General features: G+C 36.5%; 1 protein-coding gene and 1 long non-coding RNA gene across 6 annotated transcripts; both read right to left on the bottom strand.

Annotated features, from left to right (window-relative positions):
• Window positions 1-5,285: 5,285 nt before the first annotated feature.
• RIT2 (Ras like without CAAX 2) lies at window positions 5,286-408,358 on the bottom strand. Of its 4 annotated transcripts, none has more exons than XM_055233633.2 (6): window positions 408,272-408,358; window positions 407,617-407,732; window positions 324,824-324,880; window positions 257,516-257,589; window positions 202,303-202,494; window positions 5,286-5,779 (listed from the first exon to the last, which is right to left on the bottom strand). In XM_055233633.2, the coding sequence occupies exons 2-6, from the start codon at window positions 407,717-407,719 to the stop codon at window positions 5,552-5,554; spliced, it is 654 nt and encodes a 217-aa protein (XP_055089608.1). In that variant the 5' UTR covers window positions 407,720-407,732; window positions 408,272-408,358; the 3' UTR covers window positions 5,286-5,551. The 4 variants fall into 4 exon arrangements, with proteins under 4 accessions (XP_055089608.1, XP_063502034.1, XP_063502108.1 ...); XM_063646038.1 differs by lacking the exon at window positions 408,272-408,358 and adding an exon at window positions 34,033-34,105 and having other exon boundaries at window positions 5,654-5,779; window positions 407,617-407,908; XM_063645964.1 differs by lacking the exon at window positions 408,272-408,358 and having other exon boundaries at window positions 407,617-407,886.
• On the bottom strand, window positions 59,041-95,412 carry LOC129458090 (uncharacterized). Of its 2 annotated transcripts, none has more exons than XR_008649533.2 (4): window positions 95,106-95,412; window positions 61,976-62,045; window positions 60,977-61,100; window positions 59,041-59,157 (listed from the first exon to the last, which is right to left on the bottom strand). It is a non-coding gene; the product is annotated as an uncharacterized lncRNA (long non-coding RNA). The 2 variants fall into 2 exon arrangements; XR_008649534.2 differs by having other exon boundaries at window positions 60,977-61,065.
• Window positions 408,359-487,587: the final 79,229 nt, after the last annotated feature.

Genomic DNA, 487,587 nt, shown 5'->3' with positions numbered 1-487,587 from the left:
CCGGTTCAGCATCTAAAAAATGATAATCCCTAAATTCTCTTTTAGCTGTATCTGTATCACTATGTAAAATGTCTTTTTCTTGTCTGAGAATTTGTAATCTCATTGTTCTTTCAGTGGAGAGAAACTCATAGGTAAATGTTAAGCTACAGGGCCCATGTCTGAGTGATTCATTTCTGAATTCTCAAGTACCAGAGGCATTGTGAATAAAGAAGAATAAATGATTGAATATTGAATGATAACTATTGTCAGGCCTCTGAGCCCAAGCTAAGCCATCATATCCCCTGTGACATGCAGGTACACAACATCCAGATGGCCGGTTCCTGCCTTAACTGATGACATTCCACCACAAAAGAAGTGAAAATGGCCTCTTCCTGCCTTAACTGATGACACTGTCTTGTGAAATTCCTTTTCCTGGCTCATCCTGGCTCAAAAATCTCCCCTACTGAGCACCTTGTGACCCCCACTCCTGCCCACCAGAGAACAATGCCCCTTTTTCCTTTACCTACCCAAATCCTATAAAACGGCCCCACTCCTATCTCCCTTCGCTGACTCTGTTTTCTGACTCAGCCCGCCTGCACCCAGGTGAAATAAACAACTTTATTGCTCACACAAAGCCTGTTTGGTGGTCTCTTCCCACAGATGCGCATGAAATTTGGTGCTGTGACTCGGATCGGGGGACCTCCCTTGGGAGATCAATCCCCTGTCCTCCTGCTCTTTGCTCCGTAAGAAAGGTCCACCTGCAACCTCAGGTCCTCAGACCGATCAGCCCAAGAAACATCTCACCAATTTCAAATCCAGTAAGTGGCCTCTTTTTACTCTCTTCTCCAATCTCCCTCACTATCCCTCAACCTCTTTCTCCTTTCAATCTTGGCACCGCACTTCAATCTCTCCCTTCTCTTAATTTCAGTTCCTTTCATTTTTCTGGTAGAGACAAAGGAGACACGATTTATCCGTGGACCCAAAACTCCGGCGCCAGTCATGGACTGGGAAGGCAGGCTTCCCTTGGTGTTTAACCATTGCAGGGATTCCTCTCTGATTATTCACCCAAGTTTCAGAGGTGTCAGACCATGCAGGGACACCTACCTTGGTCCTTCACCCTTAGCAGCGAGTCTCGCTTTTCTGGGGGAGGGGCAAGTACTCCAACCCCTTCTCTCCATGTCTCTACCCCTTCTCTGCTTTTCTGGAGCAAGGGCAAGAACCCCTCAACCCCTTCTCCTTCACCCTTAGCGGCAAGTCCCACTTTTCTGGTGGAGAGGCAAGTACCCCAACCTCTTATATCTCTGCACCCCAATCCCTTATTTCCATGCCCCAACCTCATATCTCTGCACCCTGATCCCTTATTTCTACATCCCGACCCTTTTCCGCTTTTCTGGAGGGTAAGAACCCCCGAACAGCTTCCCTCCGTGTCTCTACTCTCCCTGTTCTTTAAACTTGCCTCCTTCATCATAGGCAACCTTCCACCCTCCATTCCTCCTTCTTCTCCCTTAGCCTGTGCTCTCAAGAACTTAAAACCTCTTTAACTCACACCTGACCTAAAACCTAAATGCCTTATTTTCTTCTGCAATGCCACTTGACCCCAATACAAACTCGACAGTTGTTCCAAATAGCCAGAAAACGGCACTTTCAATTTTTCCATCCTGCAAGATCTAAATAATTCTTGTCATAAAATGGGCAAACGGTCTGAGATGCCTGATGTCCAGGCATTCTTTTACATATCAGTGCCTCTCTAGTCTCTGTGCCTAATGCAACTCATCCCAAATCTTCCTTCTTTCCCTCCCACCTCTCCCCTCAGTCCCAATCCCAAACATCGCTGAGTCTTTCTAATCTTTCTTTTCTACAGACCCATCTGACCTCTCCCCTCCTCCCCAGGCTGCTCCTCGCCAGGCCGAGCTGGGTCCCAAATTCTTCCTCAGCCTCTGCTCCTCCACCCTATAATCTTTTTATTACCTCCCCCCTCACACCTGGTCTGGCTTACAGTTTCGTTCCGCGACTAGCCCTCCCCCACCTGCTCAGCAATTTCCTCTTATAAAGGTGGCTGAAGCTAAAGGCATAGTCAAGGTTAATGCTCCTTTTTCTTTATCCAACCTCTCCCAAATCAGTTAGCCTTTAGTCTCTTTCATCAAATATGAAAAGCCCAGCCCAGTTCATGGCTTGTTCGGCAGCAACCCTGAGATGCTTTACAGCCCTAGACCCTAAAAGGTCAAAAGGCCATCTTATTCTCAATATACATTTTATTACTCAATCTGCTCCTGACTTTAAATAAAACTCCAAAAATTAAATTCCAGCCCTCAAACTCCACTACAGGACTTAGTTAACCTCACCTTCAAGGTGTACAACAATAGAGTAGAGGCAGCCAAGTAGCAATGTATTTCTGAGTTGAAATTCCTTGCCTCCACTGTGAGACAAACCCCAGCCACATCTCCAGCACATAAGAACTCCAAATGCCCGAACTGCAGCTGCCAGGGGTTCCTCCAGAACCTCCTCCCCCAGGAGCTTCTACAAGTGCGAGAAATCTGGCCACTGGGCCAAGGAATGCCCACAGTCTGGGATTCCTCCTAAGCCACATCCCATCTGTGCAGGACCCCACTTAAAATCGGACTGTTCAACTCACCTGGTAGCCACTCCCAGAGCCGCTGGAACTCTGGCTCAAGGCTCTCTGACTGACTGCTTCCCGGATCTTCTCGGCTTAGCAGCTGAAGACTGACACTGCCCGATCACCTTGGAAGCCTACAAGATCATTACAGGTGTTCTGGGTAACTCTCACAGTGGAAAGTAAGCCCGTCCCCTTCTTAATCAATATGGAGGCTACCCACCCCACATTACCTTCTTTTCAAAGGCCTGTTTCCCTTGCCTCCATAACTGTTGTGGTTATTGACAGCCAGGCTTCTAAACCTCTTAAAACTCCCCAACTCTGGTGCCAACTTAGACAACACTCTTTTAAGCACTCCTTTTTAGTTATCCCCACCTGCCCAGTTCCCTTATTAGGCCAAAACATTTTAACTAAATTATCTACTTCCCTGACTTCCTGGACTACAGCCACACCTAATTGCTGCCCTTTTCCCCAGTTCAAAGCCTCCTTCACATCCTCCTCTCATATCCCCCCACCTTAATCCACATGTATAAGATACTCTACTCCCTCCTTGACGACTGATCATGCACCCCTTACAACCTCATTAAAACCTAATCACCCTTACCCCCCTCAATGCCAATATCCCATCCCACAGCACGCTTTAAAAAGATTGAAGCCTGTTACCACTTGCCTGCTACAGCATGGCCTTTTAAGGCCTATAAACTCCCCTTACAATTCCCCCATTTCACGTGTGCTAAAACCAGCCAAGGCTTACAGGTTAGTTCAGAATCTGCGCCTTATCAACCAGATTGTTTGCCTATCCACCCCATGGTGTCAAACCCATATACTCTCCTATCCTCAGTACCTCCCTCTACAACCCATTATTCTGTTCTGGATCTCAAACATGCTTTCTTTACTATTCCTTTGCACCCTTCATCCCAGCCTCTCTTCGCTTTACTTAGACTGACCCTGACACCCATTAGGCTCAGCAAATTACCTGGGCTGTACTGCCGCAAGGCTTCACAGATAGCCCCCATTACTTCAGTCAAGCCCAAATTTCATCCTCATCTGTTACCTATCTCGGCATAATTCTCATTGAAACACACATGCTCTCCCTGCTGATTGTGTCTGATTAATCTCCTAAACCTCAATCCCTTACAAAACAACAACTCCTTTCCTTCCTAGGCATGGTTAGTGCGGTCAGAATTCTTACACAAAAGCCAGGACCACACCCTGTAGCCTTTCTGTCCAAACAACTTGACCTTACTGTTTTAGCCTAGCCTTCATGTCTGTGTGCAGCAGCTGCCGCTGCTTTAATACTTTTAGAGGCCTTAAAAATCACGAACTATGCTCAATTCACTCTCTACATTTCTCACAACTTCCAAAATCTATTTTCTTCCTCACACCTGACGCATATACTTTCTGCTTCCCAGCTCCTTCAGCTGTACTCACTCTTCATTAAGTCCCACAATTACAATTGTTCCTGGCCCAGACTTCAATCCGGCCTCCCACATTATTCCTGATACCACACCTGACCCCCATGACTGTATCTCTCTGATCCACCTGACATTCACCCCATTTCCCCATATTTCCTTCTTTCCTGTTCCTCACCCTGATCACGCTTGATTTATTGATGGCAGTTCCACCAGGCCTAATCGCCACACACCAGCAAAGGCAGGCTATGCTATAGCATAAGCCACTAGCCCGCCTCTTAGAACCTCTCATTTTCTTTCCATTGTGTTCTTTTCGGACTCAGTCCGCCTGCACCCAGGTGAAATAAACAGCTTTATTGCTCACAGAAAGCCTGTTTGGTGGTCTCTTCACACGGACACGCATGAAAACTATGCCCCTCATCCCTCTTCTTCCCCAATTAATGATTAAAAACTGTCCTTAGCCCATGAAGATGGGCTTGATGGATTCCATCTCATGCTTAGCTTTATGGTTTTCTTCTTCATGCTTGCCTATTAAACATTCAGAACCTTGCTCTCTGGTAGTGTATTTTCTGAACTTGAATTTAATAAACCAATTCACACAATGGGAAAAAATGAGTGAATGGGCAATTTCATTTTACATGATGAGCCATTGTAAAACAAACAAGAGAAAAGCCTCTGGTAGCATTTAATATAAGGGAAGAGAGGAGATTTTGGCAATATAGGGAGCTCACAGGGTCTCCGGAGCCATCAAGCCTCATACCCTACAAATAGTCCTGATGCAGGTGAAGCAGCCCTAAGAAGGACTCCTCAATGGGGGGAGCAAAGCATCCTTTAATGAGCATATGAACCACCAAATTCATAGTGGCTTCTCTCTTCCCACTACAGAGACAATATCCTTTTGCCACAGCCCAGTGCCTTCACTGTGATAATTTTGCTACAGCTTAACTGGGGCAGAGCACTGTAAATACACAGATATTTTATTTCAGCTCTCCAATGACCCCAAACCAGTTCCTATTATGAATAATTCCTGTAAGGTTTATCTCTGGAGCATTCAAGAAGAAGCACCATGACTTCTACAATTAAGAAAAGACCAGGCTGCAGATTTCTGCTCTGAATTATTTCCGAGCTTCTTCATTATTTACTGAGATTCCTGAAATGCAAACAACTAGTGTTATCAGGCAAAGGCAGATCCCCTGAGCCTTTTATCATTCTGGCTGCAATTTTGCATATTTCCTTTATAACCAGACAGCATACCAAATGAAGCTAGACTCTTTAAAGGGAAATGAGGCAATTGGAATGTCAATTTTATTTAGTAATATATTGTAAAAACTAAACAGCATATCCAGCTGATTGACAAAATCCATCCAACTGTTAAAGGCAAAACAAAACTATCTCAAGAGGTACAGTTATGCAGATCTTGCTTTTACCTACGGGCAGATATTTAAAGAGAGAGAGACACACACAGAGAGAATATTGAAGCAGAATGCTACATATGGAATTGTCCAACTAATAAAATTCAGAGAGAGTGAGGAACTCAAAAGCAGAGATATCATGTCATATTTTCTCTCTTCTTCTTCAAAGAGCCTTTTAGCTTCTTCCACAGGCTGTCTTTTCTCTTCAGTTTCTTTTCCATCAAGGATGGCATGGACTCCTTCTTGCGAATTTCCCTCACCAAGCCATGAAAAGCATCATCAATACAGAATCTGAGGGCTGCAGAGGTCTCAAAAAAACCACAATTATATTCTTGGGCAAGACTCAAGCCTTCTTCTGTAGAAACCTAAGGAAAAAACAAATAATATTAAAAATACAGAAAGTGAAAGACTCTTCAATTAAAAATAGGTTCTCTACTAGAGCTGTGTGTCAGGCCTCTGAGCCCAAGCCAAGCCATCGCATCCCCTGTGACTTGCACGTATAAGCCCAGATGGCCTGAAGTAACTGAAGAAACACAAAAGAAATGAAAATGCCCTGCCCCGCCTTAACTGATGACATTCCACCAGAAAAGAAGTGAAAATGGCCGGTCCTTGCCTTAACTGATGACATTCCACCGGAAAAGAAGTGAAAATGGCCAGTCCTTGCCTTAAGTGATGACATTACTTTGTGAAAGTCCTTTTCCTGGCTCATCCTGGCTCAAAAACTCCCCCACTGAGCACCTTGCAGCCCCCACTCCTGTCCGCCAGAGAACAAACCCCCTTTGACTGTAATTTTCCTTTACCTACCCAAATCTTATAAAATGGCCCCACCCCTATCTCCCTTTGCTGACTCTCTTTTTGGACTCAGCCCGCCTGCACCCAGGTGATTAAAAGCTTTATTGCTCACACAAAGCCTGTTTAGTGGTCCCTTCACATGGAAGCGCATGAAACTGTGGACCTCAGTTACATTTAAAAATATATAGCAATGTGAGAATTTGTTTTAAGAGAGAATCCTAGAATTTTAGAATTTGAAGGACAAATGAGAAATTTGAATCCTTGAAAGGACAACTGATTAAAAAATTGAACTAGAAATCAGCTCTCCAGAATTCAAAAAAGGAACATAGCAAAGTGGTCAAAGAATAGCTTTATATTAAATCTGCTTTGTTCCAAGTACCAGTTCAACTACATTTTACCTTTGCAAACTTGGATAATTTTTTTGACTTTTTTTCCCAATTTCCTCAACATAAGATATTAATACCTACCTCAAAACCTCTTTGTTAGGGTTAAGTGAGATCATCTAGAAGAGGCGCATGCTGGGCACATGTTTAAAGCTCTATAAATGTTGGTTGTTATTATAGTCCAGAGCTTTCACTTAAGAATAAGTTGAAGAGATGGAGTTGTCATAAAATTAAAAAATAATAATCTATCAAAAGAAAATGAAAAGCAAACACCACCATTATGGGTAAATAAGTCTCTAGCCAAGTATTCCAGAGCAGGTTTGACACTGCATAAGTCTTTGGTGGCACTTACCCATGCTGTGGTTCATGCTGTTGTAATGGATCTCCAGAAATCATAAACTGACTGAGGCCAGGGACCATGTCTGTCTCACTTATCATTCCCTTAGTATCTACTACAGCTTCTGGTACCCACATCACCGTTAGCAGTATTAGAAGAGTTTAAAGAATGATCAACAAAATTACCCAGGGTTGAATAAATATTAACTAAAGTATAAAGATAAATTATACACATATATTAGCACAGTGGATTCTATGTTCCTGTGGCTGGTACTAACATTCCTACTCAAAATTTAGTGATCCCATAAAGCCCTACCAGATTATCAGTCCAGAATCCTGAGTTACCAGGACTCTGAATAATAAATAGACCTCCCAGCTCACTCATGTTGGATATGTGTCATAGCTAAGAAAAAAAAACCTTCGTTATTTTAAGCTGTTGACATTTTGCAATTGTTTGTAATCAGGGCAGAAACCAACTTTTTAAACTGTTACAACACATCATATGGTTAGTAAGTGGCTGAGCTGGGGTGTAAAAATCTATCAAGTCTATCTGATCTCAAAGACAGCAAAGACAGGTTCTTCACTCTAGTCTGTGATAGATTGATCTCACTAGTGGCTGTTAAACAGAGATGAGTAACTTGTCACATTTTAACCCTATGAGATAAAACATGTCTGGATTCTCTCTCTTTATTTTATTTTTTTCATTCCTACTGATAAACATGCCAATTTTTTTAGCTCATTTCTATCTTAAAATAACTTAAGAAATGCAGCAAAAACAATCAACTAAAGCTAATAACATTCTGACTTGCCAGCAACTGAGCAAAGTTATGTTTATTAAGTAACTTCCCTGATTTTCAAGTTATCACAAGTGATAATCTTACCAAATGGTATGACACTGTATAACATGGGTTACCATTTATTTTTCGGTCACCTGTAAGAATTTTCCCCACCCAGAAGCTAATGACTCATATTTTACATTTTGTATAGCAACACAACAGTTCTGGAACTATTTTCTATATTTATTGGCTTTCATTAGGTTACACTTATATTAATACAGCCTAAAGGCCTTTGTGGCTTGCAAAATATTTTTTGTTTTGTTTTGCTTTGTTTTGTTGCTACACTGCTTTTTAGCAGCTAAGGAGTAGATTTTTGGCAGCTCTGCTCCAGGCTGTCAGGTGGGTTCTGGTATATTCTTCTTATCCTCTTATTTTGGGACTCAGGCTAAGAGAGCCCCTCTTATCTGGGAAATGATATTCCCATAATATAGAGCAGATGCACAGGAGGCAGGAATTATTTTATCTATATCCCAGGGGCCAAATGACACATGGAGAAACCTAAAGTCAATGAGGCAGGACATATGCTCAACTCACATTGAAGCATGACAAGAGTGGAGAGAAAACACAGAATTTTAAAAGAATCATTCAACTGACCACAGTCAATATAAATGCATTACAGTCTCCAATTTTAAAAGACAAAGACTGTCCAACCAGATTTTACAAAAATCACTTGCAGTTTCAGTACCTTATATGTAAAGATACAGAAAGTGAAATTTGAATGGAAATTTACACATGAAGAAAGTTGCTATAGTTTAAATATCAAAGTAGACAGTAATTAAAAATAGAGCATTATTTGAGCAAAAGAGGAATATTTTCTAATAATAAAGGAAGACATTATATTAATTCTTATGTACTAAAAATATAGTCTCAGTTTAAATTTTAAAAGTTGACAAAATAAAATCCAAAAGTTTAGTGAGATATTTTAATGTGTCTCTCTCAGCAATTGAAAGAACTGGTAACAATCCTATTGACACTAGTACACAAGAGACAGAAAGAGGGAATCCTCTCTAAATCATTATATGAAGCCAGTATAACCCTAATACAAAATCCAGGAAAGGACATAACAAAAACAAAATTTAAAGCAAAAATAACATGATAATCTCAATAGATGCAGAAAAAGCATTTGACAAAATCCAGCATCCCTTTGTGATTAAAACCCTCAGAAAAATTGGCATAGAATAGACCTGCCTTACTGTAATAAAAGATATCTATTAAAAACTCACAGCCAATGTAGCACTGAATGGGGAAAAGTTGAAAGCATTTCCCCTGAGAACGTGAACATGACAAGGATGCCCACTCCCATCTCTTCTATTCAACATAGTACTGGAAGTCCTAGCCAGAACAATCAGACAAGAGAAAGAAATAAAGGACATTCAAACTGGTGAGGAGGAAGTAAAACTGATGCAATTTCCTGATGATATAATTGTATACCTAGAAAACTCTAAAGACTCTTCCAAAAAGCTCCTAGATAAATGAATTCAGCAAATTTCAGGTTACAAAATTTATATACATGAATCAGTAGCTCTGCTATATACCAACAGTGACCAAGCTGAGAATCAAATCAATAAGACAACGTGTTTTACAATGGCTGCTAAATAAATAAATAAAATACTTAAGAATATACCTAACCAAGGAGGTGAAAGACCTCTACAAGGAAAACTACAGAACACTGTTCAAAGAAATCATAGACGACATAAGCAAATGAAAACACATCCCATGCTCATGGATGGGTAGAATCAATACTGTGAAAATGACCATGCTGCCAAAAGCAATCTATAAATGCAATTTCCATCAAAAAACCACTGTCATTCTTCACAGAACTAGAAAAAACAATCCTAAAACTCATATGGAAGCAAAAAGGAGAGCACATAGCCAAAGTAAGACTAAGCATAAAGAAAAAATCTGGAGGCATCACATTACATTGAAACTATACTATAAGGCCATAGTCACCAAAACAGCATGGTACTGGTATATAGGCATATAGATAAATGGAATAGAATAGAGAACCCGGAAATAAAGCCAAATACTAACAGCCAAGAGATCTTTGATAAAGCAAACAAAAACATAAAGTGGGGAAAGGACACCCTACTCAACAAGTGGTGTTAGGATAATTGGCAAGCCACATGTAGAAGAATGAAACTGTATCTTCACGTCTCACCTTATACAAAAATCAACTCAAGATAGATAAAGGACTTAAATCTAAGATCTGAAAACATAAGAATTATAGAAGATAACACTGGAAAAATCCTTCTAGACATTGGCTTAGGCAAATACTTCATGAGCAAGAACCCAAAAGCAAATGCAACAAAAACAAAGATAAATACTTGGGACTTAATTAAACTAAAAAGTTTCTGCATATCAAAATAAACAATCAGCAGAGTAAGTGAACAACCCACAGAGTGGGAGAAAATCTTTGCAATCACACATAGTGGAAGAAAATCCACGGAGTGGAAGAAAATCACCACAGTCTATACATTTGACCAAAGACTAATATCCACAATCTACAAGAGACTGAAAGAAATCCGCAAAAATAAAACAAACAATCCCATCAAAAAATGGGCTAAGGAACTGAATAGACAATTCTCAAAAGAAGATATACAAATGACCAACAAAAATATGAAAAAATACTCAACATCAGTAATGATCAGGGAAATACAAATCAAAACCACATGCAATACCACCTTACTCCTGCAAGAATGGTCATTATCAAAAAAACAAACAATAATAGATGTTAGCTGGATGTGTTAAAAGGGAACACTTTTACACTGCTGGTGGGAATTTAAACTAGTATAAACACTATGTAAAACAGTGTGGAGATTCCATAAAGAACTAAAAGTAGAACTATCAGTTGATCCAGCAATGTCACTACTGCGTATCTATCCAGAGGAAAATAAGTCATTATATGAAAAAGATACTTGCATATGCATATTTACAGCAGCACAATTCACAATTGCAAAAACATGAAACCAGCCCAGAAAACAAGTGGGAGCTAAGCTATGATAATGCAAAGGCATAAGAAAGATACAATGGACTTTGGGGACTCAGGGGAAAGGGAGGTAGGTGGATAAAAGGCTACACGTTGGGTCCAGTGTACACTGCTCGGGTGATGAATGCACCAAAATCTCAGAAATCAACACGAGAAAACTTATCCATGCAACCAAATACCTACTGTTCCCTCAAAACCTATTGAAATAAAAGTAAGTAAAGAAATAAAGAAAAAATTAACAGGCAAATATTCAGTAAGGATATGGGAGACTTGAACAAAACAAACTCAATTGATCCAATTGACATATACAACATGTCATAGCTAACAAATGAAAAAGTCACATTCTCTTCAAGTTAACTTGGAACATTTATAAAAATTGACTTTATCCTAAAGTGAATCTCAAAACATTTCAAAGAATAAAAATTACAACATAGTCCAAAATAAATGAAATTGATCTAGAAATTTAAAAAACTCTACTAAATTCCCAAATAGTTGAGAAAAAGTATATATCTAAATAGTCAATAGGACAAAAAAGAAATTATAAAAACATTTTCAAAATATTTGAAATGAAATGCTAATGAAAATGCACTGTTTCAAAAAAAATGCACTGTATCATAACATAGGACTATCTATAGCTTTATTCATACTGATGCTTATAGCATTACAAGCATGTTTTTAAAAAGCATAAACACTCAAATTTAATGATCAAAATATTTACCACAAAAAGTAACCAGAAAGCTCAGCAAATTAATTTAAAGAAAGTAAAAACAAGGAAATGATAAACAGATAAATAAAATAGAAAACAATTATGCAATAGAGAAGATGAAATCAAACATGAATTCTTTTTATAAAGATGTCAAAATTTATAAAGCCCAGAAAAGACAGATTAAGGGTGATGAGGAAAAATAAGTCATAAATAAACAATATTAAGAATGAAATAGTGTATATCACTTCAGATACTACAAACATAAAAAAGATAACATGTGAACATGATGTTTGTCCCAATATATCAGAAATATTAGATGAAGGAATAATTTCCACCAAAATATAATTTTCAAAAACTTACACACAAAAATAGAAATTCTATATTGTCCTATACATTAGACAAAAAATTAAATTTGTGATTAAAACCTTTCCCATAATTGTCTCTATGACCAGAAGCCTTCTTTGATGAATATGTGTAGATGTATGCAGCAAAGACATGCAAATTGTTTACAGTAACATTATTCACAATAGCAAAAACAAGCAAACAAAAACACCGAAAGCAACACAAACCTTATTGCCAGGAGACTTGATAAATAATTTGCTATATATTAATACAATGTGATGATGCTGTTCAATGTAAATAAATGACATACTATTATATACAACTTAGATAAATCTTACAAACATAACAATGCTGAGTGAAAGAAATCAGACCTAAGGAACATTGTTGGTAAATTTTTAATTTTAGTACAATTTTCTATTTACGGAATATGGCAACATATAATTCCCATTTACCCCACATCCAGTTCTCTCTATTTTTACATTAACACATTACACAATTACATTTTTCGAGAGGTTAAAAACAGAAAAACTATTGTTTAGTGTTAGGAGTCAGTATAGTGTTTCTTTGGAAGGAGATACAAGAAAGTTTTCTGGGTGCCTTTAATAATCTTCCATTATTAACCAATATGGTGATTTTAGGTGAGTTCATGTTGTTGTAATTCATGAAGCTCTATACTTATAATTTGTCTGCTTTATATGAAACTGCAATTAAACACTCAATTAAATAAATGCATTGTAAAACATGCAGCACTCCCTTTGAATTTGGAGCATAATTTTGTCCTCCAGTATAGTACTATTTCTGTATCTAAATATTGCATCATTCACAGCAAATAGGATATGTAAGATCTCTAAATCAACTCAGATCACATCAAATCATGCTTTGTCACAAAAAATGAGTTGAGTCTGGTTAGGTTATGCTAACAAATACATTAAGAAAAACTTTTACTTATCATATTAGTTTGGATTTTTATCTAAATCTAACCAATCAGATGACAAATTGTAGACTTGTATTAGTTTTTGGTTCGAAGGTTCAATATCATAAAGATAATAAATCATTTCAAATTAGTGTATAATTTCAATGAAGATACATTCAAACCCTGAAAACTTTTGAATCATAGGATGTCATACAGGGATAATAAAATTCACAGAGAAGAATAAAGGCACAAATAGAAAATAAATATTTGAATTCTAATAAGAAGGAGGTAGGAAGAAGAATAGTAACAATAATGTTGGTCTCACTTGATTAAGGCCATCTGTAAACCTATAAGGGTTCAGGCGTGGGGCATTAGTTAAGGGTTAGACAAATAATCTTACTACAGTGCAATAGAGAACCTGGAAAAAGATCAACATATCTATGGAAGCTTTTTGTATTATTGGGATATCATTCCAAATCAGTGGAGAAATTAAGGTGCTGTCAATGGTGCCCTGACATTGAGTTATCATTTTGGATTATTTTTGACCAACATGTATAGGAGTTATTTCCACCAACATAGAAAGGTAATTTTTCTTTAAGAAGAGTAGAAGTAGAGAAGGATTGAAGTTAAGTCTTTAGCTAAATCCATAAATTTTTTAAGCATTTGAAAAAATATGTTTAGTTGTATATCTATAGTACATATATAGATATACACATGCATATTTTATACAAATGCATACCTACATTTATAAAATAATTCCTAATGGTTAAAATGTAAGCATCACAAATAAATCATTAGGGACATCAAAATTCAGTTAAAAGTCCAATATGATAATCAAGCTCGACCAGAAATAAAATTAGTAAAGAAATCCCATGCAAATGTTCTTGTTGGAATGATATACAGCAAAACAGCACCTTTAATAAATGATATAAGTGAATATTTTATTTTTTGTAGCAGGCTGAAGTATACGTAAATTGTGACTATTCATTACTTTGATAAGTAATGTAGGAATCATGGACCATCTAATTCAAAGCATAAAATGTAGTTGCACATGATCTTAGATTTATTATCAAAATATTAATTCTGTGCTATCTAATGGAATAATAACATTAATTTTCACATTTGCTATAATATCTAAATGGAAATTATACTTAGTAAAATATTTAATCTTTTCTATATTTCCTTAAAAATTATTATTAGATCAGTGACATAGTTTTTATGTTTTAAGAAAAATACCAAAAGTGAAAGCATACTTTAACAATAAAGTTTTATGTTTCAAGAAAATACATTTTCATGTTTTAAGAAAATTTCATCTCATACTAATATTGACAAACCATATATTTGTCATACCTACCTTTGAGCTTGAAATTTATATGCCATAAATTTAATGCAAGAATTTGAGTCCAAACATGTCAAAAAACCAAGCCCCAAAATATTAATTTTTATAGATTTCTGGGTTTTATGCTTACTATTATGGTCCATTTGAAGGTCCATTTGAAGGCCATATTGCAACAGCATCATAGGGAATAATTTTTAGGACCATAGTGGTGGTCTGACTAGTTTGGAACTAGAATGTATTACAAGAAGTAACAGCTTCCATATTAGAATTGAAAACTAAGGTAATTAACATATTCTTTTAGCATAAGATATCTTGTCTATCTGAATTTTAAGTAAAATTAAATTTTAAGTAAAATTAAATATTGAATATTCATCAATATTCATCTACTTTATATAGTAACTCCTAAGAAAGAAGCACAATGGTAGAAAGGAATTAAATTTTCTTATTTTTCAAATGAGGAGTTTCAGGCTCAGAAAGGTTAAGCAGTGGTTAGGAAATGGTTCAAGGTCACACATCTAATTAAGTAAAATATCCATCAAGTTCTACTATCTTCCATTAAGCACCGCTTCCCTTCTTTCTTGCTATCTCTCATGGGGAAACCTTTACAGTTTCTTGTGCTAGGATTCTGTACATATTTAGCTGATTGTTCTGATGTGAGGTTTTACAACTTAAAATAATTCTTAAATAGTAAACAAATGGCACACAATATTTTATATTGCATTTACATGAAAAGTTAATTTTTTAATAAATGCAGAAACACGCCAGGGGTGGGGGTGGGGAAGAAATGTTGCAGAGAGATTATTTTAGGGGTAAGAAGCAATTGATGCAGATATCATTATACCACAGTGCCCCTCAACTGCAAAGAAGGAAGGTTTTTGATTTAATGTGCCACCAGGAGGCCTTAGAAAGCAATGGCAGAAAAGAAGGAATAAAGAAAAATGTTTCATACAAGTAAGAGAAAATTTCAATAACCCAGGGGTGCCATCTTTTTAATATATATGACCTTTTTCACCAAAGAAGATCACTGTGTAATACGCCAGGTACTCCCTGAAATGCTATTTCCCATGTGCCAGAGGAGGCATTAGAACACAGCCACAGCTGCATGGGGGGTTGATGAGACCACTGGGGCAAAAAGGCAGGCAGAGCCTGTTCTAGTCCAGCCCAGCTGCTAGTGGGAAGTGGCAAGCATCCTGGCCAATTAGACTTTCAGTCCCAACAATCTGCTGACTTCAGGAGCTTTCTAGCTCTCTGCATATTTTTATCTTTTACCTGAGCTCGGTAAAAATACAATACAATAAATTAAATTAAATTAAATTATTGTAAAGGTAGCCAGGGTAATGGTGGTTGCCTAATAAGCTATATAATTCCTAGCAACACAAAAGGAAACTCTGACACTGCTTTGCTATAATTGCTAACCTTGAGTGAGAGAGTGAGGGAGATTGGCAGAAAGATGGGTCTGGCTCTTCCAACAGAAGTTTGCAAGCAAAAATCTTAGTGGTTATGCTACTGGGTGCTGTTAAAATGCTTAGTGCATACAGCAAACTCTTTGGATTTATTTTATATTTTTAATATCTTCTTGTAAGTGTTTCACTCCATTATTTCCCATGGAGCTATTAATTTTCATTATGCAGTCTACATCATCAAAGTAGCAGGAATCAAAATTTCCTGGGAAATTTGTGAACAACACATCTTATTTGCTAACTTGAAGGAAAAGTGGCCCGAACTTGAATTTTTCTATTTTCATTTTGTTTAGTTGTATAATTGATTTTGATCAGTTTTAATAATATTAACGGCCTTGCCAGTTTTCTTGACCAGTTCTAGTGAAAGTGCTTTTGATTTATTAAACGATTTATTCACTTATTTAATATGAGAGTTACTTTAAAAATATCATTTTCTATTTAAAGGTAAATGCTTACATGTTATCTGAAACTCCTTCCGGGAAAAGCAAAACAAAGCAAAGCACTGGCAAGATGTCCCACCCTTAGCCGCAGTCACTGACACATGGAAAACCATTCTTGACAGATCAGAGTGTGCTTATAGGGTGTTCCTTCCAAGAGTGCTCTATCTGCTCTGCTATTTTTCCCCAATTATGTTTTTTAGATGAGTGAACAAGTCTGCAAACTAAGTAAAAACTCAACTGGTGAGGAGATGTCAGTAACTTCTTAGCACTTCCCTCTTTTAGGAGGGATTATTTTGGAGCCTCCTTCTCTTGTATTGTAAAGGAGAAGGGCAAGAGTCTTCCTTGCCTTCTTTGTGGTAGGCAGAAGGAAAAGAACTCCTGGTCTTGGTATCAAAAACTCAGATTTCCACCTGGGTTCTTAGACTGGTAAGGAGTGTGGATTGGGGAAAGGCAAGAGTAGGAGTTAACAGAGGCAGTTTGGTTGCATGCTTGTGTGTAGGTCTCTTTAGAACGTGGAGTACATTTTACACAGTAGAGCCCAACATTCCTCAACACATATTTTTATGCCTTTGCATATTGCTTTTTTCCCCCCATCTGGAAAGTGTTTCATCTTTCTTCTCTCTCACTTCTTCCAGACCTACTCAAAGCTTTACAGACAGTGCAGTCAGTCTATGGTGACCTTGGTGGCCTCTGCTTTGCTGTGCAACTTATCATCCTTGAGAAGTTCATAGGGCTTAGTTGTTTGATTTCACCAACCAAACGCAAGGCAGCTGGACAGAAATCATATTTTGTCTTATCTTAATCCTCATTGTGCCACACAATAAGCAAGCCACACACTTTGCAGTGGCAGGTGCTCATTATTTAATTTGGATGATGATGAAAATGACACCAAATAAACAGTCACTGGAGACCACAGAGTCCATTATAATGAGTTCATAAAATTGAAATTTCAGAGGCCAGGATATTGCCCTCAACTGTATTTTTGCTATATTGTGGGCTTCAGCAAATGCCTACAATTGTGCTACAGTGGGTAGGTTCTGGAATCACATTACTAGGATCTAAATCCTGGCTACACCACTTTTTAGCCATGAATTCTCAGAGAATTGCTTAGACTGTGGTTTAATTTCCTCATAAAATTCTACTTCATAGAATTGGTAATAGGATTCAATGAGCTATTACATGAAAGGCACTTATATAGTTCCTAGTATACTGTGTACTCCCAATAAATATGTTTTTGGTTTGTCTGTTCACTGTCTGAAAAGAAGACAGAGGAAATTTTAACTTCTTTTAGATCACATTTTAGTCCTGTTTATAATTTTTTCTACTTCTCACCATGACCTACAAATTCTACATGGTATTATCTCTGTCTGTTTCCCCAAGCCTGATTCATACCACTCTCCCTCATTGATTATATCCCATCATATTCGATACATGCTCAGTACAAAATCTTCTTGCCTTCAAATATTTGCAGTTGTTGTTTCCTCTGCCTGAAATGTGCTCCCCAAATGTCTCCTCCTGACTGTTTTCTTCAAGTCCCAGCTGAAATATCACCTCCACTGAGACACCTTGCCTGACCATCCTCTCAAAAGCTTTCTCACACATCCCCACTAATGCCATCCCATTACTCTTATTTTGTTGATAGGAAGGGCACTTAATTACTATCTGAATTCATCTCACTGATTTGCCTATATGTATTTTTCATCACCCATCAGTATAAAGTAAGCTTAGTTATTGCTGAAAATGTGTCTGTTTTGTTCATCTCTGTACCTGATCTCCAGCAAAGTGACTGGCACTTAAGAGGGCTCCTTATTTGTGGATGACATCACTGGAACCCAGGCCATGAGAATACAGCTGAGGCTATAATAAACAGAGGAGTTTGTTGTCGATTTAGACAAATAGATAAATTAAAAGGAAATCTCAGATCAAAACAGTGGCTAGCACAGGGTACAGCACTGTGGTGTCATTTATAAGTAATGCCCAGCCCTGTCTTGGTGGTTCTCAGCTTCCTGAGACAGGGAGCTGTAATCTTACACCTGAATGGCAAGTAGTAATTATTTAGGTTGGTGAGGGGAGGTGAGATGTTGGGGGAACAGGAAGGAGTCTCAGTAAAGGGACTAAGAAAGGCCTAAGACAGAAGTGATCATGGTGCTTTTGTGGGATCATCAGTAGTTAATATGGTTTAGACCAGAGCACAAGGAAGAAGAAGTGAGTAAGAGCACAATCAGAGGAAATTAGTGAGTTTAGACATCTAATTTATTCAGATCTGTATGAAATTTGTTAGGAACCCATCAAATAAGTAATTTTTAAAAAGCCTATTTCTTGAGTGCCTACTCTGGAAATGTAATAGGTTTTCTCTCTCTTGCTGTTCTGGAGAGATATTGATTGAATGGAGAGAAAAGCAGGACATAATAAATTAAATGGTGTAGCCAGTCGTTCTGAGACACGGGATGGTAATGGCTCTAGGGTAAAGGGTTTTAGACTGCTTTGTGCAGGAGACATTTGAAGTCTCAAAGGCCTTGTGCTTTTCATCCCAGAAGCTCTGGTGTGCAGGGGGGAAAGGTTGCCATGGCAGCCAGTAGTTGCTATGAAGGGAAAAAAGAGAAGGTTAATGCTAAATATTTTGCTAAGAGCAATATCTGCCTTCTTTTTGAATTTTTCTCCTAAAGACTTTGCTTTTTAAAATACCTTGTTAAAAAATAAATCAATAAAATTGGGCAGTACGTGCAACATATATAAATGCAGGACTATGCACGTGTAAATACACATGCATGTATGTGCATGGCTAAGGATATCTTCACATATTTGCTCTAATAAATAAATATGTGTATTTGATGTGTATTAAATCAATGGTCCTTCTGAATCTTCAGGGGATTGGTTATTGTGGATAGCTAAATTTTCCATTTTAACATGGCTTAAAAATGTACTCTTTAAAGACCAAAAAAATTTTATTATTTAATCTATTATGTTAACAAATTTATAAACTTACATATTATACTTGTAACACATAAAACAATTTAAATAATAAATTATATAATTCCACAATGTCTGGATCTCCTGCAGAATATAAGACCAAGAAGGCAAAGGACATTATATTGCCAGCAACACCTCAATGTTTGCAAGTGAACCGTGTTCAATAAACACCTTTCCTATCTCTTCACCGAATGGAGACTGAATAAATTGATAGGAAGTTGACCAAAGAGTAACCAACCAATTACTACAGAAGAAACTCTCCGTGAATTAAATAGAGAATTGGAAGCTGAAATCTCACTTGAATTACTTAAGGTTTTAACTTATTTTCATTAACATAGCTATGTAATTCATTTAAAATGTCAAAAGGCTTGATTACATATGTTGTCAGGTTAGAACATGGCCCTGCAGAATCTCTGGACAGAAAAATAAGAAGACCGGGTCATCATGTCTTCTTGAATGGAATCTAGGGACCACAGTAGCAGATGACTTTGATGAAGCCTAGAGGAAAACTCAAGGTTCCCCAGAGGCATCTTGGGCTCCTTCAAGCTCACAATTTGGGTAAGGCATGCCATGAAAAGAAGGATGAAGTAGAACAAAATAAATTTTACAAAAGTTCTAACCCTAATATCTACAGAAAACAAAACTGAACGAATATTCTATATTTTCTGGCTTTACACACAGGGAGACAGGCATTTTTTGAAAATGTAGGTGCCTGTGCTTATTGGTACCACTATACATTTATATTTCAATCTTAGCAGAGTCATCAGTGATCTTGTCAATCGTTCTACTTATTATCAGCCAGTTCCCTTTCCTATTTCTCATTTAGTTCTTCAAATCCTTCATTTCTTGTCTCAGGTCTCTGACCCCATCCTTATTTTAAGCAGATGCTCTCACCCTCCTATTTCACCTCAGTGAGGAAATAAAAGCATCCCAAAAGAATGACTTCAACATCGTGGACTAGCACCTAGAAACTCATCTGTATTATTAGACATCTTATCTTACTCTTTCTCCTCTCAGGCAAAGAGAGGTTACTGATTCTTGTCAAGTTTGATACCTCTATCTGGGCTGAATAACCCTTTTTTTTTTAAATCTATTTCAATCCTGCAGTATTAGTTGTCCCACCTTTTTCCTATATTTTCAGTCTTCTTCTATAATAGCCCCTTTGGTTTCAGAAAAATATTCAAGTCTCAACTATTTTCAGAGTCCAGTTCATTTACTCTCTTATATCTGCCCTTTTTATAAGGTTAAACTGAGAGAGGATAGGGCTGGGGAAGGAAAGGATTAGAAAAAAAAAATATGTACAATTTCAAAATAAAATACGTTATAGGTTTATGTGCTAGTTTATCTTAATCACTTCTAATTTGCACATTAATATTCACAATCTGTATTCTATTTCACCTCATTCTTCTAACATGGTTTTGCAAAGCTACCATTCTTACTATCAAATCCAATAGATGCTTCCAGCAATTTTTACCAACTGCAATATTTGACAAATTGCCTAGTCCCTTACTTCAATTCCTCTCCTTTGAATTGATGCTTTCCTCCTTTCTTGATTTTCTAATCTTTTTCTTTTTGATAACCCTTATTTTATTTTTATTTTTATTTTGAGAAGGAGTTTTGCTCTCATCACCCAGGCTGGAGTGCAATGGCGCAATCTTGGCTCACTGCTACCTCTGCCTCCCGGGTTCAGGCAACTCTCCTGCCTCACCTCCCAAGTAGCTGGGATTATAAGCATGTGCTACCGCGCCCGGCTAATTTTATTTTATTTTATTTTTTTGTATTTTTAGTAGAGACAGGGTTTCACCATGTTGGCCAGGCTGGTCTCAATCTCCTGACTGCAAGTGATCCGCCTGCCCAAAGTGCTGGGATTACAGGCATGAGCCACCATACCTGGCCTGATTACCCTTTCTGAACATTCTGTCTGAATATTCTGATGTTTGACTCTTTACTCAGGCATTTCACAATTATGTGCCCATTGATTCTGTCCTTGATTCTGACCAGGACTTAAATCATCAACTCCTACAGTTCCCAAGCCTTCAGGCTTGGACTAGAGCTATACAAATGGCTTTCCTGAGCCTCCAGCTTGCAGATTGCAGATGTGGCACTTCCCAGCCTTTGTAGTAGCATGACTTCATAATAAATCTCTTTCACTATATCTCTGTATATCCTATTGGTTCTGTTTCTTTGGGGAACCCTGAGTGATACAATCCTAAAAGCAAAAGAATTCAGGATTGCAATAAGCTTAAGGGTCGTCTTTCAGGACATTAAATCATTATCTATGTCTCTTCCACATCTCCGTTAATGACTGTCTAGTTTCTGTAGGCACGCACTTACTGCACATTCCTCCATAAAATGACCATTTCTGTCAATATTTCTTACATGTAGTCAGAAGAAAATTTGAATTTCTGAGCTAAAATTGTTCCTGGTCTTCAGGTACTCCAAATTCCATCTTATATGAACTGAAAAAATGAAAACAGTTTGGGAATACCTAAATTTCCAAGATAATACAGTTCTTCAATATTGGAATTCGCATTAAATCCCAGGACTGTCTTTTTATTACCCTATCTGTCTCTTTGTCTAGAACACAAAGATAATGGGGTTAAAGAGATGGTGCACAAGACAAGAGCATTGTCATATACAGTAAAACGAAAGAAAAGGTTTAGGAAAGAGACTTCCTGGGGCAATCAGGCTTGCATTGAGATGGGGGGAGACAGGGATTAGAGGCTGCTGCCATTTTTTCCAGTTTAGTCAGAAAGCAGCTGAAGACCTTAGACAGCTAGAGCTGGGGCTCTCACTGTGCTAAATCTATACACACACACACACACACACACACACACATATATACGGATATATATGTGTGTATATATATGTGTGTGTGTGGGTGTATATATATATATGTAAAAATTTTTTTTTCAAGCTCGAGTTTTGCTCTTAGCTGCCCAGGCTGGAGTGCAATAGCATGATCTCGGCTCACCGCAACCTCTGCCTCCTGGATTCCAATGATTCCCCCGCCTCAGCCTCCTGAGTAGCTGAGATTATAGGCATGTGCCACACGCATGGCAAATTTTGTATTTTTAGTAGAGATGGGGTTTCTCCATGTTGGTCAGGCTGGTCTTGAACTCCCGACCTCAAGTGATCCACCGGCCTTGGCCTCCCAAAGTGCTGGGATTATAGGCATGAGCCACTGCACCTGGGCTATATTTTTAAAATTTACATTCTCTAAGTGTCTTTGATAATAGAATATATGTCTCCAAGTCTCCATCCCCTTGGACTGTGGGGATATTATGTAGATGCAAGTGACTGCACAGATGACAGCTTTTAACTGTTGCAAGAAACCCCTCTGTGGCCTTAGAAACTCCTTTCATTTGTTGCTTCCCAAGCCTAGTTGCTTGATCATTCTTCAGGTGAACAAAATAACCTGCCTCGGAGAATGGCGTGAACCCGGGACGCGGAGCTTGCAGTGAGCCGAGATTGCGCCACTGCACTCCAGCCTGGGCGAAAGAGCAAGACTCCGTCTCAAAAAAAAAAAAAAAAAAAAAAAAAAAAAAATAACCTGCCTCAATGGCTGGACACACAGCATGCTGGTGTAAGGAAGGTAATCTTGACAAGTTTGTTAAGAAGCAGCAGCCTGAGACTGCATTTCTAAGTCAGTGACACCTGTTTTCTCTTCCAGATTCTGGTCATGTCAGAGCACCTGGCAAACAACACTATCACTGCAATGGCTTGTCAGCTCACTGACATTATCTGTGCTTTATTCTCCACAGAAGCAGCTGAGAACATAGTCTGTGTTAGTCAAAACAGTAGGTCTCACTGAGATACATTGGAAAAAAGCATCCTATTTAAGAGGATGGTTGCTGAAATCAAACGGCCTGGGTTCTAGTCCCAGTTCTGCCACTTACTAGTTGAATGATCTTAATTGAATTACATATACGCTCTAATACTCAATATCCTCATCTTAAAATGGGTTAAAAAGAGACATGATTGATACAATAAACAGAAGGCCAATTGCTTATTATGTACTAAGTGTAATGATATAGGGACTTTTTGCTTGTTTATTCATTTAACGCATGGCTGGTCTCCCTGCATGCATCATGCATCCTGATATGAGTGAGAAGTTTGATTCTTGTTTTTATGACCACCATGAGAGGGTGAGGCTGGGGACTCCTATGATTAGATATTCTAATATAGTTGACTTTATTGCCATATCTGTCCTCAGAGTGGTGGATTCTTCCTTTGGGCATATTTTATTGAATCAGACCTAAAAGCATTTTGCTAAAATCACAAGTCTTCATTTGCAAAAGCAATCACAGTTATGTTTAATCAATGCAGTCTAGAGTCACTTTTCTCTTCAATCTGTTGAGAGACATAGATATTGTCTCAGTTTCCTTGTTGTTTGCCCACACCTTTCTTCTGCATATTCCTGTAAATTCGTTGTTTTCCTTCATTATCCTGTTTTATCACTTTAGCTTTTCTCCTTGGACTTGTCTTTTTTTGTATCTTCACTAGTCAATATCCTGCTAATCCTTACAGGTTTTCTAAAGTAACTCCCAGTCTCCACTTCAAGAAGTGTTTGTTGATCTCTGAGACTAGGTATAATTTTTCTTTTTTAAATAAAGAAATCCCTAAGCATTTGCTTCTTATCACTTGTCTATTATTACAAGTAATATTTTTCTTATTCTTTACCAAAGGTAACTTTCATGGACATTAGAGCAGTGTTCCTTTTATCTCTATGTCTCTTACAAGTAGAAAAATCATGAGATTGACTTGAAAACCTGACCCCTATTTCCTAATATTAACTATTAACGAACTAATTGTTTATAAAGTCCTTCTCTTCTTCCAATTAACACAACTCTTTCTTTAAGAATTTCAATTCTTAGTTCATCCCCCTCTCATAATATGTGAGTATCAAAGCGACCTGAATTTGCTCTTATTTTTAAAAAATTATTATTATTTTTGAGACAGAGTCTACTCTGTTGCCCAGGCTGGAGTGCAGTGGCACGATCTTGGCTCAGTACAACCTCTGCCTCCCAGGTTCAAGTGATTTTCATGCCTCAGCCTCCCCAGAAGCTGGGATTACAGCAATGCACCTCCCTGCCCAGCTATGAATTTGCTCTTGAGATCAGCAATTAATTTTTCTCAGTGACACCTAATTCAGCAAAAGTACCAGTTCCTCTGACCAACTGTAATTTGTTTAAGTGCAAACTATGCATTGAGATGGAAAAGGCAGGGATTAGAGGCTGCCTGGTAGAGATGTAAGCCAAGAAATCATGGAATCATTGTCATTAGAGACACTGCCAGAAATAAGTTTATTCACATGTGAGAGAATTCCAGGCCATTTGTATAGGTCTCACTAGAAGGAAGTTAATAATATTAAGAGGAAAATAATTCTCTGTTAATTTTATACCTTTTAGCCTTATGCCTGGCCTTTATAAACAGATCCAGAATAATCCCCCCCCCATTTCCTTATGTACAATAACTCTTCTAATATGGAAAATACAGACCATGTCTTCTACTCATTGTTTTATCACTGAACTGTATTCAAAAGATTGTTTTGTCTTATTTTCAGAAGACAGACTTCAACCTGCAGAATCTTAAACAACAATGACACAGAGAGAAGAAAAATGAGTATATGGTTCTATCTTTCTTTGTTCTTATAGAAACCAAAAATAAGTATCCACAGAACAAATAAATACCAACAACAACAATGAAATTTTTGTTGCAAGATCATTACATTTCTAACAAAAAGGATGCATAACTGCTTGACCACACCAGATATTAAAGGTTTTTTAAACTATGCTTGATACTCCCTCTGATTGGATAAGAGTAGAATTTCAAGCCTTAGTTTGTCCCCCTCTCATAATATGTGACTATCAAAGTGACCTGAATTCACTCTCAATTTTTTAAAATTATTTTTTAGTTGAACACTGCACTTAAATTTATTTGTCATATTAGAATTTTCTGCTTTCTAGGAAATAGCTTCCTTCAATGAACTACTCCAAACGCATTTTCCCTAGCTTGCAGCCTCTTAGGAACATTGGATTAGCAACATTTTTGTTGATCTCAAATCAACCAATGCAGTATATATGTAACTAGTACACCCTCCATAAATATTTACTAAACTGAAATCATTCAGATGAACATTAGCAAGATGAGTTTCATAATACAGCCATGTGTCATTTAATGATGGGGATACATTCATGAGAGATGTGCCATAAGGCAGTTTCATCATTGTGCAAACATCATAGACACAAACTTAGATGGTACAACTTACTATATACCTAAGCTATATGATATAGCCTATTCTTCTAGGCTGCAAACCTGTACATCATATTGCTGTGCTGAATACTGTGGGCAATTGTAGCACAATAGTAAGTATTGTGTATTTAAACAAAAGAAGGTACAGTAAAAAATCATATAAAAGAGTAAAAATGGTATACCGGTTGGGTGCAGTGGCTCACGCCTGTAATCCCAGCACTTTGGGAGTCCGAGGCAGGTGGATCACGAGGTCAGGAGATCGAGACCATCCTGGCTAACAAAGTGAAACCCGTCTCTACTAAAAACACAAAAAATTAGCTGGGCGTGGTGGCGGGCCCTTGTAGTCCCAACTGCTCAGGAGGCTGAGGCAGGAGAATGAGGTGAACCCAGGAGGCGGAGGTTGCAGGGAGCCGAGATCGCACCATTGCACTCCAGCCTGGGCAACAGAGCGAGACTCCATCTCAAAAAAAAAAAAAAAAAGAGGTACACCTGTATGGGGCACTTACCATGAATGAAGCTTCCAGGACTGGAAGTTGTTCCCATGAGTCAGTGAGTGATGAGTCAACATGAAGGCCTAGGACACCTCTGTACACCATTGTGAATGTTCTAAACACTGTACACTTAGGCCACACTAATTCAATACAAAGTATATTTTTCTTTCTTTAATATTAAGTTAATCTTAGCTGACTGTAACTTTGTTGATTTATAAACTTTTTATTTTTTGTAACTTTTTGACTCTGGTAATAAAACTTAGGTCAAAACACAAACGCATTGTATAGTTGTACAAAATGTTTTCTTCTATTTTAAGTTTTTTCTATTTTAAACATTATTTTATTTTTGATTTTTAAACTTCTTTTAAAAAGTAAGACACAAACACACACATCAGCCTAGACCTACACAGAGTCAGAATCATCAAGACATTACTAAGTGATAGGAACTTTTTGGCTTCACTATAATCTTATGGGACCACTGTTGTAGACGCAGTCCATCACTGACCGAAATGTTATTATGCAGCACATGACTGTATATCTGTTTTTCTGGGTCTAAGATGAGTGACACTAAATTGTTGAAGGATGAGGAAGATGTTCTGATCAAATAAATCGTGCTACAGAGAAGATTAAACCAACAGAACTCAGAAATGACTGTTACACATGAGTTTCATTCCAAAGGAGATAAGCTAAGTTAGTGTTCTGCAAAGCAGCATCGTGGTCACACTGATTTGGACACTAGTTTTCTGATCAGTAAGATCAATGGAGAGGTCTAGAAGATAACTGAAGTTACTTCTACTCTCAGCTTTTAATGATTTCTTAAATTTGTTTTTCTTTGCCTCACTCCATGCCTGCCTATCCTTTCCTCTTGAATCAATCTTTCTATGTCCCATTTCCAAGAGTAGAACCAACATTCACCCAGATGCTAACTGCCTCCCACCTTCCATATGCTACACCCTAGCTACTTAAAAGTACTTGCCCTTTTTAGAATGTATTATTACCTCTACCTAGATGCATTTTCCAGGGACATACCCCATCTCTTGAAGGTTTAACCTCCACTGTCTTTGAAGTGTGCCATTGTCTTTATCCCTTAATTACACATCTTTCCAGGTACCTTATAGATTAGATGTCCTCTTTCCCCCATAAATACCAGTTCTTGAGGAAGAAACTATCAAGTTCACCTTTTATCCTCAGAATTTCACTATAGCGGAGTTTTAATAAATATTTTTTGAATGGATTGGATTCACAAATAAAGTCACAGCATCACATCACTAATGTTATCCTCTCATCTGCTAACCTTCTTATTTCACTAAGCATGTGCCATCTCTGAGAAAGCTATGAAGTATTAGCCTAAATAATTAAAACAAAAGTTTGCTTAAAAAACTAATTTGTGATGCAGCCTTATTTAGTTTGTAGTGTTTACTTGCCCGCTGATTTGACACATTTGAGAGTCCATTTATCTAAGCTATCTTGAAAAGTCACTGTGGCTTATTGAAGCCTTCATATTTAGGCACTCAGTATATCCTTCATCACTAAGTTTCTCTGAGCCTATATTTTCTTCTCAATGGGGCTTGGAATATCCATTAATTTTGCCATGTTTCTGTAGCTAATGCTTGGAATGCATAATAAATACGTTTGCAAATTGGTAGGGTGAATATTTTGCAATTATAGAAGCAATTAATATTTGGTTGTGTAAGAAAAAAATCTTTTAAGAATCATGCATCCAATAACAAGAAATGTATGCCAATGCCTAAGCTTTAACTATATGTAGAGAGAATAATGTCAGAACAGTAATGCAAATGACTCAATTCATGGACAATTTAAGAACAATAAACTTTAACTTGGAACATGTCATTATCTTCTCTGAGACTTGTTGACATACAGCCTGTCCTCATGAAAAAGGAAATATTTACTGTCTCCACAGGTATTTTACAACATTAAAATTCTGTTTGTGGCTTTTGTAAACCTCCCTGGAAAATTATAAGTGAGATTAAAAGAAACTCCTACAGCCTGGGGAGGAATTGATAGATGACCTGCCATATTTAAGACAGCCAACTTTCTGCTGAGGTCAGCCCTCACATACTGAGAGGACAAAAGCAAAACCCAAGCCCCAGGGAGAGCAAAGAGGCTGAAAGAACAAAGTGTGTTGACATCAGTGACCTCTAGCCTTAGACTAACGGGAAAGACTATTCTATTATGTATGTTTTTATACATAGATGCATAAATGTTTACTTTCATATTTTTATATGGACACATATAATACATAATATGTTTTGGCTGAGACCCCACCCAAATCTCAACTTGAATCCTATCTCCCAGAATTCTGACGTGTTTTGGGAGTAACCCAGTTTTAGGTAATTGAATCATGAGGGCTGGTCTTTCCCGTGCTATTCTTGTGATAGTGAATAAGTCTCATGAGATCTAGTGGGCTTATCAGGGGTATCCATTTTTGCTTCTTCCTCATTTTCTCTTGCCACCACCATGTAAGAAGTCTTTCACCTCCTGCCATGATTCTGAATCCTCCCCAGCCATGTGGAACTGTAAGTCCAATTAAACCTCCTTCTGTTCCCAGTTTAGGTATGTCTTTATCAGCAGCATGAAAATGAACTAATACAGTAAATTGGTACCAGTAGAGTGGTGTATTGCTGAAAAGACACCTGAAAATGTGGAAGCAACTTTGGAACTGGGTAACAGGCAGAGGTTGAAATCGTTCGAAGGGCTCAGAAAAAGACAGAAAAATGTGGGGAAGTTTGGAACTCCCTAGAGATTTGTTGAACGTCTTTGCCCAAAATGCTGATAGTGATTCGGACAATAGAATCCAGGCTGAGGTGGTATCAGATGGAGATGAGGAACTTGTTGGGAACTGGAGTAAAGGTGACTCTTCCTATGTTTTAGCAAAAAGACTGGAGGCATTTTGTCCCTGCCTTAGGGATTTATGGAACTTTGAACTTGAGAAAGATGATTTAGGGTATCTGGCAGAAGAAATTTCTAAGCAGCAAAGCATTCAAAAGATGTCTTGGGTGCTGTTAAAGGCATTCAGTTTTATAAAGAAAGCAGAGCATAAAAGTTTGGAAAATTCACAGCCTGACTATGCGATAGAAAGAAAACCCCATTTTCTGGGGAGAAATTCAAGCCAGCTGTGGAAATTTGCATAAGTAGGAAGGATCCTAATATTAATCCCCAAAACCATGGGGGAAAATGTCTCCAGGCCATGTCAGAGACCTTCAGGGCAGCCCCTCCTATCACCGGCCTGGAGGCCCAGGAGGAAAAAGTGGTTTCATAGGCAGGCCCAGAGTCACTGTGTTGTGTGCCTACTAGGGACTTGGTACCCTGTGTCCCAGCTGCCCCAGCCGTGGCTGAAAGGGCCAACTTAGAGCTTGGCATGTGGCGTCAGAGGGTGGAGGCCCCAGGCTTTTGCAGGTTCCATGTGGTGTTGCGCCTGTAGGTGCACAGCAGTCAGTAATTTAGGTCTGGGAGCCTCTGCCTAGATTTCAGAAGATGTATGGAAATGCCTGGATGGCCAGGCAAAAGTTTGCTGCAGGGCGGGTCCCTCATGGAGAACCTCTGCTAGGGCAGTGCAGAAGAGAAGTGTTGGGTTGGAGCCCCCACACAGAGTCCCTACTGGGGCACTGCCTAGTGGAGCTGTAAGAACAGGGCCATGGTCCTCCAGACCCCAGAATGGTAGATCCACCAACATCTTGCACCGTGTGCCTGGGAAAGTCACAGACACTCAACACCAGCCCATGAAAGAAGCTGGGAGGGAGGCTGTAACCTGAAAAGCCACAGGGGCAGAGCTGCCCAAGACCATGGGAACCCATGTCTTGCATCAGCATGACGTGAATGTGAGACCTGGAGTCAAAGGAGATCATTTTGGAGCTTTAAAATCTGACTGCCTCGCTGGATTTTGGACTTGCATAGGCCTGGTAACCACTTTGTTTTGGCCAATTCCTCCCATTTGGAATGGCTGTATTTACCAATACCTCCTATTGTATCTAAGATGTAACTAGCTTGTTTTTGATTTTACAGGCTCATAGGTGGAAGGTACTTGCCTTGTCTCAGATGAAACTTTGGATAGTGGACTTTTGAGTTAATGCTGAAATGAGTTAAGACTTTGGAGAACTGTTGGGAAGGCATGATTGGTTTTGCAATGCCAGGACATGAGATTTGGAGGGGCCACAGGTGGAATGATGTGGTTTGGCTCTGACCCCACCCAAATCTCAACTTGAATTGTATCTGCCAGAATTCCCACATGTTTTGAGAGGGATCCAGGGAGAGGTAATTGAATCATGAAGGCCAGTCTTTCCCATGTTATTCTTATGATAGTGAATAAGTCTCATAAGATCTGATGGGTTTATCAGGGTTTTCCACTTTTGCTTCTTCCACATTTTCTCTTGCCACCACCATGTAAGAAGTGCCTTTCGCCTCCCACCATGATTTTGAAGCCTCCCAGCCATGTAGAACTGTCAGTCCAATTAAACCTTTTTTTTTTTTGCTCAGTTTCGAGTATGTCTTTATCAGCAGTGTGAAAACAAACTAATACAATACATATGTATATACATGTATATATGTAGTAATATATGCATAATATAGTATATAGCATATATATATATGTAACCTCATGAGAATAAAAATAAGATGCAGTGATTTTTTAATATCTTTTACTTATCATTATAGATTTATGCTCCTCACCCTCACTGATCTAGTTATCTTTCTGAATAATTTTGTCAGAATGATACTGGGATCAACCCAAGATAGATTTTGATGAGGAGTTACCATTAACAAAATCATCTAAATCAGGATGGCAGGCTCAAGTGCTGGTCTCAGGGTAGCCAAGCAATAAATTGCCCTCTGGGTGCCTGAACCAGCCAACCACCAGTCAGCAGAAGTTTAAGGTTTCCATGGATACCTCATCCTGGGCACAGGTGAAGTGATAACTCTTCAGAAGCTCTTTGCATAACTATGATGGCTGAGAGTTCAGTGGAGGTTAGCCTAATTAGTTACCAGGGTGAAATTAGTTTCTATGACAGTTTCCAGAGCCCACTTTAATCACAGGACAAATAGAAATGAAGAAATGAAATTGTGAAAGGAAGTAGAGATTTAAACTTATATCTGTTTTTATTGTTCCTTTAATATTATTGAATGATTCCCTGTTGCTTAAAACAGAAATTCACAAATTTATGTTTTAGGAAAGATACCCCATTTCCTAGCTGGATACTAGATGTTTTATGAATTGCAGCATATAGGACCATGCCCAGATTTCTGTTTTTCATGGATAAGGTACATTTTACAATTTGGAGTAGGTAGGGCTGGGTTCTACATACATTTCAATGATAGATATTTATCATTGCCTGCCCTGAAGGCCTTCTCCCACACGTTTAAAATGATATCCCAACTTCCCTTTGGACCAATACCCTTCTATTTCTCAGCTCAATAGTTTTTATGGAGTTGACTCTATTTCTGGCTTCTGGGGTAGGCAAGTAACCCAGGCCAGGCTATTCAGAGAACTACATCTCTCTATCCAAATGCTGGTTGTGTGATTAGCATTTGACCTAAACAGGCTGATGTGATTCCTCTGTGGGAATTTTGCTAGCATTCTTGGGAAATCATCATGTCCTTTGATAGTAGAAGCTAAGATTGTGAAGTGTTTCTACCTAAGAAAAAAGTCAATAGAAAGTTAAGAAGAAGAAAGAGAAAGATATATTCTGATAATATCATTAGGGGCTCTGAGTCCACTTATACCTGAAGCCAGCTGAATTGGGTTTCCCAGTTATAGGAGTTAATATATGCATTTTTGTGACTTTATTTTTTTAAACTACTACATTGGTATTCTGTAAAAACTGAATGGGTCCTAATATAGTTATCAAGTTTTTTTTTCAGCAAATAATTTACAATTATGTAAGCCATTGCCTGGGACTCCTTTCTAGTCATCTGGAGTTGCCAGCTACTATGTAGACATTACTGTGAAAAGATCCCACAGTTGAAAACAAGATAAATTTTAAATGACCAGGTTCAATGGGAGCCTGATACCTTTTACTAGATCTTCATATTTTGTACCAAATTTCAAGAATTGATTATGTATTGTTTAAAAGATACATGTTTTAATATAGAATAAAAGCAAAAACAAAAACTTCGTTTTGGCACACCAGAAATTGGTGAGCAGGGTACTATCACTTCCTCTCTCCATCTCATGGGACTCAGAGGGCCACTCTATCTATGATTCCCTGTAAAATATGATTATATTTATAAGAAAGATGTCTTACTTCCTAGCTGGATATTGAATGATTTCTGAACTGCAAGATATACCACCATGCCTAGAGCCACTGGACAATGGGAGAATGAGTGAACCTTAGGAAAACGGCAGAGTGTCACAGTGAGTTGGAAGAATTCCAATATGGGTTTCTACAGATCCAAGACAGTCATGACTGAGATTCCTAGTTTTTTTGTAGCCTAGGCCAGGTTTGGAAAGAAAGTGCAGTTTATGGCTGTCCACCCAGAGACTACTTCATAGGGTCAAGAATTGGTGTCTGGGGCATACACGGAGGAAAGGAAGAATACGGAATTGTCCTGTGGGATCTCCAGTGTTACAAATCATTTGGGCCACCTGGGCACTGAATGACAAGCTAACATAACATAAATAGTCTGGACTACTGTCAATGCCAAAGACCAGTTGGTAGGATGGTCACACCATCCAGAGCCAGCAGAAAAGTCACAATGACCTAGAGGCATAGCTTCCTATCTGAGTAGAACATAATAATCCTCATGTGTCCCTCCATAGACTACACACATATATTCCTGCAGTTTCTGCAGTGAGAGAAAGTTGATGGAACAGGAAGGAAGGGAGTGAAAGGAAAGTGAATTAGTGTTCCATTTCCTTGGCATGAGCCTCATTCTAATTCTGTGAAAGTTCAGTGCAAGCTCTTGAAGACGGGACTCTGAACTAGACAGTGACAAACAGTAGCATGTAGATTTTGTTAAATATTTACCAGATACGAAATAGCTGTAAACTGGAAAAGACTGAAAACAAAAAGGATAACATTAATATTTTCTTGGTAAAGGATAGAGATATTGTTATTTGGCAATATTAAATTTTCTACTTTTGCATGCCAGTTCACAATGGGTTGGAACTTAAAATAGCAAAATATATTTCAGTTATGTCTGTGAGTTGAGACTGTTCAATACAATCTTTCCATTGACACTCAAAAAAAAGAATAAAGAAAGGAAGGAAAGAAGAGAAGGATGGAGAGAGGAAGGGAAAAAAAGGAAAGGACTCAATCCATTACTACCATCATTTCATGTCAAAAAGGTCATTTTCAAAGCAAAACATAAAATGAGGAGGAAAGAACTAATATGACCTCTACTTTCTCTCTCTTTTTTCTATTTTATGGAAGAATTGTGCAAATTGTACAAACTGGCAATTGGATGCAGAATACAAACTTTCTGAAAGAGCTTCTATGATTCCCACTCATTTACGTTTTCAGGACCATCTCCCACTTTGCCTCATTACTCTTGGCTCAAACTACATCAAACTGTATTTTTTTTATTTAAATATACATTGTTAGTTTTCCCTTCATTATTTCTGTATCTGTACTTCCCTTAGCTAGACATGTCTTTCCTTTCTTGTCAGTCTAAACAATCAATAATTATATTATCAAGACAGGTATGAAACATTAGTTTCATTGCGATGTTATTTTCTCTTATGTTTCTTGTACCTTCTTCTATAATAGTATTTATCACATTTCTCTTTAATTATTTGTTGATATATTTTACTTAAAATCAAACTCTTTGAGGGAAGGGAAGAAGTATATAGTAATAGTTAACAGCATAAATTCTTGTACTTACATACCTGTAGTGAAATCTCATAATCATGAATTCAAATTCTATGGGGCATTAGGCAAACTATTTTACCTCTCTGAGCATCAGTTTAGCTGTTTTTGTATTCTTTTTTTTCTCAGAATTTGGTATTACCATACAGTATATATGTAATACAGTTTGATTATTAAAATCATGAATGAATTGATTTGAACAAATATATGGAGGGTGCTAAATGTATAAAAGGTCTCTGCTACCAGTTCCTGGCAAAGATCCACTAAAACATCTGTAATTTCTTGAGCAATTAGGACGCTAGGTACACTTATTGTTCTAATTTTTGCTCTTTGACCGTGGTTCCTGATACAGAGCTCCTAATAAATTGTTCTTGGTGACAAAATTGTCTTTTGTTCTAAAGAGGTGACTTTTGACTTTCTTGGGCTCCTGGATGAGAGCTGATCACCAGAAAGGCCAAGCCATGATTAAAAGCTTGAAATTTTCAGCCTCACCCCCAAAACTCTGGGAAGGGAAATCCTGGGGTAGTTGGAAATGATTTTTGCTCTTACCTTTGGGAAGCTCTTTATATATGTTGCTGCTGCTGCACACCAGATCTAGCGAGACCTTGGGAGAACCGTGGGTCTGGGAGAAGGGTCAAGGGTGGAGAGCAAAGACGTGTTTATTTAAAATTCTCCTTTCATTTGAGACAACTTACCCTCCAATAAGAGCCATAAACTTAAGCCATATTAAAAAGGCCTGTTTCTTTACACACTGTATCTCTTCATCCAGGGAAAAATAAAATTGTTTTTAACCCCCTTCTGTGCACGGCAAAGACTAAATATTGGTGTTTTCTTAATAAATATTTATGTATATGCAAATAAAGTGAAAGTCTTTAAAACTCCTGATATTTATGAACTGATCATAAAGTTTGATGCAGAACTGACATCTCTGACTCTCTGAGAAAACAGATTGAAAGGAAATCAATTCAAACCAAAGGTAATGAAAGGAAGCTCTTTGTATATGCTTGGAATAAATAATAAAAACAGAGTGATAGCATTGATAGAATCTGAAGGTAAGAATATCGGGAATATAAACTGATGAAAAAAAGTTTATTTTCTAGATTATGAGTGTGGCAAACTAAGATTATTAACATGGGTGTGGCCGACTAAGGTTTTTAACAACAGTGGACTTGAATAGTTAGCCAGTACAGAGACCAGAAGACTGAAATATGCCCTCCTTTAAGCAAATTTGTTTTAAATAATTTATTTGGTGGCAAGTCTGTACTACATGCTGGGTGAGCAGTATCTAATATAGTCTCTATCCTCAATTTTTGAGTGTATATTTTAGTACTGAAATGCATAGTAATTAGTCAATTTAATATACAATAGCAATTACAATAAATGCTATGAAGGATAATTGTATGAAGAATTAATTAGTATACAAATTTGAATACATCCAATCAAGGAAGTTGGAGAAAGGATCCTCAGGAAATAATAATTGATCAGAGAGATGATAGAAGAGTTGGCATTAACTGGATTTACCATGTCTATCTCTATAACACAAAAGCTGGACTCTTCCTATATTTTATTCTTTAAAATAGTAATTATTTAAAATGACTAACAGGAAAATATTTCCCTCTTTCATTTACTTGGTTTTCCTCTAAATTCTAATTGGTACACAAAAAGGTTTGTAGAAAATGTTGAACTAAACGTGAATGAGAGCAATGGAATTGACAGTTTTACCAATGCTGTGAAAAGCAATTAATCAGCGTCACTAGGAGCCAGTAGGTTAACACTTCTTTAAACAAAAAAGATATTTTCACGCCAGTAAAAGTTAAGAAAAGGAAAGCAATTCAGACCATTTACAAGATGTTTTTTTTTTTTTTTCTCTTCGAAGTCTCACTGTGAGACTAGTATTAGTTTAATGACTACATATTTAAATGGTAGACTCAATGGTGGTTTCTTTGCTTCGCTTTGCTTTGCATTGCTTTTTCCCCCACTCTCCTCCCAACTTCATAGGCGATTTTTTCAGACAGGACCTAGTAATTTAACTATAGGGGGAAAGTCTCTAAGAGGCCAGAAAACCATGAGGGGTAAATCCATTATGTGTCTTCCTTGGAGAGTAGCATACTCTCTCATTGCTGCCCCACAACTTGACTGTATCAGTGTATCTATGAAAGACCTGTCCTCAGATAAGAAAACAAAAAAGAAAAGGTAAAACATAGAAATATTATCACTATCATTTCCCCAGACAGTATTTATGTGACACAGAGAAATCAGGTCAATCAGGTAGATAGGCATTTTTTTTTAACATTATCAATCGTTCAAATTGACTAGACTTTTTTTTTTTAACTAAACCAAATGAATAAGTTGACACCATGGAGAGATAGCCTTACTCAATTTGTTTATTTATTTTAAATATCAAAATTATTGTGAAATATTAGGAGAGCTATATCTAAATGTCTTTTATTCTTATATTAGTTTTCCCAAAAGTAAAACATTTTTTGAATGAGAAGCTTATAGTAGATTCTGAAATTCCATTACCTTTAATACGTAGTGATGGAAACATGAACATGACCATGACCACATATATGTTCTTCTAGTGACACTTTTTTATACACAACAGTATGATCGCAGAGATTGAGACTTCAAATTGTATTATGCTTTTGAGCACATTAAACCTTATCATCTATACTTTGCTCATTGCAAAATAAGCAAGAGGAGTAGAAAATGATGTTTTGTTGAAAAAGTGAACTTACGTGTTTATCAGTTTATATTGATATAACAGGGAGTCCAAGTCTTAGTGGCACAACATAACAAAAGTTTCTTACACACATTACATTTATTTGTGACATATGCAACCTTCACCACAGTTCGGCTGAGGGTTCTGTTCATTGTAGCCACTCAGGAATCCATTGTATTGTAAGAGCTGCCATCTTTAATAAGGCTAATCACTATGCTAGAGAGAAAAGACATATCTGAAAGGCCTCGCAGTAATAATTAAATATTTTGGCCCAGAAGTGACATGGCTTCATACAATCATAAGAAAACTATGAAGGGTAAATCAACTACGTGTCCAGAAGGTAAAGACCCAGAAATATTTTAGGTACCACATTAATAAATGCCATACCCGGCCGGGCGCGGTGGCTCACGTCTGTAATCCCAGCACTTTGGGAGGCCGAGACGGGCAGATCACAAGGTCAGGAGATTGAGACCATCTTGGCTAACACGGTGAAACCCCGTTTCTACTAAAAATACAAAACATTAGCCGGGCGTGGTGGCAGGCGCCTGTAGTCCCAGCTACTCAGGAGGCTGAGGCAGGAGACTGGCGTGAACCTGGGACGCGGAGCTGGCAGTGAACCTAGATTGCGCCACTGCACTCCAGCCTGGGAGACAGAGCGAGACTCCGTCTCAAAAATAAATAAATAAATAAATAAATAAATAAATAAATAAATGCCATACCCTCTTAAGAGTAAACAGTGACATCAGGATCAAAATAGATTCCTGATAGCCATCTATGGATTTCCTCTTTTCTAGACTTTCCCAAGGCAGTTCTGAGGGCAGAAGAAACTAACACACACACATACACACGCACGCACACACACACACACACACAGAGAGATGTAAATACACACATACACACACTTTCGTACTTTCTTTTCTCCTTCTCAGTACTATTGAGTAAAAAAATAAAGAAGTATCTTGCTTAAGGCAATAAATTGATGTGCTGAGATCATGAGAAATGCTGTAAGAGCTCGAAGATGGGTTCAACTTACTTTGTGATTAAAGTTGGCAGCTTCAAGCAGTCCGGATTTTGGCTCGAGTGTAACAGTGTAGGAAAAGGGCATAAACACAAAGGGAAGATATAGTGATAGGAAGGATAGAATCTGAAGAAAAGTATTTCCAGGTCTTGGGCAAATGCAAATATATAAACAGTTGGAAAATAGATGATCAAAAGAGCAAAGACACCTGAGAATAAAGATAGGTGACAATTTTATTAGATTCATTCATTCACTTATTTATTCTTTCAGCAATTACTAACTGATGCCTGACACCTGTTAAACCTGTAGTTGGTTCTTGATACAGAAAGTACAAGATAAACCCAGTCATTCACTCCATGGAACTCATAGGCTTACACATAAAAGGGTGATATTATTATAACTAATTTTTAACCTTCACTGAGAACTACTACAAACACATGAACTCTGTGTTCATTGGAAATTATACCAAAAAAGTAAAAAATGTCAATTTTACATGCTTCTTAAATTTATCAATATCAAATATCTTATTTAATTTTCAACCTGCTTCTTAAATTTATCAATATCAAATATCTTATTTAATTTTAATAAAAACAAACTTATGAAGTACTAGTATCATATCCATTTATGAACAAGGACACTGAGGCTCAGAGAGATTTAACAACTTGCCAAAAGTTTTGCACTAGAGTCTAAATTCAAATTTAAGAATCATGACCCTGTTTCTCACACTCACAATTATTGTTCAACAAAATTATAATAATAATAAAATAATTCACATGCAGGAGATTCAGTGTAATGAGAAGCAATGGGAAGGGCATAAAGAAGGGAAATAACATTATCAGAGTTACATTTTCAAAATGTGATGGTCAACATGTATCTAGAATAGACTTTAGAAAGTCTAGAGTAGAAGAAAAAGGAAAACAAAGAAATTTATTGAAGTATTTTAAAAGCATGAGATTGTATTAGGGTGGTGGTAGAAAAGGTGGAGGAAAATGGTCAGATTTTGCAATACTTTGAACATATTGTTCCCAGATTGCATGTGGGTTTAAGAAAAGAGGGGGGAAAGTTGTTCTTAGGTTTGTGTCCTGATCAGTTGGGTGAACAATGTGCTATTTACTGAGATGAGAAAAACATAAAAGTTTGAGGGCAGGAGAAATCAAAAATTCTGCTCAGAAATCTTTCAGTTTGAAATAAAATATTAAGCCTTCCCATTGAGAAGAAAAAATGTCAGTCTGGCCATCGGAAACACATGTCTGGACTTCAAAAAAAAAAAAAAAAAGAGAAACAAGACTGGAGACATAAATTTGGGATTCAACAGCATATAGATGGCATTTAAGTCATGATCCTGGATGTCTGAGTGTAAATAAATCTCTGGGACTTTCAATATTTTCAGGTCGGGAAAAGGAAGAGGAACCAACAAAGAAGACTTAGAAGCAGTAGCCAATACAATAGGAAAATAACCAGGGGAATGTGGAATCCTGAAAGCCATGTAAAGAATGCTTCCTGTTTCAAAAGAAAAAAGTGATCAACTGTGTCAAAAGTTGCTGCTGATATGTCAAGTAAAATGGGATGTAATATGTTGGAGCTCATTGTCAGTATACATATTGTCATTTAGACCCAGGTCACCCCTCACTTCAGATTTGCTAGAGATTTTAGTAACATAGCTTTAGACCACAGTCTTATTTTTTCAATGGAAGCTACTGCTACCAAAAATTGAATTTTCAAGGCTTACTCCATGGAAGAGGCTAGTTGTTTTCTCCTAAAAGCATATGTTTAACTTAAATAGCTAGTATCAGATAAGCAGTGGTGTCTGGAACTTTTAGCCAGCATAAACCATATAATCTCTTGCTACATGACAAAATAATCCTATATATTTAAAAACATACTTCATAAAATGATCATCAATAAGTAAAGAACACTTGCAACATAGTAACTCCAATTTGGCACACCGTTTATCCTATTGATCCTCTTTGCATATTGGTTTTCAGGAAAACTTTTTTGTGTGTGTTCTTCCCTACAACTCCCATTTGGAAATTTGATGTTCAAAGCCCTCATGCTGCCTATGGCTGGCTGCTGTGCTTTTAGAGCAAAGGCACAGAGTAGGACTGATCTACACAAGTACTCTAAAATAGTATCATTAAGCCCCTTAGTTAATTAGGTCTGGACTGCTCCCTTCTGCAATCAGAACAGGAATTATATGCTCATTTCCTCTCTTACAGTGTCACCAAAAGACAAAAAATCTTTACAGAAAATATGGCAGCTCCAGATGGTGACTTTCCATCAATTAAGAAAACAGATAATTTTAGTTAACCCTTGGAAATCTTACTGTCATCTTTTTTCTCTCTTTTTTAAATCTATTAACTCTGTAAAAGATCTTAACATATGTTTGCTAATGATTAATTATCTATAAATATCTACTGGACTTTATAAACACTTATACTCCATATAAAATTGAAAATTAAGAAAGACCAATGCATTTTCCTAGTGAACACATTAAATATATTTTAACAGAAAAATGATAACCCATGTACATGGGATCATCTGTCAGTTTTAGAAGTCATTCTATTGTTCGCAGCACCAGACCCCCTGACAGCACCAGGCCAGCAAGTCTGCAGTCATCATTACCAGCTCTATTACCCACCACATGATGCCTGTATCCTTTCTCTTGAGTCCTAGCTGCTAAAAATTCCATGTAGATTGAAACATTCCAAATGTCTATATCTGAACAGCTAATTTCTTATTTTACATATTTTCCTTAACCATTTGGCAAGCATCTAAATGCTCTTGAGCACTTCTATCCCATAATGGGCAAAGACGGCACACACACAAAAAGAGGCAATCCATTTGACTGCTTGTCAGTTGCAGCTCTGAAAAATCTATTTCCCTCTGGACAAGAGATTGGTTATGATTCATTAAACTCATTGACTTACTATGAACTCTTTTCGATTTCCCTAGTAACCCCCTTCCCCAGAAAAATGTTAATTGAACCAGCACATTATAAAAATCAGAGGTTTGACTGAGATCTTTTTTGATTCCAAGAAATAAATTTAGTGAAGACACCATGATTTTCATATTGACCAAGATGTCCTAAATGTTGTCCTCAGCTCAACTGAACTTTAGACTGACTTCTTCCTGCCGAGAGACCCCTGACCTCCCTTTACTTAGAGCATTTATTTTATAAAACTTGCCCTTGTGTTTTCTCTTCTCCTTTGAGATGTAAATCTTCAACGCATGAATATTTTTTTTCAAGAACTTGTGAGCCATCCCACTGAAATGCAATTGTCAAAAAAGATAGAGCCCCTGTCTCCCTTCCTCTGTTGGAGGGTAAGAGGCTTTTTTCCAACAAGTGACAATTAACAAACACATAACCTGATCACATGGAGAAAATTCCCTCACAACATCCTACAGTGCTTTTCCATTAGCTCACCCTGGTGGTTAAAAATCTCCCAGCTTTTTTTGCAGGGGGATTAAATTCAAACTCTCTCTTCTATTGCAAGTCTTGACCCTTACTGCAATAGTCTTGAATGAAATCTTCCTTTCCATTTTTAATAAGTACCTGGTGCAATTATTTTTATAGTATAATAACAGGAACTGTGAAATATGTGATCACAATATAAATGTAATTCTCATCCTACAGAGCTCACCGTCTGTTCAATAAACAGAAATGAAAATGCATGAGAGAATTACTGAAAAAATCAAGGGAATAGAGGTTCTATGAGAGAAGTCAATGTGATTTGGAAATGGCCTACAAATAAGATCATAAGTTAACACCTGTGTGAACACAAAGGTAATATTGCTCAAAGAGCAACTCTGACTTTGCCACTAACTGCCCCGTGACCTTGAGCAGGTTACTTAATATCCAAGGATCTTGGATTTTTTATACATGAAATGGAGAGAATAGTCGATTTTGCTAGGTAATGAAACTTAAAAATAGCCATTGAGTAACTATGATATGATAGTTGTAAATTTCTAAATGTTTTATATATATTAAATTATTTGTTTTATATATATATATATATATATATATATATATAAAATCGTTAAATCAAATGCCTAGTCAAGTCTCAATTTAGAGGTTTTTTTTTTTTTTTTTGCCAGGGTTAGGGATCATGGCCCATGTCACAGCCTCAAGGGGTCCTGAGGACATGTACCCATGGTGTTGGGTTACAGCTTGATTTTATATATTTTAGGGAGGCAGAAGTTATAGTCAAAGACATAAATCAATGCATTGGCTTGGTATAATTGGTTCAGCCCCAAAGGCAGGACATCTGGAAGCAGGGGGCTTCCAGCTCATAGGAGGATTTCAAGATTTCCTGATTGACCATTGGTTGAAAGAGTTAAGCTCTGCCTGAAGACTTCAACTCAGCTTGAGTTAAGGTAAGGCAGGAAAGGGTTCTGGAAGCCCAAGCTTCCTGTCATGTAGATGACACCTCCAGGTAGCAGGCTTCAGAGAGAATAGATGTAAATGTCTCTTCTCAGATCTTAAAAGGTGTCAGACTCTCTGGAAAAGACCTAGTAAGAGAAGGAGATTCTCTATATAATGTAAATTTTCTGTGTAAGAGACTTTTGCAGGACCATTTCAACATACATCAAAGAAACGTATTTTGGGGTAAAATACTTTGATTTCCTTCAGGGGCCACTGTCTATCACATGATTTTATACCAGAGACAAGTTGGAACTTGCTATCTTATTTGCTACAAAGAATTTGTTTTGTCAGTCGTAATATCTTTCTGCGTTAATGTTGATGTTGGTCAGTTGTGACTGAATTCTAAAGGGAGGAAAGTGTAATGCGCCATGTCTGACTCTCACTTTCCCTCATGGCCTGAACTAGCTTTTTAGGCTTTTTTTTTTTACCCATTGGCCAAGCAGTTGTCCAGTCAGTCGGTTGGGGGGATTAGAATTTTATTTTTGGTTCACACATTCAATTGTCACAACAATGTTAGATGGTACTATTATCATCTCTATTTTATATATGAGGAAACTGAGGCAAAAAGAAAGAAAATATCTTGGTAAAAATAATCATTTCCTTTGTGGTTGACTTGCAGCGAAACTTTAAGCACTATACTTTACTGGTTACTTGACTCAAATAATAACTGTGAAAGTGTTTTCAAACTGAGAAAAGAATCAAATATACTGAAAATAAGTATAAAAAGAAATCCACTCTGAAAATAATGCAAACTGGTTCACTTTAACATTTCTGATTTTATGAATTGTAGGCTGTAAGGAATAATAAACAGAAACTCTATAAATGATGTTTTCCTGATATTCTTTTCAGTTTATATATTCTAAAAGACCAAATATTTGTCTTCCTCTTTCATACTTATTTGAAAATTCTGCTTAAATTTCTACATACCTAAAGCAGCAGCATAATCCCCTGATAAATGCTTTTCTTCATAATGCTAAGAAGGACAGATTGAAATTGGTGATTTCTGTCATCCGAAAGCAAGGGAGAGAAAACCTAAGAGCTGCGAACCTTCCCTTTTGTTTATTCCGCGTGGCTAACCACCCAAAGCAGCCTCTCTGATCTCTCCCTGGGAGCCTCAACTGCCGCTACTCAGAAGGTCAGGATTGTGCTCCACACATCTGTCACCATATTCCTCATGACTTTTAGGCACCAGAACCCAGAGGAATGGTAGAATTGAGCTGGGTTATTGATAAATATTGATAGCATGCATTAAAACATACTAGCGCATATGAGCTAGTTCTGCTTTTTGGGGATTTTGTTCTCTGACTCTTCTCGGTCTTGCTTGTTGCTTTTCAATTATTTGCACGCTTGTGTTAATGTATTCTGAAAGATAAGCAAGACTAAGGAGAATAATGCGAACTTAAATGAATCCCTTCCTTTACAGTTGTAAGCAAAAGTCTGATGGGGTAGAGCTGAAACTAACAGACATTTGCTATTTGACTTTTGCTCTTGGGAAAAGGGATAATTTCATCTGCCTTTTTGCATTGTTCTATTTCTGGCATTTTTCCAACTAAGAAAAGTTTTCTGATGCAACAGCAAATAAATATTTATAATAACTCCTGGAAAATATATTAAAGATTAGCTTCAAGTTTCAGAAAAAAATCTAACTGTTCAATATCTTTCAAAGCACAGGAAAATGTATAGTTTCTTTGTGTGTTCAGTATTGATTTTATCTGGAGGTAAAGACTGGATTAGCCTTAAGTGTCTGGAAGATGGCTATTTAACCATCCACTCAATTGACATTTAGTTGGGCTGCTCAAAAATTGTTCCTTGTTACTATAGCTAATTTATAAAATTAATAGTTAGAGATTAGTGCTCATGTATTTTTGAGTAAAGTATTTATTGAATAACTACTATGCTCTTATTCCTTAGTGTTATATAGTATGTTATTTGGCTCTTTCTAAATTGTTATACCATATAACAGGCAGCAGGATAATTTGCTTAAAAAATAGAAATATTTATAATATATTTACATATATCTTATAAGATATTTATAATATATGATGTGTTCATTTATACACATATTTGCCTGGCTAGCAAGATGATTGATAGAAAGATAGATGGATAGATTAATAGATATACAGATAGGTGGAAAGATAGGTAGATAGATGCAATATAAAACAGTCGTGCTCTATAAGTGTAAGACAATTTAGACAAAGAAAAGAATAGCATACAAAACATCATACAGGCTAGAAAATAAATGTTCTAAAAATATTGTAAGAATTCTGCAGGTCAGTGTTCGTAAGGAGAATCATAGAAACTGAAAAGCAGATATGCTTTAATCATTATGGTTTTAAGCCTAAGCTTAATGTGGCCTAGAATCCCCTTGGTGGGGAATGTAAATGTTTCAATTACAAGACAGAGAGCGCTAAACATGGACAACAAAAGGCAGAATCTTATATCCACTTGGAAAATTTTAAGTGCCAGAGACAGGCAAAGAATAAGCAAGATCATTACTAGGGAGTCTGGAAAGGTAATGGTCTTAAGAATTCAATAATAGAGAAAGGCGAGAAACAAGACAATCGTTGATGGAAACAGTTACACATGAGCAACCATAGGCCAGTGGACCAACCACGATAGTCCAGGAACTCAGTTTGTACTACAAAGTCTATAGATGCTGTGTTTAAAATACTTTTAAGTCCAACTTATTTCATTCTGAGTATTAGTGTCTTAGCAAACATATGTTTGTGCAGATTCTGATGCCATGCATGGAATTAATTGTGTAATGTGTGTATATGTCACTCAAAATAATAAGGAAACCAAGGCAAAAGTGAGGATAGTAAGGACTGGAGTGGCTACAGAAAGCCGCTCCAAAAAATGGAACCTAAGCTGGTCATTGATATGTGGGCAAAAATGGACAGGCAGAAAGTGGTTATGGAGAAATTATGGCAAAGAGTAAAGGTATGGGAGAAATAATGAGAGGATTTCAAGATAAGTGGAAGGAAATAAAGATTTTACATGAGTTGGTCAAATTATATTTAGCCTGTGCAATGTTAAATGCAGTTCTGAATACCAGCTTCAGGAGTAATAAAAAATTAGGTGGTTTTCAACTGAAATAACACTTAATTTTTTTTTCTATTTTAAACAAAAATGTTGATTTTTTTAAGTTTATAATTTTAAAACAAGTTCCAGAGGCCGGACAGAGGACGAGAGCTGCATGTGAAATGTCTATATTCATAGTTACATTAAGCACTACTTAATTCTGCTTAGAGGAGTGAGCTGGGAAGAGAGAGAAAAGAACATTTAATAGCCCATTTTCCCTGAGTTTCCCAATCAGGTAAGTACCATAGAACATGACATCATATTTATCAGTGTGGATCTCGTTTTAAAAATAATTTATTTGTAAACATTTGGTAGACATGAGAGCTGGATTATAATTCTAACAAGCTGATGGAAGGTAAAATTTATATCAACTCCATTATGGCAAGGTCATTTATTATTCCTTATTGGGTAACATATTACAGATATTTGTTTCTGAAACCTTCAATTAATCACCATAACTCAGCACTCATGTACTTCTAGATATTAAGGAAAACTTTCAGGGGAAGAAATTTTCAAAGAATTAACAATGGCCAAACCGTGCTTTCCTTGTTCACTAGTTATTTGGAGTGAGTGTAGTTGTACTTCCCACTCTCCTACCATACACAGTTCTACCATATTTCTACCATTTTATTCACATTATATTTGCCCATCTCCCTTTTGTATATCTAAATTGTGCATATTTTTCAAGGCCAAACTCAAAATATGGTAGCTACATAAACCCTTCCTTGATGATTCTAGTCTTTGTTCATCTCTCCCTCGCGCTAAAAAAAAAAACAAAAAAAAAAGGCCGGGCGCAGTGGCTCACGCTTGTAATCCCAGCACTTTCGGAGGCCGAGTCGGGCGGATCACGAGGTCAGGAAATCGAGACCACAGTGAAACCCCGTCTCTACTAAAAAATACAAAAAAATTAGCCGGGCGTGGTGGCGGGCGCCTGTAGTCCCAGCTACTCGGAGAGGCTGAGGCAGGAGAATGGCGTGAACCCGGGAGGCGGAGCTTGCAGTGAGCCGAGATTGCGCCACTGCACTCCAGCCTGGGTGACAGAGCAAGACTCTGTCTCAAAAAAAAAATAATAATAATAATAATAATAATAATCTTAAAATGAAATGAAAGATAAAGGAGGGAGAATGCCATGGTTGAGGAACTAAGGTGGTGGATTTGAAAATACTTGGGTTTCAACCACTGTGCTGCTATTTTCTTTTAGCTGTCAGGCAAATTACTTACTCTTCATTTTCCTCAATTTCTTCCGTTGTAGAATGGGAGTAATAGCAATGTTCAGGGCAGTTATAGATATTGAATGAGAAGATTTTCCAATATGCTTTACATGGTACTTGATTGTAAATTCTCAATAAATGTAAGACATTTCTGCTAGTAAAATATTAGAATTACTATTAGTCCACCAAATCAGAGAAATTTTTAGAAATGGAACAACTGCATTTTTTACATTCACACCAATTGCAATGTTTTTTCTGTCAATAAAAATCTTAACTAGCCTTCCATATTCAGTTCAAATCTTAAATCTATCATTAAGACTCTCAAATACCTTAGTAATCATTAATCTCCTTTGAATTACCCTAGTATTCTTAGGGAGTTACATAATACTTTAACAACATGATTTATAGAACATTGAATGCACTTTCAATTCAAACAGACCGAAGCTTGAATCTCTTCTCTGTCATTTCCTTGTTATGTATCATTAGACACGTAACTATAAATGATCAAAGGTAAGGGATTTTACAAGTTCCATATAGGAAGATCTAAAAGAACTATTCTATTTTCCAACTATGAGTCACATATTTAAATGTAATATTTAATTTTAAAATTTAGTTATACATATAAAAGCATTTGTTAAATAATATATTAATTTAGATATAACATTTTTTCATATTTTATAAAAATTATTTATCCATTCATAATCATCTTTGGTTTCAGCATCTCATAATTCAGTCATTTCGAAGGTCATCAAACCCTATTTTCCAGAGCTAGTTGAGATAATGCATTTTTGAATTTCTGAAAGATGCTATCTATGGACATTTTACTTTAAGTCTCACGTTTCATTTGCATAAGCTTGGCATAGTTGATTACTTTTTTCATTTGCTCTGTAGGAATAGCTGTGATCCAAATTATTTACTGCTTTGGGTTTTTAAATGACTTTAAAGTCTTGTCTATAATGATCCCAGGACATGGAGTTGAGAGATTATATCTCTCAGGAATCATTATTAAATCCATGTTAAGTTTCTGGGCCTCTCTTTTTTTTTTAAATTTAAATTATATTTCTAGAATCATCCAACTCCAGCTATGAGTGAGAATGTTTCAAATTAGGATGTCTCCATCTTATGCTATTTTATTGTATAAAATAAGATAACTGAGGGTGACCCAAATTTTGAGCAGTACTAAAAGACTCAACCATGAGGTTATTCTGTTTATGAGGGATAGTTTTGTATTTCAGCATATGTGGAACTCATCCTCCTTGTGTGTCAGCAATCTCACTTATAAAATAGTATTGCCTGTGTATACCTACAGTTCTAGAATTGTGGGGATGGTGAACTAAATGAGATGGCAGGCAGCACACGGGGTAGCGTGCCCAGCACACTTTGCATCTTTCATACATTTTACAGTTAGAAAGGGTCGCCAAATTCATCAGAGAATACTGATGGCAGGGTAACTTGCCCAAAACATGAATCTGTACACAGTTTATCCTTGAGTAGGCAGTTAAAAATACCTTTCTTAAATTGAATGTACTATACTATCTTATGCTATGCCATAATTTCTTAAATTGAATGTACTATAGATGAAAGTAAACAACTTTGGAACTAGATGAGTAGAACAGTAATTCACAACAGATGAAAAGGGTGAAAAAGTGAGGTGAATGTCTCAAATTTTTGGCACATGAGGACAGAAAAAAGAAAATAAAAACCAGTGACTGGAAAATGGTCCTAGAGATATAATTGGCAAGGAGGCTCAAAGTATTGACAATTATGTTTTCCAAGTTAAGACTTTTGGTCTGGTAGTTGACTGATTTATATTAGTGTGAGTTTTAACTTTCCTGTACACAAGGGGTTTGAATTTATTCTAGATAGCTGTCACTTTGATATCTATCTTCTACCTTCTGTGTGTACTCTTATTTACTCGAAGCATTTAAAAACTGACACAACACATTGTTATTCATGAAGTAAATATATTTATAGAATAATTTTATAGCACTACCATTATGCCTTTAGAACTACTTGGTATATTTGTTTTTGATAGAAATTAAAATAAAATCACTTATTAAAATATATGCAACTATTAAAACACAAAGATACTGAAATACAAATGTATGCTTACTTAAATGGCTTTGCCTTTACTGTTAGTTCACACAGAACAGTTTGGAGCACAGTTTGGCAATTAATTGATCTTAATTCTGGGGACTGACAATCATCTCTGGTTTCATCCTATTATCCCAGTGGTATTTTTCACTTGTGTTTTATGTGAACTCTTTGCTCCAGTCACATAGAGCTCCTCATTTCCACCCACAGACCCTACATAATAAATCTCAATGCTATGACTTCGTGTCACACCAGAAAAACCCGTCACCTTTCTTTCCATTTATCAAAACTCATTTGTTCAGATCCAGTATTTTTGCTCCAGAGAACTTCCCCGTGATCCTATGTTGTTTTATCCTCATCCTGTTCAGAATTTCTACAGCTCTGATTATCATACTAGACCATCATAGAATTTCAGAAAATACTCCAGAGGTGACAAAATTTATAGACAGGAAAAATGGAGTCTTTCAAAGAGCAAAATGAAATTTCCAGGAAAAAGAAAATAACATCAGCATGCTTCCGGGAGGGATGAAGGGCTTCCTTACAGAAACTCTATTATGCAATCTGCCATAAAGAATATAATAGGTATATCTCCTAATGCTATCCCTCCCCCCTCCCTCCAAGCCATGACAGGCCCTGGTGTGTGATATTCCCCTTCCTGTGTCCTAGTGTTCTCATTGTTCAGTTCCCACCTACGAGTGAGAACATGCGGTGTTTGGTTTTTTGTCCTTGCGATAGTTTGCTGAGAATGATGGTTTCCAGCTTCATCCATGTCCCTACAAAGGACATGAACGCATCTTTTTTATGTAAATGACGAGTTAATGGGTGCAGCACACCAACATGGCACATGTATACATATGTAACAAACCTGCACGTTGTGCACATGTACCCTAGAACTTAAAGTATAATTATAAAAAGAAAAAAAAGAATACAATAAACACTCAATGCAGAAAGAAATATTTTTTGAGTACTAAAGAAGCAACTGTAAAAATCTGAAGCTCAAGCTATGTTTTCCAAACATGAGTTAGCAGGTTCGGAGTCAATGCAATTGCTCATTTGTGATAAGTTCTTTGATACCATGCACTTTAGTTTAATCAACATGAATGTATCTTGTCTCTCAAATTAAATTGGCTTATAGGAGACAAGCATATGTCTTTCCTTAACTATTTCTATCAGTCTCATCTGAATACTCAGTAAAAACTTTTAGAATTAGTAAACATGAATCCTAATGGTTTAAAGCAGAAGTTTTCAAACATTTTAGATCTCAAGATTCCACTCTTAAAAATTATTGAGAATTCTATGGATCTTTTGCTTATCTTGGTTATATGTTAATATTATTTACTTATTAAAAATTAAAACTGATACATTAAAATATGTATTCATTTATTTAAAATAAATTTATTTTAATTTAGTAAAATTTAACAATTAAAAATTAATATGAATGTTAAAAGTTTAAAATTTAAATTAGCAAATTTTAACTTGAAAATTTGATAATTTATTAATTCATGTAAAATAACATTAATATACACTTTATATGTTAACATAAATAACTTTGGAAAAAAGTAATTATAATTTGCAAACAAAAATATTTGTTGAGAAGAGTGTCATTGTTTTACATTTTTCCAAATGCATCTGGTTTAATACAAAACAGCTACATTCGTATATCTGCTGCTTAATGAAATATTTGCTAATGAAATATTTGCTATCTATCACATAGATACTTAGTTGGGAGAGGGAAAAGTATTTTAATAGCTTCTTCAGGTAGTTTTGGATATTCTCTTTTGATACTACACCAATACTTGGCAAGATGATAGTTTATTCTAAAGTTCGATTGCAATGTGGAAATCCAGAACCGAGTTAATAAATGCTCCACATTTTGTTACACTTAGAATTCATTGGTCAATCTTGCAATTTGAACGAATCTTTATCCATGAATTGTTTTGAAAAATCCTGCATTTGTCATTTAAAATCATGGTTTACTCTCCAGTGAAAGTTTTAATGTTGATGTGTTTTATTATGTAATTTCAAAAATGAGATTCATTAATATCACCACCAATTTTGTCAGAAAAGTTTTTAAGTATTGGAAACCTGTCCAGCTCCATGTAGTAGATGTAAATTTCCAAAATTCTAATTACTATTTGAAAGTTTGATGATATCGTCATTTATTCTTCAAGTAACAAGCTAATTCATTCCTTTCTGAGGCAACATCTATCAAATACCCAAGTCTGAAAAGCCATAGTTTGTCAACTGGTCATTATAAATAAAAAGCAGTGCTCTAAACAAAGTGGCTAATTTTGCATGCTACTCAATTGCCCAAGTGCTTTTCCTGTGGACAACTATGTAACATCAGTATGGGGCAGAACTGGTTTATGTATATTTACCATTTCTTCATACAGAATATTACAGAGCTATGTAGTCAAGGGTAGAGATTTAATAAAATTAATAATTTCTAAGAATTATTCAAAGACATTCTTTTATTTTTGTCAGTTTGTCAGTGTGAATCAAAGACATTCTTAAGTGAAACTGGCATATCTTTACCATGTGTGGTGATCAATAATAAAATACCTGCTAGTAGAATTGGGTGCCACTATGTTTGTTCATTCTAACACATCAACAATTTTACCTACCATAATTTCTGTAACATCAGTACAAATGTCAACAGAGTGAAAATGTAAAAATGTTCTTAGTTTTATTGTAAAAACGGTGTTGACATTGTAGATTCTCTAAACAGGTCTTGATTATCACCGTGGTCCCTAGGCTACACTTTGAATCACCGGTCTAAGGTTATATCTATGTTGGACCACCAATGCCAATGTTTAGGCTAAACTATTTTCTTCCTTTGCATTGAATCTATAGATTGCTTTGAGCAGTATGGTCACTTTAACAATATTAATTTTTCTGGTCCATGAGCATGTGAAGTTTCTTCATTTGTTTGTGTCATCTACTATTTCATTGATGTTTTGCAGTTTTCCTTGTAGAGGTCTTTCACCTCTTGGTTAAGTTTATACGTAGGTATTTTTTTTAGAGATACTGTAAATGGGATTGTCTTCTTTATTTTTGTTCTCAGCAAGATCATTATTGGGGTGTAGAAAGGCTAGTGAGTTTTGTACATTAATTTTTTTATCCTGAAATTTCACTGAATTCATTTATTAAACTTAAGAATTTGTTGATGGAGTCTTTAGGGTTTCCTAGATATAAGATCACATTATCAGCAGAGATAATTTGACTTCCTCTTTTCCAATCTGGATGCTTTTTATTTAATTATCTTGCCCAATTGCTCTGGCTAGGACTTCCAGTACTATGTTGAATAGGAGTGGGGAAAGTAGGCATCCTTGTCTTGTTCCAGTTTTTAGAGGGAATGCTTTCAACTTTTCCCATTCAATATGATAATGGCTATGTGAGTTTATAATACATGACCCTTATTATTTTGATGTATATTCCTTCTATTCCTAGTTTATTGAGAGTTTTTGTCATGAAGGGATGCTGAATCTTATCAAGTGCTTTTTCTGTGTCTATTGAGATGATCATATCATTTTTGTCCTTAATTTTGTTTATGTGATGTAACAGATTAACTTCAATTCTTTCACATAGAATCTTTACAAACTAATTTACAAATCTGCAATTTCATATTTCTTAGCCCCACTCCCACACATTTATAATTTCCCTGCAATTTGAAAGGCCTCAATTTAGACAATCTGAGATATAGCTAATCTTTCCTCTTGTGTTTCCTATTCAAATAACACCCAACTGAGCAGATGGATCAATACGCATCTTTGCCACTAGACACATGTACCTCCTGCCTATTTTAAGGATGTAAAGCCCTCTAATACAGAAAAAAACATTGGATGAGAAGACCTACTTACACGAAAATACCTTAATTTACTTTTATTTATTTTTATTTTTTTGAGACAGAGTCTCGCTCTGTGGCCTAGGCTGGAATGCAGTGGCGCCATCTCGGCTCACTGCAAGCTCCGCCTCCTGGGTTCAAGCAGCCTACCGGGTAGCTGGAATTTCAGGCGTCTGCCACCACACCCAGCTAATTTTTGTATTTTTAGTAGAAATGGGGTTTCACCATGTTGGCCAGGCTGGTCTCCCACTTCTGACCTCAGGTGTGCCGCCAGTCTCGGCCTGCCAAAGTGCTGGGATTACAGGCGTGAGCCACTGAGCCCGGCCCTTTATTTTTTTAATCTCTAACTTAAAGTTTTTAAATTCTTTTTATTTTGATAACACGCCTACAGGAAGAGAAGTTTAATGATGTGTTCTCATTTTACAGATAAGCAAACTTATGCTCAAAGAAGCTGAGACATTGTTGACTATTCTACCTGCTCCTCTGGTCTGGGTCAACCTTCCTAGTGATAGCAAGAACAGAGACAACGCCATCAACAAGCTTCCTGGGTGATTCCATTCTTGGCTGCCCATCAGACACAGAAATCCAGGGGAGTGATGCTCCACCCTTTCTTGGCCTAAGGGTTTCCTCCCTACATGCCTTTTGTTGTTCATAGAATAAGCAATCTAATGTGGCAATAAACTTAAAATCCATATTAAATAAATTAACTTGGGAAGCAGCAGGACTGTAGGATCCCCAAATTATTAAATATGCATATTTGAATTAATATAGTCATATAAGATAATCCAATTTTCTTCTTTTTTCCTTAATTACATAATTTTTATTTGATATGTTTGTTGGCTGTCTATACCAACCCCAGACAAATCCTAAACTGCTGCCTTGACCAAATTAGATATGTATCTTCAGTTCTTTGCTTTGCCATTTAGTTACAATACATGGAAAATGAGTTTGTGTTCCAGACTACTCTGTACGTGACTGGGTAGTTAACCTTCTTTTGTCAATAACCTTAGCAACTGTTTCTGTTGTCTGCTAATGAAATTATATTATGCTTTCATAAAAAAACTTTTGCAAGTAAACAAATATTTACTTCATTTCAGTAGCTTGTTGAGAGCTATCTGTTGGTGCCCCGCTGACCTATTTCATTATTTTTCCACTTCCTTTATACAATTCATTGTATTTTGCTGAACAAGTCTGTTTTTCTAAGATTGTTAAATCTTAATTTTAAAAAGCTAAACTAGACTTAGAAAATTTGCATACATTTTATTGACACATTCAATTCTTATTGTTTTAATCCATTTTTGTGGTAAACATTTGCTGATTTCTGCTTTTTTAATCTATTCCTGTTTCTTTTCTTAACATAAGATTTTCCCCAATGGTTCAATCTTTCTTCTGTGCTTGGCCTATGCCATTATAGTACTATTGATTCCAGCTATGATTTCAGGGGCACTTATTTGACTCCAGCATGACCAGTGAGAGTACTGCCTTCTACTGGCCTCAGTAATTTGTCGAGAGATGGGAATGTGACCCAGTCATAGCTAATAAAACATCATAAGGATTTTGGTAGACTGCTTGAGAAGAAAAATGTTTTCTTTTTCACTGGCCATGAACTTGGAAGGATATGACTTTGGATCTGTTGTAGTTTTCATGACATCATGATGGAAAAATTGATCTGAAGATGGAGCCATAACATAGAAAGTAGCAATGGATGGAGAAAAAAATAAATCTCGTTGATATATATTTAATCTTGGTTCCAACTATACAAAAAATCTCATCTATGTCTTGCAATTTTTGTTTATTAATTCAATAAATTTATCTCCCCCACTTTTTTCCTCTCCTTAATTCAACGTTATTTGGGTGCTCTTTGATTTGCAGCTGATTTAATGCACACCTGGGCCAAGAGTGCATGGTACTCATGACTTAAATGCTTAATGGCATCAGAGCTTAGTACTCAGGGGAAATAACTGAACTATAATTTAGTCAATTTAATTGACTTCTTGCTATTTACAATATCAGTCATCGCAATGTAACAAGTCTCAACTCACAATTCCATTGCTATTTTCTAATCTGTTCTAGTCTATGCATATACGATATTATTTATAATAATAAGAGTAACCAATTTTCACTTCCATTTGCCTTGCATTTTATATATATCAGAGCATTTTCATATTCATTCTCTAATTTAATCCACAGACAATTCAATGAATTAGGGCAGGTGGCATTTACATTTTACAAATGAGAACGATAAGGAATGTATAGATTGCACGGTGTGTCGAAGTTCATCTACCAAGTCCATAGTGAAGTCAAGCAAGACCCCATTTCTAGTTGAAGAGCTTTTTCATTTACTGTCCTATTCCACAGGTTGACTTTTTTGTGTAACCATAAATTCATTTGTAAAATAAATACAAATACATCCCAAATCTATTTATTTTTAGTAATATGTCATTGAATAATTGCCTCACTAATGTCAGCTTTAGTGAATGGTCAAATTCCACTCTTTCTGCCCTCCTGTGCAAAACTGTAGTGAGTCATGTTTTGTTAACTTTTTCTCTCCAAAGTAATAGCTGATTTGTCAGTATTCTTATCTGGATACCAAGGGAAATATTGAAAGTTAGCAAATGCTCCCTCTTCACAAGCACTCTTGCTGTTAACCTAGAGCCCTCAAAAAAAAAAAAAAAAAAAAGTGTGTTTCAATAATAATGTATTTATTAGTTTCTAAGTACTTCTTAAAATGGTTTGAATGGACTCTAATATAAGACCTGCTAGTAGTAATACAAGTGGCTCTGTTAAATATGCAGGATATGGGAGGAAGCAGCTATATGTAAAATAAAATCTCATCTTTGGAGTTTAATTTTTATCTATAAAATGGTACCAGTCAAATTTTCTAAGCTTTTTTCCCTACACTGCCAGACAGAAATTCTTCATTTAAACTTAACCGTTTTACTTCTTGGCCTGTTGAACAGTACATAGGCATTTTTAATCATCCCTCATACATCTACTCTTCCTCTGTATCTAAGAACCTACACTATCATTTTAGATCAGCTCAGATTCCATTTAGCTATTACATAAATCCTATTCTGACTTCTCAGTCAGTCATCTTTCTTATCTGGACTCTTTGTTCTTGTTTAAGGAAAAGGTTTCATTAAGGGAAATAAATTTGGGGGACTTCAACGTATTAATGCCAAATAAAGTCATGAAACTGAATGAGATCACCCAGTAAGTGAGTACAGTTAGAAAACAAACAAACAAAAAAAGAGGCCTGAGGACTGAGACCTGGGCATTCCAAATTTAGAAGTCGGAGAGATAAAGAGAACCCAAAGGGAAAAAAAGACTAAGAAGGAGTAGACAGAAGTTTCAAAGTAAACATTCAAGTGAAAGCAAGAAGTATTCTAAGGAGAAAAGAGTGATCCACTGTGACAAATACTATTTTTGAATCATGATTAATTTTTACTCCTCTACTCCTGTTATTTATTACTTGATGGAGGAAGATGGGTATCAAGATTAACCAAAAAGTTTCTCGATTTTTTCTTTTCACATTTTCTGGGACACCCTAATGACTTTTAGAAAAGCCTTCTCTCATATCCAAATCCCTTACAATTTCTCATTAGCACCCTACAATTAACTTTTTTTTTCCTGAGACTCGTATGCTTAAATTTTCTGTGCTCCCAAGTTCACTATTCAACTAGAGTATAAGAAAGAATACAGTTATCTCATAAGCATACATTCTATTTTCCTCCAAGAAAACAGTTCACTCTTTCTGGTGAAGGTAAGGCCAGGAACTTCTTCTTTTCCTCCTTCCAGAGTGCCCCGCAGGGTGCTAGGCTGCACATTGCCTAGCAGACACAAGCAATCAGAACTTCCCCAGCCATAAGGAATGCAATGTTGTAGCAATGTTGTAGCCATGGTTCTTCCCTGACTTAGTAGCATCAGACAAGCCACTAATCTTTTCAATCATTGGAATCTTCATTTTTAAAGTAGGCATATCAACCTAGGCCAAATAAAATAAGTCATTTATATGATATCACATTGAAAGGTATAGATCATTGAATAATCTAGGTTTGACTAATTAGTGAATCAGTTTTGCATTAATTACAATGCTTGCTTCTACAGTATGTCTTCCAAAATTCTCCTAACAGTTCTCTTGATTACAAAGCTAGAAACATAAGCAAACATGAGCTTACATTTTTTAAGGTTAATACAGATAGTTAGATCTTAGAGACACAGTTTATATCTCTGATTTCTACTTCTGATTAAAAAAATATTTCACATGGATGTCTCTGTGCAAACAGCTGAAATAATTTTTTAAAACCCTCAGAGCTAATAAAAATGCTGGAATTATTGTATGGTGCGTGTTTATTATAGGAAACAGTTCATATTATGCACTAAAAGCTGATTTATATCATGTTATTTATCAAAAGAGGAATGAGAAATATTTGAGGACTGTCTTGCTAATTTTTCTTTTAGCCTGATGAGAAATAATACACAATAAAAATGATAAAAATAATCACCAGATAAGTTGACACTGGTGAGAGGCATACATCATTTACTTACGACATTTCTTTTCCATGAAAAAAATCTTTAATATGTCAAAGACAGTAGGAAAATTGACACTAACATTTTAAATGTTTTTCCTTTTTTGAAACTAAGGAGAGAGATAGGCAAGAGGACCCATATCTGCTCCTGGTCACACTAAGCTGGGTGCTGTGCCCAGGGTTTTACATGGGTTTTCTTGTGGGTCAACTCTCTTTAGGCATTCCTGTGAAATGGACAGACTAATACAGTGAATTAAGCTGAAACACTCCCTTAGCCCTCATATTTTCTTTTAGTGATTTTCCATCCACTACCCTCCACTGCACTTCTTGGCTGTACATTTCTACCTGCCCATGCTGTATTTGGAATTGAGCCCACTTCTACACTGAGGTATGTTCCCTTCATGGAAGAGTTTCTGAATAAATCTGATTTTACCACTTTCCTGTTCAGCTCTGGTTTTCCTTTGACAGGTCTTCCAGAAGACTCAGTTACCAGAACTGCATTATAAATTCAGAATGGAATAAATTGCAAATATTACTTAATACCTAACTATAGTTCCTGCCTCCTTAAGTAAAGACAGAAGAGCTCAGGACATCAGAATAGTGATGTAATTCACTTAGTAAAAGCAATAAAAAGAAGTTAAAAATCCCTTTTTTCCTGAATTTACCTGGAGCTAATCTTAGATATCTCTAAATCCATATGTACCTATTTGTAACAAGGAATAAGAACTTTGTAAGGTTATTAAGAGAATTAAATAAAATAAACAGTATCTACAGAGAGTATCTATACACCAGGCCCTCAGGAGATGGCCTGAGCAGAGGAGACCATAAATATTAGTCTCCTTCCTTGCTCCTTAGCTTACTTTGTAGGAGAAATGAAAAGGACTGGAAATCAGGCATATAATCTAAAAAGAAACTCAAAGTCCTAAGAAAAGTCATTTAAGAAATCAGAAAGACCATGGTTGTGAACTGTAGTACTGAAAAGGAGGGCAAGATGTGTTTACTCTTGTGGTGGTCACACTTTTATTCACTCAAAGCACATGAAGAAATTCCACTTCCATGTGAAATTCTGGGCTCTACGGCCAAAATTTTATCTCTTTCTATCTTATCAGAAGAAAAAAAAAATCAAAAGACTCACCATCATATTATGCAGTTTAATTTATAGTTTTTTATTTTATTTTGTTTAAAGTAATTATTTGCAAACTTGGGCATGTTACTATTGTTTGTTGCAAAACATGAGAAAAGGATCTCACAACTAACCTCAGCACAGGCAAATGCAAGACCCCCAAGATCTAGGACCACTCCCTCAGTCACTATTAGGCCTTGAAGCAGTACTGCCTCAGAAGTTTTCAAAATATGTTTTCCTCATTAGCCGAGTTCCACAATGATTACCTTGCTATGAGCTGAATTTACATGGATAGAAAGCATGGAAAACAACATAAAGGTCACTAGTGGGAAGAACTAAGGGCTTAACTTATTTATAAGGCAAATTTAAATGTTTTACAAAATACTGAAATGGCAAGGCATACAAGGGATTATAAGACATACAATGCCTACAAGAAGGCGGACAAATAAAGGGAAACATGCCACTGTTCTTGGCTGATTCTCTATACTCTTATTTGCCGAATATCAGGTTTGTGTCATCCTCTATATTTCCTTTCAGATCTACAAATTCTGTTATTCTAGATCATGAAGCTTAACTTCCTTGAAGATATGCAGGCTATCATATAATAGCATGAAATATGTAATTTTAATTTTCGGATCTTTTAAGCCATTATCCCACTAGAAATTTTGCCTGCCTTTTCAGCATATATGCATTGAGATTGTGGTGTTTTGTCTTCAGTTACTCAAAATTCATCATTAAGTAACCTCTACGTTTCAAGAACCATTCTGAATTTAGAAAGCCCTAAACAATTATCACAAGAAGTTTTCATTCAGATCCATTTCTGTTAATTCTGGGAAAGACAAAAAGGTTTAGGATTTGTGAACTTAATATTAGGGGAAATGGTACCCCGCAGTCATGCAAAGTTAAAACTGAAAGCATTTCTGGCAAGCAACAGTCTCTCTTTGTTTTTTAAGCATTGAGATTATGTATATTTGATGAAAGCTAATTTACTTTAATTCAATTTCCAATAGTTTATAATAATATTGGCTTTTCCCTCCTAATGTTTATTGAGTTAAAGTATTACAAAAACAAACAGAATATAGCACATAACCAATAGATATTAAATTGGAAAGATAATTACAGATCTTCAATCAGACTGTCCCTTCTGATGGGACTATAGGGAAGCAAACTTGTCAAGGGACATTACATTGCACCTTATGTTCTATTCTGGCTTTCTTTCTCCCCAACCCCTCCTCTCCACCATTGGCACCTGGCCAGTTAATGGTTACATTGCATGTTGAAAATTGGGTTGCCACTGATTTCCAGACAATTGCTTCAGAAAAGGGTTCTGTGTTTATTCACAAGGACTTAATTGAAAATCTCTTGTCTCTCTGTTAGAGAGAGCCTGGTGATAACTCTGATGCAGATGGAGCCATAAAGAACCCTCCCCTCAGGATCTCAGCACGCTGGAGAATCATTCTGGAGACTTTTCACAGATCTTTAATCATAATCAACCCAAGGAACTGCAGCCAGTCTCATTGCATAAACTGCTTATTTTAGTTTTAGTGTTTGTTTGTAATTACTTGTTATCCTCAACTACTGTCACGCTGTCAACATATTAACTTCAGCAGTTATCAGGAGGGAATTATTCTGAAAAATAAATAGGGCATCTCTGTCAGGACTTCAGAGATAGAAAATAGAAAAGTAGAAAAAGCCAAATGAAATTCTTTTCCCTACCCCAAAGCCCCCAGTGGAGTTGGAACAATGGATTAAAAGGCAATCCTTTCATGAAATTGCAATATAAGTAGCTGAAAGACTGTTACAGAATAATAAGATTATAGAATTTCTTGGAATGGGCTTTAGAAATAATCTAGCCAAACCCTTTACTTAAAGTAGAATTTCTCACTATTGCATTTCTCATAAATAGTCATCTTTCATATCCATTTGAATGCCCAAATAACTCTAAAAATATTCCAAATTAACTTACTAATCTTCACTGCTCTTCCCATAGCCCAAGCTACCAATGTTTCCCAATTGAGCTATTGCAATCTCCTCCTAAATGTTAGTTACTTTTTTCTCTCTCAGCTTCCTTAATCTATTTTCCTTTCAGTAACTGGAGTAATCTCCTTAAAGAAACAAATCCAGGCCTCTTCTTTTCTTCAATGACCACTTTCTTATAATACAATGAAGACTAAAGTCTCACAGAGCTGAGCATGATCTGGATCCTGCCAAACCTTCTAGTTTCATCTAAGAAAATGCTTCCCCATATTTTATGTCTCCATCCATATTGGTTTTACTTTACTTTTTCATTTGCAATGAGCAACATTTTTACTTAAGTTCCCTGATCCTGCACTTTCTTAGTTTTTCTTTTGACAATCAGGTCTCAGCTAGAGCTCACCTCAACACAAAGCAGCCTTCTCAGAACCTCCCAGACTAATCTAATTCTCCCACTATTATTATAGATCTTGCACTTTTCTTTCACTAATTTATTATAATTGGAATTTAAATAATTATTTGTATATGGATTTTATATCTTTCCCTCCACAAAGCTATCGGCTCCATAAAGTTACGGAATGTGCCTGTCTTAGACACCACTATATCTCTGGCACTTTGAAAAGCAGTCTGGCTCAATAAACATTGGTTAATCAAAAGAATGGATAAATAAATGGCATTTATTTTTTAAAAAATCATTATTAACTATTATTTTGTGAGCCTGTTCATCCTGTGAATAGGACTACAAATTCGATCATTTCTTTCTTATGTTGCTTCTTTGGAGCTGTGCACAGCTGGTCCTATACATGTTTGAGGACAGCACATTTCCCTGAAGCATTTGTTGTTATTTTTTAAGATGATATTGATTGTAACTTTATCCACTGTATATGGAATCTGATTTCAACCTTTAGCTGCCCTCCTCTAGATCTCTAGATTTCTGTGCTACTTCAGGGATTAAGGGATTAATATTTAAACCATTATACACATTGATCTGAACCTGCTCAATTCGCATGTGGAAGTAAACGTCAGAGCTGATCTACTCTTAAGGTAATTGTTCCTACATTTGTTTGAAGCACGTTGCATTTTTTTTTTTTTTTTTTTTTGAGACAGAGTCTTGCTCTGTCGCCCAGGCTGGAGTGCTGGGGTGCTGGGGTGCTGGAGTACAGTGGCGCTATCTGGCTCACTGCAAGCTCCACCTCCCAGGTTCACGCCATTCTCCTGCCTCAGCCTCCCGAGTACCTGGGACTACAGGCGCCCGCCACTATGCCCGGCTAATTTTTTGTATTTTTTTTAGTAGAGACGGAGTTTCACTGTGTTAGCCAGGATGGTCTCAATCTGCTGACCTCGTGATCCGCCCACCTGGGCCTCCCAGAATGCTGAGATTACAGGCGTGAGCCACCACTTCCGGCCGGCATTCTTTCTTCTCCTCCAAACTCTCTTATGTTTTCCCCTTAGTTTCCTATATTGGAATTATTACCTCTGACTGTGTCCACAATTCTGTTGGCTACTTCATTCTGTTAATTTTGCATGCATTCCCTTGGTAGTTTTGTCTTCTCCCATAGGTTTCTGTAGCACCAATTTTTTTTAAATTTACTATTAATCTTTAATGGAAAGTAGAAACAATAAAAAAAGCAAACAGCCTCATGTGTCATAATCTGTCAACTATAAAGCATCATACAAATGTATGTCAGTGTTGATAATGATGAAGTGGTGATGATGGTGATGGTGATGAAAAAGAAGAAACAGTTGTTATATCCACAGAGAAGCACCAAGCTTCACTTCTAGTCTTTAATTTTTAATTACAAAATCAGCCTTGACTAATCCCAAATTAGTTATGAAAATGTTTGGATATAACATGGCTGGCTGCTTGGTCTGAAAGTCTAAGCTCCTGACTAAATATAAGCTGACCACATACATGTATTCTGTTGGATTAACAAGAGCTCAGTTACGTATCTATTCTTTGATGTCGAAATTTATTGGAAGGCAGAAAGATCCAGAATGTCATGAACTCTAACTGGAAATACCCTGAGAATAACTTGTTCTTTTTTCAAGCATAGGACACTGACATCTGGGTCCTTTTCAGAATCAGAATATCCAAAACCCTGCAGTGATTTTAGCCAGTTACAAATTGTGAAAAATTTGAATTCAGATTTAACCCATTAAAGATTTCCCATCTGAAATTCTGCAGCAATAATGAAAATAAGCACTAACTTATGTACCTCGGGCCTAGAGGAAATCATACCGATAAGCTACAAATAGCTAACTCTGGTTTCTCCCTTGGTTACTAGCACCAATTACTGATGACTGTCATTCCTTCTTTCTTTCATACCCATCTCCTGAGTTACAGAGGGATTATGATGTATTTAAACAGCTATTTGAAAGTGTTTCCTATGACACTGTTTTACAATACACAAAAATGTTAACTGGATGCTAGTGCTACCAGATGTTTCTGCAGTCTGTTGAACAATGTACTCACAGCATGGAAAACTGGGCTTCTGCTCAATGTCATTTTGGCCATCCAAATGCCAGGAGTCATGGGACTTTTTCTGTAACCACACAATAGCCCTATTTATTTATTTTATAATTTTTATCTGACTTATTAAAAAGATTACACAGCAGGCATGAAAACAATGCAAGAAACACAAATCGTGAAGCCCAAATGCAGAAAATATTGGATATCATAGTCAGAATTAGAGTTGAAAATAGGGTCAAAATTAAAAGCATTAATTTTAATTAGGATTATAATTAGGATAAATGTTGAGTCTTTTACTTGGGTGCAAACAGTCAGTAAAAATGCCAAGATGCTTGAGATTTTATCTGTGAACCAGTTTATACAAAATGAGAAAGCAGTTCATTAGATTGCATGCTCAGTATGAACGAACAGTGATATGGTATAGTTACAAAAAGGAAACGTAATTTTGAGCGGCATAATAGAAAAACTAAAAATAAGAAAATCAGAAATTGCACCATTCTTGGCCCTGATAATATAACATCTGTAGTCTCGTGTGCAGTTTTAGGCATTGTGTTTTACGGAAAATACTTATGGAAGGATGCACTGATATGGAAGACAAATGAGCAACATTGTCTAGCATCATCATTTCCTGTTTGCACGTTGACAAGATAAAAAATGAAAAACTTTGTTAAAAAGAATAATGGCTAAAAGGATGGAGGCATTATTTATTTTGTAAACAATTTCTGGGACTTGGGGCATGATTTTTCTTAAAGTGGCTCTTCAAACCACGTATGAAAGTTTTCTTGCTGAACCATCTTTTTCTTTATTCGTTTTCGGGATTGATTCTTCTGATACTGCTGATTACATGAATGTTTTCATACTTCCTCACTTTCTCTATACTGGGTGTCCTAGAATCTCAAAATCATGCTATTTTCAGGCATTTTGAAATGTTATGCCCTGTTTATTTATAAAACAAAACAAAATAAAAATCTCTAACATTTTATTTCCAGCTTTTTTTGTTTTGTTTTGTGGCAGTATACTATATGCTTTGGAGTGAGATAGTCTTTAGAGAATAATGGCTCTGCCCTCTACCAGAACCTGGACCTGGGCAAAGCCTTTATCTTGCTAAATCTTAATTTCCACTTCTGTAAGTTGGAGACAATAGTGCCACTCATTCTTCATTCACATATAATTTTAATTAAATATTCATTAACCACCATAGGCATTGTACATCTACTAAGATAAAACAAACATTAGCTTATCTGCCTATCTATCATCAGTAAATTCCAATGACTTCATCATTCCAACCTATTTTTTATTCAAATATATTGGTTTCTTTTGTTAAATTAAACTGAATATGCCATATTTTCTCAGTCTCATATTATCCACAGAAAGGAACTGAGATCCACCTTATTTAATCCTAAAATGAATTAAGAATATGAAGTAGAAGTTTGTTATTCTGACCACTTGGAGCTCTTATATTGTCTTGAGATATCTGACCTGGTTTGATTTGATATTGTTTGTCACTGAATTCTATATGATGGTGTGAGTGTTTGATCTGATATTGTTTGTTGCTGAATACTATATGGCCATGTGAGTATGTTTGCAGTGGATTGTAAACAATGGGAGCTCTTCATTTCTGTGCAGCTTTCCTGTTAGTTTTCTGTAAGTGGAGCAGAAATTTAGTATGCATTCTTTTGACTATTGTGGTATTATAGGATGCAAGGGTTTCCTTGGCAACCTAATTTAAGCAGTATAAAATAATAGAGCATGTTTTATAGGGCAATTAATACACGTTTTGGTACATTCCAACCTGATGCTGTTTGCTGCCCACGGTATTTATTAATAGTCCTATAAAGCATTTTGCAAACAACATTGCTTTGATAAAAATAAAAACATTAATTTTAAAAATTCAATTCCAGTAACAACTCTGTTTTAATTAACTTTCAAAATATGTTTCCTCTTTAAGAAACAGAAGTGGTTATATTGGCTAGCATAGAACTGGATCCTGAATAGGACAAAGTACAGGTAAGTATTGAGATGTTGTGCCACTGTTAAGAAAGCCTGTTAACATCATAATTTTAGTTACATTCAAGCCTAAAAAGAAAACATGAGCCAAAAGGACTTGATACATACTTATTAGTGAATGAATCAAGCCATTTATAAGTGAATTGAAGAATAGAGCCACATCTGGTGGATTATAAATCACAAAAAAAAATGAGAATAAGTTTTTAAAGTCAGGATGTCCCAAGGGAAGTTTTTACAAGCATCAGCACTTTCAAGATAACAAAATACGGATCAAGCGTAAATTGTACAAGAAAGAACATTCACCATTCACTCCAACATGGATTGAGACTTATTTTCTTAAGAAATTAAAAAGGCTGGGTGTAGTGGCTCAAGCTTGTAATCTCAGCACTTTGGGAGGCCGAGGCGGGTGGATCACTTGAGGTTAGGAGTTCGAGACCAGCCTGGCCAACATAGTGAAACCCCGTCTCTACTAAAAATACAAAAATTAGCTGGTCGTGTTGGTGAGCACCTGTAATCCCAGCTACCTGGGAGGCTGAGGCAGGAGAATCGCTTGAACCCAGGAGGCGGATATTGCAGTGAGCTGAGATTGCACCACTGCACTCCAGCCTGGGGCGACAACAGTGAAACTGTGTCTCAAAACTAAAAAAAAAAAAAATCAAAAAAAAGAAATTAAAGATAAATACATTCTAGGTATCCCCAAGGGTTTTTCCATATTTAACGCGATAAATGATTAACTCATGGCCTTGGTCCCGAAAGTAAATGTCAACTATCACATCCCACTGTGACTATGACCAGAGTATGCTGACTCAGCTCACTTGAGGGTCTTTACTATCATCAGCTTACCAGAACTGATAACCTCTAATTCCTGTTTTAATTTGCAGAGAGGGATACATTTTAAAACCTGGAATTTGTAATTCTCTGTTTTCCTAGATATTCCCTAATCAGGCACACATGAGATAGTGCGCAGAGCAGTGTGAGGCCGTTGGAAAGAGAACAAGGATTTTTAATGGTGAGGCTTGACGATTATTGCAATTTTCATCAGCAAAAATTATTTTAAAAAGCAAAAGCACAGCAAAAAGCAAAAGAAAACACCCACCTTTCTCTGAATACAAAAATTTAAGGCTAAAGACCAAGATTCTAGACCAGTGGTTCTAAATAGTTTATGTGAGTTACATCTATTGAATTTTACCATATTAAAAACTAAAATTAAGAATTTTTATCACATTTATTAATTCATGTTAAAATAACAATTATAAATCTGTTACAAGTTAACATAAATAACTTTTTATGAAAAATACATTTTCTAAAACAGAGCAAATTTCTGAGAACAGTATTGCTTTACATTTCTTCAAATCTCATTAATATCTGATTACCTATTTTTGAAATGTAATATGTTGCAAGATATTATTTAGTTGAAATACATGAAGACTCTCTGAGCTCATAAAGTTGAAAAAGAGAGTACTTCAACAGCCTTTCCAAGTGATTGTGGATATTCTTTTTGCTTTTATACCAAAACTTGACTAAAATAAGTTCTAATGTAGAATCTAAAATCATACGAGTAAATGTCATATATTCTATTACATTTAAATTTATTTTTCTAGGTTGCATTTCAAATGAATCTCGTACTCATGCCTGATTTTGTAACATCATGTGGTCATCATTTGGAAAGTATCGGCTCACTGAGCTATGCTGATCTTACAAATGTTAACACATTGATTATACAATATCAAAGAATCACATTTATTGATGTCGCTACCCAGCTCATAAGACAAATCTTTATGTGTAGGGAGGCTGCAAAGTCAGGATGCAGATAAAAGCTTTCAAAATTTCTAAATGTCCCTTACTCAAACTTTATTGCTGACTACAAATACTACTCATGCTTTCCCTTCAACGGACAGGCTTGCTTTAATACAATTTTGAGAAATTGTCTACCAACCTCTCACTGAATACTCATAGTTTGTTTGTCAGTCATGCTTTCAGGTAGAAATAGTGTTTTACGAAAAAAGCCACTCACCATTTAATGACATAGGTACTTGTTCTCAAGTCTACTTTGTACTTCATTTCACAAAAGTGTTTTAGGTGCACCTCTCATTTCATTGACAGGTTAAGAGATAGGTAATCAAAAGCGGAGATTTAATAAAATTTATATATATATATATATATTTACAAATCCATTGAAAGCATTCTTAAATTAAACTGGCTTTTAAAAGTTTATTTTGGCTGGGCACAGTGACTCATGCCTGTAAGCCCAGCACTTTGGGAGGCTGAGACAGGAGGATAACTTGAGGTCAAGAGTTGAAGACTAGCCTGACCAACATGGTGAAACCTCGTCTCTACTAAAAATACAAAAAATAGCCAGGTGTGGTGGCACACACCTGTAATCCCAGCTACTTGGGAGGATGAAGCAGGAGAATCACTTCAATCCGGGAGTCAGAGGTTGCAGTGAGCCGCGATCATGCCATTGCACTCCACCCTGGGCAACAAGAGTGAGACTCGGTCTCAAAAAAAAGAAAAAAAAAGTTTGCTTTTACTTTTATATTTTTCAGGCCTGCATGACCATGAAGAACACAATGGCAATACATGCAACTTGTGGTACTGCGTTGACTAGTGCTAACAGGCCAGCAACTTTCACCTCATTTGCTTTTACATAATCAGTGTAAATGTCCCCCCCACAGTGAAATAAGCTAGTAGCAACTTACTATTATGAAAATAGTTTTGACTTCATAAGATCTCAGGGGTCTGTGGACCACACTTTGAGTGTAGCTATTCTAGATTAACACTTTGCAAAGCAATTAGCCTAAATTTGCTTGACTTTAGAAAATAAATGATTACTGCATTTGCAAAGGCAATAGTTATAAAATTTTTAATATTTCTCTAATAGCTGAGTCCATACTTAAGCAATACTGAGAAAATTCAGGAGAGTAAATTATAAACAGGATTTTCTAGGCTAGCAGGTTAAAAGAATTATTATTCTCTGAAGGAAATAACTTTTTATCATGATAACTTTAAAGAATTACTGCTGTGATATATTTACAAAGGGTGTGTGGCTTTAAATTATATATTGTATTAATTGTAACTGTTCATATTTTCTTTCTTTCTTATCTGGACTTCATTATCCCTATGGTATTGGCCTTTCAAATTATGTATCTTTGAATCTTTCAATTTATAAATTTGTTACCTTAAATTTCAAAAAAGAAAGCCATTTTAATCTGGGTAATTTCTTCCTTTCAATATTCTTGACAAGACATGGACCTTAGACTCCTCTGTTTTCTTGGTGAATAGGTCATTCATTTCATACATTTTAAGCAGCCTTGAATAAAGTCTTGTGTTCTGAGAACACTTCTGATATTTTAAAATATAGTAGGCTGGGTGCAGTGGCTCATGCCTGTAATCCCAGCACTTTGGGAAACCAAGGCAGGCGGATCACCTGAGGTCAGGAGTTCGAGACCAGCCTGGCCAATGTGGTGAAATCCCATCTCTACTAAAAATACAAAAATCAGCTGGACGTGGTGGCAGGTGCCTGTAATCCCAACTACTGGGGAGGTGGAGGGAGGAGAATGGCTTGAACCCTGGAAGCAGAGGTTGCAGTGAGCCAAGATTGCACCACTGCACTCCAGCCTGGGCGACAAGAGCGACACTCCATCTCAAACAAAAACAAAACAAAACAAAACAAAAAAATAGTATCTGAAACTGTTTATCCCGAGTGAGAATAAAAACATAAAACAAAACATTTATAGTGCTTGTGCTTTTGTTATTTACGAGAACCCTTGTCCCTTAGAAGCACAAAGCCCTTGTCCCTTAGAAGCACAAAGCCTAGAGGCAAGATTACTTTAACACAAAGTGAATGTGTGTGTGTGTGTGTGTGTGTGTGTGTGTGTGTAATCTGAAGGAAAATAAATTAGATGTGAATTTCCTTGAGGACTTCAGCAAGTAATGGTGTAGGTAACAGTCAATGCTAAAGATGTTAAAGAAGGCTTTCTGATCATCCTGGCTTATAGAGAAATGAAAAGCAATTCAAAGCTGGTTCTTTTGGCATATGTGGATGATGTGTTCAAAAGAGTCCCGCAGATCCTAATGAGCTGTCGGTTGGCCAGCTAGTCAGAATTCTCAGTATGCCAGAATAAATACGAACAAAGGATTAATGAATTCCTAGAAGACTTAGCATGGCATCTTTCAAGGTTGTTTTGCTCAATGGAGCAAAAGCAAAATCATTTAGCATCCATTCTCTCGCCTCAGAGTTGCACGAGATAACTGAGAAGAGTGCGCTACTGCTGAGAAGAACTAAAATATTAACATGAAGGTCTGTATCACAGATGCTGGATATTTACCATACTCAGAGGTCTGCACTCTGCTAAAACACATCAAGAGGATCTGGAAAATGATGTGCTTCACAGAAAAGAGAGATTACGCACTCATGCAAAAAATACACATAGAGGACATGTAAAGTCATATTTTTTTGTAGAGATTTTATTCCCCCATCCTATTGTTAAAGGGAAGAGCCACAGTTCTGTCTTTAAAGACAAAACCTGATTCTATATCTTATTTCACTGTAGATTTCATGATAAAAATATTTAAAATTAAACAAACTTAAGTAAACATCATTTGAATTAATAAGTTGGCAAAAAAAGAGAATTCAGTTTTTTTTTCGTGATGAGTAAGAGGGAAAGGCATAGTTAACACATTATCAGTTAAAAGTTTGATTAAACTGAAAAGTAGGCCATCTTTGTTCAGCAGAGTTTCGTCTTTAAACTACTTTTGCCCTATTTTGTAAATGCCAGAAAAAATGGTAGGACATGTAATTTGTTCATGTAAATCATCATTGTGTGGAAAAATTCATCAAAGCCTGGGCTCAATAAAAGATCTCAGCTCTAAAAATAGCCAGAATATAATTATACTGTTCTATTTAGACAGGCTCTCTACTAGTGACTGTTACTAAATTTAAAATAATATTGATACCGGAAATGCTGGCCTCAAGCTTTACAGTAAAGATCTGGATTTCCCAAGCTTTCTAGCAACGTTAAAATAAAAAGAGAGCTTTGTTTAGAATGTATGTACATTGGGTGAAATTTTGGATTAGAACTGGTCTTGTTTTCAAGGATTTCATCATACTGTTGAGATAGGATAGGCAAAACAAAATGTAAAGGTCATAGATAGTTATTGCATTATGTGATTAATAGAAATATGAAATTCAAGAAATTATTCTGACTATATTGTGTTTTGAAAATCATCTGATTTGAGTCATAAAATTTTAGTGCTGGAAGGAAACTCAGAGAAAATCACAGCCAAATGCCCTATTCAGATTAAAAAATAGGGGCATGGTTAAAAGACTTGACCAAAGTTCTATAACTAGAGACAGATTTAAATTCAAGCTTCCTAAATCCCAGTATTATTTGCTCTCCACCACACTAAGCTGCCTAATCACATGTGATGGGTAGTTTTGTTAAGTAAGGCTTCAGTTTGAGCCATGAAACTGGGGAATTTCAAATAAATTCCAAAACTACCCTGAATATTTGTTTTTACCTAGTCATGAAAAGCCAGTTCTAAATGAAATCTTGTAGCACTTACCCACTTGGATGAATGTTCAACCTTTCCCATCTCACCTGTATGAGGCTACTTTGTAGCACTGATTTCTACCGGCCTTGAATACAGTTTTGTATGAATATATGTGTCATAAAATAACTATCTAATATAAGGTTTGATAGAAGAAATAAGACCCAATGTTAAATAGATCAGTAGAATGACTAGTTTACAATAATCTATTACATATTTCAAGATAGCTAGCAGACAATAATTCGAATGGCTGTAGATTAAACACACATATTTAATGTGATAAATATCCCAAGTAATAACAAATAACTGATTTGATCTTTATAACTTATATGTTATATATATATAACTTATTATATACAATTTTTATATATAAGTTATATATAACATATATGTGTAAGTTACATATAACATATATGATATATGTTATATATGTTACATATATGTTATATATGTAACATATATGTATATACGTTACATGTTATATATGTTATATATAACATATATATTAAATTATCAAAACTATGTATATCTATTATGTATCAATTAAAAAAATCCCAAAATCCTGAGAATAACTGTCTAAAGAAAGAGATTATTTAAGAATTGTAAGGTAACTTTTAATGAGGTGTTTTGGGGCCGTATTAATATATAATGGGGCTCATTGTTGTGGGCTATTACAAATACTGTCAAAACTAGTAACCCACAGAAAAGAAATCATTGCTTGCCTTTATAGTACAACTCCTCTAGTGCACTTGCAAAGTAATCTAAGAAAGACATGCTCATTAGTGGCTCATTACTTAGCTGGCTAATTGCTGTTCATATCAGCAACACAAATCACAGAAAAAACTTATTAAAGTAACCTATTAATTTTTTTTTCCTGAAGAGCTTCATTATACAGTATCTTCTCCTAATTAATGTAATCAGCACCATAAAAATCCAAGATGAAAAAGAACCATTAGGTCATCTGCATTCAACTACCTGGAAATAGAGAGGCTATTCTCTGCAATGACCAGTCCATTAATCTCAAGCAAGGAATCTCACTGACCTCACTATAAATAACTGCTTGCCTTTTAAAAACCCCTACCTATGACGTTAAATTTCTTTACTCCATAGAAATTTTCTTGGCTTTCTTTAAGAGAATAGGTGCTAAAGTTCAGAGTAATTTCTCCACATGAACCTTCTAATGCCTTCTCACTAACTCCAGTATGAAGCCAATAAACCTTCAGATACAAAATCTAAACTTTTTATTTTGCCTGGTTTTACACATTGTGACTCCAGACTTCCTTTCTGGTTTCAGCCTCCTAGCATTGTCTGCTCTCTAAATCTGAACTTTAAGCTTCAGATAAATCTTTTCAATTTTTATCTTTCCAAAAAGTGGTATAATTTTCCCTAGCTTTGCCTTAGTTTCTGCCATTCTCTCACATTGGGATGATAGACTCATTCCTTTCAACTTTAGAAATGTACAGAAAATTTTAGATTTTGTCTGGAAAGTTAGAGTAGATGACCTCAAAAGGCTCTTTTAATTCTTAGATATGACTGTTTCTTATTCATCCCTGAGGGATCACCTAGCTTTAGGCTGCAGACCAAATAAAAGATCTAGAAAGAGATGATTACCACAGACTTAAAATTACTTAAATGCTATTCTTGATTCTTGAGTATTATCCACACTTTTCCACTGAATATTAAATGACAGCACCATCTATAGCCAATAATAACATTTTTTTAAGTGTACAAAATTTCACATTGAAGTCATATTTGTAGAAGATATGTAGATGTAAGGATATGTAAAGTAGGGCCACAGCCAGAAAACAAAGGACTACACTAGTGTTGAATGGTTTTACAAATGACCAAGATGAGACAGAACCATATGTTAGTGATCCAGGAAAGTCTCCCAAATTGTAAAGATCTGACAAGAGTTCCAAAACTTACATAGAGTCAAATGGTTGAACTCCATATTTAGCTTCCTTAATAATGAGATCTAAAGTTGTTTTGAAAGAAGTAAATTTAAAAATAAATAAAATGATAAATATCTAATCACTAAAAATAAATATCACACATTAAAAATCCACATATTGTCATGGCTTAGTTGAAAAATATGTCATATGAATCCAAATATTGTCATGCCTTAGCTGAAATGGAATGGAAGGATTCATTTGCAAAGCATGGCAAGGTGCTAGAATGTTGAGTATATAATTACTGATTAAAAGACATCAAAGCCAAAAGAACATATATAAAATGATGAAGAAATAAATGAGCAAATATCATGAAAACTAAGTTATTCAGAGAAGGCAAAGATCTAGGTCTATTTCAAGCAAGCATTGGGTAAATAAAGTAAATATGAGCTACTTATGTATGAGTATTGAATCATTCTTCATAAATATGAAAGTCATGGGGCTACCAGTACATAAAGAAGATACTTGGAAGCAGAAGAAAACACAGCTACCTATAAATATGCAAGATGTATGGTAAGTGAGATAGGAGCAACTTTTCATAGTAGATTGCATTGGTATAGAAGTTATTGGTGCTATTCATAGACTATTTCTGGCTCTCTGAAACCAGGACATAATAGTATTTTACATCCTAGAGACTTTTGAAAATAGCTATGACTGTGTGACTCACTTTGGTCAATGACATGTGAGTCACATTTTAAAGGTTGGTGTACATGTCTCCATATTCCCATTTTCCTGCCTTGAACATCACAGAAGTCCAGAAATGGAGCTTCCCCCTGCTTGTGTCTCTTAGTGAGGATCATGGGAAGTAGAATCGTCTGCCAACTTAAGATTGACAAGAGTAGAGACAAAAATCAAGTTTTGTTGTTTTAAGTCCTTTAAAGTCATTAGAAGAACATTTTCAGCATAAACTGGTTCATACTGAATGACTAAAATGGCATCTTTGGCTTGGAGAATTTTGTTAGAATGTCCCCATTTCTTTACTGTACCTCTCTTACATGGTAATACAGCAAAGTGATTGATTTTAAGTGTTCTACTCCTAGGAACTTTCCTCTCTCAGAGACAGACTGCAGATCTTTATTTTATATCCTTAGGGTTTAACAAAACTTCTGGCATTTAGCAAGATCTTCAATGTGTTTTGTGGAAGGAGAGAAAAGGGAAAAGAAAGGAAGAAATTAAAGAAAGGTGGATCGATGCAAGTCTCCCAGGCTATTCATGCTGATTGGATAGACTGATTTATTCAAGAGTTTGTGACTTATATTTATCCTGCCCAGAGACAAATCTACTCTTAAAAAAGCCCTTCATTAGCTTTAATGTTGCAATCATTCAGAGTATTTCTCAAAAAGTAAATTTTGCAAACCTTTCAGCCTGTTGACAAGTTTTACAAAAAATTAAACTATTAAGTTTCTAATGAATGTCAATATGTGCTTTAAACCATATTCTGTTTTATTTGTACAGCCACCTCAATGGATATTAGATCCTAAAGTTAGGTTCATGTTAGTATCTAGTTCAGTCCACATGAAAGTGGCTTTTTGGCAAAAGAAAGTATAGAAGAACAGAATTAGTTTTTGTTTGGCATATACAAACTTGCAAAAAATCATTGGCAGATAGTAGCATAGTAAGAATAAATAGAGAGTTTTTACTAAAGTTTATTTTTACATACTCAGTATTTTCTTTTGAAGGTACCTATTTAATAGGTTCTCTTATTAAAATAAACATCATTGGTTGAATTGACTTTATCATTAACAAAGAAGAATTAAGAAAATAATCATTGAAAGAATTCCAATAATAGGCCATGTATTTTGAAAGAAAAAGAAAAGTAGTGGTGGAGTTACATCTGTAGATGGATTTTTCTAATATCAACAGCTTTAGAGAAGTATCATTGTCCATTATTCTGAATTTTTTTGGCATTGCAGTTTTATGTTTTATTCTTTTAAGTTTCATAATAATATAAAAATTAGGAAAATAAAAATTCATGTCTAAACTTATATTTGTACATATTTTCAATATATCAAAAACAGCCATATAAGTCAATACTGAGCATCTACAAAGATAGTCCCTCTTTAAAAAGATGCTATGTATTATTCAAATTTGACAGAAACCATCCAGTAAAAGAAATAAATTCATTTAGTAACCTTCTGGTGAAAGTTAGTACTCCAAAAATAAAAATAAAATTCAAAGTAGTGGGGATCTAGACTAGATTGCAACTCTGACTCGGGCGGACAGAGCAGCATGTGGAGGCTTGCATCATGATATTTTGCTGCAGAACGACTGTAAAAATAAGTCAGGAAACCCAAGAGCACCCACAGACCCTCTGAAGGAAGCAGATTGCTCCTGCAGGACTGGAAAGACACCACAATACTATGAGTGCCCAAACTGTGGAAGTGCGAATGGGAGATCGTCTACCCCAGAACACACAACCCCACTGGGGAAACTGAAGGTCTAGATTATGGGAGAAGATTCTAACCCTACCTGGAGCTGAGTCAATTGAGAGAGCTGAGCGAAATACAGAGGTAGAGGAAGCAGCGGGGTAAGGCCTGAGAGCTCACTGTGTCCCCTAGCAAACCATTTCTGCCTGGCCTTTCAGGGGGTCCTTCGGGAGGGCAGCCAGAAGCACTGGGAAAAGGCCAGAGGGAAAGGGAAATCTCCAGCTGAACTTCATGATAATTTGAACTGATCGAGAAGTCTCCTAGCCTGAACTCAGGGGAGGGCATTAATCTGGTGTGCAGACTCCACAGGCAGAGGAAGAAGGAAAGCCATACTTGCTATCGAAGCTGGAAGGCAAGCAGCCTGGGACAAGTTCTCAGCCCTACTCGTCCACTGCCTGGAAACAGACTCGGTGCTATTGGTGGGGGCACAGTGGAAGCAAGAACAGCCCTTTGGATTGTGTGGGAGCTGGATGAAGCCTGTGACTGCCAGCTTTCCCCCACTTCCCTGACAACCTGTATGACATTGTAGAGATAGCCACAATCCTCCTGGGATCATAACTCCATTGACCTGGGAACCTCAGCCCCATCCCCCACAGCAGGTGCAGCAAGACCTGCCCAAGAAGTCTGAGCTCAGACGTGCCTAGCCCTGCCCTCATCTGTTGGTCCTCTCTACCCACCATGGTAACTGAAGTCAAAGGGCAAATACTCCTGGGAGTTCTAGGGCACTGCCCACAGCCTGTTCCTCACCATACTACCACAGCTGATGCTTTCTGGAAAGCGCCACCTCCTGGCAGGAGGCCAACCAGAACAAAAATAGTTCATTAAACCACCAAAACTAAGAACACTTACAGAGTCCATTCTCCTCTCCCGCCACCACTTTCACTGGATAAGGTGCTGGTATACCACCCCCAGTACCAGCCTGGAGCCTGGTAGACTTGCTGGGTGGCTACATCCAGAAGAGAGATAAAGATCACTATGGCTCAGCTCTCAGGAAGTCACATCCATAGGAAAATGGGGAGAGTAGTACATCAGGGGAACATCCCATGGGAAAGAGAATCTGAACAACAGCCTTCAGCCCTAGACCCTTCCTCTGACATAGTCTACCCAAAATAGAAGGAACCAGAAAACCAACTCTGGTAATATGGCAAAACAAGGTTATTTTATATCCCCTAAAAATCACACTAGCTCACCAGCAATGGATCCAAACCAAGAAGAAATCCCTGATTTACCTCAAAGAGAACTCAGGAGGTTAGTTATTAAGCTAGTCAGGGAGGCACCAGGGATAAATACTCAATGAAACAGATAGCATAAATAAAAAACAGTCAAAACCTCAGGAAACAATGGACACACTTACAGAAATGCAAAATGCTCTGGAAAGTCTCAGCAATAGAATCGAACAAGCAGAAGAAAGAAATTCACAGCTCGAAGACAAGGTCTTCAAATTAACTCAATCCAACAAAGACAAAGGAAAAAGAATAAGAAAATATGAACAAAGCCTCTAAGAAGTCTGGGATTATGTTAAACGTCCAAACTTAAGAATTATCACTGTTCCCAAGGAAAAAGAGAAGTCTGAAAGTTTGGCAAACATATTTGGGGGAATAACTGAGGAACATGTTGCTATCTATATACAATATGTATACAGAATTGAGAAAATTGACATGTTCAAAGAATGGAGAAGAATGAAACAAAGTAGGTAATTATTTGATGAATTTTAGTAGAATAGCCCTGTACTTGCATGAATGTAGAAATTAATATAGCTGAGGGTAAGGCCTTTCTTATGAAGTGGGGAAACATACTTTTTAGAAAGTTCTCCAGGGTATCTGAGGCAATCAGAACAATGCAAATCACTCAAAATCCAGTTATGTAGCAATCAGGGATACGATAGTAACTACATTTATTTGACACATTAATGTATGTTTAAAAATCTAAAAATCTTCATGATAGCAGGGGACAAACATAACAACCATAGACTATACATGTTGAAAACGTCATTAATTAATGGTGAGAGACAGTTGAAAGACCTGGCTTTCAGAATCCAGTCTACACAGAGAGCATGACAGCATAATCTTTTTCCAAGAACCACCTCAACTTTGATCTTTGAATCAGCTGATAGGTCCCTTGGAAATAACAATCCAGTCAGGACAATGGTGTGCCAGTAAATATTTAATAATCAGATCTCCAAGCAAAAAAAAAAAATGCCTGATTCGTAGTTTGCCAATTTCCATGGTATAAATACCCCCACTGTGGCTGTTTTCAAACTGCTGATTTCATGATGTCACTGAACACAGACTTGAGAAGAGATGCTTGTGCACAATTGGCTCTTGAGAGTTAACATGAGCCAGCGGGAGCCAACTCCAACACACCATGGAATCAGGGGCACTCTCATGTCCTTCTGCATCTAGGGGAATGAATTCACCAAATGGTTCACCTAGGAAGGCTAGATATTACCATCGTGCTCAAATAGTATTGTTATTGAAGTGCGCATAGATAAGTAAATTGCAACACTGGGAAATAGAAGATTTTGAGTCAAGAGATGTATTATCTGGTCCTTTCTCTGCCAATAACTGCCTGTGATACTTAAGCAAGTCTGCTCAATTCTTGGAGCCTCAGTTTTTTTAAGTGTAAATGAAAGGCTTACATAACGTTGTTCCCAAGAACTCCTTCTATTCAAAAATACATAATCCCACATAATAACACAATGTAAACAGCAAGGCAAGGCCCTATGACTACTGTATCTAAGCTAACGAGGAATGATACTACATCTGACAATTACTTTTCAAAAGGCTGTACATTTGAATGAACTCCACTATAAGATCCAAAAAACCAGCAATAAACAGAAGACCCTGATTTAGCTAGGAGGAGAGGGAGAGGAAACTCTTTATTTTGGTTCCACTGCTCACTGTGCACCAGATAGTTGAAAGTATCAGCTAGATAAGTGCCTCACATACTTTAAGGTGCATAAAAATAACTGGGGATCTTGTTAAATGTAGATTTGGATTGAGACATTCTGGGGTAGGGTCTGAGAATCTGCATTCCCAACAAGCTTTCAGGGGGAAGCTATACTGCTGGTCTGAGAATCAGACTTCACAGAGCAAAGATTTAGATTCAAGTAAAACTTTATTTATTTATTTATTTATTTATTTTCCAGTTTCTCAGACTCCAATCTGGCTCTGGAAGAACTTCAGGGAGAAAAAACGGATTTGAATCACATCAGCTATTTAAACAGATCTGAATTCACTTTGGTAGACAGAACATCCACGATTTAGTTGAAGCTAAATTGATTATTTGATTCACTGTGTTCTCAGATTCTTTTTTAATATTTTTCATCTAGTTAAAAGGTTTCACAGAATGTAAGACAATGGATTAGATTTGCAGAGTTTTGTTGGCATAATGGAAAAGAAAATCCATTTTGTGACCAGTTTGATCTGTAATAATTAGTTTCACAATTATTATCCAAAAATGTCTTTGAATAATTAATTGGATAATGTTCATGTAGGTTTGAAATTACTTCCATCAAAAGGGTAACATTTATTAGATGTCATAATTATGATATGTACTAAAGGAGTTTAAAATAACAGATTAGCATGGCTTTTGAAGGCAATTGCATTATAATGGAAGTAAAACTGTATTGTAATTCAGTCTATCTGCATTGAATTTTTGATGAGTGTCGCTTATCTTTAAATGGAGATTGAGAATTGGAGTTTGGTCCAGGGGAAGGAGGGAGGACTTTAGGGCCAATGAAATTTGGGCTTGAGATTTTGATTGGCCGAGTAATAATTGTGCAACCTAAGACAAACCACATAACTTTTCTGTGCCTCAATTTCCTAATACATAAAATAGGGAAACAGTATTTCTCTTCCAGGACTGTTGTTAAAATAAGTGATAATATTTATGAAGCACCTAATACAGTACATGCACAAAACAAGCATCCAATGAGCAGACATTTGGAGTAAATAGTTTTCATAGTTATTATAGAAAAATTATATTATTTTGTGCTATATTTTCTGTTAATAATCATATACAGAATTTATTTAGAGATAAAAATTGCATTTATTCCTAAAACATATTAGAGTAGGTATTATTAGAGTAATATATTTGTCATGTTATTTTGATTTTACAAGATGAATTTTTATTAAAAAGAGTAATCATGTCTACCAATAAAACATCTATTTAATATGCTTAATTGTTAACATAAAGTAAAATACTATAATAGACTTCTTTGAAAACAATAAAATATGTTATAGATATGAGTTACTAAATATTCCACCAGAAGAAATGGTCATGCATTATCTGATACACACATTAAAATACTGATGCCTAGAATGGGCAAAATTCGGCAAGATGGATCTGTAATGAACTTCATAATTCCACTTTTGCCTGTTTGTGCTACATATTACCATTGGTACTATGAAAAACACTTTAAATGTATAAAGTTGGATGCTTTTCCTCTGAGAAATTGAAAGATAGGATTCACACATGAAGCCATTAGAACCTTACATGATAGAATGTACAGGGTTAACCATTTCTATATGTAAATATTTAGAAAAGAATGAACTCTGGATAACAGAAGCATCAACTAAGTCTTTGAGAGGTCACAGATTCTAATTTTTGACCTTGAATGTTAGGTGGATTGGGAAAAGTTGCTACAAGCACTAACGGATCACATTCACTTAGCTGAGTATAACAAGAAGCACAGAAACAGAGCAATGAGTTTTGCGCATGAAATCCTGTACACATGCTACTGACTGTACTAAAAAACAAATCCTCAGAAGACATAGTCAATATAGCTCAGTAAGTAGAAATGGGTAAATTATGGAGCATCTGGACTACAATACAGCAGCATTTGAGAACAATGTGGTAGGGTGAACAGTGACATAATACAGAAAGCAAATCCAGTTAACAGTTAGAATTGTTCTAGGTAGAAAGAACTGAAATGGAGAAACATTCAAAGTAGAAAGGATATAGTGGTCTCCAAAAGCACATAAATATTGAGTCTTTAAACTATGTTCCTATTCCTTATCTCTGTTACCAGTGCTAAATGTTATAAACATATTGCACAGAATTAAGGAGATGACAGATCAATGCTATATCAAAGTTTAGATAAGAAAAGTCATTTGTTCAAGAATATGAAATACAAATGAAGGCAGAGGTGGTAAGAAACCTAGCTTGTGAGCAAAAGTGAGATACTCTTATGTAAAATAAATGTTTCTCTTTCTGCCTTATATAATGAGATGTTACAGTTGAAATCGGAGGAACTGATAGCATCCAAATCATTGGAGTCACCAAATTTGTATTCACCAAGTAATAGGATTATGCAAAAACAATGTAAATGCCACAGTCCTTGCATTTCTATCCTAACACTTGATGCTGAAAACTCTTAGTTCCATTTCATTAAAATCACCAGAGATTTGAAATAACATGTAAGCGATATGTCAAACATAGAAAATATTGCCATTCATAAACTGTTCATTTCCAAAGAATATCGTGTTAAATCCTTATTATTTTAGGTGTGTTTTTTTTTTCTTTTTTTTTTTTCCTTCTAAAGCAAGCTTGACTGTGTCTTGGTGATGTATTCTCCAGCAGAGTGGGTTTTATTGTATGTTTTCATATTTGAAAAAAGTACATCTTTATGTGTATCTCATTGTACTCTACAAATATCAATTAATTTACCCTGCTTATGTTATCCCCAATTCTTAAAAGATGGAGTGCTTGTCTTTCATTACCTAGCAAAACAATGACTTTACAAACATGTATAAGTGTTCGACCTGTATTCACTGTCCCATTTTATTCGCCTGTTAAATGCATTCAAGTCAGCAGATAATTCAGTAAAAACAGCAGTAAAAACAAAGATCAACATGTACAAAATCAATGGATGTTTTCTATGTGATACTAATATGGGTAGAGTACAGTCGTTACCATACCTGGTTACACACAAAGGATTCATTTCAGGATCCCCTGTGGATACCAAAATCCAGGGATCCTGAAATCCCTTATATAAAAGGCCAGAGTATTTGCATATAACCTACACATATACTTTTGCATACTTTAAGTAATCTCTAGGTTACTTATAATACCAATATAATGTCTACATATCATTTTATTCATGTGGATTCAATCTAGTACTCAGCACAGAACAAATTTAAGTTTCACTTTTTGGAACTTCTGGAAATTATTTTTTCCCCAAATATTTTGATCCACTCTTGGCTGAACCCATGGATAATGAACCCACAGATATGAAGTCAATTCCATTTTCATTTCACCACTGGCATTCACCTTTAGTTCAGCTTTGACTGAAATACTCATTCATTTGATCACTACATTTAAAGCATCAGAAACTATTCTTGGAGCTATAGATGTACAGATGAACATCATCAGGACCCTGACCTCGAACAGAAAATAAGTGTTTAGGTAGAAGGCAGAAACAAACCAGTTAAAAAAAAAAGTGAACTGAATTATCTTTCATTCATCTCTTTACATTTAGTATTCTTCTCTGGTCTCTGCCCCAGCAGTTTGACCTACAGGGGCTACATCAATAGGCTTTTTAACTCTCTGAATGAGGAATCATGGAAGGGATTGGAATGAAGAAGGGTGACATCAGACTTTATATTCCCCTGGGTTTCTTCTTAATGGTTCACCTTGGTTTGCCTTCGCCCTTGTACTGAAAGTCACCGAGTCTATTAAGGTGGGTCTCTCTACGAGACTTCTTGCCAGATTCTGCTAACCATTTCTTCTCTTTATCCTTTCAGGTCTGGAGATAGAAAAAACTATGAGATATTGAACCATCCTTTCTACACTCTGCCCACCTTTGTGTATAGTCTTTTTCTCCTTATCTGATTGCTCTCTGTTTCCTGCTAGGACACTGATATAGTTTGGATATATGTCCCTTTCAAATCTCATGTTAAAATGTGATCTGAAATGTTGGATGTAAGGTCAGGTGGGAAGTGTTTGGATAACAGGGGTGGATCCTTCATGAATGACTCTCCCCATGGTATCGAATTCATAGGAGAGCTGCTTGTTTTAAAAGAGCCTAGCTTCTCTGTGTTCTCTTTCTATGTGACACATCTGCTGCCCCTTCATCTTCCCCCATGAATAAGTTTCCTGAGGACCTCACCAGGAGCAGATGCCAGTGCCATGCTTTCTGTACAGCCTACAAAACTCTGAGCCAAAATAGGCCTTTTTATCTTAGTAAATTACCCAGTCTCAGATATTCTTTTATAGCAATGAAAAACAGACAAATACAGACCCTGACTGATAGAGAAGACTTTATGTAACTAATGGGAATTAGAACCAGACCCTGTATAACAAAGAGGATTTGAGGAAATGATGTAGCATGACGAGAAGATTTAAAGAAGGGGTGATGAACAAAAATACTACCTTAAACTGTGGCATCAGGATGGTACAAGGTGGATTCACATGACTATAAGCATGTTAGTTTTGATAGAGTAGACAGTTCATGCTGGGAAAATGTGGATGATAAGGCCGTAACTGTTACTTTAAAGCAGTAGTTGTCAACCAGGGATAATTTTGCACCCAGGGGATATTTGGCAATCAATATCTGGAGACATTTATGGTTGTCAAGACTGGAAGAGAAGAGGAGGTACTGGAGGTGCTACTAACATCTAGTGAGTAGAAGGCATGGAGCCGTAGACATCCCGCAATGCACAGGTAGCCCCCTCTCAACAAAGAATTACTCAGCTTAAAATGTCAATTGTTTAGTTTGGGATATGTGTAGTATCCTTTGACTACTTGCCCTTCCGTTACAATGCAGGCAGGCAGGGAAGGTTCATGCATTCATTCAGTAAATACTTACTAATTACAGATTATCTGCATAGCACTGGGTGAAGTCCTGTGATACAAAAGCATATAAAAAGAACACAGTTCCTAACCTCACAGAGCCTGGAACTAAAAATGAAGTAAAAAGCACATTAATCAAACTATTAACAGAAGTTCATGTAAAGTAGAAACTGGGTAACTGTGACCATTGAAAATACAGGAACTTAAAATGGGAGAAAGGGGAGGGAGTTGTTCTATCTAATGAGATCAGAAAAGACCTGATATAGAATCCTAAAATAGTCTGGATGTGTATCCCCTCCTGCAGGAATCCAGTAGGAATTAGGCAAGGCAGGAAGAAAGCTAAATGCAGAGGAGACAGTATGTGCAGAGCTTGGAGATAAGAGACACTGGCTAACACCATTCATGCATGTAGAGTATTTTTACTTTAGTATTGCATTTGTGTTTGAAACTGTTTTATTTTTCCTCCAATTAGAGAATAAGTAGTTCAGAACTCAGAACTGTTTTCTATTCCTTTTCAAGCTTCTACACCTGTAGAGAATGCTTTATAAATGGCCCTAATTATAATTGGCTCAATGGCTAATCATGCATAAAACTTGGGATCCAAAATTTAGACCCTGAAGTTATTTGGCAATTTCACTCATATTGAAGAAAACTTATGCACATGTTGTTGGCGACGGTTGATTGTGGCAGTTTAAAGAGCTGCCCAAGTCTCTTTAGATTTTGTACTCTAGTCAGTTTCATCTGCAATGGTTGGTTCCAATACATTGTTGTACAATATGAATAGACACCAGAAATCACTGCCCCAATCTGGCACATGGGTTGAAAGTACACTAAATGGAATGTCAAGAGACCGGCACCATACCTCCAGCTCTGCTCTAATTACTCCATAATAATCAGAACCTTCCTAAAACTATGCATCCTGGTTTTTTCTGCTAAAGGTTTATCAATAATATCTTTATTTTACATATCTGAAGAAACAATGACACCGTGTCTTTGAAACCACACAAAAATGCATAAAGTCCTAGGCAAATGTAAAGACATATACACCTATTTGAAAATAAGAATTGGGAATTCATAGCATAAAAAGCATCTGCATGAAATTCAAAATGCAAAAACACTGGCCAACATCCAAAGAGAATAACAACTACAATAAAGTTGGCAACGAAGGCGTTTGCCCTTGGAAGCAGAGTTTAGGCAGGAGAAAGAAACTAAGTGATTCCCACTGTTGAGACTGTGCCCAAGAAAACTATGGTGGAAAGCCTATCTGTGGAGCATCCCCAGAGGCTCTAGTAAAGAAACCAGCACTGGGGGGCAAGAAAGAGGCATTACATTCCTGATGGGGCAAATGTACTGATAGCCTCAAATCAGATAACTCTAATGCCCGCTTTGTGATAGGTAAAGACAAAAAATACCCATTTTCATTTTTAGTCAGAAAAATTTCTCTGAGTGCTCCCTCAGCAGTGGTATTTTACAAAAATAAAGCCTCAGAGCCAGCCAAATTTTACTACAAGGATATTCATCACAAAATATTTTGCACATTTGTTTCAAAACTATGGAGATGGATATGGCCAATCCCTAACTGATTATTTAAGTTTACCTTTATACAGCTTGGATAAAAACTCAGTGAGAGGAAAACGAACTTGTTATTTCCACGCATCTGCATTCCACAAGCGTTTATCAAATGCCTACTTGGTGGAGAGAACTTTGATAAAAACTGTGGAAGCAAAGATTAGGTGAATAAATAACTGCTAACATAAAAAGCATATTTAGGTGTAAACAGCGTTACAGGAGAATCAAGAGATCAAGTTTCTATTTTTAAGTTCTGCCTAATATGGTTGTGCCTGTGGCTGGCAATTTATCCCTGCATACTTGTTTCTAATTATAAAAAGAGAATGTGGATTAGAATAAAATGATACTAGTAAGTACATCTATAATTTATTATACATCTATTATGCACCAGTACTACACCAGAAATTTTACATTCACCATTTTATTTAATGTTTACGAAAAATGTTTGAGATAGATATACATATTTAATGGATAAAAAAATGGGCTCAATTCACAGAGTCAAGTTAATAAATGAGAAAGAGGCAGAACTGAGATTGAAGCTCATGCTCTCCCTATCATCTTATTCTTTTCCTGTTCAAGCGTGGGGAAGTTGTTTGAACAAGCATGTGTTCAACCTTACTATTATCAGGAAACACTCTTTACATGTACAGCATAATTCCGTGTAAGCCGTCATCTTTTCAAATGAAGACTTTTGGTTCATCTTCAGACAGTTTCCACTCATTTCCTTGTTTATTTAAATCAAATAATTATTCAGTAAATTATGTTAAAAAATCATGAGAAAATATTAATTTCACTATTACTAATGGTTCTAGATGCATGAGTTTATGACTTTCTGAGAAATATTTGAACTTTCAACTCTTCTTCACAATGTACCATATTTTTAACCTTGAATGTTAATACACTGAAAGAAGTGAATGTTGAGTTGATAAATTCTCTTGGTTTAATTTCACACATTTACAATTTAAAAGCCAAAGAACAAGGGGAAGGTTGTAACTGACACAGTAAGTCAATTAGAATGTTACGAAGATTAGTCATAAACAAGGAATGACTTAGGAAGATGTGTTCCACTTTCATTACCATTGTCCATTCTTTCTTGGAATTAATATAAGAGTACAATATTCATAGCTATTTTTGACACTCCATTGACAATTGTAACAGTATGCACAAGATTCATTTCCTTGCTACTTTTCAACCTGTTTTCTCAAAATATGCTAATCTAAATATTAAGCTCAAGAGATAATAATTGACATTTCAGATCCAATAATGCATGGTTATAAATTAGATAATTTTATATCTCTGAAGATATATTAATCTAAAAATCCATTTGAAGCAGTGGGATTTTAATAAGGATATTCATATCAAATTATTCTCCTAGGAAAATCTCTAGCTATAGCTAGTTTAAATCCTGTAGGGGTTTTGTGTTTATGTGTGTGTGTGTGTGTTTGTCTTTAATTACGACAGAAAAAAACTAAGGAGAAAAATTTTGATAATGAAGAAAAATGCAGAGCACATACTATCAAGACTTTATTGACAGAATTTCAGCAAGTTATTCTATGCCTGAAAAAAGGTCATATTCAGAGAGCCATATTCATGAAGTTGAATTAACTTCTATTTTCAAGCTAAAAAAATATTAGATTGGACCATTCCCATCAACTCCATTAATTGCAAGAATTTGACATTTTGCACATATAACCGGTTCTACAATTTTGACTGAATTCATTAATTTAGTTAAATAAATTTGATAATTTAGTCAAATTTATGTTATTTAATTTAATGAAAAATAATGGTCACCTCAGGTTTTTTAATAACTGATGAAAATTATTTCCATTAATATATATAATCTCTAAAGACAAAATAAATATTAGTATAAGTATATGGAGAATATGGGACAAAGAAAAGAGTAGAAAAAATACATGAAGCCAAATTCATTCCATAATATATTCAATATAAGCTAGAGATAGATTAAGAATTTAATTCTAAACTTTTAACAGACAGTGTTAACTGGGAGATAGGACCAGCTACATAACTCAGTGTCTTTATGGTATAAGTTAATTGATTGCCTAATTAAAAGATAATATTTCTAGTACTAGCACCTATAAAAATTTTTCTTAAAGGAATAATGCATCCATAATGTCCCCCAAAACATCTTTAAAGTATACATTGTTTGTGCACTAAAACATATTTGATTAAAAATTTTGTAGACTAAGCATTTTACACAAAACTATAGCACAATTTTACTTATGTACATCGATGTAAAAATGACATAAAATATAAGCAAATCAGTTCTAATAATATATAAAATAATATCAACAAGAATAACAGTAGCAAAGATTTCATGCCTGGTACTGTTCTATGTGTTTTATGTATGTATGTATGTATATTAATTTACAATAATCTTTAGGAAAAATTATAATAGGTTTTAAATGGATCAAAAAAATATATTAGGTGTGTTCAATTGGAAACTAAGGTTTGGCTAGCATACCCTTTGCGCTTAAGTCTTCTGTGCAATTTCTATGCCTTTCACTCTTTTTCAGCTATGTTACAACTCTGTAAGTTGTAGAAAACTGGTAACAATGCAAATAATTCTTGACTATATAAATGCATAATTTTCATCTGGTAGAATTGCAATTAATTATTGCCCTGTGGATAGACTCATTTGACATCTCTTTGACAATTAATTTCTCCCTTGCTTATTGTCTATATGTGGAGCACTTCTAACTTTCCTTTGAATCAGTTGTGACATCTTGCTAAATCCCTCATTAATTAGTCAGTTAAAATTATTGACAAATGTTCATCGTATATTTATTTGAGAGTGAGGATTTTACCTTTTTCACACACACACACAAAATCCTAATTGGGTTTATATATATTTAATCTCCAGTTGAAGCAGGCACTCTCTTACATCCATTTTACAGAAGAGAAAGCTGAAGCATATAGATGTTAAGTAACTTTCCCAAGACTGTTCATGTAGTAAGTGGCATGGCCAGAATATGAACATCGAGATTATTAGGTTTATCTCAACATGATAATGTTTAATATTGTAATTGATAGAGAAACAGATTAAGAGAGAACAAAGATTTAATCATGGCAAGAGATGCAAAAAAAATTTCATAAAATTTTACATTTATTTCTTCCCACACCAATCAACCAAACAACCAATCTCTCCCAGCAACCTGAGGTAAAGAAACTGGGAGCTAGCATCATGTTTTAATGTTTATGTATTAGAATTATTTCCATGAAAGTAAGAATGTATCAAAATCCTACCATCCCGCAGGTTGACATTATACAAGAAGATACAGGCAGTACCTTCAGATGAAAAAAATAATTTAAAGGTTGGAATAAAAATGTTATTTACTGACAATTTGATATCTACATGGACTATTCTAAGGTTTTTCAGAAATATAATGTTAAGAATTAGGTGAGTTCAGCAAATGTGCCAAATACAAGCTGAATTTTCAAAAATTAGTAGCATTTTTAAATATAAGTAATGAAAATTAGAAAAATAAAATACTAAAAACTAAAATCCATGTTAGCAAAATAAAATACATACTTATAAACAAATCTAATAATAACATCTGTCTGTATTAGAGAAAATTACCAAATATTATTGAAAATAAAAGAAAATAAATCCAGGTTATGGCAGTTATTTGGTTACTTAAAATATATGTCAGTTCTCTAAATTCATGTGGAAAAGTCCAAAAATGCAATTCTTAAAACAAACAAGCAAACCAAAAACAAGGAGAGAAGACTTTGCCTAATGTGTTTGAGGTTTTGTGTAATGCTATTTGTCTATAGTAATGAGAACTATACAGTATTTGTGCAAGAAAGAACAGAATACAGGGTTTAGATGCTGACTGGCATAAGACTGTGTTATATTTTAGAGGAGGTATCAGAAATTGCTGAGGAAAAGAAGAATGTTAATAAACATTGTTGAAGCAATAGGTTTTCTAATTGAGAAAATAAAATAGTGTTAGATATATTCATTGAATCACATAAAAAATAAAGTAAAACTATAGATTAATTATTAGAAAATATAAAAAAGACTGACTTAAAGACCTCAGGGTACTAAAACATTTCTTTAATCAGGCTCAAAAGGCAAAAATAATGCACAAAATAATGAAGATATTTGTATAAAAATCAAACACTTTTTTTTAAAACAAAAGACTACAAAAATAAAATTGAAATTAAAAGGTAAAAAAACTAGGGAAGATATTTCCAGCATAACAAAGAAAAAGGGAATGGGCAAGGAACTCACACACAAATCAGTAAGAAAAATAATATGACAAAATATAAAATAAACATAGGATACGTATAGGCAATTCACATAAGAATAAAATGGAATGGTCAATAAACATATAAAGATGTTCGATATCAAGTATTTAGAAAAATGTAGGCCGAGCGTGGTGGCTCATGCCTGTAATCCCAGCACTTTGGGAGGCCGAGGCAGGCGGATCACGAGGTCAGGAAATCAAGACCATCCTGGCTAACATGGTGAAACCCCGTCTCTACTAAAAATACAAAAAGTTAGCCGGGCCTGGTGGCAGGCACCTGTAGTCCCAGCTACTGGTGAGGCTGAGGCAGGAGAACGGCACGAACCCAGGAGGCGGAGCTTGCAGTGAGTGAGATCGCGCCACTGCACCGCAGCCTGGGCGACAGAGCAAGACTCCGTCTCAAAAAAAAAAAAAAAAAAAGAAAGAAAGAAAAATGTAAAATAAAACCACAATGAAATGCCATTTTATTCTCTATCAGGTTGGAAAACAAAAGGAAGAAGTTTGACAATAATAAGTGCTGACAAGGATATGCATTGACAAGAAATTCTCAGACTCTGCTGGCAAGACCATGAATTTTTTACAACCACTCTGGAGAGGGCTTTGTCAATAATTTTTTTTTTTTTTTTGAATTTTTTTTTTTCTTATACTTTAGGGTTTTAGGGTACATGTGCACAATGTGCAGGTTTGTTACATATGTATCCATGTGCCATGTTGATTTCCTGCACCCATTAATTCGTCTTTTAGCATTAGGTGTATATCCTAATGCTGTCCCTCCCCCCTCCCCCCACCCCACAACAGTCCCCGGAGCGTGATGTTCCCCTTCCTGTGTCCATGAGTTCTCATTGTTCAATTCCCACCTATGAGTGAGAACATGCGGTGTTTGGTTTTTTGTCCTTGCGATAGTTTACTGAGAATGATGTTTTCCAGTTTCATCCATGTCCCTACAAAGGACACGAACTCATCATTTTTTATGGCTGCATAGTATTCCATGGTGTATATGTGCCACATTTTCTTAATCCAGTCTATCGTTGTGGGACATTTGGGTTGGTTCCAACTGTTTGCTATTGTGAATAGTGCCGCAATAAACATACGTGTGCATGTGTCTTTATAGCAGCATGATTTATAGTCCTTTGGGTATATACCCAGTAATGGGATGGCTGGGTCAAATGGTATTTCTAGTTCTAGATCCCTGAGGAATCGCCACACTGACTTCCACAATGGTTGAACTAGTTGACAGTCCCACCAACAGTGTAAAAGTGTTCCTATTTCTCCACATCCTCTCCAGCACCTGTTGTTTCCTGATATTTTAATGATGGCCATTCTAACTGGTGTGAGATGGTATCTCACTGTGGTTTTGATTTGCATTTCTCTGATGGCCAGTGATGAGGAGCATTTCTTCATTTGTTTTTTGGATGCATAAATGTCTTCTTTTGAGAAGTGTCTGTTCATGTCCTCTGCCCACTTTTTGATGGGGTTGTTTTTTTCTTGTAAATTTGTTTGAGTTCATTGTAGATTCTGGATATTAGCCCTTTGTCAGATGAGTAGGTTGCAAAAATTTTCTCCCATTGTGTAGGTTGCCTGTTCACTCTGATGATAGTTTCTTTTGCTGTGCAGAAGCTCTTTAGTTTAATGAGATCCCATTTGTCGATTTTGGCTTTTGTTGCCATTGCTTTTGGTGTTTTAGACATGAAGTCCTTGCCCACGCCTATGTCCTGAATGGTATTGCCTAGGTTTTCTTGTAGGATTTTAATGGTTTTAGGTCTAACATATAAGTCTTTAATCCATCTTGAATTAATTTTTGTATAAGGTGTAAGGAAGGGATCCAGTTTCAGCTTTCTACATATGGCTAGCCAGTTTTCCCAGCACCATTTATTAAATAGGGAATCCTTTCCCCATTTCTTGTTTTTGTCAGGTTTGTCAAAGATCAGATAGTTGTAGCTATGCGGCATCATTTCTGAGGGCTCTGTTCTGTTCCATTGATCTATGTCTCTGTTGTGGTACCAGTACCATGCTGTTTTGGTTACTGTAGCCTTGTAGTATAGTTTAAAGTCAGGTAGCGTGATGCCTCCAGCTTTGTTCTTTTGGCTTAGGATTGACTTGGCAATGTGGGCTCTTTTTTGCTTCCATATGAACTTTAAAGTAGTTTTTTCCAATTCTGTGAAGAAAGTCATTGGTAGCTTGATGGGGATGGCATTGAATCTATAAATTACCTTGGGCAGTATGGCCATTTTCACGATATTGATTCTTCCAACCCATGAGCATGGAATGTTCTTCCATTTGTTTGTATCCTCTTTTATTTCATTGAGCAGTGGTTTGTAGTTCTCCTTGAAGAGGTCCTTCACATCCCTGGTAAGTTGGATTCCTAGGTATTTTATTCTCTTTGAAGCAATTGTGAATGGGAGTTCACTCATGATTTGGCTCTCTGTTTGTCTGTTATTGGTGTACAAGAATGCTTGTGATTTTTGTACATTAATTTTGTATCCTGAGACTTTGCTGAAGTTGCTAATCAGCTTAAGGAGATTTTGGGCTGAGACAATGGGGTTTTCTAGATATACAATCATGTCATCTGCAAACAGGGACAATTTGACTTCCTCTTTTCCTAATTGAATACCCTTTATTTCCTTCTCCTGCCTGATTGCTCTGGCCAGAACTTCCAGCACTATGTTGAATAGGAGCGGTGAGAGAGGGCATCCCTGTCTTGTGCCAGTTTTCAGAGGGAATGCTTCCAGTTTTTGCCCATTCAGTATGATATTGGCTGTGGGTTTGTCGTAGATAGCTCTTATTATTTTGAGATACGTCCCATCAATACCTAATTTATTGAGAGTTTTTAGCATGAAGGGTTGTTGAATTTTGTCAAAGGCCTTTTCTGCATCTATTGAGATAATCATGTGGTTTTTGTCTTTGGTTCTGTTTATATGCTGGATTACATTTATTGATTTGCGTATGTTGAACCAGCCTTGCATCCCAGGGATGAAGCCCACTTGATCATGGTGGATAAGCTTTTTGATGTGCTGCTGGATTCGGTTTGCCAGTATTTTATTGAGGATTTTTGCATCAATGTTCATCAAGGATATTGGTCTGAAATTCTCTTTTTTGGTTATGTCTCTGCCAGGTTTTGGTATCAGGACGATGCTGGCTTCGTAAAATGTGTTAGGGAGGATTCCCTCTTTTTCTATCAATTGGAATAGTTTCAGAAGGAATGGTACCAGTTCCTCCTTGTACCTCTGGTAGAATTCAGCTGTGAATCCATCAGGTCCTGGACTCTTTTTGGTTGGTAAGCTATTGATTATTGCCACAATTTCAGAACCTGTTATTGGTCTATTCAGAGATTCAACTTCTTCCTGGTTTAGTCTTGGGAGGGTGTATTTGTCGAGGAATTTATCCATTTCTTCCAGATTTTCTAGTTTATTTGCATAGAGGTGTTTGTAGTATTTTCTGATGGTAGATTGTATTTCTGTGGGATCGGTGGTGATATCCTCTTTTTCGTTTTTTATTGCATCTATTTGATTCTTCTCTCTTTTCTTCTTTATTAGTCTTGCTAGCGGTCCATCAATTTTGTTGATCTTTTCAAAAAACCAGCTCCTGGATTCATTAATTTTTTTTTTTTTTTTTTTTTTTTTTTTGAGACAGAGTCTCGCTCTGTCGCCCGGGCTGGAGTGCAGTGGCGCAATCTCGGCTCACTGCAAGCTCCGCCTGCCGGGTTCACGCCATTCTCCTGCCTCAGCCTCCGAGTAGCTGGGACTACAGGCGCCCGCCACCGCGCCCGGCTAATTTTTTGTATTTTTTTAGTAGAGACGGGGTTTCACCATGGTCTCGATCTCCTGACCTCGTGATCCGCCTGCCTCGGCCTCCCAAAGTGCTGGGATTACAAGCGTGAGCCACCGCGCCCGGCCTGGATTCATTAATTTTTTGAAGGGTTTTTTGTGTCTCTATTTCCTTCAGTTCTGCTCTGATTTTAGTTATTTCTAGCCTTCTGCTAGCTTTTGAATGTGTTTGCTCTTGCTTTTCTAGTTCTTTTAATTGTGATGTTAGGGTGTCAATTTTGGATCTTTCCTGCTTTCTCTTGTGGGCATTTAGTGCTATAAATTTTCCTCTACACACTGCTTTGAACGTGTCCCAGAGATTCTGGTATGTTGTGTCTTTGTTCTCATTGGTTTCAAAGAACATCTTTATTTCTGCCTTCATTTCATTATGTACCCAATAGTCATTCAGGAGCAGGTTGTTCAGTTTCCATGTAGTTGAGCGGTTTTGAGTGAGTTTCTTAATCCTGAGTTCTAGTTTGATTGCACTGTGGTCTGAGAGACAGTTTGTTATAATCTCTGTTCTTTTACATTTGCTGAGAAGAGCTTTACTTCCAACTATGTGGTCAATTTTGGAATAGGTGTGGTGTGGTGCTGAAAAAAAATGTATATTCTGTTGATTTGGGGTGGAGAGTTCTGTAGATGTCTATTAGGTCCACTTTATGTAGAGCTGAGTTCAATTCCTGGATATCCTTGTTAACTTTCTGTCTCGTTGATCTGTCTAATGCTGACAGTGGGGTGTTAAAATCTCCCATTATTATTGTGTGGGAGTTTAAGTCCCTTTGTAGGTCACTGAGGACTTGCTTTATGAATCTGGGTGCTCCTGTGTTGGGTGCATATATATTTAGGATAGTTAGCTCTTCTTGTTGAATTGATCCCTTTACCATTATGTAATGGCCTTCTTTGTCTCTTTTGATCTTTGTTGGTTTAAAGTCTATTTTATCAGAGACTAGGATGGCAACCCCTGCCTTTTTTTGTTTTCCAGTTGCTTGATAGATCTTCCTCCATCCCTTTATTTTGAGTCTATGTGTGTCTCTGCACGTGAGATGGGTTTCCTGAATACAGCACACTGATGGGTCCTGACTCCTTATCCAGTTTGCTAGTCTGTGTCTTTTGATTGGAGCATTTAGCCCATTTACATTTAACGGAATATTGTTATGTGTGAATCTGATCCTGTCATTATGATGTTAGTTGGTTATTTTGCTCGTTAGTTGCTATAGTTTCTTCCTAGCCTCGATGGTCTTTACAATTTGGCATGTTTTTGCAGGTGCTGGTACCGGTTGTTCCTTTCCATGTTTAGTGCTTCCTTCAGGAGCTCTTTTAGGGCAGGCCTGGTGGTGACAAAATCACTCAGCGTTTGCTTGTCTGTAAAGTATTTTATTTCTCCTTCACTTATGAAGCTTAGTTTGGCGGGATAGGAAATTCTGGGTTGAAAATTCTTTTCTTTAAGAATGGTGAATATCGGCCCCCACTCTCTTCTGGCTTGTAGAGTTTCTGCTGAGAGATCAGCTGTTAGTCTGATGGGCTTCCCTTTGTGGGTAACCCGACCTTTCTCTCTGGCTGCCCTTAACATTTTTTCCTTCATTTCAACTTTGGTGAATCTGACAATTATGTGTCTTGGAGTTGCCCTTCTCGAGGAGTATCTTTGTGGCGTTCTCTGTATTTCCTGAATCTGAATGCTGGCCTGCCTTGCTAGATTGGGGAAGTTCTCCTGGATAATATCTTGCAGAGTGTTTTCCAACTTGATTCCATTCTCCCCATCATTTTCAGGTACACCAATCAGACGTAGGTTTGGTCTTTTCACATAGTCCCAAATTTCTTGGAGGCTTTGTTCATTTCTTTTTATTCTTTTTTCTCTAAACTTCCCTTCTCTCTTCATTTCATTCATTTCATCTTCTATCAGCGATACCCTTTCTTCCAGTTGATCGCATCTGCTACTGAGGCTTCTGCATTCTTTGCGTAGTTCTCGAAACTTGGCTTTCAGCTCCATCATCTCCTTTAAGCCCTTCTCTCCATTGGTTATTCTAGTTATCCATTCTTCTAATTTTTTTTTCAAAGTTTTTAACTTCTTTGCTATTGTTTTGAATTTCCTCTCGTAGCTCAGAGTAGTTTGATTGTCTGAAGCCTTCTTCTCTCAACTCATCAAAGTCATCCTCCATCCAGCTTTGTTCCGTTGCTGGTGAGGAACTGCGTTCCTTTGGAGGAGGAGAGGTGCTCTGTTTTTTAGAGTTTCCAGTTTTTTTGCTCTGTTTTTTCCCCATCTTTGTGGTTTTGTCTACTTTTTGTCTTCGATGATGGTGATGTACAGATGGGTTTTTGGTGTGGATGTCCTTTCTGTTTGTTAATTTTCCTTCTACCAGACAAGAGCCTCAGCTGCAGGTCTGTTGGAGTTTACTAGAGGTCCACTCCAGACCCTGTTTGGCTGGGTGTCAGCACCGGTGGCTGCAGAACAGCAGATTTTCGTGAGACCACAAATTCAGCTGTCTGATAGTTCCTCTGAAAGTTTTGTCTCAGAGGAGTACCCGGTTGAATGAGGTGTCAGTCTGTCCCTACTGGGGGGGTGCCTCCCAGTTAGGCTGCTCAGGGGTGAGGGACCCACTTTAGGAGGCAGTCTGTCCGTTCTCAGATCTCCAGCTGCGTGCTGGGAGAACCACTACTCTCTTCAAAGCTGTCAGTCAGACAGGGACATTTAAGGCTGTGGAGGTTCTCGCTGAGTTTTTGGTTGTCTGTGCCCTGCCCCCAGAGGTGGAGCCTACAGAGGCAGGCAGGCCTCCTTGAGCTGTGGTGGGCTCCACCCAGTTCGAGCTTCCTGGCTGCTTTGTTTACCTAAGCAAGCCTGGGCAATGGCGGGCGCCCCTCCCCCAGCCTCGTTGCCGCCTTGCAGCATGATCTCAGACTGCTGTGCTAGCAATCAGCAAGACTCTGTGGGCATAGGACCCTCCGAGCCAGGTGCGGGACACAATCTCCTAGTGTGCTGTTTTCCAGGCCCATTGGAAAAGCGCAGTATTAGGACGGGACTGACCCGATATTCCAGGTCCCGTCTGTTTCCCCTTTCTTTGACTAGGAAAGGGAACTCCCTGACCCCTTGCGCTTCCCGAGTGAGGCAATGCCTCGCCCTGCTTCGGCTCGCGCACAGTGCGCTTCACCGACTGTCCTGAACCCACTGTTAGGCACTCCCTAGTGAGATGAAACCGGTACCTCAAGCAGAAATGCAGAAATCACCGGTCTTCTGTGTCGCTGCGGCTGGGAGCTGGAGACCGGAGCTGTTCCTATTCGGCCATCTTGGCTCCACCCACGGCTTTGTCAATAATTTGTATGTTACACATATGCAATTATCAATTCAAAAAATAGTTATAAAATATTCAGTGAAATTATTATCAAACACTTACATTGATCATTAAAATGAAAATAAACCTCATAGTTGAGTAACGATAGAATATTTCATTGTGTCCATTACTTGGAGCATCAGCATAGGTAATTTGCTTGTAAAACATCCACTTAGGTGACTACATTGTTTAAATTACCTGTAGATTTTTAAACTACCATTCAGTTACACAATACAAGGCTATTATTTAGTGATAACTTTGGTTTTAGAATAGGTGACATGTAGCTCTTCATTTTTGCAGAAAATAATTAACAAAATCAGTTGGCTGTTAAAGCAATGAAGTTGGTTAATATAAGAGAATCGGTTAGGTTAGGCAATGGTGACCCAAGACCTTTCATGGAATGAAAATTGAACCTTGGTGGTAACTTGACAGGAGACTCACCATTAATTCCAGGGAAAGAAACATGGAAAGTCAAGGGAACTGTCACCGTGGCCTGGAGCGTAAAGATTCATAGTATATTCTATTCTCACACTGGAAGTAAACAGGCGACTGAAAAGGCTTAGACTCAGCCTTATCATGCTTCTCTTGTTGCCTAAAAACTAAATTCATGTTCTGGAAGTAAAAATTAGCATCCCTTCTCCTTAGGCTCTGATATTCAGGACAGGCATAGACTATCTTAAAAAAATCTTAAAAATTAAGAGGCTCTTCGGACAGGGCACAGGTGCTGCCCTAGACTAGTTTTCTGAGTAGTTTGCGCCCTTTTCTGGCAGGGCACAGGTGTTGCCTCGGTGACCTCTCACCATTGTCTATGGGTAGTGGAACACTAAAAGAAATTCCTGGGATCCTTCCTGGATCATTGGAAGAACCATCTGGACAGGTGGAAATAAGTATATTACAGATGGATTGGAGCCAGAAGCCTGACTATCCTCTTTATATGGTTCTTTTTTGTCTTATGGTTCATGAGTACAATTGGAATAATTCATCCAAAATCTGATTCTGATGCCTAATATATGATGATCACCTTAGAGACATATATGATTATCATGGCTTTTTCAAACATGATTTTTAGATCTAGAATTACAAAAGTAAAAGTAATATTAATGCTATAAAACACACATCTCTTCATATAAAATCTGGATAGTATGACACACCAGAAAGTAATACTTTTACAAAAGGTTAAACTCTACTACCTACCCAGGGATAATTATTTCTAATTGGAGGGTGGCTCTGTGAGCTTCCTGTGTCTCTAGGTTGAACCTAAATTGCAGGGAGATGTTCTGAGGGAGAGAAGGAGAGCCAGGTATGACTTCCAGTACTAGAGAGCATACAATGGCAATTAAAGGACAAAGAAAAGGTCCCTGACCATCTGTTGTTAGATGGGACTTTCTCAAATTAACACTACCTTTCTGGCTATGTTTCTTAAAAGTTAGCATAAAGGGTAATCAAACTCAAAGAAACTTAAGGAAAACTACAAGATGACAAGGAGCAGAGAGAATATAAGTAGTGTGTGAGGTTAGGAGACGCGGATTAAAAAGCAATTAAAAATAAAATAAATAAAAGTAGAAATAGCAAAAGCAAACAAAACATAATATAAAAGATATATTATAATTTAGAAGATTAAAAGAACAGAAAATAAATCAACGGTAAAGTTGAAATGAAAAAGTTAAATATAAAAATAAGTGAATGTAAGGATCCATGGCAAGGATTAAAAAGTAATAGAAATAAAGAGGATTGAAGAAAGCTGTATTTAAATTATCATTCAAACAGTGGGAAAATGAGATACATAGATGAGGAAAATAGAGGAATAAAAAAATTACCCGAAGCAAATAAGGAGTGAGAATTTCTAAAAATTCTTGCAGCTGTCCAGTTGTTTTTCTTGACAGATACCCTCACCCTAATGTAATGGGCAGAATTTAGAGACCATAACTAGCCAGCTGTACACACTGAACTATCACTTCTTTCAAGGTCAGGCTCATAAAGCCACTGTCTGATGTGGTAAGGACATGTGTTTTTAATACAAAGCCACAGGTGCAGTTTCTGGGTTGCAAAAGCAACCATCAACAACTCAATTTGGTGTTGCCTGGTGTTCTGTTTTCTATTCACAGTAATCATTTGGAATGGCAGTTTGAACTGCTCTTTACTGTAATAAGATGGTCAACGTGGTCAGGATATCACACGACTCACAAATATAGACAGCAGTGAGAACTCCTTCCTGAAAGGAGTTCACTCAGTTGCTGAGGAATTTTCCAGGGAGAAAAAGTGTCCATGAATAACCCAGGGGAAATTATACACTGCCCATTCAACCGACTTGCTGGATTAAGAAGATTAAACTTTGGATCCGTAACGTGTATAGAGCCAAGCTCTACAGGAACTAAAGAAAGACAGGAATTTACTAATAATCTGTAGTTGAAAACAGGGCTGCCAAATGAGACTAGAACTCAGAGGTCCTTCCACATCACTCTTTCTATATTGTCTGACTGCCTTGTAAATATAAAAACAATAGATGCTATAGGAATTTAAGGCAAGATAGGGAACAAGTTCTGCTTCAATCATAGATAGGTTTATAATAAGTGCTTTTTGGTGATAATCTGTTCCTTTCCGAGACTATTAAATGAATCAAGGCTGATCAAGGTCTCCACTTAAAAACAGAATCATGGGGTCACCAATTTTACTTTCTTCCCAAAAGTAATTGGTAGAAATGGATTCTTCTTCCAGTAGTATTTTCTAATTTACTCTTCTAAATAAGGGCACAGAACAAAGATGTAGGAACTGAAAGTGCTTTTTCTTACTGCATAATGAAATTCAAGTGTGCTGACCTCCTGACCATGATGTATAAGTCTAATGATTTTAAAATTACTTTTGCCTGCTGAGTTGTATATTCTACCCTGGGACTAACTAATTATCATTTTAAACTGAATAGATTATGTAAATGAGTGTGCTTGATAGTTTGTTCTTTTCTTTGTGTATACTATGAAAGGCAGGAATAGTTTCTCAAATAAAATGAATTAAACATCTGTGCTTAGGATTGTCTCAGTGTTAAAACACTTGTTTTCTCATAAAGATAGTTTTATATCTAGACAAGCAAATGCTTCAGAGGAAGAGTAATTTGAAGGACGGTAGGAAACTCCCATTCTCCATAAAATTAACTTTGTTTTTTATTGCTTTCTTTTCTACCAGATTTGTCCTTTGTTGCTAAGAATCTTTTTCTTTATTACTATTATGATTACTTTTAGTTTAAATCCATTGTTAATTTGGGCACATTTGCCTTGGTAGTGTGGTCAGATCCTTTAATCAAAATACAGATAGGGGTGTAGTCTGTGTGGGGATGGACATGGGGCTTGTTTGAGGCCTTAAAGGAGAGTTCCAAAGAGCAGGAAATGTGATGGAGGGTCTAGGAAGAAGAGAGAGAACTGGAGGCAGGAAGAACTGTAATGAGGCTGACATTTGTGAATAGTAAGTTCTACATTTGATCTAATTCTTGCAGGTATGGAACTGCAGGTAGATAAAACATGCACTTAACTAGGAAATGGATGTTCAAGTAAGATTGACTATTGTTCCTGCCCCACTCCCTAGTATCAAATATACATGAAGGTCAGGGAAACCACCTGAGTGATTAACTCTGCTGCTAGCCCTCCAGGCCTCGTCCCTTCCCTGCAATGGCTGTGACCCTACATTAATCCTGTAGCTTCTAGAGCAGTTACTTGGAAGATCAAGCTTGATATCCACTCGATTTTCTTCTGATCCAACAAACATCCACACAAACCCAAGCCACAAATTATCATGTCTACTATTTTTATACTTGACTTGCTATTCGTAGGTTAAAGGCAGACTCACAGGAGAAAGCTTCAGGGCAGGCAACAACCAGAGGAAAAATTGTACAAAATAGGCTGAAAATGGGAAAGAAATGAAGAAGCAAAGAGGAAATCGATAGAGAGGCAGCTTATGGTCCAGGGCGTGTCACTAGATTCGGCTTTTAATCATTTAGTATCTGGTCAGAGTTAAAATGAAACCAACCATTACATTTAATCTTGAGTCTGTAGCAGTAGTGAATAGCTAAGTGATGTAATAAATATGTGATTAATTTCCAAATAATGTAAATACCAAGTGAAAAGTGTTGATGAAATAAACTTACAGGCCAGTCACTTAATCCCACCCACAATGATGAAAGCAGAAATTTTTCTTCTTAGATTATTTCACACAAAACCTGATTTCCAAGCAATTCCCACTGTCAGAACACACCTAATAAATAGTTCTGTAAAAAGACCCTGAATGCAAATCTTATCTTTTATTTATTTCTATTGATGTACAATTTTTGTACATATTTATGGGGTACACATATTTTGACACATGCATGGACTGTTTAATGACCAAATCAGAGTAGGATATTAGCTACCTCAAACATTTATCATGCATTTGTTTGAAAACATTTCATATTTTCTCTTCTAGTTAATTTGAAATATACAACATATTGTACTTAATTATAGTCACCCTCCTGTGTTATCAAATATTAGAATTTATTCTTTCTGGCTGGGTGCGGTGGCTCAGTCCTGTAATCCCAGCACTTTGGGAGGCTGAGGTGGGCAGATCATTTGAGGTCAGGAGTTCGAGACCAGCCTGGCCAACAAGGTGAAACCCCATCTCTATGAAAAATACAAAAAAGTAGCTGGGCATGGTGTTGCATGCCTGTAATCCCAGCTACTAGGGAGGCTGAGGCAGGAGAATCACTTGAACCCCAGAGACAGAGGTTGCAACAAGCTGAGATCCCACCACTGCACTCCAGCCTGGGTGACCGAGTGAGACTTCATCTCAAAAAAAAAAAAAAAAAAAAAAAAAAGAGCTTATTTGTTTTATCTAATTGTATGTTTGTACCTATTAACATACATTTATTCCTTTCTCCTTCCCCAACACACACCCTTCTCAGCCTCTAGTATCTATTATTCTACTGTTTACCTCTATGAAATCAATTTTTTCAGCTCTTGCATATGAGTGAGAACATGTGATATTTGTCTTTCTATTTCTGACTTATTTCACTTAGCATAATAACCTCCAGTTCCATGTTGCTGCAAATTACAGGATTTCATTTATTTTTATGGCTGAATCGTATGCCATTCAGTATATACACTACGTTTTCTTAATCCATTCCTTTGTTGATGAGCATTTAGGTTGATTCCATACCATCGCTGTTGTGAATAGTCCTCCAATAAACATGGGAGTGCAGATATCCCTTTGATATACTGAAGATCTTGTCTTTTTAAAAGAGAGGATAAACTCTATGGGCATGAAAGCTACTTTAATCTGTACAGCATTTTACATTACAAATACATTGGATAAACTCTATGGGCACGAAAGCTACTTTAATCTGTACAGCATTTTACATTACAAATACATTTACATATACTATCTCATGAAATTAAATAAGTAAAATAACTTGCACCAAAGATCAAGTAACTTCAAAGTTACAGATGGACTCAAACTAATTCTCTGGAGTCAAAATCCCAAGTTATCTCAATTTCTTATTCAATTAGAGAAGTGACTTGTTCAATATACTTGTATTGGTTGATTCAGATCAAATTGGACAATATAATATAACAAGTATTTATTGAGCACCAACTCTGTGCTCAGCCTTTGGTATGTATGGATAGGAAGAAAAACAAAGAAAAATAAAATAAAATAAAATAAAATAAAATAAAATAAAATAAAATAAAAGACACAGTATTTTTCTCAGGGTACACTCTTCCTGTGGCGAAAAGGATTAGCTTTGTGAAGAGGGGAAGGGAGAAGAAACATTACGTTGTTATTATTGTCTGCTAGGTATGGTGCTATTGATTTTAGACTTTTCAATAACCACCAAAAATACATATTGCTTCTGTTTTACACAGAGGAGTTCAAACAAAGAGACGTAAAATAACTTGCCCTCTCCCCAAGCTGATGTGGAGTGGACTCCATCAGACTGAAGTCTTACCCTACCATGCTTTCCTCCTTCCCAGGGGTTATAATAAACAAACAAAAGGCAAAAACTCATTTACCATGAAGCTCACAAGGAGAACAACATAGGACTGACTGTTTTGTCCAAGATTCTTGCCTGGTTTGTTCATGGTATAGTTGCAAGTTTTGTAGACTGAGAATCCAAAAGTCTGCAGTCTAGATTTGTACTTGCTTTAAACTCATTCTGGGGACTTGGACAATTCGTATAAACTCCAAGAGCCTTTATTTTCTTACCCGTAACTTAATAGAATAAGACAAGCCCAAAGGTTTGCCTTATTTCCAAAATGATGCTTTAACTGAGTTTGATCTACATTAATTATATGACTGGATGGTTGAAACTCCATTATTTATACCTGCAATGATGGGGGTGGGGTAGAATTTTGTTATCATACTCTCTGTCTCTCTCTAAAACACACACATACATACACACATACACACGTACTTCTACGATAGTTTTGAGTAGTTTTCAAAATGTTTTGGAGAACTAAAATAAGATTGTCTGTATAAAAATTAATTTTTACTGAGTAGTTAGGGAAATGAATTAGAATTACATGAATAAATATTTTAAACCAGTTGAAAAATATTTAAATATGCAAGTATGCAGTGAGGCACTATACTATTTTTTCAAACAATATCACAGTCCAATAAATACATTCAATATTTTGCACACTTAAATATATATCTACAAATTAAGCTAAAAATAGTTCATGCCAGAGTGAATTCATTGCATCCTTTAGGATGTTTTTGGCATGCTTGACATAAATTAGTCTCATAACAGACATGATTGTTAAACCATGTAAGCACAAAACAAAATTCATTTAATTTTGCTGAATGAGCTGGTCAAGCAGGAGTCCTCAAACTGTCCTCACATTACCCTTTGACATAAGGAGTCAAATGTTTCTACTTGAAGAATCATACAGTTATAATCTGTGAAGTTTCCAGTTACAATCTTTCACTTTTAACTATTTCTAACTAGAGTAAGATTTCAGGTCAAAATGTTTCAGACAAGTCAAAAGATGTATTGAACAATATGAGGACTATAGTTAATAATAGTATATTGTATTCAAGATTTTTGCTAAATGTGTAGATTATGGCTGCTCTTGACCCAGGAGGAAAAAATGTGTAGCTATGTAAGATAACAGATATATTAATTTGTTCCACTACAGTAATCATTTACACACACACACTCACACACACGCACACAACTTATAACATCATGTTCTATACCTTAAATATACACAATAAAATTTATTGTAAAAAATATTTCTGGAAACCTATGTTCTATATTGGCCTCACTCAATGCCCTTGTAAGGAGATTTCTCCAAAGCTTACATTAGTCCATTCTATTTATATAATATTATCTTTCAAAAACTTCTCCTGCTACTTGTTTATTAAAAGATTTATTGACCCTATATTTAATAGATACTATAGCAGGATGTGTACAAATGATGTGCAGAGAAGCACACATAAAGTTGGAATTTTACCTCAGAATGATGATCTTTAAATATAAGTTTTTCAATGTAAATAAATTAATGCATGTGAAGGTAGGAATCAGTTTTAGATACCATGGGCACCAGATACTTTCAGAATAACTGGAGATTAAATAAGAGTTATAAATAAATAGGTATAAATTAAACTCTTTAAAGAGTTATACATTTAATTTTATTAAATAAAATAAAAGTTATAAATTAAAGTCAGACTGTTGTTTGCTCAATATGGTATCATTTAAATAAAAACAGTAAATTGATATTTGCCAAATATAAAATTGTTTATCTCATTATCAACAACAATGCATTTATTTGTAGTAAAGTATCCAAATCATTTCACTTCTTTGGGCTTCAGTTTTCTACTTTGGAGAGTGGAAAATGAGGTAATCTCTAAGTTTCCTTTCTAGGTGTGAATCTTATTTCTTATTTAAGAACTTATTTCTTACACACTTCCTACTCCCATTTCAAAGTTGTGGGAAGAAAGAAAATTTGGACAGTAATAATCCACGAGGGTAAATGTGACACAACCTTTAATCAAACCAAACCAACCAATATTAAATAAGAAATCTTTCATCTCATACTTGACTTTCTTTTTTTTTTCTCTCAAGTAAGTGTCCTTCCTTTCTTGTCTTGGAGGTCACAGTGGGTTTAATGCTCCCTGGAAATAAGGATCTACAATAGATTCTATATCTATTTTAGATATAAAATCATCAACAGCTGAGCTAGACTGAAGGAAATGACACAGAGTGGGATGGGGAGAGTAAAGCTGAAGTCCTCCACTCTGCCTCCACTTAGGAGCCCACGTGTGTGGAACAGTCAACATACTAGAAGGCAGCATGAAAGCCTTGGACATTGAAGACCAGAAGGCAAGAAAACAGCAGAAAAAAAAGGAGGTCAGCAGGCAAAGCAACCAAATTTTACTTCTTCAGAGCTTTATCTCAAAATGACAGAGGAGAGGCTTCGTTTGGGGATACTAGCATAACTTTTCCTCATTGTCGGTTAATAAAGACAAAGAAAAAGAACATTAAGCCCTATAGAAACGGTATGAACAGTAATAGTGAAGAAAAATGCCACCAGCTCTTTTAGCCTCTGCTGAGTAATGTTCACTTTACTCTGAGATTACCAAAATATTCGGAAATGATATATCATCCTGTTTCCCATCCCCCTTCAGAAGGAAAAGAGATATGAGTTAAGTACATCATAGTTTTTAAGATGCTTTCTGATTTGCGTAAGAATTTAATCAAACCTTTCCCCAATACAAAGACTCTCAAGAATACTGCTCCTGATTGATAAGATGGGAAGGACTCCAGTTGTCTTTACCAACATCAGACAGACCCACTGGGTTCACTAATGCATCATTTTTCAAACTATCTATGGAGACAGCTGTTTGTTTTATTTTTCCAACTGTCATACCTGGATACACAGTCCTAATGTACACCCACACCACTCCAAGCCCTCTTTAATAAAACAACTCAACTGATTATGCCCTTGAATATCATAGTAATGTTAAAGTGCTATAAAAATTTCTTTTTTTTTTTTTTTTTTTTGAGACGAAATCTCGCTTTGTCTCCCAGGCTGGAGTGCCACTAGTGGAATGATCTCAGCTCACTGCAAACTCCACCTCCCGGGTTCACACTATTCTCCTGCCTCAACATCCAGAGTAGATGGGACTACAGGCACCTGCCACCACACTTGGCTAATTTTTGGCATTTTTAGTAGAGACGAGGTTTCACTGTGTTAGCCAGGATGGTCCGATCTCCTGACCTCCTGAACGGCCTGACTCGGCCTCCCAAAGTGCTGGCATTACAGGCATGAGCCACCACACCTGGCCTCTTTTTTAAAAAAACAATTTACTTTCAAGTTCTATACTTATCTCATGCTAATCATATCAGTTTATGGGCTGGCACCTGTTTAGGGAACTACTTTGAGCAAAAATGCTATTCAAAGCTGTTAGGAGACTTGCAAAAGAATTTGGCTAAAGCTTTCTCCAATAACACAGTTCCTTAGATAAGAGAAGCAAAACTACATGACAGGAAGATGAGCAAAGAAAGTATTGGGATTTGGGGTAAAACTTGGTCTTTCTGTAGTCCCAGTTTGAGCCATTAAGCCAATTTCCCCAGGTTGTGTTGTTTATTTTTGTTGCTTTGTTTTTATTTACATGTAATTAAAAAAATCTTTTAATTGATAATAAACCATGCATTTTGGAAGCAGAACACTCTTGGTTTCTGTCTACGTAGTACCAACGAAATTAGGTAAATATAGGACTATAGCAGTAAAACATGAAGTAGAAAAATAAATGAATCATATCAATTAATATTTTCTAGGAAGGAAAATACCTGAGTGACTTTTTGGGGAGAAAAAGATGTCATGGCAATATAAAAACCTGACCAACTCAACGCTAATTAACCCCATCTCTAAAGTGCTGAAATTCCCAGGTTCCACTACAAAATCGGATTCTTCATTACACATTCCACTGCACTACTCTTTAATTGCTTTATATATTTTATTGCTTTTTCATTTCTCCAAGCAGATTAAATAAGCTCACCAAAGGCAGAGTTTGTGCAATATGTTTTTTTTTTCTTTATATAACTGCATAGGACTTATGTGAAGTTCTTCTCCGCAAGAAAGAGTAAGGTTTCAAGAAATAGCCCTTCTACTTTTTCATGCTTTTTGTAAATACTTCTTCAAAACTTTATTCTGCAATATCATTTTTGGTTAAAAAACATGATGGACTGGAATCCTGATGGATTTTTAAAATAACTTCTAGAAGTTCTTCTTCATTTTCTAATAATAATTATAACAATAAAAATTACTATTATTATTAGTGTATGTTGATGCCAAGATCCCTGGCTGTATGTCATGTAATACTACCTCTAATCTTCCATGGCAATTAAAGGGCATGAGGCTTAAAATTATAAGTGAGAAAACTGAAATTCAAGGAGGTCAAATAACTCGTCCCTGGTCACATAGTTACTAAGTGGCAGCATTAGTACAAAGCATCAAAACAGCTTTGTCTCAGTCCAAAGCCCATTTTCTTCATTTTGCTTTGTTTTTCCTAGAGACATGTTGCCTTTTTAAGCTTACAATGTCTTCTTGATTACACGCCTCAGAATTAGAAAACCAAAATCTGTGGGTTTACTTTGATACCCTAAAGCCTATGAGTCCGGATTAGGCACTAGAAAGTTTGCTTCAGCTGTTATTTACAACCAAAAAGAACAAGCATTAGAAACAGCTACATATGGTATTGAAACTGGCATGCACAATTTTCTCTCACTTGAGAAGAAGGAGCTTGCCAGAGCTAGTGCAAGCCTCACCTTGCAGAGCAACTTCCGACAACAAGACGTTCAAGCCAGATGGGTCCTGGCAATAGGCATCACAACACCCAGCCCATAATGACAAGAGAAATGCTAACATGACAGAAAGCTAGTAAACATATTAAAAATCTTCCCTCATCCTAAACCAATCCTTTGCACACTGGAAAATGAGAAGAGCAAAATCCCAATAAAACAAATCAACAAAAATCAAGAGAGGGAGAAGCTCCATGTCTGACTTCAGCTGACCTCCATTAGAGGGCCAATTTTTTAGGATCAATACCCCTAATGCATAACTATAGACACCCACCAATCAATGGGAAGTGATGAAAGAAGCAGAATCAATAAACATTAGAAGAGCTAGAGAAAGTGAAGAAAGAAAAAAAATACAATGAGAATACTGGACTTTGCTGAAATGAGTGGTATGGGAATTGCTTGAGAGCCGTGTGTTTTCTCACTAACCTAAACTATTTCCCTCAACTGAAAAAAGCTTATATCTTGGCCTGGGTTGACTTTATGTGCAGATGGTTAATATCACAGTGTGACTTGAGGGCTTGATTGACTTAAATGATTTCCTCAAGAAAATTCCATAGTATGAACCATATGAAACTATCATGTGATACTATAATGTAACAAAGTCCTGTCTTCGTGGTCTTCTTATAAAGAGTAAGTGCTCCTAGGAGGCTAATACATCATGTCATTATCACTGTAACATCAATTATGTAGCATCTACCATTTAGCAAGTACTTAATATTACTGTGGCCAGATAAAATTCAGAACACCATGCAATATTTAAGACTGAGAGAATGAACATACGAATGGACAGTGGTCAGACCATACCTAAAAATAAAATGCTGACCCACAACCTTCAAAATTTCCCCAGGAAACCAACTTCATATCTATAATAACCAGTCCAGGAAGCCATTCCACTCTATGTCAGACTTGCAGGAATCCAGACTGCTATCTCCAGAAACAATCCAGGAAGCCAAACAATAACTTCTTTAAAAATCAAAATGGCTAGCCTTGGATTAACAACTGAAAGGTTCCCTAATTTTTGTGTTTGCTTTCAACTAAGGGTCAACCAAAAAAGGTTGAATGTACACTCTTAATCTATCACATACGATGTCCCATTCGGGTTAGCCCAACTTAAAGCTTCTGTATTGCAAAAAACTCCAATCAGGGCAGAGCTGAATCTTTTGCTTGTTTCCACTATAAAGCTTTCTCACTTCTCTGCCTGCCTTTCAGTCTCTGCCAAAATACAAGTGATGGTAGCTGACTCTCTTGCTACAAATAGATAGCCTTTGCTTATTCTCATTTGTTTCTTTAACTTATTCCCCCAGGACATACAATCTTAGAAAATTATTTACTGTTTACCTAAAATTTAAATCCAACTGGGCATTTAGTGTTTTCATTTGCTATTTCTGGCAACAAATGCCATATTTACTATATGCCAAGAACTTACTATATGGCAATACTTACTGTATGCCAAGAACTTACTGTATGGCAATACTTAGAGTATGCCAAGAACTGCCGTTAAGAGTTTGACACACATTGCTTTTAACTTTTTTTTCTTTTTCCAAAGACGGAGTTTTGCTCTTGTTGCCCAAGCTGGAGTGCAACCGCTCAATCTCGGCTCACCGCAACCTCTGCCTCCAAGGCGCAAGCTATTCTCCTGCCTCAGCCTCCTGAGTAGCTGGGATTACAGTCATGTGCCACCATGCCCGGCTAATTTTGTATTTTTAGTAGAGACAGGGTTTCTCCATATTGGTCAGGCTGGTCTCAAACTCCCGACCTCAGATGATCTGCCCACCTCGGCTTCCCAAAGTGCTGGGATTACAGGTGTAAGCCATCGTGCTCGGCCGCTTTTAACTTTCACAATATTCTGAAGTAGATATCCTTCCTAAATGGGGCATCTATGGCTTAAAGACATTTAGCAATTTACTTGAATACTACAACAAAGGACTCAAAACCACGTCTGTCATATGGTAAATCCCATGCCCTTTACCACTAGACTACCTTCTGAAGTTAGGACTGGCATCTCCACAGTGGAATTTGTACAAAATTCCTGTTTGGCAAGACCTGAATGCTAACCTATAAGCTAGAGAGCAGGCAGAAATTGGTAACCAAGGATACTAAGTAGAGGGAACACAGAAGATGTGCTAGATTAGGGAAAGAAAGAAAATGAGAAAGGATGATGATGTCAATGATAAGTTTCATTAAATGCTTTTATGAAAACCTCATCTTAAAAAATGCAAACATGCATGATCATTATAATAGATATATTAGACAAGCTAACAGATATTTTCCTTTCTCTCCAATCCCTTGTATACCATAAAGTGGTAGAAAAACAGCCTTCAGTTTGCATAATAGCAGCTTTTCAGCCATAAAGCTTAAACTAAATAAAATTTGAGGATCCTTTTTGAAAATGTGTAGTTTTAAAGTTATAAAATCGTAAAATGTTACTGCTTTCAAATTTTCCTTCTATAAAGAGCTATGATAAATTTAGGTGAAATTCAATTTCCAGAAAAGACTATTTCCTCCTCTTGATGGTTTGCTTGTTTCATCTAACGGTGAAAATATATCACCCGTAATTTTTCATTTTTATATCCTGGAGACCTGAAATTAGAGTCAATAGTAAGACATTTAAACTGTTGCTTTCAGTTTGCATACCCCAAGCTTACATTAAGATCTGAACTTCTCCGTATACTTTCTAGCTATCATTCAATAACTATATTATACCAGTGAAATAAGTTTATTAATTTAGGTTGTGTCATGCTTCCTATTTGTGGATGTTAATTTTTACTTTTAATATTATAAATATGTATATGCTTCCGTGATTGTACAAGGGAATCATCTTACTATTATTTATTAATCCAGCCCAAAATTGTCCAAGCTCTGAATCAGCTGACTTATATCATAGTTTATATTGATCTCTTTTCTCACTCAGCCCTCAAGAGCTTTGTCATAAAGCTTATGCCACCCATGTCTGGCACATTCTGCATCCTGCATTCACATAATGGATTATTTTAATCATAAGTTGAAGATCTCACATTATTTTTCACAAAAATTCTTTTGTGGTATTTTCCCATTGATCCAGACAACTTCCAGCCAGTTGAGGGAGGTAAAAAATGTTTATTTGCTGTGGGCTGATATGCAACTAATTTGCCTATTAATGATATTTCTCCCCAGGGGAAAACATTCCTTTAATGTCTTTGCCGGGTTCACCTTCTGCGTTGATGCAGGTCTGATTACCATTTGTTAATTTTATTTGCATTCATTGATCTATTTATATATCAGTCACAATTTGACTTAATTTCCATTTGGTGGAAAGTATACATGGATGTTATCAAAGTGTCTAGGAAATAAAAGAGGCTTGAGCCTCGTATTATCCAATGTCTGTCATTTTTTAACAAAATGTATAAATTACCTGGTCAGAAATAGAAGGTGCAAATGTAAATTACTAATGTAAAATATTTTATTTCCCCAAACTATCATTTTATTGAATATAATAAATATATTCAATGTATTTTTCTCAGTATAAGAAAGTGTATCAATGTAAATATACATTATAGGAGATGGTAGGACTAGAAGTCTTATAAATATGCTTCTCAGATATTTATCAAACATCATAAGCAGAGTTAAGACTTCAATAGGACACTAATCTATGTCTTCCTACCTCAAACTGAGAGAAAGTTTATTACAGATTGAGCATCCCAAATCCAAAAATCTGAAATTCAAAATGCTCCAAAATTTGAAACATTTTGATGTACCAACATGATGCCACAAGTGGAAAATTCCATACCTGACCTCATATAATGGGTTGCAGTCAAAACACAAAAAATTCAGTCATCCCAGAGAAAGTGTGATCCAGAAACAGAGTAAAGCAGGTCCTGATGACTTCAGCTGAGCCTCTTAGCCTTATAATTTGTCAAAGCTGAAATGAAATTAGAAAATAATCTCTTCCAAAATTCTTCTACAGAATAGATAGCTGAGGCCCAAAATCGTTTAGTGATTTTATCAGATTCCTATTGATTTCTAAAGCAGTAATGTTTCTATTATTATGTTTTTGTTAGAATCAACTAGAGTCAACATTTTTACCTAACACCTGCCTTGCACTAGATAAAAATATAATTTAAAAGACTTAAATCTCTTTAATAAAAGATATCTGTTTTTAAAGATTAGAAATTGTGGTTATATGGAGTGGAGACATGAAGAATGACAGATGACACAATCATCTTGAGGTGCATGAAGGTTTATTAAATGAACTACCTAGAATTTTTTTAGGGCAAAAAAGGATCTTTAAAGTGAAGGCAATTTTGCTACTTTTATTATTTTTTTTAGATTAAAACGACTTCCCTTGGAGCCTGAGTGTTGATCCAATGATAGAGAATATTGCTTACAGTAAGACAACTTAGTTCTGCAGTGTTCCTGGCATGGAGATAGCATAGTCAGGAAGAGCATTAAGTAGAGCCCCAGGACATGAATGATTATGGTTGTCAGGATATCTTTGTTTCTCTTTAGTTCTTTATTTCCTATAGTCCAGTAAGTTGCTTCTCTAAGGCAACATCTTTTTATACCACATTTTTCTTTGTTGAATACCCAAGTTAAAATGTGTATGCTTAAGTTCAGGTTTGTTCAATTGAATTTAACGAGTACTGACCACTTTCCTTAGTGAGGAACAGTCCAATATATGTTTTTTGAAGACCTTTTACCGCATGGCAAATGATAGTAATTTGTTGTCAACACTCCAATTTGGAGGAGGAAGAGGCGTATGTAACCTACATACAGCAAAGTGCAAAACATAAAGGCACAACTCAATAGGTTATACCAGAATGAAAATCCATGAAATTATACACCAGTTCAAGATATCAAGTGTTCTAACACTCTGGTAAAATGTTAAATAGTGTTATCAGTGGCTATTCATGACATTTTCCTAACCTCAAAAATAAAGTTTTAACATTAAAATTGAAGTATGATGTTTGCTCTGGATTTTTTATAAATATTTCTTATAAATTTGAAGAGTTCCCTTTTATCCTTTGTTAGTTAAATATTTTTACATTAATGAATAATAACATTGAAGTATTTTGCATCTATTGATATAATTGTGTACTTTTTCTTCTTCTGTTCACAAAAATAATTACATTGGTTTTTTGTTGAATATTAAACCAAATTTTAATTCTCAGAATAACCTCGATTTGTGATTTAATGTTCATTTATATATTGATGGATTTGGTTTGCCACTATTTTATTTAAGATTTTGGCATCTATGTTTGTGAGATTGGACTCTAATTTTCCACTGTGATAACTCTCTTGTTAAATTTTATTATCAAAGCTGATGCCATACCAAGCAAGAATAATTTATGTAAGATTATGTTTTAAATAAATACATACTCAAATTCATGGTTTGAAAACCTTGTTTTTACAAAGGTTTTTAGTTACAGATTTATTTTATAATTATAAAATTATTCTGATTTTTTCTTTGTATGTGGCTTTTATGTATTTTTTCCTGGGAATTTGTTTATTTAATGTAAATTTTGCTGAGTTATAATTAATCCTACTTGCTTATGATATTTTCAGTGTCTGATGAAGTTACATAACATCCCCTTTTTTCTTCCTGATTTTAGTTACTCTCTGCTATCTCTCTTTTTTGCTCAGTATGTCCAGGAATTAATACAATTAAATCACTGTTTTTTAAGAGCTTCTGTTTTGTTTTGCTTTTTATTAGATTAATTTCTGCTCTTATGTTTGTTATTTTCTTCCTATTACCTACTACATTTTTAGTTTGAATTGTTTGTTATTTGGCTAATTTCTTAACATTGATATGTAGCATACTGATTTTAAAACTTTATTTCTCATATATGCATTAAAAAAGTTTTGAATTTCCTTCTAGGTTGCAACCCACATGTTTGAAGATATAATATTTCTTTCTAATTCTAAATATTTGAAAGTATTTTTTAAGTTTAATTGTGATTTCTTCTTTGATACTTTTTTATAGAAGTATTTATTAGTCTCTGCGTAGAAAAGTGTTTCCTAATTACCTTTTGTATTTAATGATTTCTAGCTTAATTGCACATTTGTGAGACAATATACTCTATAATTTCTACAATATTTATTTAATATGTAAAATTATTTAATATTTCTATTATAATTTAAATTATTTGGAATGTAAGGAAATTTGCATTATGCAAATATATGACCAATATTTATAATTGCTTCACGTACTGCAAAAATATGTACATTCTACAGTTAATGGGTGCAATGTATATTAATTAGGTCAAGTTTGTCAATAATGTTCCTCAAATCTATATTTATACTGTCTATGTAAATATATTTTTCCCTTAAATAAAAATAAAATTATATAGTACATACATATATAGATAATTTATACATATATAAGAACATATAAATCTATATATTTTTTCCTCAAATCTATATATTTGGACTGTCTTCATTTGGAAACATATTTGAGACCTCTTCACACTGTTTGAAAAGTTTAGCTACTGTCTAGTATCTGTAGTCTTTTCACTTTGGCCTTTAATTTTTACTACCCCATTGAGTTTCCTCATTTGTTTTTCTCTACTCATGATCCCTGAAAAATCTCTTCCATTTTATTTTTTCCACTTGTCTTCAATATGTCAATTACTACTAAATCTGTATTATCAAGATTTTTTTTTTTACTGATTTACAATCCCATATACTCAACTTCTTAATTTTGATATTCTAAGGCATTCAAAATTGAACACATCATTTGCCCTCATTCTTAGATTTTTATGGCAATAATGGACAGCAGTGTCCACTAATAAAACTCCCTGCCCCAAAACTTAAATATTAACCTTGATTACTTCATTGTCCACTTGTACAATTAATAATCACATATTTCTTGAATACCTGTTATGTATCTGGCACTACTTTTGATAGAGGGTGGAGGCAGAGAAATTCTAGGCAGATAGGGACAGGTCCCCTATAAAACCCCACTTTCAAGCCAAGGTAGCCTGAAACCTGAGGTCCAAAGTGAGAACTTCTATTCCTATTTTCCCACTCTCTCCTGATTGGTTCCTTCTGAATAATGTCTTTTTACCAATCAATGTTACCTTTTCCAAAGCTACATACTGCCTGCCCCACCCTGCCCTCCCTATCCTGTGCCTATAAAGACCTCAGACTCAGTCAGTCGGGGAGAGAGAGGCAGCTTGCTTTCAGAGAGGCATCCTGACTTCAGCGAGACAGCATGACTTCAGGGAAGAGCCTGCTGGACTTCGTGAAGGAGCTGGCCAGAGTTCAGGAAAGATTACCTGCCCATCCCATCCCCTCTCCTGCTTCCTCCTACACTGAGAACCACTTCCATCACTTAATAAAATTATCTGTCTTCATCATCCTTCAAGTGTCTATGTGACCTCATTCTTGTTGGATGCTGGACAAGAGGTCTGGACCCACCAAGTTCAGGTACCCAGGAAAGGCTGTCACATTGTCCCTTTGCCCTCACCAGTGGAGGGCAGCTGCCCCAAGTGACAAGGCAAGTGGCCAACTGAGCTGATACACTGCTGTCCATGGATGGTGGAGCTAAGAGAGCATTATAACATGCCCCAGGGGCTTTGGGGTTGCAGGCACCCCCATCTGGGCACTGTCACACAGAGCTTGCTCTTATGTCAGTGCCCAGAGAGGCTGGCCGAGTCCCACACTCACTTGCTCACATGCTCCTTCTCACAAGGGGTTGAGCATGGTAGGCTGAGAAAACATATACCCCTGTTATGAGTCCAACAAATGGTCTGAGAAAATCCTGTGTCAAATTAATTATCAATTAGACTCTATCTCTTTTACATTTCTTAAGTCACTCTTTCCCTTTATTCCTGTAATAGGTAACATATTTTCTCTTACTCAAATGTTTTTATTTTTTGCCTTCACCAAAATAATCTTTAATTGTATTTCAGATACTTCCTTAGATATTGGTTTCTCTGGGAAAATCAATCTGTGTTCTGAGACTTCTCTTGAGCTGACAGACCCTGTTTCATCACTATCTCACCAGTCATTGCTACAAACATCAATATTTTTCTGATATCCAAGTCTGTTATATACTTGCCAAAGTTCTATAGAAATAGGTCACAAAAACTTTTTAAATTGAGAACCCCCCCTGAGCTTTCTTGCTTTATTCCAGTGTCACTGAGGCTAATAAAATGATAAATGAACAGACTTGTGCTTTGAATCCAGAGTTCTGGAGAGAGGTATAAAATCTCTTACTTCAGCTTTTACCTTTTGTGGCCCTATGTGTCTGAGTCCTGTGCACCAAGTTTCCAGACAGGTGGTCACACCCTGGAAGGGATCTTGGCCAAAGCATCAAAGAGTTTTATAAGTATGTATTTCATGATCTCTAAATTATGATCGTGAGATCAATATTTCATTGCTTTCTTTTGATATCTCAGTAGGGTAACAGGAGAAAATTATAAGGGATACCTAGAGGCAGCTGGAGATTTTTCAATGGCTGACATAGCAGGTTTTAAAACTCATGGGTTTGAACCATATACTCATTAATATATGGAGTTTTTTTGAATAATGCTCCACAAGACAAGTATGGTGTCCCTACTTGGAATCACTATAGCCATTTTTCACTCCAACTGTAGCACTCATCACATTCTATGTGAGGTGGGTGTTTACCTGCTGCTTTGTCTGCTAGTCATGGCTATTTAATTATAAAGACTTCACATTCTTCCCCATTATATCCCCAATTAAATCCATCAATATATAAATGAACATTAAATCACAAATCGAGGTTATTCTGAGAATTAAAATTTGGTTTAATATTCAACAAAAAACCAATGTAATTATTTTTGTGAACAGAAGAAGAAAAAGTACACAATTATATCAATAGATGCAAAATACTTCAATGTTATTATTCATTAATGTAAAAATATTTAACTAACAAAGGATAAAAGGGAACTCTTCAAATTTATAAGAAATATTTATAAAAAATCCAGAGCAAACATCATACTTCAATTTTAATGTTAAAACTTTATTTTTGAGGTTAGGAAAATGTCATGAATAGCCACTGATAACACTATTTAACATTTTACCAGAGTGTTAGAACACTTGATATCTTGAACTGGTGTATAATTTCATGGATTTTCATTCTGGTATAACCTATTGAGTTGTGCCTTTATGTTTTGCACTTTGCTGTATGTAGGTTACATACGCCTCTTCCTCCTCCAAATTGGAGTGTTGACAACAAATTACTATCATTTGCCATGCGGTAAAAGGTCTTCAAAAAACATATATTGGACTGTTCCTCACTAAGGAAAGTGGTCAGTACTCGTTAAATTCAATTGAACAAACCTGAACTTAAGCATACACATTTTAACTTGGGTATTCAACAAAGAAAAATGTGGTATAAAAAGATGTTGCCTTAGAGAAGCAACTTATTGGACTATAGGAAATAAAGAACTAAAGAGAAACAAAGATATCCTGACAACCATAATCATTCATGTCCTGGGGCTCTACTTAATGCTCTTCCTGACTATGCTATCTCCATGCCAGGAACACTGCAGAACTAAGTTGTCTTACTGTAAGCAATATTCTCTATCATTGGATCAACACTCAGGCTCCAAGGGAAGTCGTTTTAATCTAAAAAAAATAATAAAAGTAGCAAAATTGCCTTCACTTTAAAGATCCTTTTTTGCCCTAAAAAAATTCTAGGTAGTTCATTTAATAAACCTTCATGCACCTCAAGATGATTGTGTCATCTGTCATTCTTCATGTCTCCACTCCATATAACCATAATTTCTAATCTTTAAAAACAGATATCTTTTATTAAAGAGATTTAAGTCTTTTAAATTATATTTTTACTGCTGGAGAGATAGTTGGAATTATTTGTAGCTACGTTCTAGGTAGGCCTTTGGGGAATAACAATTACAGTCTGCAGTATAACTTTCAGTGTTTCAAGAAGGAAGACACAATATGCATGTATTTTAAAAATATAAGTTAAATAAAGGATAGGAGCATTAGAATTTGAATTAACAGATTGCTGTATTTTTTGAGTAGTCAGTTAGCAGGATCAATGTAAGATAACTAGACATGTTACCAGGCTGGCTACTAGATGATAAACCTAATTTATAATGAATTTAGTAAGTATTATGATGGACACTGTGATAGGCCTCCTAGATCCCCCTATAATGAGAGACATTACCCAGCTGCTGGAAATGTAGTAGGCAGATAGTGTTCAGTTGTCAACTCCTTTGGTCATTGCCTATCTTCTGGGAGCTGTCTAGCCAAGCTTATTCCAAGGGTGGTTTTCATCAGATACTCTTCAATGTTGGCCATGTTGACATGTTGACCCAATACAGAACAATGCTGAAAGGCAATTCTCATTCCAAAACTCTTCCCCTAATAGGTTTGGCTGAGACTGTAATTGGGTTTGCATTGCAGAGCTGAACTTCTTTTTAGAATCTACTTCCTACAAAACACAACCTATTACAAGGCTCACAGACTTAAAAGGACTATAGTAGTATAAGATGTTCAAGACTATGAAGCCTAAATGGTCTTTCTCAATACAAGTTAAGTGAGTAGATATATCAGTGTATACCTATCTTCCTGTAGTCACAGGCTTCAGTAGTCCTAACTGAAACTTGGCGGTTAGCATGGAACAATAATGTAGCTACAACTTAAACAACACTTATTCTGTGGCAAATTTCTTCAGATTTGTGTATGTATTTATCCATAAAAAATGTTGCGAAGTAGGAATTATTATTATCATAATTTAATTTACAGAGAAGAAAATGGATACCATACATACTGACAAGCTAGTGCAGGTTATAAAGACAGAGAATGACTGCCTCAGGTTCAAGCTGCTGCTTGACTACAGAGTTCTCTCTCGTTAGCACAAATGGCGTGTCATTTACAGAAAGCACATTGTGAAGTTTTTTTTTAGTGAAAATATTTTTGAAGTACTGTTCTGAAATGGTTATTCAACTTTAGGGGTTATTTATTAGAATAGTTTGATGATTGAAGCAATGTTTTGGTTCTTGTAATTGTTTAATTTTAAGAAAATGTCATTGATTATTATGGTTTATCTGAGATAGGTCTGTAAACATATTGATCACTATTTCTAGGCCTTCTATCCACTTGCACTTATGAAACTAGATCACAAGAAACCAAAAGGAATACTTAAAAAAAACCATTTTATATGCATTAGTTTATTTAATCTTCCCAATACTCTTTGCGTTACCTGCTACTTTCAGATGAGGAAACAGACCTAGTGAAGTAAGCTGACCTGTCTACAGTCACATAGCCACAGGACATCTAGTGTAGAGCTGAGATGTGAACCCAGGCAACCTGGGCCCACACCTGAGTGCCTAACTACTCTATATACTGCCTTTGAATATGATCCAGTCTAAAATTCAGTATTTATAGGCCAAATAGACATTCTCCATCCAGACCACAACAATCTCTATTATATAGCACCTAGATCTCGTCATACACATGGTGCGCCAATAGGAATACTTTTTGATTTAGTGCCTGTGTTTGCAAGTGCATCTAAATTTATTTTAGAGTCAGATGACCTGGGTTCAAATTTCAGTAGTGCCACTCATGTACTGTAAATGGCTCAACTTGTGGAATCTCGGTTTTCTCGTGAGTAAAAGTCAACTGATAGATTTTTTCAGGAGAAGTGTGAAGATTAACTGAGATGATGAAAATAAAGTGTTCAGTACAGTGCATGGCATATAGTGAGAACCCAATATAGTCATTGATTATTATTAACGTCTGTATTAGTACAACTGAAGCACCAAGTTATCTTCAAGTTTGAGAGTTGACTTCAACAATAAGAAAAATGTGAAAAACCTTCTATTCAAAACTTTCTAAATCATGTAGTGAATCATGGAACATTTATTCATCATCACCTCATATAAACTTAAACAGAACAATAATGTATAAATTAACTGTTTCTAACCCAATCCAGCTTGATGAGCTAGAAAATCCTAGGAAGGCAGGAAAACCCTAGGGAGCTTTGATCTCAGCTCAATCAATTAAGAGCTCTCTGACAAGGGAAAAGCCATTTCACCCTCTTGGTCCTCAATTTTCTCATCTATATAATTAGGACTACATTAGATAAACTCTAAGTTTCCCTTAAACAATAATAGTCCACAATTCTTATGCTAAGTATTCTAACACTAAGGTCCAAAGTTCATGTCCCTCCAATTTTTAAATATACTAGAAAGTATAATTTTAATTTAAGAAAAAAATACACCCGTGTGTGTGTGTGTGAATATACATAACGAGATTAATAAAATGTTAATGAATCCATTCTGGGGCCACACTGGACATTTAGGGAAGAAAAATATCTGGCAATGTTAATTCTTTGGAATGCTCCACTCTTTACCTCTCTCTGTTTAATTTGCTATCAAAACAATCAGTTAACATATCTGGACAGGAAATTCAAAATGCCACCAGTTTGGAATCATTTTACCCTAGGGCATGGCTATCACTCAGTTTCACCATTACCCACATTATCTAAATTGCTTGAACATGTTTATGCACGGTTAATGGATTGTATTGTAAAGAGTAAAGTTGGCCTGTACATAAATCTGGTGGCAGACCACATTTGATGATGACTGTGTTAATAGCCTTTATGCATGAATTCCTTTTACACATCAAGCTGACTCACTGGCAAAGATATTCCTGAAAGATGGAGTGATTTCAAAGGCTTGAGGAAGATTATTGAGAATGGATGAAAAACACTTACACTTGATTTTCTAGTGAGAAAATTCAATGTTTATAGAAAACGTTGAAGATATGTAAATAAAGAAAAAATATTTCATGAAAGCAATATGTAGAAGATACAATATCTACCTTATTATTTTTCTTTGGTTTTCATGAGAAACCACATAAAGTTTTCTTAACAGTGAGGTTTTCAGGGCCCAGACCCATACTATAGTGTTGGCTGCAAGTCCTACTTTGTCCAAGGTGCTTCCTTAACTCCCGGTTCTTATACCTAGTGATCTCATCCATCTCTGAAATTACTGTCACAACACATTAGGCATTCTCTTTATGACTTTGTTCTGTCACCATAACATACATTGTTTTCTCAACCTACTCTATAATTCCTAGGCTGGGAACCAGATGTTATACATTTTTCATATCTTCCACATTGCCTTTTACAGTGATGTATACATAAGAGGTGCTCGTGAGTGAGAAAATAAAGAAAATAAATGAATTATAATGAATTAATTGGCAGTGCCAATGACCAAACTTTACCTAATCTTGTCAAATTGGTGCCACTTTTTCATTCAGATGATGCCAAAAGTCTAGCCAAAGGAAATTGCTATTACTCCAAAAACCCTATTTTGAGGTGGCTTTTTCTCTTCTCTATCTCTGCAGAGCTACTTGATACTTTACATTTGTGGTGTGCTTATCATTTTAAATGTAACTTTTCACGCAGAATCTTGTCTAATTTTGACAATAAGCCAGTTGTGTATTCAATAATTTAATTTTGCTGATTGTTTTAGAATCAATTACTGAATATAACATCTACAGATAGGTGTTTGGGAAGCAAAACAAGACAAAAGCAACAAACACAGAAAAATGTGGAGGATTCTAAAAATATGTGCTCAATGTTGCCTATCACATCTTATTTCTAGAAGCAGTCATAGGCATAGGAGCAAAAATTGAAAGGCAATGGTTTTCAATATTTTTTTAACCCTTGAACTCTTAAAAGCTAGGTAAAGGGCTGGGCGCATGGCTCACGCCTGTAATCCCAGGAATTTGGGAGGTCGAGGCAGGTGGATCCTGAGGTCAGGAGATCGAGACAATCCTAGCCAACATGGTGAAACCCCATCTCTACAAAAATACAAAAAATTAGCCAGGCTTGGTGGCACACGCGTATAGTCCCAGCTACTCTGGAGGCTGAGGCAGGGGAATTGTTTGAACCCGGGAGGTGGGGGTTGCATTGAGCTGAGATCGCTCCAGCCTGGCGACAGACCAAGACTCTGTCTCATAAAAATAGAAAATAAAATAAAATAAAAGACAGGTAAAGGTCTCACAGCAGTGCACGTAACTCCCATGGGTAATATTTGCTCTCTGAGGTATCTGAAGAGGCAACAGTTTGCAGGATACATGGGATCCCACAGATGCCTACAGTCCTCCCTGATTTTTGTCTGCTTCCAGGCACCAGGGTAGTGGAACTGATCTCCAGTTCAAAGTGCACCACAAGGATATAAAAGTGCTGGTCACCATCTACTATCACCCTCAAGACTCGACCATAAAATTCTGTTCTCTAAATTAAGCCATTAAGTCCTGAAGACAGCTATTAAAATACAAAGTGTGCCTTAACACAATAAAATGGTAGCAGATTATGATATAATTCTCTCTCATTTATAGTTTAATACATTTAGGTGAATTAATCAGGTTCTTTGCTGTTGCTTTACAATCTATGATTACAGCTTTAAAACTTAGGAAAGGTCAGTTTTGAAACAAATTGAAGGTAGTAAGAAAGGCAATAATGAATTTAGCATATACGGAATCACAGATAAATGTCCTATTGACTTAGGATAGATAACGAAATATTAATAAGGCCCTGTACAGTTGAACTGATGTGTCTAAATATGAGAATTAGGATGGGTTAATTAACTGGAATCTTCATGGTGTTCAGGCTCTGGGACTTTTTCCTCACTTTCACCATTTATTTGTTACTCAGAAATGTTGTTGAGAGACAGGGAATAGAGTCAAAACTAAATGGAAGTGGAAGTCCATTTCCAGATGCTCTCCTTTGAACAGATTTGTCCTCTTCTATGATCACAAGCCCTTTATAACCTTGTCACCTCTGCCTTTATAGTTTATAATTTACATGCCCGTAAAATTAAGTGAACTCAACTTAATTCTCTTTTGAGACTTTGTTTTCAGAATTTCTTCTTCCTACCCTCCCTCCCTCTCTCTCTCTCTCTCAATCTTTCTTTCTTTTCTTTTCTTTTCTTTTCTTTTCTTTTCTCTTCTCTTCTCTTCTCTTCTCTTCTCTTCTCTTCTCTTCTCTTCTCTTCTCTTCTCTTCTCTCTCTTCTCTTCTCTTTCTTAGACAGAGCCTTTCTCTGTCTCCCAGGCTGGAATGCAGTGGTGCAATCTCGGCTCACTGCAACCTCTGCCTCCCATGTTCAAGCAATTCTCCTGCCTCAGCCTCCCAAATAGCTGAGATCATAGGTGTCCACCACCGTGCCTAGCTAATTTTTATGTTTTTAGCAGAGACGAGGTTTCACCATGTCAGCCAGTCTTGCCTCGAACTCCTGACTTCAGGTGATCCGCTGGCCTTGGCCTCCCAAAGTGCTGGGATTACAGGCGTGAGCCACCATGCCTGGCCTCTTTTCAGAATTTTGTAATGACTTGAAATAAATTTGTGATACCTGTCTTGTATGCATGTTTACAATTAGTTACGCCTTCAACTGACATAAAAATGATCAAAAAGTAGATCTATCCACTAAGCCATTTGGGGTATTTAATGAGATGATGTTGAGTTGTCACAATTGACACTGCACAATTTTAATAACTTATATAACTTTAATAACTTTAATAAAGACTCATAGAATATTATACAGGTTACAAGTATTGGAGGATTCATTTCTCACATATACATTTATATTTTTGGCTTCTTTACTCATATTTTAAGCTATTATTATAATTTTAATTTGGTCTCTACAGCAGAATTTCTCAGAATCTGAGGATTTGCCCTTTTAGATCTGTATCTCTCATTCAGCCTAGTAAAGTCCTGTGTACATGTTCAACAATTTTCAGTAATTGGATTTTCCAGCTATTTTAGGTTCTACAAAAAGGCAATTCAAACATTTGTTCTCCTAAATCTCCGACCTGTGTCAAACCTAAAAATAAGTTGCAATACATGTTTAGAAAAAAACTCTGGGTTTATGTTCCAATCAAATGATTAAATTTATTCTATTCAAATAAAACTTATTTTCAACTTGTAAGTTCTGTGTAAACTAGATTTAAAGGAGATAATCTATTCCTTCTCTGCCGTCTCTTATTTCTTATTACTGGTAGCTTAGTACATTGCTTGATCCTTTAACTGTATCATGAAATTAGCAATTCATTGTTAAACTTGATTATTATTCTTTAAACATTAGCTCTATCTCTATAAATATGATGTAAACTCCTTGAGGACAAGGACCATGTCTTACATTACTTTGGTTCCCCGCATTCTATAACTAAGATTAGTACAAAGTGGTGTAGTACATGTACCTTTATAGTTTTATTACTTAATATGTTTCCCAATTCTCCAATCAGTAGGTCAGAGAAGATGATATAACCTTAGTTTGATTGTCAGGGGCCTATATATTATTCACATTATATTCCCATAGCTCTTTGCCTAGGATCTTTAAGATAGTAAGCTTATAATAAGTAACTAGCAAGTGGGAGATCTTGCATGATTATCCAGGAAGGCAAGTGAGAGGCAAAATTGCACCTCACTTTTCCAGTCAGCAGAGGGTGAAACATTCTTGTGTAGGGAGGTTTTAAGCTTCCTTCCTTACCCAGGATGCTGTGTCATTAATTGAGCCCCTACCTTTCTTTTAGGGTCTTAAGAGTAACTGTGAACTTAACTTGGCCTTTGGAACTGAAACAAACATAGTTTTATTTCTCGGCATATTTCTCTGTCTATGAGACCAGGCATACAGTTGAACAATACTGAGAATTAAAAACAAACAGCTAAAGTACATGTTCTAGGAAATATTTGCTCCAAGAAGATAAGACTATGAACCGATTAAAATAGCTTTATATCTAGATTAACGGCTTGATCATAAAAATTTACATTAAGACCTTGGCCTTACTGTATCCGTCAATCCAATACTAGTATGACATAAATACTGAGTAATCCAAACCATTTGCCCTTCCTGAAGGACCCACCTTAACATCACACAACTACTACCCAGACCCCAAATCCTACAAATCCTATAACTACTCTTCTCTGATCTCCTCCTTTTCAGATGCTATTAAGAGACTATAAAGGTGGTATTCTCCCTTACTGGAGTAGGTGTAAAAAACTTGGATTTACCTTATTAATACATTTCTATGATAAAATTTAGGGAGAGTCAACATCCAACAATTTTCTAAATCAGGTGAGAAATCAGTCATCAGAATTACATATTATAAGTGTTCTCATTTCTAAAAAATAGAGAAATATTTTGCACAGCTAAGACATATCTCTATCAAATGTTATTTTATGAGATTTCAACACAGTTTTTACATTCCTGAGATAACAAGGCCTGGTGGGATCTTGCTTTTTTTGAGGTTAGATTATTGTATAGAAACTTTTCATCAGGGAAATACTCTCTACCCTTCTAATGATTTTACTTAAGCATTACCATTGTGAAATTTATAAGAGATTAAGAGGTAAATTTTTATTCCAGAAGCATTTTGAAAGGGCAGAATAGTCATTCAAGATATGCAATTATAAGAGAGGTTAACCATCTCTGCTCACTGCTATAATTCACCAAATGTATCACACAATAAAATTCTGTGATAACTCACTTTTCCTGACAAAACCTGTAATGAGAACAGAAAATGGAATAAATTCATCTATTCACTTGACCCAACCTGTAAGTAGAAAGGGGGTAAATGCCACAGAATTATACCTTCTAAAAGTCACCATCCAGCTGTAGTCTCATGGTTTTCCTTAGATTACTTAGCTATATATCTTTTATAAATCTTACCTCTCATTTCAAAAAATTCACAAAGTCTAGTCAGCATTTTAGGTAATAGTTATAGAATGCAACCTAGAAAAACATTTTGAATCCTGTTTTTTCTAATTTTTATAGCATATAGCTTTCTATCTTGCCTCAGAGTTACTAATTACATCAAATGCTACAAAAGGATGATGATATGCAAACATTTGATAAACATCTACTATACATAGATAACTCTGCTAGCTGAATCATTAGTGAAATTTTAGTATTTTTTTAAGAGGCACTATGTCTGTTCTGTCTTTATTGAGAGTGATGTTGGGGCTCAAAAAATACCCCAAAATGAAGCCCTCAGAAGCAGCCTCAGAAGTAAAAGTTTTTATCTGAATTTCTTCGGCCCTCCTGTTTCTCAGGCCCGTTCGAAAGTGCCTAGCCATAGAAACTAGAATCCTTCTTTCCAAACGTGGATCATAGAGACCAGAATCCCTTTTCCTCAAACCATCCGTAAAGCCTAAAGATAATATCCTAACTTTCCCTCACTTTTCTATGTAAAAACTGTCTAAAAAGAAATTGTATGTGATCTACTTCGTTTGACTATAGGTCATAAGACCTTTATTCAGGAGAGAGTCCTATCTCATACCTAGAAGGAAGGAATTGCATACTCAGAGAGGCCAAGAACAATCTAGGCAGACATGCCTTGCTAGGTTACCCTACTCCATCTAGCCGCATTAGATCATACCTTTTTTGCCCAGTCATATTTCTGTACAGCTCTCCATACTTTGTTGAGCCTACACATAAAACTAGACAATTTCTCTTGAATCTTTTTCATTATGAAGCCTTCTGTGTATACACATTAAATTCATTTGTATGCCTTTTCTCCAATTAATCTGCCCTAGGGGGATTGATTTTTCAGCAAAACTTCAGAAGGCCAAGGGGAACTATGTTACCTATAGTGATATCAAGAGGAACACAAGACAAACACAGTCACAGTACTGTTCTAACTGGATTCTGCCTTCAATTCTTCCAAGAGCAAGCTCCTTAAAATCATCCATGTTTAATTTTTCTTCTGAGCATGAAGGGATTAGACTAAAAGAGTGGTTCTCAAATAGTAGGAGAGGGGAATTTTTCCCATCTTTCTCGAGAAGATATTTGGCAATTCCTTGAGATGTTTTTTTCTGTTCTTTTTTTTTTTTTTTTTTGAGACCAAGTCTCTCTCTGTCACCCAGGCTGGAGGGCAGTGGCGGGATCTCGGCTCACTGAAAGCTCTGCCTCCCGGGTTCACTCTATTCTCCTGCCTCAGCCTCCCGAGTAGCTGGGACCACAGGCACCTGCCACTGTGCCTGGCTAATTTTTTGTATTTTTAGTAGAGACGGGGTTTCACCGTGTTAGCCAGGATGGTCTTGATCTCCTGATCTTGTGATCCGCCCACCTCGGCCTTCCAAAGTGCTGGGATTACAGGCATGAGCCACCGCGCCCGGCTGAGAAGTTTTTAATTATCACAGCCAGGGTTAGGGGAGATACTAGCATCTAGTCAGGAGAGGCCAGGGATATTGTGAAACATCCCACAAACTACAAGGTCACATTCCACAGCAAAATATTATCTGTCCTAAAATATCTGTAGCTTTACAGTTGAGAAATACTGCACTAAAACATCTCTAAGATCCCACTTCAAATTCTATAAATCTTCGTCTAACTCTTTTTTCTCTATGTGATTCTTTTCAGCTCATTTTTATATCAAATCACACATTTATGGACAACAGCATTGAGTTATTTGTTGGAAGATAAAAATTTTAATTACTCTGGTATAATTTTTTTCCTGACCTAGTCTAACAGATCCTTAGCATAAGAGCTTATAATTGGGTACACAAACAATTATACAAATAAATTACTAAAAATACCTTATTATAGAACAAGACAAGTCAAGACATTTTAGGTAAAAGAGCCTAATCCTGCTGGTGTCATTTACAACTACATTCCACACACATCATAGCCAGCCCCTGCAAAGGGCCTGTATACATCACAAAGTAAGAATTGTGCAATGAAGTGGCTATGCCCTGGATGTTTTTGCATACATCGATATGAAGGGGATCTTTATTTCTGCAATTGGAGTGTACAGGATAATTTGATTTGGGACAGGTTGCAGGCCAGAAGTGATTTACGGAGGGAATTACATGGTATTTGGTAATGCTCAAGACCTAGGTACTGGGAACGAGTCTTGGGCTACATAGATAAGACCAAAGGTGATTTAATAACATTTGCAGGCTGTGCACGGTGGCTCATACCTGTAATCCCAGCACTTTGGGAGGCCAAGGCGGGGGGATCACCTGAGGTCAGGAGTTTGAGACCAGCCTGGCCACCATGGCGAAACCCCGTCTCTGCTAAAAATACCAAAATTAGCTGGGCATGGTGGCGCATGCCTGTAATCCCAGCTACTCAGGAGACTGAGGCAGGAGAATTGCTCGAACCCAGGAGGCGGAGGTTGCAGTGAGCCAAGATCGAGCCATTGCACTCCAGCCAGAGCAACAGTGAGACTCTGTCTCAAAAAAACAAACATTTGCAAAGACTTTAAAAGTTTGGGTTCAAGCAGAGTTGCTCTTAATATCAGGTGACAACATATGAAAGATATGGAAAGAGGACCATCTCTGCACCTCTGCATGAATACCTGTTCTGCTCTGGAATCTAAGAGCTCTCAGGAGCAGAGGCACTTTGCACTCTCCCAGTAAGCCCCAATAGCAGCGGGCTATTTTAAGAAGCTTCCCTAGAAGAGGGACAAAAATGTATGACTAGGCACAAGAACAGGAGAGGAGAAACCCACAGAAGCAGATGGTGCAGCATAAATGCCACAAAGGAGTCTCCTGAATGGAAACTTGCCCCATTAGAATTTTTTATAAAAGATTTATTGGAGTGTAATTAACATACCATAAAATTGACCTACTTAAAGTATAAAGCTCAATGGTTTTTATTATATTTAAAAAATTGCGCAAACCTCAACACTATGTAATTTTAGAACATCATTATCGCATTCAAAAGAAACTTCATAGACATTTGCAGTTGATTCCAATTCCCCATTCTCTGGTCCCTGAGGCTGTGGCAACCACGAATCTACTTTCTGTTCTTGTAGACTTCCCAATTGTGGAATTTTCATATAACTGGAATCATAATACATGGTCTTTTATGTCTGTATTGTTTCATGTAGCATAATGTTTGCAAGATTCATCCATGTTGTACCATTTATCAGTACTTCATTTCTTTGCATTGCTAAATAATATTCCACTGTATGGATATATTACATTTTGTTTATTATTTCATCAATTGATGGCATTTTGGTTGTGTTCATTTTTGGGGTATTATAAATTGTACTGCTATGAACATTCATGTATAAGTTTTTAGGTGGACATATAGTTTTCTTTTGGGTGTATACTTTTGAGTGGAACTGACGAGTCATCTGGTAACTCTATGTTTAATATTTTGGGGAACTGCTGAACTTTGTTCCACAGAGGCCACACCATTTTAACGTCTCACCAGCAATGTGTGAGAGTTCTGATTTCTCCATATCTTTGTCAATTATTGTTGGGCTATGCCTTGTTTATTTTTGACATTAGTGGGTGTGAACTGATGTCTCGTGGTTTTGATTTACATTTCCTCAATGACTAATAATGTTAAGCACATTTTCCTGTGCATACTGACCATTTTAAAAAATCATCCTTGGAGAAATGATTATTCAAATTCTCAGCTGATTTTTACATTAGACTATTTGTCCCTATATTGTTGAGTTGTAAGTGTTCTTTGTGTAGCCTGGATAAAAGTCTCTTAAAAGATATGTGATTTTTCCAACATTTTCTTTCATTATGCAGGTTTTTATACTTTTGATAATGTCTTTAAAGCTGAAGAATTTTTGATTTGGTATGTCCAATTTAATTCGATAAATCCTAGTTTTTTTCTTTGTTGCTTGTGCTTTTTGTGTTACATCTATGAGTTCATCATTTAATCCATTATGAAAATGTGCTGCTATGTGTTTTTTTAAGAATTTTACAATTTTACCTTCTACATTTGGATTTATGATCTATTTTTAAATCTCTGATTTATTTGACTTTGTATGTGGTATGAGATATTTAACGGTAGTTCAAATTAATTTTTTTTTTTGAGACAGGGTGTCGCTCTGTCTCCCAGGCTGGAGTGCAGTCGTGTCATCTCTGCTCACTGCAACCTCCATCTTCCAGGTTCAAGAGATTCTCATGCCTCAGCCTCCTGAGTAGCTGGGACTACAGGTGCTATGTGACTATGAATATGTCAGAAATTTTCAGAGCCCCTCTACACATTTCATTTCCTTGATTTTTAAAAAACAAATTTTAGAAAGCCTTTTGTTTATACTATCTTGCGTTACCACCTCAGACAGTTGCACAGTTGAACAATTGTCACTGATTATTTTTGATGAATATCCTGGGGACAAGTCTTTTCTCACCAAGGAGCTCCAACTCTAACCCAGGACAAATAAAGACAAACCATGGGAGTGAGACTTTTCTTGGGAAATTTCATGTGAGTCATGCAGTGCTCTAGAGATTAAGTTTCTAGGGAGCTCAAAACCTGTTTCCCTCTCTGGTGGCTGCTAGGCTACAGTTTTTAACAGACATCGTGTTTCTAAGACAGTTGTTTTAAGACCATGGAACTGGGAAGAAGGAGATGGGAATGGGGCAAGTTAAAAATGCCACAAAGCTTGTTGTTCTTACAGAGATTCAGACATTTTTCTTTAATAAATACTCATAGAATTGTTGAGAGCATTCGGTTAATTTTCAGAGTTTTGAAAAAGTTGATTTTAATAATTTTTTCCAGTGTTCTCATTGCTTTTATGGAGAAACAGATTTTTAGACATCCTTACTTCAACATTCTGGAAGTACTCTTCTGTTTCTTTAGAACTTGAACAAAAATTATGCCATTTCTTTTGACCTCCAATTAGGAAGAGGATGGGGAGAATAGACTGAGAATACCCTCTCTAGGAGGAGTGCTACCTATTTTAAGAAACATAAAAATTTCCGTCAGTTTCTACATAGTCTCTACCAGGCCGCAGAGAGCTTAGTAATGAACCCTGGTTTTTATGCATTCTTTTTGCCAGCAGACAAGACTTAAGGCAGGGCCTGAAAGAAAGCAGATGAACCAAAGAGAAAAAAAAAATGACCTCATTCTGCACAGCCATGTTCCTATATTCCCAGGATAGCAAGCACCTGTGCAGGTTACACTTTGTATGAGAGAAAAAAATGTTTCTTAAAACCTATCTATCTATCTCTGAGATTTAGTCTTTGTCTTTATAAAGGAAGCATGCAGGTGTATGGGTGTGTGTGTTTTTGTGTGTTTCTGTATCACACATTAATTTACGTTGTACACAAACGTATGGACGAGATGCAGTTTCTTTACTTTTTTTATAACAGGCCTGATCTTTCTCATAAGATTTATACCTGAGTATAGTGAGAAGATAAAATAAAACAACTATATTTGGGCAATCTGCTTTAAAACTTGTTAGGACTCAATAGCTTAAATAGACTATTTAGGTTTACATTGAACTGTTTACTCAATATTCCATATTTATCTTCTCCACTTACAGCTACTCTCAGATAATATATGAGTAATGAGGAAAGAGTTTGAGTAACCTTATGGCAGTTAGGGAAAGGACATTTTTCATCTCTTGCCTGGGTGACATTCTCTGAAATATGGTTGACCTTAGTTCCATCTCTGGCATCTCCTGACTGATTTGAGCAGCAGCAGCAATCTGTATTTTTGTACTCTCTCAGGGACTGCCAGATGACTCAACTTCCCCTTTTCTTTTTTGCCTTTTAGTCTCATTGGGTACTTATTTCAGACTCTCTAATCCATATCTCTGTCATGACATCACCAACTACTCCACCACTGTATGCCCCATGGGAGGCAAGCTGGTTCTCAATGGGACATTCACATGACAGCATAGACTAAGGCTCAGAAATATAACAGAGACCTCATCTCTTTCTGACCATGCTGTTCCACTAGATCAATAAATTGATACTCTTCTTATTTTGGGTTGGGGTCACCCATTTTGTTAAGAGATTCTGCAGAGCAATCTTCTTCTAGAGTTTCTAAAAATAAATATATCAAGAGTGTCTCTGTCCTCTATTTTCATCAAATTATCTAATACACCTCCTCTTCTCCCTTTCAGTAGGCCTGTGCTAAGCGGGGGCTAAACAAACCTAGAACACCTTATCTCCTTTAAATATGACTGGCTTTTATTCGTATTATTTCTGAGCATACTATTTCGAATGCCAGAAAATTTTTTAGATCTCTCTGTATTGCAACTACCACAATCCTAATCCTACCTTCTACCCTGGATGTTTGATATTTAAGACTGACAGAGAAGAGGGTCTGGTATGTTGAAAAACAAAAGAGAAAAGCATTTTACTTTTTTCTACTTTTTAAAAATTAATAATTGATATGGTTTGACTCTGTGTCCCTACCCAAAATTCATCTCAAATTGCAATCCCCGTGTGCCACGGGAGGGACCCTGTGAGAGACGATTGGATCATGGGGGTGGTTCCCCTATGCTGTTCTTATGATAGAGAGTGAGTTCTCATGAGATCTGATGGTTTAAAAGTGGCACTTCCCCCTTCACTCTCTCTCTCTTGCCACCAGGTGAAGAAGGTCCTTGCCTCCCCCTTGCCTTCCGCCATGATTGTAAGTTTCCTGAGGCCTCCCCAGCCATGGGGAACTGTGAGTCAATTAAATCTTTTTTCATCCAAAATTACCCACTCTTGGGTAGTTCTTTATAGCAAGTGAAAATAAGCTACAATAAAATGCAATAATATTACACACATCTGTAATATGATCCAAAGAGACAAAAAGATGCTTTGACTGATGAAGCCAAACATATTGCATTGTGGTAAATATTATTTGATACAACCACCTTTATCCAAAAGCAGAAATCAATAATTTGAGGTTCCTGGTTTTAAACTGTAGTGCCAATTTCATATTTGTGAGTCCATTAAAACTTGATCTAATTCTCACAGGCTTTCCCTTTATACATTTATTACTAAGGTATTTTATTGTGTGCTACGCATCATGCATTATACTTCACAACTCAACATACAAACTGCCTGAACTGAGATACATGTTGGTTAACATCAGTGTTTCAGCCTCCCGAGGAAGTGTCATTTTTTCCTTGCAATTCAACTGTCTGTTCTGGGTTTATATAACTTTCCTAACAAGATTATGAAACTCCTGAGAACAAAGAACAAATCTCCTAACTTTTTATATTTTCACTGTTGCCTATGATTAGGTAGAGGATAATGTTGGGGAGCATAAAACACATATTGAATAATCTATTGATACTTAGAATCTTTGACTTCCCACAGATACCAATTTGGGATTCACATGCCTCCTGTTTTTATTTTTTTTCCTCTGTCTTCACTGTTGTGCCTCCAACAACAAGGTGAGGCATTGTATCCAATGAATAGAGCGGAAGCCTCAAATCTGGAAACTGTAGACTAATGTTTATAAATTGTGATCATCCTCTGGGCACAGATTATAGAATTTACTGTGTTGATATGCCAGCAAAATAAACTATCCATGATTACTAAAAACTTGTAGACAAGCATATCTAATTTGGCAGAGTCTTCCTTTTGTTGGCTTTTGGAATTCAAGGGTATGTAGGTGTGTATATGCATTTATCTTAGACTTCTCATCATTCAAAAGGACACTTTGAAAAAGCTTGACAAAATCAGAGAATCTTTAACCTTAATTATCAAAGTTTACTTCTACCATTATTCTTCCATTAAATATACCAATATTTAACTCTCCCTGATTTTCTTTGTGTTTTTTTTACCAGTGAAGAAGAAAATTCTCCCACTACATCTTTCCTGGTGTCTGTAATTTACTAAAGAAAAATGATCTAGATAAGAGTAAACTAACAATGTTATCGAACTTCTTATAAGCAGTAACATAAATTTCTTTAAAATTAAATTTGGAAGCCACACATGCTTTTTTGGAAATTCCAGGAAATGAACTCTCCAATTCTTTCTCTGAATTAACTCCTAGTATATTCAGTGGAACCTTTCTCATGTCCTCAGCCCTGTTTCCACTAGTGCCAGGTGAAGTATTTTAGCAGTGCAAAAGCTTTGAATATGGCTACAGAACACCTCAACCCAAATCTCAAGCCATAATACAGAAGATTCTAGAGATTTCTAGAAAATACTAGAAAACCCCTTTCAAATGATCAGCAAAGGGTGTGTATTTCAAGAATAAATTGAAATAAACTAGTGAGAAGCCGAAATAAATAACTGGGGTACTGAAGCCAAACTAATTGCATCAGGTACTGGGTCTGTTAAAAAGAAAGAAACAATGATGAGATATCATTCAGAAATTGTTCTGGGGAACTAGCAACTCTATTCACAAATTGAATGACAAGATTGTATAAGGAAATGGAAAAAAAAACTATGTGAAGTTGATACTGTTAAACAGAGTCAATCAGCCCTTTCAATAACTTCCTGACCCAGAACACAGTATATAACACTTTCCTATCAATCACTCACATCTACCTGTTGGTTGCCATGCCTTTCTCCCTTTTATTTGGAAAGTTTAAATCATCACAGGAGAAGTTGAACCAGGTATCAACACTTGAAGTACTCACACCATTAATGAGATTTTCAATTTTCTTTACAATTTCATCTTTTTCCACATTATGCCCCTGAATAATTGAAAACAAAATTTTATAAATTACAAATCCACATGAAACCTCTGTGTACAATAGTCATTTAATTAGTCAAGGCTTTCTGTTGTTGTTATCAGTAATAGAGTAATTGGTGTTTCTACTGCATACGCTGCACTCTGGTGTACTCTGATGGGAAGTGAGAGCTGCTGTTCTTTCATGGGAAATAGCCAGACATCTGGGCACTGTCTTCAAACGAGAATAGCACAGGAATGGAATTGAAAATTCTGCCTTCATCATTTTGGCAGTTTTCAAAGAGTCTCGCTCATATTGAAATTCTTGAGTTTCTAGGGAGAAATTCTGTGCTATTTACACCATGCCACTCAATCTGTTCTTCCATTTATCCAATGTAAAGAACCAGATCCTTTTTCACAGAGCCTGAGTTACACTACTCTCTTCATTTCTGCCTAGCAAGAAATTCCAGTGACTTCAACCCACAAGCTTAACAATTTTCAGTCCTCCACTAAGCCTCGCCAAGGCAGGTTAATTTTTAGGAGGCTCCATATACCCTGAAAGGTGGGGATTGCTATGGACCCAGCTCACCATGTGCCCACAATCTTTGCCTGTGTATGGAAATGCATGCCTTGTATAAAAAGCCCCAACCACCTGCCTTACTTACTAAATGGACACTCAGCTGCTCTTTGGGAACCTGAGCTTCAGTCTGATTGACAAGAGTCCATACCTTGTAACTCATTCTTATCAGCTCTCATTCCCAAGAGGTTAGACTCTGTACTTCACACCCAGAACTAGTTATAGCCCAGTTACTGACTCAGCATATCACCTCAGCCATGAGCATTATTATCTATTCTTTGTAACAATCCCTCACAATAAACTCTGGCATGCTAATCCAATCCAATGCAAGCTGGTCCTAATCCAGTGCAAGTTTTGATGACTGATTGTGCATAGTTGGCCATCCCAATGTGTCCCTGGGCATGCTATGTTGGGCCTCAGTCCACTTACTTTCCTTGAGGACCTGATGTGGAGTCCCTGTGTTCTGCAAATCCAAGCCCATCTGCTATTGTTATTACCAGCACAGATAGATTGAATTTAATTTCTTGACCAAATTTCTCTTGTGGCCTTCACATGGTATATTATGGCATCTCAAAGAAATAGGCACATAGCAATGTATAAACATATTACCTTGAAATTTAACATAACAGGCTTTCCCCAAATTTATTATACTTTCTAGATATGAGTCACTCATTCACACAATAATATTTTCCTAGGCCCTTTAACAGGACAACAAGCAGCAAAAAAATCAAGTACTCTATCTTCCAGTATTGGATTTTAAAAAATATGAATAAGAAATTGAAGTTTTAAGAAGAGACATGAGACATTTAGTTTTATGAACTTCAGAATTGGCTACTTGAAGCTTTGGTTATGCAGATTGCTTGGGTGACTGCTAATATGTTGATGCTAGAATTTAGAAAGACTAAATCTAACTCTGAGCCTCCCCTGCCATTCCCCCATGCAACTACAATACACTCTGCATATATTCCCAGCCCCATGCAATCTACATTCTGGAAAAACCAGATCACATATGTCTTCCCAAATGTTTTACCAATGTCTTCAGGCTGCATCCTCTGCCTGGAATGTTCTTTCCACCAATTTCTACCTAGGCAACTTTTCTCCTGGCACTTCTTTTTCTGTGATGCCATCACCTCATAGAAGCTTATCAGCAAATCCAGATCCTCAAGCTTGGTAAAACCAGCACCATCACCTATCTATTTCTTTTGTGTAAAGCCATCTCACAATACAGTCCATAGATAAAGCAATTGACAGAAGATGCCTTGGACCTGAGTGTGTGTTTATTATGGTTTTGAAACAATTGACATGAGAAGCTGGTTGGTTATTTTCTTCCATCTTCCCTTACTTAAGCATTCAAGTTACTAATGGATACCTTAAACTAATGCACATGTCCTGTTATCAATCCTTAAGAAATAGTTAATATTCAAAAAGGAACAAATGTACATTTTTTTTTTTTTTTGAGACGGAGTCTCGCTCTGTCGCCCAGGCTAGAGTGCAGTGGCGCAATCTCGGCTCACTGCAAGCTCCGCCTGCCGGGTTCACGCCATTCTCCTGCCTCAGCCTCTCCGAGTAGCTGGGACTACAGGCGCCCGCCACCACGCCCGGCTAATTTTTTTTTTGTACTTTTAGTAGAGACGAGGTTTCACCGAGGTCTCGATCTCCTGACCTCGTGATTCGCCCGCCTCGGCCTCCCAAAGTGCTGGGTTTACAAGCGTGAGCCACCGCGCCCGGCCACAAATGTACATTTATCCCAAGAAACATATAATGTTGATTAATATTTGTAAAAGAAATGAAAATATACTCTCTCATAGACAAGTGGTCTGTGAACAGAATCAATGCTGTGCTAGATAGTAAAGAAAGAAAAGATTGTATTTCTCTCTCGAAGTCTCTTAATTTTCCATTAAACTGCCTTTCCCAAGCTCTGATACCTCTCTGATCTATCTCTCTCCAAATCAGGCATCTATTCCCCCATTATTCCTATTGAAAATGGCATAATTGTTTTCCATGTGCTAGGTCTTATGCCCTTGGGAATTGGTCTTCAGCATCATTAACCATGACAATTATTTCAATATTCATCTTGTGCTGTCAGGGAAAAAAAAAAAAAGCACCCACTTCTCCTAGGGTCACTCTTTTCTTTCAGATATTATATGAATGTGATTTTTAGCAGTTCTTTAGAAAATACCTCAATCTCCATTTATTCTTAATATTTAACCGCAGTATTATTTAGCTCAGTTCAGTATGAAATCATATTTAAATGGCTCTTTTTTTGTATTTAAACATCTTCAGACAGCTCAAAAAGTCCTCATTATAGAGTCATAGTTTTGATATTTCTTACATGGCTTTTGTTCTATTTTGTTTGATTGCACCTAGTTCTCTGTCACCAAGGGGCACTTACTAATTGAATCTCCTGCTTTAACACATTCCAAAGTGAGTAAGCTTTAAAAATCTCTATTTTATATCAGCAAAATTGAGCCATCATTTGTTCAATGTGAACTATTCTTTACTGTTCCTCATAAGACTGCTCTTTACCTTAATTGGGAGGGAGGCTTCTTTATAATCTCCCACTGATTTGCTTTGGCTTTTTTTAGTACTGTCAACTCTAACATGAGAACATTAATTAAATGTGGCTGGTGACAACAGGCTTTGTGGGGATTCTGTAAAATTCATATGTCCTATGTCAATGATTGACAAGTGAGAGTGCATTAAAATCACTGAGCAAAACTCAGTTTGCTGGGCCCTAGTCCTGTATTTCTGATTTGGTAAGCCTGGATTTGCTCTAAAAAGCTGTATTTCTGACAAACTCCAAGCAGACGCAACTGGTCTGGGAAGCACACTTTGAAAACAAATGTCCATAGAATCCAGTCTCAATACACTCTAATTATAATTAACTAGTCCAACAGGCAATCAATATCCTAAAGAGTGCAGGTGATTGGGGGAAAAAAAATGCTATTGGAAGGTCATAGAGGCTCATGCCTGTAATCCCAGCACCACTGAGGCGGGCGGATTGCTTGAGCCCAGGAGTTGGAGACCAGCCTGGGCAACATAATGAGGCCCTATTTCTGCCAAACATTAAAAAAAAAAAATAGCCGAGTGTGGTAGCACAAGCCTGTAGTCCCAGCTACTCAGGAGGCTGAGGTGGGAGGATTACTTGAGTCCAGGAGGTCGAGGCTTCAGTGAGCCAAGATTGCACCACTGCACTACAGTCTGGGTGACATAGCAACACCCCGACTCTAAGGGGAAAAAAAAAATTACTATCACTTCCTTCATGATTCTCAGCAATTTCGGTACACTAGAATGATCTGGGGGAGCTCTTAAACCTCTGGAATCCCCAATCAATTAAATCAGAATTTCTGGTTGAATCTCAGGCATTAGAAGTTTCTAAAATGTCACAGGCTGTTCCAATGTGTGGCCAGTGCTGAAAACCACTGCCTTACTTTAAGGAGTATTTTCCACAGGTAAGTCAAATCAGTTAAGTTTGGAAGTTCAGGGGCAAGTTAGTGTTTGTCTTCACTTATACTATGTGATTTACCAATAGAAAAAGTAGACACAAGCATATTTTTCCACACATGCTTTTTTAACTGCTGGGAAAGTAAATCCATCACTTTCCTGCAAATTCATGCACATTGAGAAATGTGATTTAAATCAATGGTTCATTCAATTGTCTATTACTGTCTTTTCTTCCTCAGTGGGATCTCTCATAATTGCTCCTTAGTTTTCATTTCCATACTCAATAAATTATTAAAAATAATAGCTCATATTATGCTGGTCTTGTGGGAGAGGGAGAAATGGCTAGGTTCAGCTGTGAAAACCCAAGTTTAAGCAAACTGAGGAAACCAAGCCTGGCTTATCAATGTTACATAATTTGCTCAAGATCTTATGGCTAGTACATGATGGATGTAACAAACATTATTTTTAATTTCACACATTATTTCATTACAAAAAATTAATTAAATGAGTGCTTGTTAGATGCTAGGCAGCAGTGTAGACACTGTGGATGCTCTTTACTAAATCAATAAATACTTGTTAAATAATGCTCAACTATATGGAGGTGGAATATACATGAGACTCATGAAGAAATGGCGCCATCTTTGTTAACATCAATCCAAAGAATGTGCACAGTGAAGGTTCACCAATGACTTAAAATTATCAGGCACAAGAATGCCACTCTTTAATTCATTATTTAATTTACTCTTGGTAGTATTCAAGTGGAAATTGGAATACTAGAATCATCATAGAATCAGGAACCTCAATGGCCTTTTTTTCCCCAGCCTTTCTCCTAATTTAGTGCACCAATTATAAAAAGTCTGTGACAGATGACAGTCCAGACTGGGCTTGAATACCTTGAATTAAGGGGCTTTCACTTCTGTACTAGACAGCCTGTTACATGGCTGGAAGCTCCAGTTGGTGAATTCTGCCCTAGATGGAATCCCAAATACATTTACACACAAGTTTTTTCTTTTAAATTTAGTCCTAACATCATTTGTGGAACAAATTTTATTATTTCCTCTAAATCAGCAGTCCCCAAACGTATTGGCACCAGTGACCGGTTTCATGGAAGACAATTTTTCTACAGATGGTGGTGGGTATGGTTTCAGGATGAAACTGTTCCACTTCAGATCAGGCATTAGTTAGATTCTCAAAAGGAGCACACAACCTAGATCCCTTACATGCACAGTTCACCATAGGGTTCGTGCTCCTCTGAGAATCTAATGCTGCAGCTGATCTGATAGGAGGTGGAACTCAGGCAGTCATGCCTGCTGCCCCACTGCTCATCTCCTGCTGTGCAGCCCGGTTCCAGGCCACGGATCAGTACAGGTCCATTGCCTGGGTTTTGGGGACCCCAGTTGTACATGACAGTATTTCAATTCTGATTTCTTAGATAATAACTGCTCAGAGACTACTTGCCTCAATACTTCACTAAATATTGGAAAATATTGTTTCTCTTTATATGGTCTTGCCTTTATCATCTTGTCATAAATTTTTTATTATAGTTGCTGCACCAACATTCATTTTTAGGCCTGATATAAAAGTTTTTTGAACCCCAGTTGTACCCTGTCCCCTTTGATCTGGTTAAAACTTTCCATCCCTGTATGGTTGCTTGGGATATAACCCATTTGTCCCTCATCCCACACACCAAAAGCCCAACACAGCTCACTGCTGCTGACCAGAATAAAACTTATAATTAACAACAAAATCATGTAAATAAGTTCTCCCCTCTATATGTGTTTTCTTTAAACTAGTGAATCCACAAGTCATGAAGGAAAGCTTAAAGGATAATGTTCTTGGACCTTAATAAAGGTATAGTCCCACATATCCTTTCTCTACTCTCTGCCTGTTGGTTGAGTTCCCTGCCACCTCCAGACTTCCCATTGGCCCTCATGGGCACCCCTCTTTTCTCTGGGATCTGTAAGTAATACCTTTCTTCTGTTTTATTTGTTTAGTTTTATCTTCTTATTGTGCCTCACATGGTAAACACACACTAACCTAACTTTCTCCCTGGACATTGGTCTCCTAGAGAGTGGCTACTTGTCTTGTTTTATGGCCACTCATAAAGACATCAAAATCAAATTAAAGAAAAATCACAACACATCTGGTTCAGATTTATATATTAACAAAACTTGGATAATTAGAACTCTTCTTAATAATAGAATCAGTTGAGTTATCTTCTGAGGCTGTCGTACCTTTTTTTTTTTTTGACACACAGTCACTGCAGTGGTGTGATCTTGGCTCACTGCAACCTCCACCTCCCAGGTTCAAGTGATTCTCCTGCCTCAGCCTCCCATGTAGCTGGGACTACAGGTGCATGCAACCACGCCTGGCTAATTTTTGTATTTTTAGTAGAGACAGGGTTTCACTATGTTGGCTAGCATCTGCCTGCCTCAGCCTCTCAAAGTGCTGGGATTACAGGCATGAGCCACCACACCCAGCCTGTACCTTCTATAATTCTTTTCTAGGATTGAATTTTGTTACCTAATAATTACAAAACAACGTTCTCAAAAGGTATGAAATCCTTTTGAAACAAGGACTCATCTTTAAAATGCTATGACTGAAGATCCCATACATAGGGAAATTCTAGGCAAGAAAACAACCAATAGGGTAGGCCAAGAAGCAAGCGCATGTCACTGTATTTCATGTGAAAGGTTTCCTATAAAGTTGGGCAATATGGCAGCCCTGCTGAGATGATAAGAAAAAAAAAAACTTCTTTGATAAGAACATTCAGAATAGAAGTTTTGCCTTAAATCTTAGGAAATTCACTTTTAGCAGTTTTGTCAATATACCTTTCAATAGCTTTATAGTACACAAACATTTCAAGTCCTTAACCGCTTAATTTCCTACAAAAGACTGAATATTTCACTTTTGGAGGTTAACTTTCTCATCAACAGAAACAACTCTGTTATTATCACCGTTATGATGTGGACTGCAAAGCTATCAATTATTGACTTGTGGTCTATGTTCTGACTGTGATGACCTACATCGTGCACTGGGCCACTCTTGCAACAACTAACTCATGTTGAGATATTATTATTCAGTTCATGTTTGTAAACTATCTCTAAGATTAAGTCTTCTATAACTGCTACAGCTCCTATTCATCACCTAAACTCTCTAAACCCTGTTGCATTAATCAGCAACACACATTTTAACACTTAGTATTTTCTAATATTTCTTTGTCTGGTATGATATTATATCTCAAAAACTACATTTTAAACTACATTTAAAACATTCTGTAGAAGTCATAATCATTTACATAATCATGTAAAATCATTTATGTGATGTGAATTTAAGTGTGTGTTTGTATGTGTGTGTGCATATACACACGCACACACATATATATTCTAGCTATTACTTGCTAAATAAACATTTTATATTTCATGATACAAAAATAAAACAATTGATTTATTATGAATAAGGTATAAAGTAACACCTGGACACACAACTAATCCATACTGAATCTGTTTAAGCCAGATATTATTTGTGCCTCTAGATAACCAAATGTCATGGACGCATACTACTGAGGAAAACTTAGAAGCTGAGAAATAAGACAGCAAACACAATCACCAAAACTCATTATTCCTCAGCATGGGCCAACCAGGTGTAGATGTTCTGTATGTCTCATGGCCAAAGGTGTAGAAAGGTAGAAGCTGCCTTGGCCAGTACGCTGGGCTTAAAAGTGAAAGTACTCTAAGGGAAACAACAAACTTTATCATGTTACTTTACAAAATATTATACAACAACTTAAGAGTGGCTAAGTAACACTTAGCTTCTCTAAGTAACAAGACTTATTTCAAATGATCTGGGGACACAGGAACCATGGTAGGGAGTGTGTACCAAAGCCCTGGGAACATCCTGTATGTCAGGGATGTGAACATTAGCCAATAGCTTTGTCCCACAGACTCATTCAGTTTCACCCTTTGCCAGGCTGCCAAATTGGGGAGGAAAGTGAATATCCAGGGCCATCTCCATTGTCCTTCATCATCGTGCTTTAAAAAATAATTCCTCTATATGTGAATTTTTATATTAAGTAAAAAACAAAAAAAAAACCAAAAAGGATTTGTGGACTTTTTTCTTTTAGTGTTAACACTTTATTTTAATTACAAGTGACAGGAAACCCTCTCAAACTGGCTAGGCCATTGAAGAAAATCGATTGGCTGATATGGCTTAAAAGTCCAGAAACAAAACTAAATTCAGATATGTCTTGTTTGTTGCTGAAATGTGATCAAGACCTAATTTTTCTCTCTTTCTTCCTCTCTATCCATTGAAGATTCATCTACATTGTAGACCTGTGCAGATTCAGACACCACCTCATGATGTCAAAATTGCTGCCACAGGAACAAGGTCTTCTCTCTACAACAGCTGAATAGAAGTCCTAGTCCTCTCATTGCCTGGATTTGCATCCTGTGCCCAATACTGAATCAATTGCTGTAGTCCATGGAATCCTAAACCTTCTCTGTTCACAGCAATCTGGTGCCTCAATAGTCTTTTTCATGATATCCTAGGTCAAAATAAATACACAACAGTTCTGTTTATTAAGTAATTAGGTCCACATAACTTGATAAGCATTCATACCCTAACAACATAGTAGCTGCTTGAATATATAATACACATATATATTTTTAAAAGCACTTTTATTTTTAAATAAACATAATTATCTAGTAATGGGATGTGTGGGCTACGGCAAAATTTCTCAAATGTTAGAATCAGATTAGACACTTCCACTCTTATTCCTTGTCCCATATTAATTTTTTCATGCAGTACTTGTTGTTTTTATCTGAAAACAGATAAAACTGAAAAACCAGCTTCATAAACATATGATATCATTTGGAACATCACACAATCCATTGTTGTTTGTAGTGTACTATAGATGTATGACAATGAGTATCACCGGATGTGAGTATCACCGTGGCTCTCTTAAAAATTTACAGTATCTCATAATCCACACTCTGAAAGCCAAAGATGTCATTAGAATGATGGAAGATGCTGCTTGGGCTTAGCTGTCCTAACCTAGTCCTTGACCTGAGGGTGAGGCTGACTTCATATAACTGGGTGTGGAGACATTTTCCAAGGGGAATTCAAGATGCTGTTTAATAAAATGAATTGAGAATGTTGCTGGGCAGTAAGATCTCCATTATATCCAATTTGTTTTTCCTTATTTTTGAAATGTGATTATATTTATTTGCTTTTTGTGTTTTATCTATTGAATGAGACTTAAAGTTCCCTAAGGGCAGAAGCCTTTCTATAGTTGAAAAACATTTAAAGTCTATACTTTTCATTCATTAAAGTCCATAAGGTTCATATTATTAGTTCCCCTTTGAGTAGAAAAATGCTGATCACATAAAAGATTATATTTAATAAATGATTTTTGACTGGTTGAGAATGTGAGAGAAATTCTTATGAGTAAAAACACAGAAGACATATCTAGGAACAATTTTTTCCCTAAGTAATATTCCGCATATTTATTTTATACACTTTGATTTTAGAGTTATTTAACAGTTCTAGTAATTTTATTCCCTTTTGTTGTTCTCCTCGCTGTTCCTTGATGAGTTTTTAATTTTAAAAAAAGATGAGAATACATTAACAAGGAAGAAAGAGCATTTTTCTTCTGCCAAACAGAAGGAATATTCAAGATGGTAAAAGTAGATATCAGAAACTTGTTAAAGCAAGTCTTCAAAAAGAAAAGAATGCTGCACTCCTAAAATTCATTTATTTTCAGGAAGGACGGGGCAAATTTTCTAAACTTACATAAGAAAATTAACTTCTCTATCCTTGGAAATAGTTTTGAAGCAGAGAGAGGCTGCATGGCATAGTGTAAACAGTACTGAACTGGGAATCAGAGAACAGTTAGTGAAATGTGGCCCTGGGGGAACACAACATCACTTTCTTGCTGATAATTCCTGAGTTTAACTTGGAGAGCACAGCTTTAGATACAGAATGGGAAATGAAGGCTGATTCTCCATCACAACATCATTCCAATGATAGATGGAAGGGAGCAAATTATGAATCAACATAACCCTGCTCCCATCACTGAATTATTGAGTATGAAACTAAAACCTTGGAGAGGCTTAAACAATCTATCAGCTGCTAAGCTTTCGTTAGAAAATTAGCTCATGATATGTAATGGTCTATCTTATACATTTTAATTCCTTTTAACAGTTTAAATAGAGCTTGAGTAATAGCTTCTTAATGTTCACTACAGAAGGTAACTAAATCTTTAATGGACTCTTGCTGCAGCCTGCTTAATATTGTAATTTAATTGAGGTCTATGTAAAAGAAGTTTTCTTCTACTTTTTTATGTATTTATACTTGCAGATTTGTTAAGGATCCATGTTTCAGTTAAACTGTTTTGCATAAACACAACTAGTATTTGTATGTGACTGACATGGAAATCTTCACAATAGAAGAAACTTTATGTTTGCATTGTTGAAATCTTTAGATTAGAAAATAAATTGTAATTGAAAAAGTAAGAACTGGCCAATGCTTAATTTCTATTTATGTATGTGCAGGACCAAGGACCTGTCTTGTGTTTCCCAGCTGTGTACTGTGAAACCACCATCTTTCCTGTTTCTGGTATGCAATGCATTTCTCCCTTTAATCGGGTTCTGGGCTCAGAATCTTCATCATGCCACGTTATGAATCAAGAGAAAAATTGAAAAACAACTTCCCTTTACTAGAGGATTTGACTTTTTTTAGGCACCAACATGTGAAGCTGAAGGTCTAATGATGTAATTTTGCACAGTTGTCCATAGTTGGGGAAAGAGAGTGAATCCATATGAGAGATGGTTTGCAAGGAGTCCAGATAAGGTTCACACAGGGCTTCCTGGTGTCATGAGAATCACACTGCAGAGCCAGGAATCTATTCCTCTGAAATTGAACTAATCATGCACAGGCGGCATGTGGTTTAAAGTTTATTTACATAGTTTAAGCAGGGAGAAAAATTGAGAACCAGAATAGTCAGCATGTCATGGTGACTGGCACCCTCATCTTTTCTACATATTGCTTTCCTGTCTCTCAGCTCTCCCTACAACTAGAGTGTCTGCCACCTCTTTTCCCCACTTTCTGCCATTCATTTAGTCTTTCATCCCATATTTTCCTTTATTCTTTCTGTAGTTTTAGCATGACATTCCTGTCCTTTGAGATAAGTAACAATGGATACACTCTTGTGTTTCATTTTGTTTCAAATTTTGAATTTACCCCTTGGACATGTTACTTTATTTTTTCTAAGCCCCAGTTGCCTTCTCTCTCTTTTTTTTTTTTTTAAAAAAAATAGGTAATGTACCTACTTCACAGAATTTTTGTGAGGCTGGAATGAGAGAGACTATAAAGAGGATAGCACTTTAGATACTGTAATATACTAGTAAATTGTGTTGTGCTATTGCTGATGTTTTTATTTCTCCATGACTAGCAAACCTTTGAACATGTGGAAACAGAGATGCTTGGTGGTATGCAGGCAAAATCTGTAGTCAATGCCAGGTCTGCCCTCCTTATTCAATATGCTGAGTTCATGTAGCTGACTATTGTTTAAAAACATGTTTTAGGAGTTTTGCAAATAGAATATAATTGGAAACCAGGAATATTTTTATTACCAGTACAGATAGCTTCAGAAAAAATGGAAAATGTAATAGACCTATCAGTGAAGCCACCCTTTTTGTCTTCTTTACCCATCTCCACCCAAATCTTTCTATCCTGTGTTTTGCCTGTCCTTCTTTCTGGTGAAGAGGGTGATCTAGTCTTTTCAAACTTAACAGAGTTCTAGGGATACAGCACATTGACTGGCTCAGCTATTTGCATTTGAAAATAGCATAGATGGGATGAATGCTCTACACCAAGGATTTAACCTTAGATAATGTCATTTATCACCACAGAGTTTGTGAAGGAGATAGTTTGGAAATGGCTTCCTTTAACCTATAATACCTCCTAAAGCATCAACAGATTTTTTTATGGAAGGGTAGGATTTGTGAAGGTCAAATCATAAATCCAAAAAAAAGAAAATTCAATTCATTATTCAGTTAGTCACTGAAATTGAACGATACGGACTCAAAAATTTTAGAGCTAGAAAGGTAGAAATGTCTTTACAGATCATTTGGTAGTTCAGCACTCTAACTTTTAGTATAGAAATTAGGTCTCAAAGAAGTGAGATGATGAATATATTTCTCATTACAATGACCAATATTACATAATTCATGTATTTTCTCCCCCAGTGAAGACATTTTTACCACGTATTCAAATAATAATAGTACATTCTGAAACCAAGCATCAATTAAACTGTGCCTGAAAGTTTTTTTTTTTTTTTTTTTTTTTTTTTTTTCAGAAAACTACACTGATTAGTTGAGAAAGTATGTTCATGTGGAGTGATCATTTTTAGGGGAGTAGAAAGGGAGTACCTATGATGAGACAGAAAAGGAATGAGGTCTTAAATTAACTTTGTTTTCAATTTCATGCCTCTTTGCTCTCCTTGGTCTCTACCACTTGTGAGAAAAGTAATCACATGGGGATGAAAAAATAAAAGCAAAAACCATGAATAACATTATTACTGAAATTGTAAAGTTAGTAAATAACACTAGAAAACACCTTCCCTGGTAATTTTGAAAAATGTATCTTTTGTGTTTATGTATTTAAAGATTCATATTAATTTTAGTACAGGTTTTTTTTCTAATAAGTAATAGCCAAGAAGTAATAAGTAATAGCTAAGAAATACATTGTTAAATGCCAGCATTATGCTCCTATGGGTGCATTTAATTCTTCGGTCCCACATAATTTGATATTTTGTGAAAATGAGCTACTATCCCATGGTATTAAAATATTTGACGTTAAGTTCTTAAGAAATTCAGGGATTTCAATTTTTTTAAAATCCTGCTATCCCTGGTAAGAGTAGTGGAAAATCCAAACCCTCACAGTTTTAAACTCCATTTTCACTAGATGGACTACTCCCTGTACTAAAGAATGGCACAGGGAATTAGCCACAGAGAACATTTATTCTAGTTTTCAATGTTCTGCCTCTTCTTTACCTTCCACTACCCTTGAGAAATATCATTTTTATAGTTTCACTTTCTGTGACAGACACTGACATTTTTGAAACTAAAGAAGAAAACTACCAAATTATTAAAAGAATCAAGACAGCTCAGGTATAGTTGGAAGACATATGGTTAGGGTATATATTATATAAATATACACATAAAATTCAAGTATTCAGTTATGTTTTGATTAATGTTTTATTCCTGCTCTATTTTTGACCTGAGAGAGATCTTTGTTATTTTCAGGTGACTTTAAAATTTTAAATATTTTTTGTTATTTTTGTGGTTGTCTCTATGAGGGTAACTTTGTTTTGCTAACTGCTATTGTTATCTTCCCATCAATACTTTTTAAGTTCCTACTTTGTGCTAGGTTCTGGTCTAGATTCTCACCATTCATGAGTAAACAATTATGAAAAAAACAACGCTTATCTCTGTTTTGTGTTTGTATACACTATATATATATATATGCATATACACACATAGATACATATCTCTATACAAATATTTATGTGTGTATATATGCACACACATATTCATAGATAAATATGTATGTTTATATATAGCTTGAGCATCTGTATTCTGGAAATCTGAAATCTGAAATACCCCCAAATCCCAAATCTTTTGAGCACAAACATGATGTAACAAGTGAACAATTTCACACCTGACCTTATCTGACGAGTTGTAGACAAACCACAGTCAAAAGTTTATATAGCATAGTTGATTAACATGTATTTTGTATGTTATATATAAAATATATTGTATTCTTACAATAAAGTAAGCTAGAGAAAGAAAAATGTTATTTAAATAATCAAAAAAGGAGAAAATATATTTACTATTTATTAAATAGAAGTGAATCATCACAAAGGTCTTCATCTTTCTTGTCTTCAGGTTGAGTAGGCTGAGAAGGAGGAGGAAGAGGAGAGGTTGGTCTTGCTGTCTCGGGGTGAAAGAGGTGGAAGAAAATTTGAATATAAGCGGATCCATGCATTTCAAACCCATGTTGTTCAAGATTCAACTCTGTGTGTGTGTGTGTGTGTGTGTGTATAAGTTATATAATCAAACACTGCAATTTCCTGCCTCTCTCTCCACCTGCTTCCAAACTTATTCCCCATTGGCAACCACTTTCAAAACATTTTGTTATTCTTTTGGTGTAAATCTCCATGTCACTACAAACCATACTTACATTGTAACTTCTTGAGTTTTCTATGTTAGGCATTTTCTCTTGACTTTCACTACAGAAGGTGAGAATTTAGCTTTCTGTACCGCCCCCCGCCCCCCGTCACCAATTCTTACTTGTACTCATCTATTTTCCTCATATCTTTATGGCGTATTTTGACTAGAGTACTAAGTGCTATTCTAAGTGACCCTTGTAATTTCTCCACTACTTAAAAAATCTTCCCTAGGGTTTATAACTATTTTGGTCTTTGTTTATGTTTCCATGTACTTATCACTAATTCAATATCAAAATCTCCTCAAATTATTCTCATTTTCTCTCAATATATTTAAATATATCAGGTATTTTACCAAGTCGATCTTTTTAAAGAATCTTCTACTAGAAACTTCTGACTGGTTCCAATCTGAATGATTTCTTTCCAAACCTGTGAACAGCTTTCATCCTGGGACACTTTCACCATCTTCCTAGAAATTTTCTCTTTATTTTGAGCCAAATAACTTCTTGCCTGAATATTATATTTTCTCCTGTATTGTTGTACTCCTTCATTGTAACAGAGAATATCTTCCAAAAGTTTGATAACAAAAGGTACAGGGATGAAGTATATTTGATATCTTGAATTCTGAAATATCAGTCTTATTTAATAAGTGAGCTAGGTATCAATTTTATTGGGATTTGCCTTCAGAGTTTTTAAGGCATTGCTTCACTGTTTTTAAAATTCATTGTTGCTATTATATTGTACAAAGCAGAAGCTATTTTCATTTATGATCACTTGCATATCACCTGACTTCTTTTTTGTTTTATTTGTTTTTGTTTTCTCTTTCTGCAAGCTGGTAATCTTCGTTCTTTATATGTTCTTTTCATGAGAGTATATTTTGTTACTTTTTCATTTTTGAGTTTTTTTCTTAAGTTTCCTCCTCTATCTCCTCCAAATTATCTTTTAAATATTGTGTCAATTCCTATGGAAAAGTCCAAGGCTCTTCATGATCCTACATGTTAGTCATCTTGGCTTTCTTGCTGTCCTTGCATTTTCTCCTTTCTGTATACATGAGGGGTTGTAGCAAATGACTTGAGATTCTTGAAATTGTTCATGCTTTTTCCCTCCTCTGCATACTCTGTTATCTTTACATCTTTATCTGTCAGCTCTTCCTTAAAATCTCAACTCAGATCTAAGAAGCATTCTCAGCATGGTCATGTTGGTTATGTGCCCCTCTTCTGTGCTTCCTAGTTATAACTATCGCTTAGCACTTTCAACATTATGCTCATTATGGCCTATTAGATCAAGAGTTTTCCAAGGTCCAGAATTATATCTTATTCATGTCCAGTAGTAACACCTAGATAGTGAGTGAAGAGTGTTTATTGGATTAATGAATGCCTGTGTTACATTTTTAATTGTTATCTCAGGCATACAGGTGGATTACTCCGAAGCACATTGCTCATTTAAATTTAACTTTTTCTGCATGATTGTACAAATCTTATTCTTGCTTTTCTACAGAATATAATAATTTCATGCTTTTTTCAAAGCAGCCTCTGGTTATGGTTTACACCTCTCTATTTCACATTGGGCTCTTGCTTTCCATTTGATTATTTTTTAACTATTTATTTTCTGCCACTCAAGTTCATAACTGGGTACTAAGATACAGGCTTAATGGATTAGTATTCAAAGATGGAAAACCATCCAGCTGCTGTAGCAATGAAGATATCAAATTAGAGGCAGTGCTGATTCATTCCTTCCCCATATGACATCTGTCTGCAAATGCTTGCTGGCTATAATATGAGGGGTCTGGATCTTAGACTGCGTCACGCTACTACATATTTGGAGGCTGACAATTTTCCATTCCTCCATGTTTTCTATTTAAAAATAAGTTATCCTTGTAGCAGTCTTTGCTAATTTCAGTGATGACTAATTATTTATATCTGACTGTCCATATGCTTTAAAGACTTTGACTTAGAAGGAATCATCAGTCCAGTTAAACAACCTAGTAATTCACACTGATGCTTTACACAAAATCTACTGGTTAGCTGGTGGAAATGACTGGGTAATTCAGTCAAAAGAGGTGAATTTTTCATGTTAGCATAAAAAGAGTTCAGAAGTTGGTATCAATATCACTGGGTCTAGTCACTGTCACTTTTTAAGTGGTTTGATATGGGTCAATCAGTGAAACTCTAAGCATTGATTTCTGCTTCTGACAAATGGGGTAGTAGGAGGAATATGGTCTTCTCCAGAAGAGGACCACAATCTATTGTTAAGAATAGAGCCCAGCCTGGGCGACAGAGCGAGACTCCGTCTCCAAAAAAAAAAGAATAGCGCTCTATTTGGATGATTTCCTCTGATCTCAGAATTGCTCCTACAGACTATGGGAACGGTGCTTTGTAGTTCTAGTAAACAATGAAAAATAAGGCACATTTGTAGTTTTATGATACACCTTTCCCCAACACTTATATAACATCTGGCAGTAAGTAGGTAGCTTGATAGCATATATGATCATATATTCCATTATATATTTGTATATATTATGTATTTATATTAACAAAATCACTAAGAATTAAAGAAAATTTCTCACTGTATATCTAAAAACCAATAGATACATGTTTATGAGTTACAAAATAAAAACACTTTTGAACTGCAAATAAAGAAAAAAACTGAAGTGGCGTGTGTGTGTGTGGGTGCACGAGAGTGTGTGTGCGTGTGTGTGTGTGTGTGTCTGATTGTATTTCAGAACCCCAGGCAGACCTGGTGTGCTAACATATGTAAAATTCTAAATGCTGCACAAAACACTACTAAGGCTAAGTTAGTTTTGTTCCTGACAATAAAGCGAGGAATGGAGGAAGCTGGTGATCTAATATTGCTTAATGGACTATTGCACAGTGCACAATGTCATTGTAATTGCTCTGTAGTTAATTTGTGGTACTCTGTATTTGTTCCATCTATGACTATGTTAATTTTCTTGCCAAACATTATCATAATTCATGTGTAAATTCTCTGTTGAAGAAATTGGACATTAGAGACTCAGCAGGACACAGATTTCAGATAGCACTTTTGCAAATTAGTTCCTCTAGGTGAATGCTTCGGGTTTTTCAGATTTCCTTTTGCTTCGTCCAACATACGAGAGGACAAGCAAATCTTTTCTCTCAGTGGGACGCCCCCATGCTATTTTCAGAAATAGATGAATTTGTGATTATGTAAATAATTCTTTGAAGTAACATTTTATGATTCTAGAAATATAAAAATGGAAAAGTTTCTCTTCAAATCTTGGGTAACTCCAGCTATCCAGAAGTTTGACTTATCAGAGTTCCTCTGTTCAGATGACTGATTTTTCTTTTTAAAAGAGCTACTACTTCTAAAAATGAGTCTTGAAGATCATGAGTCTAACCACTATTATTTTCTGATTAGAATCCCAGAAGTGCTAAATGGCAACCCTAAAATGATATAGCCCATTAGTAGAAGAACAATGTCTTTTTTGCCATGTGTAATGCTATACATTATAAAAGTTTGTAGGTTACTCAGCCTTAAAAAAGCAGAAAACATTTGCAAGCCAATAAACTTCTATGTAATAACCCAAATAAACCAAAATTATAGATGTCACAACATTATGGTTTGCCATATGCTAAGAGTTAACAACCTAGAAAGATGTTCTTCAGGAGAAAAAGCCTGTCAATTTGAAAACAGAGCATAGCAGTGGGTCTCAAAGGCTTTTCTAAGAAATGAGTAACCCAGGAACTAAGCAGTCTCTCCCAGGAGCTGAGAACTCTTGAACTTTAAATATATTCTGAGCTTGCTTGTCCCCTATTGGATTCTCAGTTGATTTCTCTTAGCCTGGAGGATTTAGACTCTCAAATGAAATTACTCTCTCTCTCTTTTCCTTAATGTCAACAGTTAAGGTCATAACTATGACAAACCCAAGACAATACCAGTCATCTGAGAAAACTTCCCTTTGGAAATCTCCACACATAACCCTAAAATAAGTGAAATAATCTTAAGATCTTTCACCATGATTGATAGATTTCTATCACTTTTTCTCCTCATCATGGCTGTTCATGTTATGTAGACCTGTTAGTTGTGTCATTCCAGAGATGCCAGATAATTCAATCACCCTCAGTATTCATTCCCCAGTACCACTTTCATTATTAGAGGTGTTCGTTAGAACCTACTGGAGAGTGAGCGTATTATTACATTATCTTGAATAATAAACTGGTAACTTGCTATTATCCATAGATCACAGGTTAATTTGTCAGTTGAGCAAAATGCTACCTGACAAGCATGGGGAAACAGAATGCAGAATAGGTAAAACTTTAGTTAAGTGAAGTGAGAGAATTTTAAAACTTACAGGGAGTGATCCTTGTTGGTTATAGTGTGATTAGTGGATATCACATAAGGCCACCATTGGTTTCTACATCAACTATTTTCCTTCATTTTCCAGTCAACCTTCTTTAAAGGTTATTTGCACTTAAAATATCCACCCCGTCACTCTAGTTCATTTTTTAACCACTTGCAAAAAGCTTCTACTACAGCTCCTACTGAAACTGTTCTCACCAAGGTTACCAAAGTGAATGGCTTGATAGTTGTTAGGTTATACCATTGGACTAACTCAAGTCAGTCTTGATATTAAAATGCTTCTGTTGTGAATTCATCTTAAATCAAGGTAACAACTGGCTCTCAAAGGTATTGCTGGCAGCAAAATAAAATGAGAGCATTGAAATGGAAATAGAAAATAAACAAAGACAACTCAAGAGCTTTATGTGCTGCTTTTGTAACATTCATTTCACAGATGGTAAATTAAAATCACTTATACCCCAATAAAAACACCAATTACTAATAGAAATATTCTCTAGTTAAAGAATAGTCAATTAGGGCTGGGCGCGGTGGCTCACGCCTGTAATCCCAACACTTTGGGAGGCCGAGGCGGGTGGATCACGAGGTCCAGAGATCAAGACCATCCTGGCTAAAGTGGTGAAACCCCGTCTCTACTAAAAATACAAAAAAATTAGCCAGGCGTGGTGGCGGGCACCTGTAGTCCCAGCTACTTGGGAGGCTGAGGCAGGAGAATGGCGTGAACCCAGGAGGCAGAGCTTGCAGTGAGCCAAGATTGCACCACTGCACTCCAGCCTGGGCGACAGAGTGAGACTCTGTCTTAAAAATAATAATAATAATCAGTTAGGCTCCAAAATATATTGGAAATAGTACAAATATATTTTCATGGATCTTTACTATTAGAGGAGAGGGCTGGTGGAATAGCAGTAATATCTCATTAGTTTTCATATTGTAGGACTTTCCATATGGATATTACAGACCATTAACCAAAGTCACTTAAATGCAAGACATTTTCGAAAGGTTTAACACATATTTGCATATATAATTTCTGTGATTCTGATTTAAAAATTAATCTAATAAATTTATATTAATACTCCCATTTCTTAATAAACTTCCCAGATCTCCAAGGACCTAGCCATAGAAGTGTACTGATTACGTTCATTCTCTGACATGATCATGAAGGGGCCTGAGCCCAACAGCTCAGTGTCTTTTCCTTAGGAAGTGATTTGTTAGTAACCAGGATGTGTGATTATATTAATTCAGCAAATTTTATTTTCTTCAAAAGGAATTCTTCTCAATTTTTTCCTTTAGATGAATTGGGAAATAAAGGCCAAGTGATAATTTTGGATTTACTGCTGTCTATGATTTTCAATGATAAGCTGCTGATTAAAATATACATTTCTAAAGTGTAAATTTTGAAACACATTTCTACTTCTGTCAGTTTTATATTTGCTTCCTATCAAAAGCATCATAACATCTTCATCAGACAACAGAGGAATGAATACTTTAAACAGAACTTAGAAACTCTATTGCGTGCAGCATAACAATATAAATGAGCATAATAACAATTAGTAGGGTATAAATAGATTGATAAAAATTATGCTAGACATGATAGATATGCTATATAGCACAATAGGAAGAACTAGAACACTAATAAATTGAGATGTTTGGATTGTATGAATTAATAACTCAACTGTTTTGTTTCTGCTATGGAATAGAGAGATTCCAATGCTAGGTTTCTTCTAGTCTTTCATGGTCAAGTAGGTCTGCCAGAACATTGGGAAATTATGCAAATTGGTGTAAATCTTAGAAAAGTGAAAGTAACTGGGCACATAAGTTGCACTGCCTTTTCCATAATTTGACATCTGTATGGTATGTGAGAAGATTGGCAGATTATTTTGTAGCACATAATGAATGCTAACATAATTTGGGGCATGCAGTATTAATATAATAAATAAAATGAACCAATGCAGAAAATGACAGAAGGGCAACATGAAAATTAAACAGAAATGATAGTAGTAAGATCGGCTGTTTTCTAATTATGAGATAACAGGGATGCCTAGCTGCCTCCTAAATTATTTGGGTTAGAAACAAATTATCTAGAAAACTCATAACAGAGTTCTAATAATTCTCTTTTTGCAAGACCACAATGCTACTTTCATTCAGGAAGGATGACAGAGTTGAAGTCCCAGGTCAGGTAAGATTGTTTCTAGAAAGAATAAAATAGAAATTGGAAAGCCAAGGTCCCCCAAAATTATGAGGTTGACAGAGTACTTTTAGTAACAAAATAAAATATTTGTTTAAGAACAATTATTTGTTTCATTTAATTCATTTTGAAGTGTGACTTTGGAGAAAAAGATATAATGCTGTTAAAATAAATCATACCTAAAAAGATATTAGGCTAAATAAAAGCACCCAAGACTTTAAAGGCCAATTGTAGGAGTTATTAAGAAGATAAAAAATACAAAAAGTAAGTAATAAATATCCCTTAGTTATCAAGAGAGAAAGAAGTAGTTTCTTTGAGAAAAAATAAAACAGTACTTTCTATTTCAAAAAACATCATGTTATTTAAGATTTTTTTACTGGTAAAATGATTTGCATATGTGATTTCATGGTAGGTAATCTCTCTTGGAGTTTGACAAGTAGCACGAAACAGAAAGTTTCAGACTTCAGGCTTAGGTAATGTATCACTCCATACATAAAAGAATTGTGAAAATCCAAAACACTGACAAAAACAAATGCTGGCAAGGATGTGCAGCGACAGGAATTCTCCTTCATTACTGGTGGAAGAGGGGGGAGGATGCAAAATAGTACAATCACTTTGGAAAACAGTTAGGCAGTCTCCTAAGAAGTTAAGCATACTCTTATCATGCAACCCAGCAATCAAGCTTGTTGGTATTTACTCAAATGAATTGCAAATTTATTTCCACACAAAGACTACATACAAATGTTTACAAAAGCTTTGTTCATAATTTCCGAAACTTGAAAGCAACCAAGTTGCTTCACAGTAGGTGAATAAACAAACTGTGGTACATTCATACAATGGAATAGTATTCAGCATCAAAAAGAAATGAGCTATTAAGTCATCAAAAGACATGGAAGAAGCTTAAATGTCTATTACTTAAGGGAAAGGAGCCATTCTGAAAAGTCTACACACTGTATAATTCTAACTATGTAACATTCTAGAAAAGGTAAAACTACGGAGACAGTAAAAAATCAGTGGTTGCAGGAAGTTAGAGGAGACAGAAGAATGAATAATCAGTGCACAGAGGATTTTTAGGGCAGTGATATTATTCTGTTTTATGCTACATGAATTATGCTGCCACGGATTTGTCAAAATCCATAGGAAGTACAACACTGAGAGCAAACCCTAATGTAATGTAAACTATGGTCTCTGGGTGGTGATGGTGAATTAATGTAGGTTTATAGATTGTAACAAATGTACCACTGTGGCGGGGGATTTTAACTGTGTGGGGGAAGGCAGAAAGTATATGGGAACGTTCTATATTTTCTACTCAGTTTTGCTGTGAACCTAAAACTTCTGTAAAAAAACAAAGGGATTTTGTTTGTTTGTTTGTTTGTTTGGTTGGTTGTTTTTTGTTTTTGTTTCTTGCCACTAATGGTAATGCTAGGTTGAATGGTAGCTGTTGTAAGCTATCTGAGAAATCTCCAGAATGATTCCACAGTGGTTGAACTAATTTACATTCCCAGCAACACTGTATAAGCATTCCCTTTTCGCCGCAGCCTCTTCAGCATCTGTTTTTTTTATTTTTTTTCTTTTTAAATAATAGCCTGGGTATATACCGAAAAGAAAATAAATCACTCTACCAGAAAGACACATGCACTCATATATTCACTGCCACAGTATCCACAATAGCAAAGACATGGGATCAACCCAGATGTGCATCAATAGTAGATTAGATAAAGAAAATGCAATGCATATACACCATGGAACACCACAAAGCCATAAAAAAGAATGAAATCATGTCTATTGCACCAACATGAATGGAGCTGGAAGCCACAATCCTAAGTAAATTAAGGCAGGAACAGGAAACCAAAAACTGTATGTTCTCACTTGTAATTGGGAGCTAAACATTGAGCACATGTGGACATAAACATGGAAACAATAGACACTGTGGACATCTGGAAGAAGGAGGGAGGAGACTGGGTTAGAAAACTACCTACTGGGTACTATGCTTAGTATCAGGGTGACAGGGTCAACACTCCAAACCCCACCATCATACAACACTCTCATGGAACAAATCTGCACATGTACCCCCCATTTCTAAAATGAAAGTTGAAATTTTTTAGATTTTTTTTAATATGAAAAGATTGAAAAAACTAAAATGCATTTTAGTATAATGGACAATATTTTGGTCAATTGTATCTGTTATAAAGTTAACATATACTATTTTAAAAATAAATGACATATCCTCTTTAAAAACCACCCAGGCTATCCAGCTTTCCTCAGGTATTCAAATATGAAGAGACTCTACTGATCCAAAATTACTTAGTGTATCCACCAACATACAGGTGTAGTATTTAAATTAACATAAACAACCTCTTTAGAATAATTCCTTATCTTTACCACATGCTAAACTTTCTGATTTCACTCCGCCTTAGATGAATTATATTATATATATAACTATAGGAAAATTGGGTTATTTGTGTTGCTTTCTTGCAAGAAAATAAAGTAGAATTACCATTGACTATTCAATATCATAGATATTTAATTTCTTGACATTTCTGTCATGGTGACAGACTTACATTCCTAGATATTATAATTAACTGGGGTTTCTAACTGAAGAAAGAAGCCAGTTTTCTAATCTGAAAAATCAGTGATTTTTTTTATAATGGATTAGTGATAGCAAAATGCCTTAAAGCTAAGGAGAAAAGTCATTTTGTGATGGACACATTATTGACAAGCTTCCTTTTAAAAATGTATACCGCCATCAAACATTTATACATATAATCATAGAAGATAAACATACATACTCTATCTCATGTAACATAAGCAGGCATGTGTGTTGACAACAAAGGTTCAGAGAAATGCAGAAAGAACATTAGTTTTTTTTTTGCTATTTATAATCCATTACATCAAATACTTTCAAGTAGGGATAAGAATCACCATTCATTTAACCAGACTTGTCCTTGTGCTATGAATTTGTTTAGTTTTGTTTTTCACAAAGGACATGCATTAAAGAGATAAAACCCCCTCCTATCTCCTCCAAATGTTCAGCCTCTTTGGGTGACTAAATATATTTATATGTTTAGGCAGTATTGTATTATGCATTATGTTATAATATAAGAAGCTGGGTGATTTGGGCATCATTTCTGGCTACCACTGAGATGACCTCAGGAAAATCATTTGACTTGAGTGGTCTCGATTTACAAAATGAGAGTTTCAGGATACTTTATAACTATATTGCCTTCCAATTCTGTTTCTATATTCTTTATGGAGGATAAAACATGGTTGCTCTTTATTTGGACTATTCCCTATCATCATCCTATTATAAAAAAAATTTCCAAACAGAAATTGTCATGAAAGATACCAGTAGCAAAAAAAATTCAATGATATACCCAACAATGAGAATTTTAAAGTAGTTTTTATCTTGTAGATAAAATTTTTAATACTATCTACTACACAGCTTGAACTCTATTTGGCAAGAAACTTAATTTTTGAAATTCTTTAAATGCCACAGAAGGAAAGAAAGAAAAGAGAGAGGCAAGGAGGGAGGGAGGGAGGGAGAAAGAGATGGAAGGAAGGAGGATGAAAGGAAGGAAGTTAAGATGGAAAGGAGGGAAGGAGACTGAGAGAGAGAGAGAGAGAGAAGCAGGGAGGAAAGAAGGGAGTGATGAAAGCATAGACATTCTAAGAGCCAACAAAAAGGTCCAGAATTATCTTCTTGTTAAACTTTTACTAAGTAATGGCCAAGGACATTAATGTAGCCTGCTTTTAGACCCACTTAACTGGTTTCACATTCTTTCAACTATGTTGCCAAATCTAAAAAAAAAATTATAAATACTGAAATAAAAGAATAATAAAGATAAATCAACTTACCTCTGCCTTATTAAGCTTCCATAAACACAGAGCTATATTAGGGAATAGGACAGTTGCTTGGCATATAATTCTAGGAGCAATGCTAAACTATCACTGGAAATAGATACGACAAAGAAATTTATATTTACCAGAAGTTATATCAGGGACTATTTAGTTTATAGTTGAAGAGAAGGTTTTGATGAATTCTTTGGGCGCAGGAGGAGGTTGAATCCTCCAACAGACATATTAAACTAAAAATAGATCATCATTTAGTGACTAAAAAAGAGGAACTTCTGCATAATTGCAGAGCCTGTGTTTGTCAAAATCCAGAATGTAAGGACAGAGCTGAACAACGCAGTAGAGATGCAACCCTGGCCCCAGCAATTTTTCTTCTCCGCCTTTCTCTAGTAGCGCACTGAGCTTCAATCCTAAATGACTACTGTTCTCATATTTTAAAAACAGCAACTTGAAGGTACATCAAACCATCTAGATATTCACATTCTTTCACTGAACTGTCATATAGCCTTTCATCTCCATATTTAAAACACATAAACAATTATTATAATCTCTACACAAGTTACTGAAGTTATTAGCATATTTTCTCTGTATCTTATTTATATAGAAAATAAAAATGCCATTCAATGTCCACAGAAAAACCTGTGCATGGATTCATGGTTGCCAAAATTTGGAAGCAATCAGATGTCCTTCAGTAGGTAAATGAATAAACAAACTATGGTATATCCAGACAATGGAATATTCTTCAGCATTTTAAAAAATGAGCTATCGAGCCAGGGTAAGACATGCAATAACTTCAAATTTATATTATTAAGTGACAGAAGCCAATCTGAAAAGGCTACACGCTGTATAATTCCAACAATATGACATTCTGGAAAAGGTGCAACTATGGATACAAGGAAAAGCGTAGTGGTTGCTAGGGGTAAAGGGGGAGGAAGGGATGAATAAGTAGGGCACAGGTGAATTTAAGCAGTGAAACTATTTAGTATGACACTATAATGATAGACACATGTTATTATCTTTTTCAAAACCCATATAATGTACAACAATAAGAGTGAACCCAATTATAGGACATGGGCTTAGGGTAATAATGGTGTGTTGATGTAGATTTATTGATTGTGACAAATGGACTATTCTAGTGAGGGCTATTGATAATAGGAGAGGCTTTGTACGTGTGAGGGCAGGGGGTGTGTGGGAACTTCTGTATTTTCTTTTCAATTTCTCTATAAACCTAAAAAAAAAAAACAGACTCCCTCTAAAAAATAAAGTCTATTCACCACAACAAACCTCTCCTGGGTAGAAGGCCCAGGTCAGTGTTACATTCCGCCAAAGTTCATGCTCGCCTCCTCCAATCTACATTATAATCTTTTGCTTCTGAACTCTGTAGCACTTCTTACCTAGAGTACTAACTCAGCTTTAAGTATATATTCTCTTTTGCACTGTTAAAAAACCTTTCATATGTGTAGGCCCCATTTTTCCAGCTTAAGTGAATGTCTTTTCTTTAAAATTTGTCCCAGAGCTGGACTTACTATGATTAAGAAGTTCTCATGAATTAATGTATTTTAATACTATCTTAGTTGGGGTCTATTGGATTATACAGATTCTTAAACTATGACTAAAAAATAATAAACTCTGTTCTCAGAATAGCTTGATGCTTCAGAGGAAATAATCCTGCTTAAGAGGCTGAGGTCTGCATTACTAAATTGTTTTGCCCATATTAAATCTTATCTGATATTGTGCTGCCTGATTCACATTCAGAATCTGGAGTGGCTTTGAATCTATGCAAAACACAACACTTGAAAATGTAGTTGAAGAAAATACCCCAGTCATTTGACAAATAAAGCAGCTTTAGGATTATGTACATAAAACATGTGTTAGTGACAAAATACCTGCAAGAAAACTAAGAATATCTATTTTTCTTTGAGATAAAAATGGATAAACAGAATTACCTGAAATCCTGGTGTCTTATAGAAAGATCACCTACTTACTGTTCTTTGCCTGGGAATGAGTCTGAATACTGAATTCACAATGTTGTGTTATCAGTTCTCTGGATGGTCCATCTCCAAAGTGGTCTGAGTTAGGTCTACTGAAGTGAAAGAACTAACACTAATTGTCTCTGTTATTACCTCAACCTCTATCCAGCTTTGAATCAAAAAATTATTACTAAAGCATGGAGGCCATTTTTGGAAATTGTATCACCATAGATGGTCAGTAGGTCCTAAAATCCAAAGCCCACAGGAATTTGGAGACCAATTGAGCATTTTAAAAGCTAACTCTCCTGGGCGTGGTGGTGCATGCCTGTAATAATACCAGCTACTCAGGAGGCTAAGGCAGGAGAATCACTTAAACCCAGAAGGCGGAAGTTACAGTGAGCCAAGATCGCCACTGCATTCCAGCCTGGGCAGCAGAGCGAGACTCTGTCTCAAAAAAAAAAAAAAAAAAAAAAAAAGCTAACTCTCTGAATCTATGCTGTGCTGCTATAATAAAATACCTTAGTCTTGTTAATGCAATATAATAAATATTAATTTCCCACAGTTCTGGAGGCTGGAAAGTCCAAGATCAAGGCATCAGTAAATTCAGTGTCTGATGTGGGCTTCTTCTCTACTTCCAAGATGCCACCGTCTTGCTGCGTCCTCAAAAGGCAGAAGGGGTGAACAGCTCCCTTAAACCTCTTTTATAAGGGCACTAATCTCAGTATAATGGCAGAGAACCTTGATGACTTACTCATCTCCTAAGGGCGTCAGCTCTTCATACTTTTGCATTGGAGGTTAGATTTCAACAGATATTTTGGGGGGACACAAATTCAAACCATAGCACTTTCTAATTTTAGGATCTTAAAAACATGGAGTTGGTCATATTAGGACACGAAGCCTGTAAATGGAACACCATCTTTGAAATAGTTTTTTACGTGTTCCTGTTAATGTGAATTTCCAAGTATCTATAACGAGGATAGAAGGCAAGTGAAAAAGAGGGAGTCAAAAATAGAACCACTGACTTCATTCTGTCATGGGCTGGTATACCCCTCACTCCTTTCACTACTCTTTGGTCATTTTTCACCCTTAGTTAAAACTCATTTATTTTTTTAAAAAGTGGCTTAACTCACAAGATTAAAACAAGTGACACTGAAATGTGAATGAGCAATAGAAGCAATGCCTTCACAAAATTATTACATTTAAAAGATCAAATTTTAGTAAAAGTAATTTACCAATTGAGAGATTGTAAACTGTATTCAGGACAGCAAGCATGATAGAGCTCTTTGTCTATGTCAGAATGCTGATGGCGCTCAGCAGAAAGAGCACAGCTTAGCTGATCCCTTGCAGCTGTACATCACTGCTGTCACCTCCCTATATATCCTGTGGTGGCAATGACACATGAAAATAGAAAGAAGACAGGATGTTGGCATAGTCAATGCAGTAAGTGCTTTGTAAGGCAGCTGGTGAAACAAAAAGATTGTCCATAAAAAATGCATTGATGTCACAAACCATGAGTTTCTTGGAGACCAAATTCTAGCAGAAATCAACAGAAAACTGAATCCAATAATCAGCAAGACACACAAAACATTTCAAGCATCAGTGAAGAGAAACTTATCTAAGAGGCAAGGAGTATATAGTGGTCTATAAAAGAACCTCACTAATTCCTGGATGGATAATGAAAGAGCAATGTATTTAACAAAATAATTATTGTAGAACAACACTTAATATAAGTACATTTATAATACTCAAAAAGTAGTCTGATCAGTATAGGCTATGCTATGATAATTAAAGGCTATGCTAAGATCAGTCAGGCTATGATAATGAAATAAATAGATCTTGATAAGTCTGATATTGGTAAATAGTAGACTATGAAATCAACTCTAAAAAGGAAATAATGGGAGCAGTTTATTAGAGTCAAAATTGAAACACTTTACAGCTACACTTAATTTATAATTAAAATTAAACTGCTGTGTGGAAGAAATTATACTGTAGTATGACAGGCAATCACATTGACTGACTTTTCTGTATATAGATTTACTTTTTAATAATTTGTAGAAGTCAGTTTGTCTGAAAAAGTTCAGTGCTAACCATAATTGCTCTACGCATAGAGAAGTTGTTTTCGCAGAGGGATTAAATGCCTTTGGGCTTTGCCCCTCCAGGTAAATATGATGAACATAAATGCAGGTGTTCATTTAGTCTCTTCTCAAGTTATGAAGAACCTAGTTTGGAAGTGGAAGCCTCAAGTATCAGTAGAGGGAGAAAGAGGGTGAATTTCCCTTTTATCCCTAATGAGGAAATCTGCAGATAGTTTTATGATAACAAATTAATTAAAGTTTGGCATTTTAATCTTATGCAATCAGATATAAGATATGAATTGGAAACTCCTTTCAAAACATTTTATCCTACTAGTCTTTGTTTTTTTTTTCTAGTAATTCTTGTAGTGACTACATTGCCCTGTTTTATAATACTCAGAGCCTCAATTATAACCTTCGCATAGCTTAAAATGATTACTAGTCATTACCAATTAAAGATTTCAGATCAAATAGAAAATGTTTCCTATTTTCTGACATTGAGAACAATACATATGTATTTTAGATTCATGGTATTAGACCATAATTCTCTGAAAATGAAACTTTTTATAATTCTTCCACATTACAATCTTAAGAATTCTCATTAAGTTCCTTTCAAATACATATTATTATTTTTACTTCCTGTTCTATCAATCTCCAAATTTGAATGTTTTGGGGGCAGTAAGACACGTGAGCACAGACTTCAACATTAAAGTTACAGTGCTCATGGTCAACACCAAAGTAAAAAGGCCACTATGTAAAAATGTGATTGGATCACCTGATTGAGGACATACGAGATGTAAACGGTTTTAAGTGAAATTCAAGAAAACTGGATTATTGTCAAGGATTTTCACTCAATAGTTTTGTGATCTTAGGAAGTATTCGATAAGCACTTTCCTCTTGCATGGAGTGCAAAATCTGACATCTCTATTAACTAGCATAAAGGGATCTCTCAGTCACAATGCAGAGTGGAAGGAGCAAGTTGCACAGCAATATGGGCTTAGTAAAGCATGAATAGGCATTCAAAAATCTATAAGGAAACACACCAAACTGATAACAGTGGTTTTCTCTGGGATAGAAACCAGGAAGATGGGGGATGTGGCAGGTACAGTAGAAGTCAATCAAAGGCAGACTTTAGATTTGCTGGTATAGTTTTCGTTTTTCACGCCTGTAATCCTGGCACTTTGGGAGGCCAAGGCTGGCGATCACCTGAGGTCAGGAGTTCGAGACCTGCCTGGTTATCATGGTGAAACCCCATCTCTACTAAAAATACAAAAATTAGCTAGGCGTGGTGGCAAGCACCTGTAATCCCAGCTACTGGGGAAGCTGAGGCAAGAGAATCATTCGCACCTGGGAGGTGGAGGTTTCAGTGAGCTGAGACCGCGCCATTGCACTCCAGCGTGGGCAACAAGAGTGAAACTCCGTCTCAAAAAAAAAAAACAAACAAGTTTGTTTTCCTCTATCACTTGTCAGAAGGCATGGATTCAACTTCCACTTCAAATTTCATCTGTAGAGACAATGACAGGAATTTTTCTTGCCTTCTCTTGTATAGTATGTCTCTCAATGGCCATTTTTCGGAACATTATCCTGGCTAACTGATTTTTTAGAGAGAAGAAAGTTAACTGCTCATTATGTTTTTAAAGAAGTTTATCAATATTGTTTAATGTGAGCGTGGTATTCTCTTTTCTTTCTGTTTCAAGCTATGTTCCTCTGCCCACTCTCTCAACATTGTAATACAATCTTGGATGCTCCTTTGAAAAATGTTTTCTGTCTTATGGCAAAGATTCTGCATCCTCTTTTCAGTCAGAGGAATGTGCACATATTAATTTAATCTATTGTGCTAGGAAGTCTAGATTGCCTGGAGGACCTGATATTGTATCAGAAAGTATTCAGTTGACTCAGCCTTTTATACACTAAACTACCTTTGCTGATCATGGTGAGCTCCAGTATGTTTAATTATTATTTACTGTGTGAATACAACATCATAGAGTGAGAAAACCTGTTGAGTAAATGCCATCAGATGGGTATTCTAATCCTGGCTTAGGTAACAGTTTTGTGACCTGAGGAATTTCACCTTACTATGTTATTTTCTTTCCTTACTTTAACTTGGCTTATCTGGTTTTCTTCAACAGGCTTTGGCATTTTAAATGATGCAGTCCTTTTCAATGTACTCAGTCAGGTGTGACTTCTTCTCTATACCTGTCATAATTCTTTATCTTTTCTGAGACCAGCCTGTCAACCATATAATCACAGCAAGGTTCTACAGGTACTACACAGTCATTGGAAGAAAGCAATGAGAGAATGTGTCATTTCTCGTTTCTTTTACTTCTTTATATAAAACACCTGATAACTCACTCCCTTTTTGCTTTCATTATCCACCCTTACCTCCCAACACACTAGTTACAGTGTCAGTCCTGAGAGAGAGAGACTTGCTGTGTTAGATTTGGATCTGATGGCACTGGGGAGTGTTAGAACTGGCAGCTGGTTGACAGTGGGAAAGGTTAGTCTGAGGCAGTGGGAAGTGGGTTTGACTTGGTGCCCACAGGGACTAGGAAGAACTGTGATGGTAAACAAAATAGCTGAGAATGCCTTATAACTTTGTGATTGGCAAATGTAAGGACAGAAGAATAAAACATCTGCATAGTCTACCACATGCATTCCTAATGCAGAGACCCCAAAGGGAGCAAAAAGTTGATTTTAGGGGGCTAAAATGTCATACTTTGTTTATGTATAAAGCACAAATAAATATATAGCACATAAACCTGTACAGTATACCTATGGTATTAAAGTTTCATGGTGGATGTAGTTAGGAAAAAACATGTATAAAACACCTACTTAGGTGAATTAAAATAAATTCAAATATAAGTATAAATTAAAACTCAATAGATGTAAATAAAACTCAAACATCATATAACTAGACATGTAATTTTAAAAAAGGATTAGAAACACTGGTCTAACATCATTCAAAAATAGGCTATCAAGTATAAAGAGGCCTGGATAATTAGGCTTAGGGATGGAATGAGATTCCTGAAGATAGCTGATGTAAATAAATAAATGCTTCAGTCTTTGTGTTATACCACAAGAAAACCAAAGATTGTATGGTTAACATCTCTGGCAGCAGCTGGTAATCGTGGGCAAAAGATGGATGCAGAGGTAGAGGAGGGTGAAATGGTCAGGATTTCCTATTGAGACTCCAAAGAGAAAGGGGCCAGGGTTCAGATTCTGTCATTGCTTTGTAGGCTCCCTAACTTGGGAGGAGAGGATTGAAAAGTGTGGGTGGCTGGGCACAATGGCTCACGCCTGAAATCCCAGCACTTTGGGAGGGTGAGGCAGGCAGATCACATGAGGCCGGGAGTTCCAGGCCAGCATCACCAACATGGCAAAACCCCATCTCTACTAAAAATTAGCTAAGCGTGGTGGCGGGTGCCTGTAGTCTCAGCTGCTTGGGAGGCTGAGGCATGAGAATTGCTTGAACACGGGAAGCAGAGGTTGCAGTGAGCTGAGATTGCACCACTGCACTCCAGCCTGGGCAACAGAGTGAGACTGTCCCAAAACAAAATCAACAACAAAAAAGAGAAATGTGGGCAATTGTATAGTCTTCTTCAGAAAGATTACAGGTTTAAACATTGAGGACCAGGATGTCAGACCACAAAAACAAAAGAAGCAAGCATGACATTATTACTGTAACCGTATAATATCAAACTCCAAGATAACTTTGAGTGACAAGCACTAAGATAATAAATATTATGTTATTATATAATTTGTTCGATTAACATAGAGTCCATATTCAAATTTCACTGTTTGCCCTCAAAATGTCCTTTAAGCATTTTTTCCTGCTCCAGAATCCAATTCTGGTTTACGGATTCCATGTGATCATCATGTCCTTTTAGTTACCTTCGATCTTGCCCATCTCTTGGCATTTGTCTATTACGACAGACAAATTGTAAAAAGTATGACCAATTAGTTTGCAAAGAGTCTCTCAATTTAGACTCCTCCAATGTTTTCTTGTAATTAGATTTAAGTTATACTTTTGAATAAGAATATTACATAAGTGATATGTTCTTTTCAGTGCCCCTCATTGGAGCACAAAATATTCTTTGTCTCATTACAAATGATGCTCACTTTTATCACTTGGTTACAGTGTTGTCCTTTAAGGGTCTTCGTTGTGATAATTAATACTTTTTAAATAAATAATTAATTTGTTAAAAGTTATTTTGTGACTATGTAAATATCCAGTTCCTCATAAAAATCAAACATTCACCCAATAGTTTTAGCATCTATTGGTTATTCTTTTTAAAAGTAATTACTTTACAGTTTCTTTCACTCACTGATCTCAGTAACTGAATCATCGTATTTTTCAACTACATTGAATGTTGTCACATTTCGGTGGGCATAAGAATTAACCAAGGAAAGCACTCATTTTGAAGTATCCTGTTCCTTAGCTTCACAGAAACAATTAATCTAAATACCTGAAGATAAGGAAAAGGACACTTCAAAATGAGTGCTTTCCTTGGTGAAGGAAACTCAAGCTGGAGGGAGAGATCAATAGTTGAGATACCCTATATGGCAAGTGAGTCTATTGTCTGCAGTGTCCCATATGTCACCTCTGTCATCACTGATGTTTTTTCATTTGTCCGTTAACTCACTGTATCTGAAACAACTTTTCTCTAGTAGCTGCTTATGAAAAGGCTTCCCATCCTATGAGTCTTAGTTCATATTGGTTCTTCTCATGAGAGCTATAGTGATTACCTTTATTTTGATTCATGGTCAAAGTGTGAGGTAATGCAAACCTGAGGTGCATTAAAAGCTCAGCATTGGGACATTCATTTCCTTCTGAAAATATGCATGCCGTCACTAAAGATATAAATGTGTAGCCTGTGATTGGCTGAAGCTCAGCTGTAGTGATTGACTGAGACCCAGGTATTTTTTATAAAATATCCTGTTAGACTTTAAGTTTGTTTATGTATTAAATTAGCTTGTAGTTCCTTACCTAAGGAATCAAGGTAAAGAAGAAGCCTCAGGCCAAATTTAGTTTAATTTAACACATTTTTAAAATCTTCATAAAAGTACATACTTTCTCAACAATGTATTACATATACAATCTAATATATTATTAAATCGAGCAAGTTAGTTTAATAAGTACATAATTATATAATTTAAAAACAATAAAATTTAATTAATGAAATTAATGAAAATGGACCACCAGAAACTAATTATTAACTAACCTCCAGTAATAATATCTAACGTCAATTAGAACTTAGAGTATGTATTATATATCTTAATTAATCTAAATTGAATGTGTGATTAAGAAATTTAAGATTATTTTTAACAAGGTGCTTTTCATTCTACAAAATTTAATGCTGTATAAGTTTTGAAGAAATTTCTGCTTCTCTTTGGTGGAAGATATTATTATAAAACCTCACATGTGACAGATATAGTATAGACACTTAATGAGTTTTAAAATTAAAACAATGTCTCTGGGGCTTTTCAGAAAACCTACCTTAGAGTCAGGAATCTAAATGAAAAGTCAGGTTATTAGTCCATGCCATGACAGGCAGACACAGTCACTGGTTAAAATTAAGTGAATCCCCATATACAAATAATTAGGCTTAGGATATGCCAGGTTAACACTGCATAGCCTCATTGTACTATGCCTTTTTAAAAAAGAGAGAAGCTAAAGAGCTCACATGAAAATACCTTTTAGTCAAAGGGTTTCTTTTGATGGTATTGGCTATATCTAAAGCCAAAGCATCATACGATCACATCCCTGACTCTGTCTTCTAATATAGGCTTCCTTAAAAAAAAAAAGTACCCTTAAATAATTCTCTCTCTCTTTTCATTAATATCAGTGTTGATAGTACTTTCAGTAACAAGATATGTGAGGGATAACAGAGATTCAGCCTTGTAGGCTGACGCAGAAGGGCTTAAGAGGAAAAACTTAGATGTTTGTGAAAGGAGAAAAATATGAATTATATCACAGAGAACATAGTAAGAGATGGAATCAGAAAGCAGGTAAAGCGGGGGTGAATCTTTAACAGTGTCTCTCAAAGTGTGAAACACAGAACTCTAGGCATTACCAAGACTCTTTTAGGAGATCTGTGAGGTCAAAGCTATTTTTATAACACTGTTAAAATTTTATTTGCCTTTTTTTTACTGTGCTGGCATTTTTACTGATGGTGCAAGGGCAATATTGGATAAAACTGATGGTTTCTTAGTATGAGTCAAGGTAGTGGCATCAAATTGAACTAGTACTTTTCTATTATTTGCTGCCCACTGCTCACAGTATAAAGAATGGCAGTTTAAGAATAAATTTGATGAGACAATAAACATTATTAATTGTATTAGATATTGATGCTTGAGATCATATTAGTTTAATATTATGTGTAAGGAAATGGGAATGATGCATAAAGCAGTTCTGCCAATGTACAATTGTTGCCTTGGATTAAAGCACTTGTACAGTTGTTTCAGTGAGAAGCTGAACTAGCGATGATTTTACGGAACACATTTTTGTTTGAGAGAATGATTAACAGACAAACCACAGTTATTCAGACTTCAGTACCTGGCAAACATTATCTTGACAATTAAAGAAGTAAAGCTTTAATTACAAGGGGAACTGACAACACTTGTGGCCAGTAACAAAATTTGAGCTTGCAAGCAAAAATTAGAATTTTCGAAAATGTGTATCCCCCATCACAGGCTTAAAAATCTCCCAATTGTAAAAGATTCTAGATATATTGCAGTAAAATTAATGAATATGATGTTTTGATATTGTACAAGTAGATGGGTCACCATTTAAAGAATCTGTATAACTCATTGAATCAATATTTTTAAAAAGTCCAATGCATGATATTATAAAACCATGCTGTTTTGCTAAAAGGTCAATTTAAAGTGCAAGACAGACCAATGAGTTTTGATGTAGGAGAACATGCAAGTTTATTGGCGTGGCTTTAGATTGCACATTGTAACTATTTTTTAAGCAAATACCACTTGTTTAATTTTGCTGTATTGTCAAAGGAGAATATCCAAATCTCTCTGGAAAAATATATTAAAATATCCTCGCTTTTCTGAAATCAGATTTTTTTCATATACTTTAACCAAAACATGTTTATTGCAGATTGAATGAAGGTGCAGATGTAGGGATCCAGCTGTCTTCTTTTAGACCAGGCATTAAGGAGATTTGCAAAAATTATAAAACAATGTCACACATCACTAATTTTGAGATAAAATATAGGTATTTCCCATAAAGGTCTGTTACTAATATGATCATGTAATGAGTTCATTGTTAATTTAAATAAAACATAAATATCATTCATAAATTTAAAAATTATACCTTAATTTTTAATTTGATAAATGTCAAAAGGTATGACGCAGATAAACAGAAGCTCTTTGTGGGGTTCTCAGTAAGTTTACAAATGTAAAGGAGACATTCAGAACTACTGGTATTTATGTTTCTTGCCTATAACATTTTTTTAAATTTGTCCTGATGGTGATTAGTATATTGGCATGTTGTAAAACCCTGAAGTAAAGCAAATTATTAAGAATATAAATTCAGAAAAGGACAACAGATTGCAACCAGTGGAAGTCCCATAGGGAGCTTCAAAGTTACTGAGGATGTTCTGTTTCTTGGATATAATGTTTACAGATGTTCATTCTATTATTGTGTACTTTATAATTTACATATATTATTTTATATATTGTTTAATCAAGTATTTCAAAATTTTAAAAGGTGCAAATAGAATTCTAAATAATAATTTACTGGAAGATGGGAATGGAAAAAATTGGAGGGCCATTGAGGTATACAAATGCATTGTTTGTCAAGATAAAAACACCTTCAGAAAAAAAAAATATGTTTCAGGAAAACTGGAAGTTAACATAATAGAAATATAAACTGTAACATCCAAACAATAAGAGAGTTAAAAAAGAAACAAGGAATTGTTAACTAATGACAGAAATTAATTAAAAGAAAAAAATCATAAATAGGAAATGCCAAATAAATAAAAATTTATCCGTAATTATAGGCAAATGGATTAACATTGACTTTAAGTAATTTCATAATATTGAATTTTAAAACAGAATTCTATAAAATTAAAACAAAATGTATTTATATAATGCTTACAAGAAGCACAATTTAAATAAAATGACAGAAGATGAAGGACTAGAAAAGATAAAAAAAATGTCAAAAAGATGGAGAAGGCATAAAAATGGTAGAAAAAGAAGTAATTCTGGATATTCAAACATAATATACTAACATGCTTTTAACAAAGTCATCTTAAATATGACACCAACTAAGAAAATTATGGGAAAGAAATAGACAAATTTTCATTCACACTAAGGTGCAATATTTTAATGTGCTTCTTTCAGAATCTGATATAATAAATAAGCCAAAATAAACCCAATGTAATATATTTATTGATAGATAAGAGCAGGTTAATAGGTTGATAGGGATAGCTACATTTGTTTCTAGAGCCCCAAAATATAGAAGATATTTCATTCTTAAGCACACAAAATATTTTGCATAAATTGATTATCTAAGAGCTGCAAAGCAATTTTCCATTTTAAAGAGCTGATTTCACAGAGACTGTGTTGTCTGACCATAATATAGCTTAATCAGAAATAAAATATTTATGTACAGATATAGTATAAATGCATTTTTAGTTTGCAAACTAAAAAAATAAAACTCGACACAATTTTTATGCTATTAGGTGAATATATGACATTTATTTACAAAAATATAAATTATCATAATTGCCTCTAGAATAGAAAACCTTCACCTCAATCCATGACTGCTATCAGTACCCAATCCATCCCCACAAAAAGGAAGATAAATCAAGTCCAGAAACTTTTACAAGCCTTCATGAAACAGATAATGCTATCTATCACAGAAGCACAGATCAAGAAGGAAGGCTACTAGACTTATTTTATAAGTCATTCTTACCTTGATGCCAAAATGGACAGGAAGAATACAACAATAGAAATATAAGCAAATCTTACTAAGGCATCCAAAGTGAAAATGCAAGCAAATCAATCAAAGCATTTTTAATCAAAATCAAAGAAGAATTTTTCCTGAAACTAGGCAAATTAATTATAAAATGCATGTGGCAGAAGAAAAGTCCAAGAATTTGAAAGACAATTAATAATAAAAATTAGGAAAGGATATTTGCCCTACAAAATAGTAGTATAAATTGTAATGCTATATTCATTATAATACTATATAGGAAGATATATAAAATGTATAGTGTTCCTACAAATGGACCCAGGCACATACAAGAATTTCTTTGTATGACAGTGCCAATTAATATCTAATATTTGATCAAGAAGATTTACGTAATAGAAAAAAAGTACTCCATTTCTATGTTGCATCATAAACAAATGATTAGATAAGCCTTAATTGTCTAATCCAAAGTTTGAGAGTATTAGAATAAAATGTAAGAAAATATTCCTGTGGCATCAAGCAAAACCCCTATCAGCAGATACACTATGGGTAGCAATGAGTCAGGATAGATGCCGGCCATGACACTGGAATAGGGTCCCATAAGTCTTTGCAGTGTCAGGTATTAGTCCTAAGCTACTGGATCTTTGGGAATTTAAGCAGTGTCCCAGAGAGGGGCATGAGAGACTAGAGCAGCAGTGATCACTTGGGCAAGAGGGAGGCCTGAGGTCTGGGAGGTAACTGTTAATGAGAGCTACAAGAGTATTTTATAGTTAACAATGGATGTGCTGTTTCAGTGTTCCCTAACTACATTAGTTCTGGCCTATTGAGGAAGAAATTTGTAGGCAAATAACAAAATACAACTCACGAAAGGAAACTGAAATAATAAAGTAGATAAAATAAATGATAGATTGGCATATACACATTTAACATAAAAAAGAATTAGCTGGGATATATAAGAAATTTATATTCATCAATTCATACACAAAAGGCAGATAATAATAGAAATTTGGGCAAAATACGTAAACAGACAATACACAGAATGGGGCGTCAAAGAACATGAAAAATTGTCCCACCTAAGTGGCAATCAGAAGAATGAAAGTCAAAACAGGAGGATGAGATAAAATTTAACATTGGCCGGATGAGCAAAAATTGTAAATTCAATAACTAGGACATAGAAAGATGAATTTTTATTTATTCCAGAGGATGTATACATAAATTAGTGCAATTGTTTTGGGATAAAATTTGTCAATAATCCGTAATACTTAAAATCTGCATGCCTTCACACAGTTTAATTTCCCTTCAAGCCATGTCTACAAGGGAAGTTTTTTCACTTGTATTTGAGGAGATGTGCACAGAAACATTCATAATGGGATTGCTGGTAATGCAAAGAACTGGGGGGAAAGTTTAATAATAGATCAATAGATAATTTTAATATACTCATTGTTTGGAATATTATTGTATGGTCATTTAATAAATAAATTAGATTTTGTATGTGTTAACATAGATATCAAAATTATAACAATGTGTGAAACAAGAGCAGGATAAATACATCTATATGGATGTAGTTGTATACCTGTAAAACTTGCTGTATATATGTGATGTATTTAAATTTACTTAAATATTACAGTAGGTAAAACATTCTGTATTATATCTAAGTATACATGCTTTTTAAGAAAAGAAAAACATGTTTTTTTGTTTGTTTGTTTGTTTTTTGACATGGAGTCTCGCTCTGTCGTCCAGGCTGCAGTGCAGTGGTGCAATCTTGGCTCACTGCAGCCTCTGCCTCACAGGTTCAAGTGATTCTCCTGCCTCAGTCTCCCAAGTAGCTGGGATTACAGTTGCCCACCACCATGCCTGACTAATTTTTGTGTTTTTAGTGGAGATAGGGTTTTACCATGTTGGTCAGGGTGGTCTCAAACTCCTGACCTCAGGTGATCTGCCCACCTTGGCCTCCCAAAGTGCTGGGATTACAGGCGTGAGCCACCGTGCCCAGCCAAACACATGTATTTTTGATATTGGTTATATCTGCTCTAAACGGATCAGAATCTAGGATGTTGATAAAACTGATGAGACAAAACAGAGTCCAGGTAGGTGGTTGGCTTTAGCAGAACTAGGGATAAAGGCTAAGGAGGAAAAAAAAAATACTTATAAGCAATGTTTTCCCATTTATCAATTAAAAGTAAATGAAGCAAATTGGAATATATATATATCTGCCTATACACGTACTTTTCCAGCAATCTTTTCATTTTAAGTCTTATATCTCTTCAACGAAAGTTTGTTTCTTCAATATTGAATACCAATTTTAAATAGGCAGGGGAGGATATGTTCCTCTGTTTGGGACACCCAGCCGTCTTGAATTCCCAAGACATATGCAATTATATGCTCTGCCCATTATTATGATTCTATTTGCCATATGGCAGCAACAAAATAATACAAATTTTATTTTCTTATCAAAGTAAAAATCAAATCTATCTCTCACAGTGTCTCATCTATACAGACATATATATATACTGAATATGCAGCAAAATAGAATCATAAAACTCCTAAAATCATATTACATTGTTATTTATTACTATGTTGTTTTCTTTATAAGAGATGTCCCCTTTGATTACAATAAAAGGGTCTTTTTTTCTTTGATCCCTTCTAATTCAACACATTTTAGAGGGAAACAGGGTAATTCTTAGTTTAAAAAGTAGCATGATACACTTAAGACACTCTGATGACGCTTTTGAAATTATTGAATTCTAAGAGAAAATCCACCTTCTATCCAGCTTCTATCCTGCTGTTCCTAATGATAATTTTAATTGCAGATTATTTTCGTTTTTGGAGCATTACTGATAGATTGGAAACAGATGACATACATCATTAATTGCCATTTATGGAACACTGCATTTCAAAACCTGTCTTGTCTGCCCCATATTTGTCTGATAATTATGAAAATAGTTTTTTTTCCCTCATTAAGAGAACCAGTAATGAAAACAATACGTCTTTTTCTATTATTCCTTGTCTTTGTACACAACACTCAAGGCCTAGACTAGCCAACTGTCCTACCTATTGTCTTTCTCTCATTCCTGTCATCAACTTCAGAATCTGATGCCTTAGAGGAGGCACTCAATAATTTTTGAATTGCCTTTTCCTAGGATGGTGATGTTCTGTGGGGTCATTATCTCAAACTTGTTGTTTTGCCTATACGTCCCTCAGTGTGTGTTTCATAACAAAAAGAAAAGCATATTATGTCTCTACTGTTTTTTTAAGTCTTCTTTTAGAAAAGATTTCTTTCTGATTTTGTGTAAGCTAGTTTATCCCTTAATTAAGTATATAGACTAGTCGTGTAGGCAGATATGTCAACAAATGAATACAGTGTGAAAAATGCATAAGGAAAATCACTGACAAGTCTAGAGGTCACAAGAAAAGGGCACACCAATGTTTGATATTCAGTGACTAGCAAAAGGTATAGTATGGCGATTGTTTAAAAGTTCAAAGGGATGAGAAGTAGCAAAATAACTTGGCATGATGGAGGTGGACAAGGGTCATGCTTAGAAAAAAGAAGACATTGTAATTTACTCTGTAGACTATTCAAGGGGTTGAGCACAATGATAAAGACATTTTCAATTTTTAGACATGCATTTGGAGGAAAACAAGCTCAAAGCTCAAAGCAGAAACCTACCAGTGGTGCTTAACACAGGCTGGGAAGAATCTAGCGTAACCATTATTTCATCTGTATGGCACTGACTCCATATTCCTCTGCCTTTTTTTTTTTTTTTTTTTTTCCTTGAGATGGAGTCTCGCTCTGTTGCCAGGCCAGAGTGCAGTGGCGTGATCTCTCAGCTCACTGCAACCTCTGCCTCTGCCTCTCAGGTTAAAGTGATTCTCCTGCCTCAGCCTCCTTAGTAGCTCGGCCTACAGGCATGCACCACTACACCCAGCTAATTTTTTTTTATATTTTTAGTAGAGACGGGTTTCACCATCAGAAGAAATGGAATGCTGTATTCAAATTGTTTAAACAAAGTAACTGACAACCTGGAGATACATAGAATGTTGTACCCAAATGTATATACTTTTATAAAACATGCATGGAATATTTAACAAAACTAGTAAAAGGAGTGCTATAAATCAACACTTTATAAATTTCAAAGGACTAAAATTGTACAAAGTACATGCTTCTATAATATTATAAAATAAGAAGGTATTAAATAACAAAATGATAACTAGCGATTTACCATATAATAAAAAATTAAGAACTACAAATCTGAAAAATGCATGAATCAAAGCAGAAATCACAATTGAAATTAGAAAATATTTTTTACTGAATAAGAAAAATATATAGAAATTTAGAATAAAGCTATATAGCTAAAGGCTTCCTTAGAGGAATAATTATAACCTTAAATATATAAATTAGAAAAGAAGACTGGATGATAATGCATGTGCTGAGTAAGTATCCATCTGAAGTATTCAGAAACGGAACAGTAAATTAAATTCCAACAAATCATAAAGAAGAAATAATCAAAATAAAAGCCGAGGAAAAAGTAAATCGAAAAACGCCAGGATAAACTCATTAATAAACATAATGAAATATAAAGAAGAATATATCAAGACCTGAGTTTATTCCAGAAACATATGGTACATTTTACAATTATAAATGAATTGGTGGAATTCACCATTAATACAATTACAAAGTCAAAACTTATGCTTGAGAACACTAAAAAAATAGATGAATACATCTAAAGATTGTTCAAGAAGAGTAGAACTAATAAACTATATCTGGAATTAAAAAGGGGACATCACTTCAAATTCTACAAACTAATAATATCAGAAAGGCTTACAACAATTTTGTACCAATAAATTTGGAAATTTGACAAAGTAGATAAATGATTAGAAAAATTAAATTTATCTAATGAATACAAGAATAAAGAATCTAAATAGTTGCAAAACTCATAAAAGTGTTGAATTCATAATTTAAAACTTTACAACAAACAATAGGCCCATAATAATTTACCAGTGAATCTATTCCAACATTTTAAGTAAATAGTATCATTCTTACATAAATTATTTCAGAGAATAGGAAAAAAAAATAGTTCTCAATTTCTTTTGAGGCCATAGTAACACTGCTTCAACTAACTGTTGACCAGGATATTTCCAAATTAACAAATTAACAAATTCCAAATTTCCAAATTAACAAAATATTAATCCAGGTCAATCTCACTCATGATCAGAGATACAAAAAAATCCTAAACAAAATATCTGCAAACTGAATCCAGCAATATGGCATCAAGACTTGGGTTATTTTCAAGGAAATACCTCATAGACTTACTTCACACGTAAAAATAAATCAATAAAATTCCCAATTTAATAACATAAATTGATGAAATTCTCAATTTAATAAGATAAATCTTATAATTCTATCAAAGGAAAATAAAAGATATTCATAAAATGTAATATTCTTTCATGATAGAAACTCTTAGCAAACAATGACTTAAAAAATCAATTTTATAAAACAAATGTCTGTCACAGTAAACATAGTTAATGAATACATGTTTGGAGCTTTCTATTTGAAATCAGAAATGGGAAAAAGATGCCCAATTTAATTTAGCTTTTATATTTAGACCCATAATTCTATTCAACACTGCAAGAGAGAACCTGGAAATAATTCAAAAATGAAATGAGATAGGATTAAAAAGTAGAAAGGAAATAAGACAATGTTCATTATTTATAGATGACATCAGTGTGTATATAGAAGATGCTAAAGGTAAATTGTTAAAATTAATGAGTGAATTTTTAAAAATTATACTTTAAGTTCCAGGGTACATATGCACAACGTGCAGGTTTGTTACATATGTATACATGTGAGTAAGGCCAGAGCATGTGGATAGAAAAATGGTCTCTCTCATAAACAGCTGCAGTTGAGATTTCAGTCAACAGCAAGCACCAACCACCAAATAGGTGAGTGGGAAAATCTTAGATGACTCTAGCCCCAGACACCATTTGGCCACAACCAGATGGGAAATTTGAACAATAACTGCCTAGATAAATGCAGTTAATCCCTAGGACCCCCAATAAGTAATAAATAAGACAATAATTACTGTTTTAAGAAACAATAACTTGAACTGATGCATTGTGCAGCAATGAATAGTAGGTAAATATATTTAACAAATAGAAAATAAAATGTAAAAATGATTCAATCTTTCAAAATTGAGAAAAACGTAAAACTGAATGAAAAATGTACTAGTCTTCCTTTTAAAAAACTCTAAAATATGATGGAAAATATTAAAGATTAAATAAATAGTATTTACAATGTTCATTGATTAAAATATTCGACTTTGTAAAGTTGTCAATTCTCCCTAAGTCATTCACTGTAATTCAGTCAAAATGTGGATAGGTATACGTGTTTGCATGTGGAATTGACAAGCCAATTTTAATATATTTATGACAATGAAGAAGACCAAAAATAGAAAATTTCTAGGTAAGAAAAATAAATTTGAGACCTTTCACTACCATATGTCAAGTCTTATTACAGAACTACTGCAACTGGGATATTATGTTATTAGAGTAGTTATAGACAGACAATGGAACATATGAGAGAGTCTACAAATGGACTAACACACACATGGTCAGTTGCTTTATCACAAGGGTGACCTTGAAGAGTAATAGAGAAAGCAAGATCTCTTTCACAAATGGCACTGGGTCAAATTGACTCTCATATGGACAAAAAAAAAAAAAAAACATCCTTACCATAGGAATTCCAGTAGGACTACAGGTATAAACATGTAAGGTAAAATAAACAATCTAGAAGCAAACAAAAATACAATTTTCACAAGCATAGGTAGAATAAGATTCCTTAAAATAGTTTCACAGAAAGCACCCACTATAAAACAAAAGATCGATAAAATGTACCTCAATAAAATTAAGAATTTATTTTAATGAATGGTATATTCAAAGAATGATAAAACAAACCAAGTGGGAAAAATATGTACAACATGTATTTCTGACAAATGACCACATCCAAACCAATTGTCAGGACTCCTACATACTACTAAAACAAGATAACCTAATAGAAGACTGGCAAGGGACTCGAATCAGACTCTAGTGAAAGAGGATATGAAAATTACCACTCCGCATTTGAAAAGAGGCTCCTCTTCACTAGTATCCAGGGGTATGCAAGAAAAACCGCAAGGAAATATCATTACATGCAGAATGGAATGGAATGTTTAAAATTAAAAAGACTGACAAGTTAGCAAGGATTTGGAGTAAATGGAATTCTCATATACTCCTGGTCACAGTGTCAGTTTAAACAACCACATTGGAAAACAGTTTGGTAAAATCTACTGAAGTTGAACATATGCACATGTTATGACCCAACAATTCCACTCCTAAATATAGAACCAATAAAAATAATGAATATGTGATTCAAACAATAAGAGAAAGAACATTAATAGCAGCAGTATTCATAAATGCCTCAAACTGGACACAATCTAAGTGTCTATTGATAACAGAATATATGAATAAATTGTGATATATTCTAACAAGGGAATATTCTATTATGATAATAACAAATGAACATGTAAAACCGTGGATGAACCTCACAAATATGCTATTGACTGAAAGAAGTCAGAAACATAAGAATACTCTTGTAAAATTTCATTTATGGCTGGGCGCGGTGGCTCATGCCTGTAATCCCAGCACTTTAGGAGGCCAAGGCGGGCGGATCACGAGGTCAGGAGTTCCAGACCAGCCTGGCCAATATGGTGAAACCCTGTCTCTACTAAAAATACAAAAATTAGCCAGGCGTGGTGATGGCACATGCCTGTAGTCATCATATGTGATGAAGCTACTTCTCCGGAGGCTGAGGCAGAAGAATTGCTTGAACCTGGGAGATGGAGGTTGCAGTGAGCTGAGATCGTACCACTGCACTCCAGCCTGGGCGACAGAGTGAAACTCTGTCTCAAAAAAATAAAATAAATAAATAAATAAAAAATAAATTATTTTATTCAAAGTATTAAAAAAGGGTCAACTAGTCTGATGTTAAAAATCAAGGTAGTGGTTTTCTTAGAAGAGAAAGGGGATCATTTACCTAACAACCTTCAGAGGAGTTAAGCTTTTAATGTGTCAGATTCTATTTCTTGACTTGCATGGTTATGCAGCTATATTCACTTTTTAATAATTAAATAAGTTGTACACTTATTATTGGCATACATTTCCACATGCGTGTTAGTCTTTAATACAAAAATAGTTTCAAAATACGTTGTACAAACCTAAGACAGCTTAAAAAGAGATTACTCAAGAGTCTCTAATGAATACTTTCATTCAGAATTTCTTGTAGATGTGGCAGGGTGCAACCCTCTTTAGGGGGCCAGATTTGGTCTCTTAATTGCACAGCTATCATTACTCTCCTCCCATCTTCCTGTTGAAAAGGAGGTGTAGTGAATATAAGCATATAAAAGGGGTCCCCCTTATAGAGAAGAGGAGGGTTTTGTGGGAAATATAGCAAATTGATTATTGAAAATCCTGATGAGGATTGCTCTCTTTCTTGCTCTTAGCCATCTTTTGACTCTGTGTCTTTTCTACCTCTTGAATTCTCCTGTTTAAAATGAGGTGGTATGGATTAAATTATAGCTGAAATCCCTTCAAACTCAAGCTGTTTCTCCCTCAGAGTTGTTCTGTGCGTTTTCATAGATTAAAAGAGGTCAGTACCACCTGAACCTCACTTTGCAATCAATCAATCAATGGCCATAAAATACCCCATATATACTCAAGACAGTGCTGGAATGTGTGAGGGATTTAAGAGAATTAAAATAAAGAGAGACTGATTTCGAGGGACTTATAGCATAATTTAGAAGAAAATAAAAAATAAATATTCCCAGAACAAACAGTAATTAACAGCATCAAGGTGAGGCATTTGATATCTATTGAAGAAAATGATAAAACAGAAAATTCTCTCCGGAGTAACTTTGGTGAAGTCATGGAAGAAAATGTGTGCTTTAACCTGGGCCTTGGGGAATAAAGCAAAGTGGTGAGACTAGGAAGGCATATTTAGTTGTGCCGTGTGAATACAGGCAGGAAATACAATGAAATATGCATGGAAAAATGTTTGCTGGAGCTCAGAATAGCTACCTTCTAGTGATGAATAAAAAGTAAAAATATTTATTAGCTGAAAACCCATTGATAGGTGCACTCATTTTACTTCTGAGCCGTTACTGGATTCTACAATTTGGAAACGGAATGGCCTTAAAATGAGATGGATACAAAATTTCAGATAGGAGAAATAAGTTCAAGAGATCTATTGTACAACATGGTGACTTTAGTTAGTATATTATATACTTAAAAATTGCTAAGAAAGTTGATTATGTGTTCTCACCATGAAAATGCTAAATTTGTGAAGTAATACATGTGTTAATTAACTCTATTTAGCCATTCCATAGGGTAAACAAATTTTAAAACATCATGTTGTACATCATGAATATATACAATTTTTACCTGTCAGTTAAAAAGCGAATAATAATTTATTATTTATGTATTCTTTTTTTTTTTTTTTTTTTTTTTGAGACCGAGTTTCACTCTTTCACCCAGGCTAGAGTGCAGTGGCACGATCTCGGCTCACTGAAACTTCTCTGACTTCTGGTTTCAAGCAATTCTCCTGTGCCAGCCTCCTGAGTAGCTAGGATTATAAGTGCCTGCCACCAAGCCCAGCTAATTTTTGTATTTTTTAGTAGAGAAGGGGTTTCACTATGTTGGCCAGGCTGGTCTTGAACTCCTGACCTCGTGATCCACCCGCCTTGGCCTCCCAAAGTGCTGGGATTACAGGCGTGAGCCACCAGGCCCAACCGTGAATAATTAAAAAAAAAAAAAGAATAAAAGATAATAAACCGGGGTCTGACCTGCATGAGTAACAACAGCAGAGAAACTCCAGCCATTCCAGTCTCTACTTCACATGTAATGCAGTAGCAGGCAGAACAACCCACTCTCAGAGCCAGCATCAGCAGAACCCTGCATCCTCCTGGCACCAATGGACTAGGAAAGTTCCTATCACCACTGCAGACAACATCAGAGGTAGAGCAGGAAGCCCCAAAGACGTCAAGTAACAAAACAGACTAGAAAGCATTGCAAGGAGAGGGACAACTAAATCATCATTGGACCCAAAGCCCACAAAAAGTAGTCCAGAACTCACATAAAAACCCTAAACAGAGCAACTTCCTGCCAAAACAGAAAACGTAAATAGGATTATAAGTCTCCTAATGTAATGACTAAAATGTCTGGGATGCAATAAAAATCACTGGTACCAAAAACCAGAAAAAATCACAATATGAATGAGAAAAGACAATTATTTGATACCAATACCAAGACTATCCACATGTTGGAATTATCTGTTAAAGATTTTAGCCAGGCATGATGGCTCATGCCTGTAATTCTAGTGCTTTGGGAGGCCAAGGCAGGAGGATTCTTGGAGGCCAGGGGTTCCAGACCAGCCTGGGTAACGTAGTGAGACCCTGTCTCTATAAAAATTTTAAGAATTAGTCAGGGGTGATGGCATGTGCCTGTAGTCCCAGCTATCTGGGAGACTGAGTCAGGCGGGTTGTTTGAGCCCAAGATATAGAGGTTGTAGTGAGTTATGATCATCACTGCACTCCAGCGTCGGTGACAGTGTGAAACCCAGTCTCAAAAAACAAAAAAAATTAAGGCAACCATCATAAAATGCTTCAATAATCATTATAATTTACTGTAAAACAAATTTAAAAGACATGGAAAATCTCAGGACATAAATAGAATATATAAAAATAAAAAAGAATCAAATAGAAATTATGGAAGTGAAAAACAAAATAACCAAAGAAAAAAACAAGCAAAAATTTCACTAGATGTTCTCAATAGTACAGTGGAAAAGACAGAAAAAAATCAGTGAAATTGAAGACAAATTAATAGAATTCACTCAATCTGAACAGCAAAGAGAAAATAGGCTAAAAGAAAAAATAAACAGAGATCAAGGGATCTGTAGGACAGTAACAAAGATCTGACATTAGCATCATCATAATTTTGATGAAGAAGAGAAATGGAGAAGAGCTAAGAAAGTAGTCAAATAAATATTGGCTGAAAACCTCCCAAATTTGGCAAAACACATAAAGCTACAGATTCAAGAAGCCGAGCAAAACTCAACTAGGTTAAACCTAAAACTACACCAATCACATTATAATTAAACTCCTGAAAACTAAACACAAAGAATAAATCATTAAAACAGAGAAAACTGCTGCATTTTCTATAAAGAAAAAGTAAGTTTAATGACAGAATCTGTCATCTGAATCCATGGAAGACAGAAGGAAGTGATACACGTTTTATCAAGTGCTGAAAGAGCAGTCAATCCCAAATTATGTATCTGGTGAAATCATCCTTCATACTGAAATAAAGACATTCTCAGTTGAAGGGAAATTGAAAGAATTTGTTGCTAGCAGATTTATCATTAAAGAGTAGCCATAGGACTGCTGGTGGGAATGTATAGGTAGGTAAGTCGGTGCAAAAATAATTGTGGTTTTGCCATTGTTTTAAATGGCAAAAACCACAATTACTTTTGCTCCAACCTAATAAATTAGTACAACCACTATGGAAAATTGTATGGTGATTCCTTAAAGAACAAAAACTAGAACTACCATTTGATGCAGGAATCCCACTATTGAGTATCTATCCAAAGGAAAAGAAGTCATTGTATGAAAAAGACACACACCCACACATGTTTATAGCATCACAATTCACAATTGCAAGGATATGGAACCAAACTAATTGCCCATTGACTGAGTGGATAAAGAAGATGTTGTACATGTACACCATGGTATACTACTCAGCCATAAAAAGGAATGAAATAATGTATTTTGCAGCAGCTTGGACAGAGCTTGAGGCCACTATTGTAAGTGAAATGACTCAGGAATACAAAACCAAATATTATACGTTCTCACTTGTAAGTGAGAGCTAAGCTATGAGGACCCAAAGGCATAAGAGTGATATAATGGACTTTGAGGACTCAGGGGTTGGACTTTTAGGAGTAGGGTGAGGAATAAAAGAGTACACATCGGGGACAGTGTATACTGCTCAGGTCCACTAAAATCTCAGATATTACAACTAAAGAACATAACCATGCAACTAAAACACACCTATACCCCAAAAATTGTTGGAATACATTTAAAAACCCTCCAGTTTTGAAGTTCATATTTTGTAAATTTAAAAATCAAATCACCCTAATACAATAAAACAATTTATTTTCTTAAAAAAACAATTATTGATTATTTGCGTGGGTGGAGCCAAGATGGCCAAATAGGAACAGCTCCGGTCTCCAGCTCCCAGCCCCAGCGACACAGAAGATGGGTGATTTCTGCATTTCTGCTTGAGGTACTGGTTTCATCTCACTAGGGAGTGCCTAACAGTGGGTGCAGGACAGTCGGTGAAGCGCACTGTGTGCGAGCCGAAGCAGGGCGAGGCATTGCCTCACTTGGGAAGCGCAAGGGGTCAGGGAGTTCCCTTTCCTAGTCAAAGAAAGGAGAAACAGACGGCACCTGGAATCCTAATACTGCGCTTTTCCAACGGGCCTGGAAAACGGCACACTAGGAGATTGTGTCCCGCACCTGGCTCGGAGGGTCCTATGCCCACGGAGTCTCGCTGATTGCTAGCACAGCAGTCTGAGATCAAGCTGCAAGGCAGCAGCGAGGCTGGGGGAGGGGTGCCCGCCATTGCCCAGGCTTGCTTAGGTAAACAAAGCAGCCAGGAAGCTCGAGCTGGGTGGAGCCCACCACAGCTCAAGGAGGCCTGCCTGCCTCTGTAGGCTCCACCTCTGGGGGCAGGGCACAGACAAACAAAAACTCAGCAAGAACCTCCACAGACTTAAATGTCCCTGTCTGACTGACAGATTTGAAGAGAGTAGTGGTTCTCCCAGCATGCAGCTGGAGATCTAAGAACAGACAGACTGCCTCCTAAAGTGGGTCCCTCACCCCTGAGCAGCCTAACTGGGAGGCACCCTCCCAGTAGGTACAGACTGACACCTCATTCAACCGGGTACTCCTCTGAGACAAAACTTTCAGAGGAACTATCAGACAGCTGAATTTGTGGTCTCACGAAAATCCGCTGTTCTGCAGCCACCGCTGCTGACACCCAGCCAAACAGGGTCTGGAGTGGACCTCTAGTAAACTCCAACAGACCTGCAGCTGAGGGTCCTGTCTGGTAGAAGGAAAACTAACAAACAGAAAGGACATCCACACCAAAAACCCATCTGTACATCACCATCATCAAAGACAAAAAGTAGATAAAACCACAAAGATGGGGAAAAAACAGAGCAAAAAAACTGGAAACTCTAAAAAACAGAGCACCTCTCCTCCTCCAAAGGAACGCAGTTCCTCACCAGCAACGGAACAAAGCTGGATGGAGGATGACTTTGATGAGTTGAGAGAAGAAGGCTTCAGACGATCAAACTACTCTGAGCTACGAGAAGAAATTCAAAACAATAGCAAAGAAGTTAAAAACTTTGAAAAAAAATTAGAAGAATGGATAACTAGAATAACCAATGGAGAGAAGGGCTTAAAGGAGCTGATGGAGCTGAAAGCCAAGTTTCGAGAACTACGCGAAGATTGCAGAAGCCTCAGTAGCAGATGCGATCAACTGGAAGAAAGGATGTCGCTGATGGAAGATGAAATGAATGAAATGAAGCGAGAAGGGAAGTTTAGAGAAAAAAGAATAAAAAGAAATGAACAAAGCCTCCAAGAAATTTGGGACTATGTGAAAAGACCAAACCTACGTCTGATTGGTGTACCTGAAAATGATGGGGAGAATGGAACCAAGTTGGAAAACACTCTGCAAGATATTATCCAGGAGAACTTCCCCAATCTAGCAAGGCAGGCCAGCATTCAGATTCAGGAAATACAGAGAACGCCACAAAGATACTCCTCGAGAAGGGCAACTCCAAGACACATAATTGTCAGATTCACCAAAGTTGAAATGAAGGAAAAAATGTTAAGGGCAGCCAGAGAGAAAGTTCGGGTTACCCACAAAGGGAAGCCCATCAGACTAACAGCTGATCTCTCAGCAGAAACTCTACAAGCCAGAAGAGAGTGGGGGCCGATATTCAACATTCTTAAAGAAAAGAATTTTCAACCCAGAATTTCCTATCCCGCCAAACTAAGCTTCATAAGTGAAGGAGAAATAAAATACTTTACAGACAAGCAAACGCTGAGTGATTTTGTCACCACCAGGCCTGCCCTAAAAGAGCTCCTGAAGGAAGCACTAAACATGGAAAGGAACAACCGGTACCAGCCACTGTAAAAACATGCCAAATTGTAAAGACCATCAAGGCTAGGAAGAAACTATAGCAACTAACGAGCAAAATAACCAACTAACATCATAATGACAGGATCAGATTCACACATAACAATATTAACGTTAAATGTTAATGGGCTAAATGCTCCAATCAAAAGACACAGACTGGCAAACTGGATAAGGAGTCAGGACCCATCAGTGTGCTGTATTCAGGAAACCCATCTCACGTGCAGAGACACACATAGACTCAAAATAAAGGGATGGAGGAAGATCTATCAAGCAACTGGAAAACAAAAAAAGGCAGGGGTTGCAATCCTAGTCTCTGATAAAATAGACTTTAAACCAACAAAGATCAAAAGAGACAAAGAAGGCCATTACATAATGGTAAAGGGATCAATTCAACAAGAAGAGCTACCTATCCTAAATATATATGCACCCAACACAGGAGCACCCAGATTCATAAAGCAAGTCCTCAGTGACCTACAAAAGGACTTAAACTCCCACACAATAATAATGGGAGATTTTAACACCCCACTGTCAGCATTAGACAGATCAACGAGACAGAAAGTTAACAAGGATATCCAGGAATTGAACTCAGCTCTACATAAAGTGGACCTAATAGACATCTACAGAACTCTCCACCCCAAGTCAACAGAATATACATTTTTTTCAGCACCACACCACACCTATTCCAAAATTGACCACATAGTTGGAAGTAAAGCTCTCCTCAGCAAATGTAAAAGAACAGAAATTATAACAAACTGTCTCTCAGACCACAGTGCAATCAAACTAGAACTCAGGATTAAGAAACTCACTCAAAACCGCTCAACTACATGGAAAGTGAACAACCTGCTCCTGAATGACTATTGGGTACATAATGAAATGAAGGCAGAAATAAAGATGTTCTTTGAAACCAACGAGAACAAAAACACAACATACCAGAATCTCTGGGACACATTCAAAGCAGTGTGTAGAGGGAAATTTATAGCACTAAATGCCCACAAGAGAAAGCAGGAAAGATCCAAAATTGACACCCTAACATCACAATTAAAAGAACTAGAAAAGCAAGAGCAAACACATTCAAAAGCTAGCAGAAGGCTAGAAATAACTAAAATCAGAGCAGAACTGAAGGAAATAGAGACACAAAAAACCCTTCAAAAAATTAATGAATCCAGGAGCTGGTTTTTTGAAAATATCAACAAAATTGATGGACCGCTAGCAAGACTAATAAAGAAGAAAAGAGAGAAGAATCAAATAGATGCAATAAAAAATGATAAAGGGGATATCACCACCGATCCCACAGAAATACAATCTACCATCAGAGAATACTACAAACACCTCTATGCAAATAAACTAGAAAATCTAGAAGAAATGGATAAATTCCTCGACAAATATACCCTCCCAAGACTAAACCAGGAAGAAGTTGAATCTCTGAATAGACCAATAACAGGTTCTGAAATTGTGGCAATAATCAATAGCTTACCAACCAAAAAGAGTCCAGGACCTGATGGATTCACAGCTGAATTCTACCAGAGGTACAAGGAGGAACTGGTACCATTCCTTCTGAAACTATTCCAATCGATAGAAAAAGAGGGAATTCTCCCTAACACATTTTATGAAGCCAGCATCGTCCTGATACCAAAACCTGGCAGAGACATAACCAAAAAAGAGAATTTCAGACCAATATCCTTGATGAACATTGATGCAAAAATCCTCAATAAAATACTGGCAAACCGATTACAGCAGCACATCAAAAAGCTTATACACCATGATCAAGTGGGCTTCATCCCTGGGATGCCAGGCTGGTTCAACATACGCAAATCAATAAATGTAATCCAGCATATAAACAGAACCAAAGACAAAAACCACATGATTATCTCAATAGATGCAGAAAAGGCCTTTGACAAAATTCAACAACCCTTCATGCTAAAAACCCTCAATAAATTAGGTAGTGATGGGACGTATCGCAAAATAATAAGAGCTATCTACGACAAACCCACAGCCAATATCATACTGAATGGGCAAAAACTGGAAGCATTCCCTCTGAAAACTGGCACAAGACAGGGATGCCCTCTCTCACCGCTCCTATTCAACATAGTGCTGGAAGTTCTGGCCAGAGCAATCAGGCAGGAGAAGGAAATAAAGGGTATTCAATTAGGAAAAGAGGAAGTCAAATTGTCCCTGTTTGCAGATGACATGATTGTATATCTAGAAAACCCCATCGTCTCAGCCCAAAATCTCCTTAAGCTGATTAGCAACTTCAGCAAAGTCTCAGGATACAAAATTAATGTACAAAAATCACAAGCATTCTTGTACACCAATAACAGACAAACAGAGAGCCAAATCATGAGTGAACTCCCATTCACAATTGCTTCAAAGAGAATAAAATACCTAGGAATTGAACTTAGGAATCCACAAGGGATGTGAAGGACCTCTTCAAGGAGAACTACAAACCACTGCTCAATGAAATAAAAGAGGATACAAACAAATGGAAGAACATTCCATGCTCATGGGTTGGAAGAATCAATATCGTGAAAATGGCCATACTGCCCAAGGTAATTTATAGATTCAATGCCATCCCCATCAAGCTACCAATGACTTTCTTCACAGAATTGGAAAAAACTACTTTAAAGTTCATATGGAACCAAAAAAGAGCCCGCATCGCCAAGTCAATCCTAAGCCAAAAGAACAAAGCTGGAGGCATCACGCTACCTGACTTTATACTACAAGGCTACAGTAACCAAAACAGCATGGTACTGGTACCACAACAGAGACATAGATCAATGGAACATAACAGAGCCCTCAGAAATGATGCCGCATAGCTACAACTATCTGATCTTTGACAAACCTGAGAAAAACAAGAAATGGGGAAAGGATTCCCTATTTAATAAATGGTGCTGAGAAAACTGGCTAGCCATATGTAGAAAGCTGAAACTGGATCCCTTCCTTACACCTTATACAAAAATTAATTCAAGATGGATTAAAGACTTAAATGTTAGACCTAAAACCATTAAAATCCTACAAGAAAACCTAGGCAATACCATTCAGGACATAGGCGTGGGCAAGGACTTCATGTCGAAAACACCAAAAGCAATGGCAACAAAAGCCAAAATCGACAAATGGGATCTCATTAAACTAAAGAGCTTCTGCACAGCAAAAGAAACTATCATCAGAGTCAACGGGCAACCTACAGAATGGGAGAAAATTTTTGCAACCTACTCATCTGACAAAGGGCTAATATCCAGAATCTACAATGAACTCAAACAAATTTACAAGAAAAAAACAAACAACCCCATCAAAAAGTGGGCAGAGGACATGAACAGACACTTCTCAAAAGAAGACATTTATGCAGCCAAAAAACACATGAAGAAATGCTCATCATCACTGGCCATCAGAGAAATGCAAATCAAAACCACAGTGAGATACCATCTCACACCAGTTAGAATGGCCATCATTAAAAAATCAGGAAACAACAGGTGCTGGAGAGGATGTGGAGAAATAGGAACACTTTGACACTGTTGGTGGGACTGTAAACTAGTTCAACCATTGTGGAAGTCAGTGTGGCGATTCCTCAGGGATCTCGAACTAGAAATACCATTTGACCCAGCCATCCCATTACTGGGTATATACCCAAAAGACTATAAATCATGCTGCTATAAAGACACATGCACACGTATGTTTATTGCGGCACTATTCACAATAGCAAAGAGTTGGAACCAACCCAAATGTCCAACAACGATAGACTGGATTAAGAAAATGTGGCACATATACACCATGGAATACTATGCAGCCATAAAAAATGATGAGTTCGTGTCCTTTGTAGGGACATGGATGAAACTGGAAAACATCATTCTCAGTAAACTATCGCAAGGACAAAAAACCAAACACCACATGTTCTCACTCATAGGTGGGAATTGAACAATGAGAACTCATGGACACAGGAAGGAGAACATCACACTCCGGGGACTGTTGCGGGGTGGGGGGAGGGGGGAGGGACAGCATTAGGAGATATACCTAATGCTAAATGACGAGTTAATGGGTGCAGGAAATTAACATGGCACATGGATACATATGTAACAAACCTGCACATTGTGCACATGTATCCTAAAACCCTAAAGTATAATAAAAAAAAAAAAAAAAACAATTATTTTCTCAGGTGGCAGGTCCAATAAATCTCATAAATCACCACTAAAGAGCATAAACATGTAACCATAACCCACCTATACCTAAAGATTGTTGGAATACATTTTAAAATCCTCCAGTTTTCAAGTTTTTATTTTGCAAAGCAAAAAATCAAATCACCCTAATACAATAAAACACTTTATTTTCTTAAAATACAGAATGGCTGAAGGTAACTCTAAACTAAAAAAAAAAAAAATTATAAAAGATGATGAGTGGGATCTTTAGAAAGTAAACAACAGAATGAGTAAAAATTGCAGTAAACATAAGAAGACCATCCTTCATTTCATGAGTTTAAAAATTATATTTTATATTTGGAGTAAAAGACGAAAACCATCTGACATGGTGTTCTATGTATGCAGAGGAAATGATTGAGACAATTATACCTGAAAGCGGTTAAGGGGATCTACATTGAAGTAAGGTTTTTATACTTAACTTGAAACGGTAACACATTGACACCAGCAGGCAACTACTAAGAAAACTATACAAACAGCTATAATGAAAAACATAAATACATCAAAATAGAATTCTAAAACTATTTTCAAGTTATCCACAGTTAGGCCAAGATACATACAGACAAACAATGGACAATTGAGAAAGACAAAGTGAAAACAGAAAACAAATAATAAAAAGGCAGACATAGGCCCTAACCTATCAATAATTATTTAATTGTAACAGTCTAAACCAATTAAAAGGTAGTGATTTGCACAGTGGAATTAACAAACACCACCCACTTATATGTGGGCTGTAAGAAATCTGTTTCAAGCATTATTGATATGGACAGGAGGCAGGGAAATACTGGGTATAAGAGAGTGGTTTCCTGGCAAGGGCTCCACTCTCAAGCCTGGAAACCCACAACCCTAAATGGGAACAGGCATTCCTGTTTTCCTGCTCAAATGTTGCATTTTGGCCCACAACACCCCGCTAACCTGTACATATATAAACCCCAAACCTCAGGCTCCAAGAGCAGATGAGCAGAGGAACAGAAGAGTGGCAAAGCGGCAGAGTGGCAGAGTGGTGAGGCAGAGAAGGAGAGAAGAAAAGGAGCACCTGAATGTTGACAGGAGTTCAGCTGGGGACAGTTGGAGAGATTGGCTGCAGGATGACCATACTCCAGGGGATGATCATCTTCCCACTCCATCCCCTTTCCAGGTTCCCATCCATCTCACTGAAGCCACCTCCATCACTCAGTAAAATCCCCACAGTCACCATCCTTCAAGTCCAAGTGACCTGATTCTTCCTGGATGCTGGACAAGGACCCAGGAACCAAGAGGGCAGGGTGTAAAAGGCTGTCATCTGACTCTCCACTGAGCTGGTTTAATATTTAGCCATCTGTGGACAGCAACTGCTAAAAGGGTATTAATTGTAACACACCCCTAGACACTACCATGGGGCCAGGGTCCAAAAGCGCTCGCCCTTGCTCCTGCAGCTGCCCATCTGCCTGCTCCCTTTCCAGTAAGGGATTTGAGCACATGGTGGTAGAGCCACATCCCTGTTGCAAGTCCCAAGAGGGGTCAGAGGACTCTCCTGTTTCATTATGACACAGATAAGTTGAAAGCAAAAGGATAGAAAAGATATATCAGGCTAACATTAATTTTTAAAAAGGAACAACCATAATAATACCAGATCAAGGAGACTTAAAAGCAAACGAAATTACTACACACAATGAAGGACATTACAAAATAATAAATGGATTAATTTGCCAAGAATATAGCAATCCTAAGTGTGTTTGGACCAAACAATAGAACTTCAAAATACATAGAGTAAAAACCAATAGAACAGAATGAGAAAGAAATCCATAATTATAACATGGGTTTCAAAATCCCATTTTTAACAATTGATAGAAATCAGCAAGGATAGCGAATAATGAAACATTAAACAACAAGTTCTACTGACATTTACAGAACATTGTAACCATCTACAGCAGAATACATATTCTTTTCAAGCTTACATGGAACATTCACCAAGATAGACTATATCATGGTAATAGAACAAACTTTAACAAATAAAAAAAAATAAAATCACACAGAGTATGTTCTCTGACCACAATGCATCAAAGAAGAGTATAGCAATAACAGCAACTCAGGTGGAAATTTTTCAACATCTTATGAATTAAAAATATACCCCTAAATAATGCATTGGTCAAATAGGAAATTTCAAGGGAAAATAATACATAGAGTGGAATAAAAATAAACACAAAATATATTTTTAAGAAGACATAAAGAAGAGCAAAATAAATTCAAAACAAGCTGAAGGAAGAAAATAATAAAGATAACATCTGAAATCAATGAATTTGTAAACAGGAGAATAGGAAACTAATAAAACTAAAAGCCAACTCATTTAAAAAAATCAATAAAATTGGTAAACTTTTAGCAAGATTGACAAATATAAATTGAGACAAGACCTAAATCATAAAATCAGAAATGCAATAGAAGACATCTCAACAGATCCATGGGTAACTACATAAGATAGTGGATATGTTAATTTGTTTCACTATAGCAACCATTTTATCATATATACATATCTTACAACATTATTTTATATGCCTTATATATATATGAAAAATTTTTATTGAAACAAATTTTAAAAATGATTACAAAGAAATATTATGAATAACTTTATACTCATCGATTCAGTAAGGTGGAAGGAATAAACTTCTTGAAGACCACAAACTCCTCAAACTCAGTCAAAATCAAATAGATAAATGGAATAGTTCTGTAACTATTGAAGAAATCAAATTTTTATTTTAAAAACTTCTGCTCAAGAAATTTCCAGGCCCAGATGGTTTCACTGGAAATTTTACCAAATATTCAAAAAAGAATTAACACAAATTTTACACAATTTCTTTCAAAACCAGAAAAGGGAATACTTCCTAATTCATATTATGAAGCCAGTATTATACTGATACCCAAGCCCAACAGGGATCACATGAAATGTAAAAAATGTAGACCAATATATCTGATTAACTTAGATGAAAATAATTCTGAACAAAATTTTATGAAAATATTATGGAAAAATATATATGTATACTAATGCACTATGATAAAATGTGACTTATTCCAGGTATGTGAGACTAATTAAATATTCAAAATGTATTAATGTAGTCCACCATTTCAATAAGCCAAGGAAAAAAAACTTATCATATCATTTACTACAGAAAAATCATATTAAATACCCATTCATGAAAAAAAATTCACTTTCAGTAAATTAGGAATATAGATGAATGTCCCCAAACTTATAAAGAATACCTATAAAAAAAACTATACCAAACATCATAATGGTGAAAAATTGAATGCTTTGCCTCTAAGATTGGACACAAGGCAAAGATGTCTTTCCTTACACTTACAGAAATGATCCTGGAAATTTTAGCCACTGCAATAGGCAAGGAATGCAAATTAAAGACACACAGATGAGAAAGAAAGAACTAAAACTCTCTATTTACAAATCACAAGCTTGTCTGTATAAAACACCCCAAGTAATATACAATATACTTTGAGAACTAATAAGTTTCTCTCATGACGAATACACAAAATGCAATTGCATTTCAACATACAGATAGGAAATAATTGGAAACAAATGAATAACAAAAATATAATACCATTTCCATTATTCCTAAGAAAATTATATAGGTATGAATCTAACAGCTACAGTTTTTGCATAATTAAAATTATAAAATGTTGATGAAGAAATCAAAGAAGAGCTAAATACTTGGAAAAACATATTCATGGATTGGAAAACTCACCATAGTAAAGATGTCAATTCAACATAATTTAACCAATAGGTTTAATTTAATTTCTTTCAAAATGTCATTGCAGTTCTTTGTAAACATAAAATTACTCTAAAATTAACAGAGAAACATCAAGCATTAAAATAGCCAAAATATGTTTTAAAAAGAAGAAAAACGAGGGAGGAATTATTGATGTTAAGACTTATGTATGTATGCTGAACTAATCAAGTCAGTCTGGTAGTGGCAGAAAGATAGACTGATCAAAGGAACAGAATAGAACATGCAGACATAACTCCACATGAATATTCCCAATTAATTTTTTATAAACTTGTAAAAGCATTTCAATAAAGAAGGACAAGACTCTTCAATAAATGATGCTGGAGCAATTAACCATCCATCAGCCAAAAAAAAACCACTTTATACAAAAATAATTTTCAAAATGGATAATTGATATAAATGTGAAACAAAATGATAGAATTTTTAGAAAAGAACATAGGAGAAACTTATGGGTACCTACGACTAGGCAGTGTTCTGAGATTTGATACCAAAACCACAATTCATAAGAGGGAAAACATCAATACATTGAGTTCATCAAAACGTAAAACTTTTACTCTGTAAAAGATCCCATTAAAAGACAAACTACTGACTAGAACCAAATATTTCCAAGTCACATATCTACAAAGGGTTGGAATCTAGAATATGCAAAGAACTCTCATAACTCAAACTTAAAAAAAAAAACAATCCAACCAGAAAATAGTCAATGGACACAATGAAAATGAAAATAAGCATTATCTTAGGCGAAATAAGCCAGGAAGAGAAAGACAAATACTTAATTATTTCACTATATATGGAATCTAAACAAGTTGGGTTCACAGAAAGAGTAAAAAGGTGGTTACTAGGGACTGCAGGGAGGGGTTGGTAAGATGGTCAAAGGATACAACATTTCGGCTAGTTAGGAGTAATAAGGACAAGTGATCTATTCTGCAACATGGTGGCTGTAGTTATAACAATGTGCAATTCCTTGTAAATAACCAAGAGTAGATTTTAAGTGTTCTCACCACAAAAAATAAGTATGTAAGGTAATGCATATGTTAACTAGTTCAATTTAGCCATTTCACCATGTATAATTTTACAAAACATCATGTTGTACCTGATAAATATATATAATTTTCCTTGTCAATTAAAAAGGTAAATAAGAAAAGAAAATTGTCAGAAGCATGTACAGATACTTAACTGTAGAGGATATTCAGATGACAAATACACTCATGAAAATATGTTCAATATCATTAGTCATTAGAATAATGCAAATTAAAATCATAATGAGATATCACTATATGCTGATCCAAATGACTAAAATGAAAACTAGTGATAATATCTAATGCTGGCAAGGGTGAGACTATAAAATAATAGAGGCATTCTGGAAAATACTTCAGCATTTCCTTTCAAAACCAAAATGGACTTATCATAAGATCTAGCAATTGTGCTCTTGGGCATTTATTCCAGAGAATTAAAAGCTTATGTTCACACAGAAACTTGTGTGTGAATGCCCATAGCAGCTTTCTTCATAATAGCACCAAAGTGGAAATTACCCAAATGTCCCTGAAAAGGTGAATAAACAAATTGTGATATATCCAAATCCGAATGCTATTTAGTAATAAAAAGAAACACGCTACTGATAACAAAAACTTGGATATAATTCAGGAAATAATGCTGAGTGAAAAACAATCTCAAAAGGATGCATATTAACTCATTTTGTTTATATAATAATCAAAAAATAAAATAATTATATAGATGAAAAATGAGGTAGTAGACTAGTTCCCAACTAGTAGTTAGGGGTTGGGATAGGAAGGGGATGGAGAAGGAGCAACACGATGGGCCTCAGAGTAATGGCAGAGTTGAGTATCTTGATTATGCTGGTGGTTAAGCAGGCTACACATGTGACATAATTGCATCAAATTATACACATACACACATGCATGAGTACATGTACAACCGGTGGAATATGAATGAGCTTTGTGGATTGAATCAATGTCACTTTATTGTTTTTCATATTATTCTAGAGTTGCATAAGATGTTAACATTGGGAATGCTAAGAGAAGGATGCACAGAGTTTTTATACACATTTGTTTGTAACTTCTTGTGGGTCTGTAATTATTTCTAAATAAACGATTTGTAAAAGCTGAATTATGTAATTCCCTAAGCATGTGGTTGAGTTAAAGTAAAGAAAATAAATAATAGTACTCCATGAACACACAGCTAGTGCTCCTGATTCTGAGTATTTGTAGTTCAGTCTATGGATATCATTCATTTGGATTTACGGTATTGTCTTGAATTATCTAATGCACCTACATCTATACATATAATTACACACCTCCCCCATACACTTGATTATTGAGTACAGCCGGAGCCTAACTGCTGAGTGTTGAGGAAATTTTCCACAAATGTTAGGGTTTGGGCAGGCAAGGATACCTGGGAAAGTGTATAGAGACCTGAAATCTTATGTAGGGTAATAAAAAATTTAAAAAACTTTACTCGCTCAGTATTTACTTCCTTTTTGGCACTTCTTTGAAGTGATTGGTTTTAAAAATTACAAAAGGTTAGTTAAGAGTGGTATTGTAATATTGGATTTCATTTCAAGGAACCAATCCAATTCCCCAACAGCTTTGCTTTTTTCTTTTCCTTAAAAAGAAACAAGCTTATTTCCCAAAGCCTTTTCTGGCTTGTCAATTTTAAAAATGCAGTCAATGATCCATGAAAACCAAACAATTCAATGTAAGACAATTTAAATAAAGAAGGAAAGCAAACAGTTACAATGTCAGTTCAATCTGAGGGAACACAGGCTCTGTTCCAATGAAACATGAAACTATCAAGTGGAAGTCTATTTAGGTGTAGATGTGCAACATAAATGGTGAAATTTAGATTTTTCTAAATGACAAATTTGCCTAAAAACTAGATTGAATCTGTAACACTTTCAACATTGTTGTTTTTAACATAAACGCTATTTTATATTTTAAACATTTGTATATATGCATCTATATATATACATATATTTGTATATATGTGCATATATAGTATATATACATGTATTATTATTATATATATATTACACTATATGTGTATATATATTTTTTCTTTTAGGTCTCAAATATTTCATTTAAGGCCTTTAAAACACTTGTAGGTTCTATGCTCTTATAGTGTCCCAAAATAAAATTATCCTTCATGTACTTCATTTTATATTCTAGCCCACTGGCTCTCTAACTTTAGCATACTATACTCTAGAATCACCCAGCTAATTTGTTAAAATAGATTGCTGTGCCCTACCCACAGAGTTTCTGATTTACCAGAACTAGGATGGGGTCTGATAATTAGTATTTCTAATGAAGATCACAGGTGGTACTATCTCTTCTGGTTTGGGGACAACATTTTGAGAACCACAGTTCTCATCCAAGATGAGTTTTTCCATACATTTAAAAATTAGTTTAGCTTTTCTGGAATGGCCAGTAATCTTTTGTATGTGTCTGTTGTCTATCTCCAGATTACTCACCTTTACTTAGCTCATAAACTATGCAAAAAGGCAGTAATTTCTTCAAGGCTCTCTTAGGCAGATTTCAGTTATTAAAGAATTGCTACTCTGTTTTACAGCTGAAAAACTGGGAAATAATTTCAAATTTAATTTTGCAAAATCCATGTGCTGAAGCCTGTATCAGAAAGCTCCCTGGGCCTTCACCCAGATTAGTTACTCTTACTTTTCACACAATTCGTATGCACTTGATTAGCTACTTTCTAATTTGTAAGAGAGCGTATTAGAAGAATAATAACCCAAAGACTATTACAATAATCCAGATGAGGGATAGGGATAGTAGCACCCAGTATTTATTGAGGCGCTACTCTGTGACATACACTGTGCTAGATAATCTACTGACATTATCTCATCTGTCCCACCCAAAAAACAATGACAGAGATATTATCATCCTATTTTACTGAAGTAGACACTGAGACAGAGTCTGAAGCGCAAGATGTTTATTAGGAATCAACATTTGTGAAAGGAAGGAGAAGGAGGCAGGGTTGAGCAGAGGGAGAAGTTGAACGTTAATGCAAGCCCAACAGAGTCTTTACCAAACTAGTAGGGGCTCCCTAGCAAGATTTGCCTGTCAGTATCTCACATTGGGCTGAAATGGCTGGAAATGTATGCCTACACTTAACTGGAAATGAGTTTCCCCAGAAACAGTGTGACATCAAGCAAGGAGGCTCTATGTAGCTGAGGCTGACCCTTTAAGCACTTAATGGCTGGAAGCTATCTATGAATTATATCTTCCTACTCCTGTGCTGGATAAGAAGTACTTCTCTGAAGAACTTAGGTACAAATCAGTGTCTGTCACTGATTCATCCAAGGACACAGTAATCATCCGAGTAACAATTCAAACCCAGGACTATCTGATTCTTTCAACTACATAATCTGTTAGTTTCTGTATGCTGCTTACACTTCTTAACAATGTCATGAGGACTCCATCATGGACACCCACTGGATTGTGTGATAATGCAGTAATGACCTCAGGTATCACTGAGGAATGTAGAAGAATTTGTTGCTACACGAAAGGTCTGTAAACCTCACTGTAATCTTGTCACTTGCTATCCTGTCAGTGTGCAGTATGAGTATGGAATTCGTGAACAGTCAGCAAGCACTATCCCTTTCACTCAAGCTACTATCATTTCTCATTCTGATGACTGAAAGAGCCTCCAAATGCGTCTCGCTGCTTCATGGTTGCTCCAACCAATGTCAAGACTGACTAAATAGAAATGTATTCATACCACAATTCTGCTCAAATGTTTTAAACAGTTGTTGTTCAAATTTAAATAAAATCCAAACTCTTACCAAAGAACTTTTAGCTCTATAAAACCTGACCCTGCCTCCTCAACCAGCTATTATGGCTCTCAAATATGCTAAGCTAAATCCAATTGTGAAGATTTTGCAAGTGCTATTTGTTCTGTCTGGAATGCTCTTCACCCAAATCCTCCCCACACTCCAGAGTTGTGCTCAATGCTGTCTTTTTAGAGAGGCCATCTTGACCATCCTAGAGAAAATACAGCTCCGATTCTTACACTCCACATGCCAACGCCTTCCCTTGCTTCATTTATCTCCTTTGCTCTTTTCAGTGCTCAGAATTGTGTACACATGTGTGTATGTATGCATGCATATTTGAGTGTGTATAATTTTATTCCTAGTACCATTTTTGCAATGTGCAGTTAGAATGCACATAACTGTACTCAAATTGCTCATTGTCTGTCTCCTCCACTGTAACTTCACATTATTGCATATAGAGATATTAGCTGTCAAGTTCATCTGTGTACTCCCAGATTCTGAAAGAGTGCTTGTTACCCATTGGGAAAATGAATTAAATTTAAAAAATGACAGTAGTGAAAACATATATGTGTAAGCTAAGGTAACTCAAATTCCATTTCTACAACCAACCAGTTTGGATAAGTCATGTGAAACTCTAAGCTTTGTTTTATTTTGTTTTGTTTTCTGTCTCAATTGGAGTTAATACATTCACATTTATTTAATTAAATTAAATAACATATTACAAAATGCTATGGAAAAGATAAATCGGGCTAATTAATTGTTAAGTGAATTTGGCTATCTATCCCAAAATAATGAGTAAATTACCGAACTTTTTTTCTCTTCAAAAAATAAGCCCTCATCATTTAGAAAATATGTTTATATAAATTTTCCAATGCACTGATGATGAAAGATAATTAAGCACTACTGTTATTTTTTTAAGTTTGAGCGGTATTTGCAATTAATTACTGCTTTACACTATATCCAATATGCTCTGCTATATATTTATGTTTTGTCTTTGATTAAATGTGTCTACAAGGGAGACACTATGAAATTATGCTTAGGATGCTTGATATGTGTGTACTAGGCAGACTGATCTTCCAAGTTTCCCACTGATCACTCTACTGCTTGTGTACACTCATAAGACCCAAGGTTTCTTTCTTCCTCTCTAGATTGATCCTTTTCGGTCCTTCCTAAAATAACCATCACCATTCACCTTATCTTTCTTACTTGGTCAAGATATTCATTCATTCATTCAGTATCTTCGTTCTTCAAATGTGCTACCCACATGGGTCTCTCCTGGTTTTCAAAAAGCACTGCACCTATGAATTGTGCTATATTGTTCAACATTTAATTGTATTGTTTAAGGGGGGCTTTCTCCCTACATCATAGGCACAGATCCTGAGGAGAATAGAAAGTTCTTGAGGACAGGGACTGGATTACTCATGCCTTTACTATATTCCAAAACCATCACCACTCTCCAAAGATAAGCAGATGCTTGATAGAACTCTGAATAGATATTATGCTTTTTTAATCCAGTAATTCCTAATTCTCATGGTTCCAAATACCCCTCTAAGTAAAGAAATGAAACTATTTTAATTAGATATCTCACTAAAGAATAAATAAAGGCCTTTCATGATTTCAACTCAGTACTTCAAGAGTTACGTAGACTGTGGGAAGCAGAGTTTCAAGGCCTAAAGCTGAGAATTAGGCTGCAATTACGCTGTTGGTACCGAAAGGTTTGTCTATCTTCAGGATATCTTCAGGATAAAACAGTTTAGCCAGGCACAGTGGCTTATGCCTGTAATCCCAGCACTTTGGGCGGCCGAGGCTGGAGCATCACCTGAGGTCAGGAGTTCAAGACCAGCCTGGCCAACAGAGTGAAACCACATCTCTACTAAAAATACAAAAATTAGCTGGGCGTAGTGGTGGGCACCTGTAATCCCAGCTACGTGGGAGGCTGAGGCAGGAGAATCACTTGAACCTGGGAGGTGGAAGTCGCAGTGAGCGGAGATCGTACCACTGTACTCCAGCCTGGGCGACAGAGCGAGACTCCATCTCAAAAAAAAAAAAAAGTTTGTGGTCTGCAATTGATGTAAAACTTTCTAATCTAGCTCCCAAATCCCTGAAACTTCCTTCATTCATAGACTACTTCTACTTTGCACAGCCGTTCAGGATTTTGGAAAAAGAGAAATCCGGGACTGCCTCCTTCTACTCTCCAGTGGGAAGACAGAAGCCTGCATGAATAGGGACAAAGAGCATGGGAGCTCAAGGACCTAACGCTGTTCAGGAATTAAGACAGGCTTTAGAATAGTCTGGATAAACTTTGGACAGAATTTTTTGGCTGTTATAAAACAGAACTTTACAGTAATTTTGAAACCCATTTCCTTACTTTTATTTTTCCTCTCACCAAAAGGATAAGGAAACCAACTTTGGGCTACTGCTTGCTTGTCCATGGCCTGGAATTGCCCACTCCAAACCCAAAGAATTATTATCCTGATTCTTCCTGCTCCTCCTTGTCCATAAGATGCTATTGCTCTGAGAAGCATGCTAGTATCTTGAAGCTGATATAAACAAATAAATTCATGATAAAATGACAATGGTTTGTAGGCCAACCATAAGACATAGTGAGATTTTAAGTCAGAACACACTGGGTTTTGTCTCTCAACTCTAACTAGCTGTGTGACCTTGAACAAGTTATTGAATGTATTAGAGATTCAGTTGACTCATATGTAAATAGGTACAAAGGAGACTACTTCCTGGTCTTGTGGTGAGGATTAAATAAAATCATGTGTGTAACGTGCCCAGCACAGAGCCTTGAAAACACTAAATGTATCATCAGTAATATCACCATCAAAATGAATATTTTTCACAGATTAAATACTATCCTTTGAATCCTTCCACATTAAAGCTCAAGGAGGTGAATAATGATAAACACATAATACATTAAAACTCATTGTCTTTTCGTTTATTTTTTATCTTTTTTAGAAAGAGCCCTGGGATTTCCCAAAATGCATTAAGAATATAGGCACCTATTCTTACCAAATATGAAAAGAAGCAGCTTCAACCATCAGAATTCTTCCCTTCCAAACTCTTTCAGTGTAGGCTGATAAGGAATAAGAATTGCTTAGTGACAATCCTAATCCTTTGCCTCTCACCACTAAACAATAGCACCAGCGTAATTTCACCTTGGAGAGTTTAACTTTATCACTCTAGGAATTCTCACAGAATTCTTTTGAGCTGCAAACCAACTAGGTGTCAGCATCTTTATTTTTCTTTTGAGTTTGCTTTTTTTTTTACATGAAGAAATAGAAACCTAACCTTTCAGATATTGATGAACAAAAAGAGTACAATGTGATAGTGTTTTAGTCTTAATTTTGTCACTAGCTGCGATAGTTTAGTAAAGTCAATTGCTATCAATATATTTATTTGTCAAATGTCCTCAGTCTTCAAATGCTTGGTTTACAAATACACAGAGCAGTTACAAGATAAAAGTGTGAATTGAAATCGTTTTGCTCAGAAGAAACCACTCTGCAGTTTTAAGAATAATTATTGCTATCACAACCACAGCCAGAAGCCAGATTTTTACATCAACACTTCATTACTGGAGACAGTGATACACAAACATTTTTACAAAGACTGCAATTTGTGTTTTCATGGTTTTTGCACTTTCTGTGACTATCTTGTTTACAGTACTTGCTTTTATCTACAAGGAAAAGACTATCAAATCTGCAAAGTTACTCAACTTAGTATCTTTTCCTGGGTTTTTATTTCAGTGACATTTGTAATGCTTGTGATTCACTTCGCTGCTAATCTGAAAGGAGCAGCTAATTATCCAGGCTGGGATAGGGGTCCTGATAAACATGCCTTTGTGAGATCCTAAGTATCACCTTTGAGCCTGGTAAGACAGGGCCTGGAGAGTGGCGGAAAAGTAAATGTCAGCCAGCTTTGGAGTCATGAAGAGCGATCATTGTAGAGAAAGTTTAGTTGATTTTTGGCCTGAAAAAATGTTTCCTGAATGTTTTCAAATTCATTAGTTTTTCAGAGTCACTTATAGCTTTCCTAACTGAAACCCTGTCAGAGGTTTTTGTACGCCAGGAATTCTTAGAAGTGCAACAAAAATGGGCATATGATCACTTGGTGGCACATTTAGGGTGCTTTGTCACACTAGTTCCTAGAGGCCCTAAGAAAAGTAAAGCATTAGCACTCTTCAGAGGAGTATAGGAAAGGTTCAGCTACTAAGCCTCCAACTTTCTTCCTTTCTGCCAAGTATCTAAAATAGATTCTATTTAACTGATGAGATAAACTTGAATTCTTAACCCATAGAAATGCAACCATATCATGCTGAACATGTCTTTGGAGAAAGAGAAACAGCAAAGTAAGACAGCAGAACAGTTGCAGAGGAGATGAACAAATATTACAGTTCCAAAACAATAATTAGCTGCCATTTTAAGATGCTTAGATTCTCAAGTAAAATATACAAAAATATCACCACAAAAATGCATTGCACTAAATCATAGAAATACGTTCCCTGTTAAACATCAACTTGTAAACATGGACTCTGTATGAGATCTTTTCAATTTAAGAAAACTTAAAACATATTAAGCATGAAAATCCATATTTACAATACCCTTAAGATAGGAGACAACTATTTGTTTTAGTGGAGATTCCTACGTTAGTAAAAGGTTTTACTAGTTGACTAATTTAAATAGGCTGACGATAAATCATTAACTGGAATAACATGAACTATTGAAAGCCAGTTCAAATTTAAGGTCAATGAAAAGAAAGATGAAGCATCTCAATTTATAACAAAGCAACTCAATTTAGAAAATTAGATTTACAAAATTTGATTTACATGCCACTTCTCAGTAATGTTACTTTGTACAATGTGATTCATGGGAATGGAATTGTGATACGATTTGCCTGATTCTTGAACCAGGGCAACTGATTTATCATTACTATCTTGAGATCTCAGGGAGGAAGCCATCATAGTTCGGCCATCTGTTATTGCCCAAGAAGTAGTGTCTGACCAGATGAGAAGAAAATATAATGAATGAACTATGTAAGTTATGGTAATGGATCTCAATCTAAGCTAGCCATAGTTTCTTCCTTATAAATTTTGTTTGCTCGGAGAAGTTTTGAGACTGTCTGTTGATCACATTGATATAGCAGATGCAGCCTGAAGGAAATGGATGGTATATAAGAGTAATTTCTGATGCAACCTGAGAAATAGTGGCTTGTTCTAATTCTGGAAGGAGGGAAAGATTCTGTTTTGATCATCTATTGCTGCATGAAAAATTACCCCCAAAACATGGTAGCGTAAACAATTTCATTTTATTTGCCACTGATTCTCTAGGTCGGAAATCCAGACAAGGCTTACCTGGGAGATTTTCGTGTTCCATGTGGATTGGCTGGCTATCTTATGAGGTTACAGTTACATGGTGGCTGGTGCTGAAACATGCAAAGTGGCTTTGCCCACATGTGTAGTGTCTTGGCAGGGACAGCTGTGAGCCTGAATCTCATTTTGTCCACATGACTATCTTCTCATGGTTAGCTTGGGCTTCTTTAGTTGAACTCAAGGGTGAGCAGTTCAAGTGGCAATGGCAGAAACTGCAGAAATCTTAAGGCTACACTTCAGAAGTCAACAAGAATCATTTCTACTGTATTCAGTATATAATCCCAGATCCTAGGGGATGGGGCACTAGTAAGGGCACTCTGCGAAATAGCATATGTGGTGAAATATTATGGAGGCCAACACAATTTACCATGGGACCACCATGACTTATTAGAAAAATCATGTGCATAATTTCTTTCTCATAATTTTCAGTGTGAACCTGGAAAAGCAGTCATATTTTGTACTATGCATCCTCAGAGCAAAAAACAGAAGCTACCAGATAAAATTGGCACTCACCTGGCGGAACTGTTCCAGATCAATTTTGTTACCCACCAGCACCAGGGGAATTTCATAGGTGTGGCGGACCTGAAAAATGAGCTCTTTAAACTTGGCAGCCTCCTGAAATGATTGACGGTCAGTGACGGAGTAGCAGATGATGAAGCCTTCCCCACCTCGCATGTACTGCTCCCGCATGGCTGTGAATTCTGCCTGCAGGAAAAAAAAAAAATTAGTTATGGGCTCTCAATATAGCTAATTAATATGAGGTTTAAATGTAATCATTATGAAATTTGAATGTTTTAAACTATTAAGAATATTGATATTTAATCATAGGAGATTTCATTTATGAGACCTTAGAAAAACATATTAAACAGCAATTTTTACTCACGGACTCTTAGGGATTATATAAAGATGATGTTTTTTAATTTGTAATGACCTCACTTTAAGAAAATGAATCTAAATGTTTATACTCCAATCATTAAATTTATTTGAACCCAGGCTAGATATTCTTTAAATTACATATTTCAGATATTTTCTCACTCCCTATTTATTGGAACCAATTTTCTCTTCTGGAAACATTGAAGAAAAAAATTATATAATCTAAGGAAGTTGGTTTCACTTTGCAAATGAAAGTTGGTTTGTATAGGGGATTTGCCATACGTCTGCCAAGGAATCTGGGGGAACAATATTTTCTACTCAAAAATATGAAAATGAATTAGAGTTAGACCTTGGTTTTCCTTGTGAATGGAAAGTTATTAGCATTGATAATTCCAGATCCAGTTATTTGTTTGGGTGTTAGATTTGTCTCATGAAGGTGCATAAACAGAAGGATCTGGATTGTTGAGGGATGGTTCAATTTCTACATTCTGCTGACTCTTTCATCTTCTTTCAACTACAACTTCTCGGTGACTGAAAATTCAATATTTGGTCTGAATTACAATTTGGAAAGTTCCTTTAAGTCTAAAATATCTGTTTTCATTCACTTTTATTCTGAAACTACTGTTAAAATGACAATGGCTAATTAGATAGAAGCAATGGAAAATATGAAACTTCTGTCGGTGGAATAAGGAATGAAAGAACAAAAGAGCATGTTGTGATTTGGACAATTTGTGCTATAAGTAATCAAAAAAAATAAAAGTTTAGGTGGGTTTTAACTGTGTTTGAAGAATTTGAGAAAATGGGACTTCTTTACCTAGCAAAATGTTTATAAGAACTCACAAAATTCCCTACTCAGAGTAATTGCTTAAATAATGTTAATTTGATTTAAGCTAGCTTGAAAGATGGGAGCATTTATGTAGATCCAGGAACTTTGGAAAACTAGGTGGTTGCAAGTTCAGAGAGTGATAAAGTTAATAAATTCCTGAGTTAATAAGTGAATTTCACCAATCATTTGCAGTAAATATGGAATAAATGCAAATAGGTTTTGCATCGGTTTCAAGCAATCATTTCTAAGTTGCAAGAACTGGATCACAGAGAGGACAAGAGACTTGTCCAAAGACCGACAGCAACATGATATAGAGTTGGTTCAAAAAACTCATGTTACCTGACTCTCACTGTTACTTAGCATTAATTTTTATTTTAACTCAATCCTAACTTTCACTATGTGAGTGAAATGTACTAATTTGGGAGAAAAAATATCCTATTGGATCCACATTTCACTCCTGAACCAAGATTGAGTAATAAAATATCTGGGATCCCTCATAGTTCTGACATAATCTGATTTTGAAACCCTATGTCTCAATCAAAACCCCATAATTGACAGGACTCGACTGGAGAAGTATGGACTGAAAATGATAACATGTTTCTCAAACTCATAATTACATTTCTTTGGAAAATAAATTATAGGATCATCTTAGAAATATGTTTGATCTTGAGGAAAACATAATTATATCTGTTATATCAGTTGTATATGATTAAACAATAACAGAAATGCAAGCTAAACTGGAAAATATCTGTTTTACAATTTAAAGTTTACGCTATTTTCTGATTACTATTTTCAGTACTAAAGTTTTTGATTTTCAGTCGTCTAGTCCTTTTTGAAAATTAGCAAATACAAATATTAGCAAAATGTTTGAATGATACAGATGTATCTAGTACTAATTTAGTTTTCTTCCCACCTCAAACTTCTAGTTTTCCTTTTCAAATGCATCAGTTAATAGCTTCTTTAACTTTACACTACTGTCTGTGTACATACAAGCATGTACGTCATTCTAAACTCAATGGGAAACATCATATATACCTTTAATTAAAATGTAGTAGCCCTAATATACCTTGGAAACTATTCTATATAAGTATATATAAATTTTGCTTATTCTTTTTTATAGAGACATCATAATTCTTTTTATATATGTACCATAATTTATTTAGCTACTTATCTATGAACAGGCATTTAGATGGCCTCCTTTTATTCTTATTATAGACAATGCTGTGACATATATTCTTAAACATCCATATCGCACAGATTTATCTATACCTGAGAAACAGTATTTCTAGGACAAAAAGAACATACATTTTACTTTTGAGAAATATTGCCAATCTCAATGCCAAAGACATTGTATCAACAATACTTTCTCCAACATTATATAAATGTGACCAGTTCTCCTCATTTTCAACAATGCTGCTTATCAAATTGTTCTACTTTTACAAATTGTAGAATTGAAACATCATGTTCCTTTTATTTGTATTTATAATTTATGTGTTATGATCAACATGTCCTATGATTTATATTCATTTATATATTGTCTTCTACATACTGATTTTATTTTGTTGTGAAGAATGTGGTAGTTTTCTTTGAAGGGGGTTGGTTCTTTTTGTTGTGCAATTGTATATTGTTTTTTAAATTTGAACTGAAGGAATATATTTCAATGTGAAACATAAGAAAAAGAGCAATGCATTTTACTACTTCAACAAAAATATACCGTAATGAAATGACTAACAAAGTTGATAAAGTGGAACAACCTGTTAGGAAGACAAGCAAATTACAGAAGGCAAAATTCACAGAGAATATTGGATGATTGAATGAATAAAGGTCCAACAGTGCTTGTTGACCAGATTCAAAGTCGTACACATATCACATTAAAAATAGATATGTTAAGGAATAACATCTAATCTAAATTGGAATCTCTAGGTATGAAGTTCCAGCATACATACTTTAAAATTTGGATTATTTTTGTTTTGCACCTCTCTGTATGAATACATAACTGAATGTATGCTCAAGAGTGGTCTTTATATTCTAGAAGCAGAGAAAGACAGTCATAGTACATGACCTCTAGGACTGTTACTAACTTAGAGCATGTCTTCTGACATGTCACATAACCTCTCTGTGCCTCAATTTCCCCCTTTGTTAAAGATGGATTAGGACACACACTTAACCAGTCTTACAGGACAGTAGAAAAGCTCAAATGAGAGAAGAGATGTGAAAATGCTTTGATGATTTTTTTAAATACAATACAAATCAAGCCTATTATTATCTCTGGTACAAATCTGGCAGAATAGAACCGTTCACTGAGAGAACAGGCATGAAATCTTCTTTTAGCTGCATTAAATATAAATGTGGCAGTGTTTTTTATATAAAATTAATCAGAAAAGTATTAAGCTTTTTTTCCCACACAGAAAATCTTTCCACCAAGAAAACAGATGTAATGAAGCTATCATAATGAATGGGGAGGATATTTTATCTTAGATGACCTTTTCTATACCAACTCTTTACACAACATGTATATATGTTTCCATGTGCGTGTGGTGTGTGTGTGTGTGTGTGTGTGTGTGTTTTACTAAAAGATGCAGTAGAGGCTGATGGGACCCAGGGATTTGAGCAAAATCTCTGTACTATGTATCAACTTAATAATATATGATAAGGAAATCACTTTAAAAGGAGAAATGCTGTGTTCAACATGTTGCTTCTGTCTTCACCCATGAATTAAAGATCCCTATACCTTCTGTTTGGTGTATCCTGAATGTTAATAACTTCCTCATTTGCTTCCTGCTATAAATTAAACTTGTTGGTTAATTATTCAGGAACATTACTAGATTCCATTTGCTTTCTATAAGTAGCAACATGTTTATGTAACAGACCCTTTGTATAAAATGCTACAAATATAAGCATTTCTAATATTTTCAGAGCTATTCTGAATACAACATTCCAGTTTGATCAGTTGCCTTTGATATACTCCCTTGTATTAAAATTGTGTGATAATTTTTCTACATTCAGAAAATGAATAAAGAATTTTTTATGAATCTCATATTCCAGCTTCTTGATTATCAGAGTAATAATTTTAAGCAGGTATTAGAAAATGTAGGAACTGGACCAGCTCCCCGTTGCATTCAAGTAGCAGTATTACAAAGATATGAATGCCTCACTGTATTCAAAAAGTACTAGCACTGTATTCAGACCAGCTTATTAACCACTCCCAGTAAGGGCACACAGATAGCATTACATATACTGTCTGAATCCCTTTTGGCCATCTCTTTAATAAATCACATGTCCATATTTGTTCTCCTTATGGAAAAAAAAAAGTAAATTAAAAAGCCAGTCAGTCATACACCTAACACTGTACCAAGTGGTAGAATATATATATATATATATATATATATATATATCTGTACTTATCTGGGTTGGAGAAACACAACCAAGCCAAGATAAAATGAATGAATAATAATTAAGATCTAAATGAACCTTGAGGTTGAGAAAACGGCAAGAACAGTTTTCAGAGGGAAGGCAAAGAGGGCTTGGTGAGGGAAAAGGATGTGATGTTCTTCCTTAACTTTATTATTTGTATAGAGCTCCTCAACTTTCAGGTAACCCCCCTTCCAAAGATTATGTATAGTCACTCTTAAATAGCCTTTCATAGTCCAAATTCATCATTTGCATAGTAGTTAATCATCTAAGACCTGCTTACCCTTCAATAGTTGAGTTTTTGGAGGGTGGCATAGCACAGAATCAAGTGATTGTTGTTTCTTTTATTTGTATCTTTTAAATGAAAGTATAGACAAAATTATAAAGGATTAAAGTCTAGGTATCATAAATTTACTATAATTTATGCAAAGCAAAATGATTGCAATAAGTAGGAGTGGTGGTTTCTCAGTCTCAATCTGATGCCTTAAACTGGTTATGTCAATTGAAATGAAAACGAACAAAGAGCTTTTATAAATGCCAATAATATGAGGTCAAAGATTGTGCCTAAAAGTCAAAATGTAATTAACAAATACCATTTTACAGTTTTCAGAGAAGATTATCATTTGTTTTTTGGTATTTGACACATATTTTTAGGAATGCATTTTATCATGGAATACTGCTTGTACTGTGCCTAACTCATTCATCAAATATTTATTGAGCACTTATATAGGACAGGCATGTAAGATTTGAGATTGCTAAAATGAATACATATAATAAAACTAAAATATGGAGATATATATATATATATATATCAAATAAAAATTAGAGCATCAGAACCAGGATAGAGTGAGGAGACAGAGTTTGATTTACAATTTGACTCTGAATTTCTAAACAACCCAAGCTACAATGAAAACATGATCAATCATCACTTTTGTCATCAATTAACAACATATTAATTTGACACAAATCTCCCCTAAGCACTGATTGCTGAAGGCAATTTCTCTTCTTGGGGTTGAGATAACAGACAACATCCCCAGTGTCAACCCAACTAGATCTGCAGTATCAGATTCTCTAAGACTAATCTGTGATTCTGGTTTTCAATGCAAGCCTTGCCAAACATTTCATAGTCATACTCAATAATACTGATGGAAGCTTCAAGCAAGATAATATAAAATCATTCTGTAGAAAATAGTGTGTAATAATTGAGAATGATATTTAAAATATTTTTTTTTTTTTTTTTGAGACGGAGTCTTGCTCTGTCGCCCAGGCTGGAGTGCAGTGGCGCAATCTCGGCTCACTGCAAGCTCCGCCTCCCGGGTTCACGCCATTCTCCTGCCTCAGCCTCTCCGAGTAGCTGGGGACTACAGGCGCCCGCCACCACGCCCGGCTAATTTTTTGTATTTTTTTTTTTAGTAGAGACGGGGTTTCACCGTGGTCTCGATCTCCTGACCTCGTGATCCGCCCGCCTCGGCCTCCCAAAGTGCTGGGATTACAGGCTTGAGCCACCGGGCCCGGCCGATATTTAAAATATTTTTAGTTTAGTTGTTGGCATTGAAACTGGGGGCTTGAAGGGTACTTGGAATCCAACTATAATGATGGCTCCTGGAAAACTCTTAACTAAATACAATCTGAATAAGCGTTAAGGTTGTAACGCAGGAATAGATGCATAATTTGTAGATCCCAATGCAAAGTGAAAATGTGAGGCTACTTGTTCAAAAATAATTGAGAATTTCAAGACAGCAAGAGTAAAACATTAAAACAAGTGCAATGCCCTTCTGGGCTTGGGACCCTGGGCAGCTGCAGCAATTGCCAGCTCATGAAGCCAGTCCCACTGCGATGGGATTAGCACAAAATAAGAGCCAGGAGCACATATGAGGAGAACTCCAAAGAAGACTCCATGGACAGATGCCCCAGAGAGAACACTGGCAATTATGTTCAGAAGTCAAGTCACTACTGAAGCATCCTGACCTCAGTGAGGAACACAGGCCTGAACAAAGATGGATGTTCCAGGAGTCGAGAGGTGTGGAGTTGTGGCGAGACTGAGAGTATAGGGTGAAAGACTGGGATAGGCCCTTAAGAAGAGAAACGATGCAACAGAAAGAGGCTTGAGTATGACTCATATAAAGAGGTGGTATGTTCTTGTTGCCAAGTGAGATCAGACTCTTGAAATCCCTGACAACCAGGTTTTGGGTTTGATGCAGTAGGAAACCAAGAACTCAAGAGATTTTTGTCAGGAGGAAAGTAACAAGCAGGCAGCCCTATTTTAGTAGGATTGGTCTGGCAGTGGTGAGAGTCACAGTGGAGGAAAGGGCCATTGAAAGCAGGGAGAAAACCATGAAGGCTTTCGCAGTAATTCTGAAGTGAGGTTTCACAAAAGGAGAAAGAAAAGGGGGGAAATCCTTGAATGAGAGGTCACAATAAAGAAAAACAAAGAGAAAAGAATTATGAAAAAAGGACATGAAAAACGTATCTCACATTAGATATAAACAAAGTATAGAGATATTAAATGAGATGGCCGAATTCCTAGAACTATCAAGTAGAAAATCAGAGACACATTGATACCACTGCCTTGCCAAGGAAAGAAAGAATTAAATTAAATTAAACATAGTTCCAGTTTTTGTAGCCCTGGATCTGGTAGCTGTAATGACAGAGATCAGCTGATTGAGAAAGTAAATAACTTAAGGGCCATCATGTCCCATACAGAGTTCTACTTGTCTAGTTAGAGTTAGTATTAGACATCCAAATGGAACTATCCATAGATAACTGGAAATACGGCTTAGGTGAAAGATTAGAATCTAAATGGGGTAGTTGTGACAGACTCAGGGGGCAAGCCTTTTTGACTGAATATGTGAGTTGGAAATAGGGTACAAAGCAATTAGTCTGGATCAGTTTGGGGGGACAAATTCTTTTTGTCCCTTCTTTTTGAGAGCTGGAGCTTTGCCTCCATTTGAAGTATTTTATCTATTTTAAAGGAGTTTTTATAAAAATGGTTTTTGACAGCTTTCTTCTAGTTTTGTTCTCTTTTGCCAGGCATGCTCAGTACTGAACAGTCCTCAGATTTTGGCACTTGCGCCTCTGCCTCTTTCTTTTATTGTAATTACATGTGTTTTACTCTCATTCCCATCACTAGACTCTAACCTAACTGAGCATCATATTCTCCAAAGCACTAGGGACAGTGCCTGGATCAAAGCCCAACAGATAATTATATTATCACTTGGTTAATTACTTACTTTAAGCTAAATGTTTTTAAATATGTTACTATTCCCTGGATGATATGCACTTTAAGGGGAATGAGGATTAGAGGCTGGAGGATGAAGATAAAAGGGAAAGAGAATCAAATCCTTAAACTAAATGGATAAAGCTTTTAGTTACTTATTCATTCCTGTACATGTAAAGCCAGGTCTAGTTTAACTTTTAGATAAACCTATATCCCACTGAAATCCACAACGATTATAAAGCAAGTTAATGTTCCTTATTTCATTCTCTAGCATTAGTCATTTGTCTTACGCTAAGAAGGGAGGAGGAAAGAGGAATCTTACTGTATTTGGATCAAATTTTGCACCAAAATTTCTTTCCCATAGAAGTTTGTTTGCCTTTCCTCTTTCTATTTGACTTGTATTTTGTCAAAGATTTAAAGTTTCATGACCACCTCTGGGGGGTACAAGTCCACTAAAAGATATTTCTAATCACAGCTGGCTTCCTGTTTATCCTGGAGGTCACTCATACTGGGAGCTGTTTTCCTGCTGATAAAACCTACAGGAATGTGTCTTGGAAGAAGCCAGCATAACTGTGTTGTGAAAGGATTTCATCTGCTGCAGTTTAGTCATTCCCAATGTGATACTGAAAAGATGATCTCAACAAAAATAGAGTGAAATAAGAAAATCCACATGACAAAGTTGCAGTTGCTAATTGATTTAGAGTATCTGATAGGATACTACTGTAAATAAGAAAAATGATATGGGACTCATGCACACACATACCCACACATGTTTTCTCTAAAAAAGCTTCACCATCCACAATGAAATTCATATTTCTAAATATTGAATACAAAATAAATTACTATTTGGTTCCTCCTTCAGTAAAAACCAAATGATCTAGTTTTGCAATATAAATAATAATTTGTCTCCAGATAATTATAAAATTTTAGAGTTGTACTGAGAGGCCAGCACTCCCTCATGATACAAATGAGGAAAGTGGTTATTAGAGCAGATGTTTGTCCTCTATAACATCAGAAGTACAACCGGGAAGAGATTACAAGGTTCTTGACCATCATAAAGTGCTGGATATACTTCATCCTCCAGCTTAGTTAAACCTCCTGAGTGGCTGCTGTAACCCCAGGGTCTCCCTTTTCCAATCAATCCATCAATGGGGGGGAAATCCATCCATTTCACTATCTGATTACTCTTCTTTAAGTACTGCATTTATTCTGCAGCTCTTCTGTCTCCAAAGGTCCAGTGGTTACACATTTACTTTCACATCAAATCTATACTCATCAGCCTGATTTTAAGACCCTATATAATCTGATATCATGCTACCAATCAAGCTTTATCTCCAGTTAATATTGAATATGCCCTCTCTAATGGGGTCACTTCTCTCATGGCCTGATCATAAAAGCTGTCTCTCTTACCATCGTGCCTTCATGCACATTATTCCTCATACTCGAACCTTTTCTAGGGAATCGAGAATTTAGTGATTATCAGATGCAAACTTTTTACTTTGCAGAGAAGAAAATCAGAACCCAGAAAGGTAGTGATGATATCATTTTCTCATAGCTAATTAAAACACAGCCAGCTCAGAAATTCCAGTTTTCTAATCCCTTCTACATCACATGGGTAGCCTTCCTTCCTTTGCTGTGATCTGAATCCTGTGCATGCTTCTTAGTCAATTATATTCTCCCCGTTTTTTTGTGAATCCGTGCCTAACAAACCCAGCCTTTACTGAGAATAATTTTTCTGTATATTTTCATCACTTATGAACTTAAAAAAATAGCAATTAATTATATCTTTCTTATTTTCTTTTTATTCAAGGAATTAGATTTGTGACACCAAGCAAATTTTAAACATTTTAGAGGACAACATCTACGCTTAAACTGTCTTTAACACTTATGTTGCACTTATATTGCTTGGTAGATTTTTAACATTAAAAAATTCAATTAAATTGCTGCCATTTGAACAAATAAATGCCATTTAGAAAAATACTTTGATGTGCTAACTCTATGATAATGTATGTATTCTGGAACACAGACATAATAAGCAAGCTTCTAACAGTAAAGGAGTTTGTGAGTACTAATAAGGTACATCATCCTAGACAAATCTTTTAAGAAAATTGGGAGAAAAATGTTTTAAAATTTATATTGTTTAAGGACATGCCTGTACAATGAAAATCAGCAAAATTTTTGTTCCCAAGTCAGTCAATATCTTTCTGTCTTTTAAAAATACATTTGTAACCTTGTGAAATGGTTTGGCTGTGTCCCGGCCAAAATATCATCTTGAATTGTAGTTCCCATAATTCCCACATCCTGGAAGGGACCTGGTGAGAGGTAATTGAATCATGGAGGCGGTTACCTCCATGCTGTTCTCATGATAGTGAGTGAGTTCTCATGAAATGTAATGGTTTCATAAGGGGCTTTTGCCCCTTTTGCTCATTCTTCTCCTTCCTGCCACCATGCGATGAAGGACATATTTACTTCCTATTCCACCATGATCGAACACTTTGTGAGGTCTCCCAGCCATGCTGAACTGTAAGTCAATTAACCTCTTTCCTGGCCGGGTGCGGTGGCTCACACCTGTAATCTCAGCACTTTGGGAGGCCGAGGCAGGCAGACCACGAGGTCAGGAGTTCGAGACCATCCTGGCCAACATGGTGAAACCCTATCTCTACTAAAAATACAAAAATTAGCTGGGCGTGGTGATGCATGCCTGTAATCCCAGCTACTCAGGAGGCTGAGGCAGGAGAATCCTTTGAACCTGGGAGTCGAAGGTTGCAGTGAGCCGAGATAACACCACTGCACTCCAGCCTGGTGACAGAGCAAGACTCCGTCTCACAGAAGAAAAAAAAAGAAACCTACTTCCTTTATAAATTACCCATTCTCAGGTATGTCTTTATTAGCAGCATGGGAACAGACTAATATGCCTTGCATCTTGCATACAAATATATTAGGAAAAAATTTAAATATATAGAAAAAATCATTGTTTGTTCCATATTATTTCAACTCCCTGCAGTAACTGTGCTCAATCAAATAATTTGGTTATGCAAATGTAATTGTGTTTCATTACACTTTTAGAGTCAGGTGAGCTGTTCCATAACACAAAAACATCATCATATCAGTTTGGTAATTTTAGAATCATTTTGATCCAGTTATTTAAAATATAACAATTTTAAAATTGCATATTCAACTACATTGGAAAAAATAGGATTTCATTATTAGGTTAGAGCCAGGAAAAATACGGGGATAATGGAGAATGATGAGATAATGAGGATATTTGAGTTTTAAAATTATCAAAGCTGGTTTCTATTATGGTATTGTTTGTGAGATGCCTCAAGATGGATTCACCTGGGAAGTTAATAGTTTTTCAAATTGTCAGTAAGTTGTAGTAAATATAAAAAGTATGGATATATGAATATCATATTAACATACAGCATAGATATTAACATCATATGATATCATATGCATACATATAAAATATAAGCGCATATATTAATATTGTATAGCATATGTTTTATTATTTTAAAATGTATTTTGGTGCCTAGGACATACAATAATTTTAAACAATGCTTTTCTTAAACCCTTTCTATTGCAGCAATATTTTAAAATCAAAAGCTTCCTGTTCAAGAGAGTCAGCAATTTCTCAGTCTCTTGCCCCTCAAAATGCAACTGAAATCACAGAACTATTGTTATTATTTGACGTCTATACTACTATTGGAAAACAAAATGATGGCAACAGTAACTCAAAATTTCTGGAAAATTAAAAGTGAAAGCAGAAAAAAACGATAAATAGAAAGAGTCCTAATGAAGTCTTGGGAATCATCAAACACAGCATCATCAACAAATAGAAAAAGTCAGAGTGTCTGTGGGTAGTGATCAGGGTAATTAAACAAACAAACAGCTGGGACAAAAAAAAAAAGAAAAAGAAAAAAGAAACACCTTTCCCCTACATTATCAGTTACTGCCTTTACCATTTGTTCAAAACCCTGAGGACCCTGTTAAGGAAGATACAAGGTCTACCGGTGGGACATTCTGGTGTTAGTGTTGGGGCCTCAAGAGAGAGAGAGCTGAGCAGATGCTGAGATGATTCTGAATTGCTTCACTAGAGAGTGGAGTGGGGCAGGGCTGAATGAATGAACAAGGACACTGCTCAGGAAATGTGCTAAGGGAATCCCCTATATCACCCTACAGCAGAGACACTCTCTCCCTCATTTTTTGTGGCAGTCTTCTGCCTGCAAGTCTTTCAGATTTTAGCAAACACGGATACCGCAGGGTTGGTTAACAGCCGTGAAGCTCTGGACTCATCCATCCAGCACTTATTAGATGGTGTCAGTGCAGTTGCATGGGGTGCCCCTGCTGGATACTAAGATCGAAGAGAGCCGGGAACTTGTCTAATGTGTTCCTCCTTATACAGTCTTCGTACAGTGTCTGCTATAAGATATTAGACATATTGTTACCAGAATGCTGACCTGGAGTGTGAGATGTCCAGGTTCTTGGTGTGTTCAAAGAATTGAACAAAGTGCGCAAGGTAACAAAGGAACGAAATGGTGAAAGTAAGGATTTACTGAAGCTAGAGAACGTTCCACAGGGAGGCAGCAGGCCCCCAGCAAGTGGCTCAAGACCCCAGTGACAAAGTTTTCTGGAGTTTAAGTGCCCCATTTTGAGGTCCAGATTGGCTGTCCACTATGCGAATGAAGGATTTGGCCTGTGGCCATTTAGAGCCCAGAGTGGATTTGGCACCCTATGCAGATGAAGGAATGGCCTGCATTTGGCCCGTGGGCAATCCAAGGCAGTTTCCTTTCACATCCGAGATACAGTGGGAAAGGGGGTGGTGCAGGGAGTAGCTTCTGATACTTTGTTACTGGGGCTTAGAGACATAGGGATTTTCCTTTCCCTCCAGCTTTAGGAAGTGATCACAAATTGGCCTTAGAGTCTCTGCCTCCAGACCCAGGCGTTTTCCTTTTTGATCCAGCTTTAGGAAATTAGCTCCAATTGGCCTTCAATTCCCTGCCTCCAGACCCTATTCTCCTGCCTCAATATCATATGCTAAATAACCAAATAAATAAATAAATAAACTTTCTGTATCACAGTATCAGGTGCACTATCATTTAACTGGTGAAATTGCCAGGACACACATAGACTTCCATTTCCTAACCAGCTTTTGCCATAACAAAAGTAGAATCCAAACTTCCATCACACTGGACAATGTTAAGTTTCCTTTTAAGTATGTGAAACGACACAGAAAAGTGCAAGAGGTTGTTGTTAATGATGTTGTTTCATTTTCAGAGAACTCATAAACAAGAACCATTCTGAGAAATGTTGGACTGCTGAAGTGAAGAACCAGAGACATTACACATTTTTCTAACTACTCAGAAACTTTTCCTGACTCCTGTTCATTCTGTGGTCTCTATCTTTTATGCACTATCATACTTAGAACACCAATTTAACCGTTAAGTATATATCTCTATACTACATGTGGCATTCTTTAGTCCACCTTCATATCAAGGTGAGTACATTTGATGTAATTATGAGAATGTGGGCCAGGCACGGTGGCTTACGCCTGTAATCCCAGCACTTTGGGAGGCCAAGGCGGGTGGATCACCTGAGGTCAGGAGTTCGAGACCAGCCTGACCAACATGGTAAAACCCTGTGTCTACTAAATATACAAAAAGTAGCCGGGCTTCGTGGTGCATGCCTGTAACCCCAGCTACTCAGGAAACTGAGGCAAGGGAATCGCTTGAACCTGGGAAGCGGAGGTTGAAGTGAGCCAAGATCATGCCATTGCACTCCAGCCTGGGCAACAAGAGCAAAACTTGACTTTTTTTTTTTTTTTTTTAAAAAAAAGAGGAGAGAGAGAATGTGACCTGAGGGAACCACAAACATGACATTGGATCTGCTGGGCAAATATCTTGATTTCTCTGACCATCTATTTTCTCATCTGTATTATGGAAAATCAATGCCTTTCCAGTACCACCAACGTGAAGATTAAATAATATAATGTATGAAAAATGCCTTCCTCTATGTTGGTTCTAACATGGTTTGCCTCTGAAAAATACTAGCTATATTGTTACTGTCATTTTTTTCCTATCCTCATGAAGCTCACCAAAGTAAAATCCCTAATTGCAATTTTTATTCTTGAATAATTTGGCCAACAATTTTGTCTTTAAATGTTCTTGAAAACATGCCTGCTTCTATGCAGTGCCCATGAGGACAGTACTCTATTATCCAAGGGATTCAAAAATTATTTTTTATGCCACTTGAACCTCAGAGGTACAGCAGAGAAGGTGGTGAAGGGGACAGTAAAAGCTTGACTGTGCTGGCAACATGGTAAGTAGGGCAGCATGCATGGATTCCTATTTCCTATTATTTAAATTAGGAAAGAAAGAAAAAAGGAGATGTGCTCTGGAAAGCATCAAATGCAACTGCAAAGCTGGTTTAGTTATCAGCTAACCACAAAGCTTCCTGATCTACATTGTCTCAGGGCTGGATCTCATTTGCTCAAATTTAGATTGACTGGAAAAGAGGGTACTAAGACAGGGATAGAATATTTCTGGGAGTTAACATAAGTTGTAAACAACAGAGATAAAATTCATTGGGGGAACATAAAAACTAACCCAATCTTATCAAACTGAAGAACTCAGAAAATAGTCATTGCAACTATTTAGGGACATAAGAGGATAAATACAACTCTTCAGGAGGCAAGGGATTGGCTATAGCTCTTTGAGAGGCAAATGTAAGGTAGGGTCAAGGCATAGGTAGTTCTCTCCCTCTGACTGAGGACTCCAGTGGCTGTGGGGGATTACTTTGAGCTAAGGAAACTTCAGCCTGAGGCAGAGTAGATAAATAGAAGGATACTCAAATATTGGTCACCAAGGTATTCCAAGGATTTTTGTAAAGAGGAAATATGATATCTAAGAAAGAAAGGAGAGTGGAAGAGTAACTACATTTCACTTGATTCAACAAATGTTTAAAATTGGGTATTTGAAAGTTTTAAGTGAGAAAGGAAATAAGTATAAAATAGTATTGAGTGTGGCCAAGGGGATAAAATAATGGCATAAAACAAAAACAAGGGGCTTTCAAGCAGCGGATGCAGAAAGCCTGGTGGTAGAAATGCCAGTCCAGGAAATATCTGCAATGAGACTGAACAAGTTCGAACACATCTATTTCAAGAAATTTTGATCTTGGATGAAGAAGAAAGAGCAAAATGATACTATAAAATAATTCCTTCTCACCTAATTTTAAAGATTCAGTAGAGTTTAAGACATGTGGTACATACTGCCAAAATTTGGTACTTCCTTTCCTCCTCTTCCCTAAAAACACTGTCCTTTAAAGCTGTTGAAGGAAGACTTAACAAGATAACCAAGTTTCAACTTTAAAATATGCTTTAAGACATAATTTTGCTTCCAAAATAGCAAGCTGCCTACTCCAATGTTAGAATTGAAGAAAGATCCAAATATGGAAAATATTCTATTTACATTTAGTCCAAATGCTCAAGAATTATTAACTTACCCTGATAAGAGAATTATTAGTAATAAAATTATTAATATAGCACATATAATACACTACTTTTTTAAGAGACGGCATCTTGCTCTGTTGCCCAGGGTGGAGTAGAGTGACACAATCATAGCTCACTGCAGCCTCAACTTCCCAGGCTCAAGTGACTCTCCCATCTTAGCCTCCTGAGTAGCTAGGACTACAGTCATGTGACACCATGCTCAGCTAATTTTTTAATTTTTAATTTTTGATAGAGATGGCATCTCATTATGTTGCCCAGGCTGGTCTCAAACTCTTGGGCTCAAGCAATACTCCTGCCTTGGTCTCCCAAAGTGCTGGGGTTATACTGGTGTGAAGCACCACCCCCGGCCAATAGACTATTTCTTATTTGCTTATAAGACATTAAACAAAACAACCAACTTAATAGAATTTTTCAACTACATTTATTGAGCACGTAAGAAAGCAGATGATTTGAAAATGAAAACTGTCAAAGAATTATATCGGCAAGAGGCTGGGGAGAGGGATTAATCATGGGGTTCTGAAGCTATACTGCCTGGGTTTGAAATCTGACTCTGCCACTTCATAGGTCCCTAGGATTCTGTTTTCTCATCTGTGCAATGCGATTTAAAAGAGTGCCTACCCCATAAGGTTGTTGCAAGACCAAGTCTGTTATTACAACTAAAGCTCTGTAAAAATTTCCTCTTGTAATCTGCTTCCAAGACTACCTGGGCATAGCAAGAACCAATGTACTTTAGCAACTATAAATATTGCTTGGTTTACTAGGTCTGTTTCCTCTGCTTAGCTCAAGATAGAACTAAAAACTCTATTTGTCATAAATGATCAGGAATGAGATGTGGAATTGCGGTTTGGACTTGCCCCTTTTAATCACCTTTTGTTAGGCTGACAGAGCTACAAATAAGCCTAAAGCCACAGATAATTACCCGCAGGAAGAAATTCTGCTTATCTCCTGAAATGGTTTACTAATGCTTAATCTGGTACTACTATTAAAAGAAAATACCTATTTCAAGTTTTAAAATTTTGTTCTTTATTCCAAGTCAAAATACGCCTATAAAATTTTTTTGCAAAAAAAAAAAAAAAATGCTACTGAAGTAACATTAGTATTTATATCTAAAACCTGGACTGCAAGCCTGATTACAAACATAGGTCTCCCTTCCAACATTATTGCTACAGAACAATATAACCTTTGATAGCTTTTGGCACATCATATAATACAAAGAAAAAAACAAAATAAAAATACATCATTTAAAAAAATTATAAGTATAATAATAGTGTGAAAATACTGACTAGAGCCAGAAGGATTTGCTTGAGAAAGTTTCATACATGTACACGGCAATTTGCATTAATTTGACCATTCCCTATTGCTTGTCCACCTGAATGAAGGCCTGATAGAGATAAATCATATAGATTAACACTCTGAAAAAAAGCCAACATTGGTGTTTTAATGCAGCCAAAGCCGAATAACAACAGTCCAGGAAAGATACATTTTATGCCCCCATGCATTTGTTTATGCAGCTCCCTATGCCTTAAATTTCCTTTCCATTCCCCAAGGTTCAGTTTAAATGCTGTAGATCACATCTTCTCCTATTTCCCTTCAAAGGAAAAATGCTCTTTCAAATTTTGATTTTGAAAGGCTCACTCTCTCTATATATACACACACACACATTTCATATATAAATATATTTAATATATTATTAATATAAATTATATACATAATATATAGTAAATAACATTATTATATATTCACTAACATTATATATAGTTAAATATATATAATGTGTATATATACACACACATATATAGACACACACACACATTACACACCCTCTCTTCACAGGGGCACTGTGTTATCCTTGATGTCTACTTGTTGGCCTATCACAATGTATGGCTGGCTTCCAGGTCAGGTGCTGTATCTTTTCAATGTAAGTAAGAATGAATTAGCAGCGTGCTGCACACAGCACTTAGTAGGTCCTCCACAACTATTTGTCAAATGAATGAAAAAACACGTCATATAAAGTCCTTAACAATGTATATGACTCATTTGTAAGCTTCATTTTATTTTTCAAAAAGAAGAGTATTAAAAGGCATCAATAATTCCAATTTATAAATTAGGAAAATGAAGCTCAGGAACATTCAGTATTTTGACCAATGTCACACAGTTAGTGAATAGGGAGATGAGAATCTCAATTTAACTCCACTTAACTCTTAATTCTGATGTACAGTCCAAAATAGCATGCTGGTAAGTTTTCTGACTCTTAGAGCAGCAATGTCATTTGTTTTATGGTACAAAATCTTGCTGGTCTAGGAAATTTAAATGCAACTGCTCTGATAGTATAAACCAAGGTCCCATTTATTTCTAGTTGATATCTTGGAAAATTGTGTTTATTCTGTCAGGCTTGACACTCAGCCTTCTAATGCATGTTGTTTGGCTTTCTGACATTATTCAGCAGAAGAGAGGCTTTAAACAACATTTCAGGGAAAGGAGCAATAGTTTGATCTCGAATGTGGGGAAGAAGGGATATCCAGACAGAGACTTTACAAAGGCAAAAAGAAATGAGCAAATGGTATATATCATTTTAAGCAGATTTGCATGACTGGAGCCAAGAGCTACTGTCAAGGAAGAAAATAGAATGGCTGTACATAGAATTGGGATAAGAAACTGTCAAGATGGTATGATTTGAGGAACACTGAAAGCTATTCCCTTGCCTAGAAGTATTTTCCCTGCTGACCGCCCCCACCCCTCACCAATGCCTAATATTACTTATTTTTCTGAGTTAGAGCACCAAAAATTTCTGTTCACAGTCAAGTCTCTTTTCCAGGAGGGATGAAAGTTTCATTGTTTGCTGCCCATAGATACAATGTGAAATGGTTGAAATTACCCAAGGTTAATAAATTCCTTAAAACAATGCAAATAAATCCAGAATAAGGCATGTAAACAAATGTTTTCTAGAGAAAGTGATATAATCCCTACTCCCCTTACCAAACAGTGTTATTGTGGAGTAGAATTAATCACATCAATTTTCTATGGGGAAAAATGCCAGATACTTTAATGTATTAATATTTGCTTTAATATCTAATATGATATATTTAAGTAGAATTAATAACATTGATTTTACAGTGCTGTTGGTCAAGCATTGTTCTGTTTCATATATATGTATGTATATTTGTGTGTATATTTAATATGTATGTTTTATTCCAGTTAATTTTATGAACAACCCTATAATGAAGAGACTAAGGAACTAAAAAGGAGACAAACTAAGGAACAGAGAAGTTAAATAACCTGTCCAAGATCATACAACTAGTTAGTTGTAGAACTGGGATAGGTAAATTTGTTTAATCTCTGTCATTTCCATTATAGCAGTTTATGCAAGGATAAGTGAATATTTTACTGATATTCAAATTATCAAGGTATCATTTATGTATGACTCATCAAAAAAGTTGTTTTATAGTTGTTATCTTGATAGTTCAAGTAAAAAAAAAACAGTGAATATGTCAAACACTTACACTGATTTGCCCTTTGCCTTTTCAAAGTAGAAATAATCCCTTAGACCCTAGAAATAACAGTTGATCACCCCCAAACCTCTCCACATGGCTTGGCATAAGGACTGCTTTTTACTGGCACACAGAGTGGTTGCTGCTGGCAGGACTCAACTTCTACAATTTTCAAATTAATTGAAGGCATGTATGTACCTTCACCCTCTGGACAGTGAAGGAGAAGTGGACTCTCAGTATCAGAAACCTCTCTCCACTCAGGAGTCCAGTGTTTTGCCTCCTGGAATATTTAACATTAAATCAAGTTTCACAGCTATGTACTGTCTTCCTCTTCCTTTAACTGTTACCATACCTTTGACAGTAGGTCACAAATAAAGTCATTTTCATCAATGTTGTTTTGTTACACATTGATGAGGAAAAAATATCCAGCCACCGTCTGCGTGGAGTTTGCACATTGTCCTCATGTCCACGTGCACCTTCTCTGAGTGCTTGGGCTTCCTTCCATGTGTCAAAGCTGTGTCCATTAGGTGAATTTTTAGGTTTAAATAGCTCTATCCTGAGTAAGTGTTGGTGTGAGTGTGGCCTGCAATGGGATGGTGTTAGTCTACAGTGGGTTCCCACCTTGCACCCTGAGCTGTCAGGATAGGAAAAGGAGTAAATGAATGAATACAAATTATTGTAAAATAAAAATTCACCAAATCTGCATACTCATAGAAATGTTTGACAATAAATGATGTGACAGGAAAGCGCCCATCGAGCCTTCTATGTTGGTGATTGATGATGTTTGAACTGCATGGTGCTAGTGTGTCCAGAGCTGGTTCCTTCCGGTGTGTTCACAGTCTTGCTGACTTCAAGAATGGAGCCGCAGACCTTCATGGTGAGTGTTACAGCTCTTAAAGATGGCACGGACCAAAAGAGTGAGCAGCAGCAAGATTTATAGTGAAGAGGGAGAAAAAACAAAGCTTCCACAGGTGGAAGGGGACTCAAACAGGTTGCCACTGCTGGCTGGTGTGGCCAGCTTTTATTCCCTTATTTGTCCCCTCCCATGTTCTGTTTCTGTCCTATCAGAGTGCCCTTTTTTCAGTCTTCCCTGCAATTGGCTACTTTTAGGATCCTGCTGATTGGTGCATTTTACAGAATGCTGATTGGTACATTTTACAGCATGCTGATCGGTGCATTTTACAATCCTCTTGCTAGCTACAGAGCACTGATTGGTGTGTTTTTACAGAGCACAGATTGGAGCATTTTACAATACCCTTGTAAGACAGAAAAGTTCTCCAAGTCCCCACTCGACCCAGGAAGTCCAGCTGGCTTCACCTCTCAGTAGGAGATACTCCTGACAATTTTCAATTTGCAAATACTTATTCTTTGATTTAACCCACCATGACTATGACCATTGTCACCCCTGAATCACCACAAATTGGGTAAATCATTCTTTTACATGTTTTTATTAATCTTTTCTAAATGTATGCATATCTCACATTTATTTATTTTTAGAAGTGGTTTGGGTCTTTATTTAGAAATTTGATAAATTTTTTGCCCAGAAATAGGTCATAGGAAGTTAATTATTGTTTATATATATTAGCCTATGGTAGAATTGGTTTTGTGATGTTATTTGATGTAAAATCAATGTTTCCAAGAACCTGTCAATGACTTTAGGACATTAGGTGAGGACTTACTGCACTTACTTTTGTCCTAAATTATGGAGTCATCCTTCTCTTTTATTCCCACACCTCACATTGAATCTGTTAGCAAATGTTGCCAGCTCTACCTTCAGTGTATCTCCAGAATCCAACTACTTTTTTCTTTTGGAAAGGACACCACCATGGGGTAATCCCCACCCCATTCCCTTACTTTATTGCAATAGACTCCTAGCTGCTTTTCCTGCCCCTCCAAGGTCTGTTATCAATACAACATTCAGACCAAGTCTCTGAAATGTAAGCCACGTCAGGTCCCTTCCCTACTTTGAACTAGCTAATGGCTCCCATGTCCTTCAGTGGAAAAAACAAGAAGTCTTGACAATGAGCCCTGGGGCCATATGCAGACTGCCCTCTACTCTAACTTTTCTGTTCCTGTCACTTACTGAGCCTCACTTGCTCATCCCACTCCAGCCACACTGGCCTTTCCTGTTTCCTAAATGTGCCAGGCAAACTCTCATACTTCTTTGTTTACTTTTTCATTATAGTTCTTATGCCATCTAGCAGACCATCAAGTTTGGTTGTTTATTTATGTTATTTATTGTTTGTCTCCCCCACTACAATGTAAGCTTCATGAGTTCAGGGATTTATGTTTCCTATATTTGCAGCAATGTCCCCTAGCTGGAGGTATGCCTGGCACAGGACAGGTGATCATTGAGTCTTAGGAAGGGCTGATTGGCCAGATGGGTTGGCCCCTGTGATTTCGAGAGAAAGTGTGCATCTCAATGAGATAGGCTCTATTCAGCTACAATGCACCATTTTCACATGGGAGAGAGAGCCAGAAATATGAATTTTTATCAGGAATCTCCCAATTCTAAGATTGAGAAATAATTTAAAAAATTCCATCATTGTTGTTGATGATGATGTTTTGTTTTTGGGTCTTCAAACTAAGCCAATCACATTGGTAGGGACAGGTTTGTCTACAAGTCGCTACTTTGGGGCTCTGTCCTGAGACTGTGAGATGCTAAGAATCTTTTTAGATTAATACTCAAAGATTCTACTCAAGTTCCATTTTCCAGATCACACTTATTTCCAAGAAAATGAACAATTTATAAGAGCCAGTGTCTTCAGTCATCTTAGGAGAGAGATTTTGTCGCTTCTGGAAAGTCTCTCTGCATTGAACCATCTAGGGGAGACAAGAGGGCAGTTGCAATGATTAAAGGAGTTCTGAGAGTGATTAATTATTGCATACTAAGAAAACTCAAACATTAGTTTTTGATTTACATCCTCTTTTGTTTATAAAATAATATTTCTCAAAAATTTACTTAAAATTAAATTAACGAAAGAAATTAATTACATTAATTTCTATTCAACTTTATTTTATTCTCAAATATAATTTATTTTCATCTGATAACTTTAGCACTTGTACTTTATAAGATATTTTACAGGTATATTTTGTCACTGACAATTTAGCATTCACTTAATTAAACTGTTCATTGATATTTATTCCATAAGTCTTTCTGCAAAGGGCAATTACATTCTACAAATATGCATAGTCAATAAGTGCATCCAGCTTTTTTTTTTTAATTCTTTATTTGTCCCATGTGAGTGAAAATGTTGGGTTATCAGTTTAATATTCATTTAGGCACACGGCTCTTCTTTGAAAAGGCAAAACATAGACTGGCAAAGATCCATTCCGTTAGAATATCACAGGCTGAACATGCGTCCAAGAATGTGGGCACCAACACTGTGCGAATTTGGTATAGGTTTTTGCTGCGTAGGCAAACATTATGGGTGGTGGTGTTGAGTGTTTACCCATGACAGAAGAAGCATTAGCTTATTCCAGTTAGGCAGTGATAAGGTTACATTTGATTTGGTTACTAATGTCATCATTTTGTACTGGGTGTGGTCTTTTTAAAATTTCTGTTCTCTTATCCTTTTTAAAACATGCATGCATTTTATTTCTTTCTCAGACTTGTGCAAGGACGCATGATATCTATGAAGGCTTTTATTTATAAGATGTGCAAGCTACGCATATCAAATCCAACAGTCAGATAAAGTCAGCTTATCAACAAATAACAAAAAATACTCAAACCAGTATTTGATAAATTTTAAGCTAGTTTTATCATTGGAAGTCTTTGCATGAGGAAAATAAGAAAAGAGGAACATCAGATAAATGGTGTTGGTTGAAGAATAAGCACTAACTGGCTAATGTTTTTTGTTGTTTAATTTCTGTTTTTTAAAAAAGGTCATACGAAGGCAAATTTTAAATGCTGTGAATACTTTGGGTGCATATTTTAGGTACCTGTACGCTATCTTTTAATACAAAACTAAAATTTCTCAAATGTAAAATTAAGTAAACTGACCATAATATGTAGACCCTATGAAAAAATAGTTTAGTCTAAAGGAATACAAACCTGCATGCTAATACGACATTTTTATTAAAAAAGCTGCACTTGTAATAATATCTTAATGTAGGCCAGTTGTTCACACAGCTTGCCGAACCTCAAAATTTGCATTTCTAACAAGTTCCCAGTTGATAGTGATAATGCTGTTCTGAAAACCACACGTTTAAAATCATGGATGTAGCTTATGTTTTTCTACATCTCTCCTTTGTGGTAGGTCTGTTACAATTCTATTAAAGACAACACAAAATTCTCGTGTTCAGGAGGCAGTCTACACTCTTTTAAACCACAGTGAATCTAATGTTCCCTATCAGTTAATAAATTACTATACAGGTATATTTTTAAAATATTCTAATAATATATACTGTACCTAAAATTCTGAGAGATTCCAAGGGTTAAGGAGTAATTACTTTTCTTATTTGCTAATAGGAACAAAGCAGTATACATTTTCTAAACTTTGTAAGAAGTTCTATTATCTGAATCTTGCCAACTTTGTTCTTGTTAAGGGTGCTATGAAAGACCTAGAAACTAGGAATTATCAAAGGTAAAACTATATTGCCTAAAATCTCAAAAAAAATATCATTTTTGCTACAGGAAATTTAAGGTAAAGTACTCTGCTATTTCAGCAGAGATGTAAATGAATGTGAAACTTAGTGAGTTAGCATCCAAAGATAGTAAAGAAAAAAATATGAAAGGTCACTTTCAGCTCTGAAAATCTTATTCATGGTAAATTACCGTACCTAAGCTTTAGAAGTGCAAAAGAAGATTTTTTTTCTTTCCATCTTGGTTCCAGAATTTCTTTGCCTAGCAAGAGATACTATGGACCAGTAGCAAAATAGGTCAAAGAAGAGAAGTGCTATCTCTCTTTTCTTTTTTTACATAATTTAGATGAAAATTATAGCTATAAATATGTGGATACACTATAGAATTTCCAACTAAGCAATTGGGAAATGATTCATTGAAGAGCTAGATTTGTGTTAGTTCTTAATCCAAGCATTTAGACATATGGATATGGGGAAAAATGACCTTCAAGAGCACATAAAACTATTACGAAAGAGAAGGATGTTAGAAATTGAGATGCAGACATAGCGAATAGCTAGTGGTTCCATTTGGAGAGAAAGCTTAACTGAGAGTGGACTGAATCCCTTTGCCTTGAAAACACAGTTGACAGCTGGATTGATTAATTCATTTCTGAAGTCCAGGTTAAATTGTTTGTGGATGTTGTGATCAGTCGATTATTTACAATTCAATGAGTGAATCTTTCATTGCCCATGGCTGAACACATTAAGAAAATGGAATTGAGTTCCTTCAGTGTTTTGCTTTGGATTTCCTGTATTAACCTTTGTTACTGCCTGCGCCATTTCATGTCTCTGATTTTGCAGGGCATATTAGAGGGAGCAAGCCTTCTTAGAAATCACTTGATAAGGACTGAACTTAATAGGGACTTTAAATGTTACAGTTATAAAAATGAAGGATTTTCTATACAGAGAATGAGGCCATGAATCAGCAACACTGCTACTATCTCAACATAGTAAGCATGAGGTGGGCAAAGGAATTAGAAATGTGGGTCAGTAGCACATGGACTATGAACAGCTTGAAACAGATCAGCACAGAAAACTGCAGAGTAAATGGGTATTGATATAGAACATCCTGTTCAATGTTCGTAGTAGCTGTATATAAAATATATTTAAGTCAAAAGAAGAATAAAATGTATATATTTCTTCCCCTAGAGAGTAGGTGCTATTACTTCAAAATATATTTTATCCTTTACCTAAAGATAATAACTAAAAAACTTCTCCAAGTATAATTTGTACATATTTATATCTACGTATGTATCTATATGGATTAGATGGATTGTACCTAAGTTAACAAAGTTAGCAGAACTACTTTTGGAATGCAGTTTTCAGCAGACTTATTTCTGTTTCAGTATGATATACCATACCTCCTACCATTCTAAATGTGGCACATATAATATGCTTTTAATTGGAATGAATTGCATTTAATCTTATGCAGAGGATACTGAGACATTTGTGACATCTTTAAGCATAATGAGGAATGGAAAACAAGAAGTGAAAATAATTTTCTTAAATAATATAATGTCCTGACATGTTGTTCAAATGTTCAAAGGTATTGGCACACTGAGGTAGTTAGAGGAGAGAGGGGAGGTGTGTGGCGGTTCCAAGTTAACTCCCAGGGCCTGATCTCTGATATTTGGTCTTCCTCAGTGACACTCTTGAGTTCTGCAGGAGCAAGGAGGAGTTTATGATTCAGGGTAAGGTACCAGTGTTCATCCTAGGGCCAGAATGAACAGGTGTGTTGTTATAGAATTAGTAGTCTAAGAATGGGACACATCAGATGGGATGACAAGAATTGAAGTCAGGACATAAAATACAAGTTTGGGAAGTGCACATGTATTCTAGAAAATGGACCTGAGCAGAATGCAAACTAGGGAACCTCCCAGTTTGCCCAAGGAGTCCTAGATGATATCTGACTTGTCTGAGGTATTGGTTAATACATCCTTATCCTCTGAAAAGTGTCCTATTTGGATAAGTTATATGATCATCTTAATCAGAGGAAAATGAAGAGAACGAAACTTCAGTTGGGGCATTGCTCCCTCAGCTGGAGCAAACCCAAAGCATGCAAAACGCTGTGATGGCAGAACCCTACTCCCAAGTCACCCTCAAACCACCCACTTTCCTCTCCATTATACCTCAAGAAACAAGTTAAATCCCAAAGTATAGGAAAGGAAATGAGAAAGTCAAAGAATCCTGCCCACCTGGGAGCTTAGAATTCTCAGAGCAACTCAGCTCTTGTTAAAGCTTCATTGGTTTTTCAACTTACTTTTCAGTTCTTCTGATTTCCCACAGCTCTACTTCCCATCTGTGTTTCAGCCAGTCACACAGCTGGGGAGAAATTAAAATAGAGAGTTCTGCAGCAATACTTAGAATTTGGAGCTCTAATTAGATGCCCTGCCACATAGACCGTGGCTTCCAAGCCAAAAAGATCTGAACTATACCCCATATCTTCCTGCTCCAAAAGGGGCACATGTGTGGTGTGGGGTGCCCAGTGAAATGCCAGTAATTCCCTATTGACGTGAGGATGACGGGGAACTCTCTGAATAAAGGAGTCAGCCTAAATAACAAATAGAGAGAGGCTCCCTAAAAGAAATTTATTTGGGAATAGGGCATTGCAATGGACATATGCATACCATAGTAAATTATGTGTATATTCAGGGAGGTAAAGGAAGACAAAGGTTTTCAAATGAAAAAATGAGGAACATCACATAAATGTTTCAAAATAATTATTCTTGGCTACGAAGATCAATCACAGGGGTGATGCCAGTCTGTGGTTGGACAGGCAATTGCTGGGCAGATATCCTTGCAGAAATATGTTTTGTGTAATGTTGTGATGGCCTTTGTGCAAGGTTGTAGTTTTTGCAGTCTTTTTCGGTATCAGCTATACAAGTATGAGAACTCTCTCTTCATAGCCTTCCTCAGCTCTATTTAACTATTTCTTATTAGTTACTCCACTTTGATTCCAACAACTTTCACAAAGAATATTCAGAGGTACAGAACTACTTGGGGCTTTGGGATTAATAATCTGAGACTTGTCTCTCCAGTGATGAAAACATCTAAAGAATAAATTTGGTTGAAAAAAAAAAAATAAAAGTCTCACTGAATGTTTACCCCAATTGATCTGCATTTTAATCTGTTGCTGAAGGGAGCATTTTTAGGGCTTGGATGTTATATACACAAGAAAGAAAGAATAAATATCTGCTACTCATTCATATCCACATAATGGGAGAATCATCTCTTAGCATCTCTAAGATTTGACTTTGTGAAAATTAAAACAGCTCATGCACAAGATACAACATATTAAATCATATAATGAGGCTTGCACCCAAAACTAGAAGTTGCCTATTTTACTTCTTCCAATATTTTGTGCTTCTGCGTTAATTTTCAGTCAATTATTCTATACTCAACTGCTTATCTTCTTCTAGTTAATTAAATACTATAAGGCTACAGTAGCCAAAATATCATGGTACTGGTACAAAAACAGACAAATAGACAAATGGAACAGGATAGAGAGCCCAGAAATAAAGCTGCACATCTACACCATCTGATCTTCAACAAAAATAAACAATGGGGAATGGACTCCTTATTCAATAATGGTGCTGAGAGAGCTGGCTAGACATCTGCAGAAGAATAAAACTGGATCCCCATATTTCACCATTAAAAATTAGCTCAAGATGGATGAAAGATTTAAATGTAAGACCTCAAACTATAAGAATCCTACAAGAAAACCTAGGAAACACCATTCCGGACGTAGACTTCGGGAAACAATCTATGACTAAGTCCCCAAAAGCAATTGCAACTAAAACAAAAAATGACAAGTGGGAACTGATTAAACTAAAGAGCTTCTGCACAGCAAAAGAATCTTTCAATAGAGTAAACAGACAACTTATAGAATAGGAGAAAATATTCACAAACTATGCATCTGACAAAGATCTAAATATCCAGAATCTATAAAAAACTTAAATAACTTACACAAGCAAAAAGCAAATAACCCCATTTTAAAAAATGGGCAAAAGACATGAACAGACATTAAAAAAAAGGCATAGAAGTGTCCCCCAAACTTGTGGAGCATGTGAATAAAATGCTCCACATCACTAATCATCAGAGGAATGCAAATCAAAACCACAATGAGATACCATCTCACACCAGTCAGAATGGCTATTATTAAAATGTCAAAAAAAATAACAGATGCTGGTGAGACTGCAGAGAAAGGGGAACACTTATACCCTACTGGTGGGAAAGAAAATTAGTTCAGCCACTGTGGAAAGCAGTTTGAAGATTTCTCAGAGAACTTAATGCAGAACAACCATTTGACCCAGAAATCCCATTACTGGGTATATATCAAAAGGAAACAAATCTTTCTACCAAAAAGACACATGCATTTGCATGTTCATCATAGCATTATTCACAATATCAAAAAGTCATGGAATCAACCTAGGTACCCATCAATGGTGGAATGAATAAAGTAGAAAATGTAGTGTATATACACCATGGACTATTATGCAGACATAAAAATGAATGAAATCATGTCCTTTGCAGCAAAAAGGGGGCAGCTGGAGGCCATTATCCTAAGCAAATTAACACAGGAACAGAAAACCAAACCATATATTCTCACTTACAAGTGAGAGCTAAACATGAAGTACTCCTGGACATAAAGATACCAACAGTAGATACTGGGGACTGCTAAAAGAGGAGGGATGGAAAGGGGAAAGCATTGAAAAACTAACAGTTGGATGCTATTCTCTGTACCTGGGTGATGGGATAATTCATACCCCAAACCTCAGCATCACACAATATACCCAGGTAATAAACCTGCAAATGTACCTGCTGAATCTAAAATAAAAGTTAAAAAAGAAAAAAATATATATATATAAACATTATATGATCCAGCAATTCCACTTCTGAGTATTTAACCAATAGAATTGAAATCAGGATCTCAAAGAGATATTTGCACTCCCATATTCATTGCAGCATTATTTACAGTAGCCATGACATGGACTGTAAATAATGCTTCAACTAAATGTCCATTCATGGAATAACGCAAATAGGAAATGTGGTTTATATACACACACTGTGTATTAGTCTGTTCTCATGCTGCTAATAAAGACATCCCTGAGACTAGGTAATTTATAAAGGAAAGAGGTTTAATTGACTCACAGTTCCACATGGCTAGGGAGGCCTCACAATCATGGCTAAAGGCAAATGAGGAGCGAAGTCATGTCTTACATGGTAGCAGGCGAGACAGTTTGCGTAGGGGAATTCCCTCTTTATAAAACCATTGGATCTCCTAAGATGTATTCACTGTCACAAGAACAGCATGGGAAAGACCCACCCCCATGATTCAATTACCTCCTACTGGGTCCCTCCCATGTCACATGGGTATCACGGGAGCTTCAATTCAAGATGAGATTTGGGTGGGGACATGGCCAAACCATATCACACTGGACTATTATTCAGCCTTCAAAAGGAAGGAAATCCTGCCATTTATAGCACTATGGGTGAGCATTGAGGACATTATACTAAGTGAAATAAGCCAGACACAGAAGAACAAATACAATATGATACCACTTATGTGAGGAATCCAAAATAGTCAAACTTTATAGAAGCAGAGGGTTAAATGGTGGTTGCCGGGGGCTAGAGAGAAGAGGAAATGGAGATTATTAGTCAAAAGGTACAAAGCTTCAACTGTACATCATTAATAAATCCTAGGGATCTACTGTGTAGTATAGTGACTATAGTTAGTGATACTGTATAGCATACTGGAAATTTTTCGGAGAGGGTAAATTTTACATTAAGTGTTTTTATCTGCCCCAAAAAAAGAGCGTGGAAGGAAATTTCTGGAGGTGATGAATGTGTTTATGGCATAGATTGTGTTGACGGTTTCACAGATGTATACTGTACAGCTGTTTGTATGTCAATCATCCCTCAATAATGTGGTTTAATAAAGAAAATAAATGATACTACAAGTAAAAAATCTTCCAATTTTATGAAATAAAAAATATATATACTACATACATACACATTCAGATATATATAATGTATAAAGAATAATTTAGGCCACCACCAGCTTTAGAAATAAAATATTACTAGAGCTATCAGAGTTCCTATATATCTGTCACTGAGAACAAGGCTTGTATTCTTGAGGGAAACATTATCCAGCATTTTTTGCTTATCTTTTCTTTCTTTTCTTTACAGTTTTATATTCCTGAGGTGTTTTTTTTTTTTCACATTATACCATCCTTTCTCAGCTTTCCCAGAAAATCTACAAAATAAATCACGTTGTTTTTCATTGTTATCTTCCTCTGAAGAAAACTACATTGTAGTTTTCTTCAATCTACAAAATCAGTCTCGTTCATTTGTTTATTTTGTTTCTTCCCAAAATGTGTAGCAATCTCTCATCCATTGTCTTCTCTTTTTGTCTTTGTGATCATGCAAATTTTAGTATTTTAATATCATTTTAATATGTTTTAAAAGAGAGAGGAAAGAGACATATGCTGACATTCTGCCACGTTTATTTCTAAGTCATTGTACATTATTAAAATATACTTTTAAAATTTCTCCTAAAACCTTATCTTTTATTGTGATATTGACTTATTTTAAAGAAATACCAAGAATCAATGATTAGAAAGGAAACATACTTGATGGAAAAAATGAGCCATCTCAGTGGCACCCTAAAAGTGAATGATACAGAGGTAAGGCCGGGAACAGCTGTTGCTTTGGGACTATGGGAGAACAAAGAGGACATTATAAAACTATAGGAAGCATTTGTAGAGGAGCCAGTGGTAGTATGATTCTCATGACCTACCGACTCTGGCCTATTAGGGGCAGGGATGCTTAAAAGAATAACAGGAACCCCTTATTTGGTTAACACCATTTACTTCTTATGAAATCACAAAGACATATCTGACAGGAGGGTCTTGTTATCCTCATAAACAACACCGTTAAAGCTTGGGATATTTCCCACAGTTGCTTTCCCCAGAAAAGTTCTTTCAAATTTAGTTGTGATGCCCAATGCTATTCTTAAAATATTTCAGTTATTATTTCTATAAATAAATGTTTAAAAGAAGTGTGGGATTTTAAAATAAACTACTTTAGAATAACAGTAGAGACCAGATAATATCTACAGAGCCCTTCCAAATATTATGCTCCAGGCTAAGCTGAGATCTCAGGCTTTTCTTATGTTCTACAATGAACTCTATTTCTCATCTAAAACTTGAAAAGAAACAAGTTTGCTGAAGAGGATATTTCTGCAAATTGTAGGGTTTATGCTCCTGAAGTGTCTGAGGTTGCAAGAAATATATCTCACAGAGAAGAGTATAAAAGCAGAAAAATCAATAAATGTAGCAGTGTATGTTTTAAAATACAGTAAATTGGGCACGGTGGCTCATGCCTGTAATCCCAGCACTTCGGGAGGCCGATGCGGGCTGGTCACTTGAGGTCAGGAGTTTGAGACCAGCCTGGCCAAGATGGTGAAACCCTGTCTCTACTAAAAATACAAAAATTAGCCTGGCATGGTGGCAGCACCTGTAATCCTGGCTACTTGGGAGGCTGAAGCAGGAGAATCGCTTGAACCTGGGAGACAGATGCTGCAGTGAGCCGAGACTGCTCCATTGCACTCCAGCCTAGGCAACAAGAGCAAAATTCCAACTCAAAAAAAAAAATACTGTAAATATATTAGGTTGTGGCAAACATAATTGCTGTTTTTTCCATTAAAAGTAGTGGCAAAAATAGATGATGGTATCAACTTCCAAAAAAGAAAATAGAGAGTAATCAATCTGATCTAGTCCATGATCCTTCTGAAGCATGTTCTTCCTTATTCAAGACAGACAGCCTCACAAGCTCCATATAATGTAGACTTGATTAGATTTTGGTTTTTTGAGCCATCTCTTACTTGCTTGAAGCTGAAAGTGTTTTGGATTTATATTTTCCTTTTATTTTTTTTTATTTTTTAAGGTCTTAATGAGATTGTACGTACAATATAGACTTTAGATGATTTTCTCAGTGCATGTTTATGTCCCTGATCTCCAGCCCATACCATGAATTGGTGCTTTCTCTATGTTCTACCAACCACAAAAGCATTTCTATAGTAAATTTCCATCATGGGATGATAGAGCAAAGATTATTGTCACCTTCCTTGTTTTAAAAGGACAGATGTGATTCTCTATACATGTTTTGCCTCTATTATCTTCATTCATTTAAAGACTTCTATTGTCTTTCTCCTCAGCTTTATCCTTTCAAAAATATGTCACTTTACATTTACCACCTCTCTTACTGTTCTCAATTATTACTTTTCCTTCTCTGCATAGCAGACTAAGGTCACAATAACTGAGAAAGCAATAGGCTGTATGTTTGCTTAACAATACTTGTGTTGTTGGGCATTTCAAAGTATTTTATATCAGACAAGCTATGTGAAGCTTTGGGAGGTCAGGAGAACACACTGGTGTCTCCATGCAGATATGAGGAGGCCAGGGTAGAACACGAGGTCATTTTATAATACATTTCTGAGGAAGTCAGATAAGCAGTAATTAAATTATCAGAAAAAATAGTTGACCATGATAATTCAAGCTGTTTCAAAACAGTGACAACAAGAGCTGTAACCACAGATTGAAATCGTTCAATAATACTATTGTCATTTCAGCCAAGAGTTACTGCTGTTGGAAACCAAATTGTATGCAGAAGAGCAGACACCAGAGAGTCCAAGGATTCAGATATAATATTTAACAGGTAGATGAGTAAGATAACAAACCAAACACACAAGTGATACCAGGCTGATATGAAGGCAGAAGCCAGCTAACCACGGTGGCACATGAATAACAGTGGTTTGATTATGAACTGGCCTCGCTTTGGTGTTGAAGATGCCCCAACACTCTCTCCACTTAAGTTTTAAGGAGGGTACTGTAAGGTTAGGACTTAAAAGGGTCAAAAGGTCCTTCCCCTTCTGACGTTTTATGATTTCATGGCTTTCCATGAGAAATAGCAAGTCAACGTCAGAGAAGAGGCTAAGATCTTATTCTCTGGTTATATGCCTGAGTCTGTACCCCAAGTATTCTGATGTAATTTGTTTGAAGTAGCCTGATACTCATGATGTTTTTAATTACAATTGTCCTTTTTATTGAGATTTAATTCATATAAGAGAAAACTCACAATTTGAAGTGTGCAGTTCAGGTTTTTACTATATTCACAAATTGTGCAATTATCACCACTAAGTCCAAAACATTTACTTCACCTTGAAAAGAAATCTCAAATGTATTCCTTGTCCCATCTTTCCAAGCTCCTGGCAACCACTGCGAGACTGTAACTACTCTGTATGAATTTACCTATTCTGGAAAATTCATTTAGTCTTTTTGGATGTAATTTCTTTTGCATCTGTATGTAGTCTTTTGCATCCGTCTTCTTTCACTTAGCGTAATGTTTTCAAGGTTCATCACCTCGGGGTGCTTAAAAGCTACCTTAGGTGATTCAAGTATGCGGCTAAGATTGAGACTACTACAAAAGGAATCCTCTATTCACAGAAAATTCAGGTAAAGACTGAGTCACTGGAGGATCAGAAAGTTTGGGTTTACTCTGAGTTTTGAAGTGATTCTTAATATCCAAGGATAGATCTACCTCCCTTAGCACCATAAGAGCAATGCTAATCTCTACCCACACTCCACATCTCTGCCAGAGGATGCTCATGATTAAAAGAAATAGGTCAAACCCCCAATAATCTAGCCAACCCTGGCTCAGTGCCTCAGGAATAAGTGCTGATTGCTAAACAAGTCCTTTTAATTCTCTCTGTGTCCTCCTTTGCTGTCATTCTGCTAAATCCTTGATCACTTAGGCATGGAGATAGTGTATCTGTAACCTCCATGGACTATTTGGGCTTTGTGGAATGAGAGGAAGGTTAGAGATAAATGAAACATGTACTTGAAATTTGATTTCCTCTCTGCTCCATTTCATCGGTTTGAGAGACGGTAAATCTAATCACAGATTGATCTTATTAAGTCTAATGACCTGATGATTAACAAGAGAAATGCATCCATGGTCAAATTGCCTGTTTTAATTATTCTAAGGAGCAGTACCATCAATGGGCAGCAGGAAGCAGTCTCTTAGATGTGGGTTAGCTTGCACATGGTGTTGTCTCGGTTATTACTCTCTTGATACCTAGCAGAGAAATTACATCCAAAAAACTCAGATATACTCAATGTCTCACAATTTGCAATAGGCAGTGTGAGGCAGAGGTGAAACGTTTGATCTTGATATGTTTCACAAGTTGTAATGGCATCCTGGCATCCCAGAAGGCTGCTAAGAGAGGAGGTGAGAACAAGCTGGAGAGGAGTCCATTGGTAGGAGATAAAGAGGAGACTGTTGTAACACAGGGAAACCAAGGTCTAGGACAAAATGTTTACTGATAATTCAGGCAAAGACTGTTTGGTGTCTGGGCTGCTCTATGGCAAAGGCCTCTTAGGGACCATATAACTGACCTGACTTCATACTATTAATCAATATCAGTTAAAAAGTGGAATAGTTTTAAACGATACATACATTAGGCATTACATATTCACTTAAAACACAAATGTATATTCATTTTCAAATCTTTGATGGTGAGCCAACACACCCCCTTTTGGAAATCAGTCTGCCAAATGCAGTTATATTTTTGCACAAAATATCCATAATGCATCCTACATGCTTTGTATTTTGATACCATTAAAGTAGAACAAGAATTTAACACAGTTTTGAGTCTAGAATCTATAAGAATTCAGAATTATAGATTTTTAAATGACAAATTTTAAACTGTCTTGCCAATCCCTGTTGCAACAATAATTTGGGAGAAGAGAGAGCTAAGACTCATGGTTAACATATCATTTCAAATTACTCAACTTGGTCTGCATGTTGACTCTCTTCTCACAGTATTTTATCAGTTCATGCAATTTATGTAAATTAAATAATTCCTCTAATCCCAGCACTTTGGGAGGCCGAAGCAGGTGGATCACTTGAGGTCAGGAGTTCAAGACCAGCCTGGTCAACATGGCGAAACACTGTCTCTACTAAAAATGCAAAAATGAGCCAGGCGTGGTGGCACACACCTGTAATACCAGCTACTTGGGAGGGTGGGGCAGGAGAATCGCTTAAACACAGGAGGTAGAGGTTGCAGTGAGCTGAAACTGTGCCACTGCACTCCAGCCTAGGCAACAGAGTGAGACTTCTTCTCAAAAAATTAATTAACTAATTACTTGATTCATTAATTAATAATAATTTACTTAAACTAAAAATTATGTGCAACTGGTATAAACTGGTTTGGAAGAAAACATGGGACTTAAACTCCCACACAATAATAATGGGAGATTTTAACACCCCACTGTCAACATTAGACAGATCATCGAGACAGAAAGTTAAAAAGGATATCCAGGAATTGAACTCAGCTCTAAACAAAGTGGACCTAATAGACATCTACAGAACTCTCCACCCCAAATCAACAGAATATACATTTTTTTCAGCACCACACCACACCTATTCCAAAATTGACCACATAGTTGGAAGTAAAGCTCTCCTCAGCAAATGTAAAAGAACAGAAATTATAACAAACTGTCTCTCAGACCACAGTGCAATCAAACTAGAACTCAGGATTAAAAAACTCACTCAAAACCGCTCAACTACATGGAAACTGAAAAACCTGCTCCTGAATGACTATTGGGTACATAATGAAATGAAGGCAGAAATAAAGATGTTCTTTGAAACCAACAAGAACAAAGACACAACATACCAGAATCTCTGGGACACATTCAAAGCAGTGTGTAGAGGGAAATTTATAGCACTAAATGCCCACAAGAGAAAGCAGGAAAGATCCAAAGTTGACACACTAACATCACAATTAAAAGAACTAGAAAAGCAAGAGCAAACACATTCTAAAGCTAGCAGAAGGCTAGAAATAACTAAAATCAGAGCAGAACTGAAGGAAATAGAGACACAAAAAACCCTTCAAAAAATTAATGAATCCAGGAGCTGGTTTTTTGAGAAGATCAACAAAATTGATAGACCGCTAGCAAGACTAATAAAGAAGAAAAGAGAGAAGAATCAAATAGATGCAATAAAAAATGATAAAGGGGATATCACCACCAATCCCACAGAAATACAATCTACCATCAGAGAATACTACAAACACCTCTATGCAAATAAACTAGAAAATCTAGAAGAAATGGATAAATTCCTTGACAAATACACCCTCCCAAGACTAAATCAGGAAGAAGTCGAATCTCTGAATAGACCAATAACAGGTTCTGAAATTGTGGCAATAATCAATAGCTTACCAACCAAAAAGAGTCCAGGACCTGATGGATTCACAGCTGAATTCTACCAGAGGTACAAGAAGGAACTGGTACCATTCCTTCTGAAACTATTCCAATCGATAGAAAAAGAGGGAATCCTCCCTAACACATTTTATGAAGCCAGCATCGTCCTGATACCAAAGCCAGGCAGAGACACAACCAAAAAAGAGAATTTTAGACCAATATCCTTGATGAACATTGATGCAAAAATCTTCAATAAAATACTGGCAAACCGAATCCAGCAGCACATCAAAAAGCTTATCCACCATGATCAAGTGGGCTTCATCCCTGGGATGCAAGGCTGGTTCAACATACGCAAATCAATAAATGTAATCCAGCATATAAACGGAACCAAAGACAAAAACCACATGATTATCTCAATAGATGCAGAAAAGGCCTTTGACAAAATTCAACAACGCTTCATGCTAAAAACTCTCAATAAATTAGGTATTGATGGGACATATCTCAAAATAATAAGAGCTATATACGACAAACCCACAGCCAATATCATACTGAATGGGCAAAAACTGGAAGCATTCCCTCTGAAAACTGGCACAAGACAGGGATGCCCTCTCTCACCACTCCTATTCAACACAGTGCTGGAAGTTCTGGCCAGAGCAATCAGGCAGGAGAAGGAAATAAAGGGTATTCAATTAGGAAAAGAGGAAGTCAAACTGTCCCTGTTTGCAGATGACATGATTGTATATCTAGAAAATCCCATTGTCTCAGCCCAAAATCTCCTTAAGCTGATTAGCAACTTCAGCAAAGTCTCAGGATACAAAATCAATGTACAAAAATCACAAGCATTCTTGTACACCAATCACAGACAAACAGAGAGCCAAATCATGAGTGAACTCCCATTCACAATTGCTTCAAAGAGAATAAAATACCTAGGAATCCAACTTACAAGGGATGTGAAGGACCTCTTCAAGGAGAACTACAAACCACTGCTCAATGAAATAAAAGAGGATACAAACAAATGGAAGAACATTCCATGCTCATGGGTTGGAAGAATCAATATCGTGAAAATGGCCATACTGCCCAAAGTAATTTATAGATTCAATGCCATCCCCATCAAGCTACCAATGACTTTCTTCACAGAATTGGAAAAAACTACTTTAAAGTTCATATGGAACCAAAAAAGAGCCCACATTGCCAAGTCAATCCTAAGCCAAAAGAACAAAGCTGGAGGCATCACGCTACCTGACTTCAAACTATACTACAAGGCTACAGTAACCAAAACAGCATGGTACTGGTACCACAACAGAGACATAGATCAATGGAACAGAACAGAGCCCTCAGAAATGATGCCGCATAGCTACAACTATCTGATCTTTGACAAACCTGACAAAAACAAGAAATGGGGAAAGGATTCCCTATTTAATAAATGGTGCTGGGAAAACTGGCTAGCCATATGTAGAAAGCTGAAACTGGATCCCTTCCTTACACCTTATACAAAAATTAATTCAAGATGGATTAAAGACTTAAATGTTAGACCTAAAACCATTAAAATCCTACAAGAAAACCTAGGCAATACCATTCAGGACATAGGCGTGGGCAAGGTCTTCATGTCTAAAACACCAAAAGCAATGGCAACAAAAGCCAAAATTCACAAATGGGATCTAATTAAACTAAAGAGCTTCTGCACAGCAAAAGAAACTACCGTCAGAGTGAATAGGCAACCTACAGAATGGGAGAAAATTTTTGCAACCTACTCATCTGACAAAGGGCTAATATCCAGAATCTACAATGAACTCAAACAAATTTACAAGAAAAAAACAAAAAACCCCATCAAAAAGTGGGCAAAGGACATGAACAGACACTTCTCAAAAGAAGACGTTTATGCAGCCAAAAAACACATGAAAAAATGCTCATCATCACTGGCCATCAGAGAAATGCAAATCAAAACCACAGTGAGATACCATCTCACACCAGTTAGAATGGCCATCATTAAAAAATCAGGAAACAACAGGTGCTGGAGAGGATGTGGAGAAATAGGAACACTTTGACACTGTTGGTGGGACTGTAAACTAGTTCAACCATTGTGGAAGTCAGTGTGGCGATTCCTCAGGGATCTAGAACTAGAAATACCATTTGACCCAGCCATCCCATTACTGGGTATATACCCAAAGGACTATAAATCATGCTGCTATAAAGACACATGCACACGTATGTTTATTGCGGCACTATTCACAATAGCAAAGACTTGGAACCAACCCAAATGTCCAACAACGATAGACTGGATTAAGAAAATGTGGCACATATACACCATGGAATACTATGCAGCCATAAAAAATGATGAGTTCGTGTCCTTTGTAGGGACATGGATGAAACTGGAAAACATCATTCTCAGTAAACTATCGCAAGGACAAAAAACCAAACACCGCATGTTCTCACTCATAGGTGGGAATTGAACAATGAGTACTCATGGACACAGGAAGGGAAACATCACATTCCGGGGACCGTTGGGGGGTGGGGGGAGGGAGGAGGGACAGCATTAGGAGATATACCTAATGCTAAATGATGAGTTAATGGGTGCAGGAAATCAACATGGCACATGGATACATATGTAACAAACCTGCACATTGTGCACATGTACCCTAAAACCTAAAGTATAATAAATAAATGAAAAAAAAAAAAAGAAGAACCAAAAAAAAAAAAAAAATTACTGTTTGTAAACATGTTGGAGAGAGCTTCAGTTCAGGTATAGCAGAGTGCAATCTTGCTGCCAGGATTTAGAAAATTTGAGGCATTGATCATTAAGATTTTGAGAGGATGCAGGGACCACTGGTTAACCTGGTGGGTGAGTTAAAGAGGAGGCTGGTTAAAAGACTTCCTACTGTAACAGCTGATAAGAACAGAGTGAGGTATCACAGGCTTGGGGAGCCATGGATTGCTCACCTTTGGCAAGGCAAGAAACAGTCTATAAAAATTGGTTTCTTATCAAGACTATTTCAAGATCAGCAATTTGGAAATGTCCAAAGTTTACAAATTTGCTAGATATAGATTTCTGTTTTAAAATGTAATTTTGCATTAGCATCCCAGCAATTCTTATCTATTGTTCTATATAAAATGTAGGGTCTTGATCTGTTATGTTACAAAATATATAAAAAATTATTGACCAAGATATGTACACTTCTGGTGCCTACATATGCATTCAGCAGCTAGAAATGTGTTTCTAGCTGGCTCCAGGTACTGGGATAAGAATGATATCAATTTTGATTAGTATAGAAGCTTCAGGCAGCCACGAATTAGCTAATATGATAATACATTTCGTACTAATGGGACATAAACTAGGGATGCTTTTGAAATTCGGGGAACAATGTTTTTAATAACAAAATGTGGAGATGAGGACAAGCTTGATAGGAATCTGTTGGGAAGGGGCAAAACAATGATAAAATCTAAAATATAATTTGATCATGAAAAATACTAAAATGTCAGACCATGTCCAGACCATTGATATTGCCAAGCAAACTCCGGAACATTTCCCTAAATCCTATCTCTACATCTGAAATGACTCTGGAACGTGCCCCCTCTGTCCATTCACAGAGCCAGGCTACCATCCTTTGCCTGAAATTCTGTAAAGGCCTTTTAATGATCTTCCTACATGTATTGTCTCCCTACAGTTCTTTCTCTATGCTATTCCAGGGTGAACATTTAAAAAGACAACCCCACTTTTATTACTCTCCGTCAGTGACATCTCATTACTCCTGGAACAAAATCCAGACTGATTAACCTGGCTGACTGACCTGCTTAGCCCTATTTTGGCACATGGTGCCTGACATGCTCCGTCTGAGCAGTACTGGGCATCTCTCAATTTACAAACTTGCTATCCTCTCTCCTGCTACAGACGTACCCATATGTCAGTTTTCATGACAACAATAGTTTTTATTTCCTCCCCACCTGCCTCCTGAACTCAAGATCATGTCTTAAAGTCTTCATTGACCTTAGCTCTCCATATTATGCAAGGTTCACCGTGCACAGTTGCAATTGTATAAAATAGTTTAGTTTTACATCTGTCTTTTGCACTAGACCACACTTCATGAAGGGACTCCATCTCTGCTTTGTTCCTACACTTTCTTGTGTCCAGCTTCATATGTAAACATCGTAGGCTCTTAATAAAAGTTTGCTGACTATATTAACTATTTCTATTGCTTACAAAATAATTTGAAGTCTTACTATTTGACATTTTAATTGCTAGAGCTAAAAACTGTAAGGGCATTGCCAATATTAAAACAGTCATTTTAAGACAACAAAAATGCTTTTTTATAAGACTTCTTTAAAAATTAAGGTAAAATTTATTTACTGATTTCAGGAATTACAATATATATAATAAGTTTAACAAGTACTATATTATCACTCTTAAATTCTACAATTAAACAGTTACATCTTCCACTCTAGATCCTAAACAGATACTAACTTTAAAAAGACAGTTTTCTCACTTATTGAAAATTTTCATTTATCATTCTCCTTTTTCAATTTACATGTTAAAAGACTTTCATTCAATCTTGAAATAAATGGAATGGAGGGCCCAGGCTAGTATGTTACTATTCTCCTAACAGGCTCTGGGGACCAGTCATTTGTCAGATTTAAGCCACTGTACTCCATTTAGACTAATTCATATGATAAAACTGTAGTATTAATAAAAGTTCATCATTTAATTGCACTATGAACCAATGCTTAGAGGCTTATCTGTCCCACAGAGGATCAATAGCCTGGTGAGGACATCACAGCTTATGTAAAATAATGCAGCCATTTATTATATGCCTAAACTTGAGATATTTCTGAGATGATGACTAGGGAGATGAACAGGCATGTGGAGAAGCCACGAGTTGGTACATCTTAAGTAAACGTAGTATGGGTAAAATTCCAAGAAAAGATGAATGAGATTATGTAGACTACCGAACAAATACTGAGGTAAAAGAGGATATTTTTAAAAAGTAAATTATAGCATCAATTACAAATAGTCAGAAATTTCAACTCTATAGATTAATTGAAATGTCTTAGCACTGTTCAAGCTTCACTCTTCTGTGGTAGATTCCCAAGGACATAGGATCTTCATAAATGGCTACTTTTCTCAGCATCATCTTAGAAGAGAATTAAGGAATTGTCACAGAAGTCTACGTTACCTAACATTATAAACATATTTTCACGGTCAAAACCTCTACAGAGCATGTAAACTTGAGAAGATTTGGAAGCAATTCTTTGAGAATTGAGGTCCTGACAATGTTTTTTTGTTTGTTTTTGTTTTTGTTTGAGATGGAGTCTCACTCTGTTGCCAAGGCTGGAGTGCAGTGCAGTGGCATGATCTCGGCTCACTGCAACCTCTGCCTCCCGGGTTTAAGCAATTCTCCTGCCTCCGCCTCCTGAGTAGCTGGGATTACAGGTGTCCACCACCATATCCAGCTAATTTTTGTATTTTTAGTAGATATGGGGTTTCACCATGTTGGCCAGGCTGGTATTGAACTCCTGACCTCAGGTGATCCACCCACCTCAGCCTCCCAAAGTGCTGGGATTACAGGCGTGAGCCACTGCACCCGGCTCTGCCAATGTTTTCAGCAGTGCTCCTCAGTGATCATGAATCCAAGCTGAAGGTTGAAGCCAACAATATTTACAAGCTCTAAAGATATTTCCTAACTACATTTTATTAACAGGACCTACATCAATAATGTAGGCTAGCATAAACATGGCAAGATTATATACAGTTTGTTATCAGCAAATATATTGACTAGCATGTTTGTTTGCTTTATTATGAAGAAGGTATACTCATCACTTCCTCAAGATAGGGGAAAAATTGTCTTCCTGTTACAAAACAAGCCTCTCAAAACATTATGTATCTGTATACTTTTAATCAATCACCTTTCTTCTAAGGTTTATTTTAATGGTTAATTTTTTTGTTTTTTGCTTATTAAGTATATTTATAATGTTCCCCCTTGTGTCTTGGAGTGTCTACTTTGTAAAATTAAGGATGTGGTGGCATATTTCAAAACTATTATATCTGGGATAAACAGAGGGGAATTATTTTAAAAGTCATTCTGGTTTACAGGGCTCATATATAAAAGAATAAAAAGTTGAAAATAATAAATGTTATATTCACTATACACCTAGCTCATATGTATCCTAATCTTCTACTGTAAAAGCAATCCAACAACTTCAGTTTCTTTTCTGAAGTGACAAATTCCACATTGTCCTTTCATCTCTGAGTTTAATAAATATCTGATTAGAAATACTATTAAAGTTGTTACCAGTTACTCCAGAAGTAGAGTTTTGACAAAGATTGGACAGCAAAGCTGGACAACTTATTGCAGGGCACATCAACTCAGGTTTAACACAGGAGTACTGAATTCCGAATATGATTACACTCAGACTGTGGACTCTTATCAAGACTCAGCTAGAGCTATTCAGCAAAGCTTCCTCTAGTACTATCCTCTGATAACTGGCTTTCACTTATAACCACACATTTCTCTGAACTAGAGTGTAAAATCGAGGTAGGGGTATACATGGCACCTAAAGACCAAGTCAAGAGAACAGCTGTGCAGGTGTAAAATAATCACATTGATTCATTGTGAAGATGTGTGACCCCTATTAGTGAGTTGACTTCATAGTTAAATTTTATAATCATATCCCTTGAGCCACTGGGTGTGTTGCTATTTAGGCTACATTTTCTATCGTCTCACCAGAGCCATATGAAAACAGCAATAATTTTTCTTTAACCACCACAACTACTAACATGGAGTCATCTGACATTCTAATATCAATTAGTGGAACAACCTCCCAAAGTGGTATTCTCTCAGATGACAATGAGAGTACACGTTTTCCATGGCACGCTCTGTAGAGTCTTTATAAATATATTGATTCTATTGACTTTCTGTACTTTAATGAGCAGATGATGATTGGCTGCATCTCACCCGTGTCTTGCCTATTTTTTATTGCTGCATAACACAACATCTTTTCTGTAAATTTCAGATGTGAGAATAAAGGAGAGAAATGTTTAGGGGTGAAAGCACTGGTAGCTATGGAAGCAGACTACTACCATACTTACACATGGAATCTGCCTGATATAAAATAGTCAACCATTCTACCAGAAAGAACTTTGGATTTCCTGGGATAGCAACTTTATTTTAAAATCAAAGTTGCATATCTGCAAATAAAAGTAACAGCACTTTGCATTTTACTATAAATGGAGCTTTTCTGTATTATAGCAGGACAGTGAGAAAACAATTTAAAAAACGGGAAGAGGAAACCCATTTAAAATGGTTTTAAAACTATTTTTATCCTTTGAGGGCATGAGTTTATAAGCCCATTAAAATATTGCTGATGAAAATGCCTTTTTAATTCCCATTAGATAAGATTATATTTTAACTTTCATTTGAAACTTGAATTGATTCAAGATGAGAGAATAGCATTTTCAGAAAATAAGCTGAAAGATCCTACATAACTGCCAGAACCACTCACAGATGTGTGTTTAGGGAATGAAAGTGTGTTTTTCTGAACAGGCTTTGAGAGTCAAACAGCTTTTGCCTCAAAGTAGAAAGCAGGATGCAAAATTTTTGGCTTAGGAGCCTGGCAGGAAAAATATGTATTTTGATTTCTTAGTGATATCAAAGATACTTATTAGCTTAGTGGAGGGACTCCATTTAGTTGAAAACCGTCATTCTAACATAGACCCCCTATTTCTGTGAGTAGTCTCTGAATGCGATGGTCATTATCGTTTTCATTTGCATTAAATAGAACTCAGAATTCACAGGATGCTAGTATACAAATAAACTTAACAAATGGTCTCCAGGACAATCTTATATAAAGTGGCTCCTCGTCAAATTCTATTGATCAGAAGACATTTTTTACCTACTTTTGAGGGCACTTAATGGCTCTGAGACGATACATTTTCCAACTCTTTTGGTCACAGTGTGTCTCCAGTTGCTCATTAAAGTCAAAATCAGCATGCTATTTACCTATCCGTGTTGCAAGGAATAATCCACGTTCCTTGAATAGGAACATTTAAGCATCTCTGCTGCCTAATTGCAGAATTGATTTCTAATGGAGAGGTTTGGTTCCCCAAATACCATCTTTTCCTGATTTTCAGATGAAATGCAACATACTTATTTTCTAGAGCCTTTGAAGATTCTTAGGAATAAGAATATGTTTAATATAAAATAAGCTTACCAATAGTCTTGAACCAGAAAATTCCAGGATATATTATTTTCTTCTGCAATTGATTGAAAACAGTTACCTAATTAAGAACCACCTACAATATAGCTAGAAAGACCCCAGGCACAGACAGTGACATGGGAACATCCAGCATATCTGGAAATCCATGAGGGGTCAAGACAATATTTAGAAGAAAATAAATGGAAAACTGGGTTCTTGAAACTTATTCAAGGCTTGAGGAATCCCTTTTACTCTTTGACTATCTTTCCAAAAGAACACTGAAAAAGTTTTAACATCATAATATTGCTATATTCATGGGAAAAAAAAAAGAAGGAAAAGTTTTTATAACACCTTTCTTTGGCTTTGTCATCAAAATGTTGTGAAAGGACAATAAATCCTGGCTGGGCATGGTGGCTCCTACCTGTAATCCCTGCACTTTGCTAGGCCAAGGAGAGCTGATCGCTTGAGGTCAGGAGTTTGAAATCAGCCTGGCCAACATGTTGAAACCTCATTTCTACCAAAAAAAATACAAAAATTAGCTGAACATGGTGGCAGGTGCCTGTAATCCCAGCTACTAGGGAAACTGGGGCAGGAGAATCGCTTGAACCCAGGAGGTGGAGATTGCAGTGAGCTGATATTGCACCACTGCACTCCAGCTTGGGCAATAGAGTGAGAATCTGTATTAAAAAATAATAACAGGCTGGGCACAATGACTCCCGCCTGTAATCTCAGCACTTTGGGAGGCCGAGGTGGGTGGATCATGAGGTCAGGGGTTTGAGACCAGCCTGGTCAACATGGGGAAACCCCATCTCTACTAAAAATACAAAAAATTAGCTGGGCGTGGTGATGTGCACATGTAATTCCAGCTACTCAGGAGGATGAGGCAGGATAATTGCTTGAACCTGGGAGGCAGAGGTTGCAGTGAGCCGAGATTGTGCCATTGCACTCCAGCCTGGGCGACAGGCCGAGACTCTGTCTCAAAAAATAATAATAATAAAATCAATCAATCAATCAATCAATCTTCGGGCCTCAAACTCATTAAGCCAAAGGGAAAAGTTAAACTGGGAACTGGGTCAGGCAAATCTTCCTCCCACTTTTGGTTCCTAAATAAGACAAGTACTAGATGAAAGACACGAACAGACACTTCTCAAAAGAAGACATTTATGCAGCCAAAAAACACATGAAAAAATGCTCATCATCACTGGCCATCAGAGAAATGCAAATCAAAACCACAATGAGATACCATCTCACACCAGTTAGAATGGTCATCATTAAAAAGTCAGGAAACAACAGCTGCTGGAGAGGATGTGGAGAAATAGGAACACTTTGACACTGTTGGTGGGACTGTAAACTAGTTCAACCATTGTGGAAGTCAGTGTGGCGATTCTTCAGGGATCTAGAACTAGAAATACCATTTGACCCAGCAATCCCATTACTGGGTATATACCCAAAGGACTATAAATCATGCTGCTATAAAGATACATGCACACGTATGTTTATTGTGGCACTATTCACAATAGCAAAGACTTGGAACCAACCCAAATGTCCAACAACGATAGGCTGAATTAAGAAAATGTGGCACATACACACCATGGAATACTATGCAGCCATGAAAAATGATGAGTCCATGTCCTTTGTAGGGACATGGATGAAACTGGAAACCATCATTCTCAGTAAACTATTGCAAGGACAAAAAACCAAACACCCCATGTTCTCACTCATAGGTGAGAATTGAACAATGAGAACACATGGACACAGGAAGGGGAACATCACACTCCGGGGACTGTTGTGGGGTGGGGGGAGGGGGGAGGGAGAGCATTAGGAGATATACCTAATGCTAAATGACAAGTTAATGGGTGCAGCACACCAACATGGCACATGGATACGTATGTAACAAACCTGCACATTGTGCACATGTACCCTAAAACCTAAAGTATAATAATAATAATAATAAAAAAGAAAAGCTACATGCCTCCCCTATATTTTGCCCACAAGGAAATTCCCAGTGAGCTCCAAGATTTTTACCCTGAAGTGTTTCTGTTAAAATCCTACCATGGCAATGTTAATTGATTGTTTATCTTTACAGGTGCAGTCACTGCTCCACCCCCACCTGACACAATGCATATTTGATTGTTCCCCTGCCCAATTTTGTCTATGTTATCTTATGTAAAAATGCAGATTCACTACTAAGCCAGACAAAGGCATGAACGACTATGTTTTCCTACTTCCACTTACATAAAAATTGTGTACTTCTCAATATCCTGCCTTTTCTCCTTTAAATTTGGAGCCCTCAAAATCATCTTCAGAGAAAGCCATAAACCTGTCTCTGGGGTGTGCATCCTTAACTTTGGCAAATAAACCTCCTAAAATGATTGAGACTTTTCTCGTCATTTTTCCTGACTGACAATGTCCTATTCCTAGAAGACTTGTAATGGTAGCCAGCACTATCCATGTGTTTTTCTTTTAATAGACTAGTAGTCTGGAGGTTGTGCATATAAATATACTTCTTCAGCGATATTAAGCTTTTTGGGAGAAGCCCTTCTGATTTATCCTTCTCTGGTTACCATTTTGCTTGAGCAAAAGCAGTTGATTCTTATTCTTAAAACTTAACTGAGAGCTACCTTAACAACACATTAATGACATTTTCTGTTAATCAGTTGGTACGTCTTGGCTAAGTTGCAAATTTCATGAAGGCAGGAAAAAATGTTTAAATTTGTTTGAATCTGTCATAGCTATTAGTAATGTTCAGAGACCATGATCCATGTCCAATACTGAATAGTTCACTGTTAAATGAATGAACAAACCAGTTTTGAGAATGATAGAATGTTAGAGCACAAAATCCTTTAAATAACATTTAACTCTTTAAGAATGGGAAGAAAGTGAATCACGGACACAATAAATATTTTGTCTTACCTAATGCTACATATCCCATTTGAGTAGGATGTGAAAAAAAGAGGTCATATGATCTATATGTTTCATTCATTTTTACTAAGTCTTATTCTTAACTGTGTTTCTGCTTCATGATGCAACTGTACTGTAGTTATGGCAAGCAGTATGGGCTAAAGCTAATGTCCTCAGTAATGTGACCAAATAGAATGCAATATTGTCATTCATTTATATAATCTAAATCCTTTCCCAATTGATCAATATATGGACCATGTAAATCAAGGAAAAGCTGAAAATAAATACTCCTAATGTTTAGAATTAGGGAGGATAAAACTTTTTGCGCAAAATATTATAAAGGATGTAAAGAAATACAAAAATATAAAAGTGTGGTGGTAAACAAACATGTGTACTGATGGCTTTTTTTTTTTTTTCAGAATTCTTCCATGATTTTACCAACCTGAGTATTTGATTCATTGTTCAAAGTTTCCAACTAGGTGTCTTTTAATTATATCACTGATATTCTCAAAAAGTGATACATGAATAGCAAGCACTACCACTCAGATAGTCCAGTCTTACTCACCTTCACAGAGACAAGCTTTTAGAAGAGATAACATAGCCACATCACTGTAGGATTTCAGAAATGATTCATGAGCATAATGCTAGGATCACTCCAGCTTTGTCATTTAGAAGCCATGTGACCTTGTATAAGCCACTTAACCTCTTCTGAGCCCTAGTGTCTTTATTAGTAAACTGAAGAGACTGAAATATGTGACCTCTCGAAGCTCCTTCTAATTTTTATATTCATAATTATAGAAATTTTCATGGATATTAAGTAAAAACCTTTGTAAATTGACTTCAGAGTTTCTGCCAAGAACTATCCTTAGTGAAATTTCTGTTGGCACAGTGGCCCAGCAGTAATTATAGGATGCAAAGTTCTTCCATTGTGCAATACAAAAATGAAATACTGAAGGAAATGCTTTGAATTAATGGTGACCAGTAAGCTAAGAAATGAATGTTGAGAGATCATTGAATGACATTCTGTTTTTCGGCTATTTTGATCAAAAGTATACTTTAGAGAATCTTGGTAGCCATTTTATGTAGTACTTTTATGCCAAGTATATATATATTTTTTAATTTGGCAAATTTAGTATTGAAATTGCGAAGTTTCAGCTAAAAGTTTAATGATAAATATAAATCTAAATAGTCTACATATCACACTGATGAGCAATTAGGTTCTTAAAGCATATTTTGATGAAAACATTCACTATGAGAGAAAGCTAAAGAGGTGATATGATAAAATATGTAATAATGAAATTTGACATTTCTTCAGTTTTGAGTCTAAATTCTTTCTTAATATGTACAAAAATGAAAGTGTAAGTTCTCCAAGGTCAGGGACTACCACGATTCTATTTCTTTGTATCAATATGGAACAATCAATTGGGGCATTATAAATCTGTGTATGTTCAATTAATCATGTTGAGAATGTCAGACACATATAGATATAGATATAGATATAGATATAGATATAGATATAGATATAGATATAGATATCTCCACATATAAGAGGAAACATAGTTGCCTCTTAAATACAGGGAAATACTAAGAACATTGTGATAGGCTTCTATAAATCTTTTGTAAATCTTTCGCAGTTGATGGTCTAGGTAATTTTTTTTTCCTGAGTCAATACAGATATTTACCCTCAAAACATACTGTAGAAATGGTCATCTTGTAAAAGGTGGTTGTTGTTGTTGTTGGTTTGAGACAGAGTCTCACTCTGCCACCCAGGCTGGAGTGCAGTGGTGCAATCTCGCCTCACTGAAAGCTCCTCCTCCCGGGTTCACGCCATTCTCCTGCCTCAGTCTCCCGAGTAGCTGGGATTACAGACGCCCGCCACCACGCCAGGATAATTTTTTTTTTTTGTATTTTTAGTAGAGACGGGGTTTCACCGTGTTACCAGGATGGTCTCGATTTCCTGACCTCGTGATCCGCCCATCTGGGCCTCCCAAAGTGCTGGGATTACAGGCGTGAGCCACCTCACCTGGTCAAAAGTTTTTTCTAAAATTTCACACTTTGTGCCTTCTTTAGCAAAAAATCCAAATCATAATTTTTAATATATTGATACTTTAATAGTGTTATTTATTAATATTATTATTATACCTAGCTGCTTGCCTTTAGAGCAAATGGTCCCAGACTTACATATTTATAAAATAATTTTTAAGTTTTATCTTACATTTTAAAATAATTTGATCTTTTTTCTATAAGTTGTCAGTTTATTTTACTGTTAAAATATTTGCTTCTGGAAACCCAGTTTTAGTTCTAGAAATTTAGGAAATCAGCATGTTATATCTGACACTAATATCAAATAGACTCAGAACGAGAACATCATAGTCTCCCTTGTCGTGAGAGAGTTTATAAACAATATATGAATTTTTATTTTATGGATTTTTTTGACATTTGCTTAGGCTACTGAAATCATTTTTATTTGGTTTCTATTTTCTGGTCTTGTTCAGTGTAGTGACTGGCTTTTCAACTATGTGTGTTTAATCATAGTTGGATTTATAGCTATGTACTGTACAGAGCCACCGTACTGGGGGAGAGCTACTAGTTTGTGGTTGGATGAACTATATAAATTAATTCAAACTGGAACAACTTTGAATGAAATTCAATGCTACCAAAAGAATTAACAAGCATTAATTGCTATACAGCAGGAGATACCAACTAGGAATGTCCTGGGAAAATTAGGATTCACACCAATCCTGTTTGCAGTAATGTTAATAGTGAATTGTTTTCAAGCATCTCAGAGCCAAAACAATGGATCACGATGAACTTGGCCCATTTTCCCCAAGATCAAAGGGTATGCTTAGTTCTATCAGTTTGGGATATGAGTATGGTTGTAAATATACTCTGTCTTCTCATAGTTAAAGCTGGACTGGCATTTGTTGATTCTCCTAATGACAATGCTTATAAAATCAGTTTGTACTTAAATATCTGGCTGTATTTTTTACTGTTCTTTTTCAAGTTTTCTTTTACCTTTTCATCATATATTTCTGACTATATGGCAAGTCCTTCAGGTTAAGCCTTATTTCTAGAGTTTTTAAAAATGTGCCTTACTTCTAGATGGACTAGGTAATGCCAGCATGGAGTGATTTAAGAAGTATGTGAACGGAATACACATTTTAAGATTATAGTAACAGGATACCTGTATTCGAGTCTAGTGTTGGGTAGGCAGCAGTGAGGAGAAGTACATTGGAGGAGGTAGTAAAAGGAGGGTAGCAATCTCTCCACTTCCTCAGTGTCACATCCTAAGGATAATATATGAATTTGAACACTGGGAATGTTCTTAAAGCCTACCTTCCCATACCTTTTGATTTTGATGTTACAAAGCTTGCATCGACTCTTAGTAAGTTAGCATCTATCAAATAATCAAAACTATCAAAATGTAGTAAAAGCAGACAGGAGAGTTTGGACACATGTATTGATTCTAGAATATAATTAGTGAGGAAATGTCCTAAACATCATTCTAATAGAAGCTCTTGATTTGGAACTTTATTTCCAGTTTGAGAACAATTCTAGCCCGTTTTGTTCTTCTGGACCTTAAAATATCCACAACCATTTGTAGAATAATGGGATTCCTTAAAGAAGGGGTCATGCCCTTAAGTATTCTCTTTAAAGATAAGCCACAAACTGAGGAAGAAAGGAAAAAAACAAATTGTTTGTGGCTAAAAAGCAATTTAAGCTTTCAGAGAAGAACTATATAAAAATTAAGCTAGTAGTAATTCAGAAATCACAGGGCTTTATATCTGGAAGTCACTTTAGAGATCAAGTCTAATTTATTCATTTCACAGATGAGTAAACTAGGTCGAGATTGGCTACAGGACTTGCTTTGACTGCAGAGCTGGTTAGGAACTAAACCTAGTACCAAACTACAACTGTTTCCCATTGTTCCAGAATGACTTAATCCAGGCCAAAGCCAGGTATGGGGCAAGACTTATGTCGTGGAATTGACTGGATATGTCAGCATTTAAAAAAAAAAAAAATGGAAGGTATTTGCAGAATTAATTTTTTTGTTTCTAATAAGAATGAGGATTATTCAATACATTTATAATTAAACTTATTATATATATTTTGCTAGAGTTTCACCTAAACTTATAATTATTTTTAAAATACTTTATCTTTAATTTTTTATTTAGATCATTTAGATATCAAAGATAACCCAGTATCAAAATTTGTGCACTTCTACCATAGTATTTATTATAATTTGCTGCAATTTTTAATTTAGTGTATCTTCACTTCCCCAAACCTCAAGCATTTTGAAGAGAGAGCCTCAATTTTATTTCACTCTGTATTTTCTTGACCTATTGCAGTTCTTGGTACACACTAAGTTATTCCATAAAAAAAGTGAAATAAGAAAGAGCTTGAGTGGAAATGTAAATTGATTTTAGACATAGCTAGCTTAAGAATTTGCTGTACTACCTTAGATAAATCACATTACCTCTATGAGCCTTGCATTTTCCATGTATGTAATGAGTAATTTTTTTTTCAGGAGATAGATCTGGAACCAATAGATGGAAACTATAAAGAAATTCTCAGCTCATTGTAAGAAAAGCTCTTTCTAATAAGTAAAGTTTTCCAAAGCTGTGCTTGTTTGTTTCCTAAAACAGAATTCTTAACAAAGAGAAGACATCAATCATAGGCTTAATAAGCATGTAGAGGAAGAGTTAAGTATTAAAAAAATTAAATGCTGGAAAGGCTTAGGGTACAAGTTCTTTATAATCTGAGATTTGGTGATGCCATAGGATTATTATGGCACTGCAAGATTATGTGTATAGTAAGATGAAGGGCAGGACATGCTACCCCAAAATATGGTACCTTGGAAATGCAGAAAACCTCAAAAGCAGAAAGGTCTATCTGAACTTCTCTCACCGCTGCCCTTTTGAAGACCCTCATTGACAGGTATCCAGTCCTACACCCAGAGAAAAGGAATATTGCACAGAAATGCCAAAAAGAATTTTTGATCTTTTATGGTATGGTAATGGTTTGGTTTATTACCATTAGCAATGATAATGGTTTATTAATATTAGGTTATATCGATTTTTATTCAATCATACTTGGCACTACTGTTCATTCTTAATCAAATCTGAGCATAAAAATACACATTTTTTCCTGGGTCTTTGAGTCTTCATTTTGGAAAGCTCCCACATCATGTAAAGCTTTGGTTAAATAAAGCATTATGCTTATCTATTGTTAATGTCTCTGTCTTTTGTTATAGTGTGTCAGCCATGAAGCTTGCAATGGGCAAGGAAAATATATCACTTGGTCTCTCTTACAAGCACAATCATGAAACACATTGGGACTTGGCCTCCAATATTGCCACCAAGAAAACACCCACTTTACTTCTTTGTATAACATTTTACTGAAATTCTAGGTGATGACATTAATAATAGCTTTTCTGTCTACTTCCTGGATTTGTTGTAAGGATAGTAAACTTCAACATACATTGAAAATTAATAGTACCAAAAGAAAACAAGGTGATACTATTAAAAGTATTTCAATGGTGTTCTCTCCTGTTCCCTACAGGGAACATAAGTTCTGTTAAATCAACTGTATAGACCACCTCCTGAATGGAAGGATTTAATAATGGTTTGAAAGCCAACATATCATCATCTGTTTAGCCTGATGTACTCCTGACTATGTTTGGCTGCAGTTGAAACTAGCTTTAAAAAATTTTTATTGGTATGAACATTTAATAGCTTTATCTTTTTAATTGTATGTTTGCCAGTTTCTCAGTATTACTAGAGCATAGAATTTCAGATTTATCTCTCATCACTTACCACTTCACCCACAATGAGGTAAGATTCTCCATCTCCAGCCATATGTAACTAAAAAATGTTCTATTAATATTCTGTATTGCTCAGCTATTGCCACAATAATGCTACAACACAAACCACCTCAAACTTAGTGTCTTAAAGCAACTAGTGTTCATGATTTTTCTAGTTCACAAATCTGTGTGGTATCTGTAGCAGATCTGTTCCATGTGTGGGTAGACTGGGCTTTCTTTCTTTCTTTGGGTTGGGTTTAGGTCTTTTCACAGGTTTTCTCAATCACTGAGGACCAAGGGCTATCTGCAGCATTCCCTTTTCTTGAGAAGTAGCACAAGTACACTTAGTGCTTCTAAAGACCTTGGACCAAGACTAGCAGATTGTCTCATCTGCCTGCATTCTATTGGACTCAGCAGTGACATAGCCAAGTCTACATCAATAGAAAGGAGAAATATATTGGCTATTCATCATTATATTGGCACCACACTTGGGACCAGGTAAGTCCACATAAATACTGTAGACTGAATGAATATTCAATAAATGAAAATTTCACTTTCTACCAAAGCATAATTCTAGTTGAGTGTTTCCAACAACACAAATTTGCTATTTCCCAGAGCAGCCATTTTTTGTATTTGAGCATTTTAGTTGCTACAAAACCCCTGTTATCATGAGTAAAATTTAACCTACTCAATGTTCTTCCAATTAGATCTCTAGTTTCCACTGAAAAACAAGTACACTTCCTCTTAGATAAGATAGCCCTTTCAAATAATTGAAATAATTTTTCCATTGTATATATTCCCAGTGGCTTCAACAGTTCTAACCCCCATAAGTCCATTGTTCAAATGTTTCTAGAAGCAAATGCATCTGTTAATATATAGATTTCAAATAGTCTTCAAATAACTCATAAATATAGAAAGAGATGACCTATTTCTAGTTGCTTGTACACTATCAATATTCCAATTATGCAGTTATTTTAAAAACAGTAACATAGTGATGAAAAAATACAATGTTTTAAAATAATGAAAATCTTTAAGTACAAAGGGAAATAATATAATGAAGATTTGTGTATACATGATGTAGGCTTTCAACTTAATAATTTCCTATATTAGAACTCTAATAGAACATGAATCATTACATGCATAGTTAAAATCTACTTTGTATTTCCACCCTTTCTTAACTTTCCCCTTTCCCCCATAAGAGGTAACGACTTGCTTATATATTTTATAAAAATTTACCACATTCTACGCCACAACCAAAAATTCTATATACATCAAATAATCCATCTTTACAGACTACATTATTTACATTTTGATCCAAAATCAATAAAAAATTATAAACAGAATGTGTATATGAAACAAAGTCTACTTTTGTATTGACTGAAGTATTCTGTTTAAGTTAAATGTGTTTACAAATCTTCTACAACTATACAGCCTTTTAATCGAACACCAACAGAGGTGCATTAAAACTTTCTACTACATAAAATTTTGAATTCGTAAATGATTTACAGTCCTCTTCATTTGCCTTAAATATTATAGATTAGAATTTTAGAATATTGTGAAGATTTTTTTTACAAACTGACACTTTTACTTTAATAATACTTTTGCATAACATCTATTTACCTTATATTAATACAGGTATACTTGCTTTGAGTTTGGCTACTTTTGCCTACCTTTTTAATTCCTTATTTGATTTTCCATTTTTCTGTACCATTTGTCTCCTTTAACCCAAATATAGGTTAGCTTTATTCTTTTGTTCAATATGATACTGACAATATTTGCCTATTTTAGGACAGAGAGATTTATTTATTTTGATTTCTGATATTTTGATATGTATATATTATATTATACTTCCTTGTTACCTTTTTATTCTTCCTTTTTTGTCTTATATTGTATTAACAACTTTTTATTTATTCTTGTTTTTCCTGTGCTTGTATCAAATTATATGGTTTATGTCTAGCACTTGATGTATGAGTTTATATTTTTAACATAATCATTTTGAAAGTATTAAGTTAAATAAAATATCCACCCTTCTTCAAAATATATCTAAGACATGGAGATGTTTTAAATCTTATACCTTTCCTCACAACTTACTTATAATTGTGATGTAGTATTTTAGTTCTATTTTTATATCACAAAAAATTACTTCTCTTTCTCTCCTCCTCCTTCATTTTCTTCTTCCCTACAGGTTTGCAAACTAACGTAGTAGACCATACTAAATCTTGGTTATGTCACTTATTCCATCAGGCTCCTTAGCCTTAGTTTCATTAGCACATTTGCTAAGCAGATCTTTCTTTATATTCACCTAAAATTCTCTAATAGAAATTATTATCACATTAGGATCTATGTCAGAGTTTTGTGCAAACCTGAGGAAAAATAATAAAGTATTTTTAAATTTTATAATTTAATTGGCAATATAACACCTACATGGACTCTTTTATTTTTAGAAAATTGAGAGAATTTGGAAATATTCTGGTTGGTAATTTTGATTCTTTTTAAATTTAATTCCTGATTGTTATCACAAATTTGTTCTTCTTCTGCTTGAATAAAGTCATCTTCTCCTTTGTGGTAAATATATTGGAAGCTAAAGCATAAAATAAACTCAGAGATTGGAGAGGTTTAAGAACATCACCTACCTGGCCAGCAGTGTCCAAGATGTCCAAGTAAGCTGGCTCATTGTCAATCCTGACCTGAGTCTTATAAGCATCTTCTGAAAAACACAAGACAACATTTACATTTAAATGTGACAGGAAAGGCATTATTAATTTTTAGATTTCATATAGAAGAATTTCTAAGTAAGTTATTAAGATAATCAGAAATATTCCTCAAATAACGTATATAGATTGAAAAATGATGTAACTCAGGAAAATATAGGAGAAAGTGTTTCTGCTTATGGTAAAACCAAATAGATTTCTCTTTCATCAGGAAAATTTTACGATCTGAGGTGCCCTAGTGATGTTACCTAGAGAAAAACATGGAACAAATGTTATTAGTTCTTTCCTAACAATGCAGGGCAAAATTGCATCCTATCATCTTTTGTTTTTATTATTATTATACTTTAAGTTTTAGGGCACATGTGCACAATGTACAGGTTTGTTACATATGTATCCATGTGTATCCTATCATCTTAATGGTAAAGGGCTGAAAGCTTTTATTAGAAGATCGGGAGTAAGACAAGATTCCTTGCTCTCACCTCCTTTGTTTAACATAGTACTAGAAGTCATAGCCATAACAATTAGGCAAGAAGAAAAAATAAAATCATCCCAATTGGAAAGGGAGTAAAATTATCTCTGTTCACAGACAACATAATCTTATATGTAGAACCCTAAAGATTACATACATGCAAACCCTAAATGAATTCGGCAAAGTTGTAGAATATAAAGTCAACAAGCAAAAATAAGATATGTTTCTATCAACTAATAATAATATAAAGAGAAAATTAAGAAATCAATTTCATTTATAATGGCATCAAAATTAATGAAATACTTGGAATTAACAAAGGATGTGAAGACTTCTACATTGAAAATGGTAAAATGTTGCTGAGAGAAATTAAAGAAGGCACAAAATATTGAAAGACATTTGATATTTATGGACTGACAGATTGTTAAAATGTCATACCTGCCAAGGAATCTACAGAGTTAATGCTGAATTAAATGGCAATTCTGTTTTTTGTTATTTGAGAAATTACCACAACACTTTCCACAATGGCTGAACTGATTTTCACTCCCAGCAGCAGTATATAAGCTTTCCCTTTTATCTGCAACCTCACTGGCATCTGCTATTTTTTTGACTTTTAAATGGCCACTCTGACTGGTGTGAGATGGGATCTCATTGTGTTTTTTATTTGTATTTCTCTACTGATTAGTGATGGTGACATAAAGGGATGCAGAATTTTATCAAAAGTCTTTTCTGCATCTATTGAGATAAATAACCATATGGATTTTGTTTTTGTTCTATTTATACAATGAATCACACTTATTGATTTGTATATGTTGAGCCAAACTTGTATCCCAGGGATGAGGCCTACTTGATCATGATGGATTAGCTTTTCGATGTGCTGCTGGATTTAGTTTGCTAGTATGTTGTTGAGGAATTTTGCATATGGATGAACAAACCATGGCTGAGAGTGTGGGATCCAGGTCATGGGCTGCTTTATAGTACACAGCTAGGACCAAGGTCAGTGGGCCTGTTACTCAAGACAGAGAGGACCCTGAGCAGATAGTGATGATGGCAAGGTTAAGGCCAAATTTTAATATAGTTGGGTCAACAGGGAGATGAGGTTGTCTTTGGGTCTGTAGTTGGGACAACAGTAAGTGAGCCTGCCACCTGGATTTTGGCCTGCCCTCTCAAAATCTTCATCCTTGGTCTGGGGCTCTACTAGAGTCACAACTTCCTGCCTAGATTCCCAAGCTCCCACCATGTTCCCACAAAGCCATTTGTGAATGGCTGTCAAATTATTTGTTGCTACAGGGGAATATGAGTGGGAGATCTCCTATTCTGCCATCTTGCTGACATCATGTACCCCAATTCAAGATCTTTCTTCTATTTTAATGTAAGCATCTACAGCTAGACATTTCCATTTTAGCACTGCTTTTGCTATATCCCATCAGTTTTAGAATGCTGTGTTTTCATTTTCATGCATGTCTGACTATTTTCTAATTTCCCTTGAGATTTCTTCTTGAACTCATTGATAGTTTGAGAATTGGTTGTTTAATTTCCCCATGTTGTAAATCTTTCAATTTTCTTTCAATTGTTGGTTTCCAGTTTTATTCCATTATGATTGGAAAAGATACTTTGTATGATTTGAATATTGCTTCCTACTTATACTTGAAAGATAAAGAAATGCTTCCTGGGAGAAGTAGCACCTAAATTGAGTAGGAGGAGTTAAGAGAAAGTGAAGCAAGAGAGGAAAGGAAAAAAAGAAAAAAAGAAAACCAGAATCCCAAATGTTGAAAAGAGTATGGAACAACAACAATAAAAACTTAGATAATTTCAGTGTTCCTAAATCCTAGAGTTTAGAGAAGAAATGTTGATGAAATGTAAGAGATAAATAAGATTAACTTATGAATATATTTAAAAGAATCACGTATTTGAATGAGGTATCTGAAGTCAGACTGCCTGGGTGTAAACCCTGGTTCTGGCATTACTAGCAGTCTGATTTTAGGAAAATCACTGGACCTCTCTAAAAGGTAGATGTCTCATTTGTAAAGGTAACAATTATTTGTGTTTGGGTCATGGAGTTGTTGCAAGGATTAAATGATACAAGAAGAGGAAGTCACCTTATAGTTTGTATGTAATAAATACAAGAGTGTCTTGCATGCAAAAAAAAAACTAATAAAGGGTGAATATGTTCATTATTACTAAGAAACGTGGAGTTCATTATAATGCCATCTTCAAATGTGCATTTTAGAATGCTCACTCTGGCTGAAATGTGGTGAGTGAATTGCAAGACGGAAGACTAGAGGCACAGAAAGAAGATTAAGTAAATATGTAGTAATTCAGGTGAGAAATAATGTGTAAGATAATGGCATTAGGGTTGGAGGAAAGTTGACAGGTTTGCAAGATGTTTAAAAGGTAGAAACTATAGCACTTAGTGACTAATCATATGAGAAAACAAGAAGGAGGAAGGTAGAAGAGAAACTCTCAGATTTCTTGCATTTGAAGCTGGGCAGATGGGTATGACATTTCCTGAAAGAGGGAAGGCAGAAGGATAACCACAGGTTTAACTTTAGAAATGTTGACTTTGCCATGTCTGTGGCTCACTCAAGTGAAGACAATAAAGAAACAGTTATCTGGGCCTGAACCTCTGGATAAAGCTCTAAAGCTCTTCTTTCATTGTATTCATTTATGGTCTTATTCATGCCAATCTTATTCTACATATCTTGGCCTGTTAAATATCTATACTTCTGTAAAACACAGTTTTACACATTATCGGTAAAACACAGCTGGACCTCCTGAAACTGGAAGTCATAAACTCCTAGAGTCTGGCTGCAATCTACATTTTGTTTTATGTAGTATTTATATTATAAGCAAAGAGCAAACTGAATCACTGCTAAAAGCTTTTAAAACATCATCGGATTTTGGCACAACTCAATAATTATTCATACTGTTGATTGTGAGCCACAAGTAAACAAATGAATGATTTTCAGAAACCATTGTTGTAGAAAGTAGTAATGATCAACGATAGGAGGCATTTTTCCAATGTATAATGCTGAGTAACTCTCACAAATCAGGTTATTGCTAGCCGCGGGAGCTATGAAGACACACAAAAACACACATGGGCACGTAAAATCATGGTCTTTACTCTCAAGGGGTTTGTAAAATAACGGTAGGAGACATACATATAAACACACATATACAATGGGATGTTAAAATCACAAAATGTATAAGAGCATAAATGCCACTTCAAGGAAATTCATTTCTTATGACTGTGCTCCAGAAGGCAGAAGTTGTGGAAAGTATGACTTGCAGGGTGCTCCATCTAGTATGATTTTAGCAACTCTCAGCCATTCTAAATGTATTCAGCATATGGCCAACCATACAATTTTTCTATTTTCTATTCCACTGCTCTTTGTACATTCACTGATCTTCCTCTCACAAAAGAGAAATCTTGTGGAATCACTTGCAATTTATTTGAAGATGCATGGGGTTGTTTTTCAATTTCATAGGGAAATAAGAATAGTTACTCTGAAAAGGGCTCTGTGACCCAAGGATTATAAGTGAACCTTTCAGATTTCGTGTTTGTTTATTTAAACTCAAAGCCCCAAAGAAGAGCCTGCTGAGGCCAGGGGCACGCTGAGTAATCTAGGCGAGAACTCCTCTGTGTGATTATCTGAGCTCTAGATAAGCCCAGCACATGAAACGTATATCAAATAAAAGCTTCTCTTGGGATCAGAAAACCCCTTCAAAGGGACTTGATGAGAATTGGCTAGAAACTAAAGCCAGACCTTTTAGCCATGGTTTTTTTTTTCTCTCTTTTAAAAAGTGTCTATCAGAGTACACATTTCATTGTGGGGAATCTAGGTCACCTGCCTGGCCTCCATAGAAACTAATCCTTTTCATTTCCTCCCCATAAACAATCTTTCTGTTTCCATTCATTCACTCCCTTTGAGACCACCCATGCAGGAATACACTGTCAGAAATACTCTCTTGAATGCATATAAACACTTCCCTGAATTTCAATCATCTGCCTATAGGCCCAATCCTGAAGTGAACTCATTTATCTTCCCAAGCATGAGGCCAAATGCACACAAAGCTTTATCAGGCAGAAATGGTAGCAGCTGCCTGCTATATCATTTGCGCAGAAAAGCACACTGGGACTGCATTCTTGGAGGCATCTACTGCCTTAAAATTTCTCTCAAAGTACCAATGTTTAATTTGAGATCATTGCTTCTCAGGATATATCTTCTCCACTGTCCCTCTTCAGCAGAATTGCGTAAGAAGATATCACTAAAGGCCTGTATTAAAGCCTCAAATCTATCACTAAATATCTGTTATTGGTTGGCCATGAAACCTTATTTGTAAGATGGCGATAATAGTAACACTAGTCAATGCGTGGGATTTCTATACGGATCAACAAAAGTAGCATATAAGACAGTGCTTTTGAAAAAAGAAAGCAAAGTTCAAACTCAAGGAATATTATGTTATGAGTTTTACTTAGTACTGCTTCAAATTAGCCATGAAAGTAAATTAAAACTAAATTATTTCTGCTATTTATATTTACCCATGTGGAAATGTTTTTCCCAAGTAAATCATAAACATTTTGGCAAGATATGTTTGCAATAATAACTAGAAATATAAAGTTTTTGATTAATTAAAAAGTGTAAGGTGTTCTGGATAATTTTCCCAAAGCAGCTAATGTATTTTTTCAGAATAATCATATTCATTTAAATAATTTTAAAATATTTTAGTTGCAAATATAAAGTTAGGATAATATAAGACCACCAAAATATATAACTAAGAAAAAAATCAGAAATTTAATGGTAAATTTTCATTAAATGATTTTCAAATATCTTAAGATGATTGAATACGTCTTACATGGTTTACCTCATAATCTGAAATATATAAGTGGTATTACAGTGAAGCTGTTTTTCTATAACTGCAAGCTATTATACACCTCCAATATATTAATCACCGACCCAAATTTTTTAAAGGCAATAAATAGTACAAAGTCTCATAGAATCTATTTATAAGTTCTTTCTCAAAGGATTACTTGAATAAATTGTCTCAATTGTAGGTACATATGTGTGTCTGTGTGTACAGAGCAGAAGTATCTTGCAACGTACTGTGCTGGACACTTTTTCTTGACCAAAATGTTAAATCCTGGATGAATCAGCATGATACAAATCTAATGTATGTATCAATATATTGATCAATAAAGGATTCAATATATGAGTATGTAATAGGTGCTGCACACTCAGATGGCAATACAGTCTACACAATTGAAAAAGCCAGGTGGTTTCCACCGACATTGAACTTATAATCTTGTGGGAATACATAAAAAAGTAATTGCACTGTATTTTAATGACTGCTACATTAGAAGTACTTTGAAGGGTTCTTATTTAGGGAGATGTCAGAGAACACTCAGAGGAACTGATGTTGAGCTAAGGTCAGTTCTTCAAGTGATGGATTGAAAACAGAGTTAGGAAGGAGGAAGACGAGGGCTCTGCCAGGATAAGAGAAAAGAAGTTGCATGAGATCTGATGTAACCCTTCCTTTGGGCCTAAACATTCAGTGAAATGTCATAAGAGTCTACGTGTTTGTTGGCTGTGAAAAAGGCTTGTAAAACTGGCTGAACTGAGTTTGTGGGATGACTCAGGGTAAAGAAGAACAACCTTTCCTATCACAGAAGTAAAAGCCGAAGACAGGGTGCCACAAGGAAATAAGCCCTAGAAATTCACAGGAATTATAAGGCAGAGCATGGATTTTTTCTCATGCTGTAATATTGACAATTCAGTACAGTTTACTTAGGTCTCCGAGAAATAGGAGCTTCCAGATGATATCTGACTTACACAGCAATTGAAATCTTTCCCTCAGAAATCAACTGCCCCACTAGCATCTATTTATATAGATGGAATCTCTCTAGTATCAGAGGGATGCTGATTGGTATCAACTACCCCACTACCACTAGGTAGGTAATAGGGTAGTTGATATCAATCAGCGTCTCTCTGATATCCCCTGGAGATTCCCAGTGTCACTGCTCTGGAAAGTCTGCCCAAAGTGGCCAATCACACACTTTCTGTGGTGTTTGCAGGAAGATTCTCCAGTGACTAGCATGCTTGTCAGAATGTCTGTGCCCCTGGACTCCTCTGCAGGAGGCCTTGCCAAGAGCAGAAAACCCAATGAGGAGGGGCCAAGCTGGGGTGTGTCCTGTGGAAACACAGAACCCTTCCTGGAGATTTGCAGATACAGAGGACCACTACTGGAAGATGCCATTTTTAACAATGACTTATCAGATCAAGGACAAGCAGATGGAGATGTATTTGATAAGGAATACACTGATCTTCTGCTTAGGGGACATGTAGCCCTGGCAAGAGTATGCAGAAGGAACAGCCAAATCACTGCTCTTCCCCAAAGTCATTATCTACAGAAAATGCTTCAGGGTGTCTCTCATATGTTAGAAACATTTCATCTTTCCCTTTCAAACTGAGAGAATAGAAGGATCCATTGGAAACCTAATTCCCTGGCTCTCTTCTGCCAAATAAATATGAGCAACAGGACTAGGTCACAGTCACTGATGCTGAATGTCTCCACTTCTTTGTTTCTGCCTCACTTAATTATTGTGTGGGGATAAAGGGGAAGAGAAGAAGATATTCTTTCCTCCCCAGCACCTGGCATCTCTTGGTCTACCATTTTAACCCCTCAAAAATACCCTTGAAAAATGGCTTTATGATCCTAAGACCATGATCTCTGCAATACCTGTCTTCCAGAGGTTTTATATGACAGAATGAGCTTAAATACACATTATTTCTTCACAGAAATAAAAAGAACTTTTATGATCAAGGCAGTTGTATGAGTCTCAGAGTCCTAATGACTCTTCAGCCTCATCTGATGGATCCTCGGAGAGGATTCCAATGTACCTCTGATGCCCATCGAGAAACTATAAGAATATCTAGTGACAAAGGTCTGATTTATACTAAGACTGCTATTTCTGGGAAGATAAAATCGATGAAGTTTTTCCTATTGTTCCTGCTATGTAAAATTTAAAACCAGGAGCCAATCATAATCCCAAAAGACACAATCCAAAATGCCATAATCTTGAATGTTGAAATCCTGGAAGATCAAAATTCCAGAAATAGAATTCTGGAAAAAAATTAAAAAATATTAAAAATATATTTATTCATATTTTTAAGGGAATTCCTTTGAGAAAAATGTATAAATATGACAGAATACTTCATAGGCCACTTTAAACAATAAAATAAGCAATAATAACATACATATTTTTGCAAACATAAACACTCAGGTACATTAATGACAGTCTCAGGAATATAACAGCTATGAGAAGATAAACTATATTCATAAAGAAATAGGTCAAAAAGTGAAATGTATAAACACATATCACAAAGGTTGCTCATTGTGTGCACATAGCTTTATAATTGCAGTCCACAGAAACACTGTCATGAACAACCTAAGTCTTGACTAGATTGACTAGAATCCATGATGGGTCACCACCATGTATGTCTGAAGAGCTGAGATCTCAAGAGATTTTATATTTCACAAATGCAGATGTACAAAAAGGACTTCTCTTCATTGATGGTGGAAGGTTTAACCTTTTTACATTGAGTACCAAGAAAGCCAATGTTGTAACTCTTAGTCGGAAGCCAAAGCCTCAAAACTTGGGGAGCTGCTGGTGTAAGACCTGGAGTTCAAAGGCTGGTGAGTCTGAAGTTCTGAAGTCCAGCACAGCAGAGGACAAGTCTCAATTCACCTTCTGCACTTGTTCTCTGCAGGCCCCCAGCCAATTGGATGGTGCTGCCAACGTTGATGGCAAATCTTTCCCAGCTAGTCCACTCAGACTCACATAGTGATCTCTGCAAACACCACCCCATACACACTCAAAATAATGCTTTACCAGGCTTCTACATATTCCTTAATCCAGTCAAGTTAACACCTAAAATTAAGTCCACAAATCCACTCCTTATCATCTTGGCACCCATACACATTTCCTAAAACCATACTTAATGTCCAAATAAAGACAATCACAAGGTAATAGTTTCAGCTAACATGATACAGTTATCCCATTATTGTAATTTTCAGGATTTTAGATGTTAGGGATTTTAGACCTTTGGGATGTAGATTTAGGAATTTTGACCTTTCAGGATTTCAACTTTTGGGATTATGGCATCAAGGATAGTCTTTTGAGATTATTATCCAAATTTACACTTGCTCAAAAATTAAATACTTATGTGTATATTGAACAAAACACATACATAATTTATCTGCTAAAAATTATACAATACTAATGAAAGAAATCAAATATTTAAATAAATATTATTTTTAGAGATTGGAAGACTCAGCATAATAAAGATGTTCATTCTGTTCAAATTTATGTCATGATTTAACAAAATTCTTATCAGAATTGCAGAATATTTTTTGTATCTATAGCATAATTATTTAAAATATTTTACGAAAAAGGAAAGGATTTGGAATAGAATTTTAATTCCACAATATAATGAATAGAAAGGAATAGGAATTTTGAAAAAGAAAAATAAAATGGAAAGAATCAGTTTACCTGATTTCAACAGTTATCATACAGCTACAATAATCAAAACAATATGATGCGGGCAAGGGATACAGACACACAGATAAATAGAACAGGACAGAGAATCCAGAATAAAACCCACAAAAATGTGACTGACTAAATTTTGACCAAGGCACAAAAGCAATTTAGTGGAGGAAAAAAGTAAGCGTTTTTAACCAGTGGTGTGGGACCAACTAAAACCCCATTGGAAAAACAAACAATCCTAGAGCTAATCTCATGTCTTTCACAGAATTAACCTAAATAGATCACAGAATTGAATATACGATTTAAAGCTACAAGTTTTGGGAAAAAAAATGAGAAAATCTTCAGAATCAAAAAGTCTTAGAATTAAATTTCTAAGATGACATATTAAGCATAGACTATAAAAAAAGAACTTCACCAAAATTTTAAAAATCAGCATCTTTTACTCTATGAAAGACTCTATTAACATGAGGAAAAGACCAGCTAGAACAGCAGAAAATATTTGCAAATCACGTATTTGATAAAAAACTCATATTTAACATATATAAATAACACTCAAAACTCAACAATAAAAGCAAACAAATAGGCAATCCAATTACAAAGTGATCAAAAGACAGGAAGGGCAATTTTCACCAAATATTATACACAGATAGCAAATAAGCACATGAAAACATGTTCAACATTATTAGCCTTAAATAAGTACAAATTAAAACCACAATAAGATATCTCTACATACCTATCAGAATGGCTAAAATAAAAAATGTAGTGACATTACCTAAGTGTATAAAAATTGGATCAGGGACACATTGCTGATGGATATATAGAACGTTGCAACCACTCTGAAGAACAGTTTGGCAGTTTCTTACAATAATTTAAAGAAAACTAATCATGCATGTATCATACAGAGCAATAATTGCATTCTATATGTATCATATAAAATAGCAAGTGCACTCCTGAGCCTTTATTTCAGAGAAATAAAGACATGTTCACACATGAACACAAAGAAAGTAATGTTTTCAAGTTGTTTATCTTAGCTTTATTCATAATAGCAAAAAACTGTACACATAGCAAATATTTTTCAATCGATGAATGGTTATGCAAACTGTGATACAACCATATCACGGAATACTGTTCAATAATAAAAAAGTAGTGGAGTATCGATACAGGCAACAAAGTGTGTGCATCTCTTTCAAATTATTCTAATTGAAACAAGCCAATCTATTGGTTACAAACTGTATGATTCCATTTATATATTATTTAAGTGAGAAAATTATAGGAATAAAGAACAGATTTGTGGGTGCCAGGAATTGTGGAGGGAGCAAGGTATGGCTTCATAAGGCAACATAAAGGATTCTTGTGGTCAGGGAAATGTTCTGCGTCTTGACTATCAATATCAATATCCTGGTTGTGACACTTTGTTATAATTTTCAGGAGGTTACGATTAGGAAAACTGCGTGAAGGGATATGAGATGTTTCTGTATTATTTTTGTTTTTTATTTGTTTTCATTTATTATACTTTTTTGGCTTCCAAGAAGAAACAATCTGTATTATTTCTTATAATTCCATGTGAAATTATAATTATCTAAAACTACAAAGTTTAATTAAAAATATCAGTATCCACTTATGTTTTAAAAGCTCCAAATTTCAAAAACATATTAGAAAACTGGACATAGAAAGCATCTTTCTTTACTGATTACTTGGTGTCTAAACAGAACCAAAAGCTAACATCATGATTTATAGAAAAATACTAAAATTATTCCCTCTGAGAGTGGGTACAAGATAAGAATACTCAGTATCAACTATTTTATTCACCTTGTGCTCGTGATTCATACCTGCTTAATTCTGCAAGAAAAATGATTTATGTGAAAAAAAGTTTAGCATAGAAATAATGCCACTATTCATGAAAAATATTGTTTGGGCAGGCATGTAGAAAATTCAAAGAAGTTATAGAAAAACTAGATTAAATAAATGAATTTGTTGAGTTTTCTGGCAACAAACTTAGTAAAGAAAAATCAATTTATTTGTAAGTATAAGAAACAAAGAGATGGGAAATTAGATTGTTTAATGATTCAATTTACCACAATATAAAAAATTATCAAATTCCAAAGAATAGATCTTGTAAAACTTTTGAAGACTTCTACTTAGAAAGCTATGAGATGTTATGAAGAAAATTAAAGATCATCTAAATAAGTGGAAGTATATGCCATGTTTATGGGTTGGATGATTCAATATTGCAATGATGTTAGATTTTCCCTAATTGATCTAGAAATGCATATCAAACAGATTTTGGGGTGGGAGCAGTGATGCACCAACCAATTCTAAATTTATGTGGAAATGAACAGAGCCAAGAATTTGTTTAGAAAATCTTGGAAAAGGACAACAAGCTCTATCATGTATTAAGACTTACTGTTAATTCATAGCAGTTAAGACAGTGTGATATTGGCACATAGGTAAAAAAATAAACAGAATAGAGAACCTACACACTAATGAATCATTTTTTAATATTACAGTTGGCATTTCTGAGCAGTGGAAAAAATCTTTCAATAAATAAAATTGTTAATTGAACATAAATATTATAATTTATATATTGGATATAAATATTGGGAAATAATGGAATTTGCTACCTCACACTATATACAACAAAGAAATTTTAGTTAGATTGTAAATATAAATATTCAAAGAAAAACAATAAAGCAAATAGGAGATACTTTGGAATAATACCTTCCTGACTTAGAGTGATAAATCTTAATAACTAATATAAAATGGCATAAAGTAAAAGATTGACCAGTTGGAATACATTTATAAAAACTGGGCTACATTAAAACAAAAAAAATTGTTCATCAAAAGTTTTTAATATGAGAATGAAAATATGAGTCATTTTATGAAATAAAGTGGATGTAACAACAAAACGTTCATGTCCAGAATATGTATGGTTTTTTTTTTTAGGTGGAGTGTGGCTCTTGTTGTCCAGGCTGGAGTGCAGTGGCAGGATCTCGGCTCACTGCAACTTCTGCCTCCTGGGTTCAAGCGATTCTCCCGCCTCAACCTCCCGATTCACTGAGATTACAGGCGCCCACTACCGCACCCGGCTAATTTTTGTAATTTTTAGTAGAGATGGGGTTTCGCCATGTTAGCCTGGCTGGCCTTGAACTCCTGACCTCAGGTAATCCCTCCCAAAGTGCTGGGATTACAGGCGTGATCCACCTTGCCCGGCCCATATCTGGAATATGTAAACATTCCTACAAATCATTCACAAAAAGGCAACCTCCAATGAAGGGCAGGCAAAAGATTTAGGGTTAGCTTTCTTTTCGGTTGTTGTGGTGGTGGTTTTTAGTTGGTTTGTTTGTTAATAATAACAGATAAAGCTGTTCATTTTTATTATGTATTTTATTTATTTATTTTGAGATGGCGTCTCGCTTTGTCACCCAGGCAGGAGTGCAGTGGCATGATCTCAGCTCACTGCAACCTCTGTTTCCTGGGTTCAAGTGATTCTCATGCCACAGCCTCCTGAGTAGCTGGGACTATAGATGTACACAACCATGCCCAGCTAATTTTTGTATTTTTAGTTGAGATGGGGTTTCACCATGTTGGCTAGGCTGGTCTCAAACTCTTGGCCTCAAGTGATCTGCCTGCCTTGGCCTCCCAAAGTGCTGGGATTACATGGTGAGCCACCGAGCCCAGCCAGCAGTTTATTTTTTGTAATAAACCAGAAATGTAAATTATTATTTTAGTAAATAAACTTAAAGCTGTATAACTTTATTAACATCCAGTAAAAAGCAAATTAAAACAATGATATGATACAAATGCTAACCTAACAGCCTGGCAAATTTAAAAGACTAACAACATCAAATAATGGAGAGTTTGTGGTGCTATGAGAACTTTCATAATACTACAAATGGTGTGTAAAATGGTTCAGCCAGTTTAGAAACTGTTCGGAACTGTTTGGAACTATCAACTAAAGCTGATCCTACATATAACTTATGTGGCAGGCTGAATTATTGGTTTCAGTTATATATATACATATGTGTGTGTGTGTGTGTGTGTGAGAGCATAATATAGGTGTTTATATATGTGTGTGTGTATGTATACACACACATGTATCATGGTCTCATGGCAAGTGGGTGTACTTCCCCATTTTTTGATTTTAGACTTGACCATGCAACTTGCATAATAAAATAATAATAGATGTGATGTGAGAAGAAGCATGAAACAGGCATGTGCAGTATGGCTCAGGCTGCTTTGATTTTTCCATTGCCATGGGAAAAATAGTCCCTCAACCTACTGATTTCAGAAGCAACCTAGATACCTATCTGAAACAAAGACATCCCAACTCATCTACAGGTGTATGAGGGACAAACAAAAGTTATCGTTAGTACTCCGACTTTGTGGCAATGTGTTATACAACAAAAACACACTAGAACACTTTATTACAATCAATTTCACACATCAGGGATATATGTACATGTAGAGTTGCACATGTGTGGGAAAGGCATAAATGAAAATATTTATATCACCATTATTCATACCATCCCTAAATTGGAAACAACTCAGATGTGTTAGTTCATTTGTGTTGCTATAAAATAATACCTGAGGCTGGGTAAGTTATAAAGAAAAGAGGTTTATTTGGCTCACAGTTCTGCAGACTGTACAAAAGCATGAGGTCAACATCTACTTCTGATGAGGGCCTCAGGAAACTTATACTCATGGCAAAAGGTGAAGTGGAGTAGATGTCATATGATGAGAGAGGGAGGAAGAGAGAGGAAAAAAGGGGGCAAGCTCTTTTCAACAAGAGCTTTGTGGGAACTAAGGGTAAGAACTGTGAGAGTAGTACCAAGCCATTTATAAGGGATCCACCCCCATGACCCAAACACCTTCCATTAGCCTCACCTCCAGCATTGAGGACCAAATTTCAACATGATATTTGAAAGGGACAAATATCCAAACTATATCACCAGAGTGTATCAATAGTAGATGTATAAATCAACTCCAGTGTACTCATAGAGTAGATTATCTTTGCTATGAATTTTTTTAAACTATAGAATACAACAATGTGGTTCAGTCTTAGAAACATAATGTTGAGTGAGAAAATCTAGACAGAAAATATACTTTACTTTAAAAAAAAAGTTTTAAAAAAGAGAATTTTGTAAATTCCTGAATTGTGAGAAAGGAGAAAATATTCACTTTCTCTAACTGTTCCTATTTTTATGGTAATATTATATTTGCATAAAATTAACCCATGATTTGATTAATTTTTTCCAATAATTTTCCTAATTTTCTCTAGTCTATAACAATTGTATTTCAGATAATGACAATTTCTGGATAATTAGTCTTCATATTGAGTAAATACATTTCTGAGAGTGTTGGTGAGTATTGGTTTTGTGGATGAAAAACAGAATGATATGGAAGGACCTTTCTGTTCAAAACATCTTTCTCATTGGCCTGGCATGATGCCCTAAGTTCCACCTCTCTGCTTCATTCCCTCTGGTTAAGATAAGCCATTTTACTTCCAGGAACTCCTATTAAAATGCAATAAAACTACAGGAGAGGTAAAATATTAAGCTATTATCAACCACAAACACCTTACCCTGAGATTACTTTTGCACAAAATTAGCTGTCACAAGAGAAAGCAGAAAGCAGGGCCTGAGGGAATGATCAGCAGGAATGATAAAAGGGAAATGGAAGGGGAGAGAAATACTGCTAATAGATTTAAGAGCAGAGACTAAGAGATTACTGGGTGAACAGCGGAGCTGCAAGAGGTGGATGGGCTCCTGAAGACAAGAAAGGACCACGGGTTAGGGCAGCAAATCTGCTGAAGAGTAATGCATGCACGGGAGAAAAAGGTTCATTCTGTTTTCTTCTCAAAACTGATTAACAATAAAACATGTTTTTTTCTTGTTCCCCAAGTTTGTTGAATATGGAGTTTTAATAAGTGAACCCCATTATACACCAAAGATAAATCTGACAGAGAGGAACATAATGCATGGAATTCTAGGCTTGCCTTTGTGAAGTTGGACAATCCTTAATTTGTCAGCTTCTCTAAGAGCTACGGAAACAAAACTTCCTCTGTAGAAGGAGGACAAAAAGTTTTGTTTCTGTTCTTGTTTTTGGACAATGAATGGGCTACTGTAAAGCTTAATGAACTTTTCCGTACATACAAATCTCCTGAGGATCTGGTTAAAATGCAAATTCTGGTTCAGTGTTGGGCCAGGACTGGGATTCTGTATTTCTAGTAAGCTACCAGGCCATTCCATACTTCTGGTTCAGAACCTACAATAGCACTATGCAACAGAAATACAATATGAGCCACATATGCAATTTTCTAGTAACTATACTAAAACAATAAAAGGAAATGGATTAAATTAAATGTAATATATGTTATTTAACTCAATTTATCCAAAATGTCATTTGAATGTCTGCAAGCAATATAGAAAAATATTAATGAGATATTTTACATTAATTTTCTTACACTAAGTTATTAAAAGCCATGGTTCATATTACACTTAGAGAACATGTTGATTTGGACTAGTCACATGTCAAGAACATGAAAGCCCACATAGCTCATGGCTACTGTGTTGGCCAAGGCAGATCTAGAGAGAAAGGATCACTTGTTGCAAAACCGTAGATCTCCGTAGATTCAAAATGTAGCCATAGAATATTCTTTCACAGCTCTTTGTGGCCTTTTTGATTAGATGAGACAAAATAATAATTTAAAATATAATACAAGTGAATGTCATCCCTACTTATGGTTTAAACTCCTACTATGTTTTAGGTAACCATTTCATAGTTTACTTTTTGTACTAGTCAGGGTTATCCAGAGAAACAGAACAAGTAAGATAGATATATGTACACACACACATATATTACGCATTTTCCAACATATATATTACACGTTCTATATTTACAGATATGTATGTGTGTGTGCGTGCGTGCATGTGTGTGTGTATGAACTTATTGTAAGGAATATAATAATGGAGGCTAAATCCTCAGATCTGCAGCCAACATGCTGGAGAGCCAGGAAAGCCATTGGTGTTTTTTGAAATTCAGTCAGTCTGAATTTGAAGGCCTGAGAATCAAGAGAACTAATGGTGTAACTTCCAGTTCAAACAAAGGAGAGGACCAATGGCCCCAGTCCAAGCAGACAGGCAGAAGGAGTTTCCTTATTACTCAGCTTTTTAAGGTCTTCAATGGTTTGAATGGGGCCCATCCACATTGGGGAGGGCAATTTGCTTTACTACATGTACAGATTCAAATATTACTGTCATCCAGAAATACTCTCACAGACACATCCAGGATAATGGCTGATCAAATGCCTAGGCACCCCATGGCCCAGTTGATTTGATGCATAAAATTAACCATCACACTTGCCTATGAGGGCTTTCTGCACTTGCCCAGTCAGAAACCGTTGCACTCCCTATTGAACTTCTACAAAACCTTGCGCATAACCCTGTTAAAGAAATTTTTCATTCTGTTGTAATTATTTGTCTTAGTCTCAGCTGTTTGAAAGCATGAAGCATGCCTTATTCATCTTTGTATATTCATTTTCTAGCATTCTGACAGGTACATAATAAGTGGTCAATAAATTCAGTTTACTTTCTTCTCACATTGTGTCTAGCACTCTGCTCAGTTTTTTCAGTTGTGATGCTTATTTAATTTGCACAACACGTTGTGAAGCATATATCAATATGTCAATTTTAAATATGAAAAAAGAGGTATTACACTTTACAATCACAGACCAAATAGGAGGTGGTTGGGAGATTAAACTAAGTCTGTTAGACACCAAAAGCTGCTCCTGTTGTGCTACACTGTTTTTTTTTTTAAATTTTTTTTATTTTTAAAGACTAACCAAAGGAGTACAGAGGTTTTCTTTCAAGATTTGGGGTTGTTTCTTAAATGAACTGAGTAAATGGACTAGACTCCCAAGTCTAGTCCAAACTTAAATTAATACTCAGATATAAATAATAAAAAGCAGAACCTTTTCGGAAACCATATTTAGTAAAATGCAGGAAAATCATGATATTGGACAACTGTTAAGTTTGTAACCCAGCATCTTTTGAGTCCTACCTTCCATGATTGACATAGAAGCAGAAATGTACTTTCCCAGCCCCCTTTGCATAGCGGTTACAGGCTCGTGTATCCAATGAAAACGTTGATTCAAATGTCAGCCATATAAGGATATCGGTGCCAGGTGTATTTGAATTTCTGGGAAGAAGACAGAGTAGGCAAACACACTCCCATACACAATGGTGGCAATGACAGTTTCACTGCTGGGTTGGTGCAACCAAAGCATAATTTAGACCTGCTTCAGGATGTGTACTCTCAAAATTCACTTCTGTGTATCCACTGCAGGTAATGTAAGCAATATATACCGAATTCTTTCCAATTTTGGGCACCTTGAAATTGTCATGCCTCTGAGCCCAAGCTAAGCCATCATATCCCCTGTGACCTGCACGTACACATCCAGATGGCTGGTTCCTGCCTTAACTGATGACATTATCTTATGAAATTCCTTCTCCTGGCTCATCCTGGCTCAAAAGCTCCCCTACTGAGCACCTTGTGACCCCCACTCCTGCCGCCAGAGAACAAGCCCCCTTTGACTGTAATTTTCCTTTACCTACCCAAATCTTATAAAACGGCCCCACCCCTATCTCCCTTCACCCTCTTTTGGGATGCAGCCTGCCTGCACCCAAGTGATTAAAAGCTTTATTGCTCACACAAAGCCTGTTTGCTGGTTTCTTCACATGGAAACGCATGAAATTTGGTAAGAACCCGCATCCCTTATTTCTGTGCCCTGACCTCTTATCTCTGTGCCCCAACCCCTTATTTCTGCACCTCGACCCCTTTCCCACTTTTCTGGAGGGTAGGAACCCCCAAACTCCTTCCCTCCATGTCTCTACCCTTCTCTTTAAACTTGCCTCCTTCACTATGGGCAATCTTCCACCCTCCATTCCTCCTTCTCCTCCCTTAGCCTGTGCTCTCAAGAACTTAAAACCTCTTCAACTTGCACCTGACCTAAAACCTAAATGCCTTATTTTCTTCTACAATGTCGCTTGACCCCAATACAAACTCGACAGTAGTTCCAAATAGCCAGAAAACAGCACTTTTGATTTTTCCATCCTACAAGATCTAAATAATTATTGTTGTAAAATGGGCAAACCGTCTGAGGTGCCTGACATCCAGGCATTCTTTTACACATCGGTCCCTCCCTAGTCTCTCTTCCCAATGCAACTCATCCCAAATCTTCCTTCCCTCCTGCCTGTCCCCTCAGTCCCAACCCCAAGCATCGCTGAGTCTTTCTAATCTTCCTTTTCTACAGACCCATCTGACCTCTCTCTTCCTACCCAGGATGAGCTAGGTCCCAATTCTTCCTCAGCCTCCGCTCCTACACCTTATAATCCTTGTATCACCTCCCGTCATCATACCTAGTCTGGCTTACAGTTTCATTCCGTAACTAGCCTTCCCCCACCTGCCCAGCAATTTCCTCTTAAAAAGGTGGCTGGAGCTAAAGGCATAGTCAAAGTTAATGCTACTTTTTCTTTATCCAACCTCTCCCAAAATCAGTTAGCGTTTAGGCTCTTTTGCATCAAATATAAAAACCCAGCCCAGTTTATGGCTCGTTTGGCAGCAACCCTGAGATGCTTTACAGCCCTAGACCCTGAAAGGTCAGAAGGCCATCTTATTCTCAATATGCATTTTAGTTTATTACCCAATCTGCTCCCGACATGAAATAAAGCTCCAAAAATTAAATTCTGGCCCTCAAACCCCACAACAGGACTTAATCAACCTCGCCTACAAGGCGTACAATAATAGAAAAAAGTTGTAATTCCTTGCCTCTACTGTGAGACAAACCCCAGCCCCATCTCCAGCACACAAGAACTTCCAAACGCCTGAACCACAGCAGCCAGGTGGTCCTTCAGAACCTCCTCCCCCAGGAGCTTGCTACAAGTGCTGCAAATCTGGCCACCAGGCCAAAGAATGCCCGCAGCCCAGGATTCCTCCTAAGCCGTGTCCCGTCTGCGTAGGACCCCACTGAAAATCGGACTGTTCAACTCACATGGCAGCCACTCCCAGAGCCCCTGGAACTCTGGCCCAAGGCTCTCTGACTGACTCCTTCCCAGATCTTCTTGGCTTAGCGGCTGAAGACTGACACTGCCCGATTGCCTCAGAAGCCCCCTAAACCATCACGGATGCTAAGCTTCAGGTAACTCTCACAGTGGAAGGTAAATCCGTCCCCTTCTTAATCAATACAGAAGCTACCCACTCCACATTACCTTCTTTTCAAGGGCTTGTTTCCCTTGCCTTTATAACTGTTGTGGGTATTGACGGCCAGGCTTCTAAACCTCTTAAAAGTTGCCAACTCTGTGCCAACTTAGACAATACTCTTTTAAGCACTGCTTTTTAGTTATCCCCACCTGCCCAGTTCCCTTATCAGGCTGAGACACTTTAACTAAATTATCTGCTTCCCTGACTATTCCTGGGCTACAGCCACACCTCATTGCCACCTTTCCCCCAGTTCAAAGCCTCCTTCACATTCTCCCCTTGTATTTCCCCACCTTAGCCCACAAGTATAAGATACCTCTACTCCCTCCTTGGCGATTTATCATGCACCCCTTACCATTTCATTAAAACCTAATCACCCTTACCCTGCTCGACGCCAATATCCCATCCCACAGCACGCTTTAAAAGGATTAAAGCCTGTTATCACTTGTCTGTTACAGCATGGCCTTTTAAAGCCTATAAATTCTCCTCACAATTCCCCCATTTTACCTTTCCAAAAACCAGACAAGCCTTACAGGTTACTTCAGGATGGGTACCTTATCACCCAAATTGTTTTGCCTATCCACCCTGTGGTGCCATACCAGTATACTCTCCTATCCACAATACCTCCCTCCACAACCCATTATTCTGTTCCGGATCTCAAACATGCTTTCTTTACTATTCCTTTGCACCCTTCATCCCAGCCTCTCTTTGCTTTCACTTGGACTGACCCTGACACCCATCAGGCTCAGCAAATTACCTGGGCTGTACTGTCGTGGACAGCCCCCGTTACTTCAGTCCAGCCCAAATTTCCTCTCCATCCATTACCTACCTTGGCATAATTCTTCATAAAAACACACGTGCTCTCCCTGCCGATTGGGTCCAACTGATCTCTCAAACTCCAACCCCTTCTACAAAATGACAACTCCTTTCCTTCCTAGGCATGGTTGGATACGTTTGCCTTTGGATACCTGGTTTCGCCATCCTAACAAAACCATTATATAAACTCACAAAAGGAAACCTAACTGACCCCATAGATCCTAAATCCTTTCCCCACTCCTCTTTCCATTCCTTGAAGACAGCTTTAGAGACTGCCCTCACCCTAGCTCTCCCTGACTCATCCCAACCCTTTTCATTACACACAGCAGAAGTGCAGGGCTGTGCAGTCAGAATTCTTACACAAGGACCAGGATCACATCCTGTAGCCTTTTTGTCCAAACGACTTGACCTTACTGTTTTAGGCTGGCCATCATGTCTCCGTGCAGCGGCTGCTGCTGCCCTAATACTTTTAGAGGCCCTCAAAATCACAAACCATGCTCAACTCACTCTCTACAGCTCCCATTATTTCCAAAATCTATTTTCTTCCTCACACCTGATGCATATACTTTCTGCTCCCCGGCTCCTTCAGCTATACTCACTCTTTTTTGAGTCTCCCACAATTACCATTGTTCCTGGCCCAGACTTCAATCTGGCCTCCCACATTATTCCGGATACCACACCTGACCCTCATGACTGCAACTCTCTGATCCACCTGACGTTCACCCCATTTCCCAATATTTCCTTCTTTCCTGTTCCTCACCCTGATCACACTTAGTTTATCGATGGCAGTTCCACCAGGCCTAATCACCACACACCAGCAAAGGCAGGCTATGCTATAGTACAAGCCACTAGCCCACCTCTTAAAACTTCTCATTTCCTTTCCATCGTGGAAATCTATCCTCAAAGAAATAATTTCTCAGTGTTCCATCTGCTATTCTACTACTTCTCAGGGATTATTCAGTCCCCTTCCCTTCCCTACACATCAAGCTCAAAGATTTGCCCCCACCTAGGACTGGTAAATTAGCTTTAATCAACATGCCCCCAGTCAGATAACCAAAATACCTCTTAGTCTAGGTAGACACTTTCACTGGATAGGTAGAGGCCGTTCCTACAGGGTCTAAGAAGGCCACCGCAGTCATTTCTTCCCTTCTGTCAGACATAATTACTTGGTTTGGCCTTCCTACCTCTATACAGTCCGATAGTAGACTGACCTTTATTAATCAAATCAGCCAAGCATTTTTTCAGGCTCTTGGTCTTCAGCGAAACCTTTATATCCCTTACAGTTCTCAGTCTTCAGGAAAGGTATAATGGACTAATGGTCTTTTAAAAACACACCTCACCAAGCTCAGCCACCAACTTAAAAAGGACTGGACAATACTTTTACCACTTTCCCTTCTCAGAATTCAGGCCTGTCCTTGGAATGCTACAGGGTACAGCCCATTTAAGCTCCTGTATGGATGCTCCTTTTTATTAAGCCCCAGTCTCACCAGACCAACTTGGACTGTGCCCCAAAATACTTGTCATCCCAACTATCTTCTGTCTAGTCATACTCCTATTCACCGTTCTCAACTACTCATACATGCCCTGCTCTTGTTTACACTGCCAATTTACACTGTTTCTCCAAGCCATCATAGCTGATATCTCCTGGTGCTATCCCCAAACTGCCACTCTTAACTCTTAAAGTAAATAAATAATCTTTGCTGGCAGGACTATGCTGAATCTCCTTAGGCACTCTCTAATTGGATGTCCTGGGTCCTCCCAAATCTTAGACCTTTAATACCTGTTTTTCTCCTTCTCTTATTCTGTTTAGTTTTTCAATTCATACAAAACCGTATCCAGGCCATCACCAATAATTCTAAATGACAAATGTTTCTTCTAACAGTCCCACCATATCACCCCTTACCACAAAATCTTCCTTCAGCTTAATCTCTCCCATTCTAGGTTCCCACGCTGCCCCAATCCCGCTCGAAGCAGCCCTGAGAAACATCGCCAATTATCTCTCCATACCATCCCCCGAAATTTTAGCCATCCCAACACTTTACCACTATTTCATTTTATTTTTCTTATTAATATAAGAAGACAGGAATGTCAGGCCTCTGAGCCCAAGCTAAGCCATCATATCCCCTGTGACTTGCATGTACACATCCAGATGGCCCATTCCTGCATTAACAGATGACATTCCACCACAAAATAAGTGAAAATGACCTGTTCCTGCCTTAACTGATGACATTATCTTGTGAAATTCCTTCTCCTGGCTCATCCTGGCTGAAAAGCTCCCCTACTGAGCACCTTGTGACCCCCGACTCCTGCCCACCAGAGAACAACCCCCCTTTGACTGTAATTTTCCTTTACCTACCCAAATCTTATAAAATGGCCCCACCCCTATCTCCCTTCATTGACTCTCTTTTCGGACTCAGCCCACCTGCACCCAGGTGATTAAAAGCTTTATTGCTCACACAAATCCTGTTTGGTAGTCTCTTCACACGGATGCTCATGAAAGAAATCATCCTAGAAAAATGACTGCCCACACCACTTTACAGAAGACTTGAGTTTGGACACTCAACAACCTGGTCATCCCTATGAAAACTGTTTTTTCTAGACCTGGCTCTTATTCCCTCCTCCTTCTTTAGGCTTCTGCACCATGCGACATTTCATTTTTTCTTCTCTTCCCCACAGCAGAAATTCTCATTTATAGTCCCTGTGTCACCTTTAAACATCTGGTCTCCATTTACCTTTTCACCACTCAGTGGCAACAGCCTGTTGTTTCAGAGATATGCACCAGAGCAAAAGACAAGGACACACAACTACTGATTAATTTTTATAGCACATAATTCACTCCTTAGTTTTTCTCTCCCTTCTGAGGCAACAAATGTAGAAAATATCTTCCACATGTGGAGCCCAAGTGATTGGCACATGTCCTTTTTATATGGTTAAGGGCTATCAGCAGAAACTCAAAGATACATTTTTGTTTTTTTATTTTTTTTTTCCTGTTCCCTTCCCTCCTTCCCTTCCTATGTTCAAAGTTATGACTGCATTTGGGGGGTAAAAAAGCAATGTTGAGAAACCAAGGAAAGAGAGGTAAGAAAGAAAGAAAAAGAAGAAAGAAAAGAAAAAAAACAAAAGAAAGGAAAGAAAGAAAGAAGAGAGAGAAGAAGGGGGGAGGGAGGGAGGAAGAAAAAACGGAAGAAAGGAAACTGAACTTGGAGTTCTTACCTGATTAAAAGTTTACCTTGTTTCATATTTTAATGCCAGAGAGACACAGCTAACGATGCTAATCTTGTATCTCATATGTGTTGTCACAGATTTCACCTACTCATTCAAAAAATATTTTGAGCATCTACAAATTTGTTCTGGGGCATAATATAATCAAAACTGAAAAAAAATCACATCTCTCACATACTATAATGTAAAGGAAGAGAACTTAAAATAATAAAAGGTGATAAATAGTGAAGCACTATTTTACCATCTCAAGGTGTTCCCGCCAACTCTTGGAAAATAGCCAGTGACTCCAAGAGACATTCAAATAATAAAGATGAGGAGTAGGTTTCAACATCTGGGATTTAAACATGCTGATGATCACTGACATAGAGTTATTTTTCCATGTCCTTGACTACTGTATTGAGAAAGAGAGAATTTCAGTGAAAAACAATGGAAACTTTAGATTGTAACCAAGTCATCTAAGCCACAGAACAATGTAGCTTGCAATGAGGTTCTGAGAGTTTCACCACAATACATTTTTTTAACTTACTTCCAACTTCCAACCACTCACTGCTATTTGTCCTATCTTCTAAACACACAGGACTTTTTTGTGTTCTCTTAATAAACCATGGGATGGCACAGTTTCATGACATTGTTTTACTAGGAATTCCTTCTTCCACCTCTCTATTATGCAAAGTGCTGCCCATTAGCTTTAAGAACCACCTCAAATATTATTTTCTTCGTGAAGGTTTGACTTACCCATCTGTCTCAAAATAATTTATATGCCTCTTTTTCACAACTACAAATCAATTTACCACATCTCTATAGGAACACTTTGCTCATAAGTAGAGATGCCTATAAATTCTTTCCTATACTCCCTTTTTAGTTTTGGCTATTCTGTTCATGGAACATAACCCTCTACTGTCTCACTGCTAAAGTGCATAATACTCTTTTTGCCCCATAAGCTAGGTCAAATAGATTGGACCAACACTAAGCATTTGGTCTTAGATAACAAGTTGAATCTGATTTTCTGGAAATAGGTTTTGGATCTTTTTAAAAAAGATCCCTTGGTGATTCTAACATGCAGCCAGAGGTACAAATCACTGAACTAAAGGAATAAAGCTATACACTGCATTGAGTCAATAATATTCAATGTCTCAAGAATGTAAACAAAGAGATACAGAAATTAAATTACTAGATATCAAGATCATGTATAGCCAGACTGGGCTTCCAATTTTGCCAAGTGGGTGTGCTAAAGCTTAGAAGGCTGCTCTGTCAGTCTGCAATGGTGTCTGCAATTAACGCCTCTTCATTCTTTTGCAGGGGTTGGGGGAATAATTTCATATATCGAATAATAAAAGAGGTAGGTTTATAGGACTTTTACAAGGTAGCATAGACTGTAAGTGTTAGATGATTGCAAACTGCGTTACTGCAGGGAATTTGTTGTTGGGAAGACCTAATTTGAGGTCCAGTTCTACAATGTGTTAACTCTTAATTTTTATCACCAAGGACTACAGACATGAAGGCTTTTTATAACTAAAGAAGAAAATAAATGTCTACCTCAGTGTTTCTCCCTACCCCTTTCCCGAGTCTTGAAGAAAAGCAAATTTACAACTTCCTTAAGAGACAACTTTACTATTATTTTCTAACTTCAAGAAGTTCTTCAGTTTAAACTTAAATATCTTTATTTGCCTCTCAGGCTGATCTCTGCTTATGCTATGATGTTTTCATAGGCACTATGAGCAATAATAAAAAAAAATCTTTCATTACTCTGATCAGTTTATTAATCTGACACTCATAATGCAGTTTCACTTTTTTAAAAATGCTGACACTCATGGCCATACAGATTGCATAGAGTACAATCCTAGATGGTCCTGTTTCCTTAAACTCCAATGTGAAAGAAACTACCTGGAAGTATGAAAAGTGAAGTCCCTGCCTATGAGAAAAGGAGAGAAGTGACATATTTACATACAAATGTGTATGGCCATATAGTTGCAGCCAGAGCAAATATTAGGATATTCATGGGGCAAAAGAGGTTGTTTCCACTGGAGAAAAAGAAGTCAAACAATCCAACTTGGCAAATTAACTGAGAGTTCCAAAATTAGAAATGGCCCTGATAATTATAAAGTGATCTGAGAGAAGAAATTGAATGCGAAACAGTACCTGATCCATGAAATCATTGACGATTTTATCAGGACATTTGAAGGTTTTAATTTCATGATTTTCGAACTCTAGATAAGTTAAGATTTTCAAAAGATACAAAAAGACAATATATCCAGAAAATAGGTGGTAAAAAGAGGAGGTTGTAATGCTGAAGAATGGCAAAAACGGCAGACCTCTTTGACTTCTTATTTCTTCCTTTAGTAAGAGAATTGTATTGAGAATCAAAAGATCACACTAACATTTGTAAAGAAAGAATGAAATCCCAAGGTGTATTATTAGATTGTAAGGGAATATGTAGCTACTCCAATGGAGTGAAAAATCTCCTTTTTCAGATTAATGGCATTTTAAAATTCTAAGAAAATGTATAAATGACAGTTTGAACCATCACCACACAGGGTAATGTGCTTCATATAGGTGATTGACTTGCAATCTCAGTTGATAAAATGGAGAAGTATAACCTGAGAGCAAAGATAATTGGAGAGATTAGTAAATGTTTAAATTACTCTGTCTACACTGATAAATGGTATATTGTTTTAGGTATGTAGAAAGTTTTCTAATAGTTTGCTATGAATGTTGCCATGTGTCACAATTTGCTTTGTATTTTTATTAATTTTCACAGAAGTACAGAAAAATACATGTTCATATAGGAAGATGGTTAAAAACCGAGAAAGATAATGAATAGTTTAAATGATGTAACTGGTATCCCAAAGGTCCTTGACAGGGTTAAACAATCAATTGCAATAGGACAAGACTCAATGGAGATCGATACAATTTTCAAGGGATGTTTTGATTTTCTTTCTTAATATCTATGGACAGGATGAAGAGATTTACATTCAAAATAGCAGTTATGATAAAAATGAGAATTTTTCTATTGATAAGTGATATGGTTTTGCTCTGTGTCCTTGCCCAAATCTCATCTCAAATTATAATCCCCACATGTTGAGGAAGGGATGTGGTGGGAGGTGATTGGATCATGAAGGTGGTTCCCCTATGCTGTTCTTGTAATAGTGAATTTTCATGAGATCTGATGGTTTAAAAGTGGCAGTTCCCAGCTCCCACCCCCCTGCAGCCATGTAAGATGTGCCTTTGCTTCCCTTTGGCCTTGAAGTTTTCTGAGGCCTCCTCAGCCATGTGGAACTGTGAGTCAATTAAGCCTTTCTCCTTTAAAAATTACCCAGTCTCAGGTATTTCTTTATAGCAGTGTGAAAATGGACTAGTACAACTGGAATCCCAATAGAAGTCAATGAAGTGAAGTATTTACAAAAGCCAACCAAACTCTCTTGGGCTATAGGGGGTTGCATTGGGAAAGTAGAAATATCTGCATTTATTTAAAACAATATTATCTACTGATCAGGCTATTTCTATTTCATTCTTTTATTTCATTTCATTCTATTTCATTTCATTCATCTATTTCATTTCATTCATTCATTCATTCATTCAATGAACTATTTCATTCATTGCAGTGGGATACCACTCTGATATTGACAGACTGTGATATACACAGGGAGGGACAAGAGTCATTTTTGGATTTGAAGCCTTGCTACAGAAGAGAAATGGAGGATGAGAAATGGAGGATGTTCAGCCTAGAGAGGGGAGGGCCACACAGTGAATGTTTAATGTCAAGTTTTTAAAGGGTTTCAATGTAGGCAGAAAATTTTACTGTGGCTCTAAGGGACATAAAACAAAACAAAAATAAAGTATTTGGTGAAATTTCAAGGAAAAAAATATTTTAGCTCTATATAAGGAAAAAAATGTATAGGCAAGATGTTCATATACAGGCCAAAAGATAAGATGGGTTTTACTGAAAGAAAGTGAGTGCTGATAAATACGGGCTGTAGTCAGAGAGATGTGGTAAAAACAGTTCAAACATAAGATGGGTGGTTAGATTGAATATCTTTTAAGATATTTTTCCCATCTCGGTATGGAGGAATTATGGAAACAGATAGGGAAGATCATTATAAACATATTTGAAACTAGAAATTGAATGAGAAATAGTGCTTGTCTTATTAGGGCATTTGGGATTTTATCTGGAGACTTCAAAGTTTAATTTCACTTCTTTTAAACATAATTTTCCTCATTTTCTCTTTACTTTATTAATCCTCTAGCTGTACTTTCTGAAGATCTTGTGTCAAAGGGCCATTCATCTGTTAACATAGAATTGAATACTTTTAAGCTGTTCTGTGTTTTGGAGTAGCACAATTAAGAAGATGAGGAATAACTCCTCTCTCAGCTGGAGCGGATGTGTGTGCATGTCATAGGAATGAAATTTCAGAACTTTAGTGGATTAGTCAGGGTTATCTAGAGGGACAGGACTAATAGCACAGTTGTATATATTAAAGGGAGTTTCTTAAGGAGTACTGGCTCACACAATCACAAGATGAAGTCCCACAAGAGGCCATCGGCAAGCTGAGGAGCAAGGAAGGCATTTCGAGTCCCAAAACCTCAAAAGTAGAGAAGCTGACAGTGCAGCCTTCAGTCTGTGGCTGAAGACTCAAGAGCCTCTGGCAAACCACTGGTCCAAGAGTTTAAAAGTTGAAGAAGTTGGAGTTCAATGTTTGAGGGCAGGAAGCATCCAGCACAGCAGAAAGATGAGGGTCGGAACACTTCATCGGTCAAATTCTTCCACTTTCTTCTGCCTGCTTTTATTCTAGTCACACTGGCAGCTGATCAGATTGTATCCACTCAGGTTGAGGGTGGGTCTGCCTCTCCCAGTCCACTGACTCAAATGTTAATCTCCTTTAGCAACACCCTCACAGACACACCCAGGAACAATACTTTGCATCCTTCAATCCAATCAAGTTGACACTCAATATTAACCATCGCATTCAGTAACACACTTTTAAAAACTACCCATACATTAGTGACAATTACCAACCTCTACCTAAAGCTAAAGCTCTTTGAGGTGAGAGGATAACAGGTTCTGGCTGCATGATGCACTAGTCCCTGCAAGGTATCCACATGATCACTTGCAGGGACTAGTGCATTGATGAGCCACTGGAGAGGAAGAAATCTGATCCATTTTAATTATTTATCTGGAGCAGAAATTATGATCTACTATAACACCTGTTGTAGGAGGAATAATGCTGCCCGTCCCCCAAAGATGATTAAGTCTTAATCCCCAAAATCTAGGACTACATTACATTACATTGCAAGGGGAAATTGAAGTTTTATGTGGATTTAATGTTGTTAATCAGCTGAACTCAGCATAGAGAGATTATTCAGGATTATCCATGTGTGACCAATGTAATCACAGAGGCCTTTAAAGAGAAAGAGAGAGGCAGAAGAGAATGGGGAAAGATGTGACTACGGAAGGAAGGACAGAAATATGCTGTGCTGTTGGCACTGAAGATAGGGGGAAGGTAGGGGAAAAGAGCAAGGTATGCAGGGCAGCCAGGAGGAGCTGGGAAAAGAGCAAGGAAACATTCTCTTCTAGAGCCTCTAGCAAGGAACTCAGGCCAGCTGGTACCTTGATGTTAGTCCAGTGAGACCTGTGTCAAAACTCTGACCTCCAGAACTGTATAACATTACATATGCATTGTTATAAGTCATTATGTTCCTTCTCATTTGTTATGACAGCAGTAGAAAACTAATAAAACATTCAAGTACAACTTTTTTTCTGCATTCAGGAAACAAAGAAACATATTTAAGAGAACAGAAAAGTAGAATTCTCTTAAAACCATTTTTAAATGAGAGATTTACCAATGTTATTTTTCTAATCTTGTTTGTATATGTGTAACTTATTTTCCTGAGTGAAAACACAAAGATGCTTACCTTAATTATAAACAGTAATCAGAGTTGATTTGTCTTATCCCTTCAAAAGAAAGCCTCTTATATGAAGAATCGGTCTCATACAGATTTTTGTTTCCTGGCAAAAATTCACTGAATTAAAAATAAATTCATTCAGTGTTAATCACATCTATTTCTTGACTTCTATTTAATTGACTCTGGTACCAATGTCCATAATAATTAGCAAGAAAAGAAGCTACGATTCTTCGATAGCCTGTTCTGCTCATCCAGCTAGTAAATGGATGACTTGATATTAAAACGTTTGTCTTTCTGATGCCAGAAATTCGGTCCTCTCCACTCTATCATTACTTTTTTTTCCCTCCTCAGTGACACACACACACACACATTAATATTGCTCTCCTAGGCCTACCCAGGTTCTGAAAAATTGTCAGTATGGTCTCGAATAGCGTGTCTTCCTCCCTATTTTGAAAGTAGAAAAATCTCAATTTTCCTACCCCAAACGATATTCAATATGACCTTCTGTGGCAACAGGTTCATTCTTTCTATGCTTTTTCTGTACTCTATTCAAAAAATCAGAAGAATCTGGGTATGCTCTGTACTGATTTTTTCCCCCCAAGTGGCTGTTTCACCTGCAAAAACAGTACTTTAATTATCGGTAGAGATGACTATTCTGACTAGCCTGGAGATTTTTTTCTGCTTAAAATGCTGTGTATTTATGAAAAGGGCTTTCATTTCATATTACTGTATTTAAATCTGCCTCTGAGAGTGGGGACCCTAATGAATAAGGTCTGTACTAAATGTATTTAATTATTACAGAGTTTCCAGTCTCTGTTCCCTAGGCCTGGATCAACATGCCTATCACAGGGAGGCACATTTTCAGCAGGTCAGTTCTCCCTACTCTGCTTAGAGTGAGTTTAGCTCTTTCAGAACTGAAGTTAGAGGTGTTTTATGCAAACATGACCCATAATCCTTAGCTTACATAAATTAGGGTACTTCTATTTATCTCAAGGGGTGTTATCAACATTAAAAAAGTAATTTTCAAAAGCTTTTTTCAAAGTTAGCATGAGCCTCATAGCAGGACTTCTCCATAAACAGATTTAAATCTACTGGGAGACCTCAAATGCCTCCAGTGTGCCCGACACTTTCTGGGAAGTGCAATTAGTCCATTCTGCTGACTCTGAGCTTTGCTCCTATACTAATCTTTTCTCTGGAATGAATGACCTTGTACCACTTGTGCTTCATACTCATCCTCCAGGACTTGGGGTAAGTACTTCCTCCTCTTCTATGAGACCATTCGCTACAACAAAGTAATAATTGCCCTTTGCTACTCTCACTCACAGATTTTCTTTCTGTAAGATTTTCACATTGTGCTTCTTATTGTAATTATTTATGTTGGCTATTATATTCCTATTAGATTGTTAGATCTGCAGGCTCACTTACTATGCTGTGCTCATGTTTGCATATCTTCACAGCATTGAGCACAGCCTGGCTATCAGAATTGAACCAAACTACCAAAGAAAGAGGTCAGGGAGGGGAAAAATAATTGTGCCAGAATCTGGAAATATTTTTTGTGTAACCTCTAAGACTTCCTAGCTATGGGTCCTTTAAACAAATCACTGCAGCTAAGAAAGAAAAAGTTATAGACTTGGAGATTATGACATAGAATTTTTAAATTATAGAGTGCCCAGCCCAACTCTTCACCTCTAATGCTTTAGCTAATTCTATCTCATCTCCTTCAATCTGGCTTTAAAGCCTGCTGTGATAAACTCTAGGTAATCAAAGCTTGAGAATATGAAATTTGATTTTTAAAAGGAAATATTGTAAACTAGATAGTTGATTTACAAAAATAAACATTGGCTATTAATTAAAAATTATCATTTATTTCTATTTCTACATATACAAACAGTTGTTTACAAAGGGAATATTTTTTAAATCTGTAATATACACTTTTATCATCTCTGAGATTAGAAAACCATGTTTTGAGAATGGAAACTAATGTGTTTGAATAAAATGATAGTGAAAAAACACTATTAACAACAAATGCACATCCATTTTCCATTAGGAGAACTCACTTAATTACTCTAAAGTAAGTCTCCTGTTGGCAGTGACAGCATTGCCCAAATTTTTGGCAATGACATAAGATAAAACCACTTAGAAGAAGTGAAAATAGATTCTGGAAAGATGGCAAGGGCATAGATTTTGACTCTCCCTCAATTTCCTCATTTAAAAAAAAAATGCCCCCTAAGGCAAAACCATCACTTAAATAAAGTATCCCATAAACCCAAAAATATGATTAGATTTAAGACTTATTACTGAATGCTCCACATTGCATGGGATCAGCATATGTGTAAGAGAAAACAGAAACAGAGGTAGACAACATGAGGTCTGATGGATTCAAAAACTAGTACTCATTCAAAAGGCCAGAAAGCATCTTGGAGAATAGTGGCTGCAACTGAGGGGGAGTTACACACTGCAATAGCCAGAGAGGGCAAGAAATCCTCAGAAGAAATGAAGATGGTGAAGTAGAAAGCTCCCTCAATGCTTCCAAAACTATTTAATTAAAATTCTTTTTCATAACAAAAGCCCACGCTGAGAATAAACTTTTGGAAAAAATAAATGAGAATAACAGGCTTAAGAGAGACAAAGGAAACAGAATGTTTAGATAAAAGTGGGAGAAAAGAACGAAGAGAAAATCTCCCAGAAAATAAGCCTTGAACAGAAAATTGTGCTGTATCGTAGTACAATTTTTAAGAAACTATCTTAAATGGTGCCTCTGTCTAAAATATCAGGAAAATAAATTTTATATAAAAGTGTACAAAAAGTTAAAGCCATCTTTTGTACAAATATAAGTAAGTAGAAGAAGAAAGTAGGAAGAAGAAGAAAAAGAAGAAAGAGGAGGAGGAGGAGGAGGAGGGGAAAGCAGCAGTAGCAAAATGTCCCTGTAGACAAGAAAATCATACAGGACAGTTCACCAAACATTTGAGAATTTTACCCAATGTTTTTTAAATGAGTTAAAATACATTAAGAGCCTAATGCAAGATATTAAATAACACAAATCAGAATTAGGAGAATTAGGAAGTAAGGTTATAAAAACTTAGGAAAGAACAAATCATGTCAGAAATAAAGGCTTAAGTAGGAAGAGCTCAAGAGTGAATAAATACAATTGGTGATGCCTTAAGAGTTGTGAAAGATAAAACTTAAAAAATGTTTAAAAAGGAAAATAAATTTAAAAAATAAAAAACATTCAAAAGAATTAAAAATACATGACATGCAAAGAAGTTCCAAAATATTAATAATAGTAACCTCCAAAGAAGGAGAGCAAAGCTAGAGAAGACAGCAAATATTAAAAACTATAATTCAAGATGATTTTCTGGAATTAAAAAGAGAAGAATTTAAAATTACATTTAAAAAAGTTACATTGTATACTTGAGAAAATCAGCCCAGAACCACCATTATTAAGAGAATGCTATATAAAATTATTGGGCTTGATAGAAAAACCAAAAAGAAGAAATAATAAATAATAGAAAAAAAAGTTAGATTGTCATCATACTCTTTATTAGAGAAAAACAAGTAATATATTTAAGGTGCTCAAGGAAAGAAAATATAAACCAAAGATTTTATATCATGCAAACTAACTTTCAAGTATAAAGATAATAAACAATTATCAACATGCAAAAACTTAGCAATGTTTCTATAAGCCCTTTCTTGATAAAATAATATAGAAGGAACTTCAGATGACTCACATAATGGATAAGATGTTGGCTTAAGTAGGGATAAGCATTAAATCTATATTTATATGTAGAATTAAGACTATATGAGGGAGAGGATGTCATGGCTGTATGCTCTGACAAGATACACTACAACTATTTTTAGAATGTGAAAAGAATGGGGCCAGCATATGCAAAATTTTATTTTTTAACTTTCAGCCATCACATTTTCCAGCTCTGTTCACTGAAAAAGTTTAGAAGTAATGAGCAGTCAGTAGCAATGACTATGCCTAGCACACAGGTTGTGGTGTTAAATCACCATTTTGTGCTGAGACAAACCAGAGGTTTTTGAGAAATGGCTGAGTACAGTTCTGAGGTGGGAAATGAGCAAGAAGAGCCAAGAACATATTTTCATATCGGATAAGAAGAAAACTATCAAAGACTACTAGAGTTGTGTTCATAAGACTCAGGAGTCAACTTGAAAAATTGCTACTGGCAAAAGATAAGGCAATTGGAACATCATTAAGGACAATGACTTCCTTGAAATAATACCCACCAGGTATGTTTGTCTATAAATTCACAATAACGTATGGTTACTTACGGAAAATACTAGAGAATCATCTCATTATTTTGAAAACTGGTAAATAATGGAAAGACTCAAGCAATTAATTATCTTGCCATTTTTGTACAAACTAAAACAAGGAGTGATCAAATAGCATTGGTCATTTCATTTTATAAAAACATTCCAAAAACTAACAAAAGTAGAAAAGATAGAGTTGGGATATCACCATTTTGCAATTCTTAATGAATTAAGAAACTAAGCATTGATTATCAATGGCTGTTAACAGAAAAAGCAGGCAACCAGATATTGTGTGTCTTCGGATCAAGGATATAACGCCACATATGAATTTGTCTTTCCACAAAATACCAAATCTGAATGTGACTAAATCTTTAGCTCCAACTAGAAATTTGTAGGAATTTCTGAAGCAGATTAATGCATTAAACTACACAATGGATAACAGTAGAGAGCAATTAATATTAACATTTTTAAAATAAATTGCTCAAACATAAATAATACATGTAATTTTACACATACGCATAGATACGTAAATATACTCATATAGGTATCAGACAATGTATATATAAAAGATTATATGTACACATACACATATATATTAAGAGAGTGAGGAAAATAATGGTAAACTATAGTTCTCCTTGTATCAATGGAGTTATAAAATTATAAAGAAAAATTTAAAAGTGATTTCATAAGAGCTGTAATAGGGTTACTTGTAGTGGAGAGAGCGCCAAGAGAGCTTTGGCGTAACTGGCAAAGTTTTACCTTATTTCATAAATGGCAGTTATAAGGATACTTATATGAACTCATTAAGCTGTACATTATGTTATCTTCAATAAACAGCAATAAAAAGTAAAAAAAAATAAAAGAGCTAAAGTAGAATATTTCATTTATTCAGACCATTTATTTCATTATGAAATAAACCTGACACTATTCAATACTAAACTTCTGGGCATATTTTATATTACCATGAGCTGTGAGAAACAAACTTGGGATAGCTTTGTATAAATATTTCTGCCCTGGAAAAAAAATGTTTTTAAAAAGGTTGTAATAGCACCTTGATAAATAAGACAATTTATTTAAAGAAGTAGTATCAATGTAATGTTTATTACAATAAATACACAAGGGATTCAGAAATTTTTATTTTCTAGCTGTAGCCTCTGTGGAGCTCAGTTTCCTAATTGGTTAAAAATACAGGAGTTCATGTTCGTTTTGTTAAAGTTATGCTGAGGATCAAGTGAGATTCAATTGCAAACATAAAAAAGCAACACAGGGGTGGAGCCAAGATGGCCGAATAGGAACAGCTCCGGTCTACAGCTCCCAGCCTGAGCGACACAGAAGACGGGTGATTTCTGCATTTCTGTTTGAGGTACCGGTTCATCTCACTAGGGAGTGCCAAACAGTGGGTGCAGGACAGTCGGTGAAGCGCACTGTGCGCGAGCCGAAGCAGGGCGAGGCCTTGCCTCAATGGGGAAGCGCAAGGGGTCAGGGAGTTCCCTTTCCTAGTCAAAGAAAGGGGTAACAGACAGCACCTGGAATATCGGGTCAGTCCCACCCTAACACTGCGCTTTTCCAACGGGCCTGGAAAACAGCACACTAGGAGCTGGTGTCCTGCACCTGGCTCGGAGGGTCCTATGCCCACAGAGTCTCACTGATTGCTAGCACAGCAGTCTGAGTTCAAGCTGCAAGGCAGCAGCGAGGCTGGGGGAGGGGCGCCCGCCATTGCCCAGGCTTGCTTAGGTAAACAAAGCAGCCTGGAAGCTCAAACTGGGTGGAGCCCACCACAGCTCAAGGAGGCCTGCCTGCCTCTGTAGGCTCCACCTCTGGGGGCAGGGCACAGACAAACAAAAAGTCAGCAGGAACCTCCTCAGACTTAAATGTCCCTGTCTGACTGACAGCTTCGAACAGAGTAGTGGTTCTCCCAGCACGCAGCTGGAGATCTGAGAACGGACAGACTGCCTCTTAAAGTGGGTCCCTCACCCCTGAGCAGCCCAACTGGGAGGCACCCCCCAGTAGGGACAGACTGACACCTCACTCAGCCGGGTACTCCTCTGAGACAAAACTTTCAGAGGAACTATCAGACAGCTGAATTTGTGGTCTCACGAAAATCCGCTGTTCTGCAGCCACCGCTGCTGACACCCAGACAAACAGGGTCTGGAGTGGACCTCTAGTAAACTCCAACAGACCTGCAGCTGAGGGTCCTGTCTGGTAGGAGGAAAACTAACAAACAGAAAGGACATCCACACCAAAAACCCATCTGTACATCACCATCATCAAAGACCAAAAGTAGATAAAACCACAAAGATGGGGAAAAAACAGAGCAGAAAAACTGGAAACTCTAAAAAGCAGAGCACCTCTCCTCCTCCAAAGGAATGCAGTTCCTCACCAGCAACGGAACAAAGCTGGATGGAGGATGACTTTGACGAGTTGAGAGAAGAAGGCTTCAGACGATCAAACTACTCTGAGCTACGGGAGGAAATTCAAAACAATAGCAAAGAAGTTAAAAACTTTGAAAAAAAATTAGAAGAATGGATAACTAGAATAACCAATGGAGAGAAGGGCTTAAAGGAGCTGATGGAGCTGAAAGCCAAGTTTCGAGAACTACGCGAAGATTGCAGAAGCCTCAGCAGTAGATGCGATCAACTGGAAGAAGGTATCGCTGATGGAAGATGAAATGAATGAAATGAAGCGAGAAGGGAAGTTTAGAGAAAAAAGAATAAAAAGAAATGAACAAAGCCTCCAAGAAATTTGGGACTATGTGAAAAGACCAAACCTACGTTTGACTGGTGTACCTGAAAATGACGGGGAGAATGGAACCAAGTTGGAAAACACTCTGCAAAATATTATCCAGGAGAACTTCCCCAATCTAGCAAGGCAGGCCAACATTCAGATTCAGGAAATACAGAGAACGCCACAAAGATACTCCTCGAGAAGAGCAACTCCAAGACACATAATTGTCAGATTCACCAAAGTTGAAATGAAGGAAAAAATGTTAAGGGCAGCCAGAGAGAAAGGTCGGGTTACCCACAAAGGGAAGCCCATCAGACTAACAGCTGATCTCTCGGCAGAAACTCTACAAGCCAGAAGAGAGTGGGGGCCGATATTCAACATTCTTAAAGAAAAGAATTTTCAACCCAGAATTTCATATCCAGCCAAACTAAGCTTCATAAGTGAAGGCGAAATAAAATACTTTACAGCCAAGCAAATGCTGAGTGATTTTGTCACCACCAGGCCTGCCCTAAAAGAGCTCCTGAAGGAAGCACTAAACATGGAAAGGAACAACCGGTACCAGCCCCTGCAAAAACATGCCAAATTGTAAAGACCATCGAGGCCAGGAAGAAACTGCATCAACTAACCAGCAAAATAACCAACTAACATCATAATGACAGGATCAGATTCACACATAACAATATTAACGTTAAATGTAAATGGGCTAAATGCTCCAATTAAAAGACACAGACTGGCAAACTGGATAAGGAGTCAGGACCCATCAGTGTGCTGTATTCAGGAAACCCATCTCACGTGCAGAGACACACATAGACTCAAAATAAAGGGATGGAGGAAGATCTATCAAGCAAATGGAAAACAAAAAAAGGCAGGGGTTGCAATCCTAGTCTCCGATAAAATAGACTTTAAACCAACAAAGATCAAAAGAGACAAAGAAGGCCATTACATAATGGTAAAGGGATCAATTCAACAAGAAGAGCTAACTATCCTAAATATATATGCACCCAACACAGGAGGACCCAGATTCATAAAGCAAGTCCTGAGTGACCTACAAAGGGACTTAAACTCCCACACAATAATAATGGGAGATTTTAACACCCCACTGTCAACATTAGACAGATCAATGAGACAGAAAGTTAACAAGGAAATCCAGGAATTGAACTCAGCTCTATACAAAGAGGACCTAATAGACATCTACAGAACTCTCCACCCCAAATCAACAGAATATCCATTTTTTTCAGCACCACACTACACCTATTCCAAAATTGACCACATAGTTGGAAGTAAAGCTCTCCTCAGCAAATGTAAAAGAACAGAAATTATAACAACCTGTCTCTCAGACCACAGTGCAATCAAACTAGAACTCAGGATTAAAAAACTCACTCAAAACCGCTCAACTACATGGAAACTGAACAACGTGCTCCTGAATGACTATTGGGTACATAATGAAATGAAGGCAGAAATAAAGGTGTTCTTTGAAACCAACGAGAACAAAGACACAACATACCAGAATCTCTGGGACACATTCAAAGCAATGTGTAGAGGGAAATTTATAGCACTAAATGCCCACAAGAGAAAGCAGGAAAGATCCAAAATTGACACCCTGACATCACAATTAAAAGAACTAGAAAAGCAAGAGCAAACACATTCAAAAGCTAGCAGAAGGCTAGAAATCACTAAAATCAGAGCAGAACTGAAGGAAATAGAGACACAAAAAACCCTTCAAAAAATTAATGAATCCAGGAGCTGGTTTTTTGAAAAGATCAACAAAATTGATAGACCACTAGCAAGACTAATAAAGAAGAAAAGAGAGAAGAATCAAATAGATGCAATAAAAAATGGAAAAGGGGATATTACCACCGATCCCACAGAAATACAATCTACCATCAGAGAATACTACAAACACCTCTATGCAAATAAACTAGAAAATCTAGAAGAAATGGATAAATTCCTCGACAAATACACCCTCCCAAGACTAAATCAGGAAGAAGTTGAATCTCTGAATAGACCAATAACAGGTTCTGAAATTGTGGCAATAATCAATAGCTTACCAATCAAAAAAAGTCCAGGACCTGATGGATTCAGAGCCGCATTCTACCAGAGGTACAAGGAGGAACTGGTACCATTCCTTCTGAAACTATTCCAATCGATAGAAAAAGAGGGAATCCTCCCTAACACATTTTATGAAGCCAGCATCATCCTGATACCAAAGCCTGGCAGAGACATAACCAAAAAAGAGAATTTCAGACCAATATCCTTGATGAACATTGATGCAAAAATCCTCAATAAAATACTGGCAAACCAAATCCAGCAGCACATCAAAAAGCTTATCCACCATAATCAAGTGGGCTTCATCCCTGGGATGCAAGGCTGGTTCAACATACGCAAATCAATAAATGTAATCCAGCATATAAACAGAACCAAAGACAAAAACCACATGATTATCTCAATAGATGCAGAAAAGGCCTTTGACAAAATTCAACAACCCTTCATGCTAAAAACTCTCAATAAATTAGGTATTGATGGGACATATCTCAAAATAATAAGAGCTATCTACGACAAACCCACAGCCAATATCATACTGAATGGGCAAAAACTGGAAGCATTCCCTCTGAAAACTGGCACAAGACAGGGATGCCCTCTCTCACCACTCCTATTCAACATAGTGCTGGAAGTTCTGGCCAGAGCAATCAGGCAGGAGAAGGAAATAAAGGGTATTCAATTAGGAAAAGAGGAAGTCAAATTGCCCCTGTTTGCAGATGACATGATTGTATATCTAGAAAACCCCATTGTCTCACCCAAAATCTCCTTAAGCTGATTAGCAACTTCAGCAAAGTCTCAGGATACAAAATCAATGTACAAAAATCACAAGCATTCTTGTACACCAATCACAGACAAACAGAGAGCCAAATCATGAGTGAACTCCCATTCACAATTGCTTCAAAGAGAATAAAATACCTAGGAATCCAACTTACAAGGGATGTGAAGGACCTCTTCAAGGGGAACTACAAACCACTGCTCAATGAAATAAAAGAGGATACAAACAAATGGAAGAACATTCCATGCTCATGGGTTGGAAGAATCAATATCATGAAAATGGCCATACTGCCCAAGGTAATTTATAGATTCAATGCCATCCCCATCAAGCTACCAATGACTTTCTTCACAGAATTTGAAAAAACCACTTTAAAGTTCATATGGAACCAAAAAAGAGCCCGCATCGCCAAGTCAATCCTAAGCCAAAAGAACAAAGCTGGCGGCATCACGCTACCTGACTTCAAACTATACTACAAGGCTACAGCAACCAAAACAGCATGGTACTGGTACTACAACAGAGACATAGATCAATGGAACAGAACAGAGCCCTCAGAAATGATGCCGCATAGCTACAACTATCTGATCTTTGACAAACCTGAGAAAAACAAGAAATGGGGAAAGGATTCCCTATTTAATAAATGGTGCTGGGAAAACTGGCTAGCCATATGTAGAAAGCTGAAACTGGATCCCTTCCTTACACCTTATACAAAAATTAATTCAAGATGGATTAAAGACTTAAATGTTAGACCTAAAACCATTAAAATCGTACAAGAAAACCTAGGCAATACCATTTAGGACATAGGCGTGGGCAAGGACTTCATGTCTAAAATACCAAAAGCAATGGCAACAAAAGCCAAAATTGACAAATGGGATCTCATTAAACTAAAGAGCTTCTGCACAGCAAAAGAAACTACCGTCAGAGTGAATGGGCAACCTACAGAATGGGAGAAAATTTTTGCAACCTACTCATCTGACAAAGGGCTAATATCCAGAATCTACAATGAACTCAAACAAATTTACAAGAAAAAAACAAACAACCCCATCAAAAAGTGGGCAAAGGACATGAACAGACACTTCTCAAAAGAAGACATTTATGCAGCCAAAAAACACATGAAGAAATGCTCATCATCACTGGCCATCAGAGAAATGCAAATCAAAACCACAGTGAGATACCATCTCACACCAGTTAGAATGGCCATCATTAAAAAGTCAGGAAACAATAGGTGCTGGAGAGGATGTGGAGAAATAGGAACACTCTTACACTGTTGGTGGGACTGTAAACTAGTTCAACCCTTGTGGAAGTCAGTGTGGGGATTCCTCAGGGATCTAGAACTAGAAATACCATTTGATCCAGCCATCCCATTACTGGGTATATACCCAAAGGACTATAAATCATGCTGCTATAAAGTCATATGCACACGTATGTTTAGTGCGGCACTATTCACAATAGCAAAGAGTTAGAACCAACCCAAATGTCCAACAACGATAGACTGGATTAAGAAAATGTGGCACACATACACCATGGAATACTATGCAGCCATAAAAAATGATGAGTTCGTGTCCTTTGTAGGGACATGGATGAAACTGGAAAACATCATTCTCAGTAAACTATCGCAAGGACAAAAAACGAAACACTGTATGTTCTCACTCATAGGTGGGAATTGAACAATGAGAACTCATGGACACAGGAAGGGGAACATCACACTCTGGGGACTGTTGTGGGGTTGGGGGAGGGGGGAGGGACAGCATTAGGAGATATACCTAGTGCTAAATGATGAGTTAATGGGTGCAGGAAATCAACGTGGCACATGGATACATATGTAACAAACCTGCACATTGTGCACATGTACCCTAAAACCTAAAGTATAATAATAAAAAGAAAAACTATGAGAAAAAAAAAAAAAAGCAACACAAAGAACCATATCCTCATTTGGAAATGTGGCAAACTACCACCACTCTAAATGATCTTCAAGTAGTAAACACCTTAAATATTTGGTATTTATTAAAAATAATTAATTAGAAACCAACCCATCGCAATGTCAGTAAAGAATCTAAAACTTCTCTAAAAATAACCTGAGACATCCTAATTCCCTATGTCTACACTAGAAAAAAAATTAGTTAAATATACACGTCAGTCAGGAACATTTTTTTTAAATTTAAATGTAGTGTTGTTGTCTGTAAATAAAGAAAATAATACAAGAAACGTGACGGCAACATTTTTCAGCAAGTGGAGCTCAGTAGGGATAGATCATTTAAAATAAAATGACCTGAATGTAATTTGTATGTGGACAAAAGATTTTCTTTTGCACTCTCAGGTCCTCTTTGGAGGGATAGGAAAAAAACAGACTTATTTAAAGAGTTAAAATGCTTCCACTTTCAATACAAATGGAGAAGAAAAAGAGAAGTGTCAGGCAACAGAAAATTGGTCATTGGTGAAGTTCAGAGAAATTAGGCAGCTGGAATATTCTCACAACTCATCCCCTCTTCTTCTTGGAACAGCCTGAATATTTTCATGGTCTTATTAAAGACAATTTCAGAAATGCTTTTCTGCATCATTGGATGCCATTTTTAAACAGACTAAATCTTATGAAAATTTATGTTTAATTCTAAAACATGTTCCACCCACCACTGTATTCCAATTAAAGCGTGACATTGACACATCCCATGTCCCGTCTGATGCAGTGTTGAGAAGGCACATAATCTCACATGCTGGTATCTCTCCAAACCAGGAAGCTTCTTTAACCTCTAATTTGCATGATGCATTCATTTTCAAATTAGTCACGTGATTAATGAGCATCTTGGAGAGTGTCCAGTTTTATCCACTCTGTCATGTTCCCCTTATTCCCACCACTAGACTCAATTAACTCTCCCAGCTAGTGCCAAATGATTGCACACAGTATAAATCATGCTTGTTCATTTGTTCCAGAAAACAATCACATCCACTGCAATTTAGAAATTGTTTTCCATTGGCGAGGATAATTAATTGTTAAAATGTGTATCAGCAAGCATTTTCCTTTACTACATAGACTAAACCTTCAACTATTCGATATTTATCAAACTCCAAACTTGTACTCCACAGTCTTCATCCTCAGCCTCTGAAGAAAACGCTGCAGGTTTGTAGAGAAATTCTTATAATGAGCTGTTTTTGTCAAACTTGAATTAGGCTGCAGCCCTCTAATAGAAGGGAATTAATGTAAAAATGGCTTCATAATGAGGAAACTGAAGACTTAGGTTATTGTTTTTTCACCATCTTATATTATTTGTTTCTCCCTCTCACAGCTCAGCTGTACTTTGCAAATTTTTATTATTTGAATATCCAGTCATAAGATGAAAATTAAGCTCTGCTCTTCACACCATCTCAATTTAATTGACATTGTTTTCAATTCATGCATAATCTAGAAAGAAAATGATTGTATTTCTTCTGCAACAATTTTGTTCAGGTTTGAGTCATTAATAATAATTACAAATTCTTGAAAATAAAATATAATAGTTGCCTTTTAAAACAGTTACATTTTCACTGGAAGTTCCAGACAGCATTTCTGTTTCACAAAGGAAGAATAGTCATCGGGCATCTTGGTTAAAATTATTTGTTTAATTGAAAAACTTTAGATTTTTTACTTGAAAATGCACCCACATGCACACATACCAGAGCTCTAGGTCATGACTAATTTTTACAGGAATAAAAGAAAAGAAAAAAGTTGTAAACAGATAACTGTGCTGTGGTTGTAATATTTGTACATGTTCAACATTACATAATTTATTGAGAAACATGGGATAACAATTATTCTGTTGCCAAGATATATGGGAGAACAATAGCTGTTCCCAACATATATTTCTGGGTGCTAAAGACATGGGACCTAAATAGGTAGAAAGAGTCCTGGTTCCTGTGAAAGATAGTGGAAAAAGAAATACATGTCCAATAAAAGATAACGGTTAATGATAAATGTTATACAGAAAATTTTATAAAGATAATATAATAGAGTGTCTCCAAAGAGAAAACATTTCAGAGGATATCCAAATGACAAAGAGGAGTCAGCCACAAGGTATAAAAGTCCTCTGGGCAGATAAAGCAACTAGTGGACAAAAGCACGAGAATCCGGATCCATCATGGTGGTGTGATCAAGGAGGAGCAGGAAGGTAATACCGGCTAAGGAATAATGTGCAATCAGAAGAGTGGAACAGAATACAGGAAGAGATAGAGGAGCAGCCAGGAGCTGCATCATGCAACCAAAGGGGCCAGCTGTGTTACTCTAAGTGCAATACGAAGCAAAGGAGAGAGATGTCCTCTGGCAGCTATGTGGAAGACAGACCAGAGTGAGACAAGACAAAGAAGTGGAGGGGAAGCTGTGTCATTTTTGGCATGGATTGCACAGTCTAGCTCTACCTTTTGTTTTATTTTATTTTATTTATAGATTAAAGAAAAGTTTGGTAGAGAAGAATAACAGAAATTAAAATTATTAAATTATTAAAATTATTAAAAGAATACGAGAAAAACAACCAAATAGAAGTTTTTATCCTGAAAACAAAATATTCCTAGGCCTAATTGAAGAATTCTATATTAAACTTCACTGATAGGAATTTGAGACTTTGTTCACTTCCTTCTGTCATAAACATTTATTTCCCTCTACAGTTATTTCGGGGTCAGTTTCAGTTTGATATGTTCCTAGTGCTTTTTCAGACATCTCAAACTGAAGGGCTCATTTTTTGCTTTCTGAAATTCCAGAGCAATTACTGTAAATGCCATTTCCTCGGACTATTCAATAAAGTAGTAATAATTTCATATTCCTCTTAAACATATTTTTGTATTTTAATCGGGAACATCAATATTTGAGTACCAAATTAAAAGACTGCATAAATTGAATATGGTAAGATATTTAAGGTCAGGAGAGCTTTTTCGTGTTCCTGAAATTATTCCATTGGGAAACTGTCTATTTTTCCCATGTTCATGTCCAGCGAATTCTGTAACCCTAGGACAGCATTAAGAAGAGTTCAGCTAAGAGCAACATAATTGTGAAAGGGGTTAATAATAAAATTCAAGGTTCCTTAGTGCTCATCTCATTTCTCTTTTTCAGATGGTGCAACCTAGAAGTATAAATTACTGCAGACTGAGCATTACTGTGCAAAGGTCAAGACTATTTGTTTTAAATTTACTGGATTGCACAGCACTAGAAAAATACCTTATTGCCTTCAGATAGTGATTTTCTTTTTTTCTTTACCTCTATAAATCAAAACCACAGTATTTTTTAGATGGGAAAAATAATTTCTATATACAAACTTTTTAGCACTGCATTCTAAACTTGAATTGATATACAATAGAGCTGTCTTGTTTAAAACATAGTAGAGATCATTTATTCTGGGGGATTTGTATATCATACTTCTGAGGATCTAAGAGAAAATAATGAATTTTCACATTTCAGTTAAATTTATGGAAATACAAAGGGTAGTATCTGTATTTCTACCTTTTCTGATTTTTAAGTGTTCTCTATACCCATTTTATTGGTTTTACTTTTCATACTCTATGCTCAAAAATAATGTATCTAAATATATGTATTATATGTTATTTTATTTATAAATAAGGACTATTATATATTTCCATAGTATGATTATAGAGAGTAATTTTTATTCAGCATTTATCTAAAGTTTATAAAGTCTGCACACATATTATCTAAATCAGTTCTTATAACGCCATATTTTATGGCAGATAATATTAGCCACATTTTGTAATTGAAGAAACTCTGATCCCAAAAAGTTAAGTGGCCTGCTAAAATCAGAAAATTTGGGGGAAAAATCCATCACATGCAAAGGTCACACATTTATTACAATATTATTGATTTTATAATCATTTGAGAAATTATTCTGTCCAAAAATTCCAATGTCCGTTGATAGTAAGCCATATAAAAGGGAATAAAAGCACTAGCCCATATTATTTTGTGTCTCAGATGCTCTTCTCCAAACCAATAACCGGATTCACCTTTTTCAGAACAAATCCTCTCCCTAAAATTAAACATTTCATGTGTACAGACATGTGCCTGTACAAGGCACAGTTGAGTCATATTTTGAAAGGCTGCAACATCACTGAACTGATCAACATGATGACTTTGAAAAGATTCTTATTTGAACGCCAAATTCTGGCACTTTTGTTTAAAAATTGTTATAGTACTTTATGATTAACCACAGTGGTTTATTTTTTTAAACAATGCAAACATGAACTATAGCTTGATAGCTAATAGTTTGCATGTGAGTAATGAATATAAATTTGTGTCAATCATTTTCACTTTCCTAGTGATATTACAGTGTCCAAGAATCGTGACTGGGAATTACTGCTCCTGCAGTTTCTGATTCCCAGTGGGCAGAATGTTGAACTTTCATTATACACTGACAAAATATATTTCTCCTAGTATTTATAGATGAGCTTTGAAAAGGAAAGTACAACTACAACAGAAAAACATGCCACCATTTGAGGCCGAGATTACATGAACATTTCTGTATACTGCCACATTTTTTAAACATTCCTGTATCATCTGCATTATACAGTGCTGAAGTATTAGGCTTATATGACTCATGCTTTCCTTCTGAGAACATTGCTTTTGGCACTATCAGAGTAACTATCTGCATGATGTATTAACTCACTGCCATTTTCGGTATCAAATGCTATGAACTCGAAAACTAGATAAATAAGCATCTTGATGTTGTGTGTAAAGACAAAAGGAAAACTGACTTCCACAAGGGTCTGACATCCTCTCCTGGGCATACTTCTCACAAACTATGTCCTTTTGGCTTCTTTATGGTTCCCTAGCTCTAGGCTAGATACACTAAATGCTGCCATCGTTGAGTCGTTAAGCTTCTCTTAAGGAGTGAAAATATAGCATCTAAATTTATTCACTAAGTAAAATTGAGTTTCTTTAAGGCTCCGCTGCTGGGTAAGGCACTGGAATTTCAAAATAGATAATTATGAAACCAATAATCACATTCATGAAGACACAGTCACTCACAATCCAGGGGAAGTGGAGTATCAGGGAGCTTATCCTTGAAGAGGTAATCCTTGAGCTTATTTGTGAAGCAAAAATAGGCTTTAACTAAGCAAAGCACAGAGAATTGAGGCAGAAGTAGAGGTAGAACAAGGCATAAGAACATACTTCAGACACATAGATTCACTTTTTGAAGAAGCACTGTGGAAGGAGGAGAGGCATTGATATTTAGTACAAAAGAAAAGATAGTATTGCTTAAGTGCAAAGAGAAAAAGAGAAGAGAATGGTGCTTACAAGGCTCAAAAACTTGACAGAGCAGCCCAAGTACAGCATTGCAGGACATATTACCCTTTTTTTCCTCCTGTTAAGGAAAGTCATTGAAAAATGTTAAGCAGAAAGAAGGATACATAGTTGTGTTGTGTAAATGCATGTGAACATACGATCATATCTGAATTTTAAAATGATCACTCTGGAGACTTTCTAAGATGGAGACCTTTACTCCTATCTCAGATATGTAGAAATAATTAAAAACAAACATTTTAAAAATATAATAAATACGTAAATTTTCTTCAGGAAAGAGACTTTCAAAAGCAAAAAGGAAGAAAATGTGGGAATAAGAACAAAGAGACCAACACTGTAAACAAAAAACACAAAATAAGAGTGCAGGAATGAGTCCAAATATACCAGTAATTTTTAAAACCGTGAATAAGTTAATCTATTGAAAAGAAAATTTAACTGATTAAATGGAAAAATTCTTATATATAAACTACATATATAGATAGCAACAAAATGTTTAATAATCTGTATAATATAGCTATGTACAATAACATGAATAAATTTCACAAACATAATATTGAATATAGAATAGCCAGATGAAGAATAACACAGACTGTATTTATAATCACACATATATATGTATTACAAAATGAGGCAAAAATGTTTACGCATGCTTGTTTTATATTAAAACTGTTAAGAAAAGCATGGAAAATGTAGGGTTATAAAGAACATGGTTGTGGGTAGATAGCATGAGAAGTACTTATGAAATGTTGACACAGCACACTGTTTTAGTGGTGTAGTAGTTATATGAGTGGTTACTGTGTAATAAAATATTGAGCTATAGCAGTCATGAGAGTGAAAATATTTTTAGAACATATTTTGGAGATAGAATCAATAGCTCAATGATAGCATAGCTAAGAGAGGTGAGTAAAAAGAGTCAAGGATGACCTCCAGTTTCAGAGCTTGAACTACTAGATGGATAGCAATGTCATTCACTGACTCAGGGAACACCACAGGAGGAACAATTTGGATAGGCATGAGATCATAAGTTTAATCTGAAATGGTAAAATTTGAGATAAGTATAGAGCATCCAACTAGAAATGTCAAGTAGGTAATTGGATGTTTAGTTTTAGAAGTCAAAAAAATGATCTAACTTATTTTCAGATATATGAGATACAAATTTTGGAGTCAGAGACATACATGTAGATGGCAAATAAAAACATGGTAATTTTTGAGATTGTCTGGAGAAAGAACCTTCGTGCTTACTTGACTGTGAGAAGGTGAGAGTCTAGGATTAATTAAGCCTTGAAAAATACCTAGATTTATTGATTGGATATCCCAGAATGAGTTTTCAAAAGCAGCAGAGCAGTGCCTGAAAATAAGTAATGAGCCATAAGCCAGGGGATTATGTTGAAGAAGACAAAAGAAAAGAATGCTTCTCCCCAAAAGGGCATAATCATCAGTATTGGTTGCCTCTTAGAAGTACAGTAAAACATTGACTGGCTATCATGCACAAAATATGACAGTATATGGAAGCTTAATGTAAAAACACCACTCATGCTGATGCTTGTAACCCCTGTCTATCTTAAACAGTCTCCTATGGCCTCATATATTCAACTGCTGAGAAGCTTCCAGTTAGTTAACTTGGTTTGACTAATGAAGGTTTAATTATTCCTAGGTGCATGACTATGTAAGGACATTAGGAAAACAAACATATTTTTTAAAAATGCTACTATCCAGCTTCTAATTATAAAAGTGAGAATTTGTTTAACGTACAAAAGCATCAAATAGTCAAGTAAGCATGAAGATGCATCAACTTTTATTTATGACTTTCACAGATTATACGCATCTGGAAGATTTGTTCCCTATCATTTCACATGACTGACAAAAATAGGAAGATAAAATAAATTTTAGCTGTTTTCTAATATACACGAACTGTTGCTTACATTGGTGTGGTGCTTGTTAGCTTTTAAATTGTTTTTTACATAGTTAATTTTAGCTTCAAAAGAGTTTCATTTTTGTTTCTAAAAATAAATATGGCTGGCATTATTTTACAAATAAGAAAACAAAGGCTCAGATTGGATCAATAACTTGCAGAGAAGGACAACTAATTTGGACTCTGCTCTTCTGATATTTAATTCAGTCCCTTTTACTATAACATTATAAAAGAAGATGTTTTCTCCCCCCATCCTCTGCCCCAGGTAAGTCATAAGCACACCAACTCTAAATGACTGCATCCAGGAAATATTCAAAGTTAAAGAAAATTATCTATCTTTGTACTAATGAGAATGCACATTATGGGACTGTCTTTAATCAGAGTAAGTCAAATTATAGAATATGGACAATTGACATGTTCAGTTTGATTATTTACAGGAATCTGACTAACCAAATATTTCTAAATATTTTTCTCCATGTCCTCACTTCATGCTGAATAAATACATACTAATATGGACAACTTCAATGTGAAATGTCAGAATGTTGTCCTCCTTATTCACCAGGAACTGTATCAACATAGTAGTTAAAATTACATTAGTTAAATTGAAAGCTTTAAGCAGAATCTGCCATGGCTAATAACAAAGCTCTTCTTTGAAGAGGCCAAAAATTAGAAGGTAATTGTAAACAGCTCTGACACTGGGGTCAAAAATTATGGATTAGGATCCTAGTTTTACCAACTTCTAAATATATGGCACTAGGTAAATGTGTCTAAATTACACTAAATCATTGAAAGTACTGAGAGGTATGTTACAATTTTAAATGTATCCCTAAGTAGAATATTTTACACTCTACATTTTAAAAATGATAATTACACAAATTGGGAGAGGAAAATGCACACTTTGTTAGCTCATTTTAGGTACGCTTAAAATAGCTTTTACATCTCAATTTGCTTTCATCGGCAATCAGTCAATATGTAGGTCATGTCTACACGAATACTTTTCTTCTCACTCTAATTATTTACATAATTGGCTTATTAGGAGTCAATAAATAAAAGATATCTTTAAAAATAAGCTATTAAAATAATACACAATAGAAATATAAGTAATTTGATTGCATAACACAATTGGTTCATGTTTGCTTTGTTATTTAGGTTGACCAGCAGTTATTTTAATTAGCTTCTGAATTTAGTCAGCATCAAAGATGGTTAACTAAATATTTCATTGGTTATAGTACTATCTGAAAATGATATTAAAAGAATAATTATAACATTGTTTTTATTACGTTACTTAGCGGTAGTAGTTAGTATTTAGAATTAGGAAATGATTACAGTATGCCAGGTTCTAGGCTAAGCACTTCACATTTATTATCTCAATTAACCCTCACAGGAGACTTACGTGGTAGGGAGAGTTATTATTTCCATTTTTCATTTGGAGAAATAGAGTTCAGTAAATCATACATAGAAATGTAGTTATCTTCCCAGCATCACACGGATGAGAGTCACATGCTATTTAAAGCCAGATGCATCAAACATCCATCTGTGAGCTGGTAGGGCTGGCCATTAGTTTTAGAAGGTTTCGATTATTTACAGTGAATCAGTAATTCTGGTGAATATAGGAAGAAAATTGTCTTTGCAACCTGATACACACACGTTTACTGCAAGAGTAAGACAGTACTACTAAGTTTATGCTGATGTGAAATTTCTTTCTTTTTTTGTACCACATAAAGAGTTAGTAGGGGGGTGCCCTAGTAAGTTGAGCTCAAGGTCAAACAGCTTGTAAAATTTGTAAAATTAATCACACCGTTCAGTTCACTGTCTCATCCCTCTAACTCTTTCTCCCTCACACTGCCCCTAACACAAGGAGTGATTGGAGTAGCCACAGATGTTTCTGGCATCAGAGAAAGAGGCAGAGGGCATTGCAGAGGTCAATTGACTGGGACACTCTTAGAACTGAAGTTTTGGGCTGCTTACTTGCAGAGGGGCTTTCCAAGGCCCTATACATAATTATGTATTCAAAGTTATATCTGTTGCTGCTTTTTTTTTTTTAAGATACAAGTATTTCAGGAAACTACATCAAGTGGGCTAGTAAGAACTTAACTATACATAGAAGTGATTGCATATAAAAATACATACCATTAAAACAAGTTACATTAAATGTATCCCCAAATCAAAACAGAGATAATTCATAAAACAGCAAGAGAAAACAATTAAGAAAGAATGAAAGAAAAAATCAAAGAACAAATAATATACAAAACAACCAGAAAACAATGAACAAAAAGACAGAAATAAGTGCTCACATATCAAGATTAATCTTGAATAGAAACAGATTAAATTTTCCACTTAAAAGATACAGACTGGCTGAATAGATTTTTTTAAATGATGCAAATATATGGTACCTAACAGAAACTTATTTCACTAGTAAATACACATACAGACTGAAAATAAAGGGATAGAAAAATATATCCCAAGCATATCAAAACCAAGAATAAGCAACAACAAAAGTACAGGCCAATATCCCTAAAAAACATAGATACAAAAATTCTCAAAAAAATACTAGCAAATTAAATCAAACAGAGCACCAAAAAGATAATACAATATGATTAAGTGGCATTTATTCCAGAGATTCAAGGATGATTCAACATATGCAAATCAATAAACATGATACATCACATTGACAGCATAAAGGAGAAAAATTATATGATTATCTCAATAGATGCAGAAAAAGCATTGATAAAATTCAATATCCCTTCATGGCAAAAAAAAACCCCCAAAAACTAGACATAGAAGTAACATACCTAACATAATAAAGGCAATATATGAGAAACTAACAGCTAACATCATACTGAATGGGGAAAAGCTGAAAACATTTCCTTTAAGAACCAGAATAATACAATGATGCCCACTTTCACCACTCCTATTCAACACAGTACTGGAGATCCTATCCAGAACAATCAGGCAAGAGAACAATATGAAAGGCAACAAACTGAAAATCAGTAAGTCGAATTACCCCTCTTTGCAGATGACATGATCTTATATTTAGAAAACCCTAAAGACTCCACGAGAAAACACTAAGATCTGATAAATACATTCAGTAAAGTTGCAGAATACAAAATCAACATACAAAAATCAATAGTGTTTCTATACACCAACAATGAACTAGTGGAAAAAGAAATCAAGGATTCAATCCCATCTACAATAGTTAAAAAAAAAAAAAAAATCCTAGGAATTGATTTAATCAAGGTGGTGAAAGATCTCTACAGGAAAGCTGCAAAACACTGAAGTTCACATGGAACCAAAAAAGAGCCCGCATTGCCAAGTCAATCCTAAGCCAAAGGAACAAAGCTGGAGGCATCATGCTACCTGACTTCAAACTGTACTACAGGGCTATGGTAACCAAAACAGCATGGTACTGGTATCAAAACAGAGATACAGACCAATGGAACAGAACAGAGCCCTCAGAAATAATGCCGCATATCTACAACTATCTGATCTTTGACAAACATGACAAAAACAAGCAATGGGGGAAGGATTCCCTATTTAATAAATGGTGCTGGGAAAACTGGCTAGCCATATGTAGAAAGCTGAAACTGGATCCCTTCCTTACATCTTATACAAAAATTAATTCAAGATGGATTAAAGACTTAAATGCTAGACCTAAAACCATAAAAACCCTAGAAGAAAACCTAGGCAATACCATTCAGGACATAGGCTTGGGCAAGGACTTCATGTCTAAAACACCAAAGGCAATGGCAGCAAAAGCCAAAATTCACAAATGGGATCTAATTAAACTAAAGAGCTTCTGCACAGCAAAAGAAACTACCATCAGAGTGAACAGACAACCTACAAAATGGGGAAAAAATTTTGCAACCTACTCATCTGACAAAGGGCTAATATCCAGAATCTACAATGAACTCAAACAAATTTACAAGAAAAAAAACAAACAACCTCATCAAAAAGTGGGTGAAGGACATGAACAGACACTTCTCAAAAGAAGACATTTATGCAGCCAAAAAACACATGCAAAAATGCTCATCATCACTGGCCATCAGAGAAATGCAAATCAAAACCACAGTGAGATACCATCTCACACCAGTTAGAATGGCCATCATTAAAAAGTCAGGAAACAACAGGTTCTGGAGAGGATGTGGAGAAATAGGAACACTTCTACACTGTTGGTGGGACTGTAAACTAGTTCAACCATTGTGGAAGTCAGTGTGGCAATTCCTCAGAGATCTAGAACTAGAAATACCATTTGACCCAGCCATGTCATTACTGGGTATATACCCAAAGGATTATAAATCATGCTGCTATAAAGACACATGCACATGTATGTTTATAGCAGCATTATTTACAATAGCAAAGACTTGGAACCAACCTAAATGTCCAACAACAATAGACTGGATTAAGAAAATGTGGCACATATACACCATGGAATACTGTGCAGCCATAAAAAATGATGAGTTCCTGTCCTTTGTAGGGACATGGATGAAACTGGAAAACATCATTCTCAGCAAACTATCGCAAGGACAGAAAACAAAACACTTCATGTTCTTACTCATACGTGGGAATTGAACAATGAGAACACATGGACACAGGAAGGGGAACATCATACACTGGGGACTGTTGTAGGGTGGGGGGAGGGGGGAGGGATAGCATTAGGAGATATACCTAATGCTAAATGACAAGTTAATGGGTGCAGCACACCAACATGGCACATGTATACATATGTAACAAACCTGCACATTGTGCACATGTACCCTAAAACTTAAAGTATAATAATAATAAAATTAAAAAAATATATATATAAATAAAAAATCAAAGAAGACACAAAAAACAAATGGGAAGACATTCCATGTTAATGCATTCAAATAATTAATACTGTTAAAATGGACATATTAACCAAAGCCATCTACAGATTCAATGCAATCCGTATCAAAAGAGGAATGCATTTTTCACAGAAATAGAAAAAGCAATCTTAAAATGCATATGAGGCCAGGCACAGTTGCTCATGCCTGTAATCCCAGCACTTTGGAAGGCAGAGGTAAACGATCACTTGTGGTCAAGAGTTCAAGACCAGCCTGACCAACATGGTGAAACCCTTTGTCTACTAAAAATACAAAATGCCTGTTGTCCCAGCTACTTGGGAAGCTGAGGCATGAGAATCACTTGAACCTGGCAGACAGAGGCTGCAGTGAGCTGAGATCATGTCACTGCACTCCAGCCTGAGCAACCGAGTGAGACTCTGTCTAAAACAAAACAAAACAAAACAAAATGCATATGAAACCAGATAAGAGCCTAAATAGACAAAGAAATTTTGAGAAAAAAGAGCAAAACTGGAGGCATCACATTACCTGACTTCAACATATGTTATAAGGCTATAGTCACAAAAACAACATGCATGGTATTATTACAAAAATAGACGCACATAGTCCAAGGAAGCAAAATGGAGCACCCAGAAATAAATCCACAAATTTATAGCAAATTGATTTTCAACAAAGTTGCCAAGAACATGCATTGGGAAAAAGGTACTGTCTTCAATAAACGGTGCTGGAAAAACTAGATATCCATATGCAGAAGAATGTAATGAGACTTCTGTCTCTCACTACATACACAAAAAATTTCAAAATGGATTAAGGACCTGTTTGTAAGATCTGAAACTATGAAACTATTACAAGAAAACATAAGAGAAATACTCCTGGACATTGGGCTAGGCAAATATTTCATGTCAAATACCTCAAAAGCACAGACAACAAAAGCAAAAATAGACAAACGGGGCTGTATTAAAATAAAAGCTTTCTACACAGAAAAGGAAACAGTCAACAAGATGAAGAGATAACCTGTTGAATGAGAGAAAATATTTGCAAACAATTCATCTGACAAGGCCTAATATCCAGAATATATAATGAACTCAAAAAACTCAATAGCAAAAAAGTAAATTAATTAATTTTATAAAATAATAATTTCATTAACAAATGAGCACAGAACTCGAAAGGATATTTCTCAATAGATGACACACAAATGTCCAAGAAGTATATGAAGAAATGCTCAATATAATTAATCATCAGGGAAGTACAAATTAAAACCAAATGAGACATTATCTTACCCTGGTTAGAATAAGTATTATCAAGTAGTGAAAAAATAACAGATCCCGGTAAGGATGTAGAGAAAATAGAACTCTTACACACTGATGGTGAAAATGTAAATTAGTATAGTGATATGGTTTGGATTTATGTCTCCACCCAATTCTCAGGTTGAGTTGTTATCCCCAATGTTGGAGGTGGGGCTTGGAGAGAGGTGATTGGATCATGGGGTGGTTTCTCATGAATGATTTAGCACCATTCCCTGGGTACTATTCCTGTAATAGTGAGTGAGTGAGTGAGTGAGTTATTGTGAGATCTGGTTGTTTAAATGTGTGTAGCACCTCCTTCATCTCTTCCTCCTGCTCCAGCCATGTAAAACGTGCCTTCTTCCCCTTTGCCTTCCACCATGATTGTAAGTTTCCTGAGGCCTCTCCAGAAGCAGAAACCACCATGCTTTCTATGCAGTGTGCAGAAATGTGAGCCAATTAAACTTCTTTTCTTTATAAATTACCCAGTCTCAGGTATTTCTTTATAGCAATGCAAGAACAGATTAATCCATACAGCTATTATGGAAAGCAGTATAGGGGTTTCCAAAAAGACTAAAAGTAGAACTATCATATAATCCAGCAATTTCACCATTGGGAATTTATCCAAAGGCAAGGAAATTATTATATCAGAGGGATACCTGCATTCCCACGTTTATTGCAGCACTATTCAAAATAGCAAAGATAAGAAATCAACCTAAATGTCCATCAATGGATGAATGAATAAAGAAAATGTGATACATAAACACAATGGAATACTACTTGGCCATAAAAATATAAAATCCTGGCATGTGCACAACATGGACAGAACTGGAGGTCATTAAATTAAGTGAAATAAGCCAGCCACAGAAAGACAAATATCATATGTTCTTGCTTATAAGTGGAAGCTTTATTTTATGGAGGTAGAGAGTAGAATGATATTTACCAGATGCTAGGAAGGGTGTGAGTGGTTGGTGGTCGGGGATAAAGAAAAGTTGGTTAATATGTAGAAACATACAGTTAGATTGAAGGAATAAGTTCTAACGTGTGGAAGCAGAGTAGGGTAACTACAGTTAGTAATGAATTGTATAATTCAAAATAGCTAGAATATAGGACTTGAAATATTTCTAACACATAGAAATGGTCAATACTCAGGATGATGGATACCCTAATACTGTGATTTGACCAGAACATATTCTCTACATGTAACAAGATATCACATGTACCCCATAAATATGCACAAATATTATGTATCAATAAAATATTTCTAAAGTTTCCATATTAACCTCCTGACATTTATTTATTGGTAAGCTTGTATTTTCTGTCTCTTTCACTAAAATGTAATCTCTATGAGGGGAGGAAATTTGTTTTTTCATTGCTATAGCCCAGCTCAGAAATAATGTCCTGAACATGTTAGATATTTATTATTACAAAATGAATGAACATGACAGAATATTGATAGGTAAATCAACCAGAAGGAGTGAGAATTCTCCTAGCCTGAAGAACTCAACAGCAATAAGATAATACCAGCATATTTAAACAATTAGTGGTTTATTCAGAAGAGTTTATCATGAATGCTGAGAAAAGAGTGTTTTTTCAATTTTTCTGGGACTGAGTGAAATCATAGTCTATTTTGGAATACAGAACAAAGTGTTGTAGTCTTTATTGCAAGACCAATGCAGTCGTGAAAGATGTGTTATGCATTCTTAGTATGACATCATTAAAACTTTCAGTTTTCTTAAATTCCTTGGACTGATTCAATACCAAACAGGCAAGTCGTATATTCCCATGTAAGACAGCTGTCATAGAGATCATATGCTACTCATATCCAGTTTTTCAATAGAAACTTCACACAGATTGGATCAGAATTTCCAGTTATGATTTCTCCTCTTTTATGTAGTTTTGCCATAGGAAAAATTATGATCATAAGTGCTTTGAGTAATTCCAGTTGCAGTGACAGTAATATCTCATTGTAAGTTAATAAACTGACATTATGGTTGCCTTTCCATTCTCTATGAATAGATTCTCTGAGACTTCAAAGAAGAGCACAAAGTCTAGGTGTCCTTATCCTGACAGCTTTCCATTTCACCATTTTCATCTTATAGTTCGATTAATTCCTGCTAAGGAAATCAAAATATTCATTTTGTCTTCAGCAGAGTATAAAGCAATTATATCTACATTATTTCACATAAAAATCATGGAAAATAATGTCATCACTGCATTTTTATACATGAGGAAAGGCCAGCAACATATGTTAAATTTTTCAAGGTTGAAGGGACAATAAGTAATTTAGTTATTCACTCAACAATCTATTGATTCTCTGCTATAAATCACACACTGATCATTTTTGGGAGACTCCAATGACTAAAACAGCATTTATTTTCTGGCTAAGGAAGACACATATAACTATATACTAAATAAGAAGGTAAAATGTGCTTTGAGAAAAAGAATAGAAGAGAGTGAGTGTATTCTGGAGGTTCGATGGTGGTCAGTGTAAGCATGTTTGAAAAAAAGGCATTTGAATCCTGGAGAAGAGACTTGAAAAAGATAAGGATGTTAGCTCTTAGAGTATTTTAAGAAAAGTATTCCAGGAAAGGAAATATCAAGTGCACAGATGTCAGTGTAAGAAATTATCTGGCATGTTTCAGAAACAAAGAGGATAGTAAGGACATCAAATAAATGAGGAAGAATGCTAAAAAATAAAAGTCAGATGGTCAAGGTATGTCATTCATATGCTTTTATAGGCTGTTGTCAGTTACTTTTTACTCTGGGTGAAATGAGGAGCTACTGAAGGGTTTTGAACAGAGTGACATAATCAAGCTTATGTTTTAAAAAGATCTTTCCAGTATAAAAATAGACACATAGATCAATGAAACAGAATAGAAGGCCAGAAATAAAGCCACATACCTACAGCCAACTGATCTTCCACAAAATCAAGGAAAACATACACTGGAGAAAGGACACCTTATTCAATAAATGGTGCTGAAAAAACTGGATTGTCATATGCAGAATAACGAAACTGGACACCTATCTTTACCATATGCAAATATTAACCCAAGATGGATTAGAGACTTAAAGGTAAGACCTAAAAATATATTTAAATAAAACTAGAATAAAAACTGAGAAAAACGCTTTTGGACATTAGCCTTAGCAAGTAATTCATGACTGAGACCTCAAAAACAAATGCAACAAAAACAAAAATAGACAGATAGAACTTAATTAAACTAAAAAGCTTGGGCACAGCAAAATAAGTAATCAACAGAGTGAACAGACAACCTGCAGGACAGGAGAAAACATTTGCAAACTATGCTTCCAACAAAGGGCTAATATCCAGAATCTTCATGGAACTCAAACAACTCAACAACAACAACAACAACAACAACAAAATAGCTCATTATAAAGTTGGCAAAGAACATAAAAAGACTTTTTTTTTTCAAAAGAAGACACACAAACAGCCAACAAATATATGAATAAATGCTCAGTATCACTCTTCAGAGAAATGCAAATTAGACCAATGAGAAATCATGTTACACCAGTCAGAATGGCTATTATTAACAAGCCAACAGGCCAGGCATGGTGGCTCATGCCTGTAATCCCAGAACTTTGGGAGGCCAAGGCAGATGGATCACTTGAAGTCAGGAATTCAAAACTAGCCTGGCCAACATGGCAAAACCTCATCTCCATTAAAAATACAAAAATTAGTAGGGGGTGGTGGCATGTGCCTGTAATCACAGCTACTCAGGAGGCTGAGGCAGAAGAATTTCTTGAACCCAGGAGGTCAAGGCTGCAGCGAGCCGAAATCATGTCACTGCACTTTCAGCCTGAGTGACAGAGTGAGATTCTGTCTCAAAAAAAAAAAAAAGGCAGCAAATAGGCAAATAGCAGATCTTGGTGAGGATTGCAGAGCAAAGGGAACGCTTATATACTCTTGGTAAGAATGGCAAGAATGTAAATTAGTATAAACTCTGTGGAAAATGATACAGAGATTTATCAGATAACTAAAAATAGAACTACCATTTGGTTTAGCAATCCTGCTACTGAGTATCTACTCCAAGGAAAATAAATCATCATAGCAAAAATGTACCTACACCTGTGTGTTTATTGCAGCACTATTCACAATAGCAATGACATGGAATCAAACTAAGTGTCCATAAAAGAAAGACTGTATAAAGAAAACATAACATATATTTGACATATCTATATGTCACATACATAGATATATATGTCGCAAACACACACACACACATATATATATGCTATTAAATACTACTAAACCATAAAAAAATAAATCATGTCTTCTGCAGCAACATGGATGAAACTAGAGGCAATTATCTTATGTGAACTAACTCAGAAATTCAAATATCATATGCTCTCACTTGTGAGAGCTAAATATTGTGTACACATGAACATAAAGAGTATAATAATAGTTAATGAAGACTCCAAAAGGTGGGATGGTCCGGGGGTGTGAGGGATTAAAAATTACTTAATGGAGACAAGGTACAATATTCAGGTGATGGCTACACTAAAAGACCAGACTTCACCACTATACAATATATCCATGAACAAAACTGCATTATTACCTCTCAATCTATAAATAAATAAATAAAGGCAAAAAAATAACTCCGTTATAGTGAAAATAAGCTGCAAAGTGAGGCAAGAGTAGAAACAAGGATCTAAAATAATAATGTAGGCTGGGGATTCTTCTGGATCAGATCAAGATGGTAGCAGTAGAGGTAGTGAGAATAGATGAATGTTGTACATATTTGGAAGTAGAGTCAACAAGACCTCCTGAGAGTATATTGTGTGGCAAAAGAAAAAAATCAAGAAAGAGCCAAAGGTTTTAGGTATGAGAACCCAGAATGATGAGATTACCATAGAGATAAGAAAGGTTGGCTGGGCACGGTGGCTCACGCCTGTAATCCCAGCACTTTGGGAAGCCAAGGCTGGTGGATCACGAGGTCAAGAGATTGAGACCACCTTGGCCAACATGGTGAAACCTCATCTCCACTAAAAATACAAACATTAGCTGGGTGTGGTGGTGCGTGCCTGTAGTCCCAGCTACTCGGGAGGCTGAAGTAGGAGAATCACTTGAACCTGGGAGGCAGAGGATACAGTGAGTTGAGATCACACCACTGCACTCCAGCCTGGCAACACAGCAAGACTCTGTCACAAAAAAAAATAAATAAATAAAAGAAAGAAGAAAGAAAGAAGGAAGGAAGGAAGGAAGGAAGGAAGGAAGGAAGGAAGGAAGGAAGGAAAGAAAGAAAGAAAGAAAGAAAGAAAGAAAGAAAGAAAGAAAGAAAGAAAGAAAGAAAGAAAAAGATAGAAAGCAGGCAGGCAGGCAGGCAAGGCTGTAGATGACAAAGTTTTTTTTTTTTTTTTTTTTTTTTTTGTAGAAAGAACCAGAAGTCAGCTTTGAACAGGGGAATTCAGGAATGTCTATTAGACACCTAAATGGAGAAGTTGAGTTGGAAGCTAGAGATATAAGTATGAAATTCAAGAGAGAAATATAAGATAGAGAAATAAATTTTGGAGTTGTAACATATACATGATACACAAGGCCATGACACTGAAGACAATCACCAATGAAGGGAATTTGGAGAGAGACAATAAGAAGACCAAATGCAAGAAGACTAAATGCTGAGTCTTAGGGGGACTTCAATATCCAGGTAAACAGGAAGAACTAGACAGTGTCAGAAAAGCTGTTACAGAGGTTAGAGGAAAATCAAGAGAGTATGTTATGTTGTACGCCAAGTGAAAAAAGTGGATGAAATCCAAGAGTGGTAGAACATATCAAATGCTGCTGGTAAGTTAAAATGGAAAGAATTAATGTTGTCCTCGGACTAGCCACTAAAGAGTCAAGGTAACCCTAATAAAAGCAATTTCAGTAGAGTGATGAGATGAAAACATGGCTAGAGTTGATTGAAGAAAGTAGTAGAAAGGGAATTAATTAGAGTCTGGTGGTACATTCAACTCTGAGTGGCTTTATAGCAAAGCAGTGGAGAAATGCAAAAGGCACTAGCAGAAGTGGGGGAAAAAATTTTAATGTTTCTTAATATTTAGAGTGCAAAAACACCATTTTTATGATGATAAGAAGTGATTCGTAACAAGAAACTATTGTTTTGAGCAAGATTTTTGATTTGGACATGGGGATGGAATCTACTGAATGGAAATGGTAGTACTGGCTTATGTAGGAGCATTGGCAGTTCACGTAAGTTAATAGGTGGCAAAGCTAAGTGTGGACTCAGAGTGGTGGGTAGCTTTAGAAGTATCTTCTGGATGGGAGTCTTTAAAATTTATCTTCTAGATGTTTCCATTGTCTAAGTAAAGTAGAAAGCAAGGTCATCAGTGAAGATGTGAAGATAGGAGGAGAAGTTGGTGATTTTAGAGCAGTAAGAAATTGAGTAGTCTATGACCTGGATGTATATTCTAGAGCACCATTAAAAGCCTATTTAAGATCAAGCATAATACATTTAAAGTGAGACCAGGCTTCATGGTTATACTCAGCTACTCCAGTGCAATTTCATAAAAGGTTTAGGTTTACTTTGGGTGGTGCTTAGCTTACTATATCAAATGAGAGAGCCAAGAGGTCTGAAATTATGTGACCATAGAAATCTAACTTAGAAAACAGGGGAAAGAAATGTCACTGAAGTTGCTCATGCATTCTTGTATTCCACAAATGTTTTCATCATTCCTAATAAACATGCACTGTGCGAGGTCCTGTATGAAATTCAGAACAAAGCAGGCATGTTTTCTGACATCATGGAACCTACTTTTTATATGGGAAGATGAACAAAAAAATTAATGTAACTTTTAACTCAAAATTGAATAAATATGATTCAGGAAACAAGCTGTGTGCTGATATAGGAAATGCACCTGTATGTTTTGCATCTGTATGTGTGTATGTGTCTGTATGTATGTCTATGTGTGTGTTTATGTGGTAAGCAGTTGACTTAGATAAGGTGATCAGAGGCCTCTCTGAGGAGATGTATGCAAACTGAGACCTGAAGAATGAGTAAGAACTTGTTCTGTAAATAGCATTAGGAAGCTGTTTAAGGTACAGGAGAGTATCTTGACAAAATCCAAAGGCAGAGAAGAGGTTGCTTGGCATATTTAAAGAACTAATGGGAGTCCAGTGTGGTTGGTGCGCAGCAAGCAAGAGGGTGTTACAGGATCCGTTTGGAAAGAAAATACGGAGCCAGGATGAAGGCAGAATTCAATATCCAATTTAATTAGTTTCATATGAATTATCTTTCTATTGTACCACATTCAAACATTCCAGAGTCATTAATAAATATAATTCTTCAAGTTTAGTTTATAGGCCTTGATTTCCTTCAATAGTTAAATTATTCCAGTTTAGTTTATAGGCCTTGATTTCCTCCAAGAGTTGTACTGGAGCACTTATTCTGCCTAGTAGTAATATCCTCCCTTCTCCAGACCCCTTCAGTAAGTATCTGTTCAGTGTTTCTCTGTAGACCATGGCTCTGTGGTTTGCTCTCTAGAATAATTGGATACATTAACCTATGCAAATATATAAATGACTCCTAATGGCTCTGGGCATTAACTCTCCCCTGAGCATTTATATTTTAACAGGAATTTTCTAGTGACACAAAGGAGTGACTCTATTAGTGTATATTTTAGACACAGAACAGGCCATTTTAGTGTAATTCAAACACAGTATTTTTCTAAATTCCTAGCTTAAGAAGTATTTTGTTTTTCTACAAGAGATATTGAGAAATGTATACTTAACGTGGTACATTTGTTCCATGTTGGTCTAACAGCCATTGAGCATGAGGCTATCTGCAGATGACCTGTCTATATTGCTTTTTTGTTTTGTTTTGTTTTGTTTTTGTTTTGTTTTGTTTTTGAGACGGAGTCTCGCTCTGTCGCCCAGCCTGGAGTGCAGTGGCGCAATCTCGGCTCAATGCAAGCTCCGCCTCCAGGGTTCATGCCATTCTCCTGCCTCAGCCTCTCCGAGTAACTGGGACTACAGGCGCCCACCACCACGCCCAGCTAATTTTTTTGTATTTTTAGTAGAGACGGGGTTTCATTGTGGTCTCGATCTCCTGACCTCGTGATCCGCCCGCCTCGGACTCCCAAAGTGCTGGGATTACAAGTGTCAGCCACCACGCCCGGCCGACCTGTCTATATTGTTGATGTACTTTGCTGCTTATATAAAGTCCTTGTTTTTTCAAGCTTCCCAAATCATTCAGGAAGACTTGACTCTATATATAGCATTTTATTCTTTTTTTGTAGAACTTGTTACAGTCCTTATCAATTGCTCAGAAAGAATATAAATCTTTCAGATGAGACTATTATGCAGTTTTCATGGTTTGTAAGTGAAATTGGAAGTCTAAAACACTAAAAGAGGAAAAGCATTCTCAGTTGAGTCAATTACAAGAGGATGTGTTCCTTGAAAATAGGATATGTAAGTATAGTTGGAAACTTGTTGGTCTTGTGAATTTCTGGGCACTGTGAGAACCAAATAAATGGATGGGCAAATGAGATAATAAAATAATAACTGATTGCTCGGTTGTTAAAGCTGTTTTCTTTCCAAAGGGAAAGCAACCCTAAGAAACAATGGATAGGTCCTTAAGGCCAGTTTTTTTGTAACTGAATTGTGTTCTGTATTAATGTAATGACCTCAAGTCATCTTAATGCAGTGAGACAAAAAAAAGAAAAATTAGACTCTAGACAAGGAGATATGATCAGCTCTCAGAGATGATGAAATAAAAGTAGGCAAAGAAGCTCAATGAAAAAGGAATTCTTGCCTATCATTGTGCACCTTTGACTCCTTTGCTTTCAACAATGCCTGAAACATAAACATTTATTAAGGAACTAATATTGAATAAAGAGGAAGGATTAGGAGAGCAGAGGAGTAAGAATGATTGGCATTAGCACAATGTTTAATTTTTCATGAAAATTTTCTTTTGCCAATCATTTTAGGTCAAGAAATAGTAATTAACAAACAGAATTTTTATAAAAGACTACTAGAACACCTTTGATTAGTTATTAGTTTAGTTGCTCACCAGGACTCTAAAGTTACTATAGCAATATCTAAAAATTATTAATGCTTTCCTAGAAATGTATTTGCTTACTAATTTTCCATTTAATGAATATTTTATAGCATCTGCTATATGTTCAACATTCTGTTTAGGTCTGGGATACACTAGTAATAACATATTGGGCTTTTTTAACCTTTAGGACACTTTAACAGATAATTATCTAAACAATTATTTAATTTCATAGAGATTAGTGATATTAAAAGTATTCAACATTCTAAAAGAATGCATAAAAGAAAGGTTTATTTTGGGGAAGTCAAAAGGGGCGCTCTTGGGGAAGCAATATTTAAATTTAAGTTTAACAGAAAACTACGAGTGAATGAAGCAAAGATGTAGGTGAAAAAGTGAAGAGCATTCTGGGTAAAATATGGGTGAAAATGCCCTAAGACAGAAAAGGGCTTGACTAGTCTGTGGATCTAAAATAAGGTGGATGTGGTTGATGCCCAAGAAAGAAGTGGCAAGTGTGGAAGCTGAAGACATAAATAATAGCAAGACCATAAGAGTCTTCATTTTGTTCTTAGAATTTTTATGCTAAAAATAATACAACACTAGGGACCATCAAACAGAGATTACAGTAGTCCAAATTTATAGTTTTCAAGATTTTTTTGGTTCTGTGTAGAAACCAATTTTAAAACAAGTCCAAATTGGAGATGGGTGTGGCTTAGAAAAAGATGACAGAAAAGTTTATAGAGAGATGGGGACAGTTTTAAAACCTGTTATAAATGTAGAAACAACAGAATTTTGTGAGTGGTTTACTGTAGAAGTTTAAAGAGGTATCATGAATTATTCATGGATTTTTGGCATGACATGCTGGTGGATCGGGTGCTTTACCATGAGAAAGAATCCTGGAAAAAGTAAACATCTACTACGCAAAATCAGCTATTAAAGTTGAGGCATGTTTAGTTTTTCTGCCTTGGAACTAACAAATGGAAAAGTTAAGCAGGCTGTCCGTCATATTTATCTTTCTCTCACAGAAGAGTATAAGACTGTAGGTATCTAAACCCTTAGCCAGGCCTGCAAGATCTTCAAAGACCTGGTGCCTGGTAATGTATTTAGCTCTTGCTTGCCATCCTACATATTATACCATTTACTTCACCCTTGGGCTTCTGGTTCCCAAAATGCCCCAGCTTTATCACTTGTTGTGCTGCCTTGTCTCGGTGCCTATACCTTTTGTTTTAGCAATCCTTCCTCTTCACCGGCCTAATTCCTATGCATCTTTCAAAAATAAGTACAGAGATTATCTGCTCTAAACTGTGAAACAAAATTATGACAGGCAATTGTTTTGGACTATTGAGCTCCTGCCCTGGGCCTAACAGACGAGACCAAACCAAAATGAAGTCACTCATGCTAGATGCCACAAAACCAAACTGAAATTTTAAGCAAGCAAATAGACCCCTGAACAGACCTATACTTTCTGAAAGCAAGAGATTCCATTCTACCTGATCAGTGCAATAAAGAAGTCTCCTCTGCTTTAACCCTTACAAAAACAGTAATGTGAAGTAACCTCATATTAACCAATCAGCTTTTCCTTTCTATTGTTATAAATTCATTGGTTACTGATGTTGAAATTGTTTCCAATAAATAAGGGGAACAATTACTCCTTGGGAAGAACGCTGGTATCAAATAATATATCTAACTCTTTTCAGTGATAAAGGGATCTTACGTTTTCAGAATTGAGGTATATTTGAAAGAAGAATAACTCTAAGCTGAATATAAGGGAGAAAATAAAGCCATATATATCTCTCAATTATTTTAGACAAAAGGCTATTTAAAAGCCTCAGTCAGTAGGGTAACAAACAGATCTAGAGAAGGATTGAAAAATATTTATTTCTGATCTCAACTGTGAAAAAAGTATCCTTGATAGGTATTATTCTTTTATAATTTGAATGATTTTCAAACTGTACTAATATGAATTTCCTCTTAAGAGGTCATTAAGTCAGCCACACTGAGTTATAGTTATGTAGCAGAAGCAGGTGGAAGGTAAATTATTTCAGACTTTTACCTTCTGCAAGCAGGATACCAATGGAAAATTGTTAACCAATATTCCCACTAGAAAGGCCAAGAAACGAAATGATGGGAAAATCGAATCAAAAGTAATAAAGTACTCTATGTTTCCATTTTCAAACTTCTTCCTCTAAAGCTGTTTTATTTATAGCCAGATAAAGGTATGATTTTAGCTATCTGTTAGTACTGAATGTCTAGGTATCTTAATCTCAAGTGATAGATGTGCCTCATGGATAACTAAAGGAGACATCATCATATACTTCTCATTTCTTCTTTTTGAAGGAGTCATTTATGATTTATTCACACCTACTGCCCTATTCAAACTGTTAGATGTGAGAGTTTGATGAACAAGAAGCTGGTTTTTGAGACACCAATACATACAAAGCTTAAAGAATAACAGAAAATAATAAACAACTGAGTGAATTTCTGATTTCATAAATTATATACTATATTATTGAATTTTCCAACAAGATAAAAGATTCAGAGATTTTTCCAAAGATTGTCCCTTTTCTGTAACTTACCATGTGTGGTACGAATCTACTGGCATTCTAGAATTAAGATATTTAGAAAATAGACTTAGAGAATTATCAAGCAACAGTTGCAGCCAACCGCTTCTAAAACTTTACAAAGTAGTTTCTTTCTCTTTAGAAACAAACCTCAACTTATTGAGGAAGTCCTTTCCAGTTACCACATACTGATTGCATGTACTTAAATATAATCAATTTACTTCAACTGATGAGGTGGTCTTAATAAATAATCAGACATTTAAAAATATGTTTTATATATGTCAGCAATGGTATGCAAGCAAATATTCTGGGGCCTTTTGGGAAAGAATACAGGAGCATAATCTACAGGATAACATTTAATATATCAAGTAGGATCTTGAATTAAAATTTCTTGATAAGCATAATAGAAACTAGATGATCTTACCCATGGGTGGGGTGAGGATAAGAGATACTCAGACTGAGGGAACAAATAGGGTAAGTAATGGGGAGTGGTTAAAGGAGCTCACCATCCAGGCAGCCAGTCAGCTGTGAGGCTATATGCCTCCCTCTCTGGGAAATAAAGCTTGATGTGTTTTTAATACCAGTGTGTTTCTAGACAAAGAGTACTAAGGTGGACTCTGCTTGAAAATTTCCAGCTAATCCTTTAAAGTAGTTTTTTGAATGAGTAAAGCAATTTTAAAGATTTCCAGCTAATCCTTTAAAGTAGTTTTTTGAATGAGTAAAGCAATTTTAAAGACATCTTTTGTGCTTTGAATGAGGCAGAAAACTTGTTCCCCAATGCAAAGCTTCTGCAGTATATTATGACAGAAAGAAAAGTGGGTAGGAGGAATAAAACATGGGTGGTGTTTTGGCTCTAGCAATATTTTAACACCCTAAATGTCAGCTTCCTAACCTTCAAGATGAGAATGATGGATAATATTATGTCTATATCTAACGTTCCAAATGTACCATTAACATGGCTAAATAACTCTGCAGTAGAAAATTCAGAGACTGACCGAAGTGAGCAAATACATATATAATCACATCAATTTTATTATCCAGAGTACAATTTTATTATCCAGAGAAACTTCTCAAATGCAGATAGATATCCATTATTAGATACTGAAATCACTTAATGGATTCCAACTACCATTTACCAGAAAGAAATAAAATAGATAATAACAGAGTACCCGGCAAGAAGTTAAGGACAAATATTGTCTCTTGAAGCTTCTGTTGTGGCACGTTACATATGATAGATTTGTGTGTATGTGTTCTGGGTCATAGAGTAAATTATATTTATTTTCCAACAACATTGCTATTATTTTCAAGCCACTTAGTCACAGTATCTTTATTTGAGCTTACGGAGAAAAGAAGCTTCCACTTACCTATAGTAGGGTCGTGATAATCAGGGAATTGATGACTAATAAACTGCATTGTCATTGCTGAAAGAAAAAAAACACATTTTGTTTAATAAAAATTCACTAATTCATCAATAAGTTATTTACCAACATAGTCCACCAATATTTTAAAAGGTTGTGGTGAATAAGTTAGTTATGTGAGTGACTAATTTAATTTCACACAAAATGAAAACAATAAGACAAAGTTCTAGAGGGAAAAATGTGTCAGATAATGCCAGATACTTCTCTGAAATAAATATGTTCAAATTTTAAGTGTATTTCAATAAAAATGGTATTAGAGTAAAAATAAAGAAGCTCTTGACATAATGAAAATGTAAACCAGTTACAGAATCCCTCTTGACCTGCTCTGGCTAAATAGTTGGTAATGATGTGCAAGTCCCTTTCACCAAAGAATCTGTACATTCTCTGGGACTCTAAGTTTTTCATCTTAAAAGTGAATAGATACCCTCTGAAGTTCTTACGAACTATAAAGATATGTAATTACATGATTTTTGTCTTTAACTGTTCAAAATTAAAATTATTTCAGTTACTTTTATTTTACCTATTTATGTTATTGACCACCTTTTTTTCATTACTTTTTTTTCTGTAATTCTGTATTCTCCACGTTATTTCCAAACCTATGATTTTGTAAAACATTTGTAATATTTCTATTGTAAAGTATTTCCTCATGTGAATTTCCATTATTAGGAAGCAAAAGGAATTCTGAAGCAAAACAACAAACTTAGATAAAAATAGTGCATAATACCTCTTCTCTTTCTTTTTTCCTCACTTCTGCATGTGTGTTTGTTAATAGACTCTCTCGTTGAACAAATTTTAGGTGAGATCCTAAGCCTTCTTCTCTACTAGGCCTCAAACATGGACCCTGTCCTTGCATTCTGGCTGGGTCTATATATCCCACTTGTAGTACAAATCATGCTAAGTCAGTTTAGAAAGAATCCTCCCCTGATACCTGATCCTCTGTCCTACCTTCAACAAGAATCCTGCTAAGTCAGTTTAGCAAGAATCTTCCTCCCCTTGATGTCTCCTCTTAGGAATTTTCCATTCACAGGTGTAACCCCTCCCCTCTCACCTTCCTCCTAGTCTGTGCCTTGCCTATACATCTCTGCACGTCCTTTCTGTATTTGGAATTGAGCCCAGTTCTATACTGAGGACTCTTTTCCCTTATGGAAATAGTTCCTGGATTAAATTTATTTTTATTGCTTTTACTAGTGTCCAGCTCTGGTTGTTTTTCACCGTGTGTACACACTTTAGCAAATGTTCAGAGCAGAGAAGACTCAGTTACATTAAAAAACATGTGGAATGCACTAGTCTGACTCTGCTGAGAAATGCAAAGAAATGGAAACTGACCCAGTGGAAGAGAATTTCTGTTTTATGCTTTAACAATTGTTTACTTCCTTTATTTACATTGACAAAAGAAGTCTCTACAGGTAAGTATTACTCAATTTGACAGCTTTGGGCAAATTTTTGAAATGCAAATCAATATTCCTTACAGATAGCCTGAGGAGTTAGAATATTTCAGGTAAACAAACTGAAAGCAACATGTTTATTAAGTGGATATGAAGAAGCATTTGGAAAACGCTTTTCCTGAGTTTTAAAATGGCAGTTGCCTCCCTCTCTTAGTTCCTGACTGGTTTACTCCCAGTTAGAACATAGAGGTCAGAGGCATGGCTTCATGTGAGCAATTAGCTATGGGTAGTTAGTCATCTCAATTTCAATGATAGCTTAGTTCAGTACATTTAAAACTAAAATGAGGATATTCCTACTCCACTCAAAACAAATGGATATAGACTTAATTACTAACATGATTAACAGTCTCAACATCCACCATATGATAGTCAATTATTTGGGCTAAAATCTCAAAGATGTCTTTGCATCCCTTCCCTCTCATATCCTCCATACAAACATAAATTTTAAGATTTCACTCCAACAAATTTTTCATACATCTTGATTCTTTCTGCTATTACTCTAGTTCAAAATCTCATATTTCTTTTGAAAATCTCTATTGCATTAGACTAAAAACTGTTTCTTCCGTAATTATTTTTTTTCTTTACATTAGCTCTTTCCCAATGGTACCAACATCATCATTAAAAAAATTATGTCACTCACATGTCAGCTGCTATTAAAATAAAGAACATAATCTTCAACAGGATATGCTAATATGTGGTCTTTCGTGAACCACATTCACCTTTCCTTTCAGTCTGAACTTATATCACTGCCCAAACAGCTACTAGTCTTGTTCTCAGACTTAGTGTGGTACTTTCCATCCATGAGAATGCCTTTATCCTATGACATAAAAATGACCTTTGCCGTCTTCATTTTGATATCAGAATGATGAAGACTCGCTCCTTGCCAAAACTTCAGTCAGGCTCCTCTGAACCCTCTTCTCACCTACACCTAAACTTTTGTACTTCCATATTCATCTTTTCATAACCCAGATTTAGCAAGAATACTGCTAAATCAGTTTAGAGAGCATCCCCTACCCTTGCTATCTGATCATTCTCAATACCTGATCAATTTCTTCATCCCCACCACTCCTCAAGAAATATTTGATTTCCCTGCCTTCAGCAAGAATCTCATTAAATTTGTTTAACCAGAATCACCTCTTCTGGATATTTCTTAGTAATTTTTCCATCCACTGACCCCAATCCTGCTTCTCGGCTATACATCTGCCTTAGTGCTTGCTGTATTTGGAACTAAGACCAGTTCTATACGTAGTTCTTCTTTATCCTTTGCCATAGTTCCTGAATAAAATCTGTTCTCAGCAATTTAACTATTTTCTGGCTCTGATTTTCTTTAACAATGTTAAGAATGATTGATATCGCTACTCATATGTCACACCATTCTATTCACACATTTAAACCTTCCTCTATCAGGTATCAGTACGTGATAGTCACGGAAGCTATCAAGAAGCAATAGAAAGAACTGTTATGGGCTAAGTTAATTGCTACGCAATTGGGAAGGAATTGTGGAGCCCGAAGAAGTTTTGAACAAATTTAAAAAAAAGATATGAAAGCATTTTAATAAATAATAGAAATATTTGGATATTAGACTTGAGAAACATACAGCCAACATCAGAAATAAATGAATCAGTCAAGGACTTACCTGTTACAGTTATTTATAAGAACACCTAGGCCGGGAGCAGTGGCTCACGCCTGTAATCCTAGCACTTTGGGAGGCCAAGGCGGGTGGATCACCTGAGGTCAGGAGTCCTAGAACAGCCTCGCCAACATGGCGAAATCCCGTCTCTACTAAAAATACGGAAATCAGCTGGGGGTGGTGGCGCATGCTTGTAATCCCAGCTACTCAGGAGGCTGAGGCAGGAGAATCACTTGAACCTGGGAGGTAGCGGTTGCAGTGAGCCGAGATTGTGCCCCTGCACTCCAACCTGGGTGACAGAGCCAGACTCCATCCCCCCGCTACCTCCCCCCGCCAGCCCGCCTGGCAAAAACAAAACAAAACAAAACAAAAAAACAGTGTATATTTAGATGATGGAGTTTGTGCTTTAATGGAAACCTGCTGCTTGTTGTATAATTGAAAAAAGCCGTTTAAGTGTGGAATCTTCTGACCCACCGCTGAGACAGAATCAAAGCAAAAGGAGCCAGCTGAGCTTTGTTTCAGAATTCAAAAGATAATTTTAGAAAGATTGATTTGTATAAGTTTCTTTCGTGTTTTACAAAGTGGATCCCCTATGGGACATCTAACAGGCATTTCCATTTGGGGGAGATAATTTATAAAAAAACAGTTTTTGAAAAATCTCTCCTAAGTACCTATCAAGCTCAACCTGTTATCACACTGGAGAGAATCTGCTATCAGTCAGACTGGAGATTAAATTTTATTTCATTTTATGTTACACAGTTTTATATCCTCAAAAAATTGGCATTCTATTATTCCTTGCTACAGAGCAACTTCATAAGAAACTCAAACATCATAATTCTATCCTTTTTTCAGATATTTTAATTGTATTGACTTTATAATACCTTAATACATTTGTTCTAAAAATCTAATAACAATGGTCTATCTTTTACTCCCAAAACATTCATTTATATACAACAAGAACACAATATTGAGAAATGGGTAATGATCAACAAGTCCCAAGTAAGAACAGTTGTCCTAGAAAATACCAGCATAAGTCATAAATCAATATTTTGATCAGAATGTTAGGGTATCAATGAACAATGCAATTGTGAATTTTTTTATTTAAAAGTTTCCCTTATCTCATTTAATTATTTTTATCGTTTTGGTCTCATCAAAGTTATAATCACTGCATTAACTTTGTTTCAATTTTGGGGGTTTATTCCTAATTTTTCTTTGAATTTACAATCGTAAATCATTGTGTTTCAGGGGGTTCTTGGTATATTACAGTGCTGGAATTTTTGCACTAGTTTAAAATTTGTTTTATTTTAATAGGCAAGTTAAGTCCATTCACATTCTTGTACTCATGTTCTTATTCTTGTTTTGGTCTAAGGTTTAAAATTTAATATAATAAATCTTCATCAATTAGCTATTTTTTTCAAAGTGTTCCCAATCTTCTCTTGATTGGATGGAGGTATATATATCTATCTATATATATATAGATAGATAGATATACACACACACAATTATGATAGAATTCATGGGTACAGTATTTCCAGTGTTCTTGCCTATTTTAAACTATTTTTCTATAGCCTTGATACTTACAAGACAACTTGGCTGGATATAAAATACTTGTCCTGCACTTTTCTGAACCATGTTAACTGTTTGATCTGTTTTTCTGGAGATACTAAGGATTCTTTTTTCTTTATAGTCCACAGTTGTACTAAGTTATGTCTTGAAATTAATAGTTTCAGGCCGGGCGCCGTGGCTCACGTCTGTAATCCCAGTACTTTGAGAGGCCAAGGCGGGCGGATCATGAGGTCAGGAGATCGAGACCATCCTGGCTAACACGGTGAAACCCCATCTTTACTAAAAATACAAAAAATTAGCCGGACATGGTGGTGGGTGCCTGTAATCCTAGCTACTCGGGAGGCTGAGGCAGGAGAACAGTGTGAACCCAAGAGGCAGAGCTTGCAGTGAGAAGAGATTGTGCCCCTGCACTCCAGCCTGGGTAACAGAGTGAGACTCCGTCTCAAAAAAAAAAAACAGTTTCAGATTTTTTTTTCAGGTACAAGTGGGTCTTTTCAATAAGTAAATACATATTTTCTTTAATTTCTAGAACCTTTTATTGCATCTTTTTTTTTTTTTTTACATATTATTGTTTTTATTCTTCAAGGATTTGACTTTTTATGCTGTTGAATATTTTTTGCCTGGTTTTCATTTCTACCACATTTTCTCTGACATTTTAGACCTTGTAAAAATTATTATTAATCACATATTAATTCTCTTGTTTCCCTGCTCTCCAAATGTCTCAGTTTCATTCCAAATTATTCTCCCAAGAGTACCTTGTGATTTGTCCCTTATTTCTGAGATGATTTTGTCTTTTCCTACAATTTCTTTTTTCTCAGTATATATCTTCTTTAAGTTATTTCTGTTTCTCAGTTTTTGAATTTCTGATTCTGTGTTTAAATTCATCTACACACGATTATTTGAGGATGTTTAACTCAATTAAGCTTCTTGTAGTACATGTCAATGCTTTGTTAAATTTTGGGGGAGAATATTTATTAGCTTAAAACAGTTGATTCCCTCTTCTTCTTTCTTCTTAGGGTAGTTTTGTATCATGTTTGTTTCACCTTTTTTTCTCTGTTTCTATGCATTACGTATTCAGTTTTACATCAAGGGTGTTGTCTTCTGTCAGGTTAGTAAAGTGCAGGATTTTTTTTTTTTTCAAATTAGGTAACATTGACAAGTGGTGGGGATCGTAGAAGTAATTGTCATATCGTTTCTCTTTGTTTTCAACAGAATCTTTAGTTTTCTTCATTACCTTCCTACCTTTTCCTTCACTGCCACATCTTGAAGGTGAATACCTCTTTTCTACTTATTTCCATCTCCCTGAGAAACACATTGTCAGTTCTGGTTCTGTTTACTGTCAAGCACATTATCACTGCTGTGAAACATAAACTTTCAGGCTAATTTTCAGTATTTTGGCAATTAGTGTCGTATGGCTTTCTTTCAAAAGATGATTTTACCAATATTTCATTTAAGTACTTGACTTTGCTCTCTTCTTCTTCTCAGTCTTTTAAGTCTTCCCTCTCTCCATCCTCCACAACCACAGCCTTGTAATGGCAGCAGAATTTCTGTTGACATTTCTTTTCTTTTCTTTTTTTTTTGTTGAGACTGAGTTTTGTTCTTGTTGGCCAGGCTGGAGTGCAATGGTGCAATCTCAGCTCACTGCAGCCCCCGCCTCCCGGGTTCAAGAGATTATCCTGCCTCAGCCTCCCAAGTAGCTGGGATTACAGGCATGTGCCACCACGCCCGACTAATTTTGCATTTTTAATAGAGACAGGTTTTCTCCATGTTGGTCAGGCTGGTCTCGAACTCCTGACCTCAGGTGATCTACCCTCCTTGGCCTCCCAAAGTGCTGGGATTACAGGCGTGAGCCACCACACCTGACCTCTGTTTTATTTTTCTACTTAGAGGTAATTTGACATTCATGGCATAGTTCACATGTGGTTTAATTTTACTTCTTGTTGGTATTTTGGCTTTGCAGAAGGATGTATGGAGAAATTCAGATCAAGAGGCCAACTATATTCTCCTATTCATTTCTCACTGACCAGTAAACCCTTATGTGTAAGATGGAGCCCACAAAATTCTTGAAGAATAGATCTTCAAAACTTGATGCTGAAAATTAGCAATTAATTTTTTCATGGAGAATTTAGGTCAAATATGACCTAAACACAATATATTTAGTTTCTGTTCTTATCTATGCATCAGATTACTTCAATTAGAGGACTAGAATCTATTTGTCTAAAAAGGCTGAGAGAGAAGTGTAAGAAAGACTGTCACTGGATCCCAATTTGGTCAAGACCTCTTAGAACAAGAAAAATCGTGCTGTCCCGAAAGATTTCAAAATTCACCCATAAAACACCTATTGAGCATCTACTGTGTGCCAGATATTGGCAATACCAAATAAATAGGTGGAACCCTTCAAATATAGTGAATTCTAGATGTGTCTTAGACATCCTGAATCAGAAAATTAAGCTGCATGCATGTGTGAGTGTGGGTAGGGGAGAGATTGATGGAAATATGTGCCCTGGCATAAGTAGAATGTATAAGAACGCTATTTCCTAGCTCTGTCTTACAAAGAATTTATTAGTGCAAAAGGAAAATGGCTGAACAAAGATTTTGGTGTCTTTGCTGCAATTATTTTTCACTCATGTCAAATGCAACATAAGGGATGCTGGAAGATGACTGTTCTGTTCTATGGAGTCTTTCCCAGATCCTCTCATCAGGTGGTCTCCCATCCCTCAGAACTGCAAGGCCTCCTCTGAGTTCTTTATGACAAATTGGCAGAAAAGTGAAATAAGAGAATTCAGAGAACTGTGTGACAGAATGTTAAGTAAAAAAAGTGCCATAAATATTGTACATTACTGTATCCACAGTCTATTATTAAAACTCAGTTACTTGGCTCTTCCTAACTACTATGAGATGGGGTGCATGTTAGGAAGAAAAGAAAATAGGTTTGGTGAACACATAGCAGGCTCCAGCATAAGGGGGAAAAGGATATTCAAAGGAAAGGTGGAAATGTCAAATGAAGGAAAATGAAATGTTATACTTTCCCCCCAAAAAGAAAAATCATTTTCTGAAAAACTAACTTTGGCCTTAATGTTCCTCTGTATCTTACTAGCTTCTACAAGGAATGCTTCTAAATTATCTGAATAAGCACCTTTTAATTTTTGATGAATATTAACAGAAATTATTATAAAAAACCATACTTTTTAAAATTTTTGTAGGGTGTAACAACCTACATGCTAGAAATTTATGCATAATTGTATTTATTACTTTTAAAAATTAATTATCTAGATAGGAGTACATCTGAAATAATATGTGAAGCGTTTTTTCAGGTTAACTATGTGGTCATCATAAAAATATCTGGGAAAAGACATAACAATAGGAGGCTTTTTCTACTTTAGGCACATAAATGCTTCTTTGAAAGTTGGTTAGTGGCTTTATGGATACAAAGAAAGTGAAGAGTGTGTATGAGTAGAGAAGACATTGGATCAGAATATTTGCAATCTTTATAAAAGTAATTAGGGATGAAAATAAAGAATGCTTAGTAGACTCTTAATAGCCCTTTGCTTTAACTTCTAAAATTATTACAGTTAATTTATTACCCTTGTATAGCAAGTAAGAATACTATCCTACCATAGAAATGGACACTACTTAATGGTAAGCCCTGGATACTACTAGGAAGTACCTGATGGATTTCATATCAAAGACCCTTTTTCTTTATTAGTGGCTATATCATTAACATATGTTATGTAAATGTAGTGTTTCCAAGGACTTTATAAAATATTCATTAAGTACATATAATAAATAATGACCAAATGCATCTTAAATGTTCATACAATGGTAGTGGTGAGAGATTAAAAACAATCATTTTTAAAAGCAAACACATTTTGTGTGGACTTCTTTCTTCATGCACACATTTTTATTTAAATTTCCATTTTATTATTCAGATATTCCCATAATTTATTATTTCATTTAAAGTTAAATATAAGTCAACTGCTTCTTGCTTTGCATAATTCAGTATTAAATCATCAAATTTACTTCTCTGAAAATCTGACAATATTATATATCACCCTCCTTGGAATGTCAGTGGTATTTGGCCAGAGGCAGAGACTGTCAGTTATGAAAGAGGAAAATTATAGAAAGGGGTTATTTCCTACAAAATAATATATATGTATATAGCATAAGATCATATAACTTATTATTACTCCTCCAACCCACACCCACTCCTCCAAAAAATACTTGATATTTATGCGAAGTACTAAACTAAAGCAATTTAGAGAATAATACAATCTAAAAACTCAAAGACAGAAGTTGGCAAATCACTGCTTTCCCTTTGAGAATCGATGTCCTGTCAGTGAAATGGGAAAAAGGAGATTGGGAGAGAGGTCACTAAGATTTAGCCCCATTTGTCTTGGTTTTTGGGACCGTGAAAAAATCACTCAAACTCTCCAACTTAATTTTCTCGTCTGAAAAATGAGAAGAGGGAAGAGAGATAACTTAAAACCGCCTCCAAATTAAGCATTCTGCAATGCCTCTTTCTTCGTTTCATTGTTACCATCATCACCATTCCTTCCTCATCTATTTAGGATCTGGTTATTTCTCTTGTACTTCAATCCTCTATTGTAATCATTCTGTTCCTGTCATATTGGCCTTCAGAGTTTGTCACACCTTTCAGTAACGCCCTTTCCCAAGGAGAGTCTTTGTTGGTGCTTCTACCTCTGCCTGGAGAACTCTCCTCCAGATACCTGCATGGCTTGCTCTATATTTCTTTCAGATTATTACTCACTTGGGCCTTCTCTGGGAGGTGTTCTCTCATTACTGAATTTAAATCAAAACCCATTCCTCCTCCTTGGAACTCCCTATGCTCCCTTGCTGGCATTCATTCATTCAAAAATATTATGTGTCAGACAGTGTTTAGATAGTTGGGATATGTCAGTGGACAAAACAGATGAAGATCCTTGCCTTCTAAAGGTTTACATTTGAGAAGAAGATGGGGAGTTGTGGAGGACAGCCAGTGAAAAAACACACAAACTTGCTTACACAGTAATAGTATGTTTAACGGTGACAACAGCAACAAAAAATAAAATTATTATAGCACTATTATTAAAATAAACATTTATTATGGTAGGTGGGATAAAATTCTATGACAAAATTAAATAAATATACCATTTTCAACAAGAATAAGAACCATGTACCATTTTCCACTATTAAATAACTTGTTCATATAGTTTATAAAAAAGATAATAATGAGTATTAAATTATTATGTCTTTTATGTCCCAATAGATATATTTACCAGAAATTATAGGATTTTTATTGAAGACATCATTATTTAAAATAAGGCAGAAATTATATCTTTTAAAACAATTTAAATTTAGGATAATATTTTATATATCAATTTAAGAGTATTTAAGTTTGATTTACAACCTTACAAAATTCCTTGAAGGAACAATTTAACAAAATTGTTTTGAGAGCCATGCAGTAACTTGGTTAGGTTACAGAGCAATATCAAGGAATCAGATTGATTGGGCCATAAGACCCCAAAGCCAAACTCTTTCCATTGTGCTAATTGGTTTTCGTTAATTCCTTCCTCTTACCTGAAAATTTATGCACCATGTGGGCCGTTGATATTTGCTGAGTAAAAACATACATGTACACTAAATGTTTATTTTTGAATGAATAAATAAATAAATGCGTCTAAAATTAACTTTTGACTCAAAGTCAAATTAAAGTAAAAGCAGGGAGACTGGGCTGGGCCTGGTGGCTCACGCTTGTAACCCAGCACTTTGAGAGGCCGAGGTGGGCAGATTACCTGAGGTCAGGAGTTCAAGACCAGCCTGACCAACATGGAGAAACCCCGTCTCTATTAAAAATACAAAATTAGCCGGGCGTGGTGGTGCATGTCTGCAATCCCAACTACTCGGGAAGCTGAGGCAAGAGAATTGCTTCAACCAGGGAGGTGGAGGTTGCAGTATGCTGAGATAGCTGAGATAGCGTCATTGCACTCCAGCCTGGGCAACAAGAGTGAAACTCCGTCTCAAATAAATAAATAAATAAATAAATAAATAAATAAATAAATAAAATAAATAAAAGAAAGCAGGGAGAGTGTTCTTTTATTTTCCCCTCAGCATACATATTTACAAACGTTTTCTAAATTGCATTGAGTTGAGGGTCAGAAATAGAGCTACAAGAATCCATAGCACAGGATCTTTCCCAAGGAGGACATGCCCAGAGGAGGCATGGCAGAATAGCACCCAGCACCTAGGCAGCCAAGCTGCTGTGCACGGAGAATAAGACTGAGATAACCACCAACCTGGAATGGCCCCAAACAGGAGTGATAGGATCTTTTTAAAGTCAAGGTAAAAGGGAGGTACTAAGCATAGTAAAATAGGGTCCTTGTGGGGTTTGGTAAAGATCTCCTAATTCTCTTTGCAGCTTTTAATACTGACAATGTTGATCTTCTGTACTGAAAGAATGTTGAATCAGAAATTGGGTAAGAGGTATCCCGATCCCACTTTAATGACAGCTTTCATTTTTTTTCTAATTAATGCATTTCTAAAATGAAAGAGGTTCTCCTCTGTTTTCTCTAGGAATGATACAGGTTCTAAATTTCTATAAAATTAACATTTAGAAAGGGGTATTCAGCACTGGTGGTTTGGTGCTTTCCAGATCAAAAGCATAATTCAGCATATTTATATTAAGGTAATGAAGCTCATTAATGCAGGCTAATACCAAATCTATACTTCCCAGAGTCAGAATTTCTGAACCAATTATTTTCTTTTTTTCTTTTTTTTTGAGACGGAGTCTCTGTCGCCCAGGCTGGAGTGCAGTGGCGCAATCTCGGCTCACTGCAAGCTCCGCCTCCCGGGTTCACGCCATTCTCCTGCCTCAGCCTCTCCGAGTAGCTGGGACTACAGGCGTCCGCCACCACGCCCGGCTAATTTTTTTGTATTTTTAGTAGAGACGGGGTTTCACCGTGGTCTCGATCTCCTGACCTCGTGATCCACCCGCCTCGGCCTCCCAAAGTGCTGGGATTACAAGCGTGAGCCACCGCGCCCGGCCTGAACCAATTATTTTCTTAGAACAAATCCATCACAGTTCAAAGGTGGGCAGGGAATCTGAGATTGTGATTTAATTTGTTTATTTAGTCATAAGACATTTACTGAAGGGCTGGCATGTCTACGTTTCTATAGGTGTGTGGTTATAGGATACGGATGGTTGAGAAGAAAAGGACTGAGATTTGGGGGTTGAGGGATAGATTAGAAAACATCATCATTTGGTTGGGGAAATGGTGTTCAACTGAGCAGCTGGATGGGAGCAGCACCTTTTGCAACTCTTCGTTTCCCTGAGTGTTTTTCCTTCTATGGAATGTTCCCCTTTACTTGACATTTCTCCACAAACTCACTGCTAATGGAAAGAAATTATGCTTTCCAGGACTTTAAAAACTCTATTCATCTTCACTGACTGATTTTCAAGGATGATTGATGAGACACAAAAAAGCAAAGAATATTAAAACTAAATATTACCAGTCATTATTTATTTGCTGTATGCTGACAGTTTATTTTGAACTTGAAGAAGAAAAATAGACATTTTCACTAATATTTTCTCAAGTATTTTAACATTTAGGATAAACCTCATCTCCTTAGGTAAATGAAATACCTAAGGAGTATTTCAGTATGCAGTGCCCTGCATACCTGTGCCAACATACGTAAATACAACTCTCTCTGTAGTGCCATTCTTATAGCATAATAACTAATGGAGACAATTACTGGAGTCTCATCTACATGAATGGGTGGTAGTAACTACAGACAATTCCAAAGCATTCAGATTTTAAAATGTGTATAATTTTTCACAGGAGTTATCATAGATGTTAATATCTAATCCATATGAGAATTAATATTGTTATCATTTGCCACAATAAGAATTTCCTCTGTCTTGACACCCTGATCCTGCAATGAAAACATTTTTTGACATTTTAGATAATCATGTTAGTAACTACTGGACACCAACGTACACCCGCGGCTGAAGGTTTTACTTTCATTGGTTTAGAAGATTATCAAAGCATTAAGCACCCGTGATTTAAGTGTTGCTGTAATATCTGCATACATCCTAAGCATTTTCTTTTGTCTGATGAATCTCTATCCTACTTGTAACAATTTTGTAAAAACACTTTGAGAAGAGATCATAGAATAGTCAACTGCCTACCTTATCAGATGGGCATTGGGAGGGCAGAAATAATATTTTTACCTCACCTCTAATATCTTTTTACCTCCTGCCTGGAACTTCCCATTTTGTGCCTTGTATCATGAATGTGTTTGGCTTCCTAGACTCTTCTGAAGACATTATTAGCTTCCATCAGCTTCCACAGTCCTTCATGAAAAAAACTGAAAATGGAGGATGGACCATATCCTGAATAAAAGGCATACTCTTTCATGGCCTTATCTAGATCATACCTATTTAAATTAACTATGGTAATAATGGTGATAATCTTTATAATATTATATTTTCATAGGGTTCTTTTGGTTTATACATTATTTTGACTGTATTTTTCTTTTCACAACATATGTGAAATAACATCAATCTAAAGGCAATGGCTAATAGGCTGGGTGTCAGATGCAAGATAGGCAGTCCTGATAGGCTGGAATGATGGGACAAACCCAGAAAGATAAAATGTAACAGAATCATGCAAAAATCTTGTATTTCAGTCAATAATCAATGTGACAATTACAAAACTATAAGAATGAGTCAGTGCTGGTATGACATCTGTTCAAATGAAAAAAGATGTGGAGGTTAGGATCAGATCTACGTAATTATCTGACACAACATAAAATTTGAAGGATTTGCACAGTTTTAGAACAGATTGTGACCACATTATTAATTTTCAACATATCACTTGTTGGTCCACTAGGCTGGATTTGTTATGGTGACACAAACACATCCACTGACTAGATCAGTCCCTGGACTGGATTTCATCTTGCCTCCACAGTAAACGTGCTTTGGCTCCACACAGTACCCTGAGATGAGCTCTGCCTAAAGCTGGGCTGCTTCTACTGGCTTCTAGTCACCTGACAGGCAGAGGCCTTGGCACCCTAGAGACTGGGAACATGGTGTCTGGCAGACAACACAGGGTCTTCCGCAGTCAACATTTACAGAATTGAATCATGCCTATTCTGTCTAGGGCAGTGGTTCTTAAAATATGGTCAAATAACCCTTAGGGTCTGAGAGGCCTTTTCATAGGGTAAATGAGGTTCTCCCTTTTCCCACTTGTCCGTATAAAACCAGCTTTCCTTATGTACTCAACCAAAACAAACTCCATCTACTCTCATCCCAAGACAGCTAATATTAAAATTTTGGTGACTAAAAACCAAAACAACACCAAAAATAAATTTACAAGTTATACTTAAGTGTAATGCTTGCATTTTTCTCTTGATACACTTTTCAATATTCTTAGGAAAATATAAAGAGAAAATAAAGTTAAAATAAAATAAAATTATTATATTTATAAACTAACATATGAGGAGTCTACAAATGAGAAGAGTAAGCAAAATGTGAAGAAAAAGGAATAAGTTTCTTTGAAAAGGCCTGAAGCCAGAGGCTCAGAGAGATGGACCATGCCAGGGAGACATGCAATGGAGCATGGTTAGAAAATTTGGGACAATTTAATAATAGATGTCAAATTTAAAGTTTTGCTTGCTTTGTGTTGAAATTATACTCCTTTGTTTCTCCTCTTTAATAAATTATATGACACAAAAGTGTGAGGGGAGTTCTACTGTTTAAACCCATCATGGAGTGGAGGCTGACTGGTCAAAGAGGAGGGCAGCCTTGGAAGCTGAAAGCAAAAGTTGAAGCACATGAGGCCAATGAAATGGCTGCAGATGTGAGCTGACTCAGGGATAACCCACAGGGATCTGTGATCTATCAAATTTGGAATCACTAAAGGTACAAAGAAGGTATACTGTCACAATGTGTGTTATGCTGGGACTTGAACAATTCCATTGAGACATTTTCTGACTTTTAAGCCAGTTCCTTTAACAACCATTTTATTATATGGTTGTATTATATGGGTTCACTAAATTAAAAGCTAACTGATGTCAGGCTCCTGTTTCTTTTGTATATCTGTAACAATAATATTAGTGTTAAACATGACATTAAGTGTAGCATGTATTCATTAAAAATTGGTGACTGGTTCACTGCTGATATAAATAAATGCATCAAATATTTTGAAACCAGTAATTCAAAGAATTAGGTATTTAGGTTGTGAGATTACATGAAACTGTCAGTCTGGGAAAATGGTTAAGGAAACAAGTGCTAGAAGCTTAAGACATTTCCTGGATATTTACACATTATGTGGCGTTAGGAGAGTTATTAAGTAATTAGTCCTCTTTCATAGTTGCCTCATCTATAATGTAGGGTTAATAATAATACCAACTATGGGGTTGTTATGAAAAGTAAGTGAAACAATATATGTAAAGAACCTAAACTAGTGACCAGACAATCGTTAAGTTCTTGATAAACATTCACTGAGATTTACTTTTTAACCATTTTATTTGGAATGATTCAAATGATTTGTCTTTTTCAATGTTTCATCATGGTCTCAGGGTCTATCTAGCTACAATATTATTTTTTTTATAAAACCACAGCTCACATTTCCTCATATGATGTTGTCCCATCTGTTTGAAATATTACATTTCAATCAACTGGTGTTTCGCTTTAATGAATACACCTTGTTTGATGTTCCTTATGTTATCATGGGAATGCCAGTTGTTCATTTTTCTGTTGTTTAATTAATGAATTAGTAAAATTGTTTCAACCACATGTTAGACTGAATTGAAAAATAGTTTGAATCTAGAGTAGTCACTCCACTTATTACTTGGTTAGGGTTGTTTTCTGTTGTTAGCTCTTAATACATGAATTGTAGTATCACCAGTTTGGCACTCCAACTCTCTGGAGGAAAAGTTAAGTGAATTATGGAGAGAAAACTAGCAAACCAGCACTGACAGACATGATGATAGTGAATCTTGGCTTGTGAAATTCCAAAGACAGCGTGTAGTTCCGTTTCATAAACAATGACACAATAAGAACTACCGGGAAGTTGTCCAGGGTTTGATAGAAAGATCATTGAGCAATAGTGTCAGTAGAGCTAAATTCTCATAACATCAAATGCTGGTTCATTAAATTAATTCAGACAAGTCACAATGACAGCTCTAGCTCAATTTCTTTAGCTCTAAATTCCAAGCAATGTACTAGATATGTTCTTTTTATTTCCTGTACATTTAATCAACAAACAACTGCACTACAGCTAGGTCCTCTGTTAAGTTTTAGGGACACAGAGGTAAAAGGGGTAAATTCTATCTTCGAGGAACTCACAGCAGAATGAAGGATAAAAATTAAAAAGATAATTACATCATTGTGCACTAAATGTTATGATAGTTAATCGCAGGTTCTAATTTAGGCAAAGAAGAGGGAATGCACTCCAACCTTGGGGAGAATTAATTATTTCTCTGAGAAGACAGGGCATGCTGAATCTTGCATAGTGAATATGTATTAATAGTTAATGGTGCACATGGGTAAGAAATAGAGGAAACTTACTACGAGCAAAGGAAATAGCATGTGCCAATGTTCCAAAGTCTCAGGCAACAAGCGGTATTCAGGCATTTCTGCTAATTCAGTATAGATGGAGCTCAGAGTGGATGTAAGGTGTACAGCTTGCAGATGGAGGCTGGAGAGAAAATCTAAAGTCATATCACCAACGGCCCATTGTGTCATTAAACATTTTAAACTTTCTTCTGAAAGCAATGGGTAATTGAGAAGGGAATTTTTTTTTTTTTTTTTTTTTTTTTTTTTATGAACGAGACATACTCAGAATTGCTTTTTATTTGTTTGTCTGAGACAGGATCTTGCTCTGTCTCCCAGGATGGAGTACAGTAGCACAATTATGGCTCACTGCAGCCTTGAATTCCCTAAGTTAAGTGATTCTCCCACCTCAGCCTCTCTAGTAGCTGAGACTGCAAGTGTGCCCCACCAGGGCAGGCTAATTTTTAATTTTTTGGTGTGTAAGGACAGTATCTTACTATGTTGTCCTGGCTGGTCTCAAACTTCTGGGCTCAAGTGATCCTACTGTCTTGGCCTCCCAAAGCACTAGGATTATAGGTGTAAGCAACCTTGCCCAGCAGAATTGATTTTTGAAAATAAAATCTACCAGCAAAAATGAAGGAACAGATATAAATAGACATTTCTGGGAGCAGGAACACCTGTTAAGAATCAGCTGTGTGAAATGTGAATGAGAAAAGGTGAAGGCTGCAAGAAGACCCCAGCAGTAGAGGTGGTGTGGTGTTATGGTGTTTTGGTATATATTGGGTTGCGTCCAGGGTTCCTGGTTCATAACTCCATAGTAATGCTTGTTTTAGTGTTTTGTTACAATGTTGGATGTACTGGGCCTCAGGGGCAGGCCTCAGGAAACAGAATGCCCTTCTGTCCTCCATCTTCCCCAAAGCAGGACTCTAATCGTTCCTGCCTTTCTGATTATGGGTTTTAAGACCCTTCCCAGAGAGGGTCCTACCCAATACCTGAGGGAAGCAATGCTAACATTGTGAAGCTTCCATAGAAAACCCAAGAGGACAGGGTTTGAGGAGCTCAGGACAGCTGAACACATGGAAGTTCCTGGAGGACAGCACGCCCAGGGAGGGCATTGAAGCTCCACGCCCCTTCCCCTATACTTTGCCCTACGTGTCTCTTCATTTGTATCCTTTTGAAATATTCTTTTCAATAAACTGGTAAACATAAGTAAGTGTCTCCCAGAGTTCTCTGAGCCGCCCCAGCAAATTAATCCAACCTAAAATGTATTAGTGAGAACCCCAATGTGAAGCCAGTTGGTCAGAAGTTCCAGAGTCTCGGACTTACAACTACTGTCTGGTGTGGAGGGGGGAATACTGGGGGCTGGGACTCCAACCTGTAGGATCTGACACTATCTCCAAGTAGATAGCGTCCCACCTGACTTAGAGGAGACCCAGTTCACTACTTGGTGTGTCAGAAAAAAACAAAACAAAACAAAACAAAACACGTATTTGGCCACAGAAGTCTTCTGTGTTAATGATTGCTGTTGTGGTGGCATGAAAGTAGAGAAAACATTCAGTTAAAGGGGAGAGATTTTTCCATTACAGATAGGAAGTTTTTTAATAGAATCAATAGATATTACAGAAGAGAATTTGGAGGAATTGGAGACTGATCGAATAGATGAGGTATGGAAGATAGTTATTTTTTTCTGGGTGGATGGGATGGTGACCTTTGCTAAGGGAACACAGGAATGGTAAAAGGTTGAACAAGATAAAAAATTTCTATCCAGGAGAGGCTCACTTTAAGGTGCCTGTGGGCTTATAATGAAAGACATTCATAAATTGGACATGTGTGTCTAGAGATCGGGAGATGATCCTTCAAATCTTTTCATATAGTATAACAAATTTATTTAAAAAATTAACTGGCCGGGCGCGGTGGCTCAAGCTTGTAATCCCAGCACTTTGGGAGGCCGAGGCGGGCAGATCATGAGGTCAGGAGATCGAGACCACGGTGAAACCCCGTCTCTACTAAAAATATAAAAAAATTAGCCGGGCGTGGTGGCGGGAGCCTGTAGTCCCAGCTACTCGGAGAGGCTGAGGCAGGAGAATGGCGTGAACCCGGGAGGCAGAGCTTGCAGTGAGCCGAGATCGCGCCACTGCACTCCAGCCTGGGCGACAAAGCGAGACTCCATCTCAAAAAAAAAAAAAAAAAAAAAAAAAAAAAAAACTATGAAAAACTTTTTTAGTGTTAACTGCCTACTAGCCATTGGTCTAAATCTAAATAATTAAATGAGTGAATATTAAGTACTTGTTATACGCATTGCTCTTGCTTTGAAGTAGCTCATTAACTCAGGAGGGATATAAGCCTTGTTGGCTAACTTACAAAATAGAAAATCAAAATGTCAAAAAAAATATTTAACTTTTAACCTCGTAACTTGTTATGGAGATCCCCTCAATCACCTCTTCCCAGATAAAATTCCTGCTTGTTCAAGCTAGAGGTTCTTTTGGACCCTTTTCCACTCCCTATCTCTCTTCTTACCTGATTTTTTGATTATCACAAGCCTGTACATATCCTGTATGACACAGAGTCAGAGAAGATACCCAGGACTCTACCAAAGTTTTACAAGACGTGCCAGACAATAGCTTGCTGAACAACAACACTCCACTCTCATGAATGTACTTTAAGCTCTTACTCCTCTTGCTACCATTGTTCATCTATTCAACAGTGGCCAATAAATAAAGAACAACAACTTATTTTCCTTCTCACAATGTCAACCTTTAATTATGGAATTAACTTATATTATGTATATAACTTAAAAAGTTAAATAATGCAATTGATATGTGTGTAAAAGACCTGAACTTAAATCATTATAAAAATAATGGCTGCTCTGAGAAATTTAATTAGGATTGCGTAAAGAATAAAGAGCTATTTATAGGAGTGATTTATTAATTGGGCTTATATGTTTCTATTATGTTATCCAAGGCAATTTGTAGGATGTAAAATATAATTTGAAAAGAAATGATGAATATTTCCTAACTCTATCTTTACGAACACTTCATGGGCTTTATCATATAACCTCCCATATAAGACTCTCTAATTACTATTACATACAGGATCAGTTCCAAACTCCCTAGTTTGAAACTCAGAAAATCTTACTAATCTGTTAGCCTGAATTTGAACAAAAAAGTCCAGGGGCTGGTGACTTATCAAACTGCTCCTCCACACTGTTGACGTTGCCCCAGTCATGTCTCTTATCTACTCATCTCTTTCTTCTCTATTTAAACTCGTAACATTTAGCTCAGTTTCCCTTTCCTAAGAACTTACCTGATCCTCCCAGTCTTTAATGACATCTAATTACCTTAAGCACTAATTCTCTGCCTTCTCTCACACTCTAATAATATACATAGGTCTGTGACTTCAAGTAGCCTATCAAAGTCTGTGACTTCAAGTAGCCTATCAAAGTAAGTGTAGAGAAAGTGACCAGGAGTGAGCAGGAGATAACAGTTCTATCTTGCCCACCAGTGAAGGCATATTGCATATTTTTTTCAAGTCTTGGAGGCACTTTTTGATAGATACTATTTCATGTGGATAATTAAATGGGGCCCAGAGAGGTTTGAAAACTTACCACAACCCTCTCAACTTTTAACAGGAAACACTATTTGAATCCAGTACTGCCTGGCATATGTTCTTCATCCTCTTACCTATAGCCACGTTGTAGGGGTGTAGGCTTTGAAGTCAGAGTACCAGGATTGAAATTGCAATGCTGCTCCTTGTTAGGTGTGTGGATTAGCTTAGGAAATGCTGTCTAAACTCTTTGTTAAGTAATTTACGTACTTACTAGTGGTAGGTTTGTGAGCAAGAACACTGGGCCCTGATACATAAGTTATGCTCACTTCATAAATAAGGAAATTGAAGCACAGGGAGTTTAGGAAACTTGTCTAGTGTCATATAAAAAGACACATAACTGGATTTCAATCCCAGGCAGTCAGCCCACACTCTGAACTAGTGTACTCACTATTATGATAGCTTCTATGGAAAGCTATCATAACCCCTTTAAGCAGCAATAGATTTCTTATGTATAAAATGGGTATAGGATTGTTTCGAGGATTAAATGGGATGATAAGGACAAACTAAGCATAATGACCGGCACATAAAGGAACTAGATAAATATTTTTTGTTATCTTCATCATCTTACTATGCTGTCTGGCGGGCTGGGGGGAAGGGACTCAATATTTTTACCCCACCCGAAAGTGATTCTGAGCATATTTAAATGTTCTACCTCGTATTCGTTGACTTGATTATTAAAATGTTAGGTGTTTTAAAAGATAGCGAAGAAAATAAAAGGCATTATCAAATATTGACAGATACACAGATTAGTAAAAAATTATATTTAAATCATAGTAAATGATGGAGCATTGTTTTATGCTTTCATATACAAAGTAGTTCCTTGTAGAAGAAATTTCCTCTTTAGATCTTATATCCATTTAACAGCAGAAACCAATAGTATAATCTACTGCAGAATCTGAACACTTGCTTTAATCATACTTGCCTATAATAGAGTCATACAAATGTATTTTGGACCCTATCACATCAGTTTCTATCATTACCTCCTTTACTCATAGCTAAATGCTCCCAAGGCAGAGTTCTTGGCAGGATTTGGACACATTGGAACTCTTTGACCACTTGCAATTCCCCACTGAGAGGGGAAATCAGCTCTTTGTTGAAAGTTAGTTTTGCTTTGTCCCCACCTCTAAATTTGAGCCAGGCTGTCTGTAAATGTATGTCTGTGACTGCAAGGATGTCAATGCTAGATTGTGCAGCTGGGTCAGTATCAATATACTTTCTGATAAAAATGAAAGACCTGAAGGTAGACAGGATTATGATGGCCCCCAGCTGAGGACAGAAAGAATTTCAAGATGAGATTAAAAGGTGTCTCTTTGAGGCAATTTATAAATGTGTTACTAGTAAGATTAGGAAGAGTTCAGAATCTCACAAAGAAGACTAATCTTTAACACCTAATAGCTAAATTGGACTGTGTTGAGTAACACGTTTAAATAAAGAAAGGACATAATAATGAAAGGTGGTCTATATGGACTCGAGAATATTAATTGAAGCATAATTACACACCAGATGGTTCATTCAGCAATGACTATGGAGGAGACAAATGATATCTGGAAAATAAGTATTTTAATAATTAGAAAGACAGACTTAGGATATGCTGGGTAAAATTTTCCATAGCTCTTTTCAATTCCTTATATGCTCTTTCATGCGCTAAAACCCATCTGCTTTCCTAGTCTGTTTTCTTGGTACTTCGATAATAGAAAGATTTCCTGAAATAGCAGAAAATAAGGTGATTCGCCGAAGAATAACTCTCATTGTAAATTGGCCATTCTGCTCTTTAAATTGTTTAAATTTGATTAGAATGAATTAGTCTCACAGATTTTGTTACTCCCATGATGCATTCATAAAAGTTTGTTTGTGAACCTGCAAAACCAAGAAGAAATCCTCACATGTAGAGATGCCCTCATGGTGATGTATGTGGTTTTCAATCTGCTGATTGTTTTCACCTACACTTGAGTTTTCAATTATAGCTGTGCATTGGATTCACCTTGGTTACTGTTAAATGCATCAATTCATGGGTAACCCTTCAGGCTTGTGGAAGTAGCTAGGGCCTGATATACTGTTATTTAAAAAGCTTTTGAGCTGATCTTGTTGTTACATTTTCTATGCCTTCTGAAAATGTGGCCATAGAATAAGGCCCTATTCATGAGAGAAGAGCAACCTGATAAATCAGTGATTGCTTCTCAGTTATGTATATAAATAACAATCTCAAAAAATTGAGAACTAGCCATATTCTTACAAAGAAAAGCTGTATAAGCAGCATAATTCACTCAGCGCTCCCCATGGGGTCTCCTCCAGAGACATGGCCTCTGGGAGAGCTTGATGGATGTCTGGTGATGAAAACAATGATGAAATGGCACTAAGACACTAAGATGGAAGTTATGGTTGTGGGTGCTTGACAACCCTGTATCAAAAGCTGAATTAGAGGCAGATTAGTTAAGACAATCTCTCAACTTCAAGTATAATACCCCTAAATCAAAAAAGGGTGCCCATGATATCCTTCAAGTTATCCAGAAAAGAGTCAAAAATGATTAAATAAAATATATTCATCATTATCCACAAAAGAGTGGGTTCATATTACATTTTTTGTAGCTCCTTTAGTAACTCCTGAACACAAACACAAAAGGAATTCTTCACTGTGTTTGAAAAAAAGATGTAATTTAAAATATAACACAAAGATAAAATCCACGGTGTAACTTCAAATAAATGACATTATTTAGTACCAAGGATGGTACTGGAAGACTGGTTATGAGGTTTTTGGACATGTTGTTGGTCTAGGAGAAAAGGATGTGGATTCCAAGGAACATAAAACTTCAGAGGTATACCACAGGTCTAGTAGGCAAGGATGTGAATGCAGAGAAGTAAGCTAAATGAGCCGGGAAAGACAGGTACCTTGGTGTTGGCAGGCAGAACTTTAAGGTTATGGGTTAGCAATAGCAACCTAAAAATTAGAATTTTGTAAAGGTGAATTCCACGCCTAAGCCCTCAGTTTTTCTCTGAATTTTATTGGCTTCCATAGTGTGTGTGGATAATCTACATGAGAAGGTTTATGTACAGAGTCCAGTCCTGTCTGCAAAAGTAAGAAATAAGTGAGGGCATATAAATAATATCCCTAGATCTGTTCATACTGGACAAGCAACAGTTGTCTATTATTATTGCACATGCAGAAGCCTAACCTTACCAGGAGATTTTTGCATAATACTATATTTAATATTTAATAATACAAGTTAATATTTACACTTTAAAAAGTCACTGATAAAAACAAAGTCCGGGCTATTAAAGAATCGCCAGTGCTCTCTGGAAAGCTAGGCCAACACCGTGAAACTCATCAATACTACAGCACACTGAATCTAAAAAAACGATGAAAGTAATATTGCACCCAAGATTGTGTAGACACTGTCATCAAAACTAATAAACATTTATGGCAAAAGATTATTGGGAAGCTTCCCTTCCAAGAGCTGTTTTCTCCTAGGGAAATACGAATTTATAGGAACTATGGTTTAAAGGAAATTCTATCACCCATCGTATTTTAGGCTGAGAAATGACCAATAGGGGACAGTGTAAGTGGTGGCACTTATGAAACAGGAAGTCAGCACTTGACAGCCATTTTATTACACCTTGAACATATTGAAGAAATAAATCATAAAGGTCGTAAAGAATCTGGGCTTTTGAAATCTGGGCTTGGGAGCAAGAGCCAAAGTCTATGTAGACTACAGAGATGTATTCTAGGCACTGTACTCCTTTGAGTTGCTCCAGGCATTAGTAAGGTCCTGACAGTCAAGCATTTCCCGGGGTTCGCCAGGGAGGAATGAGCAGGACGATAGCTTTTGACTTAACAGAACTGCCATGATCTTTGAATTGACCTCAGCAAACAAAGCAAACTGCCTGCTTCCTTACTCTTGCCCCGATACTTCAAATTTCCATAATAAACTTTGATTTGATTACAATCATGGGATTTTTCTTTTCCCTGGTGCGAGTTCTGGAAAAAAATAAAACTCCTTGTTCTTGTTCTGATGATAAAGGGTGCATAAGCAAGTCTAACCCGCCCGTGGAGACTATTTGTAGATATAGTATATTGAGATATATATTTCTTTAGGCAGGAGGACTAGCTAACAGTATGAAATGCTTATTCATATTCGTTATATCCAAGTTTTCTTTTTCCATGCCTTCTCTTGTCCTATAATATATTGTTCTAATCAGCAGACCTATTTTCTGCCCTCTTTGATACCATGATCTTACTTATTGTTTGAGTTAAATCACAGAGGCCTGTAGCCCTTGGCTTTCTCAAAGTGAAGCACTATATATAAAATGAGTTACTGCAAATAAGACAAGGGCCAGTGCCATAAACCTGTCAATCTCATCTCCAGGATTTTCATTCCAAATAGCACTACATGCTTTCTTAATATTACTTCGCTTTGAAAAAGGACAAGCTTCTATTAAAGTTAGGCATCTATGAATCTCATGTTTCAACACATTCCCAATAACACAAAGGAACTGGGAATATTAAACATGGATCATTTTGAATAGTTTTTTGGTAAGGATGCAGTGTATGTGCACGCACATGCATGCACATGCATTAAACTGGCATTCAATATTTAGTTACCATGAGAAGCAGGTGGCATTTAGTGTGGGTTTAAGATTAGGGGTATAGCACCTTATAGTTTTCCATACTCCACCCAGGAACATCAAATAATTATGGGGCAGAAGATATTAATATTTTCTCTAGCAATGGAGCTAATCTTCCAAGTGATTGACACTTGTTTTTTTTTTTTTTTTTTTTTTTTTGTATATCATCTAAGGCCGAACCAGAAGTAGCAAATGGCTTGGGCCAAGAAATTAAATAAGCTCAGAAGCCAACCATCCTTGGGAGGATTTTGGTGTGTCTTGCCTGGGCAACACATAATAGAATTTTGGACTTTCTGGATCTGTATGAGAAGAGGCACCATACAGTGAACAAACAAAGCAAACTAGAAAGGTATCAGGAAGATTTTAATTTTGGCATAGCATCTGGTAAATGTATTATCTCTAAATTAAAGTGGTAATTAAACTAAGGTAGAATGAACTGAGTAGTAGTTTAGCAGCCAAGTAATTTGCTGCCATGGTACATAGTTTAGAAGCACAAGCTTGGTTGTAACTTTGTTGATAGTAATGTTGATGTGTCCTTTTTTATGTATTTCAAATATCAAATAATTCAAATCACTTGAATGTACAGTGATACCAAAATTACCTTTGAATCTATGAAAAGATGATCAAGTAAGTGACTAGCATGAGAAGCCCAGGTGTGAATTACTATTCTTAGACATAAAGATTCTACATTATCTGCTACCCAAGGAATAATCCAGCTTTAGATTCACCCGGGAGCTTGCAAGAAATGCAGACACTAAAGACTCCATCCCAGACCTACTAAATTAGATTCTAATTGGAAGAAGAGAATTCAAATGTACATTGAAGTTTGAGATGCACTTCTGTACTACACTCAGAAGATTTGATACGTCCTTGTGTGTGTATGTGAGTAGGCAGGACACGTACACAAGAATCACTCATAAACATCACACTGTCATTGAAAATTCAAGTCTATAAAAAAAACTGTTTCTCGTCAGGTACAGTGTCTCATGCCTGTAATTCCAGCACTTTGGGAGGCCAAGGTGGGCAGCTTGCTTGAGCCCAGGAGTTTGAGACCAGCCTGGGCAATGTGGCAAAACCCTGTCTCTACAAAAAAATCAAAAATTACCCAGGCATGGTGGTGTGCACCTGTAGTTTCAGCTACTCGGGAGGCTGAGGTGGGAGAATTACTTGAGCCTGGGAGGTCGAGACTGCAGTGAGTTGTAATTGCACCACTGCACTCCAGCCTAAGTGTACAGAGTGAGACCCTGTCTCAAGAAAAAAAAATAGCTTATTTTTCAATACATTGAACCCTTGAGCCTATTACTAATATTGTTCCCTGTCTCCTGCTCTTTGGGAACCACTTGCCTCCAATCTTCAACATAGCTGCTCTTCCCTACTGGCCCCACACCAAAAACAAGCTTGCACAGGGGCTGTAGGCTTGAAGAATGTATGGAAATGAAATATGTAAATACATTTCCTCTATATTTTTTCCAAAGAGGAATGACGTGATCATCTTTTTAAGATAGTAGAAGTCATTGTTAGTATTTATTGAGGACGTACCATGTGCAAGTCTTTCTTGCATGCATTTTATATACATCATCTCATTTATCCCCAAAATGACATTGTGACATGGGTATAATTATTTGTCTGTTTTATGGATGTCAACAAGAGTTTCAGAAACTTTAAAGAATTACCTATGGACATAAGGCTATCATAAGGTAGAAGCAGACTTCATTCAAAACCACAGTGTTATTCTTGCTTTGGGTAGAGTATTCAAATTACAGGGATTTTACACTGGTCCAAGCTTCAGCGATATCAAGAGTTAATAGCAGTTATCACAGACAAGATATACGTGAGAAATTGGACTAATATAGAACAATTAGGTTAGAAACAGGACAGCAAACGGAATGAAGAGTTCCCTGATCTCTCCGTCTATCTAAATTAATTCAATTTTTCCTCTTGCATACCAAAGTTCCAGCACTTATAACTGATGGACACTGATGAAATATCTCCTTTTGAACTTCAGTAAACACTTATTTGAATTAAATTACTTTGACCACTTACTAACTTGACTTGTTTTATTGTTCCATGAAATGTGAAATTTCTCCAGTTAAACTGTGACTTCCTTGTGGGGATGAGAATCATTCTTACACTTTTTTTGTATTTTATTTTACAGAAAAGACAGCATATGTCCTGGCTTTAGCTTTTGTTTAACATGCTTATGGATCAATTAACTAGCAGGTTCTGGACAACTCTTGATTTTAAGGGATGTCCTAGAGTGGGTCCAGGATTTAGACATGTGCAACAAGTGGTAAGTAACCCCACCTCGGAGGCTAAGAAGGCCTCCTTAGAGAAGTTCCAGGAAGTTTATGTCAGGGACAATTAGGCTTAAAGCACAGTCTTTATTCCGTTTGTGAACTGAAGTTCATCCATGACAACACAGCATATTAACTAAATAATTAACTTGAAAAGATCTGAGAGGTATTTCATAGAGAGCAGTAGAATTTTAGATCTAAAGCAAACTTTAGAGAGGATAGCATTCCAACTCCCTGAATCAGAAATCAGAGTTCATAGAGAATAAGAGAGTTATCAATGTAGCCAAGCAACACTCAAAATAGAATCAAGGTCTCCTGATACCTTGTCCAGTATTACTCTGCCATATGATGCTATCTTCACAGCCAAGCACATTTGATGTTATAATTGAGTAATAAAACTTCCTCATTAGAAAGGAGTCTGAATGCCACTAATCTTGTAATGAAACACTTGATTCCAAGTTCCACAATACAGTCACAATGACACCAGAATAATCCAGCAGATAAAATTGCACTTACAGTTAAGAGCCCAAATGGTTAGCAATGGGATTGGGAGATGCTGTGAGAGAATTAGCTATGCCTTCATATTATTCCAGAACGTATTGGGTCTGGTGTCCACTACCAAGCTGGACGCCAGTAATGGGATCCAGCCAATGATGCCAATGATGTTAACTCCATTAAGGAAAGGATTAATTAACATTGAAACTTTCAAAATATGGACACATAAAAACAAATTGAAATGCACCCCAGTCATCCAAAGATCGTTCAGAAAAAAAAAATTAGTAGATGAACTAAAACACAGTGACTACAGATTTTCTCTGGTGTACATAGGCGAAAACAGATCTTGTGCCTTTTACACTGACAATCAAAATCGGCCCTTATTTGGCTCTGTTGCGTGTAAAATCAGGTATTTTAGATCATTCCAACATGAGGAAAGCATCATTGTTATCCTTACAGTTTATAATGAGTATAGTAGAGAGCAGATGCCCGGTATTTTTTTGAATCCTTCTAATAGCAACTAAATAATTGAGCATGGCATACCCATAGCAAGTGTTTTCATGCACTCATTTAATGTATTATAACAATCCCTGTGACCAAGATATTATAATATCTACATTATATATAAAGAAACTGAGGCTCATATATGCTGTAAGTAGTACAGTGTAACATAACTGATAAATGATTAAGACAGAATTTGATTTCAAGTTTGCCAGATTCTAAAACCAGTCCTGTCAACCATTTTATGATGGTTTATTTATTGGCTAAGTCATTTCAGGTTTCTTTATTTTTTCATAATATTGATTTTATAATTATTTTCACTAGACTAATATATAATAGTAATCCACAAAATAGTCTACCATTTCTCAGTATTTTCTGAAACTTTTTTTGATTCATACATATTAACATATTCACAGAAAGCTCAGGGCCCTCTTATCCCTTGTAGAAAAATAATAAGCAACGGATATCAGACTCTTTTTCAGGGTTGGGTATGCTACAGGTGATAGCAAGAGGAGACAGACAAATTCCTAGGCAGGCAGGGACAGGTCCCCTGTGAAACCTGACCTTCAAGCCAAGAACAGTCTAAAGCCTAAAAACTGAACTGCCAGTTCTGGATAGAGTCCATGACCTGAGGGAGAACTTTCATCTCTGTCTTACCCACTCTTGATTGGTTCCTTCGGAATGATGCCTTTTAACCAATCGAATGGTGCTTTTTCTAAGACCGTCTATAGACCAATCAGCAAGTAGCCCCCCATTGTAAGCTCATAAAAACCCCCCACTCAGCCTCACAGAAGGCAACCCACTTTCAGGTTCCCTCTCCCTGCTGAAAGCTAGCTTTCTGTTGCTCTATAAACTTCTACTTTGCCTTACTCACTCTCCAGCGTCTGAGTACCTTATTCCTCTTTGTTTCAGAACAAGAACCTGGAACTTGCTAAACTGAGGGAGTGAAAAACATGTAATGCTCCTGCCCACTGAGCTGTGGACAGTGGGAGTAAAAGAGCCGTCATTCTCCCTCCCACTCACCAACCAATGGGAGAGAAGAAGCTGCGGGTGGCGGCTCCCCCTAGCCCACCAAACAACAGGAGAGAAACAGCCACGGGATGCCACTCCCTCCCACTTGCTGAGCTACGGGAATGAAAAAGTGAAGCTCCTGGCACTACTTTCTCTGACTCACTGAATTAGGGGAGCAAAAAAGCCACAACATAGGGAGGTTTACATGTATTTAATGTTTATATGAGCTACTATGCAGATATTCAGGACATGGATGGATGAGAAAAAAAAATAGGGCATTTTGCTGTGTGAAGTATTATGACAACCCTCAGGATTTCCTAAAAAAATTGAGAGTAAATGTCTGTACTTTCCTTCAAGACAAAAAAGAGGTTATTCCTTAAGATGGGCAGTTGTGACCCAGTTACAAATAAAAACATCACAGTTCCTCCTCCTCTATACATTCTATATATTCCCATACAGTACAGCCTGTAATCCATTATTCTTAGTGGCTGAAAAGATTTTGATGAGATTTATTTTTTATAGTTTAGAATATATGAATAATGAATCTTAATGTTCTAGTCAAGACAAATATTGGATAATAGTATTAAATATGAATTCTCAAATTACATGCATAGCTTCAGAGACTTTGATAAGCTACCCTTTGTCCTCAGGGAACCACTAAATTGGGGAGCTCCACAAGACCAAGATCAGTAGTTTAAATAGCCTCTCTATCAGTCTGGAGTATCTAGAACAGAGCTGGGAAAAGTTAATATACTTTTGATAAATATGAATCTTATTTGACAGGACAAAATGACCACATGTTTAAGTATGGGCAAGTGATATAATATCAATTGAGCACATAATAAGGAAAAAGTAATTCTGACATGCAAATGGTGATTCAGAGTGACGTATAAAGCACTAATTAGATAAAGGCATTCTAACAGAAATATGATATGGAAAACTTAGAGGGTGCGTGGCTATCAATACAACTGGACTTTATTAATAAGAATTAGAAAATTGTGGTTATATTTTGAAAAGGAAAGTCTAGGCTCATACCAAAGTGATGGACATGGCAAAGAGATGGCTATGGTAGTTACATATTTTCCTTGAGGGTTATAACCAGAGAAAGAAGTTCACAACAGAACAGATTTAAATCAAACTATACAGATTAAATTACAGCTGGACTCATGCCTTTCTTTAAAAAGTTGTTCAGTAAATATTAGTAGATTTGAGTAAAAAAGAGATAATACATCTTATAAATTTCAATATGGAATCATTATATTGCCAATTTATCTTGGAGAAGGGGTGGTTTAAAACAAGATTCACCATACTTGTGTCAGGAATTTTTCTCACAGCCAACCGTCAAAAGCACAGGGTTCTATGCCCGCAGAGCCTGGTGTGGTGACCAATATTGACTAACTTACTTGGCTCCATTGGTGACCTTTGGGGCTAAATGAGTAGCCAATTTCTAGTTTATATGCAGGAATATAAACCCAATAACTTTCCATTTGTGTAAGAACTTATTTGGGGACATTGATAACCCTTAGGCATTAACAATTTTAACAAAAGTCATTTATTTTACTCCCCTTTTGAAATTAATTTTAAGTTGTTGGAGAAGTTTTATGGATTCTTCTTTAGTAATATATTCCAATCAGGAATCCAGTGAAATGCCTTTAAACTTCAATTTTGAGTCATAAGTTATTTTCTTTTATTTAGGGTACAGCTTTTCCTGGAAATCTTAAATACATAAAATACAGTTCTTATGTGACAGCTTAGAAGATTCACAAAAATGAGAACTAAAATATTTTTCTCAAAGTCAAGGATTGCATACTTCTTTCATTCGTTACTAAGCAGATAATCAGGCATGTTATGTCAGTAAGTCAAAAGTGGGCTGTGGGAATGATTATGGAAATGTCTATTAGGTACCAACAAGAGCTGGGAGGTCATAGGCAAGAGTAAGACCTCATCCAGATGACAACTCCTCATTACAGAATTCCAGTGTCTTAAAATGAAAGACATGTTAAAACTTCAATCACTGGTTTTACAGATGAAAAATTTATGTCCAGAGAAGGTAAAGGATTTGATTAGGGACTAAGAAGCTCAGCAGTGGCAATACTGGAAGCAGAAACAAGATTTCATGGCTTCCTTAACATTTATTCAACAAAGTCTGCTAAAGTAATAGATGGATGCCCTCATAAAGTGATCACAAATTTCAGAACAGAAATAAGTAGAATTCAATCTTGGATTTGTCGAAGGAAAGTAAATTAAGGTATGAAAAATGCTAGCATCTTCCTAACTATAGAAATCTCAACTCACCAGAAATTTATATACCAGAATATATAATTCACTAATAAAAATATTTGTTAAGCGTTGGTTTCAAGTTAGAGTAATGCATAGCCTTTTCAGAAGAGAGATAAGTGCATTTATTATTGGTGAAAATAGCTTATTCCCCTGACTGCAGTAGCTCTAATTAATGTACATTTTGGAGGTGACAAATTTCTTTTTACATCCTATTACTAAGCAATACACATTTCACTCAGGATAACACAAGAATTAAATAGAGATGCAATTTCAGACAGAATAAAGTACTTAGGATCAGTAGATGGCAGACAGGTCCCCATAAAACTTTGAAAGAACACTAGAGCAATATGATTTCTTGAGCAATTTTTCTTCTGGCTTCATGTGATGTGTTTTAATACAGATACCCTTAACAATGAAGTTCTGAAACAACAATGGTCCCTATAAGGACGCTTTTCAAAATAAATCACAATTAGAACATTAAATTCTCATTCTCAATAAGGTGACTGGCCAGACATCATTTTACCTAAAAATTTAACCAAAAATTTTATATTCTGTATTCCTCACAATAACTATTCATTTTTATTATTTATTTATTATTTATTTATGAGAGAGAGTCTTGCTCTGTCACCCAGGCTAAAGTACAGTGGCACAATCTCAGCTCACTGCAACCTCCACCTCCTGGGTTCAAGCAATTCTTCTGCCTCAGCCTCTCCAGTAGCTGGGATTACAGGTGTGCACCACCATGCCCGGCTAATTTTTCTAATTTTTTAGTAGAGACAGGGTTTCAGCATGTTGGCCAGACTGGTCTCAAACTCCTGGCCTCATGATCTGCCCGCCTCAACCTCCCAAAGTGCTGGGATTACAGGCATGAGCCACCACTCCTAGCCTACACTAACAATTTAAATAGATATAGTTTGGTGAGATGTATCAGGTTTTACTGGATTTCCACATTATAAGCTCTATTCAGCTTCACTTTCACTTTTTTGGGTTTTTTTTTTTTTTTTTTTAGAGACATGGTCTCAATCTGTTGCCCAGGTTGCAATTATAGCTCACTGTAGTCTAAAACTCCTGGGCTCAAGCAATCCTCCTACTTCAGCCTCCCTAGTAGCTGGGACTACAGGCCTGAACCACCAACGTCGGCTATCATTTTCACTTTTTCTAAACATGCAAAGTAAATCACAAAATAGCAACTTATTTCATTTTAACTAGACTTTTTTTTTCTGTTTTTGTTTTTATTTTTCTATGCTTTCCTTTGGTGGGCACTCATCAGTAGAACTTTCTGAATCACAGGGAACACATCTTTAACCATCTGTACATGCATAGGTACTTTTAACAGTAATCAAAGTGTTTTATCTTCTTTATTCACTTGAATTAATACTATCTCATTTTCACCCCCTTTCATTTCATAAAATGGAAGTGATTAGACAGATATTCCTGCATGCTATTGAAAATTGTTTGGTAACAAAACTAAGACAAAGATCGTAGAACTAGGTAACTCCCACTTATGTGATCATGGAAGGTTTTACAGAGAATATAACATTAGAGTGAAGACATGAACAATAAATAAAATTTAGAAAGTTAGAAGTGGTAGGTGGAAAACTTCGAATATATAAATAATGGCTTAATCCAAAGCATGTAGTTGGGATAGAAAAAAACACATGGTGAGGGTCTGTTTAGTAAGTAGCATTTATGTTAAGGCTATACAATTATATCCACAGTAATATTTAATTGTGCTTTAATTTTATGACAACAAATTTTAATTTACAGCATTATTTCTCAAATTTGAGACTTCATGGATTTCCAAAAATTATTTCAATGGTTTCACACCATAGATTCTACCTGATTAGAATCTATGAATTAAAATCTGGAATTTAAGCTAATTCTAGATTAAAGGTTGAGTGCTATCTATTTAATTAAACATTTGATGCATCATCATCATTATAAAAAATGTAAGCACATGCACTGAAACCAAGTGGTAAGTCTGGGTTACAAAGTGCCCATCCAGAATGATCTAGAACATGCTTACAATGATTTATGATTGGCTATTTAATTCACAAAATTTACTAAGAAAATCCATAGAAAAATTGCGTACTCTGATAGCAAGGGTCTGTAAACCACCATTTAAGAAGCACTGTCTTATAGGCAATCGTACAGCATGAAAATTTAAAAGCACAATCAAATTGGTACTTACAGAATAAATATTCCAGAGGATTTCATCTTAAGAGACAAATGGGAACATCTGAAATAACATGTTCATTAAACTAGTCTATCAACTAGCATATAGATAAGGCCCTAGGTTTACCCTAGGTGATAGGTGCTAGAGAGACAAAGATAAACACATGGTTGTGTCATAAAGAAACTCATGGTTTAGTTAGAAGAAAGTCCTCTAGACATATAAGCATAGTAAAATATGGAGATTCAATGGTAGAGAAATTGACAAGGAAGCGCCATTTAACGTAACTTGGAGGCCAGGGAAGACTGGTTAGGCTAAGCATTAAGCAATGCATACAAACTGTATTTAAGCATGTGTTTGGACATGCGATTAGAAATGAGGTGGAGCTTTTAAAGAAGAAAGGACAGCATGGATCAACGTTCCTTTGATGTTTCTAAAGTGAACAGTTGGAAGCAGGGGTTGCTTAGGAATAAGACTGAAAATGTAGACAGCAACCAGATCCCTGTGATTGTAGTAAATTGATATTAAGGAGTTGATTTTGTCTTTAAGCAATAGTGAGTTCTAGGATCCTGGGAAGGAAGACATGACATAGTTGACTTGGCATTTCAGTAAGATACGTATAAGGAGAAGTATAGCAAAGAAGAAAGACAGAAGACTAGTGTAATATTATTCAAAGTAATGATAACTTTCTGGGATACAACATGAGTGATAGAGATGAATAACTGAAGGATAAAAATCATATTCAAAAGGTAAAACTAGTTAGTAGGACACCACACACACATAAGGAGTGACTAAAAGGAAAAAATTAGGCATCAGCTATTATATTTCCAGCTTATTGGTTATATATCAATTGAAAACAAGAATGTTGACAAAAGGAGTCAAACTCTGTAAAATATTTGAAGAGATTATTCTGAGCCCACCATGAGTGACCACGCACACGACGCAGCCCAAAATGAGTGACCATGTGCATGACATACCCCTTGGGAAACCTGAGAACATGTTCTCATCGTGGTCAGGGCACAGCCCAGTTTTATACATTTTTGGGAGACATGAGACATCAATCAAATACATGTAAGATATACATGGGTTTGGTGCAGAAAAGTGGAATAGCTCAAATCAGGGGCTTCTTGGTTATAAGTAGATTTTAAAAGTTTTCTGATTGGCAATTAGTTGAAAGAGTTATTATCAATAGAAAGGAATATCTGGGTTATGAATGGGGTTGTGGAGACCAAAGTTTTATCATGCAAATGAAGCCACCAGGTAGCAGGCTTCAGAGAGAATAGATTGTAAATGTTCCTTATCAGACTTAAGATCTATGTTAATGTTAAATGTTGGTCAGCTGTTCCTGAATTCCAAAAGGGAGGAAGGCATAATGAGGTAGGTCTGACCCTTCTTATTCTCATGACCTGAACCAATCTTTTAGGTTAACTTTGGGGTGCCTCTAGTTGAGAGTTCATTCAGATGGTGGGAAAGGATGGGGGCTTAGAATTTTATTTTTGGTATGCAAGACTATACTGAGAAGAGAAAATAATTAAGAAAATAAAATGATCAGTTTAGTTTTTGACATGTTGATTGTGTGAGGCCTGGGAGATATCCAAGGCTCTAATGGAAGACACAATACAAACTTGAAATTTGGGCAAATACTATGACATGGAAATACAATTGTAAGATTCAACAACTTAGTATTTGACCAATGTGATGAGGATGTATAAGATAGCTACAATTTATTGAGTAATTACAGGAGGCTGGATTCTCTCCAAAGTTCTTTAAATGAATTATCTCATTTAAGGCTCACAATAAATCTATGGAATAGGTACAGATGAGTAAATTGAAGATTTTATTTCAAGAGGTAAATTGCCCAAGATCACACAGGTAGTTAGGGTTAGAGCTCAGACTTAGGCTTGGGAAAGCTGACTTCAGGGGATTTACTCATAATAACTGGGCTAACCATCTGAAACATATGGATTCTCTGAGAGAGTGTATAATGAGAGGAGCTTCGGACAATAGCAGAAACCTAGGGAACAGCAGCAATTTTATATTTTATATTTATTATTTTATTGGAAAATGAGCCTATGAGTGACATAGAAATCAGAGAGATCCTTAGCAAACCAGGAGGCATAGTGTCATGGGCATCAAGAACCTAGAGAAGGATGCAGTGGTCAATTGCATAACTGCATTCTGGAAGGCCAGTAGAAAGGTAATATTGTTCTGGCAGTTGAGAGAAAATATTCAGGAATGTCTGCACAATGTCTTCACAGTCTAGCTTCAGTAGATTTTGGAATTTAAATGATATTGCAATTGGTAAGGTCGAAATTGATTGATGTGACTATAGCTACTTTTCTGAAAGTTCATAAATACAAAAAAAAACACATAAGACAAGAGGCTTCAATTTGTGTTGGCACAATTTACATGTTTGTGTGATTTTTGAACCTTGTTTCCCTAAACTCAGCATTTCAGAGGCATTCGAACCAGAGTGACTCCATCTTGAGTGAGGGCTAGGAAAAATGAGGCTGGGACTTGCTGGGGTGCATTCCCAGGAAGTTAGGTATTCCTAGCCTCTAGATGTTTCCAGTTAAGGGAACAGATTGATAGTATTTACTAAACTGATCCAGACTCAGGAACGTCCTGATATCCCGAAATCTTGAGAACAGAAGCATTCTTTATTTTGCTTTAAAGAGAATATCAATTCTTGCAAAATATAGTAATGAAGAAAATTAATCCTTTATCACAAACCCTTGTAGCAGAGCACATCTCCCTGTGATTTTTTGTTGCTGTTGTTTTGTTATCCTATATATAAACAAGCATTTTAGCTAAGGTGGGTGTGTTCCTCCTCTTACTATTGGGAACACCCTACTCTGCCTATGGAGTAGCTATTCTTTCACCACTTTATTTTCTTAATAAACTTGCTTTGGCTTTACACTGTGGACTCGCCCTGAATTCTTTCTTGCGTGAGATCCAATAACTCTCTTTTGGGATCTGGATTGGGACCGCTTTCCTGTAACATTCTGAATTGCTCTAAATAAGTCTTCGTGTTATCTCTGTTAATTTGGAAATACAATGTTATCATCATCTCTTTAATTCCATCTAGACTTGGCTTGTCTCTACCACGTAACCAACCTCCTTGTTTTTGTCCTCGCCCACCTACAGTCTATGCCTCATACAGAAACTGGAGTGACACATGGAAAATATCAATCAAATCTTTATATCCATGCTCAGAATTTTCTGATGGCTTCTTATGACACTTAATATAAAATCTGAAATCCTTGCCAAAGACCTACACAGTCTTCTGGGTTTGGTCCCTACTACATCTGTGACCTTATAACTTAATGATGTTTCTTTCTGGAGTATTCTTTCACCAAATATTCACAAAGCTTTTTTCCTCTCACTTCCTTCAGTTCTCCGCACAGATGCCACTTCCTCAGAGAAAATACCCTTGAGAACAATAAAATAATAACTTTCTCACCTCTCTCTACCCCTCTTGTTGTGCCTTATTTTTGTCACATTACTTCTCATTACCATTATATTATATTGTATCATATTGTAATATACATTTCTTCTAAAATGTAAGTTCTCTGAGTCCCCGTAGCTAGAAAAGAGTCTTGCATTGAGAAATGCACAAGTATATATGCCAAATGAATGAGCAAAGGAAGGAAAGTATGTTTATGGCAATGCTGCATATTGCTAGGAAAATAAGAGTGGGGGGACTTATTACTTTAGAAGTTTTATTCAACTGGAAAATAATTTTTCATGGCTCTATTTAAGGAAGCATATCACCATACTGTCAAATAGACAATATGGGTTACAGGAATTGGTAATCAACAGATTACAATCATTTCACCAGGACCTGAAAGCTTAAGAATGTAAAGGAAAGCTATAATCACAATTTCTCTTTCTTCCCTTCTGCTTTTAGAAATATTTCAGGAGACAAAACCTATGGTGATCCTCTAATTTCTTAATTTATATTAATGGCAAGCTATAATGGAGAAAGTGGTAATAAGGAAGATGATTTCGATTCAGCTCAATAAAACTACAGTGAGTCCCTGAGTGCCAAGGACTGTGCTAGAAACGAACAGCAAAGTGCCATTTCAAAGAAAGAAACATGATGAGCTAAGAATCACATTTGTTCGCAGGTCACACAAGATGTGTTTTTAACCAGAGTGAATGCAGTGGAGGATAAGGGAAGCAGCTTTTATTGATCTTGTTATTTATATGAAAACATGATTTGCCTGTTTACCACAGTGTTCATTAAGTGCATCAGCTATTATGTAGTGAATTTTTCCAACACAATGAATATATTCAGCTGAAAATTACCAGAGCAACCATCTTATAGAATGATAATGCCTGTGAGAAATACAGCAGTAATCCAGTCAGTTAAATGTCTGCCCATAGATTTGGGTATTGCTGTAACAGTCCACATGCTTTCTGCAATTACAAGCCAGCTCCATATTTATCAGTTTATTTTCCATATACAGCCAGTTTTATCATCCTTTAGACCTTGTAAAAAAAAGATGGTAATTAACCTTTTCTTGTTGCACTTGTATAAAATGTGACTGAAACAACTTAATATAGGAACAAAAAAAGAACATTGGCTTTTTATGGCTTCAAAGTGAAATGTATATTTTTACCAATAATTTTCTGGGTTTCTCCATCTCAGTGATATAAATCTTGCAGACTTTTCTGTTGCATCTATAAGCAAGAGAAATTTTTAATTGTGAGGTTTGCTTTAGTGGTTCTGTTTCTCTGAAATTTGGAAGTAATTATCTTTTAAAAGTCCTGAATATTCTCCCTTTTCAAAACCATCTTGGTGTCAGGCTTAAGTTTTTATGATCACTCTAAATTGTTAGAATCTGATGCTTTTATTTCAACTCTAACCTGTATATATCAAAATATATGGAACTACATCCCAGATTCTCAACTGGTGATGGAGTGGGGGTGGCGGGGGGGTGAGGCTGTGAATTTGAATGGGACAAAAAGAACATCTTTATTTCTAACTAACAATTGGAGGATACCCTTTCAAAATGAGTCTCTGATTGACAGTTGGCATTTTCTTCCATTGTTAATATATCTACCCTACTGGAGTACCATTAGCAGTATCCGTGGCTTTGTTACCAGTACACATATGTGCTTTTTGAATCATCTCCAGGTTGTACAGATATCTCCAGTTGTTGCTAATGATTATCAATACTTTAAAATTACAGTATTATTTTCTCTTCTGAGATCTTATCTGATGTGTGCTTAAGGAAGCATTTACATTACTGTATTACATTTATTAATACTTTGACAAATTATTTTAATACAATTGGTTTTCTTTATAATTCTACCTCCTTTATTTTGTATTTAAAAGCATTATTAAGAGGAGAGGTTCTATAGACTTCATCAGACTCTCAAAGGTATCTATGACTCAAAATCTGACAGGTGAACTGGAAGCATACTGTACCTTTTTTTGTTCACTTATTCTCTTTCTAATCTCACTATCATCAAAAGAATGATCAGTTTTCAGAAAATTCGTTTATGCCTCTGGTGGTTTTTTGTTGTTGTTGTTGTTGTTGTTTTTTTTTTTTTTGAGATGGAGTCTCGCTCTGTCTCCCAGGCTGAAGTGCAGTGGTGTGATCTCAGCTCATTGCAACATCCACCTCCCGGCTGCAAGGGATTCTCCTGCCTCAGCCTCCCAAGAAGCTGAGATTTCAGATGGGTGCCACCACGGCCAGCTGATTTTTGTATTTTTAGTAGAGACGGGGTTTTACCATGTTGGCCAGGCTGGTCCCAAACCCCTAATCTCAGGTGATTCACCCACCTCAGCCTCCCAAAGTGCTGGGATTACAGGAGTGAGCCGCCACACCTGGCCCTAATTCATGGTATTTTTATTCCCGAGCAGTTCACCAAGAAAGTTCCAGAATTGGGATCTCTCTTCTAAGTCTTTTTCCAAATCAATTTGCTTATGACACTGTTGGCAGAGTTAATAATCAGCCAGGCATTTAGGGCTGAGAGTTCTTTTTAGCTTTTTATGACTACATAAAATTGCAAAAAGAAAACAGGACATCACTCTCAGAGATAAAAGGGAAGAAACTCTTCAAGTCTTTGGGAAATTACACCTGTAATGTTTCAGTGAAAAACAAAACAGTCAATTAGCAAGCTAGTCATTAACTCTTGCTAAATAGCTAGGATGGATTACTGGTCTAGTTCTTGCTCAGAGGACTTTAGAGTTTGTTATTTTTCCGCCATGCAGATTTCTTCCACAAATCTTTACCTTCTTACCATCTCTACTCTGCATTTCATCTGCCTGTTCTGAATCTCATTTTTCAGGCTTTTTGCAACTTCCCACATCTTGCAAGGTTGTAACGAATTAATCTCTTACTGGAATTGACACTAAAGGAAAAACAAAGATACAAGAACATTTCCTCACATTCTATTTCTCTGTTATTCAACACTTAACACTTACTAGGTGTGGGATGCTGTGGGAGAAAGGAGAATAAAACATAATTCTCCTCCTCAAGCTGTCTTACACACTCTAGCTCCCTCTTCTCTCTGAATCATGCTCCCCATATACCCTTTTAGTATGTTTCAACGGATCCCATGTGTCTGAATTTAGAAAGTAATCTTAGGGTAAATTGCTATTTCTAACTAGAAATGTAACAATAACTTAATAATGAGGGTGTAGAACTCCTCAGGGGCCGCAGTCTATCTTTCTGAAAAGAGGAAGAACTGCATCATCTGGAAAAGTTAATGCTCCCATCCCCCAACTTCTTAGTCAGATGACAGCTCATCATCTCATTGGTTAGTATGAGATCAGTCCGCATTGACCCTCTGAAGATTCCGCCACTTGTTTGCTTGTTTATGTTGTTTGTTTTATTCTGACAGCTTTTTGAAAGGGTGCTATCATATGCTGGAGTTTTGACTTTCATTGCTTGGTTATGTTCTTTTTATCACAACATAATAGCCGAAAATGTGAAAGAAGTTTAATGTTGCCAATATTTTGTTCCTTTGGATGTATCTGGTGTGGCATTTAAAGGGATAATATCATTCTTTCTTTGTGATGCTAGCTCCAAACATATATTTACATGTAAATTATTACTGATCTCCACTATGTACTGTCTTCATATAACTAAGGCCCTCATCCAAAGATAACCCTGTCTGATTAAGCCTTTAAATTAAAATCTTACTTCTTTAAACATGGATTCACTTTTGCAGATATCGTCATATGTGAACTGAGTTAGAGGTGGATGTGGATATAAAGATGAAAGCAAATATGGATCCTGCCATCCAGGAATGGCAATTAGGAACCCTCCCCTCCAGCAATCCAGACTGGTTGACTGGACATAACTGGTTTCCACTAACCATAAAACATAAGAGTCCTATAATGGCATTTAAAAAGGTTTTGCTGTGCATAAGAAAAAAATTAGAAATAATTTGTGGGTTCTGGGAATGTCTCATGGAAGAGGTAGCAGTTTAAATGGGTGTGAAAGCATGGAAGGGTATTTGATAGGCAGAGACAAATGAGAGAAAATGTTGTTATCAATGACATAGTGGGAGGAACAGGTGGATTCCTCCACCTGGTGTGCGTGGACCATAATGTATGTGAAGGAAGGTGAAAAAATGGGTAGTTTTACAAAACAAAATTAGATTGCTTCAGAAACAGCCTTTTCATTTTTTAGATACACAATTACAGATAGTAACTTTACTAAATAATCTTTTGCTATTTAGAAGCAGCATAAGAACAGTGGCAGTAATTAGAAAGTAGAGATCGACTAAAATAAACTCACTTAATATTTAAGTAAAAATTTTGCAATCAAACCACCCAGCAATGAACACACTTAAATCTCTTAACATCTTTGTCTGTATATCTTCAGATTTTCTTTGCATATGTTTGTAGGCATTCATTTGTGTGTTTATACAAACGTGTATGTATTTATAAGTAAACATGAGATTACACTGTACAAACTGCTTTGTAACTTACTTTTTTCAACTAATAATTCCCATCTTTCTACTGCAGTATATGTTTATATTATATACAATTCCGACTATGTTCAAAGTTCCCCAATGAGTCCCGAAATTTTATGCATACCTAATTTACCCAAACTGGGATCTCATCCAAAACTATGCATTACCCCTTATTTTTGTATGTGTTATGACTTTTTTTAAGATACATGTACATGTATGTTCATTGCAGCCATATTCACAATAGCAATGACATGGAATCAACCGAAATGCCCATCAGTGATAGACTGGATACAGAAAATCTGCCACATACACACCATGGAATACTATGCAGCCATAAAAAGGAATGAGATCATGTCCTTTGCAGGGACATGCATGGAGCTGGAAGCCATCATCCTCAGCAAACTAGCACAGGAACAGAAAACCAAATACCATGTGTTCTCGCTTCTAAGCAGGAGCTGAATAATGAGAACACGTGGATGCAGGGAGGGGAACAACAGAGGCTGGGTCCTATTTTGAGAGCACAGTGGGAGGGAGAGCAACAGGAAAAATAGCTAATGCGTGTTGGGCTTAATACCTAGGTGATGGTTTGATAGATGCAGCAAACCACCATTGTACACATTTACCTATGTAACTGACCTGCACATCCTGCACATGTACCCTGGAACTTAAAATAAAATAAAATAAAATAAAATAAAAATTTTAAAAGACTCTTTTAAAAACACAGTACTAAGATGTCTTAAATTATTTATTATTTTTAGTTTTGTTGTTATTAAATTCAACTATATCCTGCTTTGGTTTCATGCTTACCAAATAAGAATACTTCTATTCCCTGCTATATTTAATGTTTAAATCAGCAGCTCTTCCTTTTTTTATTTCTAATATGGGCACCATTAGTAATAAAAATCAGTTTTTTCACATTGATCTATATATGATACCAGCAAGAGAAAACTAGTTTTCTCTTTCATAAAGTGGCGTGAACAGAGGTTATGCTGAAAGAAGTTTGTAGGCATCTTCTTTTCTGTGTGTCTATGATTAACTTTTTTGATAAGAAATTGACTCCTTTGTAAATCTTAATGTTTAATTAGTTTAGAAACTGTGAGAGGCTTAGATACAACCACTCCTAAGCATACTCAATGCATACATACATATATTTTGCTTTACAAAGAATGACTTTTTATAGAAAAATTGAATTCTGTCTTAAAACACAAAATTTAAAGTATGAAGTTCCTGTGATTTTTTTTCTTAAATATAGTGCTGGTTTCTGAGTCTAAATATACATGCATATTACTTTTAGCATCATTTAATTATAGTTGGAATTGTGGTTGCAACCACCTTTCAATTTGCTGCCATTTTGCCTCTTGCCACGAAGTTTCATTCTGGCTCCCCCTCTTTTTGTCTAAGAACCTGTCAGTCTCATCAGATGAGCAAAAAATGCCCTTGCTTTTTTCAAGCTACACTAGACAAAAAGGAAAGAGAAGAAAAATGGGCTTTTTGAAGATGATTGAATTTTGTATGAATCCAAAGCTCATTTCCTTTCTGGCTTTAGTGAATAAAAGGATATTTGCGAGATCCTGCAATACTAAGTATAGTTTTTTATCATTTTAACATGGGGAGCCATTTCAATAGAAACAAGCTGAGACGAAGGACAATTAAGCAGAGGCCTGGCTTTAGAGTGCTGTTGGCATTCCTAGACAGGTTCCTTTTTGTGATAATATCTAAGTTCTATTCAATTTCCTCAGCTTTATACTGTGGTACTTACAGCTTCACATTATTTGGATTGTGAGAATATGTTATTTATTTCTTCTACAAAGCTTAAAACAGTACTACTGAAACCTGGATATACAGAATGGTGACAAAAAGAGGGCCATCCCCAGAATGTGTTGACTGATTTCTGCAGTTCATTAAGTGCTTATGAAATGTTTGTCTACTTAGAGCTGCATAACTATAGCATTCTTTCTGTTAAATTGATCTTTTTTTTCTCTCAGTAAGTATTTATTGAGCATCTACTGAATGTCAAGCTTGGGATACAGCTGCAGTGAACAGGAAAAAAAGCAAAAACTAAAACAAAAATCATCCTGCCTTATATAGTTTATGTTCTAATAAGGTATATGCTGTGTTGTAAGGAAAGAGAAGTGTAGGGGTGACCAGAAAAAAAAAAAAAGGTATAATATGAAATATACTGAATTTTGGTAAGTGCTAAAGTAATACCTAAAAACTGTGCAGGTATCGAGGGTGGGAAGTTGCCAGGATGGTCTAATAAAGAAGGTAACATTTGATTGAGGTCCATAGATATGTCTAGCAACATCTCTTTCTAGCTCATGATGCTGAAGAAGGCAGAGAAGACTCATGTTACCAGATGAGCTAGACATAAGTTAAATCCTAAGAGAGACGTTTAGATAGCAATGGCAAAGAGTGTGTTGTTTCTTTTTAAGAGGCTCAAACACAAGCCTCAGTTGAATCCAATAGGACCTATAATTTCTGTTTCTTCATAAACACTGTCAGAGCAATCACAGGTATATAGTGCCAGGAAATAGAAAATGTGCCTGAGTGTTTTCTATGTATACGTACTGAGAAGGCAAAATTTTGCTTGTTCATGTGAGGATGTTTATTATAGAATCTTATAAAAAAAATCCATCTATTAGGTAGCTAATAGAATCTCATTCAAACTCCCAACTGCGGCTGAAATTTCTTGCTTGTATCCCTGATGACATGGCCAAAGTATTCTTTTCTTGAACATTTTTCTCTGTGGCATTTTGTTGTTGGGTAGCTTCTATTCCAAGGAAAAACATCTTCATGTTGAGTTTAAGCCTGGCCCTTTGTAACTTGAAATTTTATCTGTTTTTATCATTATTACAATTTTAGTGAGAATCCTGTAACACCAGGAGACTCCAGTTCTTGTCCAGGATTAAGCACTAACTGGCTTTACGGCTATGATGATTCATGTAACATCTTTTGAATTCAAATTGTAACATGAGCAATGTAGCAAGCACTTTTATAACTGACAGCCCATCACTTACCTGACAGCTATTGTGCCCACCACCTGTCACCATGTCTATTTCTATAGCCTGAACAAAGTCTATGTGCATTTACCCGTGTATTCTTTATTAGACGTTATTAGAGATTAAAACAATAGTGTCTAGAGCAGGTAGTACGTAGCAGTTTTTTAGGACATTGATTTTTTAAATGTATTATGCTTCCATTTTCTGTGTAAGATGAGGCAAAATTACCTAGATGCTGACTTCTCTTCAGCTAATTCAGGTTAATATTGCCATCAAATTCTCAAATGTAGCAAAACATTAATATTTTTTCTAACTGGCATGCCTTGCTTCCTCCAAAGACATTCTCTTTTGAAAGGGATGCTAAAAAAAGAATCTTCCTCTGACCTGGCCCAATTTCACAGTCAACCCCAGCATATTGCATACCATGGACAGCTAAGCTTTCTGCTTTTTATTACTGTGAGTAATGACATTGTCAATGTTTAATTTTCTAATTTTAAACTCCCTGGCTGAGATTTCAAATCTCTCAATATTCTCGCGCTTGACAATTCCTCTAACCACATCTCCATTCTCTACAAACCTAAACTCTCCACAGATTGAGCCTGTCCCCACTCTGACCTCTCTGTGTGCCAGGTGCATTCTTGCCACTGTACTTTTGCCCAAGCTTAGAGGGAAGGGTCTACATACTTCCTTCCAGCTAGTCTTCCTTCCAGGTATAGCCAAATTCCCCCCTTTACAAGAAAGGCTTTCCTGATCACTGCCACATATATAAGTCTATACAGCCTTTGAATTCCAAAACATTTGGAATCTCTTTTTATGGATATATTCGACACCTCCAAGTAGTTTGTAAGTTCCTTTAAGCCTCATGGATCCTTGCATTGCGCACATGCTAAACATCATTGGCTCTGTGTACTACCTAGCATAGTTTACATTCCTCCTGGAGCCATCAGGGAAAAGAGCATGGCCACAGGGTGCAGGCAAACCAGGGAGAAGGCTAAGGAGAATCCCAGACTCCCGCTTCCCGGGACATTTTTGGCCTCAGATATGGAACTTTGGACCCAGAAGAGTTAAAAGCATTGTCTCAGATTATCTTTCTTAACCTTTTTCTGATTTGTTTCTCTCTGACTGTGGTCTTTTTATCTCGGCTGCATCAATCTTCTATCCAAGGGCATCTACAGAGTCCAGAGGGCTAGTATACATCCCAGAGGAGCAGGAAAAGGAGCAGGGACACTGTAAAAGATGTGCCCTGGCTGGACTGCAGGATCCACACCGTAATTAAATAAAATTCCAGTGACAGAGCAGAGCCCTGTCAGATAAATTACATTCTGTTTGAATACTTAGCACTTTTTTTCTTGGGCAAACATCAAAGATAATTTGTTTCATTTAAAAAGAAAACAATTGCAATTGCTTTATAAATGTTGTTCAATGTAGTAGCAAAATAATTTATAGAAATACAGAGCCTTACAAATCATCTAATTAAATTTTTAATTTTTCAAGTGAAGAACCAAAACAAACTAAAATCACAAAGCTTGTAAAACTTACTCATGATCACTCTTTAGGGAAGGCTAGAGCTGAGATTTGTGTGTTTTTTGTTTTTTTGATTTGTTTTGTTTTGTTTTTTTACTAAGACTAGATATAAAACAAAGACTGAACAGACAAATCAGAAAAAAAATACTGGATGCACTATAATGAACATTTCTAATCCGCTATAAACATTTTTGTGGCCAGGTGACCAGAAATCAAGAACATATATTTTTCAGGTATTTTCATGTATATTAAGACACAATTAATTTATGAGTGAAGAATTTCCAATTTCTCCTATAGGACTAGTGTAATCCCCAAAGATCATCATTAGTAAGGCTCTGATGACAACTAAAGCCGTCAAGAGTGTTCCTTGGAAAAACTCCAAGCAAGGGAAACCTGACTTATGACAGGTGAATACAAAAGACAATTTTCCTTTCCCATAATTGAAGTCAGTTTCATTTTTCCATTTGATATTTTAAGCGTCAGCAATATGTCTAAGCAAACTGGAGACATACTACATTTGAAAGTAAACTTGGAGCCTATAATCCTGGTTTCATCAGACTCACTGTTGGTCAGTGAAGTTTGTCATGATTGGACTTCTCCCCTACAAAGGAAAGGAAGCCTCGGCTTTCGAATTTCAAATTTGAATATGAGAAAGGCACCTGAGCTTCAGTGTGCTGCTTCAGTCAGTAAAAGTGTCTCTGTCACCTACCTGGGTTCTGCCACAAAATCTGCAAATCTTACTCATTACATTGATGACAGTTGCTATTAAATACTGGTTTTATTAAGATGTTAGTTAATTTTCATATTCAAAAAGTAATTAAAGAGAGGGAACCGAGGCTTTAAATTTCACTCAGTATTCACCACACTCAGTTCTTATGTTTCTTTGTATTTATTGGTAACTAAGACCTCTGGGTCCACTAAGACTTTCAGGCCACCAATCTATATTCAGTTCCTACCCTGTGCCAGGCCACTTTCCTCTGTTAGAGAATGTATGCACATCAGCTAATTCCTCATATCAACTCATCAACCCTGCAAAGGCAGGCATTTTTCTTCCCATTCTAATGATGAGAAAAACAAGGTCAATACAGGTTGTATATGTTCTGCTCTCCAACGTAAAACTTATCTGATTAGTGATAGATAAAGGAGTTGTATCTGGGACTTTCTGATTCTCACACCTTGCTGTCTACTTTTTAATGTTTCTAAATTTAACCATTAGGTAGGGCTTTTGTGCAACATTTGGATGTTTGATCACATTGACTTAGACATCCAGCCCATGGCAACCTGAAGCTGAATGACAAAAAATACCTACATCCTTACCTCACACCTCTGCTTCTCCCTTCTGCCCCCTTATTGTTTATGTGCTACTTTGTTTCTTTGCTTTGTTTTGTTTGTTTTTTTTTTACATTTAAGCTTGAAAAATTAGCATTGACCTTAAATAATTTTTTATTTCCCAAAACCCACTATAGGCTTATTTCATTTGATTCTTTCACAAAGCAAGGTAAGAAGGGAAATTCTTAAGTCTCCCAATTTACTGCAGAAGACACCAAATCCCAAGGCAGCCATTCAGTGACTGGCTTAACATCACTTGCTGCCACTCACTTGCTCTAAGAACAACTTTTATTCCTGTTGTGTCCTATATGCTTTCCATACGGTTCGTTCTTCTTAAGAAGGATGATCATGTAATTTACTATCCAAACTAGGACACTTCTGAGGATGAAAAAGGATTCTGTTTAGAATAAAGCAAGGACAACAGGGATATACCGGGATCCTGGGGCGAACCTCAGCAGATGGCCAGCCTAGTCTAAATAAACCTGAAAGTTTCCTTTAAAACAATGATCCTTATTAGCAAATTGCCAGGAGTTTTGGTGACAAATGAAAGTCTCTGTTATGTAAGAAATTAATCCAATTTTTCTAAGTCATTGATATACTAATTACACATATAGGTCTATTAATGGATATATGCAAACACTAATAAAAAGGCCTAAAAATGTTTTACCCTTTGGACATCTAAACTTACTTATGTTTACATAATAACACTTAGAAAAATAATCATGATGCTGCTTATGTTATAGCACTTTATAATTTATATACTGCTCTTGTAAGGGGCTAACATCATTTATTATTTTTTAAGCTTCATAATAACCGTAATGATAATCATCATAATTATGGTTAATATTTATTAGCAACCATGCATTCTCTCAATCAATCCATCTCGGTAAACTATAGAGTAAGTATTATTGTTTCTCTGTATTGGAGAGAAAGAAATTTACGGATAGAGAGGTTTGGTAACTTCATTGTCATGCTGCTGCTAAGTCTGACTTCATATGTGCTCTTACCACTATTCTTCAGGAGTTCTCCACCTTGAGATAAATATGCATGCCTCATCCTTCCTGTTTCTTTCACAGACAAGCAAACTAGAGTATCAAGAGGCTGAATTCCTCCTAGAAGACTCCTGATTATATTTAAAACTCAGGTCTTCTTTTTAAAAAAAAGACTCCTGAGTATATTTAAAACTCAGGTCTTTTTATTTCCTGTTTGTTCTGCCCTCTTTTATCACACAGTGCTTCATGAATAACAGATTTATTTTTAATCAACACAATAACCTGTTTAATTATGTTCAGAAACTTCAATGTGAGTTTCAAAGCTTATATCAATAGCATTCCTTCTCATACTGTTTAACTTTTCTTCTTTCCTTTCTTTCTTCTTACATTCATTTTTTTCCATCCTTCTTCCTTCCTTCCTGACTGCCTACACCAAACATCCTCTGAGTAACTGTTTAATTCTTAGCAGTAGGCTAAGCACAGGTTACTCTAAGACAACATAACCCGTTTAAGATAGTCATAATCTGGTCCTGGACTTTTTTTATTTGTAGGTTATTAATTACTGCCTCAATTTCAAAACTTGTTATTGGTCTATTCAGGGATTTGACTTCTTCCTGGTTTAGTCTTGGGAGGGCGTATGTGTCCAGGAATTTGTCCATTTCTTTGAGATTTTCTAGTTTATTTGCATAGAGGTGTTTATAGTATTCTGTAATCGTAGTTTTTATTTCTCTGAGGTCAGTGGTAATATCCCATTTATCATTGTTTATTGTGTCTATTGGATTCACAGCCAAATTCTACCAGAGGTACAAAGAAGAGCTGGTAACATTACTTCTGAAACTATTCCAAACAATGGAAAAAGAGGGACTCCTCCCTAACTAATTATATGAGGCCAGCATCATTCTGATACCAAAACCTAGCAGAGATACAACAACAATAAAAAAATTTCAGGCCACTATCCCTGATGAACATCGATGTGAAAATCCTCAATAAAATACTGGCAAACTGAATCCAGCAGCACATCAATAGGCTTATCCACCACGATCAAGTTGGTGCCATCCCTGGGATGCAAGGCTGGTTCAATATATGCAAATAAATAAACATAATCCATCACATAAACAGAACCAATGACAAAAACCACCTGATTATTTCAATAGATGCAGAAAAGGCCTTTGATAAAATTCAACACCCCTTCATGCAAAAAACCACACAATAAACTAGGTATTGATGGAATGTATCTCAAAATAATAAGAGCTATTTATGACAAACCCACACCCAATATCATATTGAATGGGCAAAAGCTGGAAGCATTCCCTCTGAAAACAGGCACAAGACAAGTATGCCTTCTCTCACCACTCCTATTCAACATAGTATTGGAAGTTCTGGCCAGGGCAATCAGGCAAGAGAAAGAAACAAAGAGTATTCAGATAGGAAGCAGGAAGTCAAATTGTCTCTGTTTGCAGATGACATGATTGTACATTTAGAAAACCCTATCGTCTCAGCCCAAAACCTCCTTAAACTGATAAGCAACTTCAGCAAAGTCTCAGGATACAAATTCAACGTGCAAAAATCACAAGCATTTCTATATATCAATAATAGACAAACAGAGAGTCAAATCAAGAGGGAACTCCCATTCACCATTGCTACAAAGAGAATAAAATACTGAGGAATACAACTTACAAGGGACGTGAAGGACTTCTTCAAGGAGAATTACCAACCGATGCTCAAGGAAATAAAAGAGGACACAAACAAATGGAAAAACATTCCATGCTGATGGATAGGAAGAATTAATATCGTGAAAATGGCCATACTGCCCAAAGTAATTTATAGATTCAATGCTAGACTTATCAAGCTACCATTGACTTTCTTCACAAGATTAGAAAAAAACTACTTTAACTTTCATGTGGAACCAAAAAAGAGCCCATATATCCAAGACAATCCAAAGCCAAAAGAACAAAGCTAGAGGCATCATGCTACCTGACTTCAAACTATACTACAAGGCTACAGTAACCCAAACAGCATGGTACTCGTACCAAAACAGAGACATAGACCAATGGAACAGAACAGAGGCCTCAGAAATAGCACCATACATCTACAACCATCTCATCTTTTACAAACCTGACAAAAACAAGCAATGGGGAATGGATTTCCTATTTAATAAACGGTGTTGGGAAACTGGCTACCCATATGCAGAAAACTGAAACTGGACCCGTTCTTTACACCTTATACAAAAATTAACTCAAAATGGACTAAAGAATTAAACATAAAACCTAAAACCATAAAAACCCTAGAAGAAAACTTAGGCAATACCATTTAGGACATAGGCATGGGCAAAGACTTCATGACTAAAACACCAAAAGCAATGGCAACAAAAGCCAAAATTGACAAATGAGATCTAATTAAACTAAAGAGCTTCTGCACAGCAAAAGAAACTATCATCAGAGTGAACAGGCAACCCACAGAATGGGACAAAATTTCTGTAATCTATCCATCTGACAAAGATCTAATATCCAGAATCCATGAGAAACTCAAATAAATTTCCAAAAAATACCCAAACAGTCCCATCAAAAAGTGGGCAAAGAATATGAACAGACACTTCTCAAAAAAAGACATTTATGCAGTCAACACACATAGGAAAAAAAGCTCATCACCACTGGTCATTAGAGAAATGCAAATCAAAACCACAGTGAGATTCTATCTCATGACAGTTAGAATGGTGATAATTAAAAAGTCAGGAAACAACAGATGCTGGCAAGGCTGTGGAGCAATAGGAACACTTTTACACTGTCAGTGGGAGTGTAAATTAGTTCCACCATTGTGGAAGGTAGTGTGGCAATTCCTCAAGGATCTGGAACCAGAAATACCATTTGACCCAGCAATCCCATTACTGAGTACATATCCAAAGGATTGTAAATCATTCTACTATAAAGACACATGCACACATATGTTTATTGCAGCACTATTTACAGTAGCAATGACTTGGAACCAACCCAAATGCCCATCGATTATAGACTGGATAAAGAAAATGTGCTACACATACACCGTGGAAAACTATGCAGCCATAAAAAATGAGTTCATGTCCTTTGCAGGGAGATGGATGAAGCTGGAAACTATCATTCTCAGCAAACTAACACAGGAACAGAAAACCAAACACTTCATGTTCTCACTCATAAGTGGGAGTTGCACAATGAAAACACATGGACACAGGGAGGGGAACATCACACACAGGGACCTGTCAGGGGGTGGGGACTAGGGGAGGGATAGCATTATGACAAATACCTAATGCATGCAGGGCTTAAAACCTAGATGACAGGTTGATGGGTACAGCAAACCACCATGGCACTTATATACCTATGTAACAAACCTGCACGTTCTGTACATATATCCCTTAAAGTATAATAAAAAAAAAAAGTCACTCATAATCTATTGAAAGATGCAGACCTATCAGTTGAGGGTTTCTGTAGCCTGCACCATGGCCATGTGTGAGGAGCAGTGGGAGTATCTTATAGTTCTGTGGATGAAGTGGGGATGAGGGGGAGGTAGGAAAGAGTAGAATGAGAAGGAAGCGGGAGGCTTTTTTGAGGAAATGCTGTAGTGGCTTTTCAGAATGAGAGAAGAAAATGTCTTTTTAAAAGTATTTATTGACTTCTCTTATATAGCATTAACCAAAAAAAGAAACAAAAAGAAAAAGAAAAATATTTATTAATGTATTAATTTTTATTTAATAAATAATAATTGTGTATCTTTGTGGGGTACAATGTGATATTTTTATCTATGTATACACTGTAAAAAGATTAAGTCAAACTGATTCACATATCTATTACCTCACCACCTTATTGGGTTTTTTTGTAGCAAGAGTGTGAAAAAAACCTATTTTTTTAGCAAGTTTGAAATATACAATATGTTATTATTATTTTGGTCACCACACAGTACAATAAAATACTAAAAAGTATTCCTCTAGTCTAACTTTGTACCCTTTGCTCAATATCTTCTCTTTTTTCATTCTTCTCCTTTCCTACCAGCCTCTGGTAATCACCTTTCTACATTCTGTTTCTGTGAGGATTTGTTTAGAGTCTACATACATGAAGTTGTAGTATTTGTCTTTCTGTGCTTGGCTTATTTAATTTTGCATAATGTCCTCCAGTTCCATCAATGTTGTTATAAATGACATAATTTCCTTATTTTCTTAAGGTTGTAGAGTATAGGGTTAGTACACCTTATCCAGTGACATGGTTTGGCCATGTCCCCACCCAAATCTCATCTTGAATTGTAGCTCCCATAATTCCCACATGTGACGGGAGGGACCTAGTGGAAGATAACTGAATCATGGGGGCAGTTTCCCCCATACTGTTCTCATGGTAGTGGACAAGTCTCACGGGATCTGATGATTTTATAAATAGGAGTTCCTCCGCACAAGCCCTCTTGCCTGCCACCATGTAAGAAGTGGCTTTTGCCTTCTGCCATGATTAAGAGACCTCCCAGCCACGTGGAATTGCGAGTCCATTAAACCTCTTTTCCTTTATAAATTACCCAGTATGTCTTCATCAGCAGTGTGAAGATGGAGTAATATATTCAGAATGCTTGGGACTAGAAATGTTTTGGATTTCCGATTTGTTCAGATTTTTAAATATTTGCATTATTCTTGGCTCAACATTCCTAACCCCAAAACCCAAAATATGTTATGCTTTAATGAGCATATCTTTTGAGTGTCATGTTAACACTCAAAAAGTTTTAGAGTTTGGAGCATTTTAGATTTTTGGATTAGGGATATTCAAGTTGTATAGACATTACAACTGATACAACAGAAATACAAAGAATCGTAAAAGGCTACTATGAACAACTATACACCAACGAATGTATAACTTGAGGGAAATAGATGAATTCCTAGAAACATGCAACCTACCAAGACTGAATCAGGAAGAAATACACATGATGGAATACCACACAGTCTTAAAAGAAACAGTGCTTTTAGAGGGAGCTGTTGGAGAATTTACATGTGAATAGCAGGGTAAAATGTAAATGCAACTGTAGAGAAAAGTGGAGACAAAACTTGAAGGCTGTGTATGCCCCACTGCGGGATTCACATTTTAATATGAAGGCTGGGGATGAAGACCACATCTCACTCCACAAAAGGCACTGCAGGGCTGGCCAGAGCAAGGCCCAGGGGCTCCCATGACCAGTGAAATAAAGCATGCAAAGGGAGCCACAGAAAGGGCTATGGGCAAACAGTAGGAAGCCTGGGGATGCTAACCTCCTGGACGAAAAGATCATGCTCTATCTGGCACATTGCTGTGGAGAAGGAAGAGGGCAAATGCCACAGTAAATGGCTTCTCAAAGACAGTTCTGAGAAAGAGTAAGGCTAAATAGAGTGCAATAAGAGTTCAAATCCTCCTGCAGGACAGGGACTATGTCACGCTCATCTTTGATTCCCAACAGGTGGTGCAACTGCTGGCCCAGAGTAGGTAATCATGGCTGGGCATGGTGGTTCACACCTGTAATCACAGCCCTTTGGGAGGCTCAGGCAGGTGAGTCACTTGAGGTTAGGAGCTGGAGACCAGCCTGGCCAACATAGCAAAATCCTGTCTCTACTAAAAATACAAAAATGAGCTGGGTGTGGTAGCAGGCATGAGTCCCAGCTACATTCTGAGGTATGAGAATCACTTGAGCCTGGGAGGTGGAGGTTGCAGTGAGCTGAGATCACACCACGGCAGTCTAGCCTGGGCAAAAGAGCAAGGCTCTGTCTCAAAAAAAATAAAAAATAAAAAAGTAAAGAGTAGGTATTCATGAGTCATTGAGTAGATAGAAATAAGAGATAAGATCTTAAAAATAACCATAGTAACACTTGGATGTGTTCCAATATGTCGTTACTAATAGGCACTATTTTGAGCATTTTATAGACATTAATATAACTAATCTTCAAGATAATCCTGTGAGGCACCTCAGCACCTGTGTCTCCCTTTGAGATTCAAACAAGTTTTTGAGCTTTGATTACTTTTAATTACTCATGAAATTACCTTACTCGGTCTTACCAAAAAGTGACAGTGTGATTTCCTTCTCTCTGGTCCTACAGTATCTGTATTCAATAATGTTGTGAATAAAAACCACAGGTCGTTTTATTTCAAAGGTGTCCTTCATCAAATACCTGTCTTGTATCATCTTTTCTTAGTTTCAGGTAAGAGTCTGAGGGAATTTGTATAACTGCACGAATAGTACAAGAACATTCATAAGTTTATTGAACAGTATTTCTTTTTTAACCATTCCTGTATTGAAGTTGCAGAAGCTGCTTGGTGGTCCTTGGTGTGGTTGTCTAGAGGCCAACTCACCAGCACAAAGAGCACTAGTCTGGAAACACAAGTGACAATGATGTGAGAGATACATGTAGAAGCCAAAGCTTGCCTCTAGTTACACATAATTTCAATCTTTGCTATTATTGTTAGTCTGTTGTTTCTTAATAATTTTACTGCATTAATATTAGCCTAGTCTATGAACACAATTACAAAGCCTAGTAGCCCAAAATCAGAAGAGTTTATGTCTAATCCAATTCCTGTACATAAAAGCTGTATAGTCTTGAACAAAACTGTTAAAATGTCTCAGACGTCTCCTCTTTAAAAGGCATATTACTCCCTACACCATCTTTAATTGCTCTTAGAGAAACTATGTAAAAGCAAAATAAAAACTTTGAAGACTTTCAAAATGTTATTAAGGGACTATTAATGACATTATCTGAGGCAGGCTTGCTGGAAACTTTTGCAGTTGCCCAACATTTACAAAAAGGGAATGTAAGAAAAAATGAAGCCAAATTACAAGTTCTTTAATGCTCTAATATTTCTAATACATTGTATTTTATGAATAAGCAGTCCACTAAGAGTAGTTTAGTAAAAACTTGAATCCAAATGAAAACTTGTTTAGTCTCTATCTTGAGGAACATAAGAGGTAGGCTTTTATGGATACCTCTATTGCCTAAAATTTTCCTCACAGTAAAAAAAACTGGTGTAATTCAGGGCAAGAATAGAAACAGGATAGAGAGGAAAATATACAAAGTTGTAGTACAATATTCTATCTTAAATCATTTCATGATTTTTATTAACAGCAAAATTCAAAATAAATTATTCATGAAATTTGTCCACAAATATTTTCCTGAACTTGAGCTGGACTTTGATGAACACAGTGCATTTGGTCTGACATATTTATCATCATTTTCATGGCCTCCATTCCACTTTGCTTGGATCGTTATAAAGCAGCAACAGTGAATTAACTGAATCCATAGCTACCAACCAAGGGGGACCTTATTGGAACATATCTATGTTCAATGTTCTCCTTCATGCAATATTTGTTCTTGACAGAGGCAATCTAAGGAGAGGTATGTAAAAGTGTTAATTATGGAAAAAACATGAGGCAAAGTTTGTATCATTGATTATTTTGGAAAAATAGAAACTGAGAGTTCACTGAAAATACACTTAATAAAAAATAATCTAAGGTTCTTGAGATAGTTGTGTGTGTACACATGTATGTTTTAAAAGAGTTTTCCTGGCAGAAGATAAGGATGCCCTTTCTCACCACTCCTATTGAATGTAGTGCTGGAAATCCTGGCCAGGGCAATCAGGCAAGAGAAAGAAATAAAGGGCATCCAAATAAGGAGAAAGTCAAACTACTCCTGTTTGCAGATCCTATATCTAGAAAACCCTATAATCTCAGCCCAAAAACTTCTTAACCTGATAAACAATGTCAGCAAAGTCTCAGGATACAAAATCAATGTGCGAAAATCACCAACAACAATGAAGCCGAGAGCCAAATCAGGAACACAATCCCATTCACAATTGCCATAAAAAAGAATAAAATACCTAGGAATACAGCTAACCAGAAAGGTGAAAGATCTCTACAACAAGAACTACAAAACACTGCTCAAAGAAATCAGAGATGACATAAACAAGTGGAAAAACATTCCAAGGTCATGGATAGAAAGAATCAATATAGTTAAGATGACCACCCTGCCCAAGACAATTTGTAAAAAAACTATTTTAAAATTTATATGGAACCAATAAAAAGCTCAAATAGCCAAGACAATCCTAAGCAAAAAAATAAAATAAAATAAAGCTGGAGGTGTCATGCTACCCAGTCTCAAATTATATTACAGGGCTACAGTAACCAAAACAGATTGACACTGGTACAAAAGCAGACACATAGACCAATGAAACAGCACGGAGAACCCAGAAATAAGGCTGCATACTTACAACTATCTGATCTTTGGCAAAACTGACAAAAACAAGCAATAAGGGAAGGATTCCCTACTCAATAAATAAAAGGATTCTGTATTCCCTTCAGCCACATGTGGAAGGCTAAAAATTGGTCCCCTTCCTTTCATATACAAAAAGTAAATCAAGATGGAATAAAGATTTAAATGTACATCCAAAACTATAAAAAGCTTGGAAGACAACCTAGGCAATACTATCCTGGACCTAGGAATGCGCAAAGATTTCATGAGGAAGATGCCAAAAGCAATTGCAACAAAAGCAAAAATTGACAAGTGGAATCTAATTAAACTAAAGAGCTTCTGCACAGCAAATGAAACTATCAACAGAGTGAACAGACAACCTACAAAATGGAAGAAAAATTTTGCAAACTATGCATCTGACACAGAAGCTACAAAGAACTTAAAAAATTTACAAGAAACAAAAAAACATTAAAAAGTGGGCAAAGGATACGAACAGACACTTTTCAAAAGAAGATGTACATGTGGCCAACAATCATATAAACAAAGCTCAACATCACTGATCATTAAAGAAATGCAGATCAAAACCATAATGAGATACCATCTCACACCATTCAGAATGGCTATTACTAGAGAGTCAAAAAATAACAGAGGCTGTTGGGGTTGTGGAGAAAAAGAAACACTTGTATGCTGTTGGTGGAAGTGTAAATAATTCAGCCATGTGGAAGACAGTGTGGCAATTCTTCAAAGACCTAAACATGAAAACACCATTTGACCCAGCAATCCCATTATTGGGTATATACCCAAAGGAATATAAATCATTCTGTTATAGAGACACATGCACATGCATGTTCATTACTGCACTATTCACAATATCAAAAACATATCAATCTAAATGTCCAATAATGTTAGACTGGATAAAGAGATTGTGGTACATATACACCATGGAATACTATGCAGCCAAAAAAAGAACAAAATCTTGTCATTTGTAGGAACTTAGATGGAGAAAGTTTGCTAAGGCCATTATCCTTAGCAAACCAATGCAGGAACAGAAAATCAAATACTGCATGTTTTCACTTATAAGTTGGAGCTAAATGATGAGAACACATGTACATATGGAGGGGAATACCACCAGTGGGGCCTGCTGGAGGGTGGATGGTGGGAGGAGGAAGAGGATCGGAAAAAATAATGAATGGGTACTAGACGTAGTAGTATCTGGGGGATGAAATAATCTGTACAGCAAACCCCCATGACACAAGTTTACCAATATGACAAGTTTACCTATATGACAAACCTGCACATCCCTGAACTTAAAATAAAAGTTAATAAGAAGAAAAAAGGAAGAAAATTCTTTAAATAAATTAGAGTTTTCAAATTTGTCCTCTTGAATTTTAAAGTAAATAAAGAGAATGTGTTTTCATTTACTATTTATTTTAATATATATTATATATTTCATTTACTATTTATTTAATGTATATACATCAAACACTTACTTTGATAAAGCTATTGGCCTTTGTGCTATTATTTAAGACAAAGAAAATAAAATTGTTGTCCTCACAGTGTTTATACATTCACTTGTGGAGATTAGACAACAAATGGCAATCTTAAGACAGAGACATGTTTTATTTTTTGTTTTTTGTTTTTTTTATTTTTTAATTTTTATTTATTTATTTATTTTTATTTTTTTGTGACAGAGTCTCGCTCTGTCGCCCAGGCTGGAGTGCAGTGGCGCAATCTCGGCTCACTGCAAGCTCCGCCTCCCGGGTTCACGCCATTCTCCTGCCTCAGCCTCTCCGAGTAGCTGGGACTACAGGCGCCTGCCACCACGCCTGGCTAATTTTTTTGTATTTTTAGTAGAGACGGGGTTTCACCGTGGTCTCGATCTCCTGACCTCGTGATCCGCCCACCTCGGCCTCCCAAAGTGCTGGGATTACAAGCGTGAGCCACCGCGCCCGGCTACTTTTTGTTTTTATTGTTGCTTTTCACACCAATACCAATGAGATTCACTAACATCTTTGGGTAGGAGCTTAATCATCAGTTCTAACATTTAGATTATGGATTTGCACTGGGTGATACTAAAATGCTGAATAATGTGGTCTTTACTATGGCCCCATTTGGAAACCCCTTGCTTCTGACAAATATGACCATAAGCAGCAGGTCATGATTATCTTCATTTGGACCCTCTGCTGTGGCTGGGCCTGCAAGGCTGATTTCCTATGAGCCACATGTGCCTCAGATTCCTTCACTTTAAACTGGATTGTTCTCCGGAAATTAAAACAAAATTGGATGTTCAGTTACCTAGCAGAAAGATGTGCTACAAAAGAAATCGCATTATATGCTCCAAAGACAAAGATGACCTTTGGATTATGCGTTATTTAGGATTCTGAATGCTCCTGGTCTCTTCTCTGCCTGCAATAATTGAAGGAAGATTTCATCTGTTTTATTTAACCTTTCCTTCTTTAGCAATATTTAAAAAAAATCTGTTGTGTCCATTTTTCCTTGGCCTTGGCTACATCTAGGTTTTTAAGCACTATCTACACATATCTAAGTAAAATGATTTCAAGTTTTGAAAGAATTCAAAATAATTATATGCTAAGTCATTTATCATTCCATATATATTATTTCATGGATAATTTTAACGGTAACTGTGGTCAAAACAGATAATAGAACTCTTCTTTTGATGACATCGCATGCAAACACAGTATGAAAAACAGTCCTACTTTCCAACATACTGGGACCTCTACCACCTTGGAAAAATTATCAGAGGATCCAGAGAGTGATTCTTTAGATTGCAGATGCCCATGCAGTTACCTCTCCCTGGGAAACATGCTTTTAGCAAGGACTCTGTAGAGATCTGACTCTGTAAGTTCCAAAATTGAGGCTCATGGAGTTAGAAAACTCACACTCTAGCACATTTGCAATAGCCAAAATCAAAGATTTGTTTTTTCCTCTTAAAAATGGAGTAATCATACCTGCCTGACCAGGTAACAAAATTACGAGGTCTGAATATCTTAAGACTACTTTGTGTAAAAAATGGTTTTATTCCCTAAAATCTATTTAACTGAAATGAAGTTTGTCATCTCTTCATATGAAAATAACAGAATAGATTCTCACTGAATATGGGGTGTGCTTTTGATTTTGTGAAACTTAAATGCAGTCTCAAGATTAACTGAAAATATTCTAGGAGCATTTCAAAGACATACTACGTCCTTCTTCAGATCAAAAACCAATGTGATTACAAACTGAGAGGACCATGGTTGCCAATAGGAGCCCCATATTAACTGTTATCAAGACAGAAGCTCAGCTTGAAGGCAGCATTTTATGTCAAAACAGTTTCTCAGTATCAAGTAAATGTTGAAAGAATGACAGTGAGGCCAGTGAGTATTATGTAATTGCAAGTAACATAATATTATTAAAGCAAGAAATCATGGCTGAAACTTAGGTTCTATAAATGGTCTCTTATTTTGCCTCTCTTGGGCCAGTCTGGAATAGTCAGGGGAAGTTTCTGTCTTTTTGTTAGTAAAAGTTACACATTAAATAATGTTATTTTTATCACTAAATATTAGCTAATACAAGCTTTGACAAATGCATAGTATATTCTTATATGTAAGCAAGGTTATAATTTCTACACAATAGCTATCATTTATTTTTTTAAAGAATAAAATTACAGGGTAAAACCACTAACACTAATTTTATTAGCATTGAGTCAAACAGAGAAACTTCTTGAAAAAGAATATGTGAGTAAGTGGGAGAATGTATTTAAGAGCTGGAAAACATCTTGAGTTAAACTAATTCAGTGCTTTCGCTTTTTAAATGAGAAAATAGAGCCCTAAAGTACTGAAGGCTACTGTGGTATTTCTTGTTAAATTGTGTCACTGTCAGTCAAGGAAAAATGCTCATTTCCCTGAGTCTATTGGAGTGGGCTGTACCTCCCTCCCTATTAACAAAACTAGCCTAACAGCTAGTTTTCATTGAAGAGATGGAAATGTGCTTTCCTGATTTTCTGTAACAAAAATCACACTTACTTCGGCTATATTTCAGGGAAATGTGTTTTTTAAAATGTTTATTACTATCAGCAATTTATTGTTATAGACCTGGCTCTTTTATTTATTCCCCCTTTGTTTTTTGTAACTGGAGGTTGTTGGGAGATTTGCTTCCCCAAAACAGCTACATTTAAGTATATGATAAGGGAACTAGAGAATGAATATCCTGGAGGTGATGAAACCTATCAGCATGTAGAAGGTAATGCTTTCTTCTGAGTTGAAATTTCCAAAGAGTCAGTTCTCTGTGAGGTCAGTGAAAAAGAGAAGAAATGAGCTAACTCCAGCATTTTGGTTGCTGGGAGGTGTAGGATCCAGAGACAACTGGGGAACTGATGAAGATCATGAAAACTGTTGTGCCTCTCAGGTCAGTACTGACACTGACTTGCAGAAACGCTAAAATTTACCATCACCACACTATCTTCACATTTCCACAGTACATTAAAATAGTTTATGCAAAATGAGCTACGAAGGTTTGGATTGCATAAGAAACATATGTGAGAAGCAAAGTTGAAAATGAAAGCCAGGGCTGGAACTGGGGTGAGGCAGGCACAGAATTGGAGAGAGGAGCAGGGGAGCAAGCACCAAAAATTCAATAATCTAGAAAAATTACTTTTAGTAAATATTTAAAAATTCAAAATTAATGCAAAAATCCATGAAGAACATTTCAAAATTGGTATTAGTGTTTTGTTTTTTTTTCACTTTGTCTCAGGCTCCAATATGATTCGGCATGTCTCTGATGGAAGATATGGAAGATCAAGGGAAGCCAAAGAGAAATTGAATAATTATTTCTATTCATAACATTGAATATAATAGAAGTAGTATTATAGAAGATGGGTATTTACAAAATCTGACTTGGAGATGGAAATGAAATCTGTGCTTACAGATTAGCTTCAAATCCACCTCTCTTGCTTTTAATCATCTCATAATGTGGATCAGTGGTCATATATTGTGCAATATATTTTCTTTTATCTGGTTCTTGATAGCATCATGAATTGTTAATTACTTTGAATTCAGTGAAATGACATTAGAAGGGTTAAAAAAGACTTTCAAGGAAACAGGATTTTTATGATACAGAAAATGGCATTGAGTTTCACGGGAAAATGTATTCAGGGAAATTGTATTGAGAGTAGGCCCAATTTGTTTGTAGAAAGACTTCAAAATTAATTAATAGAATTAATGTAGATATTAAGGAATGACATATTAAAAGATGACATCAAGGAATTAAGAATGAAAATAAGTCAAAATATTAGACATAAATTAATAAACTGTTGTTTCCATCCATTAGAAACCTGAGGTGGTACATTCTGTTTTGAAACACAGACAAGTGTTCTCATTGTTCAATTCCCACCTATGAGTGAGAACATGCAGTGTTTGGTTTTCTGTCCTTGTGATAGTTTGCTGAGAATGATGGTTTCCAGCTTCATCCATGTCCCTGCAAAGGACATAAACTCATTCTTTTTATGGCTGCATAGAATTCCATTGTGTGTATCTGCCACATTTTCTTAATCCACTCTATCATTGATGGACATTTGGGTTGCTTCCAAGTCTTTGCTATTGTGAATTGTGCTGCAATAAACATACATGTGCATGTGTCTTTATAGTAGCATGATTTACAATCCTTTGGATATATACCCAGTAATGGAATTGCTGGGTCAAATGGTATTTCTAGTTCTAGATCCTTGAGGAATCGCCACACTGTCCTCCACAATGGTTGAAATAATTTGCACTCCCACCAACAGTGTAAAAGAGTTCCTATTTCTCCACATCCTCTCCAGGATCTGTTGTTTCCTGACTTTTTAATGATCGCCATTCTAACTGGTGTGAGATGGTATCTCACTGTGGTTTTGATTTGCATTTCTCTGATGACTGGTGATGATGAGCATTTTTTCATGTGTCTGTTGGCTGCACAAACGTCTTCTTTTGAGAAGTGTCTGTTCATATCTTTTGCCCATTTTTTGATGGGGTTAAAAAATGACGAGTTGATGGATGCAGCACACCAGCATGGCACATGTATACCTAGGTATCAAACCTGTACGTTGTGCACATGTACCCTAGAACTTAAAGTATAATAAAAAAATAAAAATAAAACATAGACAAGTACACAAAATAAATTCAAAACTCACTACTTGGGAGAAAATTTGTTTAAATTACTTGATCTTATGTAAAATAATAAACTTAATTTTAAATTCAATGTAATCATTGTATCTAAACACAAATAGCATAGGATTATATCTTTAATACCTATCCACTTACTTATCTGCAGTATAACTGCACTCGCTGATTTGATCAGTTGTGCAACAAATGCAGATTCTAAGTATTAACTCAAATGACATGATAATTTGATTAGACAAGATATTTAACACTATTATATCTGGAAATACTTATGTACAGATTATGGATGTTAAAAAATCTACCTTTTTCCTTTACACTAATGTTAAAGGTGGGGAATATAAAGTCAAGAGAGGTTGGTCACTCAGCTCGCTACTGAAAGATTCTGGCTTACTAGGAGACAGTAGTAATTTATACACAGTAATGTCTACGTTTACAGTAATTAAAACTTTGTAAAGATGTTAATAATTAGAAGAAAAAAATGCTTGTATAGCACATGTTCAAGAAGCAGAACAACCTGGAAAATTGAGACTATTTCACACTGGAGTAGAAAAAGGAAGGAAGGAAACAGAGGAGTGAATATAAATCCCAACTTGTAAACAAGTATTTCCTCAGAGTCTGTTAAGAAATCCACGAAAGCACATATTCTAATGAAGATGTTCTAGATTTGCACCAGCAAACCAGACAAGATGAATTGAATGAAACTTTAAAATTTGGCCTATCTGAATTTCTCTGGTCCATATGGTAGTAATTCATAGAATTTAGCTGGAAACTATCGTCTTCCTTGTCAGGTTATTAAACAGTATCCTTTGGGATTTTGAGGGGTGACAGATTTCCTAAATCTAAAAATGAATCTACATTTCAAGAAGAGTACACCATGTGTATAATATCACAGAAGATTATTTTTAACATGGAAAATTTCACTTCAGGAGAAAGTGTGTCTTTATATTGCCTATAACATTCAAAGACACATACTAGCAGATACATGAGAACAGATTATTTACATATTATGTTTTGGTGACTACTGGAGAGATACTCTTGCTTTCACATTTCTCTTTTATCAGCCTACAATAATATCTAAAATGGTTTTAAAATCATGTTAGTATGTTTGTTTGGTGATTAAATATATTTAATAAAACAACTATAATTACCCACTAAGTTGAGTGGTGGTGGTTCACAAGTGTTTGTTTTATTCTCAACCTTTCTAGGTTAGATTTTTTTATATGTATCAAGAAATTCATACTCAAAAAGTATATAAAACTAAAATTCTAGGGAAATTACTCAACGTAATTGATAAAATCATTTATGCCACAGTTTCTTGAATAAGTAAATTTTGAGTTCTTTGGGAAAGTACGATGGTAAAAACAAAATCTAATGGACTGAGAGAAAAATGTAATGAAGGGATAAAGAGCTTCATTCTTAGAAAGAGGTGTATATTTGATCCTATCCAAAGGGTGTTAGCTGTAGTTTAGAATTAGAAGAAACTAATTTTAACTAACAAATATCAAGTGTCCCATATATCCTGAGCCCTTGCTATCATGAGAAAGAGAGAAAGCAGCATCATGTAGACTAGGGATTCTCAAACTGCTATACAATATAATTATACAGGGAGGTTTGAAAACACCCCTTAGAGTTTGTGATTTTGTAGATCTGAAATGTGGTGTGAGCATTTGTATTTCTAACAAGTTCCCAGATGCTGTAGCTAGTGAGGACCAGGGAGCGACAATTTGAGAAGTACTGGCATAGAGTATAGAGCATATAAAACTTAACTTACAGGGGTTTATATTATAGAGAAAAGACAGGACATACACAGAGGAGGTTAAATATACAAATCCGAATATGTTAAATGTTAAATAAATAGCACAGACAGCGAAAAGTAGAAATACTGAGAGGGAGAATAAATTACTGTGGGTTTGGATATTTACCTCTTAGTTCTTGAAGAATAAGTGAAATTAAAATAAGCAGAGAAGATTCCAGAAAGCTACTGGAAAAGAGTAGGATATCTTATGCAAAAGTTATGTATAGAGACGTAAGGTATACTTGGGAGACAATGAAAAGTTCCTTTTGTCTGGAGCAAAGGGTTTGCATAAGAAAACAATAACTCCCATTGGGCGAGTTTTATTGGAGGCTGATGCTAGAAGGTCTACATAGAAACCTGAATAAAAAGAAAACTTTATCCACCAGACAGCTTTTAAAGACCTGAAAAGTGTCACTACAGAGCTCTTTATTACAATGATCTCCAAGGGTAGTTTTCCAGCCAGGCTCCAGTGAACTTGCTATTACATAAATCATAACCAAAGTCCTGTCCTTTGGAAGACCATCCATCACTTTCAGGAAAGAGGCATTTTTAATATCAGCAAATTAAACACAAATGGATATTCAAAACTCCAACAGATGATTAATCAATAAAGGTGGAAGCAGAGGACCTTATTAGTTAGCTAGATATTAGCTGGTGTAGCTAAAGTGCTAGCTATAAAATTTGAAAATTAAAAATGATAGCACATGCTGGGAGTGATGGGGAGCAGCTCAAAGAGATGTAAAATGTGTGACCTTCCAGGATAAGCTCAAATTGAACAAAATACTGAAGCTATAACCTGGTTCCTTAAATTCTCTTTTGAATTCACTTGTTTCTAAAGGTTTTCTGCATGAGAAACTTGCAGTGTTGGAAGTTGTATTAGAAAGTCCTTTTCTGAGGGATCAGAATGACTCTAGGTAATAACCTTTTACGGTCAGAGTTTTCAAAAATGGCAGAAACATGTCTCTTCCTTTCTGGGAAGAACCACGGGTTTAGAAATCAGAAGCCACTTTCTTTCCCAGAAAATCATTAGCAAAAGCAGCCTTTGGTTCCCCTCCTTCTAAGCCCATTTGCTCAGGATTACATGAATCTTTTCACCCTAGGTAAAGAGAGAATCGTTGTAACACATAGGGATGTAAATAATAAATGCTTTTATTGAAGTAAGGGAGAATAAAGTCATCTCAGTCTTAGAGAAAAATGGAGAAAACATAATTGTCAGCCTGGGTAGGACAGAGAAGGTTTTTTTGTAAAGACATAATGGTTACAATAACAATAGCAACAACAACAACCGCGACGACAATAACTAGTGCTTCTGAGGAAGTGCCAGGTACTGTTTTCAGGATTTTATTTACAAGAATTCATTGGAAGCCTATTCATTAATTCATTGGAAGGCCACTGTACTATCAACCCCATTTGACAGAGAAGAAAACCAAGATTCAGAGATGCTGAGTGATATACCCATGATCACAACATTACTGAAGGAATGGACCAGGATTTAAATGCTAGTAGCAAGATCTCAAATCTTTACTCCTAAGCACATACTATACAAAACAAACCCAGCCTCAGAGGAATGAACAGTCATGTCAATATTTGGGATGAAATAGAGAAACAGGATGGCAACATCTGGCCTATGCTCCTAAGAAAACCTCCATGCTGTTGGCATATGTTTTTAAGGAAAGGGGAGATGAACTTTTCTGATTTTCTATTTTGGTTCTAGGTAAATCATATATAGCAAACTTATGCGGAAAAGATAATCAGAAAAAAGAGCACTAACAAGATCAGCTTTGATGCTTTGGTAATTGTAATTTCCTTATCATTTGTCTCTCTTTGCCTTTCTGAAGGTGTGGGCTCGGGCTAGTTCTATGACTCTAGCATCCAGAATGATGGCTGGAAAGCTATAGAACTCAATACATCTATACTGCATATTAAATGAATGAATTATTCAGTTTAAACCTCCTTAATAGAGTGTGATTTCCAAGGTTATAATGATCTATAAACGAGTTTTTATTTACTCCCTTTCATTTAGAAATGAACATTACATTAAATAATGTAAGTTTGCATTTTTAATCTTATATATATTAATGTATTTCTTCCTCACCTTAACTGTCAGTCATTTTATTAATATAAACTATCAGTCTTTCTGTTAATATAATAAAAAATAGTAACTTCAGACATTTATCAAATACCTACGTACAGATGACACTTGTTTATTTGGGTTATTAAATTTAATCTTCATATTTCCCCTACAGCATAGGTTCTGTTTCAAAAAGTCTTAAACTCAATGGGAGTATAAGCATCAGAAGATCATAAACACATGTGTATTTGTGTATTTTGTCTCTCTATAATATCAAGAGCCATGTATGCTCTCTTTTGCTGCATGACATTAAAATAATCTTGCAGGGTTTTTTTCTGACAAATTTGCATAGAATAATCCGTTTCAATTGATGGCAAAATTATTTTTGGCTTAGGCCCACAACACTCTCCTATTAATCACTAAATACTTTTGGCATTTCTTTCGAAATATAACTAGAGTCTTATCACTTCTTATCTCTACCGCTACAGCCCTGAATCTCACAACCCACTAGCAGGGTTGGTATTATTTTCCATACTTTAGAGATTAATACATTGAAGCTTCACAAGTTTAGGTAACTTTATTTCATTTATTCACTAGGCGGTTGGGAGAATAAAACAGATATTCTAGTGTTGGGGAAGGCCAACAATAACTAGTAACATAATCAGTTATTACATTGGAAAGCAATAGGTGCTATAGAAAGAAAAAAGTGGACCAAAGAAAGGGAGATTTGGATGTGGTAGGAAGGTGAGGTATTTCAATAGAATAGGCTGGTGCGGACAGGTCCATTGATGCAACAATAGGAGAGAGATGCTTGAAAAAGATAGAGTAAGCCAAGCAGATATCTGGAGAAAATTATCCCAGGCAGAGGGAAAAGCTAACACAAAGACCCTAAAAGGGAAGTGTGCCTGTCTGGCATATTTTAGGAACAGCATGGAAGCTGATATTTCTGAAGTAGAGAGAGCAAGAGGGAGGTCAGTAGGACATGAGATCACAGAAGTGACATCGGCTGTTAAAAGTTCTGTGAGTGAAACAAGAGCCATAGTAGAGTTTAAAGCACAGTAATGACAAGATCTAACTTATAGCTTAAAAGGACCACTCTAGCTGCTGTGTTAATAAATTGCAGAAGACAATTGAAACATGGAGAAGGGTTAGTGCAAAACTATAGATACAGGAAAAAGAGGATGGTAAGTTAGAATTCAATTCACAATTCAGTTTTGAAAAAAGGACACCTCTGGATATACATAGAAGACAAAACCAAGGAAATTGCTTATGAACTGGATGTGGAAGTATGAAGGAAAGAGAGGGGTAAAGCATCAGGCCAATGTTTTGGACCTGCACAATTGGGAAGATGGAGTTGCTATCAACTGATATGAGGGAGGCTGGGGGTAAACAAGTTTGAAAAGAAGATTGGTGGTTTAGTTTTGGGGAATTTTAGTCTGCATTTCCGGACTTCAGAATCCCCCAGTGCCTCTCCCAATCACTGCCTTATCCCTTCCTTGAAAGGAGACTACATAGGTGATCTTTCCCTTTTGTGTGTGTATGTATGTATATACACACACATGCACAGACATATATGTGTGTGTGCTTGTATTCACACATAAATATATGCACATATATTTTCTGTCTATGTATAATGTGTATGTGTATATTATATATATATAAATTCTAACACAATTGATTCGCTCATAGTAATGAACATGTAGACTTTTAATTGAGGACTATTAGGAATAATGCCACTGTAAACATTCTGACCATGCCTCTTTGTTCATACATATGTGAATTTCTATTGAGTATATATAGCTAGGAGTAGAACTGCTAAATCATCTGATCAAGTTACATATTTCTTCATCTTGGTACCGAGTGTCAAATTATTTGGTATGGTGGCTGTATGAATTCATACTCTCATTATACCCTGCCTCTCGGTTAGCATTGTAGTCTTTTTAAATTTTTGTCATTTTAATTATGTCTAATTATCCAGATATAAATTTAGATATAAATGTAATCTAGATAAAAATTTAATTTAATACAAAGATATAAAGGTATATAAATGATATTGAAGCCATGTGACTGGATAAATTACCATAGGAAATTAAAATGAGAAGAGGCCCTGTGTCCTGCAACATTAAGAGATCTAGAAGAAGAGGAAGAATCAGCAAAGTCACTTGATTTATTAGTGGGAGAACTGAATTTCAATGCATGCCTGTCCCTCTTCAAAGTCCATGCTGTTTCAAACATGCCAGGCTGTCTCAGAATTACATTCAGAAAATCTATAAATAAGCTAAGAGTGGCAGACCACTGGTATTCTTGTCATAGCAAAGTATTTTAGGTAAAAATGTTTTCAATTTGCTTTTCTGTGATGAAGTAGAAGGAAAATTTTTTAAGGGCAGAAAAAATATTAAAGGCTTTTGTGGGGTGGCTCTAAAAAAATTGTGAAAGCTCCTATTAGATCGTTTAAGCTCATTCATTAAGACAAAGCAAGTAGAAAAGAGTGAGTAGCTAGCTAAAAAAAAGCAGACAAAATAGGAAGGAAAAACTTTTAATCCTAGAGAGTAAAGTTGTTTTCTGTATGTTTATTTGCTTTTCATTTTATTGTTGTTTTGTTTGTTTTCTAATAATGGCAACAACTTTGCCTATGAAATAAGTTTTGCCTTCTTGATTTTACAGCTTCCTGACATCAGGGAGAAGTGATGCTTTTATTTGAATCTAGTCCTATTCGAGATTCTATGGTCTTCTCTTCTTGGGATTTCCTCTTATCAAAATTAAAATTAAATCTTATGCAGAATGATTTTTACGCTCCCAGGAAACATATGCAGAAACGTGTGGCTAATTCAGAATTCAGTGTTGCAACTACAATCTACCTCAGTTTTTCTTAGTGGTGACCAAGAAACAATTGTTCTTTGTTATGTTAGTAAACATTTTGAACTTAGAACCTTGGGGGTAAACAATGTTCTAAAGTCTTATTTGCTGTGATCTTCTCATAACATTTTATAAAATACTTTCTTTTCTCCTCACTCCAACCCTCAGGAAACCATTTTTTTTTTTTCCCCCGGAGAGCAGTTCACAGTTCTGGTGTGAGGTGGGAAAAGGCTTGGGAAATAAAACATGAGTTATTTTCATTGTTTCGTATGTCAGGTATCCTAATCTTTTGCTTTCAAGGAATGTGTACACTGCTTCTGATTCTGTCTGCTGGTGCATGCTCAGTTCTGTTTAATTCAGCATTTATTTATTTATTTATTATTTTTCTCTTTAGAGACAAAGTCTCGCTCTGTTGCCTAGGCTGGTGTGCAGTGGCATGATCTCGGCTCACTGCAACCTTTGCCTCCCAGGTTCAAGCGATTCTCATGCCTCAGCTTCCTGAGTAGCTGGGACTACAGGAGTGCACCACCAGAGCCAGCTCATTTTTGTATTTTTAGTGGAGATGGGGTTTCACCATGTTGGCCAGGCTGGTCTTGGACTCCTGGCCTCAAGTAATCTGCCCACCTCGGCCTCCAAAAGTGCTGGGATTAAGGACGTGAGCCACCACACCCGGCCCTTAACTCAGCATTTATATCTTGTTTGTGACTATCTGCCATGTTTTGATGGACAAACTTCCTGTGGTCTATTTGTGTTTCTGAACATCCTAAACACTAGGTGGGCTTATTGGCCTTCAAATCCATTGTCACCAAAGATTGTTAATGCTAGCCTGAGTCTAGGTTGTTCCCAAGCCACACCCTTATCCTATACTCACATACCTGCCACTTCTCTCTTGGTACCAGTTTCTTTCTCTATTATTTATGGCTCTATTGTGAACTTTTAGAATATTGCTTAGTTTTATTTTACTACATATTCCTGGTGTCTTACTCTCTGGATTTCCACAGAGATGAACAAGAGTATTATGTTTATAAATATTTTTGAAGATTTACTCCCATTAAGTATCATGGGAAAAGAAAGACAATATATAATCTATTTTCTACTCTTCATGAATTTGCTATTAAAATGGGAAAATTAAATATAAAGAGATAACAAATTAAATATAAATTCAAACTTTAAATAATATCTTAAGACCACAAGCCAGATGCTCAAAGAACCTGTGTAATTGTAAATAGTTACTGGAAGGGATAATAATCAGAAAGAATTTTAAGTGTTATAAAGACGAGAGAAGACATTAGACTGGAGTAGACAGGGAAGATATTAAAGAGCAAGAAGTACTTGTGCAGAATCTGAAAGGACAGATCAAATTGAACAAATTGAGGGAAAGGAGGAGAGAGCTTATTTTAAAATAACTTTGTGAATAATATGGGAAAGAAGTCCTAAGAATTTGGGGGACAAAAAGTAAAATTGTTTGTCTAGAAGGTAGATGACAGTGATGGAAGGACATGTCTGGGTCTATTTCAATTCTAAAATGATGGTGTTGGAATAAAGTAAGATATCTTAGTTGTTTGAGGAGGAGAAGAATCAAAATGGTATTTCAGGACAGTGGTATGAAGTGGTATGAAGAGCAGATAAGAGTGGGATATGGGGGTTTAAAAGATGATAGAAGAAATCCCACTACTAGGTATTTATCTAAAGAAAAGGGAGTCAGGATATCAAAAGGATACCTACACCCCCAAGTTTATTGCACCACTGTGCACAATAACTGAGATATGGAATACACCTGAATGGCCATCGACAGATAAATGGATAAAGGAAATGTCATATACATACGTAATGGAATGCTATTCAGACATGAAAAAAGAATGAAATCCTGTCACTTGCCACAACATGGATGCACCTGGAGGACATTACATTAAGTAAACTAAATCAGGCATAGAAAGATAAATACCAAAAGTTCTCACTTGTAAATGAAATCTAAAAAAGTTGGTATAGAAGTAGAACTGTGGTCATTAGAGGCTGGGAAGAGAGAGGGAGGGGAGGATGGGGAGAGTTTGGTTAACAGATACAAAATCACAGCTAGATGGGAGGAATGAGTTCTGGTGTTCCACAGTGCTGTATAATGAATGTGGTTGGCTATAATTTATTGTGTATTTTCAAAAAGTTAGAGAGGGTTTTAATGTTCACAGCACAAAGAAGTAATAAATGTTTGAGGTGATAGATATCCTAATTACCATTATTTGATCATTACACATTGTATACACCTATGAAAATAACACATAAATACATATGATTATTACTTGTCAACTAAAAATGAAAGGGAAAAAAAAAAGATTCTGAGGTGTTCCAGACTTCTGTTACTCAGAATTTGCCCATATAAAATCCCTAATGTTTTTCCACTGATTTCAGTCCTAAGATAATAATATTGGAATAAAGTAAGAAATATTTCTAAACAGTAAATAAATAAATAAATATAATAGGCAGGAACCAATTAGCTAAAGTTTTTTACAATTTCAAATAAAAGATGTGCCCTTTTGCTACCAAATAAAGAGCATGATTTCTTCAATTAAACAAAAATCTATATCCATGTAGGTTATTATTAGCTTTTCCTGCAACCATTAAATATGACTCTTTCCCTTTAAATGTTCAGTGTTGCTACTATGGAGAATGGAAGACATGTCATATTACTCAAAATGTATTAAAACAATACACATATTGGAAAAATTAATTTCAGTCTGGATTCAAGCAGAAGCATGCTCTGTTAAAAGCCATAGCCCCTCTAATCAGGCCCTTTGTGGGTTATTGTAGCAGGCAATTGTCCTCCAGTCCTTTCTCTAACAGGCAGTGCACTGTGTGTGTGTGTGTCTGTGTGCGTGTTTGTGTGTGGTATGGATCAATTATGATGAATAAAGGGATTGTTTACTAAGGTAACTAGTAAACTACTTTTATTACTGTCACTGAAATTACCACTCAAGAGACCAAAGCAGAAACTAATCAATATAAGGATCTAGAGAGCAAGAACAGGAATAGAGCAGGTGCATAGACAATGGCAGTTCTACAATATTCAACCCAAATTGCATTTTCCTAGGACCTATCTGAAATATGTGTCACTACTCTTCCCTATGTTACATAGGTAAACTGCCTTAGGTGGAGGCATGGAAGGAAGGAAAAAAAAAGGAAGGGAGGAAGAGAGGAAGGAAGGAAGGAAAGAGGAAGGAAGGAACGAAGGAAGGAAGGAAGGAAGGAAGGAAGGAAGGAAGGAAGGAAGGAAGGAAGGAAGGAAGGAAAGAAGGAAGGAAGGAAAGAAGGAAGGAAGGAAGGGAGGGAGGGAATGAGCGGTTTTAATGAAGGTGTAATATTGGGCACTATAATCTATAGTTTTTATTTAATATTTTCCAGTGTCACCTACCCAGCAATTCTCTGAGGATATTTTAATTAAAGCCCTTAATGAGGAAAAGGGAGACTCAAAGAGCTTAAGTGACCCGTGCAACGTCAAGTGTTGTTAAGGGTAAATAAATAAAAACAAAGCTATCCATTTATGTTATAAACATTGTCCCACAGTTTGTGCCAGGCCATGTCATTAATATTCTGAGTATGAAGCATTATAGTAGTTATTATTGTCATCCCCATTTTACAGATAAGAAAAGACAAATATGGATGTCCTAGGTTACCCAAACCCCCAGTTCACATTATTCTGTCATCACTTCTTTGCTGGGGCTTCATTCTACAGATTGAAGGTTGATCAAAATAATACATGGTAAGGAGTACACTGGACAGTGGTTAAGGGCCTCAGCTCTGGCAGTGGTTGAGTTCTGCATAGTCACCTCAGGCTCTGGGTTCCTGAGTGAATTACTCACATCTTCAAGCTTTACTGTTCTCATCTATTAATTAGATATATTAACCACACCCACACTGCTGGGTTTAGTGAGACTTAATAAATTAACATATTTAGTGCATTTTGAACAGGGTCAGGTATATGCAAAACTCAGAAGTGTTCGCTTTTATTTTGCCATTCATTGCAGGAAGAAATTGAAAGAATAATAGTTTGGACAAAACAAGAAACATTCCTCTTGTGTGAATGCACACAGATTTATGAACACAAACACACACTTTATTGCGCATTTTAAAGCACATTAAGAGGGACTGTGAACTGGTAAAGTGTCTAAGGACTTCTGATTCATTCAATAAGTGACTACCCAAACATTGACTTTCACATATACAGGAAATCTTCTGATAAAGAACTTCCCTCGTCCACCACCACCACAACTTCTCTAACTATAATAGTTAAAAATCTTTCTTCGGTGTTCCATTGTAAGATCACAAATTATCTACACTATCTCATTTCAGTTCAATTAAAGATTTTTTCCTGGGACTGCAAATATAGTTTTCTCTCTGATTTCCTTTTCAATGCAACATCTCCAGGGAGGCCCCAATCCCCCACTCCCCCTTCGGCTTTACATCCTTCACATATACTTTAGCAAGAATCAGGTTTCTATCTGCCCAATACACATAGCAGTGGCAGGATGCTGAAGTGCTTGGAGTATATGGGGACCAGAACTATCAATACTCTCATGCTGAAGCTGTGGTGTTAGCTGAAGTAGAATGATAGTAGGCAAAAAGGGCAGAAATGATGGTCTGGCAGAGTGACTAGCAACGACACTTAGCTGGTCCCTGCTGAGCAATGAGAAGGACAGATGGCACTGTTTGGTCAGGGTCACCAGAAAGCTGGTATTTATGAGGAAAGCCCAAATGATTGAGTAGATATCATTGATAGGCTTTGCAAATGGCCAGATTCATTGATAGGAGTGCACCTTGCATGTGTGTGAGCAGTACAGAGGACCACCGTCTGTCAGTGTGTACAGTCGCAATCCCAGCACACTGCAAACACACACACGCACAGAAATAATCAGTCATAGGCAGCAGGTTGATCTCCAGTGAGATTTTATGCTGGTTTATGGGAGGCAGCATGGCCTATTGGAAAAATTCATGCTCTAGAAAGTCAGGAGACTCTCGTCCCAGTGCTACAAATGAACAGCTGAACGATGTATGGTGGGTCATTTTAACTTCCTAAGCCATAGTTCTCATTGCTTCCAAAATACCTCCTATACATCTCTATCATTGCCTCACAAGTCTGTTTATACATCTTGTTTGTTACCCTGGTGGACAGGGCAGAGGCTGTGTCTAATTCTTGGTCATATCTGTGGGCTTTTCACAGGTCTAGGCGCGCATGCGTGCACGCACACGCACATGCACACACAAACACTCTTGTCAGTTTCTATTAATTATTCCAAAATGTATATGTTTAAAGAAAATATGCTTCCCTAAGTAAATCAGCACCTAATTTCAAAAATCTGTATGGTTTACTCAGCACCCTGTTTACTTTCTTTGTTAGCATGACCCCAGGTTTCAATAAATTCCTGTAATTACTGGGTTACTTGGTTTTCTCAAGTTGAAAGGAATTGTCACCTTCTCTCTATGTGGTTGAAGCCCCCAGGGGTCTCTGAATAGACAAGAACAAACCAATCTTTGGCACCTCCATGCTAAAATGTTTAGTCAGAGGTCCTCATGCCACCCACTACCCCATCTAATAAGGGTAGCACTCTCCATTATGTAGAAAATTAAAAATATTGAAATATTTTCATATAGATGATTTTGTGTGATGTTTAAAATACATGTATGAAAATGCGGCCGGGTGCAGTGGCTCACGCCTGTAATCCCAGCACTTTGGAAAGCTGAGGCGGGCGGATCACGAGGTCAGGAGATCGAGACCATCCTGGCTAACATGGTGAAACCCCGTCTCTACTAAAAATACCAAAAAAAAAAAAAAATTAACTGGGTGTGGTGGCAGGTGCCTGTAGTTCCAGTTACTCGGGGAGGCTGAGGCAGGATAATGGCGTGAACCCAGGAGGCAGAGCTTGCACTGCACTCCAGCCTGGGTGATAGAACGAGAATCTGTCTCAAAAAAGAAAAAAAAAATGCAGCTGAAGTTAGAACTCAGGTTCACTGTATCATGTCTTCAAAAAATAAAAACTTTCAGGTGAGAAAATAAAAATAATGTAAACTTCGAACTTAGACATCCATATGTAGGCACATTAGGTTCATCATTTAATATCTATGTGCCTTGGGCCATATTATGTTGTTTGCATGCGTACCTCAGTTTTCTCATTTATAAAACGCAGACAGTAATGCCTTCCTCACAAGTTCAAGGCAGGGTGAGGGGTATAGTTAGGCAGGGGAATGTGACAGATCATCAGCCAGCAGAACACCAAAGCAAATGCCTGAACGTAAAGAGCTCAGCAACATGTGGGTTCATTGAGGGATCATTACATGCTCGTTCATCTCCAGTCATAGATGGGGCAGACATGTCGTATAGTACTCATGTAGAGCTGTAGAAACTCTCTTTCATCAATTTAAAATCTACAGAGTGCATATAATCTTGGAGATGTTGTCAATCAAAGCCTTTTGCCTGAATTCTATTTTCAATCATTATTTGAGTGAGTAGATACCAATTTACTTTTTTACTGAGCCTTATTTAGACCTCTTGGCTAATGCTTCCTGACAGTATTGCAGTGAGTGATGGTCTGCAGTACAACTGAGGTGGTAACAATTAAGGGTGAGAACAGAAGGCCCTGGAATCTTAAAATCTTTTTACTTTCCCCTTGTTTATTTTGTTTCTTTAGCCTTACAGTCCACAGGGTTAGGATAACGCATAGCCAGGATGTGACAATTGTTCAGCTTTGTCAGACTCAAAGTTCTGCTAATGAAGTAAAACACAGAGGCTCTGGGACATGAATTATGCACTTGGTTGTTTGCCTTGATTTAATTCATCCGATAAAGGCTCAACTTCCTACCTGCTTTCCTAATTCACTGAGGTGGAAGGAATTGGTTGTATGCTGCTTTCCGTTTACCTCAGAGATACTGTTACCGCTTTCTCTTTATAAAATCCTGCTACATGAAACTGAATTTACAGAGGGGACAAACTGCAAATGGCCATGGGAGAGAATATGTTTGTTTATTTTACAAATGAGTTTTTTCTTTACAAAGAATTCACAATGGAAACATTCTAATAAATTCTGAGTTCCCTAATACGTTTTGTATTTTCAGTTTATTTGTGTTGTGTATCTTTTTCACAGTTAACTAAAGCATCTATTGAGCAAATCTCAAAAGGTATTTTTTCAACTACTCCTTAGAGACACTAAGTTATCAAGATGCTGCCATTAAAAATTATAAGCCTTCACATCCCTTTGTGCCCCTGTATACACTCTTTATGTTCAATTATCTTCCTTGGATCTCCCCATACTTTTCTTCTTCAGCATCAAAAAAATCCTCCTCATCCTTTAAGACATAATTTAAATACCATCTATGCTGTGATTTCTTCTCAGCTTTCATATCTCTTATAGCCACCCATTATACTGAGTTTCCAAAGCTCTTACATTAGAAGCCTGATATAAACTTACTGTTTTGTATTACACATTACAGCAAATTTTCCACCACGAGGTGGTGCACTCCAGAGGTCAGGAATCACCTGAAATCATAGTTATGAAAAACCCCACCCCCCTTCTGAATGACTTACATAATGTTTCATACATATTTCACACTCGAAGATGTATGTTAAGACAACATTTTGCCAAATAATTCCAAGATGTGTCCTAGGGACCAGAGAAGGACATAAAGTTCTCATCTGACATTGGGAAACTTTTTCTGCTTTTCCCATACAATTTGATAGAAAAACAATTTAGATGTAGAAAGCCTGCGCTCACGTCCAGTCCTTATTTTCTGACTTTCCTACTAGACAAATCTCTTCATAGTTCTGTGCTTAGATACCTCTCCTACTTGCCTTCTTATTTTATGATCAAATAAGATCATAATCAGAATAGGTAAAATGTTATTTTTACTCAATTTTATGCAATAATATCTTATTTTGCAAAATATGATCATTATGAATCTTAAATTCTTTAAATCTTAAAACATTATGATTATGTTAAGTGTATGCCTGTATACAAATATTTCCTGCACTCCATATATATATATATAAATATGTATATATATATACCTACTATGTACCCATAAAAATAAAAAAATCAGTAAAATAAAAACCTACAAACTTAGCATAAATCCCAAATGCAGATATTTTCCAAAATACCTGGAAAATAAGATATTATTTTTATTAAATAAAATCTGTTGAATAAATTTGATTCCGAACTTGGAGAATCAGATGTGAAGCCAAGGAAGGCAATATTTCATCATGCTCTGACATTGAGGAATGGCCTTGCTGTTTCAAACCACAATGACAAAGGTCAATATTTAAAACTGTTATAAGGATTGTTTAGGCTCCATAAAACTTTAAAACTGTAACCATGAGATTATTTTTATTTTATTTTTTTTAGGGTGGGTGAGTGGCAGGCAGTGGAACAAAATGAGATAGAAGGCTAAATGAAGATGCCTAACATACTGAACTTTATTGGATAATTGGTCTTTTTTGTTTTCTTTTGGTTTTAGTTTTAATCACAGTTTGTAATATAAGTTTCTATTCTACTGCAATTTAATGTTATTTCACTGAATGTGTGTGTGTGTATATATATGTGTGTTGTTTCTTAAGTAGTTTTCTCATCATGAGTCTTATTTTTAAAATAAACTTTATTGTGTATATTTAAGGTATACAATATGATGTTGTGGGATACACATAGATAGTAAAATATTTACTATAGGAAAACAAATTAGTACATCCATCATTTCACATAGCTACTTTTTATAGGGGGTGGCAGTAACAGCAGCTAAAATCTACTAATTTATGCAGCACTAGTAACAATGGCCAAGATTTGGAAGCAACTTAAGTGTCCATCAACAGAAGAATGAATAAAAGAAATGTGGTATATATACACAGTGGAATACTATTCAGCTATATAAAAGAATGAGATCCAGTCATTTGCAACAGCACGCATGGAAATGGAGATCATTGTGTTAAGTGAAATAAGCCAGACAGAAAAAGACAAACTTTGCATGGTCTCATTCGTTTGTGGAAGTTAAAAATTAAAACAATTTAATTCATAGAGATGGTAGAATGATGGCTACCAGAGGCTGGAAAGGGTAGTAGGAAGAGGGAGTGGAGATGGTGAATGGGTATAAAATTGTGGTTAGATGGAATTGAATAAGATATAACATTTGATAGCACAACATGGTCATTATTGTCATGAATAAGTTATTGTACATTTTAAAATAAGAAAAAAGTATAATGGAAGATTTATAACACAAAGAAATGATGAATGCTTGAGGTGATGGATACCCCATACCCTGGTGTGATTATTATACACTGTAAGCCTGCATCCAAATATCTCATGTACTCCATAAATATATACATGTATAAAATATATACACCTACTATGTACAAATAAACATAAAAAAATCTACGAGTTTAGCATAAACCCCAAATAAAATATTATTACCTATAGTCCTCATCCTATACATTAGATCTCTATACTTCTTCCTCCTAAACATCTGTGACTTTGTATACATATCTGTTACTTTGTATGGTGCAGTTTTGATTCAGCTTACTCTGTGTAAAAATTGGGGAGTGATGGAAAAGCAGCTTCAATGGTGTCAGAAGGACTGGATTCTGGATCTGACTCTGCCACTGCTGTATAAATGACCTTTGCAGGTCTCTTCGCCTCTCAATGCCTCAGTTTGGCCATTGTCCAAATAATTCTTGTGTATCCCTGTTTTCTCTGCAGTTAGTAACACTCTTGGACAATATTACATACAATTTTTAATTATAAAAATATAACTACAAATATAAATATTATATATTTATACAGAAGTATTATGCATAGTGTTCAATTAGGTTAAAGATTAAAGAGGCATAGATGTATAAATCGAAGTGATAGCCTAGATGGTTAAGATCTCTTCTAAATATAACATTCAAGACCTAGGAAATGCATTATCAATGAATCTGTTTTCTTCTTAATAGTGAGTGATGCAACTCTTTGCTCTTCTCAGAGCATTAAACATAATGTAGTAGAGTTAGATAAAAGATCACAGAACCCCATGACCAGGCACAAGTTATTTTTCTGACTTCTGTTTTTTCATCTGTGAAATAGAAATACCGACTCTTGACTGTGGTTAGGACTGAGTATAAGCATGAAATACATGTAGCCCATGCCTGCCATGCAATGGGGGCTTCATAAATGTTTATGTCCTTCATAGTAACTAGTATAGGACTGTGCATAATATGTGCTCAGTAAACTTTACTGATTACTTGTGGTTTGAAATTCCTCACATACCCCGTCTCTACTAAAAATACAAAAAATTAGCCGGGCGTGGTGGCGGGCGCCTGTAGTCCCAGCTACTCGGAGAGGCTGAGGCAGGAGAATGGCGTGAACCCAGGAGGCGGAGCTTGCAGTGAGCCGAGATTGTGCCACTGCACTCCAGCCTGGGCGACAGAGCGAGACTCCGTCTCAAAAAAAAAAAAAAAAAAAAAATTCCTCACATAAAGTACATTCATTAACTGACATATTTTAAATCTTGTGGGAATTCCTATTTCAGTAAAGTTGCAAATTCTTTTAAAAGTTTCTATTAAAAAAATATTTTGGTAAAACATGGATAAAAACATTTCTCAGGCCAGGCACAATGGCTCATGCCTATAATCCCAGTACTTTGTGGGGCTGAGGCAGGAGCATTGCTTGAGGCCAGAAGTTTGAGACCAACCTGGGCAACATAGTGAGAGCCCATCTCTACAAAAAGAAAAAGAAAAAGAAGAAAGAATAAATATTAATATACATAGAAAATCTCCAAGATTTTAAAAATTATAGTCACCATAAATTGAGTTTTTTTTTTTTTTTTTTTTTTTTGAGACGGAGTCTTGCTCTGTCGCCCAGGCTGGAGTGCAGTGGCACAATCTCGGCTCACTGCAAGCTCCGCGTCCCGGGTTCACGCCATTCTCCTGCCTCAGCCTCTCCGAGTAGCTGGGACTACAGGCGCCCGCCACCACGCCCGGCTAATTTTTTGTATTTTTTAGTAGAGACGGGGTTTCACCGTGGTCTCGATCTCCTGACCTTGTGATCCGCCCACCTCGGCCTCCCAAAGTGCTGGGATTACAAGCGTGAGCCACCGCGCCCGGCCCATAAATTGAGTTTTTAATCCATGTTTAAGGCTGACTTGGACTTGACTCTCAGAATTGGAAACAGATGGTAGCTTGATGCATCTTCTTTAGTTTCTTCAGAAGAGCAAATCTCTTCTGGAAATCTCTTCACACAACCCAGGGTAATGGGGTTATACAATTCCTTCATATACCTCTGTTGATCTAAGTCTTTGATATGAAAAGTAGGTTTTAAAGCATATATTTTAGAGCCATGATCATGCCACTGCACCCCAGCCTAGGCTCAAATGAAATAAAATAAACCATGTGTATTTTTAGCTCATTTGAAAGCGAATATTTTAACCTTCAATAGAAGGTTAATATTGAGAATCAGTGCTTGAATGTTTATATGCTGATAGAAGAACATCAGGTAAGTCACAGGGGGAAAGTCCAAGGACCAGATAATTTTATCACTGTGATTTCAAACATTTAGTCATAAGGACAGCATTTTCCAGGTGTGAAATTGTAATATGAGTAATACTCTCTGGTGTAGTAGCCAAGGCTGCCATTTACAACTGAGCTGTTTACACTCTTTATCCTTATCTTTCTCTGAGAATGAGCTGGTCATTCCTGTCTTTTCATCTCACTGGAAAAGTTTAGTTCAAGTACTTAATTACGAATTGACTTCTATTGTACAAAGCAAAGATGAGAGCAAGCCAGGCCACTCTGTGGGCCATGTGTCACATTGAAAATCCATAGTCATTGGAACAGTAACAATGATCGATCAGCACAAATAATACTTGGGAGAGATCAAAATAGAAGATAAAATATCACCACTATAATATCAGCAATATCACAAGAAAAGTGTGTTGCTGAAGGATGTTCCTGTCCAAAATATCTTCTCTCCAAGTTTCATTTCCATGGAATAAAATGAAGTAGGCTAAAAATCAGTCACTCTATCCCCACATCCCCCAAGCTCCTAAAAGCAAATACCTAACCAGCAAACAAAAGCAATACAGAGGCACATTATTGCGACAATTTCAGCATCTCCCTGACATCACAAGCTGCTGGTGGCATTTAATGTGAATTGGCCTTTTGCCTGTTTTTTTTTAAATCTGTTTTTCTCTCTTCTTCAGTATTTTATTCTCACATTGTTTATTTCTTTCTTCCTCACTGTATCTGACTGGATTCTTGTAAAGTATAACTTCATTTTATATAGATCATGTTGTCTCTATCCTTCCTGCATACCTTCCTCCTTCCTTAAATCCTAACCTATTTTGATTCCTTCCTTCTCAAATCATTATATTTAGAGGAGAAAGCTTTTTAAAAATTCCTCATTTATACACAATTACAAAGCTTTTCTTTCACATTTTTGCCTCCCTAGAAGAGATGAATAATTTTTTTCACTTTGATATGCATTTTGCTACTGACCACATCCAGATGTACCTATTTCTTTTATTTTTTATGAGAATTTTCTTTTGTAGGGTGAGGAGAAGAGGTGGGGGTGCTGAATTTTATGTTTCTTGCTGTCTTTAACTTTGTTGTCCACTAAAGTCACACTCTCCTTCCTCTTCCTTTCCTGTTTGGTTTTCCTATCCCTTGTGGACTCATCCACCAAAGTTGTTAGTTTTTTGTTTTCTTCTGCCGAAAATACTGTCTTCAACTTTTAATTTTTTTGTCAACACTAAAACTATTGATTTGTTTTGATGCTTTTTGTCCATGCTAACTATAATATTTCTTCTACCCTTTAGAATTCCCAAAGATATATTCCCAGTGGAGATATTTAATATTTATATAAAAAGCTATATTTATTTATTTTCTAGTGATAGCCATAGCTCCGAGCTATCTAACTTTTGATCAGCCAAAAAAACTACTATGTATCTATTTTTTTAAATTTTTTATACTTGGCCTTTTAGGCTCCTCAAGAATCCCAACAACTGACACTTCAGTTCTTCATGTACCAAAACAAATTTGTTATTCTTCATCCCTATTATCACCTCATCTTCATTTATTTGTGTAGCTTTCTCCTTTAATTGACCACAAAGTTTAGTTTGATCACCGTGCACAAGACTCACAACGAATATCATTCCATAAATCATTGCCACTTTCAAAAACCAACTTTCTTTTTGTATTCAAAGCCCACACACACTATGTCAGACTACAGATGAGGAAAAAGAGCCTCTTAATGAAAGAAACAAACACAACAATCAACACCCATCATCCTGAGTATATGTCTATGTTTGTAACTGTGTTTAATTGAGTATTCATAGCACCTCTTTATGTGAAGATTTTTGAGAATAGGAGCACATTTTTCTCATACCATGACAATTTCATACATATTTTTATTATTAAAAAAGACCTATACACTAAGAGCAAATATCACCCAGCGTGAAATCAAAGAAAACAATTATCCTCTTAAAGTTCTGTGGATCATCACTGGCTGTCTGCATTCTCCTGACTCATCAGCATCGGTTTAACAGTCTTGACACTTTGGAGCATCCTGCCAGACCCATACTCTGTGTTTAACTGCCACAGTTCACCTCTAACAGCATCAGCAATATCATTTTTCTTTCACTCTATAGAGTTGTCTCTATAGAGGTCCCTCCTTCCCCAGCATTTGGTGTGAAAACTTACCGCTTTTACCAACTCCCCCTGCTCCCAGCATTACCACCTTGTACTCTCTGGACCCGCCTGATGCGCTGCCTGGGGAGCAGCTGGCTTCATTTTCTACCTCCATCTTACCCGAGGGACTGGAGGAAAAAAAGAAGGAGAAAGTCACCCGTGTCAGGTGCTTGCTCGAATATTAAGCAACTCTAAAACTGTGTCAAAGCAAAGGTTTTAGTACGAGGTAAGAACCATCAGCGTCGGGCTGGCTGCTGGTCCTCTGCTCGAGCGGGTCTCATAGCAACCACTTCAATTGCTTCCAATAAAAATCTGGCTTTTGCATCCCCCACCCTTCCTTCCGATCCTTCACTCTTTCACGTCTCCTACAATCTCTCTCTCTCTCTCATTTTTATTTCCTCCCTCATTTGATTCTTTCTCCATTTCCCCTCCCCACTGTCTGTCTCTCTCCTTTCTCTTTCCTGCCTACCTCCTGCACAGTCACAGTTGTTAGTGGCACACACACATTCGACCCCTTTTCAGGCTGGGCTGCTAGAATGGAGTGAATCTGAGACCTCACAGGAGTTGCTGTGTCTCACAGGATGACTTCTGTAGGTACAGCTTCAAAGATGCTATTTTCTTTTAATCAAAGTCAATTAATAAGGATTTCTTCTGCTTATAGTCTTACATTTTATCATGCTTCTATTGCAGTTTTCATTCTGGGAAAATGGAAAAGCAAAACAAAAACAAAACAGGACAGTAACTCAGGGCTCATAAGGATGGATCTTTAGTGTTATTGAAGTAACAGCCGGCTAACAGGAATTGTTCAGCTCACTAGACAGTTGCAGGTTTAACATAGAGGGGGTAATTGAATTAGATCATTGTCATATTTGGACAAGGCTCATGCTTGTTTACATTAAGTTATTAGAAACAACCTAAATCACAAGGACTCTATCAAGCATGAAAGAGATAATTGATAAATATTTTTACTGACAATTGTACTAGCATAAAAGATTGTAGAAGAATATTTTTAAATGTCCAAACTATTATTACCTGTTTGAATTCTTATAAAGCTTTGTGGTCTTTGTTTTTCTCTAAAGAACTTCTAAACTACAGAGGGTCTAGAATGTTTTCAATAATTCCTAATTGTTATAATAAGATCCTGTCTTTTAATCAACATGATGATGTTCAACATGTTTATTGTCTATTTTCTAAAGCTTGAATCATTATTATTTGCAGACAAGTGTTTGGTGTGCATAGACTTGTCTTTCTATCTAGATTTTAAGCTCCACTAGGAAAGGAAATAAATTTAATCCATTTCTTGTGATTCTATAATGTGTGCACTGAGTAGGCACTCAATATATACTCGCTGGTTTCTGTAGAGGCTTCAAATTGTTATAGCCAAGAGCACAGGCTCTGGAGCCAGAATGCCTGTGTTCAAATCTGGGCTTAGCCACTTACCATCTATATGACCTTGGGCAAATTCCTTCACCTCTCTGTGCCTCAATTTCTTTATCACTGAATAGTTAATTAAAACACTACTTTGTTAACTCATTAAGTGAGCTAATATTTATATAGTGCTTAAAACTGTGTCTGACAAGTGATAAGTACGACACAGGTATATGATATGAAAAGTATGTTATTATTTTGAATCTGTGCTGCTGTCAGTCTACTGTTTACAAATACTTGCCCAAGAAGAGAAGATTATCTTTTCATGTGTTTATTGGCCATCTGTATATCTTCTTTGCCAAAGTATCTGTTCAAGTCTTTTGCTTATTTTTAAACCAAGGTGTTTATTTCCTTCTTACATTTTGAGAATTCTTTATATGTTTTGGATGTAAGTCTTTTATCATACAAATATTCTGCAAATATTTTCCTCTAGCGTGTGGTTTTTCTTAACAGTATCTTTCAAAGATCAGCAGTTTTAAATTTTAATGGGGTCCAATTTGTAATCTCTTTCTTTTACAGATCATCCATCAGGTTTTGAATGAAACTTTGCCCAATTATTCTATTCCCACTTTTCTATCTTTTTTACTCTTTGATTGTGAATTCACTCAGTGTCATAGGTCTATTTATCATCTTTCTATAGGTAACTGCCAAGTTTGTAATTCTGGACCCATTTTTTTCTTTGAGCTGCAGAAATGATTCTAACTGCTTCTGGTATGTCTCCATCAAAACCCTGATTATATCTTAACCTCAGCATGTCCAGAAGTACATCACCCTCATCCTCACTAAACAAACTCAACAGTGTTCTATACCTTTGTGGGGAGTTTTACTACCCTCCGGGTCCTACCTTTAGATTTACCTCTTCCAGTATTTGACCTCCATAACTGAAGCAGCTCTTTAACTTTTTCTCCCTGAATACAAGGTCTTTGCCCTTTGTTCCTTTTCACAGTGCTCAATTCATCCTATACACTGACATCAAAGAAATCCACCTAAAGTGTCAACTTGACAAAACCTGTTGTAAACATATTCATATATCAAATGCCTAAAAATGCAACCCAGTAACTCAAGATGGCACATAGAGACACAAAGCATTTATTCCAGTCTCTTGTTCCAACGTAGCCCTCACACTCCCTACAATAGAGTCAGTCAGAAGAAGCTACCTGCCTTTCTTCCAACAAAACTATCATTTCCATGATTGGGTTTAATAAAGAACTGAGACTATAATTATCCTGTAATTCTTTAATTAAGACTTTATTCCTTAATGAAATGGTATATATAAACAATAGCATTTAGCTTCAAGGTCTGGGGTTTTTTGTTTGTTTGTTTCTAGTTGTGTTGCTGAAATTCTTGTGACCTTGAGCAAATCATGTGCCTCTCTAGCTATTCCACCATCTGTTACTCTGTTTTCCATGTCAGCCATACTGATTTGGTGAGAAAGCACAGAAACTGTCATGCCAGCTGTGTCCTTTGTTCTGTTCTTTATTTACCATATTATTTTAATGTTGATTAAGAGAAAAGAATACATAGAAATGTCCCTTCATGATAAATAAGTGAGTGTCTTTCCAAATATTAATAGACACTGTGAGATGTGAAAAGGACATATAGGTAGTGAATTGGCTTTGTTAATATATCTGTCTATATTTCTCCCATAAAAAGTAGTAGGGTTTTTTTTTTTTCATAGTTACATGGAAAAAAAAACATGAAGTGCAGGGAAACTTTCCTAGATATAAAGCCATCTCTATCTATCTTTTCTTTGAAATTCGAAGGTACTCCACCCTAGATCCTTCTCCTGAAGTACTAAGGGTCAGAAAACCTTTTGATTGATAATGGCAGAATTTTGAAGCATTCTGATGCTACTGTTTTTCAGTTTTATTCAGTGACTTTTGTGAGTATGCATTTCTCCTCCCTTGCTTTGACCAGTATACCCAAAAGTCTGTGTTTTTGTGTGTTTGTGTGTGTCGGCCAGGGGGGTCGTATATCTCCTAGTTGTATGAATGATGATTGAATAGACTCCTTAAGTAACCGAAATCATTTCCTAACAGATAGCTTTGCACTTGGAAAAATTATTAAATGATCAGAATTTGCATTCAGTTCCTCTACCCTTCCCTGGCAGTTGCCCTTCTTTTTGGATGGCACATCATTTCCTTTGAGTGCTAGTCTCCATTAAATTAAGATGCAGATGCTCAGTGTTCATTCAGAGCCACTTAACTCCCTAAGCAGGCCCAAGTCAGCTCTCCCTTGCCTCTGTGTGCTACTGCTGCTCACCATTCCAGTCTTTCTCAGAGGACAAAAGGGGAAGCTAATTTAACAAGCAATTCCCTCAAAAGCAATATATTTGCTTTATTTATATTGATACAGTTCTAAACTCCCTTAAAAACTGCTAAGGCATCTAGTCACTCTGATAGGAATATTGGGGAGAAGTTTGGAGGTTTGAGAGTTCTTTTCTCACCTTTCTGGTTACTGGTAGGTAATTTCTCATGCCATTGTCTGCAAAGCCACTTTTCCTTTCATTCTAATTTATTGTATTCTTTACAATGACTTATTTACATTGTAGTCCACCTTACTAAAATGTTAAGACCTCGTCTATATTCAACTTTGACTCTCTAGGATGTTTCAGTGTCAACAAACACATTTTCAATAAAATGAGTTTTAAAGACCTAATTGGCTTTTATTTGTAATTCACGAACCAGGCATCATCCAGTCCACAAAACAGACAAAAGCTCCAGGGGGCATGGCAGTCTAGTCACTTTCTGTAAAGCAGGATGAGCAAAACCAAGAAAACAGAGTAAAGCAAAAGTAGATTGAATAATATCAAGTTCTTCAGGTTACTTTTACCAGATAAAGCAGAGGGGGTTTTATCATGCTGGATCAGGTTAACTGAAACCCTTTTGATTGGTTGATGTGAATCTCCTGCTTTTTGTTTGTTTGTTTGTTTTGTTTTCAAATTGGCTGCTTGAAGATTTGGCTATCAACTCTCTCCCGGTTTCTTGGAAGGTCAGATCTTACAAAGCTGTTTAGCTTAGGTTTTGGTATGGTAACATGAAAGTTTAGCATGAGTGACTCCATTTTGGGTTGATCAGCTGGGGCCAAGTGTAAGGCCTCAGTCCAGATCAGTGGGCTCTCATAAATTTTATTTAATAGTGCAGTACCTGGCATATGCTAGATGACTAACACATTTTTGTTAAATGAAGGAATTTATTGTACCAACTGAGTGACCATATATTGCTGCTGTTAATTAAATTAACCTCTCAAAGTGTATAATTTACTATTAATAACCTAATAAAAAAGACAACTCAACTTAGTTGATAATCTCTGAATAAATGAATGTTTGGCATGCATGTTCTCACCATAAAGTATAAGACTATTTTAAAAACTGGAAATATCAAAGCCAAAGCATGAAGAAGAAAGAGCTAATTTTGTAAATAAAGAGCAGAGCACAGACTTTTTTGCCACACACTGACCTACTCACTTTCAGTAAAACTCAAAGTCAATGTGAATACTTCTTTTTGCGATACTTTCATCCTGAAGGCTTACATTAGAAAAAATGATCTTACATGTAATCTAAGTGACTTGCATGTATTTATTCAACATGTATTCATTTATTCATTTATTAAACATAGATTAATTTGCTCACTGTCAAATTCATTCATTTCACAACTGTGTTCAGCCTTTCAGAAAAACAAAGGAAAACACAATATAGTTCATGAGTTCAAAATTATTATAGCCTAGTGTGGGAAAAAAGGCAGCTGTCCACTAGGCCTTGGAATAAGCCAGCATGTGGCAAGTCATTGAATAGATAAATGGGCAGAGTATGGCAGGTTTGTGGGAGAAGGGGAGACTGACAAGTAGGAAGACAAAGTGAGGTGTCAATAAAGAGGACTGCCTTGGGCTAGGACTTAAAGTAAATCTCCAAAGAAAGAGATTACAAAAGCAAGGGTGTTCAAAGTTTAGAAAATAAAATGTATTTGGTAAATTATAAGTTGAAAAGATAACTGATGCAAAAGAACATAAGAACATATTCCAAAACTGGATTATAGATGAATCACAGAGAGTTAAATTATAGCATATAGAGCTTGCATTTTGTTGTTTGTTTGTTTGTTTTTACCTTTCTCTTTAAGCAAAGCAAAATACCAACTTTGAAGCAGAACAGCGAATAACACAGGTTTCTGATTAGAGAAAAATCAAGGTCTGGCTTGAGTTTACTTTTTATCCATTAAGCCTTTTTGACTTTCTCAAATAGCAGTGAGTTGGAACTCAGCTAAATTTCTATAATATTTATTATTGTTTAGTCTTTAGTTTGACACTTAGCATTCTGTAATTTACTAAATTACAACCTATTTGAGAGGAGCCCCTGTTCCATTTTACTGTATATTTTTTATGGTCTTGGGCCCAGGCCCTGATATGTAAATGATAAATAAAATATTGCTCAGACTTTTTTATCAATATACTTCATAGTAATATCTGATATGGATACTGCTGATTATATATTTTTTCTCTTCAGTCAGTCAAAGTTGACTTTTACAATGTAAATGAAATAATATTAGGCTAAGGGAATAGCAAAACATAGACAAGCTATAGGTGCGAATATTTAAACCCTATAAAAACAAAATTACTTTATAGTGGTAAATTTCAGAGAAATATCCTGCAAATTTCCATCTGCATTTTATTGCCCAGAGATTTCAATCATTTTTTACTTTCATCTGTTTATGATAATTGTAATTAATGTCTGCATTGATGACTCTGAGGCCATGGAAGATTCTGCAATATGATGTCCAAGAAATATTTAATTTTATTCAGTATAATTTTGATATAATCTATTTGTTATGGTTTCATCTTGTAGTAGATGCCATCAGTTATCAATTTGAGTTGGTAAATATTGGAATATATTATTGTGTTCAAATTCTGGATAAGGAGTTACTATAACTACCTCAGTGCACAAAATGGCACTATGTTAGATTAAATATGTAGCCAAGCTTTTTAATATTGTGTTTGAATAATTTTATATTCCACTGCAAATACTACCACAAAGCCCTGCTATTAACATTAAAATAATTGCTTTCTAGTTTAAAAGTTAAGACAGTATCACATTTTTACCAACGTTATTTGTGAGATTGCTTTAATTTCTCCTGAGAGATACAAAATTAAAATTAGAGGATGCCTTAGATACAGTTAGTATAGCCTTTCATCTGAGAAAATACCCCATAATCAATAATTATTGATCTATGCTTTGAATACTAAGTATGGGAGATTCACTACATTACAAAATTGCCCAGTGTGATCTCCTATGATAGTGAAAAACACTCAGATTTTAGATTAAGGAAGCCTCATTATGAACTGACCTCTCTTACCAATTTATTAACAGTATTATAATGAACAAATATTTTAATCGGTCAGAGCTTTAGTGTCTTTATCTTCAAAACAGAAACCTAACATATGTAGTTTTTATGAAATTCAAATGAGATGATGTAAACTCAGTGTCTGGGAACACCATCCATAGCAAACAATTAGAAAGTTCACATGAAACCCTCTCTCTACTAAAAATACAAAATTAGCTGGGTGTGGTGGGTGCCTACAATCCCAGCTACTCAGGAGGCTGAGGCACGAGAATTCCTTGAACCCGGGAGGAGGAGTTTTCAGTAAGCCCAGATGGCATTATTGCACTTCAGCCTGGGCAACAAGAGCGAAACTCCAAATAAAAGGAAAAAAAAAATCAAAAAGGAAGGAAAGAAGGGAGGGAGGGAAGGAAGAAGGAAGGGAGGAAGGAAGGGAGGGAGGGAGGGAGAGAGGGAGGGAGAAAAAGAAAGAAAGAAAGAGAGAGACAGAGAAAGAAAGAAAGAAAGAAAGAAAGAAAGAGAAGAAAGAAAGAAAGAAAGAAAGAAAGAAAGAAAGAAAGAAAGAAAGAAAGAAAGAAAGAAAGAAAGATAGAAAGAGAAAGAAAGAAAGAAGGAAAGAAAGAAAGAAAGAGAAAGAAAGAGAAAGAAAGAGAAAGAGAGAGAGAAAGTTCACTCATTTGTCAAGTACCTTTCAAGTAAGAGAGAAATGGAGCTGGGGGTCTTGGTTATTCCAGCCCCATGAAATTTCGAAACTGTGTTGAGTGTGGGACAGGTCAGTGTGGGAAATGCGCAGTCTCTTCAAGAAGCATGGAGGAAACGACAGGTAATGCCCAACATTGTTATGTCTGGTAGGTGCTAAGTACGGAAGGGTGGCAGAAGAGACATCTCCACAGACAGCTTAGAAGTAAACTATGATAGCTTTTTTGTTGTTGTTTCCGTTTTTCAATTCTGAGAATTTTTTAATTACACACCAGGTGATGTGAAGCCAAAGATGGCTTTTAAGCAGAAATGTAATATGAATAGGTTGGTGTTTTACAAAACTTACAAAGCTCTCCCTAGAGGTAATGTGAAGAGGGGATTACAATGAGGAGAAGCTAGGCAGCAACAGAATGCCTAGGTGGTTCTTTTGGTTGCTGGGCAGAAAAAAGATCATAATCTGAACTAGGTTAAGTAGGCCCATGGCTGAGGAACTGTAAAGGTAAATGTGACCCATGTCACATGACTGGAGAAAATTGTCAGGTGATGGTATGCCTGGGACACATGGGAATAAGAAAGGAACAGGAATCAAAGATGGCTGAGGTTTTCTGTTTGGATCACTGGTTACCATAGACAGGTAATAGTATCCCTTCCATGGTATCTCAAGGTACATAACTGGCTGAAGTAAACAGGTATATGTCCATAATAAGTCCGATTTTGTTTGCATTAAGATTGATGTGCTTGGCTGGGCATGGTGGCTCATACCTGTAATCCCAGCACTTTGAGAGGTGGAGGCAGGCAGACCATTTGAGGTGAAGAGTTCCAGACCAGCCTGGCCAACATGGCAAAATCTTGTCTTCACTAAAAGTACAAAAAGTAGCCAGGCATATGATGTGCACCTGTAATTCCAGCTACTCTGGAGACTGAGGTATGAGAATCACTTGAACCCAGGAGGTAGAGATTGCAGTGAGGCGAAATCATGCCACTGCATGATTTCAGGCTAAGTGACCCAGCAAGACCATCTCACAAAAAAAAAAAAAAAAAAGAAAAGAAAAAGAAATAAAATTGATACGCTTTTGGAATACCTCATTAAATGTGTAAAGAAAGCAGTTTCAAACCATGGATATGCAGTTCAGAAGAGAGGTTAAGACTTACGGATAAACAGATCTTCAGTTTATTACTGGTAAATGAAAACACAGAAAGAGGCCGGGTGCGGTGGCTCACGCTTGTAATCCCAGCACTTTGGGAGGCCGAGGCGGGCAGATCACAAGGTCAGGAGATCGAGACCACGGTGAAACCCCGTCTCTACTAAAAATACAAAAAATTAGCCAGGCGTGGTGGTGGGCGCCTGTAGTCCTAGCTACTCGGAGAGGCTGAGGCAGGAGAATGGCGTGAACCCGGGAAGCGGAGCTTGCAGTGAGCCGAGATTGCGCCACTGCACTCCAGCCTGGGCGACAGAGCGAGACTCCGTCTCAAAAAAAGATTAGATTCTCTATGGAGTACTTGCTAGAAAGACTAGAGATCTAAACATGCCTTTATGAATGCAGAGATTAACTAAAATTGACCAAGGTAATATTTTCTGTGTTCTCTCTTCAAGGAGCTTTGCTAAGAAATTTGTTGTGCTTTTTTTTTTTTTTTTTCCAGACAGGGTCTCATTCTGTTACCCAGGCTGAAGTACAGTGCATAATCATGGCTCACTGCAGTCTCAAACTCCTGGACTCAAGTGACTCTCCTGCCTCAGCTTCCTGAGTAGCTGGGGCTGCAGGCATGCACCACCACGCCCAGCTAATTTTTAAAAAATCTTTGTAGAGCTGAGGTCTTGCTGTGTTGGCCAGGCTGGTCTAGAACTCCTGGGCTCAAGTTATCCTCCTGCGTTGACCTCCCAAAGTGCTGAGATTATGCATGAGCCACTGCACCCAACCTTGAATGGTTTTTTTTTCATTTGTATCTATGCAATAATCCTTTAAGGCTTACATCCATATTATTGAAAGGATAAAGAAGAAACATACAGAGATTTAGGAAAGCCATGAAGAGAATAGAATGCAAGCAAAAAGAGCCTTGAAGAAGCAATCTAAAGCAATTGATGGTCAATGCCATCAAGTGCTTTAGATTGGTCATGTAAAAATAGCAGTGACAGTATATCATTCCATTTGAAAAGTAAGAACTCATTAGTGAAAACAGAAATCTTAGCAGAAAAGTAAGAGTGGAAATCAGATAGCAAGAAATAATGAAATGAGTGGAGTCCAGGAGTTTAGCATTGACATATATGCTTTTAATTTGAAAAGTTGATGGTGACAGAAAAGAGTGTGATAAGATCATATATTATCCTTGTTGAGGTTATGCCTTGAAATGGTTATGGAATTAATGGAAAATCATTTTTAAGGTATGATTGGCATAATATTTATAAAAACAATTGATATTATTCTAATTACACATATTTAAAATAGCTTGCCAAAGACCCTACAGCTAGGGAGCAGAAAAGGCCAAAATTTGATCTTAATTTTTACAATGAATATTTGACAAACATATGTCTTTTAAATGTATATACATTTCTTGCCTATTCCTGTGAGGTTTTTTTAACTATATTTTACCCACCAGTCTGTGATAGATCATAACTTTTGTGTTAGTTTTATTGTTTGGTTTTGCTTTCAGCTAAAAACTCTTTTTATAACCTATTGTAAACTGTCCTTCACTTAGATTCAGGCAATCATTCTTGTCCTATTATATTTTGTGACTGTAAATAATTTGCTTTGTTTATTTTGTTACCTTGATGATATTTACAGATCATGTCATAGAGACCCTGCCTTGGAGATCTCTCTTTTGTAGACTGTATAAATTTCATCCCTTATTCCTCAACTCATGTGTCTTATTCTCTAATCTTAGGATATATTTTGTTGACCTTTTGATTTGTCCTTTTTCTCAACTCACCTCTACAGCTTGTCAGTATTGCCTAGAGAAATTAGGGTGGAAAACTAATGGTTTAAAATGCTACCTAGCAAAGAGTTCAGATATAGCTTCCCCAACATTCTAACCAAAATACTTATGAAGATGGAGAAAATAGAAAAGCAAATTCACTGAGGAAAAAGTCAAGAAAGAAGTAAGGCTAACTGGAGAAAAAAATAATCACTGACATTTCTGTTCTTGGCTTGGTGAAATCTACCAAGTCTGCTGTCCCAAATACTGAAAGAGAGACACGTGAAACTCATGCACTCTCTGCACTCTCCCCTGATTTGGAGATGAGTGTCTGCACCAAATATAAAACTGGGCATGGATTATTCCACTGTCCAAGTGCTGATTCTTGAGATTTTTCAGGAGCCTACTTTCCCATCATATTTTTTTAAGCTTATCCATAATTGCAACACTGTGTCACATACATAAGAGGAGTGTGGATTGTTATATATTGCACTCTGGAGGTTAGTCTCAACAGAACAAGAGAAATGAATAACCTAAGGAAAAGAGCATTCTGTAAATTGTAAATTATCTAAGCACTCCTCTTCAGGGAACTAAGAGTGGGGAACAGGCAGCATGGGGAAACTGAGACTCAGACAGATTCATACATGTGCAAATAAGCAACCAGAAAAGAAGCTTCTGAAAAATGTTGCGGCACAAGAAAAAGAATGTTATCACAATGATGAGCAACAACAGACCTCTGAAAAATCTCACAATTCTATGATTTTTGCTCCAAAAATATTTACATAAAATATTTACAAGTTCTTAATAGTATATGAGAGTATGGCTTCTATAGAAAAGTAAAAACTTGTTTTAAAATAGAATTTTTATAGAAAAGTAGAACGTGATATAAAGAGAAGGCTTGCAGATGAAGGTACAGTAATGGGAGAAGAGACGATGTAACACTCATAAAGTAATACTTGTTATTTTAGTGTCTGGACTGGCATATATGATTCTCAATAAATATTAGCTGTTATATTTAATAAAAGATTAAAAATAGGGTGTACTATTGGAAAATGTAAAGACACCTCTGTTGCACTAATGGAGTTTAAACTCTCACTGAAAATGGGAAAATATATTTGACAATGTTGAAAATTAAATCAGTGGTGTGAAGCAAAAACTTAAAAATGTTTCCCAGGATGCAGAGGAAAAAGGCAAGTTAGTAACAGTGATGAGAAAAATGATGATAGAGCTGAAGGATGTTGCACTTTCACCCAAATCATAAATGATGATTTTTCCCTCCATTTCTCTTAGAGATGTGGAAAATGAGCACAACAGACATAGTGCCAGATTTGACATGAAGCACCAGCTAAAATCACCAAGTCAGAGGCATGTTGCTGCAAGAGCAGGTATAAGGCAAGCAGGATGTAGATTTTTTTCTCCATCTAACTGCTATGTTTGTTCCTTAGGGAATAAATATAAGGAAAAGCATCTTGGAAAGAAATCAAAACAGAGCTAAAAAGGACTACAAAGACACCAATAATGTGAAAACAAATGAATGCTAAAAAAAAACAAGGAAACCAAAATCAGACATTAGGGGGCTCAGCCAAGGAGAAATTTTCTGAATTGGTGAATGGCATGTTTAATTAGTTGTCTTCAAGTGTTATACTGAAGGCAGCCCTTCCAGGAGCTAACTCTCTCTGGAGAGGATGTGATTTCCAGAAAATATATTATTTATCTCAGTGCAAACAATTAACTTACATGTCAGGTAAGGTTTCAGCCCACACATGAGGTCTTATTGTGTTACTGAGCATAGCTCATCAAGATACTTCAGAAAGGGTTTGTTGGGCTAAATAAAGATGGCAGACTGGAAGGAACCTAAAATAAAAATGAAAGTCAGTGGAGAAAGAGTTGCCAGAGATCAGCCTCTGAACTTTATGTATCAGCTGAGGAGCTCCTACTATTTACTTGAAAAATCTCCCCTGTCTGAGAGACAGGGGAGACACTGGGCTGCTGTTTCCTTAAGCACTTGGATCTTGCTAATTATGTGCCCATTAGCAGCATTCTGCATTAAATTTGGCCTTGCAGGAAGATAATATGAATCCTCAACTCAGGCACAAAAGGCTTTGGCAGTCGCCTTGACCTACTTCCCCATCTTTCAGCATCCCCCTCTACGTTGCAGATTTGCATTCCTCCAGCTTAGGCTCCATACATCAGGGATTGCAAGCTCAGGGGGAGCTAATTGTTTTACTGTTATAATTAACAATTTATATTGAAATAGAATATTTCTCTTTTTATCTTCTACTTATCCTAGTTCTGCCTTTGGAATGCAAACTGTCTAAACACTGATGAAAAAGCCCTTTGCATCCTTTTGCTCTTTTCTCCAGGCACAATGCTAGTTTCTGTAACAGTTTTGTGTCATCGATTAAGACTTTTCAGTATGCGTTACCCTCATATAAAAGTCTTTTAAATCATTCCTGTTATATCTTAGAAAACTCATCTATCTGTCTTTCCACTCAGATAACTAATCAAAGCATAATCCACCTAGCAGTAAGACGAGAAACTCATCAAAGTCTGTTGCAATCAAGGTATCCAATGAACATCCTGCACTGTTAGATGTGGCCCTAAATCCCAACTGAAGTACTTACTGGGTTTAATTGCTGCTTTACACATGTATGGGCACAGCCTACACACTTTCTTTCTTTTTTTTTTCTTCCCCCAAACGTGAATTTGTGCTTGGATGCAGAAATGCTTCCAACAACTTCCTGGACTGCAAAGTCATGAAATATTTAGTAGCTGTTCATTGCTCCTTGCTTTCTGATGCACTTAGAGCATCTCATAAACACCCCAAAATAGACCAGGAATGTAAAGTGTAGTGAGTGGATTTGGGTGGTTAATCTCAATCTCCAATGGGAGAAGGCATTGGCAACTCTAAAAAAAATAATGTAGGCTAAATGTTAGACAAATTAAAAAGTAAGACAAAGTCCTTATTGAGATTGGTAGTTATTGATTCATTGTGAGTCTAAGTACACACGTTAAGCCTCTAAAGAGTCAAAAGTGCTGCTGATGTATTATTGGGTTTGAAGAAGAACAATCAGGATACAAGAAAGAATTACTATCCCAGGATACAGCCTTCAGTTCTCTTCAGTTCTGAAAGGCGGAAATATCATTAAGTGTCTATTAGAAACTTAAAGTAAGGAATGAGAGTCTATCAACTTGAAGCCCAGCTGGACTTCTTATAGACAGCAGCACTGGAAAACTCGGACTTCCAAATGAGGAAAGGATTCACTGAATGTAACTTATCTAAGTTATTGGCCATGAACAGCTTTAACAGAAATTGTCTTATGAATTACTTTGAACATTCTACAGTTAATAATTTTTAAAATGTCTTAGAGCTGCAGGAGTGTTGAGATATTGTTCCAGCAAAATTTCCTACCTAATTAAGAACCCCCACAGCTGGGCCTGCTGTGTCTTCTTGAATCCAAAGTACCAGTGATGGCTCAGTTAAGGATTTAGCACCAGAAGATGTGGTTTAATTCTTAGCTCTGCCATTTACAACAGGGATGAATCACTATGTTTTAAAAATTCTGTTATATATTTTAAAAATCTATAAAATCAAATAACATTCAACATAGACTATAAAAATATAGCTAGTTGTTTTTAATCTAAAATATGAAACAAATTTATGGTATACGGTTTTGCTATTAGTATTTTGAAAAGACTATAATATATTGAAACAAATTTGGTTTATTTGTAATTTCTTTCCATTTGTTTTAGTTTTACTGTATGCAGCAATAGAGAACAATCTTCCTCAAAAATAAATATTTAAATGATTGGCGGCAGTTATCCTCCTTCAGCTTAGTTTTTTCACTTGGAGGCCAAGTGCCCTCGGTTACTGCCAGGTTTCCTCTTTGGAGACACACTCCTTGTCATATTGCTTACCTTCCTTTGTGTGTTTCATATCAATTTGTCAGTGACACTCTCAAAGTGGGGAGCTGGAAGGAAGCATGACACTTCTGGTATCACTGAGCACTCATGGATACAGTGAGATGACTCTTCTTGGAGCCAGAGTATCATGCTTTTATAGAGACATCTTTAGCATACTCAACCACGCATTCATTAAAATATAGTATTTTTCCATGTATTTGAATGTTCATTCAAATCCTCCTTTTACCGTTTATTTTGTGACTATGCCTTATTTCACTAAATGGATGGTCAATCTTTGGGGGCAGAGGTTACTTCTTTTGATGCTAATGGCACTTGGCGTCTGCTAGGCTAAGTGTTAGATGTTCAAAGAGAATATGTATTAAATTGAGTCAAATTAAATGGTACTTAAAACTTCAACAGACAGCAGGCTAACTACTGTCCCAGAAACCTCCTAGAATCTTTATTTGGGTATTCTTTTCACATAAGGCAGGAAAATTAGAATCACAAGGAAAAGAAAACGAGAAGAGGGAATGGCAAAGATTTCAGCCTCCAATACAATTAACCTATGTTCAATAACAGACTGCATTGTGAATATTGATAGTGTCCATATAAGCCACACAATAGCAGAGGATTGCAGCAGATAAAGGCTTAGGACAGGCTATCCTCTGTTTTAGAAAATGAATACCCCTTGATCAGAATTTGTTAGTGCCATATGTTAGAAAATATTCTCTTTTAAAAGTCCACTTGGCAAAGTGCCCCTTAACAACATCCAGACTCCCAGTACCTTTAATTGTTTCCAGATCACTAATCATTTGATCCAGAGAGCATGGGGAGTGGGGTAAAAGGGAAAGTGCAACTGAAAGCTAAAGGGTTTGGAGCCACTATTAACTGAAGGTCAATCAGGAAAGTATTGAGCATCTGACAATGAAGATCTCAGTCAGAGACAAGCAACGGTTTGAATTGCAAAGGTTGTGTCTGCTGGGAGCACTGTTCAGGAAGCATTGTGCAAAGGGCACTGGTTGCACCGGGTGGAGGTGCTCATGCCCTACCCAACCCACCACTGTGCAGGGCTGCCCCTCAGAACATGACAGGGTGCTGAGTGGATCTTGGGGACAAGCTTGTTCTCTATCCTGGCCCATCCTTTCCATAAACGACAACTATTTTCCCCTATCCTCTGTTTATGTATTATATGACTCAAAGTCTTCACTCTCGTATTCACTCTTTCCTTCTTTCTTTCATCTTCTTCTCAGCACTCAAGTCCATGTATTTCAAATCTTGAATGTTTTTTCTTAACTTTTGAAGTGGTTTTAGTTTTTTAGATTTTAGATTCTGGTAGAAGAATTAATGAAATTTTCATCTGATCAGTGGATCATGTTTAAACAGTTGAGGATTTTCTTTCTGTTTTTTTTGTTGTTGTTGTTGTTCATGTCATGCCCTATAAATTTTCAGGGGGTATCTTTAGAGTAAAGTGAGAGTAGGTCAGCTATAAAACATTCAAGAAATAACCCCAGCTGCCCCCTTCCATCATCAATGGCAAGGAAAGCACTTAGGGTTTCTGCCTCAGTGGAGCATCAGACTGCAGTTGCAGCTGAGGAAACACGTGGCTTTCTGAGGCAAAAGTTCAGGTTGGATTCTCTGGATTGTGACTTTGAGATTAATAAGCCCCCCAGGGAGCTCCCCTGGAGATGATTTTGGCGATAGGAAAGTTTTCTTTAAATCGGGAAAACAGGCTTCTTAGAGCAAAGCCATCTCCACTCAAGCTATCACTAGAACAGAAAATAGACTGTTACTTCCAGCTGCCAACACAAGACTTTGGGGGAAGACTCCACATTCAGAAGTGTTTAAATTTACAGTTGAATATGGTTGATTTTCATTAAGTGACCAAAATCTGCATGCTGTTCTCTCCAATCCTGTACTTCAAAAAACTATATAAAATAGTTAAATAAATAAGCAAAGAAAATAGAAATTAACCCTATGTGCAAAGAGGTCTAATTGGAATTCTCCTTTTCTGTCATTTTTTTCTTCAAATAAAACTACTAGCTCTTTAAAAATTAATCAAAATTATACTTCTGCACAGTTTGCAGATTTGAATAAGCATAGAAAGGTTAGAACACAAACAAAATCTTAAAGTAAAACAAAAACTTACATTTTGAAGAGGACCTTGAAAATTCATAACACTAGATAGGGCTCTGTTTTCCCTAAGCTGTGTATGATGCAAAGTGATAATCAGGCTAGAAAAAGTCTACTTCACACTTCATGGTAGCATATGCCACAGGTGAATGATTTGATTTTAATTTAAGTACTTCATTACCATTTCCAAATAATGAGCTGATAAACTGTACATTTTAATTTGAATGAAAAACAACAATATTTTACTGTGATTTACAAAGTATGCCAAATTTTGATTACAAATTTGCACATAGAAAATAATTCAAGGACATTTTCTAATTTAAAAAAATCTCAGACACTTCTCAAAGAAGTCATTTATGCAACCAACAAACATATGAAAAAAAACCTCGTCATTGCTGATCATTAGAGAAATGCAAACCAAAACCACAATGAGATACCGTCTCACATCAGTTAGAATGGCAATCATTAAAAAGTCAGGAAACAACAGATGTTGGAAAGGATGTGGAGAAATAGGAATGCTCTTACACTGTTGGTGGGGGTGTAAATTAGTTCAACCATTGTGGAAGACAGTGTGGCGATTCCTTAAGGATCTAGAACCAGAAATACCATTTGACCCAGCAATCCCATTACTGGGTATATACTCAAAGGATTATAAATCATGCTACTATAAATACACATGCACACGTATGTTTATTGTGACACTATTCACAATAGCAAAGACTTGGAACCAACCCAAATGCCCATCAATGGTAGACTGGATAAAGAAAATGTGGCACATATACATCATAGAATACTATGCAGCCATTAAAAAGGATAAGTTCATGTTCTTTTCAGGGACATGGATGAAACTGTAAACCATCATTCTCAGCAAACAAACACAGCAACAGAAAACCAAACACCTCATGTTCTCACTCATAAGTGGGAGTTGAACAATGAGAACACATGGACACAGGGAGGGGAACATCACACACTGGGGCCTGTCAGGGGATGGGGGGCTAGGGGAAGGATAGCATTAGGAGAAATACCTAATGTAGATAACAGGTTGATGGGTGCAGCAAACCACCATTGCACATGTATACCTATGTAACAAACCTACAGGTTCTGCACATGTATCCCAGAACTTAAAGTATAATAAAAAAAAAATAATAAAGACTGCTTTTCCCACTTCTAAAAAACAAACAAAAACTGGTGGCACTGAACAAATATGGAATAAACTATAGGGATTTGGATTTTTAAGTCTGTTAACATTTTTACTTTGCTCCCTTGTACCATTAACCAAGATCTTGGTTATATAAGAATATAAAATTGGAGGCTGAGGCAGAAGGATCATGAGGTCAGGAGATGGAGACCATCCTGGCTAACATGGTCAAACCACATGTCTACTGAAAATACAAAACATTAGCCAGGTGTGGTGGCAGGCGCCTGCAGTCCCAGCTACTCAGGAGGCTGAGGCAGGGGAATGGTGTGAACCTAGGAGGCGGAGCTTGCAGTGAGCAAAGATTGCACCACTGCACACCAGCCTGGGCAACAGAGCAAGACTCCATCTCAAAAAAAAAAAGAAAAGAATATAAAATTGAAACAAAAACTCTCTTGAGACATTTCTCAGGCACTTTGAATGTAGAGCACATTCTTTCAGTGATATCACTTAAAATATCAACCTGTGCCCTGTTACATGTCCACTTATAAAATTATGTATGACTTTGCATACTTGCTCAGGACTATTAGTTGAGATTTTGTAGGAATCTTGTGTAAACTAGTCTCACATAAACAGAGTATATGGTCACCTTGATCAAGGATTTGAGAATGCTAAAAAGAGACTCTTACCTGGAAATGTCTACTTCACATGACATCATTGTTACGATGTTTAGTGATTTATAAACTTACAACATCTTTGAGCTGAGAGAGATTTTTTAGAAATGATTTATGTGTATCTCCTCATTTTAAACATTACAGAAGAAAAATCTAGATAGATTGGGTGACTTTGACAGATTCCTCATCTATCTTCCTAGAAGCTGTGTTGAAATCCTGAATGCAGGTGCCTTAATTCCAGTCGAATGATTACTGGACCCAGCTTTGCCCTTCCTCCCTAAATTCTTTTAAAATTCAATCTTTCCTAGAACAAATTAGTGATATGGTTTGGCTGTGTCCCCACCCAAATCTCAACTTGAATTGTATCTTCCAGAATTCTCATGTGTTGGAAGAGGGACCCACTGGGAGGTATTTGAATCATGGGGGCTGTTGTTTCCCATGTTATTCTCATGATAATGAATAAGTCTCAGGAGATCTGATGGGTTGATTAGGGGTTCCTGCTTTTGCTTCTTCCTCATTTTTCTCTTGCTGCTGCCATGTAAGAAGTGCCTGTTGCCTCCTGCTGTGATTCTGAGGCCTCCCCAGCCATGTGGAACTGTAAGTCCAATTAAACCTCATTTTGCTCCCAGTTTCGGGTATGTCTTTATCAGCAGGGTGAAAACGAATGAATACAGTTAGGTTCAGACATCCGTTCAGGTTTTATTTTCTTTTGCTACTTTCCTAATTGTGGGCTTGCTAATGAGGTCTACCAACAGCCAGAAATCGAAAACTGGAAGGCGGCCCAATTAGAGAATGAGGGTGGGAGATGGAAAGACACTAAGAAAACATGGGGTGTGGAAAATCACTGAGACAAAGTTTATTGTGCCATCTAAACCCATGGTTGTACTGAAACAACAGCTAATGAAAAAGTATCAAACCAAATATTGAAACTACTGTAGCTCTCTCAAAACTGAGGCTTTTCTGATGATGCAATTTCTTTTTGATCACGGTCCTCCCATGCCCAACTCCTATTCCCCAGGAAAAATAATGCTATAAGGAACATGAGACCGGGTGTGGTGGCTCACGCCTGTAATCCCAGCACTTTGGGAGGCCGAGGCAGGTGGATCATGTGTTGAGGAGTTCAAGACCAGCCTGACCAATATGGTCAAACCCCGTCTTTACTAAAAATACAAAAATTAGCCAGGAACGATGGCAGGTAGCTGTAATCTCAGCTACTAACTAGGCTGAGACAGGAGAATTGCTTGAACCTGGGTGGTGAAGGTTGCAGTGAGCTGAGATCATGCCACTGCACTCCACCTGGGTGACAGAGTGAGACTGTCTCAAAACAAACAAACAAACAAAACAAAACAAAATAACAAGAAGTCAAGGTGCAGAATCTGGTTCCATTCGCATGCTAAATCTAGTGGAAATGACTTTCCTGCAAGCTGAAGTGCAGTTCAGAGGAAGATGACACAGGTGGTAGATTTGTGTCTCTCATTTTTTGATAATGAATAGATCTTCCCCCACTAATTTTATTAAGTGCATTATAATTGTTCCTCTTCTGGTAGGTAATATAAAATATCATATATTTGATTAATGTAAATGGGAACATGCACCAGCTAATTTTTGGTAGGTCAGAGGTTGACTGGAGACAGAACAATAATTTCGCTGACAAATGCACTGGATGTATCCAGAGAGCAAATTCTATAAAAGGTAAGAAGGACTGAGGATCTGAGCTCAAAAATACAAATAGGAAGAAAGCAAGCAAAGGAAATGTAAATTTGTCAGGAGCTAGCTTGTGCCTCTATTACATGCAAATTTCCATCCTCCTCATTTCACCAAGAAAGAACTTTGACTGAATGGAGAAGTGGCTGGGGACTGGCAGTGGGTGTGATTAGAAGGAGGAGGAAATTGGCTGCCAGTATATGTAACATACCTGGGTCTATTGACAAGGATTTAACAGCCCAGAAAGGAAGATGGCTATAAGAATAAGTAACTCAAATAAAATAAATCTTGACATTGCTGTGAGGAGACTATTCATTGCTCTCCCGAGAGAAAACCCCTGAGACTTTGTGCAAACAAAGATGTCATCATGGAGGATAAATTTGACTGGAGGCACGAACATGTACAAAAACTAAAGAAAAGTTTCCCAGATGAAAAACTTGAAAAAGTAGTGATATGATGCACAACTGGCTCTCAGACAGATACGGCATCTGCGGTGTCATTTAATACTCACATGTGCATGAGGTAAGGGTTAACATCACCATTTGTCAATGAAGAAGCTGAGGTCCATAGATGTTTAGTAAAAGACACAAGACCACATTGGCAAGGACAGAACTCAAAACTTATCTATAGTCTTTCAACTATGCCTTAAGGCTTCTCATTCCTTTCTACATAGGCATATTATAAAAAGCAAAGAAAGACCACACATTTTCTGAGGTGCTCCACTATGTGCTGTAGCCCAGTAATAGAGTATGAACAAGATTGCAGAGTTATGTTCCTTTAGGGATCTTGCCCAGAACTTGAAGGATAAACCAGAACGACTCTATTCTCAGGATCTCTCTACTCACTAGGATGCAATCCTTCCTCATAAGCCTGGCACTGATTCATGTAGGTGAGAGAGACTCCCACTTTCTCAGCTAATAGAAGATTTATTTTTGAACTCTTTCACACACTTATTCTTCTGCCACAGGGAGCCTACGCATTAATGTGATCTCTCACTTTGCACCTAATTAAATGCATGTAAATTCAGAAGTACATCATGTCATTGTACTAAGAAATAGATGTGCTGGATATAGTCTAAAGCCTGCTAGGAATTTAAAGTTCAGAAATACTATGGTAATTGCTTTCAAGTTTGAGTGAGTGTTTCAAGTGTTGAGACTGAAGAGTCATGCAAAGAAAGGACACCCATGCAGTCACCAAGCATATAGTGCTCAGAATGGCCTTCTGTTCTTCCCAATTCCATTCCTTATGATTTCGTTGAAAGAGGTAGAAGTAATTATTATGGAATTTAGAAAGGATACCTAATAATATCCTTAGATGAGGGATGTCTAATCCATTTGAACGTCATGATTTTTGAATCTTCTGTCCACACCTCCTTATCCCTAGCCCACTTCTGGCAATATTATTTAGTATAGTACTTTGTGGGAATTTCTCACAGACCATTTCTGATCTACAGAACTTTGAAATTTGAATATTGAAGCCAAATTTGGCATCATTTAAACTTTTAAGATTTGCAATTGCCTTAGATATAAGAAGTCCATAAATACAGCTTTAGTCTTTTAAGATGGAAGAAAATGATTTTTAAATTGAAAAGGAAAGACAAATTTTTTTCAATATATTTATCTGCCTCTCAATCTTATAGCCTCATAATCATATCTGGTACGATTATATATTGGACTGACATTTTTATAAGCAGATTAAAACTCATTCACTATAGTGAACATTATTCTTTAAAGTGGTCTCCATAAAACACTATTATAGCTATTATAGCTATTCATAAGGTGCACAGATATTTCAGAACCCTTTCTTTTGGATTTAACTTCAGATCCAGTTCACAAAGTGCAGAAAGCATGAGTTTTATGAATTTACTGTGTCCCATATTGTTTATTGCCCTACCCTACTTCAAACAATGTGCTTAATGACCAGTTTCCAAACAATATACCTAATATTTTGTGAGATTTCCATAGAGATTATCTGATTTTTTTTCATCAAAGTGAAAAATTATCTTTGGACTAAATATACAATATAACAGTCCTGTTGGTACTTATTAAGAGCATCTAAAGTGAGGAGTTTCATAGAAACAATTCAGAGAAAGGAGATCTCAAAAAATTATGGAATTTATTTAAGATCTCATTCACAATGTTTAGCTCCTGACAAAGTTGGAACATGGTTGAATTTAACCTTGTTCCTGAACCTTGTGTTTCAGAGCTCTCTACAGCACTCTGAACCCCTCTGAATTTCTGTCACTGAGACTTTTGGCCCTCCCCAGTCTGGCAATTTGCACATAGCCTGTCTCCTTCACCATGTAGGTCCTACCCAAGGCCATTGTCCTCCCATTTTTCTCCCAGCACTCCAGAAGTTGTATGTAGTTTTCTAAGGGCGTCGTTTGAAAAAGGAGAAGCAGGAGAAGGAGGAGGAGGAGGACAAGGAGGAGGAGGACTTTAATTGGGATACATGATAGGGTTTGGCTGTGTCCTCACCCAAACCTCATCATGAATTATAGCTCTCATAATCCTTACATGTCATGGGATGAACATGGTGGGAGGTGATAGTGAATAAATCTTATGAGATCTGATGATTTTATAAAGGGCAATTACTCTGCACACTCTCTCTTGCCTGCTGCCACATAAGATGTGCCTTTTCTCCTCCTTCGCCTTCTACCATGATTGTGAGGCCTCCCCAACCATGTGGAACTGTGAGTACGTTGAACCTCCTTTTCTTTATAAATCACCCAGTCTTGGGTATTTCTTCACAGCAGTATGAAAATGAACTAATACAATACATAATTCCAATGTTTGTTCAAAACTCGATCTCATTACTTGGAACTGTTAATAATTATTTGTCTTAAGAGCTGTAGTGAAGATGGCTGAATAGGAACAGCTCCGGTCTACAGCTCCCAGTGTGAGCAACACAGAAAACAGGTGATTTCTGCATTTCCGTTTGAGGTACTGGGTTCATCTCACTAGGTAGTGCCAAACAGTGGGTGCAGAACAGTCGGTGCAGCGCACTGTGTGTGAGCCAAAGCAAGGCGAGGCATTGCCTTACTGGGGAAGCACAAGGGGTCAGGGAGTTCCCTTTCCTAGTCAAAGAAAGGGGTAACAGATGGCACCAGGAAAATCAGGTCAGTCCCACCCTAATACTGCACTTTTCCAATGGGCTTGGAAAACGGCACACCAGGAGATTGTGTCCTGCACCTAGCTCGGAGGGCCCTATGCCCACGGAGTCTCACTGATTGCTAGCACAGCAGTCTGAGATCAAACTGCAAGGTGGCAGCAAGGCTGGCAGAGGGGGTCCCGCCATTGCCCAGGCTTGCTTAGGTAAACAGAGCAGCCAGGAAGCTCGAACTGGGTGGAGCCCACCACAGCTCAAGGAGGCCTGCCTGCCTCTGTAGGCTCCACCTCCGGGAGCAGGGCACAGACAAACAAAAATTCAGCAGGAACCTCTGCAGACTTAAATGTCCCTGTCTGACAGCTTTGAAGAGAGTAGTGGTCCTCCCAGCACGGAGCTGGAGATCTGAGAACGGACAGACTGCCTCCTAAATTGGGTCCCTCACCCCTGAGCAACCTAACTGGGAGGCACCCCCCAGTAGGGACAGACCGACACCTCACTCGGCCAGGTACTCCTCTGAGACAAAACTTCAAGAGGAACTATCAGACAGCTGAATTTGTGGTCTCATGAAAATCCGCTGTTCTGCAGCCACTGCTGCCAACACCCAGCCAAACAGGGTCTGGAGTGGACCTCTAGCAAACTCCAACAGACCTGCAGCTGAAGGGTCCTGTCTGGTAGAAGGAAAACTAACAAACAGAAAGGACATCCACACCAAAAACCCATCTGTACATCACCATCATCAAAGACCAAAGTAGGTAAAACCACAAAGATGAGGAAAAAACAGAGCAGAAAAACTGGAAACTCTAAAAAGCAGAGCACCTCACCTCCTCCAAAGGAACCCAGTTCCTCACCAGCAATGGAACAAAGCTGGATGGAGAATGACTTTGACGATTTGAGAGAAGAAGGCTTCAGACGACCAAACTATTCCGAGCTATGGGAGGAAATTCAAAACAATAGTAAAGAAGTTAAAAACTTTGAAAAAAAATTAGATGAATGGATAACTAGAATAACCAATGCAGAGAAGGGCTTAAAGGAGCTGATGGAGCTGAAAGCCATGTTTGAAGAACTACATGAAGATTGCAGAAGCCTCGGTAGCCAATGCGATCAACTGGAAGAAAGGGTAACAGTGATGGAAGATGAAATGAATGAAATGAAGCGAGAAGGGAAGTTTAGAGAAAAAAGAATAAAAAGAAATGAACAAAGCCACCAAGAAATTTGGGACTATGTGAAAAGACCAAACCTAGGTCTGATTGGTGTACCTGAAAATGACGGGGAGAATGGAACCAAGTTGGAAAACACTCTGCAAGATATTATCCAGGAGAACTTCCCCAATCTAGCAAGGGAGGCCAACATTCACATTCAGGAAATGCAGAGAACACCACAAAGATACTCCTCGAGAAGAGCAACTCCAAGACACATAATTGTCAGATTCACCAAAGTCGAAATGAAGGAAAAAATGTTAAGGGTGAAGAGAGTGGGGGCCGATATTCAACATTCTTAAAGAAAAGAATTTTCAACCCAGAATTTCATATCCAGCCAAACTAAGCTTCATAAGTGAAGGAGAAATAAAATACTTTACAGACAAGCAAATGCTGAGTGATTTTGTCACCACCAGGCCTGCCCTAAAAAGCTCCTGAAGGAAGCACTAAACATGGAAAGGAACAATCAGTACCAGCCACTGCAAAAACACACCAAATTTTAAAGACCATCAAGGCCAGGAAGAAACTGCATCAACTAACGAGCAAAATAACCAACTAACATCATAATGACAGGATCAAATTCACACATAACAATATTAACTTTAAATGTAAATGGGCTAAATGCTCCAGTTAAAAGACACAGACTAGCAAACTGGATAAGGAGTCAAGACCCATCAGTGTGCTGTATTCAGGAAACCCATCTCACGTGCAGAGACACACATAGACTCAAAATAAAGGGATGGAGGAAGATCTATCAAGCACATGGAAAACAAAAAAAGGCAGTGGTTGCAATCCTAGTCTCTGATAAAATAGACTTTAAACCAACAAAGATCAAAAGAGACATAAAAGGCCATTACATAATGGTAAAGGGATCAATTCAACAAGAAGAGCTAACTATCCTAAATATATATGCACCCAACACAGGAGCACCCAGATTCATAAAGCAAGTCCTGAGTGACCTACAAAGGGACTTAAACTCCCACACAGTAATAATGGGAGATTTTAACACCCCACTGTCAACATTAGACAGATCAACGAGACAGAAAGTTAACAAGGATATCCAGGAATTGAACTCAGCTCTAAACAAAGTGGATCTAATAGACATCCACATAACTCTCCACCCCAAATCAACAGAATATACATTTTTTTCAGCACCACACCACACCTATTCCAAAATTGACCACATAGTTGGAAGTAAAGCTCCCCTCAGCAAATGTAAAAGAACAGAAATTATAACAAACTGTCTCTCAGACCACAGTGCAATCAAACTAGAACTCAGAATTAGGAAACTCACTCAAAACCACTCAACTACATGGAAACTGAACAACCTGCTCCTGAATGACTACTGGGTACATAATGAAATGAAGGCAGAAATAAAAATGTTCCTTGAAATCAAAGAGAACAAAGACACAACATACCAGAATCTCTGGGACACATTCAAAGCAGTGTGTAGAGGGAAATTTATAGCACTAAATGCCCACAAGAGAAAGCAGGAAAGATCCAAAATTGACACCCTGACATCACAATTAAAAGAACAAGAAAAGCAAGAGCAAACATATTCAAAAGCTAGCGGAAGGCTAGAAATTACTAAAATCAGAGCAGAACTGAAGGAAATGGAGACACAAAGAATCCTTCAAAAAATTAATGAATCCAGGACCTGGTTTTTTGAAAAGATCAACAAAATTGATAGACTGCTAGCAAGATTAATAAAGAAGAAAAGAGAGAAGAAACAAATAGATGCAATAAAAAATGAAAAAGGGGATACCACTACTGATCCCAGAGAAATACAATCTACCATCAGAGAATACTACAAACACCTCTATGCAAATAAACTAGAAAATCTAGAAGAAATGGATAAATTCCTCGACAAATACACCCTCCCAAGAATAAACCAGAAAGAAGTTGAATCTCTGAATAGACCAATAACAGGTTCTGAAATTTTGGCAATAATCAATAGCTTACCAAGTAAAAAGAGTCCAGGACCTGATGGAGTCACAGCCGAATTCTACCAGAGATACAAGGAGGAACTGGTACCATTCCTTCTGAAACTATTCCAATCGATAGAAAAAGAGGGAATCCTCCCAAACACATTTTATGAGGCCAGCCTCATCCTGATACCAAAGCCTGGCAGAGACACAACCAAAAAAGAGAATTTCAGACCAATATCCTTGATGAACATTGATGCAAAAATCTTCAATAAAATATTGGCAAACGGAATCCAGCAGCATATCAAAAAGCTTATACCCCATGATCAAGTGGGCTTCATCCCTGGGATGCAAGGCTGGTTCAACATACGCAAATCAACAAACATAATTCATCACATAAACAGAACCAATGACAAAAACCACATGATTACCTCAATAGATGCAGAAAAGGCCTTTGACAAAATTCAACAGCCCTTCTTGCTAAAAACTCTCAATAAACTAGGTATTGATGGAATGTACTCAAAATAATAAGAGCTATTTATGACAAACCCCCAGCTAGTATCATACTGAATAGGCAAATACTGGAAGCATTCCCTTTGAAAACTGGCACATGACAGGGATGCCCTCTCTCACCACTCCTATACAACATAGTGCTGGAAGTTCTGGCCAGGGCAATCAGGCAGGAGAAGGAAATAAAGGGTATTCAATTAGGAAAAGGAGTCAAATTGTCCCTGTTTGCAGATGACATGATTGTATATCTAGAAAACCCCATTGTCTCAGCCCAAAATCTCCTTAAGCTGATTAGCAACTTCAGCAAAGTCTCAGAATACAAAATCAATGTACAAAAATCACAAGCATTCTTGTACAACAATCACAGACAAACAGAGAGCCAAATCATGAGTCAACTCTCATTCACAATTGCTTCAAAGAGAATAAAATACCTAGGAATCCAACTTACAAGGGATGTGAAGGACCTCTTCAAGGAGAACTACAAACCACTGCTCAATGAAATAAAAGAGGATACAAACAAACGGAAGAACATTCCATGCTCATGGGTTGGAAGAATCAATATCGTGAAAATGGCCATACTGCCCAAGGTAATTTATAGATTTAATGCCATCCCCATCAAGCTACCAATGACTTTCTTCACAGAATTGGAAAAAAACTACTTTAAACTTCATATGGAATCAAAAAAGAGCCCGCATCACCAAGTCAATCATAAGCCAAAAGAACAAAGCTGGAGGCATCACTCTACCTGACTTCAAACTATACTACAAGGCTACAGTAACCAAAACAGCATGATACTGGTACCACAACAGAGACATAGATCAATGGAACAAAACAGAGCTCTCAGAAATAATGCCACATATCTACAACTATCTGATATTTGACAAATCTGACAAAAACAAGAAATGGGGAAAGCATTCACTATTTAATAAATGGTGCTGGGAAAACTGGCTAGCCATATGTAGAAAGCTGAAACTGGATCCCTTCCTTACACCTTATACAAAAATTAATTCAAGATGAATTAAAGACTTAAATGTTAGACCTAAAACCATAAAAACCCTAGAAGAAAACCTAGGCAATACCATTCAGGACATAGGCATGGGCAAGGACTTCATGTCTAAAACACCAAAAGCAATGGCAACAAAAGCCAAAATTGACAAATGGGATCTAATGAAACTAAAGAGCTTCTGCACAGCAAAAGAAACTACCATCAGAGTGAACAGACAACCTACAAAATGGGAGAAAATTTTCGCAATCTACTCATCCGACAAAGGGCTGATATCCAGAATCTACAATGAACTCAAACAAATTTACAAGATAAAAACAAACAACTCCATCAAAAAGTGGGCAAAGGACATGAACAGACACTTCTCAAAAGAAGACATTTATGCAGCAAAAAAAACACATGAAAAAATGCTCATCATCACTGGCCATCAGAGAAATGCAAATCAAAACCACAATGAGATACCATCTCACACCAGTTAGAATGGCCATCATTAAAAAGTCAGGAAACAACAGGTGCTGGAGAGGATGTGGAGAAATAGGAACACTTTTACACTGTGGGTGGGACTGTAAACTAGTTCAACCATTGTGGAAGTCAGTGTGGCGATTCCTCAGGGATCTAGAACTAGAAATATCATTTGACCCAGCCATCCCATTACTGGGTATATACCCAAAGGACTATAAATCATGCTGCTATAAAGACACATGCACACGTATGTTTATTGCGGCACTATTTACAATAGCAAAGAGTTGGAACCAACCCAAATGTCCAACAACGATAGACTGGATTAAGAAAATGTGGCACATATACACCATGGAATACTATGCAGCCATAAAAAATGATGAGTTCGTGTCCTTTGTAGGGACATGGATGAAACTGGAAAACATCATTCTCAGTAAACAATCACAAGGACAAAAAACCAAACACTGCATGTTCTCACTCATATGTGGGAAGTGAACAGTGAGAACTCTTGGACACAGGAAGGTGAACATCACACTCCAGGGACAGTTGTGAGGTTGGGGGAGGGGGGAGGGACAGCATTAGGAGATATACCTAATGCTAAATGACGAGTTAATGGGTGCAGCAAACCAACATGGCACATGGATACATATGTAACAAACCTGCACATTGTGCACATGTACTCTAAAACCTCAAGTATAATAATAAAATAAATTTAAAAAAGAGCTTTAGTGGAATTAAATTCATTTTCCCAAATAAATGTGAGCCTGATCACATGAACACAGTGGCCAAATATGCCAAAATATGAACTACTCAGGTGTAAATGAAGACAATTCATGCTGTTCTTCTGTTGAGAACATCATCTCAATCTTCCCCTTGAACTGAAGCACTCCCATCTGTCAGAAATTCCTTAGACCATGCTGCCACACTGCCACCTCATTCATCCCCTGTGATACTCATTTCAGAGTTATTCAACCATGTGTCTGTAATTTCTGGTATGTTGTGACCTAAAATATCTATTGAAAACACTTCATAAATCATGAGTGAACTCCCATTCACAATTGCTTCAAAGAGAATAAAATACCTAGGAATCCAACTTACAAGGGATGTGAAGGACCTCTTCAAGGAGAACTATAAACCACTGCTCAATGAAATAAAAGAGGATACAAACAAACGGAAGAACATTCCATGCTCATGGGTTGGAAGAATCAATATCGTGAAAATGGCCATACTGCCCAAGGTAATTTATAGATTTAATGCCATCCCCATCAAGCTACCAATGACTTTCTTCACAGAATTGGATAAAACTATTTTAAAGTTCATATGGAACCAAAAAAGAGCCCACATCACCAAGTCAATCCTAAGCCAAAAGAACAAAGCTGGAGGCATCATGCTACCTGACTTCAAACTATACTACAAGGCTACAGTAACCAAAACAGCATGGTACTGGTATGACAACAGAGGCATAGATGAATGGAACAGAACAGAGCCCTCAGAAATGATGCCACATATCTACAACTATCTGATCTTGACAAACCTGACAAAAACAAGAAATGGGGAAAGGATTCCCTATTTAATAAATGGTGCTGGGAAAACTGGCTAGCCATATGTAGAAAGCTGAAACTGGATCCCTTCCTTACACCTTATACAAAAATTAATTCAAGATGGATTAAAGACTTAAATGCTAGACCTAAAACCATTAAAACTCTACAAGAAAACCTAGGCAATACCATTCAGGACATAGGCATGGGCAAGGACTTCATGTCTAAAACACCAAAAGCAATGGCAACAAAAGCCAAAATTGACAAATGGGATCTAGTTAAACTAAAGAGCTTCTGCATGGCAAAAGAAACTACCATCAGAGTGAACAGGCAACCTAGAGAATGGGAGAAAATTTTTGCAACCTACTCATCTGACAAAGGGCTAATATCCAGAATCTACAATGAACTCAAACAAATTTACAAGAAAAAAACAAACAACCCCATCAAAAAGTGGGTGAAGGACATGAACAGACACTTATCAAAAGAAGACATTTATGCAACCAAAAAACACATGAAAAAAAGCTCATCATCACTGGCCATCAGAGAAATGCAAATCAAAACCACAATGAGATACTATCTCACACCAGTTAGAATGGCCATCATTAAAAAGTCAGGAAACAACAGGTGCTGGAGAGGATGTGGAGAAATAGGAACACTTTTACACTGTTGGTGGGACTGTAAACTAGTTCAACCATTGTGGAAGTCAGTGTGGCGATTCCTCAGGGATCTAGATCTAGAAATACCCTTTGACCCAGCCATCCCATTACTGGGTATATACCCAAAGGACTATAAATCATGCTGCTGTAAAGACACATGCACACGTATGTTTATTGCGGCACCATTCACAATAGCAAAGACTTGGAACCAACACAAATGTCCAACAATGATAGACTGGATTAAGAATATGTGGCACATATACACCATGGAATACTGTGCAGCCATAAAAAATGATGAGTTCATGTCCTTTGTAGGGACATGGATGAAACTGGAAAACATCATTCTCAGTAAACTATCGCAAGGACAAAAAACCAAACACCGCATGTTCTCACTCATAGGTGGGAATTGAACAATGAGAACTCATGGACACAGGAAGGGGAACATCACACTCCGGGGACTGTTGTGGGGTGGGGGGAGGGGGGAGGGACAGCATTAGGAGATATACCTAATGCTAAATGAAGAGTTAATGGGTGCACCAAAATAACATGGCACAGGGATACATATGTAACAAACCTGCACATTGTGCACATGTACCCTAAAACCTAAAGTATAATAATAATAATAATAAAAACACTTCATATTTCTTAAATTTTTCGCTGAATTAATGTTGATTCTTTGAATCCCTGCATTAGAGTGTGAGATCCATTAGAGCACAAACCATGGCTATCCCTCCTCTATATGCCCTATACCACAAATAGACTTAGTAGTTACTTGTTAACTGATTATTTTAATGGGGATTTCTTACATGAAACTGCTTACCTTGTAGGTGTAAAAAAAAAAAAAAAAAAACCATCTGGGGAGAAGTACTGCATTGTTATTAACACTCTCCCTTTCCTTATTGTACTTTCTATTTGAATACTTAGAATACTTGGCAAAGTCTCTGAGATGAGGAGAAAGTGGCAAGCCTTAGTTCTTGAAGATCCCTCCAGTCTGTCCACGACTTGAGCTGAAACATGACTGGAAAGGCCCTAAGTCTTCGGCGGGGAGTGGGTGTTAAGGAAGAAGAGGAAGTCCATGAGATGGGAGCACATTGCTATGACTGCTGACAAGGAAATATAGAGCAATTTATTTTATTTAAAAATTCTGTCTATGACAATTGCCTGTGACATTTGCAATCAATGCTTTAGTTAAAGTCCTAGAAGGCAGGGTCATAAGTATACAGCACATGTAAATAGGAAATGTAGGGCCCAAAAGACAAGTTAAAATTTAAGTAGAAATAATGTTAACTCTTATACTTAGATTCTTTAAAGTATCTGAAAGTACATATCAGCAGATCAGATTGAAAACACATCTCAAGACTTTTGTTGACTACAAGTCACACAGTATGACTGTTACGAAAACCAGCATTAATTTACATTAATAAAAATACTATCTAAGTCAGGCTTTCCTCTATTCTATATTCATCTGCTCACATCTGTAGTACAGTGTTCAGTTCTGGATAAAATATTTACATGAATACTGATATATTAAGTCAAATCCACAGGGGAATAGCCAGGATGATAAGAAGGCTAGAAACCAAGTCTCTTGATTAAAAGTTACAGCAGATGAGAATGTCAATAAAAGAGAAAGCTAAGAAAAATAAAATAAAGATGAACTTCTTCAAATATTTGAAGCACTAATATGTGGACAGAGCACTGTTTGTGTTGTAAAAGCTACTGCTAATCCATGTATGTTAAGAGAATGTTCAGCCAAAGAGTGGTTGCCTATCAAACTGAGCCATATACATTGGGATCAAATGACTCTGGGGTTAGGGACTCCCTCTTAGTCAAGCTGTTCAGGATTCTTAGAAGGGATTCTAATACTACAGACAAGGTAACCATTGAGGTTGTGAGAGGTGACAGCGTGCTTGCAGCCCTCACAGCCCTCGCAGCCCTCACTCGCTCTTGGCGCCTCCTCCACCTCCGCGCCCACTCTGGCCACACTTGAGGAGCCCTTCAGCCTGCCGCTGCACTGTGGGAGCCCCTTCCTGGGATAGCTGAGGCCAGAGCTGGCTCCCTCAGCCTGTGGGAGGTGTGGAGGGAGAGGCACAGGTGGGAACTGGGACTGCCCGCGGTGCTTCCGGGCCAGCTAGAGTTCCGGGTGGGCTTGGGCTTGGCGGCCCCACACTCGGAGCTGCCAGCCAGCCCTGCTGGCCTGAGCAGTGAAGGGCTTAGCATCCAGGCCAGCAGCTGCAGAGGGTGCGCCAGGTCCCCCAGCAGTGCCAGCCCACTGGCACTGCACTCGATTTTCTCACCGGGCCTTAGCTGCCTCCCCATGGGGCAGGGCTTGGGACCTGCAGCCCACCATGCCTGAGCCACCCCCACCCCGCCACGGCCCCGCAGGAGCCACCCTGACAGGTGCCACTCCCTACCCCACAGCGCCTGGTCCCATCGACCGCCCAAGGGCTGAGGAGTCCGGGGGCATGGCGCGAGACTGGCAGGCAGCTCCACCTGCAACCCCAGTGTGGGATCCACTGGGTGAAGCCAGCTGGGCTCCTGAGTCTAGTGGGGACTTGGAGAACCTTTGTGCCTAACTAGGGGATTGTAAATACACCAATCAGCACTCTGTATCTAGCTCAAGGTTTGTAAACACACCAATCAGCACCCTGTGTCTAGCTCAGGGTTTGTGGACACACCAATGGACACTCTGTATCTAGCTAATCTGGTGGGGACTTGGAGAATCTTTATGTCTAGCTAAGGGATTGTGAATACACCAATCGGCACTCTGTATCTAGCTCAAGGTTTGTAAATGCACCAATCAACACTCTGTGTCTAGCTTAAGGTTTGTAAATGCACAAGTCTGTGCTCTGTGTCTAGCTGATCTGGTGGAGAACTTGGAGAACCTTTATGTCTAGCTAAGGGATTGTGAATACACCAATTGGCACTCTATATCTAGCTCAAGGTTTGTAAATGCACCAATCAGCATTCTGTGTCTATCTCAGAGTTTGTAAATACACCAATCAGCACTCCGTATCTAGCTAATCTAGTGGGGATGTGGAGAACTTTTTTGTCTAGCTCAGGGATTGTAAATGCACCAATCAGCACCCTGTCAAAACAGACCAATCAGCACTCTGTAAAACAGACCAATTGGCTCTCTGTAAAATGGACCAATCAGCAGGATGTGGGTGGGGCTAGATAAGAGAATAAAAGCAGGCTGCCCGAGCCAGCAGTGGCAACCCGCTTGGGTCCCCTTCCACACCATTGGAAGCTTTGTTCTTTCGCTTTTTGCAATAAATCTTGCTGGTGATCACTCTTTGGGTCCACACTGCCTTTATGAGCTGTAACACTCACCACGAAGGTCTGCAGCTTCACTTCTGAAGCCAGTGAGACCACGAACCCACCAGAAGGAAGAAACTCCGAACACATCCAAATATCAGAAGGTACAAACTCCGGACATGCCGCTTTTAAGAACTGTAACACTCACCGCGAGTGTCCGTGGCTTCATTTCTGAAGTCAGTGAGACCAAGAACCCACCAATTCCAGACACAGTTGTTTCTCCCCTCCTGAAATATACATGCAGCAATCACATAATCAGAGAATGGATTTTACTTCCAAAAGAAAACCGAATTTATCATTACAATAGTCAATGGTTTTGAAACATTATAATTTTTTAACATGTAAACATGTTTGAGGTCCATGTACAACCCAGAGCAAACTGTTAGAATGGAAATAAGATCCTCTTCTATGGTGTTTGCCCTCACCACACAATAACTATATCACAATCTTTGGCTACAGAAGACAACATGGACCACTGAGACGATTGTCAAGGAGGGTTTTTAAATGGATTGATTTGGAAATAATGCCTATGTTTCTTTCCTTGCTCATGTGCTGTGCTAAGCACATGCCATCAAAGCCAGGGAGATAAAGTGAACTTTATTTGTTGAAATCACAAGCAACATTCATCCTCATATAGCTCCTGAGAATGAAAGGAGAAACCCACCATTTCCCACGTGTGTTTTTATTTTAGAAATGTGCATCTAATTTAACATCCACCTGACTTTTATTTTCCTTCATGAAAGGATGTCAGATATGATAAGGATCAGTTAAGTTAAAAGCCACTTTCAGCCTCATTGTCCCTTTGTGTTAACAAACCTCATAAAAGCAGATGGATAGTCCAAGCCAACTTCTTTCTATGACCATCCAAAGATAAACACTCTTGCCTTATCAGCTGAAAAGGGAATTCTTCATTTTTATCAGAGAATAGACTTTAGTTGCTTAGTTTGAAATAAAAATCGATGGCCCCATTTGGCATTGTTTAAAAAGAATCTTTTAAAAAAATATTATTAAACCACAGAGAAACAAGTAGCCCTCCCAAGAATTTATTTCCCGTATAAATCCTGAGTTAAACAGCAAATGCTAACTTTTGGCTAACAAACTGAATGAAGATAGAAGTGTAGATTCTATATAAGCTATCAGGAATTTTAATGAGATCATAAAACTAAATTCCCTCATTATAATTATTTCAAATGAGTAATAAAAAGTTTGTATCCCAAGTTTATACCAAAAGTCTTACCTCATAAATGTATTTTACTAGCTCACAATATACTCTTTCCCAGACCTCAGAGAATCATTCACAGACTTCTCAGATCCTATCTCTATAACCCCTCTGTTCATATTGATCCCCTATCCTTTTAATTACTGTATGCTTTTACCAGTCGTTTGAGACTCATCTATTGCATCGCCCTAGCATTTGACTTTTGACATGGAATCATCTTCATTTTTTGAATGGACCTTAATATTCTCAAGACTGAAAGCCATGCTAGCCCAAGGCACCATTGTGCACCCAGAGGTGCTCTATGAGTGAGCAAATAACATTAAAAGCAGTGAACGCATTTGGGAAAAGTTATCTACCAAGGAAGTGGGAGTCTCAAAATTAGAAACCAAGTTGCCTCACTCATGGGCCCAGATTCTTTCTTCTTTATCACCTACTTTCATTGCATTTCAGTCCCAAGTATTGGTCACTTTAGGGAACAACTGGATAACTATTTAACATATGCAATACCTCACTTTCTCTCTCTTTATTGTTTACATTTCAAAGGGTGGGGGTGCAGAATTCATCTAGTCCTAGGACAAAAATCAATGGTGAAATTTGAGGTATTATAATTATTGGGGAGATGTTTTGATCAAATCTGGACTTTCTCAAATATCACAAATTTTATAATAATATGAAGAACTGCCAACTCTGCTTATATAAAGCCAATCTCTTCAGGTAGTATGCTGGGATAATGACAATGTCATTTTCCAAGCAAACCAGGATCCTCTGCATCAGGACATCCATACTTGGATAGAAAATAAGTGTCATCTATATCATGTTCATCATTCTTTCTCACAAACCAAGAGGTGCATTCTGGCTTGCTAGCCATTGCAGTTCGGCTTTATCTAATATAGTATAGTGAGAGAGAAACTTTCAGACAAAAAGAGAAAAATCAAATTCTCTATTTGATCAGTAAGTATTATTAATGCAATGGTATAATTTCTGATTGCTAAACCTGAATTAGTGACATGGACATACATAATCATTATATAAATTTTATAATAATCTTCTCTAATCACTTCCTGTGAGTTTACAAGTATAATTTGTGCTCAAGCCCTCCATTCAACAATGTAAAAGAAACAAGAAGGAATGCAAAGGAAGCATGAGAAAAAGCCCAGCCTTTAAGGAAATAGCAAACTTGAGGACATCTCTAGGCATTAAAATACATAAGAGAGATGAAAAGATAAGGTAAGGTAACATATCATTCCATACACAATTGTGTATATGTATAATAAAATCAGAATAGTTCAAACATAGGAGACATGATTTTGAACTAAAGAAAAAGTAGTATTGCTGGGGGTAGTGGCTCATGCCTATAACCCCAGTGTTTGGTAGACCAAGGCAGAAAGATCGCCTGAGGCCAGGAGTTTGAGACCAGCCAGGTCAACATAGTGAGACATCACCTCTAAAAAATAAAACATAAAAATAAAAAAATAGTGAAAATTAATGAAAATTTCTTAGAAAATAAGGGTTTCAGCTTTCACTGCTAACACATTTCTAGCTAATTATTTTCTATAATTATTTCATTAAATATTGGTAACAATGAAAATAGTCAAAATTATACTTATAATACTAATAACTGACATATTTGGAGCTTTCTATATGACTGGCACTGATATAAGTATTTTACACACATTAAAAGATTTAATTCTTCACAGAAACTCTATGTGCTAAGCATTTTTATAAGACCCAATTCACAAATGAAGAAATGGAGGCAGAGAGAAGTTAGGTAATTTGCTTGTGTCTATTCAACTATTCAAAGTCATAACTCACTATACAATATTACCTCTCTCATCTACCTAACACTTTCACCTTTCTTTGACATATATTTATTGAGTGTATACTTAATCATTTATTTTTATTTATATCCTGATAGCCAAAAAAAAAATTAGAGAAAAATAAAAGAGAAGCTTACAGTGGAAGACCTTAGAGTATAGTCACGCATTAAACAATTAAACCACAAATAGCCTGGCTTTATCAATGACAAACTACATAACAGAACGAATGATTCTTCCAGGAACCATTGCTTGTGTGCATGAGCTTGTGCCAGCACAATTGCCAGGTATTAGTCCACCTGTAATGTTCCTCAAGTTTCTGAGAGTACCCACGGATGCTACCACCTGTAGACTCAAGACCCGACTCTTGGTGTCTATGTGTTTTTGTTGCTGCCTGTTTTGATGATGACTGTCTTAAGTTTGTTTTTTGAAACAGAGTCTCACTCTGTCAATCAGGCTGAAGTGCAGTAGCACCATCTCGACTCACCGCAACTGGTGCTTCCTGGGTTCAAGCGATTTTCCTGCCTCAGCCTCCCGAGTAGCTAGAACTACCAACATGCGTATTTGTAGTAGAGACGGCGTTTCACCATGTTAGCCTGGCTGATTTCAAACTCCTGACCTCAAGTGCTCCACCCTCCTCGGCCTCCCAAAGTGCTGGGGTAATAGGTGTAAGCCACAACACCTGGCCAATGATGACCGCTTTAAAATTACTTTCTCCTGGTTACAGCCAACTTTCTGTTATCACCACTGGACCACAAACACCTTAATTTACCTCAGTGACCTAGTATGACCAGACCATTTCATTAGTCCAACAACTTTTCTGGTAAAATCTTGCTAAACAAAGCAGGCTAAAATAGAGAACTATTGCTAATTGAAATGGCAGTATCTGGATTTTTCCAGTGATGCCCTCCACTGTAATACTGCCCTCTACATAAACTCACCTGAAATGTTCACCAGAAATGTCTGAGATCTATTATGCCTTATAATCCAGGCCCCGCTAACATGTATAAAGAAAACACAGTGTATCTCCTTCACCCTTCTCTAAGTCTCATCTCCCACGTTTTCATTTCCCTACATAAAATTGATTCCTCCTCCTGATAATGAACAGTAGAAACTCCCACTCCCACCGGATTATTAAATTGTCCTAAAACTTTCATTAGGACAATTAAATTACATTAAAATATAATAATACATTATATTTAATACATTACAAATGTCAGTTTTATAACATAGAATATCATAGGCTCAATCCAGCTACTTTTTCTGACTCTTCTCGTATGTGAGATGAGGCCCATGACTTTTTGCCACTTGGAGGGACTGGAAACGGATAGACAGAGATGTTAACTCGTTTTCCTCCTCAAGCAAACAAGAACTCACATGTATATGTCAGACACAGGCAACAAAGAAATAGAAAATGCAAAAGAGGTAATTAAAGAGGGTTTAATAATGAGACTACTTAGCCAAATTAAGGGAGGCCAACAGGAAATAGTGACATTAGTAATAGCCAGATACTCATTGCAAGTGGAGAAAGCTATTATGAGCCCAATGAGGCCTAGTAGGTGTAAGAGATGCCTACCTCCCAGAGGATAAAAATCCAGCCATTGCTGCACCACCACCCATCTGCAAAAGAGTGCCTCATTTTTATGAGGCAATAAAAATCTCAAATTCTTTTATCCTTGTCCATCTGAGCTCCTGCTGGTATGTCCCCTTTGCTGAACCCAACCAGAATCCAAAGGCAAGGGGGCACAGTTATGAAGTCTATAGGGGTCAATACTGAAAGAAGTCAGGCGAGTGGGCCTGAAACAGCCAACAGAGAATGTCCACTAAAACACATAACTCAGTATGATCAGTAGATACTTTATAAAACACAGAAGTGTAGATCCATGCAGATATAACTTTCTGTTGCCAAACAGAATTAAGGTCCACAGAGGCATAGTTCTGCTAAAAGGCTTTCTGGGAATAAAAAGCAATAGTTTACCTAAAACTAAATACTGCTGGGCACAGTAGTGGGTGCCTGTAGTCTCAGATACTCAGGTGGCTGAGATAGGAGGATCACTGGAGCCCAGGAGTTTCAGATCAGCCTAGGGAACACAGAGAGATCCCATCTCAATAAATAAATAAATAAATAAATAAAATTTCACATTTAAATTAAATCTGCTGAAGAAGATAACGTTTCTTAGATATTTTAATTGCAATCATTCTTCTTCTTCTTCTTGTTAATCTACCATATTTCACAAAGGATCTTAGATTTAACAACAGCATATTCTTGCACAAGCACAAAAATAGCGCCAAAATGAAAGTGGGTGTGGTGATTTAAACAGAAAATCTCAGCTGAGGACACTTCTTGAAATTAGGCATAGATTTTAGTTCAAGGCATGCTGGGAAACTAAAAATACGATGAGTTATTGTTCTGATTTTTTTCTTTCTTTTTTATTTTTATTTTTATTTTTATTTATTTATTTTTTTTTTGAGAGGGAGTCTCGCTCTGTCGCACAGGCTGGAGTGCAGTGGTGCAATCTTGGCTCACTGCAACCTCCGCCTCCCGGGTTCACACCATTCAAGTGGATCGGTTTGTCATGAGAAACACCATTTTATCACAGGATCCTTAATCTGGAGTAAGATCAGATCAATGATTTAGAAGAACAATCTGGTAGCAATGTTTTAGACTAATTAAAGTAGACAAGATAATAGAAAGAAGACCACTGGGTTGTAGGCAGGTGGAGAGGGTGGAAGGCATGTATTAGTGATCCATTTGATCAAGAATAGTGTAGGGGCAGAAAAAAGGGAGAGGTACTGGGTAAGGTGATGCACTGAATGGGAATAGGATTTAGTGATTTAGTGGAAATTGGAGCTGATAGAGGGGGAAAAACTTACACATACATATATTTAGGAGGCAGCATAAAGAAATGATATAGCAAAGAGAGAAAGAAATTCTCTGCAATACAAGAGTTCATTTGGGGAAGTCAGCAGCTTACATCTGTACTTACCATCACTATTTTGTGACATTAATGCAAGGACCTGGCACATAGTTCTATCTTGGATAAACAGATGTGTAAAATGCTTTCATCTATGGTGTCAGAGATCAGGCTTTGGATAGACATCAATAGTGGCACTCATCCACTTCCTTTTACCCCTATTCAAAACCCATGAAGAAAGGGATCTAGACTTGGCATTGACATGCAACAGTGGCTCATGCAGTGTGAAGCCATTAGAGAGTCATATTTGCCTTTTACCTCCCTCAAGAGTAGGGCTAGAATTTTTGATGGTGTGAAAACACTTGCAAATTGTAAGCAACCAATAAATATTTGAATGAATAAATAGATTCTCAATTGAAGAGGCCTAAAAACAGTGTCAAGTTTTTTTTTTTTTTTTTTTTACATTTATAAGTGGTATCAAGATAGCAGTAACAAGTCTGCTATATTAAACAAATACTTGCTGAGGATATACTATGTTACAGGGATAGTCTCATGAGTTAGGAATGCCGTATAAACAAGAAAGATCTAATTCTTGCCCTCATGGATATGGGACTGCATAGATACAACTTACTTTGCAAGGGCCTCAACTCTATAGACCTGAAAGTTACAGATGAATGGACAAGGTAAAAAAGATGAAGTAGGCCTGATAAGTTCTAACTCTGATTAAGGCTTGAAATTGGGAGACTAAAGTAATACTTGCAAGACTTCTTCAAGGTCTGGCCTAGTGCACCTCAAAAGAAACACCAATGAGGCCGGGCGTGGTGGCTCATGCTTGTAATCCCAGCACTTTGGGAGGCCGAGGTGGGCGGATCACGAGGTCAGGAGATCGAGACCACGGTGAAACCCCGTCTCTACTAAAAAATACAAAAAATTAGCCGGGCGTGGTGGCGGGCGCCTGTAGTCCCAGCTACTCGGAGAGGCTGAGGCAGGAGAATGGCGTGAACCCGGGAGGTAGAGCTTGCAGTGAGCTGAGATTGTGCCACTGCACTCCAGCCTGAGCGACAGAGCAAGACTCCGTCTCGAAAAAAAAAAAAAAAAAAAAAAAAAGAAACACCAATGAGACTTTGGACAGATGCCTTAGCCAGGAATATACACAGTATTACACTATAGGTCTGATGAGAACAAACCACATATGTCTTATTTACTCTGGCTAGCACTTTGTGAATCCTCAGTTAATATTTCTGTTTGAATAAAATAATTAACATGCTTTTGTGTGAAACAAGGAGCAGTTAAAACATTTAAAAAAGTAAAAATTAATAAAAGATGGCATTTTTTTTTTTTACCAAAGATTCACATATTTTATATTTCCATCATAGTTAAAATAACAATGTGCAGCCTGGGGGCAGTGGCTCACTCCTGCAATCCCAGAACTTTTAGAGGCTGAGGCAGGAGGATTGCTTGAGCCCAGGAGCTTGAGACCAGCCTGGGCAACACAGTGAGACCTCATCTCTACTAAAAGTAAAAAAAAAAAAAAATAGCTGGACATGGTGGTGTACATCTATAGTCCCAGCTACTTGGAAGGCTGAGGTGGGAGGATCACTTGAACCCAGAGGTTGAGGCTGCAGTGAGCCATAATCAGTCCACTGCATTGCACTCCAGTCTGGGTGACAGAGTGAGATGTTGTCTCAAAAATAACAAAACCCCAAAACCAAAAAAACCCAAGATGGTACTTAGGTAAGAATTGATATAAAGTTTAATGGTACAAAACAAACAATCCTCTGCGTGTGTGTGTATCTACACATAAAAATTCATATGTATATAGAAAATTATGAAATATATACATATTAAGAGAAACATCACATTACTTAATACCTAAAATTATTAAGGGATAGTTATCAAGTTATCACTTCATCTTATCACATGGACTGAAGAATTTTAAGATAAATTAAAAAGTCAGAGTGAAAAAAAAGAAACCATAAAATACAGAGAAAAAATGCAAGCGAACATATTAACATGCTTGTTCTTAATGGGTCACATTAACCCAGGCCTGTAAGGCCTGACTTTCACAAATTACTTTTTACTATTTCAATTTTGCCTCTGGCTTATAACATTAGATATAAGTGATCTGTAAGAGTTATGACCACTAGAGGGGAAAAGCATAAAATACTCTAAGATGTCCAAAACATTAGATTCCTTTTGTCTAAGTTAGCCAAGAAATCTAAATCATTTGCAGTTGGGTTTTGAGAAACATATGGGCCATCATTAAAATGACAGGTAGAATTTCAATGTAAGGAATTTTAAAAGTAAGCATCCTTGGTAAAAAAGAGGAAAGAAAGTTTCAAGATAGCTAGTGCTAAAAAATAATTCCCCAATCTTCAGTTTCTCTAGTTCTCCTATTTCCATTGATGCACAGTCATTGTAACCTTATTTGAACATCTCTCCTGTTGGGATATAGATTTTATTCTTTTGAAATAGAGTGAGCAAATTTAGAGCTTGACGGAGTCAAGTTCATTTTGGCATAGGACTTTTTGTTGTTTTATTGAGAACTATTTTCACTACTTTTTCCCCTGAAAACTTCCTTAAAAATTCACTTGGAAAGAAATATGTTATTTATTGATTCAAAAAATACTTAGCTTCTACTGTGTGCAAAATTCTAAATTAGTTACTGGAGTTGTGGAAATAAAACATAGGTTAAAATATCTAAAAATTCCTACCAAAAAGAATTATGAAATCCAGGGAGGGTTTTTAATCTTTGAGACCCTATCTAGATAATTGCTGCCATCTTCTCAGATAATCAGAGAAAGAAAGTAAACACAGCTTTCAAACTAGGCTTGCTTCTAGTACAGCTTTGGAAACAGCCTCATGGTACCTTGAGTAGACAACCCAGACCTACTAAAACCCACAGCTATATATTTGTAAGTCCTCCCTTCTATGGAAAACCCTCTAAAGCTGTTCCTTTGTGAAGTTTTATATTTGAACTAAAATAATCCCTAAGAATTTATCAGTGTTTTATATCTTTGATGTGACAGCAGATCAACACTCTGCCACACATTGTTTTTTGTCCAACAGTCAAGGTCCTTTTTATGACAGTGAAGAACATTTTACTTAGTCTGCAAATTTGGGGGTTGTGATCTCAGCCCAACTTCTCAATTAACCTAGTTTTAATTATACATGGAGACAACAGTAATCATAAACTATTGGGTTTCAGCAATAGGTTTTTCCACTACAACATCCTCTCCACCAACTGGCCAACTTCTCACTTACCTAATCTTTGTAATCTTCCATTTTCCAGTCTTTTCTATATTCACTATCCATAAACAGCCAAATAAATGTTATAATTTATTAACTAGTATATCGTCTCTGACTTTTCAAAAGAATAAAATCTATATCCCAACAGGAGAGATGTTCAAACAAGGTTACAATGACTGTGCATCAATGGAAATAGGAGAACTAGAGAAACTGAAGATTGGGGAATTATTTTTAGCAATAGCTATCTTGAAACTTTCTTTCCTCTTTTTTACCAAGGATGCTTACTCTTAAAATTCCTTACATTGAAATTCTACCTGTCATTTTAATGGTGAAATTGACTATAGAAATAAGCATTGCATTTATAATAAAAAAGCTTTTGGGTAATTACATGACCATATTCTGAGGAGAAGAATAGTGAGGTAGACTGGCTGAAGAGTAGATACACAAAGTTAGGGACTTAAATACTAATTTAAGTGTATAATGAGCTTTAGATTTTAAAAATAAGAGTTCAAAAACTCTTATGTGTACACTTCTTAAGAAGAAAGAAATTAGTAAATGACATTTATATTTCAACGCATATTAAAATTCTATGAAGTGATTGCTAGTGTAACCAAACACTATTCATTGGGCAGTCATTCTAATAACAGTATGGATTTTTCTTGTTATATCTAATCAGAAGATTAAGTTCAAGGGTAGTCATTTCCTGATGACATCAAAAAGTTTTTTCATGAATATCCTAACCTATGGGTGTCCATTTGTTTAGTAGATTTACTAATTTATTGTAAATAATCATTTAATCTCCTCCTTAATGTCTACTCTGGAATCTTCCCTAAACTGAACACAATGTCTTCTCTATCCATTTCTTTATAACTTTAGTTTACAAACATGTAGAAAAAAACAGAAGAAAGAAGTGGAGACAACAAAGAGGAATAAAAAAGAAGAAACAAGAAAAAGAACAGAAACACTACCTATGCGTGGTGTCCAAATCCTCTATGTGCATTCGTGCTTTCATGTTTCTGTTCATTTCATTTTTTTCTCTCACCTGCCGTTCTCATTCTTCCCCATTTAAAACCTTCCCTTCTCTTCAGAGTCCAGATCAAGACTGTCTTCTTCTTGAAAATTTCTCAAACACATCAAAGTAATTTAATGTTTAATCTAATATAAAATGATATCTTTATGTAAATACTTCTTCATATTTAGTTCTATGAGTATATGATTAATATATGCCAAGTGATAGCTAACCTTGGGACAAACTGTCGCAAAGTGGCAACACCTACTCTGGTTGAACTTAGTGGTTATCTTCATGTGTATTTTTCTTATTTTAGACTTCAAATTGCTGAGGGGTAGAATTATCTCTAAGAACTTCCTTAATCACAGAAGATTATTGCTCAACACATAGATGAAACATAACAATGAATAAAATTCCCAATAGATTATTTTATAACTTGGATTAGCAAACTTTTATTGTCAAGAATCAAAGAGTAAATGTTTTCAGCTTTGTAGACCGCTTGTTCTTGGCAACGACTAGTCAAATCTGCCATTGCAGCATGAAAGCAATCATAAGTAATACATAAGTGAATTGGCATGGCTGTGTTCTAGTAAAACTTCATTTACTGACCTGATTTGTTCCTTAAACTGTCATTTGAAGACCCCTGTGCTGGAAGATCTTGTCTGAGGTTGGATTTCCTGGAAGCAGCCTGAGATAGGGATTAAGGTGCAGGAGCAAAACCTGTAAGGGAGGGAGGAAAGCAGGTTGGAGAAGAGGAAAGAGCAGAACAGGATGTGGTCTCAGGCAAAGGCTGATCCTGCCTGACCCATTGTAGGTAGGTGAGTGCCTCTGGGGCGGAAGGTTGTTCCTTCATCAGGCAGAAGAATGGGATTCTGTGCCCACCTATCTCCATCAGTCAATTTTTTGCTATAGGTTGCTGGGGGTTGTGAGTGGAGTGTCTGGAGTCCTTAGTTTAAACGCCTCAACCAGAAGGTTCCTGTCAGCCAAGGGCAATTCTCTTTGGTAATTCTAAAGGATAATTTACATTGTTGGTGAGTATAAATTAGTGTAAATGCATTGGAGAACAATTTGATTTTATTAAAACTATAATTTACTAGTGGGGTATGGTGGTGCATGTCTGTAGTCCCAGCTAATCAGGAGGCTGAGGTGGGGGATCACTTGATCCTGGCATGTAGAGGCTGCAGTGAGCTGTGATCATGTCACTGCACTCCAGCCTGGGTGACAGAGTGAGAACCTGTCTAAAAAAAAAAAAGAAAAAAAATTAAAAAAGGAATTTACTAATGCTTTCATCCCTGTGAAAGAACATACGTCCTGTGTCATCTCAGTGCCTCTTTCTCTCTACATGGCCTCTCCAGCAGGGTAACTGGACTCCTTATCTGGAGATTCAGGGCTCCCAAAGCCCACTAACAGAAACTTTCAGGCCTACTAGAAATGTAGGCCCAGAACTAATGGGTACAGTGTCACTTCTGCTACCTCGTATCTAGTGAAATGTGTCCCAGGCCCAGCCCAGATTCAGTTTACAAGGTTGAGAATCCACATTCCTCCCAGGAGGCTGGGACCCTGGGGCCATCTTTGGAGACTGGGTAGTGAAAGTGACTTGTCAGTCTTTGTGTGATCTGATCTCAGATTACCTCTGCCTTTACCTCCACTTTGTCCAGTCCAGCACCACCACAGCGCTATAATGAGCCAAGGTGATCTGAGACTCAACCCTTATACTTACATGTTCTTCTGCTAGTGCTGATCTTCCCCAGACACCAGATGGTTCAATCCTCACTTCATTCAGGCCATTGCTCAAAGCTCACCTAAAATAATGCCCACCCTTGTCATAACTATTTCCACTATCTGCTTTATTTCTCTTCATAGTACATTTACTCACTTGACTTATGATCTGTTTGTTTATTGTCTCACCTCGAAGGGAATGTAAATGCCACAAGAGCAAAGAGTTTGACTATATTATTTTATTTATTGCTGTATCCTCAGTGTAGGATGCTTGGCACATTGTAGTTGCTCAATAAATATTTTTCAAAAAGTACATACATTTGAAATTGTGCACAGTGTTTGATCCATAATAATTCCACTTCAAGTATTTATAATCAGAAAATAATAGAACAAGTTCATGTGTTAGCACAGATGCTAAGATCAGTGTTGTTTATAATGTATCTTTCATTTACAATTAGAGTTTTTTAAACTCGTATCTTCAATGGTAATCAGGAACTAAACAAATTATTATCATCTCTGTTTATTGATATTAACAGATACATCTCCAAGATATGCTTTAGAATAGATAAGGCACATCAAAAAGGAACAGATATTATAATTGTATATAATTTTATATGCATATATGTATACACACACACACACTCAAAAGAGAGAGAAATGCCTTGAAGAATGTTTAGCAAAATAATAATTAACTCTGTTTGATGGGTTTGGGTGATTTTTATTTTCTCTTTGATTATTTAGTTTACTGATTTAATTTTATTCAGAAGTATATAATATATATGCCATAAAATAGAAATGATAAAAATTCACTTTAAAAAGTCCAATTTAACTTGTGCTTTCTCTATGAAGCCTGTTGCATTTTAAATCACCTCCAAACAATTTAATAGTTGACTTTTTATTGTGTCATTTATGCTTTTTTGTTCCTTCTTTGTCAAAAATAAAGTCTTGTACTTCTAGATTGTAACAGAAATACTCTGATACAAATTAGAATTTCTCTGGGATTAAACAGTAAAAGCTTAAATATTTATCAGTGTAGTGAATAAAATTGACCACAAAAATTTATCAACCACCACATTTTTATTAAAGGAAGACCCATGATCTACCTTATTTATTTTTGCACAGATCTAGATAGAGCTATAATTATGTGATGGCTTTCCAGAAACATTTTATTGAAAATGAAAAATTGACAGAAAAAAAGAGTTATAAAGTTAGGAGACTCTATAAAGAAAACATGTATTTACCCAAAGCCTTTCCAAGCTTCTCTTTTCCCTTACCTTACAAACATGACTCCTTCTTTTCTCTTCCTAACTTCAGTTCATTCATTCATGTTTTTGAACTACTCTAGTCCGTGCTGTCGTGAATTCTCACCTTCATATGTTCTTAGATCATTATTTAATACCCACTCCCACTTTGATGGTGCTGGACACTCAGAAGCATTTTTAAAAATAATTGTTGAATTCAGAACCGTCTCTATATGTTCTTTCGGATTTCTGGATTGGCCATTAGTACTGTCTATACTTAAATCAGAACAGCTTTGCGATTTAGGTGTGGAAATGCCCTGTGTTTGAGACATGGGTGTATTTATTACACTTCCTCCAAAAAATCAACTCACCCTTGTGTCCTAGAGCTACTCGTGAAATATTCACAGCAATATCACAGTGTTATTATTTAAATTAAATAATATATTTGACACAGCACTCAGTACACAGGAAGCTCTCAATAAATGTTAAGCTCTATGTTTAGCTCTCGCTCCTCCTCTAGACAAAGTGTATTTTATAAAGCATAACTGAAACATACTGAATTTTAATATAAATTATTGGCCCTGCTTTCACCAATTGTAACAAGAAATAGAACAAAGATCTTGGAAATTCTGTGACATAAACTGGTAAGTATGAGAATTAGATGGCTTACGGATATGAACATAAACTTAGTTATATTTTACCTTCCAGGAACAATTCATGCTCGGATTTGATGGCTTTTCGGTCACCACAGTCAACTTTCTGGGCATCACTCAGCAGTGACAGACAATTCATCACATATAACAATAAATATGAACTTATAACTGGAAATCAGGATGAATGCTATCCCAAGCAACAGTGGTGGAATTGGCAAATTACTCTTCACCATAAATACAGTAACCTTGGAAAGTTGTTGAGCAATAAAATGCACATCACAAAGACATCTGATATTTGAAAAGGAACCCTGAATTAACCAGCAAAAAGGAGTCATCAGTCTTTCTGATAGATGGGTAGAGATTAACCCTGTTTGTTGGTTCATAGCAAATCATATAATGCCTATCTTCTACACCAAAACACTGCTCCCTACATGTCAGACTTTCTCTTTAAAACACAGATTAATATTCGTCCACCTTTTTATAGCTACTCATAGTCTCATTCTTATTTCAGCTGTAATAACCACACCCTGTTTTTGAATATGTCATATTTAAGGCCACTTTAAGAGGACTGCTGTGTATTAGAATTTAGAACATCTGTGTGAATTGCATTTACAATTTATTTATTTATTTATGTTTTTGGCAAATTTATTTACTCTCTGATATATTTAACAGATTATATTGAAAATGCTAGGAAGTTTAGCCCAATATGAGGCAAAACAAAGATTATTAGCAACCATTTTTCTCTGGATTAATAACATCAAAAAACTATCAAATTTCATTTTTCATTTTCTTAGGTTGTGAAAATGATTATTATTATCCAAAAGCCATATATCATAGTCAAAAATTATATCATACTGCCAGTAAATATAAATAGAATAAATATTAAAAGTATATCTATCTATATATATATGCAAGATCATATATTTTAGACTCAATTCTCATAAGTAAACACATGTATTGGCTTGAGAAAATACTTTCACTAGTGATTTATTTAAACTTTCTCGAAACAAAGAAATCATGTCTTATGGTTTTTCTTCGCTATGTGAGCTTCCAAAACCTGAGCAAATAAGGTTATCTAATATGTTTCAAAGGACTTTTGAAAAGAAACTAACAAAATTAAAAATTAAAATAGATTTTTATATTTTTTCTTAGCATTTTGGAAATATTTTCACTCTTCTTTGAATTGTTTGCCACAGAAATATCTGTAGCATTTATTTGATAATTAGTTTCATATGCTATTTGGCATCTGTTACGTTGTCTCTAATCAAATAAAGTATTTTTTAACTTTTCTCTTTACAAAGGCAAGTACAGTTTACTTTGTTGCAGTTGGTGGGAAAACAACCTTAAAGATTCTTATATACCTTCATTAAACAGATGAGGTTCAAAGAGTTTAGTGACTTGTGGCCGGGCACGGTGGCTCACGCTTGTAATCCCAGCACTTTGGGAGGCCGAGGCAGGCGGATCACGAGGTCAAGAGATTGAGACCACGGTGAAACTCCGTCTCTACTAAAAATACAAAAAATTAGCTGGGCGTGGTGGCGGGTGCCTGTAGTCCCAACTACTCAGAGAGGCTGAGGCAGGAGAATGGCCTGAACCCGGGAGGCAGAGCTTGCAGTGAGCCGAGATCGCGCCACTGCACTCCAGCCTGGGCGACAGAGCGAGACTCCGTCTCAAAAAAAAAAAAAAAAAAAAAAGAGTTTAGTGACTTGCATAATATGTACATTATAACAGTTCTAGAAAGAAAATGGATATTTAGCTTACTGACTAATGTTCTTTCCTGTTATTTCTTTGTTAATACATATATGAGTTGTGTGATTAGCTCTACTTATAGAGACCTCAACTTATGTTCTGAATAAAAGGCACTCAACCCAGGCATATATCACCTGCCCTTGCCCAGAAACTTTGCTTCTTCCCTTTTTGCCTCTTTCAGCACTATTGGAACACATGAAACAGCACACACACCAGACCATGATAATTTATTGCCATAAATTAACTTATTTATAAATTGGCCCTCCAGAAATAGACTCTGGCACAATATACTTAACCAATACCCAAGGCATTTTTGTGAGCTCACAAATCTTAAGTTTACTTTGTTTCTATTGCCTTGTCATTGCTCAGTCTCTAAAGTTTTCTAAGTGGCAGAAAACAAGCATAGTGAAGGTAAAATAGTACACCAAGTTCATCATGGTCAATTCCAAGAAGAAAGAGGGTCATAGCAGATAAGATCATCTCCAAATTTGTCATTTTCCACAGTACATAATGTCCTGACCATGGTAGACATTCAAATGTATTTGTTGAGTTGGTTTCATTTATATATAAAAATAGGATTGCTAGCAAACCATTGACCAAGTGGTTACATTTGTCCATTAGTTGCTCACTGACTTAGCTTGACCAAACTTTAGTCAGGCTTCTCTGCTCTCTGCAGGTCCCTAAACTTTGGCTGGCCCTAAGTCTGAGGAAGCACTGAAACACAAAGGATCCCCTATTAACAGCTCGTTTTAAGAATCAGCTGACTACAGCTAAAAATACTTTCTGTGAGACCACCCTGACCATGCTGTCGGTTCGCCTCCACTTGCTTGCCAGTTTCTCCCTGAAGGCTCCTGCTAGCCCTGCTTGACCCTCCTTATAAAGAAAAGCCTTTCTGTGTTCGATTTTGAAATGCTTGCAAATCCTAAGCTTGGAGCATTGTGATAGTCTTTGTGAATAAAGTTTCTCCTTAACCTAAGTCTAGATTTGTTTTCATTTGACACCATTATCAGACATAGATCACAGAAGGAGGAATTTCCTTTACTCAGTCGCATATCATTCTTTTACAAAAGGAGAAATCTAATAGCATTATATTTTAAGTGTTAGCATTCGCTATAAATTAAACAAACCTACATTTTTATTCTTAATTTATTTGGCATATTCAACAGTAGTGTTGGTGTCTGTGGGTTTGTGATAGAGAGTGATGAGGTATTCTGAACAGCTGTCAATAATGTCACACCATTAACCATATACGCAGTGACTACAGGGAAAAATAATCAGAATTCATATTTTATATCTGCATTTTATTTTTGAACAGCAATAAGATAGGCTATCTCAGGAAATTCAGCATAACTGAAGTCAGTATAACTTCACTCTGGTGTCTTAATACCATCTGAAATGCACTAAAGATAGCTGCTTCAGAACGATAAGGCTTGAAATATGGTTGCTGGTTTGAACTTAATGTATGAAGAATAATGAAACCATTTCATAAAGAAAATAATGTAACATAAAGTGAGATAAGAAAAGAATATCAATGTATCTAGCACTTAGACTCCACATGTCAGGACATTATTATTAGAACAATTTACTATTATATCTTATTTAAATACTACATTATTTCCAATGTAGTTACCACCAGATAGAATTTTCACTTTTCTACTGACTCTATTCCAAGACTTCAAAAGACTTTAGAACTGTTTTATAGCGTTATCTTCTTTGAGAATTAGAAAAGGAGGCATGGAAATGTTAGGCTGCTCAGGAGGCAGTGTTATAGATTGGTAAAGGGCTCCACAGCCCTCCTTTCCCTTGCAAAAGAAGCCTCAGTTTCTTGGGGTTCACTCAATTGAGTCCTCATTTTAGTGAAATCTGATTCTATTATACATGGTTTGGAGAAAGTAGTATATTCTAAAGGGTGGAGGACTTCACATGTTAGCTATATTGTTACGTTTTAAGAGAAAATATCCAAGGAATACACTGAAATCACTATAGATGTATTTCAACTTCTATAACTATAATTTTGGAAAGTCAATCTTGGCACAAGGAAGTATAAACATATTGTTTTGTTTTTAATTGTATTAATCGAGGTATGATTTACAATAAATACAATGCATGACTGTTTGGTGTTAAAGGTTACAGACTTGTGACTCCCTCTCTTTTTCTCTCTCATCATATGTATATTATATATATATAATATATAATAAAATGTACAGTAGCATATAGTACATATGTAAAATATACAACGATATAATGTACAAAAACATGGAGACAAGAATACACAAATTATGTTAAGGATGCAAGGGAAAGTCAACTTGGATGGATCAGACAGGACAAGCAATTACTGAGAGATAAAACTGGAGAGAAAGCACAGGTCTAAAGAATGGAGTCTCTTAAAAGGTTAAGAAATTTGTATATTTTCATGTGGCTTGTTAAGAGAAACTGATGGATTTTTGATATGCTCAAAAACATTTACACAAATTTAATCTATTGTTATTCTGAAAGGCTGAGTGTGTCAAAGCTGACGTTCACTAGATTATTTTGAAGGGTATTTGTATGTAATTCTTTTATGAAACAATGAGAGCCAAAGAGAAGAATGGTAGAGTTGACTGAATCTCTGCTTTTGAGAAAGTCAGAAGGTTCAAGGACTTCACCACTCATCAGTTGAGAGGCTTTAGGGAAGTTACTAGCCTTCTCCAAGTCTCTGTTAACCCATCTGTAAATTAGAGAAAACATCTGTTTCATTACATTGTGATGAGCATTAAATGGGATAACATAAAGTTCTAAGTTCATGGGAAAACTAACAAACTCTAAACACGGAAGAGAGGATGTTAGGGAACATTTAAAGAAGTGGCGAAATGAGAATTGGACTATGGAGGTGAACAGACTTTCAATAATTGGGCTGTCCTTACAGGAGTGTGGCCCAGCATATCTTTTAGGAAGCTCTGGGATGCAGGAAGATGGGGACTATCTCCTCTTCCCCTTTCCATTTCTATGACAAGGAGACCAGAGCAACTAAGACTGACTATCCCCCTCCACAGGGTTCGAGTTGCCTAATGTGAAATTTCCTCTTCAAATGTGTCTTTTTGTCATAACTTAATCTCTCTAGAGTAAAAATATTTGACATTTGAAAATACAGGAAAGTTATACACAATTTCCTCATTTTGGATATTGGTTTTATGGCAGCCCAGACTAGTGTCATTTCAAAGGCCTCCTCACTCACATGACTGGCATTAATGCTGGCTGTCATTTGGTACCTCAGCTGAAAATTTGACTGGAACATCTACATGTGGTTCATGCATGTGGTCTGGGATCCAAGGAAACAGCTGGTTTCCATGAATAAAGCTCTGAGAGAAACAGGTGGAAGCTGTATTGCCTTTAATAATCTAGCCTTGGAAGTCCCTTAACATCATTTCTACCACAGTCATAGGACTTCCTAGATTCAAGAGGAAGGAAAGTTCTTCATTTTTCTTTCTTTTTTTCTTTTTTAATATCTCTAGCACACAGCTTTGAGGAAAGCACTTCTTAAAAGAAAAGAGTCAATGCCACATTATTAGATGAGTGTACAAGATAAGAAAGCTTGTTGCAGACATCTCAGAAAATACAATCTGCCTCAGTTTGGCATGGTAGGTAATATTAGTGTATTTGCTCTTAGTGTAAAATATAAAATTCTTGGAACATTGTAAGAACCTAATACATATCAATCACCTTATATATTTAATACACAATAAAGTAATCATTTGTGCATTGTGTACTCATATTTGCTTATGTTTGATTCTAGTCTTTTATCATATCTTGTATCACAGTGATTACACTGCATTTATTTTTTAAATTTTTTTTGTTATATCATTTACATATTGCTGTTATAATATTGTATAAAAAACAACCACAAGACCTCAGTGACATATAATAAATGTATTGCTCAAATGTCTGGGGTCAGGAAAGAATTGGCTAGGCAGATTGGCTGGTCTTGGCTGGGTCTGCCCACATATTTGGCTATTGGCTGGCTGGTTTGTGAGGCAAATGCTGTGAGTTGGCTCTGCTCCAACTGTAGTGATGTGCTGATAAAGTGACATGAAAAAAAAAAAAAAAAAGAGTGATGAGAGTGGAAGCCCTGATTTGTAGCATTTGCTCATTTCTCTGGTTTCAAGCTGCCAGTGGTTTAACAGCTGGCTCATGAAATTTGTGAATATTTAACAATGAAGTCATGCAAGCCTACAGAAATCAATTCCAGCACACTGCTATAAAATACCTCTCTCTCCAGAAGACTAGGTCTAGCCTGCTGTCATGGTTATGGCAGAGGTACAAAAGGGAAAGCTCCAACACACAAGCCCATTTCAACCTCGGGTCATGACTGCCACTTTCCATTAGCCAAAGCAGGTCACGTAGTTGATCCACGTGTCAATAGGTATGATGAGCTTCTCTTCTCATGAAGAGGGGGGGCCATGCGAAGTACAAATGGTAAAGACTTTAGACACAGATTTCAACATATCCTTGTAACCCATCATACTGAAGATTCTCATATTTTGTTTAAAGAATGTGCTTTTGATACTTGTATATTAATTTTAAAACTGAGGCAAAACATACCAAAAGTGATTTCATTATTTGACAATGGATACTCTGAGAAATCAGTATGATTTGCTGACTCTTGGATTTGGTGAAATCAGCTTGTCTGAATTTTCACTATGATTAGCACATACTTTCTCTTACTGATATGTATTTGTACACATGCAAGAAAATCTAGAAGTAACTTAGAAAATATATATGTTTTTTTTTTAGCCTGAGAGAGTATAATTTTGTTCCAGGTTTGAGAAAATCTTTCTTGGCAGCCAGTCTTCTTGTGATTGATTAGAATTCAGGAGAGATAGTGAGAACGTTGGCATACCTAATAAAAAGAGAGAGAATCTGGGACTGCTTTCAGAGGAATAAAAATAATGATGGTTCATGGAGATACTGCTTGTCCTCATTTAGGGTTGGATTACATTCTGGTGTTTGTAAACTTAACAACCCTTGATCACTGAAACTCTAATAAAATCTAGATTTTCTCCCAAATGTGCTAATGATGCCAATGTTTCTTTACCTGGCAAAGAACCAGGAATTAATTCTGAGAGTAGAATTTATTTTCTAAACTGAGACCTAAAACATATAACCTCATCCTTAAGTTTGAGGGTACATTAGCAATTACAAAAAACATTCTTGCTGCTGCTGTGACTCTAACAGATCCATAAGTATTTGAATGTGGCTTTTTCTTCACCTTTCTGCTCTCTTTGATCCTACTTTTCAACCCTTAAAAAACAGAGAAATTTCTCCCTGCAGTGCACGAGGAAAGCAAGGCTTTACTTTATAATATGGGTTTAACTGAAGGACTTGTCAAACTGAATGGAATATAGAGTGATTCAAATGTTCTGACAAGGGCATAGAAAGCAAAGAACAGCACTCTGTGGTTTGTCAAAAATTCATCTAAAGAACACTTCAAATTTTCCTACTGGGGAAAAAAAAGTGTATTATGAATCACAAATCCCTTCTGTTTATACTCTAAAATAAGCCACCTCCAGATAAGAGCATAATGAATTAAATAAGCTCTCTTTTCATAATAAATAATAGGTTGATACTTAAAAGATGTTTCCATCAAAGCATCTTAGGAAGCTTTATTTGCATTAATTGACTCAGCATTAATTACACATAGAAAGGTTGGTGCTATTACTTTTCTTACTCTGTGTTCCTGAATTTTATTTCTTCCCCAATTGATGAATTATATTTTTGTAAGTTCCATCAGAATTCTGGTAATTCAATAATAGAATTCAAAAGATATAATTGATATAAAGTATTTAATTAAATTGCAATGGCAGAATAATTGCAGGATTTACAATATGAATCAAAATATTTTTCGCTAGGTATACTTTTCTTCCCAAGATTCCTTTTTATCTTCGTCATTTTATTTAATCATGCTGCTTATGAAATAGTTATTATTGAGTAATTGGCACCAAATTACTCTATTGAGAATTCTACTTTTCTCTCAAGATCTACAAAGGTCCTGCATCCTTTAGGAAGACTTCCTTATGTAACTCAATCTTTATTTTGTTTCATTTGTGAGACTGCATCTATGACGGGCCTTAAAATTATATTTAATTTATTTCAAAGGTTGACATCTTTTAATTGTTCTTAAACTAGAGTGTGATTTTATAAAGCTATTCAAGGTAGTTCTGATTTTTTGCTTTTGGCTTCGGTAGAAGCTCATTCCTGACTGATGTTCCCACAGAGAACTACAATAAATTGATAAAATATTCTGAAAAAAAATTGTTTGAAGGTATTAGGAACCTTCCATTTCTCCAAGATCTGAAGGGCTAAACTTTCTGACAGAAGCAAAGTACAGATAGGGGAACTTGCCACTTGCTGTATTTTTCCTGGCAGCATATTCAAATTCTACCTTAATGACCCAAGAGCTGAGTAGAACTCTGGGCAGTCTAACAGGGTGTGGGAGACAACAGTTGGAGTTCAGATCCTTCCCAGGCAAGGGAGCCAAGGTAAACATCCAAAGATTTCATTGAGGGGGTCTCTGAAGCCCTTCATTCATACATTAATTGTAAAAAAGCATTCCTCAAGAGTATATTCAATTTTTAATTAGTCCAATCCTTGAAAGAAACTATAGCAAACTATCCCTAGTTCAAGTTTAAGAAACAAATTCCTACAAAACAACAATAATCAAGAAAATATGGTACTGGCATAGATAGATTTATAGACCAATGAAATAGGGTTAAGATTCCAGAAATATTTACTTATTCCACAAAACGAAACAGCTGAGGAGGAGAGTGGCAATCTAAATAACATATAAAATAAAATATCCAATCTGAAGCAGGGGGGATAAGAGGAAACAAAACATCAAAATGTGCACAATAGAACAAGCGCATGTGGAAAATAAAGGTCTGAGATAAGGCGAAAAGCAGTGTTTTCCTGCTCTCACCCTCAATACAACTCAGAATACTTCTGTTACCAGATAATGTGGGCTTTTTCCCTACATACCAAGTAATTCTTCTGCAGATTCTGCAGGAGACAATAGCCGAGGGTCCTCTAATTCAATTTGATTCTGACACAATCTATGTAGAGACAGCATCAGATCCTAGATTGAGGGCTTAGTCCCCCAAAACTTCCCCTTGCTGAGACAGCTAGGTGGGAAGGCCTCCATGGCAAAACTCTAACTGGCCCGTGCACTGGGGTGGAGCCACAGAAGTTCATGCCATTTGCAGAAGGGAGGAACCTGGCCCCTCCTCTTCCAGTGTGGAACCTGGAATTTAAACTGCAAGGCAGGAAGTGCACCGGCAGGAACTCTGGCTTTGTGGAAGGTCTCTGTTTCCCCTTTTCTTTCATTTTACTCAATAAACCTTACCCTGGTCAGTCTTCAAATTGTCTGCAAGCCTAAATCTTCATGGACGTGTGATAAAGACCCAGTCTTTAGCTGAACTAAGGAAAAGTCCTGAAACATTTTTGGTGCCCAAAGTGGGACTTGAAAAGTGGTGAGTGAAATGGGGACTCAGAACCTCTCACTGTCACTTCTAAGCCTTTTCATTCTCAGACTTCTGTGGATAGGGGAAATAGTGCCCCCATCCCCATTGCTCCCGGGAGTCTGGAAGGTCAACCTCAGTCTCCATGGCTTTTTCCTTCCTTTTTCAAGAGTAACCTGCAAGCAGCAGGTCACTATCACCCTCCCCTCCCCGCCGGGACTGGGCCACATGGCCCAGGGAATCCTGGGTGGCTGGCTGGCAGTCCCTGCCATGAACTGCTCAAGACTTCCTCTTCTCCAGCCAAGGGGTTCAACTCCATTGGATGGTAATTAAACTAATCTCCCTGGTGGAGGAACCACTTGCATGAGAATAAGAGGTTCTTCCCCAGGCATTTTAAAACTGTTCTTCTTTTCTTTTCTCTTATACACTGCATCAGCAGTTAACTTTTAAAGTTTTTTTTCCCTTTAAGAAGATGGTTCACTAGGCTAGGAAACATAAGGATCCCTGTTTATATTCTCTATAAAGTTTTGGTTGTGAAAAAGGGTGTTCTGGGGACTGGGCTTTCTCTGGCCTGTGTGTTTTGTATAATGCCTGTAAAAAAAGCTTTAATTAATTTGGCCTAAAGAAAGACAAGCACTTTGATCAAATTTTTTTAAAGGGAAGATAAAAGCTGTAATACCTTTCAGTTCCCATGATTTTAACCTTTGAGAAATAAAAACAGCCTTAAAGATTATTGGTAAAATGCAGGTGTCATTAAAATGTAAATAGCTGAACTAAATTCTGCAGGTCAGATGCAAGGTTGGCTAATTGTTTTAAGGTTACAAACTGCTTTTTTGGTTTTGAGAACTATTTGACTTGCCAGCTTTACAACTGGTAAGGCCTGTGGACATATGAAACTAACCATGCCCTTAATTATGCTGGAAAAGTTAAACCTTGGCTACACTTAGGACACAATTAAAACAACCTTCCAGGTTTTACATTAAAGTTAAAAATTGCTGAGTTACCATTATAACATGTAATTGAGACTATTAGAAATAGATTTACATGCATGGTATCTTAAGAACAGTAAAATGTGTTTTTTGTAAAAGGTTATGAGAAGGCATGGAAATGTAAATTTTTGCCTAGGGTTAAAGGATTATTTAAGTTAGATATAAAACACTGGAAGTTCAAACAAGTGGTGGAAAATTGTGGAAATTAATCTTGCAAAAGAGGTTCTCTATGTGAACATATTGACTAAATTCTGAAAGGATATTGTATTAGTCTGTTTTCACGCTGCTGATAAAGACATACCCCAGACTGGGCAGTTTACAAAAGAAAGAGTTTTAATGGACTTACAATTCCATATGGCTGAGGATGCCTGAAAATCATGGCAAAAGGCAAGGAGGAGCAAGTCACATCTTACATGGATGGCAGCAAGCAAAGAGAGAGCTTGTGCAGGGAAACACTGTCTTCTAAAGCTATCAGATCTCATAAGACTTATTCACTATCATGAGAACAGCATGGGAAAGACCTGCCCCCATGACTCAATTACCTCCCACCAGATCCCTTCCATAATATGTAGGAATTAAAGATGAGATTTGGCTGGGGACACAGGCAAACCGTATCAGAATTTTTTGGTTTTTCTGTAATTGAGCATTGAAATAAAAGCACAATGAGGTTTGCTTAAGGCATGAATATGCTCTTTGGCAAAATTTGTAAGGTGTTATAAAGGTTTTTGCTTCTTTAAAATTTCTGAGTCATCATTTTGGCAAAATAAATCTGGAATTATATTTCATAATATCAAGTGCTTTAAACATATTATACAGGTTTCCTAAAATCAAACTTCAGTTTCAAAATTGTCTTTCCTGATGCCTGGATTTTGGGATAGTTCAGAGGGCCCCTAAAACTTCCAGAAAAGAGAGGTAAACAGGATTATTTGACATATTTAATTATGTGAAATTGCCAAAATGATGTACAATCTTTTTAGGTTATATTTTTGTGAATAATGCTAATATATGTTCCAAAATTTACTGGGATTTCTAAAATTCTAATGTCTAAGTATATGCTATCAATCATAATTAAGGTTGTTATGTTAAGTTATTGTTAACTACAAAGGTAATGAGACTTCTTTGTCAATTATGTTTCTAACTGTAACTACCCTGCACATTTTGTTATTCACAGACAATTGTTGTCTTGTTTTAATCCTTTTCAAAAGATGGTTTATATTAAGCTATAGGACTCTGACAGGCACTCTCAAATACAGGTTCTGATAACTTTGAAAATCGTGATATTGGAATAAAGAAAAATTTACAGGACTCATGAATAGCTAAAATGTTCACGAATAGCAAGCAAAACAATGGTTAACTAAATAAACTGAACTCAGGAAACTGAAGCAATTCTTTTTAATCTTTGCTTAGATTATTTCTGATTCTTGTTTTGTTTTTCAGAATCAAGGAAACTTATTTTGAACTGTTTATGGCCTTTAATAATTGAGTAAGGTATACTCTTGTGAACAAGATTTGGAGTATATTTGTTTCTCTCTGCCTAGTTTCTCTAGAATTTGGAAACTATCTGTGAGTATTCTTAACTTACAGCAATATGGTTGTTTGCATCAGTGCAATAAAAATTTGTTTGTCTTTTGCAACAGGACACAATTGGAGAAATTGTTTATTTTACCAAGGCTTTAACCGGAAGGGTTTACTTCCCTTTAAGGAGTCAATCTTGACTTGCAGAGATGTTAAAAGCCCCATGGGAGACTGGCCTCATATTTTTGCCTAAACAGTCCCAGTACAGGGTTTCTGATCTGTGGTCAGTAAAGAATGTCACTTTCTAGGAGGTCCAGGATCTCCAAGTTCATCTTGAGACCATAAGAGGAGAGGTTCACCCAACTTACAGGTGTTTGAGGATACAAACCCATGGCTGGCTCAGCTTTAAAGGGTCTTATCTGAGGTTCCTTGTGGAACAGAGTTCCATCAAAGCCAATCCAAAAGGCCTATGTAGAAACAATTATTCTTGTTGCACTTTATGTGTATAATCAGGCCAAGTATAAGACTAGAGTCTATTTTGCAAACAACACAATCTTATCATGATTTGTTTTTTAAATGAAAATTAGGACTAGAGAGAGAGAAATTATGTTCCAAAACTTAATATACATTTGTCATTAAATTCTAAATTCATTAGTCATTTTAAGTTTTTGTCTACATTGTTAGACTAACCCTGCTTGTTCCTGTGAACCAACCAGCAATCTCCAGCTGCAGCTCAGATAGAACAAGAGGGCTGGGTAATGTAAAAAATCTGGATCAATATTCTAGTTCTGAGCAATTATCTTGCAAATCATGCCAAATAATTAGAATATATAGGGTGCCCATCACCCAGAGGTTTCTTTTTCAGAAAGTAAGACCAAGGGAAGTAACCAAAGCTAAGCACAATACACCAAACTCTAGCAAGCATAACTATAGCCACCAGTTATGTGGGTATGTCGCAACTTACCTTTTTCTCTCCCTTATTAGAAGAGAACTGAATTCCATAGCTTCACCTTAGCATTCAGCTATAAGGAGTCCATGCAACCCCCCAACACATATTTTTTTGTCCCAACCTCAATTCCAAGCTTTGCCTTGAAGCCCTAGGGAGAAAACTGGATCTGAGGGATCCAGAGGAAGATGATAACAGAAGTTAAAAAGCACAGTGCAGGTGAGTGTGATTCATGCAGATTAAGCCAAGCTCAAGCTTCCTGTTTCATAGATAAAGGCCACGTTACTATCCATGTCATAGGTGAGATCAAGGGAACTCCAAGGCTACTGACAGTGGGTGAGAAAGAGACATGGATGAGATTGGGTAATTTCTATACTCTAAGTCCCCTGCTTCATGGGTGCAAACTACTTTGGTACTCAAGGCAGCACCTGCCAATGTCACCAGGGCTCAGGAATGCAAAGATGGAAGGAAAAAGGACACTCTTCCCTCTCTCCTTCATGTATGCCAGGTATCTGCTAGGAAGAAAAGGGAACCAGGTATTCTTGCTCCCCTTTCTCTAGATAAGTAGCCACTCACCTTTAGTCTGTACCCTTTTTGAATACATTGTGAACTCCTGGGACTCCTTTTAAAAAACCTACTTCTTTTTTCCTTTCTCCTCCTTGGATCTGTCTTCACAGATAATTAGTTGTGTCTCTGTACTACAGAACACTCCCCTCAGATGCATCTTCCAAACTGGGAAAGGTTAATTTCCCAAACCTTAAACTGGTTGGCTTAGGATTGGGCTCAGGGAAAAGGAACTCAGAAGCCCGACATGCTGGCAAAAGGGTAAAGTTTTTTGCCAGTTGGGCTTTTGGCCCCCTCTCCCTGCACAAACTGGCAAAAGTCCTCAGGATTTTTGAGCTGTCCTTATTCCTCCCCTTGTCTCATTTTAATGCATGTTTTCTAATAACCAGAGTTGTGCATTCTTGCCTTCAGGCCATCAAACTCTAAACGGTCATGCAACTAGAGCTGCTGACAATGGCACCTACTGCACTTCTGCTCAAAACCCTTAAATAGGCCTCTGAGGGAGCTCTGATTGCCATTTTCCAAAACAATGCCCCTTGTCAGCAGGAAGCAGTAAAGATTCATCTTCATCCTTATCCTTACTCTAACTGCAGTTAGATATACTTTTTTTTTTTTTTTTTTGGTGGAATCTCACTCTGTCTCACCCAGGCTGGAGTGCAGTGGTGCAATCTCAGCTAACTGCAACCTCCACCTCCCAGGTTCAAGCCATTCTCCTTCTTCAGCCTCCACAGTAGCTGAGATTACAGGTGTGCACCACCACATCCAGCTAATTTTTGGATTTTTAGTAGAGATGGGGTTTCGCCATGTTGGCCAGGCTGGTATTGAACTCCTGACCTTAAATAATCTACCCACCTCGGCCTCCCAAAGTGTTGAGATTACAGGACTGAGCAACCACACCCAGCCTGTACTTCTTTAAAGTGGGGAATGAGTCAGGTAGGAAAGGCTCACTGGCAATACTCCAACTGACCTGCGCACTGGGGTGGAGTCACTGAAGTTCACACCATTTGCAGTGGGAAGGAACCAGGTGCCTCCTCTTCCTGTGTGGAACCTGGGATCTAAACTGCAATGCAGGAAGTCCAACAACTGGGACTCTGGCTTTGTGGAGGGTCCCTGTTTCCCCCTTTTCTTCCTTTTCACCCAATAAACCTTGCCCTGCTCACACTTCAAATTGTCTGCGAGCCTAAATTTTTATTGCCATAAGACAAGGACCCTATCTTTAGCTGAAACAAGGAAAATTCCTGAAACACTACTAGTTCAGATGCAATTATAAGCTCCAGGTTCTGGCTCGTGCTTTCGACTGATGGGCTATAAATTGAGTTCTCACTACCTCCTCCCTGGGTTTGATTAGTTTACTAGAACAGTTCAGAAAACTCAGGGAAACACTTTACTTACATTTACTCATATATTATAAAGGATGTTACAAAGGATACAGATGAACAGCCAGATGGAAGAGGTGCATAGGGTGAGGTACAGGAGGAGGGGCATGGAGCTTCTATGCCCTCTCTGGGTACACCTCCCTCCAAGAACCTTCACATATTCAGCTACCTGGAATCTCCCAAAACTCAATCCTTTTTGGGTTTTATGGCAGCTTCATTAATTAGGCATGATTAATTAACTCATTGGCTGTTAAAGATTTGGTTCTTATCCTTTCTGCAGAAGTTGTGGGTTGGGGCTAAAACTCCCAACCATCTAACCATGACTTGGTCTTTCTGGGGACCAGTCCCCATCCTGAAGCTATCTGGAGACCTCTAGCAATGAGTCATTGCATTATTATACAAAAGACAAACTTATAAAGTCAGATATTCCAAGGGTGTTAGAACCTATAGGCCAAGAAACAGGCACAATGACTAAATATATATTTCCCAATATTATAATATGTAATTAGAAATCCAGTAGGAAAGGAGAGAGATTGTGAAGCAAAATCGTTATTTGAAGAGGTAATGATTGATAGTTTTCCAAAATTGATGGAAAACATCAAGCCATAGATTAAAAAATTTACTGTGGACCTCAAGTAGGAAAATCACATCTAAGCATATGATAAAAAAACTGTCATATGACAGAGAAAAAGAGAACATTTAAAAATGACAATGGTGGAGTGAGGGAACATTACCTTCAGTGTAAAAACAAGGAGAGTTACAGTTGAGTTCTCAAAAAACCAGTGGAAGCAAGAAGCAACAGTATAGTATTTTAAAATGCTAAAAGTGGGCCAGGTGTGGTGACTTACACCTGTAATCCCAGCAGTTTGGGAGGCCAAGGAAGGATAAGTTTGATACCAGCTGGAGCAACAAAACAAGACTCCATCCACAATAAAATAAAAATAAAAATAAAATGCTAAAAGTACATAACTATTAACTTTGAATTCTATATGAATTACAGATATCTTTGAAATGTGAAGGAGATTAATAGTCTAAAGCCTGGGAGAAACTTGGAAAACTGGCAAATGCAAAATATTATACATTTATAAGATCTGCTTCTGTTTTTGTGTCTGTCTCTATGTCTATATGTGTCATGTGTATGTGATATTTCATTACCAAATCATATGACAGAGCTCTAATCAACTGGCTTAAGGAAAAATTGAGTGCTTAAATCAAATGTTTTATCAGAAAAATAAGTTAGCTCAAATGTCCTTTGGTTCATGTGACTTTGGTAATCTTTGGTAAATAAAACTAGCTTCACAATTCTCTTCAGTAATTTAAAATTTTAAGGTCATGTCATGTTAAATGAAGTAGTTATGGGGTTTTCACTAGAAATTAGGGTTACTAAGAGTTAGAATAGTAGGTAATACATGTAGGCAAAAGAAAGTCAAAAGATTCATTCTAGGAAGGTAAAAATGTTTGAATAGTTTTTAACAAATAGGGTAAAAACATTGATAGGGGTGAAGCTAAGTGGAAAAGAAAAGGGGAAAGTCCTTTTCCGTTCTCAGCAGGGTAGTAATCTAGATTGTGTGAACTCCAAAATCTGAGACAGGTCTTAGTCAATTTACAGTGTTTATTTCCCAAAGTTATAGAGATGCACCCATGACACAACCTTGGGAGGTCCTGACTACATGTGCCCAAGGTGATCAGAGCACATCTTGGTTTTATATATTTTAGGGAGACATGAGACATCAATCAACATGTGTAAGATGAGCATCGATTTGGTCCAGAAAGGTAGGAAAACTCAAAGCAAAAGCGGGACAACTCAAAGCAGGGAGGGGGCTTCCAGGTCATAGGTGGATAAAAGACAAATGGTTGCTTTATTTTGAGTTTCTGATTAGCCTTTCCAAAGGAGGCAATCAGATATGTATTAATCTCAGTGAGCAGAGGGGGGATGACTTTGAATAGAATGGAGGCAGGTTTGCCCTAAGCAGTTCCCAGCTTGACCTTTCCCTTTAGCTTAGTGATGTGGGGGCCCCAAGATTTATTTTCCTTTCACAATTATTATTAAGAAATAGAATGAATAAATAGAAATTAAAAGTGTTAAAACAAAAGTCTTAATACAACATTATTGACAGTTGGGTGAACCAAAGAGTGCTCCTGCTGGTCCCCCAATATTAAAGGGCCCCAAATCAGTTTTCTAAATTTACCCCAGTTTGGAGAAATTTACGAAAAGTTGGAAGGCAAAGATCTCAATGAGAATAGCTGACTAACAATTGCCTGGGGGCAATGTTGAGGCTGGTAAATCAATATAAGAGTGAAAAAAAGGTTAATCCTTTGGCTTAACACCCTGCGAGAAACCCAAATTATTTTTCACAAGAGAGGGTAAAATGGTTTGGGTGTGGAAGAAACTTCCTCATACCTAAACATTAAAAATGTAAAGATTGATAGGGTTATATAAGTTGAAATGTTTAAAGAGGCTTTACATAAAGTAGTTGTGACTCTTTTATTTAAATGTTTTAAAAAAATTAATATTGTATCTAACTGAGGTGTTTCTCCTACCTAGTACTGTAAAAGACAAGGCATATAAATCTGCCCTTTGAGCAAAATGAATTGGACAAGCTAAATGGGAACTAGTAAGATTTTCCTGAGCCCATAGACTGTAGAATAGATGCAAGAGTTCTGGTTGGGACAAATCCTCCACCTGACAGCCCGTTGCAGAATGTTTACTGGGGCATCTGGCAAAAGCCTGTGAGTATCTTCCAGTGATGACTACTGGAACTTTGGACCAGAACATTTCCATATGGGGGGCATTTACTGCCTTGCTATGGAGTGTTAACTGATGCTACCCCTATGCTAATGGAAATAGCAGTGCCCAAAAGAGTTTCATGGTAAAATAGAAATAGTATATATAGGATCGTTCTACTTGGAGAGTGTAATGAGGAAATATTCATGAGGCTAGAGGCTTTTTTCCCTTAGGACTGACTCTGGAACTATGTGAGGAGCTGCTGAATTCTACAGTACCTAATGAACAGCTTTCACCTGACTTATACAGAGAGGCTTGGCTTCTGGACAGCAGTTCCAATATGAATGGACAACATCCTATTTGGAGGGATGCTACTCTGATTGAAGAAGAGTCAAGAAAACCTTCTTTGTTTGGAGCTATTTATAGCTTAGAGTTGGGTAAAGTATATTTTTGTGAGCAAATTTACCTTTCTCTCTACCTGAGTTCTCCAAAATTTGAAAACTATTCATGAGTATTTTTATTTTATGGCAATATAGCTATTTGTATAACTTCAGTAAGAATCTGGTTTTTGTTTTTTTTTTTTGTTTGTTTGTTTTTGTAATAGGACACCATTGGAGGCACTGGTTATTTTACCAAGCCTTTGACTGAAAAGGCATATTTTCAGATATGACCAGATAAGGAATTAAGGTTGACTCCATAAAGCCACCAAAAAGCCCATTGGAAAGACTGGCCTAGTATCTTGTCTAAATGGTTCCCTTACAAGGTTTCTGACCCATGGTGAGTAAAGAATGTTACTTTCTAACGGGCCCAGAAACCTCAAGATATTTTGGGACTTTGAAAAGAGATCAGTCAGTAGAGTTATTACAAGCATAGTCTAATGGTGAATCCTTGGCTTGGCTTGGCTTCTGGCTTTGAGGCTTTTAAGAAGTCAAGTCCAAAATTTTCTATATAAGTTCCAGCAAAGCCAATGTAAAAAGGAGCCTATATGGCTAATCACTGTTCTTGCTACACTTTATGCAAATAGTCAGGCCAAGTAATAATGAAACTAAAATTTATTTTGGAAATAAATTGATGCTACTATGTTTATCCATGGTAAAAATAGAGAAACCGAAGAAAGAAATACTAATATTCTAACTCTGAGCATTGTTTTATTTTGTTTTTTTTTTTTTTTTTTTTTTTTGAGTTTTTATTTTTTGCCTACAGTTTGGGCTGATTATTTCCCGGATATAAGAAGTCTGAAAAAGAGCTGGGTTTTAATTTTCTTCATGCTTCTTAATGGATGACATACAAATTATCTTTTGATTGAAATCTTTGTGTGCATTATGTATCTACTGTTCAAATTATCAATGTTATGCATCTTTTGTTGTTTTACTTCTGTGAAAATAGTCTTGACATTCTGAAGACTAGAAGTGATTCAACAGCCTGTGAATCTCCCTTATTTTGGAGTCTCACTGTGTGAGACAGCCAAGTAAAAAGGGCTCCCCAGAGTATCTCCAGCTGGCCCGCACACAGGGAGGACAGGGTGGATCATCAAGAAGTTCACGCTGTTTGCTGGGGGGAGGAGCCTGGCCCCTCCTGTTCCAGGGTGGTTAACTGGGATTTCAGGAGAGACTGTTAGCAGGACCCCCATCTCACTTTGCTGTGTTGTTTTCCCTTTTTCCTTTTTTCCCAATTGTATTTTGTCCCCCTTACCCTACAAAGCGTCTGTGAGCCTAATCTTTCCTGGTCTTGTGACAAGAACCTGGATTTTTTATGTTTTGGTGCCCAACATGGGGCTTGAAAAAGTGTGAGTGAGATGCAAACCAAAAAAAATATTTTTTCTCTTGCTTCTAAGTCTCTTTTCCCTTAGACCTCTTCTGAGGGGAGAGGAAACTGTGCCCCCATTTCCGTTGCTCCTGGGAGTCAGGAATGTCAGCCTTGGTCCAACTCAGCCTTTCCATGGCCTTTTTGTTCCTTTTATCAGGATGGACAGGTAAGCAGCAGCTCCCCATCATCTTTTGCTCCCTGTAAGGGTTGGGATGCATGGCCCAAGGTCCCCACATGGCTGGATAGCATTCCTCACCACGCACCCAGGAGTCTCCCTGACACCTGGCCAGGGAATCCAGCTCCATTGCACAGCAGTTATAAGTTTTTCTTCCTGGTGGAGGAACCACTTGCATAAGAGTAAGAGGTTATTCCCCCAGGCATCCATTTCTCTTCCCCATCAGCAAGTAAATTTTAAACAAGGTTGTTTTTTATTTTCCTTTTGGAAGAAGTTTTGCTGGGCCAAGAATGATGGAGATTACTGTTTATGTTTTCTGTAGAGTTTTAATTGTTAGAAAGGAATTGTGAGATTGATCTTAAGCTGTAGCCAATCTGGTGTGCTTTGCATGTCTTTCTGTATGGTCCATAGCAAATTTTAATGCAGGACTCCCTCTTGTTTAATGTCCTTGGGATAATGGTCTGTAACCCCATGGTGAGGCTTTGTTTAACTTCTATGAGGCCCAGATTCATCCTGGCTTAGGGAATGAGTCCTTTCTGGTTTGACATCTGCATGACCTTTTACTATGTGTTTATTCCCCTCTCCTCCATGAACTGTCTTGGATTTTCCTTTCTCTAAGCCTTCAGTAAAGTTTGAAAGCCAGAAATATTGGCCACTTGGCATGGCTAAAGTCTGATAATAAGGAGGTTAAAAGGACTTTCTTAAGAAGCACTCAGCTTAATTAAAATATGAATATCCAAGTTATAGTTATATTTATAAGGCCTTTATATTTTCCTTTTCTTGGAGCTTGTTTTGCTGGAAAAAGTTTTTTTTTTTCAGTCAGCTGAATTATTTTTCTCAATTTTGCCTTGCCACTTTTAATGCACACATGAGAGGGGAGAGACTTCTGGTTTCCTCATGGAACCCCAGAATTAAATGCAGATAGGTTCCTTGCCCCATGACAGAAAGTCTTATGGGTTTTCATCTGCATGTCTGTGTAGTTATATATGTGATGTTAGTAAAATGAGCTCTAATTAATTTGGCCTAAAGGAAGATAAGTGCTTGGATCAAACATTTTTAAAGGGATGATAAAAGCTGTGGTACTTTTCGGTTCATGTGACTTTAATCTTTGTGAAATAAAAAGAGCCTTAAAGATCATTGGTAAAATGCAGATGTCATCAAAATATAAATAGGTGTACTAAAATATGCAGGCAGATGCAAGGTTTACTAAGTGTTTTAAGGTTATAAACTACTTTTTGGGTTTTGAGAATTGTTCAATTTGGGAAGATCTGGGGACATATGGGATTAACTACGTCCTTAGCTATGATGGAAGGAGTCAAAACTTGGCTGCACCTACCACATAATCAAAACAACTTACTAATTAAGGTTAAAAGTTGCTAAAAGTTACCATTATGACATGTAATTGAGACTATTGGAAATAGATTTACATGAGAGGTGTGTAATAACAGTAAAATGTGTTTTGTTGTTGTTGTTGTTGTTTTTTGAGACAGAGTTTCACTCTGTCACAGAGGCTGGAGTGCGGTGCTGCGATCTTGGCTCACTGCAACCTCTGCTTCCCAGGTTCAAGCGATTTTCCTGCCTCAGCCTCCTTAGTAGCTGGGACCACAGACATGCACTACCATGCCTGGCTAGATTTGCATTTTTAGTAGATACAGAGTTTTGCCATGTTGGCTAGGCTGCTCTCGAACTCCTGACCTCAGGGGATCCACCCACCTCAGCTGTGTTTTTAATAAAAGGTTATAAGAAAACATAAAAATGTAACTTCTTGCCTAGGGTTAGAGGATTGTTTTAAATTAGATAAGATAAAGCCAAAGTTCAAACAAGTGGTAGAAGGGTTGTAAAAATTAATCTTGCAAAAATTCCATGTGTGAACATATTGACTAAATTCAAAAGGGTATTACATGGTTTTTCTGTAAATTAAGCATTGAAATAAAAGCACCATAACATTTTCTTAAGGCACCAATCTGCTGTTCTGCAAAAATTTGTAAAGGGCTGTAGAAGTTTTCTGCTTTTTTAAAGTTTCAGAGTCATCATTTTGTCAAAATAATTTATAGTTATCTAGAATTCTGTTTTATAACATCAAGTGTTTCAGACCTCCAACATATTTAACAGGCTTCCTAAAATCAAACTATCAAACTTCAGTTCCAAAATTGTCTTTCCTGACACCTGGCTTTTCAGATACATCAGAAAATCCCCTGGAGTACTGAGAAAAGAGAAGTAAACAAGATTATTTGACACTTTTAGTTACGTGAGATTGTCCAAATGGTGTTCAAGCTTCTTTATGTTATATTTTAGTGAATTATAGTAATATATATTCCAAAATTGTATGGAATTTCTAAAATTCTAATGTCTAAGTTTTTGCTATCAATCATAATTAAGGTTGTTATGTTAAGTTATTGTAAACCACAAAGATGACCAGACTTCTTTGTCAATTGTGTTTCTAACTGTAACTACCCTGGACATTTTGTTATTCACAGACAATTGTTGTCTTGTTTTAATCCTTTTCAAAAGATGGTTTACAATAAGCTATAGGACTCTGACAGGTACTCTCAAATACAGGTTTCTGATAACTTTGGAAATTTTGACATTTGAATAAAGAAAAATGTACAGGACTCATGCAGAGCTAAAATGTTTATTAATATCATGCAAAACAAGTTAACTAAATGAATTGAACTCAGAAAGCTGAAGCAATCTTTTTGACGCTTACTTGGAATATTAGAGATACTTGTTTTATTTTTCAAAGTCAAGGAAACGTACGCTATTTATGGCCTTTAATAATTGAGTAAAGTATACTCCTGTTAACAAAATCTGGAGCATGTTTGCTTCTCTCTGCCTGGTTCCTTTAGAATTTGGAAACTATCTGTGAGTATTCTTAACTTATGGAAATATAATTGATTGCATTTGTGCAAAAGGAATATATTTTATTTTGCAACAAGATGCAATTAGAGAAACTGGTTGTTTCATCAAGGCTTTGACTGGAAGGGTACACTTCCCTTTAACGAGTCAAGCTCAACTTGAACTGATAAAAGCCCCTTGGGGCAACTGGCCTTATACCCTTTTCTACACAGTCCTGGTACAGGGTTCCCGACCTGTGATCAGTAAAGAATTTCACTATCTAACAGACCCAGGAGCTCCAAGTTTATCTTGGGGCCTTAAGAGGAGAGGATCACCCAACTCACAGGTATTAGAGGACACAAACCCATGGGTGGGCTTGGCTTTAAAAGTTCTTATCTGAGATATCTTGTGGAACAGATTTCCATTAAAGACAATCAAAAAGGCCTATGTACAAATAGTTATTTTTTCTGTACTTTATGCAAGTAATCAGTGGATGTATAAACTAAAGTGTATTTTGCAAACAACACAGTCCTATAATAATTTTTTTAACACAAGTGAGACTAGAGAGAAAAATTATGTTTCAAAACTTATCATACATTTTTCATTAAATTCTAAACTCATTAGATGTTTTTAAGATTTTTTTCCTATATTTTAGACTAACCCTGCTTCTTCCTGTGAACCAACCTTCAATCTCCAGCTGCAGCTCAGAAAGAACAAGAGGGATGGGTAATGTAGAAATCTGGATCAATATTCTAGCTCTGAGTAATTATTCTGCAAATTCTGCCAGGTGATGGGAATAAATAGGGTGCCCATCACCTGGAGATTTCCTTTTTGGGAAAGTAAGACCATGGGAGCTAACCAAAGCCAAGCATGCAACCAAATCTTAGCAAATATAACTACAGCCAGCAGTAATCTGGGCATGTCAGAAGACAGCCTTTTCTCTCCTTTATTGGAGAAAGACTCAATTCCAAGCTTTGGGTGAAAGCCCTAGGAAAGAAAGCTGGATTTAAGTAATCCAGAGTCAGATGGTAATAGAGGTTAAAATGCACAGCACACGTGACCATGGCTAATTCCTGCTGATTAAACCAAGCCTCCCATTTCATGGATTAAAGTCATGCTAGTATTCATGGCATAAATTAGGTCTAGAGAACTCTAAGGCTACTGACAGTGGAGAGAATAGAGGCATAGGCAAAAGCGGATAATTCCTATTGTCTAGGCCCTCTCTGCTTCATGGGTGCAAGCCACTTTGGGACCCATGGGTGGCACCCTGTCGCAGTTGCTGGGAGTTGGCAAAACAAGGATGGAGGAAAGAAAGAGGAACGTCTCATTTTTCCTTTCTCACACACCCTGGGTATTTTCTAGGAAATAGTGTAACCATCCATCTTCAGTCTGTACCCCTTTCGAATGCATCCTGAACCCTTAAGACTCCTTTGAAGAAAATGCCTTCTTTTTTCCTTTCTCTTTCTCTGCCCTTTCTTCACTGATAGGATTGTATCTGTGTACTACAGGATACTCTTCTTAGATGGCTCCTCCAACCTGGGAAAAGTTAATTTCCCAAACCTTAAACTGGTTGGCTTAGGATTGGGCTCAGGGGAAGGGAACTCAGAAGCCTGACATGCCAGCAAAAGGGTAAACCTTTTTTTTTTTTTTTTTTTAGCAGTCGAGATTTTGGCCTCCCTCTCTCCATGCAAAGTGATATAAGCCCTCTGGATTTTTGAGCTGTCCTTACCTCTCCTCTTGTTTCATTTTGATACATGTTTTCTAATGACCCAGTTGGTCTCTTCTCACCTTCAGGCCATCAAACTCCAACAGTCATGCAACCAGAGCCTCAAATGATTGCCCTTTCTGCTAGGGACCCTTAGATAGGCCTCTAAGGGAGCTCTGACTGCCATTTTCCCAAAAACAGCGCCCCCTGTCAGCAGGAAGCAGTTAAGACTGGTCTTTGTTTTTATCCTTATCCTTATTCCAATTGGCAGTTACGTGTATTCTTTGGAGGGATTAATGAGACTGCCAAGTAAAAAGGGCTCCCTGGAGAATCTTCAGCCAGCCTGAGCACTGGGAGAATGGGGTGAAGACTTGGGAAGTTCACACTATTTGCTGGGGAGAGGTGCCTGGCCTCTCTTGTTCTTGGGTGGTAACCTGTGATTTGGTCAGTGAGGTGGAGAACCTTTTTTCCTTTCAACCCAATAAATTCCATCCCTTTCACCCTTCACAGTATCTGTGTGCCTAATCTTTCCTGGTCATGTAATAAGAACCTGGATTTTCCTACAACATATGCACTGCCAATAAAGCTATACAATATTAAGGACCCTCCCTAAAGCCTCAGGGACCATCACAGAAGAGAAGAGCATGTGACATTGTAAGAGCTGGATTAGGAGGGTGGAGTGTAGTGGTCAAAGCTTCATCTTGGAAGCTACTACGCCATGTTGGCTTCTGGTTAACTCCTGTTCCAGAAAGCCTCTAAAATTTCTAGTTTTATCTATTCTTCCTTGTGTAAGAACAAGTTCCTACCATAAATCCAGCCATTAGGTCAAGGAATGTCTATGTTATCATAGTTCAATTGTCCTACAAATCCCTTCTCAACCACTTCTTTCCCTTGGTATGTGAGCCCTGGGTCTGGTGGGTAATAGTAGAGGGATCTGCCATCTTGTGTCCACCTGAGACACAAACATGGCTTCTGTTAATAAGTCCTTATTAAATGTTTCTTTCTAAGAAATAAAAGAATAAAAAATAAGATAAATACATCAAAATGATAGATGAATAAATTTAATAAGAAGCTACAACAATTCTTCATTCTGTGACCTAATAATCATGGTATTAGAATTTGTTGTAGAAAAAATGAGATAATTAATAGAAAACATAGATTTATTATCTAATTGGGAGATTTTAGCATATCTTCTTAATAAATGATACAATAAGTCAACAAAAATTCAGTAGGGAAACTGAGTAGTTGAATAACAGATAATTAAATTTAAATTAATCTAACATTTGCAAGATACATATTTATTTAAAACTTACATAAAAAACTTACCAAAATTTACTATAGCCTTAGGCAAAAAGTAAATCTCATCAAATTTCAAAAGGTCAAAGTAATTCAGAAAATATTATCTGAAACCGGAAATAAACTAGAAAGAGAAAAACTAAAAACACTTGGAAATTAAGCAAAAGATTATCCATCACAAAGAAGAAACCAGAAAGGAAATAAGAAATAATTTGCAATAGTAGTAATAAATGACTGTAATGGAAATATGACTCCAAATTTTTGAGATGTAGCTTAGGTAATGTTTGGGGGAAATTTCTTGACCTGATTCAAGGTCAATATGAAAAATTGCATATTTTTCTTACATAAATAGAATGTAAAAATAAAACTATTATGTAGATTCCATTTAAAATGTTGAAAATAAATTTAAAATAAAAATAATTTATATGAATAAATTCAATGAAAGATATGCAAAACTACCCCCAAATTACAAAATTTTGAAATAAATTTAAATTATATATTAAATACTTCATGTTACAAAATGTCAGTCTCATTAAATTGATCTCAATTAATTGCAGTCTTTTTTTTTTTTGAGACGGAGTCTTGGTCTGTCACTCAGGCTGGAGGGCAGTGGCATGATCTCGGCTCACTGCAAGCTCTGCCTCCCGGGTTCACGCCACTTTCCTGCCTCAGCCTCCTGAGTAGCTGGGACTACAGGTGCCCGCCACCACACCCAGCTAATTTTTTGTATTTTTAGTAGAGATGGGGTTTCACCGTGTTAGCCAGGATGGTCTCGATCTCCTGACCTCATCATCCACCCGCCTCGGCCTCCCAAAGTGCTGGGATTACAGGCTTGAGCCACGGTGCCTGGCCATTAATTGCAGTCTTGATGAACATTCCTGCAGAAATTTGTTGCAGGTATTTACAAGCTAATGTTACAGTAAGTAGATAGACATAAGCCAGGCAGGAGAGGGTTCACCTCACCCACACCAGTAATGTCAGGTGACCATCAGGTGATGCTCAGGAAGTTGTTAATTGTCTCACTAAAATAATGATTAGTCACAGTCAGGGAAAGGCAGTGTCCTTTGGTATCAGCAGCTTCCTGATATGATCTCAGGAGTTGGGGGAGTGGGCTCAAGCATGTGCATTAAGAGTTTAACTGGTATATGACCTTCTAGAAACATTTGACTGGTAAGGGAGAAATGCCTCAAGGGAACATACAGACAGCTCCAGTAAACACACTCTGCATGCTTCCCTCCCAGGCACTAGCAGGCCACTGAGCATGTGGACAGCCTACCTTGAAGGGAGAATCAGGGAAGAAGAGACACAAGACCCTGGAAGTATAAAGTTCAAGTCAACAGGTCAAACTGCACGCTTGATTTCTCAAGTCACCCGCTTGGCCCTCTTCCAAGGCCCTCTTGGCCCTGGGTAAAAAATACAGTTGGATAGAAGGAATAAGTTGTAGTATTCAATAGCACAGTAGGGAAATTGTAGCTAATAATAATTTATTGAATATTCCAAATTAGCTAGAAAAGGAAAAATTGTAATGTTCCCAACATAAAGAAAAGATAAATGTTTGAGGTATAGTATTCCAATTACCCTAAATTGATCATTACACACTATATACAAGTATTAAAATACCACACACAACCCCAAAATATGTACAGCTATGACGTATCAATAAAAATACCCAAAAAACTCCAAAACACAGATTTAATATAGAACTTGCTTCAAAGCTGTATTTCCCCCCGTTAGACCCAACATCAGCGATTTAGTAAAAGCAAAATACCATGATCTCTGACAAAGAAATATTTGTTATTAGATTCAATTTTGCCAATTAGCCTTTATCTTATTTGTACATTTAGTTTGTTCATAATGTTGTATAAGAATTATAAGCATTTGTTGATTTTGCTTACCTTTATTTTTGCATGCCTTACCTTTTATCGTTTTTTCTCAACAATCTATAAATAGGGCATAATTTGTTATGTATTTTGTATGTATTATGTATTATTGTAATTTATTATTTCACTGAGACACTTCTGAATGTGAAAGGGAACAACAATAATAATTTTTAGGTCAGGCCAGGCATAAATCAGATCTCTCCTGGGAAAACTGGAATATATGGTCATTCAACATAGATAACTCAAGTTTGAAAATCATTGATTTAATCCAGCATTTTGAAATAATCACAATGCATGTCTCTCACGAACTTCCAGGTGGTTATAGAGCTGGGAATGGTTAAAAGAATGTAGTACAAGCACCAGCATTGATTTCTATTTTGTAAAATAAACTTCCATTCACCAGTATCCTTAACTAATTGAAAGTGTTACACATTAACATTGGAGCTAAATGGTAAAAACATAGGTTAGTATTACAAATATATTTGACCACTCATGCATGTCACTTGAACATACAATTTCTGAGGTAACTGTTGGACTCAGAGCAATTTGATCCAGTCATCAATAGTTTATCTATTTCTACTTTAATCTTTGATAAAATCTATGATAGATTTCCTCAAACAGTAATTCAATAATGTTTATGACACAAAACTTTTTAGTCCAAGAAAGGAATACATGCACTTTAGGAGCTATTTCAACAAGTTTGAAAGCAGGTAGAGAATTCAAGGTAATCAATGACAGACAAGGAAATTCAGGTGGCTGAGACACTTTTCCTTCTTCAATAGCTTTACAAATGAAGGAGGTTTTATTAGAATGTGCTTCACATTTGCTAATGTAGGTCTATGAAAATCACATATTCTAAGGTGGTATTTTACTCCTCCTCTCTATTCCCTATGCATGCCATCATTAGACACCATTGATACAGAGCCACCTGTGAATACAGCACTCAACCATGCATGGCATTTCTAAAATAATTTGGAGAGTGATGACAGCAGGTAAAATTGGAACACTCCCAGAGGATGCTCATTCTGCATTCAGAGACATTCCAGATATATTTGAAGAGTTTCTCTAATTTGCATTATTTCTAAATACATTTCACATACTTTTCCAAGTTTGTTGGCTGTATTGCAATATGCACATTAATATTTAAGCTTATGTCAAGCTTAGATATATGAATTAACTAAAAGGCATAAATTAAGTGCACATTTATGTGATATTTTATGGAAGACATGTTATTGTGGCTCCCTTAGCTTTGGAATGAGACAAAGACATTCACACAGCTCTTTCCTTGTTGACCCTGACATGCCCTGGAGTACCTCTTGCACCTTCCTTAGGCTGTTCATGACATTAAATAACTATGAGTGGAGTTCAACAAATAAAATTTCAATCAGTTAATTGTTTAAATCACAATTACATAGCAGGTGTTTATTTATTTTCAGGACTGGGAAAAATATGGACTTCAAACACTGTTTTTCTAAAATGTCTCTGCTTGAAAACCTCCAATTTCTAGGTAATCATTACTGCTGAAAGCTACTAATTCTGTCTTTGTACAGTTCTAGAGGTCCTTTGAATATCTCTCTATTTATGGTAGGTAAAATTTTGGTCCCATAGTCTTCGCTCCTTAGTTTTACTCCTGTGCATATGCTATGTTACGTGAGGAAAGGAACTTTGCAGATATGATTAAAGGCAAAAGGGGAAGTCAGAGATTTAAAGCATGAAAAAGGTTCAATGGGCCATGAAAATAAAATAGGGACTTCAGTTCTGCAATCATAAACAACTAAATTCTACCAACAATCTGAAGTAGATTATTCCCGAGTCTCTAGATAAGATTCCAGCCCTGTCAAACATTGATTTCAGTCTTGTGAGATCCTGAGCGGAGAACCCAGTTGTGTCATGCTGTGCCCAGACTTCTGTTTGACCCATGAAACCATGAGATAACAAATGGGTGTTTTTTTGTGATAATTTGGTAAACAACAATAGAAGAACAATATCTATTAGAAGTATGCAGGAACTTAGAGAGCTTCTTGTTCAACACTCATTTATTCATAAGGAACATTGCTATAGTTTGGCTATAGTTTGTTTAACCATTCCAAAGGTCATGCTGAAATTTGATACTCAACGTTGGAAGTGGGGCCTAGTAGAAGGTTGCTTGTGTCATGGCAGGGGACATCCATGAATAGATTAATGCCCTCTCTGGGCAGCCAGCAAAATAACAAGGTGAATAAACCTTTTTTTTCTTTATAAAATACTGAACAACAGGTATTCCTTTATGGCAACACAAATGGACTAAGACAAAAATGAAATCCAAGGAAAGTAAAAGATTTGTCCAAGATTATAGTTTATTTATTTATTTATTTAGAGACAGGGTCTCATTCTGTCACCCAGGCTGGAGTGCTGTGGCCCCATCATAGCTCACAGCAGCCTTGAACCCCTGGGCTCAAGTGATCCTCAAGCAGTGCACCACCATACCTGGCTAATTTATTTTTTTTTAATTTTTAGTTTTTGTTGAGACAGGGTTTCACTATGTTGACCAGGCTGGTCTTGAATTCCTGGCCTGAAGCCATCCTCCCATGTTGGCCTCTGAAAAGCACTGGGATTACAGGTATGAGCCACTGTGCCTGGCTAAGATCATAGTTTATAAGTGACTGTCATTTACTGGCTTCCTAATATTTTATACTACCTTAATTTGTTGTTTTCTTCATGAAATTATTATTTTTAAAACTTTTTTTTTTTAAGAAATAGAGAAGGAAAAGAGTTTGAGTGTCCTCCTGCGCATAGTATCACTGTTTTTTTGAGCTACTCCTATGTACTCAGTACTGTTTGATGCTTTAAATATATTATTTATTTTATACAATTCTGGTATGATATGTATACAAATAAAAATATTGCAAAATTATCTTAAGTATTAAGTCATCTACAGAAATTATTTGCTAAAAGTGACTTCAGGCCGGGCGCGGTGGCTCACGCTTGTAATCCCAGCACTTTGGGAGGCCGAGGCGGGCGGATCACGAGGTCAGGAGATCGAGACCACGGTGAAACCCCGTCTCTACTAAAAATACAAAAAATTAGCCGGGCGTGATGGCGGGCGCCTGTAGTCCCAGCTACTCGGAGAGGCTGAGGCAGGAGAATGGCGTGAACCCGGGAGGCGGAGCTTGCAGTGAGCCGAGATTGCGCCACTGCACTCCAGCCTGGGCGACAGAGCAAGACTCCGTCTCAAAAAAAAAAAAAAAAAAAGTGACTTCAGAAAAAGAAGTTCCTATCTTACAATGGAAGGAATCAAGGAAAGTTCTATGGAAGTGGTGACACAGGTCCTGTGGATTAAAAAGTGGGGAGACTATGTTCCATTTCAGCTGCCTTAAGTAGTCTTGAATGCTCACATTTGGACTCTGAGCAGCGTGAAAAATGTCAGCAAGAGCAACTGATGCTTGGGATCAGAGCATTTGCCTGAGCATTCCATTCTTCAGCTCTTTAAAATGTCTTTCTTTTATTGGTACTCTAATTTGCCTGGCCCTTTAACTTGAAACCCATATGCTATCTACTATTGCTTAAATTCCATAACTAAGATCATTAGGGCATCTTTTGTTCTTTGCTGATTACGTTTTGGTATGCCTTCTTCTAATGATTTAGACTAAGTATGACGTTGCACAACTAGAGGCAATAGCAGTATTTTTGTCTGGGCCAAGAGTACCTAGCAGGGCTCAGTGGTCCATGAGGGGTACCTAAAGACAAAATTCAGATAACTTAAAACTGAGGAATGGGTCAATTTCTGGAGGTGCATGGAAAAAAGAAGGATATCATGAATTATGCTTTTACTACAATAGTTTTATTGTTCTATTCAAACTGAGCATAGAGTGCATGAAGATGAAAAATATATGTTATAAAGTTAAGTTGGCATTAGATAGCAGAAGAGCTTAAATAACAAGTTATGAAATTTGAGAGATTTTAAATTTATTTATTATAGATATTGGAAAGTGTTTGAATCAATTGCCAGAGAAGTGTGAATCATTGTTAAAGCTACCCTATTAGCTATATATACAAAGAATTGCCTATTAAGGGAAGTATAAAGGAGGTATATTTTCATGGCAAGAAAGGGAGCTGATATTTATTTGCAAGCCTATTGTGGCAGAAGCTATTAAGTATTTCACAAAATCAATTTTCTCTTTAATCAGTGAGATGTGACCATATGATTAAGTTCCAGCCAATGAAGTAAGTTAATACTGTGCTTCCCTTCTAGACCCTGCCCATAAAACCTTCCCATTCTCAGGTATTCATGCTCTTCCCAATTCTACATGCTTTTAAATCCTAAGTAAGCTGACTTTGGACAACATATATTGAAAAAGTTGGAGTCACAAAATCATCCCTGAAGGACAGCTGCCCACTAATCATAAACACTTGTTATGGACTATGTGAAGAAAATAAACTATCACTTAAGGCTTTTTACTAGTCAGATTTTTCTGAGGAGAAACCTCAACATCTCAGTGTCTTACAAGAGCAAATATCTATTTTTCACTTACATTACTTGAGGACTGAGGTTTAGTGGCAGTTGTGCCTCAGGCAGTGGTTGACTCTGGATTTATTCAGTGTGTCTTTACAACATGGGGCCGAGGTTGCAGAATACTTTACCTGGGATACACTGTTCTCTTGGCAAAGTGAAAAATTCAAGAATCCTAGACAATGTAGTTCATCACATTTACAGTTGTGTGGCATTCATCACTTCCATTCATGTTCTACAGGCTAAATAGTCAATGAACAAGCCCCATGTCTAGGCATGTGTGTGGAGTGTTGGGAGTGGTGCTGCCATATCCTTCCAGGAAGGATTTCCTGGAGTGAGTAATTGAGAACAATAATACAATCAACCATAGAGTTTTGTGGCTTATTTGTTACAACTTACTTGTTCTAACTAATACTATTAATATAAACACTCTCTGGATTAAAGACTTTTTCATATATGATCCTGACCTTCCACCCCATCCCAACCTATGCCCAAAGTGTATTTTAGATATAAATAAACGGTTGAGGAATATAAAACAATATTCCCAGGGGTATTTACCATATGGAGTAAGAGGCAAAATTCAAGTACAGCCCTGCCTATTTGTTCCAATTAAAAATTTCTGATGCTACACATCACCATACACCATAATTTTCTAACACTGGCCAGTCACTAGGCAGCCTCAGTGTTTCACGTGTAGCTTGTGATTGTGCTAGATGATTTGTAAAGCATCTTCCACATGTCTGAGTCTGTGTCGCTCATTAGGATGGAGAACTGCCAGTATGAAATCCTACCTTCTAAGCTTTGCGGATAACTGTTCTATAACTGATACATGATGTACAATTCAGCTGCTTACCCCCTCAACATATTATCCAATTTATTTTATAAAAGATATGAAGCATGCAATGCAGCACGCAGCAAAACATAAGTTGCAGCAGCAAAGATGCAGCATCTTGTCCTCTCAACTGCAAGTGGCATGCTAGAAATTCAGCCACTTTTAAGCA

Source organism: Symphalangus syndactylus, chromosome 1 (assembly GCF_028878055.3).
Source record: "Symphalangus syndactylus isolate Jambi chromosome 1, NHGRI_mSymSyn1-v2.1_pri, whole genome shotgun sequence".
Taxonomy (NCBI): Eukaryota; Metazoa; Chordata; class Mammalia; order Primates; family Hylobatidae; genus Symphalangus; species Symphalangus syndactylus.
This window is presented reverse-complemented; position numbering and strand designations above follow the sequence as displayed.

Excerpts from the sequence above, each read along its gene's own strand:
- RIT2 (XM_055233633.2), bottom strand. The coding sequence starts at position 407,719 with ATGGAGGTAGAAAATGAAGCCAGCTGCTCCCCAGGCAGCGCATCAGGC. Across the intron at positions 257,590-324,823 it reads TTATCACGACCCTACTATAG|AAGATGCTTATAAGACTCAG; the intron begins GTAAGTGGAAGC and ends TGTGTTTTTCAG. Across the intron at positions 5,780-202,302 it reads ATCTGGAACAGTTCCGCCAG|GTTTCTACAGAAGAAGGCTT; the intron begins GTGAGTGCCAAT and ends TTTTTTCCTTAG.